The sequence below is a fragment of the Camelus bactrianus genome, chromosome 25 (genome assembly GCF_048773025.1).
Source record: "Camelus bactrianus isolate YW-2024 breed Bactrian camel chromosome 25, ASM4877302v1, whole genome shotgun sequence".
In the NCBI taxonomy this organism is placed as follows: domain Eukaryota; kingdom Metazoa; phylum Chordata; class Mammalia; order Artiodactyla; family Camelidae; genus Camelus; species Camelus bactrianus.
This window is the reverse complement of record NC_133563.1, coordinates 19473470-20050185: the sequence shown is the minus strand read 5'-3', so window position 1 is coordinate 20050185 and position 576716 is coordinate 19473470. Positions and strand designations below refer to the sequence as shown.

The 576716-nt window shown below is 37.6% G+C and overlaps 1 protein-coding gene across 4 annotated transcripts; it reads left to right on the top strand.

The window, feature by feature from the left end:
• The first annotated feature begins 248124 nt into the window (after nucleotides 1–248124).
• Nucleotides 248125–488378, top strand: TRPS1 (transcriptional repressor GATA binding 1). Of its 4 annotated transcripts, XM_074352933.1 has the most exons (7): nucleotides 248125–248679; nucleotides 288376–288534; nucleotides 291710–292638; nucleotides 305533–306647; nucleotides 319912–320515; nucleotides 478417–478539; nucleotides 481569–488378. In XM_074352933.1, exons 2-7 carry the CDS (start codon nucleotides 288498–288500, stop codon nucleotides 482628–482630), a joined length of 3870 nt encoding a protein of 1289 aa, XP_074209034.1. In that variant the 5' UTR covers nucleotides 248125–248679; nucleotides 288376–288497; the 3' UTR covers nucleotides 482631–488378. The 4 variants fall into 4 exon arrangements, with proteins under 4 accessions (XP_074209034.1, XP_074209036.1, XP_010970876.2 ...); XM_074352935.1 differs by lacking the exon at nucleotides 288376–288534 and having other exon boundaries at nucleotides 248126–248679; XM_010972574.3 differs by lacking the exons at nucleotides 248125–248679; nucleotides 288376–288534 and adding an exon at nucleotides 248836–249337.
• Nucleotides 488379–576716: the final 88338 nt, after the last annotated feature.

Below are 576716 nucleotides of genomic sequence, written 5' to 3'. Positions count from 1 at the left end.
TGTGCGTTTGAATACACTTATATACATAATAGCTGAAATGTTGAGAGCTGGGTTCAAGGTCAAGCAGACTTGGCTTTGAATCTTAGGTAGGTCATTCTCTAGCTATGTGGCCTCGGCAAAGATTTAATCTCTTTGGGCCTTAGTTTACTCGTCCCTGATATAGAGATATTAGACATAATAATAGCTTCCCTTTGGGTTATCTGGAAGACTGAATAAAATCTGGAAAGTTACTAGCATGGTGCCCAGCCCATAGTAAGTGCTCAATGATTGTAATCTGCAATTATTGTCATCAACTCTTATTCAAGCAGATTGTTTTTTGATATTAAAAAAACAAGCATGGTCCTAGACATAATCAATGAAGTGAGAGCCTCACAGAAGAGTCAAAAACTGACTTGATTTTCCTCATTACTAGATCTTGTCCTATAAGACGAGAATAACTGTTTAAAAAAGAAATAGCTTCTAGGTAAATGTATTATCTTTCTCTCCTTTCCGTTTTCTTCTCCTTTGACATGAAGGAATCACAAAAGTTATGGTAGGAAAAGACTTTTATCTCTGTTCTGTTCTCAGAATGCATCACACATCTGATAACTTTGCCCACTCCTGTCACAGCCCTCCTCCCCTTTCCCCAGGTCACAGCAATAGTCCCCTGGTGGGCATGCCAGCTCTTGTGCCACTAAAATTTGTTGTCCCCAGAGCAGCCAAAATGATGCTTCTAAAACACTATTTGGATCATGTCACACCCTGGCTCAAAACCCTCCTACAACTAACTACCCATCACGTTTAAAAAATTGAAATACTTTTTTCTTTTTTTTTAAATTGAAGTATAGTCAGTTACAGTGTGTCAATTTCTGGTGTACAGAATAATGTTTCATTCATACATGTACACATACTTGTTTTCATATTCATTTTCATTATAGGTTGCTACAAAATATTGAATATACTTCCCTGTGCTATACAGAACAAATTTGGTTTTTTAAATCTATTTTATATATAGTAGTTAATATTTGCAAATTTCAAACTCCCAGTTTATCCTTTACCACCCACTTTCCCCCAGTAACCGTAAGTTTTCTTACTATGTTTGTGAGTCTGTTTCTGTTTTGTGGATGACTTCACTAGTGTCTTCTCTCTCTCTCTCTCTCTTTTTTTGGACTCTACATATGAGTGATATCATATGGTATTTTTCTTTCTCTTTCTGGCTCACTTCACTTAGAATGATGATCTCTTTATTCTTGAGATATACAGCTCCTGGGCAGCCTCTGCCTTTATTTTCTACCACTTTTCTCCTCTTTCATTTTATTCCCTATGATATTACACCTACCCCAGGATCTGTTGTCTCCTGTCCCAGATGTCTGCAAGGCATCCTTTGCATCCTCTGTCCACTGGGGGCCTTCTCAACCACTTTAACTAAAATAATGATTAGCAACAGGCTCGTTCCTCTAATTCTGGTCTACTTTTGTTTAGAATGTATCACTTGAATTTTTTAAATATCTTTATCGTCTGTCTCTCCCTCTAGTAAGCAGTCTCCATGAGGGCAGGTCTGTCACTGCTGTATTCCCAGTTTCTCATGCAGGGTTTGACATATCACAGGTGATCAATAAATATTTTTGTATAAAAAATGAATGTTCTACTTAGGGAAATAACTATTTGTGTGCTTGTCTGAAGTTTATTCAACTTTTTAGGCTATTACTTCATAATTTGAAATGATTAGTCTGTGTTACGGTGTTAACCAAAATGGTATCTTTCTAAATTAATAAACCCAATGTTAATTATGATAAGTGATGCTAAAGCATTTTCTTATGGAATCTTCACAATATAAAACAACACATCAATGTAGAAAGATCCTCTATGTTGATGGTTAAACATGGTACTTGTAAAATGAGAGAAATAAAGTTTACGAGATGTCTAAAGAATGAGGAATCCTAAACAAAGCCTGGCTTTGTCTGAATGAGAGCTTTGGTTGTCCAGATTGTTCTCCCGTATTTCAAGGTGGAACCATAGGTCAGTCATTCTAAATTAGATAAATACGTTACTCTTGTTGACTGACTGGAGACAGTTAGCTCTTATTCCAAAAACGTTCCCATTAACTAGGAAAGCAACTTGCAGGCCTATGCTACCTGTTGAAGAATAAGATGTTCCCATCCGAAAGATATGAACCAGTGTCCTTGTGGAAATCTCAAACTAAAAGATTTCAGATTTTTTTTTTCTGGTTCTTTTTTTTTTTATGCAAACGTTTGTCCAGGGCATTCGCAGGTTAAGGCTGGGCTCCTAGCTTGGGAGCAGCACTCCCATCCAATTTCACGTCAGACATTTCTCAACTCTGCCCTGCCTGCCACCTCCACCACTGTTTTTTTCATTTTAATTTTTTTTTATTAATTTTAATTTTTTTGGCCGGGAGGTACTTAGCTTTATTTCTTTATTTTTTTTAGTTTTCAATGGAGGTACTGGGGATTGGACCCAGGACCTCATGCATGCTAAGGCATGCACTCCACCGCTGAGTTATACCCTCCCTTCAACCTCTGTGTTTCAATTGAGTCTCTCCTTGTGCTTGACTAACTGGTCACAAAATCCCCAGTGCATTCACGATCAGACCCATTCCTCATTCTGCATCTGACCAGGTCTGCTTAAAACAGGCCAGTGATCCCTTTTCAGCTACCTGAAAACATCCAAGCTGGCTTTTGTGGCACAGGGGCCTTCTGGGACAATGCCAAGTTCAGCCACAATTTCGTTTCAAGAGCTCTTGTCTGTACTAGCTTCACCTTCACCCCCCAACCCCCTTCTAAGGACAGAAGGGTCATAAAAAAGACTCAGTCGGTGGCATCTTAGTATACGCCAAAGGACCTTTGCATTCAGACAAAACCAAATCTGAAACCCTTCTTTAGCTTCCTAGGTTTGTCATGTTGGATAACCTAGCTAACCCTCTCAGACTCCATTCCCTCACTGGAAAGATGGGAATCATTGAACCTCCTTCGGCAGTAGAAGTATGTTAAATGACTGTGAAGCACGTGGTGCATAGCACGTGTAGGGAGGCGGTCGCTGTCTTTAATTACAGCTATGGATGGTGCCTGGTGGAGGGTGTGCCCTCACTGTTACTCTCTTCCCACCTCTTGGTGCAGACAGAGTTTCATCAGAGAGCCTCTTATCCACTGGCCTTATCTGCCAAACTGCCCACCCTCGGGAGTAGTTAAAATACTTTCCAGGAGCTTTCAAGTCCAAGTAACTTTAATGTTTGTTTCCAACCACGTGGGCTCCTGCAGTGGCCAGTTGGTAGCCATGCTCTGGAAATGAGGCAGAGTTCAGATTTCCACTGCATTTTATGGGCACAAACGACTCGAACTCAGTAAACACTTTCATTGCCATGTGGAGCAAAGGCATCAGCGTGAAGCCTTGAGAGGACACGTTCTGAAATCTTAAAAAGCCAAAGGGGAAAAATAATTAAGATTTTAAAAATCTGGGGTAACAGTGACAGGACACGACTGAAACAGTAATCACTTTGCCTAGCCTTCCTAGATAACCTCTCTCCCATGGGCAAGGATAGTGAACCTCCTGGGATTAATTTGAAGCCACCTCTGTAGGACAAAAAAAAAAAAAAAAAAACCCAATCCTGATGCCAACCTATGTTTCTTAAGACTACTGTTCATAATCAGAATGCCAGTTGCAGCAATATGTAATCTAAAAGCATCCATTTGGTATGATGGAGTGTACACAAACTCAGATTAAGCTGCAATTACAAAAGGGTAAGAGTTTCTTAATCGAACCTGTGACACAGCAAGTAGATTTATTCTGACAAGGTAATGAATGATGTGGCTTTGGGGGGAGTGCCAGTTACAACCAATTATCATCAGCTTGACATGACAGGCTGCTAAAATGTCTTCCAGGACTCACCCTCTTTTCTGAGGCGGATATTTTTGTTTCTGGGCATGGTTCTGATTTGGGATGTTCCGAGTTGTTTTTCTTTTTAGAAATGCAGATGTAGCCATTGTTTGAGAAAGCCTCCAAGTGGGTCACCCTGATTTATCCTTTTAGGATGGTTCCATTATGAAACGAGTCAGTTGCTTCCTGGAATGGGACCAATGCAAAGAACAATTCTAAACCTAATTCACTGCAAACATTTCCCTGAATGCATGGCATTCACTGCTATTTGTTTAAATAAGGACACTGAAGTTACAGCCCAGGAAAGGACCTGGTAATCAGAATGCACAATGTCAAAGCATCTTTCAAAAGGGGACCCGATCATACACAGCTCGTATTAATTGCGTTTGAACTGCAGTGCATTGCATCATTTTACCTATGTATAAGGGGGTAATCCAATAGTAATTTTAAAGATTGTGGTTTGGAGCCTCATTTATGGACATAGTAGCCTGATTTCTCTCAGGAAGCCAGCTGAGCACACTGGGAGCCATGCTAATAGGTCCAACTCTCTTGTGCAGATGGCTGTGGATGCTGTAAATCTCCATTCTCGTCCGTAGTCTTATCTCTTGGTTGAACCAATACTATCTACTTGGTTGAAGCAGCTGGACTTGGACAAGGGGAGGTGCTGAAATGCAACCATTCACCAGGGGAATGTTCCTCAGTGAGGGGAGTATTTTCTGTGAGCCCCACCTCTCTCATCTAGAAAATTGGGCCAATAAGGGAATCTCTATGAGCCTCCATTTCCCATTGTGTAAAATAGGAATCATCACACCTATTCTGCAGAACTGTGGCGAGGATTAAATGAGGCAACCATGTGAAGTCTGGGCATATGGCAGGGGTCCAACAAATGACCTCTTTGGTTATGGTTGCCTTGAATTTCTCTTCTTTCCCGTTCTTAGTGACTTGAAACTGCTTTACCTATTTTGCTTTTCGCAATCTCTTATCTCAGCTTGTTCTCCGGACTCTGACCGTCCACCGCGCTAGAGCTCTTCCATCTCTGCCTGCTCTTTGCACCCTTAAGCTTCTCTTACTTGCTTTGCCTCCTTCCCTCTCTGTACCTTTCACCATTTATGCCGTTTCCCCGGTGAGGAAGCAATCACGCACGCCGGGGAGCTCGGTTTCTATCTCTGAAGTACATCTGCACTGTGCTCCACTGCAGTGACTTTCACCCACCCAGTAAGCCATTGAACTTTGTCATTTTAACTTGACTTGTAGGTACCCTGAGACAGAAAGGGTTTTTTTTTTTTTCCCTCTTTTTTTTTCTTTCTTCCATCTTTTTCTTTCCTTTTCGTCCTTCCCTTTTTCTTTCTTTCTTTTCATTAATATTTTTAAAACAAGTCTACACTTCTGGTTCCTATTACTCTTTCACAATGAGAAAAAATGATAAAAACAACTTCTGGTAAATGAAAGTTGAGGCAAAAAAATAATGACTCAGGACAGTACTTTTGAACTTTTGTAATCTTTTTAAGAGAGAAACTTTTTTTTTGGAAAGTGACTTGGACTCTAAAAGTAGATGAACTTCTCTGTGAAAAAATGCCTAAATTCTGTAATTAGGAAAAGCTACCCCTTTTCTGTTTTCCCTTCTTCAAGAGTTACTAGAAAGTGTATAGCGGAAGACTGCCATCTTGGTATAGCAGTTGGGTTCTGAGCGATGCAATTCAGCGAGCCAGGAAAGCAAAGGAGGGCCTGGATTATGAGTATGTCACATCTGGTTTTCTTATTAAAAATGGCCTGCTCACTAGCAGCACTCTTATAAGCCTATACAACTCAAGTTATGTATTTTGACTGCTTCTGGATTTCTTTGATTAGTGTGTTGGCTGGTTCTTTGGATATTTTTCTGTCTTCATTTCAGTTAATCAGTTTCTGATTTTTATCTTCCCAAAGAACTCAGCTTCTCAATATGGAAGACTTTTGTTTTCCTGAAAATGCAGAGAACTGTCATGGTCCAAATTGCCAAATTCTATGCTTAGTTCTGTTTTCTCCATGAGTAAAAATTCCCATAACCAACTGGCCATCTGATTAGTGTATCGAGTTCCAAGAAACAAAGACCTCATTTCTTTTTGTGTCTGTTTCGAAAACCTTGCAACTCTACAAGTAGCAGATAAATATTTCAGAAGTTCTGAGTTGGTTGTGACCACAGATTTTAGAAGAATAAAAAAAGAATCCAGTTATGGGTTTTAGAAGTGATCATTTTAATATATAAAACTCATCTTTTTGTTAGTCATATATATTTTGAATATATTTCATGTTGTAATTATTGAATAAAGAAAGGGTCTGTTACTCAAGAAAAAGGAGAAAAGAGAACAGCATTTTGTTACAGAAGAATGCCAGCCTGTGGATGTGAGAGGAACGTCCAAATTGGAAAGTAGCTATTTTCGTTTAATAATTAACTGAGGCGAAGATCATCAATAGATGTCAAAACACACATCCACGGTAAAAAGTACATTGTAGCTAGGAAACAGTATTCACATGGTCTCATCATATAAGCCCACAGATTACCTAATGATGACAAAGAGAGGGAGAAAGGTTTTTTTTTTTTTTTTAATGGAAAGATCTGGTAGACATGGCCTCAACCAAGTGACCAAAGTGAACATGATCAATAACGGGACAATGGGCAACAAGTGTTTCCTAAAATGGCATAATGGGAAATACGCATCAGCTATGTGGTGTCCATGGAGAAATATTTAATCTAATCACAAGGAAGCCATTGGGAAAAATGTGAGTTGTTTTACCTGCCAACTTGCCAAGAGTCTTGAACATTTTCAGTGTCATAAAAGATAGAAGATGAAGAAGACATGAAAATCAGATGCAATCCAGGATCCTTGAGTACATCCTGAGTCAGAAAAAAATGGGGGCAGCTGGAGACATTTCAGTATGAGATACGTATACTAAATAATATTATTGTGTCTATTTAAAATTTGGGGGGTGCAAGAGTATGTGGTTATACAGAAGAATGTCTCTGTTCTTAGGCCATAAATGCTGAAGTGTTCTTGGATGACATGATATTCATAAACTGTTCAAATGATTACAAAAAAAAGTGTGTGTGTAAATATATACACACACATACATATATATGTATATATACTAGAAAGAGAGAGAGGGAGAAAGAGAGAAGAAATTGGTAAAATGTTAGCTCGTAAATCTAGGGCAAGGATATATAGGTGTTTGTGGGTACTTTTTTTTTTCAACTTTTCTGCAGTTGGAATCAGCTAGAGGTGTCTATTTTTGTCAAGGAGAATGGTGCAAGAACGCTCTCTTCCTGGCAAGAAGAAAGAGCCTTTCTGTCACTCACTGGCCACGTCTCTGGGAATAGAAAGGCAGCAGCTCCTACTCAGAAAATGACCACGGGTCCACACGGAAGTGAGCAGACTTCTAGCGTTTCCGATTCATTTCTCTTCTTCAGAAGCGCTTGGAGAGGTCAGAGGGGAAATCAGGAAAGGAGAAAATGGATCCTGAATCAGAAATCGAATTTTCCTCCCACTAGTTCTGCGAAGGCCAGAAGAGGGAAGGCCTTCACTTACCTTCCTCCAACAGTTTATAACGGATGACATAAAAGTAGACGCACGTGAATTTGCCTCCAACTTTCCATCTCAGAATCTTCAGGTCCTTTCCAGACTGAAGGGCAAATTTAATTTGGTTTCAACTTGTGTACAGTACTTCTACTTTTTTTTTTTTTTTTTTGGTGGGAATTGCACAGTACCAGCAAAGGATTAAATAAGGCCGTTGATAGCATCTGTGCGTGTCCTATTAAGCATGCTGAGAAAACAGAGGCAGAGCAAATAACCTGGAGCAGGGCTTCAAGGGCAAGCAGGAAGCCTGCAGAATTGTTTTGAATCTTATCACGTGAATTAGAGAAATCAGTCAGCAGGTGCTTTGGCCCCAAGTCCGTGTTTAACCAGAGAGCTGAACAGGAAGGATGGTTTTGAAGGCTTCATTAAAACAAGGGAGCACACGGCACAGACAGACTCCTCCAGCACCCCTCAGCTTCCTGGATCAGCTCTAGCCCAAAGGGAAGAGAAAACCAGCTCTAACAGTTGCTCTTAAAGAAGAAAAGAGATTAAGGAGATTATTAGATAAGGTCAAATGTAGGTGGGGGGCACTGGTGCTAAAGCTGTATTTTTCAAAAGGATCTCTTGACTCAGTTTGACATATGCTGATTTTTATTTAATCTATAGCTTTATTTAAAACGTTAGGATGTCTCACCCTGAATTCTTCTAGCTTTGTAACATGTTGACTGTATTTATATTCATGATTATCTCCTTATTTGATAAACCTTCTGTATGGTAGAGATGTGACTTTTAGCTGGGAAATGTTTGTGATTCAGTGATGGAGCGGGGGAAATGTGGGAGAGAATATGTGATGCTTAGCTTAATAAAAGTGCATGCCACTGCTGGTTATTCTTACTTCAGTAGAAGGGGAATGTTTCTTCCAGAAGCTGCATTGTAATTTTCAAGAATATATGTAAAAAAGTTATTTCACTCAGTGGAAAAAAAAAAAACAAAAACAGAAACAAGTCATCCAAACCTCATGTCTTCCCATCACTTATAAAGTAAGTTGCACGTTGTCCTTCCCCAGGGGTGACCACTGTAAGCAGCTCATTTTCACCCTGACTTGAGATTTTGGTGAGATTCATTTTTTTCTGGGTAGTCGATAGTAAATATTAAACACACTGCAGAAGAATTTATTTCCAGCCCAGAAAATAATTCATTTTAAACTTTTTTTATGTCATAAAGAGTAAGTGCAAATGACAAAATATTGGACCTAGTAAAATAATCCTGATTTGGGCTTTTTGCTTTTTTTTTTTTTTTAATACAAAGGCTAATACCTATTTTTATTTTTAAATCTACCTTTGTTTCTTTCAGTATCTGTTTCTGAATTCAAGCAGTTTTTAACCAAAAAGAAAAAAGACATTTAACTCCCACACAATATTTCTTATATTTGAATTGTTCTCTTAGGACTCATATATGGATATTGGAATGCTGTTTTTCCATTTCCTTTCATGGGACTTGTTTCAAAAACCTTAGGTTCAAATATTCTAGAAGAATCTATGAGCAATTTTATTCTTGTTTATAAAAGGCTGTCAGAGGGGGACGTTTACACAAGGCAGCGTAGTAGAGAACGCGTCTCTGTCACTTCACCCCAGGTGTCTGATCCTGTGTTTCTGAACTACTTCCTGTTGGGAGGAGTCAGCTTTCCCTCGCTCAGTTTTTCACTTGGTATTTCAGTAACACCTTCAGCAGGGAGATCGACTTCCTGCGTGAGGCAGAGATGGAGTGTAAAACACTGAAAGATCCTCTGTCAGAAGACTGAGTCACCCAGAGGGTACATTCTAAGTCCCTGTTCCTTTGATTGACTTTCATGATCAGTAGTCATTTCATTGTTAGCCTTTTTTGTTTCAGTATTGATTGCTAGTTTACTTTATTGAAAGTAAACAGAAGTTTTCATTGACACGAACCAATCACATGTCAAATGATGGGATGAAGCAGTCATCAGAGGATTCATGTCATGTGTAATCCACATGAAATATTCCCAGGGATTCTGAGCAACTTTTTCACACGTAGAGAACAGATTTTGCACATCAACAGGTCAGCTGCCAGGCAACATGGCTGAAAGCGTTTGAGAACTCCCAAGAGGCTAATGGCAGCTACTTCTCTAACGCACAAGCCCAGTGCCCAATACATTTAATATAATTAGTGTTATGTCCCTCCCACAGGAGAGCTCTGAGGTTCCATCAGTTTAGCATTTAGATGAAAAAGCTACCATTCAATTTTTCTTTAATGGTCATTCAGGTTCCAGCTTTTATTACAAAAGTAGAACAAATATCTGATAATAATAAAGATCAATGTAATATTATACAATAAATAATCATATTTATATATAATATATTTATTATATTGAGTATTTACTATGTGCTAGGAACTGTAAAATGTTTGCATTTATTTATGAGTGAATAGCTTGAGTAAAACACAACATGTTGGAGGAAAACAGACTTTATTTTGATCCTTAAATATTTTGTCCTGTTTTACTTATGTCTGCATCCTCATAACTCATCAAAATCTTATTGACTAAGAATTGCCGAGTATACACTAGTCTACTTTATTTAATTAGCTCATAGAGTCTGCTTTCTTTTCATTTCATAGACATTTGACAGTATTACAGAATGTCTACTTGTATTACTGTCTTCTTTCACATTCCAACAAACTGGGAAATGCTTTTGGTGCCAAGTGAATTAAAGTAAATCCTGAATTTTTCAATTATTTAAATACATGCATACTGCCAGGAAAAAAAATATAATATAAATCAATAGGAGACAATCATATAGCATCTCTCCTGTTTTTGCTCTTCTTTGGGAGTGTCACATTCTTAAGGGAAGGTAATTAAAAATTTTCAAACTATTGGAGTATCATCAGAATAAGTTTGCATTAAATTTGTTGTACTGTAGGCTATTTCAACATGGCTACACCAACATAGAAAACCAAATGTATTGTGTTTGTGATTATTTAAATGCCAAGGGTGTTCAGTTTGTACCTAAATACATTTTATTTACACTATTTTATTTTTATTTATTTAAAATTTATTACAATTTTATTTACTCCATTATAAATGGATAATTCAACTATCCTCCAGTAGAAAAGCTTTTTTTTTTTTTTTCCTGCCCTCATCTTTGGGCCTTGGACGATGACTCCTTAAATGACCGTTGCCTAGGGCTGCTGTCATGACGCTATACCGATGTTTTCTAAAGTGCATGCGTTCTGTGGAAAGTTAGTTGTTGGAATGTTATTAGGATTCAACAGAAATATACATCCCTCATCAATTAAGTTCAAGAAATAGCACTCAAACATAATTAAATGTTCTTATTTAGGTGTTGTATTTTGCTGGTATCTTGTTTACTGCAGAAAACTCCTCTGGTAGAAATCCAGGTAAATTCCACTAATTTCAGAAGAAAGGGAGTTTGCGCCTTTAATGAATTCCCACTGTGATCAAGTAGAAAAGATCCCTGTCTCAGATGGCTGGAAAAATTTCATAACAGAATAGGAAGTGTTCCTTCAAAGTCTGTGGCGATAGGATCTGGAGCACAGTTAACAATCAGATTGTAGATAGAGGTATCTGCATGTTTATTGCCTACAGCTGAACTGAGTGAAAAATATTTTCTTCTGATAAGACACTATGATAACAAAGAAAAAAAATATCAAGTTCCGTGGTTTATTGAGGGGAAGAATACACTTTATATACCACCAATTCCCAGTCATGCTTAAATAGCAGTTTTAGAAATAACTTCTTAAATTAATTGCATTTAGGGACAGAATGAAAAATGTCTGGATACATAGAATTTAAATATTCTAATAATCAGACAATTCACAAAACATTCCGATGGCAACCTCATGACCGATGAGTGTCAAGAGAATATATTTTGAGATAAAATTTGACCCCTGATTCGTCTGTGATAACAGTTATCTCGGCAATAAATATTGACATTAATCACTACCGAAACTTTATCTCTGCTTATTAGACAAAATTGGAGTGATCCCATTTATTGGTAATGAGATACAGCAGAATTTTTTAGACTTGTACCTATACAGGGATTAAGAAACGAGAAGTATTTAAAAAATATATTGTGAAAAATGGCACTAACTACCCAAAAACTATCCACAGCATCCTTCTCCTGATCAGCTGATGACTTTGACTTTGAAGTCACAGACAATAAAAGTCAAGATTAATATACGAGCTTTAATCAGTGGGTTAAAATGCATTTTTTATGAAAAGGGAAATGAGAGTGGGGAGGGTATAGCTCAGTGGTGGAATGTGTGCTTAGCATGCAGGAGGTCCTGGGTTCATTCCCCGGTATCTCCAGCTTAAAAAAAAAAAAAAAAAAAGGGAAATGATGTGTCTATTATCAAAAAGCAGAATTAATATCATCCCTGATTGGGCACAGAATAGGTTTGGTTTCTATGAGAGGTAGCTGAACTAATGTCTGAAAGGAGTGCATTCAGGTTGTAGCAACAGCCCTGGGTACCATGCAGTACTAAAACATGAAAATAAAAAAGCATGGAGATGACAAGGTACAGAGAAGAAAGGGAAATCCAAACTTTGCAGGTGGAACAACCCACTGCTTCGAGTAATTATGCAGGAAGTCTCTTACTGTGATGTAATCAACTCTTCAGTCTCTCCTGACACCAAATGGGCAAGATCTCCTCCATCTCTTCGCCTTCCATCTCGCTCCATGAAAGCAGAATCTCAAGCTTCTGTAATTTTATATCAAAACATATAACATTTTTGCTTCCCATGTCATCTTTAAACTTCTTTCATTGCCAGGATAATGCTGACCTCCAAAATTGCTCGGTAACGTTATTTTTGTATAAATTGTGAAAACTATGCATCCAGATTGGAACAGATAAGCCTAAAAGTGGAGAGTTTTTCATATTTCTGTTAATAATATACTGTTGTTGCATATTTTTCCAATCACATGGGCCAGCAAGATATATATCACATTATATATATAATATATATTTATATAATACGTTATATGTAAATAATATTTAAATAAAGGCAAAGGACCAACATCAGAGATCAGTGTCCCCCTTAAAAGCAACAATATTGCTACTTCTCTGAGAAGCATGGGGAGGTAAAATCAATCCATGTGCTTCAACGACAACAGCTTATTCTTATTTGAATTGTATTCATAAGCTGAAGCTTCAAACCCTGCTAAGATGTCATTACTATGCATGAGAAATGAAGCAGGACAAGAGTTTTCATCAACAGTTTTCAAACATATTTGGCAAAGGGATCTCTTTCCAAAGCAAAAGTCCATGACAGAACAGCAGTGTATGAAAACTTTTTTTTTATTTGTAGGTTCAAATTGATAGCAATTAGGCGTTACAGTCATTTAAAATAAGGAGGCCATTCTGATGAAATATGCTGGGGTTCTTCTGCCTTTTCCTCCAACACACTTATACTTGCCATACCTACCTCTAGATACAGTACTTGTGAGGACAGAAATCATGTTCCCCATGTGTGCCAAGACAGAACTCAGTCCTTACTACCGAGTTGGTCCCAAACACTGGTGGAATGAATGTACAAATGAGGGAATGATAGTTACTCATCACTACATAGAAGAAAAGAGATTAAATGGGAAAGATCAGGGTTGTAAAATACAGTGAGCAACCTTGCACAGCGAAAGAGTAAAAATAAAGCATCCAAATATGTATTGGCAAAGTGAATTTTTCTGTGGATCTTGATTTTTGTTTTTATCGCATCTCAAGACAAATGCTCTGACCAGCTTAGATTTCCCCAGCCTAGCAAGGGGTGAGGCTCAGATCACTTCTAGAGTAATTCATCATCAGATATCGCTCTCCGTGGAGGAAGTGGTGATGCTGATGATTAAGCAGAAGGCATTTCCACCCACAGGAGAGATGCCAGAAGGAGGGCCTTGCAGTCCTGAAAGTGGTGTTTTTCACTGAGATTCAAAGTTGAGATCTTAATCTCTTGGCGCATTGCTGGTTCCCTAAACTGCTCAGTAAGAGATAGCCAGTAAAAATAACAATGTATAGTATCTTGTATTCGGATAGCTTTTCTCAGCTTTTAAGAGCACCGTCACAGTCATCACCTTATGAGGTCTTCACATGAGAGGGTCTGCAAAGTACATAGGGTGGGGGATCTGACAATGGGAGAACGAAAGCTGAGAGAGACCAACCTAGCAATGGGGCTGAAAAAAGAGGCACATTTGAGATGGGAACCTGATGCTTTCCATCCAGGTTCTGTGTGACTGAAGTTTTATAAATTCGGTGCTGAAATAATTGCCTGTGTGCATTATTTCCCAATATGCTTTCCTGGATTTGGGTAAAAGACAGAGGATAGAAGCTTTTTCTGTCACTTTATTTGAGTAACTATGGAGAGGAAACCCAGCCAAAAAAAACAGAAAAAACAAAACCTTTCAGTTGAACCTACTTATTTATATGCCCCTAAAGATTCATGAGGGGAAAATGCATCACTTATTGTCTTAGTTAAGCTAGTGTGGTCCTGAATGGCAATTGCAGAGTTATATTTTAAAGAAAGTTGCAGTATCACATTAGAATGCCCGATGAAGTGGTGTGTGTGCTGTACGCAGCAACTTTACTCCAAGACACTTAATAAGTGCTTTCCAATTCATCCAGTCACTTGCCCCTGAGAAAAAAGAAAAAAAAAATTCTCCCTCAAATTCATTTGTAAAATGACAGATGTAGATTTCCTAAATTCTCATCAGATGTTTCAAGGCTCTTTTAAAAGCTCGGAACTGTAGAGACACATCTGTCCACCATCAACTCTTACAACCCAAAAATCTTTCTAAATGACCTGAAACAGAAGTTGTGTGTGTTTTCAAATCCCAGGTCCCTTCCCTGTTCTGTCTGAATATATCTCTAGCACTCCATCTTACCTCTCAGGATATGCTGAAAAACTGACCTTTCTTGATTAAGGCACGTAAAGAATCAGAAAATATTTTCTCATTGTCTTCCTGAAAGGAAGACAAAGGCAGGGTTGACCAGGATATAGCCTCTACTCGAGGATGTGGACAGGAATGAGCTGCAGAAAGCTTGGGGTGGTGGCGGCTAATCGTGGCAGGTGGCAACGGAACAGGGATTTGTCAGATGGAGAGATGTAGTCCCCCCAGAAGGGAACGCATTTCCAATTCCTTCTGCAAGTAGAAGGAATAATGAAAATACCTAGTCCGTGGCCCGCTGTGGGTGGGCGCTATCCTTTAAAGAAGAAAGCTTCAAATTCATATTCATATTTATCCTATAGATACAGATTTAAAATTTTGCACATTTTATGTGCTTTTTAAACTCCCAAATGTGGGAGGATACTGTCAGAAGTTTGCCTGTTTTCATGGACTCTTTTTTTTTTTAACCCCCAAATGCACAGAGATACTTTGGAATACTTTATTTGAAAATAAATTTATCTAATAAATCCTGGACCCGTATTAGGTTTTAGTGGTTCTAAAATTTCTCAATCACTAGTTGTGAAGAGTATTATTATCCTCATGTAGAAAACCGATCATTTTTTAATATATTATATCTTCACTCAAAAAGGTGGTGAACTATGGACGGGGAGAAAACCCAGGGTCACCAGCTCGCCTGGCAGGCGTGTGCATCACAAATAGGGCCAGGGCTCCAACCTCCTGGCGCACAGTGGTGGGTTCTCCCAACCCCCGCAGTGGTACCGAGCTGCTCAGATATCAGGGTCGTGTAAAGAAAGGCTAGTTGGCACTTAATCATATTTAAAAATGTATATGTAAACCTAGTTTGTATTTAAATTATTTTTTTTTTAACTGAGGCCAAAATGGGTTACATTCTTAAAAAGTAGACTCCTTCAGCAGTGATCTAGACACTATATTTCAAACTGTGCTGGGGGCAAGAAGAAAAGGTGTAAAATGAGTAAATACAAACAAAAAAAAGTGAAGCGAGGAGAAACTTCTGTCGCATCCCCACTCCTGCGGTTGGAGCTGGTTAGTTGATGTTGAGTTGATACCAGAATCCTCTTCTCTGTATTGTTTTAGGGGAGAGTTGGCTAGAGGGAAGCTGGTGTGAGATTTGGAAGGTGGAAGTAAAGTGAAAGCCATTACTCTCAGAAAGTGATGCCCTGAGACCTGGTGCGGGGCAGATGCGAGCGTGCCTGGCAGGAACCGAGAACCAGCTTGTCCTCCACATCTAAGGCCGTAGTTACCACTACTCCCCACAGGCTGCAGTTTCTGCGGGCACCTCATCTTCCTCTTAGTGCCGGTCACACATCAGTGGCCAGATGTGCTTGGCATCTTGGATTTCCCTGCCAGCAACAAACACGGCTTCAGGTAGGGTGGTTAACGACCATGTCTCTGGTTCTCCAGTGCTCCCTCCCAGGTCTTCATAGGAGCTTTGCCTTCCTGACTGAATTCTGGCTGAGAGAATGCCTAACAGAAGCAGAAAGCTAAACATAATAGGGTTAAGACGAACAACCTGCGTGTCGCCCAGTGGGAACAAATTAGCGTGCCGTCTAGTTTCTCTAACCAACAACTTACTTCTTGAACTAATAACAAAAATAGCACCTACTCCTTTGTGAGTATTTATTATAACTCAGGCATTGTACACTCATTCCTTCTAATTATTCTAACAACCCTTCCGTGAAGGTATCACCAGCCTACAGCTGATAAAAACCGAGGCTACGAGGATTAAGGAACTTACTTAAGGTGGGGACAGCTACAAGGTGCCAGCTTCAGGTCCACCTGGTCCCCTTTGCCTTCAGTTTGTTCTCCAATATGTGCATTGCAGTGATACCTCACAAATTAGCACTCGGAGGGGTCCAGGCTAGAGATGATGTAAACAGCCTGAACTCTTTCTGATTCATAGAAGTGGCTGGTTGTATTTTGCCTTGAGTTTCCTTACTCAAAGCCTCCAGTTATCTGAAATATTAAGTTCTAGTTGTTTAACATTTGGCGTTTTGAGTTAGAATTTCTGATACTTGCAGCCAAAGGCACCTGAATCAATACTTTTTATAAGAGATTCTAAATCTGAAGGATATTGTGATTAATAAAATAAAGATATTGCCTGAGTTACAGATCCCTTGTACCCACCCATTTCCCTTTGAATTTGTGGTCACCAGGCAAATCTCTCTTTGAGAATTTATTTTCTCAGATACTTTGACCCTGGGAGGTAATTGCCATTTATACCCATTTTATACAATCCCTCATTTACAGGAAAAAAAAAATCCAAGATAATAAAATAAATCATCATCCACAAATCCAGTGTCTTGAAATAATTTTTTTTCTTCTTATAAAACATACAGATCTACGTTGTGTATCTATACGGGGGCCGGGGGATAAAAAAGAATTCAGAGAGAATCCTCAGACAAACGAGCATCTGTCAAAGGAAACAGGGAATTACTACACGGTACTTCTAGGCAGTCACTGCATTTTTAAAGTGAAGCTAACTTAGTTGTTTCCTTTTCAATCTCCAAAAATAATGGGGTGGAAGGGAACAAAAGAAATGAGTTAGATTCAAGTCCAAACAGTCGCAAATGAGTAACAGATTAATGGCATGTCCATTGCTGAAGGCAACATGCAGCCCGAGATGATGTGGGGAAGATAGACACATCCTGATTCTTAATCACATTCTAAACTCAGTCTCCAAAGATAAATCTTTAATGACATCCATTCACTCCATCTCTACCTGAGACATGGTAATGTTCCATGCTGAGGGTCTATTTAAAAGATAAAAGAGATTAGAGTGATTTGCTCTTTGTTTTTATTTTATTCATTTTTTTTCCTAAATGCTTTTGGGCCTATTTGACTATACCTATAAATTTATTTATAACATTTAGGCATGTAAAAATACTCCAATTCCAGAAATGAGGGTGGGGGAGGGAGAAAGAAAAAATGCATTTCAGTTGATCATATCAGAATTTTTTTTAAGAAGATTCTTTTACATAAACTTCTCAGCAATGAAATTTTAAATCTGCAAAGCTGCAGGGTTAAGTTTTTCAAGTGAGAAGACTAGTTGCTGGTAGGATGTGTTCAGTGACCGAGACAGGCATGAAGAATTTAGAAGGCTACAGATGTCTGTGTGAGATTTGCACGCGATGTTCACATGCCCCCTTAACTTGTTTGTATATCTTTAACTTCAAAGTATATAAACAGAAACATGGTCACCTGTTCTCGATGGCTCATATACCCTCATGGATCATGACTGACTTTTCCAGGTAAGCACAACATGTATGAAAACTTCTTGCTATAAAGAAATATTGATAAATGCTGGAGAGGCTGTGGAGAAAGGGGAACCCTCCTACACTGCTGGTGGGAATACAGTTTGGTGAAGCCACTGTGGAAAACAGTGTGGAGATTCCTCAAAAGACTAGGAATAGACTTACCATATGACCCAGGAATCCCACTCCTGGGCATATTATCCAGAAGGAACCCTACTTCAAAAAGACACCTGCACCCCAATGTTCATAGCAGCACTATTTACAATAGCCAAGACATGGAAACAGCCTAAATGTCCATCAACAGATGATTGGATAAAGAAGATGTGGTATATTTATACAATGGAATACTATTCAGCCATAAAAATGACAACATAATGCCATTTGCAGCAACATGGATATCCCTGGAGAATGTCATTCTAAGTGAACTTGGGCCAGAAAGAGAAAGAAAACTACCATATGAGATTGCTTATATGTGGAATCTAAAAAATAAAAAAATAATAAAAAATAAATACAAAACAGAAACAGACTCATAGACATAAAATACAAACTTGTGGTTGCCAAGGGGGCGGGGGATGGGAAGGGACAGACTGGGATTTTAAAATGTAGAATAGATAAACAAGATTATACTGTATAGCATAGGGAAATATATACAAGATCTTGTGGTAGCTCACAGCAAAAAAAAAAAATGTGACAATGAATATACATATGTTCATGTATAAATGAAAAATTGTGCTCTACACTGGAATTTGATACAACATTGTAAAATGACTATAACTCAATAAAAAAAAGTAAAAAAAAAAAAAGAAACATTGGCAGGATGAAAAGGGAAGACTTCCTGAAAGTGTCTCCAGGACACACTTTTTAACAGAAATCTTGCATTGTGAATGATATTGAGATACTAATTGGAAATAAATATTATAAATCCAGTCTGGCTCCAGACAAAAGTTAAGTAAAATCCAAGCTGGCATCTGGAGCGCATCCCACTCTCCTCCTAGAGTTATTTACATCATACTCGGGAGCCCTGAAAGATGCAAACAGATCCATAACTCAAAATGGGATTGCCCAATATGAATGTGGTGGTAGACATTATCATGAGTAATTGAAGAGATATATTTAGCAATCATTAGTGAAAAGTTTGTGCTTCCTTAACCATGCATACTGGTCATTGCACAAACCCAGAACCATGAAATAACAGGATTTTATTGAATCAAAAATGCGGCAGCAGTAGCCACACACCATTATTTTTAAATGTTCAAGGCCCATAGGGCAGGTTTTTGGTCTGTTTTGTGTTCTGATGTATCCCAAGTGCCTAGAACAGTTCCTGGAACACAGTAGGTCATTTTATAAGTGTTTGATAATAACTGAATAAATGGAAGAATTTTATTTTTAGTTTTTGTCCATGAAGACTTAAACCAAGGAAAGGAGTCCTTTAAACTTTAAAACATTCTCTTTTTATAGAATTTATGAAGTGATGGGGATTTATGGTGATGTCCCATGGGATAACAATGGGAGACAGGCACTGATGTCAGGACTTCATCCTGGAATAGCTAAACATACCTTATCTCCTGATCCATTTTTGCACTCTACCTTCAGTCCCATACCCAAGGTCCACCCCTCTTCCCACATAACCCTCAATAATGCTAATGGAATCAGGAGGGTTTTAGTAGTGACTGGTTAATATATTCTAGGGAATTTAGATAGATTGTCATATTCTAATGTCATAATCCTTTAATCAATCCAAATGTCTAGGCAAGCTACTGACAAGGTACAAATTTTAGACCTGATACAAATGTCATAAGCAGAGGCTGGACAGTTTTCACATATGATACAGTATGCTGCCTTTAACATCAAACAGTGGACGCGCAATTAAAACAACGAATTCCACAGTACGTTCATCACTGAAGAAACCACAGGCAAGTATACACGGTCATAAGCATTCATGTTTAGGGTACTGAATACAAATAATGATTTATTTTTCAGAAGGAAAGGGAGAAAGGAAAGAGAAAGGAGTAAAAAGATGGGATAAAGATACAGGTATATAATTGTTTTCAAGATCAGTCTTACTCTTCAGAAGAAGTCCATGTATAATGGGAACTTTCTATTTTTCCTGCATTTTATCAGAAGCATTCAGTTACTATTTCAAGGGCAAAGTGTCTTCCTCCCAGCATCTGCATTTCGCTACAACTCTGACCTAGAGTGTAAGTGTAGGTGTCCCCTGGGTATCAGATGAGGTACTCATTTATTTGCTCTTGGGCGTTATCTTAAACCTTAGTCCAATAAACCTGTTAAATATATGGTCAAGAATACTGTGGTTCCCTAACAAATGATAAAATGAATTCAAACATACTGGACTTGGCAGCCAGTCAAAATCAGTGACCCAGAGATACAAATCAGTTGCTGTAAGACAGAGGAAGACAGTTGTGAAGAAGGACGGGAAGACTCTTCAAGGACACCGCTGGGGCCGGGGAGCAATTGGCAGCCAACGGCAAATCACACTCAGTATTTAGAAACGATCATGGCTCCCCGATCGCGCTAGTTTATCACCCTCATGAACTCTCCTCCATACTGTTGGACTAATAAATGTTCAAGAGACAGAGAGCAACTTGAAGGGATTGTTTCCACCCAGAGGATAGATGTGCTTTATAATGGGGCCCCTGCCTCAACTCTAACCCCTTTGTGAGCATTGACCTCTGCCTGGGTGGACAAGTCACTATCTGCATAAAAGGTGTTAGACAACAGGAGGGGAAAATTGAGGAGGAAAAGCAGAAGCTGTTGGCAGAAAGAGCAATAACTATATTATTTGAAAAAATCAATCATGGGAATCCACTTACTCAATCAACAAATATTTACTCATTCAACAAATGTTTGAGCTTGCAGTGTATCCCAGGCACTGAGGCTGCAGCTGCACAAAACGGTGAATGTGAACGTGCTGGTCTTTAGGACCATACAGTCTAGGGCAGAGTCATGGCGAAAAGAAACCTGGAATTTTTGTCGGGATATGAGGGTAGACATACTTACATGTGTATATTTTTTAATATGGACACTCAGGTTGCCTTAAATGAAGGATGTGGGGCTGAATTATAGCCGTGGGGACAGATTGTCACCAGTAACAACTATGCAGCTTGGGCGTACTGTGGGGCAGCTCCTGTGTGAAATCTGATTCTTTTCAAAAGCTGTTATATTTTATAAGATGCGTTTCATAAACTTGAAATTCACCTCTACTTATTTGGGACAGCCTATCACAGACTACTGGGAACATATTATTCTGGCATGTAATTTCATGCAGGTTGCAGATACTTTGTTAATATCTCCTGGGTACATTCATCCGCTGTTACATGTCTCTAAAGAAGCACCCAGCCTCTTGCTTTCAGACTGTAGTCTACATTACTAAACAGGATGCTTCATGACACAGCCTGAAAGGCTTGAATTTGTACCCCTTACACCCCCTGGTGCTATCTACAAGGACCATGAGAAGTTTTTAAAATGTGCAACAACTTGAATGGTCTCAGAAATGATCTCTTCAAAAAACCCTGTGCACCAAAGTTTCTCCTTTTACCTCTAAGAGCCACCATAAACAAATTTATCCCTTTAACTTTATTTTTTTTAATTTATTTACTTATTCAATTAATTGAAGTATAGTCAATTACAACGTGTCAATCTCTGGGGTACAGCACAATGTCCCAGTCATGCATGTATATACACATATTTGTTTTCACTTTTTTTTCAATTAATGGTTATTACAAGATATTGAACATAGTTCCCTGTGCTATACAAAAGAAATGTTTTTAAAATCTATTTTTATATATAGTGGCTAACATTTGTCAATCTCAAACTCCCAAATTTATTCCCTCCCACCCCCTTTCCCCAGTAACCTTAAGATTGTTTACTAAGTCTGCAAGTCTGTTTTGTAGATGAGTTCATAGCGGCTTTTTTTTTTTTTTATGATTCCACATATGAGTGATATCAATCACATGGTATTTTTCTTTGTCTTTCCTGCTTACTTCACTTAGAATGACAATCTCCAGGTCCATCTATGTTGTTGCAAATGGCATTATTTTATTCTTTTTTATGGCAGAGAGGTGTTCTACTGTATAAATATACCACAACTTCTTTATCCAGTCATCTGTTGATGGACATTTAGGTTGGTTCCATGTCTTGGCTATTGCAAATAGTGCTGCCATGAACATTCGGGTGCATGCATCTTTTTGAATTAGAGTTCCCTCCAGATATGTGCTATGAACATTGGGGTTCATGAATAGCCCTCTTTTTCCCTCACTCAGTCATCAGTGGTTCATAAGCATTGAGATCCATTCTCGAAGGGTCATAATTTATGATCAAGACAGTTTAAAAATATCAGAACAAAATTTGCACTTTTTTTTTCTTTTCCCCAATAGAAGTGTAAAATATCAGACCATCTATTTCAAAAATGGGGACCTGGCAACTCTGATATTCCATCTTGGAATAACAAGTTTTGTCTTAACATGGCAACTCACTCCATCAGTACGGACTGCCTGGTATGCTGTGCCCAGAAGGCTGTTAAGTGAAGAGGGCAGACTTCCTGATAAGAGAAGTCTGCCATGGGTCCAGGAGCAAGAAGTACCTGTAGTTCTGCCAATATTTACTGATCCAGAGCCCAGCTCTGCCATTTGCCAGCTGTGTGAACTTTGGTGATTTACTTAACCTCTCAAAATACACGTTCTCATCTCTAAAATGAGGATGCAAACTAAATCAACAATATCCAAATTCTGGCCCGTGGCTAGATGAAGCATCAGATTCACATAGGGATCAGGGTGGAAATAAAGATTCCCTGGACTTTCCCAGGATTTCATCAGAATTTCTTCAGGGTTTGAAAACGTTCATCTTTAACCAAGACATCGAATGGTATTGATCCTCTACCAGGTTGGACAACCACTGGGTCAGAATAGCTATGAAGTTTTTTTCAGCTCTAAAATTATTTTCCAGTTAGCATCTAGAAAGAATAGCAAAAGCATAATTGAGTTTAGTAAATGGTTATATGAAACACCTCTGGTGGAGAAATCCCTGTGGAATTCCAAAGAACACAGCAAGAGTGGCAAATAGAAGCAAAGACTGTGATTGCCTCTGCCTGATCATTTGTCCTGGTGCGAGAGTGGTACCCGGCACAACTTCCCAAGCTTTCCCACCTCTCCGACGTTCCTCTTCTGTGGATCTCTTTTGTGTGCCTGCCTGTCCCAGGCTACCTCTTTTGTGTGCCACACACAGTCTGAATGTGGCTCTGATATGTTGATGCCCATTAAACACATCACATCTTTTATGTCTGAAGCCAAAAGGGAGCAAAGAACTGAAGACTATTATCCTTGGAAGCTCTTTGCCACAGTATGAAATAACACAAGGAGGGAACATCAGGTAAGATGCCATGGTCAAAGATTCACCTTGAAGTGAGGCATTGAACCTCACTCTAACATTTTGCAATGAGACAAAAAATAAATAATTTTTCTTGGTAAGATTTAGTGGATGAGACTAATGAGGGGATGAAAAATGCTGAAGGGAGCAGTTCTATCCCATTTAATAACGGCAGCGGGGATTCTGACAGAATCTCCATTAGCAATTCCTTTTTAAGATAACTTAATTTCCTGATTAAACATGCATTTCTAAATCATATTGACGTCTTAAGAGAGAAACAAATAGTGGTGCCAATTCTCTTGGGTACAGGGAAAAAAATTCCTTTTTCTTCCCCTCCAACACTACATAGCCTATTTCACATCTTCTTATCTTAGTGCACAGAAAGGACCAGATAGTTCCAAAACTGCCTGAATCTAGATGCTGTAGCCTGACCAGCTTGTAAAAGTTGGGTGGAAACTAATTTTAGATAGTGAGAGAATTTCCTCTCTTTTCGTGGGCAGCTCACCACTGGCTGAAGCTGAGTACCCGTGTATATGGGTGTGTTTGAGGGCTGAGGAGGGACAGGGGAGGAACACGTTTTCTTGGACTAAACCAAGGCTTGCTGAATTCTGCCCCCAAATCTGGCCCACTGTCTGTTTTTGTAAATAAAGTTTTATTGGAACACAGTCATGCTCCTTCATTTCCATCGTGTCTGTGGCTGCTTTCATGCTAACAGGGCAACGCTGAGTATAGCTGTGATAGAGATTGAATGGCCCACCAAGCCAAGATATTTACTATCTAGTCCTTTGCAGAAAACATTTGCCCACCACTGGACTACCAACTCCGTAATCTAGTCAGCATCCAATGCAAAAAAGGAGACTGCAGTGAAAGCAGCATCTCGCAAGTGCTTGAAAGCTCTGCCAACGCAGGGGTGAGCAAGACTTCCCCAGAGGGTGTCTGACAGTGTCTTGTGCACAGGTGGCTTCCTCAGAACTCCTGGCTCCATTAAGAGCAATGAAGATTGAAAAAGTCCCTTCTCTGTTCATAAAAGCCGGGAAAAACCAGCTCCTCTACTTTGAACAAAAAGCTTTCATTTATTTACAACTTCAGCAGAAGTTCTTTTCTCTTCCTTCCCACTAAGTTTGCTTCACAGGAAGGGACTGTGTAATAAAATCTTGAGCGATTATAATGCAGCCATCAGCAAGTCAGGAATTGTTTTTCTTATTTCCCAAATCATCTCCTTTCAGACACGATGCCATAAAAAAGCATCTGGGATATCCTTAATGGGAAAATTAAGAAAATTCACTTCTGAAGAGGGTTTGCTATCAAATGCTTATTTATTTTCTTTCAAAAACTGACTTTAGCCCCCAATTTCATCTGTTTACCTCAAATAGTATTACATTTCTTTAAAAAAATATAATTTGAAATCTACTTCTATATATATACTATAAAATCTGCTTATATAGAAAGAAGCTGCTGTTCTAATTCAAAAACAAAACCAACAAAAAATAGAGGCACATACTGCAGTGAAGGGTGGAACTGTGCTTTAAAGTCCAGCCATGTGGCTTCTTATGGAAATATAATGAGTTAAAGATGAAATTCCCTTTCTCGTTTGCATACATCTTGCAAAGATTCTGCCCAGTAAAATGGTAATTGGGGACTTTTTTTTAACAATAAATATTATAATTTTTAATCCTAATATTGTAAGCTATGAAATGTCTTCCATTTCCCTAACATATGTTTTTTGTCCTGTTTCTCAGTCCAAGAGACAGAAAATAAAATAAACACCTTAATGAACACAATACCTGTTCTCCTGAGACTCTGTACCTATCTTATGGACATAACGTGGAGCAGGGATTCTGAAGAGTCTCCCCAGAGAGCGAAAACCTGCCTCACTTCTCAACCCAATGTGGTCTGCAGAAGTATTCAGTCTGGTTTTTTACCGAATTGTTGCAGGCCCCCAGTAAGTTGCAATTTGCAATTATAAGTGTATTTGTGAAGCGTAAGTGGGTTAATTTTCCCCTTTAGAACTGACGGTAAAGCACTCCAAGATGGCAGTGAAATTAGGGTGGGGTTGTTTCAGACTCTGGGAGGCTGATCATGAAAATATGGCTCTCTGTTGGTCTTTATTGTTAATTGCAAAAACTTGAGGCTGAACTCCTGTTAAGGAATCATATTAGAAACAAAATATTTTGAATATTTCTCCCTAGTGATGGCAGACATATCATGAGGAGAAAGGAGACTTGAGGGGCAAAGATTTTCAGACATTGAGTGTTTCAGTGGTTACTTGTCTCCAACTTGCCTGGTCAGTGTGTGGACTTACTCAATGGCTATTTCTTTCTTTTGTCAATGCAAACATCCTGACATTCATACATTCCAGTGAGTGGGAAATTCTACAGAGAGCTGGATAAACTCATCACAGCTGCTCTGCCATCTGACAACCTGATGGTCATGGGGAACCTCAATGCACGTGTTGGCAGGAGTGCCAAAATGTGGAAGAAAATTATTGAACTGCAGAGGATTAGTCTCTTCCTGCATGGTGAGCAGGCCAAGTGAAAACTTGAGTCACAGACAGCAGCTTCAATCAAAAAAGCTAGGAGAAAAATCTCATGGATATAACGGAAGTCAAAAATAATGTCATCTCTCCTATTCGGCCATTGTTTCACAGCAGAACGCCCAGAGTGAACAATCTGAATGAATCAAAGACCATTACTCAATAAACTTCCAATCATAAGTGCATAGGGTGGGTGTTGGGTAGTATCGATGAGAAGGGTATTTGAATAAACTCAACTCATAAAGAACACCTTGATAGAATTTTTTTAAGGATAATAGAGCAGTCATCACAGAATAGAAAATGCACTTTGGCAAACCTTTATAGATCATTTTATTCCATTATTTGTCTATAAATATACCAAGCTTCAAACTACTGTAGTATTTTTTCATTCCACAACATTGCTTTTAAAGTTTTCCCAACTCTGAAATATTGTAATTCTGGTCATTCCATGAAATCCCCACCTTCTTACCCACACTCTATACATCTGCTGAAATCCTGACAACTTTTAAAGCTCAGCTCACCCCTCACTCTTAACAATTTTCTCTTTCCACTCTCACTTGAAATGATCATTTTTTTCTTCAGAAACTGTAGCATATTTTTGGTAAATGCTAGGGATTTTAAAATGCTTACTTTTATTATAAATCATTATGTGTATGTCTTAATTGACCAGCAATATTTTTGCCTTCTTTAGTGCAGAAAACTTAATCTATTCATTTTTGTTTCCAACAGTGAAGATGTTTTACATAGTAAGTTCTCAATTAATATTTATTGAAACAAGTATCTTTTAGCTTGGATTTGAAACTGATTTGGACATCAAATTATGCTTTCCAGATTTTCCAAGAACTATGATTTCTGACTTCAATTTGACTACATATTACGTAGATACTTAGGGGACAGTAGACCATATCTGTATAGCAGAATTCAAGGATCTAAGCTCTGATTTGTCAGGAAAAGTTTGCCTATACAGAATTCCTGTGGTAAAATCTCGTGGTAGCTCTGTTTCATGCCTGTTTGCAAACATCGACTTTCTCAAATAGCATGACAAAATTCTTTACTTGTAATTTCTATAAAGAAACAATTGTTTTGATGATGTTAAATGAATATTTAATGATACCCTTTTCCAGATTTGCTCGTTCTTGTTGTCTGTCCACTTTTCTCAACGATTCTTTTTTTATTTAGAGAAAGTCATGTCAACCAATTAAAATTCAAATGTTCAATACTCTAAAATGGTAACAAAATCAAGTATGGTAGGAAATTGTTTCATAAAAGGGGAAAAAATAAAAGTCTAAAATAAGTCTCTGGGGGAAGATACAGCTCAAGTGGTAGAGTGTATGCTTAGCATACACAGGTCCTGGGTTCAACACCCAGTACTAACTCTAAAATAAATAAGTAAACCTAATTACCCCCCCCCAAAAAAAAACCAAAATAAATTTCTGACAACACAATGGTAGTAAATGTAAGAAAAACGATACTATGTGCAGTGAGTTCTGGGGCATCTGACATGGGTTCTAGCCTGTGCTTAGAATGAGAAAGTTTAATAAAAGCTTCTCCAGCTTTCTCCCTTGCTGACAAGACATTCCTCCCATGGAAGGTTCTGGGTGAGTTCAGTTTATAAAGGCCATATAAAGTGTGTTGATCTAACTAGTGATACATTTTATGTAAAAATAAGGCCAACTCACAAAACTGTGTTTGCATTAAGCTTTCTTGGGGGCAGGTCAAAGCCAGGTACTTAAATAAAAAGGAAACAATGTTCATGTCATTAAAACATGCTCCCTCTGCTTGCTTTTCCTTCTGCCCCTGTCTGGACAATAAGAGACTTATGTGCTTCTTAATGTTTCATAGGAGATTTAAGGGAATACAGCTTCCTCTCCCCCAAAGGTAGACATGGCTTGGACGACTGCTAAAATCAACAGTACACAATACGTGGCAAGGTGGTGGCATGCTCTTTTTTCTAGGTGCCAAGATTTCAAAGGATAACTTTACTTTCACCCCTAAAGACTCTGGGATCTTGATTTTCATGAAGCTCTGAGTATGGTATTTTTCTCTGTGAGGTCAACACAATTAGTGATCAGCCTAGGGGAAAATAACAAGGCACGATCACCTTCGGAAAAATCCAAAGTCACAAAACGAATGTTTCCCTGGGTTATGGAGGTGCTTTTCCTTCTGAAGTGAAAGACGCAAAGAACTGAGGAAGAGGACTTGTTCTCCAGAGGGAAGGGAGCGGGCCCCATCCTCCAAGCAGCATCTCCGCACCACATCTTGCTCCCATTACTGCTCTTTCCAGCTGATGCTGACAGCTAAAGTTCAGAGGTTGCTTTGTTTCCCCTGTAGTTGGTGTTAGTTCAGCATTAGACCCTGAAGGTGGAACAAGCACAGAAGTTAGTGCACAGGGATAGGGGAAGCTTGGCAGCCAGAAGTAACATCTGTGTTACACTTGGGGCGAGTACATAAATTAAAAATGGAAAAAAGTGGGCACAAGTGAGATAATTGGCTAATATAAATACCTGTCAAACCTGACTTTCTCACAGAGATTTGGAGCTGAGAAACAAATAAAAGTGCTCACCACCACCCCACCCCCACCCCCCACCCCAACTCACACGCTGTGTCTTTAAGAAAACCTCCGGGTCCTTTTAGGAGTTTTGGCTGAAGGAATCTGGCCCTAGAAGTGGGAAGGAGTTAAGGATCAAGGTTCCCTGAACTATTTTATGCCCCAAATTTGTGTCTAAGAAGAACAGAGAAAATAGTATCTCCACTTACTTGGAAATAACTGCAGGCCATTGATGAGAACCTGGACATCGGGAGAATGTTGCTTTTCGATATTTTGAGGGTCCACAATTGAATCGGCTCCTTGGATTTAATAGATCATTTTGACTCTATGCCAGTAAATGATGATAAAGTTGTAAGGCGCTGAGGAATTTAAGTTTGCTTTATGATTGATACTTAAGGGTGAAAGGGAAATGATTAGATGTGGCAAGCAGAGGTTTGATAGATCATAGTCTGCCTCTAAACTCGGGTACTAAAAATGGGTCGAGGGCTCCATCAGAGCCCGTTACTTTCTCCATGCTTTGAAAGCTTTTTGGCATAATTCTTAGGTGGTGTTGGAAAGCCTGTTTGAACTGTGCTTCTTTTTTCATTAGTCACAGAACATATGTCTGTTTAGGAAAATCGTTTCCTCCTTAGATAGATAAGGAACTTTTTTTTTTTAAGGAAATTTTCTTTTTAGGTTATGTGAGTGGGGCTTGTGGGATTTCACTGTTACAGACTCCAGAACAGCAAAGAGATAACTAAAGTGCTTGACAATAGAAGGGGGACAGAAAGTTGATGATGAAGGTAAGCACTTTGAGAGGAAAAGACTGTTGGAGAGAGAAGAGGCCAATAATATGGCAGTGATGGGGTCGTATTCAAAAAAAAAATAAAAGCCAGTGAGAAATTCCCAGAAGCATTGACTAAAACCCATTTAACAGGAATGTAGGTTGGAACATTTTAACTTTTTGTAATGACTAGAATATACACACGCCCTTACCATGGATCCCTGGTACCCAATCAGCCTGGCTGATGGAAAGGTTCAGTAGGAACAGTTGAGATGAGGCTGAACTTGAGAGTTTAACATGTAAAGGAAATAGGAGCTCTGGGTCACAGTGTTTTATTTTCCAGTGGTATATGAGATAGAAGTTGTCAGTAAATTTTATGTAAAGCTAAGTTATTGGGAGACCTCAGTTGATACTTGGGTTATTTGAAACAGGACGCTTCTGTTTTTCTCTCTTAAATGTCTAAGGACCATCCAAGAGGCACTGTTATGGACTTCATACTTAAGTAGCTTATGGGCTCATTAAAATAAATGCGGAGGACCCGTCCAAATCATCTTCACAAAATTGGTGATTAACCACAGTTCGGCACTAAGATAATAAACTAAACTTTGGATATCTTTTATATATTCCACCTTATCCCCAAGGTCATGCTTCCCTACATAGTTTAATGTTATTTTAAAATTATTTTAAATGCCCTAAAACCTGGTACTGTCCGAAGTAAACAAATAAAATAAAATTGTAAAGTAAAATATGTGAGCAATTTCAGCAAACCCTCAGGAATGTCTTCCTCTCCCTTGCGGACAAAGATCCTCCAATAAATAAGGCTGTGTATTTACCCCATAACCTCATAAGGATATTTCCGAGATGACAGTACCTAGAACTACTTGGCTTTCTTTGTGTTCTCTGTGTAAGAAGACTTTCAAAGGAGTTCTAAGAAATACCGAATCCTGACAATGCCATATTAGTAACCTCAGTCTGTAAGGACCTTCCCTAATGAGAAACTTGGCAAAATTCAGTCTGATTTAAACCAGTCAAAAAGCAGTATAAAATAGAAAATTAAGACATAGAGAACTTAAAAGCATCAGAGATGTTTCTTGAAATTAATGCCTAATTTATTTTTAATCCACCTTTCCTCAAATTTACTCATGTCCAATAGCCATGAACAAGGCAGAGAATATCTTTAACCCAATACAAATCAACATACTTACATCTTTCAGGATATCACAGTTAAACAGGTAGCATTATTATTTTCTGACAGTGTGCTTGATAATTGAATTTGAGACTGAATAAAAGCACTAGATTGAGTCTTGTATTCTATTCCAGAATAGAATTTGTTGGGTGAGGATATAGGTCAGTGGTAGAGTATGTGGTTAGCATGCACGAAGTCCTAGGTTCAATACCCAGTACATCCATTTAAAAAATAAATGAATAAATAAACATAATTACCCTTCCAAAAAAAATTTTTTTAAAGCAATTTTTAAAAAGTCCACAGAATGTTTAAAAAAATAATAATAAAAAGTCCACAGAATAGAATTTGCTTAAGAAATTATGAATGCTGCAAAGACAGAATTTTTTTTGAGGGTAAAATCTCTGAAACTGATTCCATCTTTCAATTTTAGGATAGATATTCAGCATGTTTCAACATTTGAAATCCTTACAAATAGATGCAGAGCCACTTTTTAGGAAATCTTATTGAGAAATGTGGCTAATCTAAAACATACCCATATCTCTGTTATCTTTAATTTAGACTTAAGCCTTAATTTTCACTTAAGATAAGAGTTTATGTAACAATACTTTTTTCTAATCCCAAAAGTATTTGTTTAACTGATGAAGTCAGAAAATATCTACATGCTAAGTCTCCTTAATATTTTGTCTTAATTAAGACATAATGATGAATTAATCTCAGTCGAGTCACTTAAAATCCTTTCTAAGACAATGTGATCTAGAAAAAATAAACAAACAAATCCCCCGATTGAACAAAAATAATCCTATATTTAGGTTCATTTTTAGCACATTAGTTGCATCACTAAACAGAATGACATCTACTTTAAGGTGTGACATACATAAAATAAAAATGCCTTGGGCATTTAATTTTAACATAATCCTGAATTATTTCCAACCCAAAGCTAAGATGAAGATTTGCTTGGGACTGAGAATGATCTAAGGTTTTACTTGACATAGTTTTCTGTATTTATTAACAATTAAACACACTCTCAAGGCACAATTTTCTAATAATAATGATCATAATTATAATTAAAATTTAATCTAATTAATTAGGAGTTAATTTGTTTAATGACAACCCCCAAGCAGTAAGATCTATGAGAAAAGATCATAAGTACATGTTGAATGAATGAATGAATGTTTGCTTGAATGAATATTTTATTCTTGTATTTTTAAGTTTTTCCAAATGAGAGAGTTCTAATTTTTAGACATTAGATATATTGCCGTTAATTAAATAGGTAGAAAATAAATCATGAACAAAGCAATTCAACTTCTAAATATGAAGTTAAATTCAATTTTTATTTGTAAAATCAAAAGATTTTTGTCTATTTATTTGATAATTTTTTATTGATCAAAACTAAGGCATTTTTTCAGATGATTTGGTTCATTGACTATTTTTGTTTTCTTGAGAATTCCTGACTCCACACTGTTGACTCCACGCTGCTTTAAGCCTTGTTGGTTTCCAGTGAGTATCTAACATTATACATGAACCACTCCTCAGCTGTAACTACCAAATTACTTTAAATTATTCTCCTTGCCAAAAAAAGATATCTAGTGTATACATTATAAAGTACTTTCCTTACTTGTAAGACATATAATTAATATTTAATTCCTAGAAATTATCATCAATTACAAAGCCATTTATTTACACAGTATTTATTTGGCTAAATACAGTAATGACTTCAAATTTAATTACTGTACTGTGCTATCAAATATTAAGTACTTCCACAAATGACTTGTGAAGGTACCACTTTTTTTGCAACTGATAACTATAATTAGTAATGTAAAAAAGAATTTGTTTTTATCTCTTTGAGTTTACATTTCAGATAAAAAGTTTCAAGAGGCATATAATCCATGGAGTTACAAAAACAAAATATTCATAATAATTTTGTGAAAATTACTTTTGATTGTACGTTGTTACTACTTTCTGGAACACATTGGTAAATTCTCTAATATCTTTTCTGTTGTAGAGGAAAAGCAAATTTTTACATTTATATAATCATTACAAATATAGTACATTCTTCACAAACATCTCATTTTCTGGATTTTTTTTCAAGGTCAGTACTACATTTGATATACAAGTTACAGAAATACTAAAATAATTTTTTACCTTACTCTATTGAACATTACACAATGCAAAAAAAAAAAAAAAAAGGTTTTGGATGAAGAAACAGCATGGTTTTGTACCTGAGTAGCAGTAGAAAATTTTATCACTTTGTGTAGTAATTACTTTTAAATGTATAATATGTTTATGTTGTTGTGATCAATTATCTACTAAAAACAGTTGCCATGAAAACTCCATCTATAATAAGATTTTTTTAACAATTAGAACCTTCTAGTCACAGGAAATACTTTTCAAATTAAAAATATATTTAAATTTAAAAGTGCATCAATAAAATACTTCAAATATTAGATTACTTAAAATTTTCTCTAAGGAGATTGGAAGAGGAACATGAGTTCAAAGGGAAAAAAGAACAATGTAAAACTTCTGACTGTTAAAAAAGAACTCTTTCATGTGACATTGAAAAATGCATTACAGTGGACATCAAATGGCCATGGTAATTAGATTCTATTGGATATCTTTTATAGTTTGATGTAGCTGTTTTGCTTAAGGATGTCAATATTATGAAAGAGTGGAAACTGTAACTTTCATAACTATTTAAATCTGAAGATGAATAATTTTAGATGCCAATTTTAAAATGTTTAAGGGGAGTTCAGTTTAATACATGTAAATATTCCTCCATTTAGTTGCTGGAGCTAAACCTCCCTTGGGACGCATTGAGGACACACTAAGACTTAGTACTTGTTTCAAAAGAATAGAGCATAGAAAGGCAAAAATAGTCACTTTACAGTGGAGAAACCTGGCAAACACTATCTTAACCAAGTGATGAAGGCTAACATGACAAGTGACGTCATTTGGGTATCATTTACCACATGATTTGATAGGAGAAGCAAATCTCATGCTTGTGATGGTCTTTCCAAAAACCTATAAAAGCTAGCTAATCATGAGAAAAACATCAGACAAATCTGAGTTTTACAGAATACTTAGCCAACATTCCTCAATACTTTCAAGGTCATGAAAAACAGAAAAGACTGAGAAACGATCACAGACCAGAAGAGACCAGGGAGACAACTAAATGCAATATGGGAGTCTGAAGGGGATCCTGGCACAAAGTAATAAAAAAAATTTTTTTTAAAATACATAACTAACCAAAAAATAGGTGAAATCCACATAAAGTCTGGAGTTTAGTTTTTTTAAATGTGTGAGAGATTAAAAAATATTAGAAATTCTTCTGAGGGGTGGGGCACAGAAGCAAAAAGCTTAAAGACAATTGACCACAACAAACATCTTACACGTATGTAAGTAGGTGTGAGGTTTGTTTTTTTTTCTTTCAATTTGTGGTTTTTAATAGAGACACTTTGGAAATAGCTTAAATACTTACCAAGATTATAATGGATAAATAAATAATAGTAAAATTGGATCACCTGCTCTATACATCAGTTAACAAGAATGAAATATAGAATTGCACCATCAACAGAATTAAATTGGAAAGACAAGTTTCATAAATAAACCAAGTTGTCAAATGATAAGTGCCCTGTGATGTTACTTACTTGAGGCGAAAACATACCTAAAATAATTCTATGAATTTTTTTGTCGATGTACACATTTAAGGGAAAAAATACACACATGGGAATGTTAGCAGTTAATTTTCAATAGGGAGGGAAGAGGATACAATTAGGGAAAAATATGCAGAAGATTCCAATTTTATCTATAAATTTATCTTAAAATAACCTTAAATATGCAAAATGTTGAAAATCTGTTATAATTATATTATAGCTTACATTATTCTGAGTAATTGCAATATTTAATATTTAAATCTAAAGAAAGAAAGTAAATAGATGGGAGTTCAGGTAAGCCATCAAGGTAGAAGTCTAATAGGAAGTTACTGACCAGAAGTTTTCAGGAACAGGTATGTGCTTAGAGTCGAAGTGATGGGCTGGGATGACCAAACCAGTCATCTATCAGCTGAGTCTAGTTCAGAAGTAGAAATCCAGTTTTATAGATGGTGGCATTGGACCTGGTGAGAAAGGACGTCAGCCCAGGAGCAACCAGAGCACTAGCAATTCATACATAAGAACACAAACCGAAACCTAGCTGTCAGAGCTGAAGTTCAGGATGAGGAACAAAAGGTAGGCAGAACGTAGGAATGAACACTGAGTTCCATTAGGTTTGGCCAAGAAAGTGCTTGACAGCATTTTTGAAAGCAGATACCCTTGCTAACAGTGTCACTCAGGACAAGTTACATACCCTTTTAGTGCCGTCGTTCTTTCATCTATGAGATGAGGATAAAAACAATATCTACTATATAGAGTAGTTATGAGAATTGAATGAATTATTGTGTGTAAGGCATTTAGAATCAAGCCCAGGACGGAGTTCAGTGAGATTGTAAGAGCTTATAACATAAAAATAACTATCACTGCCTCTAATAGAAGTACTTTTCTTTAGCAGTGTTGATGTATTCCACTCAAACAAATTAATTGTCTAATTTGGCAGAAAGAACATGATCATATGCCAAAGCTTGAGCTGACCTACATGGCCTTTTCTCTAAAAAATCCAGAATGTATCTCATTTGTGTATGTTGACAAGCACTGAAAAGTGAAAAGCTTTTCTTTTTCTTGTCTTTTATGGCAACATGCATTGACCTACACGTTTTGGGTAAGACCCAGGGTAAATAAAGAACTTCTGCAACAGAGAAGGCTGGGTGTTACAGGAGAGGCAAGTGTGAGTCATTTGCAATCTATCAAGACATAAGCACTTCAGGTTTTACACAAAAATGAAACCACCGATTGACACCTGGTTTTAAAATCTATCTGTTTTCACTGTGGTACAGTTTGAAACAACTTCTATCTGTAAAAATATCGTGAATGCTATATGACACATGATCTGGCCCAAACACAAACGCTATTTCCTTTGGAAATTTAATACAGTTCTTTCACTAGCATTATTGCCTAAAATTTCATGAAAACAATTATTTCTCTTCCATATGTCAAACAGAAGTCTACATCAGTTCAGAAATGTTGTGGCTTATTACAGTATCTGTCATTCCATTGTTGAAGATGTACACATACTTTCATATACTAAAATGCTGCATTTAACGTACACAGCATGTCAAAAATATGTAAAACCTATCTCCTGAGAACATTCGGACAGTTTCAAATACTACTTCATGATAACAGAGAGCTTGAATTTACTAATCTCATTGAAGAAAACTTTAAAAAAAATGCATTATTTGAAACATATTATTGTTTTGTGTCTTCGCTATCACAGTGTCACGCGATGTAGGTGCGTATGCCACTACTTGTCAACTATAACATTCACATCCGGCCCACATCCATAGCTGAAAGCACTGGGGAGTGAGTATGTTTGTTTCTGCCAAGCTGTTCTCAGAAACTTAGGTGTGAATAAAATAGACATGTTACAGGAATTGCAGAAAACACCTGTGTCTAAAATTTCAGGAAACCACTTGCTTTGTTTGATATAGTACACAGAGTTATTTAATTTTTATTATTACAATAAAGTGCTGAGCGGTAGGTTAAATTATTAAATGATTGCTCTCATGTTGCTGTTAGAGGAGAGAGAGAGGGGGAAAAAAGAAGCCCTTGATGCAAAGTTCTTCGTTGATTATTTCCAGTTGATCAAATAGCAATAGTACTTGTTGACACAGTTCTGTTACTCATCACTCAGTCTGCACTGATCAGTGAATTGATTAACAGACAACTCACCATTAAACCGACAATTGCTTCAGTCTGATTAACTTCTTTTTACCAAACACTGTCACATATTTACTGAATGCAACATTACAGTGCATGGAGCATATAGAAAGTAGACCTATATGCCCAGCCAGATGGTAAGTGTCTATCAGGTTGAACCCTATGAAATTGCCCCATACTTAGGTCAGGAATAGTCAAAGACAGGAACTTCGGTTTGGTCAATTTAATCTTTACGGGTTTTAGACAGAAATGATCAGCTTTGCTTTCCAAATGTTCGAAAATACGTGGTTATGTACTTGAAATTACAAATCTGAATTTTCATGAATGAAATAGAATGATTTATCAATAGAATTAAATAAAGACAGAGTCTGACATGATCTTTCTGAAATTAAGCCCCCAAATGAAAGGAAGGTTGTATAATGCATCAACACACTAGATTGATCTCTCATTTTTTTTTATCACCTTTGACCTATCCTCGACCAAAATATCATGTTCAACATATGACTTTACAAAGTTAGAGCAAAATAAGACATGCAGGAGCCCCCCAAATCAAGAAAGATATCCAAGAATATGCAAAATAGAACTGATAAGTGGTTTTTTTTTAAACCTGTGGTAACATTTATCTCTTCAGTGCTGCAAATCTATTTTGATTGTAAAACTTATTCTGCCTACTCTGGGGGAGTCTAACACTGTATTCTACCTGCTCCCCGCAAGGGGAGTGCTGCATGACCTAGGGTCAACCAACCATGATCGTCTGATCCCCTGACCAGAGGAATTGCTTTGGAGATGGGTATGTTGCAGACATTAGGTTAATTTGATACATAGCCTCTTCTAAAAAGAGTGTCACCTTTCTACTGAGATAGCAGGCAGTAGGTACAATGTTAGTCTGAACCTGCTGGTGGTGAAATTTCTTATATGGCAGCCCTTTTTCCTGAGAGTGACGCCAACAAAAATAAGAGAGAACCCAGAAAGGTATTAATGTGGGGAGGAAGGAAACTGAAGGCGAGGTTGTGTCAAGTGTCTGAAGCATGAAGCATTGGCCACTGGGGTGGGAAGACTAGAAATGGAACCTGAAATGGACCGTGGACAGGGATGCTGCGAAAACAACTGGGTGGGGATCAAATTGAAGTTGACCTACTTTATGATTTTTCTCAGGCCAGCCCTGCTTATGCTGCAGACAGGCATTTGCCTGAAAAATATTTACAAGCTGACATGCTGCGGCTCAAGCTTGTTTCACAGGGAAGTAAAAGAAGTAGACAGAAAAGCCTGGTGTGTGGCTATCAGGAACAGCTGATTTTTCTTAACCAAAGGCTTTGAGCTTTATTTCTATAGTTTCTATGTCCTAGTGATTGAACTGGCCATGACACACTTCTCCTTATTATCTAGCTGAGTTGCATCTCAAATACGGAGTGATAGGGCCGAAATGGTTGATTCAATGGCCAGGTTCCGGTCTTGCTATTTGAGATGAGAATGTAGACAATGTATATTAAAAAAGCAACTGGGATTACAAACTAAAGCTGAGCATGGGCACTGGGCAGGAAAAGACTTGATTATGAAACAGTTTATCAAAATTATGTTTCAAAATTAAACTCTTTGACTTTTTCATCATGGAGTTCAATGTTATAGTGACAGAACATATATGCTTAATGGTTAAAAATTTAAGGTTGGGGACAAGTGATCTGTGCTCAAGTTTCCGCTCTGTCCCTGGATATCTTGGGAAACTTATTCAACCTCTCTGAAATGATTTCTTTGTCTGAAAAGTAAGACTAGTGGGATACTAACCTCTTAGGGTTGTGATGAGAATTGAATGAGATAATGAATATAAAGTCCTTGGCACCTGGAAAGGGCGCAATACATGGTAGCTATGACTTTTACTACAGAATTAGAGAAACACCAAGAAAATACCTGATGCGATCTCTTGCCATCTTACGATCTTTATATATACACTATCTGAAGTAGAAAGTTGATCAAACTTTTGGAGATCAAGAGCCCATGACCATGAATTATAATTCAATTTCTCTGAAATGAAGGAATTCTTCCACATGTCAATCACAACATGCTTCCTAAAATCGAAACATTCCTTCGGGTTTTGTCTTTTCTGGGGAAAACAGAAAAAGAAACTGAGGTTCTTCAATCTGATCTATTTAAGCATTGTTAATCATTTTCTCTCTCCAAGTTAAGCAATCTTGATTTTTAAAAATATTCTCATAGCTGCCATTTCTTTCTGTTTTATCATTGTTTTTACAAAGCCTGTGCCCCAGAACCAAATTGTGACAGTGCTCTTTGTCCACCAAATGCCTGGACATTTGGCCCACCACTTCCTGAAGTTGCCTAAGGCTGGGGGAATTTATCTAGTGACATCTATAATGGTTTTGAGATTTCAATACAATAGAAGTAGTGAATATATACATTCACTCCATTTTTTTCTGTTCAGAAGTAGCCTTCACAAAACCATAAACTGATGAATCAAGCTTCCATCAATGATAAAGTTTTGTGTTGGAAGAAAGAATATTTGGGCATTAAAGAAAATAAGCAGAGAGCACAAGACAGGAAAAAAATAGAAACTAAAATTAATACAAAAGGAAATCTCAGTTTTTTCCAAGTGCCCATGATGCCATAATCCTCAATCAGAAATTGAGCTATGTAAACCCTTCAGACTACCAAACCCTGATTCAGCAACGCTGAAAAATTTATTGATGCCTCTTCTTGGCTTTGGTTCTTTCTTTCCTGCCACAGAGATCCTATTAATGGAAATTGCCCATAAGTTTTCTTGACTTTGTTTCTACAGATTTATTCTTATGTCAGCAGGTGCAAACGGCAACTTCTTTCGAATCAAAAAACAGCATAAGAAAATACCATGCTCTGTTCCATAGCATCTAACAGAATGAGTGTATTTCTGCTTTGAAAATGCAATGCCTGAGAAATGAGGCAGTGACTTGTGCCTGGTAGACTGACCGGAATCATGATCTAGGCAGGGTATCTGCTGCTTTTGGGTAAACTTGAGAAAGGCAAGTATGTCTGGAGATAAAATTTTCTTGGAAATATGGAGAAATGGTACATGGCTCGTCTCTCTGCCCTTCTTCTGATAGCACTAGGAAGCACCTAGGGCTGAATGATAGTTAGAAGAGGGTGTTATCTGCAAGCAACTTTGGCAAAGCAACCCTTTAGCTCATCATTACTACAATTTCTCCATTCCAGAACCCTTACAAGTATAGCGTAAGTCATCAGATGTCAACCCCAGGATATCCTCCTTCCTCCATTATAATGCCTAATCTCTTCAATTCTTAAGCTCTTACTGGACCAGACCACATTAATTACAGTAGAACGAGACAGGCGTAGAAGAGGAGAAAACTGGACCTGACCTACATGCAGAAGTGTCAGGTTCTAGCAGGAAGTCCAATTTGGGAGCAAGACCATGGCACATGAAGGAAAATAACAACCTAACGTGGAATATAATCAAATACTTAAATACAAATAAAATTTTAGATCCATTTGTAACATGATTTCTAAAGAGAGATAAACAACTACTATTTATTGAAAATATATTGAACAATGTATATGCTTTGATTATATCAGTCAGTTAATCACAACAGCTTTATGAGACGGACACAATTATTAGTGTCCTCCTTTTCTGCCAAAGATGCTGAGTCAAAGAAAGGAAACTAATTTGCCCAAGTCATCTTCCAGGAAGTGGCAGAGATACAAGCCCAGGACGTCTGAATCCAGAGCTGTGCTGTGACCCACAGACTCCTGTGCAGTGAGGCAAGTGATATTAGGAGGCAAGGAGTGGTACTCAGAACTGAGAGGGTTTCAGCTTTAGTCAGGCAGGTGGCAGGTGCGGATAGATGATTCAACAGAGAACAGGCCCACAGTATCTAATGGCATTTAAGAGTTTAACTCTGGTGTCAGGAAATTTAAGGGAGTTCCTAGTCTTACAGATCTTGGAGGACTGGAGAGGTTATTAAGTGTGAGACTCAGGCACAGAAAATACTCAGATCTAATGTGAATTGTTGACGAGATGCATGGAGACTGAGACTCAGAAACAAAGAAGAAGCCTCTGTCCCAAGGTCAAGGCTGAATTGGCCGCAGGAGTGGCTTGAGGCTCAGTTTGACAGTGTAGAATGATACTTCTTAATTCCAACCAGACCAGGGTTAAAAATCCATCCAGAGATGGGCAGAGTGAGAGAGTCTATTTCTGCCTGCAGATGCTGGTCAAACAGCTCCCCATCCAGGGTGAGCTTGGCAGGGCCTGGCCGTGCTGGCCTCATCATTTCAGGACGGGCAGGTTATCACAGATGAGGCCAGAATCTAAGCCAAGATTAGAGGAAAGCCAAAACTAGGTCTCCGGCTGCTTTGAGGTTCATTATCTCATTTTCCGCATCAAGCAAAGTCTCCCTGGGATGGTCCAGACCTGCCTGTGAATCACTGAGATAAAGTGACTCAGGATACTCTGTTTGACATTGACGGCCAGTTCAAACAACACACCCACGTGTGGGAGCTTGGATTCTCTTCCCTTCATCTGGAGCCACCTGTCATGTTCGGGCTGTGCTTGGTTTCCCAGATTTTACGGGCTTTCCTGTCTGTTACTCTATACCTCCATTTCTACCATTTTATCCTTTGCATTTTTAGAGTTTTGGTTGCCATAGTCTTGGGTGGGTTTTAGCTTTTGGTAAATGACAGACATCTTTGAAACCTTTGCTGTAACTCACGATATAACTTCCATCTTCATCAAGCTACACAGAGTTGGAAAAATACTTCATAACTTCCTGCTTTTCTCCTTGCATTTGTGTTCGGGGGAGAAGAGGCATCAGTAAGAGCATCATCAGCACGAGTGTCTAAAATAAACATTTGATGCCATAAAAAATGGTTCTACTTATCTGGACTTTGCAGATTCAGTGGTGAGGCAAATACAATTTTCTCATCCCTAACCAATGCCGTAGTATAGGATCATAAAAGCAGTTTGTGCTAAGACTAAGTTTAGTATCAAGCACATTCCTGAAGCAGAAGAGATAATGCTGCCTTTCAGCAGTGCTTGAAAATAGTATTTCGAACAGTAAAAGGCTAATAAAAAATCCAATATTACTACAATTACTACTGACTGTTGGGGGAACGTTGCTATGGTTATTAGAGGTCTAAATAGAGAAGTGTGTATTGTTTACATTAAAGTTTTAGTGTGACCTTTCTGATGCTGAAGGTTGGTGTGGTAAAATTGCCGTGAATTATCCAAAGAGGCTGTGAATTTGTTTTGGCATGGGGTCGTCGTTGGATGAGTTGCTTGTGGATGTGGCTTGCAGAGGTCTCTCTTTCCCTACAGTGTTGTGTAACAGATAAAGGAGAGCTGGCATCCGTCAGACCCGCACCAAAGTCTCCTCTCTGGTCTTTGGAACTTACCTTTTATCTTCTCCAAACTTTACGTAGGGGAGAAAAAGCAAGGTAATTGAGAAAGGTCCCTTCATCTGAAAAATGAATACAATACAAACGGATAAAAGGGGGAAGTAAGGTTAAGAAATTACATGTGGAAACTTCCCAGTGGAACTTGTGATTCAGCGTGTATGCTCAGTGCATGGAACTGTTTATGTTTGTGTCCTTTCTTGTGAAGGCACTTTGGTGCTATGCTCAAGAGCATGGAATTTGAAATCTAACCGGCAGGCGTCAATTCTGTTCCTTGCTCCACCCCTTACCTCGTGTCTCTGAGCAAATCACGCAATTTCTTTAAGCCCAAATCACCGTCTACTCAAAATGGAAATAATAACACCTGACTGATAGGGTTGTGAGAGGATTAAAACAAGAACATTTCTGTAAAGCGCTTAGCATACTACCTAAGATACGGTAAACACTCATTAAATGATACCTCCTTTATTATGATCCTCGTTTAAGAAAGATCCTTTCCCTGTAGGATTATGCAGTTGTACCCGTAATCCACAGGGGATACGTTCCAAGACCCCTAGTAGATGCCTGAAACCACAGACAGTACCAAACCCTACATATACTATGTTTTTTCCTATACATACTTCCTGTGATAAAATTTAACTTGTGAATTAGGCACAGTAAGAGATTAACAATAATAACTAATAGTAAAATAGAATATACTGTAATGAAAGCTATGAGAAAGTGGTCTCTCTCTCTAAAAATATCTTATTGTACTGTATTCACCCTTCTTTTTATGATAAAATGGCTACGCAATGAGATGAAGGAAGGTGAGTGCCATAGACATTGGGATATAGTGTTAGGCTACTTTTGACCTTCTCACAACGTAGCCGAAGGAGGGTCACCTGCTGCAGGTGACCCCGGGTCACCCAGCCATGACAGTGTCCACGGTTGGATGTCGGGAGCAGACGGTGTTGATGATTGGGAATCCTCAACTGGATAACGCAGAACATTTCATAGTGCAGTGTGACATTTCATCACGTTATTTAGAACAGCACACAATATAAGACTATGAATTGTTTATTTCTGGAGTTTTCCATGTAATTTTTCCAGACCATGGCTGACCACAGGTAACTGAAACCAAGGAAAACAAAGCTGTGGATAAGGTAGGGGAAATACTGGGAGTCAGTTCTGACATGTCATTGCGAGGGCACACTTAGGGGGTATTTTTTAGGTCGGACATGGCCAAAAATTAGTAGAGGTAGAGTGCAGTTTTGGCATTCTATACTTCTCAAAGCCACTTAAACAATTATCCTCACACAAGAAATATCCATGAGAACATAGCATAAATATTACAGGCACAAATGATGGAATCTCATAATCTGGCTTCCAAACCTAGTTATGCAGCATTCCAGCTGTGTGATTCTGGGCAACTTTCTCAGTCTTTATGTACCTCCGATTCTTCATACATAAACTGAGATAATACTAGGAACTCTATAGGCTAATTGAAAAGATTATGTGAGATTACCTTTAAAAAGAGTTTACCCAAGTGACACCAAGTGTTTGTGAGCCATTATAATTATTGACTGCCATGACTTCATTCTTGGGAGCTGCTATCTTGGAGAAGCTTTCAAAACGTGTAATTGTTAAGAGTTTAAAAAAAAAGATGGTTAAAAATAGAACATATTTTTCTCTCAGACTGCTACTGTCTTTAAGAATGTTACTTTTTTTTTAGATCATCACATTTTAAACTTAAATTTCTAGATTCTTTCTTCTGTTGGATGTCACTCTGCTTTTGACTCTCAGCAACTTAAAACTGAAACTCAGTCTCAACGTGAAGTTTACCCTCTAATCAAAGTGCCAGTTCTCTTTAAAAATCCTTTACGTGTGAAGTTTAGCATCACAAAAGCCTGGAACCCTTTCTGCCTTTAGATAGTAAGGGAGCAGGCTACGTAAGTATTTTTTAAGACAATATTGAGATTTTCATTATCAGAAATTCCAAGATGCTCTTTTCAAAAGCTGAAACCACCAAAGCCTCAGGGCCAATCTCGGCATGGTAAGATGCAGCCAGCCAAGCTGGCCAGTGGTATTGCTGTGGATGAGTTAGAGGAGGAATCAGCCCCGAGCAATGGTAGCTCTCAGGAGGGGGCCTGCCCTTCACAATTTAAACTCTTTGAAGCTGCATTTCCTTCAAGCATTAAGAAGCCTTTGTGGTGATGGGAAACATACATTTATAATTATGGAAGAACATAGTGTACACGAGACATGGTAGGAAAAAATGCAAGGGTTTGAAGGGAAGTCGTGATATACACACAGTGCACTTGCAGAGTCTTTCCCGAAACATTGGGTACTTCGGCTTGTACCTAACTGACATGGCCAGGAGGCAGCATTCCTGTGTGGCTTCTTCTCTTTCCAGCACCCTATTTGGCCTTGACCCAGCCATGCTAGGATGGTGCTATCGTGTGCTCTTTGTAAATCCAACTGCTGAAATAAGATGTATAAAAGTCATGATTATTTCAAAATGATGTAAATATATTTACTAAGACAACATCTGAGAAAGTGAGCAATATGGAATTGAATGGCAACTGTAACAATTTAACTCCTTAAAGCAAACCTTGGGCTGATTAGTCCATTCTGCCTGAATCATTACTCTTTACTACACATAGAAACTAACTCAAATATCCCTAATTCATACATCCAAACATCCTAGGTTACAGAGTAAGAGATAATCGTGTTTGATGGGAGGAAAAAAAGGCAAATGAATAGAGATATCTGAAAAAATAATACCAATAAATTTATTAAAACATCTAATTAGGTCTATATTTCTATATTTGGTTAGTAATTATCATAAATGATTTTATATTTTGACATCTCAGTGGAGACTATACAGAAAGATAAACAATACAAAAATGTAAGCAAAGTATCCACAGTGGACTTTAAACATAAAATAGATGAAAAAAGAAAGCTCACAATTTATTCCACAGTGGGAAAGCCTCGAAAAATTCTCAAAATTTTTTCCTTTGGATCCCATGTTGTAGGTAAACTATGAGAGATCTGTTTCTAAAGCACTCGTTTCTAAGCTGATAGCATCAAATTATTCAACAACAAGTAGGAAAAGCCCTCTCAACAATTTTATCCTAATAGCTGGTCATCATTACACAATATGGTGTAAAAGGGAAAGTATAGATTTTGGAGTCAGACTTGAGGTGAGCATTCTGGACTGTTACTCATTAGCCGCATGACTTTTAGCAACTGTTGATCTCCCTAAGTTTTGTAAACAGGTATGTACATAATGAATATAAGAGCTACCTCAAAGTACTTGAGAGGTTAAAATACAATGATCCGTATAACAAACCTACATCAAGTTCCGGAATAGAGTTCAATGTTAGTCCTATCTTTTTCTGTCTCTCAGGCCATTTTTCTTCCAAAATTTGAATATGCTCTAAAGAGAAAGGACATTCTTTTCACCAGGAGAACCAGTCTGGGTTTTTTGAAAGACTATTTTTTAAAATCATTTGCTTCTTAACTTTTTCTCTTCTTTCATGTGTGCACATGCTTTTGTGCATGTATGTACATGTGTGTATGTGTATGTGCAGGTGTATAGCTGCCTGGCTCTGTATTTCTTCTTGCTGGCTATGGGTAAAGTAAGTTTGGGGCAAAGCAGAGTCTACTTTATGCCTAAATTGATCTAAAGTTCAGTAGGTGACTCATTTAATCCAGGCTTAATAGGTCATGAGAGATAGAACGCAAAGATAATGTAGCAAGTGACTCATTGAATTGACATTTTTGTATTCCTATCTTTCAGTTTCATTATGATAAATTAAATGGCACATTTGACTATGAAGCTTGACTAGATCCTCTCCTTGACAACACTACTGATTTGTCACATGACTATAACTGGGGTGTGTCCACTTCTTATCTTCAAAATAGAAATCAAGATAATTGCTCTCTTTTGCACAGCAATTTTTTAATGTATAAATTCGAATTATTCTGTAAGTAATTTGAAGACCCCTGATAGTAATTCAAAATAATAGTCTGAACATTTCAAATGTACTACAAAACCCACCCATTTCCCTTTCTGTGCACTGCCTCCCTCTACTATGTTATTCTAGAAATATGGCGACCATGTCTTCTTTTGAGAAAAGAAAATTAAGGATAAAAAGACAAAAAATAGTGCTGATATATAGCTAGAAGCATGTGGGGGTGGAGAGTACCAGAACAGTATTTTGGGGGATGATGTACTTTACTTTAATCACTCCTGAGGTTGGTGACAAACCACTGAAAATAAGTGGCAACATCACATGGTGTTTGGAAATGTTGTCAGCAAAAGTCAACATCAAAGTCAACATCAGGCCATTTTCCAGGCTATTATGCAGAAAAACAGAACAGAGGTGGCTCACACTGGAAATGCTGATGTTTCTGTTGTTTTCAACCTGTGACGATACTAATACAGCCACCAGTACCCAATTACCTATATACGCCATACACAGTGTATTCTTTGGGGAAAAGATTAGTCATAAAATAGTTATAGAGATCATGGATGGGAACTGTCTGGAAATGAGTATCTGTCATAACAGAGGACCCAAGAAACAGACTTGATCAGAAGCTCTATGAAGGCAAAGGGTCATAATTCTTCCTTTCATCATGGTGCCCAGAGCAATGCCTGACCCATTATAGGGGATAAATGAATACTTGCTGAAGAAATAAGCAGCATGAAACAGGAGGTAACTTTCAGACTCTTGACATGAAGGAGCTGGTGCTCCTGCATAAAATTACGATACACATCAATTGAAGGACATTGATTTATAAGGCTTCACTCTTATATAGTTATCCTACTCTTATAACCAGAGGAGATGACACATCAAAGTAGGATGAATCCATTCAAACGCCTCCCTTCCTCTCTGGCCCATGATATCCCCAATGCCTCCCCACTGTGGTCTCACCTTAGGTGATTTCAGCTATGGCTCTCTCCCTGAAGGACTTAGTCTAATTGGCACCACTCCACCCTTCAGCCAGAGGGAGACCACAGGATCTTAAACTGCATCTGTTCATTGCATCATTGAAGAGAGTGAAACTGCCTGGAAAATCTTGCCCTGTAGAGCTCTCGCAGAAAGGTTCACCAACAACAAGGACTACAATTGATTTAGCACCTGCGCTGTGCCACATCCCTCCTGAGAGCTGTACATCAGTGGCATTTTTAACCCTAAAAGAACTTTACAATTTGGGTTGTATTTTTGTCTCGTTTTAAGAATTGAAACATAGAAATACAGAGGTCAAGTAACTTGCCCAAAGTCGATCGATTCTTAAAAGACAGAATTGGAATTTGAACCAAAGTCTACCTGACACTAGATCAATTCAGGGTTTAAAAATCACCTGTCTTTTCTTTGAGCATCTCTGACAGGCACGTCTCTCGGGGCAATGAAATTCTCTTCATCTCAACAAATCTCAACTTTTCTCTTACATTTAGCACCCTCTTGAACCATCTGTCCTTCATTTTTATTTTTTTAATTCAGAATGGCTTCATTGTAATGAGAGCAACCCCTCTGAACTAATCAAACTGAAAACCAGAATTGCATTTAAAGTGCTCCAAATTCTGCTTAGTCATGACTTGGATTATTGTTGACTCCTCATTAATGTCCCATAAATCTCCACAGCCAAGTGTGGTGAGTCAGGGCTTCTGCGCTCTGCCTCAGGCACAGTTGGAAGCATGGACACTAATTGCATCAGGACTCTCCTCCCCTTTCATCTCCCCTTTTCTGTGGAGAGTTGACTTGACTCTCAGACCAGCTCCCTCCGTATTGGAAGGAACATGGCCACGGGAAAGGGGCTGCCTCTCTTCGCTTAGTTTCATCTGGAAAACATGGCATAGCCCTAACCACTTTTGCTTGGGTCTACATCTGGGCCTATCGACTGTGTCCTAGGTAGAAAGCTCAACAGAACCACATGGACCGTGGGAGAAAGAAACAGATTCTGAAGGGAAGAAGGGGGCTAGGCAGACAAACGAGACATCTTCAATTATAGTCTCATCAGAAAGGATGCTTAGGTGAAAAATTTTTTTAGATACTCTGACGGAAGGAAAAAGAAAGGAGTACAAAATATTTCACTCAAAAGTCAAATTGGAAAGATGCAGGAGAAGTCTTTGCTGTTGTCTTCTGCAGTCCCTCTGTTCAAGGGAGATAGCCAGTGATGTAGTTCCTGGGCTGAAAGAAGGGGTCTTATCATATTCACCTGACTTTTCTGGCAGAGTACTTACTGTGCATTCAGCTTTTACTTTATACATAAGGAAGGAAAGAAAAAGGTGGAGAGAGAAGGAAAGGAAAAGAACAGAATAGAAAACAAGAAAAGAAGATAGAGAAAAAAGAAAAAAAAAGAGGGTGAAAAAGAAAATCCTATTTTCTTATAAAACACTGAAATTTGGCAAGAAGTAGAATAACAAGAAAGCTATAGATGTATACAGATGGGGAATTTTAATCTACACCTGCCCCTGTTTATTAAATATTATGTAATCATAGGGTTTTTTTTAAGATTAAATTCCTTGTCATTTGATGCTGTTTTGGTCTCTTCCAAGGAGTCAATAATTGGATTACCTACATCCATCATTCGCATCCTCTCTTTGTTCTAGCTCACCAGCTGGCACGCAGCTGCAAAAGCCCAGCCAGGAACCCAAGCCCTGAACAGGAGCTGTCCTGTACTCTGTATTTACCCTGCTTATTCTTGAGGATACAAACGAAGAACTGTCACTTTGAGAAAATGTTTTCCAAAAGTCCAAAGTTATCTGAACCTATAAGAACCTAAAAAAAGTCTTGGGTTGGGCTTATGGTTTGAGGTTTGAATTAAAGCTTAGGTTATTCTTATTTTATCTGCACTACTTTTCCATCAGTAATTATACCGTTTCTCTATCTCTGTCTTTCAAAGGAGGACATTATCATGGGTTTGGATATAGTAAGAATAAACTAACCAAATGTTTTGCCCATATATCAGAATGAACCTGGGCTCAGTGTGTCTACAGGTTCAGAACCCTTTAACTACGTGTATATTTGGTTCACTTTGGTTGGTTTCTATTTCTTAGTTTTAGCAGGACATATTTATATACCAGTAAAATACCAGTAAGATACTAGGATCTTTCAAACCCCAATAGTACATAAATAGCTAATCATAGGATAAGGTGAGCGATGTGTTTACTTCCAAAAAAGGTATCTTCTGGATTCCTTCTTTGTAAATGAGCTCAACACGTCAGTTAAAATCCATTATACTCACAGCTCTTTCTAAGTGAAACAGCCCTGTCTGGGGTTTCTACTAAAATTGTAAACTTAGGAGACTATATTTTGCTTTAGTTATTACATCCTCACCTCTCCTTCGCTTCCATGGCCATTAGGACAAGACTGGATAACTGACTGCTAAAATGGCCAATTTATAGGCTAACTACATACCTAGAAGGTGTCTTGTTATGGAAGATGATAGTGAAGACATTTCTTGGGAACTTAACCTGGGTAATACGGGAATAGTACAAGAATTACCATGGAAGCCAGAGCTTCCAGGTAATGCTCTGACTCAAGTCAGGAACATGACCGTCCTTCAAAATAGTAATAAAATCATGGTCAACAGTGCTGGCCATTTCCCATACAGTAGCCATTTTACTAGCATTATCTCATTTTATTAAATTTAAATTAGTTATTACTTTTATTTATTCTATAGATCATGAAACAGAATTTAACGAGATAGAATTTATTACGTATGTCTGAGCTGTTGACTAAGCTGCATTCAAATCCAGATCTATAGCACTACACCAGCCATGATCCATATGATTATGCTATATTGTGAGCTGGAATTGTAAGAAAGCAGAAATGAGGAAGAAGTGGAAGTTTATAACAACACACAGCAAAGGAAAAAATATGCCAGTGGTATTGAAAGAAAAATGAAGCTACAGATTGAAAAGTTAATTTAATAATGGATTACTATCTTAAAAATCCAGATTTTATTGTTCCTGTGGTTCCTAAAATGAAAATCTACATCCTATCCTTATACTTATGAGAAAGGATCCTTCTATGGCTTTCCCGCAGGGTAATGGTAAGAGTCTATCCCTCAGTTGTCCCTCTGATGTATTTCTAAGAAAGTCCCCCCATCTTGAGTTACCTTGATTAAGAGCATCCAGTGTTTCTAACAGAAGGAAGCTAATTCAAACCGCCGACTGCACTGTGGCAAGTTCTACTTATCCGTGTATAAGTTTGCATATTGATGAACAAATTAATAACTACGTACGGCAATATTTAGTTGTAATAATTTCTCTACTGAATAAGTAGAGGAGACAAATTTTCCTTTTATATAAAGAGGATTGGGAGATACTCCAGTCTGTGCCATTTATTCATTCATTTGAAACTGCTTCTCTACTTAGACATGCATTAGAAGGTAATAAGAGATTGACATCACTGAAAGGAATGTCCTTAAACACACAGAGACATTTCAAATATATTGCAAAGAATGTTAAATAGGACATAGTATAAAATTAATAAAGTAATTAAACTATTTTGTGACCAGATAGCAGAAAAAAGAGGTTCTCATAGATCAATAGATGGGTTTGTACTGATCTTTGAAAAAATGACAGAACGTGAAAAGTGAGGACAAGGTAGCAAGCTTTTTGCGAAGAGAATATTGATTTACTTTTGGTATTAAACTCTTTTGATTCATGACAAAACGCCGACAATACTTATTTTTATCATATATGAATTCGGCAAAATAAGAGATTGCTAATCTCATGTTAGTCTCCAATTTTTATCTATTTATTTATTGAAGAATTTTTCTCTTAGGTAAAATCCCAGAGTTTGAGAATCACTGGTGTAGAAGATGATCGTTATAGCAAAGTTGATGGGAACTTTTGGAGATGTAAGAAGGAGCTATGTAAATGAAGAGGGAATAATGTCTTCCATTGGATTCACTCTCTGGGAATAATCATTTAAAAAAAGAGATAAGGGGAAGATCTTTGAAAAGTGAGAAGATAAGCACTTTTCAATTTAAAAGCTTTTTTTATGCACACCCAAACTTTGGGCTACGTGTCTATGACGAATTGTAAGGTTTTTTTGCGGTCTTCTTGTTGTTTGTATTTATATTGATTTATATTCCATGGAAATGAATAACTGAGTGATCAATAAGGCAGCACCCACAAAATAAACCTCTAGAGTCATTTTCATTAAAGAAGACAGAGCTAATCTTACCACAGAATCTCGTTGGCAGAATAGGAAAATATTACGACTCACCACAAGAAAGTAAATTATTTCAACAAGATTAATATCCATTTAAAAATGAAGACTGCTGAACCATGGCAAGTGGAAGCCACGAAACATTTCGATACATGTTTTGGGCAGGTTCTAGCCAAACCACCGAGTTTTCCCATCAAGTTTGGGCATCATGCTGAAGCTCGGAGAAGAGGAGGGGCTGGTTCTAGAAGGCAGGAGGGAATAGGAACCGGTTTCGATTTCAGACGTACCCAGGAAGCTCTGTGGTTCTTTTCCGATACGAAGGGTAAATTTTCTCAGTGCAAAAGGACGCTTTTCCACCTGTTTAAAGAGCTGTGGGATGTCAGCTCTTTTCAGGTAGCTTCCTTTTGTTTTGCTAATTGTCCATTCTTGTTTTCTTACCAGTTTTGAGTAGCATCCCTTGTCATTCTTTTTTTCCTTTCCCTCAGTCATCTTCTTCTGAAGTTTCAGTTTATACTTATAACAGAATGAATGAAATATCTGATTACCATGATTCTCACATTATCTTTATTGAGAAACAGGGAACCAGACGAAATGCTTAAACATTGCATTGGAAAGGCTAGCACTTAGAGCCTTCGAAATAGACACTTAACAAATAAAACTCAAGTCTGACTTGATTCTCGATACGACTTAATAATTCAGATAGGACTGAATCTGAAATTAAGATAATTCAATCAGAGTAGACCTAAAATTTGTCTTCTACTATCTATTCTTAAAGCAGGAGAATTCTACACAAATGACAGTGAATATGGATAAGAGAAAGGATCATAGAAATAATGTTTAATCTTCAGAGAGAACAAATGTAAAAGACTCAAATTGTTTGTATACAAGTAAATGCCAAAGCTGATTACCTCTTCCTTCAGGCAAATGGGAAAGACATTTTGTTTATTCTTTATGAATGACTTGACCTTAATAAAACTGAATTTTTTAAAAATATTTTCTAATTTGGACATTACTGAATCAGGCTAACATTTATCTTCATGGGTCCAAAATAATGAAGATTTACTACACAAAAGCATTTGATTATCAAACAAAGTAAAGGAATCAGTCCTGTTTTAGCTCACAAAACATACCACACTCACTTAGGGAACTTTGCATATTGGAGGTATATCTGAAAGAAACAAAGTCAGTATCTCAAAGAGATATCTGCATGCCTACTTTCATTGAAGCATTCCAAGGCATGGAAGCAACCTAAGTGTCTGTCAACAGGTGAACAGATAAAGAAAATGTGATGTGATATGTATATACGTGTGTGTATATATATAATATATACATATACATATATATATATATAGAGAGAGAGAATAGAACATTATTCAGCAGTAAAAAGAAGGAAATCTTGCCATTTGTAGCAAAATAAATGAAACTGGAGGGCACTGTGCTAAGCGAAAGAAGCCAGACAGAGAATATAAACAATGTATGGTATCATTATATGTTTAATCTAAATAAAACGGTTGAACTCACAGAAGCAGAGAGTAGAACGGTGGTTGCCAGGGGCTGAGAGGGCAGGAGTAATGGGGAGATGCTGGTCGAAGAGGTCAAAGTTTCAGTTATAAGACGATTAATTTCTGAGGATCTAATAATGTACATACAGCATGGAGACTATAATTAATAACACTGTGTTGTATATTTGAAATTTGCTAAAGGAGTAGATATTGTGTTCCCACTAAAAAAAATAGGTAGCTATGTGCGGTGATGGGTGTGTTAAATTGATTATGATAATTATTTTACAAAGTATGTGTATATCAAACCATCACATTGTACACTTTGAATATACACACTTTTATTTGTTAATTCTACCTCAGTAAAACTGGGAACATACATACATACAGACATACATAAAGCCAAATAGAATAAAAGTTTGAAATAGAATTTTTTGAAGAATCTATATATAAAACATGTCTCAAAAAAAAACCACATTTGAATTAAGTAATTTTCAATATTACTGATTTTAGTGAGTTTGGAGCACTAAATACAGATGAAGTAGTCTTTTCTCCTCCCAAAATTTACATATAAGAACTCCTCCTGTCATCCTCTGTCCTGAACATCATTCCACTACAAAATTTGGGGACCAGGACTATTTGATCAATCTATTAAAAAAAATAAAAACCAGAAGAGGTGACAAATTCAACTTATGTCTCACAGGAAAACTCAGAGAGGAGGTGAGCTTCCACTGTCCTGCTAATTATCCTGATTTTTAAGAATGACAGAACCCCTCTTTAGTGGTCTTCCATAAGAGAAATGCAGAATGTTTATTAAAAATTCTGTAAATGGTTATGTAAAATAAATTCTAGCAGAGATTTGCTAAGCCGAAAATAGCATTTTATAAACCTGGAAACATCCAGCTTTGGGGAAGACACTGAAAATCAGGTCTGGTTCTTCAGGCAAACTGACTTCCTAGGACTTTGGGGAGGTGGGCTGTGTTACTAGGGAGGGCGTGTTATGAAGCTGGACATTGTCTTTTTAGTGGTAGTGTTTGAAAAACTTGTTCATACACCTGGAAATGAGGGTCACAGAAGAAAGGTTTTCATATTGGTCACTGAGGCAACACCTGAGCCTTGTCATTGTCTTGGGTCATGTCTGCAAGGAGAGTGAGGTCTTAGTTCTGGTCTGCCTTCTGATGGGGTATTAACACCATCGGAACGGCAACCAATGGCGACTATAAGTCATGCAAGCATTTGACCCTGCATTTTCGTTTCCCGTACGAAACCATTTCTCTAACATTTAACACTACAGGTGACTGAGTAGCTAAAGGAAGACCTGGTGAAGAGTTAGGGACATGGCCCTGTCCTTCAAAAATGAGAGCTAGAAGGGTGAACACAAGAAAGGAAGTTTGTTTTTCAGATGTCTAGGACAGGTAAAATTGTCCCTAGGGATGTTTGAAAGCAAGTTACCTTACTATCAAATTGGAAAAAGAAAAACTAAGGTAAAACCAAAAAGATAAAAACAAATCTTACATGTCTGAATCATCTTAGATGTCTAAATTATGTATCTGAATTATTATTATTACATGGTTTGTATATAGCAAGCTTTTTGACTCTCTATACATCTATTTATCTATCAATCATCTGTCTACCTATCTCCTAACTCTAATATAAATTTTTGTTTTAAAAACCGATATTAAGCTTGGAGAATTACAGTTGACCCTTGAACAACACAGATTTTAACTGCACTGGTCCATTTATTCATGATTTTTTTTTTTTTTTTTTTTTTTTTGTTAAATGCTACTACAATACTTCACAATTGAGGTTGGTTGAATCTGCCCCCACCAATCCAGAACCATGGATGTAGGCTCTCAGCTCTGCCTCCGACCTTGAGAGAGATCATGACGACCTTGGGAGCCTCCTGTGGAAGGTGGAGGAGCCAAAAAGGGGGAGGGCTTGGAGGAGAGCCACCTGCTGATTAGAAACAGACATTTGGACTTCACATAAGCAATCAATTCACTTCAATAATAAAGGTTTCTTTGGAAGAGTACCTAGCTCTACCTTAATCATTATCTGAGGCATCTTTTACTTGAAATTACAGTTGGCTTGATTCAGGATCGAAAGTGAATATTCAAAATAAATTGCCCCTAAAATCAGAGAACAGTCTGCCACTGGAATCCTTGCAACAGCGACATTTCTTGCCATCTGTGTTCCCCATTCCTATTTCTCTGAAGATAGCACCACCCAATACTATCCTCTGCGTTCCACGCAGCAAAACAGGTAGGAGTTTTGTGCTGTTGAAATGTCAAAAAATTGTTTGCGTTTTGTATTTTTACTAAAAGCAGTGTAATGTGCAGAGAAATCTTGTGTTCATGGGGCCGTATTAACACCTTTTCTTTATCTTTAATTCTTTAACTTTTCGTTTGTTTGTTTTCTATAAGTCTACTATTTCATTTGATTCTTACTCCAGTAAATTTATAATGAAATTGTGAAAATTAAGGAAAAAAACAAGTAAAAGTGAATTTGTTACTCTCTACTAATAACACATGGCATCAGCTGTGTGAAACTATCATACCATTAATGATACAAAATTCTATAGTTAGGAAAAGAGTTATTTACATTGTGTTTTCTATTAACATGCTGTTTTATTTGCACAAAGGCTACAATAAGAATAATGTGATCTTTGACTAGAGGAGCACTACACTTTCATGACATTAGCCTCCTAACTCTAATAGCTTACTACGGGAATAGAAACTTCTGAATTAGATGTTGAATGTTGGACATATTGTGCATTTGTGAGTTAAACTAATAGGTCTCACTCTCGAATGCAGCATCCAAGTAGATGAAATCCGTTTGATCTGACAATAACTCATTCCCTAATCTTTTATTTCTCCTGGCAACATGTCTTCTTTTTCTCAGCACAATCACTTCCCTTACTGCTCACTTTTAATGAACCAAAACCCTGGTGCAGCAATTGCCCAAGGCTACTGTCCCCTGGTTCATGTTTAAAATCACCTCACTTCTCTTCCCACTCCTCCTAAATGGTCCTATGCATAAAAACTTACATCCCCTCAGAGCCAGATGTCAGGAGGAAAACTATTTGATGTGGGAGAGACCTGAAGTAGTCTAGGAGTCTAGAATCTGCGATTAGGCCTAGATTTCCTCTTATTAGCTAGATAATATTTGGGTCAGTCTTGAGGCTCAGGAAGAATCAGGAAGTGTCCCAGGCAGGTTGACCAGTTGACAACTACTCATACCTCAGCATTTGGCATAAATTCCCTTCAGCAGACTTCCAGTGACCTCTTAAACTGGAATTAGGTGCCCTTCCTCTGTCCTGCCATGGCATCCTCTCTTTTTTTTTCAGTTCTAGGACAAACCACACTTTATTGTAATTGTTCTCAGTCTCGGTCCTCGAAAACAAGGGTTTTGTCCAACATTGTATTCTTCATGCTTAGTGCAGTTCTTAGGTCATAGGAGACACTTAAAATATTGTTGAATGGATGAATAAATAAATTAAAATCTCCTAAGTGAGAGATTGAGAAAGATAGGCTTCTGAGGGAGGAATGTATAGAAGAGGTTAAAATAAAAAGTAAAAATATATTTAAAATATATTGGCCCAGAGATGTGAAGACCACAGGGAATATCACCTTGGTCTTTAAAATCTGGAAGGCTGCACATTCATTGCCTTATATTTAGTCAATTATCAAGTGGTAGGCAGCTGCTTCTTATAGGTTCTGAGGGTAGAAAAGAAGAGAAACAAAGTTCCTGATCACACAGAGCTCAAAACAGAGTGGGGAAATACAGATGTTAGCAAATAATAAAAATAGGATGTGGTTAGTGGCACACGGTGCACAGGACGTTCATCTAACTCAAGGTAAACAGATTCTAGAAGTGTTCTCAGGCAGCGTAATGCCTGAGTTAAATCTGGAAGATGCACACAAAGGGAAGTAAAGGAGGAGACAGAGATGACCTCTGATAAACATGCTCCATTTTTATCACGAGTCTCCAAGTCCGATGGAAACTGGCTGCATAAGGAAGAGGAATGTATTGGCTCCCAGACAGAAGAGTTAAAGAGTCTGGTGGGTATTTCAAGAATGGTTAGGTCAGGAAGCTCAAATATTGTATTCGTATCTTTCTCTCACTCTTTCTCCCTCCCTCTCCTGGCTCTGCTTTTCACTTTCTTAACATCCTCTTTCTTGATTTTTACTCATGGAAACAAGACAGCCACTGGTAGGTGCAGGTACCTCCTCCGGACTGTACCATCTCAAGTATCCTGGTAGAATGAGAAAGCACGGCCTTCCTAACAGCACCAGTTAAGCCCTAGAATCCAGTCGCATTGGTCTGGCTCATAATATGCCCATTTCCTAACAAGGCCGTATGACCACGGAGATAAACTGCTCTGCTGGGATGTCTTTGGTCATGTGTCCACCTCTGGAATCCAGGGTGAGGTCAAACCCATTGATTTACATGGCCCAAAAATGAGAGGTTGTATCAGTGATTGGGAAACTGAAGGAGGAGCTGATGCTAGAACAAGGCAGGGATAAACATCAGACAGGCAAACACTATGCATTCATCTCCTCCACCCCCCTCCAGTGGGCCTTAGACAACATCTCTTCCATATACGTCTGTCTCCTAAAACCAATGTTAAATATTTTAGTATTATTTCTGTATACATATCATCGATATTATACCACACATTCATGCACATAAACAAATACACATGGCAAATCAGAAATTTTAAAATATGATAAAATTAACGAATAACAATAAGCAGACACTTGTATAATGCCGTCAATATCACTATACGTTTTGGTCGAGTCTACACTGGCCAACATGCTTTATACTTTGATTGTTCACTAGCTGTGGGCTTGCTGGCTCCCTCACATGGGGCTCACATTCTACATGGCTGTGAGCATCTATTTGTACAGATGGATACTGTTTTTTTAACTGGAAAAGGCCTTAAAGATCATATTGTTTATCCTCCTATTCCATAAATAAGAAATTAAGTCCAGAAAGGTTTAATGCTATGAAAAACTTACAGATCTGATGGTGGGTCAGTTTCCTTAAGTGAAACACCAAATGGCACTCCTCAAATAGAAAAATAAGTCCAAACCAGACCATCTCCCTCACCACTTCCTGCACGTGAAAACCAGAGAAAAGCAAAGAAGAACCAGGTGCCCCCTTTTCTGCCAAAATGAAAATTCTCCATTATGAAACACCTGAAATGCTATAAAACACAAAAAAATTAATTCATTTCATTATTTTAAAGCAAGAGGAGACTTTATTTTCCAGTTTCATTATGAGTTAGAAAAGGCTGTGATTATTTTAGGGGTTCTATTAAATAACAATTTATGAGGAAACTTGACCATTTTGAAAAACAAGGACCAGTACCTGATTTGTCCTTGCAAATTCTTGAAGAAATATGACAAGATTTTTATATGATATATTTCTACTCTGCTTTAAATATCAGATAAAATATTTTTTTCTGATATATAATGGGTGAATAATGAAAATGCAACATTCGGTTTCTGTGTTTCATATCCTAATCAGAGCATTTCATGTGACTAACTCAAGAAAGACTCTGCACTGAACTTTCATTGCCCACGTGTTCTTAGCCACGCGAGAGAAGATGCAGCATGATAATTACGTTAATTCCAACATCGAGCGGGAAAATAAAGGGGAAAAAGTAAAAATAGTCATTGGATTGTGTAAATGGAAACAATAATAGAAGGAATATCAGTAAGAGAAATCAAAACAATAAACCAAATATATATATTTTTTGCATTATCGCTTTACATATATGAAAGTTTTGTTGTTTAACATGGGTATTATACTACCACTAATATTTTACTATTAAAAAATCTAAAATTTATTTTCCTCTTCTCCTGAGCATGTTTTTGTGCTCGAAAAACCATCAGTGAAGCTATCAGATAGACTTACCTTAGGGAAAATAATTCTAAAAATAGAGTGAAACCGTAGACCCATTTTATTTCTTGTGAAAGCCTCTAATTCTTAAACCTCTGGATTATAATCCATCCTACTAACATTTCTCCCTCTTTCTGGAACTTGTTTGAATGTTCGTAATTGACACAGACAAGAGGTGTAACTTGATGTGATAGATAATCTGGTATTTTTACCCGGAGGTTTCTTCACGCTTTTACGAGAATGGTCCACTGTGCTTTGCAATGTGGTTTTAAGAGATTCTTGTTCCTCAGTCATTTATCCTTGACTTTAGTTTACACATGATATCAAAAGAGAAAAAAAAAAATCCCTGTAGGCATCTACAGTTATATTTTACTCTAATTACAGAATTCTTCAGCAGTGTACGCTGAAACTTTAACTTACTGAAATGGATGTTTTTGGGGTAGATTAAGGTGACAGCTATAGCGCTGGGTAGGGCTTTGAAGTGTTTAAAAATTCCTCCCCACGAGATAAGCCTGAAGCTGAATTTCAGCCAAGAGTCTGTAATTGCCTGAGAGTGTGATGTTTTCCATTTGTTTCTTCAAAGTTTCTTCCATTTTACCCACACAGGCAGTGTCTTCCTATTCCAAGCCTCATCTTTTCCATAATGGTTTCCTACAATGCAAAGGTGTTACAGGGTCTATCTCAAAGAAGGCTCATATGTTATGATTGGGAATCAACCAGCAAATTGGTATCTAATTACCTGTTAGATGTATTTATAGTGCTTTTAGAGAAATATGATTGCTACAGGTAAGCCTTCCCTGGACAAGATGAAGCCCATGAAACTGTTAGGAGGCAATACAAACTTAATGTGTTCTTAAAAGCCAAACTGGAAGACGTGAAACAAAATAATTGCAGTTGTGTTGAAAGAGTCAGTGGAAAGTCGGCTATAGTCTATAATAATGATTTTTTAAAACAGCTTTATTGAGGTGTATTTTTCATATCATAAAAACCACCCATGTCAAGTGCATACTCTTTCATAACTTTACTGAGTGGTACAGCCATCACTGTAAATCAGTTTTAGAGCATCATCATCCCCTCATGACCATTCACAGTTAGTCCCCTTTCCCACCCCCAGTCAGCCATGAATCTACTTTATCTATCCAGAAATGTGCTTTTTCTGGACATGTTATATATAAATGGAATTACACGATATGCGGTCTCTTGTGTCTAGCTTCTGTCACTTTGTCATGTTTTTGAAAGCCAACCATGAGGTAGCATCTGCCATTATTTTTATTTTTTTAAATTGATGAATAGTATTCCATTGTATGGAATGGTTTTTAATGGCAATGGTTTCAAAACTATGTTTTTCACACTGTCTTAAAAGCTGTAAATGTTGGTGGATGAATTAACCAGTTTCCCCAACAATCAGTTAACACAAGAAATTCTGTGACTAAAGAGTGCTTGAAAACCATCAGCATGCTGCACATGGCATTCATGTAATAATTCAACAAATGTTTATTGAGGTCCTATTATGTACCAGATCCTGTGCTGCCCATAGTAGTAGGGAATCAGGAACATAGTAGGGAATCAGGAACATAGTAGGGAATCAGGAAGACCTGGTCTCTATGCTTATGGTCCTCCATTATGGTCTTTTAGGGGAGATGGGCTTTAAACAAATATGTTTTGGTTAAAATTGAGATAAATGGTACTATATAAAAATACAGAGCACTGCAAGAATGAGTAATGGAGGCATTCAACCTAATCTGAGGCTCAGGAAAGATTTCCCTACAGAAGTTGTATTTAAGCTGAGATCTGAAGGACAAAATATTTGGACAAGCTTACTAAAAATAAAAAAGAAGGTTTTTTTTTTTTTTTTTCCCCTCCGAGAACAGACTTGGGAAGGATTGATGCATTCAGGGAGCTGAAAGGATGCCAAAGTGACAGAAGTGCAGTGACGGAGGAAGTGGAAGGATGAGCGGGATGCGGGATGGGGCTCGGGAAGTGGCAGAGACCAGGCTGTGAAGGACTTCGTGGCCACTGTAAGGATCTGGGATTTTCTTTTGAGAGCAAAAGGATACCATTGAAATGTCTGAAGCAAGGGCGTGAAATAATTGCACTTGTATTCCACTCCCACCCCAAATTTCTCTGGATGCTATATAGAGAATGGATATTTGAACAGCCACAAATTGGTAGACTGAGCTCATGATGAAGGATTTTGACATGTAATTTGTTGCTTGATAATTAACTTATCCCCTCGAGTTAGAACTGTGCTTGTCACCTAATAGGAGCTCCTCTAGGTATGGAGCCAAAGGACTTGAAATCAGGATCTTGAATTCTAGTATTTATCACAGCACTGTTCACATTAGCCAATATTCACGTTAGCCAATATCTGTGAATGAATGAACGTATAAAGAAAATGTGGCATATACATCAGATGGAGTGTTCTTCAGCCTTAAGACAGAAGAAAATCTTGCCAAATGCAGCAAGGGGTGGAGGACATCATTCTAAATGACGTAAGCCAATCAGAGAAGGGCAGATACCGCATGAGTCTACTGATATGAGATCCTTAAAATCGTCAAGCTCATGGAAGCAGAGAAGTAAAATAGTGGTTGCCAGGAACTGGGGCAGACGGAAATGAGGAGCTGCTATTCACTGGGTATAAAGTTTCAGTTATGCAAGAGAGATTCACCCTGTCTATCTGGTGTACAACATTGTGCCTATAGTTAACAATACCGTATTGCACACTTAAAAATGTGTTAAGAGGGTAGAGCTCATGTTAAGTGTTCTTACAATTAAAAAAATTGTTGAATGAATGAATGAATAATATTGACAACATCTCTGAATTCAGGAACTGTTTACTTTTCTTATAAATTAGAAGGAATCCTTGATTACCTCAATAATGAAATTATTCTCGATCATGTGCTTACTGCCATGCTTCATTGCGTCAGAGAGAAGTGAGAGTTCGCATGCCCAGGGTAATGAATAGCCCTGAGTTTGAGCCGAGAACGCATCCTTCTTCCATTACTTGTCACCGCAAGGAAAATGGTGAGGATTCTCAGGTAACTCACAGTAAATAGACCTCACACAGGATGATGCTAACTTCTGTTCAATTAGAAGTTCAAATCCATTCTGACCACAGAACAAACCAAACCAAACAAACAAACCATCAATTATTTGGGGGAAGAGTGCAGAGAATCAACCAGACTGTTCCTCATGTCAAAATTGTTCTCTTGCTACTGGTAAAACCATCTGGAGGAATGTTATTACATCATGGCTGCTCCACACCTGCTGAGTGATGTCTTCCTTCATCAGCCTTGAAATTGGTTCTTTCATCTCCAAACTCTGCAAAATGTAAAAACATTTCCCTCTGCACTGGACTATCTGGTTGCTAGAAACAGATTCCAAAACCCACTGCTGACATATTTACCAGGAATGCTAGTTATACTGTCTTCTCAAAGCAAAGAACTAACATCTTGGGACAGCATACCTGCAACAACATTTATTATTAGTGCCAGTTTCTTTCCTGCTTTAATTTGGTAGAAGTCTCTGCTTTTGACACCTCCGTGAACTGTTTTAAAATTTATGGTGTGAAAAATCTTGGCTACCAACTTGCCTCCATTTATCATAAACTTGGAATCAGTTTATACCAGGCATGAAATGTCCCTTTGGATTTCTACAAATGGATTAATGATGCCGATAAACATTCGGGAAAAAACAAGGAAGAATGGTGGGATGTTTACTAGACTCGCTTCTAAGAACCTGTTAAAAACAAATGGAATCATTTAGTGATGGAATGTGCTTATTTACATTTCAAAGCTGATTAACTCAAATTTAATCTGGTTTTTCTTTCATTGGATTCGGTGGAAGTTCTGTCATTACTTTAATTAGATGCATTAATAAGGTTTTAAGACACTTCTGCACAGAACTATATGCAAATTTAGGAGGATGAACCCAAATCTGGTGAGTTCTAAGTCCTATTTCTAATGTGTTAACTGAAAGCCAGTTACACTTTTTTAGTCCTTTTTTAATGTATGTAAATGAGTGTTTACTAGAATCAGTAAGAAATCTTAAGGCATTTCAGTTCTCATTTGGATGGCTAGAATGTACCAGAGCTCCCAGGAGAAACTTGAGATTTTTATCTGCACTTCATATAATAAACCTAAATACTATAGTGCTGAACGTAAAGACAAAAAATTAAGCAAGGCATAGATTTGCTCCTGCAGGCGAGAAAGAAGGCTCCACACGTCCCATAAAATTTCTTTTTAAATAGACATTCATTTCTTATTTCTCTCAAAGGAACAAAAGAGAACTTGACATTCATTTTGGAATCAGCTGTCTCTTTAGAACCGGATGAACACTTAGAAGCTCTTGAATTGGAAACCATGATTAGTCCTTCTATGATCTGGAGAGGCGGTGGATTCTTTGGCTTAAAACTTAAGATAGATGTGAAAACTTCGCGCAGCCCCCTTTGCTGTCTGAATTACATTATATTTGACCAATCACTAATACCAGAATTCATGTGTTTACATGTGGAAATGATAGAGATATGTGAAAAGCATTTCGGTATTCAGTGTTTTGAGGTTTGTCTTGAGCCTTAAAGGAACATCTGCCTTTCCTTTTATTAGTGACAATTGTAGATGCTTTCATGAAATTTCCTTCCATCGGGGAATTACCTTTCTCTTACACACTTGCATAACAGAACTCGAACACATAAACTAAGATTTATAAATATGTAATTGGTAGCATACATCAGCATGAACTATAAGGTTCTTTCTTAAGAAGCATTATATAATAAATGACTCCTATTAAAATGGCGTAATTAGTTTTAAGTATTTAACCAGCATTAACAGAGAGATTCAAAACCCAGCCTACCTAGATGCATATTAGCTTATAATGACTCAGGAGTAATCAGCTTTCCCAAATGGCTTCACAAGAAGAGAGGAAATAAAAATAAAAACAGTTTTAGAACCAGGTAACTAATTATACACAAATTATTTGTAAACAGCTTCTCTCCTTTGAACAAAAGACGTAAGCTTAGCTGCACTGAACTGAAGCTCTTATTGCCAAACCCACAACAGCACCATTTTCTTAGAAGAATAGTCCTATATTATGGATGTGGTGATGAGTAAGACACCATGCTGGGCAGTGATCAAAAACAAACTGATACTTGCTCCAGCTAAGGGGCAGCTGGGATGGGGTTTGTGTCTTTTTTTTTTTTTTTTTTTTTTTTTTTTGAAGAACAGAGGTCTTTGTCTGAATTCCGAGTGAGATACTGAACTGCAAACAAGTGTACTCTTCCCCACGTCCTTCCTCATGGCTTCAGCTTTTTCAAGGAGGTTTTCACTTCTATCATTCTTTCCTGATTTGAAGGGTTCTTGGCATAAATGCAATTGGAGGAACTGTCTGAAAATTTTGTGCCACGTTGTATGTCTTCCTTGGCAATGGTCTCCGTTTCAGAGTTGTTATTTCTGGAGTGAAATCAGACTTGTGTTTGCTCTGAAACTAATTGTATGTTCTCTGAGTCAGTTCGGTTTCTCATTATCACTATATTAATTGATGTTTTAGAGGAGTCAGTAGTGGCTGTTGTGTGTCAGGTATGAGTTAGTACTTGACCCTGGCTCTCACCTATTCATCACAAAAACCCTAGAAAGTAGATATTATTATCCACATTTTACAGATAAGAAGACCCAGATTTGTGGAGGTTAAGAATTTATCCAACTTAAATGGCTAAGAAGTGGGAAGGCAGGAATGACTCCCCATCTGCCTGACTCCTGTGTTCCCTTCTCTTAATCATTATTCCACAGAAGAGAAAACATTTTCATGATCCTTACTTCTTATATGAAAAAAAAATATTGGCTGCTCCAGATAACACGGATTCTGAATACGGTGCGGGCTAATTATCTGAAGACCACTATGCAGAAGAACACACCAGGGAGGTAACTCTGGTCTCCCTTCTTTGGGTCCAGAACCTGCCCTGTAATCAGCAGGCACCTTTATCTCCTTCCAGAACTTGGTTCATGGAGTTGCTTTGCAGTGATTATGGGTTTGCTCATCCATATCTTGATTTATAAGTGATATCTCATTTACTCAAAATTCCTTCCATGGGAAAACTTTTGAAATGCAGCCTTGGGAGAGATCATTTTCCACATAAAACTGATTATGCTGAGCTCTGAGAGCAGCAGAAGACATTATGACGGTCTAGAACAATGGCCCTTTAGGCATCCATGCCCGACTTTGAATTCCAGCTCTGCTGTACTGCATGAAGTGCTTAATTTGGACTCAGTTTACTCAGTCTGGAAAATTCTTAGTGGAAATTAAATGAGTGTGCATACATAATTGGGCATGGAATGTTCCTTTTCTTTCACCAACCCCATTCCTCTCCTTTGTTCTTCCCCCATATCATTCTTCCCTTCCTGTTTCCCCCCTCTTCTCTCCTCCATTCTCATTCTCATGTGTTTCCCTTCTATCTTGATTTGTTTTGGGGAGAAGGCAGGGAAAGTGGTTCCTGCGTTCTCTAGAAGTTATTCCATTTTACTACTATCTATTTTACTGCTAGGATGGTCTCATAGCATAACCCACCTTGAAATTTTCATTTCTACAGTTTTTAAAGACAGTAGATACCTGAGAAAAGGGCACTAAATGGCATCTGTTGAAAGCAGATTCCACATCTCAGTTCCACTACTTGATATCACTACTAATGTCAAATACTTTTTAGGATATATGTTAAATTTTGGAAGAACTTCTAGCAAGGTTTTTTTTCATATATAAGCTGTAAGTTTTTAATAATTTTCCATAGACTAGCTTCTGGCTTCAGCCAATTGTTTTCATTTGTGACTGTTTGCCCTGTGTTATCAAATATCTTAAGAAAGCCCTGAAATGCACATTTTACATGAAATTTCCTGACTTTAAAATGTTTACATGGTTAAAACAAAATTTGTCTGTTGGTTTCCAAATAGGAAAATGAAGACATAACATTTTAATTTAATTTTTATTTTATAATATCTTTATTTTTATTTATTTTAATTTTTATTTTTATTCTTGGCATTTAGAGTTCTGTTTTTTTATACGTTGATACTAAAAATTAAAAAAATACAAATTATATTAATTTGTACCAATATATAATTTACAGGGCTCATGTTGTCATTTTATACATTTATAATACTCATATTGTAACAACAAAAAGCAAATGTAGTGGGGACATAGAAAGGTGCAATGTTATTAAGTTGGAATATGACCGATATAACCACCCACAGGAGAGGACACAGCTGGAAAAGACCAAAGTGAAGCCCTATAAAGCATGGAGCAAAAACCAGGCTCCTATTCACCTGTGTCTAAGAACAGTACTAGGATTCCACACCCATTTATGAAAAATAATCTTAGCAAACCAATAGAAATGTCTGTAACATGATAAAGCATATATACAAAAAGATTAATCCCAAACATCATACTGAATGGTAAAATATTGAAAGCTTCTCCCTGTTATTAAAAATCAGACAAGGATATTATCTATCACCTTGTCTAGTCAACATTGTATGATGAATTTTCAAGTGGGAGGCTTATTCAATTTCTCTCTCCCCATTCCTTCCCAGTTTCTTTTGTTTGTTTGTTTGTTCTTTTCTGAAGCTACTAAAGGGATACATCAGCTCTGACACTCTATCTCAGGGCTCCATAAAAGCTTTTATTTGGAAAAAGACTTTCTCAACCCAAAATACAAAATTCTTCAAAACTACTGCTCTGATTGCCATTATTGTAATGCGTGCCTTTTCCATTGGGATGAATTTCTCCAGTTGTTTTTGCTTCCTTAACCTAAATCCTCTCTTCTTTTTCTTTCTTCCTCTTCAGTTTTAATGATCAAATGCTCCATTAATGCCTCAAGTAGTTCTATAAATAAACACAACTCAAAAACTATGTATCTTGAAATTACCTTTAAAACAATATTTTCTTCTTAATATTATATGTAGTCCACCCACTGCAGGTATCATCTCTTTGTTTGTTTTTTTTTTTTTTTCTTTTTTTTGGCTTTAATAAAGGATGAAGAATATATAAATGACAAATAAAATGCTTTCATTCCCTGCAGTCCTATTTATCTGTTGCCACCTAACAAGTTATCCAAAAGCATAGTGGCTAAAAAATACAAACACTTACTAGCTCATGGTTTCTGTGGGGCAAGAATTTGGAAGCAGCCTAGCTGGGTGGTTCTCGTGAGATGGCAGTCAGGGTGTTGGCCTGGACTGCAGTCACCTAAAGACTTGACTAGACCCAAAGGATCATCTTCCAGGATCACTCACGTGGCTGTTGGCTGGAGGCCTCAGTTTCTTGAGGGTCTTTTCCACACATGGCAACTGGTTCCTTCAAAGCCACTGGTACAAGAAAGAGGGCAAAATGGAAAGCTAGCAGAAAGCCTCAGTGCCCTTTATGACTCAGCCTCAGACATGACACGACATCATTGGTGCTGGACCCTTTTGGTCACACAGCCCAATCGTTATACAGTTTATAAGGAAGCTACAGAAAAGACTAAGTGTCAGGCTGCCTACTGCACCTGACAAAGGGAATTCCCTTTATATTTCATCTTAAATGCTCATTTTATCTTGGAAACAGTTGGTCAAAACAAAAATAGATGCACTCCAAAAGTCTGTTACAATTTATATCAGTCAGCCATTTTCGTAAATTTTTAACAGTGATTTTTCTAGTTAGTAAAATGAGATAATACTTACACTTCAATATATGTCTAAGTGTATCTAGCCAATTTAAAAAATTTTTTTTAAACATGGAAGGGTTTGATATCAAATTCCAAGTAATTCATATTTACTTACTTTAATTTACATTAAAAGAGAAATGGAGGAAAATTTTATTTTCTTTCAGAATAAGAAAAATCTGTAGTAGATGGTGTGCAAAATTTTGTCATTTGCAATCCAAATGAAACAAGGGAAATCCAGACTTTGAGTGAATTAACTCAACCTGAGCCTACAGCCCCAGCTACTGAGTCGGGCATAAGTAAGTGCTAATCACATGGGTGTGCTGTTTTGTGAGGCAGTAAACCAGTTTTCTGAGTGGATAAACAAGGAGGTTGAAAGCCAAGGAGCTTAACCTATCAAGGAACTGCAATTTTCTTATAGAAAAAGAAAAGACCTACCTGTTTTTGCTATTAGAATAAGAGTGAGAATTCCTAAAAAGTGAATGAGTCATTTTCAAAATTGGCTAAGAAGAGGGAGCGTTACTGAATGTCGACAAGTGTTTCATATGCCCCTAGTCTCTATGTTGAGTATCTTCTGTAGAATTCAACAGTAAATATATTTGTCTACTTGTCAAATACTTTCTACCTGTAAAATGTCTTTTACACAAGCACTGAAGTTCATAAGTGTTAGATTTGAAATGAGCTGTGGATTTCATCTGGTTTTCCACCAGTTCCCCATCCCACTCACTAAGACTTTTCTAGATGAGCAAAACAATATTCCAAGAGGTTAAGGAACTGGTCCAAAGCCACATATCTAATACAGAAGAGCAAGTAAAATTCATATTCTGTGTTCTGATTGGCTTGAGACTGAATCTTAGTTATGTACACACTATTTGATGCTGGGCGATTTAACCTCTGTGCATTCCAATTTGTTCATCAGTAAACCAAGAGAAGAATCCTACTACATTCATAATTTCTATAAATATGGGGCAGGCAGTGGGGATACACTGCCCCCAAAGTATACTTTTTGTCTCTGAAAAAGATAAAGGCAAGTGATGGGAGAACATAGACCCCGAGTCCAGTTTGTCACAGGTAGTCACACATGAGCTCCACATAGCAATGGGAGATAGGGGTTCAGGTAGAGAGCACAACGTGTATGTGGAAAGGTCTAGAGATTACAGGGAGCATGGCATGGCCAGGAATGGCAACACTGCATGAGGCTGGAATACAGATGGCAAGCTGGGGAGTTGTAAGGACTAACTGAAAAAAATTAACATTAAGCATTTGGCATTGTGTCCAGCCTGTGAGAAACATTTGGTAAATGATAGTTCCTGTCACTAATTTTAATATTGTTATTATTTAACATTAAAGCTACAATTGGAAATCCAACCCCCAGTTGAACATACCTTTGATTTGCGGGGTCTTTTTTTTTTTTTTTTTTTTTTATAATCTATCAGAGTGACTTACCAGAGATGCTTTTTCAGTGACAAATACCTCCCTCTTGCCTGCTCTTTGTCAGGCCCTTTTCAGCTCTGGGCACTGGCAGTCTGGCAAAGAAAAAAGCAGAGCTACATCGTAATGAGAGAAAAAGATTTTTTTTTAAAGAAACAGGGAAATAGATAAATAAATGAAATAATTTTAGTCAGAAAAGTGCCATGAAGAGAATATAAGTAGAGCGATGTTGAGAATGGGGTGTGACAGAGTGAGAGGGAAATGTGGGGAGGCCAGGCCCCCTCAGTTAAAGTGGCAAGGCAGACTGCCTAAGACAGCATAAGGGCTGAGACCTGAAGGGTGAGATGAAGACAGCCAGACAAAAGCCTCAGAGAGCATCTCAGGCAGAGCCCTGGTTGGGATCCAGCCAGACTTAAGAAAGGAAGACCTTGCCTGAAATTGAGGGGGAGACTGAAGGGAATTAGGAGTCAAGGAGGCAGTTTCAAAAGTGAAACATTTAGAAGATAGGAAGGAGTCCTGAGTGGTAAGATGATTGGGTTTTATTTTACATATATTGGAAAGCTTTAACCAGAGGCTTGCTGTGATCTGATTTATACTTTAAAGTAGAGTTTCTCAACCGTGATACTATTTGCATTTGGGGCTAGATAATTCATCGTTTTGTGTGTGTGTATGTCGAGGGAAGACGTTAGCATGTAGAATTATAAGATCTTTACAGCATCCCTGGCCTCTACCTGTTAGATGTCAGTAGAGTAGCAGACCCCAAGTTGTGGAAATCAAAATTGTCTCCAGAGATTGCTGAATGTCCCAAGATTGGCAAAATTTCTCCCAGAACCAGCATCAAATACTGTGTGCATAACTAAGATTCAGTTTCAAGCCAATTGGAACATAGAGTCTGAATTTTAATTTCTTACAAACCACTGTCTTAACATTATGCTTTGTGTTGTGGTCTCTGTGTGGAGAATTGTCTGGAAAGTGGGGTTGGGGTAAGGGCAGGGTGTATGCAGAGACTACCAGGAGGTGACTGCAGCAATCCTGGGAGAAAAGGGGACAAGATGGTGGAGTAGCAGAGACTCTGAGAGGGTTTGGGATGCAGGATATATTTTTGATATATTTTGGTTAGTTAAAAGTGTTTTGGAATTTGAACCAACATAACATGGGTGACAAGTCAACCGACCATACGTCTTGATTTATCCAAGGGAGACCCAGTTTGTCCCTATTTTCCTGGAGTAATTATTAATAGTGCCCTCTTTCAGTTTCAAAATTGTCCTCATTTGGACAATAAATTACAGGCTTACACGAGTAATAGTTGCAGAACAGGCCTGAGATGTCTGCTGTATTTTCCATAATATCTTGTGCATTTAAGGCCCTTTCATTTTCAGCCTTTTCTCACCTGATGAAATTAAGAGAATGTACAAATAAATATTTATATAGAGAAGGGAAAAGAGTAAATCAGAGGAAGATAAAGGGAAATGTTGTACACAGTCATCTAGTCATTTTCAGTGTGTTAAATATAGCTTTATAGTTTAAATTACTATTCATTTCTGGGCTTTTCATAGATAGCATCTGGGTAATAGAGAATGAGGTACATTTAATAGCAATGCATATATTTGTTGATTCCATTTAACATATAAGAGGGTTTTTTTTTTGTTTGTTTCATCAGTTATGTAAGGTACACATATAGTCAGAGATTTTAACAAAATGTGGATTTGTAAGACATTTTTCAAAAAAATTTATCAATTAAGATCATGTGTAGTCTTCTTAATTTTTCCATATGTGACTAGTTAGTTGTGGGGGACCCATGCTACCTTTAATAACGTCAAGGAGTGAGAAAGACACTTTGCCTGTAGTACTTTTAAAATAATACATCTTGGGGGACACAAAAAGAAAAAAAAAGAAGAGGAGGGAAAGTCAAGAGAAAGAAAATGAATGTCTAGGCACAAATACATCTCTATTAGTGGAAAGAAACAAATGAACAAACAAGAAAACACACATGCCCAAGGAACTGTGTGTAGGAAATACGTCATAGCCAGGACAGAATGTTACCACAACATTCAGAAACACTTCTGGGGATATTTTCCCCATTATTGTGTATTAAAGTACTATATGTGAGGAAAGGTCCCTAATTTACTTTACTTTAGCCCTATGAAATCACTACTATTATCCTGCTCATTTTTCAGACAAAGCACCAGAGTTTCAAATTCTTAGGATTTTTTGGAAAATAACATGACTTCTGGCAAAATTCCCATTTAGGCTCCTCTAGCTCCAAAGTGCTTCTTCCTTCCATTTACCTCCTTGCATCATGGTATTAGTGAGAGAAGTTCTGTTTTGTAGTTGAGAAACTGAAATTTAGAGTAAATGAGATGATTTGCTCAAGGTCCCAAAGGCAATTGGTGAAGCAAAGGCTTGATGGAAGTTATCAGATTCTGAGTCCAGTTTATACATAGTACTCAGAGGCTGAGAAAGTTAAAATCCAGTGAGTTACTCTCTAACACTGTCAAGATACCAGTATAATTTATCAACAATTTATTTTTCTCAAATGGTCTCAGTAAATTAAGAAAAAAATTTTCATGCAAATCAAAGTAAGAGGTATATTTTCAATGCAGCAGCAGAAATACTGAAGGAATGTTCATATGCAAATATGGTATGTTCTCTAACCTGAAGCATAAGTTGAAGATTTATAGAAAACTTAGCTAACTGTCTGATGATTAAACATATGAACTTTGGAGTCTGAGCAGCCTGAAGTGAAATCCTGATCTGTCGATTAGAACTAATTCTGTTACTGTATCTCAGTTTGCTTACCTTCCAAGTGATTATAAAATTATATTTATATCAAAGGATTGTATTGAGTACTAAATAAGATTTTGAATAGTAAGTACTCACCAAATATTAGCCAATATTGTTTACTGTTACCAAAAAAAAAAAAAAATCTTTTTGACTGCCTGCTTTTTGTCGGCTTTTGATGATGAAAGTTGTTTTTTGGAGATACCTTGACAATATAGTCCTGGGATTGTTTCTTTTAGGTGTAAATGAAACAATTACTACAGACACTTTTGAAATAATTTATGCACAAATCTTCCTTTCTCCTTTTAGAATCTAGATATTTTGGAACCTCAGGAAAACTTAAAAAATCATCAATTGTTATTCTTTTATTTACAAGTAGCTGCTGAAATTTGGGGTGTAAAGACTTGCCCAGAGTCACATAGAACATGGGATAGCTGAGATAGGAAGCTGTTTCTTGACTCCCTGTTCTACACTGTCTCCCAACAATACCATATTATCTATATATAATGTGTCTAGGTTATTTATTTCTTCAATCTAGTCTTTTGGTTTTAACAAAATGCACTAGAGCAGAAACATCCTTTTTATTGCTATGGTAGATGGATTTAAAAGGTAACTCAAATTTTAGAATTATCACTTTTTTTTTTTTTTTTTTTTTTGGCTAGCCTGGCTTTCCCAGGTTACCTTTAAATATGTCAGGAAGCTAAATATTTACATCAATAGTAGGTTTGCCTAGGGGAGATTTAGTTCATTCTAATTGACCAGACACTTTCAATTTCTTTCTACTAAATGGGCCTTTGATATAGAGAGATTTATTGCTCCTCTCTTTTCCATCTAAAAGATAAATACAGTCTGAGATCAGAAGGGACTTCTTGTGAACCCAAGGTTTCCAGAATGATGGGTTTTAATTTGTCCTAACTTGTTCTGGGCTTTAGCTCTGACCCATTCAGTGTGTTTCAAATGTATTTTTTATTTTATTTTATTTTTACATCTTTCTTTGGGTGACTGACCTGTGTCTCTGTTTGTTTCTTCACTAATGTGTGTTAACTGCATATTTTTCAAACCAAAGGATTAAGTGAGGAGGGTGTATTGCTTAACAAATTTGCAAAAAACTGGATAGGCCATCTTGCCTCAGTTCACGGAAAGCACAAGTATTTTACAATTTATTCTGGGAAAACCTATGAACCCATACAAAAGAACCACTTGCTGCCTTGGACTTCAGATGCCACAAAAACCTATTCAATTACTGCTTCCATTCAGTCATAACTGAAAACAGTGTTGGGTGAGAATATGCTCATTTGCAAAGAAGTAGTTGGTCATATTCTCTTGATAATCCCTCTTGATCAGTTCTGTATGTGCCCCTTTTAAAATTTCTTCCTTTATTATTTTGTCTTATTCATAAAGTCTAATTATAATTCAGTCCCATGCTAACAGAGAGCTTTTGAAGAATCCCTTTTTTTCCCCAAGGGTCTTGACCAACTGGGTTTCCACTGTCTTCTACACCCTTTTCATGTTTAATGTTGCATTTCAGTAGCAGTTTCTTCATGCTACTTCATATCTCCCCATCTTTCCCTGAATGATGTGGCCTAGAAAAGACTCCAGATAATGAATTACCCTCCCAAATACTTCAGTTCCAACAAATGAGAGCTCCTATGAAGACAAGCACAGCCACAAACACCCACCTCTATCTCTGCAATTCCACCTCTATCCAGTATGTTAGCATATGTTCTACTTTGGCCCACGAGTCTCAAGGTGTTAATCATCTGTTCAACAACCAAGCATTTGCTTTGTACACAGCACTGTGAATGCAAAGATGAACAAAACATGGTCCATCTAGTGGAAGAGACACGTAACTTACTAAAGATGGAGATAAAGCTGGGGAATCTGGAAGTCCACAGATGTCTGTGACACACATCATGAATGTAGTTGATTTGCATGTGTCACCTACTTCTTTGCTCAATATCATTCCTTGTCAGTTCTTAGGCCCTGATGGGTGAAACGTGGAGAGTTATTTCTAACGTGATCTCTGACCAAAATGCTAACCCATACCAGATTGCAAAAGATTTGTACATTCATCTGGGGAAACCATGTCGTTAGAAATGTTCATGAATTTGCGAAGCATTTTGCAAACGATACTTGTTATTCTTTGTATGAAGTGAGCTCTGATCAACCTAAAAGAGGAGAAATATTTAAAGAACTATTAAAGCAGCTGTGGGCACTGAGCCTTCCATTTGGTGAGACCTAAAGAGTTATTATGTTCATGAGAAATGTAATGTACTGACTTATTTTTCCTATCTATTTTTTGTTTAGTTTCTTAGCAAATATGAGTTTGTATGTTCCAGGGAAGGTAACCTAAGGGAGGGGTTTTCAAACTGTTTCTGAAGGCTAAGTATGGTTCAAAGGTTGGCTAATAAATGAGGAAAGTTAACTAAGGTTTAGGTGTTTTTTGTGAAACTAATAGTTGCTTTTACACATTAAGTTTTATAAGAAATTAGAATTATTATTTCTAAATCCAATTCCTTATTCTCTTTATTTTAGGTACTATTACTTCAGCCAGTATAAATGTATTTTCCCAAATGCCATCAACCACCATGCCAGGAAATTAAGAGAATCAAGAGCTCAAATGTCAGTCTTTTAGGCATAAGTTGAATTAAATCTATCTTACAATGATCAAGGTCATTTTTAAAGAGAGAACAATGTTGCTACTACCCTTGAAATTTGCACTGGATGCTCTTTTTTGTCCTACTGTATACTTTTTAAAATTACATTTACTGTAATTCTTAGATCCCGAATCCCAATTCCAGGATGTTTTAGCAAGTTTAGACTAATCAAAGACTAAGGTGAGCTGTTGAGGGACATTTTTTTAGACAGGGGTCTTTCTAACAATGTTTTTCTTCTCATTTCATTTCCTCCAATTTAGTTCTTACCCAAAGTAAGACGACCATTTTTTGGAAATACGAAAATTGAGAGATGAGGCAATAGGCTTCCTATAATTTCTTATAGTCCTGCCCCTTCACATGGATGGCTAGGCAAAGACTTCTACTTGTCAGGGGTTCAGTGACCACAAAAAGATTTGCTATTTCACATCTCATAACAGGAATATTTAGACAATTTATATCTTTCAATATCTTTCAGCACAGTAGGTTTTTAAAAGATGGCATAATTCGCTGAAACTGTTGAGGAATAGAAAAATGAAATATGGATTAAATCTTCTTAGTCACTTTCTGAGTCCTTTCCATACTAAAAAAAAAAAAAATAGCAAATGGTTTCTGGATTGCTTCTAATTCATCAAACATTGATGAGCACTTGTAATTAATTTTGTTGTACATTTTGCCTGGCATGAACAGGAATTTGAAAATAAATGTGAGTTTTGCTTATAAAATGACTGCAAAAAGCTTTCTGGATGCTCTAATAGTCAGAACATTTATTGATGACGCTTACTAGCAAATGATGATAACACAACTTGATCTGGCTTAGGTGTAAGGATTTATTGGCTCATCTGATCAAGATGCAGGCAAGGCCTATGTAGGTCTGAGAAACAATTAGGTCCACAGGCAAAATTTCCTCCCAATTTCAAACTTTTTTTTTTTTTGAAAAGTAGTGCAGGAAATAATTGATAGAATGATTGTAATCCTGATTTATGCTAGGCACTGGGCTAGGTCCTTGAATAAAAAGAGGATTAAGACATTGTTTACCTTTCAGGATCTCATTATCTTTTGCAGGGGGCAGACTGAGACTAAGTTGAACATATCAAATGATAACACAGTTTTCATATAAGAGAGGCACAAATGAACACCAAAGTGTCTAATCTTGAGAGACTCTATTTTTACTGTAAAAATACATATGTGTATATCCACTTGCCATTTCTGGTTTGATTTTTAACCTCCTACTATATAAAATGCTTTCTGAATGATAAGGGCCCTGGTTTAGTAAATGTCTTTGTATTCTTCATTTCAAGGGTAAAGAGTTTCCTTATAAAATTCATAGAATAGTTTGAAAATTTTTCTGTGATTCAAATCTTTCTCTCAAATGTTTTGTCACTCCAGAGAAAGCTCTGGTTCTGAAACACTAATATTTCTTCAGTGTTACATTAACTTACTTATTTTTCTATAATTGTAAACAAAAGCTGCCTTAAATGAAAACAAATAAAAAAAATATGGTTTTCAAACAATTTAACCAGAAGTGGCTATTCTATTAGACTTGTGAGAAATCTGGTTGAGGCCTTTTAAGAGTTGTATAATTGATTACAGAATGGAAATAATTCTTCATTAATACAAACTAGCAAAAATATTTTTATGACTGCTCCTTGCCCCAACATGAAAATTAATTAGATGCAAAGCCCAGCTGGCTTTAGATGGTCCCCATGTAGTTTAGGAAGTTTCCTTGACACTCAAAATGCCTCCTTAGCAGTTTAATTCCACAATTAGAGATTTATCTTATGGCTTAAGATTTCTTAACCCTTATTAAAATGTAAATGCAGCAGAGAAAGTAATATCTTAAACTTTGTCAGTCCAATATTTACTTAAGCAAAACATATGCCTATTCTTTGATACTCAATTGCTTTGGTAAATGTACAACCAACAGAAATATTGACATATGCTCACAGAACTAAGATGTTCCAATAGTACTACTTGTAAGAGCATGAGATGAAAACTGTTTAAATAGTTGTCAGTAGGATAGTGGATAGTTAAATTGTGGTTTATTCCATAGTTGAAAATATAGCAATGAGAATGAATGACCTGCAGCTACTACAACAGTATTGGTGAATCTTACAAACATAATGCCAAGTGAAAAAAGCTAGACACAAAAAGAGAATATATACATTCTATGGTTTTATATATATATACACACACATATATATACATATATATATATATATATATAAAGTTTAGAAAAAGGTCAAAGTAATCATGGATGTTAGAAGTCAGAGAAGTACTTACTCTTGGTGGGGATGGATTAATTACTGGAAGTAGATAGGGAGGAGCTTCTAGAGGCTGGTGATGTCCTATTTCATGATCTGAATTCTCATTAAATGTTGTGTTCAATTTGGGAAAAAACATTGAGCTGTTTTGGGGAAAAAAATTACCTTTTTGATGTCTGTACGTGTATATTTCAATGTAAATACAAAAAGAAAAATACAAAGCTTTGCCAGCCATTATAATTTAATACCAATGAGCCAAATGTTAATTTTTGTTTTTATTAAGGTGTGTGCCAGAATCAGAATGCCTGATTACAGGGTCAGAATGCAGTACAGGAGCAAAGTGATCTAGAAAGGGAAGGCTATGGCATGCTGGATCTATACAGGCATTCAGTTGAAGAAAGAAAATGGGGCCAGTGATTCATTAAAAGGACTCATTTCATTGTGACTCCACTTTGAACTCTTAGAGGAAGGAAATTTATTTTAAAAGAAGTATTCTGCTTAACACCCCAACATGCTTTATTTCGTCTCTCTCTCTCTCTTTCTCTGTGTCTCTCCTCTGTCCCTCTCTGTTGTTTGTGGATAATAATCAATAAACCAATCTGTAATAGGAATAGAAAAGAGTTCTATTTGAGCCAAACTGAGAACTATAGCTTGAGAGACACAGATTCGAGAAGTACTTGAATTATGTTCTATCAGGCTACAAAATGGGGGAAGCTTACAAGGGCAAACCCCACAAAATAACATAAATTGTTTGTCACGAATTAGGACTGGAGATGGCAAGAAAAGTGTGTGTGTGGGGGGTTACATAAAGATTGGTTGGAGTCCGAAATGGTTGCATAGCTACAAGAAGAGACCCTGGGGGTTTAACACTGCAGCTGGCAGCTAGCAGATACCGTTTGAGAACAGCTGGTGGTATCCTTGAGTCTGATACAGTTCAGAAGATTCAAGTTCTCAGTAATACGGGAACATTGCCGTAACCATATCCACAATGAACACCCAGCTCCATTTTGAATGCCTGAACCATAGTAACTCCATTTTGACTTTTTAAATGTTTTTTTTTTTAATGGTAAAAGCAGATGTACAATTTATATTTAATAGACCATGAACAGGCTGTTTTGGTTAGCCTAAAGTTCAAGTTAAATCACGTATAAGCCAGAATGACTTTCACATACCCTAGTATGTGAAAATTTCTCCCATCATTCTGTGTGTGTGTGTGTGTGTGTAGGGAGAGAGAGAGAGAGAGAGAAAAGGAGAGAGAAAGAGAGTGAGAACACAGTTATTTGCCTCCAGTTCATTACACGACAATTCTGCATTCTGCAGGCACTGTGTTAAGGTTGCCAATTGGTTGCTTCTTGGTGCAGGTCTGTCTCCCCAAACACAACTCTTTCCAATACTGTAATTAATGTCTTCATTTTGAACAACTTTACACAAACCCCGAAGTATCCTCAAATAATCCTCATGGGACTAACCTCAAAGAAAACTCAGGCTGTTCAATCTTCATGCCTCAGTGCAGGCAGGGCATACCTAGGCCTTAGAAGCAACTGGATCCACAGGCAAGAATGATTCCCCTTTAAACTATATCTTTTGAAAATCAGGGCAGAAAATGTTTAGTGTCACGAGTGTGGTGATGATTTTGGTTCAGTTTTAATTCTTATTTTGTTAGTTGTCGATTTCTCACCACGTACTATGTTTATGTATGCATTACTTGTCCTGCTTGTAACTGAGTCAATGCTTCCATGGGCAGGGGACATTTAGTAGAAGCAAGATGCTATGCTTAGCTCATAGAATGACAAATATGGCTCTTTGATCTCTTTTTATTTTTATTTTTATTGAAGTATAGTTCATTTACAATGTTGTATTAGTTTCAGGTATAGAAAAGTGATTCATATATATGTACATATATACATATATATATTCTTTTTCAGATTCTTTTCCATTATGCTATTACAAAATATTGAATATAGTTTCCTGTGCTTTACAGTAGGTCCTTGTTGGTTATCTATTTTATATCTATCTGTGTATCTGTTAATCCCAAACTTCTAACTTATCCCTCCCTGTCCTCTCCTCTTTGGTAACCATAAGTTTGTTTTCAATGTCTGTGAGTGTGTTTCTATTTTGTAAATAAGTTCATTTGTATCATATTTTAGATTTCACATATAAGTAATATTATATGATATTTGTCTTTGTCTGACTTACTTCATTTAGTATGATAATCTGTAGGTCCATCTGTGTTGCTGCAAATGACATTATTTCATTCTTTTTTATGGCTTAGTAATATTCCATTGTATAAATATATCACTTCTTCTTTACCCAGTCACCTGCCAATGGACATTTAGGTTGCTTCCATGTCTTGGCTGTTGTAAATAGTGCTTCTATGAACATTAGGGTATATGTATTTTTTTAAATTAGAGTTTTTGTGTTTTCTGGAAATATGCCCAGGAGTCAGATTGCTGGATCATATGGTAACTCTATTTTTAGTTTTTTAATGAACCTTCAAACTGTTTTCCATAGTGACTGCACCAATTTACATTCTTACCAACAGTGTAGAAGGGTTGCTTTTTCTCTACACCCTCTCCAGCATTTATTATTTGTAGACTTTTTGATGATGGCCATTCATACCTCACCATAGTTTTGATTTGCATTTCTCTGATAATTAGTGACATTGAGCATTTTCTCATCTTTTTTGTTGGCCATCTGTGTGTCTTCTTTGGAGAAATGTCTAGGTCTCCCGCCCATTTTTCGATTGGGTTGCTTGTTGGTCTCTTAATAATCAAAGGTTTCTGTCTCATCCACCCAACAAATTCTAGCTAAATGGTAGCAAAAAGAGATCTAACTGCTTGTTCACATAAAAATACACATATTCTTCTGTGTCACTAAATAGTCTTAAAACTATTTTTAATGAGTAAATTTTATTCCAACTCCAAGACTTGCTTTACTTCATTTAACTGAACCTCTAGTGTTGAATATTAAAATTATTTTCATTCTTACTTCTATAAAAAGTCTACATGTGTATGTTTCATGCACATTTATAGTTATTTCCTTAGGATACATTTTTAGAAGTCAAATTACTGGACCAAGTGTTATGTGCATCTTAAGGCATTTGATATGTATTATTAAATTGATCAGGGACATTTTTATTGTTCTTCAAGTTTTCCAAAGGGATTCACTTGACTTTGAAGGAACATCATTAGTCATAACTGAATTCTCAAGTGCTTTTCTATATTGAATAAAAAAAGTTAGCAAAAAAGTTTTTTAAAGATATAGACTGTGACATGGAAGCATATTATAAGGTAAGAATCCTCAAAGATAAAATAGATAATAGTTCACCTAGACTCTCCATGGGGCACATGTCCAAGGCCCAGAGAACAGGCTACTCAAAATGAAAGTGTGAAGGCACTGGATCCAATATCATCCATTACTGTATGTACTTTATTAATGGAGCTGCTCACGTGCGTTTTGATCCTTCCTTAACTCTTCATACTCTGTATAAGAATTAGATGTCCTCACGTCTTCCTGAGATGAGAGGCGCAGGGACATGCTAAGAAGACAGTGACTAGTAGCAAACTTTTCAGAAGACTTAAGAAAGCTTCGCCCCACCAAGCCACGGCCCCGCACTGCTGCAGCTGCACCTGGGAGTCTAATATTTATTGTCATCCTCTTTTATTACCCTTTCTGGAATGTCTCACCTTCAGCCAATATTTTGGTTGGTCTTTATTGCTTGCCAGGTGGAGTGGCACAAACCTTCCCTTCTCAGGGGGCTTTAATTACCCATTCACAGTTATCATTGGCCATGGAAACAAGAGTTCCCCTAGGGAATATTCTGGGTTCCAGACACCTTTTTTTTTTTTTTCTGTTCCCGTTGTGTAGTAGCAAATTGTTTCTTCATGTGAATCAGAAGGTATTATCCCAGCCAATACAGAATGTCCTGTCCTGCCTACTGATTCATCAGTTGGATGAGTAAAAATGGGCCAGGTAGTATCTCAGCTTCTCCATCAACAGAGCCACTGCTGTGCTGTGTCCTCTTGTGGATGTATCCTTCCTAGGACCTGGACTCTTAACTACAGGAATGGGATGCACCAATTCTACAAGTGGGTCTCTGAGAGTGATGGTGACTAGCACTAACTATCTCCTAATTTCACCACTTGGATCCTAGTCCCATATACTTTGATTACTGGGGACATAGCACCACAAAACAAACTGAAAAAAATCATGGTCAGTTGCTAATCATACATAACATCTTGAGACCAAGAGAGATAGGGGGCAGTTTTTCCCCCTCCTACCTATTATTGGCCAGACTGCCCCATAGGATATTCATTCCTAGCACTTCCGAGGCTTGCTACTGAGCCCCTCTGGGCATGCCAAGGAGGCCAGAGTCTCTACAGGTCTAACAGAATAGGACCTGGGCTTTGGAACTAATAAAGATAATAAGGCAAACTAGTATATGCATATGAGGAACTTTTGGAAGTATTAAGGTTATCAAATGATGCAATATTTAATTATTTTCACTAGTTTAATACATTCAGTCATAAACTTGACAACTATTGGCTGAAGAATCTTATAGATGAATTTCAATAGTACCTTGAAGCAAGTTGATAAACGTTAGCATTTTGTTCAAACATAGGAGACTGTGATTCTTAAGACAGTAAAATTCTATTTATTAGGTACTTTTTCAACAGTTTCGAACAACCTGGAAAACCTAAACATGCACAGAATATCTTTGGAATATATCCACAACCAGTTAGATCCATTCCTGTTTAATGAGATTGGATATCTTTCCTGGGACATGGAAGAAACCGGATTATGAGTGGAAACCTAATTGGGCCCATGGGCTAAAAAGTGACAAGTGACTCTAGGCAGATTCACCTTTAGCACCAGCAGTCTTGGGTCACTCAGTATGGAAGTAACCAGCTCCTATAACCTTCACAATGGGACCTAAAGGCACCATGACAAAATTAAATTTATATTTGACTGACTGTTTCCATGTGATAATGAATACTGTAATATCTTAAAGAAAAGTATTTTTTTTTACCATATTTAGTTAAAATAAAATTGTTATGTGGAAAATACTAATTCAACTTAATTTTAAAGCAATTATTTATAGAGCACTTAATTTAAATGTGTTCCTATTAGTTGTCAGATGTAGAACAGGAGCTAGAAATTTGCCTCAGCTATGCAATAAGTATTTGTTTGTTGATGATGGATTCACTTATGTCAAGGTCTACCCAATGGTAATATTCTTTTGTTAACAAAGACCAACTTACAAAGCACAAAATACATTTTTCTGCCTGCAAATGACCTCAAAAGTGCTCTAAAACTGTGAGACTTAATTCTTAAAGTCATCTACAGTGGTTCTATTTATCTAATTCTGTGTAACTCATCACACAAGAACTTAGTGGCTTAGGAGAACAATCATTTTATTATCTTGTATGGTTTCTGTGGCTCTGAGATCCTGGCAGGACTCAGCTGGGTAGTTCTTGCTCCAAGTTTCTCATGTGGTTACGGTCAGATGGCGGCTGGCACTGCGACAGCAGAGGTGGAAGGGGCAGAGCATCTGGGGATTGCCTTGGCATCTCTCTCTCTCTTCAGGTAACTTCAGGCCTTTTCATGTGGGCCCTTTGCACATGGTCGTTTGGGCTTCCTTGCAGCATGGACGTCTTCGGATAGTTGGATTGCGTTCACTGGGATAACTTAACCTCAGAAGTCACAAGGAGTGGCTTCTGCCCTAATCTACTGGTCAAAATAGCCACAAAAGCCCACCCAGTTTTAAGAGCAGAGGGTTGAATCTACCTCCTGTTGGGAGGAAGGGGAAAACCACATCATAAGAAGGGATTGTTGATGGAAGATATTGTTGCAGCCATCTTTGAAAATCCAACCTACTGCAACATGTTCAGATTATGAAAACTAAAAATTTATCTGCTGAACCATAGGGATAATAATATATCTACCGGAGCTGGTTTACATTGTTGCATTCTGTAGAAAAACACTTTATACTCCTTTAAAAATTAAAATAGTTCCTTTAAAAATTAAAATAGTGCCTTTAAAAATGTGACAGTATCCAATTTAACCTGCATACCCATTATGCTCATATAATTCTAGATGCTGGGGATTAAAAAAGCAAGGAATAACTAAGATCTAATACTCTTTTACTTCTCCCTTTTTGTTCCCAAGTAGAGAATCAAATCGAGTTCCTTTTAGAGAAAATGGCACTTAATCACATATTTTGTTTATGACAAGTGAATCTGAAAAGCAGCGAAGAACTCTTGGCAACCTTTCATATTATGCAGTCAGAGTGATGACAAGTACCTCCAAAACGGGTGTCCTAGTATGTGATGAAACAAATTGTTCACGGACGAAGAATCCATGCAATGCTGTCTCAGAGGCTCCTTGGGTTCCTCATAGCTGCTAGGTTACACAGATTCCTCTAGGGGTACTTACAGCAAAAGAAAGAAAAAAAAAAAAAGACAACAAAGAAGAATTACTCAAAGTGTAGGTTATTTGGGAATAAAAACATTAGCAAACATCCTTGGGTCTAACTATCTCAATGGAATCTGTTAACAGATCATCAGTATCTTAGTTCTTTTAATGTCTCATCTTGCATTGTAACACGTCAAGCTTTAAGATGTGTTTTCTTACAGTGTCCCAGATTTGACTAGCATTTTGACCTTTTAGTTATTATGGATTCAAAAGTAATAAGAAAAAAGAATTTTCACTTCATTACATTCCATTATTTTTGTGTTCACACAATAATAGGCTTTTAGTAATGGAAAGAGGGTTTTATTTCCTTTTTCATCTATGAATGAAGGCTGTAGTCTCCAGTTTGAGATCTTACCAGTTTTCCCTTCGGATCAAAACATATAAACAAACATATTGCTTCATTTAAGGGGAAAAGATGTAAATAAAGCACACAAAGAATTGGACAACTTAACAAACTCCTTCTAGACTGCTTATTTCTGTGAGGAAGACAATGTTTACTATGTCGCGAATTTTGAAAATTTGATTTTTGTTCCACTCCAGTAAAGGGAATCTCAGCCTTGGTATGATCCAGTACATAAAAAATTAAGTCCTAATGTAGATTCCTAAAATAAGCCACTGGAAATCCCAAGTGTCAAAGAGGGAGAATTATGACTGTGTAATGTAGCCATAGCATTAAGGAATGATTCCTAAGGAATTTTCAATCTGCAACACCTTTTTAAAAAATTAGTAAGAAAAATGACCTCTCTTTTAATTCGTTTTCCCAACACTGATGCATTTGACTTAGCCGTGTCTGGATCTAAATTAAGATTAGTCTCTAAAGTACCTTTTGGCGAAGGAAAACTATAATGATTTTATTACTCTTTGCCATGAACCAAGAAAGAGCATTTTACAAGCATGAAGAGATTCTTAAATGGAGCGGGTAACGGAGGGAAAAGAAAGAATGAGAAGAAAAGGTAAAAAAAGCAAGATCCTTTCCCAACTGCATTGTTCAGCTTCCCACATCAGAAAGAAGGAGGGCGGTTTGCTCACTTGGTTAATCTCATTTTTCCATTATCAATCCACAGGGTGTGTTTTCCACCAGTCTGAAGCTGGAGTTGTAAAATGGACTCGAGAGAAATGGGAGTGAGAACAGACAAAGGGGGCTAATCTCTCCTTCCGCCTGTGTGCCACTCCCGTTAGTGTCAGCAGGGGTTACGTACTCCCATGGAGGAAAACGTCTGTCTACAACCCGAGCAGAGGCATTACTCTCCGTGCTACCACCATTTCAATTCATCGGAAATGGAATGGATTCATACTGGGTGTGTTTGCTTCCAAACAACATATTTTAGAATGGGCCACTAAGGTTATAAACCTAATTCTGCTCTTTTTGATTCCTACATACTGAAGTAATACAGCTGGCTTTCACTATTCATTCTGGCTTTTCTGTGCCCTACTATCTAAACTTAAAAAAAAAAAAAGGAGAAAAAAAAAACAGGCAAAGCAACTGCTCAACTTCTAGCTCATTTACATTATTTTTTTAAGGCAAGCAGTATAGTTGAGTGATGTTAAGCTCAACAGATTGTAAATGGAACCCGAAGTGCCTTGTTAAGACAAGATGTGTTTGCTGTCCACTTAAATGCTTCTTGCTGCTCGTGTTTTCCCAAATGCTCTGGGTGGAAGTGACGTCACCAGTGGTACTTATGCTGTGGAAACGACTCTGACCTATATTTTCATGCCTCAGACCAATCCTATTCTGCTTAGGGTGTTAATATTCTCCACTCACTCTTGCCTCATTCTTTCAAAGTAGGCTTCTTGGCATAAAACAAAGCGAGGTCTCCGCTAACGTAGAAGCTGCAGATTCGTAAGCCTGCTGCAAAGATCTCTTTAACTTACCTTTGAGCCAACAAGGTTGGTGTAATTACAGAATGCTGAATCTGCTGGACCTCTCCTGCGTGCTTCAGTTTCTATCAGTGCACCAGTTAGTAAGGGCTAAAATGATACAGTCGGGCGATGTTTACTTTAAAGCTGCTTGCAAAATATCAGGAGACTTTTCAAGGCATTAGCAACCAATTTAAGACAAAATAAGTGGCTGAGGGGTTAGGGGGAAATATTTACTTTGGAAGGTCAATTGAATATTTGAAGAGAGTAACCGGTCTGGCTGCTAGGGTCATGTTCGTGTATCTAGTTGTCTATCTGAGCCTAAATAATTAAGCTGTAGAAGCAGGAGGTCTCAAAGTTGTTGCAGATTAAGTCCCCAGCAGGGACATGTCTTGACGTGGTTTGAACAAAAGAAGGGCTTTGTCTTGTACGCTGAGCTATGGTTTATTGCTAGGGCAGACCCTGCTGTCCTGGGTCCTTAGTCGGGGCCACTATACAAGAGATCAGCACACGCACATCCTCCTCTATAAAGCCATATGGGCAACATTTGTCCTGTGATCTGTATTTTATCTGTTACTGCCCCAAAATGGTACTGATTCTATAGATGTGGCTGCTTCGGGGAAACGTATAATCCGGTGGCTTTTGAAAGCTGAGTATCACCAATCTTTGAGTCACACACACATTTCAGCACAGTTGGCTTTCTTGAAATTGAAGTTCAACCCTTAATTATGCTAGTTAATTGCAATTACTGCACTTGAATTATATCCATGATAAAGGAGCCCTGGCATCTATTACATTAACTTTTTTGGGGGTAGAAGAATCTGTATTTTTTTAAAGCGATGGTGTTATCTGCAAGAACATTTATGTTATAAAAATAAGGGGGTGGGAAGCGGGGGTTACACTTTGCCAGTGGTAATCTTACTGCGTTTAAGGCAGGCAGAATCCTCACAGATGGACGACTGAGTTTTTCCTTTTACATGTCATACTACATGAATTGAGTGGTCACAAACTTAATGATGATGAAAATAAACAAAATGCTGTACTTTCTATTTTAATATTACTTTAATTATGTTTTAAAATGTACCAGATCCAAAATCTTTTCTTGCATTATCCAATTTAAAAGTCAACTGTTCAATTGGTAGTTAAATAATTTTTTAGTCTCTGCCCTTTGACTAAAGTAAACTGAAACCAAAGGTTTGTTTAGTTCACAGATTTGACTTTTACTATTAAAATCATATTTTCTGTGAGGAATTTTCCTTGCTATTCCCATGCTCTGTACCTTGCTGGTGCTTTGGGGAAAGTGCAGGAAAAAATTTGAGTGTTTTCAAATACAAGTCTTTCATGTACTCACAGTGAATATTGAAGGGAAAAAAATATATTTCTTTGCAAAATGGTATTTTTTGGCTCAAATTTTATATATTATAGCACTTCAAATAAGAACTAGATTAACTCAGCAGATTTTGAATACTTTTTAGTTCGTAAAATCAAACCACGCAGGGTTCAAATTTGCGTGAATGAGTATAATCGTGGTTAGACTGGGTTTTTGGTTTTGTGTAAAATAGAAAACAAAAACTCTGCTGACCTCATTCAAATTCAGGTAAACAAAAGGAATCATATGGGGTTGAATGGCATGGTCTCAAAATGATGTTTCATTTTTTACCTCCTGGAGATTATTCTTGAAGGTGTTTCCGAGACGTTCATATTTTGGGTATCAGCCTCACCAAAAATATGTTGGGTTTTGTAACAGCAGTTATTGTCATCACATAATGCAGAAAAAGAGAATCATCAGCTAGCCTGGCTCTGGTATAATCATAATATAAAATATATTTTACATGTAATAAAGGTAAATTATGTGTGGAAAGGTAAAGCAACCTATAATTAATAGGAACTTGGCTTGCAATAGACAAAACACATCAAAGCACTGGGCTCCGTATTGACTAATGCATGTGCTCTGGGCAATCCCCACCCCCATCAGTTGGGATCTTTTAAGTTTAATAGTATAAGATGTCCACGGAAAGATTTTTTTTTTTTTCAATAAAATGTGTCTGCTTGTGGCTACATTTCGTAGGTGCCGGATGATTATTCTAATGAGATTTGAACATATGAGAGAAGAGAGAGTGTGTGTGTGTGTGTGTGTGTGTGTGTGTGTGTGTGTGTATGTGTTACAATTTCGCTCTCTTCAATCGCAAGACAGGGGCACAGATGCCTTTTATTATCAACGATTAAGAAAATACACACTTCTCGAAGGAAAATTTTGTGTTTGTAAATGAAAATTAGCCCCACGCCCTTTGCATTTGGCTCTCCTTATGCCAAAGGGAGGGGAAAAATAGATATATTTAAGAAATTAAGAAAAATTATGTATTTTTTACTTCTGAACGTTCGCTTCTGTTCAATTATCAGGATGGAGTGTTTCTTTAGCCTGAATTATTCCTGTTTGCTTTTAAAGCACTTTAGAATGGTTTTCATTAAGACAAGGTATTGAAAGCTTCAAAACTGGAAGAAAATTGTATCCCTCTTATAGAAAGCCATAAAAAAAAAAAAATCCTGTGCCTGCTTTGAAATATGTTCTAACGGAGATTGGAGAACCAGACCAGAAGTTATTACAACCATCTTTTTAAAAATGGAAGTCGAGCTGACGCTGCTCATTTTATTGTTACTCTGGTTGTAGTCGCTGCTGTTGTTTTGACAGAGTGGACACTTCCTCGGCACAGTGGGGACCTGTGCTTGCTCAGTGTCCTTGTTACGTTTCAGAGCAATGATTTGATGAGTTATGCTGCAAGGGGGGGCTTTGGAGGACTTCCTCGGCTTGCATAGATTCCCTTTTTTAGAAACTGTGTGACTAAAGGTTTGTGTAATTAAAAGTTGCACTGAAAGTGCCCGCAGACCCCAGTTCCCTCCTTGTTTCCCTTAAAGTCTGTGGCTTCAGTTCTGCCCGAGTAATTCATCTATTGCAATCATTCTTTCTAGAACACAAAACACCTTCCCGTATTTTCTGTCGATCAGTTCTAAGTAGATTTCGTTCCATCTTTGGCTTTTAATTTTTCATTTTGTGTAACATCTTTCTTAAGCTTCGTTTTATTTTTAATATCACTCGAAGCAGACAGAACTCGGGTACTATGTTGTGTATGTGAAATCATATACATAATCTCTAATAGAGTCATCACATTTGCTCACAGACCGATTTGATTTTTTTTCCCCTCCATGCTGTTTTCTTCCAGATGATAATCTCCACACATGTTTGAATAATGCCTTACTGCTTACTGAAGAACTTCAAAAAGCATTGAGAGCAAGGCTTCAATTTCTGCACATCATCACAGGGCAAGGGATTATTGTAATCCCCATTTTATAGACGAACCATTTGAGGTTTAAGTAACTTGGCCAATGCCTGGGAGTAAGTTAGACACGATGCCAGGGTAAAACTCCCAGCTTATGATTTTGATCTCAGATGAACTTCTCTGTCTCTTAACAGGCGAGCTTGTTTTTCAGTTTTCTAACATGAAAGAACTAGGTTATTTGGTGCGACTTCTATCTGTAAAAGGCGGAATTGAACTCATAATGTTAGATCATTTCCTAACCCAGTTTTAATTCTCCTATAGCCACTGATATAATTAAAAGCTTCTCTTCCAGTTTGCACTTTAGTTTTCTTATTAATCAAAAAAACAGCAAGTTAGACTTTTGCAAAGGGCCAATGTATCATTGCCAAAGATTCTATCTGTGGAAGAATTGCAGAGTATCTAACTTTTTCTTCCTTGTTGTTTCATTAAATGTTTGGATAGTAATACCTGCATTACCATCCTCCCTAAAAGGTAATATACATAGTGTAGAATGCACTTAGGGTTTTTCTTAAGTGATGGCTTCAGGATTTCTAAACTTATAAGCACATTGTCAAGACCTCAGAATCAGTATGCTGCAATCTGATTCTACGAGACTAGAAATATTCATTTTAAAAAACTAACTTTATTTGCTATATTGCAATAATAGCAGAATTTATAGGTCTGTGACATAAAAGGTGATTTTCTTTTTCGTAAAGAGGAAGAAAAACCATGTAATTGAAAGGGTTGAAGAGTTAGTTCAAGCTTTTAATTAAAAAAATAATAGTTTTTGAAATTTTATAGGAAAATAGTCTGGATTTCTAATGTCAGTTACAACTGTTTCCAAGTCATAAAATGGTTTTTTAAAACGGAAGAAAAATTAATCAAAACAGTAAAATTAAGCCAGTTCTGGAAAAATAAAACAGCTTCATTTTAATCTCCCTTGAAAATTAAGATTAAGATTAATTAAATAAAAACTTTTTCTTCTGTATGAGACTTGAGTTGTTACATCATTGACCTAAAGATTCTCATTTATAATTTTAACTGCTCTCAACCTTCTGAATAATTTTCCTTTCAGTCTAAAACTTTCCATCATTAATCTCAGGCCAATAGTAAGTTTTTGTGTTTTAAAATATATTTAAGGAAGAAATTAATAACACTGTTTTGGTGATTCTTAAAGGGGAATTGACATATCCTCTCACATTTAAAATACTATCCAAATAATTCAAAAATACACCCTCAAGATGTCAAACTTTCCTAAGGTTTTTAATTCAACACAGAATTATTGCTCTTTGAAACTTTAAACATATAACAAATACATTTAGGTGCTAGAAATGTTTTCAATACACAAAGTATATAGTATTTCTAAGAATCTCTAATCTGTTGACTTTAGAAACATACAGCTAAAACTATACATTCTATAATTCCATAGCAGCATAACAAAAGATGCTACAAATCTGAAAGGCAGCATTGCCTAAAGGTAACGTAACTGGAGAAAATCGTAATTGTATTTCATCCACTTGATTTTCTCTGATTAAAAAGAGAAACTTTAAAGTTGAAACAGTAAACATTAAAGGAAATTTGACATTGCTAGCTTTAAGTGAATAATATGGAAATCAGAGTTGAAAAAATTCTTTAGTAATTCAGGCACATGTAATATTCTTTTAATATTACTGCAAGACAGCTAAATGAAAGACAGAAGGTAATAGTTGCTAATGTATTTGAGATTCAAATAAATAAGGGAGTTGCTATATTCATATTCACATTTTGTGCAAAACTAACTTTGAAACAATGCATATGTCCTATTTAAATAAAGCTCAATCAAGCACCTTGATCACCATGGAGAAATCAAGCAGAAAAAATAATCATTTATTAAAATGCAAGTTCCAAGGGGAAATACCTTTCAGAAGAAAGCCACAGAAGCCTGATGCTAAAAATGCCAGGCAGTTTTCATAACTGCCTCAGCAGGTGGAGGCACAGGTTTTCTCTCAGCACTTGCCTGTCAATCGCTTTATTACAAAGCAGGTAAGGTAATGAAAAAAAATTTTTAAAAAACCTATTAGAATATTCTCTCACTCATTCTGATAGCCACTATTTTAATTATTGCAAATTGTAATCGTCAGTGATGATACGCTCCCAGTTCTTCAGCTTTTTTTCAAACATTAGTGACTTCCATCATGTGTTTCTGTGAAATCCTGCTGCTAACAGTCAGATAGGCATCCTATATACTTCTTCAAATATAAGAAGACACTTTACATGAATGTGTTACAAAGTGATATAACAGGATTCATAACAATAACAATAAAACAAAATAGTTCAGTTTTGGTAAAAGTGGCCCTCTTAGTCTATCTAGTATATATGATAACAATTTAAGATCTGCATTGGAAGGCAGTAAAAAGCAAAAAAAAAAAAAAAAATGACATGCCCTGTGTTACTATCCTAAAGTGACTAAAAAGATGAAGTAAAACATCTACTTCCTGATTTATGGTCATCATTTGATCTCGAAGATTTTCTAAACAGGTGAGTTTCAAATTGACTCTTCGCTACCTCAAATCTCCTTTTATATTTCATCTTGCTTCCCTAGACTAACAACTTTATTAGTAGAAACTTGCAGTTCAACCTGAGTTTATCTGAACCCAAAAAGAAACCCTGAGAGCTCTTCCCACTCGCCTGAACATCCCCCTGGTTTGCTGGAGGGACTTTGCCTTTGACTTATCTTAGTCACTTCCCCAAAGCCCTCACCCTCCTCATGGGTGAACCTGTTTTTATGTCCTTCCCTCCTAATGCTTCTAGTTCTGCTCCCTTGAGCATTTGGGCAATTTCTATAAAGGCTCTGTAAGGACCAAGTACGATTAGTTGCTGTCCATTGTTGATGGGGACCAAGTGTGATCTCCTTGCCCCAAAACCTTATTACACATCCATCGTAAGCACTGAAAGGTATAAACCACTTTACAGTTGACATTCATGCTCCTGACTATAAACCTATCATATAGATAGAACCATGGCCATTTACTGGATGAAGGAATTACAGTGTACATGTTGAAACGGATATAAGAATTATCAGTCCGGTAGCCCTCACTCTGTACTAAGACTGCATTTCATGCTTTATATACAGGATCTCACATATTTCTCACAATAAGCAAAGACTTTGCAATTTTCCTTGTGCCCTCTTTTTCTTTCCCATCTCATAGCTCATCCCTCAGCAAATCCTGTTTTACTTTCAAAATATATCCTGAATATGACTGTCTCTTACCACCTCCACTGCTGCCATCCTGGTTTGAGCCGCCAGAGTCTCGCACCTGGAATATGGCCAGAGCTCTCTAAGGGACCGCCCTGCCTGTATCTTCTCCCCCACAGTCCATTCTAAACACAGCAGCCAGAGTGATCTTGTCAAAACACAGGTCAGCTTATGTCACTCATTTGCTCACTGCCCTCAGTCGGCTGTTCATTTTACTCTGAGGAGAAACCACAATTATTTCCCTGCCTTAGTGGATCCTACACCACCTTCCATTCCCCTGGTCTTCTCCAGGACACCGGGCCACCTGTCAACTCACAGCCTCTGCCTCTGGTCTTCCAGCTTCCTGATAGACCTCTCCCCAGGTGTCACCTTGTCAGTGATTCCTCAGCTGGGCTCGCCTCCTAAACTACAGTCATTTTCCTCACCTTGATTCTTCTTGTCGTTCTTAATGCTTTAGTTTTTTTCTCCATAGCACTTAGCACTGTCTACCATGTACACTGTGCTCTACCTTTAAACATATATTAATTTTGTCTGAGCTCGACCTGTCCTACTAGAATGCAAACTACATAAAGGCAGGGTTTTTTGTTTTTTTTAAATATTCCATTTGATAGACAAGAATGGTGCCTGGCACGTGGAAGACACTCAGTAAATATTTGTTGAACGAATGAATAAACACCTGCAGGAGGTAAGCAATACTCTTAATATCTGTATTTTGGCAATAGGTAAATGGGATGCTTAGAGTGATCAGATAATTCATCTGAGGCCACAAAGTCAGGTTTGTCTGACTCCAGAGACATGCTCTGAATCAGTACGCTATTCCACCTGTCAAACTAGAACGGTCATTCCTGAGTCTGGTGCCTTTCCCACTTTACCGTGAGTCTCCTACCTGGCGGGTCCCTGTAAGACGTGAGTCGAGACAAATATAAAAGTGTGAGACAGCATTCTAGCTGTGCTGAATATAATGGCTTGCAGAGAGTGGTATATAAGGCATATTTTGGGGCCTGAGGTAAACAGAAGGCTTAAGAATTATCCTTTGGGTGATTGCAACTGATATGAAATTTAAGAGGGACAGTGTCTATCAGCAAACGACTCCATTTCTTCCTAGCTGGTGACTTTGGGGGAAGTTCCTTTACTTCCCTGTGCTTCACTTTCCCGTTTGTGAAACAGGGCCAGTGAGAAGGAGTAGGTGAGGTCATGGGTCGTCTTAACACGGTGCCCAGCACACAGTAAACACTCAGCGAGTTACCTTTTGATATTAGCATCGTTATGGTCATTGCTGTTGTTTTAAGTTAAGCGAAACCTAGCCTCCCCAGAATGGGCTAAACAGCTGCATATGGTCTCACTTCTGCCCAACACTCAGCCTCATTTCTTCTCCTTTCCCCCCGCGTGCTCGACTCCAGCCACCAGGCTTTCTCAGTCTCTCTTGAACCGCTCATTTCCAGCTCAAGGCCTGTCAACCAGCTGTTCCTCCAGGATTCAAACAGACCGTTGCTGCCTTTTCACTCTCGAAGTCTCCACAAAATGCCACCTCGCTGCTGAGTGCAGCTGCTTTGAAACACCCAAGCTTAGAAACTCTCATCTCCCACCAATCACACTCTTTTCTGATTTTTCTTTCCATACCTGGAGTTACTTAGTTTTCTTTTCCTTTTTTTTTTCCTTTGGTAGGGTCTGTCTGACCCTGGGAATAGAAAACACAAGAGGACAACGACCTTATTTCTCTTCTTTACCACATTTCCCTAGTTCCTAAAGCAGTGCTTAGAACATATATTGCGGAGGTTCAATAAATATTAGTGGAATAAATAAGCAAATAAATAAATAGGGGGCCTGGTTCAGATTAGGACTCTCAGATGTAGGGGAGCATGGAAACACATCTGACGTGTGAAAGTCTAGGAGGTAGAAATGAGGCCCGGAAGGGCAGGACAACCCTTGAACAAAGACCGGCATTTTGCTTAACCTCAGGTACAAGCATTGCATCCAGCTCTCAGATGCAGCCTTTCTACTTCCTGGCAGCGTTAAAGCATGGTATTCAGAAAGGGTGCAGTTGCAGAACGTTTTGAGGTTAGGCTCCCATCTGTCTTGAAGGGTATTATTTCGGTCTGCGGCCCCCTTTCACAGCGCTCTTCTCCCTCACGCAGCCAGCGTATCATTTGACCCCCTAATTACTGAAGAGAATCTGAACCCCGATGCTTTTGAAGTACCTACAGGTAATGTGGATCATTAGAAGCATATGTCATAAAAACTGAAGGCATTTTTTCAAATCGCTTAAATTATAATAATTAATTTAATACACTTCATATGTTTAAAGTATATTTAGTTTCAAGCCATATGCTCTCTTACACAAAATGGAGTTCCAGACTTTTCTATGGCTTTTAAAGCACAGTATCCAAACTGGAATTTGCCCAGCACAAGAGTTAACCTGACTAAACTGGAGAAACATGTCTGATACCTGTAATAAGTATGAAGACTTAAAAAAAAAGACCCACTTTGAGAAACACCATTTCCCAACTGGTTCCTTCTACACTGGGGAATGTTTGCTGCATTCAGAAGCCTGAGTGTCCTGCTCAAAGGCCTGAGCAGCCAACTCTGCTGAGAATATTGATGTCAAAGCCAGAGATACGCAACTGTCAGGCTCTTAGCACTATTCTGCAGGCATTTTTTTTTTTTTTTCTACCAAAGAATCTGCTTTTCAAAATAGCTTCCAATTTAAGTTTTATTTTCTGTCCTGAAATCTTTCTAGTTTGTCCCCTTTCTTTCAGAGAGGAGTTACTTGTTTTAAACTTTATCATTGCCTTTTTTAAAAATTTTGCTCATTTTGCTTTTTACCTGTTACCATCCCAAGACCAGGTCAGCAGTTAAATTGCGCCATGTGTGGCCTTCATGATGAACCAGATAGAAGGCAAAGATTGCTGACAATTTTCAGTGTGGCAAAGAAAAGATTTTATAACGTAAAGGCAACCTGAAGTGGGAATATTCATCGACCAGCACTGACTTCTCTTAGACTTGAAATGCTTTTATTCTTTTAAGAGAGTATTTAATTTGTGGCTTATCTGGTAAATGCTAAGTAGATTCATTTTAATTTGCTCTCTGTACTGCTTTCAACGATTATTGGGTAACTGGGCTGATGATGGGATGAAATGAAGAAAGACTACGACTGTGTGACATGACAAGTCATGATTACAGGTATTAATTATTTAAGTTCTACTGTGTCAGTTCTCTGACTTTCATAGACTTATATGTAGAGAAACAATGACATCACTTTAGGAAACAGTTTCTGATAGAGATGGAAATTTTTTTCACCCTGATTCAGGACTTATTTAAGAGAAAAAGAGTCTTTGTTTCCATTTGCATACTTTGGGTTACTTCACTGATGTAGTAACCTGTTCCACTGTCTATTGTCAAGCAGTTGTGCATAAAATCACGCTGATACTAATCTAGGGAGACTTGGCATCCAGGACTTACCACCACCTACACGGCTAAATTTTGAAAAGTCCTTATTCCAAATACATGTAAATACTTGTTTTGTTTTTTTAAAAATATACAGACAAGTAGTTTTGCCACATGTGTAAATCCTAGGGAATCTAGCTGACAACATATGATATTCCCTATTCGATGTTTGTAAACCCAAATTAGCTGCAGAAAGAGTGATTTCCATGCCAGTGTGTAATTCTGCTAACCAGCTGCACGGACAGGGCTGGCTATCTGCTTCTGGACTTGCTTTAGCTAATGTCCACTGGAACATGAGAAGAAACATAAATAATTTTTCTTTTTGCAAAGACTACTTCATTACAGGCCAGCTGTAACCTTAATGATCAACAGCTGTAAGTACACAGCAGCCAAAAGCAGAGAATTCAAGCCTAATGGAGATTTAGGAAATAGGTGAATTGACAGGTGTTGGACGGATGAATTATTACTTAAAGCAATAGATGATTTAAAGTAGAATATTCTGGTAAAATGTTTATAGGAAGACTGTTCCTGGTAACAAAAATCTACTAGTCACCAGTACTTCAGCGTTAAGAATTGGTCCTTAGTCCTTAATGCTTTATTCACATTTTTGTTTTGCCTTATGCGCTATTTTTCACAAATGCTATGCCAACTTGGTTGGCGACTGACAATGCATGTGCGTATTTTTTATTTTGGTTTGTGTGAATTTTGGGGTAAAATGTGTACTTCCTATTACCTTTGAATTATTGAGTAGTTTTTGAGAAATTGTTTCTGACCCATTTTATTTTTCAACTTTTATTTACTAATTAATTATACATTTTTCTGCTCGGAAAACTAATGTTCGAGCTATAGCTTCAAAAGTTCTGATTTTTTTGATGTAGAAGCCAAATTCATAATTTTATGATATCCTTTGGGATATTGAAGAGTTCTGCTTCAGCAAATTTCAAATATTACTAAACACTTTTATGACACATTAAAATTTTTGCCCAGCATTTTTCTACTGTACTAATTATTTAATTAAAGGAATTGGATTCCGAATACCAAGTCATAAAATCATTGTTTCCAAGAATTAACTTCAGCTCCACAAATGCTTCTTTCTGGTTTAAAAAATGTGATCTTCTCACAAGTTCTCCAGTTCACTGGATTTTTTAAAAGATAATTGTTTCTATGAACTTTCAATATGCAAATTTGTACACTCTTTAAATTGTTGCTAGTCAATAAACATTATCAGGGAGTGGTTTTATGTATAGTCTAGTCAGGTTCGTGCAGCCCATTCTGTTCTATAATTTCAAATAGTTGTTTGTAAATAATAATGTAGACGATTGCTTTAGGTATAACATATTAACATTTGCCGAGAGTTAAGAAGTAGGGGCAGAGGATGGCAGGGAAGCAGTCCTTGCTAATCAACTCACTGTTCATTTTTATTCTTGGAACTGCCAGGTGATGATTTATATGTATATTTTCTTGTAAAACCACAATTCATTAACTTCCCTGGGACTTGTAGCTCTGAAAATTGAAGTTACATTAAAGCTGCAGCACCTGCTTGAACTTCAAGAGGTTTGTTGCTAGTCTCTCGGTCTTCCACCAGCAGAAATGCCAGCGCTGCCTTCTGGCCCTCTGGTGATGCCCTGCTACCATTTGACAGCATACTGAGAACTTGGTAAACACTCCAACCTGTTCTCTGTGGTGATGGTGCTAACTAAAGCGTTCTACAGAGCCACTGCCTCCAAAAATTATCTTTCTCCTCCTGCTCACTGAAATTGTCTTCTTCTTTTATTGAAAACCTTTTTCTCTTCACTTATTTTTGCTCAGCAAATTTTCCAATAAAATAAATGAGAGGAGGCACACTATACACACATTAACATATATTAAAAGTACATCCTTTTATTTCCCCCAACTCTTGTCTCTGTAACGAGGAGGCTTATAATGTCTTCCTTGCTCCTGTTAAAAAAAGGTTTACAATTCGTACTGCAAAATATTCGGGTAAAGCCTCTGGCAAATACGTACAGTAAATCAGCCCTGCCCTTGCCGAAGTTTTAATTTGCATGCCTGTGTCTCTGGAAACATTCCGGAGTCTTCTAAGAAAGCATTCCAGTGTCTGCCTCTGTAAGAGTCCATATGGCAAATGCCTCTGAGATCACAGAACTTGTCTTCTTTAAGGCCAAACATACCCCCTTTATGTTTGGAGTTCTCAGTAGGAGCCTAACAAAGATTCTGGAAATTATGGGGAGAATAAAGGCAGAGTGGAGTCAAGAGAATGAAGGAAATATATCGAGAGACAAAAACCTCTATGTGCTGATTAAGCGGCACTCATGTAATGCACGTCTTGGAACAAGGCACACTCCTTGCTCTTGGCTTCAGGAAATGAGAATGCAGAGGGCATATATCAGATGATGGAGCTGATTAGGTTAGCAGTTCAATTAAAATGTATGAATGTGCCCTCTGATACATCCTGATTTTACATTTATTTTACTCAGGGGGCGCCTACCAGGAGTGTTTTTTACAGTGAAAGAGCTGGGGACTTTAAGAGCATTTGAGTTTTTGAATGGGGCACTTCTAAATGTTCTGAGCATGCAAACGAAACTTTCAAGTGTATGCTTCCCCAGCTCAGCCCTAAATGTAAAAGGCAGTCACGCTTCTGGAAAAAATAATCATGACATCAGTTTTGTCTCTGACATTCAAAATTACAACTTGGAAATCACATTTAGGACCTTGTACTAGTGACGAAGGCACATAAAGGGAACAATGAAAGAGAAGGTAGTTCTAAGCGTGTCTTTTCCCCTGGGACTTGGGCAGTAGCCGTTCGTCGCAGGAACGTTCTTCCAACGCATGCTCTGTGCTCTGCACGCCACTATATGCTGGAGCGGGAAAGGGAAAAATACACCATAGTTCATCCTTTTAAACAGTCTTGTGGGGGAGACCGGCATGTAATAGATGATTGTGCATCCACAAAGGGAGTGCATGACAGAGCCGGCTACAGAGTTAAATTCCTCTTCCCACCACCGCTAACCTGCTGGGGTCAAGGGTCTTGTGAAAAATAACCATTGAACGGAGTCTTAAGGCCAGGAGTTAGCCAAATAAATTGGTCTGGGATGGGATGGCAACGAAGAGGGAGCATGAGCACGGATTGAAGGGGGCCTGGAATGCTCTCTTAACCACTCAGAGTTCTGCGCCGCTTAGGTGTTAAGGGTCAGGAAAGCAGTGATGCAGGCACGAATCAGGTGACGTAGGCTCTTGGATGCTTATTAAGAGCCGGGGTATTTTTTTCTGTTATGTCTAAGTGTCCCAGCCTTCACTACTTTTGGCAGAACTCTGTATCTCCTGAAATACATTCTTTCAAATGTAGTCTTCTTTTTACATCAATAAATTTATTTTAAAGAGAAACTGTATATATGTCGGTCTCAGAATCATGGGTTTAAAGGGGTGTGACTAGGAGCGTGTTGAATGGCAGCAATGAGGACTGTCGGAGGTGGGATGGAGCTGGGGACCCAGCATGGGATGGAGAGGAACGAGTGCTCTAGTTAGTGACTGGGACCCAGGACAATGCTAACCACACCGCTGGCCCAGGGGTCTGGCAGAAAGGTGAGCCTCCACTTCACAAGCCACAGAGACAATATTTTCAGGGAAAACTAGGTTCTAGCTCAGGGCAAAGGAAAAAGCGTTCTCTGCCAACACTGGGAGTCTCGAGTAGAAACTGTTAAATATAAATTTAAGTGTTCCAGATGCAAAGGAGCAAGGGAGCTTGGTCTACAGTGAGGAGTTCACGGGGAGAACATTTACGACAAGGACAACAGGAGGGGACTAGAGAGGATGGCCGTCTTTGTGGGGAATAGAAGGAGTCAGCGAGAGCCTTGGAGAGTGGCTGAAAGCTAACAGTCAAATGTTTGCCCAGTCATGTCCACTGCAGAACTGACGGAACCCCTGGAGGTACCAGGATGATATCCGAGTAGATCTGTGATGGAAGTTTCTGATTGCCCTTTATCTATCTTCTCCTGGAGTCCAAGCTACAAGGGAACCTGGGTATTCTAGTATTAGGACTGCAGCACTGGCTTGGCTTCTTACTTGCTGTGTGACCTCATAGCTCAGTTTCCTCAGCAGAAAAATGGGTATAATCACACTTCGTAGAGTTGAGGTGCTTGCTTGCTAAATGAGACGATGCATGTGACGTGCTAACAGAGTAAGTGCTCCCCCAACTTTAGCTGGTGTTATATGGAACTTGAATCGCTGGGAATATGATGTTTCGTTCCATTTTCACTACTGCTTAACAAAGTTTTAATGGAATATCTTTATAGAGAAATACTTAGGACATATATTACTCTTGGGTCATATATAGAATGCTTAAAACATTCCAGGAACATTCTGGGTTTTTTTTTTTTTTTTTTATTCCAGGCACTTAAAATTGTCTTTACCTTTGAAAAATCAAAATCAATGGTACAAGCCATCTCCATGACAAATAATTTAGTCTAAGACATAATTTAGGGTATTTTGTAGCCAATCGGTGCACCCCTGCTTGGTGAGAATGCCTGTTTGGTACAACAAATACCCCTTTGCTACACTGCAATAGGACTACTATTTCACCTCTGGGGAAACACTCGTTTTTTCAGTTTGCATGGCTTCCTATACAAAGTCCCTCCCAAGACCTGCTCTCATATTACTTATATATATTAAAGGAATGTTTTCCATCACTCAGAAATATAGTAAAGCCCTCAATATTTTTCCAGGAGCCAACTCGTAAAGACTTCTTAATGGGAATGAACTATTGGAAAGGGAATGGATATTACAGGTAGGCGGGATAAAATTAGTGGTGGCTGACCCAGAGGGTAATATTAGGGGAGTTATGGGACCAAAAAGTAGAAGGATGGATTCTCCAGGTTTCCCTGCCCTCATACCCTCCACTTCCCTGCCTCTCCCAAGATTCTCTGTCATCCTTATTGCCTTTATAAAGTTACCTGGCCAGATGTGGAGGGGTGAAGACGAAAGCATTTTCTCAGAAGCTCAGGAAGCAATGCTATTGGCTCCCTGAGTGATTGCCAGGCTTAGTCACCACCCTATAGATCAAGTCAAAGGAAAGATACAGGAATTGGTGAACAGTGTACTCAATTCCTCTGCATTTCCGAATGCACCACGAAACAACCTGAGTTTCCAGAAATTATTACTTCTATACAGATTCTTACTATTCTCTGAATTGGACCCTAAAAATTAGTGAGATTTATTGTCTTTGTTTCTGTTCCTTGCTTTTCAAATTTCTGACATCAAATACTTAAAGCCTTCCCAGGATTTTCTGCCAGGAAGAAAAGTGATCTGATCAATTAATTCATATTGAAATGAATGTGACTACATGAGTTTATTCTCCCTGGGGTATATTTAAGATCTTGTTTGAAACAAAAGGAAAAAATCATTAGTAATAAACAGGGAAATTTCATTGAAAGGGGAATTTCAGCCATCCTTAATTTTCATCTTTTCTGCCTAGACATAGTATCTATTCACTTTCCAATAGATCGTTCCCACATGGTCCTTCATCTATCTGTAGATAATCCTAAAGGCAATATTACATTTATTTGTTCTTTTCATTTGCTACTTGATTTATGTAAAAATTGAAAGCAATTTTTTTCTCATAGTTACATCGTGAGAGCAGTCATGCCAGACTGTTGGCAAATTGTAACTATTCACTTCAACCTGATTCAACGTCACTCATTCTTTCTCTTAAATGCATTTCCTCCAATTTCCTCCTTGAAGTCTACTGTCATCTCACCTTCCAAGGTAATGAAGAGAAAACAAAAGATAGAAAAAGGGGGCAGAAAATTCTTACCTGAAGTTATTTGTATCTGAAAAATGAAGCTGTGTTTGGTTCGGTTTACGTTTGATTTAATCTGAATATTAAAAAAAGTGAATATTTGTTCAACATTTATACAATGTTATAAGTATTTGTTGATACTGAATATAAAAGTGTCACATCATGGAGTTGTAGGCAGTACTCTTTAAGAAAAAGAAAAAATAGATCATGAGGTGGTTTAATCTTATAAGGAGAAATTAAAAGAACTGTTAGAGGAGAAATGTATGTCCATAATCTGTTTGCCAAAACATAGCTGCCATGTTGGGGAAAAAAAAGTGGAAATGGCATCTCACTTAGTCTTAAACACCAGTTGTGTGTCTTTTATCTAAATTCTGGGGAAATCACACATGAACAGAAAAAAAAAAAAACCAAAAAATCTTGTCAAGTATCTCATCCTTCACAGTGATGCATTTTCAGTTCTGTAAATGCACACATCAGCAGCACCCAGGGTCCATCAGCTGCACTGTTAATGTTAAATGCATCCAAAGTTATTTCAACAGGTTTGCAGGATGCAGGGCAGGTACATGTTGGGAGACAAGAATGGGCACCAGCTCAGAATTTGCATAGGACAAAAAAAAATAGAAACTCTTATGTCCCATCATAGTTCAACCAAATCATGATTTCTCAGAGTGGGGGTCTAGAACCAACATTGTATTAAGTGCTCCCCGGGTGATCGTATGCCTTTATCTTACTCCAATGCATACCTAGAATCTTCCACTTCTCACAAAGCCCCTCTTGTTTCAAACTGTCGTCACCTCTTCCTGGATAATTTCAATGGTCTCCTAGCTTGTGTTCTTGGCCTCTTTTACTTAGTTCTCAAAACAGCAGCCAGAGTGACCTGACATAACACAAATCAGATCATGTCACTCTTTCACTCAACACATTCCCAAGGCTGTCTGTCTTGCTCAGAGCACTACCTTAAAGTCCACCCTGGACCTGCGAGAGGCTCTGTGTGCTCTGGTCCCTCCTTACCTCTCCGACAAGCTCCTATTTCCCTCCCCCACTTTGACTCAGCTAAACCACACTGGCCTCCTTGGTGCTTCTTCCGTTGCTCTCCAATTCAGAGCCTTTGTATTGGCTGTTCCCTCTGCTGGGAGCAGCACTATCCACTAGAACTTTCTGCAGTGATGGAGCTGCCCCACATCTGTGCTGTCCAACAGGGTATCCACATGAGCCTAGCAGCCACCGGATTTGGACAGCATGTGTTTAGTGTCATTTTTCCTCAGCTACATTACTCATCCCTTTCCTTTGGGGTCTTCAGTGTCTCTGTACCTAAAATTTCAGCACCCCCTTCTCAGCATTTTCTATCCCCTTCTCTGATTTATTTTTCCCTTCTTAGCATTTGTCACTGTCTGCTGTACTCCGGGTGTCTTAGTTATCTCGTTAGCGCCTCTTGGCCTCAATACTGTGTGAGCTCCATGAAGGCAGGGAATTCTTTTTCTCATTTTGTATTGGGGTTTTGGTGTTTGTTTTCATTCACTGTTGCATTTCCAAGAACCTAGAACAAGGCTTGACCCAGAGCAGGCGGCCCCCAAATATTTGCTAAATGAATGAATAAATGACTATTAATTAGTACTTTATAAAACAGCCATCATGGCATTTGTGCTGGTAGTGGCACTTGCTGGGAGTATTGGGGGAAATAATACAATAATTCGGTGCCTCTAAAATGTCCCATGCTTCTGCGTTTTGAAATACCCAAGCCCAAGGAGGAACTGCGATAATTCCAGGCACTAGATGTTTCTGACGCTTTTTAAGCTATTGCACAAGACTATGCAATGAGGGTAAATTTTGCTCTAGCTGGGAATATGGGAATAGCCTCTTTCTTTCTTTCTCCAGCTATTTATTTGTCAATAAAAAAATAACTTTCAGACTGGGTCAAAGAAATTTCCATTACTAAAAACAAAGAAACATTTAAACACAAAGAAAATGACCCCATGATCACTTACTATCTTAAAAAATCAAAATTCCTCCCTCAGCTGCAGCCACCTGGAGGTCTGTTATCTAACAGCATTATGTTCTCTTATGCTGGACTACATAAGAAGATAGAAATCCAATTGACAAAAGCATAATCCTTGCACAAAAGTGCACAGAATTTTACTATATCTCATAAAAGCTCTGAATAATTTCCCCAAAGCCTGAAATAATATAGAAATAAAAATTCCAAAATAATTCTTTTGGCACAAAGAGTTTTAGCCCTCAGATGGTACCTTCAAAAGGAACAGAATAAACAACAGGTTTCTACTGTATAGCACAGGGAACTATATTCAATATCTTGGAGTAACTTATAATGAAAAAGAATATGAAAATGAATCTATGTACATACATGATTGAAACTGTATGCTGTACACCAGAGATTGACACAACATTGTAAACTGACTATACTTCAATTAAAAAATAAAAAAATAAAAAATAAAAGGAATGGAAGAATATAAGTAACACATTACAAATTTAATCTGACGCTGGAACTTATCTTGCTCAGGAAGTATTAGGGGACACAGCTTAAATTTAATTTTATGTAACTGAATATTGAACACAGCACCTTTTTTTTTTCTGGTTGGTTTTGGGAGAAGGTGCTTAAAAACTTACTGAATGTGCCCGTGATTCTAACAGGACGGGAGGGCAGCCGTATGTCTGCACTTTTAACCACTCCCATCCCACCCCGCCCCCACCCAGGGAAAAACAAAGTCTGACAGACATCATCAAGCTATTTCCCCATGATTACCTGCAGGTTAAACACCACCCTCTGAAGCAGATGGTCAATTGCCCGTCTAATAGAAGGAATCGTTATCCTCCCTCTCATCCATTGAATATGCTTTTGATACTCCTGGTGCCAGCAAATTGCTACAGGTTCAAATAATGCCCTGTGTATCACTGGGAAACTGAATAATTGAGACTGTCAGGCAGCCTCTATTTCCCCATCCTTTTCCTTTGTGCAGGAAAATTGTTCTACTTTTATATAATTAACGTTCAAGAACACAGTACAAGGGAATACCATGATGGGATCTTACAAGTCCATCAAAATTAAAATCAGAACAATATGTAAGATAAAGAATTAGCAATAAATGTAGAACTCTCAGAGTTTAAAAAATGTGTATTTTCACCCCTGGGCATACTCTAGCATGAACCCAAATCCTTTTTGTTAGCCAGAAAAAAAAAAAAAAAAACCCAAAGACAACAGATTAACTTGGATTTTTAGTTTAAACTGTCACAAATGCCCATCACGGTTCTGTCACAGTGTTACGTTGTGCTGAAACTTGTTTGGGGGAAATTTGTACTTATTAAAAGTGAAGAATGCTTGTAGGTACAAGGTCATTTATTTCTCATATTGAGGCTTAGCTATTCTCAGATTCAACAGGCAGATGTTATGATATGAGAAGAGCATAGAAAAAGAATCTGAGTTCAAGTTCAGCTATGCCACTGACAGGCTATGTCATCTTTGGCAAGTTTGAATTTCGGTCCCTTCCTCCTCCTACTTTAGATGATTTTAGAGATTAAATGTAAAGTACATGATATATGTGGGACATTAGGGCTGCTAATTACTTGTGGATGTTATTATTATTATTATCATTATTAAATTGTGTAAGCAGTATAATTACAACTGAAACATAGCAAAGAGAATGAATTCATAGAGAAATAAAGAAAAGGATTCAGATCAAAATGGCAACAGCCACTGTACTTACACAACAGAGAAGCCTTTTATTTTCTAGTTTCCCATATATTTCTGAATTTTATTTAATAAATGTAATCTCACTATTAATGGAAACAATTATTTCAGTTTCCATACGAAAGATTCCTCCTATGCTTATCAATGTGTTCTACTAGGAAAAGATATTCCAAGTTATACATTGGTTCACATAAAGTACGGTAACGCTTTTTAAGCATTTTATATTAGAGAAGTATCCAACTTAATTTGCCAGTGTAATTGTCCCCTTAACACTTTTTAAATCTCTGTGACTCTGAAGAAAAACTAGTTTCAACTTACCAATTAACATTTTATAAGGATTATTTGATGAAGAAATATTCTGAAATTTTTATAAACTTTTCTTCTTTGAAATGCGAAGTTCCTTTCCACCAAGACTGGACAAACTCCTATCCTGAAAACCACAAGATTTGAATAGAAATTCGGGGCAAACCATTCTTCCTAGTTTCTGTCTCAAATCATAGCAACTTAAACTTTTCACAAAGAGCAACTCTCTTTTCACTGAAACTGTATAGATTCACACACCTGAAAAAACTTCAGCCAGGGTTTAAGATCACTTCATTTTTTCTAAGCTTAGGAATCAAGCATAATCATTTTTTAGTGGAAAACTTTCCATAGTGTATATATGTGTTCTTGAATGCATACTGTCCCATAACATAACGGTTCCGGGAAAACTTCCTGTCTTGATTTCTTTTGGCTTTGTGTGTGTGTGTGTGTGTGTCATTTTTCCTTATTCATTTATCCACCTAAACCTTTCTCTCTTTAATCTGGTTTTATTTATTTATTTTTTCCCTTTGTGTAAAATATTACAGTTTCTTCAACTTTGAAAGGGAAAAAAATAGAAGAAATGATGGAAGGGAAAAGGGCAGGAAAAGGAAAAGGAGAAAAAGAAAAGAAAAAAAGAAGAAAGAAATCTAGGACAAAAAATTTTGCTAGTTCTTTCTGTTCATGATTAGCCCAGCCTTCAATGCAGTCACGTGCATACAAGAAAGCCTCAGCACAAAGATTCAGTGAACATTTGCCAGGAGGCGGGAGAAATGACTGCTCTCTTTTACCCATATGGTAAAAAAGACAAACAGGACTTCTTCAAGTGTAAATCTCTCCCAGTTCCATCATAAATATGAGGTGGCAGTCTTCTTTTAAAAGACGCCTCCCCCTGGAAGCATCATTCCTCTCTCTGTGGCTTTCAGCACACAGTGAGGGCTGGTTTGGCCAATTTTTCAACCTTTACATCTTTTCAAGACACCACGTCAGCATTCTTACCCGTTTCCCCCAGAAGGTGGCAGCTTCCTAGAAGGGGGTGTATTATTTGTCACCATTCGATGTATCGTATCTTTCCTTGAGAAAGAACTCTAAATGTCCCTAGTCGCCTCGAGTTGTCCACGAACTAGGAGCTTTGCAAATATTCCCCCACACAACCCGACCTAAGAGCCCAGGGTAGAGCTTTGTCTGTCACGAATCCCACCGCGACCCGTGGCGGTCACGAAGGCGGGTACTTACCAGCTCTGTCACCGGTGGAAACACAGAGAGGAGCAGGAAGCGGAGCTGGCAGGGTCCCTGACAACCATCACTCCGAGCGGGAGTAGAGAGCCAGCTACGCTGGCTGCTGGGGAGCCCTTTCCCCCGCTGTGTCAACACACAGCCCACGGGGCAGAGGTAATTTTCCCATTTTATGATCTACTGTACTTGGCATCTGTTCTGGCACTGGAGTCTGTGTCTGTTTTGGGGCTCAGTTGTCTATTCCCAGATTGCCATTTTCCTCTGCCTCGCGCTCTGTTAAATATTCTACAGGAGATTGTCACTTCATTTGACTTCAGTTCTTTCCTCTGACAGTGGTGCGGGGCAGTCTGGACTCAGAGTCACTTCCTCTCTCAAACTCAATCTGTCTAAATGTCAAAAAGAAGAGAAAAAAAAAAAAAGAAAGTCGGACTTTTAAAAATCCTAGCAATCTGCCATTTCGGAGGCAATATTTGATAGGTGTTGCGTTTCTGAAGCTTTCTTTGCTGGAGGCAGGGGCAGGGAGGGGGGACACTTGGGGTTGAAATACTGTTCCTCGCATAGTCGGCTTTTTCAGAAAAGGAATATTTTGTTCTTAAAAGCCTCAGTCACAAAAGCAGAGGCTATGTTGATATAAAGATATTTTTTGTTTGTTTGTTTGTTTAGAATAGACAGTACTCCCCACCCTTCCTCACAGATCTGAGCTATCTGGTGACAAACTTGGGCAAATGACTTGGTCTGCAATTTGCGAGCACTCACAAAGCTGAGAAATCTCAGATTTCTTTCCTCTCTTCCTCTCCCCTCCCCTTTTCCCTCTTTGTGTTTCCATGCCGAAACATTGTCAAATCTAGCGACATTAAAGGACAAATCGCCTATAATGAAAAAGAATATGAAAAGAAATATATATGTAAAGGAATATGCTATGCTGTACACCAGAAATTATTAGCACAACATTGTAAATCGACCATACTTCAATTGAAAAAAAAAAGGTTTTGTTTTTTTTTTAAATAATAAACATAAGAAAGGACAAATCTCAGAAAAGGCTTTATGGAAGGTTTTGCGACTTGCCTTTTGGAACAAGTATTGGCCTTGAATATTTTCAGGCTGTTTCAGGTCACCCTGCTTCAAGATTATCAGGAATAAAATTAGAGACGGCTTGGCTGGGGCAGCAGGGTTCAGGGATAGCGTCTTACTCCGGGGTGGAGTGTCTGGGATTCGTGAAGCGTTTTACCTGAAACGGCTTCTATGGAGTCACCTTCAGGAGCACACCTGTGCTTGGGAGCAGCGAGAGCTGCTAGTGGTGCTGAGTAACTCAGGTCACACAGAAACAGGATGTCCGTTGCACCACAGATTTCATAACTTTTAGAGTCGGGTGAGGGGGATGGGGGAGGGTCTAGCTCAGCTTTAGCGCGCATGCTTAGCATGCCCGAGGTCCTGGGTTCAATCCCCAGTACCTCCATTTAAAAAATAAATAAATAAATAAACAAACTGGATTACCTCCCCACCCTCCAAAAAAGTGAAAAAAGACCTCATAAAATATTATTTTTAAAAAAAGTCAAGGTAAACTTTTATTCCTTTAGTTTTTGGTTAAAAAAAAAAAAGAGGAGTCAGTGGTCTGAGAGCAAGAAGGATGTGAAGGAGAGAGGAAGGCAAGAGAAATAATGTTGGCTGAGAGGCCACGACATGTCAGGCACAAGGCTAAGTGTTTAACAGACAATAACCCATTTCACTGTCAGTTCATCTCTGGGAGATGTTTCTCCCTCCTTTTTAAAAATGGAGAAACTGAGGCTCAGCCAAAAATAACCCTTTGCCTAAGATTACAACATTCATAAATAGCAGAGCCAGGATTCTCTTTTTCCCCTATTACTCAAGTCCACGCACTTTCCATAGCTCTAAGCTCAGATCTCCAATCTATGTTAACCAGGCTTTTTTTTTTTTCTTTTTCTTTTCTACTTTTTCTTTCTTTAGAGACTTGCCTGCTTTCTGAGACTTGAAGCAGATTGTCAACCTTCAAAATAATTGCCCACTCATCTGGCTAGAACGCATGCGAGGCAAAAGGAAATGTATTCTGGATTAGGAAAATCATCACCAATTTCATTTTCTGTCTTCCAAGCACAAAGACATGTTGGTTAAAAAAAAAAAAGTCTAATAAATATTTTTGATTCATTTTTAATTTGAAAAAAATATTGTGAAATATTTTTAAGCTCTTTTGCATGGAAGGACATTATCATTACCATAGTTGCTTATTTCTAAGCACTGAAGAGTAACGAGGCTATGCAAAAGTATCAGCCAAAATTATGTATCAGGTTTCAGGAGACTGCAACCCTATCTCTGAAATAGAAAACTATTTTTTTCTGCATTTTTAAAATCAGTTGCCATGAAAATACTCAGAATTACCTGAGTTTAATTTCTGACAAAAATAAACCCAATCTTTAATGTCATCCAGATATGTTTTTAAATCAATAAAATTTCCAAGACAGGATTTCTTATTTTTCAAGCTGGGCAGAATTATGGTAACGAATCCAGGGTCTCTTCCCAATCCTTCCAATGTGGGGTTATTTTCCAGAAGAACTGCCAGTGGTTCAGTTATCTTCTTGGAAGAAGCAGAGTTGTCTGAGACTCTCTGACTCCCCTGCTTCCTTGTGAGTTACTCCTTAACTCGACAGGAATAAGCCTGTTCCCTTAGACTCACATGGCAGAGGCTGGATATTGGAGCCTGCTTTTTGGCTCTTTCGTCCGAACTCTTCCTCTGTTGGCAAGCCGGGACTCCGGGTGGTTCGTCTTTATCAGAGGCACTTTCTGTCTACATGTTCCTGTGTCCATATCTAGGTTAGGAGCAGGGGAGACAGACGGTCATGGGAGAGCTGATTCGCATATTCTACACACTCTGTGACAAATTTTTGTTTTTTTAAAAAGCTCCAATAGCAGAGACATTTCATCCAGTCTGGCTGCAACATGAAGGATGAGACAAGAGCAATTTACCCCATGTTACTCTTTCCTTTCACTTTGATGAAAGGTGGTCTCTTTGAATACTCAAGCAGTAACTTTCCAATACCACACCTAAGCATTTTTCTTATTATTAAAAGAAAAAAAAAATGCATGAAGGAATATAAAGCCCTAGGATTGCTGACAAAATCATTTCAGAAGGCAAATAATAGCTCCAGACCACAGTCACTATCATATAGTTGGACTGTACAAACAGAAAAACTATGACTATAGAATGTTGAATTCTTCCTGACAACATGACTCAATGTGTTCTGGGTGTTCTTGGGAACAGACTTGGGTTATAGTCATGGAAACTCGTTGTAGACACACAGACACACATACAGGTTTAGCCACAACAAACACACATGTATAAATACTATGTGTGTGTGTGTGTATTGATCTATATAATGAGCTACTGTTATGGTGAATCTCTTTAGGAAGAGAATAGTGTTTATTCTAACTAAAAAATAGTTTATTTAGGGAATATATATACTCTGCAGTTAAGTGGGGATTATATTTTTCTGAAGTCACTAATAAGAACAATAAAGTTGCTCTATCAAAGCTGTCTTCTTCATCTATATGTCACTCGGTCAAAACATAGTAGAGACTTGCATTTCTGTTGTCCCTTAGGGACTGGCATACAAACCATAGCGGCAGGACACACCAACATTTCCATTTTAAACCTTTTGCTTTTCCAATTTGCATGTTGAAATGAGAGGGCTCTATGAATAGAAATTTATGTTCCTGGTGTAAGTCTGATTGATATCATTCCAGTGGTATTTTTGTTTTATTTCCACCAATCACTCAGATTTCTCTAGAAAAGCCACACTGCACTCACTAATAGCCTTGAGCACAGAGCACAAGGAAAGGACCATAGTTTTCTATCAGATTCACAGAGGAGGGTTCCTTTCAGGGAAGAAAGAACCTTGAAGTATTTGCCAAGAATGTGAAATTCCTGGTATATCTAGAGTTCAAGTGTCTTGATGACTCTTACATAGGAGAAGAATTTGAAGTAGAGAGAAAGATGTTTTTTGATAGTATGTATTCCTATATACTATAGGGAGCTAGACTGAGAAACTACACAGCTGTAATGATCTACGGGAAATTTAGGTATACCTAGGGATTGTAACTGGCCTCAACTGTTCCTGAAATCTGGATTAAACCATTTGTAGTTGAAATCTAATCGAATTTCACTCACCTCACTTATTTGCCAGTATCCACCAGCTGCCACAAACCATGCTGTCTGCTGGGGATACGGGTGCGGAGTCCCCGCTCTTACAAAGTTCACACACTCATGGAAGAGAAAGCAATTAAACAAAAGATGATTAGAAGAGAAGAGTGATATGAGAGAGATGCTATGAAAGCATTCATTCAGATGGGGTTTAAAGGGGGCGGTCCAAGAACACTTTCTGAATAGTGTGACACTGCCATTGAATGCTCTAGGATGAACGCAGAAGGGCAAGGGGCTTCCAAACATGACCAGGAGGGAAAATCAGAAAACCTCAAGTTATTTATTTGCTACTTGCTGAGGAAAATGTGGGCTCCTAAGCAGTAGACAGGAATCAAGTCTATTCTTGCATACTCCAGTATTTGGAGTTTATCCTCAATGCTCTGGGGTCTATTGAAGGATTTTAAATAAGAGAGTGGCAGGGTCAAATCTCTTTCCTTCCTTTGTGATAGGAACACGTCTTGGGATAAAGTTTGTACGATGGTCCTAATTCCTCATATCCATTGTTCAAAGCAGATTTATCCACGAGGTGAAGACAGACACATGGTTTTTGTGTCGGAAACATTTATTATCAGACAGATAAAGAAAACAATTCTGCTCAGGAAGTACTCACGGATGGCTGTGCAGGAATCACGTGGGCTCCACACTCTTTTGCTTAGATTACTCTTCAGCCTCATTGATCATTTATCTTTGACTTTTTTTTTTTTTTTTTTTTTTTTTGGCAACAAAGACCAGTTCTGTTTCCTTTGAGTCTTGTATGACTCAGGACAAATATCTCATCCCTCATGACCCCTAGGTAAAGCCAAAAGCTAAAATAGTTTTTCAGGAAAAATAAACTTCTAATATGAGCTTCTTGTCTAATGAAATGTATCATTTTGTTAGCAGAATGAACATAATGACTCAACTTTATCTGTTTCTCTTCCTGTTTGGGGAAGTGAAGGTGGGACGTATCTTACTTAAAATGGCTTCAGGCAAAGACGTCTCCACTTTTTTGGCCACCCGCCTGCTATTCCTCTAATGCGACACACACATGTTTCTTTCCTTTATCAGCACCAGTCTAAGCAAGCATTAGTTCCTAAGATAAATTCATATTCAAATTTTTTTTCAAGTATACTTCTTTTTATATATCTGTGTAGTGGGCTGTGTTGGGTCTTACAATGAACTCCTCCATGTAATTATTTGCCAAAATAAACCAATGCTCTTAGAAGAGCATTCAAATTCACTAGAAAACTTGGTATCAGTTTAAATTTATAAATTAACCCGTGAAGTTGGAATAAAGAGCTGACCTTTCAAAGTGTGCTTTTACTAAGAATATCACTTCTTTGCTTATGTTTACTTCTTTACTTATTTTCTGGAACAGAAAATCAACATAAATAAATATATATAGTATATATAATATATATAAACTAATATATAGTATTTATAATATATACAAGATAATGATATATAGTGTATGTGTGTGTATATGTGTGTGTATGTATGTATGTGTATATATATATGTATATATATATACTACACATGGGAAAATATGGTTCCTTCATTTCTAAGAAAACCCCATAAAGATTTTGCTGATCAAGTCAGAGCCCTCTGAATTGATTCTGCAATTGGGAAAGTAGTTGTCGAATGTGATTATGTTTAAAGGTAGAAAGGTATTTTCTAAAAGTCAGATATTCTCAGTAATCCTACTTTTTAATCAGTCTTACAAACCATCCTCATTGTCATCAGAATTCAAAATATTGGTATCTTAGATGCTTTATGCACCAAACGTGATTTTTTTTTTTTTTTCTGAATCCTGTGGTTTTATTTCCTTTGGGTCTCTCTTGTGCAGCTACACCACTGGCATCCTGTTCCAGGCTGCCTTTACTTCCCTATTAATTGTCTCTTCCCCTTTTCAACTAGTGTATAATGCCATTGTCCAGCCAGTAAAAATAGCTAGAACTTAAGACTCCATGGTAGGAACCCGGTACATTATTATTTCATTTAATCCTCACATGAACCCTACAAGATAGGTGCTATGTCTCCATTTTTGAGGAGGGGGGTTGTTTGTTTTTTAACAAATAAAATGAAGTTCAGAAAAGTTTAACAATTTGCCCAGGATCATAAAAACAGACAGGCTCATCTGAATCCAAAGCTGATGTGCCCCTGCCCCATCACGCAGTCTCCCAAAGCACCATCACTTAAACCAGAACATTGTCGTGATCAAGAAAACTTCATTAATTCGTCATATTGTAGCTGAACTCCTCTGCTTGGTTTTTGAAAAACCTTGTCTAAAGTGATTCATTTGAACTCCATAAACCATATCTGAGGGCAGACGGTGTACTAGGCACTACTCAGGGTGCTAAGGATGAAAAGAAGGATAAAGTGTTGAGCTGCCATATGCAAATCCACTCGCGGACACTTCCTGACCTCTCTACCTCTTTAGTCAAATCAGTATCCCTCTTGTCCCACACTCAGGCCAGGTTCTTTCTCGTTCTCACACACTTATCCTGCAGTGAGTCTGCTTTTGTATTTTCAAAGTGCAGTCTTCTTTCGAGCCTAATTAGACCTCACTTCTTCCATGAGGCTTGCCTCGCTAAAACAGCTAGTGCCTCGTGTTTTAACTCTCAGTATCTTCTTGTTTCCTATCTGCTCTTTTGATCTCACCAGCAAGATTTTAAGCTGTGTTGAACATAGGAGCCAGGCACTCCTTTTCCCACTTCTCACACAGCCCCGGCCTTGAGTAATTGCCAAGTTAATCATCCTGTCTACACTTCAGCAGTAGGGAGAGAAAGCCTTAGAGACCTACTGGAATCTGACTCACTGCCTAGAATTACGGGAACTTTCTCTCCACATGGCTACGTAGAGTCTTGTCCAGTATTGTGAATCACAGGCTATCACCAAATTAATTCTTCCCCAGAATGAGAAAATAAAACTTTAAAAATATTAAAAAGTATCATAAATCAGAAGTGTGGGCATCATGAAAGCTGGGCCATGTTCCTAGCTGTAACATTTCCAGACCTTGTATGAACCAATAAACATGGTCTGCACCTATGGAATGAAAATAATGACATGGCTATTGAAGTTGATACATGTAAGGCCAGGAATTAAAGTTCTTAAGATTTAAGTTACTTAAAAAAAGCAACAACACCCATTCTTGGAAATCCTCATTATAATACTGTTATGAATCAAGCAGCTTTCTCTGAGAAATCCACTACAATGATGGCTTCTGAGATCAATAAAGAATACTGCAATAAGGTTCAAGTTCAAGAAGTGATGAATGAGTGCCCACCTTGGCAAAGCCACATGAAAAACTTGAGAAGATCAAGCTTGAACAGGACAATCTCTCTGTCTTCGAAGAGTTACAGCCACAATGCCTCCAAACGATAGTAGATATTTTGCGATGAGTTATGTAGGGGTAGGAATCACGGGGGCGCTTGAACGAGTGCCTGAGGGAGAGAAGCCTTCACATTTATTCCCATAAAACAGATCTCATGTAGAGGATTTGGAAAGGTTTAAGAATATTAAAATGAATAATTGTAAAATTATGAGATGGATAACCTTGAGATAGATGTGATTATTTTCCTTTCCCTTTCTCTCTTTAAACATACTGAAACGCTGGTACTTTTAAAGGAAAGGTTATCCCTTGCTGTACTCCCCTGTTGGCAACAAAAAAAAAAAAAAAAAATCAAGTTTTCAGGTAGGTCAGGAAGCATGGTTTCCAGATTTTCTGACAATATTATCAACTGAAATCTCAGTTCTAAGTACAGAATCAAGCATCATTCCAATGTGCTGCCAGGGTTACCTTTCATAGACTAGGAGAGATAGCAATCACATAACGAAGCCTCAGGTTAGCACCAGGTCATATTCACCACCAGGAATGTCTACGCAGGATCTGAGAAGACTGACAGCACCAGCCCTTCCTCTTTTGGTGATGGGGTTCCTGCTGTGCCCTTGAGGTTTCCTGTGTCAAATGGCCACATTGTCTGTAAAGACACACAAGGTGTCCATTCCTTGCTTCTTTGGACAGTACATTAAACACAGGAGGGTTTCTTCTGGTTCTAGATTGTCAGGGGAGATGAATTTAATTGACTCTAAAAGGGGCCAGAAACAAGGCTTTGTGTGACTGAGTTCTACCATCTTTGCCTGGAAAGAAGGATTATGCCCTTTCATGTGGCTGCAAGCTAGATGTTCTGCTTGAGAAGAAGTTTCAGCCATTTCAAAACATGTCTTTTCTTCCCCAGTGACCCTTCTGCACTCTCCCATTAAGATTCTGAAATAAGGAAGTTAACAGGCTCAGAGATCCCACTGTTTCCTATTTCTATTTCCAGTAATAGCTCTCAGGGCTACTTTGTCACCAAGACCCACAGAATTGAATGTGATTGCAGCAAAAGGTACTATGAGTAGAAAATGAATTCCTTATGTTGAAAAGAGAAAAATGTGTGGGTGCTTTAGGAATGAGACTGCAGACAATGGTAGGCTTTTCAACAACATGTTACAAAGGGATGGCTAAACTGACAGATGATTAGATGATTGACATCATTTTTGAAAGTAATAAAGCTGAATTTTCCAATTTATTATGGCTTTCATGCATTTTCCTTTTAAACTGCTGGTTATAATGCTCACCAAAAATTTGTATGTGCAGTCTATTTTGATGTGTTTTGTCAGCAAAAATTCATAAGGCAATATGAACTCATATAAGTCTACTTTAGCTTGTAACTTTCTCCCAGGAAATCAAAGTCCCTGGCTCAAGCCTTGACCGATGATTTTTGCGAACAAAAGTCACCCAGTTATCCGTGGCTACTCAATCAGAATTGAAATGGAGATGTCATTTGAGATTTGGATGCTTAGTGACCTAATGAATTCAGAGAAAACTTTTGGGGACTTGGATAATTATCTGTCACAGCATGCCCTATATTTTAGTCCATAACATATATCTACACTACCTTGTTTCACCCTTCTGCCATAACCAATTGTTTCAAAATTTGAGATGCATATTCAGTACACTTGCAGCCTATACAGTAGTTAGGTTAGAAATTCAGCTTGTAAAAATCAACAATTACATATAGAAAAATTGCCAGTTAAAACCTTTTGCTACCCATGAAGTATAATAAAATGTGTATCACTTATATAAACAACCTCATAGAATATGTGTACATATGTAATGTACACAGTGAAGCAGTTTTTAATGGTGAATGCATTTTTATAATTGCGGTAAAGTAGATATAACATGAAATTTACCATTTACCATTTTACTCATTTTTAAATGTATAGTTCATTGGCATTAAGTGCATTCACATTTTTGTGCAACCATCACCACCATCCATCTCCAGAATTCTGTTCATCTTCCAAAACTGGAACTATGTACCCTTTAAACAATAACTCCCATCTCCCCAACTCCTGGCAGCCACATTCAACTTTCTGTCTCAGTGTCTTCAATTATCCTCAGTGGCTCTTGTAAGTGGGATCATATAGTATTTGTCTTTTTAATGTCCTTAAGATTCAATGATGTTGTAGCAGATATCAGAATTTCTTTCTTTTACAAGGCTAAATAATATCCTGTCGTATACTCATCCATTTAAACATTTTGTTTATCCATTCATTTGTTGATGGACTCTTGGGTTGCTTCTTTAATTTAGCTGTTATGAATTATGCTGTTATAAATCTGGGTATACAAATACCTGTTTGAGTCCCTGTTTTCAATTTTTTGAGTATATACATGTAATTGCTGGATCATATAGTAATCCCACTTTTAATTTGTTAAAAAAAAATAAAAAATACCATTCTGTTTTCCATAGCTGCAACATTCCTATCAGTATGGAACAAGAGTTCCAATTTCTCCACATCTTCATCAACACTGGTTATTTTCTGGTTTTGTTTTCTTTTGTTTTTATAATAGCCATCCTAATGGCTGTGAAGTGGTATGTTATTGTGGTCAATTTGCATTTCCCTAATGATTAGTGACACTGGGATCTTTTCATGGGCTAAGTGGTCATTTGTATATCTTCTCTGGAGATGTGTCTCTACAAGCCTTTCTCCCATTTTTTAATCAACCTGTTTTTGTTGTTGACTTGTAGGAAAATGGATGCATTTTAAATTGTATTATATACATTGGAATAAGTTGAGTGCATAATATAATTCCATTAGAATAAGTTTCAGGGAAATTCTGATTCAGGGGAATTCTGATTCAAGGGAACTTGGTGTGTAAAGATCTGTTATAAAACAGCCAGTGCTTTGACAACATACTGGATATTGTCAATAGCAGAGAACATGCAATGAGGGAAGAAGATATTTAAATGGAAGAGGAATCAGGCAAAAACCACTGAATTGCTTGTTCTGGCAAACTTTGCTGATCATTGTGTTAGTTTTGATGGGTAAGTTACACATTTAGGAAGTGTGAGTAACTCATTTTTCCCTTCCGGATGATTGTGTTGATTGTGTTACAAAAGGTGTTGCATGCACTCACCCACTGAGCAGCAGTGAGCACCCAAACATATTAGGTTGGCTGGGTGAGGGTTTCAAAGTTGCTGAGCAGGGCTGATGTCTCCGTTCTAGGCTGTGGAGAAACATCTTCAGACTGTCCTCACAAAGCAGGTCACTGTGACCTCCTGTGTTCTGGTTCCACCTCTGAAATCCCTCCTCTGCCTCGGGAAGTTCAGCCAAGCCCTCTTGATAGTAAAACCCAACAAGAGATTACTCTGCTGCCATTGCTGCTACTGGTGGTGCTGTGTTTTCCTAGCTGTGTCCTACTCACCTTTGTCTGGCCCCAACTTGTCGGTTCACATGTTCCTTCTGCCCACCCTGCCCCAGCTGCCCCCACAGCAGTGCTGGCGAACGCTGCCGTCATCCATCCTGAGCACGTGGCGCAAATCAGGGCAACCTGTTGAAGCAAGCACTGTTGGGCGTTGGGCTGGGTTCCAGAAACTGGTTGTCAGGGCTTCTTCCTACTGTTGAAGATTAAATGAGGCGCAGGGACGATGCTGATGAAATTGTTTAGGAAGCTGGATGTGGTGCCTCTGTAGTAGGTCTAGGTCCTATCATCATTAGAAGGATTGGAGGGACTTGCCTTTCAAGTCTGGGCGGATGCACGTTTGCAGAGATGCCCCGAGGACTTTCGACTTGAAACACATGCAGGGCAAATCCCGTTTTGAAAACTCCAAGAGGTTGTTTATTTTGCCAACACTATGAAGGTTCTTCTCTGATGCAGAGACAGATTTTTTTTAACCACATGGAAGTCAAGCAGGTTTTTTCATACTTCTCTCTATCATATACTTGAAACACTCTTCATCGTGCATTCCTTTCTTTAATCAACAGACAGTTCTTGAGCATTGAGCGTGAACTGGGGCACCGAGCTAGAGCAAAGGAAGCAAGGCATCCTGGTGGGTGAGATGATGTGCTTTGGAGTCATTACAAGGCGCTGACATTGCATCCTAGCTCTGCCACTGAGTAAGGGAACTCAGGGCAAGTGTCTCCACCCCATTAGTACTCATTTGCCTCCTTTGTAAAATTGTGAAAGTGACAGTATCCATCATACACAGCAAAACACAGCAACGATGATGGGATATAAATGTGTGTAAACTGCTTAGTGTAATTCCTGGCTTAGAGTAGGCATTCAATAAAATAAATTACAATATCGCTCTCATTCTTGAATTGAGAGGACTATAAGGATTTTGCCCTCAGGTAATGCATCCGTTAGTATAGAGACAAGCATATGATCAATTATAAGAGACTCTAAGTACTGTAAGTGAGATAGGAAGCTCTGAGTTGGGGGCGGGGGCTAATCAATTCTTTCTTGAAGCAGCGAGTATGAAAGTTTTGTGGATGGCATCTCAGAGGAGATTTTGATGAATCTTATAATGTTGTAAGAGATTTTTTGGTATTTAACGTGTTTCTCAAAATGTCCTTTCAGCCTACAACATCCTTTCTCCCATCCATTCCACATTTTATCAGTCCTCTAATCTTCCAAGGCTCTGCTCAAATGTCAAACCTTTCTTGGGCCCTTCCTTGATGAATGAATAAATTAAATATTACTTGAAAGTATACTTGTATGCTGGGGCCTGAAAATAATTTTTCTTACACAGAGATTCATTTTGGCAGGAGAATTGCTGTAATGGAATATAACCTGTATTAACATGAGTGCCATCAATCATCCTCTGAGATGAGGATGATAAACATTTCCATTTTTGATCCAATTAAAGCTAGTGGAGCTAGAAAAAACCATATGGACTCCTTTTCTTTTTTTAAGTGGTATAAATTTTCAAGGCATAACTACCCAACTGATTCAGAGACAATAATATGCCAGTCAAGTTTGGATACAATCTGCTGATATAACATAAAGGCCTCAGAACAATAAACAAAACCCATAATATAGGGAGCTGATGGCATCAGGATAATTGGATCCATCAGGACATTTAGTAACAACGAAATGAAAGAAAACCACAACCCAGCAAGCAAGCTAGAGGCATACTGCTTGTCCCTTTTTGCCAAATCGCTCCGACTAGATAATATTGAGTGATAACGAAAATAATCAGTAGAGTTTACTGTGTAAATAACCAAGGCAAATTATACCTATAATAATTCCAGAGGAATAAAACCCAGGAGGCAGTAAACAGCATATACCCCAATTTTTATCTCCTACAAAGTATTGCCCAAGTCCTAGTACTGAGAATCTGCATGTAAATTATAACAGACACAGGACCATCACCTGGATATGAAATGAGAAACAGGCACCATGAGGGTTCTAGCAAAACGGCACAAGAATCTGCTGTATCTCCCTTCCAGCAGCAAAGAGGAAGAAGTGAAGGGAGGAGGGGGAGTGGGTTGTGGGGGTTAAAGTGGCCACAAAATGCAGAGCTGACATTTTTGCATAGAAAGTGAATAATAGAGGGATGGCAGGTTTCATGTTACAGAAATCACTGATTGGATATCTGACGTATAAACGCGGTCGACGGGCATGTTTGGTTTATTTGGCCCATCTACTATGTAAGTTAATTTTTAGTTAGAAGATTTCACATGAAAATCCAGACTTCTCTTTTCATTTTAAAATTGGAAACGTGGGCCCTCCAGGTGCAGATACTTGTAATGCCCTCGCCCTCACCTCCTTTGAGTCTAACTCACAAGTCTAACTTCACAAACGCCCTTATTTGTAGTCCTCTCTGAACTTCTCCCTCAAAAATTGCACCCCATACACTCCCTATCACCCTTCTCTGTTTTGTTTCTCTCCATAGTGCTCATGACCTTTAGTCTGGTACTTAATTTCCTTATTTATGAAAACTCCAGGTGGGCATAGATTTCATTGGGTTGGTTCATTGTCTACGTTTCTCTCTTTTGTTCAATGTCTAAAATGTAAATATAGTACACACTCAATAAATACTTATTAAATAAGTCTGGCAGCACTAGGCCTATATTTCTGCATGTAATAACTGCCACATACTAAATAGAAGCTGCCTTCACCAGGCAGGTCCCACACTCCCCAACTTACCATCAACCCCTAATCATCCTGCCTTAGCCGTCTCTCAGCACATAATTTTAAAACATCAGCATCATTCTAGTCACACAGAATTCCTACAGGGATAAATAAATATGCAAAATGTTTTTAAATATAATATCCAAGGCCGTGTGTTAAATGCTTTTACATACATCAACATCTATTTTACAAAAGAGAAACCTAAGGTTCTCTTAGGTAAAGTTAATTGCCTAAAAAAGGGAGACTTGAGATTTCAACCATGATTTATCCGACCTCAAGGCTGTGCTCTTAACCCCTGTGAGTCTTAGAATTTGTTAAGACATAACATGAGTATTTTTATCTGTGGCACAAGGTGGATTGAAACCTCTTTGTAAAATCAAGTCTTTATTTATCCTAAATCTAAGAAAAACAAAATAATACCAGCTCTAAGAAGAAGGGAAAAGAAATGTTTCAGATTACTCAAATATCCCTTAGTCAAATCAGAAATAATGTTTGAGGCGAGGGGTGGAACAAAGACACCAGATTTGTTCTCTGGAGGAATGGACAGTCAGTGGAAACCCCTGCAGATTCGTCTAGTAAACAGCAAATCTCCCACCGCAGCGTGATGCAGTGCCGTCTCGGCGGGCCGGGGGAATCGGCAATTCTTCTCTCCACCGTGTAACAAGGCTGCAGCCGGGTGGTTTGACTGCCAGTCGTGGTCTGATTGGTGCCCTCACCTGATAAACGAGAAGATATCCAGCGTTGCATCCCTGTATTCTTCCTGAGTTATGTGACTTTGGACATACCTCCTCATTTTTTATTTTCCTTTGACATAAGCTTGGCTGGGGGAAAATTACAGTTTCCCAATGGGCCACATCAGTTGTGAGAAAAGACAAGGGGGCAATAATACTTCCTGAAGTCTCTGACTACAAATCCACAGAGGACAGCCCCTTCACCCCCCGCAACCCCGTAATAATACTTTCCCCTTCTGTTCACACTTGCTTTCCAAACTCCAACCCCAGATATCATAGCTCTGATCATGCAGAGGGAAGTGTTGAGCCATCACTCCTTTCATTCAAGGATGGCCTTGGAGATTATGGACAAAAAATAAAACAGACTCGAGCCATCCCCAACGTTATTTTGTCGTATGGCCGCCATCATTAAAAACACTTGGCTCAAGTACATGCAAATATAATAGGTTGATGTTCAGAGAAAACAGCTACCCCTTGGAGCTCCCCAGTTTTCTTCCTCTCCATTTCCCTCTTCGACATGGCCCGAGGCCCCTATCATCTTCCTCCTTGACCACTGGACCTCACAATCCCATCTCAGTTGCCTTTTTTGCTCTTATGTGAGGATAATACTCATTTTTCTGCATTCTCCCTTATTTGCATGATGTTTGTGTGAAACAAAATAAAGAATCACCTTGCTGGTAACTCCTCAAGACCTGATGTTGTTTTTTTATTTGGTTGCGTGATTGGTTAGTTGGGAGGGCCTACTTTTGTTTTTGTAATTCTTTTTTTTAATTATACTTTTTCAAATGTTTCTTAGGTACCACTACGGGGGTGTGTGTTTCTTGCTTAAAGAGTTATGCAAGTCTCATGAGATGCAGAAAAATTTGAAGGTTGCCCCTTGTTATTAAACGATTCAGGTCCTGGCATGAAATGCCCCAGGCTTCAGCCAGAGGAGGCTGGCGTGACAGAGCCAGTGGTGGCAGATGCCACGACTAGAAAGGAAATGCACAATGTGGTGTCTGTGCAAGCAAGTGGCACATGTCAGGTGGTCCTAAGATGCTAAGACACTTTAAAATGGAGTTTTACAAAGCTTGTACTTCTGCTTGAGATCATTCAAGTCTATACAGAACCTGTATATTCCCGGGATCCTAATTTTAATGTCAAAAATAAACAGGGAGGGGGGAGGTAATTCACTGACTTCTTAATCAAAATGATTAACTGCTTGTTTGGATGGCACCAAAAACTGTCAAATTTAGGTCAAATGTAAAATGCCCTGGAGGTGGGGAGGGATAAATTGAGAGTCCAGGATTTGTAGATACTAACTACTATGTATAAAACAGATAAACAACAAGGTCCTACTATATAGCACAGGGAACTATATTCAATACCTTGTAATGGCCTATAATGAAAAAGAATATGAAAAAGAATATATATATATATGTATAACAGAATCACTATGATGTACACCAGAAATTAAGACAACATTGTAAATTGACTATACTTCAATTTTAAGAAAAAATTTTAAAAATAATAAAATGCCCTGATCTTCTGAGAACACTAAACTCTGATGCAGACAATTCAGAGGCTAAATGAGAGAGAATCAAGTTAGCATCCACAGCACTAATACAAAATGTAATTTTAAGATGACCCCCACCCCGCCATGATATAGAACGTTCATTGGTTCATTAATTGGTGAAGGAGCAAATTGACTTTTATATGCACCTTTTCCTCCCAATGAATATAAGAAAGATGGCTTTTCCAACAGAAATATTTTTACATGTAGTCTACGTAGCTATCCTCATGCAAATTTTCCTCAATTCTAGAATGTCCAGGCCCTCACTGTGTTTGAAGATGGCCACTGGGTTGGAAATTTGCTTTTTGCCCCTCTCCCACCTGCCATGCACACTGAGATCATGAGGAACCCTGCTCTTCCGAAAGGAAAAGTAAATATGGGGTTGCTGTAACTGAGGTCATAGTTTCTTCATGTCTAGACATCACTAGTAACTGGTGCCTTCTGGACCTGCTGCGCTTTCAATGGATTTATATATGTGTGAATTGCTTTGTATTTGGTTGCACAAAATGTACTGCACTTCCAGACAAGTTTCAAAATTGTATTTGAGATCTTCCCCATGTCTCTGCTTGACCTGCTTTCCCTCCACCTACAGCAATGATTCTACATAATGAATCGGTGGACAATATGATGACCGTTACCTTCGAACTCACCAGACAAATGATTTTTACTTTTTGTAAACTAGCTATATTTGTCTTCCATTCATGCTGTATTATTCCTCAACCACTCTGAGTTTAAATGAAAAAGAGAGAACGGAAAAAGAAACACCTACTAAAAATAGCATGAAAAAACAATTGCTTGTTGTAGAAAAGAATGAACAGAAATTATTTTTTCGTTGTACACTTTTTTCTCCTTGTAGATAGACCATTTTGCTTTGGTTCTTTTATTGCCTTACTGTGTCACAATATATAAGAAAAGTGAAGTATGAGAAAAGACACAGTCATACACATATGTTTTTAAAGATAGTCCAGGGAAATAAGTCTTTATGAATAGGCCTGAACAATTTTACAAATGGTATGACTTTTGAATTCTATATAGTTACTTTCGTAAACTCACCAAATAATCACAAATACAGAGCTATATATGTACTTCTGCAAACAAAAAATAATTTATTACTTGCTATGCCAATGTCCAAATAAAATTTAGGTTGTGTGTGCGCCTGCTAGGGAAAAGAAAAATGTGTTCTAAAAAATACCTTGTGAGCCTCTGTGAATACTTCAGGACACAAAGCATATTTTTCAGCTTCTTTCTATTCTGAGCATAGAATATTCCATAATTTCTATATCTCCAATTGATGAATGTTATGTTATTTAGGGAAACACATCATAATATATTCTTCAATATTTGATTCCCAGTGATGTTTCAGTTATTTACGTTTTTCAATTGAAAATCAGACAGTAGGGACCTACAATCAAACTATTAAAAATCTACTCTTTATCCTTGTTATCAAAGCTTTTGACATTATATTGATTTGTCTAAACCTCATTGTTCTTGGAGAAATCTCTTGCCAATGATTCTGCTTTGTTGGTTTTGCTTTGGGGGAAGAGCGAGACCAACTTCATGCCACCGGCATCACCATGATCATAGTCAGGTCAGATTTTAGTACTATTTTATTAACCAAGCATTACTACAGAAGATCATGACCCCTGCCTACGTTCCAGGAGGGCCAAACCCTAGCTGTGAAGATACTTCAAGTTGGCTGCCTTCTTCTTGATGTGTGCAGAGATTTTTTTGCTTTCTTGAAGGGACAAGTGGGCTCATGGAGAATCCATGTGTTGTTCACTCTCTATTCTCACATGCTTTCCCTCCCGCTTGAAGTCTCTCCTCACTTTCTCTTCTTGCCCCATTTCTACTTGCCTTTCAGTTTGTCACCTTATAAAACCTTCCCATATCTTCCAGTTTCTGCTAAATAACCTCAGTGTTTCCTATAACATTTTGTATTTATGTCTATTAGAGAGTACTGGCCATATTTTCATATACCAAGTTATTTCTATGTCTCTTTCCTTCTCTGAGTTTTCTAAAAGCAGAGACCTCCAGGGCCTTGCCCAGCTAGTCAATAAGTATGAATTAATTAACCAATTAATATGTATTAAATGAATGCTTTTAAACTAGTTAGCATTTTGAAAGACAATTAATTTCGCTCTGTAAATTATACAAAATAAATTACTGTGGGAACAAAGGATTGAATTTTAATAATGATACTATAATGAAAATAACAATGTAAGAGTCAGGGAAAAAACTGTGTTTTTCTTAGCAGTTGAATTTGCTCCTAAGAAATGACCATTTTTTTGTTGATGAACTGCATGGGGTAAGAGGTAAGGCCCTAAGAGCAAGATTGAGCAAGAATAGTTATTTACTGAGTTTTAAGGAATCATGTTCAGTTACATGTAGAGCTTTTGTCGTCCTAAGCCAGAGCAGATACACAAAATTGGAGCAAGCACTGAATTGTTTCCGAAAATAGAAAGGATTTCAGACACTCTGAAAAAGAATAAAAAGGAGAGAAGGAAGAGGTTTTTGACATACACAAAAGGAATTGAGGGAAGAACAGGAATATCTATTAAAAATACTTATTAAGTTTTGCCACATGAAAGCTTACGTGTGCTGTAATATCGTTATTTTTCTCCCCATGAAATCATTAGCAAAACCTATGTCATTCTTGAGCATATCGTGGACTTGAATCTACATTTTGAGGGATGAAGTAGAATCATAGATACACTTTAAGAATGGTATAGGACAAGACCACACCGTATCTATGTTTACACTGGTCAATCTAAGAAGTACGTTCAATGGTTCTGTGGAAGCACAGAAAAGCTTTAGAATCTAATAAAGAATAATATTAGCATATTCAATTGTAAGAAGTTTAAAATTGTATATTATAGAAAAATATGTATAAAATTAAAGTTCATCAAGAAAGTATTTGTAGGACAGGGTTAATTCATCTGTACAAATTCATAAAAATTCATAAGAAAACATCAAGACACTAATACAGTAAAAAAAAATGAAGAGACAGTTGATAATCAGTAAACAAACATATGGGGAAAATGCTCAAACTCACGAGTTATTAAAAGAATGTAAACTGAAAAAATAACAAGCTACCCTTTAATATTATTAAATAAGTAAAATTTTAAAGTAATCACCTTATGTGAATGCAGATGTTTGCAAAGTAGTATGCATTCATTCTTGGCTATTGACAGTTTAAATTGAAAAACTTTTTCAGGGAAAAAATGTTATTTTATGTTTCAAAAGCCATAAATATGTTCATATTCTTTAACCTAGTATTTCTGGAATTTAGTCCCTAGAAAATAATCTAAAAGGCAGAAAATGTCATATGGATAAAGTTGTTCATGACAGAGAAGATTAAAACTGTTGATTTTAAAGAGTGATGATATTTCAAATGCTTTAAATTTTTCTTCTTTACATTATCCTAGTGCTGTATTTGAATTTTAAAAAACCCTTAAGGCTTAAGTTTTGTTTTTTTTTAAATAAGATTCATTTTCCTTTAATGAAAAAATAATCAAGATCATTTTATTGTGTACATTTTGCTCAAAAATAGAGTGAACAAATACTATATCAATTAAAATGTACCTTATAATAGTACTTTGGTTTCAAAATTGTCATGATGTTGGAAAACACATTAATTGCTATTCCTTCCATTTAATTCATAGATAGTATTGTTCTGCTTTTAAATGAAACAAAATTGGTTTTATAGTATAGTGCTGAGACTATTTATTTATAAATTTATAAATAAATCTATTTATAAATTTGTTTATAATAGATTTCCAATAATGTTAAGGATAGACAAGCCTTATTTTTTAATAATCTGTTTTCTATGAGCAAAGAATAACACATATTCACTTCAGTGCATTTAGAAAAATAGAGAAATTCATGAAGAAAAAAAATCTTCAGCCTCTCATCACCCGAAGATAACCATTATTAATATTTGACCTGTATTCATTCTAAATCTATGAATAAAAATGGAATCAGAATGTGCAAAGTGTTTTGCAAATCCTTCTTTGACTATATAGCATGATTATTTGTGCATTTTATTAAATATTCTACAATATCATAATTTTTAATCCCTGTGTTGTATCTAAACCTGCCTTATTTAATTCAATATCGAGTGGTGAATTAGATTTGTTCTTCTAAAAGCAGAACCAAAAAAGGAAATGTCATGCAAATGCCTCATAAAGGAAGATAAAATAATGGTACTGAAAAACATTTTAATAAAGAACACTTTGGTTTGCCCAATTCCGTATAAGTCTGTTTTACAGAGCAGATGTCAAATGTTTTTGTTTTATTGTGACTTTTACCATAGCTCAAAAGTCAATATTCTGCTGTCAGATGTGAGCTAACATGTGAAGAATAGGAAAGGAACTTAACTAGGAAGCATTGAGCTCAGGGAATTGAATTTGCATCTAATTCACTAAGCATACATGTTTACATGACCTTTAGAGAAAGAAATTAAACCAGTTTTTCACTAGCTGTAGGCAATCCATGTTAAAGAGGTGACTGAATCAAGAATCTAAAATACTTCTTTACAAGATAGCCAGGCTAACAGAAAATTACTTGGATTCAAATACATTTTAATATTAAATTCCTAGTGGCATTAACATGGCACGTTGAGCCTGGTAAGAAACTAAGTACGAATTTTAGTTCTGGCGGAGTTGTTCCATGACTATACACTATTTTACTGAGCACCAAAAGAATCCTATTTCTTCCCCAAAGTTCAAAAGCAATATTTTGAAGTCCCATTTCAAAGCATCCTGATTTTCTTTAGGCACTATTTAAAATCAGTTCTAGGACTGTGATTAAAGATAATGTCTAGTATAAAAACTGATATAAAATCAGAGGCATAGGTTAGGGGCCATCTTCATCATTCAATGTCTACATGATATAAGGAAGTAACTTAAGCTTTGTTGGACTTACCTTTATATCACCTGCAAGTAAAAATACTGGGGTATAGAATCTTTGGGATTCCACTGAGCTCTCATATTGTGGTGTTCTAGTCTGCATTCCACATCCTTTCTGAAAAGATATCAAAGTGGTTTGACTATCTTGCAAAGGACCTGCTGTGCTTTGCAGGCTCCGAGGATGGAATAAAATAGCTAAGTCTCACCTTGTTCTCAGATTTCCTTAGTAACCCCGAGGAACATACAACTAAATATTTACTGAGTGAAATGAATATATGCGTAAAGTGCTATAAATACATATGTAAAGAAAAAGAGGCAAAAAGAGGATTGGATTACTATTCCAATACAGTTTTATCTATCACCAGGGTTGTGTAGAACACAGCTACATGGAGCAGGCATACAGTTCTCTCTTCTTTTTATCAGCTCGTGTGTACAAAGGATTCTAGCATTAAAGGAAAGGCAGCAAGAAGAGGAAGGATGAGGACCCAAAAAGAGGAGAAGAGAATAAATACTCCAGTTGTGAAAAGTCATTCTAGTATTTGTCCCTTTTTTAAAAGAATTCTATCTTAAGTTCCTTTTGACATATAGCTGAGATCCATTTCACTCGGGAGAGATGTAGAGATGCAGTCAGTAGAAAGCAAAGGACCACTAGTTTGGAGAGGATTCAGAAAAGCGAAATTAAAAAGACAAGCCCATGAATTTCAGGGAAAAAAAATAATTAAAAGAATTACATGTAGCCTGGCTGAGCAGAGACTGAGAATTTAAAGATTTTTTTGTTACATAGAATTAAGTTCTTGCACTTAGGTAAGAAGGATGGGCAGGGTGAAATTAGCTTGTGAAATTAATGTGAGAGTCCTGATATTTGATTCCATAGAACTGGATGAGGATTGTAGATGCATAGCCATATAGATCCAGATCTGTCATCATCAGTTGTCGCCCCTGGCATGTGTGTGTATCACTTTAAATGCGTATGTTTATGGATTCAAAAGCAAAAAATCATTATTCACCTCCTACAGTTCTTCCACGTCTCCCTCTTCTCATCACATCACCCTGCCAAATTCTTCAGCCTTCTTATTTCATAGGATTTCTGGAAGTTTATCCATTCAGATATATCACTGTCTCCCTGAGTAGCCTTTTTTTGTCACTTAATTAAGAAAGCCTTTCCCACCTCGAGATTATAAAAATATTCCCTAATGTATTTTTCCAAGCTTTCCAAGTTTTGTTTCGTCATTGTTACTGTTATTGTTTTACCATTAGATATGGAAGGTATTTTTGTGTGTGTTATAGGGTATGGGCTTAACTTTTTAATTTTACAAAAACATCCAATTTTGCCAACAAAGTTATTGTCCACCTTTTCACCACTCATTTAAGTACTGTTTTGTCCCTGTGTTGTGGAGCTGCTCTTTTTGTCTGGTTAGCATCACATCCAACCATCTTCTACTAACAATAGTTCTGTCTTCTTTGGGAGGCTCTGTCAATCTTTTCTTCCACACAGATCTCATGGGGCTGTCCATGCTATAATTCAGTCTGCTGAGGCAAGAGGAATGGTCACATCACTCATCGAGGTCAGTCTGAGTGTGTCTATCTGGAATTCGAACCCTAAGATCTGACACAGCATGACAAAGGACAGTGAATAGAAACAATGACCTACATTTTGTCAAAGCCAGTGTCCATCCTCATCCTCATCTCACTTGACCTCTCAGCAGCACATGATGGATTTGACCATGCCTTCCTTAAACCCTTTTCTCTTGTCTTCCACGTCACCACATCCAACTGGATTGCCACCTGTCTTGGTGGCAGCCCTTTCTCAGTCCCCTGTGTTCACTTCACATCCTCTTTCATCCTTCTACCTGGGGCTCTGAATTTGGCCCTCATCCCTGATCTATCTCCTCTTTCAGAAATGACCTTACTTATATAATCATTCAGGAATTTATTGTTTGTTCACTAGAATATAATTTCCTAGAAGGCAACATTTTGTCTGTCTTGTTCACTGCTCCATCCACAGCATCTAATATAGTACCAATACCTGATAAGTGATCAATGCATGTTTGGTGAATACGTGAAAAAGAATACAGCTCATTCAGAAGCTATGTTTTTAAAAGTATACATCCTTCAACATTTCTTATTTGCCTTCTGAGTATCAGGTTCTGTATGAGACACCAGGGCTATAAAAGAGGATAGAATATTAACTCTTACTTGAAGACCTTATGTCTAGTCAGTGGTTACTGTAGACAGACAGATGCCTTGAACACTATGTGAAAACCTCAGAATCAGGTGGGAAATAGAGGTGAGAAACTTTTCAGTAAAATAGAGCCAAGATATCCTCTGAGATTAGTATAGAAAGGAAATCTTCAGCACAAAGATAACAGATAATATCAGAGAGATATCTGGAAACATGGCACTAGACGGAAACTTCTGATGCTATGTTCTGTGACTGTAGTCTCACCATTTTGGCAGCCATTAGCTCGAATACTCCAAATGATCTAACTGGGAGGGAGAAAAACCATTTCTAAAAACACCCAAATCACGTAACACTTCATTACTCAAAGATAACATCTTTAGTCATACTTTGAGTAGTAAATCATCAAAATTATAGCAATAGGCTTGCAATATATTCAAGTTCTATGGTACAATCTGTCTTGACTGAATTTTCATCAAGGACTTCAGCATGTAATACATGACAACATTCACATATAGGCGCTTGAACCATTGCTCCTAAAAAGCAATTTTAGAGGCAATGAGAAGAGAAGACATGCTGTACTAGATCCTTCTGCTGTTCACCATTAGGTGTCTTTTTCAGGTCCAGGCCAGTTTGCCTCTTCATACTTACACTTCTCCTCAATCCAAGAGTCTCCAGAAACTCAGCCAGCTTCTCCCTGCCTTTTGAAACAGCTCCCATTGTATGTCAAGCTGCGGGGAAATATCCCACTCACAACAGCAACAAGGGTTCTGCAGTAACAGGGACTGAACATAGTAAATACGGAAGGAAGCCCAGCCTGAAGGAAAAAAAGCTTTAATAAAGAGTATGAAAAAAATATATGAATCTATGGGAATACAAACAGACCACGTTTACAACTGACAGGGCTTATGGAAATCTGTCAGTTCTTCCAAGATTAATTTATGGATTATTTGAAATTCTTTCAGTTATAATCCCATTGCCCAAGGGATTATTTTTTGGAACTTGAAATTTAAAGTTCATCTGGAAGACTAGGCAAAAAGAATACAGGTAATTCTGGAAGAAAAGTTTTGGAAAGAAGAAACAGAGGAAATTTATTCTCCAGCAAACAAAAATTCATAGTAATAGAAATTGTGTAAAATTGGTTTTGGAGTAGATTAATGGATCTAAGGAATAGACCAGAGAGTGCAAAAAATATGACCCACATATATAGGAATTAGCATATGATTATGTAAGTTAAAGTTCACTGGTTGCAAGCAACAGCCATGAGAGGTAATTAATTCAGAGATTTTCTGAGTAGCCCATGGAATGGAGGCTATTGTTTATCAGTAGTCCCTGAGAAATGCAGGGATAGGGGACACTCTGAAATTTTCGTATTAAAACAAAACAAGCTAAAACAGTAGCAGCAACAACAAAAACCTTGTGGGTTTTCTCTAGGTGGTGCCAGTATAGGTCTTTGGTGACCCAATAAGGCCAGTGAGGTGGTGAGAAAAAAACACCAGGTTGCTGTTGGCTGAAGACAAAATGGAAGGGGAGAAAAGAGAGGTGATAAATACAGACAACTATTTGGAAGGCTCCTGTTGTGAAGAGTTACAGAAAAACTAGGCAGCAGCCAAAGGAGACAGTGAATCAAGGAAAGGTTTTTGTTTTGTTTTGTTTTGTTTTGCTTTGCTTTTTTATTCTTTAAGATGTGTAATCTTGACGTGTTCACGTGCCAAATTGAATGAGCCTGTTCAGAAAAAGATATTGACAATGCTGGAGAGAAAGTGTACCATTACAGGAACAAATTCCTCAGGAAGGCAAGATGGAAGTCAAGACTTTTACCAAAAGAGAGAACATTTAATTTAATAAGACTAGGGGGAGGGTACAGGTCAAGTGGTAGAGCGCATGCTTAGCATGCATGAGGTCCTGGCTTCAATCCCCAGTACCTCCTCTAAAAATAAATAAATAAATAAACCTAATTAACCCTCCAAAAAAAAAATTAAAAATATAAACATAAGAAGAATGTTGAGTATATGGATTCTGATGCAAAATGATGGTAGAATCAATAGTGGGACAATAAGGTAGAACTATTTTCTTCTGTGAAATATGCAGTGAAGTTATCCCCTGAGAGTGAATGAGGAATGGGAAATTGGAGACTTAAATGAGACAGAAGGATGAAATGGTCACCCCAGATTGGAAACAGGAAAGCAAGTGGAGGGAGTTAAATGCAGTAAGATCTCCAGACAGTGCAGGAATGTGCAAAGTGAGCACAATCAGTCCAGATACAGGTTTTGGCTTTTTTTCCACAGTATTTAGCTTCTCTGGTCCAGTTATGAGAACAGGGATTGTTAGATTTAGCACATAAATAGCTAGACTTGGATGTTTTCCAGTCTAGATGAGAGGAGAGTGCTTAAAGTGAATCAAGGTTACTTGCAAAAAACATGTTATATGCTGAACTACAGAATGTAGGCTGGATAAGGTGGGGAATGAGGACGTGAGGAGAATGGTGCAGAGGGAAAAACAGTACAGTCCACAGATTGGAGGAGTCCACGAGGTACCAGACTTGCTGGAGGAGGGAGACTAGAGAACATGAGACAGGAGAGTAGTCATGAAGGCCCAAGGGTAGGATGTTTGACTTGGAGATTTTAGATTTGCCCTGATTTCTGGTGTTACGAAAAGGGAAGGGCAACTTGAGTGGGTGGCTGAGATCATTGGAAGTAAAAGGTCACTAATTAAAGAGGTCAGAGAGACGGGTGGGTCAGAGACTGTGAATGTTCAAATCACCAATTATAGTAATTGTGGCCGTAGTGCTGAGCGAATCAGTGAGCTGGGTCCTAATGAAACTAATCAATGGATGGGGATGACATGGGAGGGAACATGGGACACACTTCAAAAAAGTTTTGAAGGAAGACGAAGGAAGGAGAGTTTGGGAGCAGTAATACGAAGGAAGGAGGACACCTGTACTCAAGAAGCCTTGAGGGATATAAGTATAGGACAATAATCAAACTCTACTTAAGAGAAAAGTAGTAATAGAGCATCTTCAATGCTCAGCCGTTTCAGTTAAGGCAACAGGATGAAGGGAATGTTCATAAAATAAACAGAAGGTTAAAGTATTTTGTTGATGGATCATGAGTTCCAGAAGGCCAAGTGGAAGAGCCTTGGCAGGGGAGAGAGGCGTTCTGATTAATCCCCTACGGAGAGGTGTGAGGAGGAGTGTCCACACCCTGATGAGGCACGGAGATGAGAGGCATGGCACTGGCCTAAAGCATAGGCAATGACTATCTCAGGGCGGTCTGCCACTCAGGAAATGAACAGAAGCAGAATGGAGCACAGAGAGACACTTTCCTTTCATCTTTCACTAGGAATTCAGTTTGGGATTTTTAGATTCATCTTTGAATAAATTCACTGTGAACAGCACTTACTCATCTGCTTAAAATGATCATTTTTAGTATAAAAATATTCATGGTTATGGTTTAACAAATTCAAATAGCATGGAAGATTGTAGATTGGAACATAAATGTCTCCTTTTATCCCAACTCAGGCTCAGATACACATCCTTAAAGTAGTATTAACAATCTCTTATGTGTTATTTCAGAAATAGTAAATCCAGAACCACAAATATAATTTTGCATATTACCCTATAATTTCCTTTTTTTCCCCTTTAATTGAATAAGATGAAATTTCTTTAGTTTCTCTAATAGTATACATACATCTGTATACCTCACCCTTTTAAAGGCCGCAGAGTATTCCATTATGAGATGTACCCTATAAAAGGGTACATTTAATACTTCCATGCTGGCCACCATTACTCCTGAAGACTTTGAAGCATCAGGGCTAATTCTGATTAAGTATCTCAGCAAAGGCCAATAAAGAACTGACTCAGAGCAAGTAAGTGAATGGAAATACTGCCTTTCAGCCACTATCTCACCTGGATCAGTGATTTGCCAAGATTCCCTGCTACTGTCACATGTTAAGCCAGTCAAAGCCATGCTCAGGGGCAGTGGTGCTGCCCCTCGAAGGAAGCACTTGCACTGATATTAATGAAACTACCTTTTTCAGAATTAATTGCGAATGGGAGTTCACTCATCTGTGAACTGGGATCATCTTGTCTCCTAGTTTATCACCTTGTGCACTAGGAAATGTATCGGATTATCCTCTCCCTATGAATAATTTCTATTTGTCTTATTTAGCTAAATTTGTCTACTTTATGTATGTATCCATTGCAGGCAAAAGCAATAACAAAAATAAAAACAGACAACTCACAGTGAAAGTCTCAGGATCTGGCATGTTCTAGAACCAACGTTTCTACACACTGGTTTTTACAGAGATACTCTGCATTTTATGGAATAGACGCATTCCTGAGAAATGGATTGAAAAGGGAAACTTCTTTTCCCACTGAGGTTTATACAAAATTACATGTATGTTGCCTGGTAAAATCCATAAATCCATTGATTTAAAAAAATATTTTATTAGAGCAATTTTTGGTTCAAACCAAATTTAGAGGAAGGGACAGAGATTTCCCCTAAGCCCTGCTCCACACATGCATAGCATCCCCCATTATCAGCATGACCTACCCACATGGTACGTTTGCCGTAACTGATGAACATGCATTGACATAATCACACACATTTAGTCACCTCCCAGAGTCCCCACCTCCTAACTCTCTCACGTTGGGCATTTGGATTTCAACAGCCCAGCTGGAGGTGATGAGGGGGCACAGACATTCAAACATGCAGCGCCCCGCCAGAAGTCTCAATGGGCACTGGCCATGAAATCAGAAAAATAAATTCCTTTTTTTCTTTTAAACTCATCATCAGCATTGTTATTATTTGTTTTCAGCCGCTTGGAGCAGGGCTTTCTGTCACCTGTAACTTAAGTGTTCATCCTGATGAACACATGGGGAAGTGTGATCTTCCTTAGCACAACCCTGTAGTGCCCAGCGGTAAAGAAGCAAGTGGAGAAGCAGATTGGAACCAGCATCCTGGGGCCTCCCAGACCACGCCGAGTGCTTGGGGTTGTAGTGTTAGTACAGTAGACATGTGTCCAAGAGCTGGGAACCGGGAAGTGATGTAACTGGGACAGGGGAGAGTCAGGAGAGACAAATGTGGCTTCAGGGAGACCAGGCTCTAAATAACCCACGTGACAGACGACAAAGGCTGAAGCCCAGTGGTGGCAGTGGAGATGGGGATAAATAGACTAACATGAAATATTTTCTAGGAAGACTTATAGACCATAAATCGTCAGCTTCTCCAGCTCTCACATTTACCATGTACTTGCCTAAAAGGCACCACTGCTAGTCTTCATTCAATTATGTCCTAAAAACTTTTCCCCATTTCCATTTTTATGAGACTCTAGATAGAACACTTGAATATCATGGATCGTTCTGTTTTTCCTTCCTATTATCAACCCCTTCCCTTCTCCCAAGAAGCGAGATACATAAAACAATAATCAATGAAATTGGTACTCATTCTCCTAAGAGTCAGCCAATGTTAATTGCTGTAGTGGGTTTTTTATTCAGCCGGGTGTTGAAAGAGATAAGTTAATCCAGCTGCCAGGGATGACATGGAGGGAGACATAAAAGTTATTGCTCTGGGTGCTGCTCCAGGCAATCTCCTTTCATTTCCTTTACCATCTCCCTCTCTGTTGGAAAGGGGAACATACCTTTGCTGTTCGCTGATCTCTCGTGCTGTCATACACAACAAACCAAGAAATAATATTTTCCTAGGTGATGTACTTTCATGTTTGATTTGATGGGATTTCGGGAAGTCTTGACATGGTTTTGAAGTTCTCTTTAAAGATCCGGTGGCTTTTGCATTTGCTGAACTCCACCTTACAAAAATGCATTCTTTCAAACCTCTGAAAAAAGTCTGCAGGAGCGTTCGCTACTTTATTCCCCCTAAACCCAAATAGACCAATGATGTGAAAGAGTGAGCGGCTTGCGAAATTGTAAAGTATGGGACTGCACAGATTTGCCTCACTTTGCTGAAAGATGGGTTCCTGAAAAGTTAATCGGTTTTAACATAAATCCCATCCTATTTTTAAAACTCTGGGAAGCAGACTTTAAGGGAGCTGGCAGCTCATCTTTTTGTGTGTGAAGCTGTATCCTTTTGTAATGCAAATCTTCGTGACTGAATTTATCTGCTTTATTATCTAAAAGATTTGTATTTGGTTTGGGTTTTTATGAATGGCACATTTATACCATTACTTTTTAATGACCCATAATTATAATGACAAGGATCTCTTTCTCAGTCGGGCCCACAAACTTAGTACCAAGTTATAAATTCCCAAGAAAAGAACATTTTATATACACTTCTGTTCTTTCTGAAAGAACATCTCTACACTAAATTGTCAATGTGTTGAAAATATCAATAATATTAACATTGATAGCACGCATAAACAGCTAATTAGGGTCTTACTTAAATGACCACTTATAACCACTTGTTTTTCATGCTTGTGTTTCCCTTCATTAAGCTATCACTACCCATAAACAAACAAATATTTTTTAAATTTAAGTTTGAATGTTTTTCTTTTTAATTTCAGAAACTGTATATTTGAAAGCAGAAATCCAGACTCTTGACAACACATCCATGTATATACATCCATAATCAAGGTACCATGTCATTATTTAGATAACAAATGTCTGGAGTGGAAAGAAAACAGACATATGGGGAAAAAAAAAGGCCAGTGCAGTTACATGTTACAGGAATCTGTTTGTCATATCAAAGGTTTTGAAGCATCCCATAGTGAGAGGCACCAAGGAAGGGCTGCCTCTGGTTCAGAGGAAGCCAGAGGAGAGCTTCTGCTCTACCAAGCACAAGAAGCCCCTTCCGAGCAAAGGATAGAGTGGTCTTCATAACTCAGGGAAAAGAAAATGTGAGATCAAGGGAACATGATGTGAGCCCATCATTCTGGAATTACTTAGACAAAGAAGAGTATTCTGCATAACATGGGTCTTAAAAGAAAATGAGTGAAGGGCTGGAGAAGCATTTACATGAGCATGCTGCTACCTTTATGAAATACATAAAAATAGATTAAAAAACAAATTTCTTCTGTATAGCACAGGGAACTATGTTCGGTATCTTATACTAACCTTTAATGAAAAAGTATGAAACAGGATATATGTATACATATGTATGACTGGGGCATTCTGCTGTACATCAGAGATTGACACGTAACTGACTATACTTCAACCAAAAAAAAAATTATCAAGGCTTCTTCAATGATTTGGGAGTGGGGGCCCTGAAGGGCTAAAACAAAACCTCAGAATATTTAAGCATTGGTTATTTAAGATAATCCTTCTGAATATTTCCCTTCAAGAGTGAAATTTCAGGATCTTGGACTAAAATCAGTGTAATAAAGAGAAATTCAAGTGACAATAAAATCATTTCCATAGTGCCCATCTAACAGGTCTACCAATAATGAGCCTACCCAGCCCTTCTAAAATCATCACGTTTTCCTAACACAAATAATATGGATTTTCTCTTTAACGAGAAGACACTGAGGAAATTTCGAGCATCCTCATCTGGAAGGCCCTCTATCTTTGGTTACGTAATCAGTTTCCCTGGCTGCGCTGCAGCTGTCCCAGGAACCATTTCTTTTCTTTCCACCGAGTGTTTCCAAACCCTCTGGCTCTTAGTTGGCTTCATCTCACTAAGTCTATGCAAGGCTTATGGAAATTTAACATTTCATAAATTGGAATTTAAAACAAGAATGAATATCTGTTTAAAAAAGTCATTCAAGGCATATTTATAATGTCTTATCCCAGTTAACTTTATGGATGCCCTACACCACCACCAGGTATCTATCTATAAAGTGCTTCTGTTAATTGCCTTGAGCAAATTTTTTACTCTACATGAGTCAGTACTTTAAGTTTTTTCATATTCTTTGATCACAGTCTTTAAGAGCTCTATTAATAGGCACTGTTAATATGGTCAATAGACACTGAAGTGGAAGGATTCATACAACACAAATCTTGCTACCAGGGGCTTTGGTCTAGCAGAAAAAATAGGAAAGCAAAACAAGCAAAGAGCAAGAACAGGGACAGTACAATGGTGTAAATGTCACGATGGCCGTGGGTGCAGGGTGCAGGTGGGCTAGAAAAGGAGCTGCATCCAGCCCTTGTCTGTGGAAATTACTTTAAGACTTGACAAGGCTATAGCGTGTTTCACTGCATGTTGAGCGGCAATGATGTTCAGTCATTAACTAGGCTTTTCATTTCCATTTGAGGCAAAAGAAGGAGTAAAACTGAAAAGAAAGAGAATGGGTAAATTTAACATGTGAACCTATTAGAAAAATGCCCCTTCATTGTTATTACCCCTGCCAGTCCCTTCAATACTCAAGTGGGATGATTCGCAGATATTGTGACGACACTCCATGACTTAAAAGATGTAATAAATAATATTCGGAATTGTTTCTAAAGGATCATATTGAGAGAAGAAAATAATAAAAATGAACATGGGTAGGAATTAAAGTCTTACTTTCAAGTACTTAAGTTGTGATGTGGAGCAAATAGAGACCAGATATTATGTGTAGAACATATATGTTCATACTTTTACATATTTTTACTATGCCTCATTCTACAAATGCTTAAAATGACTTTTGAAATTTCATTAGCAGAGGGAAGGGTATTGCCAACATGATGAAACTCGTGTGTTGTGTAGATTAGATATGCTTAAACAGATTCAGTGTTTGAGCATGGTAGGGAAATTATCAATTATGAGATAAGAGTAGACATGAAGCCAATCATCTTAATTATGCAAATAGATTATTCTGAAAATATTAGTTTAATTGGTTTCTATATACAACAAACAAAGGAAGATGGTTTTCATATTGCTCGTCTCAGTGATCTAAAATTCCGGAAAGTTAAATCCAACTTAAAACAGAATATGTATAAAATATTCATCCTGGCAGCAGGAAAAAAAAAGAAGTCTCTTAATTGCTGACCAGCAACATGAACTTCAGTGAGATTGAGAACGTTCATACTGGGAAAACTCTAGGAATAATTTTTTTAGTCCTCCTAGGAAAATAGAATGCTTGTAAATCACATTTGTGTGCCTCTTCACTCTTTCACTCCCTCACAGGTCTTGATGTGATGTAAAATGTTTTCTTAATTGACTTTTTTCTTCCACCTTCATCTATCCTACTTACATTATCTGGATGTTTATTTTTCACGAGTGTGAACCATCTTTTATAACAAGCTGGCGATACCAGCTTTGTGGATGGTTTGACTTGTTCGAGAATGACCCACTTGATTTGTTGAAGCCATAATACTATGATCCTTCCAGACTCAACTCTCAGATTTACTAGCCATGTAAAAGAGATGCTGTTCCTTCAGTGAGAAAGGCTCCCCATCTCTGCACCCCTCCCCATGGAATGCCATCATGTTAACTCACACTTCCCTCAGAGGGAAAGCAATTCAAAGGTAAACAACCAGGTACCTCTCCCAGACATCTGACACGTTATGTACAAAGTACCCTCAGTCCTGGAGGCTCTTTTGTCAGCCTCAGTCTTTAAAGTATATAGCATAAAGATTTAAAAGAGCCACCCGACAAGGGTATGGCCATGCCTCAACCTTCACTTGGCTACATTTCAAAGAAACTGCACTGGTCATCTGAGCAGCTCTGCTTTATATTGTACAGAAAAGACAAATCCTCTGAACAAGGGGGAAAAAAAAATCTACCCAGACTAGAAAACATCATGGCCAGCCTGGTTGTGTAACACACAGCACACTCGAGCAGTAATGAGCCTCCTGCACAGAATGTGAAAATGAGGTGATGTTTCTGGTTTGTTTTGTTTATTTCTTTGTTTTTTGGTTTTTCTAACCTGGTATTTGCATCTGTAGAAACAGAGTCTGGCTGTGACCTCGTAGGGAGCATATGGTGATGTGGCATCAAGCGATTTATTCTTTGGATAGTTTGATAAAGAGCTATCCTTAATAGGGGATCTCATTTTCTTACATTGAAATACAGTTTTGTATTTTAAAAGTATCCTTACTTGTCACAATTGCACTTCAAATGCTTGTATCAATTTGTGCCAATTTACCCAACTCCCAATAAACTGATTAATTGTCTAGAAGCTGGTTTCTTAAGAATTAAAAAAAAATTCTATTGCTGTGTCAATGGCATTTTCAGTGATCTTTGCTATGTAATCGTGAACAAGTGCTCTATTACCAATGAGAGTATTTTTCCACATAAGCATTAATGATCACTTCTATAGGTTTTCACCCATGAAGAAACATTTTGGAATAAATTGTCTTGAACAAGAAGAAGCACATTGAACTACACAAGGATCTGGCATTACTCTCTAGCTCTTCGACAAAGGAAGCCCTGACAACCTTCAGCAAGTATAGCCAAGCTTGTTTTGGCCCCATTCGGGTCCTCCTGTGTGTGTCTCATGCTATTTGGTCTATGTTAAAATGACCACCTCTTGCTTCAAGGCCTTATGTGTAAGTTTTGGTTTCAGCACATGCACTTGCTGAAGGAAAGTCTTTAAATATGAAATCTTCATCAACTGATGTCAATGGAAAGCTTAGTCCCCTGCAAAGCATTTTGGAAGCAAGCCGTTTGATGAGTGCTTGCTTCCCTTTCCTAGAGATTCCCTTCTTCAGAGCTGTATAGTCATCCTCTGAAGTGTAGGCAATGGAATAGATGCTTTGAATTCCTTTTGCCCAAAGGATTATTTTCTACTTAACAGTTACACTGAAAAGAGCTCCTCCATAGGCCTAATGTCCCACTCCAAGCCCACAAAACTAGCAGAAAGATGGCATTAATGGAAATGATAACACTTTGTTTTCATTGGACACAGAAAAATGCATTGGAAGAGATGTAGGTTTTTTTTGGGGGGGGTAAATGTTCTTTTTTATAATTTTTATTTTTTATCAAAGTATAGTCAATTTACAATGTTAGTTTCAGGTGTACATTAAAGCAATTCAGTTATACATATACTAACATATGTATATTTTCAGTTTCTTTTCCATTACGGAGATGTGGATATTAAAGGCTTGATTCAGATTGGAGCTGCTCACTTACTATCTGTGGTATCTTAAATGATGCATGATTTCTGGGCTTCTATTTGGTAGGGGTTGTCAGACATAATGCAAGCCAAAGTAGTGGGCACATTAAAGAGTGCTGAAATACCCCCTAGGATTTGGGGTAGTGACTTGAGAATTGGAAAACTGGCAATAAGTGAAATATAAACTCTTAACTATTCAAGATTGGAAGAGGAGATGGAAATACCACTTGGGTTTGCCACGTTAGCTAAGCTGCCTGTCATAAAAGCACATATCCCAGACAAGCACTGTCACTCAAGGGTGCTGGTCCTCAAATTCCTAAGTTTGGGTTGGAAGCAGCCATAATTTCTGACATGCATGACTCCCCTCAGTCACTGCAGGTCAGATAGCCCTCATCCTCTGTTCTGCTTCCATCTGTGTTCAGGTGGGGTCTGGCACTATGCGTTTAGGAACAAAATTGGAGGAGTAGTTAAGAGTTTCTCTTTTGTCCACCCCGACACAACCATTTCTCTTCTTTTGTCCCATTAATCCCTTTGTCACACCTCTCTACCCTTTTCTTACCTCCCTAACTTATCCTTTTCAAATACTGTTTGATTTTGTGAGTCTTCCTTTATGGACTTTCAAAAAAGTATTTTAGTTGCAAAAGGAGAATTATCAACTACAGCTCATTAGTTCTTCACCCCATTCTCAACTCCTCTATTTCCTATGTCTGTCCTTTCATCACAACATTTTTTTATCCACTTCCAATCTGCATCCTTAAACTTTTGTTAAACAGGTTTACATGTCAGTTACTAAGGCATACAGCTCAAAATCAAACCAGTGCCCTGCCTTTAAAAAGCTCACGTTGAATGTACAGCAGATGGCTGAAATCTATTCATGGATATTATGATATATTTATTTCTTCAGAAAACATATCTTGAATGACTGCAAGGTGCCAGTCTCTCAGGTAAAATGCTTGCTTTCCATCATGGATTTACAATATAGTGTGTTGGGGGGGGGTGGGAAATATTTTTAAAATTATACAAATAAATATATAATTGCAAATTCTGATTAAGTGATGTGAAGAAGTAAATATACTGGAGAGACGAACAAGGGAACAAGGGAAGAGAAAAGTTAATTTTGCTTATCACGTGGTCCAGTAGGGAATACATACAGACAAGTGGTCGTACACATACACAGGAATACCTACAGTCAAATGAAGTTGCAAACTTTCAGCCTTTCACTTAAAGGAAGCACTTTATAGCTTCTTTGCCTCATTGCCAACAGCACTACTTTTGTGCTGTGGGACCATTATTAAGTAAATTGTGTTCAAGGTTACTTGAACACAAGCAATGCCATTGATAGATGGTTCTGCTTTTTTTTTTTTTTATCCACTCCAATCATCTCTGCCTTAAAAGATACTAATTATACTCTATTAACATTTAATATAATTATTGATATAGTTAGATACTGGTCAGCTATTTTATTAATAGTTTTCTGTTTGTTCCTCTGTTCTTTCTTACCCTACTCCTCTTATTTGAGACGGTTGAAATATAAACATGTATATATATGTATGCATATGCGTCTATGTTGGGATACATGTACGGATGGATTGAAAATAGAAGTTTAAGTACCACTTTGCATCCTTGAAGTGGCTTTAGATTAGATCTGCCCCAAAGTCAGTATCAAATCTAAATATGACTTTTCTTAGCATAAAAAAAGGCATAAGATCACTTTTTGTGTAAACTACAGAAGGTATCTCCAGGTATGATTTTAACCATTAGAAGCACGCAAAAAAAAAAAAAAAAAAAAAAACAACTGAAATATAATACCACCCACACCAAGGGCACTTGAAATGTTCCTCCCAGCAGAAAGGATATTTCAATCATGGTATCCTCAGTATCTATCATGTCTATGGCGCCTGGGGCTCGTGGTAGACACTCAATTGTTTAGCAAATGAATATTTTTCCCCCATGAATGATTCTTCATTTCAATCTCCTACAGGAAAAAAATATATATATATAATATTAGGGAACAAAGGACTTTTAAAAATTCCATCTTTCAACCAAACTCTTTAAAATCTTTACAGAAGTTCAAAACATTTTAAAGCATTTTAATTTGTTTTGTTCTTTCTGTACTTGATGCCAAAGGCATGATGCTGCCTGCCTCTGCATGCATACAGGTAGAGGCAGCTCGAATCTGCCTCATGGAGGATGCCAGGAGAGGTGAGAGGAAGCGAGACGGGGCACGTCATTCCAGCAGCCGGTGGGACTTGGGCTTGTCACAGGTCTCTTCTGGAGGGGCATGGCAACTCTGACTCTCTTCCCCCTATGGGAGCAACCGTACCAGGGGGGAATGTGCTGACAGTTTGTGGGTGCATGGACTCTGCCAGAACTGAAGAACCCACAGTGTTCTCCGCTTGAGCCCAATTCTGACTGAATCACTTTGGTTCCCAGGATCAGAGGTCTTTCTCTTGGTAAAAGGTAGTCACAGAGCAATATGTGTCAAATAATAGAAGCATGACAGTCACTCAAAAATTATTTAAGGACACAATTGAACTTATTTACAAAACAGAGACAGACTCACAGAAATAGAAAACAAACTTATGGTTACCAAAGGGGAAAAAGGGGGTAGGAAGGGATAAATTGGGAGTTTAGGATTCGCAGATACTAACTACTCTATTTAAAATAGATAAACAACAAGGTCTTACTGTAGAGCACAGGGAACTATAGTCAGTACCTTGTAATGGCCTATGATGGAAAAGAATATGAAAAAGAATATATACATATAAATGAATCACTATGCTGTACACCAGAAATTAGCACAACATTTAAATTGACTATATTTCAATTTTTTTAAAAAAGTATTTTGATTCCTATCACTGGCATTAGTTGATGAGTCTTTACCTGTGTGGAATAGTTAGCAGTGAATTCTAAGCTACCTCAGGATCTGCCTGTGTTGAATACCGATGAAAAGAAAATCTGTATTAAAGAGGAAGTGAATATTTGATAGGGTTATGCATGGTTTTACTTCTTCAGAGTTTTTATCTTCTGAAATTTAGGGCAAAAATAAAGGGCACAGAGAAAATGCAGCATGTGGACAAGGCTTAGACACTTTAAAATGTAAATGGAGGCAGGGGGTGGGAATAGCTTGCCGTAGAGCACATGCTTACCATGCAGGAGGTCCTGGGTTCAATCCTCAGTACTTTCATTTAAAAAAAAAAATAGAAAAGAACTATAGAAACTATTTTAAAAAAGTAAACAGGGGCAAATGGAAATACCACATCCATAAAATGGGGTGTGTACACGAAAGTGTTATCTTGTCTCAGGAGAAGTATGTTGAATTACTTTTCTTAATTTGGAAGTATTTACCACAAGAAAATTCATATAACAAATGTATTATTGGATGAATAGTATATATTGAACTTTAGTTTTACTAGAAGATGACAAAAATTTGGATTTTGGGAAAATATCAGCTATCAGCCACAAGCCACCAACCAAACTTTAATTTTGCATATCATGTTATAGTCCATGTCCACATGTAAACAAGTTCTTGTCAGTCACAATTATTAAATGCACATATACTATGTAATTTTTTAATAATTAATTCAATATGAATTTCAGCCTGAACTAAAAAAAATAATATGAGGCACTTTTTAGGGTATTGAGATGTTGGCTATATTTTTCAAAATTTCATTGACAATGAGTACGTTCTACCTTTTGGACTGCCATCAAAATGCCTTTACACAGTCATCATTTATTTTGACTTCTCAAATATCAGAGGGGAAAATAAATGAGTCTGTTTCTCAAGGCCATCACATCGGTAGGTGTGGCTGGTATTCCCTGGCATGGATTTCCTAGTAAATGGCATGCCAAGGTCTTAAGGCTAAAAGTAATTATATCCAATGTAAGTTAGTTATTCTTTGTCAGTTAAAAGTATCTTTTCAAAGAAGGATTTGAATCTACATACATATAAACTATTTCAAGAACAGAAGTACAAGAAGTACAAGTTAAATGATTTATTCAACTTTCCAACACAAATACTGAGGAAATATTGAGCGAGAGTAAGTGAAAAATACGTTGGAGCTATAAAGGCGTTTCTAGGTAAGGAATTTTACCTTGTTTACATTGAAAATAGGTTGGCAGCAGAGTAACTAGTCACTGAGCATTATTACCTTTTTCCTGTGTTGTGTTGCCCTTTTCTCCTATTGTATTCATTATATCCTAAGAGGGGAAAATGCCATTGTATTGCAACTGTGTATTCAACTACACCTTTTATATACTACCACTTAATTTAGCTAAGTGATAAGGTTTCCTATTATTGAATAAAATATTTCTCCCTCTTTGGTTGTCTGATTAGAACATCCTCTGGTAGTAGCGCTATGATAATATGCTTTCAGTTAATTATATAAAGTTGGGCAATACAGACATTTATTACTGTATATAATAAGACATAGAGACATTTATTTGAAATTAGTATTACTTCGCTAGCACTACATTTCTTGCTAAGGACATCACGACCTTCTCAAGGGTTCTGGTTTAGTCCATCTAAGATTTAACGACAACCCTTTGAACTTTCATTTTTACTCATCTCCTTTCCAAGTATTTTGTTTTAAATATACCGGCAATATTGTTTAAATCATAGCTGTAATAGAATTTCGGAAGTGTGCTAAGCCAGGGATGGTTCTTTCTCCGGATCCTCATAATTAGTGTAAGTTACATTTATTATGCCCTTAATATGGCACAGTTATCACTCTAGCTAGATGCAGATGTGACCAACAGTGATGTACACAGTCTCTGTTACTTTCAGATCTAGTTTTATCCTGTCCCCAAATTACATGCGCCTCCTCCAAAAAAAAAAAAAAAAAAAAAAATCTGGAACTTTCTTTGTTAGGAAATTTCTACCTAAATATTGTAATGCTGTAAGATTCTCAATCCCAATAAGGTCAAAAAGAAAGAGATGAACTAGACTCAGGAATTTGAGTCTTCTCTTCACAGCCACCAAACCCTCCCCTTCTTTGTGTTCACACCCTTGGAAGATCTGCAGGCAGTTATCTTGTTCCCACTTCGTCCTGGCTTAGCTGAGCTATGCACGCTCTTTTAATCTCTTTTTCATGCAGTAAGTTAAGCCCTCCTTTCTGATGTTCTCTGAACTCTTTCCAATACTTCTATATATTTTAAAATAACATTCTCTTGTTGACAACATGTTCATTGTTTTCTATTTTAGAAAGCTTTTTGTGGAGCCAGAACTGAGTTCTTTAGAGAGAGCTTATTTCAGAGAGGACACGTAAATAATTGCACAATTATTACAAACCATCATTTGCCAGAGTGACAGTGGAGGGATGTCTTGACTTCACTGACATTTATACCTTTGTGGGTTATAGGGATAGTTGATTTTAAAAATCACACTTCTTTTTTTTTTTTTAAACATTTTTTTAAATTGAGTTAAAATCACACTTTTTTTGTAAATTCTTTATTTTTCCTCCAAATATGTGTGAAGATGGATTCTATAATTCCTTCCAAATGTCCCTTGGGGAACTTTGTTTTTCATCCAATTTTACAGATGAAAGTCTAGTTTATAAATTATACTTTCATGTCCACTTATCTTTACCTCCTCACATTTTATGCAAACTTGACAACATCATGGTTTTACGGTGAAATTGACACACTATACCTTGATCCATCAAGAGAATTTGAAATCCTTTATCTTGCTTTGCGGAGGAAGACGGGGCTTTTATTTTACTGTATTTCACATTTTATGAAATGGACCACACACATTTCTCTACTTTCTGCCTCCGTCCTTCCCCAAAGAGTTCCAAGTTTTCCCAATAGTGCATATGTAACCCACCATCTCTAGTCCAATTTCAAAACATGAACTAAAGAGCTGTTGATCCAGTTTTCATGGCTGTGTTTGTTAATCAATCACCCTCAGTAATTCGGTGCAGAAAGAGATGGAAATGAGCGAGAATAACAAGGAGACAGGAGCGAACTCTCTCACGTGAAGATGATGTTAGTAAGTGGGAGGCTGGGACTTCCCTACTCCTAACAGAACTAATCTCATAGATATAAGTGACGGTGGTTGAGCAAGTGTTGTGTCTGAAGATACAGACTTACTAGCATCACTACGCCTCCATATTTCCCCAGAAAGAAGGCTGAGCCAAAGAGCTTAAATCACTTGACAAAACCTCTGTGGATGAAAACAGCTGCCACAAATCTCTGCGATGGGCACAAACGCTTTGCAGACGCCATCCTACTCACTCACTATTACTCAAGGTCGTTAATCAGAATAGGATGAGGCTGCATTGCTAATCCAAGAAGTTAAAACCTAAGGAAAGAGAAATAGGAAAGTAGGATTGAATAGTAAGAAAAGAACAAACAGTAATAGAAACAATGTAATTGGAACCATGAAGAAGGGCCATGTGGCTGGTGTGTGTTTCCTTAAGTGTGATGGTTTGGCCAGGGAGGCGTTACCTAATGGTAATTTATATCAGACGCCTATATGCAGATTTTTGGTGCAGGAAAATAGGATGTTCAATTTACTCTCTGAAATTTTCAGTCTTTACCAAATGTCTTGATTAAATAGACATAGTCACAATTTTTAAATTTCTCCATAACTAATGTATAAAAAGACTCTAAAAATAGTTTATGAAGTGAAATCCTATTTCTTCAGTGAGCTGAGCCTGTGAACAAAACTTATTTAGAACGTCGCATCAGTTACTCAGAGGTATCCTCTCACTAGCCAATCTAAAGTTTCCATATAAACGCACAGAAAGTTAATTATGAGGCTATGAGCATTTCCTCTGACTTTCAGGTGGAATTTGGTTTTTGATAAGCAGATTATTTGAGAAAAGGTCCCACATATTTTTTAGGGAGGAATATTCTTCATGCAATTCTTTTCTTTCTGTTTTTTTTTTTTCCTTCTTTTCTTTTATCCATCCTTCCTTCCTCCTCCACTCCCTCCCTCCCTCCATTTCTTTCTTCTCTCTGTTTAAGGAAGAAAAGCATTACGTCCTGAACTATTGCCAACTTTTCAAGATCTCTAATGCCTGATGTACCTAAATATGAAACGGATGTACGTTAAATTTCCAAGTGTGGGTCCAAAGCAGAGGAGAGGAGTCCTGTTAAGATTGTCTCTTATCCTGCTATTCATTTGTTGGCTTTTCCTTTAAAAATATCAGAGCACTGTTCTTGGCCAATTATAATCCATTTTGCAAGTGTAACCACACATTAAGAAGTAAATATTGTAAAGCTGTAAAGACGAACAGAGGGGTTAGTGTTCAAACTAAGCAAGTAGATATAAGGAAATATGAAAACTTGAGGAGAAGAGTGAAACTTTTTAAACACGACGTGGACTAAAGTATAATCTAGACTTTAGCAAGAGTTGAAAAAATTAAATTGTTCTCAAAAGTGAACAGGGATTCAATAAGTTTGTCATTTCCTTGTTCATGTTCTTCTCCTTGAAAATAGACATTTTGGTGCCACTTTTCTCTGAAAGCCAAAGCATTGCTATTGAAACAGAAATAAACTCCCATCGTGTGTCTGAAGTTGGGGAAAGATGTGGGTGAGCAAGTCTTCAGGGGCTTTGATCTTCTGCTCCGTCTCCTTCCCAGAGTAAGCATCTCTCCCCAGGTCTTTCCTTCTTCACCGGGAGCCATGGCTGAAGGCCAGTGCGGTCCTTCTGAGCCATGCAACAGAGCAATGCTTCCCTCTGCCTCCTCCCAGGTTCTCTGAAGTCCCCTGGGCGGTGCCCCCAGGACCTCTCATTGCCATTCCCACTCAGCATGAGAGGATGCACTGGAGATGAATCCAACAACATCTCAGGGAAGCTGAGTGGAAGGACTAGCAAAGGAATGGATTTTCCTTTGTTCTTCTCAGCCATTCTTTATAATGGTCACCGGCCATGAGAGAGGCTAACATTCTCTGAAGATGTAGAGTGGCCAGGCACTGGGAGCACAGGGGCTCTCCCTGGTGTATCAGCAGAAGCAGGGAGCTGAGAAAACCCTTATCCTTAAACTTCCTACCAGGGGGATGTGCTGTTTGCTCTTCTGCACTCACAGGGGCAAATTGGAATCAATAATCTTTACTATTTAAAGGTATTAGATAACAGTGTAATAACACCGTCAAAGACAGAAAGCTTCAACTTTATTTTTCGAGGTCATCGCTACTCAGGTTTGCAAGAAACCAGAGAATGTAAATCCATTATAAGAGAACAGTCTCACTGTGGCACAAGGAATCAAGTCATATTAACGTTCACTGTAACTCCGCAGCTACCTGATAATAGATGAAAAATGGTTTTAAAAGAATATTCATTAAAAAAACATTTAAGATTTCTTGCTCAGCTTAATTTGATGTGCAGGACCAACCTGACCGCTAAATCTATAATGGAAATATTCCCTTCATTCTGGTTTCCCTCCTTTACAGAAACATAAGTTTAACACTGTTTTTTTTTTTTTTCAAAGATTCCCAAATGGAAAGCATATTGATAAAATGTGAACCTTTACCCATCGTAAAATAACACATATATAAAAATGGTTTTCTGTTTCTTATGGATACATAAACTCTTAAGTAGTCTTTTCTCTTGTAGATCTCATTTCTTGGTCTTAGGAAAGTCAATTTCATAGACTTATACGCTGGCAAAACATCCTTTAGTTCATCTGCACGTCTTAAAAAAATACCTGTCTAGTAAATCCTTAGTAATTGGCAGAGAATGAGACTCCACACCCTTTCTTAGAAATACAATTCCTAAGTCTCTAAGCGGCAGGTTTTATTAAGAGGCTTACCTAAAGAACACACTTATAAAAAGCTGAGTCTATCCTCATGAGGCTGTTTTGAGGGGAAATAAGACTGTTTAGCTTTGTTCCTTGCAAGTATTTGAATATTATTGAATTACCAGCCTTCTCCAGGTTACACGACCAACATCCTTTTTTGCTCATTTTGCCACTCATCCTTGCTTGGAGAATCCAGAAAAGACTGAAACATCCTTAGAGCATAATATTGAATTTGAAAAGAAAAAACCCATTATGAAATGATTTGTCGGTAGAAATTAAGACTGTTGCTTGTGTTAATGGGATTCACCTATTCAGTAAACCTGTCCAGAATATTTACCATATGCCAGGCATTTCACAAGGCTCTAGGCATAAAAAGTCATAAGACAGTTATATAGTATAAAGTTATATAGAATCTGAAAAATACCGTAATGGGAATTTATATAATGTGCTATGAAAATCTAAGGAGAGACCTCAGTCTAGAAGAGTTGGAAATATTTTGACAGACGAGGTGACATTTGAAATTGAGAGGTAGCTCTCCACAAGAAGTGAGCCTCGTACCCAAAGGCAGAGATTTCTGAAATAGTGTAATTAGTGACAAGTAGTTCTGTAAGGCCAAACATTGGCCATGTGTGTAGAAATGTGGGGAACTTGGGCCAAAAGCTGATAGTGAGGTCTAGAGCTGAGAGTTATATGCCTTCTAAAGCATTTGGGCTTTATCTTATTGGTTCAATAATGTATGTATTCATTCCAAAAAATCTTTTAACAAATATTTATTGAGTACATGCTACATGGTACACTAGAGACGCAGCAGTGAATAAAACAAAAATCCGTGTCATTAAAGTACTTATATTTTATGGGTGAAGACAGTAACACATGAAGTAGGCAATCAATATAATTCTAAAGTAACAATATTCATATGTTTGTAATCCTTAGTGTGATTTCAGGTATTGTAAGTCTTCTAAAAAAATTAAATACTGTAAGGAGAAAGAAAGCAATGTGGAATGGAAAACATGGATGGGGATCTCTCTCTAAGAAAGGTAACATCTCAAAGTTTACCAATTTGCAGGGAAGCAGTGAGCCTTGTAAAGATTCTGAGCAAGCAGTACCCAGGGCATAGGGAAGAACAAGTTCAGAGACTCTGCGGGATAAATTTCTCAGGAGATAAGAGACCATCATTGAAACTCAAATAGGGTGAGCCTTGAAGGCTAATGACACCCATATCTTCAGAAAATCATGTCGTTAACAAGAAGATGCATGAAAATATATTCTTCTCTGTTGGGGGGGGGAAGCTTTCCATAACAAAATTAAAATCCTTTCAAATTGTTAACTCTAAATTCCTTTTTATCCTCATTACCTCTCACCTAGAATGAAGACGTTGGGATATGGATAATTTTAGAAAAGACTGATTTAAATATTGAATTTTGTCTACTTTCAGATCTGAAAGTTTGCACTGGGGTCTCTCCATAAACGTTCATGGCCAGCGATGGTAGAACGGTACCCATTTTGACTTGGGTAAACTAGCTTTCAGTGCAGTTGGCCACGATAACCATTGCAGGAGGAGGTCCATACTGATAACTCAGAGTTCCATCGGTTCTGGCATTTCACATTCTTTTGTTTCTCCTGTGAAAGACTGCTGTTCCGCTTACTATCATTCTAAGCATTTGTTAGGAAATCTCGAGACTAAAATACAGAGTATTATTAGGAGATCTGGGATTTTTAAGGGTTATTTCTGACAGCAGCTTAAGATTTGCCTCTGTGCTCCAAATTGGATTTAGCTTCAATTTATGCCCTTGCTATGTACCTCTGGAAATATGACAAAGACAAATAAATTGACTAAAGGGCAGGGTCAAGATGAGTTACCAAAGGAAGTGTCTTTAGTTTCCCGGGCTCATGGTGGATTTTCAATCCAAAAGATAGTTTCATTCGCTACCCTCTCAGAGTTTTCTTTTATTAACAAAGACACTTCCTTTGTCTGTCCTGAGGGATTCTTTGTTGTTTTGAAATTCATGTGCAGGGGACAATATTTACCATGTCAAACGTCCTCACATTTGCACTGCATTGGATTTTATGACTACCCTTCTCTTCTGTCCCCTGACATTTGCCAATGAATTTCTGTTCATAACTAAAGCCTTAGACAAAGACTTGACAGATCCTCCCCACAGCAGCACCCTATCCGAAATAAAACAAGTGATGGTTTCCCATATGTTTTAGGAAGCAGCGCACAAGCTGTTTAATTACAGGATGCCTTAGGAGAAGAATTTGAAACTTCAGATTCAGAGAAAATGCCTTCCTCTGCTAGTAAAGCAATTCCCCAGAAGTCCCGTCACCGCCTCCTATACTCAAAGCAGGGGAGGATGTGTCTCTGCTTCCTTGTACCATCACAGGTAAATAAAGAAAAGAATGGTACCAGGTGTGTTAGAAACCAATTCAGAAGGAGTAAGCGAGGCACCAGCGGCGGCGGCACCATCAGCTCTCACATGTCAGAGTTTCGTGTAAATTTATTTTGCATTCAGCTGAACTTTTCCTTCCTCTATTCTCACTCAAGGGCAAGCTATAAATCTTGTCTCAGCACCTTAACTCTGGATAATGCTGCAAGCACTTTATCAATAAGATGTAGACAAATCTTTATGTGTGTTTTATGAGTTGGTTTGAGTGTACATTGTCATAAGAGAGTTATAGCCACAGATGGTTTAAAATACTTGTTTTGGAAAGAGCAGAGTTGGAAGAACCCATGTTCTCACTGACCAGGAGCATAAAAGGATAAGGAGTGGATGAGTCTGAGAGACAGTTTGCTCTGCTCCAAACACTGGGCTACTTCCCGTGGTCCTCCAGCCTGGAAATGAGGTAGATGTCTGACTGGCAGGGGGATGGAGTTGGGGTTGAAGATGGGAAGTACCGTGTGAGTTATTTTGCTACTTAAAAACTATTTTGGGTTCGTCTTTAAAGAATTTTAATTAAATAATAAAACTAAGAGTTGGATTTAACCGGTCTGTGGGACAAAGCCTCCCGTGAAGACCGTTAACCTCCTTGGCAACAATCAGGAGGAGAGGAAAACTGTGAAAGTGCACTTTTTTAATAACTTCCGATTAATTGTCCAATGCTGAGTTCATTTAAGGACTTGTGATAACTAATGTGGTTTTCAGCTCCCTCTTTCTTTAAAGTATATGTGTTTATCCACACTATTTATTCATTCGTTCCACCATATGTATTGCATGTATAATGTACCACTTGCCAAGAACAATACGGGACATTGGGAATATAAAGGTAACCCAGATAGACATTGTCCCCATCGTTCCATAGCTTACAAGCAGGTGGTTAATTATTTAAAATGATCAAATACTCTCCTCTCAGGTCTGGAAGGGAGGGAATCCAGAAAAACGAAAGTATGTGTGGGAAAGAGGGAGAAAAAAATGAGAAAAAAATCTTAGTATCATGGTGCATTTGAAAAATGATTAAATATGTAGTCATGACAAATAGACCTAGAAAATAATAAAAGTGATTTAAAACTACTGGCAAAACAAACAGCCATGCAAAAGACATACAAACGTAATGCCCACATGTGCCTCTGAAGCACATGGTACTCAGGTGGTCATGAAAATGTAAATGCCGATTATTAAGTTAATTAAAATATTGCTGTAAATGTAGTAAGAAGAGTGAGAGGAAAGATAAGTGTTGGTCTAAGGGATCTAAATCCCCATTTATCAAAAAGAAGTAAAAATACCAAAATTTATAAATTAAGATAATTTAAAGTATATGACTTAAAAACAGAGAGATAAATTCCCAGAAGGGGCATCTGAAGAGATAAATGCTATATCGTGTCTCTGGAATGGGATTAAATAGAGAGAAAGCAGAGGCTATTACTTCCAATAATAAGTCTGTGGTAACAAAGTGATCCTTTAAACATGCTCATGTATTGCTTTAATTAAAATAAAAATAATATTAGAACTATGCAGTCTTCCTTAGCCCTCTTTCATGTCCTTTGTGAGTCTGTAAGCTTGTTAGTGTTGAGCAGAGATGTAGAATACAATTTATGAGCTCTTCATAGAATATTCCAAGCAGTATTACCCTCTTCTCTATCCGGTGCTACTTACCAATTCAGTCATTTATAATAAAACTAGGAGCAAGGCTATAGGACTACAGTGGCCTTCTTACCTGTCAAGTGCTTGACAATTATAAATTAGCATTTTGGAAGGAGAGGTGACATGCAAAAGGCCATAAATATTAGAGGTGCTCCAACTATGTGTATGTCCTAATACTTGAGAGGAGACTTTGAGAAGGAGAATAGGGTGGTAACTATTTCTCCAACTCTTCCTACATAAATTGCAAATCACTTTGTACCTCCTAGGGAAATTATATTTTTGGAATATAGGCAACAGGTCCATTGCCCCTCACTATAGCTTTGGTGATAACACATAGTAATAAGTGTTCAAAATTATAGAAAAATACATACACACATAAGCAGATTTGAAAGCGATAGCCTACATTTTCTTATTAAACCAAACTCACAAAATTGCTTCCTACTTCAAAGGCTGTTAAAATGATGCAAAAAAAAAAAAAAAAAAAAACCCAAATCTTGGATACAGGGGGAAGAAAAGGATATCCAAGCACACTTAGTCTCCTGTATCATTTATTGGAGAAGAAATTTAAACAGTAAACGAGGCAGTTCAATTTTAGAATTAAGGCTTGTTGCTCAGACTCTGAAATCCAACAGATCTAAATTTAAATCCTAGTTCCACCTGGAGCAAATTACTTTATTTAACCTCAGTTTTCATATCTGTGAAGTGGGAAATAAAATGAAAATATTACAGTTTTGTGGGAATTACGTAAAATGATGCCTGTAAGTCACATGGTGACCAAACACAGCAAACCGTCTCTAAGAACAGGCACACCTCGAGATACTGTGCGTTCAGTTCCAGACCACCGCAATAAAGTGAATATCGCAATAAAGCAAGGTACATGAATTTTTTTGTTTCCCAGTGCATAGAAAAGTTATGTTTACCCTATGCTGGAATTTATTAAGTGTGCAATAGCATGATGTCTAGAAAACAATGTACATGCCTTAATTTTAAAGTACTTCATTGCTAAAAAATGCTAATCGTCATCTGAGACTTCAGTGAGTCGTAATCTTTTTTGCTGGTGGAGGGTTTGAAGTATTGCAGGAATTACCAAAATGTGTCACCGGGACATGGAGAAAGCCAACGCTGTTGGGAAGGTGGTGCTGATAGACTTAACTTGATGCACGGTTGCCACAAACCTTGAATCTGTAAAAAACTCAGTATCTATGAAGCACAATAAAGCTGAGCACAATGAAGTGAGGTGAGCCTGTGTAGGGTTTTTCCTTAAATATTAATGCCAAGTCACAGTACTGCATCCATAGTGCAATTCTGAGTAATAATGATGAGTGCCACTCAATGACCATCCCATTCGTACTCACTGTTTTACATGAAGGTCACTAATCCTCAAGAAACCTTACGGGATTATCACCCATTTGACAGAGAGAGAACACAGCACCACAGAGGAAAAAAAAAAAAGAAAAAGAAAAGAACTTACTCTAGGTCACACAGTTAATGTGTAGCAAAGATGGAATTTGAAACCTGAAATGCATGACTCCAAAACCCAGGCACTTTACATTATCACTGTACATCACCAAGAATGACACATTTCTATCAGGAGATCAGGATTCTTAAATAAAAGTGCTACGTTCAAAATAGGTAGACGTTCCATGGAAATGAGAACAAGCTTTTAACTCTGTTTAATATTAGTTAACATTAAGACAACAATGCTTTCTCGCAGTGGCAATTTAAAATCTGTGTCCGTTCAAATTAATTAAAGCAGCACCTGTCTCCTTAAAAAGAAAAATTAGGGCCAATACATTGAGCTGTATATGGGAATTACTTATTTGATCGTTAAGCTAAAATTTAGAGTCTACTAATATGAGTCTTTAGCCATGTAATATATTTCACAAGTATGCAGGGCTTCTGACAGCAAAGTAATTTACATATATTATTTTAATAATCCTCATAATTTTTCTACTGGGAAGGTAAGTAGCAATTATTTCTCAGATTTTTCAGATAGTGAAACAAAAGCAAAGGGGAGGGAACTCTTTTTTATGTATCTCTCAATAGATCTCAAATTTTATTTTTAACTTTGGGAGCATTTGCTGTATTTGAGGATGATTATAATAAAATAGGTCTCTATCTGAAGTGGAAAAATAGTAATGACTAACATTAGAGGCATACTCTGAGTTACAACAGAAACTGTGAAGAAGTAAATCAATTTGTGTGTTCTTCCTTAGAACAACAGAAAATATCCAGGGATTCTCTGGTAACTATTTCAATCAAAGTAACAGCTACTCTTATCAAATAAGTCATTTTTTGAATCAGCATCCAAATGGACTTGACAATCCAGGTGATAGAACAACCACATGAAAAATAGCCATCAGATTCCACATCTACCTCACAATGTAAGCTGCAATACAGGAATATTTTCATGGGATGTTTGTTTGTGATACCAGGATCACAGCTCTGAAGTCAAAACTCAAACTATGGGTGGGGGGCAGAGCAGCAAAAAATCACCATGGAACTACCACTAGTTTTATTGAAAACTCATCATATGGTTTTTATGAGTTTTCAAACAAACTGCAAGGATGAAAACAAAATGGAAGCAAGGAAATCTGATATCCCTCATGAGTCAGTTTCTGTTTGCCTGATTGTGCCAAGTTGTGCTTTACTGCATCTGTGATGAGTAAATGGCAATTTAAGTGCACTAATTGGTTGCAGAATTCTCCTATCAGCAGTTTATTTAACAATAAGGCTTAAATTCGTTGTCTCCAAATAGTGAATGTTGTTACAATTTGATAGAACCATTGTCTTTTTGTTAATTTTGCTTTGGTGAGATATAGAAAATTTTAATTTTACGAGAAAAAGGCTGTAATTACTTACTGGTGCATTACCTATAAAAGAAAATACAGGAAATAATAAAACTTCCCATGAAAAGCAAATACGGAAGTCATCTCAATTTGTTCACCTACTCTACAAATATTTGATGAGTACCTACTATGTGCCAGGCACCGTATTGGATAAAATGACAGGCAAAGACACACACAGTCCACATAGACCTAATGCTTATTACAGTTTTGAGGGGAAAATAGATATGCATCAAATAGTTACACATGAACATTAGAAATGAGGTAAATGTTATGAAGATGTGTTATGAGAGTCTGTAACAGGGGATTTGACAGTTTAAGGATGTCAGAGAATGCTTCCACTGGAGAAGCAATGCCTGCATTGTGATCTGAAGGATGAGTAGGAATTGAGCAGATAGCAGGAGGAAAAAACATTCTGAGCAAAGGAAAGACTATGTGCAAGGGCTTTTTGGGAGTTACTGCAATATATATGAAAGACTGAATGAAGTTCTATGTGCCTTAAGTAGAGGCAGAAGGGGAAGTTTATATTGTACAATTACATTATGTATAATTCATGTCAAGAGCTGCAGTGGAAAATAACATTGGTAAGGTTCTAGCCAGACTGATCAACAATAAGAAAATATACCAATTACTAATATCAGGAATGAGAGGAGGGGACATGATTCTAAATATAGACATCAAAAGGATAATGAGAGAGTATAATGAATAATTTTATGCCAATAAATTTGACAAGTTAAGCAAAATGAACAAATTGCTCAAAAGACACAATCTGTATACTCTAAATATATTAAGCATATTGTTCAAAACCTTCCCCTCCGCACACACACACACAGCAAAACTCCAGGACTAAATGTCTTCCTGGACAGATCAATCAATTATTTAAGGAATAAATAATGTAAATTCTACATAAACGCTTGCAAACATTGTCGAGTAAGGAATAGGGAAGATGTCCCAATGCATTCTGGGAGGTCAGCATTATGCTGCCAAAACTAATGATATTACAAGAACAGAAACCTACAGATCAATATCCCTCATGAACATAGATGCAAAAATTTCTAACATTTTACTAAATTGATCCTAGTAAGAATAATGCATTAATGGGTTTGTTCCCCAAGAATGCAAGGTTGGCTCAGCATTCAGAAATTTACATCATGCCTTACTAACAGACTATAAAGGAAAAAGAAACATATAATTATTTCAAGAGATGCAGAAAAAACCCACATTTGATTGAATTCAGTATCCGTGACTAATAAACACTAGGAATAAATAAATAAGCAAACCAGGAATGAAAGGGAACTTCCTTGACTTGATTAAGGGTATCACCAAAAATCCTACAGCTAACATCATCCTAAGTGGTGAAAGACTGAATGCTTTCTCCTGAAAATCAGGAAAACCTCTGTTCAACACTGTATCAGAAGTTCTAGCCAGTGATATAAGACAAACAGAAAAGAAGTAAAATTGTCTTTATTCTCAGAAGACATGATTGTCTATGTAGAAAATCTTAAGGAATAGAGCAAAAAAAAAAAAGACTACTAGAACTATTAAAAAAAAGTTTAGCGACTTTGCAGAAGATCAATATCCAAAATCAATTGTATTTCTCTTGTTCTTAAAGTAAAATAATCATTATAATAGCAATTAAATCACAGACTCTAACACTGGAATTCATCCCACTTGAAGCCATGTTTTACATGCACTGTATTTTGTATACCTATTGTATGTCTGAATTAGAGTGGGTGATTTTGTTTTGTTTTTGAGTCTCTGTGCCTTATTTACTTTGTAGATTGTAAAATAGGTGACTTTAGTGCTGCCCTTAGTCCTGGATATGAGAGACTTCAGCCCTGGACCCCGTCTCCAGCTTTCCTTCTTCCCACACAGTGGATCAAAGAGGACATGCCTTCCTGGAGCCCTTGCTCCCACTTCTAGACGACATTCTGGCTGAAACTCCCTGCTTCAAAGAGCCATTGAGTGGGCCTCTTCCCTGGGTCTTTCTAAGGGAGAACTTACTGTAGTATAAATACGTCAAGGCCAATGGGTTGGCCATGGGCCGCTTTTTGCTGTGGGCTTTTCAGGCATTGGACTTAGGGGATGGAGTGTCTATATGCCCAGGCACAAGGCCCTTCCTGGTGTGAGAGGAAGCTAAGAGTGACAGGAGAGTGGGTAGGACAGGAATGGGTGAGCCAGCGCCATAGGCCAGACCAGTTCTTCATGTTGAACCATAAATCTCCAAGGCTTCCAAGAATCCTACATTCAAACCCAGCCTTCTGGATACTGAGAAGTATGTTTGTGGATAGAACATGTTTTATTTTAGCCATTTCTTAACTTGAAACTTTTCAATGTTTAGATCCATGGCAAGTGGGCGGCCATCTGTATTCTTGTTCCAGGCTCTTCAAATGTCAGGAGCAGGCCTGTCTTTAAATCATAAAGCGTTTATTGAGTAACTGCTATGCATCTAACACTCTAGCAGGAGTTCTTGGTGACCTCTATTCCTCTGACATTTCTAGACTAATCGTTCGGATTTCCCGCCTACACCATAAACTCACGTTAAGCAATTCATTGCCTGGTAGTCAAGCAGCTCATTCCTCTTTGTCTCCTTCCAACAACAACTATTGTTTTCTACGTCATCTTCTTTCATTGTGGCTCATGTTACAGTTGTTTCTCTAGTAGACATTTATTTCTTTCTCTGTGTGTAGTTTGCCATTTTGTTTCTCAACAGGTGACATTCTTTGCAGGAGAATCGTGGGGAATTTTTTCTCATTTCAATCCCATCTCTAAACCATCAGGTTCTTTCTGATTGCAAAAAAAAAAAAGGAATATAGATTTTGTTATAAGGAATGAAAAAGAGTTCAGAATTTTAAAATAAGTACAGGCTGGTTGCCTTCTCTAAAATATTTACACCTGTTACACTGATGAATCGCCTGGCTTCTAGCAAATCAATGATAATTTATTTTGTTTATTAAAAATGACTTACCCAGGAATAAAAACATTCAAACACGTTGAATTCAAGATGAACCTGTTCCGTCACATATTGTGGTGGTGACTTCTCAGAAAAGCAATTACTAACAACTCCTCAGGGGTTCATTCAAGGGGTTTATGTCACTTTTTCCTTCACCATTCTCCATCTTCTAAGTGATGCTTTTGCTTTAGTCTCGCTTTCTTTGGCATTGACAGTTGAAGAGAAGCATTCAAAATAAAAAGTCTGGCTTTTGAGGTGAAATATCCTGTCTCTTGCATTTCACTGAGCGTCTTTAATTGAAAAAAATGTAAATATTTTGAGATGATGTGTTTCTTTTCTGTGATTTTGGTATTTGCTTTCATTTGTGTCTGTATATACCACGGTTATGATGGTAAATAATCTGGCTTTATAAGTTTATATTAATGTCTCCATAAAGCTACAAAGAGCAGCTGCTCCCCTCATCTCATTTTATCTTTTTAAAATTCATTTATATAAATCGCTTAGCATTTGTAGAAGTCATTTTAATTTTCCTTCCAAGTCATGCCTTGAATGTGACTCGGGGCTTCTTAGTGATTTAAAATTTGCCATGCAGGATCAATTACTTCTTCATTTATGTTTACTCTGAAGCTAAAGGATATGTGTGGGGAAAAAAAGCCAAAAAAAACACACGTTTCAGAAATGTCCACAATCTTCTACAAATTCTCTCTCACCAAGCTGCATCAAGAACAAGGTAAGCTTTGGTAGTCATTGTCAGCAACAGTATCGCCAGCGTAATGTTTGGTTTATAAATTCTTTGTTAAAGAAAACCATTTCTTAGGACAAGAATCAGATAGGAATCAATCATATGAAGAGGAGTGGGGGGAAAAAAGAACAAATAAATCAGCCTGAGGGCTATAGGATCTACAGGTTTTAAAGTATTCCGCCTCCAGACAGATTTTTTGGAAGTGAGGAGTGGTCCCGTTTTAAGTGTCTGAAAGCCAGAAGATTGTGTTTTTACCCATGAAAATCTGGATTGTTCCACCTGGTTAAGGTCTATTTTTACTTAAACAGGCCAGCATTTCTTTTCAGGAGAGAAAGTGATATATTGTGGCTTTCTGCTTCCATATGCGCTCTTCTGTGCCCGGGCACAATCCAGTTGACTGGAAAAGGAGAATGTGACCAGCCCTCCCATCCCACGATTCACCCGCTGGCAGGGCTCAAGGCCTTTTGCCAAGGCTCTGGCAGGTTTAATACTCTTTCCTGGCAGCCATTGGCTTGGAGAGGCCATATGACTCTGCTTCTGTCCGCCTGGATTTTGTTCTGAATTTCTTAAGGGCTCGCCTCTGAACGGCATCTCAGAGGCAGCAGGAGCCCTGGGATTCAGCGAAGCCATGTTAGCCGGGAACTCTGGATCCCTGAGCTGCCCCAGGCTCCTGCCAGCCGCTGGCTTCAGGGCATCAAAGAAGGGCTTGGCTGGAGGACCCAGGATGCTTTGCAGTGGCTGCCACAGCCCCTCTTTGAAGCACCATGGTAGCCAACAGAGAGGATTCTGTGTTACGTACAGTACGACCCTGGAGGTGCCAGCCAGCTGCTGTGACTCAGCTAAAAACAGGGAACTCGCTGTAAGAGAGAGGGCGTAGAGGGGAGAGATGACTGAGGGGGAGGAAAGGGAGGGAAAGCAGCAGGAGTTTATGATGGCCAGAGTTTGTCAAAGGGCTCAAAACACATTTCTGAAAGAGCCTTCTGGATGGGCCAAAGGAAGCCCATCTCTGCGAGTCTCAGATCTGCTCAGGCTGCGTCGTGTTTAACAGCCTTTGTATCTAATGAACACAGGCGGCAGAAGGATTAGGGAAAACCAAGAAAATAAATTCATTCTCCTCTTACTCTCAGGTGCCCTGAGGAAACGTACACTCGTGGGCCCTTCCAGATTTCATTCGTGATCAAATGCACTGATGTAAAGAAACAGAATCACTCTGTGTATAAACTTTTTCTTTCTTTCATTTTTTTTTCTTCTTTTTTTTTTTTTTTTTTTGCTTTTTGCTTTTTCTTGTGGTATTCTTATAACACGAGGGGTTACTGTCTGAAAATACGTGGAACCGATCATCTCAGAAGCGACTCTGAGTCCAAATTGTCAAGAAAATAACACAATACGGGGGAAATTGATTTATGAAAGAATTCTATTCTGCCACTCTCCTTGGCTCTGGACAGTTGTTTAAAGGAGAAAAATCGATGCTTAGCTAAAAAGATGGTTTAAACAGCAATCTCAGTTTTATTTTGTGAATCATTTGCTAGGGTACATTGCTCAGTTCAAAGGTAGAAATTTATAGACGTGTAGAATATAAGATGCAAAATGCCCCTTGGCTAAAAAACAAAACAGAACAAAACAAAAAAACAGTGGTCTTGGGAATTTGCTAGAGAGGAAACATCACAGAGAGGACAAAGATTTGATTCAATCAGCATTTGAAAGCAAAGACCAAGGAACTCTCTCCTTAACATCCCACAGGAAGATGGTATCTCTGAGATGATGCAATAATCGGTCCGGTTGGATAGAGAAGAAAATCGAGTTTGTGTCTTTTATCCAGCAGACTCAAGGTAGTGAGTGAGGGAGAGAGAAGTTTAGGGTTAAGATACCAGTATGATCAAGTTTGCTCACGACAAGTGGGAAGGCGAGGACAGCCCATCAGCTCAGACCTGGGTGTGTCTGATCCTGGCAGAGTTTCTAAGGTGATAAAACCTTGAGCAAGTGGTGACAGCGATCCTCTGGGAAAAAAAACCTGGTCTCCAGAATTTCCCCAAAGATTTTTTTCTGGTTGGTTCAGCTCTCATGGAACATGTTAAATTTGTAGCAAAGGAAAAGGGGTCCAACCTGGTCTCAGGCTTCGATTTGCAATTTTCTTTGCTTGTTTTGCCCATCCGTGCCCTCTGGATGAATAAGCAGATAGGTTTCATGAAAGAAGAATGATTTTCCTCTCAGATCCAAATCACACAGAAGCTTCCAAAAACTGAATCCTGAAAAGAAACTTAATGGGATTTCTCGGACACATTATTTTTTGTTGCAGAGTATCTATCCTTGATAAGGGGCATGTGCTAACAAAAGGAGAGCAGTGTACGTTTTGTTTCTCACCGGGGCTCTCTTGTGAAATTCTGTTTCCATGTGAGAAGGAACCAGTGTCTCCTTAACAGGCCTTCCAGTGAGCACTTAAAACAGACTGAGATTAAGAGAGGGCAAGTTACAGGTAAGGATGGAGGCCTCATTTCTGCCGAATCCTAAAAGATAATAAGTAGCTTCAACAGGACAAAAAAGATGAAAAGAAAGATGTGCTCAGAATATCAGAGAATGGGGTAGGGGAGGAGCATAAGCCACAGAATTAGGAATTGTTCTAATTCAAAGAGTAAAATAAAGCCTCAGGTGACATCTTCCCAAATGCCCGCCTTCTTGCAATTGAAATAAGTTGGCCATGAGAAGGAACAGAAGTGATGAAAGGCTGGATGATCTGGCTAACAAACTGGATTGGCTGTAGCCCCGGGTGAGAAGGGGAGGATCTACTGGCTGGACTTCAATCCTTTCACATGGCTTAGTGACTCATGTATTCCGAGTCCCATTTGACCCCACAGCCGTGCTTGCCTGATTCTGGATATTTGGTATGTGGTTTATTAAGCAACTGCCACACCTAGTAATTTACTTGGAAATCTTGGGACCCTGTACTGAGTTGAATGGTAGCCCTTCAAGAGCCCCCCACGACCTGTGACTATGACCTCGTAGGGAGAAAGTTCTTTGCAGATGTAGTTGTGAGGGATGTTGAGATGAGACGGTCCTGGTTGGGGTGGGCCCTGAATCCAATACACACGTCCTTCTACAAGAGAAGGAACGGGGCTAAGCTGCACAGAAGGCAGGCCACGTGAAGACTGTGGCAGAGACCAGAGGTCTGCATCTATAGGCCAGGGGGTGTGAGCGCCCAGAGACCAAGGGAACGGCAGGAGCAGGCTCTCCTCAGAGCCTGCGGGAGAAATCAACCCTGCCAACACCTAGCTTTCAGGCCTCCGGCCGCCAGAACTGTGAGGGAACACACCCCTGCTGTTCCCAGCCAGCCAGTCGGTGACGATTTGCTGTGGCCGCCCCGGGAAACGGGGGCAGACTCCCCTCGGGGTCGGGGTGGCCGGCCGGCCGGCCGTGCTGATCGGGGGACGGGGCCGGCAGGCGCGGTGGCCCCCTTGCAGCTGCTGCGGTGCGTGTCCACGCGGGCCCCTCCGGAGGCGGTAGTCGGCTTGGTAAAGCCGCTCAAGCCCGGTGTCCGCTGGGCGCTTCCTCCGCGCTGGGCGCCAGGCCCGGAGGTCGGCTCTCCTGTCCTGAGGAAGCCGAGGGCCTAGCGGGACACAGAACGTTTTAATAGGTCAGCAGAATCCCCCGGGGGTTGGAGACTCATCTCTGGGGAACAGTAGCACGTTGGGAATGACCAGCTCTGACTTTTCAACATTGATGAGCCCAAGGTTGATTGTGTGTGTGTGTGTGTGTGTGTGTGTGTGTGTGTGTGTGTGTGTGTGTGTGTGTAACTGGATAAATCACTCAGTGATGCCATTCCTCCTGCTCAGAAGGCAAGGGCCCCAGGTGAGGCAGCAGCAGCAGCAGCAGTAGCAGACGGGAACGAGTCGGCGGGAGTCACCAACTTGCCATCAGCCCCGGAATCCGTCTTTATGGGTCTCTGGATTGGCATGCTCAGGCCTGTTTTCGAGGCTGTGTTTCCTCAACTGGTCTAGCGACACTTTTAAAGTCCCCTTATTTCTGTGACCCTCACTCAGTTCATTGCGTTCTGGGTGAACATCTGCTCCGAGGTGCCACGCGGTTTGCGATGTTCAGTTTGGAAGGGACCCCCAGGCGCGAGGGGGGAGGCACCGCGAGAGGCCCGGCGTCTGGGACGCCTGCTCTTCTCATCGCCGGCACTGCTGTCGGTTCTGCCTGCTGGCTCACATGAATTGGCTTTTACATTTCTTAATTTAGACCCTAGCAGTATGGAGACATACATATATATATACACATACATTTTTTCCTGTCTGAGGAAAGCAGTGTTTTCCATGGCACAAATGCAGACGACTGCCAGCAGCTAGTAGGCACACAGAGCAACACACAACCCACAGATGCGACACTTCGTGGCGTGAGGCGGGGCCCTGGGAGCTCAAGATCTTCCCTGTGATTGGCTTAGGCTGTTCCTCCGTTTGACTGTTGAATGTTGTTTAGTCTGATTAGACACCAGGATGTTCAAATACCAAATACGCTCATTCCAGGCCGAGGAGGTGGAACTCTTCTCTCTGGTATTTCTGAATGTTTGAGAAAGCATCGCTTCTCAGCATCCCCAATCCATGTAGCAAGTAATTCAGCAAATAGTGCTGGTAAGATAGCTACACTATGTGCCAGATGTGGTGCTCAGCCCTGTGAGAACACTTAATGTCTATAACAGACTTACAAGGTCAGTGAGAGTAGCCATTTCATTTTAGCAGATGAGAGGCAGAAGCAGAGAGGCTCTTCCCAAATTCACCCAATGTCACAGGTCGGTTTCCCTAGAAGCTGAGCCAGAAGCAGTCACTTACTTAGGGGAAGACTGGGGCCTCAGCCAGAGTCTACCTTCACTCTGATCCCCCAGAGAGCTCTGAAGCACAAAGAGCACCATAGATTTGGTCCCACCTTGAGGCAAGAAGAGGTCTTCTGTGCCAGGCTGACAGCCAGCCTTTGGCTCTCAGAAGTCTTTGCATTTTTGCCAAGGGCAGTGGTCTGAAGCACGAGGTGGTTGTGACCACGGTTGGCAGCCCACATTCACAGCAGGTGTGGTGGGCGCCTAGGCTGGGTAGAGGGAATCTCGGGGGGGGGGGGTTGTGATCATGGCAGCCAGGACTAGCTAGCTAACAAGAGGAGGAACTTGGCTTCAAATCCTGTTTGACTCTGAACTCAGGCTTTTAATACTGTGCTATACTGTAAATACAAACTTTCTTCACAGGGTTAAAAAGTGCCCTGCTTTCATCAGTCTCCAGATTCCAAGAGACAGGGATCTCCTGTTGGTACTCTCAGAGAAGATGTCCCCCAGATCTCCTACATTTTCTTTCCCAGTTCAAACTCACTTCCTCTCAGAACTCTGCCAGGTGCTGTGGAGCAGAGTGCCCACTCCTGGCCCCCAAGTGACTTCCCTGCCATCTAGCTGACTCACAGCTTGCACCTCCCACACCCTTTGGCCACCAAGTTCACAATGAAGAACAGAGCCTGGGCAACGACCGCATTTGGCCTTGTGCATCCCTGCTCCTTGCAACCAGCAATAAATAAGAAAGAGTAAGAAGAGAGAAAAGCTTGTTAACACCATGCTGTATCTAAACAAGCAATCCCAGATGGAGTCCTTTATGCCTTCTGCCTCTGATAAGAAAAGATGGAGCAGGGAAAATACGCAGCAGCTGACGAGCCACACGCAGCATCAAGGCCCACAGGGAGAACAGACTCGGCTCTGGGCTCGGTCCTCAGCCGTGGCCCAGCACCCAACCCCGAGGCCTGCCCGCCTTCAGACCCCTTCGGTTGTGCACTCGTTCTTGGAACCAGCAGTCCTGGAAGGTCACAGGCCAAAGGATTTTTCTTTCTAGTTCAACGCTCAGCTTGCTGATGAAGACTGAAGCACGAAGCAGTAAGATGATTAACCGAAGGGTATTTTGTTAAACAGACAGAAAAGAAATGAAATTCACAAGCTCTTGACTCTTGGTCACTATTTTACGCAGAACCCAAGGTTGACTTCTTTCTAAACATCCATCATTCTAAACACATATGTGTGTGTGTGCGTATGTATGTGTATGTGTGTATGTATATATACACACACGCACACATATTTCTTGAGCAATGTTTTCTGCACTTCAGTTTTTCCATTGGCAAACTGAAGATAATAATTATATCATGGAGGATTTGGGAAACATTAAATGAGATAGTCCATCTGCAGAGCTTAGCAGAATACCTAACACACAGTAAACATTCAAGGAAGTTAACACTGGCTAGCATTTGTCTATTGACTCCGGTGGAAAAAAAAAAAAAAGAAAAAAAGATTGAGCACCTTCTTTGTGCCAGGCACTGGGATAACTCAATTCACCATGGTATCCTTCCTCAAAAAGCTCAGTCCAGTTGTTTTAAAATGCCATCTTGGAATTAAATGTAGCTTATGACACTTAACTATTTCAACAGGGACATTGTTTATGCAAAGTGTAATAGGACATGAGTTTTAACAGACTGCTTCTAAAACCCAAGTCAGCAACAATGTTCATTATTAGTAAGAGGATGATGTTGGGATGAATCAATAGACATGTTATAAAATGATGTAGAAGGAGTACCTCAATGTTGCCACTAGACCGTCCATTATAGCCTAACCAACCAAGCTTCTAGGATGGTTTTTATTTTCATAGTTTGATCAGTGTACTCAGAGATGGTACTGAAATGATGCCAGAATTTTAACGAAAATCCTAGAACCAAAGGTCAAAAGCAATAGTGTGGCTTTTCATACAGATGAGAAAACCAACAGGAGTTGACTTTCTCCCCTTCCTTACAAATCCAGAAGATGGCTGAATGTTCCATCTCAGTGAAAGGAAAAATTTTCTGATAGTCAAATTCCAGAAGGCAAAGGTTAGGAAGTCGTAGATGACACAAATGCATCCTTTGAAAATGTAAAAATGTAGCAACTCTTTAAAAAGAGCTTATGATAATGGAATGGAAATGAGCCAGAAATATGCAAATTAAATTCACTTGGAAATATATATGTCTTTAAAAATTAAGTGATAAATTGCTTTGTCAAGTGCTTTTTGTGTGTGATTTACCACCCTTACACCCCCATACTTAAATCTGAGTTTAAGATGCTTTTCTTAACCTTGAATGCATTTTTAGGAGTGACTGGAAAGGTCAGAGGGTAGGCATTCTTCAAAATGTGAGACGTGGCAGAGTCCTCAGTTCCGTATAAAAGGAAAAAGGAAAAATGAGGGTCAAATAACACAAGTGGAGGTAAAGCAATACAATATCACAAGAGTTTTAGTAAATTGGGTGGAGAGAAATGAAGCACTTACGTGCTATAACAAGCCCAGTATAAGGTGTTCCTGAAGAATGGGGAGCTCTCTTTATCCAACGTGCTATTCTTAATAATGAACATAGCACTTAGCACACTGTCCATTCATGAAATACTTGTTGAATAAATCAGCGTGTAGTTTCCTGAAATTCTAATTCACACCTTCACTGTAAGTTGTCATCAGAGAAGAGCCGTAACTATTCCAGGTACTAGGAGATGACAGTGCACTTGGTTGAGATGCTGTTCACTTGAAACCTGCAGCATCTGATCATGTCCAGGAAGAGCTACAATCAGGCTAGAACAGCAGTGGGTTGGGAAGCTAGGGCATAGCCAAAGATGAGTAGAACTCAGTCTAAGACTGAAAATGGGGAGAAAGAAGTTGAGGAAGTCAAAGGTTAAGCTGTCCCAAACCAGGAAAAACACAATGTCTCGAGGCTGACAAAGAGCAGAGAATGAAAAAGTCGGCACCTAGTCAGAGGCAGATACAGCACCAGAATCCCTCCTCAGACTGCATTCATTAAACATATGCTGGGTTTTGTATATCAATTAAACCTCAATAAAGCTATGTTAAAAAGTGAACGGGACCATGCAGTGAATGAAACCAAGGTGCCCAGTCAGGAAAACAGGTGCAGACTCACGGCTCCCGAAATAGAGAACCTTGAATTCAGCGAAGCCCTGACTCAGACAGGAAGCCTTTTATAATGTTCCTGCTGCGGCAGGTATGGATGATGACGGGAGGAGGGAACAGATCAGGACCAGGACCTCGAAGTCAGCTGGAAGACGGCAACTCCCTTTGCTGGCTTCTGACCCAGGGCACCGTGAAAGCTATTGTGGAACCACAGTCAGCAGAGTCTAAATGCTCCTTGCAAATCGGCCCATGTTCCTCAAACTACCTGTGTCAATCCCTAGAACGCTGACAATACCCTGCCACTCATCTGAGATGACGGACGCAGGTCATCCCCGTATCTCTCCTCCTTCCTCCCACTGATTGCTTTCTCTGCACAATGAATTTGGGAATAAATGAAGTGCATTTTCTTCTGCATAATTTCTCTCTGCTGACGCAGTGATCACACATCTTTGATTTTTGTCACTGAACTTTCAGAGGTTTTAGCATACTGTGAGTTCACAATGTCAATCACAAGAGCCATTTACAAACATATTTTCTCACCTTCTAGAACCAATGTGCTAAAGTAATTCCTTAAGAAAAAAAAAAGACAATGTATGAGAGATACTCAGCAGATATTTCAAAGAGTGTAAGATAACAAGGGACTCTCTGGACAGCCAAACCAATTGCTTGTCCCATCTGAGGGCTCACTTCCTTTTGCAAAATGTCGTCATTGCAATTCATAGGGGATTCATGTATAGCTTGCCGTACAATTCCTCAAAGAAAATGGTAATTTATTGTACCCTGTTCCATGTGCTGTTAGAAAGTTCTTATGATCCAAGGAAATTGGACTCTGTGGAGTTTCTCATGTTTGATACTAGTTCTTCCCTCTTAAGAGGAACATTTTTATATATGTACACCTTCAAAATATTTGAAGACACTGACCCAATCAGACAAACACAAATCTCCAACCCTGAAGCATTTCTTCTGCCTGTTACAAAACCCAAGTTTGCATATGTCCTGATTTTCATGAATCTCAATATTCTTTACTCTTTTTGAATATACTGTTTGTCAGCATCCTTCTGAAAAAATGTGTCACCAGAAATAAGCTCCATTTTCCAGGCCTGACCTAATCTGCTCAGAGAACTTTATGTACTGTCCTCAACACCATCACTGATGCAACTTGTGATTGCGTTAATTCTTCTGGCTGTGTGCATTACACACTTGACTCACTGAGTTTCCAATCAATCTAAATCTTGAGGCATTTTTTAAAATACATGTTTCTGGGTAACTGCATTTGCTCTAGTCCCTCTACTTGAACAAATGAGTGAATGAATATAAAGCAAGATGCCAAGATCTTGAAAATGATATATTCCTTTCTTACTGAGAGCAACTTACCTATTAGATGACATTCAAGCAGGAATAAAATAGGGAAAAGATTATTTTTATGGTTAAAGCTGATTTTTTGAAAACATGGTTCCAGGAAAATATTGTTTCAAGTTCATTAAAGAAATTATCTGGTTCACATTTATTTGTTGTATGTATAGTGGCTCTCACTTTTAATTTATACCTGACCTCATTTAGATAATTATTTTAGACAAATCACTAACTTAAACTAGTAATGTATTGTTATCCAGGCTACAGGATGTCTTTACAAGCTAGGTTTCCCACTTGTTGAATGGTTTTAAGGGTTTTTAAGCACCACCAGGAATCTGTACGTCGTTAGAAATTTAGTTCTTAGCCTTGAATACCTTATAAAGCTTGAATCAAATTAGTATAAAGCAAGTAGTTTAAAAGTGATTCAGAATATGCTGATGGAATTTTGCTTAAAAACATATTGGTTGCTTTACTTGCAAAAATCATTTTCTTGAACTTTGAAGCAAATTTCTTGATAAATGATGATCAGGAAATCAGTACCTTATGTTGTTATTTTTATATCATATTACTTTTCCTATTTTTGCTCGAAAGAAGTTTGAGGAGTCAAGATGATGGTCCATTTCACTGGTTTTCAGTTAAATGAAATGTATTCTTAAGTAAAACTTGACTAAAAATATCCAGTCCAAGACATACCTTGTAATTTGTTCACAGAAACCTATAAAGTCCTGAACATGTGGAGGAGGACAGTTACTCCCCTTCCTTACAGGATGCACATTTGGATCTAGAGGAGAAAAGAAAGGAACATACAGAGGAGAGAGCATGGGACAAACTCCTGCAATTGAATATGACAAACCTCTATGTACTTTTATTAAGATCTTCACAATAAAGGTTATATGCAAAACAATTCCTTTGGTTAATTCTGGGATCAGAAATCTGGAAACCTCAGATGTCTCTCTCTCCCCTCACAACAGAGCAATGCAACTCACCTCTGAGCCCTGGAGAGGAACGAGTTAGTACATTTCAGTTTGAAGCCATCACTCCCCTTGAGCTCTGTCTGTCAGTCATGTGTGGATGACCAGGGGGAAGGGTCCCCAGGTGAACCCTCCTACGATGGCCATGAGAAACGTTTTGGAATGATATCAGTGTAGAAGCATGTGCTAATAAATACATGTGCGTCCTTATGTACGTATAAGCCAGTACACTCATATCTACACATGCAGATAATTATACATCTCAAGGTTCAGTTCGACAAAATAGGTCTATTGTGTGAGAACAAGCCGTACGAAGCCTGCCTGACAGTTACAAGTATCAGGGAAGGCCTAGTGCTACATAATGAATCACTGTTGTTGAAAGAAATCGCACAAAACAGCTATTATTTCCTAGACGAAGGTGAGGCTATTCTGGCTCTTTGGGTGATTGTAAATAAATCTTTTGCAATGTCCTGGAACCCGATCAGGTAACAAGAGAAAGAACAGTTGTGAAGCTTCTGAGCTGTTTGACCACAGCCTGAGTCGAGGAGGGAAAATACTCTCCTTGAAGGTCTTCTTCCTCACACCTTCCGCATTTACAGGGCTTGGACCCAAAGTGTCACACCGCCCCTACTCCCGTTTTTCTCCTTATAAATGGAACAGAAGTGTTGTCCTCTTTACTGGGAAAAGTCCTCCCAAGTATTCAAGTTTTCCTTTCATTTGATTGCACGTAGCAGCTTCATCTGGTGCCAACCGGCAGCAGCAGTGTGATCCCAGGCTCCAACAGGAAAAGGTCGTGGGCCAAGTGGTACGAAGCCTCGGGGACAGAAGAGTGCTACAGTGAATGTTGAAACAGCCGCATCTGATGAACGGGCCAGGTATGCGGAGAACGCATGGAGCCCAGCCACAGAAGCACATTTGTCTCGGGTGAAGTTCTTTATAGTAAAAGACAAGGTAGATGCTGGCTGTCCTTGGCTCAGGATTTGAGTGGAAAGGTTTAAATGTCTATGTTATTCCCATAATTTGTGGATCAAAACATCTGGAAAAGAAAAGGAGAAAGGAGACAGGAACAAATGCCCATGTTGGATCTACTATTTTTTTAAAAAAGACAATTTAGAGCAACATTGGATGGGGAAATAACTCTACGGTTGAAGAAGTGAATTTCCATGCCTGTATCAACTCAAAAGTCCATTCTCAAACCAGCAGCTCTCAAATCGTGGAAACACGCATGTGCGGTTATCCCCCTTCTAGTTGATAGGTATTATATTCTCTCCAGTACAGTAGCCACCAGCCACATGGAACTCTTTAAGTTTAAATAAATTAAAAGTAAATAAATTTGGTCCAATATAGATAGACCTAGAGATGATCATACTAAGTGAAGTTAAGTCAGAGAAAGACAAATATCATATGATATCACTTATATGTGGAATCTAAAAAAATGATACATAGGAACTTATTTATATAAGACAGAAACAGACTCACAGACATAGAAAACAAACTTACAGTTACCAAAGGGGAAAGGAGGGGAGGATTAATGAGGAATTTGGGATTAACAGATACACACTACTGTATATAAAATAAATAAACAACAAAGACCTAGTGTATAGCACAGGGAACTATATTCGATATCTTGTAATAACCTATAATGGAAAATAATCTGAAAAAGAATATATATATACATATATAACTCAGTCACTTTGCGATACACCTGAAACATTGTAAATGAGCTATAATTCAATAAAAATTCAGAAAAGAAAAGATAAGGAAAAAAGTAATCTTCAAAAAAAATTAGAGGCCTAGCCATACTTGCATGCAAGTATTGAGTAGCTACGTGTAGCTACTGCTCTCATATTGGACAACCCAGAATATTTTCATCATGGCAAAAAAATTCTATCAGACTGCACTATCTAGAATATTGACAAGATTTGTGAATTTCTCCCAAATTTCCATGGGGAGGTATAAAAGGAGCAACACCAGCGTGGATCCACCTGACATGGTGCTCTACAGTTAATCTTGTGTAGACAACTTGATGCTTCATGGGAAAAATTTTCCTTTAAAACATACTCCGTTCTCTATCCCCAACTGAGAAAACAGTAATTCCCATGAAAGGTTCTGAGAAGTCCCATAGTAAAAACTTGCTTGTCATTGATTAACCAAGTACTTCCATAATAACCTGAACACATGACCTCTATTTGCAAGACACCTATTAACTTTTCACAGAACTTGGGTTCCATGAAGCACATCTTGAAGACTTTTGCCGTGGAGGGAAGTCAAGCCAAGCCTCTAAGTTCTCTTGGTTCCACCTAGGATTGCAGCAGACTCTTAGGACAGTCCCAAACTTAGAGTAAATTGATCAGAGTCTGACTGGTTAGATTTCTGCTTTATGATTTTTAGGGGAATCCAGTTGGCAGGTATAAATTAGAAAGACTCAGCAGTGAACGTGAAAGAAGGTGCTTTAATGTCACCCCTGGAGATACCGACCAGATACACACTGCTCTTTCTGAAACAGGTTGCTGATTCAATACTATCATGTAGTCTGTCCTGGTTTTATCTCCCATAATCCTGTGACATGGAGTTCTCTTATTTCATAAAATTTACTGAGCCAGGCTTGTCAAGTGGAATTCCTCGTTGGATTTCTCTGTATACATGAGCGCCAACATTCTTAATCTACTCAGCTGACAGAGACTTAAAATTTCTTAAGAAAAATAGAAACACAGTTTCTAACAAGCTGTATGTTCTCAGTTCACTGACCCAGCACCGGTGGCAGGGGCTGGGGGTTGGGGGTGGCTAGAAAGGGGACTTGAAGTTCCTGCCACAGAAATAACTTTACTCCATGGAGCAGAACCAGGATCCTTCTTCCTCTCTCAGGTTTCTTTTCTTCTCTCTCCTTCCTTCTCTCCTCTCTTCCCGTCTTGGCTTGGCTTCGCTTTCCTTTCTGTTCCTCTTGCACTGAGTTGGGCTGATGGAGTCATTGCACTCCAAAAGCTTATTTTCCGTGACAGCCTCCTCAAAGGATATGTCAATGAAAATAAACAGCTGCCTAATATCCCTCCTCTGACAAACATCAGCACGCCCCCCACCCCGACCCCTGGAATTTACACCCTGGCATATATGCTGCACCACCTGAACAGAGAATTAGGAAGTGAAAGTCACTCTATATAGATTTCTGGGTTTTTCTCTCTCTGATGTCTTCTCACCTGAGGGATTTGTTTTTGCTCGAGGATCATCAGGTAGAATGAATGTTAGTGCTTAAAAAAAAAAAAAAAAAGAAGAAGAAGAAGAAAAAAGGAAGAAGAAAAAAAGCCTTTGCTGCTCACTCACCCTAATGACACTAACATGAGGATTTCTGCTTAGGATCGTGCTTTTTAAGCTTCAGACTAAAGGCTTAGTCAAAGATGACGGTAGTATTCAGATTAATAATATATTTGAGCACTTTAACTGTAAAATACAACGTGGATTATGTCGTCAAAAGTAAGTGGTGTATAGTCAGAGAAAGCTAAGTTAGGAGGTTTATGCTCATTGGCTAAATTGGTCTAGTGTTTATATTTGCAATACAAGTTGTGAGATTAAAAGGGTAATAATTTAACTTTTTATAAGAAATTTTTATAACAATACAGATTGTTTGTACATTACCTACTGCTATAAATCAGCCACAACCCAAGAGAAGATGTTTGAAAATATCCAATGTCTCTCAGTGGGAAGGAATCAAAGTTGACAAATAAAATCTCAGCCAAAAAAAATACCATTTTGAATAATATTATAATAAGGTCATTTCCCACGTGTTTTAAAAAATATTTAGACACAGCTAAGTACACGCTGACAGGACAGTTCCTGCATCATCACATTAGTGCTTTCCTCTGTGGCACTGATTCAGCAGAACCTCTCTTCCATAACTTGCAGAATTCTGTACTTTGGCAATATGAATAGGGCTCCAGCAAAACCGATCCACAAGTCTTATTCATCTGTTGAAGATGTGACCGGGGTAGCTCTGTAATAAAAGCAAGCATAACAAAACTGTTTTGCCGAGCAAAAGCCCATGAGCCAGCAAATGTAAAAGAAAACCGCAGAAGTAAAGATGATGTTGGTGCTAACCCAAAATTATGTGAGTAAATGTCATCTACATGGATCTACTTCCTACTTTTGAGGATCTCATGCTTGACAGCAAGTCGAAGCGTCTTTTTTTTTTTTTAAATTGAAGTGCAGTTGATTTGCAATGTTAGTTTCAGGTGTACAGCAAAGCGATTCAGTTATACGTATACATACATATATATTATTTTCAGATTCTTTTCCATTATAGCTTATTACAAGACACTGAATGTAGTTCCTTGTGCTATACAGTAGGTCCTTATTGTTTATTTTGTATATAGTAATGTGTATCTATTAATCCTAACCGAAGCGTCTTTTATCCACTTAGTAACTTATAGCGGAATGAGTTTGCTGGATTCCTTAATGAACTAATTTCAACAGAGCCCTGAATGACACCGCGCCCTCTGCTTCTTCAGATGCACTGCCTTTGTTGTTTCGGTGACTCCAGGCAGTTTTTCACTGTACTGGAGGAGCGTCCCCGAGAGAGCAGGTTTTCTGTAATCTCAATGTCCCTGGATCCTAGGAGCTATTCCCCAACTCCTGCCCTTGCTTGTGAATCTTAGCTCCCCTCCACCGACTTCAAACACCTTCATCTGAGCCTTGTGTTCCATGAAAGGCATGAAATTGAATGAAAGCAGGAAATGAGAATTAGATGTTATTTTGTCCTTTCCTTGCCGAAGTCAAAAGTACAATTGTTTGAAAAGAGGTTTTACTATTTCAACTACATACGTCTACTTCTAGCCATGCCTGCAGGATCACACACACTTGTTTCGGTGATCCCGCCTGTAAAAGCTTTGTTTAGATCATAGGACCTTCACTCACTCCTTCACAGCCATTGATCTAGCACTTTTTACGTGCTCCCCATTGTGAACGTTAGGAAAACACCAAAGCATCGACCTGCGGCAAATCATTAGTAGAATGTAAACACATGCACCTGTGATAGTAGCCAAACGGAATAGAAATAAGAGAAAACACGTCTTCCAGGCTTGGCTAGTTTCCCATGTGTGGGGCATTTTCACTGGACTCTTAAGAACAGAAATCTTCTGATGGTCCTAGATTAAGAATTAAGATGTAGGACATCTAATTGCTAAAGGCCCTTGCTTTATTGCCCCCAGAGAAGTATTTATTGTCCACCTTCTGTGTTTTCGCTGTACTGTGTTTACACAACTACAGCGCTTTCTTCACATGCTATTACATTTGTTTGTCTTTCTCCAGATAGACGATAAATTTAAAAGGTAAGGACCTTATTCATCTTTGTCTCCAGCTTCTAGACTAGTACCTGGTACACAGTAGACACTTCTGTTAAATAAATATTTGCATCTGGTTTGCATTTAATTTTTCCCAGTAGAGGTGTGTTTGTACACGCATACATGTACACGTGTGATAGCAACATTCAGACGAGTGATCATTTGTTTTGAGCACATACAAGCACACACATGTATTGATCATTTGTATTTGCTTGGTCAGCACATATGAAAACACAGCGAAGACAATGTGATGTTTCAACACCGTGTGTGTATGAAAATCAAACTTGATATCCAGCTACCAGGAGAGGCTATGATCTGTTTCCTCTAAGACACAGCATAATTTGCTTCCAGATAAATTTTCCTGAGTCGTGACACTGATCTTGTTCCTTATCTGCTTAGAAATCTTCAGTGAGTCCTCCTTGCCTAGACACTTCTGCATTCTTTTAGGCTTATATCTTTTCCACTTCATTCCCCATTATGTCTGTCACTCATGATCAATCCCCTGACCTTGTTCATTCACAACTCCAACTCTGCATCTTTGTTCCTGCAGGACCAACACCCAGAACATTTTTTCTTTCCATCTTTGCATGTTTAAATGTTACCTCTCCTGCATGGCTCAAGTGAAATGCCATTACTACCTTTTGGAAAATTTCTTGGTCAACTAATGACAAATTAATTTCTCACCTCTCAACACCTATAGCCTTTGAATCTCCTCTGAACTCCAATAACATGTGTGTTTCTGGCTTATTGATCTTATTAAATTAGCATTTATTGACTGTCCCCCAAAACCAAGCACAGTTGAAGTGTCAAGGCTGTGCTTACCTCATCTGCTCAATCAGGGTTTGCTTTAGGAGAGAAGCAGCCAATGTTGGATGCATGTACTCTAAAGGATGTTTTTAATTTACAGTGTAATATGACCCACAGAACAATTGAGAAGAAAGTAAACCACATAACAAGGCTCTGTGCAAGGTCGCTATCAACCCAATTCGCATGTAATGTGTGATCTCCATTTACTATCTGTTAATTATCGTATCTATAGACACAAACAAAAGGTGTAGTAAATTATGAATAACATGCAGACTCTGTGCGATTATAATTTAAGCTGGACACTGGTGAAATCTTTAGCCAGAAGTCACTGGGTTAGAATTATGTCTTCACATCATCCCTCACCCTGAGTTTTTTATTGCCAACTTCAGATATCTTCTTGTGCACCTCGCAGGACTCTGCACTCTCCCAAACACTTCTTTGTTTCAGTGGCAATATTAGAATTTCCAAAATGCCCCCTCTAATATCCTCCAGCTCTTTCTCAGTTTTTAAACTTGGAGTGTTTCCATCATGCTAACTGTTCAGTTTCCTCAAGCAGTCGCTGCAGGAGTAAGAGGCGAGGAAAGGGCAGGGGTTGTGCCTGAATCTCTCAGCATTTTGGCCTCTCTGGCACTCTCAGTACTGGTCTTGGTGTCTGTCCCCATCCTAGGTTAATGTGTTGAAATCAGCCAGCTCCTAGGCACACAAGTTTCCAATGTTGGCTTGCGGTGGGGCTGGTATCTCTCTAGGAAAGGGAGCTACTTAGCTCTCCAAAGAGTACACACATCGCAACTCTGATTCAGGATCCACGTTTGCCACCTGGTGCCCTTGGACACTGCACTGTTTCTGAGCCCACGGCAAGGGTTGGCAGGGAAGCGGCAGCGGTTTGAAACGCCTGCAGACAAGCCTCACAAGACAGCCCCACCAAAGGACACGGGTGCGAGGCAGGCGGAGCTGTTCGGTCAGTTCCACACTCTTGATTTCTAGGCCACAGGAGGGTCAAGCTCCCTGCCCAGGACTGACCAGAGAGGGGAAACAATCAACCTTTGGTAGTTTTTTTTTTTTTTTAAATGCCTGAGCTGAGGGAAGGCAGAAAAGAATGAGATGAAAGAATGCACCTACCATCCAAGAATTTATCCCCAAAACTTCAGCGAGCTTTTTTTCACCCCATAAGACTAACGAGGTGCACTTCTGTTGACAGTGTAATTGATCAGGCACCCTAAAGCAAAGCCGGTGATCAGGAAACAGCTGGCCCAAAGTGCTTCTTCGCCCTAACATCTTTATTGTGCCTCCTCAAGGATGACATTTCATGAGTGACCCCTACCTAGTTTTCTCAATTCTGGGAGCACTGCCTTTGACTGACATAACCTGCACCTTTCCATACAACAGGGGCTGGAGTGTAGGTTCTGCAAGATGTGGGATACACGTGCACACACACATACACACAGAGACTCACACGCACACATCGGATTACCCTCTGTGACAGTGGGAAGGAAGCTATCGGTGCCTCCAATGGGATTAGAAGGGCAAAATAATACATTCCTAGCAAAAAGTTACAGAAATCTTTTTCATTTATGGTTGAATTGTGTCTCCCACTACGAGTGTCTCCAAGCATACCCTTGTCCTGTGTTCAGTCTAGTAAGCATTTTAACTGTTGTATATTAACTTGTCTCATGTTAAGGATGACTTCATACACTATTCATCCAGCTGTATGACAAGAAACTTGAAGGACATTTCTGCCGTCTTCGTATCCCCTCATCACTCCCTGTATACAGAGTAAGAACTTAATGAATAGTTTTTTTAGTTACAATTGGAGCTATAGCTTAATTCTTTCCATTTTTTCTGATTCCCGAGTTTTTTTATACCGGATGGTTGTATTTTGAGCTGGTGCATGTGCTCTTGTGTGCCAGCAGTACAAAAGGCGGTGTCCTGACAGACCGCTTCTTTAAACAGTTCTTTCATCCACCCTTTTTGTGGTCACCTCATGGCAACTCATCATATTGAATGGTTATTTACAAATCTTCTGACTGCTTTTAACTCGGTCCAACCAGTAGAACCGTATTAGGATGAGACTTGTTTGCGAGCCAGTGGATTAGCTATGTACCATGGTCTATTAGTGATCTTTCAACATTTATGTCTTGGAGGTGTCCTGATATGAAGGAAGGAAAGAAGGAAGGAAGGAAGGAAGGAAGGCAGGAAGAGAGGAAAAGAAAGGAAGAAAATGAGAAGAAGGAGAGGAAGAGGAGGAAAAAAAACAGGAAGGAAAGAAAGAGTGAGAGGGAAACACTGTCATCTAATAGTCTCATTTTATATTTTTTTTAATAAGAAAAAGCATATAGTTATAGTGGAAACAAAAGATGCATTTTTAGTTCCTCCTTTGAAGAGAGATAATTTGGGGGCTTTCACCCTGGAAAATTATAATGTTATTTGTAATTTATGTGAGATAAAATTTCTAAAAAGTGCTTCACATGTTTTATTGAAGCACAGTCCCATTATATTTTATAACCAAATCTGATTATATACAGAACAGCATACCTGAAGAAATAAAGAGAAACTTAAAGCGCCTCAAACCTTAGTCAATTAATTCTTCAGACTGTTTGACCAGCTTCACCTCAAAGATGTTTACATGTTACAGTGAGCAATGTGGTCATCGGTATTCAATCCACTGGAGCATGACTGGATCATTGCAAAAGATTTCTCTGAATTTTGATGTTGGTGTCAACTTGGAAATTAATAGTTAACAAAATCATGCCACTATTGCTACGAATTAACTTGTATCTTGTAGGACGTGAATAAGGTCCTCGGAAGGAAGCAGTCACTTTTATCCTTGAGTATTTATCACTGTTTTCAGCATTGGGCGTTTAGAAAGTTGTCTTTGGAATCCCCCAGCACCTTTTAGGGTAACACCTCTACCAAATATTTTCAAACACCATACAGATTGTAAAGAACACTTGTAAGTCCTGTCTCTTTTGTACGGCTCACATACTGAATTGCAAGTCCACAAGAGTTTTCCTAATCTCTTTCTAAGACCTTCATTTTCCCTCTCTCTTAAGATTATTTGGGTTTGGATTCTGCTTTTCCTATTTCAGTGAAGAGAAACTTAACACAGTCTTCAGACTGGTTAGGGGTGAAAGTGAAACTTTCCTGTCTCGTAACATTTCAGCAAACATAGGAGGGTCAGGAGTTGAGTTAGTCATCAAATATTTATCAGCCATCTGCCATGTTAATAGTTCTTAGCACAATGATTTGAATGTCCAAATTCTTCTCTTCACTTAAGGCTCAGGTCAAGAGCCACCTCTTCCAGGAAGCCTTCCTGACTTACTGGCTGCTCTCCATATTCTTTTTCACCACCATGGAATCTCATCCCACTTTTTGCTTCTGCCATATTTGTTGGCCCTTGACTTTTATCTGCCATATGTTGTTCTCTGATTATTTTCTCATGTCTAAGATTTCCTCCCCAGTGAGAATATAAAGTCCTTAGGGGATACCTATAGACAATATTTAACTATAAAACTAGAGAAATAATTTGTCTCATAAAGGAACCTGAGCTTAGTGATCCAAGTGAGAGCCCTCACTTTCCAAGCAGCCACTGTTCTATGGGATTCTTTTATTGCAAGGAAGGTGCCATCCCTCAAAAATATCTGGGTGCCTGCCCTAAGAATCTATGGTCAAGCAGATTCTTTGGCATATTTCTTAAGATGACAAATCTTTGACTTTTGAAGGTAGATTTGGGTTTTGGAAATGATCAGGAGACATTTGGAGCCTGGAACTATGAATCGTCCAGTGATTAAGAAGGGCGTTACGGTTTCTAGTGAGGAATAAAGTCAGACATCAGCGCTGATTTTTGTGTGTGTTATTTATAAACCAGCTGTGATGGCAACGGCGGGGTGTAGTGACAACATGTTTTAACTTATTCTAAGTGTATTTCTTCCAAGGGTGACTAATTTGAAAGAGATAAGTCTAACTTTGAACATAATTCCTGTCATTTGGTTAAAAAAAGGAGTTAGTCTTATTGCTTCATATACATACATCCTGGTTCTTCTGTATATGTATCTAGCCGCTTGCTGAACAGTAGGTTTTGAATAAAAAATGCGATACAGTCTGGGGCCAGACTGCCTGGGCTCGAAGTATGCCTTTGCTACTTCCCGAATGATGACCTTGGCCTGATAACCTGACCTCTCTGTGTCTCAATTTCCTCATCTATAGAATGGTATGGGTTTCTGTGAAGACTGAACAATAATGCTCTCTCCATGGGGCCATTACTTAGCACCTGTCCCGTTGGGTCTGCCCTAGCCTTGTAAAGCGTGGGGACCATCCGTGTGAAGATATGATGAGTTGGAACGTCTTCACACCACACACGCTGGGCGATATCTGGTCTCGGCATAAAGCAGCGCGCTATACAAAGTAGTAGCAGGTAGAAAGGAATTTGGAAAGCGGCAAATGAAAACTTCTGGATTCTGGACCAAGGCACCCTGCACGTCAAATAGCTTTGAAATATCTGGCTGCCTCCTTAATATTCCTCCCAACGTTCTGCCTTTTAAGATCGCTATCAGCTACCCTGCCGTGTAGAAGCACAGAACGCTTCTACCACCCATCTGTTCCTTGGCTTCCCCCAAGAATTTCAAAAGAATTAGAGGCCATGAGAGAGAGATCTCAGCTCTCCAGTGCAGGGGTAAATGTTCCTTGCCTCACGGATCACGAAACACCAAGAACGAGCAAGCCCTCGTTCTCTTTTTCATGGCTCAGATATCTGACCATGTGAGCAGGAAGACCTTCCGACTCTCCGGAGATGGAGCAGCTGTCCCCGCTTCCCGCCACCTGGAGGTGGGTGGCCTGAAGCTGACGACCCACAAGTGTTGCAAACATGTATTGTGTTGAGTCCATCATCCTGTTTAACTTGGCATCACCTGCAACCACTCCAACATTTTGTGAATGAGATTACTGCCAAATTGGTATGTTTAGGATTCAGTTACACTTAACCCATTATCTCTAAGTGTTTTCGTGATATTTGTACTGATGGTGAACCCTGTCTTCAAACTTTTTTTTTTAGTAAGACTGTCTAAGTTTTCTCTTTCTGTCGAGGAGATTGAAAGCCACGAGACTCAGTCCAAAAACTTTTCAGGATCTGCAGTGGCATTTTCAGTGGGAAATTGGCAAGGGTTTATGTGTGAAGGAAGACAAAGAAAGCCAGTGAGCAGTCGAAACTCTGCAACTGAGCGTCTGCTTGTCCACATGTCAGAGAAGAAATGTGCAAATCTTCCTTCAACTCCTAACAGAGTATGTCTGCCTGAAACTCACGAGGTCTGATGCATTTTAGGAATTTAAACAGAGGAGGGAGAGAAAAAACAAGAAAAAACAAAAACCTAAAGCATTAATGCAAGCTTGCCTGGAAATATCATCCCTTTAACAACTGTGTGTAGTCACACCCTTCCTCTACTGCCTTCAACAGAAAATGGAAGATATGACATAGGTTATGTCCACACGGTGCCAAGCATCTGGGTTAAATTCAGTCTTGGTGTTTTGATCTCATATGGACATAGGGTTATTTTTTTTAACACCATCTGCAAGGCTGACATAATCTATGTCAGCTAGGGTAGTATGATCACCAGCCTGAGGGGACTTTTACTAGATTATAAAATTTTCACCAGCCTTTCTCTCAGTGACTACTGTTTTATCATCATTTTAAAAAATAAAATTCAATCAATCACTTCCATGTTTATAAAGTTGCTAAGGGTTCTTGGTTGGGAAGGCTATTTTAGATGCAAGATCTCTAATCATCTTGACCAGAAGAATGAGTTTTGGAGAATGTTTGAATGACTGAACAGTAGATTCTGGCATGATTAGCCAAGTTTTCAATTATCGGCTCTGCTTTGGAGTTCTTGACATGTCCCCCCAAATACTAAGAGGTTAAAAGAGGTAATGATGTCAAATAGAAAGAATATGGACTTCAGATTAAGATAAACTGGTATATGAATGCTAGTTCTGCCTCGTGACATCCTGAAAGTTATTTAATCTTCTGAGCCATAGTTTTCCCATCTGCAAACCGGGTTATCATAATATTGCACAAAAAGTTAGAGTTGTTGTGTAACTATCAGATCAAATGGTAGGTGCTCAAAACCTTATAGTCATCATCAGTCTTTTATTCTTAGTCTTATCAAAAATGACAATATTTTAAGCAAAAAGAAAAATGTACATATTCTTAATTTCTAATCTGCTATTAGAGGAGGACTCAAAAAATGGAAATGAGATATGGAAGAAAGAGCACTAGACTAGAGGTGAATTTTCAGTCAATTTTCCAGAAATTGTGGTGACTTGGACAAATCAGTTTCCTTGTTTGGGCTTCATATTATTTATCCTTAACCATGAATGAGATTGGTTGGATCTGCTGTCTAAGACCCTTATAAACTCTTTTCTCAAGGTTTCGAAGGTTTCAGTACAGTTCGAGCTAGAATGAATATATGATTACAATTCTAACTATATCCAATTTTCAGAATTTGTGCTTAGTTGATATGAGTTACCGAAACAGGTTGAAGTGAAGGGCAGTCGTGTTGAGACTCTGCTACTAGTCATCATGACTACTGTATTCAGTAATGTATCATATTGGTATTTTTGTTTAGATGCGTTTGTTTGTGCTGGTGGCAATATTTTAAAATTCTTCACTGTGACTTCCTGTCGTCACATTGCTTTTACGATCTGATTTTTATTCAGCAGCTTCACTGATATCCTGTGTGGAAAAGTCAACACCTCCACTCTTCTCCAGATCTTACTTGGCCCCTTGAAAAGACTGGAGAATGAGGTAGCAACGTTCAAAGTTTATGCAGACATGTGTGTGAGAGTTTTATGGAATTTTGGGTTTTTTCTCCATGTGTGTGTTTTTCTAATGTTTTGTCTTGTCTGTGCTCACAGAGGGCAGAAATGATTAGCTGTCATCATTTTTTTTTAAACAAGGGAGGACACATCCAGTGGGAATCTGTTCTGTTATTAAAGGCGGATGATTTACTATGTGTGAGTGGCAGAATGTAATGTCGATTGTGTATATTTCCTATCAACTGCTTCCATGACTTCAGTCGCCAAGTGCTTGATTCTTATGTTTTGGTACCTGCATCACTATGTTGGGATTTGTCTTCCCTCCAGTGAATTAGGGAGGGGGGAGTTATTCTATGTTTAGAACTGTCCAAACATGTTTTCTCTGACTGATGCTACAAAAATTCCCAGAAGAAGAACAACATTTTTGGCTTTTTATTTTAACACTTTAATTGTTTTGATCCTTCATTGAAGAAGTCATATTTCTTCCTTACCTTCATCAGCTTTTAAACACATGTAAGATACCAGGTTGAGTGAAGTAATGTGAAATACGCCACAGAAATCTGGCTGATAGTAGAGTGACCATTTTCTTAAGAGTGGGTCTTATATTAATAAGCATGACTAGGATTTAATTTTTGGGGTGCCAGTTCAGCATAAGTCATTTGTATAGATTAAGCAGTGAAACCATGTTTGTAAAACCAAAGGATAAAATAACAATAAAATATAAATACATATAAAACTAAATACAAAGATGAAGGGATTATCTCTAAGAGTGTCAAACATTTCTTGATAGTGGCTGCACCCCAATGTTCATAGCAGCACTATTTACAATAGCCAAGACATGGTAACAGCCTAAATGTCCATCCACAGATGAATGGATAAAGAAGATGTATACATATACATACAATGGAATATTGTTCAGCCATAAAAAGAGTGAAATAATACCATTTGCAGCAATATGGATGGACCTAGAGATGATAATTTTAAGTGAAGTAAGTCAGACAGAGAAAGACAAATGTCATATGATATCACTTATATGTGGAATCTAAAAAAAAGATACACATTTTATTTATAAACCAGAAATAGACTCATGCACATAGAAAACAAACAATGGTTATTACCAAAGGCAAAGAAGGGGGGAGGGACAAATTAGGAGTTTGGGATTAACAAACATACATTACTATATATAAAATAGATAAACAACTAGGACCTACTGTATAGCACAGGACAGAGAACTGTATTCAGTTTCTTGTAATAAGCTATAATGAAAAAAATCTGAAAAAATATATGTATGTATATGTATAACTGAATCACTTTGCTGTACAACTGAAATAAACATTGTAAATCAACTACACTTCAACAAAAAATAAAAAATTTTTAAATTATTCTTGAATATCCATATGTAAAGAACGTCAGTCTATAATATCAAGTCCTAAACAAGATATTTTAAACAGTAATTATTGAAAATGTAAAGGAATGTAAAGGCCACAGATAGAATTTAGAAGAATTCCCTACCTTAGAAGAGAAGGCAGTCTATTACCCTAGAGGAAGGAAGTAACACAAAGTAGGGACTAGAATTGGAGATCTTCAGCCAACTGAAGATTTAAAAACTTCTAGAGTTAGCAAGATGTGTTTTTCCTACATTTCCCTTCCAATTGCTACTATCACATTTTTCTTTTTTTTCCTTTTCTTTTCTTTCTTTATTTTTTTTTTTTTGCGCAATCAAGGCTCTCTTATTGGTCACCTTTCAGAAACACTCTCCCAGACTCTGAAGGCATCACCCCAAAATCATCAGTTATTGCCTGCTAATCTTTCCAGGGTAAATTAGAAGCTATGGAGGTACCTATGGATTTAGAGATTTGCGATCCCTCTGAAAAAAACCTTTTGCAAGTGAAAAGGGCTAGAAGGTCACCCTGAAGCTTTAAATGGACCCACTTCCTGTATTTTAGAGCAAACTTTGAAGATAGTACAGAGTAAGAAGCCACATACCTGTTAAAAGACAAATCTTCATGTCACTTGTCACATGTTAATTGGTTTGGGGAAATATTTCCATCCTCCATTCCAGCAGCTGCTTCTCCCTCTTTTAACTGCTCCACCTCCTATCAGAATATTGTCTATCGAGCTATTCCTTTGTTAAGCAGCTGGAAAGAAAGTGGCTTCTTAAGAAGGTGAGATTGGAAATTTGCTGATGACATTTCAAAGACACTGAGGCTTATCTGTCACGGCCCAGTTCACTCTTTATGAGCGGATGTGTTCCAGTCAGAGCTAGTTGCTAGAGAAGGCCTGTGTTACTGCAACGTTGGCCATACACCTGCTGGAGAGAATGCAAGACTTAAAAGAAATACATGATAGGTTAACTAGAATTTTACTAGATAAATGGACAGTCTTACATTTTATAATTCTGGTTCTCAGGCCCCTGTCTGGTTTCTTCCCATTGGCACAGTACTCAGGTTTATGTCACTATCAATTTCTCATGAAAACCTGGATTTCCAATGAATCTATATACATTTATGAAGTAACTGTGGTACTTTTCCTCAGGCATTGATAACTGACTTTATTTTTGTAGACTGGTTTGTTTCAAATTATTCACTTACCTTAGAAAAACATCATTATTACCAGAATTCAGGCCCCTGTATTCTGCTCTTGAAAACTATTTGCTCATAACCAGTGGCCACAACATGGATACTCGTGATTTCTTGCTTATGAGATGGCTACACCTCTCATTAAAGTAGGCATGATGTTAAAACTTTTGCTGACCTACAAAGATGTGGGAGGAGCTGGTAAGAATGGAAATGGCTTGGAAGACTGCAGTGAATTGGTAGTGAAAGGAAGTTTGCAAGGGCTTATGACCGTCATGCTAGAGTTATTTTTTCCTAACCCAGTGAGACCTTTGAAAAAGTCGTGATGCTCTATGACAAAGCCCCAGCTCTTCCAACACTTTGCCTGTCACTCCATGCTCGTCTCCTTGTATTCATCCTGAGCCATCGCTTGCCTGGCGATCTTCTGGTTCCTCCAGCATGCTAGCTAAGCGGGAGTGCCTTTGACCTTGACATTATCTTTCCAGAAAAGCCATGGCTTCGCTCTTCTGGCTTGCTGCTCACTTCATTCAAATCTCTAATCTACTGTCTCACCTGCAAAGGTCCTGCCTCTCCACTCTGTCTGAAGTCGCCCCCTCCCTCCCTACCTCTACCACACTCTTCTTTACTCTTCTTCAAACTATTTATCTTTATCTGATGGACATGAACATCGACTTTTATCCGTTCATTATTTTATGGTTCACCTCCTCCACTAGAATCTGAGCTCCATAGAAGCAGAGCGTTTGTCATCTTCCCTACTCTCCTGTCACTGTTCAGAGAAGTTCCTAGTATGGAAGAGATGCTCAGTAAGTATGTGTTGAATCAATGAATCAATGAATCTATGAACAAATGACATTTTGAAACCATAAAGTTCAAATCTGAAATGGCCTGAGAGCTGAGACTGTTTCCTGCTCCTTACAGTGAGGACAAGACTTTTTCTGCTTCCAAAATACTATGAGAATCAAGTAGGATTATGTAATGTAGAGGGCCCTATAAACTGTAAAGCTCTGCACAAAAGTTAGTGAATATCACTACTCAGGCACTGTGGTATGAGGCAAAATTAGCTGACTCTGGGTTCAAGGTCAGACTTCTAATGGGGGCTTTGCCATTTAGGTGGCATGTGCCTTTGAATAAGTATGTAACCCTGTGCCCCTCATTTTCCTTCTCTGCTGTGTGAGGATAAAGTGAGATAATCTACATGCCCACACTTGATCATCCATAAAACAATACAGAAATATATCACAATACCACTTCTCTATATAAAGCAGAACCCCTCCCATCACTGCCTTTGTTCCTGGTCCCCTGTGTTCATATATATACACGAAAAGGTAAACACATGAGGGGGAAAGGTAAGCAACTCGTTGTGTTGCTAGGCTGTTGCTTTCCCAGAGGTGGAAAAAAGAACTTGTTAGATGGATAAAGGAATAATCCCTAAATAAATACGCTGAATCATCAGATAAGTTTAAATGCTACTGATGTCACTACCATGCCAAAACTGAACCTATTTCTCGATGACACTTTGCCTTTGAATTTGTTTTAGGTTAAATTCTAAGGGTAACTGATTCTTTGGATTTCTTCAGCTGCAGAGAGCCTCTGAAGATCCTTGACCACTTTGGTTCAAGTGAAGCCATGCATGAATTGAACCTTCTCGAGATTATTTGCTCGTGCTCAAAGCACTGCATTAATCAGACAAGGAGGCTTCAATCTTGGGCTTGTTCTCGGAGGCTCTGCTGCATTGTGTTGCCTTTGATGAAAAGCTTAAAAGGCAGAGAACAGGAAATCCACTCTGATTTCATTGTTTGCTTTGAACAGTTCTTTCTTCTTAGGAACAATGCTGGTTTGCCTAAAATGGCTAATAATCACTACTCTTTACTGAACATTAATTCTGTGCCAGGCACCGTGCAATGCAGTTTCTGTACATCCTTAAATTTGATTCTCACACAGCGCTTTGAGGGGGATGTAATTATCCCCATTCTACAGAAGAAGAAACTGAGATTGAGTTTCTACTTAAGAAGAAACCTAAGACCTTTCAAATTGTAGACTAACAACTCTATCCACTGACCTTGAAAAACCGACACTTTCATTTCTCATTTGATGTCTTTGTATATCATTATGTACTGTGTTCTCTGAAATTTGATTACTTGATTTTGCACAGTGAAAATAGGGTACCTTAGAATAAATGATTCAGAGAGATCACTTTGAGGTATGGACATAGTGCCTAGCATTGGCCTGGATTTCAGGCCATGTATGTCATATCTAGTTAAGGGTTTTCTATATTTGAAAACAGCATTGTGGTTCCAATTTTGGCTTTGGAATTGAGCTTGATCAGCCCAAAGCCCTGGATCTCTCATCCTGAGCAGTTGCAGAACCTCTCTGATGCTCAGTTTCTTCATCATTTAAATGAAGGTGATGATAACTCCTACCTCACAGGCTTATTTCGAGAGTAATGTAAGACAGTGTGTCTTAGATGTGAAGATTAATTGAAATTAAGTATGTAAAGCACATAGTACAGAGACCAGGCAATAGCACTCTTTTGATAAATGTCAACAACTTTAATTTTTTATAAAACTGAAACGGTTTTTTTTAAGAATCAGGACTGTCAGATATATTTTCACATAAGTTTAAGTAAGTTGTTTATAACTTAACATATTTCCAAACAGGATTTGAGATTGCTGGGTCAGTAATTTACCCGGTGGCTGGCTTCTAAGTAGATCACTGCCTTTGAATATTTGGGGGAAATAAAAATCTCTGTAGCCTGAAGTCAACCTACAGTTCCTTCTGGTGTCTCTTCATTACTCTCAAAAATAAAAACCAAAATTCCAGATCCAGATTAACTAATTATCCTCAGTCTCTCAAACAAACACATTAGCATTTATCAGCACTGCTTTCCTGCTCAAATGCTCTGCCCTCACCTATTTATTCTCCAAGTTGAGTGGCCATGTCAAAATCTTCTCTCTTTTCCTTCCTCTAAACTTGATTAATACTAAGTGGCTATCTACTCAACGGAAATTTATCATTTTCACTTGATTTTATTAATTGGATTTTCACGTGCTTTTATGTTTCTTCTCTGACCAGCTGGACAGTAAGCAAACTGTCTGATGATTTCTTTGTACCCTTTACATAGTGGAAGTTTTGTCTTGTAAATATCCGTTCATTACTAAATCTTCAGATAAGATAGCTGACAAGCATTAGGTAAGGAATGGATTCTCCTTTTCAGGGTGGCTTTTGTGGAAATCCAGGCACTTGGATTAAATCTATGCTCCAGCATCCTATCTTTTGAAAAGTAAAATTTTAGTCGAACAGCTTGTCAAGCCATGCTATGTAAATAATTTTATCTTCATTTATTTATTTGGTTAGCTATTCATTGTTGTAGATCAGCAATTGAGTTAATTTACCAAATCAGTCAATTCCTTTGGCTATTGATCAAATGCTGTTGATACTGTATTTAATCTCATAGTTTATAGGAAGATATAATAGCTGTCAATAATAATTTGGTAACCAGAGCAAAAAAAATTGCTGCTTGTTCTATTCAACTAACATATCACTTTGTCCCAGACAGTGTTTTCAACAAAGAAAAAAAACAAGTTTTAGAATCCTGATAAACCTGTTTTCACACACCCACAGCTGATTCATCAAAAGCCTCCAACCAATAGCCATTTTATCGAGCTTTGAGTGTCCAAGAATTATGTCCAAGAATTATTTCAATTATGTTGAAATTTTCAAAAGTGACCACTCAGTGTTAATATTCTTGGTTGATATGGTAAATGCTGAGAGCATAATTTACATTTTTTTCATGTGGTTTTCAGGCAACTTAATAGAATAGATCATACAAAAATGAATTCCGTATATGCAAGTAAATTTGCCCTTATTCTCATCTCTAAAAAGAGAAATCTGGTATTTGGGGGATTTCCTGAGGTCAAATATTTTGATATATTCCAGCCAGGCACCTCAGCTACAGGAGACAAACTCTTGGTCCATGAACAATAGTTCAGTCTAGATAAAACTTGAGGAAACTGTAGGGGAGCCAGCAACTTTTGGTCATTACAAGAGCTGTTTACACAGCTCCAGCCTTCTACAAAGACATGAGAACTTCTTCAAGGAACTCCTTATTCCAACCACTACTACCTGGATACAAAGACCTGGAACAACCACCCATGGAACCAAAGAAGTTTCAGAAACTGCGTTCGATACTCCTAATACGTTCCCACACTTCTGCAAAATCCCCCTTTAACAGCATTCCTTGCAACTTGTGATACTACTTATCAGATAATCAGTCTTTTGTGCCAGGCTGCGAGCTCTGTGAAGAAATAGTTGTGTTTATTTTGCTCTCTCTTCTACCTCTTGCATCTCCAAGGTAGTTGGCACATGACAAGTCCTTGGTAAACATTTGTGGAAGAAAAGACGCAGAGAGGGTGAGAAGAAAACAGTGATGTGCTGGGTTAGCAGAGTCTGTTTCAGGCCAAGGTGGTGAAGCTGGGTTCTATGGTCAGCTTCCATTGTCCCTGTGTTTGTCTTATTTCAGACGCTTCACCACTTCTCGACCCTGCCCTCCCATCCCCAGTGGCATTCCAATTAGTGGCTCCTGCTCTGTATTCACAAAATAGGTAATTTTACTCACTAAGGCTACTCAGTATTCTACCATCCCCGCAGTCTTTATTCTTAATCCTTAACCCCAAAGTGTCGATCATTAACAATGGTGTAGAGCAGAGGGGGGAGAGCAGAGGTTTCCCAGCATCAGGGAACAGTCAGCCCTGCTTACTGTAAAACCAGCTAACCCATGTAGGCAAAACATCTACATCCATTCATTTGATCAGTGGGTCATTGGTGTAATCAATATTTATTTAACCGTTATTTATTGAGCATCTGTTGGAGGCTAGGCTTAGCACCGTTTGACGTCATCATAATCTAAGAAGAAAACAGCCAACTTACAAGGAAGTGACCAATTTTTCTTTGGGGTCCTCTTTTGTCTTCCTGAACCAGCTTTCAAGAAGTGAGACTTTAAGAGAGATCACTATTTATCCAGTCATTGATTGAATAAATAGGAGCAAATTATACGGCCATTTTAAATCTTAAAGGAAATCAGTATCCCTCAAGGAAAGGGAGCTGGTTTTCTAGTCAACCTTTGGAAGTCTGTCCCTCCTTCACTGAGTCATCCAACAAACCTGCACTGAGCACTGTCTGTGGGGCCCTCGCTGTACTAGGCCCCCGGGACAGGCGGATGAAAGAGAGTTCCCTCCCTGGAGAAGGTCACAGTCTAGCGACAGACAAGAACAGGCAAATTAACACTTATAATAAATGCAGTGAGATAAGTGAGTTCAGGGCAGACGTCAGCAGAGGGTACCATGGCAACGCCGAGGAGGGGCACACAACTAAGCCTGGGGCGGCAGGGAAGGCTTCCCAGTGAAGATGACACGAGGGGAAAGGGAGGGAGCTAGGTGAGAGGGTGTGGAGGGGATGGGCTTTCTAAACAAAGGAAGCCGCAAAGGCAAAGGTGAGAGGGAGCAAAACACCTGTGGGAATCCCCAGATCATTCCATGAAACAGCAACTTGCTCAGATGAGGAGGAAAACAGCCAAAAGGAGGTGGCCCGGCAGGGATAGATCATGTAGGACCTATTTGGGGAGCCACCAAAGGTATGAGAAAGCTTATGATGGGATGGAAGTAGCTTTTTAGAAAGTTGCTTCTGATAAGGTGGCTTAGAGTGAAATGGGAGAGATGGAAAGAAAGAGGCGAATATTTTTATTTAGTCATATGCCTTTATGTTTTATACTCAACGTTGCTCTTAAATAAGAGTTTAGAATTGTTAAAAGACATACAGCATGGTGACATAAGTTATTAAGTAGCTTTAGAAATCAAGCAAAGGGAACATAAAGGCAGGGGCAAGAAAAGGAACCTGAAACGAGACAGGAGAGAAAAAGGACAACCATGCACTTGTAACCAACACCTAAGGTAGGCAAATTTGGCTCTCGGCTTCCTATGAGCCAATGATTTATTATATTCACAGGATAAACACGTTGATCAAGACTGTCCTGGTACTAAGATTTGAATGAGTATCTATTAAAGAGTCATATACAGGAAGTCAGGAACAATCGTACCTTTTGTTAAAACATAAGATTCATGAGTATAGGGATTTTTTTTTCATTGCTTTATCTTCAATGACTTGAAGAGTGACATGTATCCAGGGAGGGATCCATAAATATTTCCTAAGCACTTGGATGAACGAATGGATGAGAGTGAGTAAGCAACTATCAACTAGAGTATTTTCTCTCCAAAAGTGAGAGAAAAGCTGGGCCAAAGTAGACAGCATAGAACAGATCCATGAGGTCCCTCAACCGTTTAATCTATCAAAGAGATGAACGTTTCAGCCAAAATCATTCCCTGAAAAGAGAATAGTAAAGCCAAATTTTCAAATTCTGAAGCCCATCAAATTTTGCCGCCTTAAGAAGGAAGGGAAAGAATCTAGACAGCTCTCAGTCTATCTTAGTGAAAAACATTTTCATGAGCATCCTTAGAGCGAACTGAGCAGAATTTTTATAGAGGTATTTCAAATAATGCTCTAAATTTAGGATGAAAATATTATACCAAAAAGCAGCTTAAAAAATATGAACTATGGACCATCTACTCAGTTCTCTAATACTCTGACACAATTTAAGAATAGCTTTAAGAAGATCTTCGTGAATTTCTTCTAAGAAACTTTATGGATTCCTCTAGAAATATCACTTCTCCCTGCCAAGCCATGCCAAGTACCAGGCAGAGGTGTGTTTAGAATTGTCCTCTCTTACCAGTATCTACTCGTCAGTCATTTGGTTTGTCCAGTTCAGGTTAAAGCCCTTAGCCAAACTGTAGTTGAGGCTGATAAGCTTTGAGAATGTTGTAAAGCTTAACTAGGATAGTAGCTGGAAACAGGGAAACTCATTTTCCATCCAGAAATAAACCAAAGGAATAACATCAGGTAAAACCAACCCATCCCTGAGAAAACACCCACATAGGAGTCCTAACACAAAATTCTACATCATGTGACATGACCAGAGCTAGAGTCTAAAAAATGTAAAAGGGGCTATGTCCAGTCACTCTCCCAGGTCCTTAAAATATGTTAATAAAACATCCACAGGACACTTTGAATAATGAAACTTCCATGTAAACCCTTGACACTGAGGTGACTGTAGGAGGTGAATTGCTCAATGAATTTATTGGTAACAAAAAAGTTAAAAGTTGTAAAGTATTGATAAAAGTGACGGCTTTTATTTTAAAATAGTGACCCATGGCCTCTCTTTGGGGCCAGTGTTATCCAGCAGTGCCACTTTTCTGTTAAGGCCAACCTAGGTCATAGTAATAAGATTCTATTATATGCTTAAAAGAGGGTGTTCACCTTTTATTGATATAGCAAACGGACATGCGTCCTGATGTTGAAAGTAGTACGAGACTACTATAAGATTAGAACATTAGAAGGAACTTGTGCAAGTATGGGATCTAGAGGTTTGGGTTTCATTAGCTTTGTGGAAAATCTATATCTCCTGGAGGGTCTATTCACCAAGAGAGAGAATACAGAATGAGAAGATTTTCAGGGTCAGGGATAAAATGAATTTTAGCTCTGTCAGGTTCTGGTGAGTCATCAAGTTGAAAATGTCCAGTAACTAATTGGATACATAAATCTTGCCTTTAAAAGGGAAGTCTGAGTTGGAAATAGATAATTTAGGAGGGATAGTTTAGATTTAAATCTATGGCAATGACTTGGAAATCTGAACCTAGCTATTAAATACAGAAGCTGATTTTGCTGTGTGAGAGAGCCACAGGTCTTCTTTTCAACTGCTTCTCTCTAAAGTGATACCACAAACACTAGTAATTTATTAAGAGCAGTTTGAAGATCATTACGTAAGTCATCTCAATTCCTGATACCATGTCAGGCAAAATTGGAGGAGACTCTTAAATTCTGGTTTCATCATCTGCAGTCATGAAGTGGAACAAATCAAGGGAGGAAGAAGCATTTCTGAGAATGAGTAATTGGTGCAATGGAATTTATAAGTTAGAGGAAGGCTCGGTTACATGAGGATTGAGTTAACAACAAGTTTAAACAATGGAATGATGTATCGTGGCATGTTCTTATATTATGCATACATTGGAAAGGTTGATACAAACTCCTCAGAAGACCTTGACTTGGGAATTTCGAGTCACAGTTGAGCAAAGAAAAAACCAGGACGTTAGCAGAGTGTGATTTTTTTGACCCCCTACCATGAGCCCCTGCAACCTTCCCTTTCAGTGCCTCCCTCTCCCAAGTCTCATTGCTGGTCTAGGTGCCTCTAGTTCCCAAACAAAAGGATCTGGTAACTTCCTTCACTTGAGTGGCTTCATTCATGCATTTATTTATTCAACAGATATTTATTGAGTATCTGCTCTCTCTGTATAAGACATGGTCCTGTGTCTCAGAATATGGCGGTCAACAGATAAACAAGTAGTGTAGATAGACTGATTGATGATGAGAGAGGAAAAAAAAAAGAGAGAAAGGAAGAAAAGAGAGAGAGAAGAGGAGGGAGGGGAATGAAGAAAGGAAGGAAGGAAAAGAAATGGAGGGAGGGAGAAATGAAGGAAGGAAGAAAGAGAGGAAGGAGAAAATCAGGCAGGATACATGACATATTAAGCAAGAATAAAAATGCTGAGAGATGAGAAGGACTCTACTTCAGATATAATTTTCATAGGTGGGGATATTTGTACCTATGAAGCGCCTGGAATGATATGGAGGAGCCAGTAAGACAAAGAACAGAAGAGAAAAAAACTCTTTAGACAAAGCAAATAGCAGGTGTGTGGCAGATTGTATTTTCCCAAGATGGTCAAGACCATATGTGCCATCCAGTATGTTCTACTTACAATGTGCCACTGACATTCCTCCCCTGAACCTGAGAAGAACTTAGTGACTGACTTGAGCAATGGGATCTGGTGGAAGTGACACTAAGTACATTGGAGACTAGGTCATAAACTTGCTATGCAATTTTCTCCCGTTCTCTGGGGATGCTTGCTTTTATTACTCAGTTTCCACACTGTGAGGAAGCCCAGGCCACATGGAGGAAAAAAGCAGGAGTTCTAGCCAAGAGCTGCAAATGGGTCCCCAGCCAATAGCCAGCAACAATCACCAGATATGCACATAGAGATGCTTCCATATGATACCAGAGTCACCCCCAGCCTTTGAGTCTTTTCAGCTGAAGACGCAGATGTCATGGAGCATTAACAAAGTCTCCCTGCTGTGTCCTGTACAAATCGGTGTGATCTGTAGAGCCCATGAACATAATAAAATAGTGGTTTTGGTGGGGACCTCCAACTTTGGAGTTGGTTGTAATGCAGCAGTAGGTAACTGGGACTAAGAGTTAAAGCCATTGGTGGGGATGATCACTGGGTATTCAATCAACAAACGACAGCTACTATGACTTAGCAGAGTAGCTTTGGACCAGGTTAAGGGATGAGGATGGAGAGCCTGTTAAGACAGATCACATAGGGTCTTTCAAGCCATAGGATACAGTTTCAATCTTTTTTTTCTAAGTGTGATGGGGGCCCATCACCCTATTCCTATGGGACAAAGACCAAACAGTCTGATGTAGGAAGCACTATGACCCTAAAGCAAGATTGTGTGGGTTTAAGTGACACTTTGATCATTTACTGTATGTGTTTTCTTGGAAAATCTGTTAATCTTTTGAACACTTAGTTTCATCAGCAAATTTTCTTTGCAAAAGACATCTAAGATGTACTTTGTTCCTAAATTCAGGAAGGAAACCACAACTCAGTACACTCCAACTTTAGTTACTTCAAGAGTCTTTCCTCTCTGGCATTGTGGGTCAGCCTGCAGAACCACTTTTCTTCTCTGATCTTGGAGTAAAATGCCAGAAACTTAACCACTCCCTGTTGTGGGTAGGGGCAATAGAGAAGTCGGTCAATGAGAAGGAAACTTCTCCAATGGTGTTCAGAGTGATCATTTAAAGTAATCAAATTTACCTATGTGAAACTATTCAGTTTCATTATCATTGGAATAGTTGATATATTCTTTGAAATTTTAAAAGCATATTCTACTTTTGGTAAAAAAAAATTAGTTATACCAGCACTATTATATATATATATATTATATATATATATTCATTATATATGTATATATATTCAGGCAAGAAACAGTGCAGGCAGCTGTCAGATGATTTTATACCTTACTTTAAATTATCCTCCCCTCCTTGATCCTTAGTGCCTGAAATCCTGTCATTAGCTGCACATTCCTTGGGGAGCATTGTCCACACAATGTTAGGCATTCAGGTGATGGAAATTTTTATTTTTCTTCTGGAAGTCTGACTTTGAAGACACAGGCTTCATGAGTCATCTAATTCATTATTTGTGATAATAATGGACATTCTGACTAGCGCATGTTCCAACAAAGAACTGGGTGCCGAGATCAGATAAAAGGCAGGCAGGCAGACAGACAGTCACAAAAGAGCTTTCAAAACCCATTTAATGATCAGTTTCTAAATATTTTACTGCTTTAGGTACTGCCAAATTGGGCAAAAAAGAAGACAGTCCAAAGACATTGCAGTGGAGATCTGTGTCCTTTTCACTATGCATGTTACCATGAGTGAGCTCTTTTTGGCTTCAAATAGTATCAATGGATTATATTTTAAGTGGGAGTCAATCTTCCTTCCTATCTTCCTTCCTTCCTTCTCTCCCTCCCTCCCTCTCTCTCTCTCTCTCTCTCTCCCTTCCTTCCTCCCTCCCTCCCTTTCTTTCTTTCTTCCTTTCTTTCTTTCTTTTCTTTTCTTTTCTTTTCTTTTCTTTTCTTTTCTTTTCTTTTCTTTCTTTCTTTCTTTCTTTCTTTCTTTCTTTCTTTCTTTCTTTCTTTCTTTCTTTCTTTCTCTCTTTCTTTCTTTCTTTCTCTCTTTCTTTCTTTCTTTCTTTCTTCTTTTCTTTTCTTTTCTTTCTTTCTTTCTTTCTTTCTTTCTTTCTTTCTTTCTTTCTTTCTTTCTTTCTTTCTTTCTTTCTTTCTTTCTTTCTTTCTTTCTTTCTTTCTTTCTTTCTTTCTATTTCTCTTTCTCCCTCTCTCTTTCTCCCTCTCTCTCTCTCTTTTTCTACTGTTGAGCAATTCCTCTGTGAAACACTCTCTTCTCTTGGCATTAGTCACAGGGTACACTGCTGATGTACCCTGACCACTCCTTTCACTTTCCTTTGTCAACTCCTTCTTCTCGGTCTGGTTGGTGTCCATAGACTTCAGCTTTTGTTCCTCCTACCCTCACTCTCCGCGTATGTCCTAGGTTCTTTCACCCACTGCCATGTCTTCAAATACATCCGTCAGAGAGCAGCCCCCACATTAACATTTCCAGCCTGCACTTCTCTTTGGAACTTCAGACGTGTATAAGTGGCAGCCTACTTGAAATATCTACTTGCATATTTCAAATGTAACATGTTTAAAAACCAGCTCTTTGATCTTCAACATTCTTTCCCCCAAAAGGCTCTTCCTCTAGTGGTAAACTTCTCAGGAAATGACACCTCCATTCCTCAAGAAACTCACACCAGAGGCCTGCCCTGAAGCCTCCCTTTCCTATACCCATCAATTCCTTCTGTTTCTACACATGAAGTATATTTATAACTCATCTGATTAAATCTATTTCTACTATCTGTCTCCTAGTCCCATCATCTCTTTCCTGGATTACAGATGCCTATTAGATTTAGGAATGATTCAGTGACTGGCTCCCTATAACCAATTCTCCCTATAACCTCTCCATTGAATTTAGAATGAAATGGAAAGCCTATAGAGGGGGATGAGCAGTCTATGGAACACATGGTCTGCCAGACATCTTCTCAGTGGTGCTTCGTCATTCCTAAGAATGAGACAAAGGGTAGCAATTATATTTTCCTTTTTCTGGGCATTTTTGTGTCCAGATGTGACACACGAACTGGTGGGCAGCCACCTAGCAAATGTGACAGAAACAGGCATCAAAGCAAAATTGAAATGCTGCATCTGGCAGAATCAAGAGACGGAGAGAAACTGGATCCACGACAGTAGCATTGAGCCCTGATGAAGCTCATACCCTACTCTGAGGATGCTCATTTAATCTCTAGAATTCTGTTTATGTAGAATGGTAAATGCATTATTGTTGAAGCCAGTTTGAGTGAGAGGCTTTACTACCATAACTGAGAGCATCCTAACTGATAGACAGACCAAGAAATCATTTTAAACCTATTGTAATCATAATCTAAATGAGAGACCACAGGAGAGAGGAAAGATGGATTTTATGTTTAAGAGATTAAAACAATAGGATTGAGATATACAGGAAGGAACTGGCATGGGGCAAAAACGTGAACAGAAAACAGTGAGAGGGAAAATGTGATCCTCATAACCAAGATGCAAATGAAAGGCCATAGGAACTCAAAGCAGAGAGTTCATTTCTCAGAAATAGATATTAGGAAATGCTTTATGAAGTAAAGGTAGATGAGATAGAACTGAACAGAAAATAGAGTTTTGACAGGCACCAAGGTGAAGAGATTAAAAAAAAATTATAAAGGGAACATTCTAGGTGGGGAGAGTTAAAAAAGAGATGTAATACATTTATAGGGAGAAAAAAAAGATTGAAAAAGTACCCTGAAGTTGGAGTTTAAGAGCCAATGCACTATCCACTGTGTGATAGAACCCCGAACTTTGAGTTTAACATGGGTGGGTGATTATATCTGCTGAGCATGCATTGTATTGTATTTGCTGCTAAAAAATGTTTCCAATACCTTTCCAAGAAGGATTGTCTTATCAAAGTGCTACTTCTGGATTTTATTCTGAATTTGATGGTCTGCTAAAGCAGAATTAATGAAGAATAAACTAATTTATTGTTAGTAATTTTTAGTAGATTCTCGTTATTTCCTTGCTAGATGAGATAAATATTATTTTTAGTGATTTCCAAGTTCAAGATGACAAGAAATGCTATTAATTTTCCCTCATATTGGTGTTAATTTTCTGAAAAATTGTGGTTTAGGAAGTTAAGATCTTACTTTTCAATAGGACTAATAGAGCCAAGATCACAAAGAGACAAATGATGTCTTTCTGAATCTTAAAATTAATTAAAATTAAATAATAAAAGTAGCATATTAAAGAGATCAATGAAAATTTGCACTTACTAGGTTAATAGCAATAGATTTGAAGCACATTGAACTATATGGGCTTATGATTCTTTTATCACTTTGACCTACAAATCAGATATTTCATACAGTTTAACCTGATACCCTATTGATAAGTTCTTATTTATCAACAAGGATATTATAGTTTTAAAATATATTGGTGAATTTATTCTGCTTTGTAGTAAACAATTCTTATTTTAAGAGACTTAAGTGCTAGTGATTAAGAGCATGAACTCTGAAGTTAGAATGCCTGGATCACACCTTGACTTCAACAACTATATGCTAATTTTAAACAAGTTTCTTGACTTTTCTGTGCCTTAGTTGCCTATTCTGTAAAATGGGTATAAAATAGTACCTACTTCATTGGATTATTCATGAGGAATAATAATGACACCTAAAGTATAGAGAGCAATACCTGGCACATGGCAAATCCTCAACAATTATTAAATATAATTAGCAGTAGTGGTAGTATTCTTCATTTAATATTCAAAACTTTAATTAGTTCCTATCAACTGAGTCCTGTTCTTTGATATTTTTCCCAGGATAATAAGATTGAAAAATCAGTTATTTGTATTAACTCTATTAAATATTACTAAATTGGAACCTTCCTATCTCTTTCCTCAAAGGAGAGCTTTAAGTAGCCTCATTCTACCCAGGATGACAGAATGCCAAAGCTCATACAGTCTTTCCTTCTTAAGCAGTCTCAGTTCTCACCCTTTTACTGCACTAGACGATGCCTGTCATAGCGGGTTAACTTCATTTCATCTTCACGTGTTTCTCTCTATGATACAGTGAAAAAAAATTATATTTCCCTTCTGCTTTCCTTTTCAATTCACCTTTTCGAATCTGACTTTTTCTAATGTTCCTGACCAAGGAGTCACTTGCTCACACACATGGAACTGTACATTTCACATTTGCAATAGAATTTTGCAGAAGTAAATTAGCATTTTGCAGAAGTAAATTTATATGAGGAGAGCTAAAGTTTGGATTGAGAAAAGGATTATATATTTTTTGTCAAGTATTTTTTTTAAGGTGTTAATTAATAGAACCCTCAGAAGTTCATAATAGTAATGTAATCTAGTGCAATCAATTAAGGCTTTAAATAGGTGGACTCTGTTCTAATCAAGACTTCAACTGATGAGATAAGACCCACCCACATGATACAGGGCAATCTGCTTTACTCAAATGTCATCTATTTAAATGTAAATCTCATCCAAATCACCCTCACAAAAACATCTAGGATGTTTGACCAAATAGTTGGGCACTGTGCCTAGCCAAGTTAACACATGACATTAACCATCACCTTTACCCAGAAATGTGAATTTATGTATTTAAGGACAACTGACCAGGTGGTCAGTTCCTCTACAAAGTGGCTCTTGCCATGGTTAATTCATTCTTTTCAGGTTTTTTAACCTACCTTGTCTGATGAGAAACTTACGTTTGTGGGTAAAAGTCAATCAACTCTTTGACTCAGGTTCACATTAAACAGATTCACAGATTGTGTAAACATAGTTATGTTTATATACAGAAAATTTCAATGTGTTCCTTGATAATGAAGAAAAAAAGCATGAAGCCAAGACAAATGAGTGAGTTCACAAATATTTGTTGAAGGCTGCCATGTTCCTGACACCATGTGGATACTGAGGAATGTAATAATAAACATCACAAGCTTGAGTCCTGCCCAAAGTCACTCTGTAGTCCAACAGGGTTTATTAGAACCTGCCAGACTCTGGTGTCAGTCCTTTATGTGTTGTTTTATTTTTCTGTTGATGTGTAACAACCTACCACAATCTTAATGACTCAAAACAATGCCCATTTATTAGTTCAGATTTTTGTGGGTCAGAGATATGGCCTGGTGTAGCTGGATTCTCTGCTTAGAGTCCCACAAGGTTGAAATCAGGTATTAGTCAAGCTGAATCCTTTTCTGTAGGCTCTGGGGGAATTCTGCTTCTAAGCTCATTATTGTTGGTGGAATTTAGTTCCTTGTGGTTGCAGGACTGAGGTTCTTGTCTTCTTGCTGCCTGTCAGACAGGGAACACTCTCAGCTCCTAGAGAACTCCAGCCAGTAGAAGTTGTACTTTGAAAATAGGGCATATTTCCTATCTATCTATCTATCTATCTATCTATCTATCTATCTATCTATCTATCTATCTAATCTATTATCTGTCTATCTGTCTATTATCTTTCTATCTATCTAGCTATCTTTCTACCTAGCTCTATCTCTACCTCTAGCTCTATCTTTCTGTTGTTGTTGAGAGTCCTTACAATAAGGTAGAACTTCTCAACCTCTGCACTATTGACATTTTGGGCCAGATAATTCTTAGTGGGGTGGAGGTGGGGTGCCGTGCTGCACCTTGTGGGATTTTCAGCAGCATTTCCAACCTCTTCCAACAAAATACCAGTATTAGCTTCCTTGCCTCAGTTGTGACATCCTAAACTGTCCCCTATCACTGCCACATGCCACCTGGGGGACAAATTGTTCCTACTGAGAACCATGGCCTCAGGGTAGCCAATGATCATGTGGTTGCTGAATAGAGAGAGTTATGTGAACTTAAAAAAATTCTCTCAGCTCTGGCAGCTTTAAGTTTTCTCGCCCTATGCTGGGGTTGGGGGATAGCCTTGACGAGGAAACTGTAATGTAAACTGTAATTAAAGACCTAGTTTTCTTCCCCAGACAGGACTTGGTGATGCCGCTCGCCCTGTCTGATCTCCATGTCTCTCTCTCGATATTCCATTCATGATATTTCTGCTTATTAAATTAAAACTGTGTCCTCCCTCTCTGGGATGACTTCATGATCATCCTGGCTGAAGTTTTAAATATCTCCTACCTCTTTAATTACACGCAGAGTCCTCCACTTGCTTCACCTCGGTTTGCTTCTGCTGAACATGATCACTGTCATCCTGCACAGATTTAGTTTAATTCAAAGGGCAAATATCTTCAACTTCTTACAATATGAGGAAAGGGAAATTTTTTTTCCACATTTCATATTTAACATCTATTTCTTTTTTCTCCCTTTTTTCCTATAGTTTAAATTATGGTTTTAAAATATATTTCTGTTTTTTTCCCACTAGACAAAGGGCTCTCTGGAGGCAAGGACATTGCCTATTTCACTCCATACTGAATGTACATGGACCTACACAGCACCTGCCTTACAGTAGTAGCGATCAATGAATATTTATTCATTGAAAAAAAAAAAAGTGTGTGCATGGAAACACTCACATATACCTAAATATATGCACGTACATAAGGCATTCTGAAGAGACTTTAACATTTCTGTTATCACAGAATATTCTTGCATCACCTTCAAACAACGTAAGACGTCTAAAAATATATGTGATGTATCTTGCTGTTGTTTCTTTTTCTGAGGAAAAAGGACATCTGACGGAGGCTTTTACAGTTGATAGCATGGGTGAGGGATGCTGTACTGACTTTAATGTTTGAATTCATAGCAATGGAGTTATTTTGAAAACTGGGTTAAGTCAGAGAAGCAAGCAATGTCTATCTTAGTATTTCTCCCCAGTACCTAATAGGGGTATGTCTTTTTTTTTTTTTTTTTTACTTTTCCAATAAAAATGAAATAAAATAGAAAGTGTATACTTTAACCAAGTGATGTAAATAGCTTGAATATCTTCCTTGTAGCATTTAATGAAGTATAATTTCTACTATAGCTGAATTATTACAATAAAAATCAGTTATTGTAATTAACAAGTACTATGAGTGATACATTCCAAACCATAGCATAAATCTGTGGATGTGACATGTAACCTCTCCTAATTTCTTCAATCTCCTTTCAAAAGTCAAACCGTTCCCCCCCCCCCGAAAGATGGAACATGTGGAGTCAGCTGTGATCTTACGTCATTACTTCTCCTCTTCTGCCTTGGGGAGCTCATCAATAAAATAGTGATCCAATTAGTATTTACTGAACAAGGTGGTTGTGCCTCACACATTGGAAGCGATCAATAAGACCGAGCTTCTGCTCTCTGTAGGCAGTCACCTTTTTGTAAGAAATATCATTTTTATGTACCATAAAGAAAAAAAAGAAGGGGTTACCAGTTAAATTGTGAAACAAAACTATCTTATTATATATAGTATAGACTATCAGACATACCCTAGTTCCTGAAATGTTAAAACGTGAAAAAAGTGTGTTTTATAATGAAAGATGGATATATATATAAAACACATATATATAACATTAATTTATATATATATATAAATGTTATTTAGAAAGGAATCATTCACTTATTCATTCATTCAGCAGACTTTTCCTGAGCACTTATTACAAATGGTCAAGAAAAAAGTTAGGTTTACTTTTAGATTGCACAATTATTTATAGAATTTTAACAAAATATTGAAATAAAAAGCTAACATTTTAATGTGGTCTTAAGTATTAATTAACCATTTCTTTAAGAATTAACATCTTTCCCCTTCCTGTGAAAAAATATTCTGATCCAAGCTTTGGCTTAGATGTTCAGGACAGAAAAATGATAAGGAATTCACCTTGTGTTGAAGACATTCATAGCCTAGAAGACAGACAAGAAGACAAGTCATTACAATACAATGGAATCAACTCACTGTCAAGAGAACACAAGGAAAGGAGCAAGTACCACACCTGCCCCAATATACGGTGACCAAAATGTAAGGGGATTTTTCCCATTTTCACAATAAGAGGAAAAAAAGGAAAGAAAGAAAATAACTAAAAATGTTTTGTTCCAATCTGAATTAATAACATTTTAGAATGATGATGAACTAGTTAAGAACAATTTCCACTATTTAATTTGTTGACCAGATTATAAAATCTATTTAAAATAGGATATGAATTTAGCAATACTGCTTTTACACCATTCACGTATTCCATGGAGCAGATTTTTCCAACTTTTTTGCTCTTCCTTAGCACTTTGACATCAATGTTCTTATCATCACTAGAGTTGGTCTTTGACTCATCAAGCTGTTTTTTTTTTTTTTTTTTGCTATCCTCATTCTGTCTAAATTGTTACTATTGGAGGCATAGCCCTTGTTTAATCTAGGTATCGTCTTTGAAATTTTTATCCAGCATCTCAAATGCCTATGTAAATAAACACTGGAATCATTTCAATAATGTTTATCCTTTACAAATCTTTTCATGAACTTCACATTATAACCACTTCCAGTATTATATTTTTAAGCAATTGTTAAAAAACTTATTTTCAATAATATAATTTTTCAGGTATGATATCACACTGGAAAAAGTAATTTTTAAATCTATGTAATTGCATTTGCCAGCTTTTATTACCCAGTTTCATCAGGGGCATCTTTAAGAACCAATAGCAGTTATTTCTGCTTAATAGGACTTCCCCCAAAAAATTGTTATTCAGAACAGAAATGCAAAGAATTCCCCACAGTAGAAAATATTTGAAGAATTAAGATGCCCCTCCTCTTTTCTAAATGATGATTTTAAGAAGGAACACTCACTTTACATTCAGACAAACATGATATCCCTGAAGAACATTAGGGGAAAGTTTTATCTTTTGAGGCGATGAGACCAAGCCAGGACCTGAAGGATCAGTTAGATGTTCCTAAGATCAGAATGAAGGAAAGAGAGGAGGAACCAAGTGTATTCCACGCAGAAGGAGAATGCAGACTCAAATATAGTATCTTCAAGAAAAGATAATTGTATTTAGCTCAAGCACAAAGTATAATGCAGGTGAGAAACAGGCATAAAATTAGAGAAGTATGCTGGGGTCAGATCACGTAGAGCTAATGAATTTAGTTTTTATTTTGTTGGCAGGAGGGACTATTACAAGGTTTTGAAACAGACAAATGATAATAATAGATTTATTTTTTTAGGTACATAAAATGGCTAAATGCCAGTGACCTACACTAAAAGAAACATAATAAAATAGGTATAAAGCTAGCTCTAGGCAAAACTAACTTGCTATCCACACCCATCATGTTTGTTTCTGTACCCATTTCCCCCTCTACAGTGTACTCATTTTATTCCACACCGCTTACCCAGTCTCCCCATACGCTCTGTTTCTTCCTTTTTCATCAGAAAATCCTCTTGGAGAAAAATAGGAAACCTGTTGTGGACATCTTATTTAACCCAACAGACATCACAAATAAGCTCTGTTATCACTGTTTTACAGACAACCAAACCGTGCATTATAGAGGGTATGTAAGTTCTAGAGCTAGACGCTCAGAAACAGCTCTATGGGAACACATCCTTGCTGTGAAACATGGCGTAATATACGGGTCTAAAACTGTGCTGAGTTGGATGTACAATATGAGGAATTTACAATCCAACCAAGGAGGGAAAATGAACAGATGGGGGACCGAAGAGGGAAGAAGTCAGGGGATTATATAATTTAGTGGTAAACTCAATTAGAAAATTAAAGAGATCTTTGGGAGACTGAAGAGTCATGAGAGAAGACTTTGAACATAGAACTTAGCCAATAGCAAATCTGGTAGAGGGAAGTGCAGGAACAGACACATGGATCTAGAATGTTTAGGATCATAAAGAGTGACTAAAACAGGGAAAGCTTCCAGTTATAGGAGATAATGTAGGATTTGGGTAAAGGCTTCACATGTGAAAGTCTCTGATGTCAGATAGAACTTACGCCAGATGTGCTAGTCCTTGTACGTTAAGATACGCTGTAGGTTTTGATATGATAAAAAAAGGTAAATGTTAGAAGACTCATCTGGCAACCATATACAGGATGGATTAAGCTTGGGAAGGGACAGAAGAGACGCCAACTAACAGGCTGTTACAGTAATCCAGGTGTGGAATGATGACAGCCTAGATTTTTTTTTTTTCACCCATTATGTAAAATTCATGGCAACCATCATGTCTACAAAGCTTTTCAGAAAATAATACAAAAACATGGCCTCACCAAATTGGAGATTACCAGTTTAACTGGACAGAGGCCACGGACCAATGAGTCACTGGAGACATTTAAACAATGCACTCAGACAGTCTCACTTTGTATTCAGCTCCTGAATACCTGGAAGGTAGGGTAAGGTTATCATCAAAAACTGTGCTGAATAATTCTGTGATGCGTAGACCAGACATTCAACCTGTAAAACTACAGCCTGTAACCCAACCAACAAATGAAATTATATGTTGAGAAAAAAGTCATCTACTGTTGTACATTAACATCAATAGTTTGTACTAATTGAAAAAAGGTTGAGTTTATCAAGATTTAGAGGAAACAACAATTTCTGTGGTCACTCTCAAATCATAGGGAAAATCCCTCAATTTGCTGTCACAGACAATGTCTTTAATTTAGGAATGTGGAAGAAAAAACGTTAATGTTGTTAAGCACTCCAAATGTTTTTTTGCATTCACATTCTTTTTCTATTTGCTTTTGCAGAATGTTTCTGCCTGTGTGCTCCGTTTACTAATGTGGACAGTGTAATAAAGGCTTATAGGAGAGAGGTACTGCTTCCTATTTGTATGCTACAGGGTAGGCGGAATCTACGTTAGGAGCCTATGTGGATAAGCACCTGAATTTATTTAGATGCTCCTGGCGTTTCAGAGGCCTTAGTGCTTCTGTCTGCCTTATCCCTTCAGATCTTCTAAGAGTGGCAGAATCTACACTTGCCTAAAAGAATTCACTGAGGAGCGAGAGTAGTTCTAGGAGTGATGCCCGTGGTCTAGGGAGGGGTGCCTCCTGAGCACCGTCTCACCAGATCGGGAAGGTGCACTCTGCTGTTAGGTTGCAGTCACTCTGGGAGAAAGGAGACTGAGCCGCGTGACTTCAGAGACGAGCAGCAGGGAGAGCTAGGAGAGGAAGTGGGGAACCTGAGCACTTTGGCCACAGTATTTGTTCAGTACAGACCAGCACTGTCCAACAGAAATGTCATGAGAGCCAAGATGTGAGCACCATATGCAATTTTAAATTCTTTCTTGGATCCACGTTAAAAAAGTAAAAATAAACAGGCAAAATTTGTTTTAATAATGTATTTCATCTAATCTAACATATTCAAGTTATCATTTCAACACGTAATCAATATAGGCATTATTTATGAATATTTTGTGTTCTATTTTATGCAAAATCCAGTATCTATTTTACAACCTCAGCCCATCTCAATTTGGACTGGCCACATTTGAATTTCATAGTAACTGCATGCGGCCAGTGGCTACCCTGGTGTATCCTAACCTTTCACAAAACTGCTTAAGCCAGACTAGGTGTTCTCATTCAGAAATAAGATTGCATGGTCACTGAGATAAACTCATCAGAGTTGAAGAGGGGCAAAGAGAAGGAGGTGAAGGAAAGTCCATTTTACAATCATTTTAACCTAGTGTGGAAGTTTATTCTCACAAGGGGATTCTCTCGTAGTGTGAAATGGAGACAGAGAGATTGCAAATGAGGGCTCAGTAGTAAAGGCGAATTCTGATTGATGGTGAAGGGTTTCCTGGCCTCCAACAAAATGAGCAGAACAAAGACAATATAGTGAGAGTTTCATAAAGTCAAATTTATTTAAGTTAGAATGCTCCCTTTGAGAATTTTGACTGTATGTTTTTCCTCTTTTGCGCATCAAAAGGCCATTCCTTCCATTAAATAGCAGTATAGTAACTGGCGTATGGATGTACTTTTACTGTCTCCCCTGGCAAAATCAATTTTGGCAGGAACATATTCATTCTGAACTTAAAAATTTTTTTAAATATGAGACTAATGAAAACAAGTCTAGGGACAGCTGTTAAAGTTGATAGAGACCGACTTTGGGAATCAGAAACCTCGGTGTTCAAGTCCTGTTTCTGCTAACAAACACGTTCAATGAGACTATTCCTATTTTGTTACGATTTTCGTTTGTTTTATATCTTAAATTCCACATTTCAGTGAAAACATACAGTATTTGTCTTTCTCTGTCTGACTTATTTCACTTGACTTAATACCCTCCAGGTCCATCCATGTTGTTGCAAATGGCAGACTCCCAGATACAGAGGACAAGCCAGTGGTTCAGGGCGAGAGGGACTGGGGGAGGGGCGAGATAGGGAAAGGGGATTAAGAGGTCTTAACTACTATGCACAAAATAAACAAGACACAAGGGTGTCATGCAGAGCCCAGGGAATATGGCCAATATTCTGTAATAACTTTGTAGGGAGTATAATCTATATCAACACTGAGACACTGTCATACAAATGAAACCAATATGATACTGTAGGTCAATTATATTCAATAAAATAATTAATTAATATAAAAAACAAACAAACAAAACATATTCAATGACCTGAATCCACTCACTGAGACTTTCTGGTCCTCACATGTTCATCTATAAAATGAGGGATTTAGACCAGGTTACCACTAAGGTCAATGATACCTTTTGTGACTCAGCAAAGATCTTTCAGCGGGGCTGTGGCAAGGCACTGACGGCAGACAGTGACTCCTGACATGGAGCTGGTACAGATTTCCACCAGAGGCAAATTCTGTGATCGCTGTTGCAGAAACTCCTCCTTGAATGCCTATGAAAGAAAATGTGCTGCATAAATAAATGGTCATCAAAGGAAAGATTTGCTTCTAAAATACAACCTGTATGTACATGGTGATGCAGACATGCAGTAGCTCCTGAGTCATGCCCACAGAGCTGCCCCAGCTCCTGACGTGACTAACACACCTTCCTCAATCCCTGTGTGAAGACACATTATGGCGTTGGCAGTTAAACTGATTGATATTTGGCTTTATCATTTTAATACTTCTATAAAATACCTGCTTAACCTGTTCTAATCTGTTGGTGAGTAGGAGTTGAAATCATTTCCAATAAGTAAACTGAAATACTTCCCTTGATTTATTACCTAGAGTTGGAGGGAGGAGGAATTGAGTTCAAGATATAAGAGTATTTGAGTATATTGTACAAAAATAAAGCTGAAAATCCTCCACTATATAATAGTAAGGCTACTTCACTCAAGTTAATGATGTTAAAGATTAAGTCCCTGTAGAAATTTGCAGAGCCTTAAGAGTGAATTCTGCCATCTTCAGCTTACCAGCCTTTGACAGCGCAAGCAACGATCGGTCTTCCATGCCAAAGCTTGCGAACTGATCTCTTGCTTTTTATTGTCTTGAAAATGTGCTGGTGCCCAATTTGCACAAGCAGAATTAGCTTTATAATGCATGTGGGAGGTGGACTTACTTTTTTTTTTTTTTAGCTTAAAGTTTATGTGTGGATAATCTTTATGACTCCAGTTTCTTTCAATGTATATTCTACTCTTCAGGACAGCAAAGAAATAATTGAATAAATACATAAAATCAAAGTACATTGAGAAAAAAGATGGTCCCCAATCACCAGTCTTGCCCCCAAACAAATTCTAAGAGCTTCAAACTTCTGTGAAGAAAACAGAAATGGAAAACATAAAAATTAAATGTGAACTTCTTTTCCAATAAAACTCTCTAAATTTCAACCTTCCTATTCTGATGTTTACTTATTGCAGAGCACACTTCTCAATATAGACCTTTAGCTACCAAAGAGATAAATTTAGCTTGATTTCTGTTTACCTTATATATATTTAGACCTTAAATGAGAAAGATTCAACAATTTTTAAATAAAAAGTTTCCATGATTTGAGAAAGTGCGAAAGTTCTGTGTAATAGTTGGGAAATGCTATTTACTAAAAAGGCTGATCACATTATCTCTTTTCTCTTCTCATTGGAGAAATAAATGAGCTAGTCTGAACTTCCTTCTGGGTAAGAATTCTGTTATTTTGGAGTTAATGCTTTTTATCAGAGAAAAACAGCTAAGTTCTAACCATATCAAACAAAGACGAAAAAAATAAATAGATAAATCAGCTCATATAAGTGTTCTCTGCCAGTCTAATCTTTTGGTTGATAAATGTAGTAGACTCTATTTATGCATACATGGATAAATACTACAGAAAACATATTATTTTCTGAAAACTAGTATTTAATGTTTCAGCAAAAGCAAGGAAGTAAACTGTACTTTCCCTTGAGTTTCTTAAAGCAATTCCTCTTAATATATTTAGAATAGAACTAAATGTCTGTTTCTAATGTGCCTTTTTAAATCTGAACAGATGACTTCTTTCAGCTGAACAGTTGAAGATAATGAAGACTTTTTACAATAATAAATCTCTTCTTTGCAAGTATTTGTCCACCAGTAATGAGCAAGTTAGGCTATCTTAGCATTTGTTGAAAAATTCCACTTTCTCTTAAGCATATGAATTATGTTATTGAATCTGGAATTAATATTACTGAAGTAGTTACATTCAATCCTTTGTAGAAACAAGAATAAGAATAAAATATAGCTGATCATTTCCTTAGTTCTGCACTTAAGACTGAGTTGTCTAATACATAGTAGGACACCCAAGTGTTCATCCAATTAACATTTCTTGAGCAGCTTCTAGTCCTGCATTTGTTCCTTCATTTGCCCTGCAAATATCTTTTCATTACCTACTATGCATCAGTCATTGTGTTGGATGACTCCAAACACATCAGTGAACAAGCTCCGGTCTGCACAGAGCTTACGGTCTAACATGGGGAGAGTCTCATCGAAAGACAAGGGAAAACTGAAATGAGAGTGTGTAACAGGACTTTCTGATCTGAGAGGCAAAGAAAAAAGATTTTCAAGAGGAAGTGACATGTACACTAAGAAGCAGAGAGTGAGTAAGAGTTAATGTGAGGTTGGAAGAAGAAAAGAGGGAAGAGATAGAGCATTTCAGAGAGACCAGTACGGGGTTGAAGGTCCTCAATCCTGAGAGATGTTGGAGCATTGGAGGAGTAGACGGAGGAGCAACATAAGACGAGGTCTCCAAGAGCTAGTCAGGAGGTTGCCAGGACAGCATCTTAGGGGCTGTGATGTGGGCTTTGTGTTTTATCCCAAGTGCAATGGGAAGCCAGAGAATGATGTTAAACAGGAAAAATCCATCTCAGGATGGAGGCTGGAGAACAATTTGAAGGAAGGCCAGAGTAGAAACAGAGAGACTATTATGAGGTTGTTGCAGTAGTCTAAGCTATAACTTGGACTAGGGCATGGCTATGAAAATTGGGAGATGGACATAAATTTTAGATAATTAGAGTATCAGCTCAGAGGGACTTGGCTATTAGCTTAGGTATGTGAAGAGAGATAGATAGACTTGTGGATTTCTGGCTTAAATAACTAGGCAAATGGTGGATTTTTGAGGAAACTGGACCAGGAAGACAAATTCAGAGAAAGTCAGATGAACTCATTGTGAGCATGCTGCTTTGAAGGTGCCTGTGAGACACTCAATTGTTGATGACAAGCAAGCATTTGAAAACATGATCTGGGGCTCAGAAAAGAGGTCTGAGCTGGAGATATAAATTTCAGATTTGCTTTTATGGATGGTAATTGAAAACACGTGAGTATATGAGATTGCCTAAGGAGATTGTGTACAGAATGAGGAAGAAAGAAGTTACAGGACAGAGCTCTGAGAAACCCCACTATATAAGAGTCAGAAGAAAGAGAGACTGAGAAGCAGTCATCTGAGTCATAGAAAGAAAACCAAGAGACGAGCCCACAGAAAAGAGAGTTTGAAGGAGAAATTGATCCAAAGTGTCAAAGTCTGCTGAGAGGTCAGTTCAGGTCTGCGCTGTGTAGAAGAGATTATGCCAAGCAACAGAAAGATGACAAGGTGTGAACCTTAGCCTCAAAGAACCAACTCACCAGTGGGGGAAACGGGGGCATTGGGCACTTCCAACAGAGTAGAATTCAGAAGTACTTGCTAGGGTACACACAGACACTTGGAGAACCAAGAAAAATTAATGCTATTGTCTAAATGATTTTGCAAAATTCGTTTTAAAAATTTTAGACAAGTCATGTTTGAATGCATTTTCAAGACATTCACTTTCACAATGGCAATGAGAAAAATACTCTTCTACCTGATGTGTGTGTTGTTGGGCTCGCTCAGAGCACCCACAGATGGCGAAGGACAAAGAAATACCTTCCTGTTCAGGAATCTGAGAGTTTTTGATGCTGGCTCAATAACTCAGCTCCATATTAGTTTATTCAAGGAAGAGTTTCAGGATCTGTTTCTTCTAGAGTTGGCTTTGCCTCATTCTGGCCACTTCATAGAGATCCAGGAATTTGGCCTTAACAAAGTTTGGACCTTAAGGCAAAGGAAGATATTGTTCTTTCCTCTTTAGGGTGACAAAATAGCCCATCTGTTAAAATGCTCAGCAGTAGCTGGGACAAATGTCATAGGCACTTAGTGATTCAAAATTAGAGACAATTTGGACACACAATAATTCAGTGATTACTTCACTATAATTAATTATTTAAAACTTGTTCCCAAATATTTACACATTTTGTATGTATAACTCTTATTTTAATATAGTCTTACAGTTCAAAATTGAAACTCTTAAAAGAAACGAATTCAAAAGTTCTTTTCAGTAAAGTTTTATATTAGGGATGTCCTTTGAATAATGATCTCTCCCACGAAGTTCACATTCATTTTCATTCATTGTCACCTTTGTTTTACCAAAAATTCTGGTAGTTAAGCATTTTTTTGTGTGTTTATTTGTTTTTGTTGTTTTTTTTTTAAGTTTACTTTGTTTTAGGAATACCTTGTTGTGTGAAGGAGATATTATTGTAAATTCTTATCTATACTTTTAATATCATACTAGAAAATGTCTCATATATCCAGAAGGAACCTTAATTCAAAAAGACACCTGCACCCCAATGTTCATAGCAGCACTATTTACAATAGCCAAGACATAGAAACAACCTAAATGTCCATCAGCAGATGACTGGATAAAGAAGTTGTGTTATATTTATACAATGGAATACTACTCAGTCATAAAAATGAGAACATAATGCCATTTGCAGTAACATGGATGTTCCTGCAGAGTGTCAGTCCAAGTGAAGTAAGCCTGAAAGAGAAAGAAAAATACCATATGATATCACTCATATGTGGAATCTAAAAAAAAAAAAAAAAGACAAATGAACTTATATATAAAGCATAAACAGACTCACAGAAATAGAATATAGACTTGTGGTTGCCAGGGGGGAGTAGGGTGGGAAGGTATAAACTGAAAGTTCAAGATTTGCAGATACTGACTGGTATATATAAAACAGATAAACAAGTTTATACTATATAGTGCAGGGAAGTGTATTCAATATCTTGTAGTAGCTCATGGTGAAAAAGAATAAGAAAATGAATATATGTATATTCATTCATGTATGACTGAAGAATTGTGCTGTACACCAGAAATTGACACAACTTTGTAAGCTGACTGTAACTCAATAAAAAAAAAAAATTAAATTAAAAAAATAAAATGCCTCATGCTTAAAAGCAATGATTATATTTCATTAAAGCAATTTAATTTAGGAAGTTCACTAATTAGCTAGAATTTCTCTTTATTTTTATAAGTTGATAAAGCTTTACAGACCGTAATTAAAATTATCAAATTAATTTAAATACCTTGAGAGACTTTGTCTTGGACATACTTTGATTTCATCTTACTATTGAGGGTAGTAGGCAAAAAAGGCCTTTTGATCACCCTGCTGATATTAAGTTTAGTCCACAGTCTCCTTCTTGGTATTCTTAAGCATGTCACTGAAGAGTTATTATTATTATCTGAAAATATTTAAAATTTTGAAAGAAACATTTAAAAAAATACTGATTGCCTGGGCATGGTGAATTACTTCACATAAACTGCACAAATTTCAAACAAATTGGACAAGCCTTTATATTTATAGATGTATATATTGAATCAGGTCATAGTTCTGTATACGTTGACGAGAGTTCACGTTAGGTGGCATTTAAGCCTCTTTTGACATGAACAAACCAGGTATTAAAATGTATTTTCTTCCTAATATATTCTAAGAGAGTATCCTTCTTGTTTCTCTGGGAAATCTTTTATTGACATTTCAGAGTATCTGTCATGAGAGTTTATATTTATCAGCTTGCTTAGTGCTTTTAAATTTAATCCCCAGCAATTTTGTCATCAGAAAATAGCCATATTCATAACAACCCACTTTGGCTTTAACTCACATGTCAGAGGTTCAACACATGTGGTTTCCTTTGGGCTCTACTGGTTTTGACTCAGTATATAAAGAACTGAAGGAGTGCATGTGCCAGACGTTAAGCTTCGTTCACCAAAGGATGCTGGAGAGAACCAGGGAAGGGGGAAGCAGCATGAAATAGCATGGATGAATGATTCCATTTTTGTTTAAAAAAAAGAAAAGAAAGAAAGGGATGTGTTTAAACATGCATGTGAGTAGGGCAGGGAGATTGGAAGTTTTTTTTTTTTTACCTTCTCTATATTTGCTATCATGCTTAAAATGTTTTTACTAAAATATAATTATACATATATGTATTATTTTCATTTTGGAGGAAAACAATGTAGTTAGTTATTGGGAATGGATTCCATTCTATATTGAACTTGAATATTTAATTATTAAGGACAATTTTGAGTGAGAAGGAGCATGTACTATTCTGTGCTTATGTTTTAACCTTTAAAAATGACCAACATAAATCTGGTTCTATTGCAATTCTGAGTTCTTAAATAAGATACTCAAGACGATCCTACATATCGATTCTACAGATTTCAGTTTTCATATTTGAGGACACATACTTTCCTCCACAAATTTGAATAAAGTTCCTGCAGCATTCACTAGTGTGCATAGAATGTCATTTTCAAAACTGAACTCTCCTTTCCTCACCCAGACTTAGAATATTCTTAAAGTATTCCCAAATTAACCAAATAAATCCCCATTACTCTTGTAATACTCCTTCTGTCTTTTTTCCCTATTCCTTTTTACCTTTCTCTTCTCACTATTGCTCTTTAAAGTTCCTAGGAAAACATCTGGATGATGTGGAAAGAAATTCAAGTTAGACAACTGGGACTTGAGTCATGTCTCAGCCACTTACCAAGTGAATGACTTTGAATATCAATGAACCTTTCATGTAATTGTCTCAGCTTCTTCATCGGCAAAGCAGGGATAATAGCACCTGCCTTAAGAGCCTCATTGCATGGCTGTGAGGATCAAATTATAGGATATATGTACACTATAAAGTAATGTACAAGGAAAAGGTATTACTATGATTATTAATATTATATTTAGTAGGTTCAGAAAGACTAACAAACATGTGTTATCTTTTGGTTGTCCTTTATCTCAGACTACAGAAGATAAAACACTGAGAATTTTGAAAATTAAGCTTTTAGGAACATAGATAGAAGGTCACAATTGTCAGGACAATAGAGCAAAAGGAAGGGTGGAGAGAAATAGGAAATATGTAAATATGAACACATTGTTTGTATGTATGAGAAATTGAGTTGCATGCTAACTAAATCCGTGGATAGTGTATATTCCCCTTTGAGTGTGGAAATTGCAGACAAGCTTTCTTTAATTTAGCTCAAAAGTCCTGTGTTACATAATTTATTTCCTTCTCTATGCTTTCCAATTTGTAAAGTGAAGTTAACAATGAATGACACGATTTTACATAGGCACTGCTTTATGGTATTAAGGACTTAGTCCCATAACAATTTCAATAGACTCAACCCAATAAATATCAATTAATTGGTAACTATGCTCAAGATATTGTACTTGGCAAATAGAGAAGCCATCAAAGCATAAGATGTAATCCTTGGAAAAACATACATTCTGTAAAGTAGGTGATATATGCAAGTAAATATGATGTAAATTAAAAAGGCAAGTGCATAATGGGGGTGAAAACAAATTGCCATGGGATACAGAGGAGAGACGAATCCAATTTGGTTACTTTCAAGTCCAGAGCTTCATAGGAAGGCAGAGAGAGTGTGAGATATTGACGTCAGTAGTTTGGTTTGGCAGCCAGAAAGGGTTAGCGTGGTGGTACCTGACATAGGCCTCAAAGGGCTGTGATAAGGAGGAAGAAAGGTAGAATTTAGTCATTCACTTCTTTGAAATTCATTGTGAGCATATTGTTGGCCACGCATTTTATGAGGAGCTGAGAATATGGTGGCCAAGAAATCACATGGGGGCTGTCTTTAGGGAGAAAGACCAGAGGGAGGCAAGCACGAGGCACCTGGTTCAGTTTGATGGGAGCTATATAGGGGAGAGGGTGTGTTCCTGGGATGTGTCCTAGGGAAAAGGACATGTTGAAGGGACACAGAATGACCAGCTGAAGGTGAAAAGGCATTTCTGAACCTAGAGATGAAATATGCAGGAACAGGTTTTGAAAGATTAATCTGACAGCAAAGTTCAGAATGACTTGAGGTGACTTTCAATGCCCAAGTGCAGACCACAGACCTTCTGTGAATGTAAACCATTTTATGTGTATTCTTCCTTTAATCCTCACAATGGGACTAAGAGGTCGATGTCACAATTCCAATTTTAAAGATGAGAAAACTAAAGTTCAGAAGAGTAAAATGACTTTGTCAAAGCTGTAGGGTTGATAGCTGGAAGTGCCAGGATTTCCAGTGTCGGTTGACTCCAAAGTCCGTGATCTTGAACCCTGCCCTACACTGAACCCCAGGGAGAAAAAAGTAAGCAGATAGAACCAAGCTGCCATCCTTGACCATGTATTCAGTCCATCCTGTTCACTCATTTTCACAATGGCGATTTGGTGAGAAACCAAGTAAGACAGTCATAGTTATTCATTCATTCATCCCTTCAACAAAATTTTTATTATGCCTAGCATGGTGCCAGATGTTTAGATACGGGATGATGAAGAATCTTTATCTTCAAAGGGCTTAAAATCTAGAAGAGGGGAAGTTGGGGTCGACAACTAGTTCAGGGCACTTAGATAAATGTAGTAGGAGTCAAGGCGAGGGTCTATAGGGACAAATCAGAGAAGGTCCTGATTCAGTGTGGGGAAGCTTAGAGAAGGCAGGCTGGAGAAGTGGGAAAGATAATGGGGTGCTGGCCGAGGGGAAAGCCGGGAGGGCCAAGGAGACAGACATGGAAGCCAAGAGAAAGTGTTGGGTACCATCAGACCTGTGAGAAGTGGGGTACCACCACCTAGTCAGGTTATTCTTGTGGTGGGGAGAGAGGCGAGTTCTAGACAGAGAATCTAGATCTCCCTGGGGCTGGATCATGAAGAGCTGCTCAGCCTTTTGGGAAAACAACACCTACTCTTTACTAGTGGGAGTGTACACTTAGTCAGGCCTTTAAACCACATACAACACATGCTTTAAGATTATCATGACTTTGACTTCACCTTATGCCACTTCTGGGAAATTCTGTCAAAGGAAATCATTTGAAATGTAGGCATAGAAGTTGCACAAAGTTGTTCATTGAAGTTTTATTGATCACACCAAATTTCATAAAAACCTAAATGCTGAGGCACAGAGGGAAAGCCAGCCAGTCATCATGGTTCAGCAGGAGTGTGAGCGACATCCCCACTGTGTTATGGAGAGCTGATCCTTGTTACTTGTGGATTCCATGTTTTCAAACTGGCCAACTCACTAAAAACTATCTGTCACCCCCCAGGCCGATACTCATGGCACTTTACAGTCATTGGCAGACATGCAGAGAGCAGCAAAAGATTTGTGTCACCGAGACATACGCTCCTAGCTGAGGCTAACCAGGTAATGTTCTGCCTTCTGGGCTCAGCTCCTATATAGTAAACAGGTGTCCTTCACGCAGTATATTTAATGCCATCTTTTCCTATTTTTGTGCCTTTTTTCTGGGTGATTTTGCTGTTTAAAAGGGCCCTCAAGAGTAGACCTGGGGTGCTGTCCAGTCTTCCTTAGCACAAGAAAAACTGTGATGTGGCTAACAGAGAAAATTCACGCGTTAGACAAGATTTGTTCAGGGTGAGTTACAATGCTGTGGGCTCTGAGTTCAATGTCAGTGACTCAATAATATGTATTAAATAAAGTGTCTTTCAACAGAAACACACATAACACAAGGTTATATACTGATCGGCTAATGAAGGTGCTGTGACTAGAATTTCCTAGGTAACAAACTTTGTATTTCTCCAGGAACAAAGTTTCAGTATTCACTAATTCAGCATTAATGCACTCACTATAGAACATAACTAGCTCAAATAATGACTTTTGTAGCTCAAATAATCACTATATATATATATATATATATATACACACACACACACACACATACCTATTTATAGACACACATATATACACAGACACACATTACCTGAATATTAGCTAATTATATATATATTTTGCGTTATAGGATAGCAATTTTCTAATCATTTTTTATAATATTCTACATATCCTATACCCCCAGTTCTGAACAAAACAAGATTGGAAACACTTAAATATGGCATCTGCTTTGTTTTAATGACATATTAATTTCAGAAGGATAGAATCAGGCAACCGAAGAGCAGCTAATGTAGATATTTAATTCTGCTTGAGCTCCATGGTATGGCTACAACTTGTTTGGTACTGTGTTTGGAGAATTCAAGGGCTGGAGTCAATATTCTCGCAACCTCCCCCTGTGAGGACAGCTGACACACACTTACGTCATAAACCCATTCTCCTTAATCCTCACCCTCTGCTGCAGATGATCTCAGCCTCTGCTGATGTCACGAAGCTGGGCTGATGACTATCTCAACCACAAAGCCGTCTGTATCTGTTGGACAAAGTCCACGTGGGAAGGAGCAATTGGCTGAAGGGATAATTTGAGTTAGTTTAAAGATAACTGAGAGAAAAATCATTTTTGCCTTGTTGCATGCCTAGCAAAGTCCTCGGAGAGATCTGGCTTAAAAATCAAACCATCTGACTGGGGTAAAGCCAGGAAAACACACAAATACACAGGGTTTGATGGCTGTCTGTGAAACCCAAGACATGACCGATGGTAGCAGGATTAATGGAAGAAGGATTCCTTCAAGGTCCCGCCCCAGGGACACAGGCAACAGAGGCGAGTTCAGTGAGTTCTTCCAATCATCTGCTTAGGACTCTTCACTCTTGTTCAAGCAGGAAATGTGATGGCAGTTGTGTGGTTAAGATCAGGATGACAGCATTTGGATTAAAAATGGAGAATTTTGACAGTGAAACCAAGCAGCGTAGACAGAGCCCCCAGTGGGCCTGGGCATGCTGCAACTCAAAGGAGTCAAATAAATTGTCTTCCTTTTCCTTGCCCTCTTTTGTGGGAGTGCACCAGTTTGGAAGCCAAATTTGGGGAAGCCAGTTCCTGGGAGCAGACCTCTAAGGGGGGATTCCCTCTGTCACTTCTGTTCGAAGTATTAACATATTTCCTCAAGCACAGACTCTCTAAGATACCTTGAGTTATTTATTAATATTTAAAGAGGTTATTTGGCATGAAGCATGGAGTATAATTCTTAAAAGGAGCTGACAGCAGAATACATTTGTTAACTAGAAAGACATGTCTAAACTTTGCCAAAAGAAATACTGTGAGCATCAGGCGCTCGTGGTGGGGAGGGGTGTTTTCGTATGGACACACTGTTTGTGTGCATGTGCGTGTGTGATTCGGTGGTCTTTCTCAGTTTCCATTTACACACCCCACCCCTGTGTCTTGGACCCACGTGTGGACAAAATACTAAGGATAAAGGCAAGACAGACGTGCAATGGCCACAAGGACTCACCCTCCGTCTGCTCCTGGGGCAATCTCTTCTCTTTAGGATTTAATAGCAGACCACCCCTACTGTCCTGCCATCTAACTTGTTTATATTTTGTTCATTTTCTTCATTTTAATGAGGTGATGAATAAATGCGCTTTACAAGGAAAAAGGACTGTCAGGGCTGGAGACTGGAGAGCTCTGTTCATTCATACTCGAGGTTCGGTACAAACAGGCAAAATGCAACTCTGTCTGTCAGTAATCACACATTTGGCCTAGGGGGAGAACCCAGTTAAGTGAAGGTAGTTAATTTTTCCTCCCGGCCTGCTTCATTCCTGGGCCTCTTCAGAAGGGGAGTTAGAGTGCTGGTTACTGATCTGTTTCTTTCTCCAGACCACTGACTAACACACTTGAACTCGTTTCTCCTGCCAGCTTCATAATACCACGGTTTTCCACACACAGTGTGAACATTGAAGTGTGCTGATAACAAGTGAAGGCGAATCGGCGTTCTACACAGCTGTTTGAAAATGCTGTGAGACCTATCAGAGCCACCAAAATCAAATGCAGTTTAAAATATAATGTCTAGAGATTCCTGCCTGGGCTCCAAAGCCATAAAAAAAAAGCAAGGAAATGATTGCTATAAAAATCAGGACGGAGGCTACTTGTGAAGGGAAGGACCAGTCCCAGTTAGGATGAGATACATGGAGGGGTTTGGGAGTAGCTGGCTAAAGTTTAGTTTTTTGACCTGGAGGGTGGGTATAAAGAAGGTGTTGGCTATATAATAATTCACTAAGTTCTGTAAAAAGTTAAGTAAAATTCAGGATAATTGTTACCATTGGTAGAGAGAAGAGACTCCCCTGGATGGTCCTTCTCAGATGCTGGCAACACGCTATTTCTTGACCAGAAAACTGGATGTATGAGTTTGAGAGAAGTTTTCAGCTGACTGCACTAGTCTCTATGGAAATGATATTTCAATCAAAGTGTAAAAACTCAAAACCAGACTTCTCAAAAGACTTGAAAGCAGTTAAGATTTCAGCCCAACTCTGTTTCTGCCTTCAATAAATCTCTAAGTGCTTAACAAAAATTCTTTCAATTTTCCGGAACTTTCCAGTGGAAAAGTCTAACCAACTACCAAGAATACAAACTGTGCTCATGTTGCGGGGGACAGGCGTGGAGGGAGGGATGTGTAGAAGGTGGATTTAGAGAAAAACAGTTTATCCAGGAATACCGTAAGACTTCCTGAGGCTACGACATTCTCTAAATACAAAACAACTCAAGGCAGCAGGTCAAAATAAATATATAGTAGCTTCTCAAACTTTGACCTTGTATGTGTTAGGATAACCAAACAGCACTCGGCGAAAAGTGTTTGGATTTGTTTTTCAGTTTGCTGATAGAAATTTTCTTTCTCCTAGGCTGTAAGGTCCCGTTAGGACTGAAGCCAATAGAGATATTTTAGTAGCAGAATTAATTTTTTTCATCTACTGAGAATGCTTCTCACTGAAAGTCAAGTCAGAGTCCATTTGGTATGTAATCTAATCTTTTTAATAGCTGATAAAAGGAAATGAATAGCTTCTTGGATGCCACAGAGGTGGAGCAGGTTTGAACAGCTGGCATTCTCCTTTTTTTACATGTCCATGCAAAGATAAACAGCTCTTCTAAAATATGGCATGGCTAGAAAATCAGGCAAGCAGATTAGGAACCATGTTCTCATTTCTTTTCCCCCCCAGCATTTCACACGATATTTTTTGAAAATAGGTTTGTAAAACATAGGCACAGTTTTGAAAATTCTAGTTTAAAAAAAAAAAAAGACTGCATTAAAAGGCTTTGCTAACAATGAAGTTAGTGGATGCAAAGACTGTTGGAATGATAACAATAAGGGATGTGGAAAGACTTTCCCTGGCGTCATGAAAATTAACGTGGGCAGATTGCCTTTAATCATCACCTAAACTGACAAAAAGAAAGGGCAAGGATTTCTCAGTGACGAGAAGAAGGTGCTCTTTTTCTGAACCAGGATTACCATATAGTTCCCCAAGAAAAGCCCGAGTGAAGGTAAAGGAAATACAGTTTAGTGTAACATCCCTTAATTATTTACAGATGCTTGTGAAACTCCTCCTTGTCTCATCTGTTCAGCAGGGGGAAAAACATAAATGGAAAAACTGGGATCGGATCCCTCTGTCTGCTATCAATTAAATCATCAAAACAAAATTATCATTCAAATTACGATGTATCATTTCACTTTTAGAATGTATGAGGGACAGCCATCTATGCAACAGAAATCTGTAAACCATCAAAGCAACAAAGCGACATTAAAGTTCAATAAGCAGTTTGTTCATGCATGTTTTAATCTAGTTAAAAAATGGAAACCATGTTCACGTGGTCAAAATAACACTTGCGTCAAAGGAGTCTTTGAGGTTCAATCCAGTGAGACAGGCAAACGATTTTTGTGAAACCCCAAAATATTTTCAAGAGGAGAAAGGGTTCTCTAGAGATCTGAATACGGTGGCATTAGTGGAATTTTAATGTGGGAAAGTATCTAGCAATAAGGTAAGCTTGTTAGAGAGAGACAAATATCAAATGTTCAACTTCTAAGTGTGTTCTCTTCAATGATTGTGTAATTGAGAACTGTTTTTTATTTTCTATTAATACTTACATTCTATTGTTTCCTATCATGCATATGCTAAGCTTGCTTTGTATTAAGCACTGTGTTATTGTGTCTTGCCATGTTAAAGTAATTATCTGTCTCTACAAAAGAGATTTATTACCTTCATGAATCTGACCATACACACATCTTAAATAAATTAATGAACTGACAAACAAAGAGTGCCCCATCATTCTGAGTAGCTGACAACATTTAAAAAGCAGTCACGTTGCAGTGGCAAACGTTTTAAAGAGATGGGCACTTTTGGAAGAGTAAAGGAAATGATTTTCTGAATAGTCATTGCTGCAAGTATCCTAATGGGATCAAAAGTTAATCAAAGATCAAGCTACTACTACGTTTTTCTAGAATATGCTTTTGTTAGAGATCTTTGAGTTATTTTCTACCAAAAGACCATGTCACCCTCGTGTTTCTCAGAAGCACTAATCTCTGGATTAGTTTAGTAACTTTATCCAAAACATACTGACCAGTTTGATTTAGTAATTTGAGACCAGGTATGTGGAATTTATTAAAGATGAAAAAAGATTATTTATTTATGGACATGTTTAAAATATTGGCAAAGAAAACAAACACTAAGTATATTTAAGCAAAAATAGTTTTTCGCCAATAAAAACTAAAAAAAAAAAAAGATTGTATTTCTTTAAAAAGACTGCATTGTCATATATTTTAATCTGAAATTTAAATGTTGACTAACACAGGACTGCCAAATTCTCTCTTTTCCCTAAAGAATTAAAAAGGGTCCATTTCTCCTTGTTTATCCATATTGTCTTTTTGAATTTTTAAAAATAATTGTAAGACGACAACAAAACTGAAAATTTTTGACTAAAGGAATTATCTTGACCTAATTTTGCAGTAATTGAAATGTAAGAGGTAGCACAGACTTTCCTGTGAGCCAGGTTACTGCTCACTACTTTTCTTTCGCATGGCTAGCAAAGGGTATTATTTTCTTACTAAATTTTAAGTCAAAAAATTGATACAACAAACATTCGACACATCATAGGATCAGGGATGTTTCATTTCTGCTTTTAAGAATTATCATTGGGTAGTCACCTATAATGAAAAGAATATAAGAAGGAATATATGTAGGTATATGAATGGCAGAAACACTATGTTGTACACCAGAAATTGACACAGCATTGTAAACCGTGTCAATTTTTTTCAAATAAAAAAAAAAAAAGAACAATCATAGAAATCAAAATCAGTGCTTACTTCTGGGCTTTATGAACCACAGGTTTTAAAAAAATTATTGAGACAAGTGTGTTCTGCTAGGTGCGCAAGTGAGAAATTACCAAACATTCACTTTTACAGTTTAACAACTGCTGTTTTCCTCATGAACAAGGCTCTTAGGGAAGATTTGGGAACTTGATTCCAAGAGAACTTCTAAAGCAAATATCACCCAAAACAGTAATTCCTCCAGCACACAAATGTCGTCACTGTTGTGATTTCTTGAGGATGCGAAGAGTGTTTTTAACCTGCCAGATTATGTTTGAGGGTTCTGAACTGTATTTTGTAGAACTAATTAAAATATCAGACCCACATTTCAGAGACTAACTTCTCTAGTAAACAGAACGCTCATGTCCCCTTAGTGAAGTATACGTCATATATGTCCTTAAATCACTTTATGCAATTTAAAAATTTTTGTTCCAATAGGTTATCCAGGCATTTCTGATTTGCTAACAGTGGATTTATGTTGGTTTTCTTTCCCAAAACTAAATGCTTAACTATTAACTTGAAAAAAGAAAACCAAATTTCTATAAATTTAATTTAAAGATATAATTTTTATAAAGATATCAAAAATATTCATTGCTAACATGTTCCTGGTACATCTTTTTTTAAGTCCATGACTCTAGATCTTAAAAAGTAAGTCTGTAATGTCTTCTATGCATTAAAATATAGGTAAATATTGCTCTCACTTAGGATACACTACAGTAGTTACTACTTGCTCCTTGTATGTTTGTATTTTGTCATTATCACTATATCATAACTACAATTTCCCAAGGACTTGTGTGCAATGCCCGGTGCTAAGTGCTTTACGTGCAGCCTTTCATTTCTCTATTTAGCTCTTCTGGGAAAATGTCGTAAAGTTGGCACCTGATCAGTGCTGTCTTAATGTGCAGGTGGCTCTTGGTGGGAAGATTTCACCTACTGATACTGATCAACCTATTTAAGTTGCTGTTTGAATTAACGGGAAAAAAAATCTTAATAATTTTGTTTCCTTGTTCTTTCCAGCGCCCAGTAGAAATAGAAATATTGGTGGAGGAAGAGGTGGGGAAGAGGGAGGGAAAGAGAATCGCATTTGGAGAAGATAGAGTGGTCTCTATTTCAGTTGGAGGGCATGGGATTATTTCCAAATACGATCGCTATTTTCTTTATAACTTTCTCCTCACGGGTAGAAGACCGTTTATTGTGAATGCTATTTTCAATGAATGTTCAATTGTATTACTCCCAATAATTTAAACATACACAAAACTGGATATTCTGAGGCCTGTTTTAGAACTGCCATATATTTCCCTTCCCAACTAAAAGTCATTTCTTTAGAAAGGAAATACTCCAATGTTAGCAATATTTTCTTTAAACCGTGTGCATTTCATTTTTGACTCTTGTATAATGTTAGGAGAGAGACAGCACCTGAAAACCATTCAAACGTCATTTTATCTTTCATGTCATTTGATACTATTCCATACTTCCAGGAATTCATTTTTGTTTTCTATGCTGTTTCACAGATGAAATAATTTTGAGTTGAGTTGGGCTTAATTTTAAGCCCTCTGCAAAAAGAAAAAAAAAGAAAGGAGCTTTTTCATCCCTCCAACTCAACTTTTTAAAAATGCTGAGATAGTATTTTTTAGGTAATTGAAAAGTGGCAATTTATAGATGAAATTTTATTACTGAGGCTAGTTTTTCTATTACTAAAATTTCCTGATATAAATCTCAGTACAAATAGTTTTCTAAGAATTGCTATTTTCCTCCTTCCCTGTTTCATTTTTATCCACTATTTTGTCTCATAATACTTCATAAATATTCTTGGATAAAAGGTGCCAGGGAAATGCAAATATGCTTTAATTAAACTCTCCTCCACCAAAGCGAGGTGGGTGAACATTAATTATTTCACACGTTGGAAGAAGAGCACTTCTAGAGTAAGTTGCCTGTGGTCTGAGTTCCTGCAAACACTCAGGCCTCTCATACATTTGCTGTTTCTGCACTTTGCTAAGAATGTTTTCTAATAAGTCCAGCTTTGCCGGTCCCTTTCAGTATATAACTTGATGTTAACATCTTTTGGATAGAAAGCAGCATTGTTTTCCACTTTCAAAGAGTTCAGAGTAAGTATAAAGTTGTCTGCTCCAAAGACTGTTTAACACTGTCATGTACCAGAATTTAAACTCCACCTGAACAACTCATTTTAAAGAGGCATCATTAAGAAGATGTTTTTCCCTTGTAAAAAGTTTCAAAGGGGCCAATCACACTTACTTAAATCCTACAAGCCAGTAAGAATCTTAAAAAAAAAAAAAGAAAAAAAAAAAAAAAAGCCATCTACAGAAGAAAAGGGGGGGGGGAAGGGAAGCTGTTCCTTTAAGATAGAGAAGATCTTTTGGGTCAGTCCTCACCCATTCAAAAGAATGTAGGTGTGGAGAATTAAAGACTGTTTCACCTGGAAAATTAGAGGAACTAAATCCTTAAATTGTAGGAGCAAATTATATAATGTATTTTTTCTATTGCAAAAAAAAAAAAAGCAAGTCAGAAAGTAATGTCAACTACTATTCAATAGAAACTGGTTTATGTCTGTGACACCTTTATTCATTCTAAGAGTATCACCTATTTGTTAAAACAACTGAAGCAGCCCAGAAATGCATCAGCTTTAAGGGTAAATTGGACATCACGGTAGCTTAATGAGGTTCATTTTCCTGTAAACTAAGTTATTTACGTTTATGGTGTTTTTCCCATAGACAGAAACTTTTAAAATCAGCTTAATGTAACTACATGCAAACAGCTTCGAGAATAATATTATTTAAAAACAAGGGAAATTCGGTCTGCTTGCAGAGGAGCAAGTGTAGCATATTTTTTTCCTTCTTCTAATCTTTCCACAGGTCATCAATCATGAATTTTCCCTGGTATGTTGCAGGGAGTGAAACACACAGCTGTAGATGTACCAATAGGAGGGTTTCCGTACCTGCACATTTTAATAAGTCATCTAAACACAGCCAGAAGGAAACCCAAACTTTGTTTTTTACCTCATCTGTGATTGTAGCTGACATCAGAGCATTTTGGCTGAATATATTATTCACTTCAAATAAGACACCTCTTGTTAAAAATGAGATCACATAGTTTAAAATTAATATCATTAATAAATCTATAAATTAATAAAATTAACTGTATGTTCTGGATATTTCTATCAGCTTTATTTTTCATTCTTTTTTTTTTTTTTTTTTTTTTTTTTTTTTACTATCTCAGCCCCATTGGATTAACTCTGTGCCTTTACCTAGTACTTTCTGTGTGTTCTGATGTCTTCACTCTTCATATTCGGCATTTATAATTATAAATTAGTCCATCAAAGCAGTATGACTGGCACGTAATGTGATACACTTTTCCATATTTTCTGATAGTCAAAAATTAGGATATTTATCTAAGGTTCATGAGCAAAATGTGCTACAAAGAAAGACAAGACTTAAAAGCAACCAGTTTCTAATTAACTTATTGAATCATTCTCTGCCACATTTTCTGAAAGTGGTCCAATGCTTCAAAGCTTATGCTACTGTTTTCCACTAAAATATGATGGCATATTCATATTTTGCCTTCAAGAGGTTGATGCACTTTTAAAAGTAGAAAGTGGAAAATTTAAACGTATTCAGCTTAACTCAGAAAACAGTTACTGAACGTCTGTAATATGCAAGCAGTATCCCCAGCACAGAGGACCACAAAGGTTAACAAGACATGATCCTTCACCTTAAGGAGCTCCTGATACAAAAACAGGAAATAAACACATGGAAAGAAACATCCAGGAACATATGGAAAATATCATAATGAAGAGTAAAGATGCTGCAGATCTGAGAAGACTTCCTGAAGGAAGGGGCACTTGAGATGAGTCTTGTATTATTAGTGTATTAAAATCTGTGAAGTGTTGTGGGATGGATCTGGAGAGTTTGACAGGCTGGCAATAGGTCTTTAGAAGAAGAAGATAGATTTTTCTCCAGTGCCTGAGAAAGACTTTATGTAGCAGACATAGATTGATTATTTTCCATCTCATTCTAGAGTCAGTGTAAAGGGAGGCTGATGTAAGAGGATAAATATGGAGGCAATAGGATGAGTGAGGAGATGATTCCTAAGTGCGGTCTGCAGACAGCAACATGAGCATAACCTGGGATAGAATCTCCTCCATTCCTACCCAAACCCTAATGAATCAGAATCTGTTATCTTGATCAAGATACCCTGGTAATTCATGTGCTCATTAAAGTTTAAGAAGCACTGATCTAGACTGAGTGGGACTAGGCAATGGGTTAGACTTTGAGAGTTATTGAGAAGGAGGGGCCTAAGCCTGAGGAGCTGAGGGGCATTGCTGGGGTCTTGCACACCTTCCACTAGAGGCTAACACACTATTGAACCATAAGCATGAATGTAAATGATCCGACTTGTGTTCAAAGACTGGAGAAAATCAGCTCAAACATATTACAAAGCAAACGCAGAGTAAAGAACATTTGATGAAGAAGATGTGGGAGAGGATGTTTTTAAATTTTAGCAAAGCAAAATGTGAGGTAACTGGAAAATTCCAAGGGAAACGTCCATCAGGTGTTTTGATTTACGTATATGTAGATCTGTGGAAAGGTCAGGGCAGAGCGGAAGGTCTGAGAGACATCAGTCAATTCTGGTTGTTAAAATCATCATAGCAGGATACAATCACAGGGGGAGAATGTGCTGACTTCGAAGAGCAACGGGATGCAGAATTCTTGAGAACAGCACTAGCTGAGAGAAAGAAACCAAGACAGAGAAGTCAAAGATTCCTGAGAACATCCAGGAGCCGAGGGAAAGGAGTGTTTCAGGAGAGTGTGTTCAACACATTCCAACGCAGCAGGGTTCCAGAAAGATTTATGTCTCCTGGATTTGGCAATCGTTTTAGTTCGAAAGCTGGAATATTAATTTCTTAAGGAGACTCAGATTCACAGTCTTCAGCTGGCTAGCTCATATTACTTTTATAAGTGAAACAGAAATCATTACTGAGTTGGAGTCAAAAATACGGTCTAGATTGGTGGTTTTACCCAGTATTTAATTTTCTTTCTGACATCGAAAATTACGTTAAGTTTCAGTGGGATTCCCTAAGATGACACCTGAAGGTCCAGGTGTGATGGAGCACAGTAGCCCCACAGTCCCCTGGGGAGTAAGTCACATTCTAAAGGTTAATTTCCTGGCGGATTAGCTGGCAGTGCAGGATTAGTTGTGGGGAGACATCCCGAATACAGGATTTGAAATCTGGCATCTCTGTGTTCAAAATCCATTTATGTCAATTGCTAGCGATGCTTTTGTTTCCTCAATTTCATTTTGCTCCTCTGGAAAATGGGACGAATAAAGCCTGTGGAATCACTGAATTTTTTAAGAGAGCCAGAGAAGGAAGAAGTCCTGCTATTTGGTGAACTCATTTATACCCTCCTTCCCACCCCTCTAGAATCTCATTTATTTCGTGGCTATTACAGAAAAGTAAGTATAATTTAAAAGTTACTTATCTCACCTTGAAATTATTTAGAAAGTAGTGTTTGGATGATTATCATAGAGGGCAATGTATTACTTCAGAAATATTACAAATATTAAGAATTTAGAGGCCTGGATGGAAATTTCAGGTTCCTGACTAATTAGGTGAGTGATAGTCATTTATCTAACATATGTGTAGCACACTCATTACAGATCAGTTCTTTGCTAGGACAGAATGTAAATTCCATGAGGAAAGGGATTTTTGTTGGTTTGATTCATGGCTGAAACTTAGTATATAGTAAGAACACTCAAATATCAGTCTTTACCTGGGTCTTTAAGAGTTTCAGTTTTAGTTGTAGAGCTGAATTATTGTAAACCTCAAATTTAGCATCTATAAAATGGTATCTAGGGTCTTTTCTGCTCTAAGACTCCATAATTTCACAGTCATGGGCAGAATACAAGAGATAGGAAACTGTATACATAAATCAGAGCAGCAACAATCAAATTGTCCATATAGTTTGAATAGTTTTTTATTAGGTTTGTGGGACAGGGCTGCCATTAATAGTTAAATGCAGTGAACATTCAATGTATATTTTTTTGTGCACCTATTATGTGCTAAGCACTGAGAGTTGGTTAACAAGTTTGATACAGGCTTTGCCCCCACATGATATATAGTTCATCTTGTCTTTCATTTTCTCGTACTCAATGGTGTTAAATGTGAGACAGCTGGGAGAGAGGTAGCCTGCAGTATATAACCATGGTACAGAATGAATTAAACTAATCCACACTAGAGGCAGTCCACTGAATGTTACCAAAAGACAGTGGTTTGCAAAAGATGAATTAATACATGAAGAATTTCTTCCTGACAACTGAGTTGTCCGCGATAAACGAAATAGATCATCGGCTACCATCGTAGCATCAGCAACCTGACCAAGTAGGGAGAAAGTATGCAGGCAAGCCGAGAAGGAAAATGAGAAGTAAATAAACCCACACAGAGGTAGAATCGCACGGGTGGTGAAAAAGCAAGGGAGACATAAGTCACGTTGACAGCCTACTCGGACTGAGCGTGATCCAGAAGAATGTCTTTGCAAGCAACGGGTTTAAAGCCCATGGGCTGCTGGTGAATGTTTAGTTGTATTTCCTGGTGTCTGGTGATAACCCCTTACGTGAGTCCTGGGAAGATATTCATCACGGTGTGTGTATGTCTTTCTGTAATTCATCAGCTCCCCTTTATTTTGTAGACGGTATTTCATTATACGTTTAGAAATACCATCTCATAGCTGTCCCTAATGGTTGTGTTAGTATTTGTTTAATTTTGTTACACAATGATGATTTTTAAAGTACTCTTTAAAGCTTTTAATTTTGACATGTGATTCTATTTTCTTACTTCTGTATGCTTTCCATTTATAGAATAATAATTATTAAGTCATTATCATTAAAATTGTATAGATTTTCCCTGAAAAGATGGTAACAGTAACTCATTAACCTGAGAAATTAATATTAATATTACTCTTGGTTTTGATCTACTAACATGTTGTGTGTATTTTTCATTTATCTTTAATAAGTTGAAGTTTCTCAACTGGTTTGTCTGAAAATGCACTGTTTTGGCAGATGTTTACATACAAAAATAAAGTCACATTTCTCTGAAGCATTAGCACTTTTATGGCAATAATCAAAACGTTTTTATATGTATGGTTAGAAAAGTGATGTAGTGAAAGTGCCTATTTGTATGCATAGCTGCTAATTAATGTTGCCTTAGACTGAGAGTAACACATAAATGTGTACATATTGACACATATTTAGTACAGGCAAACCTGTGTAAACAAATCTATTTAACCATATGTTAAACAATCAATATATATATATCATCTCTTAAATTCTAAAAAAAGGAAACCCAAAATGCCCTGTAATTTGTTTACAAAGTACTTTTAGGTCCTCAGAACACTGGTCCTTCTTTCCTCCAGAATCATTAAACCTGAGAACCAGATAGATTCCCATTTTTACAGGATCATGTAACTGTGTTGTTTTCATAGAACTTCCACTAGCCATTATAAAATCTGAAAAAAAGTTTAGAAATACAATTTTCCTGTCTTGAAGAGTTTTTTGAAAAAGGGACTTTTAAACAAGAAAGTATAAGTCACAAAAATGAGTGTGTTTGCTACTAAAATCCAAGAACTTGACTTGATTTTGAATCGAGTTTTATTATTTGACTTGAGAACAAACTCTTCTGATTTAACAGCAACTTATTGAACTTTAGAAACAAAATAAAAGGAAACTCTCTTTAGTGATCTTCTCATCACTTAGAAAACATAATGTGGAATTTAGATTTCATCTTCAATCTGCCCCAGATGTAACTTTTTCTATGACTTCTACGTTAGGGGGCTCCTGATGGCCGTAGCGTAAGAAAATCTCTACACACTGATCAATATTATAAAAAGATTTTTAATTATTAATCATCAGAATGCTAAAAATAAAAATGGATTTTTGTTGTTCTTGTCCATGTTCCTATTTTATTTCAGAACAGGAACAAGGAAGGGTTATAGTCATTATTTAGGAAAGATGTTGTAATGTTAACAGGCAACACAAAATAAGCAGAAGTAGTCAACTTCTTTTTTTCCAACTTTTCTGTCAAGCAGCATTATCTTCAGACTGAAAAAGTTAGAACAAACATCTTTAGGAATTGAATTCCAGAATAGATGAGGAGAGAGCAGAAAGTTCCCAGCACTTCAAATGTGTCCATGTCTCCTTATGAGTAACATCCCATGGTGCTGAAAGAACCTGCAGATGTGATGATGAAACCAGTGTCAGTGATCTCTAAGAAATCACAGACAACAGGGGAGATGCCAAAAGACTGGAGACGTTAAAATATCCCAATTCTCCAAGAGGGGTAAAAGCAAATTGCATCACCTACATGCTGGCAAACTTGTCAGCCCCTGGTTAAATTCAAGATTGTGTTATCAAATAGATAGATGGCTTAGAAGTAAGTAGGAAGAAATTCAGTAATTACTAGGAATTTTCGTGGGTAACCTAAAAACAAATATCCAACATACCTCATTTCTGAGTTTCATTACAAATCACTATTAACTAAAATGATTGTCAAAAACCGTAACTTAAACCAAAGCAGTAGGGTATTTTAGGTGATACATTTATTCACTAATTCAGGATAGATAAGTATGTATAAATCCTGTATATAAAATAGATAAGCAACAAGTTTATACTGTATAGTGCAGGGAATTATATTTAATATCTTGTAGTAACCTCTAATGAAAAAAATGTGAAAAGGAATATATGTATGTATATGTATGACTGAAATATTATGCTGTACACCAGAAATTGACACAACACTGTAAACTGACTATACTTCAATTTTAAAAGCCTAGAAAAATTAAAATGTATATATCAAGAGCTGTCTGAAAAGGACTTGTGGTTTTTAATTGCTAACCTGCTCAGTGTTAGGCAGCTGTGCGACGGTCAGCTATACTAAAATGGTGACAACATGGTGGCGTCTATTCATTTCGCATGAAGGAAAACATTGCACCTACCGCTAATCAGAGCTCACTGTGACACTTCTTGTTTCCAATTTGGTGGGGCACCAACATTTGGAGGATATTGTCAAACTGAAGCCTATCAAAATAAGAGTGCCGAGGCTGATGAAGCACACTGCAGTCCGAGTGGCAAACCACCGAGGGACTTAGCAAGATGAAGAGTCATTTTCAATGATGTGAGGAGAAGGGCACGATCGTGCAGAGATTGTTTTGAGCAGATCCAGAGTCCAGAGCCAGAAACAATTGGTGGATGTTGCAGGAAACCAGGGAAGAGGTTTCTTTCAATTAGAAATACTAAAAAATGAATCTGCCTATCTTATGAAGCAATCATTTTCCTGTTGCGGGGAGTGTTCAGGGAGAGACTGAATAGAACAAAGAGATTTCTACATAGCTTGGGCAATTGGTTAAGTTTTCAGATTCCTTTCAATTCTATGATTATTTGATTCTAAGTATTTCTAACTACCTCTTTGGATACCAAACAACAACAACAAGAAGCAAGTAAAAGAAAGAAACAGACAAAATATCTTGAAGTCTCTCAATATTTAGAAAGAGTTTATTGAGTATAGTAGCTTTTCACTACCATGAAGAAATGCACTCAGATGTCATTATACAAGATATCCCAGAAAAAGCTTCATTTTAGCTTTCTTCTTCAGCACAGGCAGGTTTCAGTCATCTTAACAATGAATATATATTTTGCCATTTTATGTGATGTGTCATTATAAAAGAAACGTGTCTAAAGAATATAGTTACATAAGCTCAACATCATCTTCTCTTCACTGATTCAGTTCCATACAGTGGCGAGACTCAAAAGTGAGCAGTTGGTTGATGATTCTCAGAGTTTTTTGTGCTAAAAATTTGTGACTGAGAAAGTCAAGACTCCCAAACAAGGAAGACTGACTGTGTCCATAGCTCCTGACAGGATGGAAATAATTTGATAATGGAAAAACACAACCATGTTTACTCCCAGTTTCCATGAGCTACTTAAATTCAGCCTATGTAGTGAGATATGTGTTCACAAGTGTATACCTACAAAGGTTTTGGACGCCCAACTCAGCAAATTTGCATGTTGGTTAAAGATAAAATCTTTGAAATGTATATTCAAAACAATGAACTGTGTGCAAAAAAAGAAACTTTCTAAAATGGAGCACTCCTTTGGAAAATGCTAGTACCTCAGTGACTATTTCATAGGAAGTAGGAAGTTTAAAGATATGAAGAAAAATAAATTTACCCATTAAGAAGATATGAAGATAATTTTCTCCTTCAAAATTAGAGAAAGCAGTTCCGTTTTCTTACAAACCTTGCTCACTACACCATAAATATTTAATATATTTAACCGCGGACTGATAACATCAAGGAATATTTTGAACATATGCAAAACATAAGCTATTTCTCTAACCTGACTTTACATATTCATTATATAAATTTCAATGCTTGCTCAAGTTGTGGAGAAGTAATTCAATCATCATAACAAAGCACTTATAGGAGAATTACACTATTGGCAAAAGTTCCTATATGTGGTTGAACTTTAAAAAATACTGTTTTAATGCACAGCAAACCTCATGTAGAATGAATCGCACGGTAACAAAGATTCTATATGCCAAAGAGCAAACTAAGACCCACCTACCCATTTTAACCCCCAAACCTGTAAGAACTATGTACACACACACACACACACACACACAAAACTTGATGTATCTCTTTAATCCTTGTTTTAAGTATTACTCCTAAATCCTGTAAATCTTACATCTAAACATTGCAAAGGATTTCATGGTATTTCACAAATGAAAAAACTTACTGCATATATAATTTTATAACTAATCAAATAGATATGAACAGAAAAACAAAAAATCTTAAGGTATAAAGTCGTAGGATAATAAAGTAAGAACGAATTTTAGAAAACACAAAGCATTGTTCAAAAGAATGCTAAATCAGATTAAAAAAAGATAAGATAATATAAGATAATTCCTTTATATTTCAGAAAAGCATTATTTTCCTTCCCAAATAACACTTGCTGAATTAGTTAAACATCTAGAAAAAATACATGAATGAAAAAGAGGCCAAAATACAAAAAAAAAAAAAAAAAAAAGAAGTTCAGTGGGAGTATATTTTGTTATATGAAGGTGCTTAACGGGAATTACAAGTATATTCTTCTTTTGCTTCTTAAAGACTGGAGAAGGGCATCTATATTAATGGAGTTTACAAATCGATGCCAACTTTATATTAAATTGTCAACGCTAGGAAATATGTTAAAATATGAGTGCTCCTAAAGAACTGGAAATGGTTACAGAAATAATGATATAAATTAAACAAATATAAAGCAAACGATCTGTAGAAAATAATTGAAAATATACTCTTTGGTGGTGAACCTAAAAGATCCTTAGGACCTATCATAGATCATTGGTTCCCTTCCTTGGGTCATGACCCAGATTAAGGATGCTGAGGGTCTACAGAAGGGTCAGGAAGGATCCCCGGGGGAGTCAGGGGAGAATGTGTTCCCTGACCTCCTGGATAAACACAGAATGGCATAGAGGAGAGAGGTGTATTTTGGTTTTCTCTCTGCCCCTCCCTACTGTTCCCTCCACCCTAGGAAAAAGGGAATGGTAGAGAGGGAAATTAGGGTGCCGAGAAGTCTTTCTCTGGGCCACAGCATCAGGACTGGCAACCAGTATCCACAGATAAATGCTGCACAAATACCTTCCTCTAAAGAACTGGCTGTCATCCACAGTCCTCACTGCCTACCTAGGACTCAGGGGAGCCAATGACCCACAAAGTCTTTTATTGCAATAATCCTTCTAACATATTAATTTCGATAAAGCAAATGGGTGGAACTCTTCACAACTTCTTCAGTCTGGCCAATGAAAGCATAATGATGACCGATTTATAGCTTCCTTAAGAAAATTGAGAAGCAGGGTAGCAGATGATAGAAATTGAAGGTAAGTTGTTGGTTCACAAAGAAATACAGTGAGGTCCAAAAAGGAGGCTGTGGGTTTTTGTTTTTGTTTTTTACTTTCTGGGATCCAAATAAGGACTTTGATTTTTCTGAATGAGAGCCAGAAACAACTAAAATAATGAACAAGCTCTAAGGGTCTGTTGGAGGAGAAAAAAATGTATCAGTTAAACTGCAGAGAGGAGCCTGCAAGCGAATTAGTATGGCAGGCAGTTCAGGTGACTGGTAGGAATAACATTAGAACTAACACTAAAAATTCAGCTTGAATATATGGGGAAGTATTTCCAGAAGACAAGTCTCTAAACATTTAGGCTTGGATATAGGCTTTTAAAATGATGGACAAACAGTCCTTTCTTCATAAAATGTAGCTTAGACAATAACTTAGTACTATACTTTCAGAAATGAACCATATAATCCATTGATATTTCTCTAATAGCTAAGATGTCTGTTCTATTTACTCTAAGAAAGAGATCATTTCAACCTGATACTTTTCAGCTCTGAAGTTTCATTTGAGGTGCACACTCCAACTTGTAGACCATCTTGGGTGTTTGCACATTGTCATCAGTGTTGCACTGTTCAACATTCTTTTCCTAGAACAATAAAGCCGCCCATATCTTTTCAACTTGTCACGTTTTCACTGCATTATTGAATTTAAGCAAGCTTTGAAGATGAAAAAGACTGTACACAATGCTTAAGTGTTACTATTATGATGATGATGATGATATGGTCTACAAGATGTACAAGGGCATTTTGGGATGAACATATTATGAGTCACAAAGTTGCAACTGAAGACAGCTGTTTGATTGCTACTTGAGAGAGTAGAGTTGAACAAGCCTGAATATGGATGATCTCATTTGGCTTTATAAAACTAAACAGAGCACAGGCAGTTAGTTGGATAATATATCTCCAAGGGAAAGAAGAGTTAGTGTAATTCATCTCTCTGCTGTAGTATATATCATGCTCTTGCTTATAAACGCCAGATAGGATTTCTGTTTCCAAAAGGTCAGATTATCTTTAGCATGGTGACCTCACTCTTTGGTCACAACACGTAAGCTTACATTTTGTTATTATTTTTAAACTTCAGTTATATTTTTCACTTTCTTATTTTTCTAATTTCCCTCTGCTATTTTATCATTCTTGTGTTACTGGTATTTTCCCTTACCATTTCCTCCTCCCGTAGGAATGAAGGAAAAATCACTTAGAACATTGGCTAGTATTTACAAGCTTTCATGCTCCTATAAAGTATGGAGGAAAAATATGAACTGGAAAGCTACTACCCACTTATTAATGATTCAAGACACAAAGATATGAAGAGTGAAATAATCATATAAAATTAAATAACAAGAAATATCAAGGGTATCATGTGATTAATTACCAAATGAGTCAAATAGACCAAAAGGACTGCAAATTTAGGCAAGGAATCTATCACGATGTGTTAACATGGACTAGTAAAGGTTGTAACAAAGAAATAGGACTGTCCTAAAGTCATACTGATAGCAGAAAAGTGCAGGAATGACATTTTAGATTGGAGGAATGATATGAGAAAAATCATAGAGGTGAAAAGGCAAGAGATGTTTTACACAGCATGGTATGATTGGAATAAAGAGCCCAGGGAGAGTTTCTAGGTAAAGAGTTGGGAAAGTTGCTGGAGAAAGATTTGGGCAGATGTTGAATCTAGATTAAGAAGATGAAACTTCATTCTGAAAGCCTAGGGCAGTAAATATCATGGTGTCACATCTGATTTATTAATTGATCTATAGATAAGTCGTAGAGGATGATCTAAAATTTGTGTTAACAAAGATTATGAATTGGTTCTAGGATTTTCAAGATTCAGTTGGAAAGAGTGCTATGAATGTGGACTTAAATGCAGTGGTCATATAGATTCAAAACACAGGATGGATATTTACCATCTGTGAGTTAAGCAATATGGAGTCACTGAAGATTGCAATACAGAAGGGTAACTGGACTAAGGGCTTAACATATTTCTTTAATAAATATGTTAATCTGGGTTAGAGAAAGAAGACAATGGAGCAACCACTCAGGCATGTGATAAAGATCTTAATAGGGGAAATGGCTATAAGGAAGGAAAATGATAGAAATAAATGACATGATAAAGGAAAAAAATCAAAGACCTGGTAACTGATTGTTCATATGGGATATGATTGAGAATGAATCAAAGATGAAAACAAGGTTTTGAGCTTGGATGACTGATTTTGTCTCATCATTTAAAAATTTACTTTTTCATTGAATATATCTGTCCACCTTGTGGAATCCAAATCTTTGGAATGTGGGTCACTGATCGACTGGATTGTCTGTCTTGAGTGAGTAATACTCCAACATGGAGTAGAAGGAATCTGAGGAATGTCTGGTTGGTGGACATGAAGGAGGGAAAAACATATCAAAGATAGAGTTAAGTGATTCATTGTAACTCTTGATAATATTTGACTGGTGATTTTTTTTTTTTAAGAAAAGAATACATAACTTTCAGGGGCTCATACGGCATAAGTGAAAGGTGAATGTATTATACTTTTTTGACGAAAATGTATTACAAGGATTGCGTGTGTAAGTTCCTGAAAAGCAAAGACCACATATCCTTTTGATAATAAACAATACAGAGGTAGAAGCTCTTTGGAGATCTCCAGACTAAAGTTTCCACTGAAAAGGAAACCGTTCATTTGTTTTGTTTTGTTTTGTTTTTTTTTTTTATCCAGGAGCGGTCTGATGTGATTTGTGAAAATGAAGTCTTTCATCATCAGATCACACAGCTGTTAAAAATACAGCCTTTTAATTCAGTAAGTTCTCTTACTAGGATGTGACACTTTGGGTAGCACCTGAGCTAAGTTAGGCACCAGAACGTAAGCTGGGGAGACTCTCAATGAGGAATTGGTCAAAAACATTCATCAAGAAGAGCAGTGAAATGAATCCATTCTCCTCAAAATTTATCATCGACTCTATCTTATGTGTAGCACCGTCTCAAGTAAGAACACCCAGGGTACAAAAGCCAAAATTGCTAGTCATATAATATTTTTTTCCTGTAAAAATGCTCATCAGAAACTTGGTCACACATTCCCATAGTTTGTTTAAATGCAATTTATTTGTAAGAATTTATTGTAAATGCAGTTGTGGGGGAAGCTATTTCTGTCCATTCACATTTTGGTTTTAATTTGCTGACTTTTGAAAGATATCTTTCAAATCATGGGGATAGAGCCATGCTACCCGATATATAGCTTATGAAAGAGGTAACCTACTTCTTCAAATGCCTTCCCTATTTAAGAATGGCTTGAACTCATATGACATAATCTAACCTAGAAATGGATGAGTGAAAACATCATAGCTCAGGAACTATATTTGGTTCTCTCTCTCTCTCTTTTCTTCCAACTAAGTAGCAGCGTGACTTTGAGAAAGTTACTAAATTTCTCTGGGTTTTCACGTCCTTAGCTGTGAAAGGAAGAGATTAGACTCAATGCTCTCTCACAGAACTGAATTTTATGAGGTCTTATCATGTGGGATCTGTGTAGATGACCAAGTGGGCAGATAAGAAACCCATGAATTTTGATTTTGAGCCTTGTCAACACAAGAGAGTCTGAAGCTACTGGCTGAGTGCTTTTTATGTGCTACTACATTCCTTCACTGACTAATAGCTGGGGAAAGAGTCTGGGAGAAAGAGTAAATGTCAGCTTGATGATAGAGCCCCAGCAATTCTGGACGCTCAAGGTTAGCTGGCTCAGAAGGTATGAAATTATACAGCCCTGCCCATCTCCTCCAAGTGTCTTCAAAATTGTCTTGGTTCCCATGGGCACTTTCATGCTGTGCTGGTAAAGTTATAATCAGTGCTTTATTTCTGGAGATGATTTGGGCAATACGTGTCAGAATGTAAAAGGCATGTACCCCGTATCCCAGCCATCCCCCTTCTAAGAATTTCACCTAAGGAGATAACCAGACGTGTGAAAAGCTCTCCTCTGAAGACTGTTCATTGGCTGTGTGGTTTGCAGTGTGAAGAATTGGGAACAGTCTAAAATTTAAGAGATGGATGCTTTAAACAGTCATTAAAAATCATGATGTGCATGGAATGGAAGATGTGGATATTTTATCAAGTATAAAAAGGAAATTAAAGACCTGCATTCCAGATATACCACTTACAAAAAGGGGTGTGTGTGTGTGTGTGTGTGTGTATACACATACATACATATATAAATGAGTTGGTAGGATTTCAGAATTTTTAAATTTTTTTTGGAACTTTTCTATAGCATCTCTTAGCTTTTCTTCTTCCTTGAACTACTTCCTGTCTTCTTAGGTTGTTTGTACCCAGCCCTTGTTTCATCTGTCACATGGGTTGTTTCTTTCCCAGTCCCCTTTGCTGGTTGAGAAAAAATCTTTGCCCTTATTGACCTCTCAGTCCTAGGTGCTCCTCTTTTCTATAATTTTTCCAGAAATGATGTGATCTGTTTTAATGGCTTGAAATGTCACTTGTATACTGATGATAATGAGATACAGCTATCTCGAAATGGAGACAGATAAAGATATATACCTACTCTTTCCTTCCCAAATATGTTAACTGTGAGTTCTAGACATCACATCTCCAGCTGAAAGTCACACTTGCCCCTCAAAACCCTATTCCTTCCCTAGCCTTCTCCATAGCAGTAAATGGCACCACCATCACCCTATTTCTTCCTCAAGTAGGTGCACTGGAAGGCATCCTTGCATCCTCCTCTCCTCCTATTTCTCATGTTCAGCCCATCAGAAATGCCTCCCAATTCTGCATGCAGATTAATTCTGAAGTCTGCTCACTTCTCTCCACCTCCTTGGACACTCTTCTCATCTCTTGCTTAAGTACCAAGTATCCTGACAGTCTATACCCACATGCGCTTCAACTCTTGGCTCCAGTGGCTTTTCCTTATGAGGTCATAAACTCTGTGACAGAAGGGTTCTCGGTGGCCTTGAATTTCTTGCTGTTATCCCAGTGCCTATACATAGTAGGTGTTTGGTAAATATTTCTTTAATGAAAAAGAATGTAATCAATCAATCCATCAGTTTATTGACCAGCTGGCAGCCAGTCGGGCATTAACTTGGTCTAGAAAGTGGAGGAAAAATCAACAGAGGGTTATATGAACTGGATTGGGATGCTTTGTAAGTGAAATTAAAATGCCCATCACCACAGCTGCCAAGTAAAGGACTTGAATGATTAAATGGAATATTCAAAGACGGTGGACTAAAAAGTACATTCATGCCAATGACACTGCAGTTTATCTCATTTGCAATGGAAATTGCTCTTACTTAAAATAACTTAATACACCCAACTACTGTTATTAACTGATTCATGTAACAAGTAATTATTGAACACCAACTATATGCCAGTTACTGTTACCAATGCAGGAATCCAGCAGCAAACCAAACAGAAAAAGTCCTACAATTATAAAATTTACAACTTACTTAGAGAGACAGATAAATCAGGTAATTAAGTCAAATTCATAGTAAACCATGTACTGATAAACATGGAGGGTAAGGAATAAAGCAGGAAAGGAGGATATAAAATGTGGAGTGGAACTTAACATGAGAGGCCATGGAAGGCCCTGCTGAGGAGCTTGACCCAGAGAGTTCTAGTCCTGCCTATGTGTGACTTGGTCTAGGTCATTGCACAGGCCTCTGTTTCCTTACCTACGAAGTGGAAAACATGGGAAAGTGCTCTGCCTCACAAAGTGTTTATTCAGATTAAATGAATCAATAGATATGAAATACTTACAGCTTGGCACATGAGAATCCCTGGACAAGTGACAGACATTATTATCACTTAGGGGTGTTCTCGAACATCGCAGTCATTCATGGCCTGGGCTTCTGTTTCCTTATTTGTAAAATTAGAGGCAGGGTCTACATTGCAATGGAAAGTCAATGTTCCATACTCTATGCTTTCATAAGCATATCTTCTAATGTAGTTTTTCTGAAGGAAACTTTGAAGCAGGGGGCCCCAAAGCCCAGCACAAAGAGGCTACATTTCACCATGACCTTAGTAGCAATGACATAACTTTCCTCTAATTATGGTCTCAATGAGAAAAGAAACCCACTGTCAAAAATATGGTAAGGAATACGTATCCGTTAGAATAGCTTGTATGTAGTTGAGTCATAAAAAAAATCTCAATAAAGCAGAATGAGCTTCAGCTCTTAACCTCTGCTCTATCAACAGACTCTCAGACTGGCTATGGGACAAAACATGGAGCAGGACCGTATGGTTTGTTTAATGACATTAAAAACCAGTGTCATATTCTACTGAGCAACGCGCACCGTGTAGTAGGACAGATTGCAGAGCTTACAGCTGTAACCAGCACCCAAACCACCTTTGGGACACGTTCCGCATATTAATCTAGACAAACTGTTCACCCATATCCCACAAAAGGACTTGTTTCTAGATGGTGACTTTATGTTCATTTTCACTTTTGTGGCCTAAGGATAGAATTGCCTTTACTCACCTAGCAGGAGATCAAGATAGGAAACGACACATCTCTTTGAATAAAATATGATTTGGTTTGAAGTACCTTAAATTTGTGCTGGGACCCTTCACTGTTCTACAGCAATTAGAAAGTCAGTGCATATCTGAAGCAGTAGTTGCGTTCTTCATATGTCTTTGTGTCTGAGAGAGATGACAGGAGATATGTTTCGATTATGTTTCCCTGTTTAAAGGGCCTCCATCTCCCTGTGGATATCTGTGGATGAATATATATATATTGTGCTACAATATTCTGCAAATTGGTTAAATAACTGGATATGAATAGTTCAAAGATCTTGTCCAGGACTGCTTTCAAAAAAAAGTTACAGAATATTGAAAATATATTAGGTAGTACTGTCTAAAAGCTTGGTTTAATATTGTGACTAATAGGGAAAAAAAGATAATTAATATTATCATTTAATAAAAAAGTAATCACTAGGATTACGTAGCGGTCACCTGTAGTCACTGGCATGTCCCTTATCTAAGACTTCAGATATTTTTGGGAGGAGTGAATCATACGGTTGGAAGTTTCAAATATTACCAATGTTCTCAGTCTCTAAGATGTGAATTTCTCGGGGCTCAAGAACTTCCCCTTATTCCCCGGAGTCTTACCTTGTTTATCTTACTGACTTAATTAGCTTTGAACTATGAGTGTCCGTGCTTCTCTTTCCAGACAGAGCTATCTCCAGAGTCTAGACTGGTGCAAATTGGAACAATTGCCCAGGGCTCTGCTCTGCTGGGGAAACCCAGCAGCTGGGGCTGCAGCAGCGGATTTGGGGATGGATGCTGGCTAGGGAGGAAGGAGGAGGGGATGGGCGTTCATACAATGGAGCACCACCATCAAAGACAGTTATCACTGTTTGTAGAGCATTGTCTACCCCTAACTTTGGCCCACCCATGAAAAGGCAGTAACCTCAGTGCTTAAGCACTGCAAATCAGTGTGAATGACCTCACCCCGCCCCCCATAGCTGAATTACGTTATTCCCAATGCTAGTTCATGCCTTCATGCATTCACCCAACTAACCTTTATCAAGGTCTGTCTTTGAATCTTCACAGCTGTAATAAATTATTTAATATATGTCAGAGTCAAAGGATCGCTCTCTCATTCTTTAGTGAAGACAAGAATCACGTAATGTCCTTATTTCACTTGTACTCTCAGGCCCCTCCTCCATGTGGTAGGTGAAGCCCATACATTCGTACTTTTAAAGAGCACCCAAGCTAGTTGAAAAGGTACTTAGTCAGACCATAAAATCCATAAGGCGGGGGTGCATTTCAGTTCTCTTACTCCTGGTAAGTCAGGTGTTACACCCAGCTCCTACTGCAGTGTTTGGCACGTGATAGATGATCAACATATATTTGTTTAACTTTATTGGATTATAGTTTATGAAATTAGAAGGACTATGCTAGACCCTAGGGTACAGGATGATTTTATCACAAGGCTCTGTGCATCAATCAGAATCCAGGAAGATAAGATGAGGCACCCTCAAAGGACAATTCGAGGAGTGTTTCACGAAGGATTATTTACAAAGTCAAGGGTGGAGTTTAGGGGGACCCCCCAAAAGAGATTGTGAAATACCTGGGGCCTACCAACCACCAGAAGCAGCTGTCCCTGGGCCTAAAATCACAAGAGGTCAGGACTGGAGGGCTTGTTACTGGAACCCTATGAGGGTGTAGCCATGGCAGAGGGGCTGCCAGAGGAGAGAGTCAAGGGAATAATTCCCCTGACTGTCTCTCCTCCCATTCTTTGAGCTGACGATGTCACTGGCCAAAACTCTTCAGAAACCAGATAGCAAGGGAGCCCACGTGATGAAGTGGTCCTCCTCTCATGGCATGGAGCAAAAATAAATGTGCAGGGTCGCTTCCTTCCGGAAGCTGATAGTCCACCGTCTTCTGAGCAGTGCACAATTACTGATGAACAAAGCTTAGAGTCAAAATAATAATGAATCCTTCTCATGTGATCATTTGGCCACATCTATGGGAATGTCTGTACACCAGGCCATTTAAATTGTCTAGCTGCGTCAAGGACAAATCAATTGTGTGAACACCGAGATGGAATGCTAACTAAACAGAAGTTTTCATTTACCAGATGGTCACACATCCGTAGACATGTGCACATATACACATGCATGCACACATGCTCACACATGCACTTCCACTGGATTCATGTGACCTTGTGAAATGTGATTGCTGTGAGAACCTGGACATTTGGATCTATACCCTCAATTAAGTACTACATCAGTGTTTGATAATAGAATATCTGCAAAAAATAATAGCTTTCAGTAGATTGACGTATGCTAAAATGATTCAATATCTTTATCGTAAACAAAACAGAGGAAAAAAAACACTAAAAATTCTCAGCGTTTAGCCTCATTTTCTATACCCTCACATGTTAATGCCTAGGATTTAGTTAAAGATCGTTTAATTCACTATTTTTAGAGCAACATGGAATTATGAACCCAAACGTAACAATAATGAGGACAATATTTCAGAGGAGGACAAACGTCTTCTCTGATACATTGCCAAAAACATGCTGCTGAGATGAAGACCACCCATAAGCTTCAATCGGCACGTGATGCGCCAGCCCATATGTATTAAAGAAAAAAAGAACAGAAAGAAGGGAAGAAAAGACCAGATGGAGCATTTGAAACTTGCACTCAATAGCGTGTTTCTAAGTTAAATGTATAGAACTCGTTCCAACCTCCAAACTCAATTTAACAGATGTTACTGGGTACCTATGACTTACCTGACGGTCTTCTGCCCTCAAGAATCTTACAGTTGAGCAGAGGAGGTTGACAGGTCAACAAACATACAAGTCACTGTGATAAATCACTACCCTGAGAGAGAAGAAAGTCCCGTAAGAAGCTCACTTCCTGCATTGCCGATTCTGATTTTGAATTCAGGAAGGCTTCATGCAAAAGGCAGAGTCTGAGTTTGATGTTAGAAGACAGGGTGATGGTCAGCATGGAGACCTGGCATGAAAAGCCCCTTCCAGCCTTCCAAGTGGAAGGTGGCAGTGAGTAGAAAACAAGGCATTCTGTAACGTCTGTTGGATCTGGGGACGGGTGACCCGTGGGTCAGGAGGGTGTGGAAGAATGGAGTGAAGAATGAGGCCAGAAAGGTGTTTGGGACCAGCTTATGGGAGGACTTGAATGCTCTCTGCCCTTTGGTGTTTTTCGTTTGGCAGTTGGGAGTCATGGGATTTTTGTCACGAGGAATAGAAAATGCAGAAGGGAGACGGTCTGATCTGGTGGCTCTATATAATCCTGAACGGAGGGAGAGTAAGGAGGAAAAGCACAATGGGATGTCTCGGGGGAGATAATGATTTTCTGATTTGGGAAGAGTCCCTGTGGTTGGAAAGAAAGGTAGTAAGAAGCACAAAAGCCTTCAGAAAGGGAGCGATGGCAGGACTAGGTGACTGATTGGATGTGGGGCCTGTGGGAAGAGTATTGCCAAAGATGTCCAATGTCTGAGGTTTCTGGTCTGGATGACTCATGCCTTGAACAGAGATAGGGTTTGTCTGTTTCCTTCCTCCTTCCATGCTGTCTGTCTTTAGAGCCTCCTCTTCCTAATTATGATATTCAGCATGTATCATATCATTCAGATTCACAAGTCTGAACTTCCAGCAGAAGATTTCAGCCTGAGATTTAGACAAAATTGGATGTTGGGCTTGTTAATACACAACTGAGAGTTAATTGCATCAAACTGGGAGAGTGAATGGGGATGAAAAGGTACAGCAGAGAAGATCATAGAGCAGAAGTTAGAAATATGGAGAAAATTGGAAAATATCTACGTTTCAGGGTCAGAGGGTGAATCTGGGTTAATTCATGATGTAAATATTCTATTTTACGTGCGAGAAAGGAAGTGAGTCCAGCTATTTCCCGTGGTGGGTTGGTTTGGATACACAGCCCTGAGTGATCCTCTATAATTCTACTTTCAATCCAGCAGATGGGAAAAGATTGGACATTCAAACAACCTAATGAAAAACCAAGAGTTGTTATTATTCTTCTCGGACACCCAAGCAGGGATTTTGTGTGTATGGCTGTGTGCATGTGTGCTCTGTGTGTGTGTGTTGTTTGTGTGTGTGGTGTGTGTGTGTGTGTCTACACCTCTGAAATTTGTTTCCTCTTTTAATTAAATAAAGCCCATGTTTGTTGGCTGTTAGGGTGGACTGCAAGGCCCATCTGTTTAACCAGGCAGTTGTCTGATATTGCAGGGGGAGGATTGGCAAGTGTAAGTGTGAATTTGAAAACCAGATACAGGCTATTTAAAGCTGAATTTATCTTTAATAAATTCACCCAGAGGTGTTCAGGAATAGGTAGTTTGGAAAATGATCATAATTTGTGCAGAAGAGTCAGAAGAGTCTTTTTTTTTTTTTTTTAAAGAGATTGAGTGGTGTGTGATTGCACAAGCAAGGGACTCAGGGAGGTTCATCTTTGATCCGTGCTCTGTTGCTTCAGGTCTCACGATGAAGGAGGGCAGCCTACTTCAATAATTGCTTTTGATACGCTGGAAGGCAAAATGGTCTTCATTTCATATGATATAGTACGGACTTGAGAGCAAATAATTCATAAATATTTTCTTGATAGTATGTGTTAAAGAAGTTGGCATTTAGGACTAAGGGTTGTCAATCTTTGAGGTTTCTGAAAGGAATTGCAATTTATGATGTGTTAGAGTAAACAGTCGGATTACATTTCTGAAATACGTGTTCCATCAGGTAAAATCATTGTGATTACAGGCACTGGAACTGTAAGTTATGCGCTAAAAGGTTGAAAATGTAAAACAAGTATGCCTGTGCTTAACTACTAATTCCTCTTTGTATCTCTGCTGAATAAACTACAAGAAAGGAGGTGGGGGGAGAAAGCTTAAAATAATAAAACAGAGAAAGTGCGTTATGTAATTTTGATCAATACTAAACCTTAATACAGCTCAAGGAATTGTTTCATCAGTGGTCCAGCCATGAGAAAAAAATTCCAGAATTCAAAGAATTATGAAAGATTATAAAGACATTGTTTTAGTTGGAAGTTATTTCTTTTGTTTTGCTTTTTACAATTTGTCTTAATTTCTCCTTTTTTTTTTTTGACATATCCTATTAAAAAGGCAGGTTGTCATTTTACCATCCAGGCTCCATTGTTTAGAAATGTACGGCAGAGAAAAGCCAAAGAAGAGAGTGATTTTAAGGGCTTTGCATATGTTTGACAGCAGAAGATAATAAATGTAAATAAATCTTTAATAGTTCTCCTAATTCAGTTTGTACCATGCAAATGTCAGGACTATAAAAACAAATCAACAAACATTTGAAGGAAAACAATATACATAACTTATTTTCTATATTAAAAACAACTGTCAAACAATTATGACCTCATGTATTAGTTGGTTGTTTTGAAATATTCCTACTAGAATTAAAAAATGCTAATGCTACCAGGCCCTTTGAGCTTAAACATATTGTGTCAATCAACAGCATATGTAATACATCTAAAGCATGAGGTAAAAATTTTCTTCATAAATTATTTCATAAATAAATAAGTGATTTGCTGGAAAAAGTTTACAAAAAATATTTGTGCTTTTGTTAAGTTCTCTACAGATCTTCTGCAGTTACTGTAAATGGATTGATACAGACAGCATTTTGATCTGCTGTGCGGTCCAACTTGAAATACTAAAAGGAACTTGAAGAGATTCTTCATTTCTCAGGCAAACTTCAGCAAAACTGAGTCCGTGAAACTTCATTCATTACGTTTTTAGATGACCATGAATTTGCTGGCTTTAGTACCTGAAGTGTAACTTTATCCTTTCAATTAAAGGACATAATTCACCCTCAGACCTTTGGCTTTAACTTTTTATATAACATATAATTTGGGGTACGCTAATGGTGAAATTTTTTATTATTGCAGGTGGAAAAACACCGCCATCTCAAGGGTTTTGTGCTTGCAAAAGCAGGTAATTTCACTTTTTTGAACCAATTTAATCAATGATTGTTTCATGTGAGTAAATACACTCTTGATTGTTGCTTAAGATTTGAGGATGACAGAGAGGAAGATCACTTCCCCTTTTAAAATGGCATTTAAGTCTTGGGGAGCAGAAGATTAGGGGACTAATCCTTGTGACATACTGTACTATTTAACTTTGCTGCTAAGATACTACAGCCTCAGTTTTTATCAGTTACATACCAGCTTTAGTAGTTTTAGGTGGTATTAACCCTTTAAATACAAATGATTTTACTCTTCAGATAAGTATTTCAAAATTTATTTGATCTAATAATTTTAGTTAGTCATGGCTAAAGAATGTTTCACTCAGATCCTTTTTTTAAAAAAAACTGAATGAAAATGCTTCTAACTGTGCTGTGCATATTTCCATAAAAGTTGGTAAGCTAATTTATGGCTTAAAAAAGAAAATAAGGTTCTATATTTAATATATGAATACTTTTTACAGTGGAAATAAGTGGTGGACAGTATTAAATGACTCCAGTGTGGAAATATGCAGGTGGTCATTAGTAGCTGACTATGAGATTTACCGAAGATTTTGATGTTAATTTTCCCTGCAAGCAGGACTGTATATAAATCTAACTCTGTTCCCAAATCCATTTAAATTGATGATAACATGTGAGTAACTCCATGCATATGAGGTTCATTGTCTTCTCACTCCTTTAGGGAATATACTGTTTGCCTCATTGCAAAATTGTATTTTGACCACTCTTTTACCTGACTAGTTTCTCTACTGCAAAAGGATTATTGCTTTTCTACTCATAAAGAGTGTATGGGACACGTTACTAAAATTCTGGAATCAAAGTGGTACAAAAAGGAATCACATATCTGCCTGACTAGGCATATTAAGCAGAAATGAAGACCTTATAGAAAAAGCAGTAAGGTTTTAAAAGCACATACTTTTTCTATGATTGGCTTTTTCACTTGTGATAATAGTATGTTTTGAAAATATACTCATCTTTTCTCTGAAAAGATGCAAGAATCATTTGGGAAACATATTTTGGAGGAAATTACTTCATCTTCAACTCACAGACTCATGATTCGTACCTCTCTAAAATTCTAATTTTAATCATTCTGTAGTTTGGAGAAGGAAGGATGCTTCTCCTTTTAGCACAAAATTAGTTTAAAGTGACTTTCGCTAGAGGAAAAACATGCCACTTAAAGTCACCCAACTCAAGAAAATGAAGTCTAAACGTCCAAAAAAATGTTTAGTTTTTAACACCTACTATAATTCGAATGCTGTCTTGGTCTTCTTTTATTCATTGTTGATCTTTAGAAGTTAAAGAGAAGGAAAAAAAAAAAAAACCTCAATCCAGTAACTTCATGTTGAGGGAATTTCACTTAACAATGAGAGTATCTGAAGATGTGAATTGGTAAAAAGAATGTCATGCTTGATTCAGAATTCCTTATCTGCTACTAAAACACCAAAGAGCAGCAGGTATTAATCTTGCCGCATTTGAATAATGTCCCCATTTTATCTATTTTGTAGAACCCCCTTTAAGCACCCATTGAGCTTGCTAGCTTCTCCCCAGCTCAGAACACCATAGCAACCTCAGTCCGCACTTCTCCAACTCAGGACAGAGTTCAAGTTGTTCGCCTCCAGCCCTCTGGCCGTCGAAGGCAAGGGAAACCCTGACCACGGACTAGGTGTCTTAAGACTCTCCACGTCCTAGAAAATGGGTGGGGGAGGGGCCGCGCCCGCACACACACACACACACACACACACGCGCGCGCGCGCGCGCACACACACACACACACACACACACACACAGAAACACACACACAAATCCTGCGTCGTTTAATTGGGAGCGAGAAGGGAAAGTAACCGAAAAGGTAAAAACACTTTTAGAGTTCTTTTGACTGTGCAGGAGAGCATCTCCGAGTGTTTGGGGACCAGCGGTGGGGCCGCCACGCACTAAACCTCCGCCTCCTTCCCCCCATCCCCCCCGCCACCCCCCAAGGTAGGTCCTTGTCTTTATCACATTATTCCTAAAGCTTGCGGATTTTTCCTCCTTTTCCAGCCCGCACGTTCCCACACGGGGGGTGGGGGAGGAGGAGGGGGGAGAGGCGGGGCGGGAAGGTAGCCGGGTCCCTGCACCGCGCAGCTCTCATTCGCCGCGCTCCGACTCGGGCGAAGTTCTCGCGCAGCCGGCTGGCCGCGGCCGGGGCCGGTCCCGGCGGGCGGCGGCGGCGGGTGCTCGGAGCCGGGCGGGGCGGCGGCGGCGGCGGCGGCAGCGGCGGCGCGGGGACGCGCGCTGTCTCTTTAAGGGAGCTCGGTCTGGGGTGGCGCTTTCCTCCGCGAAGGCTCCTTTGATATTAATAGTGTTGGTGTCTTGAAACTGACGTAATGCGCGGAGACTGAGGTCCTGACAAGCGATAACATTTCTGATAAAGACCCGATCTCACTGCAATCTCAAGCGTCCTCTTTTTTGGTGCTGCTCGTTTCTTCAGATCCCGCGTCCTCTCGACCGCTCTCTCGCCTTCCTATTTTTTTTTTTTTAAACAAAAAACAACACCCCCCCTCCCCTCTCCCACCCGGCACCGGGCACATCCTTGCTCTATTTCCTTTCTCTTTCTCTCTCTCTCTTTTTATATAAAGGGGGGGGGAGGGAAGGGAAAGGGGGGGAGGCAGGAAAGACCTTTTTCTCCCCCCCCCCGCCAATAATCCAAGATCAACTCTGCAAACAACAGAAGACGGTTCATGGCTCTGGCCGCCGCGCCACCATCTTTCGGGCTGCCGAGGGTGTTCTTGACGATTAATCAACAGGTAAGGAGGGGAGGCCCGGGCGGGCCGCGGGGTCGGGGGCCGCGGGGGGCGCGGGGGACGAGGGAGTCCCTCGGCCGGGCCGGGGAGCCGCGACGCGAGTGCTGCGCCCGCGCGTGTGTGCGCAAAATGTGGGCGATCGCGAGCGGGGAGCCCTGGGAATTAAAAGTGACTTTCTTTGAGGGGAAAAAAAAAAAGCAGAGGGAGAGTGTGCAGAAAGCCAAGCGCAGGCTTCTCGGGTTTCACATGCATTTTCTTTCTTCCTTTTTTGCGCGTGTGATTTCTTTCTTTTCTTTCTTCCCTTCTGCTCTCTTCACCCCCCCCCCCCCTTTTGGTGGGTCTAAGGCATCTGAGTCTTAGAAACGAGCGACTTCAAACTGCAGTAGCCCCTGGAGTCAGGAGGGTCAAGTTCAGCCGCCGGGGAGGAGGAAAAACAAATCCCCATTTGCCAAAAAAAGAAGTTTCAGGCCGGTGCCCCCTCCCCCTCGCAGCCCCACTCCCCCTCGCTGTCTCTTTCTGGCTGATTTTAATTCTCTCCTACCGGGCGCAGCGGAGGAGCTGGGGGTGGTTGGACCCGAGGGGCCGCCGCCGCCGCCGCCGCTGCAAGTTTTCTGGGGCTCCTGACAAGAGGGGAGCAGACTAGGCACCAGCATGCAGAGTAGTAAGTCTGGCGAACTCGGGAGGGTCGGGAGGGTCTCAGAGAGGGGCCTTCGTGGGGTCCCCGAAGTGGGAAAACAGTACGGGACTGGCGTTGGCTTTGAAGAGTTTGCGAAGCCAGGCTTCAAACTTTTTTCCCTTAAAGGCCCAGCTGGGCTGGAGATGGAGGGTGTCGCATCCCCCGATGCACCCGCCTCTGCGCGGCTCAGGGCAGCCTGGCCGTGGGGTCTGTGCCCTGGCCGTGCCATGTGGCAGGCCTTGCAGCCAGGGCGCTTCCGCAGGGGCTGAGGAAGGGGCAGACTTCCTCTGCGGTGCGGGTGATGCGCCCTGTGTCGCGGGTCAGCGGACACTGGCCGGTGATTAAATGCCTGAGAGCGGTGGGACGTCCAGGCGGACAGGCGCTTCGCCTTCTGTGTAGTTCCTGTTTGGATTCTAGAGACGCATCTTTGAAAGGCCAAGGCAAACACCACTGTCCCTTCAAATAACTCCAGGATTATAGGACCCCATGAATAATTTGAGGGTGAGGCGGAGGTGGGAGCCCTTTGAAGTGCAAAGCTGTTTTTGTGGCTGGGAAAGCTTTTTTGTTAGTACCTGTGTGAGATGGTGGTGTTTCCCCTTTTCCCCAGGGAAGTCAGTAACTGTTTTATGGCCCTAAGACTCTAAAGCAATTTAAGTTACAGGGCGAGAGGGACTGGTGGGTTCCAGAGGGATCTTGGGCTTCTTAAATTTTAGGTCTTGCTTTACTTCCTCATATCTTTTTAGGCCTCAGAATTGATACTCTGAAAGCTTTTGAGTAAGAGCGATGGATCTTAATGATGAATCAAAATTATGATAGAATTTTCATCCTTATCCTCTTTTGGAAAAATCACGGCTAGAGTTTTAAGTGAGGTAAGTGAAGTGAGAAGTTCAGCGGAGAAGTTAAATCGCAGACAAGTTAGGCCGGTTCATTGCACTTTGTAGATGCATTGAACTTTTGTAAAGGCACCAGGTGAACAGGAAAGGGGCCCAGAGGGACAGTAAGTACAATGGGAAAATAGAGATAGGGCCTGAGACAAAATTACCAAGAAATGATAACTCTAGGCCTGGTGGTTGGCTTAAAATTTGATTGTTCAAGGCAAAAATAAAACAGGAACCTTCCAACCACGTTTTGGAGTCCTCTAGTTCTTAAGTTAAAACCTATGGATCTTGCTGGCATCATGTTACTTCCCTGCTGGTTTTAGGAAAAGTTGATCATTTAGAAAAGTCTGCCAGAGTTAGAAATGCGAGGGGCAGCAAAGGAAAGTTCTGCGGGCGGCCAGTTCTGACGTGGACAAAACGAGAATGAAAGTTTGTGAGCTCACTGCTGTAAAGTCTCTTACATGCTGCTCATTTGCTTAGACCACTTTCTCAGATATTCCATCGGTTAATGTGTAAAAGCAAACTCGCTCTAAAATGGTGTGGGCTTTTTCTCTTTCCCCAAGTATGCCAGGGTTGTGAATAAATACAGGGTTTGTATGGGAAGACGCAGCATTTCCTGTAAGTTGTGATGCTGACAGGACAGTCTGGAAATGATACCAACATTTGGAGGTTTTTTTTCCCCCCACCTTTAAGTGAAAGTTTATTAATGACGTGCTTAATCTTAACAAGTTAAACATATCGTTCTTAGAACTTATCTCTCCTCAGATTTCATAACTTCCTTTTAAAGCTATCCCCTTGGATGAAAACATTCCTAGATTCAGTTAAATATTCAGGGCCACCAACGTGCTAACATTTGACGATTATTTCTGGATATTAGTGATGTGAAAATAAAACTCCTGAAGGGGAAACAGAGTTTAGTGCCAACATTACGACTTGATTTCTCTGAATGTGAGGCATCCCCAAGCTTTATTAATACTCTGTTGGTGAAGTATTATTTACCACCGGCAAGCTGATGTTTATGGCTTTCTGATGTATCTGTTATATGTTAGGGTATGTGTGTCAAGAATACTTTTCCACGCGTAGTAACTGCGTCTTACGCTCTCCAAATAAATGGTGGATCATAGCAAGTTTCTTACAAAAAAGTTAGACACTCCTTTGAATTTTAGGCGCTGTAAGGGTCTTTGCTGCTTTTTCGACATTTGTCCTTTGTCTCTTAAAGGTAACATTAAAAGAAGGAGAAAAAGTATCGTGTAGCTGGGAAGTCTAACTTGATTTTAGAGGCCAGCGTTTTGAAGAGAAATATTTTAAAGGGTTTTGTGAAATCTTATACATACTTGCTTAAAAGTAGGTTAGTATCCGTATTAGTGTGCTAGTCTTCAGTGAAGTACACATTGCCCTACCACATTTTCGGTATTATTTTTGCTTTTCTTTTAAGTCACGTACCACTCCTGAATTTACTCTGATTCCCACAGGGTAGGTCTCACTAACACACACAAGGAAATCTTCATTCATAAGGAAAACCTTCAAAGCGGGGAAACGAATGCATCTGTGGAAAAGCTGCTTTTTACGATTCTAGTATTTCAGTGATATTCCATTATTATTATTGTTCTTATTTTTGATGTGTGTGTGATGTGGACAGAGAGAGAGAGAGAGAGAGAGAGAGAGAGAGAGAGAAATACAGACCACAGTTTGCAATTAATGACCTGCACTTTTGTGTTAAATACCATAGGGTGTTAAGCTTTAATGAACTCTTGTCTTACCTTCTTTGTGGAAGTAAATGAACATTACTGAAAGTTTTCAGAGGGCTTGTAGCAAATTGTTTTTGAGCTGGAACTTGACTTTGAGTTTGCAGTTAGCACAGATATTGATAACCGGCCTCTAAATGTGTTTCATGATACATGTATGTAAGATTATTTTTTTCCTTTAGTATGCCTTTTGACAGCAAACAATAATATGACAACACTATGCTATTGTGTGTAAAACAAAACAGACGTTAAGAAAGTTAAGGACAGGTGTTTATAATTGATTTCAAGGGAAAATTATTATTTTTGTAATAAGTGATGCACTTAAAATAAAATGACTGGCACATTGAAACATATTCTTATTAAGATATTCTCCGGTGTGTAAAATGAAGCCATTCATTCAACAGGCTGACAACTTTCCACTTGGTATTTGCCTTTGCTTAATTTAGTTTCCGCAGGACAGCTAGTGTGGTAGTCTGCATCTGTTTTTGGCAGGCATAGAAAACTATAAACTCGGACAGTTCTGTCCCAAATATTGCAGCTCACCAGTTACAATCAATTTGATAAAACCAGGCAAGTTTTATGGACTTGCTTTCTGTTGTTCATCCTTGGTCAAGCTTTCAGGTAACAGAGCTCTCTTTCTCTTCCCTTTGGCTGGTTATAAGTACTAATACCCTTCAGAACTAATTCTGAGTCTTGTTTGCTCTTTTAGCTTCCTTATTTATTGTTTATTGAAATTTGAGGAAATTGATGATGGCATGTCTAGACTTGGTTTTACTTTGATTGTGTATCTGTGTGATAACTGTAGTCATCTTTTGATACCACCATACAGGAAGAAGCGAATTCTTTGTTACTATACCAGTTATAATTTATGGAATTGTAGGGTCCCCTTTAGGTAAAATGTGAAGAAATTCTTTATAGACTTTGTCAAGTAGAAACTTAGTCTGATTCTCTAACTTGTAATTGTGTATATAGAGAGGACAAACGCACTTTGCAATTTTTTGTGTTGAGAAAAACTGAGCAGACTTTTTTTTTTATTATTATCAAAATTATTTCTCTCCTAAAAGTTTTAACCAGTGGATTCAGATAAATATGCTGACATGCCAAGTAGTGTTTTATACACTGTTCAGGAGCAAACAGTGTTGTAGAGGGAATGACCATTTAAAAAAATTTATCCTCCAGTGTAAGTGGGTCTTGAGCCACTTGTTTATTTGTATAGGATATTCTATTAATTATTTGTGACCTTTATAAATAATGTCTGTCATGTTGCTATTATGGTCACCTTTAGAGTTTCCCTATCACTCAGTGGTTCTCAGATCGTTGGTCTTTTATTTGGTTCTCTGATGGGGATAATAATGTAGAACTTGGTTTAGAAAGAGGGCTTTGGGCTTAAAGGGAACCTCTTTGCTGAATTTGCTGAAGGATCTACGGATGAAAATTGTAAGAATTATTAAGAAGCCTGCCTGGTTACTGCAGCTATAGTAGCTGTTATAGTAGCAATGTCTATTTTTTTGTCATGAAACTTTTTCCTTCCCTAAGAGCACAAATCCAAGTAGCGAAAACGAAGATGAAATTAGCTATATACTTCAAATTTGAAGCATCAGTGGAAATCATTTCTGATCCAAAGCTTTGATTGACATACAAATACCATCAAAACACCCCAAAGAAAGACATGAAGGATATACTTTTCGTTCCTAAGTATGTTTCATTAAAAATAAGAAAGAAAACTTTTAATTTTTAAAATGTTTCTAGCTCTTTAAAAACCTGCAGTAAATACTTTACAAGTGGCTAGACACCTTCCCTGGTGGTTTAGTTTATACAAGCAGGAAACTTTCTCTCCTACTCTTTCTCTCTCTCTTTCTTGTTTTCTTTAAACCAACTGACGTAATGCCAAACTTTGCTTTAAAAGAACAGACAGAAGTAATTGGTAGCTTTTAACTTTTAATAATGTTCTGGATTGGTTTTAGTGGCCAAAATGCCATTTAAAAAAAAAAAAAAGTTCAAGTAAGAACGGGCTTGTGGCCTGAGGAAGAAAGGCTCTGTTGATGCAGTTATTTTTATTCTGTTTTTCAATCTGTTATTAAAAATCTTTCCTGCTGAGCCCTGCTGGATTTCTCCAATTGCTCTCTGTGATGGCTGGTGCATTTCAGGTTACCGTAACTTAAACAGTTTTTGGGTTTTGGGGAGACTGGATATTTGTGTTGCGTTCTTTCTTTCTTATTTGGAAAAAAAATCGTTTTTTGTCTCATTGGAGATGAATTAATTAAGATTATCAATGGCAACAGGTCAGTGAATATGTTTATATAAAGAATGCTACACCTGTTAGCAAGAGTCTGAAATGTGGAAGTATAATTGTGACATTAATCATTTTTACGTGCAGAGGAAGGAAAATAGATGAAACTTTACAAAAATTTATTTTTAGATTGAAAGCGTTAATTTTAAGGGTCAGTTTGTTTCTCCGGGTGGTTCTTTTTCCCTCACGATTTTAGATGATGATTTTTAACCCTATTATCACACAGTGTTTCTAGATTCCTTTCTTTTCTTTTTTTTTAAATAGTCATTTTCTCCCTTCCTGGTCTTGCACAGGGAAACAGAATTTTCTCCAGTGAGGACATATCTTGGTGACGTTGGTTGACATCAGGGCAACTTCAGAAGCTGGCAAGTAGGAGTATCTTTTCAGAGGGGGAAAGATTTGTGCCCGTTTTTCCTCCCTTCGCCCCAGAATGGGGCCCTCACCCCATTTTGGGGGCCAGAACTGACTACCGACGTTTCTGGTAGTAGTTGTCCGTGAGATTTCAATCTTATGGCTACTTGTCTTGGACTTTGCTTTTAACCCCAAATTTGTTCTGAGGGTTTTTTTTTTCCCTTTTACACAGAGTGTATTTTAGAAATAATATATACGGAAAATTGGGTACCATGTAGATATCTTGAAAGTGTCTTTCAAAGCATTTTTACTTATCATAAAAAGCATTCCTCATATTCAGGGAGATGGAAGTGTTTTGTGCATAGAAATCTGACGGTTTGGGTTTACCTTATGTATTTCTCAGTATTTCTTGTGAGAACTGCAGACTTCAGTTCAAATCAGAGGCATTCTGTCTTTACTAATCACTCCTTTACATAAGGATTTGTCAGGAAAAACTTGAGGAACTTAAGCTATAAGTTGTTCGCATCAGCATAGCGAGTGTCTTAGAGTGAGTCTTGATTTATTTTATTTTTCTACAAAGTTTTCAAGCATAAATTTCAAGTGATGGGTCTCTCCGTCATTACGTTTGTATTTAATGTATGTTGATTTATTACTGCAAAACTGAGAGAACAGTAATAAAGTTTGGCAAGAAGAGGAAAAAAAGGCAGAGGGAGGTGTTTAGGACTGCAGTCTTTTCATATCAGCAGTTTGTTTACTGTTCAGTGATGGGGAGGGGTTGGAGAGGCTTTGTGGAAGATGATACAAAAAAAAAAAAATCCATCAGCTGCGCATATGATCCCCTCCCCTAAGGTTTACTTAAACAATATGTTTCGGTTTTGCCTCAAACCATTCCGCACCACTTCTGCTCCAAGAATCCACCACTATCTTAGTTGCTGAGTGATTTAAGGATGACACTTTCTGTTGTACAATGAACTGCAGTATTGTTTGAACAAAGGTAACATATTTTGATTTGTGTGATTTTTTTGGTAATTAGTAGTAAGGTATCTGCAGTATGAAAGGAAATCTAGCAGTGTGAATGCCTGAAAATGCTTGACGTATCCACGGTCTGTTTAAATTTCTGCTGGTAAATGTGCATGCTATTGGAGGTGTGTTTTATGTATGTTGAGTATGTGGGTTGAGAAGACATAGATACACCTTGATGGTGGAATCCACTTTGCTAAACAATTAACTCTATGCTTCAAAACATGGATCTTTTAAGGAGCTACGTGACCTACTTTATAAAGTCTAGAAGTTTGTAAAGAGTATGGAATTTAAACCTCATGAAGCCAGCATTGTCATAATACTTACACCCACAGCATTATCATAATACTTACTAAGAAATTTTGAAAATGGCAAAAAAAACCCCTATAAATCAAATGCCACCTTTCAGTATATTTTAAGAAATGCTTCTGCAGATTATTTTCCTAAAGTCCCAAATTTCTGTAGAGAGGAGCAGTTAAGTGACAGTGCTGTTTCTGAATGTATCTTTTTATGGGGAAGCGCTTTAGAGTTTACAGTTCTATCATCTTAAAACGTTATGTAGAAATAATATGGAACATGTAAAGACTTCGTACTATGATCCAGTGTGTTTTTCCCTAGGGTGATGGATTCTCTGCGTCACCCAAATGTGATGCTGTTTGCCAGGCTTGTAATACTGGTTTTGAGGGTTGCTGTGTGTCCTTCTTCATCGGACAACACAATACAACAACTTTGGTATCTAGGTAATTGACACAGACAAAATTGTTTCTGGAATATGTTCTACTAAATAGTTTAAAGTAAGTCAGAAGTTAACTTATATATTTCATTTATTTAACACTTGAATAAACAAATGAGTCACTGTCAGCTCTTTAAGCCTTCTATAATAGATAGTGTTAGAGGGAAATATGCAAGTGTCTGTAGTTACTTTCTGTCTCTTTTTTTCCTTTATTTGATAGGAGCACGGTTCTCTTATTTGTATGTATAATTGCTTGATGTGTTAATTACTTGTATTCATGATAGTGAGTAGAATAGTATTATAAAGAATAATACATATATTCATAATATCTAATGTATATGTTCCAAGCTTTAAAAAGTATTAATATTATATTATTAAATTGAATATTATAATAACCAAGAATGAACCCAGTATAGGGTGACAGATACACCACAACTGCTATTTAGACAATAAATATATTTTAGCCATAGGGGAAAAAAAAGAGATAAAAATAGATTCTGCTTCAGAGCTTTTTCACTTGTAGAATTTGGAAAGAATTGGTGAAACTTACAAATCAACAAACAGTTTTACTCTAACATGTGTTTCTTGATTAGATTCTACATTATGGCTTTCAGTGAATTCTTGTGAATCACTATTTCAGTTTCTCCTTATAGAAGCATGTATTATATCTGAGACCAGATACATCTATAAATAGTGCACGTATATATGCAGAAGTTAGTTTGTGGAATCTGATTTCTCTATTACATGATACACTTCATGTGCAAAGGGATCAAGCCTTACTAATCTGTTTCAGCTTTATTTTTTCTCTGAGCTATGCACAAGTGCAGCATATGAATTTGTGACTTCATAGTAACTTAGCGCATACATGTACATGCACATATCCCATTCTCACTCATATAGAATGTTTCTGCATTACAGACACCGAATGGAATTTTAACATATTACATATTTTTTTTTGAAATGACTTTAGCCTTTGTAATATCCATTTTAATGACTTAATGCATCCCAACACCTATTTGCGGGTTAATTTAATTACAATTTTGGTTCTGAAATGAAAGCAAGATTTGGCAAAACAAATTAAAACTGACTTCTTCTTGTGACTTCTCTGTGATGTCATTATCCACACATCTTTAGTCCTGAAAGATGTAGAAATACATCAGACTGTTTTTTCTCTCAATACTGTTAAGTAGCTCCGAACATATAAAAGTTTCTAAAAGAGATTTGGCATTTGTTTCTGCTTTACTTTTTGATGCCATTAAAAATTTTTGAGAAGTCTATCTAGCCTGCTTTAATTTTTTAAAATACCATTCAACTGATGGAAGTTAAGACTGGTCATATATATGTATTTTTAATCAAGACCCACGCTATTAAATTTTCTCAATACCTGTTAGTCTGATTGTTGAATGAGTAATCATTCTTTTATCAGTTATTTCTAGATGTACCTTTGAGGTCGTTTAAAATCATGTAATTTTTCTATATTTGGCTGCTGAAATTTTATGTTAATAAATTGATGTAAATTATATATTATAAAACACACGTGATTATGTTTAATACTATCTTTAACTTATTGTTGGAAGTTTTTCTTTTTGAAGATGATTGCACGTGTTGCTCCTCAGTTTTGCAAACTTAGGTACGTTGTAGAAGCTAACTTTGGGTACAAGTGGCCAGTGGAAGTGATTACACATTTAAGTAACGAGGAATATGAAGCCTCATTTTCTGTAATTTATAAGCAGATAGTAAGAGATGTTTCTCTTTTGCGTTTAGAACGAATGTGCATTGCATTCATTGGATGTAAGATGTGGTAAATTACTTTAAGAAACTGGCTGACATCTAAACCTCAATTACAGTAAACTGTTTATTTTACTCCCTGTCCCACCAGTGTTTATTCTACTTTTAAATGTCCCGTTCTTAAGACAATTTATGTTGTTGAAAGAGTGCCCTGATTATTTACATTTTACTTTTTCTTTGTGCTTTGATAAGCTTTAAGTAAGAAAGCTGTCACTCTAGATTTTAGGCCAACAGTAAAAATCATAAAGTACACATTTTACGTGTAAGTGTCTGTGCATGGTCTTGGATGTTCACTTTGTCAAACATTTAACTCTTTAGTGTTCCCTGTGTTCGTGTGCACTGTGTACACACCTGTCTTGAACTTTTTACTCCCAGAATAGTTCAGGATATATCATTGTTAACATTTAATTGTGTGTATACATACTCATCTCACTCATTCCATGTATCACTGGCAATAATAAAAATTAAAAGTGGGACCATGATGATTAGAAATGGAAAGTGGAAAGGGGAGATATTAGTGTAAACAGGTTTTGTTTTCCCCATTTTCGGTTCCTATTTAAAAAGACTTCTGTATATATGTATGTGAACAGAACGGGGGCTTGAATCCTGTACGAGAGCCATTATAACATAAGGAACCATTGCTGTCTGCAGCTTTACTTACTTACGTATTTTTGACATAGAAACCTCTGACCTCTTTGCCTGTGGTACTTGGGAATTCTAGATAAAACACACTGGGGTCACCCTCATCAGTTCCGGCTTTGCGTGACACAAAGCATCCTTGAGCCTCTGCCGCGCTACTGTGCTGTTTCCCTTCAGCAGTGGAAGCCCTCTAAGTTAATTTGGCATTTGAAAGCAGCACTAGAATTTCCCCTTTCTGAAAATCTTCTGGATGGTTTTCAGAGGAGTAAGCAGATCACGGGCAGTGTGATGTTGTTCATCTCAGGATGCTAAAGAAAATTATGCTGAGAGCAAGCATGTTTCCTTTAAATTATTCTGTCATGCTTTATTACCATTTTTTCCTCCTCTTTGGGATCTAGTATTTCAGGTTTTGGAGGAATAAGGAGTTCTCCTTCAGTGGAAAAATGTGGCAACTATAGATTTTACCTCCATTTCTTTATCATATTTATGTTTTTTTAGGTGGGGGAAATGGCGTAAGAGGAGAAGAATTATATACTGTAAAGTAGTAATTTGATTTTATCGTTTGCTCCTGAGCAGGGCTTTGCCATTCCGTTTCTGTGGGGAAACGCGTCCAATGAAATTAAATAAAGTTGTGGTATAATTTTGCAACAATTGTAAGCACCAACTGTGACATATTTCTGGCAAAAAGATTAAGACAATTTTAGTTACTCAGTGCTTCCACCAAACTCTGTATTCCAAGTTTATAAATATGAATTTGATCGTTTGATCATGGATGATGCTTGAAATGAATGTATCTTGATTCAGGGAAGAGAGTCCTTAAATTATTCTCACCATCAGTACACGACAGATTTGCCCGAAATAGAACGCCAGGCATCGTGTTACCAGCCCTTTGAGATCTTTAATAAAGAATTTAATTGTTTATGGTAGCTAATATTCAATAACATCACACACAGACTGCTTCACATATCTGTGCCTTGAGCTGTGGTGCAGTTCAATAAATGAGTGTATTTCCATCAAGACTGGGGGAGTAAGGAACCCTAGAATAGTAGCCATCCACTAAGCATGTTTCTGAGTTTCAGTCTTTGTAACTGATTTTTAGGAGCTACGGCATAAATAAAAAAAATAGGTAGAAATATTCAGAGTGATCACCTTTTATAAAAGTTAGTTCGGTCTTTCATGTCTAGGAAAATATAGCAGTGAATGTTTGCTTTTTGTATGTTTTGTCTCCAAGCAGAGGAAACTGACAGTTTTATGTTTTAAGTGCCGAAAGTTGTTCTTGGCTAAGCAGTCCCTGAGTTAATCACTGAGATGTTAACTTGATTTTTTTTGTCTTTAAAAAGTTTTCAAATTTTAAAATGAAATGTGCTTCCATTATTTCCAAATTGATCCTGTGTTCTGGGTTGGTTTTTAGAGAAATGTTTTCCAAATTCTCTTGGATTGCTTGAAGTCCATTGATTTTGAAATATTTAGTTTAGTTTTGCTTTGTTTTTAAGGTTTTCAGAAAGGAGAGGAAATACTTCATCTTTTTAGGTTTTCTTATTATAGAAGCCTTGTTACTTCCCATAAAATGCAAATTAATTTTGCACTCATTTTGTATTTGTGTGTGCGTATGTGTGTGTGTGAGTTTTTTAGAAACTCATTTTGATGCATCAGAAATTGCGAGATCAGTGATTCAAGCTCTCCTGCCACACCTTTCTGTGACAAGATATTTTGGTCATTTCTAAGGAGTCACTATGGAGAAATTCTTCCTGTGTCATTTGCACACTGATTTCTACTTGAAAAGAGTGGTGTTTGAAAATCACATATTTATTCTTTGAGGTTTATTGCAGAAATTATGAACGGTGTCAAATAACATGACATTTGTTATTTCTCATTTGCGTCGTAGGCAATTTGTATCTAAAAATTTGATTGAAGAAAAAAGATAAAATATTTTAACGAGTTTTGTAATCAGCATCAGATAGTCATATGGAATTTCCCAAAATTAGCAAGAAAATATGAAATATTGTCAGTGCACAGGGTTAAAATTAAACTGCATATATAGTGAAGACTATCCTGATACATTTTGCTGTAAAAAAATGTTTTAGCATAGAGAAAAATTTCTCTGGTTTCGCCTGTATTTTATTTTATTTTTTGCGGTCTTCTTTGCTTAAAATGATTGGCATCCTTAAATTATAGTTTTGTATAAAACAAATAAAGCTGCTACTATAAAGAAGCAACAGTTCTGCACATTTGTCTTAAAAGACTATTTTAAAATATTTTCACTTGGAACAAGTGCATCAGGCCCTGAAGAAATAAAAACTAAATTTCCGACTAATATCCCTAACACATCACCCAGCTATTCACCGAAAGAGGAATTGACTCTGAGAAAGCACCTTATTTCCGTTCCCTGTGCGGTATATTTAACAGTATTTTGGTGTCTCCACTGGTAGAAATGTGGACATTTAAACCAACCACCTTCTTGTTTGGTTCTGATGATGTCAGGCGAACATTTTGCCAAAACTTTTGGTCTGGTATAATCAAACCCTGTTGTGGAAACATGCTAACTTGATGATTTCAAATCATGTTTAATGTGTCATTTCAAATGGATACATTTAAAAAATTTACTTGTTTGGAATATAATGGAAGAGCCTGGACAGTGTTTTTCGATTTAATTCAAAGCTTCTAGCCACAGATCAAGAAGGTAAAAATTCCACAGATATTTCTTCTTTTCCAAATGTAGGAGAAAGTCAGGTTTATTTGTATAAACATCTTTGTAGCAATAGCTGGTCAACTTTATTTCGACAAAGATGATCATATAAAAATAGGAGCAAACTTTCTGAGCCCGACAATAGGTGTGCATTTTAATTCATTAGGTTACATTGATAAAAGCATGGACAAAAGGAAACTAAGAATAAATTTCATCTCCTATGTGAGGTTCATTGTACAGTGAACTGCTTGGTCTCTGAGAGAATTTCCTTAGTTCTGTGCTGGTGCTCTGAAACCTGCCTCCTTTTCCTTTACTGATGGGCACATTTCATCGCATGCACGAGTGTATAACATTCTGCTTCCCACATCCATGTGGACATGTGGCTCTCCATTTTGAGAGTGTCTGAACAGTTTTTTGCTGTGGAAAAGCAGACTCTGGCCAATGAAACACTTCTTTCCTCCTTGGATGAATGTTCCTCAAACGCTCATCTTACATCTACTGCTCAAGGTTAAATTTTGTTTCTTTGTTTTTCTTTAATTCAGGTATTGTTCAGAATGACCAAAAGTCCTCTTTTGTTTTGAGTGACAGAAGGGACATGCTCTTTAGCCATTCTTGCAGAATTATCTTATTTTACAAAGGAGAAAACTGACGATTAAGTGAATTTTCCATGATCACACAGCTAGGGAGACAAAGGATGGAACAAGGCTGTGGTCACCAGCCTTGTTCACACCTAAAATACTAGACAATTTTGATATTTGTTGAGGAAATCTCCCTAATACTTGAAATTCATGAATCTTTATTTATCTTTTTGTAGATGGATAGGAGAATAGAATTAGAATACCACTTATTTAGTATCCATCGGGAAATTGTTGACGACATAATAAATCAGTTGGTATATTCCATGTTATTTCTCTATCAATACCTTATGAAGATATGGGAATCATATATTTAGTCTGGAAATTACTCTGGAAAGTTAAAATGTTACTGCAGAAAATCTAGGCTTCGAACACCTGAGCCGTAGTTGCCTCCTTGGATTCACTTACATAAAATCTAGTTGATATGGAAGAACTGGTTATGAAATGATTGCTAAAGGAACTTAAGTTTGTATTACTATTCTCCTTTTTGCTGAAAATACCTCCAACATTTATCTCTTTTGAGACCAATTTTTTTTTTTTTAAAAAAAGCAGTCCAATTGAATTAAGGATTTTTTTTAATCTTCCAAGAAATTGGACTTTTCTTTACTCATAACACCCGTAAGCCCCTTGGCAGGTTGAAAACTATAAACAGCATCTGTGAGATTAGGCCTGAAATGTGCAATAAGTTATTTAAAAACGTGGTTGAGAAACCGTTCGTGGCATTTTCATAGACTCTTCAGCATTTATAAAAACAAATTAACAAAAGAATAATGAAAGAGCCTCATTTGTTTTAAATGCTTTTCTTATTAATCCTGTCTTTTGAATGACAAATTTCAGCCTATGTGTAGTGAAAATGTAAATTTAATTCATTTTTTTTTAGCATTTCTTTAACATTCCATTTTTATCCATGACCCCGCTGTACAATATGGATGCAATGAACATTTCTTTATTGGTCGTAGTTAAGCTAATTTTCATCCTTTAATTTGTTGCATTGGGAAAACAGGAAAAATAAAATCTGTCTTACACATCTGAGGTATTTTACTTAAATTTCTTGTTTCATTTTATCTTTCAGTCTTAATAGCTATGTTGTATAATCTAAAGTGTTAAGGCAACTCCATCAGAGGAGTTGATGACTTAAAACCCCCAATACCCCAATTCCATTTCTGTTTTAACGAATTGTGGTGAATGCCACGCAGAAAGGTATTGGATCCAAGACGTCTCCCAAACTCTTTGAAAAGACAGCTTCAGAAGTGACTTTGGAAAGCAGGAGGAGTGTGTCGGCCTCTGGAAATGGTCGGGTTTGGTCCAGGGTCTGTATTTGAGCCCACGTGTTGCAAGCTGAAGATACCTGTTGGTCTGGATTCTATTTGTCTGGGTTTTCCTCTGTTTGTTTTCTAGCCAGAGGGCAGACTTGTCTTTTTTTTTCCCCTTTAAATATGATTGTTTTGTGTCTTTAATGTTTCTTTCAGATGAAAACCCTTTTTAAATAGTGTGGATAGTTATTGTCGTACAATAAAATAGTTTGCTTGTTTAAAATTATTACATTCAATCAGTTAGGAATGATCAATTAAATCAGAGAGTAATGGAATGATCTTTAACATTAAAAAACAATTTACTTAAAATGGATTAAGGAACCATTTGAACTATTACGCTGATCATCTCACATAAAGTCTCCTGGTTAGTGAGCATACTATAAGGAGAAAGGCTGAAAATTTCCATTATTATTACGTAAATATCTAGGATTTTTTTCCCTTCCTCTTTCTTTGGCTTATCTCTTTATACAGTTGATTTTTTTAAAATTTTTTTTTTACCCTGACTATAAATTACAGCTTAACATCTAATGTATACGTGATCGAACCATAGAAAACACTGTCAGGGCCTATCTCGTTCAGGTTTCTCTTAACGATTTTCTTAATATTACTTTGGAATCTATTTTTCTACTTGATTCTCTCCCTATATTCCAAGTATCTCTCTTTCTCCTTGGCTGTAGGAGACTGGAACCTTCTCCTACTGTACACTTGGCATTGCAGATCAAAATAAATTTAAAGTGGCTCTTACTCTAGGCTTTGTTTATCAGAAAGTACTTTTTTGTTGGCTTTTAAAACAGATCAAATCCAGATAAGGTTTAAATAGGATGAGTTTTTGTATTTCATTTTTTCTTTCCATTCATTAAAGGATTTGCTTTCCTGATAAATCAGTATACATTTAATTTTATTGTATTCCCCCAAATCAAAACTACCTTCCCTGAATAGATTCACTTACTTTTGGTAAATACATTCTCAGACATTCTTTACATGGTTTTATGCTTGTTCTCATGGCACGTATTTGTGAATAAAGACTCTCCTGGATGTTTTACAGAAGATAGTTAAATGACATTTATCTTCTGCTCATTTGGATTGTAATCCAACTGCAGTTGTTTATGGAGTGTTCTTGGAATCCAGGAGCAGTTCAGTTGCAATTGTGTAGCTAATATATGGTTACTGAAGCCAAGAGATAGGTTATGGTTTAAGCACTGGATTGATTTTAGGTAATAGTCCTCAAATAGTGAGTATAGTTCCCTTGACAGTTTAGAAAATACAAGGTAAAACAAAACAAAAGGCTACTTTTTACTTGTTTCCAGATGGATGTCATCTTGTACTTGGCATGGCACAGAGTCAAAATGTTGTTCTTTGAGATTTATTAATTAGAATGTGTCTAAGCCAGATACAGAATCCGGTCTCCTTTTTCAGATAAAAGGTAAGCCTACTCAGATATAAAAATAACTTTAGAGTGGGGAAAATATGGAAAGCCTGAATCTGGGGTTCTTTTCAGGTACATCTCTATTTCTCACCTAAGTGAACTCTGCCAAGACTCCTGTTTGTCGACACTGCTGTATTGAGGACACCAGTGGCCTCGTGGCCGCCAAGCCCAATGGTCTTTCCATCTGACTGCATCTCTTAAATGAACTGGATGCTGCCAACCATTCTCTTGAGTATCTCTCCTCGCTTGGCTTCTGGGGCACTGCATCCCTGCCACACTTGTTCTTGTCCATCCTTGACTTTTCTCTTAATCTCTGCAGTTTTCCTTGAGGATTATATGCTGTCACCCATGGCTCTGAATGAAATCACTCCATCTCTAGATCTATGCTGGTTTCTGAGTTCTGGTATCAGTGGCCTTCAAATGCATAGGTACTTGTTTATATACCTGTTTATGTTCAGTAGCTTGGCATGTGGGATCCTAGATTCTGTTCCCAGTTTACCAGTCGTATCTGTCCAATACCATGTGTTCTATCCTCCAAGTAGTATTTAGTCCCAGACCTACCTTCCTTCATGTGCTTGCCTCTCTGAAATGCCTTTCATCCAGCCTTCACTATAGGAATTCTACCGATTCCTCAGATGTTGACTTTTGTATTTCTTCTTCCTGAAGCTTTTCTTTTCCCACTCATTTAGATTTAAAACCTCACTGCCCTGTGCTTTCAGTGTAGCTCATACCAGAATCCACTTGGCCTGGCAAGTGTGAGGAGAGTAAAAGCACACCCAACTTATTTCTGTTCCTTTTACAAAGCTTTGGATACACTGGTTTCTGAAAAGCGTTGCATGAAAGTGGCACTTGGGAGAGACCGCTTTGGCCAGAAGAGCGTAAGACTTTCAGGTGCTGAGAAAATTGTGACATTGGGTTGTCAGGTTTCAGAGAGGAAAAGGATTATCTGATGTAGCATAATTAATAAACTTTTTTTTCCAGTCTGCCCTAATGTATTGTTCCTAAAGTGTAATATTGTTGGTTACAACTATTGTATTTTGCAGTGTGCTTTCAAATTCTGTCCTTTACCAATGTCCTCGAACCAAGTGTGACAGGGTCAGTGAAACTGAGGCAAAGGGAGTATATTTGTGAACTATGGAAAAATGAAAACCCAGACCACCTTATTGTGCTTTACAGATATTGCATCTGAGGTACCATGAAGTAATCAAAGATGTGAAATGATACGTCATGTGTCCTTAAAACAGGAGGGATAACAATATTAGGCTCCAAGGTCAGGAATGTGTAGTTTTAACTTCCATGTCTTTAATATTCGTCAGCCCAAATGTCGTGTTCTGATGTTTGTGTTTTTTGTATTGGCTTCATGATGAAAGTTACCTGTACGTGGTCCATGCTTGGATGCTAAGGGAGCGAGGGTGATTTAGACCTTCAGAAGATCCAGTGAGGATGTTGATGAATAGAGTTTGTCAGGAGCTGAGCAGAACCATAAGTAATGCTGCTTTGGGATTCTCAGGTTTACGGCAGTGGAAGGATATTGAACCCCTCTTGGCTCTTTTTAATATCCATGTCTCATTGAGAGATGGCCAATAAAGTGGTAACTGAATAATAGCTGCTAAGACATTTCTCATGTTGAAACAGGAATGCCTGAGACTTCTTTGAATGCTTGATTTTTTACTAATCACTTTAATTTTATCTTAAAAGCCAAGGAACAATTTTTGAAGCTTTTTTTTTTTTAAGACCAAATTCTTGGCCTTCTCTCTGTAGGTTTCTTGTTTTTTAAACTAAAAAAAACTTTCTTTTATCTGAGAATTGGGAAGTCCCTTTGATTTAATATATGAATCTGTTAAGCATTTAAATATTATTTTAAGCAGCTCTGGGAAATTATTAAGGCTTGCTATTACTGTGTGTTCCCAAATGCGCATGGACCTGGAACTATGAAGGAGAAGTCAAGGAGAGGATCTATTTAGTGAATTTCTTTATTTCTAGGACAGTTCATTTCTTGCAGGACTCGTATTTATCTATTTCTTCTTTAATAACCAAACATTCCAAAACTTGCTAGAAACCTTAGCTAGTTGCGTTTTTCAAACATACTTTTCTGATGTCACCTTGCGTCTATCAGCAACTTTAACAATCTTTTGAAGGAGATGGAGCTTTAAAAGTAGTATCTGCCTGAAACATACAAACTCTTTAAGTGCCAGGAGAAAGTGTTCCGTTGAAGAGTACATTCTAGTTAATGACTGGGGCTTTTATATCTTCTGTACTTTTCCGTAACTGAAGGGGTGCATACTTTTGGTTGAAAGCGAGTAGGCGAAATTTAGTCCTGCTGTTCTGATATCTGGGTGGCTTAGAAATCTCTTTATTGCAGTTTCATAATCCCTGACATGACTCTCCAGTTCTCGTGTCTGCTAAATGCAGAAATAGAGGAAGGAAATGTATGTTTTGGCTCCATCAAAATGTTCCTTATCAGACTGTATGTAGGGGGAGTGGACTTTGTGGAAGATGCCTCTGTCTGCCAGCTGGACAGCATGTGCACTGGGCTAGCTCCCTGTCTGCTGAAGCTGTGTGCTGCCCTTTAACGATGGGAAGGAGCACAGTATTAAATGGGTCGGTCATATTGTTTTCACTTGTGAAAATCAGGGAGCAGAGGGCATGCAAACTTTGCCCAGAGGCTGGCCACAGTTTGCATAGAAATGATCGACCTGTAGCAACAAGAGATTTGTGGATGCGTAGTGAGCACTATGTGAGAGCCACCACCGGCCACAGGTGACCTAGCTGTGCAGGGGAAAGGCTACATCCCAAGAGGTTAGTTTTCCATTTGGGGCCACCTGCAAATGATGGTAATGGTTCACAGTTGTTGAGCACTCTGCTTGAGTGGCTTGTCTCCACTTGAGACAGGAACTGCTGTCATCCCCATTTCTCAGGGAGGCTGAATAAATTGCGTAGGCTGCAAGAGGGAGCCGTCACAGCATCTGGATTTGAACCCAGGCGGTCTGGCTGGAGCACTCAGGCTTCGTCCACATTTCTGCTTTATTTCTCATCTCGGGTGAGCAGGGTTTTGAGATGCTGTATGTTCCGGGGGTTCCATACACTAGGTGACTGTCACATGAGCACGGTTCTCCACCTTTGTTCATTGTCAGAGAGATAAAACCATCACCTTTATATAGAAGGCATTTTAAAATCTGGTTTTCATCATCATCTGCATTCGACTTGTGTTCCTTCTATTGAAATAGCTGTAATTTCCTGCTAAAAAGTCTATATTAGTCTAAGTAACTGCCTCTTCTTGGCTCCAGGACAGTGAAAAGGCTGTGATCAGCAAACTCTTGCAAGGGGAAGTTGTTGAATGACGTGGGTCTGGTGCTGTCCTGGTAATCCTCTGGGCTTGGTGTTTCTTAAATTATTTGCACTCCTGAGTAACTGACTGCCCCTTGCTCCAAACCAGGTCCTGACTGCGTGGCTTTCTGACTTGGCGTCTGCTTGTTACAAAAGCAAAAAAAAAAAAAAAAAAAAAAAAGTAAAGGCTGGTCTGGGTGAGACCTAGAAACCGACCAATAAACCTTTTTTTGTCCTCTAAATATCAGTCAGTTTGTCTCTGTTGGATTAATACAAAAGTAATTTTTACTTTCTAAATGAGCCTTAAAGCCCCAGTGTGTTTTGCTGGTTAGTATAATCCCAGAACTAAGAGCCAAGAGTAAAACTGCTTTTTTATTTTTATTTTTATTTTGGAGGAGAACTAAAAAAAAAAATCAGTAAAGAAATGGGATTCCATTTTCTTTGAAGGGCTTCTCAAGAAGCTCGAGTCGGAGTGAGTCGCCGGTGTCTGGGAGGAAGGCTGCTGGCTGGCTGGCTGGGGCCCGGCCTTTGAAGCTGCGGCGGCGGGGCTTTGTGTGTGTGTGTGTCGCCGGCGCTCGCTGTCGCCCGGCCCGGGCCTGCGGCCGCGCCGCGCGTGCTCCCCGCCGGGCTGGGGGCGTGTTGTCGCAGGAAGTCCTGCGGAAGCCGCCGCGCGCTCGCCGCCCCGCCGCCCGGCTTCCTCGCCCGGGCCGCCCTGCCCGGGGCGCGCCCCGCTCCCCGCCGCGCCGCCGCCCCGTCCCCTCCCCGCCCTGCTCGCCGCCGCCGCCGCCGTGTCCACCCGCCCGGCCGCCGGCTGCCTCCGCGCTCCCCGCCGGCATCTGCATCCCCACCTCCCTGCCCTTCTCCGCGCTTCCCAACTTGGCTTCCTCTCCCCGAACTCCCCTGCTCTTGCCGTGGCTTCTCCCCGCCGTCCTCTGTCTCCGCTGCCCCTCTTGGACTTGACGCTCGCGCTTCCTTCTCTCCCGCCTGCCTGCGAGGTGGGTTTTCACCCCCCCACCCCGCCCGTCAACCTTCTGATTCACTTGTGGTCCCTGTGCCTGTGCAATCGACCAGACGTGGAGGGATGACTGAAGTTCTCGTCTTTCATTAATTAAAAAAAAAAAAAAAAACAAACAAAAAAAACAAAACAGTATTAGCTTTGCAGTCGGTTACATCCTCTAAGACAGTCTTCAAGTTGCTGCTTAAAGCAGTGTTTCTGATATTTTGAAGTGTGTGTACTTACACAAACCTTCTCGAGTAGACCGAGGGGTTGGATCTCATGTATTCTCAATCAGGAAGCTATGAAGAAAGTAAACGTAAGAAAGTCCTATGCGCCGGATCACCGTTCAGGTCATAGTTTAGGAGAATTCAGAAGCACATGAAGCCTTTTTGGAGTGGTGGAGGCTTCAGTTTTATTTTTGGTGTTCCGAAAATTGGGGCCTTTATATTTTTCTTAAGTTAGAACTTTGGAGACATTTGCTCTACCTGGATCCTTATCCAGTTGTATCCCTCCACGTTATGAGGCTTATTTTTATTTTTATGTATTTATTTTTAATGGAGGTACTGAGGATTGAACCCAGGACTTTTTGGCATGATAAGCATGTGCTGTACCACTGAGCAATCCTCCCCCCACCCCAGCTTATTTTTAAATTAATTCTTTTTAGGGCCGTGACTTGTATATCCTCTTCATTAATTTTCTTTTCTGGAAGCCCGCATTACTAAGGCCATATCATGAAACATGCATACTTTGAGTGGACCTGCTCTTAAATTCCTTACTACAGGAGATACTTACTAAGGATTGAACATTATTGATTCAATAATTTATATCCGTTTGCTTCATATTTGCCTCGAAGATTCCAGTATGCCCGGCATGAGGAAAATAGTTGATAATGTAGCTGGGTCTGAGGGGCCATTTTAACTTGTAGGTGATACGATTTATATAGCGACGTCTTGCTTGATTTTAAAGTTCAAAAAAAAAAAAAAAGAAAGGAAACTTAGAATCTTCTTTTCAATTTGGAGCAGATTAACTTCTAGTATTGTGGTCCATAGAAAGGGTATTTAAGTTGATATCGTAAGTTGATTTCCTAAGACAGTATGAACTAGAGATGTTTGATTGAAAGAAAAGTTGACCCTTAAATATATGACGTGACTTAATACAGCACATCTTTTAAAAGTAATATGTTGCAAAGAAAATGATAATCTTATGATAAAAACGTCAGGGCACACTAAATCAATTACTAGTAGGTCCTCTTCTGTCCTCAGAATTCTTAACTAAATGATCATCCTATGAAAACAAAGGTACAGAAGTCACAGCACTGGGAACGCTAGTTCTTATATACAAATGATAAAGACTGAGCCCATCAGGTATTTTTCTTGTTGTAACAGCCATTCCTGGAGTCTGACAGGTCCTCATGACTTCAGCGGTCATAAACATGCCTCCAATGGTTTTAACCTTTCTGATTTGCTGTTGTTGTTGTTGCCTTTTTCTGTTATCTGAGCACTTTGGCCTCTCTCCAAGCTTGTGTGTTCACCAGCTGTGTATAACAAATTAAAATAAAGAAGTTTCGACCATCTCGGTGCCTTCAGGGACACAGGGTTGTCTGGGATAGGCTTATGTCCAGCTGTGTTTAGAAGATTCTTAGGTTGTAGCTGTGTTTTCCTATCTGTGGAGTGACTTTGTTGGAATCAAATCAGAATCAGAGTAAGTCTCCAACAGCTCTAGGTAACAGTCTCCCCATCTCTAAAAGCTGTGAGTAATAATATTTGGGCTCAGGTTGTGGCAGGGGGAAGAGTCTATTTAAATAATACATGTAGAACAGTTTAGGTGACTGCCAAAGGGTTATGTGAATATTTCCTGTTATAATAATATTTATAATCATTCTGTTTCTAATCTTTGTAATTTTTGTGTGTCATGGACTATGGGAGTACTTGTAAGACTGTTCAGAAATGGTATTTCTAAGGCCTTATTTTAACTTTGAATTTAATAAGTTCTATGTAGGGTATATATACAGAGTGGAATTCTAGCTGTCGGGTATCATAGCGAAGAGTGACATCAATTTATTCCAAAAGACTAACACGCGTTGTTCCCTTGGGAAAATATATGCTTTCATTCGTCAGTTTTTATGTTTGGATTTCTGTTGTATAAACTTTGATGTCTGAGGCCACTCTGAATTTTGAAAGTTCTTGAAAGAAATATTTTGGGGTTATTTTTTCATGTTGTCCATCTTTGGGCCCTGAATGACCTATGCGATCATTTTTATTTTATATTTGCATTTGTACCACTACTTAACTTTAATACATGACTTTTTGAAAGCCAGAAATTTCCTCTCAGAGCTTACGCTTTATGTGACTTTTATGAAGTTTCTTCCACTTCTCCAAAGTGAGTCTTAACAAAATTCCCCTTCAGAATTAATCACTGACTGGTTTGTCAATAGGTCGTGGTCACTTCGTCAGAATGCATCAGACCCTTTCCTGAGGGATAGTTTCTCACAGATACTGTTTTGTGATTCTCTCTGAACATTTCAGAATTTCTCTCTTTCCTTTTTTTCCCCCATATACGGGATATGTGCTCCATGGTCCTATATATACACTCTGTGAATAAAAATGATTTGTTACTACTGAGGTCACCCAGTTTTTCCGCAGGAGAATAACAAATAGTCACATGATTTCAGAGCCACTGTAGGCTGTGCTCGATGGGACAGTTATTGGCAGGCATCATTTGCAACCACACGTACTAAATTTTCAAGCTAAGTGTGTGTGTGTCTGTATGTGTGCGTGAGTGTGTACGTGTGTCCTCTATTTTTTTTCCCCAAGAGTTAAGCATGCTTTTAACATCAGAGGTAAAAATAATATTTATTTACAAAGTATGTCTCTTAAAAATAACAAAATGATTAAAATTCATAGAGCTGTTTTTAAGGTTAGAAGCTCAAAGCGTTTTCTTAACAAGGACACATGAGATGCCATTCATATTTTCTGGGGGAAATTACAGTGAACCATTGGAATTTTTTTTTTTTTAATAGAAAAGAGGTCCCTACCGAAAGCACTAATCCTAAATTTTTGTTGGCAAGTGCTGCTGTCCAGTTATATATGTGACATAAAAAATTCACAAGTTCTGACTGAGGGTTTGCAGGTTGCATTGATGAGATGACTAGAATTTCTCTTTTTGTCATGCAAGCTTTCAAATAACAGAGGGAGTTCTAGAGATCATTCAGAAATTTCTGAGATGGGACTTTCAGAAGATCTGAATGATACTGATTCTCTGCAAACTCCTGTGTCCTTTTGACACAGTTCCCTGATTATTTTGTGTTCGGCAATAAATGAGTCGGTAGATTCATGTCTTTATTTGTATTCATATTTATATTTATATTGTATTTGCGATCATTACATATGTATATGGTGTTGTTAATAAGTATAGGTCCACTTTAAAAATACTCGTATTCCTTAGGCTTTGGAAGTTAAAAAACCTGAAAATGGGGCTTTTCCTCTCCACATCAGTTGTTTTTCTATACAGATCTTCAGTGACTGGAAGCCATTTCTATATTCCGGTAACTTGATAACCCATTTTGAAATGCGTTAGTTGAGCTCATTGTAATTCCATGTGATTCTAATGAAAGGCATGTGAGTGTATAGATTGAAAGAATGAACTGTAGTTGGTCCCTATAGAGAACCTGCTGCCCCTTTTGGGCAGTCTTTACCCTGGCACCCACTAGTGTTTTTGCTAAAACGGAGTTTTCCAAAATGTAAATGATGTCACATTGGAGAGCGATGCCAAGAAACAATGTGATGGTTTCTAAATTTTGTACAGCTAAAATCCCTGGTTACAAGAAGGAGTACATGTCACAGATGAGTAGTTAGTAATGACTTCAGTTTAACAGGAAAAGAGCAATTCCCATATGCTGATTCTAGTCTCATAACAAAGAATGTTATAAAGAGATTGCACAGTATTTAACAAGCTGTGAGTTAATGGGACAGTGTCAGTGGATCTAGTTCCAGAAGGAGAATCACTTTACCATATTTCTTCAAAAATATTTTTAATTATGCAGAAAATTTGCTACCAACGAATCCAGACTGTTCCCCACTGCACCCTCCACCACCCCTCTCACCCTCCAGTTCAGGCAGTAAAACTGAACTTAGTCAAACACGTTGCTCAAGACTGCCCTGATCTTGAGTACTTGGATAAATAAATAAGTCTCATTATCAGACCCTGAACCTCAGAGGCTTACCTCCTGTGTAAGGGAGACTGGGTGTAAATGAGAGTGTTACGCCTTGAACCTTAAGTCTCCAAGACTGGATTTTCAATACATCAGTTTACCTCCTACCGAGAGCCACTCCCCGTCAGAACAGGGACTGCATCCTTCGACATTTATGGGCACCTGAGAAGTCAGGACAATGCAGTAAAGTTGTATTGCTTTCAACTGTTTGGAAGGTGTACTGTGGACAGTCCTTGATTGATTTGTTATCACCAGTTCATTTCCAAGGCCTTTTCCAGCAACTCTGTCTCCTATGTATTTTCATATGGGCACCACGATTTCTTGCTGCTATGAACTCTAACAAGCAGGTGGGTTTGATTTTGAATTGTAGGCTTGACTGTGGCCCTTCAGAGCTTAGAACTCATTGTTTTGCTGTTGCAAAGATTCTTAAAGGCAGGGATGGAGGGGATGGGGGCGGTGGAGGATAGAGTCTTATTTCCTTCATTTGGGGAAAAAATGCATGTTCCCCATCGTGAAAAAAAGAGTAACCTTTTCAAAATCAGAGAACATTGTTTTATCTTTTCAGTAATGAGCCTGTTTCTCTTTCTAATTAACATATGTAGTTGGATATTAGGAGAGGGAGGTACGTAAATTAACAGCCCATTATGAAGGATTTTTACAAAATGCCTTTTATAAAGGATATTTTTTCTTTGAAAGCAATGATAAAATGGATAATTAAGTGAGATGCAAATATGATTATATTTAAATACTATGTTCCAGTCTTCCTACTGCTTGAGATATTCCCTGGTAACAGACTATAGAATTAGAGTTCTGATGCTGTAAATATCTATCAACCACTGCTGAGCATTAACTGCTTCAAGAAGTCAAGGGCTTCTCATTTGTTAAGAGTCACTGCTTTTGTATCTGGCGATTACCTCATGAGGCAACACAGGCAACAGGCTTTCTGCTCCCGCTGTTTGATTTACACTGTACTTTAGTATCCAAACTGTGGAAGAGAGACAGACTTAAAGCTGAAAGTTTAGTGACTTTTTAAAAAAGTGGAAAGAAGAGCAATATAGTCAAATTCCCTTTTTTCTTTTCCTACCCCCAGATGTATGGCTGCCTCCTCCTCCTTTTTTATTTTAATTGCATAATGACTGTGAATTTACCTGGTCAAAAAGGACATCTTGCCTCCCGGTAGATGCTGGCATCTTGGTGTCAGTTTTTATTCGAAGTCCACAGAGCGCGCCCCGTGCTGTCCTGTCCGCCAGAAGCTTGTGGTCTGGGGGGAAGAAGAGTGGGACGTAGACCAACAGTTGTACCACACGGCCTTTTATAGTCTGTTAATCTTATGCATTTAATTTGTATCTGCTTCTCTTTAAGAAACAGCTTTGTAAACTAGACAAGTTATACGGACTATTATAGGAATAAAGACACTACAGGTAAACTCAAAGAAGAGGATAAAAACCTGGCCAGAACCACGCTTGATTGCGGTTTATATGCTTCCGTCATCCTTCGAGTGTGTGTGTAACTGTGTGTGTTTAAGTGTGTGCATTTCTCTCTTTATTTATCCTATTCAGACTTGAAAAAGAGGCAGTCTTGCCAGGAGTTACTTTTGGAAGTACAGGGAGATCTCTGCCCACAACCTTTTGCGAGGCCTGTTCAATTTGGAGAACAGTGTGAAATCTTCTGGCTACAAATGCAGTTTGGCTTGTGCCTAAAGGTACCTTCCTGGCCTCCACACAGACTCTCGGGTCCCACTGGTTTGCTCCTCGGGCTCACGCTCCAGCTCCAGGTTTCCTGCTGCGGTCTTAGAGGCATCGTTCTGAATGGGCACAGAGAAGGCTGATCTCTGCCTAAAAGGGACCTGATTCCGGAGTGTTCCTACTTTAAAAACAAATTTCACCTGGATGCAGGCCAACTAGGACACTTGAGTAGTTACGAGGAAGTAATGTTGTCAAATGAAATTTTAGATTTTTGGTCCGTAACTCTAAGGTCTGCCAAGACTTCCTCTGTGTAGATGTGGCTGGAAACCTTAATTTAAAGGTGTGTTATGTTGGAGTCTTCCTGGCCATTATCTTAACCACTGATATCTGTGGATCAGAAGGTACTAGTTGGATTGCTACAGAGTTTCTGAGCAAGTTCTGAGTGAGGGTCCCAGTGAGACTCTGAAGATCTGGGCTCATTCTGGAAGGCTTGCTTTTAGGTTACTTTGGAAAATTTCATAAAGGCTGCGCGTCTAAGAACTTAAGAGTTAGAATGGATTCAGGAGAAACAGGGCTAAAGTGAAACACTATGTGTGGGCAGGTCGTTCACAAAGAGATGGGGGTCAGGTAGCTAAGTTAGTGCGCTGAGGAACTGTTTTTGTCTTTTCAGTAAGTTTCAGAAGCTTATTCACTAAATTTCAGGAAGTTCACTCAACAAATGTTAACTGAGCAGCACCTAATCATTTGTGGATATTGTACTTGGTCATGAGGATATCAGTATAAATGAGCACAGGAAAACACTCTCCAGGCAGGAGTTTAAATTTGGAAGCAGATGCATAAAATATGGTTAATCATAACTCCAGTTTGAATATAGAAAGACATAGTGACACTTAAGTGCCTAAATAAGCCAGTGTCCTTAATACTGCCAAAAGTGTGTCAGTAATCCCAGCCTTTTAGCTGAACTGGTAAAAATCTGTCTGATATTTTATTTAAATTCTCCTTTCTTTTATGATCAGAGTTGGACCCTATTGATATTTTGTGCAGGAGAATTCCATTTTTATTTCTGTTAACCAGGGCAGGATATTTTGGGACCTCCAGCCTGTTATTCCCTCCCCAGCGTATGGTAAACACTTAGTAGACTTCAGTTTTCTTAAAGACTCCTGTCATGTCTCGCTTTTAATGTAACTTGTTCTATTCCGGCAGTAAAATAGGGCATTCTTAATGTTTTAACAAGATTAAAAGTACTTTATGTTACCTTTGTGATATAGTAGCTTTTTCATGAAGTCCTTTTGGTAATAGTATTTTATTTTCTGAGTAGCACCCTGATTTGTGGCCTAAGCGACTGAAGCATCATTGGTCAGTATGAAGATTGTAGTACTGTTACCAGACGCCAGTGTTGTTTGCTTAGGTGAACTCCGCAGTTAGCTGATTTTGAAATAACTAGGTAAACCTGTCATTATGAAATATCATGTCACAAAAAGTTCAGAAGAATAGTGGAAGCAGTTAATTTTAAGTAATACCGCATAGTGCCACTGTTTTCCAGGCATTGGGTTGACTCCTTTCACAGACATCTTTTCCCATCCACGCGCAAACCTGTTTCCTGTCGTCAGCTGTTCAATGTATAGAGTATTAGCGCTTTGTCGTTCAGGATGCATAAGGCATTTAATCCAAGCGGGACCAGCCAGCCAGTCCTTATTGTGCTTAAATCAAATCTTCTTAAGCTCCTTTAAGTGGCTATATGCTCGGACTTTATGGTTCTCTTTGAGAAACTCTATGAAATTGTGTTCAGTGATCATATCCCACAGACCTGGAGTGATTTTTGTAGGATAAAATGTGATTGTATTATATGTCTGCTTGTACCTACAAGACAGATACCAAACACCACGTGGAATAGTTTTAAGAAATACTATTTTCAAGTTTCTCTGTTAAACGTTTGTGTGCTGCTTGTTCATTCTTTTTTAGAAGCCACGTGATAATAGAAGCCAAAGTCTTAAGAAAATATTAACCAGGTAGAAAGTTTAAAACTGATAAAATTTTACCTATTAACTTATCTTTTTTTGGTGAGAAACACCTACCGTGATCCGATGTGTGAGACGGAATACCATTACATAGGTTGAGAGCAGCTACCTTAGGGAAAGGTAGAATCTGCTACACTTCATTTAAGTGAAGCATTTATTCAGCCTTCTGATAATCCTCGGGATTCAGATGTGTGGATGCTCTGAAAAAGCCACAGTATTGTTTGATTGGCTGTTTTTCATCTATTCCACTCAGTCTTCTAAGGTAAGGGGGTTACTTTAACCCTTTTTGAATTCCAGTTTTCTCACTTGTTAAAACAGGGCTGATAGAGTCCTTGCAGGCTTTCCGAGAGGACTAAATGAGAAAATTATGTGAGCTGAAAGCAAATGGCTAGTGCGTATAGGTACTCAACAAATAGTAGTTCTCTCCCCCCTTTACTTAGCCTATCTCTGTGGGCGAATTGATGCAGTGTGTCCTCATGACACACCTAATATATACAGATACGTGTCTGCTGGGCCCCTTTCTGACACCACTGTCACCACCAACAGAGTCCAAGACAAAGATCGTCTCTTTCCTGTTTCCTTGTGTGTTTTCTTCTTCCGTCTTAGGGTGTCTGTTGCTTTTTTGCTTCTGTTTTGGCCTCTGACCTCCTTTTAAACCTTTCCTCCTTCAAATCTCTTTTGTCCAGACCTTGTATTTCCATCTCCCTTCATTTTTCTTTTCTTCTTTCTTCTACCACCTTGTTGTGTACTTGGCACCTCCGGGATCTTTTTGTCTGCAACTTGGCCTGAGTGGCCAATGACAATGTTCTACTCCACTGGGTGGCTTGGTTTCCCCATCAAAAAAAGAGCAGCTGAAAGGTTTCCTGCTGTTTCACTGAAAAATCACATGTGCATGTACACACACACACACACACACACACTTTAACTTTTTATCTGAAAAATGCACAGATCGTAAGTCTGTACTTCACTGAGTTATTGCAAAATAAATACACTGTGTAACTATCTCTCATGTCAACAAGGAGACATTGCTAGTGCCCTACAAACCCTGTTGTGTCTCCTCCTGTTCTGTGTTCCTGTCCCTCCCCCCAGAAGTTAGTCACTCTTCTGACTGCTTACACGTTAGATCAGTTTTTTGCTTTTTTGGGGATTGTATATGCATTAAAGTACAGCATTCATATGCATTAAAATATGCATTCTTCTGTCCGAAGTCAACACTCAACATCCCATTTGTGAAATACATCCATGTTGTTGTAAGTAGTTTGTGTATTTTTACTACAGTGTAATATTCTGTTGTAGGAACACATACTCCATTGTATATCGTATGTTGCAACTTTTAAATCTGTTAATGTCCATTTGAGTTGTTTTCAGTTTTGAGAATTCAGATGATGTGAGCATTCTTGTGAATGTGCTTGTGTGTGTGTGTGTGTGTGAGAGCGTGTGTGTGCATACGTGTGTTTTCAAACTGAACTTCTGGGTTTTGTGTCATACCAGTTTCTTTAAGTTGCTAGGAGTCTGATTCAAATGTTTGAGACCTTTCTGTATTCTCTTACGTTCCAGCCTATTCCTTTGGAAGACAGACTTTTATCTATTTTTATATATTATGCTATTAGTACACAATATTTTGAATTTTTGAATGTTAGAGTGATACATGGTAAAAAGATTTGTAAATAAAATTTATATATAAATCCATGCAACTATAGTAAATATAATTATATATTTAATATATAAAATACCATAGCATAGTCACATATTGAATATAATCATGCAGATATATGAACTTACAAAATTCATTTTACTGATTCAGTAACATTATTATAGAATTATTACTATATAGAGTGTGCTTAATTTTTTAATGAATCTTCCTCTGTGTAATTCAGTTCACATATATTTTCAATATGTAAAACTATATAGAAATATTTAGTACCCAAATTAAACCAACGTAGTTGTGACTCACAGTTTCAAAAAATAAATTTAATAATTCTTATTTCTCACTACTTATGCATTTACTGGTCTGTGACCATAGATCCAGAGCTATGATATCTGATTCTTTGTTTGGCTTAAATAAAGTCAAAATTAATGCTTTGAGTCCATGTATGCCTTGATTTGGTTTGTTACTAGTTATATTAATGAGACAACGTTAGCATTATTCTCGCTTTTATTCTTGCAAGACTGTTTAATGTCCAGAGATTCAGGCCTTCCTCAAAGAGGTAAACACTGTGCAGAAATTTCTAAGTGGGCTAACACGCTTCTATCCAATAAGAATTTTTGTGAGCATCTACTCTGGGTGGTAGACTAGTTGCAGTGGGGAGGGCCACGTTAGTAATTACTGAACTTTTAAAAAACTTACGTCCCTTGCCCCAGTATACTATTCTATTTCTGTCTAATAATCATGATCATAGTATGCCATTGTTAGTGGTGGAGGTGTGTTGTAGCCTCCGGTGCGTTACTTGAGAATTGTTGGTAACATGTAGATATTTGAATATGTGACTTAACTTTTATCATTTTTTATCAACGTAGCCACATATAGGAATGGATATATAGTAATACTTTGAATTAACATTGATAATATTAGTAATGATATTTTCTGATCTGGAGGACTTCACCGTCTAGTGAGGTAGCCTACAGCATAAACACATAATTACATTGTGTTGTGGCAAGTACCTTAAAAGGAGACAGGCATAAGTTGGCACAGATGATAGTGGAAAAGACTCACTTGTGTTCAGAGGCTTGAATAGATTGATAGTCTTAGTGATGTGCTAGGTGTTACGAGGAAAGTTCAAAAGTTAGGGTAACCTAGTAGCCCATGAGAATATTGGGAAGACTGTATATTGGTTTGACACAAGTATAGAACCGATCAAGTATATTTGATGGTAATCTTTGTAAAATGGCACCTGATCGATTGCATTCTCTTATAAGTTTCTTAAAGTGATGTTACTTTTACGTCTGTGAATGCACTGCTTAACTGTGGTTCATAAAAACACTAGGGAGTTTGTGAGAAATGCAATGGTAAACCAAATGGTCTAGCTTGACGTTAGACTCTTTCAGACCTGACTCTTCATGTGCTAGGTCTATGACCTAGGCAAGTGATTTAACTTTTCTAAATCTTAGCTGCTTCATCTGTAAAATGTGGCTAATGACAGTTTCTTACTGGAAGACTTGTTATTAAAAATGAAAACAAATGAGATAATGCACTCTTGGCATAGTGTCTGGTGCATGGTAACAATAACATAGTAAATTTTTGCTATTACCTAAAATTTTAAGTTATTGTATACATTAACATTTACGATTATGAACCCAAGAAAGGGTCTCGTTCTGAATTTTGATTTCTTTCAAAATTCAATTAGATTTTGAAGGGATTATTTATAAAACACCTGAATCTGGAATTACATAAATATATTTTTTCCTTTACTCTGTTGTGACAGGTGTCCACAGCAAGATTGATGGAGAAAAGAAATTACTAATTGGGGTGCAGGTGGTGAAAATCTGTTCTAAAGGCGTGTGTGTATCTGTGTGTGTCTGTGTGTGTGTTTAGATAGAGTCTTAAGTTTATATTGAACTTGAATGTGAAAATTGACTTGATTATCTATACAAAATATTTAATGAGTGAGCTAATTTCTACCCTAATTCTACAGCCCCACTCATATGCATCACAACTCTGTTCTTTCTCTCTTGGTGAATGGAAAAGTAGGAGCTTGGGTCCAGGAGTAACCTGACTATGTGGTCATCCTCTCCGACTTGGACCTCACTGTGCCCTCCCTACCATGTCTGGCTTTGCATTTAAAATTAACCTCCCATGAATTCCCTGTTTTGCATTTACTTTGGCATCTACCTAGCCTATTTTTTAAATTTATTTTTAATCTTTTGTTTTAATCTTTGAGGGTAGCAGGAATGCAACAGCAATAAAACAAAATCCGAGAGCCCATAAAGCTAGAGCCTGGGATTTGCAAGGGTGAGGTGAGGAGACCACCCTCTATAATTTCCTCTTCTGCATCACCCAGAAACGTGAGCCAGACTCTAGTCAGCACTACTGGAGAGGATGCAGTCACAGACACAGTCCTAAGACATGTGTTTCCTGACTGTGGGCCAGGCATTGGTTTTCTGTCCTTTGTGATGGGTACAGGTGGATCTGCATGCAGAGAGTGAGTGGAGATGGGGGGAGTGAAATTATTGATAGCCAGAGAGGAGCACGTGGGCTAGATGTATTCTCTCAGGTATCTGTAGGCAGTTGAGAACTACGCTAACTACATGAACTGCAGGGTTCCTCAGTGCAATCCTACGTCATTCTCTAACCTCTTTCCACACACCATAGTTCATGAAGCTCTGCCGTATTTGTCTTCCTAACTTAATTTTACTCAGGTAAATTTTAAGTTGTTATAAAAGAATGAGACAAATTTAGCATACAAGGTGGTAGTGCTTTAAAATGATTAGCTGTAGTGGACAGCATTAAAAAGAATAACTGAAGAAGTGACTTCTTTATGCCATGATATATGTGTAAACCGTTTAGGTCAGAGATAACACTGGGCTGATAGTCCATGTTCTAGCGTGCCCGTGACCCTCTGCCGTTAACACAGTCTTTTAAAGTACTGATTCTAAATCTTTCAGGATAATAGATCCTGATCTTCTTTTAATGTTGATAACCATGCTGGAAAACCAAAACCAAAACAAACCCTTCAGAATTGTCGACCTCATATCAAAGCATCTAAGTTTTCTTGCCGGATTAATGAAGGGCTACTTATTTTGTTGAAAAATATGACATATGTTTTTGTTTAGTATTAATATTTAAAACTATTACATATGCATAGATGGGAAGGAAATGACTGCGGAGAGCAGCAGCTCCCGCCGTGCTCAGCGGAACGTTAGTTTTGTTGGTGAGTGGCGTTATGTGCCATAAAGCCACGTGAAATTGGGAAATTACAATCCACGTTGAACAGACCCCCCCCCCCACCAGATAACTCCCAGGACGCTTCAGAGCTGTAATCACCAGTGTACATTGTGGACCCATGAAGGGGGGTTATAATGCACGGAGTTTCCACTAGACTTATTTTGACCAAGGAACCTTCCTACATTTCCTTTTTTTAGAAGTTAATATCATGGAAAGAACATAGAGAAAATTCTTGAATTTCTTGTCATCTGTGCTTTTAAATAGTTACCACAATAAAATTCCACATAGAGCCTAGCTGAATTTGGGGTGAACATGGGCAGAATGTCCTGAAATAATGGTTTATTTAAAAAAAGTTCTTATAGCTGAAGGTTTCTAAACCTGTTACCTACTCAAATTATGAAGGAATTCTGTGTGCATTTTTTTTTCTTCATACATAAAACTTTTCTCATCCTAGGAGTCAGGAAGAAGTAGTTTAACCTATTCTATAAGAAGTTGCTTTTCAGTTTTAAAATGCTTTCCGTTTAAAACATGATCAGTTTTCTTGGGAAAATGTCAGTGTACTGAACAGAAGAGAAGCATGAGTCTAACCTGTGTGTGTATCATTTGTTTTTTGTTTTTATCAGGAGGGAAGGTGGTGCCAAGTTGCTTACATTAAGCATTTAGCACTAACTGGAGTGATCATCTAAACCAAATTTCATGTCATTGCTGGGTATTCGTTACACTGTGTGAAAGATATCCCTCAGTACTGTTAATTTAAATGGACTTTTAAAAATGCGTACTGAACCAAGATCCCTGGCCTCTCTCTCTCTCTCTCTCTCTATATGTATATAGCGACACTCTGAACTGATTTCTGATACCCTTTCATTGCCTGCGTGCATTGTTGATTCCTGTGATATCTGTGCTTACCTGGTGGCCACTCCTGTGGTTTGCTCACTGTGCTGTTGGTCTTGGTCAGTGAGACCTTTTAAGCTGCTTCCTTTGGTACCTTCGGGATGAACAAGTGGTACCTTAGTGGTTTCCAAGTTGCTTACCAGCGTCGTGAGCAAGAACTGTTGAATGTAATGGCACAAATTTATGTCCCCACCATTTTGATTATTCTATATATATATACACATATATCTATATTTATATGCATATACATTTACATATATACACACATACACATATATATTATATATATACATATATATTTAACACATTATATTATGTATTATATGTAAGACATGTTAAATATTATTATGTTAAATATTATACTTAACACACACATACATGTGTTTAAAAATATATATATAGGAGAATGAGAAGCACACACCTCATTCTCCTAAGATTTCCCTCCTGAAATGAGCTGACATTACTTGGGGGGTCATAAAAATTTTGTAAGTCTATGTATAACCCTATCTCTTTCTAGCCTACCTTTTATAAAGCCCAAGGTGACAGAGTTGTGGAAAATCGAAGAATTTGGAATCAAGGAGACCTGTGTGGGAATCCCCCTGCTGTCACTTGCAACTTTGAGACTCTGAGTTTCAGTTGTTCATCTGTAAAATGGAAATAATAATATAGCCTTAGCAGGGTTGTGAGAATTTGAAAAGAAAATATTTATAAAATGCTCAGTACAGAACTGGGCTAAATAAATCGTTGCCTTTGCAATAAATTAAAAAAAATATGTATATATTTATAACCAGTATAAGCTCTCAGTATCCTTCACAGCAATTGTTTTAATCTTGTATCTAGTTTGGCACTCTTAAAAAAGAAAAAGAACAAAAACTTTGCCTAACACCCTTGGCTTAACAATGCTGAGAAGACAGTGAGCATTCTTATTGAATCTTCCTGGAATGCATCTGTTAGATTCACCATACTGTGTACACGTGTTAATTTACCAAATGGATTTGCAGTGATGGACACATATTTCTTACAGGAGGACTGAGACAGCTGTTAGCCAGTTTTATAGCTGGATTGAGGTAATAATTGAGATCTTTTTCTATTGAATAACAGATTGGAAAACAGGCAAAGCAACATTGATATATTAAAATTAAACTACCTTTAATATACGAAGATTTTTTTTTTTTGACAAATGCTGGGAAGAAAGTCAAAGGCATTCCTGCAGAGCACAGCATTTGTTATTTTTGCTATCAGTAGAACTCTGATTGACATACAAATAAAATGTCAATTCCCAGCACAACCATCAAGATAAAGAGATGCATGTATACTTTTCCATGAGCTATTCTTTTTGAACTTAAGTGCACTATGTTCAACTCTTTGCCCGTGGACCAGTTGAAATGCGGCAAGTCAGATTGACCTGTTTGATTCAACAGTTGTCACTGTAGATTATTTTAATTATTATTATTTTTTTTTGGAGAGGAAAATAAAAGGAAAAATGACAAATATATGGGCAATGAATGGTAACGTTTCTTAATTTGCTTAGTGATATTGTGATCTTATTCAAATCAGAGTTTTTAATACATTTGCCTCTCACCTGTTATGAAAGGAAGAATAATCAATTCCCTTTTCTTTCTGATTATTCAGTGATATATACTTGTTCTGTTTTACTTATCGCATTTAGTGGAGCAGAGCCATGCTTTGTTTTTTCAGATATATCCTACAGTTTCATTTAGACTTCTAGCATAAAGTCTTTAAAGTCAAACAAAAAATTTTTTTTTGGTAAAAGTAAAGTAGTTAATGAAATTCTTTCTCTAAGATGTATATGGATATATGGATACTCATTTTGGCAAATAGACATTATTACTTACCAGACTTTCTCCTTTTACCTAGACTAGTAACATTTGAAATGAGATATTTAAAATACAGAAAGCATAGCATGATGAAATAAAAGCCTAATAAAATGTGTTTGGGCCAGCATCAAAACTCTTTGAAATCGGATATCTAAATAGTGTGCATTTTATCTCAGAAAGGCTCGGGTTCGTTCTAGTGTCCAGATGACTATTAATGGGCTTTGTGCTCTGAAGCATATGTTAATAGAAGCGGTCATTATGGATTAATTTGATGTGAATTAATAAGAGATTTATTTGATGGGAGTTGTTTGAAGGTGATGACATTTAAATCTCAACAGGATTTAAGACGTCCAAAAATACCTTTAAAGACTCAAGAACAATCAATTCAGAGAGAGCAAATTAAATAGACATGGACAGCGAAGAGCAGGATCTGACATTGGGTTTATGAAGTTTGAAGCAGTTTACAAAAAAAGCGATCTACCATTGAAATATTGCCCTGAAATCTGAGGAAACAGAAAACATTTAAACTCCTTCAACAATTCTTGGGTTTGTGAATTGGATAAACAGTGTTCTCTTGCATTTTATAGTTCACTTAAGCAGTCTGATTTTGATCTGTATATATGGAGTAGACAGGATTCAGTTTTTTTTTCCTAAACCAATGAGCAAACACATATGTTCTTGAAAAACTGAACTTTATATGTTGTTCATATGGAAGCTATCTAGTTTGCCATGGGCCCAAGATTCGACCTTCCTTTTATTTTGCTATCACTTGCTTAATTCTTTGAATTCTTTGTGGGGGACTTTTGATCAAAAGAAACATTTGCTTTTTTTCTTTCTTTTTAATTTTTTTTTAATAAAAGCTACATGAAGTGTGTAATTAATAACTCAGTACTCTTGGGCCGTTGATACAAACAAGCCTGAAAGATACATATATTAAGGAGGAGACTATCATGTCTTTCCTTTTTGTGTTAAGCTTTGATTTTAAACCCTTGAAAGTTTTATTATCTGGAAAAACAGTAAGAAAATGTCGTCTGGTATTATATATTATGATGATAAGAGCTGCTGCTTATAATAAAGTCATACTCAGCAGGATTAGAGATTGAGGTCAGATTACACAGGCTTCCCTAACTTTTAGTCTTGTTTAGGTTTTTATATATATATAAAGATGTGTATATATGTATATGCATATATAATATATGTTAAATATAACATTTATATATAGTGAGAAATTATCAATCAAAAGTGCACCTAGTTGAAATTATATTTAGAAAGGTACTGACAAGTTTTAAGTTTTTTTAAGAAAGAGGAGTTTCTTACACTTTTTTCTTTGCTTTTAAAACTTATCCTTCCTCTCTTAAATTGATGACAAATAAAATTGAAGTCATGTTGCTGATGTGGACACACAGCTGGTGCTGGATGTACGTTTGTGGAATGAATGAATGAAAGTTGGGGAAAATGGAAATCTGGGTGAATGGTAGGCATCAGTGGTATTTATGCCACCCTCAGTTGTTGATGGCTTAATATTTTATAGTCTTTCAAGGAAATTGGATAAAGGTTTATTAAAGCAAAACTAACAAGTGCCCAAGCCACTAACCAGAACCATCATAGAGTCTTAGAGGCAGAGTGCAGGTTAGAAATAATTTAGTGTAATTCCTTCATTATACAGATAAGAAAGACCCCCAAGAAGCCAAGGGGCTTGCTCATGATTACATCACCAGGTGATTTGAATCAGGTTCAGAAACTGGACACCTGCTCTCTGTACCCTTCTTCCTCCTTAGGTTTTGGTTCTTCACTATGTTTAGGGTCAAGATGCCATAAAGAACATGGAATTCATATCTCTTACTTTCAAGGAGTTTCTCATCTAATTAATGGAAGTAAATTCTCACCCTCATCTGCATTGAATGGTTGTGTGATCTCAGCATTCTTTTTAAACTACTGTGATAGTTGATTTCTTTGGTGAGATAATTCATTTGATTATCTGTTGCAGGGTTATTCTGAGCAAGTATATTTCATAAATGTATGTATCTATACATACATATTTATACATCTATACAGATCAAATAAAACTTAATCATAGTTCATGATATCTAGGTAATAATAGGAAACTCAGATTCCTTTTGCTGTGAAGGTGCCATTTTGAGAACATGAGTCATAGTCTATAGAAAAAAATTCTTTTCTTAGATGTTTAAGCAGTTTAATCAGTGAGATAAAGTAGTTACCAGAATTGTATTTTAAGCTCTAATGCTGATTATTTCCATTGCATAAACCTGTCGCAGTGCTGCTGTAACAGAGAAACTGTGCAGTACCCTATTGCTTTTTTATAATAAACTTTTACTGAAAATGCAAAAAAAAAGAAAAAACTTTCACATTTGTTTTAATTTAGAAGGAAATAAGAACAGAAATTGAGATTTGTGCAAATGCCGTGTCTCACATCTCAGCAATGAAAATTAACAGAAATAGAGCATTTTAGGAAGCTGAATATATTTGGAACCTGCTTAAATATCTCGGCACATAAATCACAGTCATGTGTTTGTATAGGCGGGAAGTGATGTAAACGTGGGAATGCTCACCCTTACCCCTCCACACCACTCCTCTGGCCCGCTCCCAGGTCAGTTTGCCTCTCATAATTAGAGGACTGAAGATGGGCACTCTTGAGCCTGATAGTGCTCGTTTAGATTCTTCAGCACCTCCTTGTCTGATTCACTTTTTGTCCATTTTTTTGCTCCATTGTCTAAAAGGTTGTCTATAGTAACTGATCTGATGTAACTGACATTTTAAATATTTTCTGGCAGTCAGCGTGAGGGATATTGCCCTATAGTAGAATGAAAAAGTTTAAAATAGAGTTGCCAAAATGATGACTAAGGCTCATTGATGTGATTATATATTTCTATATGTGCATATGTATATACACACACACACACATATATATACACATATGTGTGTATATATGGTGCATCTTTTTAATTATGACTGTTGATGCAATATCTGCCTCCATAATTTCATTCGGATAATAAAAAATATGATATAAGGATGATTTAACACTAGTTCAGTCACAGTTTTGTAATCTTACTTATCAAGGTTGAAAATAGAAAACTTAGTAGCTAAAAAGATAGCATTGCATAATATGTAATGTTTCTGTAACTCTTGGTAAAGTGTACATAGATCTGATGCAAAATTCCTGGTGGCACTGAAACAATCCCTTTCTCAATTCGTGGTGTATGTTCACTGGTACCATGTGTCCATAGGAGACCGGCTGTGGGTACCACTCCATGCCTCTAGCTCTGACTGTGCAGTATCTGCGGGTGCACTTTGTATCCTTTCCAGAAGCAGGTCCCCTCTAGGTTTAATAATTAAGATGTCTTATTCCCACCCCAATACAGGTAAGTATTGTGGTCCTTAAAGTTCAGGGGGATTTCAAGGTTAAATAATTTTGCCAACATGACAGTTTACTGTGAAGATGACTTCTAATCTTTTATATCATGTTCCTCCTTCTCCTGCTTCTTTATTAAAACCCACGGGAGGGAGAAAAGTCTCGCCCAAGGTTCGTGCTTTTATCTGGTGTCTTTCGAACAGCCCGTGGTGCTGGCATAGTAATATATTTTTGGTGTGATCCATTCAAGTATGTTTATATCATTTAGGAAGGAAATTTTTTGTTTTGTTTTGTTTTGCAGATATACAGATCAGCTCTCAAAATGTCTTCTGTGTCTTCTGAGCGTCTTCTAAGACAATTGCATTAGCCCTCCTGCTAGTTGACTAATAGAATTAATAATTGTAAAAAGCACTCTAAAGCCACATGCCTTATGAAGTCAATGCTGGGTATGATTTTACAAGTATGTGATCTATTTTTTCAAGTGGAAATGTTAACTGGAAAAGTTCTTGGCACACAGTGAAACGTCATGCAATCTGTTATTTGTCTTAGAGATAATAGCTTGAGGGTGGGTCTAGTCTTACGGTATCTAACTTATGAGTTGTTAGGGGAGTTCCTTCCACTTAGAAGTACTGCGAATGTGCTTATATTTACATAATATGTCATTCCGAAAAATTATGGCGATATAATTCCAGTAAAAAATTATTTTTTCTCTAACTACTTCAAAGTGTAGTCAACTAAATTAGCCACGTTTTTTTTTAAAGCAACTAAAAAGACCATGCCCCCTTCCCCCCACAACAAAAAATAAAACCCAAATGACCTTTCTGATCTTTCTTTGAAGTTTTAGCAGTTTAACATTCTTTGCGATGTATATTATTAAGGACCCTATTTGGCGTAAGGAGTCAGTAAGTCGTATGGGTTTTAAAGCTCTGTTCTTGGGTGGAAGAAGGAACTGAAATTTGAAAGGATGATAATTTAATTAAACCATATTTTCTCTCAGTCACTATAGATGCTGATTGAGTTGTTTTTAAACTATGAATGACCCGTTACTTTTCTTCATGGTAATGATAAATCAACAAGATCCAATTTTTTTGTTGTTCTGAAAAATACATTATTTTGTTCAGTTATTAACATGTTTATGACTATTCACTTTTAAGTATTTTATCTTAGTTCCCTTGCTATGTAAGATGTTACTGTTTTGCTCAGCACTCTGACCGTAATATATGGGCATAAACAATTTTCTTTTCATTTTAATGGAAGGATGATCTTAATGAATTGGATTATTTTATCCTCTTTTCTTCATGAATCCTGCCTTTCATATAGATTTTTATTCATTTTGGTGCGTCACTGTTAGATTTTATTTCCATGAAGGAGAAGATGGAAGATGTTAAAATGTTAAAATCTAATGGAAAAACAAACAAACAGGAAATTCTGGAGAGAAAAGCAAAAGATATTATACCAAATCAGCACATTTTTATATGCAGGAATGGCTGATACTCTATAAACTAGTATTTCCTTTACTGTAGACCAAGTTGAAAGAGTCTATTTTTTACTCAGCTCTTATATTTTAAACTACAACTTATTTCTTAAGCTTCCCTTTTGTTCTTTTCCTCCTTTCCTTTTTACTTCTCTCTTTGTTGACTACCCTAAGATTGGCCTCCAGGCTTCCATGTGTTGTTCCCAAGTTCTGTCTCTTCCAACAGTGGAATAGAAGTCTCCTAAAACGTCAGGGTCAACAAACAAGACATTCAAATGCAAACATTAAAAGATAAATTAGTTAACCAGTGTTCCATTTTTTTAATGATGGTTACCTGGCTTCGTTAATTTTAGGAGCCGATGGTAATGACACCAAGGTGAAGAGGACATCCCCTCCCCTGTCCCCTCCCTGCTCATGCCAGCCAGGTTTACATGCCTCACAACATCACCTTCACCTGAAACTTCAATCCTTCATCCTATAAATGGTTTTGTTGTTGTTGTTGTTGTTGTTGTTGGTTGTTCCTGTTCCAAGAGGGAGATTCCATGGGTATTGATGACTAACATCACTGGCATATGAGGAGAGCAGTATACTTTCTTAATAAGTACAGTTATAGTATTTTTGACATTATTCAAGAAAGTGATTTTTTTACCTTGTAAACAATTCCTTATACTCTAACTAGTACATTGTCTTGGTTCTGTGATTCATATTATAAAAACTGCTTGGCTAGCTTTTAAGAAGTGGAGATATCCCCATGTATCCCACACCAGTGTGGTTCCTCAGCACTTGTGAGAAGTTATAGATAAGAATGACTAAAACATGCTGTTAATTTGGATTTTTGTACGACACTGGAATAATCATTACTAACTCCGTTCAGTCTGCCCTTGTGGTAGCATCAGCTAGTGAAGAGGGCTTGGTTTATTAGTCAGTCACAGGTGGGTTTTTCCAAGAGACAGTTGGGGTGATGGCGCACAGAGCACTTTACGGTTTTTCAGCTGGATGATTAAGGAGCACAGGCTGTGAACCTCAGTTCTCCACAGTTCTCTTTGTTACTGCATTCTTTTATTGGCAGGACACAATGTGTTTCCTATCTCTTCGTACCCTTAGAGTTCTGATTCATTAGACTCCCTTAGAGGACTTTGTCACAACGTTCTTATTCGGACCCTACTTACGATGCCATTAGCTTGAAAGGCACAGTTGAGCTACCACGTGAAGGTGAACCATAGGAAACTGGTAACAGTTGGCCATGTTGAGCTACAAAATGACAATGTCATACGGTTCAATTGAACATTTCACGTTAGTCAATTTCCGAAGTGCTCCTGATGGTGGAATTGGTACTCTTCCCACCGCACTGTGCACAGAAACCCGGGGCTTAGGTAGGTTCCCATCACGCTGGATGAAGCCCTTGTAAAACCCAGCCTGGCCTCTGTGATGTGTACTCGGCTGCCCTTCTTTCAGAAAGCTCCCCAAAGGGGGCTTAAAGTAATTCAGCAGGAGGGCAGAGATGAAACATTTGTTATCGTCCATTCCTGAAAGTAAACGGGCAGTTTTCTCATTGTTTATAACATGCTGTTTCTGTCTTTTGACTATGAGGATATTTTGGTTGAAACTATATTTATATCTTGATTGCACAAAGTGTAACAATATCGAGTTTCACTTTATGTTGTTTATATACATATATATATCATATAAATAAACACATAATATATATTCTATAAGCATAAACATGTGTATATATATTCTATAAACGTAACACGTGTGCATATTACACATTGTATGTAACACCGATAAATATAGAAGCATACATCTATCAGCTATACCTGAAGGAAGAAATTGAACAAAAAATATAATTGCAGGCTAGAGTAACTAATAGGAAAGATAGAGCTAGTAATAATAATTAATCCCTTGGTATTCATAAAACCATTTTAAAAATAATAAATGAGCCACTCTTTATGGCAAAAATAATTCTAAATGTAAATTGTTGGCTTTAGTCTCAATTTTTCTGCTATTCTTAAAACTGATTTTTTTCCTAGAGGAGTTTTTCTTTATTATTATTATGCACCTTAAAAAGTTTTGCATAGAGTAAGTAAAATGTTCTAGATTAGCTGACATGCCAGTAAGTTGCAAATAACCCTGTATCTTCCTTTTCCTTGTATCTTTACAGATATGGTCCGGAAAAAGAATCCCCCTCTGAGAAACATTGCTAGTGAAGGCGAGGGCCAGACCCTGGAGCCTGTCGGTACAGAAAGCAAGGTATCTGGAAAGAACAAAGAACTTTCTGCAGATCAGATGTCAGAAAATACGGATCAGAGTGATGCTGCAGAACTGAATAATAAGGAGGAACCTAGCTTGCCTGTCCCAGATCCCTCTTCTAGCAGTAAGAAGGACTTAAAAAGCTCAGTCCTGAGTGAGAAGGCTGGCTTCAATTATGAGAGCCCCAGTAAGGGAGGAAACCATCCCTCCTACCCACATGATGAGGTGACAGAGAGAAATATGTTGGCTTTCTCATCTCCAGCTGCTGGGGGAGTCTGTGAGCCCTTGAAGTCTCCTCAAAGAGCAGAGGCAGATGACCCTCAAGATATGGCCTGCACCCCATCAGGGGACTCATTGGAGATGAAGGAAGATCATAAGATGTCACCAAAGGCTACGGAGGAAACAGGGCAAGCGCAGAGTGGTCAAGTCAATTGTCAAGGCTCCAGCCCAGTTTCAGTGGCCTCCAAAAACCCACAAGTGCCTTCAGATGGGGGTGTGAGACTGAATAAATCGAAAACCGACTTACTGGTCAACGACAACCCAGACCCGGCACCTCTGTCTCCAGAGCTTCAGGACTTTAAATGCAATATCTGTGGCTATGGTTACTATGGCAATGACCCCACAGATCTGATTAAGCACTTCCGAAAGTATCACTTAGGACTGCATAACCGCACCAGGCAGGATGCTGAGCTGGACAGCAAAATCTTGGCCCTTCATAACATGGTGCAGTTCAGCCATTCCAAAGACTTCCAGAAAGTCAACCGTTCCATGCTTTCTGGTGTGCTGCAAGACATCAATTCCTCAAGGCCTGTTTTACTAAATGGGACCTATGATGTACAGGTTTGTGCTTTGCATTGTGGTCTCTTTGTACAGAAAGAGTTCTTAGTAGTGAACTGTGAGTTCTTGCATGCATGTTACAGTCAGCCTCCCAAGGCCAAAGGGGTAGCCTGCTAGATGGAGCAGACGAGACAGACGCCTGCCGTAGCTGTTTCATCCAAATGTGTATTCAGAGTTATCTTTAGCCTCTCATCATGGAAAATAATCCCAACATTTCTATTAGGCTGGGAAAAGACTTTTCATGGAATTAGCTAGGCTTCATATTTCTGGACGTATTTCATGGTAATTTGATGTTTTCAGAGTCTTCCAAAAATGGCACTAATCTTTATGGTTCTACATGGTAGTAATTCGTGCTTTGTTCTAGTTTTAGATTGTAAATCTTTTGCTATGGTCTTTCCTTCAGGGAGGGTCTTTCCTGTGTCTTGGATGAGGATTTGATTTTACACTCAGCCAAACTGGACCGGATTTGGGTCACACTGATGGTTGCAGAGATGGGCTACTCAAAAGGCAATGTAATTAATTGCAAATGCAACTTTGAAAATAAAATTTTACATTGATTAAAAAGAACTTAATGGGATTGAAAGTACTAGGGACACCAGGATGATCTTCGTATGGGCCAATAAAGCATTCCTTCCCGCATTTAAAGAAAATCGTGATTTATGAAAGCATTTAATAGTAATTTAGATTTCGACTTTCATTAAAACTGGCCTACCTTTTTCATCTACTTTTCTGTATTTGTTTATAGCATATGTGAAATTAAAAAAAAAAAAACTATTTCAAATAGAATGAAATGCAGGGCAGACTCTTAAGTAATGTACTCATTTTATTTTAACAATTTTAACATAGTTGAAACTCATGATCAGCTTGGGAAAACATAGTAGTTTCTGTTAAGTCTGTAGAATTTTATTGTATTATTAGGCCAGGGATTTCAAAACATATAGGTTTAATATTAACCTTCTTTAGGAACGATTAGAAGAAGAACCAGAGAACGAATGAAAACGCATCACACTTATTTGACCCCCTGCATCATTTAAAATATCAGTCATTTTTATCAACTCAGTAGCTACAGCACATTTGTTCTGGACATCTCTTTTGACCTAGTGCCAATTAAGAAAGGCAGGCAAAGGGGTTATAAATAACAGGTAGTGAACGTATTTTGCCATACTTGTAAGGAGAATCAGAAGAGAAATTTCCAAGTCCTTAGAAAATATCAGAGTGGCAATCTTATCACTTTAAGGGAGGTATAAAGAAGAACCCTCAAAAAGCCAGTTTCATCTTTGTAAAGCTCTCTTAAAAATTCCATCTTACTTTGTGAATTTCCACAAATAGAATGATTTCTGCGGAGCAGCAAATTAAGCCAACATAGTTATTATGCATGAAAGCTACATGCTTTGAACTGCTGTCTTATTAAAGATCATTTCACTGTCTTATGTCAGATACACTCTGCTGTCAAACTATGATTGGAAAGCAAATACGTGTTTCAGATAAAAGGGTTGGAAGTGAGTAATGTCAGCATGTGAAACGGTGTTTTATAATTAGCGAGGAATATGATGTTACTACCTGGATTTCCGGCCGGGGTTTCAGCTTGTTCACTCTGGGGACAACTTCTGAGGGAAGCTGATCTGGGCCGTCAGGAAGGCTCTAAAACGAAGATTACTGAGGCCTATAGTTTGGAAGAATTCAGATTTTTAAACACACTTCCATTTCCCCCAAATAGTTATTTGTTAGGTTCTTAGTTATTTATAGTAAAGTTTATGTTTGGGCAGAATGAGCTGGACACTTTTCCTGGGCAGCGATTTTAGAAATGAAACAGATGTGTGAGTTCTCTGAGTTTGAACTAATAGAACTAGAAATAAAACAGCTGATCCTAGACTCTGCTGTCTCCTAAATCCTTGCAGAAGCCCACGGTGCAGAAGACAGAAAATGCTAGGAAGCTGCATGTGGGATGATAATCTTGTTAAGATCAATTTTTTTTTTTCCAAAGAGAAATAGTATGGCTAAAAATGGAAAATGACTGTCTATAGAAAAAGTGGGTGATTCCTTCAAAGAGACTGTTGGCTATAGAAATAGGTTGAAAGAGTTAACGTTCTTCAGTTTAGGAAGATCCCACCAAATACACTTTTTAGGCCAAATGCTCATCTTGAATACTTTACACACACCAGATGTTGGTGTAGAAATGCGTCTGAAGATCAGTCACTTACTAATACTTTTATGCTGAAATAAATATCGAACAGCACCCCTAGGTGCATAAATTAAATACAAGCATATCTGAAATCCCCCCTTTTTCCCCACCTGTGTTTGGGTTGCTGAAATGTCATTTGAGAGGTTCTTTGCTTGGCACTTGAACTGTGTGGAGACTGAAAGCTCTGGGAAAAGAGACGCTGACTGTAGAATTTCTTTAATGCAGGTTTGTCCGAAATTTATAGCATGTTTGTGGCTTGCCTGGATTCTAATAAAAACATGTTGGTGAATACGAGGATTACAGACAAATAATTATTACAATAATTACTGATACCAATCCGTAATTTAAGCTGGTTGAAGTAATAGATGACCAATTCATTCATCTTTTTCAGTTAATTTTTCTTTTTTTTTTTTAACATTCAGGACAGTTGGTGGTTAATGATAGATTTATGACATTTTAGGCCAAGAAAAAAGGAGCAGAAGCTAGACGTAGAAGACAGAAATTCTGTGGCTTTGATCTGTATTTTGATTTGACATGGATGGTTTTAAATAATCTGAACTGACTTGAGTGCAAACACGATGTGTACGGTTGGGGAAAAAGAAATAATTTAAACCAATGTTAAGATTTCCAGTTCCAAGTTCAGATTATTTGAGGTATATTTGGCATTAATAATTGAAGTTTAGACGTACTTGTACTGACAATATCCACTTCTGTGTAAATTTTATTACACATCATGAAGTCAAAGAATTACAAGTTGGTAAAAATAATGTCAAACAACCATGTTTCTTTGCACGGCATGGTCGATAAAGCCCCAGCCAGATCATGGAGGTCATTTTAAAGGGCCATCATAAAAATCAGGACCGTCGTCTCTGAGTCTGTTGAATTCAAGTCCCCCCCACGCGGTGAGATAGCATACTCATCCCTGAAATCAGCAGAGGTGACAATCTTGACCAAGAAAAAGACAAGGAAAGATACAGTGACTAGTGTAGGACTAACTGACTTGATCGGCATGTTAGTTTCCCAATATTGAAATTTCCCTTGCATGTTTTACCAATTATTCTGCTTAATTAAAAAAAAAATAATGGACGTGGCTTGGTTGGCAAGCCCTTCCTGTAATTTTTACTACCTGTGTTCAGCCTTTGAGGCTCCCATGTAGACCAAATAATAGGACGAGGGATGGAGTTCTTCAGAAAGTAATTACAGCCTCTTTCTTTTTAATCTGCTTTATTATGCTTATATTTAAACCGTCGCTGAATGGAGGCCTGCATTGTTAAATGCGGACTTTGCTGTTTCATTAGGGCTTAATGTGCTGTGCATTAGGGTGTTTGCATCATCTTTATGGGGGAGCTCTTAGCCCTCAGATCAGGTTGTAAAAGTCGGAGTCCCGTCAAGTTGTGCTTCCCACGGGAAAGTGTTTAAGCTAGCCCAAGTTTATAAATGCTCACGACATGTATGCTGCCTTTTCATATTAGGAAACCTTTCCAGTATTTTGCATTATTCAGGACTGCAAGAAGGGAGCGACAGGATGCCAGGCTATTAAGTTCATGTTGGCCTTTAATGAGATTCTAAGGTTAACAGAAGACTCTCACTATTAACTTACCAGTGACTGTCTTGTGTTTGAGCTGGGAGCACTATGTTTCTGTTTTGTAAATATTTTCATCAGAGTTGCACAATATGGCATGTTAGAAGCAGGAAGAACAGATTTTCAAGCTAGGAAGTCACCCTTTGTATTTATATTTTCAACATATTTAACTCCATGAGCTTTACAGATTGTTAATCTCTGCCCGTACATTCATTTGAACAGGGGTTACAGTTTGGCCTGGCAGAAAAAAAGAAAAAAAATCCAGAGAACATTTATCTTATTCTGGTCTATTTTGACTTTTCTTGAATTTTCCTTCCAAATATTTATTTTTTGCTTTGCCGTTTTCTTTGATCTGGAGCAGGAGGGAAGTTGTAGATCTTGGTAGGTTCTGTTGCTTTGTTTTTCTGAGTTGAAGACAATTGCGCTTTAGAAGAACTGGTGAATGAGACTTTAATCACTCCGGATTCTAGAGTACAGAATGTTTGGCATATGAACCCATACTTACTTTCAGGACTGTGTCTCTTTAACAAGTAATAAAGTGTGCAAAATAAAACATATGCTCACCCTAAGGCTATAAAAGCAAAGCAAAGTTCTGGCATTTACCAGGTTATTTCCATCGTGAAGATGGCCGAGCTGGATAACGGAGCCACCCGGGTGGAATGGAGTAGTTTGACCATCTTCACTAATCCTTTTACCTGCATGATGGTTAGATTTCCATTTGGCTTGGTTACAAGAGGGTCAGTATGATAAATGTCAGTCCCGCTTTGATTTTCGGTTTATTTGCTATTGTTTAGAGAACACGTATCACTTTCTTGGATATGCGTATTTCTCTCTAGGCAGAATGTTTAGAAGAAGGAATCATGGTTATCAGTGCATTCAATCAAATTTAGCATTATTCAACTCTTAAAAAAATTTTATCCTTGTCTGGCATGTTCTGCTAACCATATCAAGCCAACAGATTATTCAGTGCTTTTTGTTCCTTGGGTCATTGCAATTACAGCATACGTGCAGCTGTTGGAAACACAGATACATAAGTAGTGTGCTAACCCCAGGGAAGTTTGGAGAAGGAGAGAAGTTCTCTTTCATTTTCTGATTTCCTTTATGGAGTCTGTTTCCGAGAGTCATTAGACCTTGGTCCTCTTGAATTCTTCATCATATGGTTCTAAAATTTGAAATAAATGTTATGCATGTTCAGAGTATCAGAGAAGACCTTGTTTACATTTCAATTGAAAATCAAATGTAAAATCTGTTTTTCTGTATGACTTTTAATTTGGTCTGTCTTCTTTCATTGTTTAGGTTACATAATCAAAATTGTACTTACCTCCTGTTTCTTTCCCCTCAGTTTGGGATTCACTCCTAATAATAGCTAACATTGATGAAGTTTCTTCTGTGTATGTGTAGATCTAAGCTCTTTACATGTATTAATTAACTCATCTTCCTGAAAACCCTTGGAAGTCGATACTACCATTATATCCATTTTAAAAAATGAGGAAACAGGCATAAAAAAATGAAAGTAACCTGCCCAAGGTCACAGAGCTGTGTTAAGTAGGGTAAATGGGGTGGAAACCAGGGTAGATAGGCTACAGAAGCCTTCCTTCACAACCACTATGATTTATGGCCTTCCCGATTAGAAGACTGAGTTTACTGCAACTCGGAAAGCGACAGAAGACAGGCCAACTGCATGTAAGGGAGGAGACAGAAGACTAGTGCACCAGAGTGGTTTGATGCATACCCTGTGAATCACAGTGAGTTTGGAGACATCAGCGATTTCTTTGAGATCACCTCTTACCGAGTTTGCGTAGTGTAACGCTGCCTTATTTGAACGTACTAGCTTATAACTGAAATCATTGAAAAGAAAATTAATTGTGCTGATTTGTCTTTTTTTTTTTTTTTTTTTTTTTTTTACTTTCTATGATCCATTTCCCCTGGTACTTTGGCTACAGAAACTAGTTCTGATAGTAAGGGCCCAATTTTGATTTCATCAATTAAGGATGTGATGTTTTATCCCCACGTTAAAGGACACATCATCATGTATTTGATTTACTTCATATTCCACTCATTTGGAGGACTTTGTTTTAGGAATTTATGATCTGATAGATGGTCTGGGAGTTGTAGCCCCTCCTTCTGGTTACTAGGCACAATCTGGGTTCATTTTTCTGTAAAGATCAAAATGTTAAAGAGATGTACCCAGATTCCGTGTGTGTTCCCCAAGACTGTGTAATTAAGGTTTTATTCTTTGCCTCTGAGTAAGTACAGGGATGGGTGTGGAAGCAGAGAAACTCCGAATGCCTTTAGAGTGTCTAATTTGAGCGTACTCACTCCCCACCTGCGCTCGGAGCTGTGCGAGTTCCCCAGATGCTGAAAGCGAGGAAACCGGGTGCCGTGAGGAGCCTGAGAATTCAGAAAGAGTCTACTTGTCCAGTTGTCCAGCAAATTTCTTTAATATTTAGATGATCTGCTGACGGAAGATTAAAGGCATCTGAATTCTTTCATGAGCCACGTAACATATTGGGATTCTTACCATTAGCAGTGGTTTGTTCTAAGACCTGTTTTTCCAGCTGACGGGGTAGGTAGCTCCACCTTGATGTTCCAACCGGCTCTCAGAGTCAACATGTGTACGCGTCACATTGTTAGCTCCTTCCCTAAAACAACTGTCTTTCTCTCTCCTTTTTTCTAGACTCCCGTTTTTGAGTCAGTCAGGATGGAAATGTCAGTTCCTCGGGATTTCTTTCCGATATGTCTCGCTCTCCAAACAATTGAGTGATTTGTCCCAGTCTTTCTGTATTAATTCTTTCGCGGCACCACCCTTAATGTTTACTTAGTACATTCTTAGTGGTTTCTTATTTTCTTTCTCTTTCTGTCCCGTTCTGTTCTTTTTTTCCCCTCCTTCCTCTTTCTCTATCCTTTCTTTCCTCTCTCCTCTTACCCTCTGTCTTTCCCTCCCTTCCTTCAATTTTTAAAAATTCTCCTTACAGATTAGTCTTCCTATGTTTTGTAGGAAGCATAGGTCTACTTTCTATAAGAAAATAGATCGTTTTCATTATTTGTATATAATTCCATACAGACTCTTAATTAAGATACCACTTTTGTAAATTCTCTCTCACCCCCAAACGTCACCCACATTTCCCAAGAGCAGCTTCCACTGTTTCAACCTTGTTTATGCTTTACTCATTTTGTTTCCTGCACCTGAAAAGCCTTTCCAAGATCATTGCCTTTGAGGCTCATCCCAGGTGCCAACTCATCTGTCCACAGCTCCGTTGTCACCTCGTTCCGGAAGCCTTTGTGGGCCTGTCAGTGTAGGTCAGGTGCTTTTCCTGTGTGTGGTCATGGAACTTGGTGCGTTGCTCAGCAGAAGCACATACTGCATCGTTGTCATCTGTTTACGTGGGAACTTCCTGCAGTAAAACGCAGACATGTGGGAGGTCTGGCACCATGTCATCCCTTGGTGTCTCCCCAGTGCTTGACATGTATAGTAGACATGCCCCAAATCACCTTCCTTGGAGGGAGAATGTTCCACAGTGATTTCACTCTGTTTTCGCACTAAGACACTCTTTAGAACAAACATGCAATTATTATTTATCTCCACATGGGCCGGCGGCGACAGCAGGTCAGATGCAAGAGAGGAGTGCTACACGTAATGTACTCAGCCTTATCATCCACTTGCAACCGCATTTTCCAGAGTCTTTTGCATGTTTCCCCCTCAAAGATTGTCTTCCAAATTATTGAGACTGACGTGAAGGTTAACTGGTTTTAAATCAGTCCAAATGCCAAATGATCATAGAAAATTAGATGGATGTTATGCTGAGTAAAATAAGAAAGCCAGTTTGGAAGAGACTGTTTATTACTATCATCCAAAACACTTACTATAAAAAGGTAGATAATTAAGAATGGGCAGTATTTTACCCTTAGATTTGCCCCATCTACCAATTTGTCTTGGTACCCCCCCAAAAATTAGTTAGCTCTTAAAAATCCATGTGACAAAGATGTTTATGGGATTTATTCCAGTGACACAAGGAATAGGCTATGATAGCATGAGCCTGAGCTGATTCCCATTTAATTAGATTTGTTTTTGAAATTTTGAATATTTAATTTCCATCAAAGACACATGATCGAGCACACTGTATATTCTGCAAGGTTTTTTGGAGCTCTGTACAGAGCCCTATGTAGATTAGCACGTTGATTCTGACTATAGTTATTTTCAGCCAAGATTGGCCCTGGCAGATTTCTTCACGTTATTTGTGACTTCAGTATTTGAACAGATATTTTTAACAACTTAGCCTTTTGTTGTTAAGGTTTTACTTTTTTGACTATCAGCCCATAACCTCAAGTCCTTTTAAATTAGTACCTTCCTAATTGTCTCTGTTGCTATCAATTACAGTACTTGAAAATGAACCACATCTAAGGAAGAGTTTGTATTTAGTTCAAACACCTCTTTTTGTTCCATTGAAAAATACGTACTTGTGTTAAAATGTCATTTTAAGAGTTCTGAGGCTTTAAAAAAATCTTTTCCTTTGACATATTCTTTTAGATACTATTCTTACAAGTTTTTGTTCCATATTTTTAGGAGGAAGGAGCTAAATTGAGGTTAAAGACCTTGAAATAAGCCAACCTTTTATATTTTAAACTTCCATAGTGAAAGATTTTTGTGAAAAGCCATAAGTAGATAAATTTATAAATGAAAGGCATGAAACATACGACATGGAAAAAATAGTTTTTAAAACTGAAGTTAAAATAGAATAAAAAGACACCATAGTCCTCAATCAGTAGAAAACAACTTAAAATCTGTTTTTTTCACGTCTAACAAGTATTGTGGGTGTTTCCATGTAACTGGAATTCACAAGCGAATGACTCCATAGTGATTTGTTTTCGGATGAAAGATGCAATTTTTCCTGGTTTTTTTGAAGGAAACTCTTATTCATCAGGTTGAATCAATGATAATGGGGCCATGAGTTAGTATAACTTGTGTATCCCAAGTAAGTGAGAGATTCACATGTTCAATAACTAGTTCATTCATTCAACCAAAATGTATCAAGCCCCTGCTTACTTCCAAAGATGAATGAAACACCATTTCTCAGTCCGCAAGGGAATGTAAATGGAAGTGTTAGCTTAGTAAAAGCAGAACTGAAGTTTTTCATTTTCAGCTAAGAATACTAGGAGTAACAAGTCCTTGAGTTTGACTTGACCACGTCCCCTTCTATTTCGTCTTTTCCTCTCACTGGCAGGGGAAATTCAATTAGGTAGTTCATTTTATTAGATAATAGTCTCATTCATGTGAATAGTACTGTAGAGGGTTCTGTCTGATGTAGTATTCAGTCGCTACATGTGGCTATTTAAATTTCAGTTAATTAAAACTAAATTGTTGAAAAATTCATAGAAAAATGTACGTTAAATTAAAAAAATCAGTCCGTCGGTTGCACTAGCTCTATTTCAAGTGCTCAGTAGCCACGCTCGTGGGTGCCATGTTGGGCAGGGGAGACTAGGGACCATCTCCTTCATCTGAGAGAGTTCTGCTGGTCGGCACTGATCAACAGTTTGCAAATCATTTTCAGATACGTTCTCTTACTTGATCCTGAGAATAATCCTATACAATGGTGAGGTGTACAGTATTATTTTTATCCATAAAAATGAGGGAACTGAGGTTCTAGGAGGTTAAATGATGCGTCTTTCCACAGGACTGAACCTGGGAACTTCCTTTGGGAGCAAACAAATGCAAATGAACATAAATACAAATGAATAAAAGTTTTTATCTACAAATTTTGATCTTAAAATATAAGTAATTTGAAGGCAGAACTGTGGTCTGGCTTTTTCAGTATTGTATCTTGATATTGATCACAGAAATTGGCACAAGCTATATACTGAGTTGCTACTAACTGGATGAATGAATAGGTGTAATTTTTGGTCCAAATAGAATTTGCAGTTTAATAGGAATTTTAAAATGTGGATATCTGTATCAAAGGCACTGCTGGATTTATGGGTTATTGTTAAAGTTCTGGTTAGCCAAAGAAGAAAGATTGAAGTTTATACTCTTTGTTCTGCTTGTGATCTCTTTTTAGTATAGTCATCTGAAGGGAATAAGTTTTTTCTGTTCCTTGCTGGGCTCAACCATTCGCAGAGTTTGAAATAATTCTCTGAAATAAGATTAAATAAACTGTTGCTGCAAAACACTTATTTTGCATGAACTGTTCTTGCTTTGTATTAGTGTTTGACCTAGAAAAGAATTGCTTTAAATCAATATTTGGGGGGTCATGAAAATAAAATGAATGTGGTCAATAGTCTTAGGTATGGTATCCTAAAATAATAATGCTCTTTATTTTATTTTAGTGGTAGCTAAGTGGTATACGTCAGTCATATTTCACCACGACTTAGGTGTACATCTCTTAACAGAGAAAGTATAAAAATGGTCGCAAATGTAACCTTAAGAGCTTCTTTTGGGAAGAAAAGGAATAGAACACTAAGTAATTATGTTTTCTAAAGTTGGCTTTTATAATATGTAAGATATGTAATTCTAATATTACATTAGCTTTTAATGGTATATAATACTAATATGATTAACTGCTATTTACCAAGAAGACAAGTGGATAATCTGTACAAGTGTCAGTATTGTTGTTCTTGCCATTAAGTGAGATCCTTGTGTTGTTCGGTTGCCTGGGTGGTTTTTCAAAGGGCAGCGGGTAGTATGAAGGCACTTTTCAGCATAAAGTGCATAACCATTAAAAGCATCCTGAATAATGGAGTTGGCTGAAAACACACAGACACTACCAACTTAAAAGATTTAGTGCAGTTTTCGTCATAGCTCAGTTAATCCTAGACCAAAATGCTTTACTGGCAGTTTGTTGTATGAAATGTTCTCTTCTCCTGATAGGAGTCTCTCTTAGCTTGGATGTTCTGACTCTCACAGTTTATGTCAAATACAGGAAGGGAAGCCATGTTGCTTAGTAATAATTTAAATTCACTTCAGAATCGTAAGTTGAGGGATTTGTTGAGACTGTGTGTTCAGCCCTTGCAGTGTGGACATGGAACATGAGGCTCGGAGACTGCAGGCAGAGAAATGGGGATAATGTGTCCTGGTTTCTAAGGAATCCCTGTTCTATAAGTAAAAGTTCAAAACATTCCTGTTGGGGAAACTCGGAAACTCTGAAGCCATGTGGTAGCTAAAGTAAGCGAATTTCCATCTTTAGATTTTGTACACTGGCCTTCTTTACTTACATTAGAGAAGATTTTGATACTTCTGAATTTGCCCCTTTTGGTTCAAAATTGAAGTTCCTGAACAAAGTACCCAAGTATGTGACATCCTATTGAAAGTTGTTGTTGGTTTTTATTTTTGTATTTAAAAAAACAAACAAACAAACAAAAAAAAAAACAGGGTTTCTTCTCTCCTTTAGTGAATTGGGACACAGATGGAGGGATTTTGCAATATTATGCATTACATTTTGCTGCAGATTTTAGTTGCTTTGGTCACTGAAGTGCTAAGTTAGAATGGTGAATAGAATGATCTTGTGTGACCTGGCTTGGGCATCCTGCACACCAGTGATTAACTGTCAGGTTGCTGCCTGGGAGGGTGCCCACATTCTCACCCTTCTGGTTAGATGGTGCTCTGCTCTTGACAGACTGAAATGTGGATGTTTGCCGTGGTGAATATAGATGTTGCCTGCAGTGAAACATTGTCATCCTTAGATTAAGGGCTGTGGGAGACCTTCATCAATTATTATCTTAATGGAACAGTAAATGTTGAACTGTTGGTGTGTTTTTGCACATTTCCTAGATTGTAATTTTGGAAATAAGTTTAAAGGTTGCCTCCATTGAGGAAGCTGTTGGCTAGGGAGGTTAAGCAATTTGATCCAGGTCACACCTCCCTTTAAAGTGGCGGGACAGGCTTCAGTCTTCGCCCCGTGCAGGACAGTACAAGCATGTCTCTCAGCACGCTAAAGGAATATTCTTTGCTTCTTAAGTAGCATCTTGTAAATGACTTTGAGATGCTTGAGACTTTTCTCACGAAGTGATTTGGATATGAGCAGTGATCACACATGTCATTTCTGAGCAGCTGTTGAAGAAGGCAGAGCACGATTATGCCACGTGCTTAATCTGATGCATCTGGTTGCTGGAGAAAGTCAAAAATTCCCTGATTGTTGCAAGAGGAAATCTCTCCCCCGCTTTGGAGCCTTTCTGTCAAAAATTCTGTTTTAAACCAGGAATGTTGGCTGCTGGGCGGTGACACTTAGTTAAGCTGCCTGGTGCAGTGCACCTCGACAAGGGTTTATATGAGATGCTCTTTGAAGGCCTTCATTACGTAGTATTGTAATTTGGGATAGAAAGAGCTGTGGTGATTTTTATGGCGGAATTACTTGATTTTGGATATCCCTTGACTATCGCCATGACCTTCTCACAGGAGGGGCTGAGTCTTTGCTGTGAGACAGAGCCTTCATCACACGAAGCCCTGGAAGGCTTCTTTCTTTTCATTTGCCGTGGATTGGGAAACTTTGTCAATTCCTTATGCTGGTCCTCCTTCACCAAGATTTCAAGGTCACTGCATTCATTTTACTTTCAGACCAATTGTGCGTGCTCAGGATTTACTTATAAGCCATTTTGTGTGGTCATTTCGCACCTTTATTTTACCCCAAAGAGAGACCTCATCTTTGCCTTAAGCCTCATTGCTGTAAACGGTGGACACAGGATTTCCTTGGAGAATGTCCGCATTGAGCAATCTGTGAGCAACTGCCTCTGGTTTTGACAGCAAACTTTAGCTTTGTGAGAAGAAACCCCTGTGTGATTTGGATGCTTCTGCGGGCGTATGATTTGAAGGAAGCAGTAGTAAAACCTCCTTAATTGAAAGCTGTCATCTAAATTTTTTTTAAAGTTTGTATTATTAAATCCTTTGAATTATAGTACTCTTATTACTTACCTTCATCTGATACTTTGGCCAAAAATGTTTAGCATAATGAGCCTCTCATAGAGTAGCTATTGAGTAATGAAGAGTGGATTTCTTTAACTCTGATTATTCAAGTGATTTCACAATAAGCAGAAGTACTGTTGTATTTTTTGATGTGGAACATTTTGGCAGTGTCGCCTCCTCCCTCCTACAAAAAGCACTGAATTAAAGATACTTTTAAGGTAACATCCATTTCTTCTATTCCAGGTCACTTCAGGTGGAACATTCATTGGCATTGGACGGAAAACACCAGATTGCCAAGGAAACACCAAGTACTTCCGCTGTAAATTCTGCAATTTCACGTATATGGGCAACTCATCGACTGAACTAGAACAACATTTCCTTCAGACGCACCCGAACAAAATAAAAGCTTCTCTCCCCTCCTCTGAGGGTGCAAAACCTGCGGAGAAAAACTCTAACAAATCCATCCCTGCCCTCCGGTCCAGTGATTCTGGAGACTTGGGAAAGTGGCAGGACAAGATCACAGTCAAGGCAGGAGATGACACGCCTGTTGGCTACTCAGTGCCCATCAAGCCCCTCGATTCCTCTAGACAGAATGGTACAGAGGCCACCAGTTACTACTGGTGTAAATTTTGTAGTTTTAGCTGTGAGTCAGCTAGCTCGCTTAAGCTTCTCGAACATTATGGCAAGCAGCATGGCGGCCTTAATCCAGAGCTGAATGATAAGCTTTGCAGGGGCTCTGTCATCAATCAGAATGATATGGCCAAAAGTGCAGAAGGCGAGCCAATGACCAAGGCAGACAAGGGCTCCAGTGGGGCGAAGAAGAAGGACTTCTCCAGCAAGGGAGCAGAGGATAACATGGTCACCAGCTACAACTGTCAGTTCTGTGACTTTAGATATTCCAAAAGCCATGGCCCCGATGTCATTGTAGTGGGGCCACTCCTCCGCCATTATCAGCAGCTCCACAACATTCATAAGTGTACCATAAAACACTGTCCATTCTGTCCCCGAGGCCTTTGCAGCCCAGAAAAGCACCTTGGAGAAATTACTTATCCGTTTGCTTGTAGAAAAAGTAATTGTTCCCACTGCGCGCTCTTGCTTTTGCACTTGTCTCCCGGGGCGACCGGAAGCTCGAGGGTCAAACACCAGTGCCACCAGTGCTCGTTCTCCACCCCCGACGTGGACGTGCTCCTCTTTCATTATGAGAGCGTGCATGAGTCCCAAGCATCAGACGTCAAACAAGAAGGCAATCACCCGCCAGGATCGGATGGGCAGCAGGCTGTCAAGGAGAGCAAAGAACACTCATGTACCAAATGTGATTTCATTACCCAGGTGGAGGAGGAGATTTCCCGACACTACAGGTAAGCCCTGTTGGGGCTGGGAGGTAGCGAGGAAACGATAGGAAGTCCTCAGAGGGCTGACCTAAGAATTGTTGGGCATGGTTGTGGTGACCTGGGGGAGTTACAGGACATGATCACGTAGAAGATGATAGTTGTAGATGTGATAATCACAGAGTTTAATTTGATCACTTGTTTCAGACCGTTTACTCTTATGTTTCATACCTGTTTTATACCATCTACTGAGTGTATTTTCAAATTTGTAATGATGCTGATAATGCTGATGGTTTAACCACAGTTTGCTTCCTTGTCCTTGCTAAGTACAACTCTGGGTCTCATGATTTTGGATGGAGCAGCCTCCAAATGAAAGATGCCACTATGATGTGTTCTAGTCTCTCTTCCAACTGGGAAACAAGCAGCTCAAGAACATGTTGCTTGTTTTTCTTTTAAAATGAAATCGGGCATTCCCCTAGCTTTAAAAAATTAAGCAACATACTTATTTTGCATACAGACAGTAGTCTGAGGGCGAGGATTCTGTAATGTGTGTGACTTTGGATTTCTGTACACTGTAAACGGGGAAAGTTGCTTAACGTGTTTGAGATTCATAAATATACATAGGATGTGGTGGTGTTTTCTTACTACTTTCATCCTATTCTCTTTATAGATGCTAATTGTCACAGTTAATCTTTCATACTTTCTAGAGATGAGATTAGAATATGTATCTTTATTTCATGGATGTATTCATTCCTTAACTCATTAACTTCAAAAATACGCGTTGTGCCAGGCATTGACTGTGTAGGAGAAAAGAAAATAAACACAGCCTGTGCCCTCATGGAACTCACTCTTTGGTAGGGAAGGTCTTAGCAGATCATTACAGGAGCGATGAGTGTTATAAAGGATGAAGAAGAGGCCACTGCATTTGAATCTAATGACAACACAACCCAATATGGTAAATGAGGAAAGGTCTCCTTCAGGAAAGAGCACTTAAAGGAGAGTTTAAACTGATTTTTGGTTATAAGTAGGAATTAGTTCTGCAAAATCCTGGTAGTATTGTGCATTCTGATATGCTTAGGGCATATTGGGTACCTTCTTGTTATTGTGCTCCTAAGCACTGAAGTAAAGAGCTTTATTGACTATTTTTAAGTGATTTTTCATATGAAAACTCAGCATCTTCCTTTAAAAATCTAGTGACTTTAATTTTCACATCCCAAGATTTTAAATAGTTCCTCTTGTTCTTTTAAAGAGTTGTGTGTTAGTACAAGTGTGTGTGTGTGTTTTCTCAGTCACCAGTAATGAAGCACTTTATGTCCAACAATAGGCTAATAATGTTAGATGTTAATTTGAAGGGCATCCTAATGTTCACAGTGCATCTAAATGTTCAGAAAACACTTTCCTGAGATTTACACTGTTTAATTTATAAGGTCAGCCCTGGGAAAGACAGTCCTGCAGTCAAATATGTGTTCACACTTGCAGTGAGTGTTTCTGGCTCTCTTGATGCTACCTGCGTGTTAATTTATTTTTGGGACAAGCAGACATTAGCTTTCTTCTAAACCTTGCACTCTCTCTCTCTCTCTCTCTCACACACACACACACACACACACACACACAGATACAATTAGATACCAGATCACTTGGATGAGTGGCTTTTTTGGAAGAGGCTGAGGCCATTGCTTGAAAACCTGGCTGAAAAAAATAGAGATTCCATATGCTTTGGGTAAACTAAAAAATCTCCCAAGAAATAAAACTGAATAAAAATATTAGTGAATAATCTCAGTTTAGTTAATATTCAGTAATGAAAGTAAGCTCCAGAGGAAAGAGACTAGCCTTGTTTTGTTCACTGCTGTATCTGCACAAGTTAACATAATGCCAGGATGGGTGATAGGTGCTCAGTGAGTACATTTAAGTAAGCGAAATCCTTGTGAGATTTTGACTTCACGGTAGTTATGAATAAGTCAAAATCTCCACAGTGAATTTTAGTTTAACTTTTGACTATCGTATGATCTTGGAACCCTTCTGAGGACACACAAAATGTCAGTTGTCTGTGCATTTTGAATTTAAGTCAACCTCTCAGTATTTTATTAGATTTAAAAAGCTGAGCAGCACTCCTCTCTAGGCATTACAATACTCTTGCACTTATTTGTAAACCTAGTGTAGTTTGTGTGATCTCAGATCCTTCAGGGTGCTGAGTAGTTTATCTCTGATCTCTTTGAGTTCTTGTAGAAATAGTCAAAATTTGGAGATTTACAGTTTCAGGAGTCACAGCTCGGTGGGAAGTATAAAGAAACTCTATCAAAAGTTGAACAGTGGAGGATCCAGGGATGGGAAAGGAAATAGTCACCTGGATGTTGATAACTTGATCTGACATCAAAACATTTCCCCACAGTGCCACATTTTGAAGATAGCACAAGAGGACACATTTACCACATCACAATACTATCTTCCTAGTTAAATTTATGTTTATTTATATTATTCATGTTGGGAAACTTTTACCATAATCCTATTATTACTGTGGAATATTCTAACTTTTGAGTGCTTTGTATACAAGACTTACAGTGTAGTAAAAAGATAGCATAAAGGAAGAGCTGTACAATGTGTGAAATCGTGTAGCTATAACATAGCTACAGCTGAGAAGCAGAAGAGTCAATTTAAACCTATCAGAGAGAAACCTCAGTGTGGATTTCATTCCATGCACATTTTTCCAGAGACCCAGATTTAACCTGAGTTAAACTACCAACGTTATCCAGTTAGCAAGTGTAACTTGGCCAGCTCTCCTTTCTTTGTTTCGTATTTACTTATGATGCCCCATAGTTCGCATCATGACAGAGATGTTATATTCCACTCATGAATTTGTTTCTCACACTCCATTTCTTTTATCATACACGATTTAATTGAACACTGTACCCATTCTCTAATTGACTACCATTCTCCTTGTCAACATTTTCAGTCTTACAACTTAATGTTTCTGGAGTATGCAGTAGGACTGTCTCCTTAAAAACAACTATCCTTGATAAAGGATACACACTTCTTAACGCTTTGTTAGACTTCCATGAATTAAGAGAACCTTCTGAAGCTTTCTCGTCACCTCCTTCACCAAAAGTGAGCTAAACCCAGACTGGGAGACATGAAGAGCAAGCATGCAATGTGAGGCTGTGTTGAGGACAAATGCTAACATTGATGCGGCCATTGATCAGGAGACTAAGACTTAAGACTGGCGTCACTGGCAGAGACAGAGTATTGAATCTGTGGGTTTCACTCTCAGCTGACACCTTGAAGGTCGCTAACGTGATTCTCCATCACTGCTTTCCTCTGGCTCCTGTCAAAAGTAAACACACATGAAAACAAATATATGTATGTTCATGTATGACTGAAGCATTGTGCTGTGCACCAGAAATTGACACAACATTGTAAACTGACTATACTTCATTAACACACACACACACACACATACACACACACCACACACAAATTTATCTCTAGGACATTACTCCAGTTTTCACCCACATGTTACTGTATGAGCTCATCTTACAACAAGTCACCATATGGGCAGGGATAGAAATTGCTATAGGTGAAATCTGTAGAAAATGCAAATAATAGCTTTTGAACGTCAGATGCAGTATTTTTCATTTACAAAATAATAATAAATGTTTAAAGAGAAGAAAATTAGACTTACAAATTGATCAAGCTACGTGAGACTGAATGACTAGAAATAATTCAAAAAAGAAACAAATAGCATTTTCTGAATGGACAATATAATTATTGAAATTTAAAACATATGGGTAGGTTAAATAACAGATTAGCAGATGATTGAGAGCAAATGAGCTAGTCAGAAGTTAAATCTGAAGATATTTGCCAGAATACCTAAGATAGGGGAAGGGGATAGAAAATATCAAAAGTGGATATTAAGGAATGGAAATACAGTAAGCTGTTCTGACATGCATCTAATCAGAGTCCCAGAAGAAAATAATGTTGAATGGAAAACAGGCAATCAATATTTGACGAGGTAGTGACAGAAGAGTTTTTAGAGCTGATGAAAGACATAAATGCACAGATACAAAAAGGGACAGCTTATACTAAGTAGGGTATGTAGATCTTCCTCACTTGTGATGGGTTTGTGTCCTGATAAACCCCTTGTAAATTGAAAGCAACCTAAATTTAAAAAATGCTCTTAAAAGATCTAACCTACTGAACAGTATAGCTGCCATAGCCTAACTTAAATGTGCTCAGAACACTTAGCCTACAGTTGGACAAAATCGTCTAACACAAAGTCTATTTTATAATAAAGTATCAAATATAAGATGTAATCTGTTGAATACTGTACTGAAGTGAAAAATAGGATGGTTGCCTGGGTACAGACTGGTTGTAAATGTGTTGGTTATTTCCACTGACCGGGAGCTGGAGCTACGTGCTTCAGCCCAGCATCATGAGAGAGTGTTATACTCTATATCCTGCATATTATTGGCCCAGGCGGAGATCCAAATTCCAAAATCAAAGTACAGTTTCTGCTAAATGCATATGGCTTTTGCATCATCCTGAAGTTGAAAAATTGTAAGTTGAACAATGGTAAGTTGAGGACCATCTTGATACAAATAAATTCAGTCATAGACACCTTGCAGTGAAGATTAAAATGCCAAGGCAGAGAGGTTCCTTAGAGCAGCTGGAGAGAAACAGCACAACTACTCAGAAAAGACAAATTAGGTGAACAACAGACCTTTTTATCAGCAACAATGAATTAATCATATTTTATGATTCCATGATCATGTTCCAGTTTTTATTTTTTGATAAACTTAGACATGAGTGTGTAAAAATGTGTGTAATACATATTTGTGTAATATTTGAATAAATGCTCGATCTTCCTTATAATTAAAGAACTACTTGAAATCAATAATATAATTATCCACTTGTCCAGAAAGTGGAAAAATGTACATATTTTTTGGTGTGTGATGATAAGAATCTGTTCAGAGATTTATGAATGCATTAAATTTTTTTAAACATTGTTTGAATATTTTAGACATAAAATATGTAACTCAGTCTAAAGGAAATAACATCAGGTACAGTAGTTGATCACATTAATGTAGCTGCTGCTCAATTTCTATCTTAAAAGGGCTCAGTAAAGGAGCGTGAACTGTGTGCTCTATAATTCTGAAGAATAGATTTAATAATAAGCACTTAGTTATCAACACATCTGAAAAAGCTAATTACACACTGCGTTAGTACAGAGTTTCTAAAAGGGTGAGTACTGTGATGGTTACATCTAGATTTGTATATTTTATGTGTCAAGTTCTTTTAAACAATACCTAATACATCAGTTCCCTGTGAAACCGTGAAATGGACATCATAGTTCAGGTTGAAAATTCCTATTGTGAGACAGAAAGTTACCCTGGTGTTAATAGTCCACCAAGAAAATAATGCACAATTGTACTACCCTTAGGTAATTTCAGATTTAATAGTCCTAAAGACTTTATACAAGAATGGTTATCAAGTCGTGGAATAAGATAAATCTTAGCCATGATTTCCATTTCATATTTGTTTATATAAGTAGTTTCCCATTTTTTGTATTTCATGGAAAAACGTTTCTTTCTGTTTTGAACATTTGGTAGGGATATCTTTCTTTTGAAAGTGAGTCCGAAGTCAAGATTTTTTCAGACATTAGTTTTGTTTTATCCTGACACTTGAAGGTGAAATCACCCCACACCCTTCTAAAAAATACCCAGTAACGCCAAATGTGTAAATGCTAATCAGATTATTTCAATTTGAAAATACAGGACCAGTGGATTGAATGTAATCTTATTCAGAATTCCAATTTTCCTTAGATTGTATTTTGTAGACTGTTCCTTTGCACTTGACTAAGGCTGAAAATTAAATTTTCAACTTTTAAAAGGTGATTGATCTGGTTATCCATTTATACATCTATAATTCCTTTTTTGTCTTTGTCTCTCAAATATTCTTCTCACCTGCTTTTCATTCCAACACTCGACAGTGTCACCAATCTCAGGTGCTGCACATGTAGACCTTTATGATAACAAAATATACATTACAAAAATGACTGACTTTATTACTTGTCACATCTGCGGACCGAATTTAAATTAAATCATTTCATTTGCTTCTCTTCTGTGACAGTTTATATGTAGGTGTTTGATTTCATAATTACCAAAAAATACCTTTCAGGGTCTTAATTGACTAGGATTTATGATTTATTCATTTACTTTTATTAATATATTTTTTAAATTGAAATATAGTTGGTTACAATGTGTCAATTTCTGGTGCACAGAAGGAGAAAAACAAAGCATTGCTTACAGCTGACTCCACTGAGCTGTTATGAAAATAAAAATATAGAAATATTATCAGAGTAGAACAAAAGAGTAGCATCTTTTAGCTGATTTTTTTCTAGAATTTAGAAAAATTCAGTTCTTTATGAATTAGGAAAATAGTTTTTAATCTCTGCTAATGAATGAAATGCTACTGCTAAAGTAAAAGACCCCTGAGCATTGAAATATGGATGGATTTGAAATAAATGCTTTTTTATAGCACATGAAAATTCTGTTGAGTAAGATAAGATATAAAATGTCTTTTCTCAGAGGAATTTTAAGTCACTTGAATTAAGTATAATTTGGTTTTTTTTTTAGGCAGCTTGATTTAGCTTCCTCTGGAAGCAAAAAATGATTCTCTCTTTTATCAAAATTGATTTTGTTCATTGTCTGAAGTATTGCATGGGACAAACTGAAATTTTATATAAGTATGTCCCAAACATTGCATGGGACATACTTACACTAAAATATTATTTGTTTATTATTTCTGAAATTAAGAATGAACTGGGCATCCTGTATTTTATTTGACAACTATGCTAGGGAGATCTACAAAATGACATCTTTTTTTCCTCAGGTAGCATGAGGAAAATGTTTGCTCGAAGTTGGCAGCAGAGTATAGAATTTAAATTAATGCAAATATATTTGCAGTGTCGTTCAAATTGCTTTGGCTTAATGTAGCTAGAAGTTCTAGGATTTTTTAAATAATGAAGAGTTTATTCAGAGGACCACTCAAAATATACCATCTGCAAAATATCTATGTGTTTCTTAATATTTCTCTGCTGCTTTATGACTCTGCATATTAAGTCTAGCATCCCCAGAGTTGGGGTGGTTCATTCCTTTAGTTATTTAGCAGATATTTACTGTCTGAATGTTCTGGATGGCGGTGGAAGGGATATGGAGATGTGTGAGCTTTGATCTTGATTTTAAGACAATTACAATATAACTGTAAAGTAAGACATGCGTGGTTATTTACCGTGAGAGACTTTTAAGTGATGAAATAAATCTTTTTATGCCATCACTTAAATCAAAGGCCATTTTAATAAAAGGCAATGTGAAACAAATCCTCAGAGGACGCCAGAGTCTCAGAGCAGCTCAGAGGATGTTAGGTTTACTCTTGGGTTGAGTCATTTGGGAAGTCTTTATGGATGAGGTGGTAGTTAAGGTGGGTCTTGAGAAATGGAGGGACAATTCCCTGAACTTCTTTGAGGTTTTCATATTAATGCTGATACAATGAAATGCATTTAGTAGGTTAGAGCGGAGTCCAAACTAATGTGGTTTGTCAATGACTAAACTTTATTCTTCAGTAATGTTTCTTATACCAGGGATTAAAATAATGTTTTAATTTTGGGGGGGAGGACATGGCATTATGCTGGTCTTCTCAGTTATTGTTGAGAGGGTGACACAAGTCAGAGAATATGTCCAAATCATTTGAGAACTGATTCCTGAACCAGCTAGTAACATCACATTAACTACCAAACAGCATACATGCAAGAGGAAGCATGAACAAGAGCTAAAATACTACATCATGCCTCCATACTGTTTTATGGATTGACTTGTCTGTGCTTCACATTTTTATTTTATGAAGTAGGATGGAAATAGGTACCTTGTGTGGTTGTTGTAGGGTAATATATATAAATGGCCTAGCACTAAAGAATCCTGGAAGATGATTCCCAAACAATGAAATAAAAAAAGATGAATTACTGTTTTGGGATTGTGCTTAACAATGTCATGTTTATAGTTTTCGCCATAAAGCCGTTAGAGTTGACTCTCAGAGGTGGGAGTGTGTGCTTTAAGAGGGAAAACAATGTTGCTCATCATGAAGAATTCATTTGGGAATCTTCTATCACATACTGAGCACATACCCTGAGAGTTCATTCCTGTCTAACTAATTAATACTCATCTCGAAGTTATTTCTGACCAGGGCTTCTTGGCTCTTGCTATGTAAGGTGTGGCCTGGGGACCGACACCATCAGCATCGTCTGGGAATTTGTAAAAAACAGAGAATATCAGGTACCACCCCAGACTTCGAGAATCTGAATCCGAATTTTAACAGGGTCCCCAGCTGATGCTTCTGCATGTTAGGGTGTGGGAAGAAGCATGGCTCTGGATGTTAGTAGAGGTGATTGAAAAGTATATTGCTCCCAGCTTTTGAAAGTAGAATCATATTGGCTTTTCAATGTATGTCCTATCATTTATTTGGCTGACATTGTAGGGAGAAAGAAGTCCTTCAGGTCTCCAGAGTATTATGCAGCAAATTGCCTTTTCTGCATCACCTAGTGATTTTCAGTGGCCTGGAAGATGGAGCCATTTAGCAGTTTACTGCTTAATTGTCAAGCTTTACTCTCTTTTCATTAATAGTAGTCACACTTGGAATCTTATGAGTCTGAATAACAAAGATGGTCAGGGCATTACCTGTGTTTGATTAGAGTCACAGGTAGGAGAGGATGTTTGAGTGTGTTCAGTAAGTTGTTCTGAACCATGGTATATCTACTAATGTAGTTTGTAACTGGTCTCTGCATGGGCATCCCCTGAAGGGCTTGCTAAAAAGTCAGATTCTCCAGTTATGCCCAGAAGATTCTGATCTTCAGTAGGGCAGCCCAGAGGCCTTGGAATCTGCATTGCTAAGAAACACCTTCTGTCCTGGGACTGCACGCAGCCAGTTTTGCAAACCACAGCATTAGTCAGTCTCATTTCTGTCAGTTAGAAGACCTTTCCTTTCCCCTCATGTTTTCATTTTTTATTCCCCTTGTTTTCATTTTTGATGTCATCAGTCATTTCACTTATTTTTGCATAAAGCTAAAAATTTAGGTAGTTGAGGATAGAAAAATAGAATATCAGCCTAGAAGGTAGAAGCCCTGTATTCTTGACTTGTTGTAGACTAAAGGGACAAGACATTGTGTTTTCACTTTACTAATCTGTGAAATGGGCGTTCCACCTCCGTGGACTGTGAGATAATAGATGTGTGAGAGCTTTGAAGTCTTCAAAAGAAAAGGTGTGTGAGTTGAGCTGGTTATTGCCGCCTTGTTTCAATATCCTTCCTGTTAAACGTGTTTTTCGTTTCAGCGTAAAACCTGGTTCTCACTGAAAACTTAGCTCTGCAGTTTCTGCTTTTTGCTTTACATCCATCCTCACCGTTCTCTGCATTCGGACAGTCCTCCAGCATCTGTTACCATGGAAGGCTTTGCCTAGGTCAGTCAGAGTAAGAGTTCCTCTGTGGGGCAGGTCAGAACAGCTCTTGCCGAGACCTGTAAGGAATCAGAGTTGCCCAGTGGGACAGGAGCTCAGAACTAGAAGAACTTGGGAGCCCCAGACACCTTGTTTCAGAGTATACACTGTGATGAATTCATTGCCTGGGCAGGACATGCCCAGGACTCCTTGCATCCTTAGGAGGACATGCCAACCAAATAATGGGTAAAGGCTGGGTGTGTTTGTCTTTATTTGGTGAAGGGATAGGCTGGCTCAGGGACATTTCTATATTACAGAGTAAGTAGACACTGAAGGCACATAATCTTAATTGCTGAGATGTATTACTGGATATATTATGATTCTAAACGGCCTGACTGAACACCTCTGAAGGATGAAACACAGAGAATGCCCTTTCTATCTTTGTTATTTAGGATTTTAAGATTCTAGATCTGACTCCTATTAATGAGCAGAGAGGAAGGCTTGACAATAAAGTAAACTGCGAAACTGCTCCATGTTTCAGACAATTGAACGCTACGAGGTGACGCAGAAAAGGCATAGAATATACTGTACTTGGTCCTGTCTTAAAACAAAGGATCTTCTAGGAAATAAACTTTGTTTTAAGAATGATGTCTGTCATGGTTAAGATACGTGGCGGAATGGAAAGGAACGATGCCAAAATGCCAGTTTGTAAGGTTCAGCTCCTTTGAACAAATACAGAACGCAGGTCCATACAGAAGAGGGGGAGATTTATTTAATTTTAGGATTTATATCAGTTAACCCATACTAGAGGCACTATTATTTTCATTCTGCAGGTTAGGAAATCGAAGCAGGTTCAGTAAATTATCCAGAGACACACACACAGTAAAATGCAGAGCCAAGATAAAAATATAGGCATCCTGGTTCTAGAGTCTTAACTCGTAAGTGGACTAAATTGCTCCTCCAATGAGAACTGTGGAGTCTGCAGTTTTAAAATAATTTTGTCATGTGGTACTCAAGAATTTTTTATTTCTTCTCTTGTATATTGACAAGTTTCTACTTGTTGCCCTATATTGTCTTTATTTCTTGAAATGACACTACTATAATTCTTTGGAATTTTGCTGTGTGGCGCTGTATAGATTCTTTTTTTTTTTTTTTTTTTTTTTTTTTTGCGTATTGGTACTTTCTCCTTCTTGTTGCTCTAGAATTAATTCTTTATTTCTCGAAATGACATCACTGTCATTCTTGGGAATGTTTGTAATACTTCGGGATTTTTTTTTTGTGCATGGGTAGAAGTAGCAGTGGCGATTTTATAGTCTTAATTTCCAGGCAGGATCGCATCACAGACTTCAAGCAGAGACACCACCATGTCAGGGAAACCATAAAGTCACTGCCACGGTGGGCAGTGAGCTCATTAGAACTGTCTTGGGGTGAAGATCGACCAGAGCTTCTGAATGTGCTTCCTAAAGGTTGTTTGTTTATGCTTAATTTTCATGACTGAGTAGATTATGTGGTGTATCTTCATTCGGGTATTTCCTGGGTATGTTTTGAGCTTTAACCATTTTGATAAATCCATTTTTATCTGATCGAGCTCCATAAAGCTAACAATTTGGGGGTACAATTTTGAGTTTAAGAGTTTATCTCCCATTGGATTATACTCAAATATAGTTATGGTTGGAAGGTTCTCTGAATGAGGTTTCCAGAGTTTCTAAATCCTAGATTTTGAGTCCTGCCTATCATCCCCTGTGATCTTAATTCTGCTTTGGGTTTTGTGGTCTTGACTTTGGTGGCAGGATTTTAACTCATCATCCTATTTTTATTCTCCTTAAGAATTAGGCTTCTTTCATGTGAGAACAATTCTTTTTAATATTGTGTTCTTATGGTCCATTCATCATCAAATTATTTATAATTTATTGCACTTCCTTTTGTTTTATCTCTACTACTCAAGAAAAAAAGGAGAAAAGATTGAAAACAATCTCCTGTAAAAAGTAAAAGTTAAATATCCTGTTTATTCAACCAAATGTAAGCCCTTAATGATAAGAAGATAATCATCTAGTGAATTAAGTACTCTCAACAAATATTGGCTGAGATTTTGTTACATGTCTTAATACCTTTGAATCTGGCTTCGATGAAATAGGAACAGTCTTTTGGGTTTTCAGCCATCTGACAGGTCTCATAAGGGAATGATGTCATCCAATACAGAAACTGTTACAGCCCCAAAGTGATTAATGCACACATTTAACTATGCTACTGCTTATGACTGTGCAGTTCCTTCCCTTTTCCTTTGAAGATATCTGCCTCCTTACCATGGTCTGCAAAGCTCTAGGTGACCCTCCAGCTTGTTGATTGTTATGCTTCCTCTTGTTTATCCCTCTCAGGCATCAATGGCTTCTTTCAGTATCTCAGAATTACTAGAATGTGTTGCCCTTTCCCCTTCCTCCTCCTCCAACGAGGATGGCTCCTTTTCATCCTTTGCTTTGATCCCTCAGAAAGGTCTTCCTGACGACCTTAAGCAGCCCTTCCTCCCCATTACCAGCCCATCCATTTCATTCTTAGCACATATCACTCTTTGTCCTTGCATATTTATTTATAGTCTAATGTGAAGCTGGTTGTTCCTGACTAGACTGCAAACACCAGGTGGACAAGGACTAGGTGCCTTGTATTCACCAATGTGTACCCAGTGCCTGGCAAAGTAATATTGTGATGATTATCTACAAATTACGTATAGGAGTGCCTATTTTGCAGAAGCTTTAAGCAATAGCTCTCAAAACTTCTTTTGCTAGTTTAAGTTGGTAACTCCTAACACATGATACCAGTGGCGTAGCAAGTGTTTCACATGGTTATTTAATTAGACAGCCATGCAGGGTTTTTTTTACAGTTAAAGAAAGTATGCCTTATTCCAAGTTATCTGTGTATCTTTCCGGTATGCCTTTTAGGATACAGTGCCTCTGTTCTTTGTTAATCAAACATTTGTCTTAACTTAACAGTTAACTGTTCTGTCTTTAACAGCAGGAGATGCTATGAAATCCAACAATAAGGTCTCCTTTTTTTTAATGCCTTATAAAAAGAAGACACACATAAACACACATTCACACACACTCTCTGAATGTATCTATCTGTGCAGCACCTACCATGCTGCTTGGCAGCCAACGTACACTTAATTTGGTGGAAGCGCGTTAAGTCCTTACAGATAGAAAAATTTTGTTTAAAAAAGTCTTAAACTTCTGTTATGTAGTCTTCACTAGATTATGTAGATCAGTCAACCATAGTTTATTGATTAAATGGATTTAAATTTTATGATAGAAAAGAACATTGCAATCAGGTAGAATTTATCTTAATATATGTAAAAGCTGTACAAAGCACTTCAGCATTAGATACATATGTATATTTATAGTGATAAAAATCTCAGTTTAGTTTAAATAAACAGAAAAAGTCCATTGATCAAATCAGGTGTAAAAACATATGAATATCTATTAAGGGATATAGAATTGATGATTATCCAGTCACGGTAAAGTGAACAGAGCAGGTCCTTCAATAATAAAGCAAACCAACCAGTTTTAAATGTGAATTGGCTGGAGTGTGTGCACGTGTAAGTGTGTATGTGTGTGCATACCCTGGTTGTTGCTATTACGGGAATATTGCATTCCTTACAGAGAACTCAAGATGCCAGTTAATTACATGCCAATTTCTGGGTGTTGAGAATATTGTGTTTCGTTCTACCGATTACATTACATGAGATAAAATTCAGGTGCTTAAAGACTATTTTTTTTTTAAGCCCTTTCGAATGCAAGATTTCTAGTGACGGGTTTCTTCTTCTGCAGGAGAGCACACAGCTGCTACAAATGCCGTCAGTGCAGTTTTACATCTGCCGAGACTCAGTCACTACTGGAGCACTTCAACACCGTTCACTGCCAGGAGCAGGACAGCACTACAGCCAACGGCGAGGAGGACGGCCACGCCGTGTCCACCATCAAGGAGGAGCCCAAAATTGACCTCAAGGTCTACAGTCTGCTCAGTCCAGACTCTAAAATGGGAGAGCCAGTGTCTGAGAGCGTGGTGAAGAGGGAGAAGCTGGAAGAGAAGGACGGGCCGAAAGAAAAAGCTTGGGCTGAGAGTTCAAGCGATGACCTTCGCAGCGTGACTTGGAGAGGGGCAGACATCCTCCGGGGCAGTCCGTCCTATACTCAAGCAAGCCTGGGGCTTCTGACCCCCGTGTCCGGCGCCCAAGAGCAGACAAAGACTCTAAGGGATAGCCCCAACGTGGAAGCCGCCCATCTGGCCCGCCCGATTTATGGCTTGGCTGTGGAGACCAAGGGATTCCTGCAGGGGGTGCCAGCGAGCGGAGAGAAGGCCGGCGCCCACGCCCAGCCGTATCCTGCATCCGGAGAAAACAAGTCCAAGGATGAATCCCAGTCTCTGTTACGGGTAGGAAGGTTTAATTTTTAAATGATTCATATATCTTGAAGGGGAAACGGGGGAACACACATTCTCTCGGGTTAGGATCATGTCTTACCAAGTGCAACTCAGTGATCTGTATCGATCCGGGATTTGTAAGTAATAAGGCCGAAATGGTGGAGAGCAGCTTGTGTGCGTTTGTGTGCATACACGCGACATATACGTGATCGAGTGGGTAGAAGTCACTTGTTTGTCACTGCTCTTTGCTCCGACTGAATGTTTGTTAATCATCCCTGGTGGCTATGCAAAACAACGAGGCCGCTTTTGGAGAAGGGCTGTTCAGAATCCCAGAAGGATGCACATCTGTTACATTAAAGTAACTAAGTGACTTAAATTTTAAGGTGGTGTGGCAGAGTCTATGGTTAATAGGGAAATTAGCAGAGATGTAAATCGCTAAGACTGCAAAGCCCTCGGTGAGCTGTTAATAAAGAAAAGTCGTGTTTTTTGCAAACCTACAGCGTAATTATGTACGAATGAATGACAGTGTTTATTGTTTACTTGCCAAGAGGAGGGGAAAAAATGAGATAGACTTAAGTGTGAATGGTGTGAAGAACATCCATAGAGGAGAACCGTGCATTTTATATTATCGGGCTTTTGTAGGGAGAAAGACACAGTCCCGTGTGGGAAAAACAAAGCAAAAGCTCTGTAAGATAAGACCCATGCTGGCTGTCTTCATGCTGTGTAGACTGAACATTGTCAAGAAATATTTTAGATTTTGAAGATTCACGAGCTCCCAGTAAGTGATGTTTGCTTTTTGCCTAAGGCGCCACCGCTTCGACATTTCCCCTTGACTCAGAGAAAGTTTTGAGCTTTCTGGATGATTTCAAGGCTTTGTTCCTGCAAGGAAGGTAGGATCAGAAACCAGCTGACCTTTACAAAAGAGCTGGTTGGGAGATACAGTTCAGGCAGCCCCGTGCTCTGACCTGGAGGTGAGAGATCCCTGAGTTCTCTCTGGATGTATTCTGGGGAGAGAAACTGCTCTTCCCAGTGTCTGCTTGGCTGCTCTGCTCTCATTTCCTGCAGATTCTCTTCAGCCTGTCTGCTCCTCTGGTTTTCTCTAGTGGAGTTTAGAAACACCCCTTAGAGGAGCACAGTTAATTCTAAAAGCTGTTACCTTTCCCGTCTTCAGCCATGCCCTGGAGCGAAGAGAAGGGCTTGAATGCAGAAGAGGAGATGCATCCTCTACACTGAGAAACAGAGAATCCTTCCTGTCCGAAAGGAGCAAGTTTAACTTAAGTAACTTTAGAAAGAAGAAAAATTGTTCCTATGCTTTTTAAGCGGTATTCAATTTAGGAAGAGCTTCTTTGATATATTATGCCTTTTTTAATTGTAAATGCTCATCATTTTCTTCCTGGTCTGAAGTGGCTTTTTTGGTTTCTGGTGATAAGGCAGGGATGACATGTCCTAGGATTTTTAAATTTCACGTTGCATCTGGAGAGCTTGGTGGAGCTGATTGCCTTAGATCTGAATCACTAGAGCTCCACACTCTTTTTTTTTTTTTTTCTCACTTAAAATTGTGTTCAGCCATAGCATCTTTATTTGATACCAAATTGTGTGACTCTTTTAGACTGTTCCTGGAATATTACCTTTTCTGCCACCATTTGTATACACTAAGAATTTGGAATGAGCAATCATTTATTCAGTAGTGCAGTGAAAAACCTGAGAATTATAGTTCTATTCTTTAAGCAGGCTGAGGACGATCATACTTTTCTAAAAAAGTTGTTTTTCTCAATTCCTCCACTTCCTTAATTCCCTGACTTCGACTTTCTGTTGCATCATTTCAACTGTCTTTTCGGTTCCTCCCCATTAGCTGCTGAAATAGGAAATCTTCAGCGAGAGAGGCAATTTAACTATATTCTACAATGAATACCAAATTCCCTACTGTAGGATTTGTGATACTTAAAGGCCATCATTTACTAAGTTTTGAGAGCTGACAAAAATGTATTTTTATATATGATATACTTTAAGTCTTGGATTGTTCTTCTGTGATTTTAGTTAAATTTGCATCTTTAAAATTTGCATTTCATTGTATTTGAATAGTGCTCTTGGAAATCACCAACCATAATAAATCGCCGTTTTATTGGACATTTGGAATAGGAGGTATAGCTAATTTAATTTATTATGAAATATTTAGTATATTACCTGAATTAAAAAGTTTTAATGGGCGCATATCTTGCCGATCAGCTTTTTAAGATACCTGAGAGAATTAAGAAGCTGAGCCTACTTTGATTGTGAATTTGACACGAATACACGTTGGTGGTAGAAATTGGTATTGCTGAGTTATCATAGCAGACATTCTTCTCAGTTCCTTCCTCTGCCATCAGTCAGGGAAAACCTGAAAGAATATCACCATCATGTTTACTAAGGTGAAAGCAAAGAACTTTAATTTTGTAATTTTGGAAGTCTAGTTAGTAGCGAAAGTATCCTGTAAAAATTTAGAAATACACAACTGAGATATGCAAATACAGTATACATGTTTTAAATGAAAGTAGTGGTCTGCGTAAATATATATCTACAGAATGTAATATTCACATTCGCTTTAAATAGTAGAATGGAACTTGAAATCACCTTATTGTTTGGCATGTTTGTTTAGAAGTAGTGAGCAATTTAAGAAATGAAAAATAGATTTTAAAAGTGATTTTTTTCAATTAAATAGTGCATCCAATGTAGCATTCATGGAACAGATATATTTATAAATTCATTTATATGTATAGTTTCTAATACTAAAAGTGAAAACTTGACTGTCCTCTTTAACTACTGTGCAGAGTGATATCGATTAAGTATGGAAAATTTGTCCAACAGGAAAATGTTAATTTCAAGTAGCTGAACTCTATGCTGGTAAATAATGGAAACATTTTTAAAGAGTTTGCTGAATGTAGTTAGGGTCATGTCACAGTGCATATAATTACAATGCTGCTTTCAGAATATTGGTCTTTCTGATACCTATTTTTAACTGGTTTTAGTTTTGAAATTTTGGTTTACTCAAAGTGAGGAAGGAAATATAAGAATCACGGAGAAGAGCTCAAGTTTCAAAATATTCGTTAGTTTTCATCACTTCTTTTTTCTTTTCTTTTTTTTTCTTGTATAGGTCAGTGTTTGGCTCTTTAGTTTTGTGTCAAGTGTCAGAGATCACTTATGTGTATTTTCTTTTAGTGAATGTCTTTAATTTCCCTTGTTACTAGTATGGAAACTGATCTTGTTATAACAAAATCTAAATTGTGTATGTGACCTGTGTTGACCCTTGTGCTTTGAGCATAGCAAGGGGCACATTAACATAAGTTTCATCTTGTAAATTGCTGTATGAATATTAGGGTTTTCATTGTGTATCAGCAGTATTTCTATAAAATCATTGCTTTTCTTTTGTGAGTAGGAAGATACGTTAAACCTTTTAGACTCTTTGCTAGAAACAGTCCAAGTGTGTATGTAAACTTTAATTGTTACTCTTTTAAAACGTCTAGAATAGATCTTCTAGAACTTGAATAAGCTCTGGAAAATGTTTTGAAAATGCAGTGTTTAAATTTGGCTCTGTGAAGAGGTTCATGTATTTAATGTTGCCTTGCTAAAAGCAAAAGCTAATTGGCTTCGTATATTCAAATAGGTACTCCCTTCTCATTTTAAACTAAACAGTGTGGTGTAGTCAGAACTCCATATAGTCAGATGCTCTTTTCTGACCAGCATCTTCAATAATGTCTGTTTACCCCAAGGTATGTACGTATGTATGTGTGTATTTATTTGGTAGATTCTTATGCAGATGTACCTGTATTAGTTTTATTATTTCCTGGATGAGAAATTCTAGATTTCATTCTTGTAATTGCCTTTTTACATTGGATTTTATGACACAGAAAGGTTTGTCTTTTAACTGATAACCATGTTAAAAGGAGCAAAACCCCTGTCATTAAATTTCATAAAGATTTTGCCAATATCAAGTACATATTTCGGTTTTTAATGAAACAGAGAAGTACGATTGTCTTGTTGGCAAATCTGTAGTTCAGGTAGTGTATTGCAGACCAGCACTCATGTAAACTTCTCCATGTCATGTCCGAACAGATGTCACAGGCCCTAATTCTTCCTTAAGTTCCAGCACCCTAGTTATCAGCCCACTCCCTTCATGCACCTAGGGGAAAAATAAATCTCTTTGTGATTGATTTTAGTTTCCAGTTTAAATTTATTTCGGGAAGTTTGTCCGTTTTAACATGCACATTTTGCATGGCTTGGTTTTGGCAGAGATGTTCGGCTGTGGGCTGTAGAGTTGAGTTTCAAGTTCTGGGAGCTGAGATCCAAGCTGATGGGTGGTGATGCCCGCCGTCCTCCCAGGAGTGCTGCACAGCTGAGTTAATTAACGTTCGTCAGGCCATTTGAGATTGTCCGATGCAGGGTTCTAGATAAGTGCAAAGTAGTATGATTATTTGTTCGTTTTGTAAATGTGATACCAAGGCAGCACAAAGCAGATGTTATTTCCCCCTTTCTTTGGCGGCGTTAAATTTATAGTTTAAAGATTGTTGATACCGGACAAGCTATTGAGATGCAAAAATGTTCTTTTGGGGACAGTCCATTGGCAGCCAAACAGACGTTTAAACAAGCGACAGTGTTGAATGCCTTTACAACCACTGACAGAAGATCGCAGGAACTTTTTTGAACTAAAGATGATCTCAAGTGAAAAGTCTGATGTTTATTGTTTTGCTTCATGTCTAATGAAAATAAAAGCAATTATCACATAAGTACTTTTGACTTCACATACATAACCATTTTCCTAACTCCATTTGAATTTTTTACATTTTCATCATCAAATACCAAAGAGAATGGTCTATACCAGGAAAAAATGGCTACGAAAAATCATTGGCTACGAAACAGTAGTTTTTAGGACATGTTGTGAAGTTTCTCTTTAAGTAGCCATTGGTATTTGTTTTGCCTAAGAATAAAATATTAAAAACCATTTAACATATCCAGAGATTAATGGTCTCTGTATATCTCTGTACTTCTGCCCTATATAGATGCATTTCTGTTGTCTATTAGACAAGGGTATGATTTAAATTCAAATACAGATTTATTTTTTAAATACAATCCATTCAACTTAGTTATATGTAATAGTGAACATGACCATTTTAATTGCTTTCACTAAGTGAAATCTAGATGGCTTTATTTTTCTTTATGGGTCATTCATCTTTTACATTAGTATACCGTATTTTACAGTAGACTACAACTAAAACCTGTTTGATACATGTATGTTTGGTTTTATTGGTTTGACCAATGGGATTTTCTATTATTCTAATTTTAAGTCAGCTCCACTGGCTCAAGTATTTTTTAAAACCATATTATTTTTCTTTTCTGTAACCTCGGCTCTTTGTGAAGCCTGGCATCGTTCTGCTGGCCCAGGTTTCTAAGGCCAGAGAGGCAGATGTATCTTTTGGTCGATCGGGCTGGAAGTTTGTCGTCGCTGTGAAATGGTATCCTTCAGCACGGTATCTGTTAATTATTTCCTGTACACCTATCTTTTGCTCTGCTTCCTTTTTTTTCACAGACCGCATGAGTCAGGAGATAACTGGGCCCCAAAAGGACCCCATTGTTGAGTGTTCTTAGATGTTGGAAGTGAGGAGTTTACAGAAGGTGGCCTGAGTTTCAGGAGCACAGGTGCAGAATGGTTCAAAACTGTGTCAGCCGTCAGCTACCGCAGCCTTAAGGTGAAGCTAGTCTTCTGGCCAAGTCCAGTTTGACGGGTGGATTTAACGGAAGTGTTGATTACCTAAAATCCAGGAAGAGTGTTTTATCTTGGATTTTTGCCTGGTTTGTTACTTGCTCCCACCAAAAAGTAAATAGCATTTCCATTGTTGTAGTCTTTGACTCTCCCTTCCCTTTGACTCTGGTAGCGAACGTTTATTAAGTGTTTTTAGGCAAGGACATTGATTTCTAGGATGGGCTACCTATAAACTCAGGGAAACGTGGCGAGCAGGATGCCACTGCATCAGGCTGTGCAGTTAGTTTAAGAAGGTGCAGTTTTTAGTGAGGTCTCAAGAACCTGTTTCTTTCATTTTGGTGAAGCAACATTTTCCTTTGTGGATGTTTATAATTAACTATAATTTACAATTAAAATAGAATCTGGAATATGGCCTTATTTTGGAGAAAATCCATACTACTTTATCTTATGGCATATATTTGTTTTTCTGTTATCAGTGATTAAGAGTGAGGTGAAGGGATCTTCCTTTCGTTTTGTTTTTGTAAGTACAGGACATTTGTGATGTGACAGATTGAGTGGTATCATCTTTCATGCTAGAATGATCAAACAGCTCTCACACATCATTTTACACATTAACTTGCCATTTTGAAAAGAGTTTCTCAATTTAGAACATTTAATTTGGGCATATTAATTATGAAAGAGATGAATCATTTCATACCCTGGAAATTTATCTGTCTGTAAAGTCATGATTAACTGGGGAAAACTAAGACTATATAGATAAATTTTTAAAAGGCAAAATGTACTTTGTAATATTTAAATGAGACAATACATGGCTGATAAAATGGTGTCCCGTGTCCTAGTCATAGTCCTCTAAACGAGTCACTTTTAAGATGTAAAATAAATTCACCCATAAGTAATGCTTGAAGAGTAATATCTTAGAAATATTTAATTAAGGATTAGCCGTTAAAGTATAAATTGACTTATTTAATGATGAATGAAGATAATTAAGGAAAAAGCAAATGATAATTTTTAGGAGCTATTTCTCATGGATATGGAATATAACAAATCTCCAATAGGCAGTTACACCGTATGAATGTTTACCTCCTGTTGCACGTGCAGCACAGTTTACTTTGTACAGAAATTTATTTCCATGTAGGACCCATGTTCTTAAACTGAATTGAGTCATGTGCCTTAAGTGAAAACAGTCCACTCAGATAGTCTTGCCTTTTTTAGTGGGGAAATCTTTCTTTTTTTCTTGTTTGCATTTTGCCTCCATGGATGGTGTTTTGACAACCCTTCACAATTTCTCAGCCCAGTTTTAAAGTTTATACCTTCCTTAGGTGTGTGTTGGATATGTTGGGTAATAGTGTGGGCTTTGAGGGAGTATAAAAGAGAAGAATTTGATTGTTCTCTTTAAAAATATGGAGTTTAATGATCATTATTTGTTGCTGAATATTTATATTGATTCCATTAGAAAGTGTTTTTCTTTCATAGGACTATCAGTGTGTCAGAAAGACTAGTCTTTATTATTTCTCAGTAACATATGAAAATGATGGGGTATATATCACAGGAAGCTATATTCTGTGTGTGTGTGTGTGTGTGTGGATGTGTGTGGGTGTGGGTGTGAGTGTATGTGTATAACTGAATCACTTTGCTGTACAGCTGAAGCTAACATAGCATTGTGGATCAGCATAGTTCAATTAAAAAAAAAACAGGATCAAGAATACCTTCTCCATTAACATTAAGTTTGTGGTTGTGATATGCTAAAAATACACAATTTCAGGCCATTCTTGACCAGTTAGTAACATTTATGAAGACATACATGATGTCATTTATATACACAAGTTAAGTCAGACATACATGGGAATCTAAAAATTGACAAATATGTTTGTGAGACATACTCACTTTACTTAAAAATAATCATTTGCTTTAAAAAAAAAACACCTCAGTCTGAGACTTTAAAAATTTCTTCCCAGGTACCTTGAAAAGTGAAAATGTTTTTATTTACTTATAACATTTTAGAAGCCTCTCGGTTTTACAAAGCATACTGCAGTTGAAGCAGTGGCCATATTTTAGGAGATACCCATGTTTGGTTAATGGAATTCCTCTTGTGTCAGGAATTTACAACCTAAAGTTTTCTTGACAACTGAAGAAAGTAGAAGTAGAATCCGTCTACTTTACCTGAATTCAAAGACAATTGGAGGTTTTTAAAATATGGATTGTCTAGATGGGCCATCTGTGATCTACAAATTAACTATCCAGTTAATATGCCTCTCAAAACTTTATGCTGTAATAATATAAATGATATAGGATTTTTTTTTAAAAAAATATAAATTTAGAGCTTACCTCAAATTCCCATGTGATTTAAATGTTTTTCAAGAGTCCAAAATATATCCAAACTCTTCTTTAGTCCTGAGGTTTTAGTTGGGTTTGGAGGTGGGTGTGTTCCACCTTTGATGGAGTCTCTCTGGTTGTGATTCAGGCTTGACTGGATTTTGTTTTCCAGTAAAACTATATTTTATGTTTTCTTTTTACTCTTCCCTTGTGATGTAGTGGAAAGAGTACCGGATTGTAGGAAAAGAGGCTTTGTGCTCTAGACTCTCTTTGTGACTAACTAGCCGTGTGACCCTGGGTGAGTCACTCAATCCTTATGCCCTGTTTGCTTCTTTGGAAAATTAGAGAGAGAAGCACACGATTGCTCACATCTCTTGAAAATTGCCAACTCTAGGGCCAAGCAAGTTTTCTATGAAATCTTAAATGTTTAGATCTATGAATTGATATGTGGGGCAACTTTTAAGACAAAAAATCTTCTATTTTACACTTAGCCATGCTGGTGTCCAAGGAGATATCACATATTTGATGTAACAGTTCCTAAGTCATATTTCCCTATAATGGCTGAGAACCCATAAATTATAAACAACTGTCACAATACAGTCGAAAATCTTCAACAATTATATTATTTGAGCTAATGCAAGAAAGCTCACTCTTTGAAAATAACTTTGTTTCAAAGAATCGTGCTATTAAGGGGCCACTTATGATGATAAAAGGAAGTCTGTACAATGAGAAATAAAATAATTCTGGTGAGAATATGACATGCTTAAAATCTGTTTCCTCAGTTTCTTGGCATTGAGCGATGATGCCTGTTTTGTTCACAGTCAGATGTTCAATCAGAATTTTGGATGCAGAAACTAATTTTAGTAGGTGGGGTGCAAATTTCTTATGAGTCCATGAATAGACTCTAATCCCAGCTGTTTCATTACAATTATAAAAATAAAATTGGCTGTGAATCATTCAAACTTTATTTAATGGGTGTGAATAATTCTAAACCTATCTTGGATTCTTTATGCTCCTTCAGAGTTAATACCTCATTATCCATATATGAGTTATTTGAAGTATTGGTGATCATGATGAAAATGACCGTATTTCCACTCAGTTCTTGTGGGTTTCAGGAGAGGAGAGGAGGTGGCCTCTAGGTTGAGGCTGGTGATGAAAACGAGAAAGAAATTGGGAAGAGTTTATGACAAGAGAAAAGGATATCAAATTAGTATTTGTTGGCATTTTTTCCCCTATTAAAATATATGTTTATTACAGACATTTTAGAAAATATAAATAAACAAAAAGAAGAAAATGACTACTCACCACTTTAATGTATCCCTTTCTGGACACACACATGCGCGCGCACACACACAGACATACACATATATGCATAGATTTATATATTTATTGTTAAACAGCCTTCAACTTCACTTTTTAAAAAACTGTAAACATTTTCTCCTGTTAGTGTATATTCTGCTGTTATCACATTTATTGACTTCATAGTATTTCATTATGTGTTGTACTGTTTGTACTAGAAAAGATTATTGATTCCTTGTTGTTAGACATTTAAGTTAGTTCCAATTTTTTGCTGTGGTAAATAGTGCTGCATTGAATGTCCTTGTAGTTAAATAATTGTAGCTCGCAATCCTAAATTATTAGAATTGGTTTCCCTATAATCAGGTTTTTTTCTATGGAGTGACATAGTAGTGGGGTTTATTGGCAAATGTAAGTCACTTTACCAGGCTGTGTGTATATACTCTTGGGAAATGAGAAAACAGTATCACTTCTAGACTTTTATTGGTTAGAATTGCCTCACAGTGGTAGCTTAAAAATAGAAACCCCAACATTTTCTTTAAACGTTATTATGGGGTAAAAGTTAATATGAGGGTTCGAATAAGGTACGTTTCTGAAGCACCAAAAAAGATTCAGTGAAGCAGTATTTCCCTTCTACAATTGAAAGATTCCTTAGTCACCTTGACATTCAAAAGGTATTTAAATGGTATAATGTATTGAAATGAGTCTTACAAGGTAAATATATATTATATACATATAGGTAATATTTATAAAAGGATTTCACTGTCTTCAAAAAGATTCTTAATGTTAATATGTTTTGATGATCATATAAAGTTGATGCCAACAGCTACTCAGTGAAGTACTTGACATGCACACAAACTCTATTTTAAAGTATTTGAATTTATTTTAATTTTATCAAAGTCATTTATATAGTTTATCATAAGGTAAGAATGAAAATTAAGTGTTTAAGGGAAATGTAGAAAACCATTCTAAATCCCATTTTCATTTTCTTTTTCAAGCATCTTACCACTATATGCAAAGTCCTTCCATAAGACTAGAAACTGATTGTATTTATCGTTCATGAAATTTCGACGATATACCCTTTTGTTTGGGGGGATTTGAATGCATATTTGCTTGTATCTAAATTTAAATACATTAGTATTTATCTGGATTCAGGATTTATTTTCAAAGAACCAACATGCATTATACCAAAACTAACCTAGACTCAGACTTGAAAGAAATAAAAATCCAAAGTAAGAGATAACTGTAGAGTTGTTCCCTAATATACTGGTCTCTAACTTTTCTTTTTTTTTATTGAAGTACAGTCTCTAACTTTTCTTGTCCTGAAAATAACTTAGCACCTATTTTGTTTCAGGAATCACAAAAGATCCTATAAAGTGTATGAATGTGAGTAAATCAGGGTTCTTGCCCTCAAGTAGTATACAATCATGTATAGGTGATAATCTAAGTAAAATGACAGCTATAATAAAAATAAGGCTTCCATAAAAGGGTCAAGGAGAGGACAGCTGTAGTCTTTGGGATGTAAAGAGAAACAGATCACATTCAATTGAAAGCTTGAAGACAGTTGTCATAAAGGGTTTTCTGAGTTGGTTTTTGAAAGAAGGCTAGGCTACCAGCAAGTGCATATAACTGCACGAGGTAAAGCTCTGTGGCGAGAACAGTGTGAGGTTAGCTTAGGGCATTTTTAGCATAAAGATAATGGAAAAGTTTGACCAAAGGGCATGTGCGGTATAGTTTGGGGAGCTAAAACTTGACATATAGGTGGGGAGAACTTCCTTAAATGCTTATTTGAAATTTTTTATTTCAGAGGGAAATAGGGAACCATAACAGGCTTTGAATTCAAGATATCTTGAGCGAACCATCAGTAAGTTACTATCACGTATCACATAGGATGGCTTGGAAGGGGATAGATAAGTGGACAGAACTGGGATAAGGGAGGTTAATTAATTACTAGGTTAATCCCTTACCCCATGACTAATAACAAAGTCTATACTAGGATCGTGAAAATGAGGAATTATTTTTGTGGATATGCTAGATGTTGAGTCTTCAAGAGTTAGCAAAGTTGACATGTGTGGGTGACCAAGAGGAAGGATGGTGTGATGAATGAGGCTTTGGGTTTGGACCAGTGAAAGAGGAGACTAGTAATAGCTAACATTTGAGAATCACTCACTATGGACCAGGCACTCCTCTTTATGTGTAGTAACTCATCTGTTCTTCACAATCACCCCATGACAAAGAAGCTATCTTTCATTCCATTTTATAGGGGAAGTAGAGCCTCAGTGGTATTATGTCACTTGACCAAAGTCATCCAGCTAGTAAGTGACTGGGTCCTGCTAGATCATGTCCACGTAGACTGGCTTCAGAGTCCACATTGTTTACTATATTGTTTTTTGATGAATGGTAGTCCCCTTAGCAGAACTCTAGTATGAGCTGTTTTGTGAGTATTAAATAATGAAGCTAGTCTTATACCTACAGAGTTTACAGACCACTCAGATGAAAATATCTAATAGATAGCAAGAAATGGCATCTTTCATAGGGAACAGAAGACTTAGAATGACTTCTAAAATAACTGGCATTTATTTAATAATTGAATTTATATTGAAAGCCTGGTTTGTTCAAAATATTCTAGGAGCAGTGTCAACATGGACAAGCTATGGCCACTGATTCTTTAAATCATTTGTAAATCAGTCTGGTAGATAATGTTCAGAAAAATGATTGTGATATAAGAAAAGGAATGTCAGGTGCCATGGAGTGAAACAAACAACATGGAGTATTTTATTTTATTTATTTATTTTTTTTAAGAGGAGGAAATAATGGCTTCTTAATTCAGCCATCAAGGAAGGCTTCCTGGAAGAGGTTGTTTATCAGTTGGTTTAAAAAGGTTGGGGTTTGAATAGATGGTGATAGATGGGGCAGGGGATTACCGGGGGGCAAGAACAAAATACACCAACAAAAAAGAAGTTTGGTATCTGGAGAGCTTGGGGAAGAAAGTACACAAATCTAAAGAGAATCCAAGTCAAAGGTGAGCTTTGTAACGCCAGCTTAGAAGAAAAATAGTATAGTTGGCAAGCCCTACTCTAGAGTGAAATTTACTATTTTGACATTTGTGAGATTAAAATTTAAGATCCTCTGTGTATGACAAAATCTTTTGTTAATTGGTAGGATTCAGAAATTTATGGAAATTTGTGCCTCAAGGATCATATTATTTGCATGATAAACCCAAGAAGTTTTAGAAACGAATTGGATTATTTAAATCGAAATCTAAAATAAGAATTTTATTCTTACTTTAATAACAGAAAGTTATTAATTTAAAATTTTAATAATGAGCTAATCATTTAAATTAATAATAAATAATAATTTAAATTTTATTTAATTTTAATCATTTAAAATTTAATAAGTTATTTTTAACATATATACTTCATAAAAGTATATGTGTGGTATATATATAAATCACTCTTTTATTAACCTATAAATTAAAAATAATTCTAAATAGAGCCATACCATATATACAATCAAAATAAATATAAATGAAAAAAAAATTCTTAAAAACCCATTTAAAATGTATGCTGTACATAGTATACTAATTTGACTGATTCACTATATGTAGGAGCTGTTGTGTTTTAGTTTTATGTATTGGTGTTCTGACTTATTCTCTAATCATTTCTTTTAGCTTTAATCCGTTGGCTCATTTTCATATCCTATTTAATGTCTTATTTTGTCATTGAGAAGAAAGAGAAATCCTGGCCTGTGCTATGTCACCTGTTGTTTAATGGCTAAAACTGTTACATATCTTAAGACTGTACTACATTAAGTCATTTTAAAAGCATTGCTTTCCCCTTTGTTTAAAATTCCTGCAGTCCCTGGGATATTCGTAGGGGGTTAATGGAAGTCTTGATTAAAATCTTCCGAGCTTCAAGGCTTTTAGTTTTTGTAAACAATTTGGATCTGAGAGATAGGCTTATGTCTTTTTACTAGTCGACTTTCTGATTTAATGTTAAGAAAAACCGTAAGTTTTTGAAAATTTTTGTTGTAATAAGTACAAATTAAAATGCATTTTTTAAAAAAATTAACCACAGTCCATTGTGTGATGATCACAGAATTTATGGCAGTTCTTTCAAAACTTCTCTGTAGACACAAAAGCTTCATTTAAAAGTAAAGGAGCTGTCTTCAGTGTACCACTTTTCCACTATTAAAAATAAGCCTTTTAAGTTTTATATCTAGGCTGCTTCTAAGTGGTTCTTTCTACACTTGCAGGACTGTGAGCTCTAATCGTGACTTAATCAATCTCACTTGCTTCCTAACAGCTAACCAAACCATAGGTAGATAAAAGCTCTGAAATAGGTCAAAGTCCTAATACAGTTGAGGTTTACACTTGGCTTCACAAGCTTAGATTTATTAATTACCCATTTTTGTGACCAGCCCAAACTGGTCCTGCCTTTCTATGACTGGACACAGTGACTGAACACAGTACTTGGGTTCAGTCTTAATTCTTCTCTTTTTAATGCACCAGATGAGTTTTAAACATGGCTTTGAGTTGGGATTCACATGGAACTGAGTTGGCACCTCTGTAGTTTCCAGTCCTTATAGTTTTCATGTGTGAATTCATTGCAGTGTTGGGATTTTTGTGATATTCTCTGGATCTGACATGGAGAGCCACTGAAGCACATCTGTGTGTGTGTGTGTGTGTGTGTGTGTGTGTGTGTGTGTGTGTGTGTGTGTGTGTGGTTTTTCCTCCAAAAGCAAGGGGTATTTGGACAAGTTTTCAACACAGCAGAGCAAAGCTTCAAGAGAAACAGCAGATACCAGATCTTAATAATTCATCCCTTTATGCATTTTTCTCCCTAATAAATGGTGAGCTCATGAGAGGGAAGAGGTGTGCCGTTTCTATATTTCTCTTTCTCGTTGGCCCTGCCGTACTGCTCATGTCTTAGGAGGTCTACAATTGATACATATTTAATTGAATAGAATTCTATGAGGATATGTGCACTTTTTAAAATTTGGAAAACCACATTTTAATTTCTGTCTGAGATTACAATAATATAGTATAATTTTTTTTTACCATTAATTAAGTTTATAATTACAGACTGATTAATATTTGAATATATTTTGGGGACTAAAGGAACGATTAGATAAGTTATTACTTACATGCATTTTTTTTTCAATACTGATTGGTGAGTTATTTATTCTGGATAAACAATCAATTATACTCATTTTGGGTTCCCATAAATACATCGAGCTTTACTGGACCATTTTTAAACTTGAAAAATTTTCTGAGTTATCTGGTGAAGTAGAGATTTCTCAGGGTTAATAGAGTTTTTTGATTTAGGAATCTAAAGAAGCAATCTGCCAATGGGTTTTCAGGCTTCAAAGAGTTCCAGTTAAACCTATTTATCTTTATTTTTAATCACTTATCCAAAATTTATTTTCTTTATGTAAATTCCTTTTGAAGAATAGTAACTCTGAATTCCGTTTTGGTTAAAATAATCAATCTTCTACACAGCTAAGTTAATAGTTTTTAGAGAATGATGCTAAACACTGCTGAATCTAAAATGTGGGAAGAAAGTTTCACCATTCTTCTGTACTGCCCCCCCTCTAAAGAAGGGAAACATTTTAGAACATTGGTACTGGGCTCAGAATAAGAGGAAATGTGCAGTGGGATCATTTATTTCAATAACTGTATGACTGAGTCAGGAAATCGAAAGCTTACAGGACTAGAAAGTGAGATAAAGAAGAGAGAGAGATTCATAGATATTATTCCTTGAGCCTGTAGCATCCCATTTGCTAGAGACAAACCTTGAAAGGGGAGTTGGAAAGCTTTTGTGAACTCAGGAATGCATGTGTTGTTTGTACTACAAACCCAACCTCATCATCTTAATCTCCTTGCCTGGAAAAGATGAGTAAAAGTATGGGCTGTATCTGTGGAATTAAAATCTATAAAGGCAGCGAGCTTTGTTTTTCAAATGGAGTTCTTGTTTGTTTTCTTGACCCTTTCGGAAAATAGCAGAGGGAGAGGAGAGAGAAAGGGGATAGCTGTATGCAGAAGAAAGCTGGTGAACTATCCTGTTCTCCCGAGCCCTGATGTTGAACTGTGCCTACACTATGAGATCCCTCTGGTACCAGATGCAGTGCCTTTCAGGTTTGGAATCCACGCAGAGAGGAAGGATTCATGAAGAAATAATTAGCATCAGGAAAGCCTTTGCTCTCTGCTCTTGCTCTATGCCGTCAGTTATTTTTGTCTGGGGGCTTTACAGAGATGTAACTCCTTCAGTCATCTAAGTGTGATGTAGTAAAAGTCATTTGCAGGAAGTGAAACTCCACTTTGGTACTTTCTTTTCACTCAAAGGCTAATGTGATTAGCTCTGAAACATTTGTTCATCTTTTTACTCAGTATTTGAACTATGCCTATGGAACACATATGGATTTAAATAGTACTTGGCTTACCATCTGCTGATAAGAGAAAGTGAGATGCTAAATCAGAGTGGCAGGAAAGTCTATTTCAGTAGAAGCTATTTCGATCTGAAATACTGTAGGCAATCTTACAGAGTATTTTAATTGGGATTATATTGATGTGAGTTAGTAAAAGGGAGTATATTTGCTGGGATGGTTCAACTTATATAATCATTGAATGTATATATCAGTTTAGAGATGTGGGGCAATGCAAAATTTTAATCCCATTAATTTTAGCCTTTTTTTTTTGCCTAAAATAATCATTTGTGGGAAAAGCTTTTTGATTCATTCATTTTAGAGCAGTGGAATATTTTATATCTCATGCCAGAAATTAGAACATAAAAAACATCAATTTTTCAGATAAATTCATTCAAAATTTAAAAATAAACAATTTATTCTTTTAATATAGTGGTCATTTGTTGAGTATTTTTATTGTAAACTACATCTTGAAAATCCAAGTTAACTTGGGGAGATTAGAAGAAGAAAAAGAGAATATCTATTTTCATGATGATATAGTGCTGGTGCGTAATGCCAAAATGTCTGTAATCATGGCATATTTGTTTTTAAGGTTAAAACTTGGACAGTTTAAAATTATAGAGGCATTAAGGATGCTATGAACTGTAAAAGAATCTGAATCATATATAAGTATGTGTGTCTATATGCATGTGTATAATTTTGATTAACCCTTACACCAAGTTTATTTTTGTTTTTCAAGTTAATCTGTCATTCTTTCATACAACATGTGTACGGCATACCACTTTTGCTTGAAGTGTTACACCTCCACACATGGTCTCTGCCTTCTGGGAGGAATGTACAGTAACTCCTCTGTGTCCAGAATTATGTCAGGCATCATCTCATTTAGTTCTCTGAACAACCCTGTGGTGCTGAACATTTGCAACTCCACTGTAAAGAAGGCACAAAGGTCTAGAGAAGTTGAGTAAGTTGCCCCCAAATAACACAGCTAGTTTAATTACGTTTAAATAAAGGTTACGTAGCAAGTGCCCATTTTGGCTTGGGCACTGTGCTGAGTGGTAAGTAGAAGACGAAAAAGACAAAGTCTATGAGATGACAGAAATGTTAACGGATGATTTTTAATGCAAAGTAGAAAGTGCAGTAGCAGAGAAGGCGACCCTGAGTGTAGGCGGCTATCTTGGCCTGGGAGGCCCTCAAAGACATACTGGAGAGCGTGGTGCCCGAGCTGAATTCTGGTTTGTCGAATGAAGATGGAGCAGGAGGCCGAAGAACCACTGCGTGGGCCCAGTGCCAGAGTCATGAACTGCCGCCGTTTACCCAGCGTGGCACCAGGCACGCGGTCCAGTAAGGACCTGCCACATGTGGCTGTGGGCCTGTGGGCCCCGTGGGCCCCATGGAATGCTGCTAGTCTGAACTGACGTGTGCACCAGATTCCTAAGCGTAGGTGTGAAAAAAAATCAATGTTAAAACTATTGCATTATGCAATTTTCTATTAATTACATTTTGAAATGACAATATTTTAAATATATTTTCTCCAGCAGATATACTTAACAATTATTGCTTTGATTTGGTAAATTTGACTCACTGATTTAACAATTCAGAGATGGTTTGGTGTTTTGGAAACTTTAGAATTTCTTCATACTGCTGCTTCTGTTTATATTGTTTTGTTGGTGCCTTTGAGTTATTGAATTGACAGATTTGGGGTGCATTGGTCTTATTAAATAAGTGATTGGCGCCACATTAGTTTATTTCCACAGGAAAATATGAAAGAAGTCCTGAAATCATACACATAGTGGATCATTTCTTAGAAGTTTTTTTTTTTTTTTTTTTTTTTTGTAATTTGGAAATTTTGCATTCAATTTCTTGCAGGTAGGTTTACAATTTGTAAAATATTTAGGACTATTCTTTTTCTAGCCTGAGAACATTACTCTTTTGAACTTAGATATTTTGTAAACTTTTTTTGCACAAGTATATGTTTTTCAGGACATGCAGCTTCTGAAATTTCTGTTATATTTCGCTTGGTACCAGCTTTTTTCTTCTTTATCAAGGAAATGACTCTGTTAGTTTTCTTTACTAAGGAGCTTATGGGGGTCTAACTGAGAAATCTAGAACAGTCTGTAACCCCAGGATCTTACAGTGTGATTGGCAAAACACAAGTCAGCACTGCAGATTCTACGGAGAAGCTCATCCTCCTTAGATTAGGTGATGCCACTTGCCACTGAACGAACCCTATTCAGTTGACTTTGCCAGGTTCCACAACCAGGTCTGTGCCTCAGACACAGAAAGTTTTTCTCAAAAGCAGGTATTATTTTTATGTTTTGTAACGTTCACTCTTAGAAAGACCACAGTTAGGTTTAGCAGCACAATATTATCATTGATTTATTATAAACCACCCCAGAATTACTGATGAGTTAGTCATGCCCTTTTTATGTGTCAGAGAAGAGCATTCTCCTGTCTCCTTCAGTGAGAAGGAAGCAGGTTGCCATGTCAATATTTTACTGTTGCTGATGGCAGATGGCCCAATCTCAGTGAACGCCTTTCTCATTCTCCCCGCTTTCTTTCCCATCCCCAGTCTTCTTTTCCCTCCCTTCCCTTTAGCTATTACATTGAGTCATTCTGTAACTACTCAAAAGCTCCCTTTGCAAAGGGGTGCTTTAAAACTCAGTATGTGAGCAGAATTAGAGCACAGCCTCTTAGAACTAGAAGGTCATTATATCCAACCTTCTAATCTCTGCTCCATCACGAACACTGAAAGCGGAGTCCTTTAACTCTACTCCACCGCCGTCCGGAAAGAGCAGCAGGAAGTACAGGAGTCATATCCACCCACACTGTGGATGGTACAGTGAGGACAGAGTGGGACCAATGATCCCATGAGAAATCCGCCTTGGAAGCAAGAGGTTTCTGGTCTGCACTCTCCTCTTCTGCCCCTATGATATAGGTATCTTTCTTAGCAAGGCTACTTGCCTCAGGGATTTAGAAGATTGTAAGTTATCAAACCAGTTAGAACTTTTATGTCACTGTACCAATGTACCAAATTCTTTTTCTTGCATTTACCTTGAATATATTTCTGAACATATAGGAAGACTTCATCTTGGATGAAAAGTTATAATTAAAAAAAAAAAAACACTCTTAACTAAGCAAATTGTTTCTGTTTTATCACTGTTACAGAGAGCGTGGTCGAAGAAGTCTTGTTCACAGATTCTTCCAGGCTAGGTTCCTAGGAATAGAATTTCTTTGTCAAAGGACATACACCTGAGAGTGTGGGCAGGTAATGCTGGATTACTCTTCTGTTTCTAATATCAGCAAACAATTTGGAAAATAATTGTGTCTCTTCAGAATTTTGCTAGATGAGAATAGCAGTGGAGGTAGAAATGGAGAATCACCGTGTGGGAAAAAACACCTAAACTAGGAATTCTTGTGGTGACTTTTCCTGTTAGTGTGCATATGTCAGTCCCTGGATGGCATTTCTTGGAGCCATTTATTTGCATCACGTGGGAAATCTTTTCCCCCCTCACTCTCTCTTCTCTGTCTTTGGAACAATTGTATTGTGGATTTGACGGATACTTAGTGTCAGCCAGCTTTTCCTTTCAGTGGTGTAAATTGCTCCAGTTGTTAAATATTCAGGAACAAAATGTAATTTTTTTTCAGCTGAGTAAGAGGTGCTGGCTGATTTAAGATAAAAAGTGGACACATCCATGCAGCTAACATACGTATGGTGTTGAAGTGATTATTACCTTCACCTCCTCAGATGTCAAAGCCATGGCATTATCGTTTTTCTCAATTTTCCCCTCTATTTTCCTTCTTATTTAATTCCTTTTTTAGAACAACTTGATGAATTTATGGGTACAATTTTTAACCACTATCTGTCAAACACAGTTTGATGTCTCACTAAATCTGAGCAAACCCAAAGGATCTGAATAGCCCAGATTTTACCATAAGTTCTGTAGCTGTCTTACATTTTTACAGATAGTCAGAGGGTCACATTGCCTTTACTTCTTGAAGAGTCATCATCCCTGTTTTGAAGAATGAGTCGCAAAAGTGATGACATTCTGTTTCTTCTCACTGTTTTCTGATTTCTGGAGCACTGCCATTCTGCACATTTCCTCTGGCCTTAAGAATGCCAGCTGGCTATTTGGAAAAAAAAAAAAAAAGAAGAAGAAGAAGAAGAAGAAAGAAAGAAATGCAAAAACAACAACAAAAAACCCAGGAATCACAGCTTCGGAAACCTGGGCGCAGCCCCTCCCTTGGTGCTGGGAAACCCGGAGCTCATTGGCCAGGCTCTTTCTGCTGTTTTGCTCCTCTGAACACCTGGATCGGCACCATTTTCTATTCTGCGAACTGGCCTTGAGCAATAAATCAACTCTTCTCTTTGCTCTAGACTTGCAGGAGCAGGAGTGCAGCTTCTTTCCACAATTCTGACCTCCCTGCTTTTGGGAACTCTTGTTGAAGACTTTATTTAACAAAGCCAGCCTGTCTGTAGGTTGGTTACATGCAGCTTCTCTGGTCCTTCTCTGAGACCTTAAACAAAGGGGTGATACGACATGTAGACAGACAGACACACCTACCTGTGCACAAATTTGTGCCAGTGATCGTATGGCTAGATACACATGCCCACAATTCAGTATGTCCAGTTGGCTTTAGGAGAGCATTGGGCCTTGAACTTGCCAACACTTGTGCCATGGTGGAGGTGTCCCTTCCAGGAAAATGACATGAGATTAGGTAGACAGTGCTGTTCATGTGTAAACTTAGAAATTCCTTCCCCTTGAAGTTTATGATAAATGATTTTGTTTCTTTTAATTTGGTGTGATAAAAAATCATGTTGCCCTTTGGTGAAATCAGAATTGTGAAGCTTGATGCTTTTCATTTCTGGGCGCTGTTATTTTTACTGCACCAAATACGCATTTCAGGTGGCTTTGTGAATTACCTCAATTGCCAGTGCAGTCAGGAAACCTATGGTTCAATTATATTGCCTTGCTCATAGGATCATTTTCTCAGCTACTGCACCTTGGAAAGATGACTTCTGCAGTTTCCACCAAATTGCAGAAGCTGAGACAATCAGATGGATTTTTTTTTCTTTTCATTTTGATTTATTTTGTGGTACTTTGCAGTACTTTGGCGAGCTCGCTAGTACATGTATGAAAGCACAGGCCCATCACACGGAAAATAAAATCAAAACAGGAAACTCCAGCATGCTTTGTAATAAAGAAAACAAACAAACAAAAAGCATTGTCATTTTTTCCAGTGCAAATAAATAGAGACCAGTAGTGTGACATTTATCTAATGAGTGTCTCTGTGGTGTCACCATCCTGCGTTTTCGTCCACTTCTTTTGACAGGTGTGTATGCTGTCAGACTGTCCCAGCAGAGTACATGGTTGGGATTTTGAAAATAGCCTTTGAATCTTGTCGTAGGCCAGCCTGCTCAAAGATGGTGTCGGAGGTACCACTTGTGAGAGCCTCCTGAGCTTAAAAAGAAAAACACCTGCGCTGTCAGCAAGGCTTCTAGTAACCAGTTCACATTGTTATGCGTCATTTAACTACTTTCTCTCTGTCAGCAGGAGTCTTTGTTTCACGCCTGAGGGTTGTCATGTCAGAAGTCAAAATAAAAGCCCAAAGTCTCTAACTTGAATTTCAACAGTGAAGATGAGGATTTTTTTTTTTAACACCAAGCCAACTTAGCATTTCACTGTGTACCTGGTGGCATCCTGTACCCAGGTGGCAATAACATATTAAACATTATTTTTCCCTAAGTATCCTCCTTTCACTCAGCTGTCTTCCAGACACCTGGCTGTTTACTAGAAACCTCTATTAAGATATTACAGGGTTAGACTATGAAGACATGTTTGATTGCCTTTGGTATGACCCTCTTCTCCACTTTCAAGGGTATGTGACATTATTTAGAACCCTGTGAAAGTTACATCTAGTGCGGCTCATGTTCACAGGTACACCATGGGTGTGGACAGTGGTCAGATGAGCGTCCTTCCTCCGAAGAACAGGCTCACCTCATCAGTTCATGTATCGTGGCCCCTTGCCGTCATTCAGCGTATTCCCCTCATCCAAGCCTGCTGTAGGAATGGACAGAAATCTTGGGGTACCAGCATTGTGAGGGGGTTGGTTGAATTCAGCATGTTGGCACCAGAACCTGGAAAGAGAGAATTGATGGCCCATACGGTGTGTGTAATGGGAACCATCAGCTGTTTAAACATACACCAGTTATTTTCAAGCTTTCCAAACCCATCTGTCACCATATTGTCCAGTCACATGAAATAAATTGTCATTTCTCTCTGTATAAACTGATACAGTCCTAATTGATTTTTGCTGCAAACTTTTGTGTAAATAGACGTGTGTCATCAGGCTCTATTGTTTACTTGTTTTTGCTGTTCTGTCCCATACCAGTCATTTCTTGCAGTTTTTGCATACTTGAAAAAGGAAAAAAAAAGCAGGTATAGCCAGATGGCCACATCATTAAAAATAAAGTGTTAAAGACCCCTGATGTGGGATGAAAAAACTCCTTGTAGAAAGGACAGCACATCTTCTTTTCCAATGTGTATATAGTTGAGTCAAGAAAAACATAGTACATCTTTATTGTAAATCCAAGTAATGTGTCTCATAGTATCTTATTTAGTCACTGATTTTTTTTTTTTCCTTTTCTCCTTCACAACAGGAAGGGTGATTTGACATAAACTCCCGGGCCTTTTGGCAATGTTGGCAGGCTCCGCTTATAACTGGGGGTGAGGGGAGAGGGGTTTGAGCCCTTCTCTCTGCAGAAACTCAGCCATCTGTAGGATGCTTGCAGTTCTCTAGAGAATTCTGTGGAGGCACTAGGAGGTGTGTCACTAAAGAGGGAAAGTGCACATGTACTTTTCTTTTCCCCAGTGGTAGTAAAAGCAGGAGGTACCTTGGTATCCGATGCACTGGTTCCTGAAGGCGTTTTACCTCTGACAATGTTAAATAGACCCCAGATCTCATTGGTTCCCCTAGGAGGTAGGCACTCCAGAAGTACCCATTATCATTGCATGAGTTATCATGACACCTAATACCTCAGCTGGAGTTTAAGCGTTATGACAGTCAGGGGACTGAACGTGAGCACAGTAAAGACCTGAGAGGGCCCGTGAATATAAGGTAAAAATCACGTGGTTGGCTCCCATAGAAGATTTAAATTGTTAAAGTAAACGCGTATGATCACTTGAAAGTCTTGGATTTTCCAAGGAAATTAATGAACAAAGGGTATATCATTCTCTTTAAATTTCTATGAGTTTTTTTTTTCTTTCTGTTTCCATTTGCATAAGAGGAAATGAAACAGCACAGAGTGTTAATTCCGCGCCCACCCCCCCCCCCCGATTCCAAGCTAAACCACTGGTTTAGTGATTATCAGAGGAGACTTTTATAATTCTGTTTTGAGCTCAGTTCCCTGGCTGCAATTCACTCAACCTTGACATAAATCTGCAATAAGTACTTTGTGAGGGGTTAGCCTTTTGTGCTGGGTGTGTGAGAAATCCTGCCGGACCAGGTTGGTTACAGAAACCAGTGTCAAGTTGCCTGTCCTGAGAAATGAGTAAGGAAAAGTGCAGACAACAGAAAAGTACAGGGGGGAAAAAAGTCTTCCAAAGCACACCCTTACCCTCTGCTTCCGAAAGGCTTCTTGTCTACCTTTGAAGGACTCCCAGCCCGGTTTCATGATAAGTATTTGTTGGGTGGGTTATTTTTGCTTTTTTTTTTTTTTCCTTTTTTTTTCAGAAATTACCCAGTCATTGCTAGTGGGTGCAGTGTATCAGGACAGTAGACAAGCGTTCCATTCACAGAACCCACATTTTGTGTGGTACTTGTTGAGGCTGGTTTCCTTTCATTTAATCCATTTGATCATGCTGTTTGCCTTAGGTGATCAGCAACCTTTAAGGTAAATCCCCGCCAATCTAATAAAAGAAATGGAAAGAGAGAAAATGCAGGCACGCACTCAGGAACTGTAGTCATGCCTTCGCTGTTTCTGTCTGTGTTGTCCCACAGCATAGATCAGTTACGTATCTCCTCCCCACCTTTGAAACATCTACTCTTTTTCTCTTTTAATTTTTTTTTTAAAGCAAGTGCTTTCTGTTGTTTAGAAACAGAAGTATACTGTCTTATCTGTGCACTGCCCTGTACTTGGGAACTTAAAAAAAAAAAAAAAAGTCAAAATTTTGTTTAGTCCTGAATATAGTCTATTTCCAGTTAGCCTGAAAGTTGTTTTAAATAAATCATGTTCCTAAAATCCAACCAAAAAAACTTCCCCCCCTTATATAAACTGCAGCTCAGCATCGCTGGAGCATTTTTTTGGCAGTCAGACTAACCAGCTGATTTGAGTTTCATTTCTTTTTGAAGAAGGAGAAGAGGGAATAATTCTTGATAAGTCCAATTACAGATTTGTATTAAGTACCAACACTAAAAAGTGTTTTTTTTTAAATAAGAAATTTTTAAAAAATAGTGATCCAAAAATATCCCCTAAAAATGACAAAAGTAAATAGCCATTTTCTTTATCCATCAGAACAATCAGAATAAAGGGGGTACTGAGAGCTTGAAAATACAGGGAGTGGTCTCTCTGTTTCACATTCATACCTTTAAAAGGCTCTGCTGAATTAAGATTTTTATTTTTAATATTACTGAATTACTTTAAAAATCATTCGTTAAGAATATGAATTTTACCTGCCTGCAAAAGAAATAATCTTCTCATACTTTCTTGAAGCCCTTTATTCAACTTTTATGTCAACTGTTTTTTTTTTTGTTTTTTTTTTTTCAGTCTACACTGTTAATCTTGTTATATTGTCATAGCCTTGTTACTCAGGGAACACTTACACAAGCACCAGGAAAGTTTAAATCCTTTTTTGTAATTACGTTTTGAGAAATATTTTTGGATTTGTTGATAAAGATCAGGTGTTTGGTTTTAACAGCAGTAGAAAACTTTCTTTTTAGAGGGTGTGTGTCTTTATCAGTACTTCAGGACATGCTTGGTAGTATGGTGACTGGTGATCAGAAAAGGTTAGGCACTTTTCCTTGCTTTTTCTTGCTTTCTTCCTTTAGCAGCTGTGCACGATTTGAGCCAGTAACTTAGAGATGTATGTTACGTATGGTTGGATCTTAAGACGTGATTCATATTTCCCTTCTCCCCTGGAGCAAGCTTCATCTAATCCATTCTATTCGAAAGGTCACCAGGGATAAAATTCTATTTTCATTACTTAGTTTGTGTTTGTGTTTGCTTTCTTATATGCCCTCAACATCGCACCCCGTTTTGCTACTGGAGTTCCACAACAGTTGAGGGGGTAAAAAATGAAAAAGACAAAGGGAGTTGAGAGTAAAAATGTCACCTTTCCTCTGAGACAGCTGATCTAGAAGAATGTGGCTTGTCCTGTATTCGGATAGGCTTTCTAATATTGAACTACTTGACCTTGTATAAGTAGCTAGTGCCTGGTGTGTGTGTGTGTGTGTGTGTGTGCGCGCGCGCGCGCACATGCCAGGTGCCACAGACTCCACATACAAAGGACCAAGGTGAGCCCTGGCCTTCATGGTGTTTTTAGTCTATTAGAGAAGATAGGCCATCCCACAAATGACCAGAATATAATTTTATATTTGGTAAGTGTCAAAAGCAAGGAATTAGCATTTCAAAAATACATCTAATTCGCCCTTATCTCACTTTGCACCACGGAGGTTTGGTTTATAAAATGTTTTGAAACATTCAGATAAGGTTGTGTTAGTACAAAGTAATCGTGACACTAATCCATGATTAGTGTTAATGTTACTTTAGTCTTTCTGAAAACAAAGCTGTGACTTTTGCACCTTGAGTTTTAGTAAATGTGTTAGAGGTAATAAGGGGCGAGAGTGTTAATGTCGAAATGGTAAGTAGGGTTCGATTCCTTCTTCTTCACCTTCTAAAGCAAGCTTTCTGGATTTAAGCTGAGGTTTTTTTGGTATTACCAACTCAGCAGGGACTTTTTTTTTTTCCTGCTAAACTGATGGTTCTTAATACTTCTGCAGTCAAAAGGGGAGTGAAAATAGTTATTTATTTCCTCACCATGCTGCCTGCCAGGGAGCATTGTGAAAAATAAATACGTGTATCACTTCGGGCTGATTGTCCAGTCTGGTTTCTGAAAGGCCCTTAAGTTTTGCCTAGAGTTGATAAAAGTAAACTTTATAACCTAACAGGCAGTTTACACCAGTGTACAAATTATTTTACCCACTCATGGTTGTCAACATTTCTTTGAACTTTTCTCACAGTGCATGTAATTTTGCATTTGGGACTTCCCTCAAATGGATTCAGCAGCAATTCCCTGGAATGTTCAAAATAGTTCAAGGCGCAGAGCAACCTAGATATTTAAAGGGCTCCTTTACACCTTAGCAACGTGGTTGTTATGATTTTATGAAAACACTCTTTGTTTCTTTTCTCTGCCTGCTCCTGGCTTTAGTCAGCAAAGATTCCTCTGCCTCATTAATGCTGTAAGGACTCTAAATAAAATTCTTCTTCGTGGATGGCTTTTGGGACGGGCCAGATATTGATCACTGATTTGAGTGCGTGTCTTTTCCTGACCCATTGGCTAATTTGGAGAAGGAGCCTTGTTAGATTTTGAATGCCCACAGTAATCCTTCTTCTGTCTTTGGGAAATGATTTGTATAAATATAAAATGTTCCTCAAGAAATTATAGAAAAAGACTTCAAAGGCCAGCTTATCCGTGACTGGCTGTTACGAAAAGCAACAATTTGATGATTCAGTTTCATATTCAGGATATCGCACATGGAAAAAAAAGTGCTTTAAAATGCAACTGTAAGATTTTTATGGCAGCTTGGATTTTTTTTTAAGTTTGGAAATTTGATGTCAAATTTTGTTTTGTTTGTAAACATGGCGTTGCCCTAAAATTAATGTCCTCATATGGCCTCAGAGGGTTTGCTGCTGTATTTATTCACACATTCAATAAATACGTATCAGTGTTACTAAGACCAGGCCTTTAGGCTGGATACTGGCTACTTGGAGGTAAACCAGATGGAAATATCCCTGGTCTTTTGGTAGTTACAGTGTTTTTGAATTTCTGAACATTCAAGGCTAATAAACATACAATATTTGTGGCGTGTGAGGCTTAAGAATAAATCAGAATGAGCTCACACCTACTTAATTTTTATTATAGCCCTAAAATTGACACTTTATGAATTTAGTGTTATCCAAATAATAATTCAATATGAAGATGAATATCTGGATTTAAAATGGTGAAACCTGATTTTGGAAGGCCAGTGAATAACATACTCTCACTTTTGTATCAGTATTTTGAGTGCTGCAGGGTAAATGGATGGGCAGACACCAACCATGGGTGATAATAAATATGGTATTTTATTCGTATTAATAAACTGGATACAATAAATGGCTCAAACATCTTCATAAAATTTCAAAATGGTTTCTGTCATTCATAAATATTAACATATTTTGCAGTGCTGAAGCAGTAACACGAAGGAGTAAAAAGCAGGCTTTATCTTGAGATTTTACAGTATTTAGTAGATTTTAAAATATGGGTATATTTTAAATTAAGCTCAAGCTCCTTTAAGGGCAGCTTAAGCCACAGGTATTCTGGCAGGAATGTTATCCTTACAAATTAAATCTTTAGATAGAGTGTCTTTGTAAGAACAGTTGGTTTTAAATCTCACCTCCCTGTCCTTTTTTCTGGAAAAAAAAAATACCATATTAGCATTCCAAAGATTCTTTATCATTTCTAATGCCAGCAGTTGTTTTTACATTAGCATGGTGCTTTCATATGTGTCTAGCAGGTTTGATTTGAGATAATTTGATAACCCTAAAAGCACATGCAATCCCTCATAAAAATATATTACCGAAATATATTGTAATTACGGATTGGAAAAATCTTAATTGTACAGAACCCCACTGAGCAGACAGTGAGGAAAAAAAAGCAGTGATTAAGGACAGGCCAATAATGGAAGAACATAAATCCATAAAGTGATATTGCTTCCATGAGCATTTTCTCATGCTTAATTGTTGAAATGCTTTGCAGCAGTGAGAAACATTGAGGAACAAGACTCCTTATCCAGACTTGAACTTTGGGTTCCATGTATGTCTGGTGCCAGCATGCCTGAGTGGCACGGCCTCCGGTCTCAGGTCTGGTTTTCTGTCTGGGAGAGCTTCGATAGCTGGGTTTAAACACTGAGCTGCCAATGTTTCCCCTCCTTGTTTTCTGACTTCCGTTTATAATGGCCTTAAAAATTCAAGAGCTTTTATTGGAAGGCAGTGGGACGTTTTATTTTATCAGCCATTTCCAATGTTAACAATAAATGACAGTATCTTTACCCATACTATGGTAAATTACTCAAATATTGTTTGCCATCATGTGCTCATTCATTCCTGGTCAGAGGCTACAGTTTACAGATAATCCCAGAAATTTTAAACATAAAACATTTAGCCTTTCATTTGTGTCAGTAAGAAGGGCAGAACCATTCCTTTCTATCTGTTGTGTGAATGGCGTTTAAGATTGCCCTCATAGTTAGGGATCTGGTTACTGGAGTCCCGATGTTAGATTTTTCTTGGTCTTAAGAAAACGTCACCACTTAATTATACCATAATTACTAACATTACAATTGGGATTTAGAAGAAGTACTTTTGTGTGTCTTGGTGTCGCTGATAAACAAAACATTCTTAGACATATTTTCTTCTTCCCAACTCTGAGGTGAAAGGCAGACAAAAACTATGATGCTTGAAATGTGCTGGGATATTGGAATGGGGAACAGTAATAGCATTTTCTGTTTAAGGGCCATGTTTGCTCATCCTCTTGGTTCTAGTGCAGACTTTTATATTTGGGGTGGGGAAAGGAGAAAGTCCAAGTGTGGTTATCATTCATCGTCTGTGAATTTGGAACACATGAGAATGAGAAACAGGGTCTTAAGTAACCAATAAACTTCAATGCTGAACCTGTCCTTTGCAAGGGTTGACATATTAACTGCTGGGGTCAGAGGTGCCATGGCTATGGTTATAAGCAGCTTGGAAATATGGCATGGAGGTGTACTTAACATCATAAAGATTTAAAAATGCCACTAGACATGACTGAATCACTGGTTAATCTAGACGGAAAAATCTCCCAAATTAATTATGTTACCAGATTTGCTGAATGGTTGTTTGTGTGTCAAAGAGCAAAAACTATGAGGGAAATTTAACAATAGGATGTGCTTCTTGGCTTAGGAAGCATGCAGTCTGGTTTGAGAAGAAGAACACAGGCCCATGGATTGGCACAGAGATGACAGTTGTCATCTCTTTTGACAGAGAGGGTGGCAGTGTACCCACCATGTGAATATCAAAAGGACACAGAATAAAGGACATTGCTTTTCAGCAGAAGGACACTGATTTTCAAGAGCTGTATAATTGACTCTGGGATTTGGAGTGAAGATCAGTTCTGCTAACTACATACAGAGGTCCTGGAGGAGAAGGAGTAGCCAACATAAGAAGGCTGACTTATGTATCAGTAAAAAATGTTGGGGACTTAGGAGATTATGGTTTTTCAAAGTGACCATTCAGCCAAGGTATATACCTGGCAATCATTTCTCCATTATGAAAATATATTGTCAATCTGTAGTTTTTTAAAAGGCCTCATTATTCAAAAGGCAAATTCAAAACTTTTGGGAGACGGTGATAGTGGCCAACAGGAACCTTGATACCTTTAGGTTGCCAGTAGACTGGCTATTCTGTCTTTGATAGTTAGTCTTTTACTATCTCTATCTGAGATCTGCACACAGAACAGTTGGAATATGTTGAGTTCACAGTCTTTAAAGTTCAGTGAGAGGTTGAAGCATCCTCTTAGCAGAGGGTGTGGTGTGCTGGCTGCTGGTTTGCATATGTGGAAATAGACTTGTCTAAGCTCCGCCCACCTGACCATATGCTAATATTGTGTGTCATCACCCTGCCCCCATCAGCCTTCTGCTTCACACGGTCTTGTCTGAAGAGGATGTATCAGCTGGAGGGGGAAAAAAATAATTACTTGCCAAACAAATCTGATTTTTGAAATCCTTGGAAAAGGTCACTAGTGCTTGATAACATATTGGAGATGTTATGCATAACTGTTAGTTTCCTTTCTCGTTTTTAATAGTTACAAAAGAACTCTTGATGTTGAAGTGAGAAACACAAATGTCGAAATAGTCTGTTGCATTCACCCTGTATGCTCTTCCATTTGGAACATGTAACCTGGTAGCGAAGGTTCTAAATGCAATTCTACTTGGTGTTTTTCTGAACGTTGTAACAGCCGAGTTAGCAGAGTGGGGGTGGAGGAGACAAAAACTAAGCATCATTTTAATTAAATTTAATTTGGAATCATCCATTTGGAAGAGCCTTACCTGTGAAGACTCGGTGATTGTTATGTGCCTGTTATACTGTGTTTGGCTTTGACGGGTGATGGTGTCTAGAGTTTGGGTGTTTAGGGAATGAGACTCCCGGAGATACTTTGGGAAGAGATAGGAGGGTATCTGTAACCACGAAGTGGAAGAATAGCTCATTGTTTGAGGTGGACCCGTTTATTTTCACCTCTTTGCTGTTTCATTCAGGCTCATTATCCAGCTGGTCTCCGTCGTCCTGATCCTTCCTTTGTCCCTCTCCTCACCTGCCCTGGGCCCCTGTCTCCCTGGTCACACTGTCACACCTCGCAGAGGGCGTCTCTGAATCCATGCCATCTGGAGCGGCTGCCCCTTATCTCTGACCTGCATTGACTTACCTCTTTCTCTAATCGCTTTGGAAGACTTATCTCTTCTGTTGGCCTCCACTCTGTTCATTTATTTCTGCTTCTATTATTACATTGATAAACCTCGCCTTTAACCAGACGTGGAGAGGTGCACTGTTGAACTGATGTGAATCTTTAATTTAAGATGGCGTTGCCATCCGCCTTTGCCATGCGGGGCAGCTGCTTTTGCACCGAGTAATTGTAGAAGTATCTCAGTTTAACATTTAAAAATGAAGTACCGTTCAGGTTTGTCAGCTTAAATCAGTCATCTTATCTGGCATGTTGTTTTTCATGGTTTTGGAGTATGATTGGTTCCATGAAAGGAGTGGTTATTGAATTCAGGGCCGTGGAAACACCCGCCTGCAGGTGCCTTGGGTTTGGAGTGGGGCTCTGGGTGGGGCTGGGAGATCTGTCTGTCCTGTCATTTTAAAAAACTCCCTTTTAAGACAGGCGGGGCTTCGCCCATAAGCCTACTCTGAAGGCTTGAGAGGAAGAAAAAATCCTCTCCTATTATTCATTAATGCCTAGGAATGCTGAGCCAGTTTTACAGTTTCCTTCGCTTGTTTGCTTTGTATTAACTTTAAGAATGCTTTTGAGGAACTAGTTTAGTGAATGAGAAATAACATATAAACACTGTCATGGAAATCTTTTTTTAATACTCCATGCTGTTAAACATTCCACAATATTAGCATTATTTCTTTAAAGTTAAAAGTGTTTTCCTAAAAGTACTATACAAAGAAATTTTCAGGATTTTAGGGGAAACAAATAAGTGCTTAAGGAAGTCTGTAAATTTAGAAATCAAGTTTAGCCAATACTTAGATCGGAGTCTGGTAATAAGTTTATTAAAGGAGCAATCGTGTGGGGAAGATCACGAACCACAAATAATCCCCATTTACAATCAGACCAGAAATTCAGATACTGTCTTCCAAATGCCAGCTCTTATTTGTTAAAGGAGTCAACAATTCTCATATGAATTTTCTTACTCCTATGTTGCTGAGAAAATGAGGAAAAGCAATGTTTTTGAATATCAGCAATACCTACCGTTATAGTTTTTTAACCTAGAAAAGTAGATGGAAATTATGCCACTTAATATATGTAGTGATAATTACACTCTGCTAAATCGTTTGTCTATTTACTTATTTTTATTGACATTTACTTATATAAGTTACCTTAGAATATTACAGAATAACATATATTATCATCAACTGTAAGCAGTAACAATGGTTCCCTGTTCTAGAAAGGTTTTTAATAGCATGTTAGCCTAAACTTCATTTTGGTGTATTAATATGTTAAGAAAGGAAGAAACGTGAACTGCTTTTTGAAGAATGGGCCTATACCTGTATTTAGAGTGAGTTAAACATTAGGACTGTGGACAAGTCTTTCTTCATTCATTCCTTATTTATTTTAACAAATAGTTTTTAGAGCCTCGGCTCTAAATGAGCAATACACTATTTAGGCATTCCAATAACAAGTTAAATTATAAAAAGTCTCTGACCCTTATAAATGTTACATCACAATAATCTTTGTAAAAGACGAATATTTTTTGAAAGATGATTTACTCAACAATAATGATGCAATAGAAAATATATAATTTTGTTATTATTTAAAAATAATTTTTTAATGTAAAGTTACTGTCCCACTACCATGAGGACATGTGCTTTGAGTTCCTTTGGCAGTAGGTGCAATACCTTTGTAAAATCCTTCTTTTTCTCTAAGACGCCTCATTTCCCTGTTAGGTAGTGATGCATTTTTACACTTCAGCATTCTGGAACAAGGGTGCAGGGGTGTGGTCTGTGACCATTTACTAGGTCATATTTAATTAGTCATTTCTTGGATGGACCTTCCCCTCTGGATAGGGCCAGGATTAAAATTTGAAGGTAAGAGTGCTTTGAAGAAAAAAAAAAAAGTGCTGACAAATAGTGTGTCTTCAATAGGTGGTATAAAAAAGAAAATTTAAGCTTTATAAGAATGAATGGGAACACATTATAACAGCCAGATTATTACGGGAATTAAAAGAAGTGCCTTGATGGTATAAGTCAATTACAGTGCAATTTGTTGATTATTTTTAGTTAACTTACTGAGAAAGAGTTAACTTACTGAGAAAGTTACTGTGCTGCAGTTTTGAATTAAAAAAATATTAATTTATTTCTATATTCTAAGAAAGAGATATATCACTGTAAACTGCCGTCATCTACTGTGTAATAGACCTAGACATTTATGTTGAAAAATTATCCTTAAAATTCTTAACTTAATATGCATTTTATTCTACACTCATGATAACTAATCTTTGCATGAAAGGTAGCAGAATTATTATTTTCTTCTGATATGAACAAATAAAGTTGATAGCAGCAGCCAGCAGATCAGACAGAGTGGAATCTTTTTTTTTTTTTCCCTTAAAGAGAGATGAAGTAACTCCCCCAAGAAAGCCCAGCATTTTCAGATGCTAAAGCACGTTATGTAACTTCATACACTAGCGTGGATCTCAGACAGATTCTGTAATTTTTTTGGAAAGGCCTTGTAGCACACTTAATCTGCAGATCCTTTCCGGGGAGGGTTGGGGAGAGGCATATCCTGTTAGATTTGGTGACATAAAGGTCAAAAGATAAACTGTAAGTGATACCTGTGTTTATTTTTTTGACAGTGTTAAATTAGCAACCCCTCAGACCTCTCCCGAAGAAGTACAGCCTGAGTAATTGAACATGTCACTAGGGAGTATGCTTGGTTAAGCTGATTCCTATTATGTTGACTTGTCAGGGGCCAATAATTAAAGCTGAAGAGCGATGCTCATTAGTGTCTGCAAGATGATTCAAAGAGTAAGAAGGAGAAGTCCTTGAGGCACACCTGCAAAAGGCAGGCCTTGCATGGAGGTGAGAGCAGACGGACTGGCTTGCTTTTCTGCTGTGTTAGCAGTCCAGCTCTAAAAGGGTTGCACTAAATTAAGTGTTGCAAATGTATTCTCCTCGACTTAGATTTTAGAATGCATTTTACTCCTGCCTTTGAACATCATTTTGTTCCATGTAATCATATTCTGCTCAATTATGTTTTTAATGCTATAGAAGATGTTTTAGAAAATAGATATGTCTATTCAAAAGCACTTGGAAAAAAATTTTTACGAGTAATCATTTCATTCATTTTACTGGAAGCGTCATAATAATCAAAATCGGCTTTGCTGCTTTGAACTCTCAATCCCCTGTGCGTAAAACATGGGAGTTATCCAGCTTGGACGATATAAAGGCCTTAGCAGCATACATTTGTCACATTTATTTTGCAAAAATAGACATTTCTAATGTATGTTTAACGTGAACCATAGCACGTGTACGTGAGCTTTGCCTGTAGAGAAGCTTAGAAGAAAAGACTACATAGTAAGTGTAGAATATAATTTTATCACAACTTGAGCAAAGCTCTGGGCTTTTTTGGAACAACCTATACTTTTTAGCACTGGAACGGAATGGGGACTTGAATCATAAGGCTGTGAAAAGCTTTTGTTCTTCTTCTTTGGAAATTGGCCTTAGATAGGCTCAGATTTTGCAAACCCGTCGTGGAATCCTGGAATATCTAAATGTCCTAATAATTTTGGAAAATTAGGACAAATAATTTGTTGAACATATTTTTTTTTCTGTAATCTGGTTTTGGGGAAAAAAAAGTATTTTGCAGTGGTGACCTACCCTTTTTGCTCTCAGTGTTGTGTCTATAAAAATCCATCCTTCAGGCTTCAGCTGGAAAGATGTATGCATCTTTTACAGGATTTGAGAATTAAGGCTGGATCTTTAGCTTGGCACCGGGGTCCCTCATGTTCTGTGTCCATAAGGAGGTTCTTTGTGAACCCAAAATTTGTAGGGCTTGTATCACATAAAAACCACATTAGATTGAAATTGTTTGCTTCTCTCTCCCCCGACTGAAGGCAGGGACTGATTCTTGTTAATGTTTTTATGCATTAACAGTGGTTGAAGCTCAGTACAAGTTGGTTAAACTTAACTTTATCAAGGTGCAGAAGATACCTTCAGAGATAGTTATAGATTTCCAAGAATGCCAAGGACTTTAGAAGTCAAATAAAACAACCTCCCACCCAATGCCAAGAATTCCTTACATGATGTTCTTGAGCAGATCCTTGCCAGGCTTGGTAGATTTCTTGCATTAGAGACATTACTACTTTGCAAAGCAGCTGTTTCTAGATTGATTGATTCAATTGATAACAATAACAAATAGCAGTTAAAAGGGCTGTGCTTTACTTGAGTTTCCATTTAAGTGACCAAGGCACCAATTATTATCTCCTCCATTTTAGAGATAGAGATGCCAAGCTTCAGAGAGGTTGAGTGACTTACTCAAAGTCCCACAGCTAATTAGCACTTGAGCTGGCATGGGAGTCCCCATGTGTCCGACTTGAGAGCTGGAACACATGGCTGCTAAGCCCACACCACAGCTGCCCTCCCCTTTGTTCTTGTTACAAAGCTCTTGTTGGTTACTTTCCTTTCCAAAAGTTCACTCTTAAGGGATTTTTTAAAATAGACTTTATTCTTTTAGATCAGTTTCAGGTTCACAATAAAATTGAGCAGAAAATAGAGTCACATGTAGCCGTCCCCACCCACACATACATACTCCCCTACCCTCAACATCCCTCATCAGTGTGACACATTTGGTATAATCAATGAACCAACATGGGCACATTATTATCAACCAAAGTCATAGTTTACATTAGGGTTCACTCTTGATGTACATTCTATGGGTTTTGACAAATGCGTGATGACATGTAGCCACCACTATAGTGTCATACAGAATAATTTCATTGCCCTAAAAATCCCTTGTGCTCCATCTATTCATTCCTCCCTCCCTCCCTCTCCCCAAACCCCTGGAAACCACGATCTTTTTATTGTTTCTGTAGATGTGCCTTTTCCAAAATGTCATTTGGTTGGAATCATACAGTTTGTAGGCTTCTTTCATTTGGTAATATGTCTTTTAAGTTTCTTCCATGTCTTTCATGGCTTGATAGATTTTTTTTTAACTGCACATATATTTTTAATTTATATATATATATGTACGTGTGTGTATATACATATATATATATATATATATATATGCTGTTCATTGTTTCTAAGAACATTTAGAGCTTTAGCTTTTTGAACTTACATAGTTATCAAAGGAATAAAGCCAAGCACAAAATAGGGATTAACTCAAAAAGATACATACACCCTGCTATTAACAGCAACATTACTTATAATTGCCAAGATACGGAAGCATCCTAAGTGCACTCTTAAGAGATTTTTGAAACTCTTCACAAATCATTTGTTACCACTAGAAATTGTTCTTGGTGTATATACATATATACTTTAGAGCAAGGAGAGACCTCGGCAACATTCGCTATCCCTCCAGGCTTCCAAGGTCCACATTGCCCATCAGATTGTTTCTGCGTAGTTGTGACACGGCAAGCCTTGTCCAGAACAAGTGGCTTCTTTGAGTTGCTCCAGTAAAGCTCTCCTTTACATTTAATACTGCATGTATCTTAGGCCTTACTCTGCAGGGCTGCCTTGGACAAAGTATTATAGTGGAAAGTATTAGACCGAGATTCCTAAATCTGTCTTAACTAGCTGGAAAAACTTGGATGAGCTGCATGATGGTAGTCTCTTAGCTGCTAAAAGGAGGGAGGGGAATCCCTCTTCTACAAACCTTCTAGAGTTGATATTAGAATAAAATGGCCTATATATGAAAACACATTTGTCGATTGATGTACTGAAACTTTTTGCTCTTCCTTTTAAGTGTTTGTGGTATTGGTGCTCTCACTTTATATAGTATATTTCCCTAAGACCTGTCATATGAGAAACAGAATCAATCGATATTGACTCTTGTGGCAATGGTATAATGCTGAACTCACAGTCATTTTCATCAAGAAGACTGACAGTGCTTCAATTTAAAAGGCTCTGTCCTAAGCCTTGAGCATTTTTCTTGAAGCTTCCTCATTGTGGCGGGGGCAGGGTGGAGAGATGTTTAATTAGACATTTTCATTTTTTAACGAGTATATTGATTAAAACTAGAAACAGCTCAGCTTCCACCTTCACTCATAAATTTCAAAGATTTCTATTTGCGATAGAATGAGAGAGACCAATTATGTATTCTGCCCGGTATGTCTCTCATCTGTTCCTTTAAAAAATGTTAAAGCGCCATTGAACCAATTTTTACGGCACTATTAATCAGTGTAATCAGTATTAATACACTACTTTACCAGCTCAGTGCCACTTGTCAGTAATATGACAGGGCAGATTTTACATCTTCTTCACAAAGGCTTTTCATCTGTTAGGGGAAAAAAAAGGAGATCGGGATTTTAATTGTTAGCAATCAGAAGCCAATGTGATTAAGACTGGCATCCTGAACGAGGCACATCAGAGATTTTGCTGGAAATATTTTTCATCCCTTACTGATTCTTTCATGAATTTGAATATAGTCTTATTTACTAATACCTTGAAACTTTAATTATAGATCCACTGGAAAGTCATATGCCTGTTGGAAAGATAAAAAGAGTTTGATGGTAGAGTTCAGGGTTTTCAAATGTGGTTTCAACTGGCTTCCTTCCCCCTAGGTCTTGGTTTGTAGGTTTCTGAAATATGCTCCACTTCCTCAATCTTCCCAATGAATCTTGCTGATTTGGTTCATAATAGTCCTACTTTAAGACTTGATTCCTTTAGGTTTCGGCTTGTTACGAGGAAGTGTGTTCTGTTAAAATAGAAGTGGTCCTTTGAGGAGCCACATGTTAATTTATTTCTGGCCTTTATACCCCAAAACAGTTTAGTTTTTAGGTAGTTAATTAGTTGTTCGAAGCAGAGAACAGGATCCAAAAGAAAAACCCAGATAAGGGCAGTATGCAGAGTGATGGAGAGATGGCTAACACAAAGGCTACTACTTTTCAAGGGTGAAACGTTTGCTGGGATGAGAGTGGATCCAAGAAGGAGAGAATCTCTTTACAGGGAACAGGATGGGAGAAAGCAAGAGAGAACAGGGGCCTGAGAAAGTTCTGATTTTCCGGAAGCCGATTACGGTGATTGCTTTCTACCTGAACCGCTTAACAACGTGTGATGGTTTTAATGACCAGAAGACCAAGTCACTCGTTTAAGATCCCAGAGCTAGTGACAAGAATTCACACTCACGTCACCCTACAGCACAACTCAAGAGCTTTCACCCCATGCTTCACTGGTCCAGCGAAAGCTAGAGAGACTCATTAGGTGATTTCAGTTTCTCACAGAGAATAAAAAGAGAGGGAGAAGCAGAGAATGATTGGAATCATCTTTGTACAATTCCTTCCCTGATTAAAAAAAAAAAATTGATGCTTAGGAAGTAATTTTAACAAAGTATGGGTAATAAAAACATCTTTTAAGTGTTTGCTGTTTGATATGGCATTTTAATGATTTTATCAGATATGAATTATCCTATTTGATATATTTCTTAATATAATTAAAAAGTAAAATTAAGTAAACTTCCTGTAATTTGGATGCTAGATTAAAACCCTAATTTCTAGGAAATTACAAGGTCAGTGATAAACTTCAAATGTAGTTGACAACTGTACTGACAGTTTTATTATTTAAACATTTGAACTGGGCCTTTGTGTGGAGAGCTAACATGGGATTTGGGTTTTTTTTTTTTTTTCTCAGAATTATTTAATAACTTTCTTTTGTCTGTGCTTGTGGACATCTGCCCTTCTTTTTCTTTTTACCAGCCTGGATCTAGGATGAACCTCTGCTCCATGTTTAAAAGTTAGCCAGTTGCAATCAAAGTGGAAGTTGTCAATGCAGCTCCCAGTCATGGATAGGGATGCAGAAAACTGCTTTGCCCAAGTTTATGTTGTCTGTTTGTATTAAATATTTATGATTATAGATAATTTGAAAAAAATTTAAAGTAATTTATGGAAATAGTAACTTAGCTAAACATTAAAAATGTTGTGTGCGTGAGTTATACTTTTACATGCCAAGATCATTACGTTTATATTTCTTTCCTACTTTATCCAATGGGCATGTAGCATTTTCTTTTCTTAAAGCGCTAAGGATAAAACATGTCAAATTCAGAGTGACTTATAAATACTATTATGTAAGAGCTTTTATATTTCTGAAATTAAAGCAAAGAGTATCCCAAGTGTCATATACATTGGAATACTGATTTAATTGTTAGAGAAAGTCACTGATTGGTCTAAGGTTTTTATGTTTTTTTGTGTTGCATTTTTTGTAGCTAGTAGTAATTCTTGTTAAAAACATACTGTAAATGACTTTTAAATATACATGTATATATACATATGTTTATACATAGGTATGTGTGTATTCAATTACATGAAAGGATTTAATTATATGCAATATATATTTATTTCAATTTGCGGCATTTTATTTCTTTTGAAAGTTGCTTTCTGCCTACTCTTGGCATTTTCTAAATAAGTTCTGGTATATAAGTAATGCCAGATCAAGTTTATAGTTTGGACAACTTGAAAAGACTTTTTTGCTTTTCCTTAAGGGAGGGATGATAATGAATTAAAAGCATTATCATGCCATTGCTGTATATATATATATTTTTGGATTAAAAACTGCCTTATGCTGTCTTTAGGTTTTGTTGTATTCTGTGATATCTGGAGATAAAAGAATCAAAATCAGTGAAGTGAGTTGTAATATGTACATTTCACTCATACAACTCTTTAAATTCATTTTCACTTCTTTGAATCTGTTCTTGAAATGAAACAGTGAAACCATTTGTCCTGAGACTTTGAATAATGAATTCATAATGTATGATTAAAATATACTTCGAGGTTGACTGTTGAGAGATCATTGGCTTTTTTGGGTTATTTTCATAAATCTTAACTGAGTCATCTCGAATATGCGTAATGAAATGACTACCTATTTTTTAATATAATCATTTTAATAAGTATCGAATATTGTATAGGTCTTTTTAGTTGTTTTGGTTTTGGGTTTAGTTTCGAATAGTTTCAAGAGTAAAATATTTAGTATCACTGAATGTTTCATAGTCCTTTAATGACTATCTGTTCTTTAAGATTATTCAGTTGTGGCTCCCAGTAATGTCCAAAGCCCTTAGGTGTAATGAAGAAGGGCTATGAATTATCTCGATGGGAATTAGAGGCACATTTGCAAAAACAAAGAAAACCCAATGTTAACTGTCGAATGAATTTGAATTCTTTGACCAGCCAGTCAAAGTACCACTGAATAGAGGATAGAAAAATGTAATTCATGCGGTTTAATCACACAGGTTACCACACTGACATCAGTAGAAGGGACTCTGATGGGGATCCACAGAGAACAGCATCTTATGTTTCTTTATTTCAGTGTCTTTGCTCATCAGGATTTTATTTCTTGCTTTTGACTGCATATGATAGAAGTAGTTTCTGACAGAGTGAAAAACAAAGTAAAAGCACTGTGAGGAAATCATACCTAAGTATCTACTTCAGAAATTACATGTAAGAACTGCAGTGATAATAAAATTGATCAAGAGGATTTGGAGAATTCTCAAAAAATAATTGTTGAAATAAAATTTTCTCACTTACCTCAAAGGAAAGTACCTAAGCCATTTAACTATCATGTGTTGTTTATCTTTATTTTAAAATGGCTGTATTTAATATTGGAACTTTAAATAATATGTGAAGACAGAAACAAAAAAGTTATTTAGTCTTTTCCTCCTCCTTCCTCTCCATCCCCTTCGCTTTCTCCTGCTTCTCCAATTAGGTTCACTTATGCGTAAATTCTGAAGATCATCTACTGCTGTGGGTAGTAAAAAGCAAAAAGCAAAAAGCAAAAACCAAGAGTGCCACAGAAGTTACATTTTCCCGGAGAGTGAAGTAATTAAATGTGTAAAGTGAGACATTGGAACTAATACAGATGTTAAGCATTAGTGGACATCATTGCCCCTCTGTCAGGCACAAATGGTTGTGCTTAAGTTCCTGTTGGTGTAAGTAACTGTGTGTTAGTATAAATATTGTCCATGTAGTGGATTTTCTGAGATTGCTGGAATCCTGTTAATTTCATTGAGTGAATCAATACAGTACAAATTGGAGTTACTATTTTCGGGTATGATTTGAAGAAACTCTTCCTGCACTGGGATGTGAGCTATAGCACCTGCTAGCATCTCAACTGATGCGGGGGAGACATAGGAGCTAGAATCCAGTGCCTCCCTGATGCTCCCACACGCCTGCAGTTCATCATCATATAGGTCATGATTACAGAGCTCCCGAGGACCAGGCAGGAAAACATTTTATATATTAATTCATTAAATCTTGACAGCAATCCCATGAGTTAGGTACTAGTACCTCCATTTTACTGATGAAGAAAATGCACTCTGAAGAAGGCAAGGGGCTACTTGGTGACGGGCTGGAATTTGAATTGAAGATTTGGTGCCAGATCTTTTCTCTTAAGCACCAGTCTCTCCTGCTTTTTCTCCATTTTTATAGCCATCGAAATGATACTTCTGGGATTTAGAATTATTTCTCTTTTGGCCCGAAATTTCCTTTAAATCCCCTGATATCTCATGAGGATTTTATTTCATGTTTAAGGTACATTTTTATTCATTTTGCCTTGATGAATTGTAAGTAACGATTTGAAAAAAAAAATTCATGTCTTACCGTTGAGAATATTTGCATTTTTGTGTTTTATATTGAGGGTGCTGTCAGTACTATGTCGAACAGACATGAGCATCTAGAATGTGCTGTTAGTGCAGTTTCTGGGAAATCATTCCTCAAATTATTTTTGTCAGAGAAAAACCTGAGGGTTTTATAAGATGAGTAAATGATTTCCACACTGATGAGAGGGCTATTCTAAAATCTAAAATGAATTAAATTAGACTCTTTGTTGTCTTCAAGTATCATTTCATCTTTGCTTCATTTTAATTTGACCTTTGCATGGTGCATAGAAAGAAAAAAGACTTTTGGCTTTAAACAAGTTACTAGAGTGAGTCTTGGATGAAGGAAAAAAATAGGGACTCCATTTTTCAATTTGATAAAGAGTTTCAATTTTTAAAAAATCTTGATTTTGATAAAATCTTTTTTCTTTTTCTTTTTTGCTACTCACTTATATAAACTAAAATCGAAGACCTAGTATTTTACATGAAATAAACACGAGGTTCTTTCAGAAGAAAAATCATAGATGGTTATAAAATCAAAAAGGAATTTTGAGGGGGTCTTTGGAAAGCTAATGACTTGCCAGTTTTTAAGTTATTCCTAATCTGGAAAGAAACAAAATTGACAAAAACTTGATGTTAGATGTGATATATATGACCCAACAACAAAGGCAACCAAACTTACATAAACCCAGCCTGAATTTCATCCTTGTCATGGAGTGTGGCACCCTAAGATCTTTGAAGCTGTCTCTCTTCTATCAAACCGATGCCTGCTTTCATACGCGAGTGATGACGGATATAATAACAGCAATACAACGTGCTCATTTTCCCCGAGCGCTTCAGGTGCTGTTGAAAATATCCCAAGTCCTTTATTCCCCCACCCCTGCTCCTTTGGGCCTCCACATCCCTTAGGACACCAACCTGCTTCAAAAACTGCTCTCACGACTTCATGAGATTGTTTGTGTCAGGCTTTCAGAGAATATGGATTCTCCGCTTCTCGCAAGTAATACATAAAGGGCATGGGTTTTGTTTCTGGTTGTTGCTCAGTGAATTGAAAAGAGAAAGCTAGAGCTGGTGCTTGTCCTCCTGGAACTGTGAGCATTTTGGAGTAGGTCATACCGTGAGACGGAAAATTGTTTAATTATAGCATCAGACAGTTCTCTCATAATAATAATAGTTGGTATTTATATAGCCTGTTTCATCTTCAAAGCATCTCAGAAGCACTAATTAATTCTCACAACATGCCGGAAGGTGGGTGGGTCTCATCACCCCCATTTTACAGATGTGAAAATGGACGCAGGCAAGTTAAGAGTCTTGCCATAAGCTGCAGTGGGAAGTCAGAATCTAAAACCAGGGTGCAAACACAGGATTGGCTGGTGCCTAAGTCCCCTTCCTTGGCCCTAAATTAGGCCTCCTCCCTCTTCCTCTCCATCTTTTCATCTTTTTTTTTTTTTCTTTTTTTTTAAAGTCCTGGAAGGGATTCTGTGTGGCGTTTTCCTTTTCAGTCTTCCTCTTAGAGAGGAGTTTTTTTAACACTGCCCCAGAAATAAATAAATCATCTTAGTATAACAGCTTTAAAGACCTAATATGTCTAATCAGGATATAAATATTTCGGAAAGTCAGGAAATGAATTAGGTTTGGGTGCAAGAAAGGATTCCAAATTACATTTTGTCTAATAAATATTGCATCCGTAAACAGTAAAAGTAATGATAGTGATTAGTTAACAGTATCAAATAAAACGTGCATTTAAAATGAACCTGACCAGGCATTTTTGTGTCATACTGACTGATGTGTACACAGTCCATTCTTTGAAAAATCAAGGCACTCATTTGAATTGTAAATTGCCAACATTGTAAGTTGTAAATTGCAGCAGTCTTATTGTGCTGAGATGTGACAAATTACAAATGGAATATTGGCTGGGCTTCCATATCGCGCATTTCTCCTCCACTGGCTGCTACTATCACCATTAATCTCTTCTGCAGAAGCTGCATGGAGAATTGTTCTGGACATGGAAAGGACATTAAGTTGCATTGTTGGCTTTCACGGGGCTCTGTGTGGCTTCTCTGACCTCTAACTTTTCACATTGGTGTAATTCAGTACAGTGCTACTCATGGTGAGTCCCGCTGTGTGTGGATGTAAGAGGTTCTGGCACAGTTTATGCCTGACAGCTCACTTAATAAATATTGTGTTACAGTCCAGAATTTGGGCTATGATGTGTCAAATATATCTTAAAATGGAATATAGTCCTTAAGAAAAATCTGTATCAGAATCATAAAATATATCAAGGATGAGTGGATCCTTAGTCCAATCTCCTTTGACAAATGAGGAATCTGAAATTGATTGCTGTTTCATAAAGATTGGTTTTTTGGTTGTGTGGCAGCCCATGGAACTGTCAGAGCTAAACAGCGTAGTGTTTTCAAGTGGAAAGCTTGACCTCTATGCCTATTAAATTTTTCTAATTATTGAGCTTTCATCTTAAAACACAGATAAATTGTGCATTTGATTTTGGGTGTATGTCTACATAGAGGTTGCTTTTTAGCTGGGCAATGTAAAATTGTTCTACTGCCTTGGCATAACCAATGGAAATTGGTTACACTGGAATAAAGATGATTATAGCTTTTGGTTTTAATAGGTCTCAGTGAAAGCATTAATGTGTACCGAAGGGAAGGTGGAGTTGAAAATTTTGCATGCTGATGATTATAAAGAAAGATGGATGTTAAGAAAGTACAGTAGAAACCCTCTTAACCCATCTCCATTTAACCAGTGCTCCCTGGACCCGTTGTAAGATGCATTACCTGATGGCCACAGCATGCTGCCTGCCTTCAGATAATAGACTGTCTCCTCTAATGTAATATGTATACACTTCTGCTACACTAGTTGACTTGTGTGTTTACCCAGAGCCTGTGGGGATTGTTCCAAATCTGCTATGGCATTTGAACTCATTACTGTACTTATGTAAATAAATTACATGTATAAAGCTATGGCATCTAAGAATGAAAAGAAAATTCTTCCATGATAACCAAAGTGAATGCTTTAGCAAGACTTAATAAAATGAATCACTTGAAGCATCAAACTAACTGTGAGTAAGACAGTTGTAAAAGATTGGGGGAAGTATCCTAAGTGTTCGGAAATTTTCGAGGCTCCATTACGTGTGTGGGTTTATGTAAGAAAGACAACTTGGTATCTAATTCAAAGATTGGCAAAAAATATATATATTTTATGTGTTTTAACAGATGAGAAATGGTTAAATTGCATAACATAATAACCGATTAAAGTAAAAAATAATACTATATATGGCACTTTTTAATGATTTCCCCACTGCAACTGACTTCTCTACTATACTGTTTGATCAACTGGCAAGGTGACTTCTACAGTGATGAGTGGCGAAAAATGCTACTCACTAGTCTTTTTTAGTCCATGCACATAAAACTACCAGTCATTAATTGGTTATTTTGAATCTACTTAGCTTTATAATATTGCAGATTTTTAAATATCCCTTAATATTTACTACACTTTCTTACAAATTATATACTTCCCCACTAGCATCGTACTTTGATTATAACACTTGTGTATTTTAGAATATTGATACTGATTAGAGTGTCCATTATGCTGTTTGGCTATTTTGTACAAAAAAAACTTAAAGATGTTAGTATTTCTTCCTTGATGGAGTTCATAATCCAAGAGAAATACAACCATATGATAAATTCTAAATTCTGAGAAACAAGGGGAGATTGGCGGGCTGAGGAACAGAAGAAACATACCGCAGTCAAGAGGTGGTGTGTGGAGTTTGAAGGTTTCCTTGCCAAACCTTACTCAACTCTCATTCAACAGAAAAATAATCTGCATAGACGGTGAAGAATGAGAGAACTTTCTTCTTCTGAGATGATTCCTAGGAGCAGGTTTTCAGATGGTAGATGATGGGTCATTGAGATGGGGTGAATTATCCAGGAAAATGAAAAACTGGGAGAGGTTGGGATTAGACTTAAGAATTTGGAAGTGCTGGCAAAAATTGGATAATTGAAACTAAAAAGACTGCCTTAGATTCCAGAGATTTTTTTTTTTTTTTTTTTTTTTTTTTTGGAGCCTTAGGTTGGAAATTAGAGTGAGGTCAATCCTGATCGCCGTACCTTTCCTTGGAACCCTTGTTGATATTTTGCCCATGAACCTGTTGTGCTGTGTCATCTGTACCTGATGGGTCAAATGATGGATGCACTGGAGTGAGGAAGGATATTTTTGATTCATTTTCCTTATATTTCTCGTATCGGAGACCCTCAGTAAATTTCCACTGAATGTGGCAACAAATCAGGAACTAGAGGATTGTTTTTTCATACTTAACTTTTCAGTTGACTCAGTTTTAACATGATGTGATATTTATAGGCATCTAGAATTTAGCGCACGTGCATTTGTTTTTTCTTTTTCTTGTGGTTTCCTTTGATGCAAATCTTCATGGTAAACGAATACTTTTTTTGATGTTGTGTTGGCAAGGTTGGTTGCAAAAGCAAAAGCTTAAATTTAGAAGAACAGAGTCCATACCATGGGTCTAGTGGCTCCTAACTCACTCAGTGGCCATGAACAGGTGACTCTGGATTGATCATCTGTGAAATAGGAGTTGCTATTTGTGCCTTTTGATACTTTTTAATACTTAACAAATAGAAATAATTAAATTAGAATATGACAAGTCAGATGGTATCTGACACATAGTATGGTCTCTAAATGTTTTCTGATTCTAAACATTGTTAACAGAAAAATGAATGCATCTCAGAAGAAATATTTGGAAGCTCACTTTTTTATTTCCTGAAATTGTGGAGAATTTGACACTTGCTCTCCACTCTCAGACATTACCTCCTCATGGTCATTTAGATAATTGCATTGTCTTCCTTATGATTTCATCTATCTAGCTATCTGTCTGTCTGTCTGTCTATCTATCTATCTACCCATTCACACACATTATGCATATATATACATGGCAAAGAAAGGCCTGAAATACTGAGAAATACAAAACAGCAACACTAATGCAGCTTTTGAACATTTCCCAAACTTGCTGGCAAGACAATCTATAAAATGTGTTATATGCACATCTTGTTCATAGAACGAACAAAATAATACTTAACTGTGTAATAATATACAGTATTAAATCCCCCTGGGAAAAGAGTTGGTTTTAAATACTTTGAAAAGAAATTTTCAAGTTAGTGATTTACACAGTTAATTATAAACAACAAGGCTTGTAATTAAGTGTTGCCATTTTGGGTGGAATTGGTTTCACCCATCACTAATCCGTCTATCCTTGTCTTTGGCCTTTGAGAGATTACAGGAAAATGCACACGATGAAAAGTTTAACTTGTCAAGTATAAATTTAGATGCAGAGTCCGGAATATCAGACACCGCAAGTGATAATTATCACCACCTGGAAATAATTTGTACCACTGAGTTAGTAAAGAATTCTCCCTTTCTGCTGATGGGGAGTTTTTAACCTCCTGATCACGGAAGCACTCCCTGCAGTTTACAGTGATGTATCTTGTGGTTCATTCCCAGTAGTCAACATAGCACCAAGCAATTAGTGGAACACTGGAGGATAAGTGTTAGCTTTGTGAAATATGACTAAGATTAAACCAGGAGCAAATTAGAAGCAAGGATGATTGTCCAGTTTTTAAGTTACCTGAAGTCCATCCAGCTCAGTTACCCGTTACTTCAGTTTACAACAATGCCTAGACCATTTGTTTAAACACACAATAAATAAATAAAAATTGTAAATGGTCGTATTTTCTGGATTATATCTTAACTATATCTTACAGACATATTTTCATCTATGTTAAAAACATCTTTTTGAAGTCCTAAGATGTGTCTAATTCATAGAGACTTAATTTGGAGTCCCAAAATATGATCAGAGGATAGTTTTTTATAAATAAATAAACCTGAATTTTAAAGACATTTTGCATAGCTGACCTAGTTAGATTTAGTTTGGGGGCAGAAGTTGTTTTTATTCCCTGATGGCTTTTTATATATGATTGAGCTTCTTAGCTTTATTGAGTTTCTGTGATTGTTAATGGGATTTCTGTGTAACTCTCTCTGTAGGCAAGAGTTGATTTTGAAATTTTGACTGCTTGTGTTTAACAAGATTTGATTTCCATTCTCAAACATTTACATGTATAATTAGAGAACACATTTTATTTAACACAATGTAGTAAACAAAATGAATCATAACTCTGAACATTTCCAAAGGCATTTCTTGGATAAGTTTTTATAAAAAGAAAAACTAAGCTACATGTAAAAGACTCACTAGTGGAAGAAGTTAGGTCTTTGAAGCTGGTTTCTGAGTTGATCTAAAATTATATCTGGCTTTTTCTCTTTAAGATATGATTTTTTGAAGGAGTCATCCAATAGAAAATTTAAAACAATCTTCATTTATCTAATGAGAGGGAGGAGACAAGGGGAAATCAAATATGTGTGACTTCCCTCTGTTGCTCTGTAATATCATTTTATTCATGATATATGATGTGATGCGGAAACTTTCACTAAGGTGTTAAAACAAATTAACTTTTTTTCCAAAGGCAATTTATAACTCTATTTTAACAGATTGCAAAGGAAAGGTCTTCACAGTGTAAATTCAGACCTTTGAATTTGTGTTAATATTTTAAAGATGATGAAGACATTAAAAATACATCTATTTCTCACCAATGAGAGGGAAAGAAACTTCAGCTATACTTAGGAAGCACTCACTTAACTTCTAAACATTATAATAAAATGTAGGGTTTAATCATGGTAAGTATCAATGTAGATTATGTTGATGACCAGATTGGCAGACTAGCCAACTGAATTCATGCTGACTTTTATATTAATTAAAATAAGTTGGTGAGGGAGCATATCGGTCTGTGGAAGAGTGTGTGCTTAGCATGCAGGAGGTTCTGGGTTCAATCTCCAGTACCTCCATTTAAATAAATAAATAAATAAATAAATAAATAAATAAATAAATAAATAAATAAATAAATAAATAAATAAATAAATAAATAAAATAAAAATAAATAAATAATTAATTAAATAAATAAATAAATAAATAAATAAATAAATAAATGTAATTACTTCTCTCCTCAAAAAAAAAAAAAAAAAAAAAATTAAACCCCCCACCAAAACTAAGGAAATAAAATATGAACACACAGAAGTGTATTGGTGGATTTTTAAAAGACCAAAAAAATGTATTGGTGAAAAGAGGAGCAGTTTTAAATTATATAAAAGATATTTTACAATACTGTGAAATGCTATTTTATGGTAACCTGGGTTAATTTTTTTGAACATGTTAAACGTTTAGGATTCAGTGAACTGCATTATATAAATATTTGTCTCTTCCTGTATCATGTCTCTGTATGCATTTGAGTGATTTCAGTAGCAGATGCGTTAGGACTTTACCTTAGTTGGCTCAGTAATTTCATATTTTGAGTAAGAATCATCTCATTTTGTTCTTTTAAAATTTAATTTTAGGAAGTTCTGTTACTGAGAGATGGTAGAATTCTTGACTCTATATATCTGTTTGCATAATAGTGGGCAGTGTAGTCATCAGGCAAAATAAAATGTGAGACTTCGGGGTTTGACATATTACTCAGCTTGTAAAAGTCAGCAATTTTTGAATAACAGTTAAGATTTAAGGTGAGCTGAAGCACTGACTTTATCTGATATCCAAAGCAGGTGAATCTGAAGTCTTGACTCTGATGTGTGAATAACTTTTTACTCTAGATATTTTTTGAACTTTTTTTTCACCTTCTAAAACTGAAAGCATTCATTTTTGGTGGAGTATAACTTTATAAAATTTTTATAAATTTTTTAACTTTATAGAGTGTATCTATTTTAACTAGATAATTGTTAGAACTGGTAACGGAGAGAGAAAGGACTGTGTAATGCAGTTTACTTCTCTATGTTTCTCTCCGTCAGTTTCAATCCAAGTCTGTTAGCATCATGTGTCTTTAACACTTTCTGAAATCATTGTTGATTTACTTGACATACCTTGATCTTTAGAGAGGAAAAAAGGCAAGAAAGGGATTGAGTTTCTGAGCATTGTCTTTTTTTCCCTTTACATGATATAAAGCATGGAAAATGTGTTCTTCTCCAGAAGTTGTTTGCCATATGTTGTGGACTGAATGTATCCTGCCTAAATTCATAGTTGAAGCTCTAATACTGTCCCCACCTCCCATGTGATGGCATTTGGAGACCGAGCTTTTGGGAAGTAATTAGGATTAGATGTGGTCATGAGGGTGGGGCACTGGTCTAAAGGGATTAGTGCTCTTATAGGAAGGGACATCAGAGAGCTTGCTGTCACACAAAGCAAGAGGGCAGCAGTCTACAAGCCAGACAGAGAGTCGTCACCAGTAACTGAACTCTGCCAAGACTTTGATTTTGGACTTTCTGGCCTCTAGAACAGTAAGAAAATAAATTTCTGTTGTTTAAGCCCCCCAGTCTATGGTAGTTTTTGTGGCAGCCCGAACTGACTAAGAGACCATATTCAGAGGGAATTTAAAAGGAAAATTACTTAAAACTGACAAAAGATTGTAACTACTTCGGATATTTCAGAAAAAAAAAAAAAAAAGCATAGTTTGTAGGGCACCCTTAAGTTTTTTATTCTCATTATGTAAGCATTATATCCTCTTGACAATTTGAACAGTTAAAATATTTAGTTTTAACTTATTCACTGTCCTTTGGAGATATGTTTTCAAGAAAAAAAAAAGACAAGTTAGATACAAGAAGCAGGGCCCTTCAAATTTGGTCCTCTTCAGTGTCAGAGCTTTCCTACAGGCACTCCATGTGTGACATTATAGATGAGTTTTAATCACTGGCAACATTTCAAATATGGGGACTCATTTTCCACTGACTTGTGTTCATAAGGGGGTGGGAAGGTACATGGGAGTATAGTGGAACACCTCACAGCTCAAGGCTATGAATCTTCCATCTCTGAGCCATTAACAAGCTGTAAGAGTTTTATCAAGCTAGAAAGTGCTCTTACATCCCAGCATGCACCACCATTGCTGCGATATACAATTTGGGATCCTCCAGAAATTTAGAGTGCAGAAAACTTAGAACTCCTCACCTTTGTTCCTTTATCCTGACTCCCATCTCATGTCTAATCAATCAGTAACTTGTCTTCTCTTCCACGCCTCTGGTTTAGACCTTGTTCTCTTTTCTAAACTTTGACAGCTGGTGAACTTCTCTTCTTGCCTTTGGCTTCGGCCTCTGTAATCCATCCTCTGCTCTGCCCACAGAGTCATCTTTATGAAATCTGATCATGAGCCTGTTTGGCTCTTGCTTAAAACCCTTTGCTGACTTCTTATCAGCATGGCATGCAAATCTCTTCATGGTCAACTATACTTCAATTAAAAAAAAAATGTAAAAATAATTCTAAAAAATTCCTTCATGGGCTAGCCACTCTCTTCTCATACAACTCACTTCCCTCCTTTCATGTTTTGCAGCTTAGTGAGATGAATTCATTTACTAATCAAAAAATGTAAGCCCTTTTGGTGTGGCCAGGAATACTAAGATGATTAACACACTGTGCCTGTGTTCCGAATGGTCTCAGTATGAGTCGTGTTCACGCTTCAGAAATCAGCCCAACGATTTACGTCCAAGGGGAAGCTTTCCCTGACTGGTCCTACTGTTAGGTAATAGCTCTGTCTATGGACCTTACAGATCGTTGTAAAATTGCACCATATTGCAATTAATTGTTTACAGCTCTATCACCCTTTTAAGCCCTAAGCTTTTAAGAAGGGCTGTGCCCTATTCACCTATTCATGTGTTCCTGAGGCCAGGCTTAGTGCTTGATTGAAGTAATCTCTGAATTAATATTTGTAGAATTTCTTGCACTGAAAAATGCTTGAAAATCCTGTCTTTGGATTGCAGATTCTTCGTCTATTCTCTAATTTCTTTTAATCAGAAAAAATGTTTGACGCATTGCTACCATAAATTATAAAAATTACGCTCCAACTTCAACTGCATCTCCTTCCCTAGACCATATATACTCATTTTAGAAGTAGTGGGCCAGTCCAGCGGTAGCTAATTTCAAAGTCATGATTCAAATGTGTACTGTTCAGGGTCTGATCATCTAATCTGTGTTTTATTTTGTATATTTAGTGACTCTTCCAATACCTTTTTCTCAGAATTTCTCAAGCTCTTCAGTGTCAATAACCTTTATACTCCTTTTTCTGCAGCATTTCCCAGGCATACATTACTTCAGATTTCATCATTTATTACAGTGACATCCCCTGAAGACCAAGAACGCAGACACTCCAGTCTTTCACCACATCTTCCCATTTTTTCTTCGACCTTATCAGTTTCCTCCATCTTTCTGAAACAATCCTCAGTCTCTGCAGCATCTGATGTCTTCATGCTCTTTATCCCCTGCTGGGCCTCCTTGTGTGTTTACAATCCTTATACTGGTCTTTATTTGATTACTTGTGATCTTCCTCACAAATGAGGGTCTTCTCTTAATTCTGCCCACTTCAGTTACCCAGTCTGAACTCTCTCGCTCTCATAATCCCTTCTGTTTTACTACAAGATCTTCTTCAGTTCATCTCATCCTGAGAGGGAAAGGCACTCCCCTGCTTCTTCCCAGCCTACCTCTTTAATCCCTTGAATCTGTCCTCTCCTGACTTTTTCATCCATCCTTCCTTTTCAGTCTTCCTTTCTACCAATCCATTTACATCTGCATAAAAATATATTGAATTATCTCCTATCTTATTAACATTTTGCTCAGAAAATTTCTGGGGTGTTTTTGTTTTTCCCCTTTAGTTCTCAGCCTCTTACATTTTGAGAGGCGTCTGGAGCTGAAAGTTTCCTGATATTTTAGTATCATAGCTAATGGGCTCAGCAAGACCTATGTAATCAACAAATTATTTAAACTGGCTACTCTGTCAGGTGGCCCTACTTACCAACACCTTTGGTTATAAGAATATGTTGATATTTGTTTAATATTGGTAGTAAGTTAGGAACTAGGCAGTCTGATGTCTTCCAAAAAAAACTCATCTAACTATTTTAGTCTACCTGAATTTTTCCTTCTCTGAATTTCTTTTAGTGCCTATCTTTGGCTGATTCATAAAATCACTAAACCAGAAGTTCTTAAAACACCTGTATGTTTTGATATGAAAATTAAATATATATTCTTTAGGGCAATTGGCATGCTTAATAAATGAATTATGTTACTAATGTAGCTACTACTTTTATCTTGATGGTACGTCATGTTTTCCCATTGATGTACACGTGTACCTGAGTTTGATAAGCCTGGATCACTCCAGTTCTCTTCCTTACTTTCCGAGGACCACACAACTTGCCTGTTTCCTCATATGGGTTAAATGCTCTTTCTATACCAACTCCCTGGGTTATTCAAATGTCTCATTTTTCTCAAGTGGACTGCGTGTTCTACCATGGCTGGATTTTGTCTTTAAACCTGCTTATCTCCTCTGAAACATCCAGCAAAGTGCTAAACGTGGAGTTGACATTTGGTGATATAGGTCATGATTTTTAGATGATACTAAAAACAAAGTCAGGTAAAATAAATGTTGATACATTTCTTTATGATGGAATATTTTGATGGTATTAAAAGTCAGGTTTTCAGAGAATAATTAATGCCGGGAAAGGAAATGGTCCGATTATGAAATTTATTTAAAAGAGAAGTCCTCAAGAACTAATAGCATGAGGAATTTCTTTTCATCATTAATTTCCTCAGATTAGGAGGCAAATACAGGGACCAGATAAGCAGTCTTAGCTTTTCCATATTCTTTCTTTACCCCGGCCCTCAGATTTGAAAACTCACTTAAGTATCTATAATTTTTCAAAGATCTTCTATACAAAAAAAAAAACTCTCTATTTTCCTGCCTGTTGCTGTTAGATGTCTACTTTTGTGTACTTTGTATCCTGTGTATGAGGAGACTCTGGCTGTCTACATGCTGGTTTACCAGATGCTAAAAACTACTGTTATCAAGTAACTACCTGACATTGACCTCTGCTTTTCTCTTGTCTTTGTCAGAATCATGGGTATAGTTTGCACAAAAATAAATACACCAAAGCCTTTCTGTAATGTAATACAGATTTTATGCTGTGGGAACACCTTGTGGATGTTTCCACTGTCACAGGAATGGGGTGCAAAATTTTTGTGAAATCTTTCTGCAGGGTAAGCTTTCTATTCTTATTCAAGGGAGTCAGTTGTAGGTGTTTACCCCAGAAGGTGTTTAAATCACCTGTCCAATAAAGGTACATACTTTCTTCCATATAAGTTCAATGCTTAAGACATCTCTTCATCACTAATTTCCAGATTATGCCTTTTAATAACTATAAAAATTTGGGGACAGTTTTAATAATGAGAATATACATGTGTGTATCCATATATACGTAATTTTTAATCTACATGTTGTATATGCAATTGTTACTTTAAATTTTTACTCGGATCGAGTTATTTAAAACCACAGTATAACTCTGCGTAGGTGTCGAAAAGTGTCCTTTATGTTTCACGTATTTGCTCACCAGACCCCTCTGTGTACACCATTCCCTACTAGAAACCAGTTGTCTTTCATTTCATGGTCACTCTTGCCTTAGAGTTAGTCAGCCAACATATCTTCCTTTCACCAGTTTTCATATCCGTTTCCTTTGATTCCCTGTGTCACTGCCCCAACTTGGTTCTTAATTATCTCTTTCCCAGTCTAGCATAGCTTCTTCAGTGTTGTAACTCAATGTCTCCAGTGATCTCATTCTTAATGCCACTTCTTTGCATATAATTTTTAACCATCACCATTCTGTATGTTGATTTGTACTCACTGTATTTAACTGCTCTACGGTATGTGATTCTAATCTAATTTCATTCGCATCCTATTTTGACATAGCTCCTACAAGAATTATAAATAAATAGCTTATTAAGTCACCTTTATACACTGCATGTTGTACCATCTCTACATTTGAATAGTAGTTAAAGACATTAGTGGTTGAAGAACTACCTATTAGCTAGACCACTGTTTATCTACTGGGTCAGTGTTTATTTTTGTTCTGTTTATTATTTATCCCCCTAGTATATTTGCACCATTCTGAGGATAGTAGCTGGGTTAGTAATGGTCAGTGAGGCTGAAAGTATCATGGGACTGTATCATACAAATATTAAAGTGAGGTCAATAGAATCTTTAGTATTATTTAAAAATGAAAGTCAGTTTGCTTGGCTATGGGATTGCTTTACCCTCTGAGTGTTGTCAGGCTTGAGAGAGTGTGTATAAAACTCACTTCAAAGCCGTGTCTGTTGAGGCTAAGTGCTCAATACATGTCAGTTGCTGTTGTAATCAATTCCCTATTATAAAGAGATACGCATTAGGTTTATAGTTACTTAACAAAAGGTAACAACTTCTGTCACATGGATGTCCCAACTTACAAGTTATAAAGTTTAACAAAGAGTTAGTATTGAGTTTTACTTTCCCATAAAATGACGTCTCTGTCTTCTATGTTGTCTATTTGGGTTATGTATTTACTTTTTTTTTCCGTAATGATTGCTTCTTAATGCTAAAAGCAGAGAGAAGATGAGTAAGAAGTAGAGAAGGCAAATTTAAAACTATCCTTTTGTGGGTGTCTACTAACAAGTAATTGATTATGCTTTGCTATTTTCCAGATTTACCTATCCATTGAAATCTAAGATGGCTGGAAACAAAATTGTCCTTATTTCCTGGTAAAGGAATAGAAAGACTCTAATTTTAGGTGCCTCGTCAGTTTGTGACTCTTTGAGAATGGCTAACAGTGACCACTTGAATTTTACACAGAGGGAACAGTTTATGTCAACTCTTTTAGCTCAGAGGAGGTACTGTCAGCTGAAATGGAATACCAGAATGGCCTCTTTTTATTAATGCTCAATTATCTTGAACATTTGCAGAGGTAAATATCTCCTCATCTATTAACTGCACTTTTTTTTAAATTGACTTTTCTCCTCAGGACCATTTTCATGTGAAGCTATAATTGGCTCGTGAAAGGGACCTTTACCTCGTATAGTTTCAGTTTTATTATAAGTTGGCCATTACATTAGAAACAAAGTAAAGGAGTGAATAGAATTACAGCTGTTCTTTTATTCACTTTGTTCCAAACCTGCCACTGAATTTTTCTTTCCTTGTTTCTTTCTTTGTTTTTTTAATATAGGAACTCATCATGAAAGATGTGGGGAGGTTGAATGCATTATTGGTTAGATTGTCAGAAAAGTATGATCCTTAAACATTCATGTTTCTAATTTCAACAGAGAACAAAGCCTCACACACATTTAGGGTTAAATTATTTCACTTTCTACTTGCAATATAATTTTACGTATCTTAAAAATAGAGGGTGATATACTTACCTCAACGATGTCATTCTTACTCTGAGCACACATTTCCTTAGGAGATTAGAGATTAGACAATAAAGATTTAAGTGACTGCCAAAAATTAAAAAGAAGGCTGACGTCAGAATGAAAAAAAAATGACTGAGGGTTGAAATCTCTGTTTGCGTCACTTACGTAATCAACACCTCATCAAACTCTTGAACCCACAAGTGATGAAAATTCAAATTTATTATGAAACCTGATATCCCCTGGAATGCTTGGGTACAAAATGCACAGTGTTCTTATGTTCCCAAGGGGTGCTGGACCCTTGGGAGAGACACCTAATGTACACACTTTGGAGCATAGGTAGGTAGCTGGAAAAATTTGTCAAAGGAAGCCTCCTGTCACTATCACTTTCCTATGAGTTAAAACCATTCAGATTCTCTTTTTACAAAGATTCCTTGGTAGAAGCCCAAATTTGAATTATTGTTCAAAATTGGGCTACTGGGCAGTGTTTCAAAGGTCAGTTTTGCAATTAATCCTTATGTGACTAGCTAATTTATTGCTAGTAGAAACAAATAGTCTGGTTCTTTGCCACATAATTTAAGGCAGGGCGAACTGGGGATTCCTTTTCTAATGTACTAGAACTAATGTTTTGTCTTTAGCACATAGTTTATTGCCTTCTCTTAAGTGAGGCATGAATTTGTGATTTGTAATTGTGATTTCATTATTTTTTAAATTCTAATACTTAGCCAATTCTCTCTCCTCTCTCTTTACTCTCTCAAAATTAATTCTATTAAACTCCCCTTTTTAAGCTTTTTTGCCTTTGTCCAAATCATAGAAGTAGAGTTTTTTTGGAAAACAGAACTAAGAGATGAGATTTAAGCTGTTGAAAGATAGTAACACTGGTGCTTTCCTTCTGTTTTACCTTCTAGTTCAAACATCTTCAGGTTATACAAAAATAAATCCAAATAGAGTCCATCATGGCGTTAGCAGTATAAACTAAATGACCCAGAATGTCTTGAGTATTCTACCAGTTTCCATTTTATCCTGATTGAACCTGATACTGTTTTGTGTTGTGAGGGCACAATGTAAAGTCTTTGTGACTAGCTTCCTGCCCTGCATTCTTTCTCATTGTTTACTCTGCAAGTCACACTGTAACTATTTTAAGCAAAAGATTTGCTTAATAGACAATTGTCATTGTTGTTGTTTTTTTAAGTTTTGTCTGTTAGTCATACCAAAAATGAAACACTATTTTGATTTCTATTCTCAGAAACACCTCTGAATTTCAGTGCATTTAAGCTCTTCCTATCTGTACTTTCCAATAGAATTTTCTGCAGTGTTGGAAATTTTCTGTAATCTGTGCTGTCCTGATATGATAACCACTAGTCACATGTCTCTGTCGCACCCATGAAATACAACTAGTGCTATTGAAGAACAGAATTTTAAATTATATTTAGTTTTAATTACTTTAAACAGCCACATATGGGTGGTGGCCAGCTTTGTGGAGATCACAGCTCTAGAAAATTAATCTTTATTACCACTGTTTCTAGAATGTGTCCATGCCATTGAATTCATCAGGTACTTTGATCTCAAGTTAAAACAATATGGTAGTTTTATAATATCTGGTCTCAGTTAGTCTTGGACTAATACACATTTCACAATCTTTCAATCATCTTTGAAAAACAAAACACTTACGATCTGTGTGACGCCTGTGCTATTTGTATCATGTAGTTAAATGTAGTTTAAAAATCAAAAGTTCTTCCTTCCCATTATATCTCTTGCCTTTTCTTTTTCTGCATCCTCTGAGATTTGCTTCATCAATTATCTCCCTTTATCGTATCTCCATTTTCTCCTTTCTCACTCACCTAAGCATAAAACCTCTTCTCTTCTAATCATACCTGAATAAGACCCTACTATTCAGAGGAGAGTATAAGCTCCATAAGGGCAGGGCCTGTATTAGGTGTATTATGGTCCCAGGGCTCAGCATGATGCCTGGGGTGCTGCAGGGGTTCCATTCATTTTGTGAATGGACTAACAAATGTTATCCCCTCCCAGTGCTCTCCAACCTAGTGTGGTATAAAGACTTGGCTTTGAAGTCAACTTCAAAGACAGCTTAACTTTTCTGAATTTCATTCATGAAAGAAAATAATTTCTGTTCATAAATTTGAACTGTAAATAACAAAGTAAAGAACAAATGGGCTAATATAATAAACTGAAGTGGGCTAAAGAACAAATTGTAAAATGTGGCAAATAGTAGTTGTCTCATATTTGTTGAATAAATGAGTGACTTTCACCGATGGTACTGTTGGTACTAATTTATGAAACTCAAATGAAGTAAATTACAATTTATGATGGTCACCTCACAATTTCTCTTATAGATTTATGGAGCTAATAAATTGTTACTGGATTTTTAAAATTATTGCTGTATTTACTTAATTGAACCATTTAAATCTTGAGCAATGTAAGATTGATATATGACATAATAGGTCAAAATCCATAGCACACACGTTTTACATCAGAGTTTTGAAAATAACTGTGAAGACAATGTGATTGGAATAATTGTTGCTGTTGCATCATTTTTCTGTCTTCCAGAAGCTTTGATTCTGCCCACTCTCCCACATCACTAAGGTTGTTAACAAAATTGAAAGCTCTAGTTCTCAGAAATCCATCACATAATCAGAATGAATGGTTATTAGTGTTATACCCACAAAGCCGTAGACTGTGTTTGTTGCCTTTTTTCCATCCCGCCACCACCATTTTTTATGAGGGAATATCTCCTAGGCAGACTTAAATGGGCTGTGCTTCTGAGCATATCTTCACAACAGTGTTGGGGACACTGTGTGAGCCTTCTGGAATACAGATTCCACCTTCCTGGTTTCTTAATAATGCAGGCAAATCTTGACTGTAGCTGAGTTTAGAAGTCAATTAAAATTGCACTTGAATTCAATTTGTAGGGCGCTGAGTTAATAGTGTTTTCTCTCACAGGCTTTCTATGCTTTATGGAAAAGTTTTGAACTATATACAGCCCCACATGTACGTAGGGAGAAGAACTGATCTGCTCTCATTGAATTCAGAGTACACCAAAATAACTACCCAGGAGATTGTCCTCAAAACTCAAGTTCTGGTAAAAATGGAAATAGTTAATGCTCAGGTAAAATGCATTAGATACTTTCAAAAAAGTTTGAATACATTTTTATCTTTAACAGATGAGCTTCTATATGTTGGCAACAAACAACTTTTTAAAGAGTTGTTTTTACCTTATGACTCCTTCACTAGAAGTCATACTAACATCTATACAAATGTTAGAGAAATTCTAAATTTAAGAATGGGATTATAGTCACTATTGTAAGATGACTTGAAGCTATAATCAACTTTGATCACTGGTCTGAGCCAGTAAAATTTCATTGATGATATTCAAATAGTTATTGGGTGCTAGTTAATTTAATTGCATTTGTACATCATTTTTAAAAAATATAACCAACATTTTAATGCCATCTTTATATTATTTTAGAACTTTCTGTTCATTGTTTACTTACCACAGATCTGTATTGGAGAGAAAGAGTTGATACTAATACGAATGGCATGTGCCTCTTCTAATTTCATTCGTAGAAATATGAAGAAAATGCAACCAAAACAAATGTTAGGATTATGTGAACTTTGTGGTATGAAACAATTCAGTAGTCTGTCAGCACGTGCCAGTTTTTGCTAAAGAATCGACAGTGAAATGGGCTGCTTAAAGCCAAGTTCTCTCTTTGTGTACATACTTAGTATCTATATGGGCAGGTAAAATAAATTTTACACACTTATGTGATTATTTTAATAATGCAATCATGATAATGATTCAATAAATCCAATTTTGAATAGATTTTTATGAAGCTTGAATAAAAGGAATTTTTGGACTTAGAGTTTTTGGTTATGAAAATATTGTTATGTAAAGAGTCCTGATAAATGCATTCCTTTTTTTAAAAAAATGGAGGACAGACCATTCTTTAAATAATTTTAGAAAGAAGATGGATGATTATTTTATGTATCTAGAGTCTGGCAGTAACCTTTTTAATCATCCAGGGCCCCAGTTCATTACAACTCACAGCTGATTTGAGCAATATTCCTGATAGTTCCTTGGTGAGCTGGAAATGAAGCTTCCTTATTTATCAGCTGAACCTTAACTGGAGAATTACCGATACCCCAGCAGATCACATTCTCGTGATGCTCTTTTAGGTAGTGTGCTTTTTGTTGTTGTTGGTGGTGGTGGCGGTGGTGGCAGTGGTAGTTTTTTTTTAAGTTGCCTTTGCCATGTATTAAAGCCCTAGTCCCTAGAGAAACACTCTAATATTCAGAATGGAATTTTAGGGCTAGATCAGTGGTCTTTCAAACTAGTTTTCATAGAGTTTGGGACAACTTTCCAAGTGATTTGCATAGACAGTTTTAAGGGAACTGGTTTCTAGATAGTATGTATGCTTTTATGATCACTTTAGAAAAGTAAAGCAAAGCCATCACATGGCCAAAATCTTAGCATGACCCATCTCTCTAGGCTGTGACAACCTCTTGCACACCAAACAATGGGGTACATCAAACATTGGTTTTCTTGGATGCTCCTTTTAACTAATCAAGATACCTTAAATTTTTAAGCTTTCCTGCCTTTCCCTGTCTTTTATATTTTTTATTTTTTTCTGCCATGTAAAGCCTACATATTTGGGGCTATGTTGGAATGTTCTGAGTACATCTCTTTTCTGATCTCTTTCCTGATCGATACGATCGGTGAAAAGTAAAATCAAAAGAGTATTAGAGAAGACTTGGGTGAATAAGATAGGATTAAAGTGCCTGAGAAATGATAGCTTGACTACCCATTGATCAAAATGACAGTAAAATTTTCTGAATAAACATAGAAGTAACATAATGGTAGGGAATCATAGAGCCTTTAGAATCAAGGGCACGCCAAAGGAAACCCAAAGCACAGAAACTTATTCTGGTGAGCAGAATCCATGACATCTGGATTTACTACATAGAAGGTAAAAAATAACCTTTATTAACCTTTGCTCAGAACAGACTAAATGCTCTAAGACCAGTTTTATCATTTCAGCAGAGATTAAAAATATATCCAATTTTTCATTAATATAATATGTAATGGCAAGGATCCACAGGCTCCCTTTTGTTTTATACTGTTTTATGAGTAAGTCTATCAACTTGCCAAAACTTAACACATTTTATTACTTTTTCAGGCTCATTATTTGCTAGTATTATTAAGCCAACTCAAATAACATTTACTTCCCTCAACTCTTATACAACTTACTGCACACATTCAAGTTTTATCTTTTATTATATTCTGTTGAATTATGGAACATTCAGGTACTTCACCTTGGAAACTACTTTTTTAAAAAAAATCCCCTTAGTAGACAAAGAACATATTTCATAACTTGCTTACACTGTTAGACTTTTCTGCCACTATTGCTTATATGAAGTTGTAATCACCCATATTAACCATAACGTTTAACCAAATTAGGTAATTTCTGTTTCACAGAGAGTGCTAAGAGGTAGTTATGTGAGATACGTCAATTATTCACCATCATTTTAGCAGATTTGCAAAGCCCACAGTGCCATCATTTAGCCTCCTACATTCACATTCATTGATATTACACTTTTTTTTAAAACTGGAAAAAAATGAATACTCACATTAAAACGACCCAAAGATATGGTGACGCTAAAATTTTTGACAGGTTGGTGATCAATTTATTAATATCCTATCTTACTTAGATATTCAACAGTTATCTAAAGGTTACTCATTAATTCAATTATGTTTAGCCTGACAAACTACAGAATGTAATTATTATTGATATAAAAACATTTTGGTTGAACATAACTTAACATTTTTCACAATCCTAGACCTAATGTTGGAGAAATGTTAGCAATAAATATAAGAAATTTAGGAAGTTCAGATTAACTAGTGTCTTCATGAGGACACAAAACTAAACTTTATGAACAAATAAAGTATAAGCTTAGATTATGCTTGGTATCAATTCAATTAGGGAAAGATATGTAATGTTTTCAAGTAAATGATCGCAGCAGTCACAATAATTAAAAATGTACCTCAATTAAATAAACCTGGATTTATATTCTTTTATAAAAATGCTCTGAACTAGCAGATTCTATAAGGATTACAATTTTTTTAATAGTAGTTTATTTGAATTATAAAAGTTCAATTTATTTTCTTAGAATCTGAGAACAGAATGAATGTCATTATAAATCTCTCAAAAGCAATCAGAACACAACTCGTTTAATTTAGACATTATCTTATAATTTATTTAATATACTCTGGATATACAAAACATTTTAAACTTATAAAAATTGATGAAGTCTTTTCTCAGTTAGAGAAATACAGAAACACAGAGAGCTTTTAGCTTCAATTCTTTAACCTCAGCCAGGAGTCAAGAGTAAATTAACACAAAATTCACTGGTAGAGATCTGAAAATTGTGTTCTGTTTTCTGTGGGTATGAAATGGGTTCTTGCATAAACAAATCAACATAAGAGACTGACAAAACGGCATTTCTGTTGTCTCTCACCCAACAGAGAAGAGAATCCCAGTACTCCGGGATCACCAAATGGTCAGTGATAGGTTCCCTGTTATCGGTAGCTCTCAAGGGGAATAACATATTTGCTACGTGCACATGAGGACCAGAACCAAATAACTTGGCCAAGAACCAGAAGCAAAAACAAAAACACAAAGTTAGTATAAGAAAGAGAAACAGAGAACCATTGAAGGTTAAGGTTTATATTTGTTTGGGATTCATTCATGGGCCCCCAAAAAAGAGTGCCTTTGCTTAAATATTTCTGGAAAGTGAGTCCACTTGGGTATCTCAGTGGACCCTCCAGAACTATTGAAGAATAAGTTTAGAAGAGTTTAAAACATCATAATTGTACAAATACAGGATAAACACATGTTAAAGTATTTTAACTCATTAATAAGAGAGTCAGTAAGACGGCAAAGCTGCTTTAAAGAAAAATTAGAGGAACGTGAGTTGTATATATAGTCTCTCAAGAATGACAGATCAATTAATAGTGTCCAGATAGGACAGTATTAGCCTTTGGGGTTATTATTTCTTTTGGACAGAAAATTAACATGTCACTTCACAGAATCTGAGCCTTGAATTAATAGTAAATAACAAAGTCAAACACAGGTACATGCCCCTGGATAATTAAATAATCCTTGTGTGAGCCTTTAAATAATCCCCCAGTATGCGATCGAAAGAGCATGCTGCCTACTCTTTATTTTGCCTTGTTCCCAAGTTTGGGATAATTTTTCACAACAGAGACAGTTTTTTAGATGTCAGCTTAAAAATGTGCATGTTAAAATTAGGTTTTCAGGTTTCTTTTAAGGCCATCATAAACAATAAGTTTGACAACTGAATAGACTCTCCTTACCATCTATTCACCTGGACAACGTGTTATGTGGCTGAGAATGAAGAATCTGTAGCTAGTTATGGGAAGAAGAGTTGGAAGAGTCATGATCTGAGATGAGCCATATTAACACCCAGTCCTGTGTTCTTCCTTCCTGACTTTCCCTCTCCTCAGTCGACTTCCTCCGGTCGCCTAGTTTACAAAGTGTATGTGTGTGCATAGGTACAGAGCATTCCTGGAATTTAAACTTAAAGATAATCATCTCGAAACCACTGACAGGATAAAAACCCCATATAATTAACACTGCCAATCACAATCAGGACATATATTAATGCTGCTTTTTTTTTTTTAAGTGTTTCTATCTTTTCTGTTGATGAATTAGCAAAACAATCATGATTACATTGACAGTGAAGAGGTATGTATATGAATCGGTGTCTAGAATCTACATGTGTTTTTCCTTCTTTGCTGAGTTGAATATTTTAGGTGGAATCAAGTGAAATTAGAAATGCCATGAACTACTGCCACAATATATTTAGGACTTTTACCAGAGATATTTCTTGAAGAGCACATTCTAGAATTTTATGTTTAATAATTAATATTTTTGAGCTTTGAAAAAAACCCTTATATCCATTATAATTGACCCTTCTTTTCTTTTGAACTGTCATAGACCCTTACTCCTTAATCTGTTTTTAATAAATATGGAGTTCAAGTAACATTCTTTATTTATTTGTTTTGTCTTCTTTTTAATTGTTTTTTTATCATCATACCTTTTGTCTGCACAATGTGGGGCAAAGCTTTTTCAATTTTAAAGTTATAATATACAAAACATTTAGACATGTATTGGATTTCATCGCCAAATAATTTAGTATTTTTTGTTGGCTTCACATCTATTGTGTATTTTAATATATATTTCTTGGAAAGAGCAAAATATACATACTTTTAAATTGCAGCTCTTAAGGGTTTTTTTTGTTAAACTAATGATCACCTATTGTAATGAACTTAGAGTCACTAAATAAATTATCTTGAAAGAGAATCTTTTTATTAGATTTTAGTTTATTCCAAGCTCTTAATGGGAACATGATTTCCAAAGGCACAATATTTCGAATTTGCATTGTGGATTTCAAAGTTAATTAAAAATTTAAGTTTGAAGGATTACTCTAATGAGCATTTATGAGAGTAAATCCTCGCTGGGAATATTGTTAAGAAGTTATACTCGTGTGAAGGATGTGTTTCTACATAGTTTGCACAATGTGTGCCTTTATGACTTAAATTTGGCTTATTTTTTGTGACGTGTTTGGTGTTTTTGGTTTTTCTCCTGTCAAGGTCACTGCCCATGAAAATACTACTTCTGAGTTAACAATAACAACAATAAAAAATAGCAAGCAGAGAAAGTTGAATATATTACTGTAAAGATAATACATCAAAGAAATGTTAATAGTGGATTTTTCATCATACAGCTTTGGTGGACATGAATAAATATGTACATTGAAGTGATTCCTGCCTTCTAGTAAAATGCTTCATAATGTCAGGTAACATACATGACCCTGACAATTTTAAAAGGCCAGTAGTAGTATGAATGACATCTTTAGACATTATATCTGTATGTGAACAGCTATTTAATTTTTGTCTGTTGATGTTATGTGAAAATAAGTTTACGTTTCTATATAATTATTTACTTTGAAGTTAGCTGAAAGTACTACAGGGAAAATACCACCATCAGTCTTCTAATCTATTAATTTTTATTTTTTTCTAGATGGCCATACTGAGTTTCTGTTAACTTAATGACAAGTATGTTCCCTGTCCCTAATAATTTTCTCCACTTAGATTAGCATCTACAAGGGTAGATCTAGGTTTTGTGGGGCCTTAATTAAAACTTATAAAATTTGGAGGGCCTCCTTTAAGAAAAATAATTCATAGTAATGGATACACAATTAGGCTACAAATGAATATTTGTTTAGAATGAGAAAAGAAATCACAACACATTACAGAATTTTAAAAGCTGGCAAGTACTGTAACTATCATGAAAATCTGGGAAAATAACATAATATTTGTGTTAATTATCTTCCTGACCATCTCTGATCCCTTTCTCTCAAATTTTTGTCTATAGGACCTTTGAACACCTCATCACACAACAAGAATTTTGTAATGTTTTGGAAAGAGAGAACCATTATTGCTTTTGCCTGGATAACCAACATTTGTTTTGCATGAATGGTATTATAGGATATCTCCTGTAGCTTTACAGCTCACTCATGTGTAATTTTTAGGATTTCATTCAGTTTGGTTAACACCTTCATCAAGTTTCCTTCATGTATGAACTGGACGATTTGGATGTGTTTTCCACAGTCTAGCTTCTGGTTCTGGGAATTTCAAATTTTGTTTCTCCACTTCTGCCAAAAATCTTGCAGTTCTGGACACTACAGGAATGTTTCATACTGGGCTACGCACTCTGGCCCTGCACTTTCCTGCCCTCATACCTGATATGAGCACTGTCTGTAGTAGAACATCCTGGAAGCCTTTCCTAGACCAGAGTGATGAGCTAAACATTCTACTGGATTCAGTCTTATTATGCTCTCTTGATTTCATACTGAACAGTCCAGTAATAAACATAATTAACACACAGGGGGGTCTGAAACCAACCCAGAAGTGAGTGCTAAGTAGTTAACAACCAAGGAGGTCAAGGAGGTAGTGGTCAGGAGCACAGAGTCTGGAGTCAACTGCCCCAAGTTTGAAACTGGTGAAAGACTGTCAGGTCTTTGAGTTTTCGTTCTCTCCAAAGTGGTCTGCAAATCAGAATTTGGAGCTTAAAACTTTAATATAGCTAGGATATCAGACATGTTTAAAGTTGTTGTCTCTCATGCAGAAAGGTATAATATTTAATACATCATCTCATTGGTTCAAACCATTTACCTGACTTTTTTTTTTTCTCCATATATTCAGTCATGGAAGCTTCTTCTCACACCTTGCTTTAATGTTCTCCTTGCTAGTTAGGTCTTCAGCACCCCTGTGACATCCTTCGGCATCCTTACTCTGTCTCATTTTAACAGCAATTTTTGTATCAAAATTATGGGAGAAAAAGGTCCCCAAGTTGAGAGCCTTGGTCTACTTTCCTCAAATGGGCATAAGCAGCAGGTATCTCCCAAGGAAGGTGTGTGTTTATGCAGACTTTCAGGGCCTTTTTAAAAGTGAAGCTTTTTTATTTTTTAAGTCAGCCTTTTCCTTAATTTATTTTTTTTTTATTGAAGTATAGTCAGTTACAATGTGTCAATTTCTGGTGTACAGCAAAAGTGAAGCTGTTGCATGATTTGAATAAGAAAGTGATTAGAATATCTATCTAAATGATAATAAGAACTCAGTGAGTACAGACTTGGAAGCTTATAGATATAGATTTCATGTTTTAAAATAATTTGTTAGAAATATCAAATAAAACTTTCCTGTTTTTGACAAACAAGGTGATTGTGCTAAATTTGGGTGAACAATCATATATTTTGATTGAATAACACGAGTCTCAGATTATCCTCTTGTGCTAGGAATGTACATATCAAAGACTATGGAAGATGATTTTTTTACCACTTCCTTTTTCCTGCAAAGATAAGAATGAGATAGAATGTTCTGCCCCACTCTTTGCTTTTTTAGATGTAGGACTCCTTTAATTTTTCAGATATTCTATAAAATATTTATGAAGTTATTTCAGTAAGTAATGGAGTGTTAAATAGTAAAAAGAACACTGTACTTGGATTAAGAATATCTGTTTGAGTCTGAGCTTCAAATGACCTTGTTCATACCGAGCCTCAGTACCCTGCACTCTAAAATGGGACAAGTTATGTATAGCTTGCCTACTTCTAAGTCTGTTGTGAGGATCAAATGATAAAACGTGATTTCAAATGACAAGCAAATGTGTCATCCCTGCCAGTACTATTGTTACTTAAAGAGATTAGCAAAACGTTAAGCAATGATTTAACTTTTAAGTCCGATTTTACATGATTTATTATTGATGATGTTTTTTGTTGTTAAAGTTAAGTTGTCAACAGCTGCATTACCGACTTTTTTGGCCAGATAGTTCTTTTCTGTGGGTTGATACCCTATGCGTTGTAGTACATTCAGCAGCACCCCTGGCCTCTACCCACTAGAGGCCAGTAGCGGCCTCCCTCCCCAGTTGTGACACTCAAAAATGGCTCCAGACACTGCCAGATGTCCGTCTGGGGCAAAACTGTACCAGATTGAGAGCCACTGGATTACTGTAAAGTGGAGGGTCTTAGACCAGTTGGTTATTGAACAGACAATCCAAAAAATGGGTTAAAACAGTCAACTATTTAAAAAGTGAATACCTTAAGCATGATATTGCAACTAAAACATAGAACATTTGTTGAAGTAGAGCCTTTTCTCTGAATCCAGTCTTCTGATTGTAGTGTTACCTCCTCTTTTTTCCTAAATCAGTCCTTTAGTGTGTCTTTTCCAGTTTTTGATATTCAATTTTTAATAGTTGGATAAAAACAGAAAGGCATTTATGAAATAATTTCAGGGTAGAAGCTGTAGAAGAGAAATAATTTTTCCTCTGCCCTTCTTGGTTCTTGACTGAGACTGCCACCCCACCCCTATATTAAAAGACAGTCTAAGTAATAGGAAAGAAATGAACAGAAATTTAGTAACATGTAGACCTCTTGTATACATGGGAGATACCCAGGAAAACTGAACAACTCCCTAAATTGGCCCAAGCCATTACTTTAAATACTGTTTCAGCTAAAGACAAAAGGAGATGTTTAGGGAGGGGAAGTGGCAGGGACCCCCTTTCTGGGAGAAACCAGGAAAAGCACAGTAAACAAGAATTAGGTTATTATGCGGATTCAAGTGCTTGCCTTCTCACTGATAAGAGTTTCCAGAGATTTAGAGTCATCCTTCTCTTCCTCCAGGGAGACAGCCCTATAAATGGAGATTTCTCTTATAAACATTAGTGTCTCTGACAAAAGGGTAACTTATACTCAGTTTTTGGAGCTTCTCCTGTGTTTGCTGTTTCTTAAAAATAACCAGTGCAAAGTAATCAGTATGAAGAGGAATGTTTTGGAATGGTACTTTTTGCTCTCTTTTATCCTCTAGATTTTATAGTGTTTCTCTGTTTCTTATACATATTATCTGTATCCAAACCAATGCTAATTTTGTGGCAAGTTGTATTTTTTTAAGTCTTTTCAGAAATTTCAACTGACTCTTCAAAAAAATATCAAATATCAATTTCCTGAAAGTATTGACTAGAGGCCTACATGAAATGTAAAATTTAGAGACACAAATAAAATATATATTTAAGATCTAATGCTAAATATTTTGGATCCATTTGTTCATTTGAACAAAAGAAGCTCCAACAATTTTAAGACCTATAGCAAAATTCATTCATTGTGTAATCTGATATTTAAAAAATGCCTACTGCCATAATTTTCTTCAAAATTTGTCTTAACATTGTTAACACATTTATATAAATGGTAGTGTGTGTGTGTGTGTGTGTGTGTGTGTGCGCACACACACTTATACATACCATTTGGTAACGTCTTGGTGGATATCAGCATAGATGCAGAGACCAGTGGTTTACGTGGTAAGTTTTAATGATGTGCTCTGGTATGCTCGTACTTGGGTTAATGATTTTTTATTTTTTTCATGGATGTTTGCCAAGTTTATTTGTCCTGCACAAAATCACTGGAAAGACTTTGGAAAGTTTTAAGGGAATTGGACAAAACTGAGTTGAAGATGATAGTGGTCTCAGAACCCAAACTGAGTTTTACTGTCATGGATTTTATTAACAAGTGATGAGCAGTAACTGACAGGCAAGCTTAAATATCTGTCAGCTAAAGTTGGCATTCTCTTTACATACCTGGAGACAACATGGGCAGAGGTGTATTCTTTTTATTACCTGATAAAGATATTTAAGTCATAATCAAAGGTGAAACAGCTGCTTTGTTTTTTACCTTCTTGTGTCCACAATTATTACAGAACAGATATTTCCTCATAATAATGTTCATGTGGAAGAAATATCCTCTCCTGGTATATATGACCTTTGACATTTATCTATCTATCTATCTATCTATCTATCTATCTATTTATTTATTTATTTATTTATTTATTTATTTATTTATTTATCAAAACTAGTTCTTCATTTCAAGGAAGACTGTATAAAAACATTTAGAATACCTTACAATTACAAAACACATCATTCTATACACTATGAATATGAAACAGTTAAAACTTATTAAAAGACTCATATATTGATTTAGGTCAGCTGTGTGGAAAAAAAAATGAGGTTGATCTGTCTGTTTTTGCTGATGCTATGTGCCAAACTAGTTACATTTAAAGTCATAGGTAAAAGGTACTTGGCATTTAATTCAATTTATACTTCATGGCAAAAGGCATAGATGTGAGTAATCTGCAGAGTATTAAGTTCTTTCCATGTAAAATGGTGAGCTAATTCTGACTTTTAAATTAAACTTGTTAATGTCACTGCATTAAATTTCTGGATCTCCTTGGCTAATGACTCTCAGAGAGGAGTTTAGTCTTAAAACTATCAAATTTCCTTGGCTTCTACAAGATGTCTGTCACAGGTGTGACAACAATAAGATCTTAGTGACATTTAGGCAACATTACAGTAAAAAGAGTTTGGACAGTGAAGGTATGTCTTTGTATTCTAGCTATGCCTCTCTCTAAATTACTCTATGGCCCTGGAAAAGTTATTTCATTTCTCTCAAGTTCCCAACAAATTTCCCTTGTTTACCAGCTTAATTATTTCAAGTACGTACTTGTATGTCATCCCTGGAGATGCCTTCTGGCCTTTGGGTCTCCCAGTCTTTGTCATACAAAACTCACTTTAAAAAAAAACAACAGAATATACCCTGTTTTGCTTATATTAGAATTGACACATTACACTGTAAAGGTCTTGTGATGGTAGAAGTCATGCATTTGAACATGAGAATATTAATGGAACCACAGCCATTTCCTATCCTAGCCTGAGAAGTAATTTTTCCTATTCAGCGGTTTTTTGTATGCCTTCTGTTTATTTGAAAGGCTCAAGTGGAATGTATTTAGAATTGTCGTATGTAATAATTCACTGCAAAATTAAACTATAATGTGCCCAAATAAGAAATAGCATCAGGATGGTGAACTCAAATCATTGTATAAAATAATGATAATCATAATAGTTTAAGCACATTTTTAAAACAGTGAATTATTATAGATGAAATTATTAAAACTTGTAATAGCTTGGGAATAGACAATGGGATAAGAAAGAAAGGAAGGGAAGGTTCATTTTAAAGATATCCTTTCATCTAATAAGAACAAATTTTAAACACTCATTACTGCTCCTGTTGTATTTTTCCATGAAGATCCTTGAAGCAGCCATGATATTTTCATTCTGGTTTTGTGTTCAATGTCCACATCAAAATAATATTTTTGCTTTTGATTTATGTTTAACCTGGTCACCTCCTTTTCTTGTTTTGAAGTTCTTCAGACATTGATCTGTGCATTCAGTTTAATTCTTTTTTTTTAATTTTTAAGTTTTTTTGAGGGGGGAGAGGTAACTAGATTTGTGTGTATGTGTGGATGGAGGTACTGGGGATTGAACCCAGGACCTTGTGTATGCTAGGCATGCAGTCTACCACTGGGCTATACCCTCCCCACCTCAGTCTAATTCTTTATGGCATTTATTTTCAACAAGTTTCTAGTATAAGGCGATAAGTGGCAGTTGGGAACTAATTGAGCTCGCCATTCTACAGAAAAAGTATTAAGGCTCGAGCCTGGCATTTTTGCAGACACTCTGGGCCTTGGATAACTGGAGGAAGACCCAGCCAGCTCGCCGGGCTAGCCAGCAGGAGCTGAAGGCAGGTCCTCTCTGGTTCCGACTATGGAGGGTGGTATCAGACTGTGGAGTGGTGTGTGACAGCCATTGAAAGAGATGAAACTATAGACATCACATGGAAAAATGGACTTGAGGTGTTAGAGTTCCAAACTCTGGTAATCAAGTCCCAAAGGCAAAAATGCCACCTCTGAAAGGGCAGAAGAGAGCCCTCCCTCCAGGAAGAGCAGGGGAGGGCATGAACAGGATGGACTTGTGCCAGAAAGTGGATCACTGTGGGCATGAGGGAGAACTTGGGGGTGATACAAGTGTTCTGCCACCAGATTGTGCTGTTAAGGTTGCATAACCTTGTAAGTGTTCTAAAACTCAAGTATGGAAGAAAGACAATAGGCCTAGTGAGGCCATCTTTTTGGGAAAAAAAAATTCATAAGGAATTTGTATACAACAGTGTGGGTACAAGTGTTTTCATTTTCTGTGTCCAGATCCACAATTAGATTATGGGCATCTTAGAAACAAGAACCAGGCCTTATTCATTTTGTGTGTGTGTGTGTGGCATTCCCATTCCTCATAATAGCATTTGGGACAGAGTAGTTATTTTCTGAGATTAAGTAATAACTAAAATTCTCATATATATTGGGATGTGTTTGATGCAAGAGTAGACCAGTGTTATATCTTTGTAGGCATGTATATAATAACCTTGCTTTTCAATGCACATATTTATAGTATTTAACATATGCACACAAAATTCAGGAGCTAAATTTTGATCAAAATCTAAGGCTATGGTGCATAATGGCAAATAATATATATAGAAATTATATATAGAGAGAAATTATATATAGAAATTATATACATATAATACATGTATGTGTGTATATATATAAGTTTTTGGCGGAGGCAGAGGTAGAAAATATAGTATTCTTTGACCAAAAATATAATGGTGATTCATTGAACTTTTTCACTCACGAAAATAGCTTCTTTAGCTCAGAAAAAAAATGAAGTGATGCATTTATCTTTCATATCCATATTGGAGGGAAGGATGGTATGGTTATTTCTGGAAACAGTCTTCTGAGAACAATGAGTTTCTTCCCTTCATAATAGGCTCCATTTTAAAATATTTTAATTTATATCAAATTCATGAAGAAGCACGGCCAACATTTGAATTTATAGCCTGCAGATTTCCATTTTTAAAAACAAAGTAGTTCCTGAGGAATGCAGATTTTTTTTTAAAAAAGGCAACTAAAACCTCAAAAATTCTCTCCTTTTTGTCTTCTGACGCTTAAAAAAGTACATGAACATACTGTTTTTAAATTTAGGCTTAAAAAAAAGTGTCCTCATGCTGAGTTCTTGTTTGCCAAGTTTCAGCTTGGAGAGAATTTTTATAGCTTTTATAAACCCCTGAAAATAGAAAATTTTAAGTGGAAATCCTTACACACCCTTAGTAAGGGCCACAAGTCTTGCCATATTTTGAGAATGAAGGTACTTTTTCATTGTTTAAAGATGGCAACAATGACTTGTCATCATAGTTTTCCTAAGGACAAAACATTTATTCAGCTGTATGTTTGCTATGTTAAATTTTGCATACGATATAATATGTTTAAATTTTAAAATGCATTTGTCTTCAACCAAGTGTAGTTTATGTGTAGAAGCCTTTGTTTTATCCATCTTTTAGATGGCACATATAATGTAACTTGTTAATTAAATATATCGTGATTAAACTGCTAAATGTGGTTTAGATTCATTGTGGAAGCTGGATTTGTTGTGGTCGAATTGATCATGGCTGAAGATCTCTGGAAGTATGAAAGATCCCCTATAAAAATCTTTGTTCTCTCACTTTTATCATGTAAACCAAAGGGTCCCTTGTCCTTTGGGGAAACCCAGAATATGTCAGGTCTTTGTTGGGTCTCAAATCTGTTGTGGGGATTTTAGGCCATTGGAACCCAAAGTCTCCCTTCCAAAGTGGTAACATGTGGTACTTTACTTCAAATAAGGGTCAATTTTAGATTGGTGAACAGAAAGGGAAAGAGTGAATGGTTGAAATTTTGGGCACAGAGGAAGTACAGTGCTGAAAAGTAGATACCCAGCAGGGAGAGTTGGTTATTTTTGCATGGACCTAAACAAAATTAAAGATATACTGCCAAACAAAGACCAATCAAATGTATGAATACTCTTTTGGTTATTTCTCCCCTACCCCCTCAAAAAATTTTCCAAGCAGCAGTATGTATTTATTGGGAACAAAATCTGATAGAGCAGAATGTTAGTAGTGTAGAAAATTTATAGACATCTGATAAATTTTGTTGTAGCAGTTAATTCAGATCTAAAGAGAAAGAAGTCCTTGTTTTTCCTGGTACCTGTCTGTGGCATTTTTCCTCCCCCAGAAAGACAATAATTTCACATTTGGCAGGAGGTATGCTTTTTAAACTCTTGACATGCATAGCTTCTGGCACAAGTGCTCCTAAAGGAAGACCAGTTTGATAAAAGGACATCTTTAAAGGAAAGAAAAAGTAAAACAAACTAACATTTAGTCCTTGAAATAGGTGCATGAATTAGTGATGCAATATTGCTTGACTACATCCTTAAAATCCTTTACATTTATTTCTTCAGTTGAATGAGGCTTTCTGACATCTGTATCTGGAACTAATTCTGATAACCCTGACATTCAAAATGGAGATAAAGGATAGATAGCTTTCCTCAAAATGCTTCAATATGGCAGGAGGAATTATCTAATATTGATAAATAAAGCAATGTGACGTCTGTGTTGAATTCCAAATCGACTTGTTGAGCTGTGTAAGAGGTAAAAGAAGGACTTATTTTCAGATGTGAAATGCATTGGGAAAAGCCAAGGTCAAAGCCAAAACACAACTCAACGCAAAAGATTTTCAATCTTAATGAAAATCTCTTTCAATAAGAAATTGACAGTTGAGGAACAGTGTCATTGTCAGAAATTTAACATTCTTTTTAGAGTCTAAGAGATAAAGTCTCAGAGAACTGAGTTGTATTAATGGCTACTTTAAAATTTATGGCTTGGGAAGAACAGATTAATAGTTTTTGGAGTAAAGCCTAAATTAGAGAGGGATGGCCTGAGCTCTGGCATGAGTGATCAATGAGTTCAGTGTCTGCAACTGCAGAGTTTTAAGAACTCTTAAAAGTTCCTCATTGGCCAGTGAAAAGCGTGCCATAGAGGATAAATCTATTGCAAGCCAAGTTTTATATATGTATTTATATAGCTCTGTAGGTCCAATGTTTCTTTAAGGAGGGGTAAAGCTAGGGATCATGGCATAAGGATTCTTGTTTCCAGCTATGTATGTATGAGGGGATGTGGTTGAACTGGGCTTTGAAGGATAGACAGGACTAAGATGAGTGGGGTGGATTGGGAATAGTGTGGACACTGAAGGAAGATGCACGGTCTAATTTGGGTCTGGAGGAGCTTTACCATAAGGAAATCGAGTGGAAGACAGAAGCAGAAACTTTTCATGTTGCGCTAAATGAACTGAACTTTACTTGTGAGTAAGGCCATTGATGTGTGCAAACGAGAGTAATGTTTCATGCAGGTTAACCCTGCCACAGTATCAGAGGAAAGGAGCAAGACCCTGGAAACCTGCTTGAGTAGCAGGTATTACTGTACAGAGCACAAGCAGGGCAGAAGAATGGGGGCTGTGGCGTTGGAGAGGAAGACCAGGATGCTTCATGGAGGAAAGGAGAACTCCCCGGACTCCAGGAGGCACTGCAGACTGAGTGAGAGAATGCAAGGAACAAAACATCCCTCAGAGTGAGTTTCACTCACTGGGACCTAAACAGGCTCCTTCTCTGTTTTCTGTAGCTCAATGCAAGGAACAAAACATCCCTCAGAGTGAGTTTCACTCACTGGGACCTAAACAGGCTCCTTCTCTGTTTTCTGTAGCTCAACTTCTTTTGGAAATGGAGCCACTTCTTTTAAACATCCCCAGTGAAAATTCTATTTTGGTTATTTTTTTCCTCTCCATAAAATGACAGGAAGTTTAGCCTTGAAGGAACACCAGGCTGCATTGCAGATGATAGAAAATGGACAATACTAACAAAAATGAAATTGGGTTATTAGGCTGAATATTTGGCCTCAGCGAATATGTCTCACCTGCTCTGTGTCACCAGCATGCCAGGTCCTGTGGTGTTTATCAAACCTTTCCCCATACGAGACAGCCAGGTCCTTGATGACAGAGATCTCTGTCTCACCTGTTTCTGAATTCTGTTTTAATCCCATACCTGGCACCTAAGAGGTGCTCCACAACTGATAATTAAAAGTTAATGGAAGCCTATCATGGTTTCCAGCATTGATTGATTTGCCATAAGCCTTCTCGTTGGAACGGGCCTTGTTCAGTTAGGAACTCTTCTCCCTCTTTAAAGAGATGATGAGAGTTTGGCTTTGGGGAAAACATCATGTAGACGCATCCGCATTACTTTTCTTGGATGTTGTCATACCCCGAAACGTTCATTGCTAGTCCTTCACACACTAGGATTTTAACTCAGCATAAGGAATCCCTTAGAGAAGTTTTAAAACATAAAGAAGAGTATTTGATAGGAATATATATATATTTAGTTCAAGAGAAAGAAAGGCAGGCTCCCAAATGCTGCACAATTTAAAACCTGTTTTAGAAATGGCCAGTGACCAGTCTTTCCAGGGTAAGCTGAGCAATGCATCAGACATGAATGCTCCCAGAGAAATCGATCAAGATTGGAGAGCATTTGGACTCACTTCCAAATGGCTCTGGCCTCAGAGTTCTGCAGTAGTGAGCAAAAATTCTAGAAAGGTCTAGGTTCAGAAATCATAGCAGAGTTACAAGAGAAGATTTTCTAGCTTCTGTTTCTTACGCCATTCAACAAGATTTCGAAGAAAATGCAGCCAGATTTAATGGTCGTTACCTGATGAAAAACAGACATCCTTTGGGTTATTCTCAGACAGCACTGAGCGGGACTAAAGGCAATTAGAAGACTCCATGGAGGCCAAGATGGATGAGGAATCACAGAAAAACTATCGCATACAAAATACGGCCCCACTGTGTTAGGTAACCTACGTATTTTCCAAATAGGATTATAGGAGAAGTGTGGGAGCAATTGACTATGTCGTGAAGACCACATTAGATTCGTCAGCTGGGGATAGCATTAAGTCAGTATTTTTCAGGAGGTAAGGAGAACTTTGCTTTCAGTCAGCTCTTCGAAGAATGGAGGAATTCACGCAAAAGAAATGCTTGATCATACTCTCTTAATATTCTACCTCCTTCAGTCTTTTATGTGACACTGTTTTTCTCAAAAGTAAGTTCCAGCCATCTACATTGAGTCCCTTACATCTTACATTTCGGTTTTGTCTTTAAAATGACAAATTCTTTGTATACCTTTATAGTGAACTTGGATTCAGTTCTCAGGTTGAACCATGCAGGAGTATTTGCCTGAACGGAAATCTGGGACCTCTCCACCTAATTGAAATAAATATGGTAGGGTGATCGTTCCTATTCAAGAAGAACTAATGTTTTGCTTTCATATTTCAAAAAGGCAAGTCATTAGCAATTTTTTTCAAGGAACAGGGTAGAAAACTTAGGGTGATCAGAACTTGCTTCTGGAAAGCTAGACCACCTCTTCCCTGTCCTCCAACAGTGGGATGGCAGGACAGCTGAGTCACTTAAGCAGTCGTTAGGATTCACAGTCTATGCCGGGGCTTCACCTTCGGGCCAGACCTATTAGAGTTGTAAGAAAATGATTTATGTATTGTAATAAATGTTCCTTCTCAATCTGTTTGTTTGTTCGGTGGTTGAGGTCCCCAAAGAAAAGGTCTATCTCAAATTAGGACTGGCATGTATTATCTGTCAACTTTATATAGTACTGTAAAAGTCACTCAGCTGACAGTAATATTAGCAGAATGTTTTATAGGTTTTGTGCCGTGTGAAGCTCTGTATGGGTGACGAGAGGCGATGGGTCTGCGGTCCGGGATAAAGTTGCGTGTAGATGAGTCGTTTCAATGCTTCTCTGCAAATGAACATCTGGCTCCCATATTGATTCCATGTGTGAAAATGAGATCAGCCCGTATAATGACCAGAATCAATCAGACTTCAGCTGAGAAGTCACATACACTGGCCTGGACTTGTTAGACAACCAGAATTGGCAGCACCTTGCATAATTTGGCACCAATTGACAAAGATTAGGTTGTTGGGGGGCTCGGGTGCTTATTAATTTGAACCCCCCCGAAATAGTTTGCAGAGTAAAATCAGCTGTAACTTGTTTGTCCCAACCCCCTCCTTTTCCTACTAGCTCTAATTGTTTTAGACAAACAAGTGAGCTTGTGGCCTGTTCACTTTACACAGGAAGACATGGATTCTTTGATCCATACAATATTCTTTAGCTCAACCTTGGAGCTATTTACTGAGGAGATTTATTTGCAGACAGACAGTAGAGCAGTTCTTTGTGAGCAGAAACGAGTCCGGCTTCCATGGGTTTTCAGCTCATGTTTCTGCTACTTACTGTAAGAGAGAGAAGCTAAGCCATCGTTATTTTTAACCTGAACCATGCTTTTTTTCCCCCCTTTTGTTCATATTTTTGAAAACCAAATTAGACGATCGACCTTTCCGTTTTCTCTTCACACTTTACAGTGTTTAGTGCAGAGACAGAACCCAGAGAATGACCAGATACTCTTTCGTTTTGGCACTTTGCACAGTCATGAGGGGGAAAAAAATGTGTAAGATTTAAAACAGGTCAGATGTTGATTGTAAACATTTTTACAATGAGGTCTCACATTTTAATTTCTCGGTACAAAGGAAACTATCTGTGCTGTATTAATAGTAGATATTTGAAGGAAAGAGACGGCAAATAATTGTCAAAATGTAATTCTAAAAATTGATTCTTGCTGCCAAGCAGTTTTAAAGATACAAACTCATTTACTTTGAATTTAGGTCATCTTAATTAGGTAGGTATTTAAGCCAGTATTTAATTTTTACTCCAATGAAATGAGAGTTATCTGAACAAATCCTCTCTAAATGCTTTATATATGGTGGGCTAGACAGTGTCATAGTAACAGTAACAAGACAGTTCCATAAATATGTCTTTTTACAAAACTGTAAAATATGAGCTCCATTAAGACTATTTGATTTCTACTTAGAGAAATTTGATTCATGAAATCAATTCTGGGGATAATGCTCAATTCTTAATTTTATCTGACAATTTATTACTAAGCTGTATTCTCTTTTGTTACCTCAGAACTTCATTTGCTGGGGCTCTTGATAACCAGTATGTGAAAAAGTCATCTCCCTCCTTTAATTTTTTTTTCCATACAAATTTGTAACATAATTTAAAATGTGCTTCTTTAGAGAAAGGTCAGACTCTTCTGATTTTATCTCCCCATCACTTAGGTTATTAACATCACATATGGCGTTCTTTCCTTTACATTTCCTTGTGAATAATTTACCAGCAACACTTTAGAAAGACTTGAGTGGCCTCATAGAAATCTTTGTAGCTGATTAACAAGACAAGTGGCTCTCACTGAAGAACCAAAACTATTTTGACTCCTAAAAAATAATCAAATGTTTTATTTTCTAAAATACATTTTTAAGTTGTAGATGAATATTGACAGATGTTTTCAGATTTTCATTTTAGTTTTGAAATGTACTCCCCTGCACTTATATACAAGTTTCCAAATAAATATAACTTTGGGAGGAAAGCATCTTCAAACACTTAAATATGCTTTTTTTTTTTTTAAATCAGGAAGCTTTTAAGTCTAAACAAGCATTCAGTCTGTAAGTCTTAGTTTTTAAAATCTTTCAAATTGCCTCCGTAAGGCTTAAGACCTAACTTTGGTAAACAAAAGTGCCAAAGGTTTTGCCAGATGCTTTACTTTGGAAGAAAAATGTCTAAAGATGTTGGAACCAAATACCTACTTCTGGTAAGTAGTTAGATTATTTGTTATTTGTTTTAAAAAACAAAAAGGATTAGGAGAAAGTTCTAAGAAAGAATGCTTGTATGTATAGGTAGAAATGCGCAGGCCAAAAGGCTTTGTAATTTCAGACCATTAAATAACACAATCACACATAACACTTATGATAGAAGATACACTATCAAGATGTCATATGCAATTGACATTTTAGAAAAAGATGAAATGTGTGGTTGTCTCACACGTTAAAACAATTTCAGCACACATGCATTTTCCTGTCTCTTATGACTAGCCTCAGGTAAGAATTCTTGCATATTCAGAATATTACCACCATGATTTCAAAGAGGGGCCAAGGCCTGTTACAGGAATGTGTGATAATTTACCGTCCTGTCTACACTATAAGTGAAACCATGTTAACGGCAGCCATGCTTAAGCATGGTTTTCGTTATATTTCAGACATGGTGTGGACAGCTTTATATTTCATAAGACACTTCTTTTCTTGTCTTTTTGGTACATTGGTTAATTTGGTATAATTCTTTCACTGAAATCATCCATAAATATTAATTGATAATGACAGTAACCTTTGGAGCATTCCATCAGATACCCTGAGGAGGACTGTCTTTTATTTCACTTTGATTTGCAGAGGCTTGTTGAACATGGTAAGACCTATATATGTTTTTTTGCCAGAAAAACAGATGATATGGCTCTCAACTTGGATCTGATGGCATGGCTCTTGTGCCTTAGAAAAATGTCAACCCAAATCCCCCACCTGATTGCCGTTATCTTTGAAGGAAACACTATCCTATGGTGATTTTACAGTGAAAAATTTTCTTCCACCTGCATAAGTTCTCGCTTTTACTTTATTTCAATTTTATTTCATTTAAGGTGTAACTTGAATATATATGAACTAGCTGTGAATGGATTCTTGAGGTAGACATTCATGCATTTCAAAAGCAACCATCTATGGGGGATTTCAGAAATAAATATGCCTTAACAGATAAAAATTTCATGGAAAATGACTCAGCGGTATCAGTATCACTCATAACCACATGGCCTGACCCTATGCTAAGAAAATTATTTCTCTTAACAAGATTATTGAAGCCACCTAGTCTACCACTTTAAAAAAAAAAAAAAGTGTTTACAGGTGGGAAAAGAGCCATCTCTACAGTTGAGTGGGTCGGGTCTGGTACAGGAGAGCGGTGAATGACACTAATAAAAAGTTAAGTTCTAACGCAAAGGGAGTCTTGAATACTTGGAAATCATCTGAACTTACTTTTTTAGGCAGTAAGAGTCATAGCTCCTGGCCTTGTTCCACGCATGTATCTTTCAGTAACTTGAAAAAAAAAAAAACAAAACTGTGGACAATGGTTGCTTTTATAGTAGTCCCCAAACACTCCAGAGTTTCTCAACCCATTGTGCCTGGTTCTCATTTGTTTTGTCCTGGGATACCCTGGGCCTTGCAACTCTTCTTCCCACAGGACAGGCTAAAAACAAGCTAAATAAGTACTTATATATATACATATATAATTTTTTTTCAATAATCTAGGTGAGACCTAATAACTTTCTGAAGTAGGAGCATTGTACTGGAGTTGACCCACAGGATTTGGTGACCAACTGGCAGTGAGAAGGGTTCGAGGAATGATAAAAAGGATGCAAGGAAATTATCCTGCCTGAGATAGGAACCATGAGACTGTAAGCAAATCGGATCATTTCACCCAGGCCCTTGGAAAAATATGTCAGTTGTTGTCTCTAACAATAAGGGTGCGTAATTTTCATCCACCGTCATGATAATACCAAAGAAGGGAAAACATGGTTTTCATTGTGGTAATAAGCTGGTGGTACAAATTACATTACCATGTTAAGAAAGGAATGTTTGTTCTTTTCTATCAACTCAGAAATAACTCCAAAATCAATCAAGATGATGACAAAATGCATATTGTTTGTAGGTTTGCATTTGCGAATAAATGAATGTGTTTTACTGCTTTCTAAGTTATTTTTAACCTCTTCATTTTGTCAACATGGACTAGAATTTTTCTAGAGCTGAGGCAGCTTCGAGAAGCCTAACCCAGCCTTCTAATTTTTAAATAAAACCAAATTTTGTTATATATTTTAGCTTGGAGTCTTATGCTCTAAGATACCCTATATTTTGTTCAACTTCAGAGTATTTAAATTTATTCCATTGTGGTTTATCATTTATTCCTAGTAATTCTGAAAGGAACTTTTTCTTAAAATGTAGAAAATAGGAGAGCCTTATCCAAATTCATGATTAGATTTGAACTATTTCTTTTGACTATTGTGTCTTTTTTATTTTTGATGATAGTTTTTTTTTTTTTTAACAGCTAGCACTGAACTGTGGTTGAATTGTCTAATAATTCACCTACTTTTCTATGGTATCTTAAGTATCATTCTTAGAATATTTTATACCCAAAGAGATACACCATCAGGTAGGGCTTTATTTAGCATTACATTATGAATCAAAGAACCCAGACTATTTCTGGATATTTATTTACATGGAAGACTTACTATGAACATAAATTATATTAAAAAACTTCATTATGAATGATGGTGAATATGCATCTTACTAATAAAACGTTAAATACATGAGATGCCATTTTAAAAATGTGTGTGCATGTCCATATATGTGTGTGTTTATAAATATTCTAAGCATGATTAATTGACCTGCTGTTTTTAACAGTTTTACTACTGCTTCTTAGTTGGCTGTTTAGCACTCAGACAATCCATACGCCGCGTTTTGTTAAGCAACTACTGTGGGCCAAACACAGTGTGTTGCTTCCAGATACTTGATTTCAGCTCTGGCTTTTGGTGTGCACCTGGATACCATAGAAACTGGGGGATCAGACAGCCTTCAGGTACTCTGACACCTTAAGCCTTGTACATGTCCACGCTTCTGTACTGTGGCTTCTCTCTTCATATCCCTTGTGTTTTGTCTGGATCCTGCATCAAAGAGATAAGGGAGAGGGCGTTGATGGTTGGAGGTATTAAGTCTTTCATTATTCTAGTTTTTGAAGTGAAGGCTTATTAGTGCTCAGGCCTCCAGGGTGTTCTCATCTGCTTGAAGCTGCTGGATTCTCTCCTCTGTGGACTTTCTCCAGTTGAGATCACCGTGCTTTAGAAAACTAAAAACCATAACTCAGAGGAGAGCGTCGTGACTTAACCCAATCTTACGCTGATCTTGTGATCTTGTGACTGTATTTTGTTCTATCAAGAAAAAATGGGCTCAGATCTGCAGCGCATCCAGAGGGGGTGTATTCATTCTCCTAGGTGCTTCCATCCTTAGCTCACTTGCAATCCACATAGGACAATTTGTTTCCTGTATAGTTGAGTCTACGTTGGTTCTGTACAGTCAGGAAGGTACAGTTGAAAACCTTTGCTTGACGGTAAATCACTGAAAATGTTAACTGGGGGAAAGACAAGATCAGAGCTGCATTTTAGGATTCTGTTGGCAGTGAGGAAGGCATCCAGATATGAGGAGACCAGTTAGATGTCAATTAACGCTCTGAACTAAGGCGATGGAGTAAATTTAGAGAAGGGTGGTGTTTGAGAGACATGTAAGATGTTAAGTTACTTAGCTTTGGTAAAGTTTAGGTGTGTCCCATGAGAAAAAGGGAAAATGACTTTCTGTTTTGTCCCCGGTTGACAGTGTGAAAAGTTGCTCCATTTACAAAGACAGAGAACTAAGATGTACTTGGTGTTTCTTTATGTGTGGATGGGTGGGACTCATACTGGTGATAATGATATTATTTGTTTGTCTTTGAACTTCACGTTTGGGTCCACTCTTTCAAACTGCAAGCAGGTGAGACTGTGGCTCCAGGAGATATTTTTGTTTTGACTACACAGATTTGGATATTAGGGGGTTTTAAGTATTAGTTGAAATATTAATGGACATAAATGAGATTTCTCAAGGTTCCAAGCTCCCACTGTAGTTCACAGATACCTCAGTTATAGCATTTACACCATGTCATCTCTTTACTGGCATATTTACCTCCCCACGAGCTGGTGTACACGTTGAAGCCAGAATCATCTCTATTCCTTTTAATACCTCTAACTGCCTAATACAGTACCTGGAACATGAGCCGGCATTCAGTTAATGTCTTTTGTGAACGAATAAGTAAATATATGCATAAACCCAGGAAACACAAAGTGAGAAGATAGGGACTTGAAGGAAAATATGGTTTGGAATTGCAGTTCTAATTCTGAAGAGTGGTCCCACAACGTTGATGCCAATAGAAAGAGACTGGTGGGTACGGCCCCAGCCACAGGAGAAGGTAAGAATTAGGAGTTCCTGCTCCTTTAACTCCTGCATCCCCGATTCCATGAGAAAGACCAGTGGAATAAATTACCCTATAACTAGATCTGTACACACGTTGGGGGAGGATATTTGGTTCATATGCTTGAAATTTGAGATTCTCTGTCATTGTCAAGAACACATATGCAGACTGGACTACACTGGCATTAAAACCAAGTTCATCATGTGTTTAAATTCAGTTTAGCTGAATGGCGACGACCTCTTCTGTGTTTTTCCACGTATCAAATGATCAACTGGCAGGAATGTTTTTAAAAAATACTGTCTCTGTATCTGCAGAAGTGATTTGAAGGTACAAACGTTCAGCCTGAAGATTCTTGCAGGATTCAGTGAGGATGTATTCATAATAGCACACTGAGCATTTAGTTAGTTGCTTTTGCAATAGTGGAGATGGACAGCTGAGGCAAATCTGATTAGACGCCATCCTACCCTGACTGTTTTGTAATGACAAAAGGATAGCATTGAACTTGTTTAGGTAGCTTAGGAAAGAAACCCAGCATTTTCCCAAAGCCCTTCATGTCATAACCCAGTGTCACAAGTAACTTTACACGCTATCCCAGCTTCCTATATTCCATCCAACTGTATGAAAATACCTTTATCCTGTCTAATCAGTTATGTTGCTCAGACACAGGAAACAAATTCAATGATTTCTCTTAATCTGTGTTCATTAAAGTTTTTTTAAACCTACAAGGACACGAAAGCAGGCAGCATTTCTTCTGCCCCAAGGAGATGGTATGGAAACACTTGAGACAGACTGACTCCATTAGTAAAGAAAACTGTGCGTTTCAGGAGACACCACTAACTTATGGTTTTGATTAAGGATTCTTTTTACATTCACGTTGCTTTTAACATTTTTTTGATGTTGTTTAGAAATAAAGCCTGATCTATAAAAGATCTCAATTAGAAAATCTTCGATTTTTTAAAAACTAGAAAATGTTGCTTTCAGCCGCTAAAGTGAGTGTCCTCTTGAGGGTAGAATGCACACAAGGAAGAAAAAGGAAGGAAAAAGAAGTCTGATACTAACACACAAGAAAGCTGTTGGCTCTGGTCAGTCTTACTTTTGCGTATCATTATGAAAACAGCTCAAAATTGTGTTGTTTTCCAAAGAAGCAGGGCATATTGATTCATCAATAGTACATACATATCTCAAACATAACACCTTAACACTTTCTGAGAATTTTTGCTCAATAATCTTCAAACACTTTATAAAGGAGGAAGAATTTTATTGGTAGATAAATTGTAATAAGTTTGAGTCAATTGCCCTTTGTTATTTATCAACGTAATTTCAGAGTTTAGGAAATAACCAAAGAAGTCTGTCATCTCTGAACCTACATAATCCTTGTGTCAAAGTAGCTCTTCAAGAATTCCCTAATTTATTCTTCCATTAAATAAAAATGGAAATGATAATCATTATGTCACAAGTTCTGCTTGAGGCATAAGAATATTATTAAATGCCAAAAATATTGTGATTCCTGAGAACTTTTATCCTTTTTTTTGGATATAAAGTTACTTCATTTTTCACAAGACTTAATTTAATACCATAGTGAGTAGGCTAAAAGGATAAATATTTCTAATTTATGGAATTTATTCTGACGTCTACCACATTTGCCAAGTGATAACTACTTGTGATAGAAACAAGTTGCTTTTTTACAGCTTCAGTAAACAACCAGGACTAGCTCATTTCTGTCCGGGGTCATATGTATTTTCTTTTAGTGACAAGCAGTGCATTGCGATGAAACGTAGTTCCATCAACCCTGGCATTTCCTCAAAGAAATGCATGGCATGGAGTTCCTTTTGTGGTTTCAGGCAAAGTTTGATTTTCTTTACTTTGTGTAACATGAACCTTTTTTTTCCCAAATATATTACACTCCACACTCCAGGATTCAAATATATATTCATGGCTTCCACCACAGTCTCTCATGTTTTTCTGGCTTATCAAGTCCTCTGTAAGTGACTTCTCCAAATTCTGAAATTATTCTCCAAGCTGAAAACTGGAAAGGAAGGAAAACTTTTGGAGGGAAGTATTCCCAAAGTATTCGTTAGTCAAGTACCTAATTGAATTCAGTGAGTCAACTGTGATTCTCTTTGTGACCTTATTGATTTGGGGTATCATAAAGTAGCAAGCAGTACCCAAAGTTCTTCTTAAGCTGCACCTGTCTTACAGGTTTTTTGAGTTCTTTTGTTTGTCTTTACAGTTCTTTTCACCTCCTTTTTCAACAGATGACTAATATTTCTGCCTCGCTAGCGATGTCAAACAGCCATCCCTACTCCTCACCTGTGCTCTTCTCTTGCGAGGCTTCCAATCTGCTGAGGGCTTCAGGCTGTGAAGAGAAGAGAATCCGGCCAAGAGCGCCGTCAGCTTTATCATTAATAAAGGCATGACCTTCATGTTTCTTTCCTTCCATCTATTTTGACTGGGAAACTTGCATTAGCTTTTGAGAATTTATCTTAATTTTGGAGAGAGGAATTTCTTCTCCTCCTTGATTTTGAACTTCAAGATTATTCCTACAGAAAATAGGGCAAGGGAGCCAATATAATTTTCAATCTTGAGATCTATTGTCCTCTCAAATAGTAAGACTTAGCTTTCAAAAGAGCAAAGAAATGTCAGGTAAAGCACATTTCCTAACTAGTTTTCCTAATAATCTACCAACTATTGTCTGTAGTTCTTAAAACACTGGTTCAGATATCTTAGTATTAGACATAGACTCAGGGTGGAAGCATGCCTAGGGTCATGAATTCTTAACTCCACTGTTAGATACTTAACAGATCTGTTTGTTACTTTTCTGACATGGTTCTAGAAAGACATTGGGGATACAGTGAACTTAAAAATCCTCAGTTTTATGGAGCTCTTTTATATGCTGAGACATCATGAACATAAGGTCTTTTCTTTGAATGCTCTTGTTCTCGCTCAGATTAAGATCATAAAATTAACTAAAAGGAACAGTAGTAAATGCTGTTCTTCATGAAGTCATTTCTCCTCTCTTACTAGTATGCTGGGAACACTAGTATCCCTCTCAATACACTTGGCAAACTCTTACATTTGTTGTAAATAAAATTTTATAAATCTTCCACTTCCTAGATTCTAAACTCCTTGTAGGCAGTGTCCAGCTCTTAAACATTCCCGTATTTCCTGTAGGGCTCTGGCTGTGGAAGAAGCCCAGATAGCGATTAACCGCGTCCAGGCTCGTAGTTCCTTGACAGCTTTGAGAATATGTTTTTTTTTTTTTGATGCATATGACATCTATGAACACTCAGTAAATATCGGTTTAATTTGTATTCGAGTCATATTTTCATATCACAAGGATGCACCTTGTTGGCCTGTGCTCATCATGAAAACCTAAGCTTACAGTAGATGCCTTATACAAAGGCTTATTCACATAAAATAATTTCAATCTCTGACATTTTTGTGGTCATATATACTGTCAAAAATTGAGCAAGCGGATGAATTGTTCTTCTTTTGAAACTGAGCAACATGACATGGGAGAATTACTGCTCAGGCCACGTGGTTATTCCCAAACCAGAACTGTTGGAATTATCCTTTCCTCTTTAATCACTTTCTCTATCTCGCTTCTGTGTAATTTCCTCTGTTTTTCAGAAGAATTAGAACTTGAGGACACTGGAGCTCACCATGTCTAGACTTGATATAAGCTGCAAGTATGATGAGGGAGGAGGGAAGGAAGGGGTGTTTTCTGCAGCACAGCAAGAACTAAATTAGATTAGTACTGTGTTTCCTTAGAGAAATATTACATGAGTAAGATGAAGGGAATATTTGATGCCTATATTTTTTTACCATCATTTTATAATGTTATATTATTATTTTTCCCCTTTCTTTGGACACATGAAAACACTACTTGAGATAAAAGGTATTTTTGAGACTGAAATTTGGTGATTTAGCATCAGAACTTAAAGCTGCAAAATTTGGGGTGGGAGGTGTGAAATAGTGTAAAGATGCATTTTTGTACACACATAAAATATATGTTAAAAAACCTTGATCTAAAATTGAGATAGATGTAGGAAACTGCTATTATAACAAGTATTTATTGAGACATCACTGTATGTCCTACTAGTCACTTTGAAAATTCATAATTCAGTGGGTTTGTTGTTGGTATTGCTTTTTTTTGGTTGTGAAGTTGGCATTATCCTGTCTTCACAATATTGAGAAATTCACCCTACCTCGTGTTTTTTCATGAGACTTGAAATGACTAACAAAATTGCTGACAGCAAAGCTTAATTTAGATTTTAATTCTAGATTTTGTTCTCCCCTGGTTATTCAGTGGAAAATGATAACCATTATATTTCAGAATAAAAAAAAAACAAGTACTTGCATAATTTTTAAGCAGACAAACTTGTAAGATATTAATCACATTTAAAATCTTTATTTTCTTTCTGCCTAGAATGATTTAGTTTTCTGTTGTTTAATTTAATGTTGATATCAATGTAGCAAGATACTGCAAATCCATTCGCAAAGGAAAGAAATCTTATCCAGATGTAGGCTGTGTGTTTTTATTTAACAACTGCTTGTTATGTTTTAATGTTTTATTACTTACCGTCATAATGTAAGAACTGGAAAATGCTCTTTATTCCCAAAGGTGATCCATTGGTTGGAAAGAGCTTGGGCTTTGGAGGTTAAAGAGTGAGGTTCAAATCGTGTTCTTCTAATTAGTACCTGAGTCTTGTTGAGAGTTCCTTTGACTTTCTAAATCGCAGTTTTATTTTCCACCTCGTAGAAATAGCAACTATTTTTGCATAATTCTTAAGGATTTTCAGACACAGGATTTGACATGTTGCAGTTGCTCAACAGATATGGCTATTAATTTATTACATGAGCCATGAGAACCAGTGGGAGGAGGTGATGAGGTGACGGTGGTGGTGGGAAGAAGACTCCAAGATGTCAGAGTGTTGAAAGTTTACTATAAAGTGACAATTGGAAATAATTATCCAGGAAAGGAGCTAAGAGACTCCAAATACTCCTCTTTTGAAGCTATCCAAAAATTCAAGAAACACCACGCTCAACTCCAACTTAACGTTTGGATCCTCTATAGCGTTTGATTTGAACAATATGATTAGCTCAGTACAATCCATCCATTCCTTGGGTTTAACCTGGTCCTCTGGTTTTCCTGTATCCCTTTCATCTTTTTATGTCATGTTGCACAGGCGATGGCGAAACATGTTTAGTAGCTAGGAAGGTAAGCCAGTGCTGCTTTGCATAAGCAGTCACCCTCTTGTATAAGAAAGTTGTTTCTATTCTTCAAGTGAAAAATTCATTCCAATTTCAAATCCTTTAGGAATGGGAAACAATTCAATAAAACCCCCACTCAGTAAATGATTGTTTTAGACCTATATTCTTTATTCTCCAGTTTCCGCCATAATTTAGCTTCTATTTTTTTGACCTAAGATCTATTAGACTATATAGCACAGGTTTCGCCACAGAAGTAAATAACCGTATGTTTCCTTGGGAGCAATTGAACAACAGAATAAAACAGTACCTACTGTTTTTTGAAAGTTGTGTCGGATTGTCATGGTAATACAGAGTTGCACTGTGTTGTCATGGCAACCAGAATTATAAAACGTATCTGAAGAGGATGAAGAGATACCCTTTGGTGTTGTGATTCCATTAACTTTAAAGATTTCATTCCTCCTCTACTTCTGTGTATTTCATTTCGCTTCCTTTTTGTGAAATGTGGAAGGGGGAGTACGGCTAGTAGGAATAATGGAAACCCACCCATACTTCTTCCCAAATGAAGAGTTGCAGCATAAGGGCTTAAGTCGTCACGTTCTCTGAGCCAGGTAGAATTCAGGGTCTGGATCACGGAATCAGATACACTGCTGTGTCAAGCCATCCCAACCCCTAGCAGGAGGAAGTTTCACTCCGAGTAGGTTGAAAAGGTATTTCATCTTTCTTTATGATTATTCATGGCTTTTCTTTCAAGCAAAAACGTCCCAGTCTTCCTCTGAACAAAAAGCAACATTGAGCTTTGGGAACTGATTCATCAACTTTATCAGGCTTTGGGGAGGACTGTTTCTTCTCTGTAATTGGAATGATTTCGGTCATTAGACTTGTTCAAGATGTTCAACTTTGACCCTTGAGGTGAAAAACTAATTTCAGTGCTAAACCATTTCCATTATTCCGCAGTGGGGACAAAAAAAAAAAAAAAACTTTACCAGGCAGTTGAGATATTTGTTGCTGGAATAGTAGCGACTGAAAAAAATAAATTTGTTACGCGTAAAACTTTGCTAAAAAGCAGTTGTTTTAAATATCGCTTCTCTTAACTCAGCCCTTCCCCTCTTGGCATAAGCAGTTCGCTCTCATGCTCTTTGTTGCTGCCTTGCCGCCTCTCGACTTGCTATTTAACAAACTCTTGCGATGCAAGTTGCTGCAAGTTTGAGGCTTTCAGAGTGGCCAGGTAGTGTAAGCCTATTTTTAATGAATGTCTGTTTTCTATTCTTTACCGTGCTTTCTTTGGAAGGAGGCCCACGAAACAAAGTATTAAGAAAACACACTGCTGCCCTGGAATGTGTGTATTAGCTGCAGATTATTTCCTATTAGCAGATTAGCTGCAAGGCTATTGGCTCAGAAAGGTCTTTGAGAGTATTTTGTTTTGTAACTGATTCAAGCCATGGGAGAGAATTGCCACCATGATTGGAAAGAAGAATTAGCTACTGTTGCCATGGACACTGGAGTTCACAGTCCCATTGTTAAGTCTAGTGCCTGAGAATGAGATGCCCCAGCATGAGTTCAAGCTTTGTTAATAAAATGATGGAATATATTTTTTCCGAGCTGTGACAGAATCTTGTAAAAGATAGGTGAAATACATTTTGGCTACAGAAATATTTCAAGTTTCCTTTATAAGTCAGTGTTTTCCACTAAAATAAAATAATTCTATGCTGTAGCACTCTGTGGCAACAGATACATTCATCTTTTTAAGTCTTTAATTACCTTTGTAATACATAACCGTTTATAGCATCTTGGAAAATTGTATTTTGTTTAAAAATAGAAAAGTGAAATAAAATTTCAAATGTAGAAATAATTAGATCTGTACCAGTATGCTTTCTAACAGTATACATTGATGATAGTATTATATGTGAAGTGTATCTTTTAAAAATATCTTACTAGAATCATGAAGATCAAAGCTGCCTGTACATTTTAAAGGTGGGCTGTGGGCCATGATGTGACTGACATACAGTAGATTTTAATTTTTGAAACTGGAAAAAACTTGTGAAAGTTAAAGACTGGTGGCTTATTAGGGTGATGTGGGGGAGAACTAGTGGAGCTCAAAGAGAAAATGACAGAATGTTATCAGGCCCAGACTTCTGCTGATAGTCCAGGCAACAGATATTTAAGTGCAGGTGAGAAGCCAAGCATAGTGTTCTGTACTTCAAAGAGAGCTTCTGGTCCTATCCAGGCTTTCTTTTTTTATATGGTACCCTCTTATCTATCAAAAACACTTTGGTTCCATTTTTTTTTTCCCTTTTACAACACTGTTGTTTACTTTTCAGAGAGATGTAGGTTCAAATCATGTTTCTGCCACTTATTCTTCATGCGACTTTGGGCCAGTTAATTATCTTGTCTAAGTCTCAGTTTCCTCATCTATAAAATAGAATGACAAGAACACCCACCCCATAGAGTTTTGTGGATTGACTTAAATAAAAATGATAAATTTAGGGACATGTGATGCTTATTAGCATTCAGTAAATACAATTGCTACAGTGGCTCCTATTTCTCACAAAATGTTTAGTTATTCTAGCAATGAAATTTGGGCTATTAACTGCGACCTTATCTGCCTCTCCAACTAACTCCTGAAAAATGTATCTAGTTATTGCCCGGGTTACCCAGCAAACATATTTCATGAACATTCTCACCTCTAAGTCTTTCTTTGGTTTGCAAAGTCCCTTACCAAGGGCTCCCTTGCCCCTTCTTTTCTACCTAAGGTCAACATTTTCTTTAAGATCCATAGTCTCTGAAGAATTTTCTGACAAATCCATCCTCCTTCCTACCCGCCACCCCCCAATTTTTTGTTTCTCAGTAGTTACTTTTTCAAAGTTGTAAATACATGTATTAGAAGCTGAGTGAGAACTGGTTTGAAATTAAAAGACCCTTAACCTGTCCTTCATAGTCATCAGCACCTCCTGTTTCAATGTATTTAAGAAACATCACAAAAAAATAAGTGTACCCCAGGGATATTAGCTTTCTACAGAGTTTATTTACTCTAAAAATTTAAATTAACTGCTTTGTGTTTGGCTTTATTCTTAGTTGCTAAACCTGTAATAGGTTTGGTTAACTTGTCATCTGGATACTTACCACTGCACAGTGATGCTAAGGGTCTGACTGCTGCCGAGTTCTCATCAGCTGGGAAGGCAGCATCACCGAGCTGCCCACGGCTCCTTTCTCTTGGCGTTGTTTCGGGGGAGACTGTCAGAGCCAAGCCAGCACTGAGGGACAGAGCCATCCAACAGTGCTCCAAAATGAGCTGAGTAACAATATAATGTGGTACTGGACTGTGGGCTGTCTTAGAATCTAAATTTCAGGCAAGTTAACTCCTTTGTTTGGAGATAAAATCTGGCAAATTCAGCTACCTGTGACATTATGAAAAAGAAAGGCACAAAGGCCTCATCTAACAGGATACTGAGAAACAAAGCTGCACACAAGGGAATTGGAACCGACTTTGGCAAAGTCTGACTATTAAACAGGAGATGTTCAGATGTCTACTTCATCTTCCAGATAGCACTGCAGAAGAGAGTTGTTAACCACACATTGAGATCCTGAATAAAATATGGAAGATTTTTTCTGAAAAATTAAAATTGAGAATATATGTCCCAGTATTTTGTTGTTGTTATTTTGTTATGCTGTGTTTAGATAATGATGGCATTAGAGTATTGGATACAAAGAATCCCACCAGGGTTGTATTCAGAGCTGTAGTCTATCCTTGATTTAATCTAGGCAGAGGAACGATTGCTTTCACAGTTTACAAAATAAGAAACCAACCCCCAGAATTCTGGGAAAAAAATACTTTTTCTAGTCCTTGACATTAACTTAAAAGAAAGATTCAATATATGATCATCACAGTTTCAAATTCCAGGAGATTAATTCTGTGGTCTGGGACAATGGAATCGTGGGCAGATCAGCTGGCGACCGGTGGCAACAGCAGTAACTGCCAGACACAAGGGCTAACAGCAGAAAGGTAGTCCTTTGACTAGGGAAAGATACAAAATCAAAGAGTGAAATATATGGATTGTTGTACTAAATGTGTAGCCACTTCTAGTGAAAATATGAATTTATACTCTGGAATTCCACATTATTAGACTGTTACTCATTAGCTCCATGAGGAAAACAGTTATTTATGCATGCATAAGCACACATTACATGCACATGCATGTATACAGTGGGTTTTGTATGGATTTTACAGTGCAGATTATAATTGAAAGATTTTGAGTAAGTGTAATGGCATAATTAACTCTATCTCTTTGTCCTTTTATAATAAAGATATTTTAAGTTATCCTTATCTTAAGGAAAAATTGTGATGCAAAGAGTTATTCTAGAGACTTCCTACTTGCTGGTTATAATTTCTGCATTTTATGAGGATTGATACATTTAAGAATTCCCTATAAAACTTGGTGTTGCCCCAATAAAATGCCCTTGTCTTAGTAAGATAAAAAGTTTGTTTGACAGAACCTCCGTATGTGCCTTGCACTGATAGCTATATAAAAATACAAGTGTAAAACAAAAGAGTCGAGTACAGAGATAACCATCAGCCAAATTCCACAGACGTTATTTCATTCTTTTTTCTTCTACATGTACATTTAGGTAAAAAAGGGAAAATATTTCAGTAACTCTTCCCTAGCATAAGACGGAGAGTCACAGAACAACACAGTCCATCTTCATTTAAAGCATAGGAGATGGCTTATTTAAAAAAAAATATGATTAAGGGGGATCAGGAAACATTAATTTCTTATAAGAAATAATACAAAAAATAAACTGGTAGTGTTAGAGATATAAAAGAATGGTAAAATAGTATACATTTGCTCTTTGAATATTTAAAAAAAAACAATTTGAATCTGTTTCAGAAAGTTATAACTTTAAAGAAGCTTTTTTAAAAAGCCAAATTCATACTAATAGGGATTCTAACAAAGTATATTTCTGATAACATTTACTGTCCCCTTCAAAATGTCACAGACATATTTTTTTTCTTCCTGCTTAAAGCCACGCTTTGCTTTATGGGAGCATAATGTGTCCTCAGAGCATCATAATTCATGATCTTTTGATGGAAGTAAATGAAAACAGAAAGTACGCTCTTTAATTAATGTTTAAAAATCTAACTCTTTATTAGTAAACCAGGAAATAAGTGATTGTTGAACCGAATTCTGTCAGACAATGGCATATTATAAACTTTTTAATTAGAAAAGATTGAATGCTGGAGGCAGAATTCTGCATCTTTTCTGAAAAGCAGAGTAGGGAAAGGCTTTAATTTGTTTTTCCTTAAAAGCTTATTGCTTTTTAAGATGAGGATTCGACCAGCGTTTTCATTTTGGTTTTGTATAATGGGAGTAACTGGGCAATGTGGCCACAGAAAAATGAAATAAGAAAATACGTCCCCACATGCTGAGATGAAAAATGCTAACATTTTACTAGCACCCCATATGTAAGTGCCATGTAATTCACATGAAACTCGGTATGTGTCCAAATTGAGACAAGAATGGGAGCAAAATGTGGAGGCTACGAAGGCCAGACTAGTCACATAGGTTGGTTTTCAGTAGAGGAAGGGTGGCATTATGATGAGGCAGGAGTGTAAAAATCATCAGAGTTGTACTACTAGAGGCCAGGATGTTGTCACTACTTAAAAAAAATAGTAGCAGTAGCTGTAACCTACCAGAAAGAGTATGTAGTTATTTTTATGAGAACATTTTTTAAAGTATTGAAATACACATACCCTCACCTCAATTGTAGTAAGCCTCAATGACTTATGAGCTGATTATTTTAATTCTGAATTGCCCAGTCTCTACCGTTAAATATCTTGTTTTCTACCTTTGGGTATGAATTCTCCAAAGCCATCTTGAATGAGGAGGAAAATTTCAGTCTCTGGTACAAGAAGGGCTCTTTCTCTTTTAAAATAAATCTAATTATTTATTTATTTTCCCTTACTGAAGGCATTGGGGATTGAACCCAGGACCTCATGCACTCCAAGCATGTGCCCTACCACAGAGCTGTAACCCCCCACCCCAAGAGGGGCTCTTAAAAAATGGTCAGTTACTGATGGGTTGTCTTACTTATATGAAAGCTAAACATAATTGATTGATCACTGTGACCCTCACCCAACACATGCACAACGGCAATAAAAAAAGAAAAATAACAATTTTTTATGGTGAGAAAAGTGTGCTTTGTAATCCTCTGTATGAATGGCCCGGAGTGAGTTACTTTAGCTCTGTGCCTTGTTCCTGGCACTGGAAGTAGGAAAGAGACTAACTAGTGCCTGGCTACATTTTGACTTTTAGATGCAGCTTTGGATTCTCTGCTCACATTTCTGTTCTAGATTACTATTCATATAAATATATATATATATATGTTTCTTTCATTTGTCTCAGTTTTACTTCTTCATTTAAATATTGAACCATGGCAACTGTTACAACTCTTATTATTTTTTATGAGGAAGAAAATGACATTAATTGATAATCACTGGGCCAGTCACAGTTAAGTGCAGGGCATCATGTCATAGACTAGGAGGTTTGTGTGGGGTTGTTGCTGGGAATGCCGTAAGCCATACCTAGTGTGTCCTGAAACAGCTAAAGTGTGTCCTTTGTTACTATCACCAGGGACTGAAATGAGGCATTAGAAACAGTCTCCTTTATGTGTGTCATTTTTACCACTTCGTGTTTTTTGAGCAAGTTTACAATGCTGAGCCAAGTTTTCTCAATGTATGAGTAATTAAAAAACTGTGGAAACTGAGAATAGTAGCACACGTTTTCATTAATCCTGAAACTGAGACACACATTTGCAGATTTCACTTTACGCAAACGGGTTTATTCTTTATTGGATTTATCCTACAGAATTAATTTTCAGATTCATTTTTTAACAGCAGTTATTCATGTCAAAGCCATGGCTGTACTCAGGTTATAGAGATTTCTCAGCATTTGGTAGGGCACCGTTCCTCAATCATTTTAGTCTGTGCCCTGTTTCTGAGAAATAAGAAAACTCTTGCTCCAGAAGTTGACTCCATCCATGTTCCAGTCGAGAACCACTATTTCTGATGTTCAATAAAGATCAGAAAGCACAAACAATTCAGTATGAATTTTGAAAAATAATTTATCTTCCTCAACTTCAGATTTAATAATAACATCTTCTAGTCTTCTACCTTTGCTTTATGAATGAGATAAGTAACGTTGTTTCATTTATAGTGTACCCTTACCAATGATTGACAGAGTAGGGTGGATAACAGTCATTAGTAAATTCTGAAAAAAAAAAAAAAAAAAAAAAAAAAAAAAAAACCAAAAAGAGCAGCTTATGCTTACAGTGTGATTACCATCTGCTGTGCCCATCCTAAGCACTGTGCACAGATTAGCTTATTTATAAAAACCCCTGTGAGGCAGGTACTACAATTATGCCCATTTTTGTCAGTGAGAAAACAGGCTCAGAGAGGCTTGTTTCTGATTTATTTCAGGCTATTTTTTTCATTGGTGTTACCTTTCCTTTAGTCTTTCTTGCACAGAAGTCCAGATTGTGCTTGACTCTTCACTCTCTTTTTTCTTCTCCCACATTGCTCATCAGTCCTCTTTCTTGCTTAGTCCGCAACACTGGGCTTTGGGACAAGTAATCCAAATGTAGTACATTCTGGAATTACATTATTTGTCTGCTTTTTTAACTTTCTGCCTTCCCCCCTGAAAGGGAAGCTCTTTAAAGACACGATGCTTGGTTTCTAGCACCTGCAATGTGCCTAGCATGTAGGGGGTGCCCCGTGAACACCTGTTTTGCATGAATGGATTGCAAGGATTCCCCTACCCTCTAAGGTAGATATAAACATATAAGAGTGCGATGGAGAGGACAGTTTTGTCTAGTCTTCCTTCAGATATGTCACAGTGAATTCCTTCTCTTTCATTCCCACTGCTCTTCATCTCCTTTGATGTATTGCCTGTGGTCTGTCACCTCATCTTCCTTTTCTCTTGCTTAACCCCTGTCCACCCCACAGTTTCCACCAGGATAATCTTCCCAAGTCATGTTATGTCCTAGCTCAGGCCCTTCTGTTGGCTCATGCTGCTACTTGGGTTGTCACTGAGCTATTTCCTACGTCTGTGCCTCGCTGCCTCCGCTCCACGCTCAGCTACGGCAGGGCTGTGGCAGAGGTCTTTACCGTGCCCCTCCCGGGTGGCTGTTACAGTACGATTATACAGCAGCTGACAGTATACAGCAAATACATGTCTGTAAATAGTGTGATTCAGGAAGCATGGGGCACATGAAAAAACTAAAGGAGCATATTACTTTCCTATTGCTGTGAAACTGATTCCAAATTTAGCAGCTCAGGATATCACAGACTCATTCCTTCTCCGTTTCTGAGGGTCAGGAGCCTGGATGCTCCGCTTAGGGTCTCACTGGGCTGAAACCGATGTGTTGGCCTGGGCTGTGGTTTTCACCTGGGCTCAGAGAACTCGTCTGAGCTCACGGGCTGTTGGCAGAATTCATTTCCTTGCAGCTGTAGGACTGAGGTTCCCTCTTCCTTCCAGTGGGTGGCCAGGGACGACCCTCGGCTCCTATTGGCAGCTTCTTGCCCTCTGGCCCCCACAGATGTTTGCTTTTTCTCCAGGCAGGGTGGGCTACATATCTCTGACCCCTTCTGAGACTGGTCAGGGAATCTGTTTTTATAGGACTCCTGTGACTAAGCCAGGCCCACCCAGTTAATTTCTCTGTCATGAGGTCCACTGATTTGAGACTTGACTTACATCTACAAGATCCCTTCACAGCAATGTGTCAATCAGTGTTACAGAATGATGCAAGGAGATGTATGTAAACCAGGACCAGGAGTCTTGGAGGCCTGTTTTAGGATTCTACTTATTCCAAGGGGTTGTAGAGTCCATAGTCTCAAAGGAAGTGTAATTCTAGAGGTGACACCTCAGGACAGCTGGTTCTTCAAGATTGGTGGTACTTGCTTTACTCAGCCAGCATTTCTGGAAGTTTTCTTAGGCTCCATCAAGCACTGCTCTAGGAATTCTTACAGGCTCGATCAGCGAGATAAAATTAGAAAACCAATATAGCATCTTCCCTCAAATACCAAATTTTGAAGAAGGCATTGTAGAAAGTGTTATTTCCAGGGGAAGTAATGCATTTGTGATGTTATTTTAGTTGAAGCTGAATAGCTGAAGCTATTCTCAAAAAGAATACTTTTATGATGTTAAAAAGCAAATAACAAACTCCAAACATGGAAGTGACACTCCATGAGAAAGCCGAAAGGAAACAGGACAAGGATTTAGGAAAATTGGCTTCTAGTCTCTGTTTGCTTCTGGTGGGCAATGTTTGAGATGTCCTTAATGTCTTTTTTTTTTTTTTTTTTTTGAATAAAGATAGATTTATTTAGAGAGATAGCATACCCCATAGAGTGCAGGCTGTTTCAGAAGGCAAGAGAAGGGCCACAAGGTGTGGGGGTTGGGTGCCCAGTGTAAAGGAGATACACACTCCACAGGCAGAGTGAGGGCTGTCTCGCTCAGAAGGGCGGGTGGCCTTTAACGTCTTGATACTATAGATATTTCTTCTGTTGTGAGACATTGTATGTACTTGCTTCTCCCAGGTTAGCATTACAAGACTAAACTCTGCAAATCTATGTGAAATATTGACTATTCTCACTTTTATTGAGTCTTTAAATATAGAATATTAGATACTTAAAGTGCACATAGAATGAATATAGGCATTCACTGTGTTTACCTGTGTCTTCTCTGCCAGAACCATATTTTAGGCTTATGCTAAAAAAGATACACACACACATACACGCGCATATATGGCATTATAAATCATGTTAAAGATGCAAGAAATGCTTAGATTTTCTAGATGGGAAGTAGTCTGCCTTGTTTTGAGATACACTGATGTTGGTTAATTTTAATGAAATAGATGCCTTCACTATATACAGTATTTGGTTTATGATGACCTCATTCCATTCTGTAACAAGAATAAAGTTGTTATATTTTTCTCCAGAATTAATAGTATTAACAGTAATTAAAAGGGGGAAAACATTTTTGTTCACAAAGCAACGATGAATCAAACACACCATTTTCCATGAGAGAATATTTGAAACCGAAAAATAGGCTCCCTTGTTCTCAGCTGTTTCTTGTCTGGAGGAAATACAGTTCTTGTCACTTACATGCCTTTCAAACTATCACTCATTATAGAGGCTACTGGGAGCCAATTATAGTGTTATTTCTTTGCTATGTTAAGCTGTATGTATGAAATTTGCAACCTGGTGTGTATTTGTACCTATAGCTGGTTTACAGTTTTAGAAAAGAGGTAGGTAGTGCCTTTTTGCATGTACCTACAATGTATTTGGGAACCAGACAGACCAGAATTTGAATATTGACTCTGCTGCCCACTAGCTGTGTGAATTTAGGCAAGTTTCTTAACCTCTCTGAGCTTCAATCTCATCTGTAAAATGGAGATCATTATTTCTTTAGCATAGGACACTTAGAATTTAATAAAAAGGCTTAAGTACCTAACATGATGGCTAGGACATTCCGATCACCAATACTTATCATTTCCCACCTACTTTCTCTCTTTTATAAGTCATGATCACATCTCTTTTGATGGTCAGCTCTTTATTCATTAGCAAACAGTTACTGTTTATTCTGTGTCAGGATCTGTGTTGAGTTGCATGAGACATGGCGTCTATCCACGAAGAGGGCAGAACCAGCTTCTATGCAAAACAATGTATGTGCATTTAATTCAGGACAGTTCCATAACAGTCATGTGAAAGTTACCAATGGCAACTGTCCATTGCAGAAGGTAGTAAGTTATCCAACAAGTTAGATCGATCACATGAAAATAATTATATTAATCTTCTCTCTGAGTTTTGCCCTGGCTTTCCACACATTTTGGTTATAGTTAGGTGGGGTTCTTTTATCTGAAATGCCCACAGGATATAGATCCTGGCTGTTGAAGTTATATTCTAAATTTCCTTTGCTGCTGGAATCATGCTGACGGTCAGCTGAAGCTGTTTCCATACTCTCCCTAGATTTGATCTTCGATGAAAGGAGCCAAAAAGAATTCAAAGGAGTTGCCTTGCCTTAGGGACTTCCTTCTCCTATTAAATTGATGTATCTCAACTTTGCTGGGATTTAAGAAATACTGAAAGGCCTATGTTTATTCAGTTTTGACTTGAAAGTTGGGAGGGGGCTGCGCTGTCCTGGTTTTGCGATGTTTGCAAGAGAAGATGTAGCCATTACTTGTGATTTAGCGCATACTTTCTGGCATTACAAGTATTTTAGATATCCTTAGTAATTGAAGCAAGGAAAACGGCTTTGTAAAGTGCAAAATTCATTCCTTATTTATTACCATAAGATTTTGCAAAGCAAGAAGAGACCTGCACGTGCTAGTTCAGTTATGATTCAGTGGACTCAGTTTTCATACGTCGGCTAAGGTTCCTCTTACGCATAACCAACATGTGGCAGCGAGGACTATAAATGTCCAAACATATATATGTTTATCCTCATTTGAAATTATGTGTTTTTTAAATCCCCGTTGAATGGTTAGTTTTCCTTTAAAACTGCTATTCAAACAGCAAAGCTAAAGACCTGATTTGGGGAATGGCCCAGTGAAATACATCAGTTTGGGGTCCTAAGCCCCTTATTTATTCTCAGTCTTTACTCCGAGGACTCTTGACCTCCTCTGTTCTTAGCATTTTATAAGACCTATGAAAAGCACTATTCCATCCTGCCTTATGGTCTGTTTATTTGCATCACTATACTTTCTTCCTAATCATACTGACATTTCCCAAGTCCGTCTTTCATCTCCGTATTTGTCACAGCACCTTTTGTAGCATCCTTATCTGCAGTGGTATTCAGTAGAATTTTTCTTACTCAGTGCCTTCAGGGAAAAGTTAGATATTTGAGCTGTACCGAAATATTTTAGAAAAACTCAGAGGGAGGGAAAACAAATCACTTTCTCAGCAGATATACCATTTTCAGGTTTCCACTGCGTTCCTGAAAGCAATTCTAAACGTAGTCTATTTTTGTTCCGCAAATAGTGATCTTCTTTATTTGTAATGAGCTGACAGGAGCTTCTTTAAACAGTGAAAGCAGTTGCTCAGATTTTGGAATGAATCGACTTCATAGTTTTTATGCCCTAGTTTTTTTGATGATCCAGTACAGTTAGATGAGGCACTCTAGTGTTTAAGTTATGAAACAGTATCACTTCACTTCCAGCGTATTCTTCCACCCTTGTGATTATTAAGGACGTATAAGGAATATAAAATTACTCAGTATTGGAATTTTTGTGGGAGAATGGTGAGGTTCGTTAAGATCAAAGGACTGTTTGGAGAAAAATGAGGGATTGGTAATCAGCATTATGAGCCCCATTTGCTAGCACCATGGAAGTTTTCAGACAAATTGAAGTTTAAACTCCGTATGTTGGATGAATAGTACTTGGCTCCGGCCGCCCTTTGCTTCTTAATTTGTTTCATTAATTCTTAGCAACAACCAGCCTTTTGAAGAGCTATTTATAAACCTGAACTTTCTGATCTAAAAATGGACCAACAAGTCAAATCTCTATATATCTTATTTACTAAACAGTTGCCTTTTTTTCTGAATCTGTTCTATCCCTTGGTATTTGGGGAAAAAAGGAATAGTACTTGGAAAAAGACCAACAGCATATTTACAGGAAAGAAAAAGCAAGTATCAACACACTGCAAATGACAAGTCTAACCTAATACTTCTCCTTGTGATGGTATAAAGGAGAATAGCATTTAATACTTTATTTAATCTAAAATATTTTCAAATATTTTGTAGTAAACCTTTTTTCTAACCGATGTTAATAATTCTGCTGACTTATTTTAATGGCTGAAATGCACATAAATATAGTGCGTGTTGAATCAAATCATTAGCATGAAAAAATTTCACAACGGCGTCCTGTTAACTAATTATGCTAGATTGGCACTTCAAAAGAGGTTCATCACGTAAGAGTATTATCATTTATAAAAAGGAATCTTTTCAAAGAAGTCTTCTATTTTAAAACTTGTTAATGAAAGGATTTTTTTAAAAAAATAGATATGTGTGTATGTAAAAAGTGTTTCTGAGGAAAATATATTCATCCTTTACATGCTTTCATCTAGCAATGAGAGGTTATACATTAATATAGATGGTTTCCCAGTTTGAGGTAGTGTTGCAGACAGATGTCTGATCTTTGAAAGCATTAAGTAGAATAAAGGGAAAAAATGAAACAAAAGGAAGAAAATAAAATCACTCTCTCCCCAGATAAAAAACTCGACACATCTAGAAGGTATCAGGTTTCCCATGCCTTATAAGCATTGATCCTTCGTATTGAAAGCAGCCAGTCTCAGAGGATCATCTATAAACTGACATTTTACCCTAGAAGCTCTATACAAGAGATGCTCAGATAGCCATTTTAGTGTTAAACTTCTTATAATAATAGCCACCACTTATTGGGTGCTTCCTGTATGCGAGGCACTCTGCTAAGTGTTTTGCAGAGTATTTCATTTAATCTTTTCTCTTAAAAGCTGTAGACCAGGCAGAGCAGCTCAGAGAAAACTAGTGAATTTCCCAAGATCACATGCTGCTAAATGGAATCGGGATTTGTGTTCATGATAGTCTGACTTCCATATTCAACTTCATTCTGAGCAAAAGAAAATCCCTGAACACGTTTAAACTGCTATCATCCATATAAAGCAAATGGAACCACTGCTCTGAAATGTGGGTATATGAGTAGGAATAAAACCACATCCCTATGGCCTTGCTGTCTTCCACCTCTCTCAAAGGTTTCTAGCCTCTGCTCCTTTGGGGAGTGAAAGCCATCACTGGCTCTGAGCGCGGTAATCCAGTCCTTTCTGCACACAACACCGCTCTAAGGACTGTCTGAGGCTGTGATCAAATGCTTTGGGGAGAGTCTTCTAAGAAATATGTTTGGAGTTTATGTCATGTTTTCATTGCTCATTTTTCTGGCTTCAATTATTTATTAAATGCAAAATCTGTGACAAGTTTACTGCTTGTTAATATAAAAGCCTCTCTCTGCTACCCATTTACTCCTTTAATTATATATATATTGATATCCTAGGTGTCAGTGATTTGTGATGCCATTAAATACAGAGGAAGGCATATAAAAGGGGGTATATTAGGTACAGGATTTTAGAAAAGATCAGATTCTTCCAGAAATTCACAGCAGTCTTAGGTTTTGTGGGGTTTTTTTTAATACTGATCATCTGCATTCTTAGCATTAGATCATAAATAATCATTTCACAGGGAAAGGAGACTATTTTCCTTAATTTTGTTTTTCTCGCCCTGTAGACCACTGTGTATTTCTTGTGTCTAACAGCTCCAGGCCAGATGCGCGCTCCTCTACAGAGCTTTTCCAGCTCAAAGGAATCTTTAACTCACTTAACATTTTCTCGTCTGAATTAGTGATATCTGTCCCGTCGTGCTTCCTTACACTAGACTGCAAGTTACGTAAGATCCACATTTAATTTACCCATAATCTTGGGTGAGTGCTCGATTAGTGTTTGTTGAATTGATGAATATTTATGACTTTAAATAATGTCTATTAATTGTGTCGAGTATACTTAATTTTTTAAGCTGTCTTCTCAGGTAACTTGAAAAGATAAACTCAAGTCAGGAAGCTGTGCCTGGTTTATCATTTTACCCCCCACCCCAAACAATAGGGCCTTGCCCATAGTGTATGCCCCAAAACAGTTTGTTGAAAATTAGCTGAATTACATTTTTAAAGTAGAATTTCCTAGCACATCTTTTGTGTTCATGTAAAAAAACAAAAAATCTAACTGCTCCACCTACAAACACATGGAATGCAAACGATGTGAACGGGCTTGTAGTATTTCTGGTCTTCAAGATTTCAATTTATAATGTGTTTAAAACATTTTTTCTGGGAAATGGATAGATGGCCCTAAAACTGAGTCAGTAAAATTCAAAAAAAGAAGAAATACAGATGACCAATAAGCATAGTAAGCAAAATGTATTCTTGTTATTGATAAAAGGAATAGCCATTTGAATAAAGATGAAATTCTATGTTTCTACCATGTTGCATAGATGCGGGCTAGTGAGTACTTTGATGATGTAAATGGGTAGATCTCTTTGGAGGTCTCTTTGACAATATATTATAGGATTTTAAATCAGCACGCCTTGCTAGAAAGCCAGCAAGTCCACTTCTAGTTATTTAATCAAAAGATATATGAAACATGTGGATGCTTATCACATATTGTGTGTATTAAAGAAAGAAAAGGAAGAAGGGAGGGGGAGGAGGACAATTGGAAGCAACTGAAACGTGATAGCATGGACTTTGATAAATACATCATTTATATCAGCATGGATAACTATACACACATGAAAAAGGACAGTGTAGATTGCTCTGTATTTATTGACATGAAATGATGCCAAGAGATAAAAAAAGAAAGTAGGTTGAAGAAACATTCTTTATCTTAAAATCTTATTGCCTTTTGAATATTTGCTATATGACAGACTAAGGATACAGAGATGGAAACTAGAGACCTCATTCTAGTGGAACTAACTGCTATGTAACTCAGAGCCTAAGGAGCTGACAGTGGATACTTTATGCTCAAAAGGTATGACTTGGTTTCAAAACTGTGGATCTAAGCTGGAGAAACATCAGTGTATCTATGACACTGAAACATACTGGAGTTCAGTGGTTAGAAATTCATCTCTTTGGTAGAGCTTCCAAATCAGTCTTTCCTTAGAACTTCTGATCAGCTGGGAAGAAGTCATGGGATGGTAGTTGAGAGGCACTTCTAAAACCTTCCCCTAGAAGCCGTTGATACAGGACCAATTCTAGACACTGGAGGGCTTCTGCAAGATGTAAAGCAGCCAACAAGTCCAGAGCTCATGATGTATAAGCCATTGGAACATCGCAGTAGGATACAGGTACCCTCTGGCACATCTCTGTTTTATGCTCAGAAAATACATCCCTAATTGCTCTTGTCACTATTACTGTAACAAATTTGCTTTTTATAAGTGTATGAATCTTCTAAGTTTTATGCTTTCTTTCACGTAAGTTTTTCCTAATTCCATATCTGGAAATGATAAATAACATGCTGATAATTCTGTGACACATTTCTCTCAATCTATCCAAGTGTTATTTTACTCTTTTAACCTATGATCGTGTATAGAGACTGAGGATACCATATAGTTCTGTGTTTCTGTAACAGAGTGTCTAAAATTTTAGGTTACTTTATAATGTAATTTTTTATAATAGCTATAATTATTGTTGAGTTTTTGAAAAATGCAGGCATGTCAAGGAATTATTTTAATTACAATATATTTATTAGTTAGAGAAAAAGCGAGGATGAAAGTGTGGTAAGTGGTCTTTCAATCTTATTTCGAGGGTATTTTCAGAAATAGAGGGTAATATTCTTTATTCCTTGTTAAGACTTTAGATGGAAATCAGAGGCATCGTATCAGCTGCAGCTCCCAATATTTTATGGTTCTCTGTTTTGCTTGATCGTGTTGGTCCTTTTGAAACTCAAACATTTATGAAAATTTATAATTTTGTGCAAATATTGAAGACCTAGATTTGCAACGTCTATATAAACCAAGAACTGCTGCCTGCTGGTTAGGCAAAAACTAAATTTCTGCCCAGCTCTTCCTCTCATTTTTAATTAGAATTACTTGTTTGTTACAATATGACTTTCTTCAAAAATAGATGCTCTGTAGCAAAAGAGGAACCACGGGCTATGTGTTCAATAGAAGGTTGATTAGTTGGCCAAACTTCAGTAGTGGGAGCCTGCCATGCTTCCAAGGGAAATAATTTCTTCTCTGAAATTTTATTGTGCTAATTACTAGTTCCAACTTGAGTTCAGTATTGCCAACAATTGTTTTAGAGTTGCTTTTGAATCCTCTTCAGCCGTTTATACGTATTTCCTTGTGCCTAAACAAAAAATATATTTTCCGAACATCCCTTTAAAATCTACAACCTTGTGTTATTTTTTTTTCTTTTTCTTTTTTTAAACGCTTCATGCTTCATGCTTTTGAACTATAAGCCAGATCATGCCATAGACAGTAAGGGTAGAAAAGGTGATGTATGTAACTCTCTCCACACAGGACTGAAACAGGTGACTACTTCTGAATAGTAATTGTCAGTGTGAAGCTTTCTGTGGAATATCTTCAATGCACTTACTTACAAGGTATAGTTCTGCTACTAAATGATAACTATTTTTTTAACCTTATTTTCACTTGAAGTGTAGTTGATTTACAGTGTTATTTTCAGGTGTACAGCAAAGCGAATCAGTTATCCATGTGCATACACATACATTTCTTTTTCAGATTCTTTCCCATTATAGGTTATTACAAGAAATTGAATATAGGTCCCTGTGCTATACAGTAGGTCCTAGTGGTTTATCTATTTTACATAAATGATAACTATTAAGATAGTACTGTTAAAATGTATGACTGGGGCTAAAACAACCTGGGAATTACAGAATCTTGGAATAATATTTGCTTTTTACGAAAAAAAAAAACAACTTACTCACTCTATCACCATGTCGTTTATTGAGACTGAACTGCTTTCTTTCCAGATTTCCTGGATCTTGTCAGGCTTTTGTTTTGTGTGCAGCACCTTGGTGCTTATGCAGTTATGGGAGTTTCCAAGGAGAATTTCAAATTGGTACCAACTAATTTGCAGAAGTAAAGTGATCCAGGTTTCATAAGGAAAGAAAAAGTGAAGGAAATAGGTAGTGTGTATGTTTTCTTTACAAAGAACAGAAACCCAAAAAAAAAAAAAAAAAAAACCAAACTTGTAAAATTACTTGCCATCACCCCTAGAAGTTATTCAAATTCATGCTAACTTTATAAATAGTGCATGACTAAATTTGTGTTTTATGACAAGAAAAGTTCATAAAATAGTGCTTTTGTTATGGCACTCTTTTAAATACCATTTATGCATTTTTTATGAACCTGATTTTTCACTTAATCCCCTGTTTTATGCACTTAAGGTTTAAGAAGTTCTGCAGTAAAAAGTTATCGTTTTTAGCTTTCCGTATTTTAGTTCAGGAAGAAAGCAAGTTCATTCTACACTTAATTTTAATTTCCTTTTGAATCTGGGAAGCCATTACTTTGGTTCTTTTTTCTTAGTGACCAGAGAAGCCTGCACCATTATAGTCTGCTATTTTTATAACCTACGGGCAAAGAGAATTTTTATCTCTAGTCTTTTACTTGTAAGTAGAGTACTGAATTCACACGTGGGGCTTTTAAAATGCACCCCTCCCATATAGATCTCTCTATATATAGATATATATTGATATATAGATATATTTTTAACTTCTTTAAACTTGAAATTTTCTTTGCTTAAAATTGAAATTTTGCCTTGACTTAAACGACAGAAATACTTTATACCTCTTAATATTGTAAGTGAAATTTAGATGCTGCTTAGTTGGCAGTACCATTGTGCATTGTTACTCACTTCTGCTCACTGATGAACCACTTTTAAATAAAGATACTTTCCACTGTTCTAAGAGGACAGGAAAAGGACAGGAAAGAGCTGTTTTCTCTTCTCACTGATAATGGAGTAAGAGGAAAATGTAAAGTGCAGCGCAAGAGAGAGAAACGCACGAGTCAGTTCGAGAATAGGGTGAGTTGCTAGGAGGGGCTTTCACAGAGGGCTGTGAATTCTCCCCCACTAAGAATTCCTCCCTTCACCCTCTCTTTCCATCCATCCATCCCAGAGCATGTTGTCCTACCTCAGCAGATTTATTTATGATCCGAAACAAAGTCAAGAAACAGATCTTCTGAGGTCCTTTCTATCATTATGATCATTCAGCGATGGACATAAGCTGTACATTTTATGAAATACTTTTGAGAATTTTTTTTCTGATTTTTTTCTTTTTTCTTTTTTTTTTTTTGGCGGGGGTGGGTGCGTTATATTTATTTCCCCGAGGCTACCAGAATTTTATATTATTTTAGTAAGATTTTGTAATATTAAACTCTTGGTAATCCATAATAAGCCATTATCGGTAAGTATCACAGAAAATTCTGTTACTTGCAGGACACCACATGGCCAAATCATGAGAATAATTCAAAACCATTTATTTAGAACCTAACATTGTAATGAATCTCAATTCTCCGCTTTTATGTACAATTATCACAAAAGGGAATTTCCCCTGCACATTGTTGTTTCACCATTTATGGAACAGGATATTTCATCTAAGCCTGGCGTCTACCTTTGCTGTTGGATTTGCCACTCAGAACTTGAATGATAGTGAAATTCCCATAGCAGAAAGTTTTGCTTCCTTGTCTCTCTCTCAGAAAGACTTACTTCTGGTGCTGAAAATTGAAACAACTCCTTAGAGCAGGAAGTCAGAACACATAGCTTATTCCAGGCCACTCCTCTAAATAGTAGTGTAACTTACATGAATCACACGTAACGTATACTGCCCCTTTGTGCTGGGAAATGCCACGCTTTTTATAGTCGTCGTTGTACAGCCAGGATAATAGGGACCAAAGTCGTAAAACAGTAATTAATATACTTCAGAAGTGAGCTGTTTTATTGGGCAGATGCTAATTAAGGATGATAGATGGCAGTGATTGAAATAGGCATAAACCATTTGGTCAACACAAGTGAAAGGTCAGGTATCATCTTGAAAGCTTTAACTAAGGATACTCTGTTTTTCACCGTCTCTTTTAAATATCTGAAGAAACATGGGAGGAAAGAGCCACAGTAACTAAAAGTGAAACGATGTGTCCTGCACATCCTAGGGGTCTGAGGATGGGATAGATACGTGTTAAAACTTTTGACTGACTTAATTCCCGGTGAAGTTGCATCAGTCTCTGCAAACAGATAGACGAGTGCTTTCTGACCCTGGCACAAGTCAGGCATGTCTTTATGGGATCTTTGCGTTTATCTCCCGAGCACAGCATTATGTTCTGGAGACAACAGTTACCCACACTTAAAGCAAAGATTCTATGTCCAGAAGTAAACTCTGAATAGTTAGAAACTGGCTGAAGATCAGCTTCACCTAATGGAATGCTTACTATCTATGAAATCGTCTATAATGTGAAATGAAAGGAACTTCGCCAGAATGCAGACTAATAAAACCTAATGCATTTTCAACGTATTTGGCATAAAGCATATGAGCGGTAGATATGTTAAGTTATTAACTTTAATTTGGCAGTTGCATATTACCCATTTGGTTACATTGGTTTACCTTTTGTCTTTTTTAAGTGATATTCACTGTTGTCATTATGTTTAATAGGAAGATTCTTCCATTTCAATGGCTAATGTTAAAATACCTTAAATGATTATCCTTTGGTAAAATTACATTTACCAGACAAAACAAAGGCACTGTTTTTTAACCAAACTAATGTCTGATTATCATAACACACAAGTACTTGTTATTTAGTCCATATCATGCACATAACACGCATAGATAAGCCTAGAGTTAGACAGTAATCTTTTATGGACTTATATGCCAACACATACAATTATATTCTTGATATGTAAAAGCATACATTAAAATGTTTAAATAAATGCAACACAAAAACAGGTAAACAGAATTCTGTATTTTCCAATTTGGGTAGGGATCAGATCTTGCATAGAATTATTTTAATTGTTGTGTAGCATTATTTCTCATTTCAGTGTCTTAATCAGATGCTGGAAAGGACATTGAGTTTAAAGCAAGTGGGATTTAAGATTGCTTATCCATAGAACATTCCACTCTCTGAGTAGAAAGCCTAATAATACTGCTAAATAAAGAATAAGGGGAAAAGTTCTTGAAGTTACTATTCCTTGTCACTAGGGAAGCAAAGAGCAAAAGAGAAATCATCCTGAAAAATCCTGTCCTTGTCACCCAATCGTAGAGAGTCAAGCTGTCAATGACCAAAGCACATGCAAGGCTGGACATGGAACTATTAAGTCTGGTTTCAGTAATAACCTTTTACGAAATGAATGGAGAGGTTTATATTTCAAACAGTTTTCAAAGGAACTGGACGAGGGCTGTAGCCAGTGGGTAGCATTGATGTGGTGTAGTGGTTGATTAAAACAAAACAAAAAAAAATCCTGAGTCTATGTAACCCAGTGATAGTCTTTGGAAGAGAAGTGATAATATAATTGTGGCTATATTCATTTGGGCGTTATGGGCAAAGGCATAGCTAGAAAAAATTTTCCCCAAATAGCCAATTTACAGAAGACAACACCAGGCACTGTCTTCTTAGCATCAGCTAATGACGTTCTAGTTAATTTGTAACTTGCACAATATCTGTTCCTGCTGTTGCTGCCAAGCATATTGCAGATCAAGGAGCCTGTTATGCAACTCTGAATAAGAATCTTGGGCCACTTCACACTGTTTCGTCTTGTCAATTGGGAGTTTTGTCTGGTTCTGTGTGTGTGTGTGTGTGTGTGTGTGTGTGAACTAAAGTCTGATGACTTTTAAGGAAACGAGTAATCGACTATGCATATCCCTTGTTCAAAACACATCATGAATACTTTAATTTCTAATCCCTCCCTGTGTGCTTGTAGGCCTTTGGGGGTTAGCATCATGATACATACACTTTACTTCTACTTTTCAAAATGATGGGCTAACCAGGTAGCCACTCTGTTTTCCTCTTGAGGTTTTTTTGTGTGTGTGTGGCTGAGAAGTCTGAAGCTCTTTTCAAAATCATTTCCATTTAGCTTTGGCAAGGTTTTTTTTTTTTTTTTTTTTTTTATTGTTCAGTGGAGAGTATCACTAATCTGAAAATTCTCCATAACTCAGACACAGTAACCACACAGTTAATACATGGCTCATGTAAGGCTGGAAACTCTGCCTACTTTTTCCACCCTGTCCTTCTAAATCCATTTTCTCGCTCCTGCCACATTATTCTGGGAGTCAGCATTCATTCAGATGTACTATGTGCTGGTTCCTCTGTGCAGGGGAAATTATTTTTATTCCTAGAACATTTCTCCCTCCTAAAATCCTGGATTAGATTAAGCAAATATCCCGTTTATGTAAACAAACGTTTAATTAAGCAGAGTCGGTAACAATGTCAGAAACAATAAAACGGATGATTTGTCAGAAATAAACTGCAGGGCATCTGATCCTTTGAAGAGAATGGAAAGTTCACTGTTTAAAAACATGAGTTGAAGAAAACATATAGATGGACCTTGATGAGTTCCAGTTACCTAAGTGACTGTGACATTAGTATTTTGGAAAGTAAAACTCAAAAACAAAAACAGAGGTCTGGATTGTCACTTCTCATCAGTGGAGCACTCCACAGCAGATCGTAGTGGAATCTTCATGGGCGATTTCTACCGGCAGGGAAACTCTAGAAGGTGTCAGCCTCGGAGGAGGATGGCTCCGTCATTCCAATCTATGTTAGACAGCTGGACCACGCTTGGATACTGTTATGTTGCACCCAAGGTCACAGTCATTTTCCTTCAGGCAGAGGAAGAAGTTCAGTTATAATCAGCCGGGGGGAAAACGATTACACTCCTTGCTTAGGCAGCAGAGAAGGTTTCCGTGCTCCAAGCGTGGAATTATTTTGCACAGGGAGGTAAGTGTTGTGATAAGGAGTTTTACGTGTAAGGCTGGTTTCTGAGCCTGGCGAACGTCGGTCTCATTTCCCTGCGTGACTTTACAGCGTGCCAGCTCTCAGTTCCATTCCATCCCCTTTCATATCTGCTAACATCATTTCCAAGACTACTTCTTGCATAACTCTCCCCATTTTTTTAATAACTCTTACTCTCTATCTTGCCTCTCAGATACACATATAGCAATTCAGATCATTTAAGAATTTTAGAATCAATGGGTTTTATTTGTGTAGAAAGAGCAAAGTAGAAATACTATTGTATTTTTTTTAAAAAACAACAGGCCAAATTCCTTTTTTTCAAGAAGTTCTTCCATTCACACCTCTGTACTACTGACTTTCTAGCAAGGCAGCATTTCTGGGCCAGTTTTCGTCACAGAGGAGGTTTTACCATCACTGTTGGGTTTGTCTCTTTGCCTTCCATGTGCCAGAGCTGCTTTTTTTTAAAAGATGGGCTGATGCGGGGCGGGGAGGACACTACCATCCTACAGGAGGGAATCAAGTAACGTTGAATGTGAATGTTTTTGTTTTTATAACTTCCGCAAATTTTCAGTAAGTCTGTTCTAGTCATTTCCTTTATGTAAATGATTTTGGGGGAGAAATAAGAACCTATTATGGGAATACGATTCAGAATTTCTCTAAGAAAATTCAAACCTGTCTTCAAATACAGGTCTATGGTGAGATCTTACTCACCGTTACAGTATACGATTACAATGAGAAAATTATTTTGATTCAGTTCTGAGGGGAGGTCTATTAAAGTGGTGCATAATTTCAGAGCAGTTCTCTAGAGATGAACTTTTTTACGGTAAAATGAAGCAGTGTAACGTAATGCAAATCATACTACCATTACAGAAAGGAAATTAAAGTTGGAAGAATCTGTCAAAATATTGTGAAAGATGAGGAATCAAACTTTATTGCTTTATTTTTAGAATTTGCAAAGATGTTCCAAGGCAGAAATGCCTCCGGGCACTTGCAAAATGGGAGGGAAATGAAAAAAGCAGTCTTCCCCGACTGTCTGTGACTTCAGCCCTCTGCCCCGCCTCCTCGCAGGCACCCTGCTCCCTCCTTCCAGACTGGTCCATCTGCGGCGAGGCTGGGTCCACAGCCAGTGTCTGTCCTTCAGGCTTTGTGATTTCAGATGTTTCCTAGGACGTAAGCCCTTCGGCATACTAATTGTTTCTCGTGGTGTTGAAACTAGATTGTGTCTCATTAGAAACTCTTCATCACCTTGTTGAAGAGTTTGCATTAAGGTTTAAGAAAAATTCTAAAAACCTCAAACATTCAGGGAAAGGAAAGAAAGCCCTCGCCTGTATCATGTTTGTCGACAGTTTCCTTTTTCTGAATGTATTATGACAGAGTTTATGGTATTACAGAGTTATGTTTACCCTTTAACCTTTCAATCAAGCCACTGACACCATTTTCTTAAAAAAAGTAAAATAAAATCCGCACTATCTAGTGTTTATGTTTGCTTTTTGTCTGTGGAGTCACAGAGGGGCTGGTAAATTCGTTTTTTTTAAGTTTAAAAAAGCAGAGGAGCCCTTAGCTACCACTTTCTCTTTGTCCTCTCTTAATGACTGAAGCCAGATGATAGTTTATATAAAATACTGAGGCTATAATGTATAGAGAGCATCTGGGTTTAGCAGTCTGTGCATTCTGGATTGAATATGAGTGCACAAGCAGAGCTTGTGCTGTGTGATTGTGACTCCGTGCTTCTGGAGAGGGAGCCTTAATGATCTGAAGTCACCAGCTACGCATCTCCGCCCTTGACTGCAGTGAACTCAATTATTTTTTCAGTTTTAAAATATGCATTTAATTTTTAAACTCCACTGTAATGGGTATCAGAGACTCCATTAACTTTGTAAATTACAGTTTTTTATAACAAGACTGTGATACATGTGAACCTTTATAATTTAAGGTAAAATGATATCACCTTTAAGTAGATATCGTGAGAGCCCAAAGCTTCTGTGTCATCCTCAGTTCTTATTTGCACAATAACAGATCGTACCTTTCTTTGCACAGAAATTAGATCTGCTCTAGAATAAAGTTGCAACAACTCAATTCATTCTCACAAGTTCAGGCTTGATAATATTACTGAGGATAGTTAACGTATCTCTTCTATTTTATATATACATATGTATAATATATAAAATGTAGATATTTATATGTAATATATAAATTATCTATTTTTATATGGAGAATAGATGTATATAAGAGAATACAAAAAAAATTTTTTGGTGTAAATTTAGGATTTGAGAACTTGAGAGACAGAACTTGAAGCTCTGCCCTAGCTCCCTCGGGCTTCAGAATTCTAACTAGCTGAACTGCTGCTTTTGATGGTTTCTGTTGGCCAAGACTGAGAGAGCCAAATGTATTATAAAACTTTATATTAAAAATCTTAATAATGTGTTTAAGCACGCACTTTTGATGCCTGGGACTATGTTGAATTGGTTTCCAAAAGCATTTAGAATTTTTCTTAAACCCAGAAGAAATGCCTTTTTGAAATATTACCCCTATTTACCAACAAAACATAGCAGTTATAATAGGACACATTGTAAAGATTTTTAATTTTCCATTTGTGATCTTATTTTCTTTGGTGGTGAAGTCTTTAAAACCCCAACTCTAAAGTGAAATTGGAAAGTTCTCAAGAAAAGAAGTCTGTTGTTACAGAGACTAGAGTGGGAGAGAATAATTACACACAGCTTTTTGATAAACAGTCTAAATTGTGCTTCAAAGGACAGATGTGGGTTTAATAATCTGAAACATTTGCATTTTCAGATTAAACTTTGCTTGATTGCATTGTACTTGATATGTATACTTAAATCTATATGTTAAACGTTATACTTTGATATAGCACATCTTGTTTGACTTTGTTCCTATGATCTGACAAGCTTCATTATATAATAAACTAGTTTAAATAAATCTTAAAGACATAAAAGTGTTTCTGACAGTACGAAAAAATTTAAAGCACACAAATGATATATCAGTTAGATGTTCCAGAGAGAGTCAAAGTTTTTTCATTCAAATCTTTGAACATGTGTTTTGAATAAAGCTGTAAGGCATTTTCCAGTAACCAGTGTTGTATTACAAAAATGAGTAAAGTAAAACAAAAGGAAAACATGTTTCAACATTTTATTCAGTATTGTCACATATTGTTGCACATTTCCTGCTGGAAGTAAGTGTGACATTTGTAATGCTAATTTTCAAACCTAACCTTTTTAGATCATATAAAATATTACTGGGCTATTGTGCTCTTGTCAGACAAGCACAAATAATGAACTGCTCTCTCAGAGTTCAAACGGGTTCCTAATCGTTTATGTGCTCTTCCGTTGCAGCTCTGATGTAAATCCATCATTATAATTTTTGAATTTTCCTGCTAAATTCTATGCAGGAATAACCAATAATAAGCAGGTTACGGAACACTTGACCCAATATTTGTAGCCTTTCATACAGAGTTGATTCCAGGCAAGAATATCACGATAGTTAAATCAATTGCCAGAGTGGACAAAGATTTTGATAATATAATCTGGTGATATAATGAAAAAAAAAGCAAAAAGTTTGCTTAAAAGTAGGAAATTCCGTGCTCTATTTCTAGACCTTTTTTTTTTAAATTGAAAATTAATGACTTAGCTGATTCTGAAGTACGAAAATATATCAGGACATGTATTTGGTTATTTTGCTTTTCATAATAAACGACTTGTCAGGCGCTAACTACATAGCAGTGGGGAGCAAAGTATTGAGCATGTGCAAGTAATTTCGATATTTAAAATGCCAAATCGGGGAGGGGGTACTTAAAAATCGAGCTATGAACTAATTTATAGAAAAATGGATGTAATTTATTTGAATGTTATATTTCTTATATTATAGTATGTATTTTAGTAAAATATTAGCTTTGGAACCAAATCTGAAACATGTTCTTTGTAAGCTATCAGTAACAGTATATTTCTAATAAGGGAAGTTACTTCTTCTGAAATAAAGAAAGCTGAAATTTAATATTCAAGCCGAGGAGTGTTCCCTTTTTACAATGTTAATGTGTTGAATTGTTTTACAATTTAAAGTTGTTTTAAAGTTAAATTGTTTCGAATAATTGAGAGCCTGAATCAATGAAACACTTCAGCCTGTTCCTTTAGCAAAGCTGGGAGTTCCTATAATGAGGGTTTCCCAGTTGGCCAGCCCCGGGATGGGTGTTTGGTTTCATACACAGAGTGTGGTCAGCAGCTGGCCAGACTCCCTTGCACCACTCCGTGGGGTCCCCAAATCTGACCTCCGAGGTTAGGAGTATTTATGTGAATTCTGTCATTGTTGTGTCTAGGAATTTAGGCAGACAGAATTTATGAGGAGGTGGCAAAACACGTTACTTTTCCTTTCACTCTTCCTCCGACGATAAAATAGTTAAGTTTTTCAGAAAAGAATGTGCATCTCTTTTCCTCGGTTTTTGAGTTGGTTATACTAAATTTCATTTTTATATCCAGCCGTTGTTTTTAGGAGCTTGCGTTCAGTCCACGTGAGGGAAATTGTGGTTGTCGGGTAGGTTTCTACCTAAGCTTTGTGGCACGTGGCTTCCCTGATTCATACCCTGTCCGGATCGGCTTGTGAGTACTTCTAAGTGAACGTATCTCAGCAGCCAAGCCAAAGTCAATATCGTGAGCACTTGGGCTCAGATGCTGTTTCAGCTTGCACAGAGTTTGGTTATAGAAGTGATTTTATTTCAGCTCACAGCCATGTGAAGAAGAGAGAGCAGGTGTTACTGCCCTTATTTTATGGATGAGAAAGTTGGGGCTCACAAGGGGTCAGCATTTTGGGGTAGCCAGTGAAGGAGCAAATTTGGGTACAGTCATGTGTTTAATATATGACTTGGGGGCAGTGTCCTGTCTGGCTTCATCACACTGCATCCCCGTGCCTGCTGCGTGGAATGATGTCTAGTAAGTGCTCGAGAAGGGCATCGAATGAACAAAGACTTAGAAGCAAGAGGGCCTGACCCGGTCATGCTGCACTGGGGGTGGGTATAGGGCTCGAATGATGAGCAGGCTCCGAAAGTGTGCTTTCTTTTTCGAGGAGATACATGCCTTTAAGAGATTTCTGGAGACGATGAAAAGGAAATAGCTCTTCCCTTTGTAGAATTTTGTAGATGAGACGACTGGTGTACAGCGGAGGTTAAGTAACTTGCCTAAGGTCACAAGACAACAGCAGTGGCTCCAAGTCCCAGCTTGTGACCACTGCATAATACTGCCACTTGCTACCCTGTGAATTCTCAGTCTATTGGTTTAAGTCCTCATACGAAGGGGAAATGACTGGTCACAATGATTTTTTTTTTTTTTTTTTTTTTTTTGCTCCAATAGCTGCTGGATTATCTGTAGAGATCTTTTGGCCTCTGTGAGTCCTAGAGTTGCTTGAAAACTGTCTTGTTCTTTGGGGGCCAGTTGTGATGACCCAGGGCATTGTTGAAACTCTGAGAGTGAGATATTTCTTCAAGAGCCCCTCATTATGGATTTCATTTACATCCAGCCATAAGCTTTGTTCTTTGGGGACAAGAAAGATACACATTAAATTTAGGATCGTCATCCCTTAGAAAGGAGGAAGAAGGAAGGTGTTGGAAACAGGCAAAGAGGAGGCTCCTGCTCCGTTGAAAGTGGGTTTGGTTTTTCTTTAACCTGTTAGATTCTGCTTTCTTTAAGTTATTTTTTTAGATTTGTTCAAAATCATTCCTAAGTTTAAAAAAAAAGTTAAGGAGCATAAAATAAATCTGAACCTATAGACGATCAATAAACATTTCGTGACCCCGGCATTGATGGGTTCAAGAGTCAAGTTTGTGCGGGCGGCTTTTAATCACGGCCTGGAACAATCACACTCTCTTTTTCACCCCATGACTGAGGCTGATAGAAATCAGTTGCTCAACATGGAACTTCAGAGGGAAAACTTCATAATATTTTTTTAACTTCAAAGGCCCTTAGAGACCAACTAGATTGAAAAAATCTAAGGCATAGAAATACTAATTGACTTGAGAGATGCCACAGAGATAGTTGGTTCAGGTGTTCATTAGTTCAAGAAACCTGCATGGAATGCCTGCCATGGGGAAGGAGCCGTAGGTGTTGCTGGGGACACACTGATGAAGAGGAGAGTGTCCACGAGGGACTTGTGGTCTTCAGAGGGAAGGCATCTGGATAAACAAATAATTATAATACAAACTACTAATTGCTTTAACAAAAGACGGAATTGATGGTCTATCTGCCTCTACTGATCACCTATGCATCTACCCAGGTATGTGTGTGTGTGTGTGTGTGTGTGTGTGTGTGTGTGTGTGTATTTATCGCTCTCTGTCATCTGTCTATCCTTAATACATATAAAACATGTAGCCCAGTACCTAGAACAGAGAGAGTTCTTAATAAACAGTATTTGTGTGATCGGTTACTACCTATAACCCCCAGATTTCTCATTGCATTTTATAGCATTTAGAGAGAATTCTACTCAGACTGCTTGTTCAGCTCTGTTACCCTTATGTTTGGGAGGCTATGAAACCTTACTTAAAGCTCTCAGGCAAAACTGTTAATCACCATGCAGGGCCTTGTAATACTCTGTAGCTACTTATTTAGCCATAATTTAATCATTTGTTACATAATTTGGCTTCAACTTACAAGATAAACTCATTCATGTCAGGCACTGTCTCTTACTCATCTGTGTAGGCTCGGGCTTGGAACCTAATAGGTGATCAGTAAATGTTGTTGCTTGAATGAACGCAGCTTACAAAGGGTTCAGCCAGGTGGATGCGGAGGCGGGAGAGGTGGGAGAGAGGTTAATTATCCAGACTGCTTCTTAGACTTTTCTTTGAATAAAAGCAATTTTGAGGCTTGCAAAACAGGAATATCATGGTGTTGGTTGTAAGGCTTGACTTGGTTACAAAGGTTTAACTCTTAAAAAAAAAAAACAAAAAAAACTAGGGGTTGGGGTAGAGCTCAGTGGTAGAGTGTGTATTTAGCATGCATGAAGTCCTTGGGTTCAATCCCCAGTACCTCCATTAACAGCAGCTCAAAAAAGATGTAATTTTTTTTAAATTTAAACATAAATAAAAACTGAAAAAGACTCATTTCTAGATCACATGAGTATCTTCTTTTATGATTCCTCCACCATTCAATGTCCTTGCAATCTTAGCAGCAAATTCTACTCTAAAATAATGTTCTTGCTCTAGTAGGTGTAATTTCTAGTGCAAAACAAGTAAAATAAAGAGAAATATATGTATCTATTACATAGACGTTTTATTAACCCTAGGGTTGTACAGAAAAAGAAATAACCTGATTTTTGGTCTTAACTCCAGAGAAGTTAAGTTGCAAATAGCAACTTTAATTAGATACATAGAGCTTCTCACTGAACTTTCAATGAGATAATTATGTTTTGAATCTGCTGTGGGGTGTATGTGTATGTGATTTTTACGTAGTGCATAAACTAAGATAATAATATGCAGAAAAGGAAAATTATTTTTTAATCTGCAGTCTAATCATAAAGCTGACTGAGCAGATGATTATATTTAAGGATTGGCTGTTCATTTACTTATCAATTATTGGAGGTACATATTAGGCACTCATGTAAACAAAAGAGACAAAGGTCCCTCCCTGCTCAATATCATTCTGATAATTTTAAAAATCCTATTATCAATGAGTAGCTAATGCCCTTAACAGGAACTCACTAGTGTGTTACTGAAATACATAATACATATGTACTATATATAAATAATTCCATCTTACATATGTATCAATTTTAAGAAATGTCTGTAGCTGGCCACATTTTTGCACAATTTTCCCTTACTCAACTGGTCTACAGAGAAGGCATGGATATCCATTTGTATAGCTCAATATGCTGACAGAATCCTAGCTTCAGAGACTTGTGGATAAGTTCAGCAGTCTGAATTTGATTATCCTCAAAATAAGGGAAACAATCAAAGCAGTGTATGTGGATTTCATAGTGTAACTCCATTAAAATCAGTGAGAACGCTGCACACCTAAAACACCTGTTCACAATTCAAAAATTCAAGCCAGCAGTTCCACTTAAAAGATCACTAAATCAGCAGTCTCATAGTCTTTGGGGATCCTAGTTTGATCATCTCACTTGCTTTCTCATTTAACTTTGTCATTCTACAAACCCTTTATTACTGGCAGGAAAATTTACACAAGTCTTTCAGCCTCGTGTAATTCTGGGGGTGTCGATCCTGTTTGAAGTGAGGCTCAAAAACTAGATAAATGGGGAGCTATCTTACAAACATCACCAGTTGGAACTTTGGGAAAGAAAATGAACTGCCAGCTGTCCTCAAATATGAATCGGTTAAAAAAGAAAAGGTAAATTTTAAAACATTCAAGGCATGTGAACAAAATTCATTTTTAAGCTATGAATCATAACCTGTAATGAGTAAGCACTTACTCTGGCCAATAGCATTACAGTGAATTGAAATCCATTTGGAAGACTGATAGCAATAAATTAATTACCTTCATTCACAGTGACTTTCAAGGCTCTTACATTGTAAGTATTTGTGGACTGTTACATAACTCTTCTTAGAGTATTTTAAGTTCTTTTCCCTTTTCAGAAATCAGATATGCCGGGTATTTTACCTTACATTCCTCCAAAGTTTTGTGTTTTATCATGAAGAAAAAATTTAAACAAGGTAAAATATAAACAAGGCAATAAATGGATATTTAAGATTTTTCTAGGATCTTAGGCTGTTCACCATTTGTCCATTTACTGTAAATTACAAGTTAATTTTATCTACTTGTTGGTTAACACCAATACTTGGCTTTCTTTCTGAACAGTTAACTTAGGTTAATAACATACTTTGGAAGAGTACAAACCTGCATTAACAATTCTGTATTTTTTTTTTAAACTGGCCTTAGCAACTAATGCAATGGTTTTATCTTTTATTATATTTTAAAACTGGAATTTAAACATAGTTTTGAAAGGATTTTTCTTTTTAATGGTGATGAGTTTTCAATTCTCCATACATGATTTTAATTTAAAATAGAATTATAGATGTCTACCATCATCAGTCGATACTCTGCTCTTTCAAAACAGCTTCTCTAAGTGCTAAGGTCTGTGTTCTTGTATATATAGCCCTGATGCTAGGTACCATGCCAGGTCTGCCTCGGTCAGTGCTCAGGAAACACTCACTCATATTCTGAGCCTCAGCTGATTGATTTTCTACAAGTGTATTGTTAAAATTTGAATTGAAGTGCGGCAACATTATTTACTGGAATCCTAGTCTATTGGGCATGAAGGGACCCATCAGAAGGATGAATCCAGCCCCAGCTGTTTAAAGATGAGACCCGCAGAAGCGCAGTGAATGACCAGCAGCAATGGGGCGCTGGGCTTCGATTTTGCCCACGTGGTTCAGCTGGTCACTTCAAATTGTTCTTAGTCATATGATTAGGTATATGTATGTCTATTAAGAAGACGACACTGTGGTAGCTCTAGTAAATTAGGCTAAGTAGGCATTTAAAAGGGATCTGGATTTAAATACGCCATACACCATTTACAAAGCAAAGTTTTCTGAGCAACTCAATGGTATTTCTATTTTTGGAACCCTGCAAACAATCCAGGGGCACAGCCTCCTGTGAGCTTGCTCTGTGAGCTACCAGATCGCATCCCCTCGGGAACCCCCTCTGTGGCCTGCCCCCTTCCATTTCCTCACATCCAGTCATTGAACATCAGGGTTGAAAAGGAACTTAAAAGCCATGTGACCTCACGCGGTGCCAAAATTTCTCTTGAATTTAACCCCTCCTCCCGGTTGTCTCATTGTCGCCGCTTAGTCATCAGAACCTCATGGACTTCCTAAAGGGGCTGCAATTTTTACTTCTCAAATTCAGAGTCCAGACTTCCCACAAATGTGTATGCCTAACGCACAAACAGGACTGCATTATACCCAGTGCAGTACCCCTTAACTGCTCTCCTCGCTTTAAGTAATTAGCACCCCCTCTTTTACTGAGCCATTCTGGACTCTGCTGCTCCTGGGTTCCAGCCCACTGCCCTTCCAGCTTTGTCCATCACTGAACTCCTCTTCTGTCGGGCTGTCCACAACACAGCTCACTGTGCCCATCTTTATAAATGTTGGATCTGAGCCAGCCTCAGTAATATTTCAGTTTTTGTTTTTGCTCTTCTTTTAACCTTTAAAGTAAAGCCACCTCCATTTTAGTCAACCTAAAGTAACCTAAACTGTTTACTTTTTAAGGTACAGCTACTATACTTTATCTCATCGGTCTGAATGAACCACTTCCTCTTCTTTGCATCAGTGCTGTAGAGTGCACACTGTACTTTCTCTCTTCGTGGCTTTGTTAAGACAACAGTGTTTTAGCATTTCTGTTCTCTTCATGACATTTGAATGGTGCGTTTTCTCCCCCACTAGAAGGAAAGCAGGAATTTTTATCTGATTTTGTTTCGTGCTCTGTCCCCAGATCATAGGATAGCTTGTAGATCCTCAGTAAACATTTGTTAAATGAGCAGATAAGGTTGCTCATTACCAGGTGCTGGATTGCACTGATTTGAATAGAACACTTCTTGAAAATATATTTTTCCATGTACTTTACTAAGATTGTCCTTGGTTATTCTCTTAGCAAAGTTCTTAATAAATTTAGGCCCAAATGATCAAAGATGGTGAGAATTTTACTGAATCAAAGAAAGAGGAAATGTGTCCATGCTTGTTCCTTTGAATATTCTTGGGGAATAAAGTAGAGGAGCCATATATTTTCTTATTTCTTTACGATTTGCTTAAAGATATTCTAAGAAACAGTTTAAACAATCTTCCTAAATATACTGAGAAATATTCTAGACAGTCCTCTAATGTTTAAATCAAAGTAAGTAGTTTGGACAAGATGTTAAATTCACTTCCTTTCTAAAATATTTTGTGTTTGTTTCTTAATCCCAAACTATTATTGATTTGAATACTGTAAAGTACAAGGTAGAAAACACATCTTGAAAGTTAACAGTATCTTATAGGCTATTAAATATTCTGAATACAATTCAAGTTCCACATCAGAGTAAGAATTTAGGAATAAAAAGCAATGGCAAATCTGAATCATCAAGAAAGAAAGGGGCTGAGAGTTCCCAAGTACTGGAGGGACACCGTGAGAAGTTAAAGCGTATCGTTCAGGGTCAGCTAGAATCAAGTAAGACGTGTGAAGAGGTTTATCATAGCTTGCCTAATTTTTAATCTAGAAAAATTTCAGTGACTTATAAAAATACATTTTCCATGTATTATAAACTGTGGAATAAAGTATTTTTATAAAAATCATTTTCCATGTATTATAAACTGTGGAATAAAGTATTTTCCTCTTTCAAAAAGAAGCCATATTGCATAGGAAAAAAAAAAAAGGAAATTCCAGCTTTGGAAGAAAGAGAAGAGGCCCAGATTTGAAACTTATTAGATGTGTTATGTAGTCTTTCAGCTCTGTTTCAAAATCTGGAAAATGAGTTTAGTTTTACCTGGTTAAGTTTGTTAATAACGTGTTGGTGTTCAGGCAGGATTTCCCACTATCTTACTTATAGGAGCCCAGTGGAGCCCTAAAAATTCCATCTCTCCTTCTCCCTTAACAGTTTCACTTCTACTTAATTACAGAATTTAAGCATCCATGCAAGGTTTGAAAAACTGGCTTCAGTGATAGAAAAAAGCTTGAAAACCGCAGAAATAATGTATGTAAGCCAGAAATTATCATGCCCTTTTAAATTATAGCTTCCATTATGGGATAATACATGCTAAATCTATTAAACTATATAAACATGAGCCTCCTGGTACTAAATCATAACCTCTCAGGTCACCTGGACAAAATGTCTTACAGAGGAGCACCTCTCATGTGGAACTAAGCCCTGGTGCAGGCATTGCTACAACCTGAGGTTTTACAATCACTTAAGTTTCTTTTGCTTTGGTTGTCGTTTCTGCCACTAAATTAGGTTATTGTAGAACTGGGCGGTGAGAACAACTAGAAAGACTATTATGTGCAAAAGTACAAGAGAGGTAATGTGAAAATACCAAAAAAAGAAAAAAAAATCTTTGGCATCATTCAAGCTGGGAATGAATTATCAAGACCTTCAAAAAGACAAAAGAACTTGGAGCAAATGATGGTGTTTAATTTGATCAAGACCAGTATAAGCATTCTTAAAAAGAAAATTTGCACACTATCTGGAAGCCATAAGTTTACAGAGACCTCATTTACGCCTCTACTGACAGGCTAGTAATGGATTATTATGAAAAGTTTGGGAGTTGGGAATACATTTTTAAAGTATACAGACTCTAAGGTGAAATTTGCACATTAAAGATTTACATTTCATGCATATAACAACTTGCAGAAAGAAGGACCTTCTAATGTTCTTATATTCCGCTATATAGAATTCTCCTTTGAAAATATCCTGTATTTCAACATAATTCTGTGAATTTCATGAAAATGACACAACAAAGTTGAACTCAGCAAGCTTGCAGCTTATAGAGTTAATTAATGAGGAGTGTCACAGGATTTACAAATAATCCAATCCATCAAAGTACGGTGATAATAATATCACTGTTGACTACATCAGATTGAGATTAATCAAGCATTGGCGTCTTGGGCTCTGGGAAAAATATTAAGTACTAGAGCGTTCTATCATTACAGTAGTGTGAATGCTGATGAAAGAACTGGTGGTTAGAATCCTCTTGTGGAATTAAATATGTCAAAACAACTTATACACAGTGGAGCTTACTTTGCATAAAAGCCAAAAAACTTGAAAAACTTAAAAGACAAACAATCATAGCATGAAACTACAGTAGTACAAGTGGAATAATTTAAAACATGACTAGAAAACTATTTGAATGTTTTTAGGCCAGCCAGTTTGAATGGTTGTATCCAGGGTGATATTCAAAATATTGAACAGACAGCTTGGCAGGCACTGATCAGCCCAACAGACACACTGTGTGGTACATCTCAGTCCAGCGTAAGCACGCACGCAGTGCCAAATTGTGGGGGGTGGGGAGGCTCAGGAGCAAGTAAGTAGACCCCAGTATGCAAAGGTCCCAGGGTGCCATTCATAATACTCCTGACCTGGGGGCATTTATTTACCTTTGTAAAAGTAACCAAGGTGATACTGAGAAACAGGAGTTTGGGAACCACTGGATTAGATGCCCTGTATCAACTCAACCCAGAATGAATGGCCAAGTGAATAAATTCTCCTGCAAGTAAAGATTTCTCTCATCAATCAGCTTCAAGTGAGCTGAGTTGCATAAGGCCAAATGTATGCCCCACAATAAGAATTATCCCAGCGCAAACAGCAATTCATAGGTATGATGTAGTCAAATTCATTCAAATCAATTGCTTGTTTATAGTTCAAGTACTTTAGAAATTGGCATGAAGTAGGGACATGGCTCCTCGCAGGTGCTCTGAAAACCAGCTTCATTTTAATGTGTCTCTAGTAGTTATTGTTGTTAGAGTTGATGTGGCTTTGCCAGGATGCCAAGCCCGCAATAGGTTTCACATTTTAAACTAGCTTTCAACTTTATCTAAGACATGTGATGAGTTGTCTGAAGGCAGGTGTAGGACAGGCTCACTGAGATATCTACACATGCACACAATGACATTCCTATTAGCAAAATTCAGAAACAGATCCGAAATCATGGAGGAAATTTTTCTTTGGTTGATTTTGTTTTTGTGTGTTGCCAGTTAACACTGAACTGACGGGACCACATCCAACTTTAGCTTTAGGAATCAGGGCTGAAGGACGTGTAAAGATCTGTGATGGTTAAGCTTCTTTTCCAAATAGCTTTTCTTGGTCTTGTTTGTTTTGTTTTCCATCAGCCTAGGTTTGTGAAAAATCGATTTCCTTACTGATATATGTAGAGCATTATTAATGGTGATGCGACGTTTTATATGTCAGGCTCTTGAAATGATTTACGTAAAAGAGACATTAGTTTCCTCAGTTTCAACTAAAATGATAAATTCTTCTGCTACATCTGTGCTCAAGGAAACGCCACTAATATCATCTCATTTATATAAATACTTGCCAGGTGACTGCCTAATTTTATAGGCATCTGAGCCTGCTCTGAGCATGCCAAGGCCACGGTCCTTGGAAGTTCCTTTGTGTTTCAGCCTATGGTATCAAACACGGCTGGCTTCCCACCCCACCCCCGAAAAAGCAGTTTGAATGTTATCACATCAAAGGGAAAGACGCCATTGTCTGTAAACTGTCTTAGATCTGTCAGAATAAATCAATTATGGGACAGAATTCATTGGAGGTACCCTTTCTTCCAAACAAGAAGACCCCCCCCATTTCCTTCTCAGAAATGTAAATATGTAATATATAATATATATATTTTTTGTTTGGTGAAAAGATACCAGTAAAGTGATAACATCTGGCTGGAGCAGAACGCTGCCAGCTAAGGAATGGTTTCCTCTCTGCGGGTCTGACCAGAGTCTGATGTTGTACAGATGTGCACCCAGGCCTGACTGTAAAAGTTATAAACATTGTCATAACATTGTTCGACTTCTCTAGTATTTCCTGTCTTCTGCTTAGCACTTTATTACTAAGTCTGGCCCGCCGCCAAGTGAAATGCAGGGAGTTAGGGCCTCTGGCTTGAAATTTAAAACAAGTCCAGAATTCATTGGGTTTAATTTGATATGCGAACTCTGATAACTCACACTTGTTAAAATAAAGCCGCTTACCATTCAAGTTAGATTTACACAGCTTTGAGAGAACACGGGCGAAGGGGAGTGGGGGGAAACACATTTTTCAAAACTTTAATATTGGCTTTTAGCTCTGGTTTTAGAGGTGGGGGCGGGGGAGGGGGGAGGATGCTGAGCGGGGAACAGCTGATTCAGAAGCTGGACGGCTTACAGCAAACTTGTGTTCATTTCCTGTATTAGAGGCAGTTCCCTGGGCACAGAATGGGCCTTTCTTTCAACACTTCTGAGCACGTTCTTTCTCTTGGCTCATTTTCAGATTAGGAAGGCCACATGAGGCTCGTTGCCTATACATCATAACAAAATGGTGAGGTGAAAACAAACGAACGCTACGCCACCCGGCTGATTTTCTGCAAAGGGTATCTCATGCCAGGGTTGAACAGAGCACCATTGAAGCACCAGCATGAAGACATGTTAACCCAATTTCTCCTGTAATGTATACATGATTGATTGGCAATTTTTGGACCACAGGCTGTGGTTAGGATTACATCAATCAGGAAGCAGTAACTCTGGAGGGACTTCCCTTAAATGATCTAGTGTTTATTGGCGAAAGTGGTTGCATTTTTTGCTGTCTGTTTCTTTCATGTGTTCATCAGCTCCAGTCTTGTTTGACATGCAGTATCCGTGCATGAGATAGGTCATTTTTTCTTCTTTTATCCCTGTTACTCACTTAAAATGCAAGATGACACACTTAGCACGATGTCGGGTAAGTTGAATGCACAAATTGAAAAGAAAAAAAAAGAGAATTTTGAATGACTGAGAAATGATTAGGGAAGCAAGAATACATTTAAGTGTGCGGGTGAGCAGATGTGGATTGTACGTTCTTCAGAAGTGGTTCGGATCATTTTGTGGATTAACCACATGCCCACGGTTTACCTGGAGAGCGTCACTGATCTACGTAGATCACTGCATGTATAAATATATCGCTTAAACTCAATATGCAGTTTTTAACTTCCTTCCATAATTACATTACCTCATATAGTCCTAGTAAATACAATTAAATGTAACTATGTGAGAAAGACTAGGCTGGAGGAGGAATTTGCTGGATGCTGGTAGTCCTCGATGATCAGACACTTTGGTGGGGGAGCAGAATAGGAAAAAAAACTCACCTGGAAAGTGCCGTCTTCCAAGTTCTTCTTGCTAGCTTTGTTGTCTTACGAGTTTCTGTCATGGTCCTGCACGTATATAACTTGCTGTGTTCCCAAAAGCTTGCGTTATGGATCTATGAAATTTTTGTAAGGTGTGAATACGAAAAAACTGTCCCACGGCTCTGCTATTAATTTGTTTTTATTGAAGGAGAGGCAAGAAGGAGGCACATGTGAATGCAACCACTTTTCACTGCTCGGTGTTTTCACGTGTAATGGGTGTTCAGGGAGGTGCAGTGACACTTGAGTTACAGTTCATAACTCTGGAGGAGAAAAAAAAGTTCCAGACACAGATCTTCCAGGCCACCAGAGTCTAAACTTATAAAACGGAAAGGTGGGAAAGAGAAACATGTGTACTGTTACTTCAAGTTCAAGGTTAAGAGTGCTTTCTAAAAGAGTCAGAGCCCTAGCTAGGGGTTTTCTTGAACCGGTCCTCACAAAGTCATTGGCCCTTCGTCGTATTGTCTAATTTTTGCAAATGGAATGTAAGGCATTGGAAAGTTAAATAGCATGAAGAATGAAAAGTATGCTCAAAGCGTTTAAGATGGTCGGCCAGGCTTGTGTCATTCAGAGCAGCTCCTGTGGACTGAGAAGGGCTCCTCTGAATGCCCCGCTCATCTAATCACATGGGGTTTGGAATTAAGTTTCTGGCTCCACATCACGATCAGAACAGATGTTTCCCAGGCTGCCTAGGTGGGTGCAAGAAATGGATTTCAGGAAAAACTCGCTAAATGTATAATCCGATTTGGGGTAAGAAAACCTTGGTATCGTCTGTCTCAAGATTCTCCATTACAGGCAGACTAGTGGCCCCGAACAAGATATGCTGTGTGTATAGTTCACCACATTCCTGTAGGCTCTTTCTTTTTCACACCAGAAATGTCTTCACTTTTTTCCTCTTCCAAGTATTTGTGTATGTGCATGTCTGTGTCTGTGTGTGGGTATTTTTTTTTTTAAATCACATACCACTTTGGCATCTCCAAGCGAAGACAGCATGCATTTTAAAGTGTTATGTGTGAAGTTCAAAGTATTTCCTGCTATTTGGGACGGCTGCTTTGGCCATTATTTTTCTTCCAACCGTCTGATGGGAACCCCGCATTAATTATGTATGCCTTTATTGGAATGATCGAGTTAAACGGCTAGTTGGTGTTTACCAATCTCCTTTGAATATTAAGTAGGCAGACGAGAACACCTCACCTCAGTATTATGCTTTCCATCTCTGGTAGCTTGTTACAAAAGGAATATGTAGCAAAGAATACAGACAAGAAATCATGAAATCTTGGTGTGGGGCCAACAGACCTCTAGCTGGCTGCGGGATCGGTGAGAAAGCAGCTTTCTGCTGTCAGAATCAACATTACTCAGCCAGTTGCAGAAGCTCTGAAGCCTTGGATTTGTTTGCAGTGAGAGATTTGTTGTGGATTTTTAACAAGGCTCCTGTGTGTGTGCCATGCTTAGTAAATATTGGCCTTCAGGGTATTTTGCAGTCACGCTGAATGGACTGTTAGTTTCCCCAAACTGCAAAGTGCAGAAAATCCGTTTTCCTGATTTTGTTGCCACTGAGATTGCATCATAAGGTTTGCGGTCTACAAAAGCAGAATTAAACCTAGCAAAAAATCTTTAGAGAGCTGGAAAAGTGATCAGGAAGAAGAAGGATGCCTGAGATGGTATAAACAAATGGACCTAGAATGGATCTATAGAAGTACTTCATGGTTAAATTGTTCAAACCCAAGCCACTGAAACATTTTGATTTCTTTAGAATCGGGGAGATGAATAAGGTCATAAGTATTATGACTAATATAATCAAATAATGACCTGTTCCAATATTATAATATGTTGGATATACCTTTCAAAGCTTATCAAAATTTATTTTATAAAAAGTAAGTTAATCGGAAAGAACCATGGTAGAATGTATGTGGTGAGGCTTCCAGAAAACCAGCCAACCAACCAGCACAACTCAGTCTGTCCCCAAATGTTTTCTTCTTTGATATAAAATTCCAGAGTGGTTTTTTCCTCTCGCAAATGAATCAATATTGGCAATTATGTTGTACTCAAGGAGTACTTGACTTTTTTTAAACTGTTATTTAAGACACACTTTCAAAGGGTGATCAGTGAAGTTCTTTTATTTGGTCTTTAAGAAGGAATTTCAGGAGACATTCAGTGGTCTCAAGGGCAAGTTAACATCAGGGATCCAAGCGTTAGAGGTTCATTAGAATCGCCTAATGGTGAAGAGATTCAAAGCGTGAAGTTATCTAGCAGAATTAGTGTGTTTATATACTGTATGTTCTTTTAGAAGACGATCAACTTTCCTATAGAAAACGCTTACAAGGTAGGACCTAAACTCACAAAACAGTGTTAAGCTGGGGGTGAAGAGAGGTAGTCAGCGACAGCCATTTGAGCATGGATTTCAGGAAACTCTCTTTGGCCTAAGTTTTCTACCAAAGGCCTTGTGCGTGGAAGAGTAACCGGAAAGAGGGTACTTTTCCATCTGTTGTCCATTTAGCTGTCAGCGCTTGTTCTGACGGAAAAGGAGCAGGGTCTTGAGTGACTGCTAGTCTGTCTGAAAGTATGGTAATGAGGCTAATTAGGAGAGATGAGAGCTGAACTAGATTTGTGAAGGCAATTACCCATCCAGCTTTTGTGCCACGCTTTATCTTTATCAGATCCCTCTTCTCTGATTTTGTCATTTCTCAAACATCACAAGAATAATGAAAATGTCCAAAGCAGTCTGAGCAATGTGGTTGGTAGAAAAGAATAAAATAGACTAATGAAATCCTGGGAGCCTGCTTTCTGTTTGGACTCATACGAAATTATAGATTTGGAGCATGGCTATGACGGTCCTGACTAGTATTGCTGTTCAGTTTATATAAATGAAAATTAATTGCAGTTTATTATAATAAGTCTATAAATCTTCTTCGGCAAGCCAACAGTGTCTTGCTTGGTCCTTTTATGATAGTCATCGTGGCAAGTTAGTAATTTAGTGTACTTGAAAGGAAAAGACATCAGAGACTTGCAAAGCAAGCATAAAATGTATTCTCTTTTATGTGATTTGGAAAGTTGAAACATTTTAGTTTCTGTTTTCAAAGGTTTAATACATTTTAACTTTGACAACAATTATGAAAGTAAACTAACGGACTCAGATCTCTCCACAGTGATTTCATAGTAGATGATGTTGAACATCAGTTTCATTTGTTCTAAGTATTTAATCACAAAAGTTAGGAGCTAAAATACTTGAAAATACTTGTATTTAAAAAAAAAACTGCTGAATAGGGCTATTGACATTTCTTCTGAGATATATAAAATATAGTATTCTGAGAACATCACATTATTTCTAAAGTGTGATTGTAATTTTCATCTCCCCCCACCCCCCCAAAAAAAGAAACCTGGAATTATTTAAGATTACAAGGAAAGTTTAAAAGTTTAGAAAGTCACAGAAAAAGAGATCAAACTTGTGTTTACCGGGGGCGGATGGCGGAGAGAAGGAGAATTGGAGGAAGGTGGTCAAGACACAAACATCCATTTAGAAGACGAGAAGTCCTAGGGGTGTAATGTACATGATGACTGCAGTTACCACTGCTGTACGGTGTAGAGGAAAGTCGTTTAGAGGGTTAATTAGAGTTTGCATCACAAGAAGAAAGTATTTCTCCTTTTCTTTTTACTAAATCTATATGAGATGATAGATGTTCGCTGAACCTTTCACAGTAATCATTTAACAATATATGTAAACAAACCATTGTGCTGTATGCCTTAAACTTACACCGTGATGCATGTCAGTTATTTCTCAATAAAACTGGGTGCGGGCGGCTTGAGAAAAAAAGGACTGGCTTAATTCAATCAGTCCCCAAACTGGGTTTGATTGGTGATGATTTGTGCTCACATTATATCTAGGCATATTTTAAAATGACTTTTAGCGTATTTTATGATAATTTTCATTATTTCTGTCTCTCATGCAAAAGTTCATTAGCCTATGAGCTTCTTATAGCCATCAGGGAGGAATTCAGGTTTATTTTAATTTTTGTTTTGTAGAATGAGTGGGGAAAAGAATCTGATAAACCAGGAACAACACAGAGGTGGATAATCTGAGTTGCTCAAGAATTCTCCTATGTATGAAATTCCATTATCTCCAAGTAATTCAAGGGAAAATCAGGGAACCTGCATTTTGTCTTCCTTGTGATGATCACAAAGCTAAGATACCAGGGAGCAGCTTTGGGGCAAAGGTATAGTGAGTAGGTTTGGTCAAGAACGTGTAACAGAACCCAAAAGGTCATGGTCCAACTGAAGTTAAAGAACTTAGAAGTGACTCAAACTTGAACATGACTGAGAATCACTGGGGGAACCTTGTTAAAAACACGGATTTGTGGACCATATAATTAGTGATTCTGATTCAGTGGGTCTTAAGTGGGGCAAAGACACCACATTTTTAACAAGTCGTCCTGGGTGATTTTAATGCAGGTGCTAGGGTGGAACACACTTTGAGAAACCCTATTCTAGATCAAGAGATTTGCCGTTCCAAGTATCAGAGTATCAGAGCAAGGCTAAGCCTGAAAGCAGTGGCAGAAACTGAAGTTGAAGCACAAGGAGACCTCAGAGGAAAGCAGAAAGGAGGCCTGAGTTGGCAGCCTCAGAAATTACGTCGTATTAGGTAGGACGATATAAAAAGGCAATTGCATTAAGTCCGATCTGTATAATTCTGCTTGGTCTGAATGAGATTTCGTAATCCCCATAACCTTCCTGGGCTCATGGTTGTCAACGATAAACTAGTTCTAGCATTTGGGGATTCCAGAATAGCCGTGGATAGAAAGAGAATGCCAAGTAGCACTGAAATTGGGAGGATGCACACAGCAGGAACTGCAAAATACAGGGGATCAGAAACCACACCAGGAGCGGAGAACCAAGAATTTGAGGGGAGGAAAAACGAGCAGGAAACTAAATTGATGCAAGATTCTTCCTCCTAGCTGAAACAGCCTTCTGCCTCGGGCCCAGGTCACTTTCCTGGTTGTTTTTGAAACAGGAACCAAACTCAGTACAACTAGATGGGGTCCTGCAGGTGGAAGCAAGTAATTGGAAGCAGCTGCTGCAGGTGAAAAGTGTGAGACGGGGGAAGCAGTCGTTTTCTCTCCCTTTCTTTCTTCCTTTCTTCCCTTCTCTCTTTCATTCCTTCTCTCTTTCTTTCTCTTCTTTCTTTCCTTCTCTCTTTCCTTATTTCTTTCTGTCTCTGTCTCTTTCTCTCTCTTTCTTTCTTTCTTTGTCTGCTGGGAAACAAAGTCTTTTTCTTGTAGGGGAATCAATGAGTAATAAACACATACTAGTAATTTATACATGGTGCATTGCTTTGTATGTAAATGATGTTTCTAAAATAGCTTGCAAACACTTACCTGGGTGTTTTCAACATTCCCGCGATACACATCTGTCCATTTTTTATGAACTCTATAAAGAAATCCTTGCCAAAGTTGAAGCAAACTGCAACTCGTGTACCCACACACATCACAAAATCCACATGTGTGCACGCCCCATGGCCATTTTACAGTACTTTCATCCAAATTCAGAATTATGAAGTAGTCAGAGTGTGAAAGGAAACAAGTTCTTCAACAAAGAATAGTATCTACTTAATGGGAAAACCATCCTGATAAACACATGCATCCTGTATTTATCTGTCCTTTTGTAAATGTATCCATGAGTGAAACTGGTTAGTGACTTGCTGCATTTGCATGAAAAGCCATATGCATTGATATTTATAGGTGATTGTAGCATGTAGGTAAATTTGTAGATGAACTATTGTATTATTTTAGTGATTTTCCTCTGGTAACTTCATCTCTCCTTACACAGTTTTAGCCTTTTGTTATAGCAATGTTTTGAAAGAAAATTGTCTTTAAGTTAAATCAGTGGCCTCCTTTTCTTAAGCCTAGAAATGGAGCCATTTCATTCTTCTCAGTTCTTTCTTGAACCAAGTTTTACTGAGCAATTAAAAGTCCCAGTGCCCTGCTTCCTAGAATTCACAGTCAAATACAGTAACAGACTCTTGATTTCTTCATTGGCTCTTTTTGTTTCCTTTAGGGAAGAAGGGGTTTTGGTGCCATTTTAGTTCCAACATCTCTGGACCACCTTCAAGAGGAATATGATTTCAGGTGCAGGATTAGAGTGGGAAAGGAGTTCAACAGGACTGACTGAAGGGAAGTTTTGGGGATGCTGGAGAAGAGGAGAAGTGGAAAGAGAAAATTTCATGTTGATTTAGCTGATAAGGTAGGCTTTGACAGCATAGGAACAATAAAGCAGTTACCTGGAGCTCCCTTAGAAGAAGAACTAGAAACTCAGTCTTAGCATTGAAAGCTTCTTGAAGTCTGGACTCTTGGGCTGGGCTTTGAAGGTTATGGCAGGTTTCAGAAGGTTGAGACGAAGGGAGAAACCAGTATATGAACATGCACTGAACTGGGGATGTACAGGATCAGTGTGAGGGAATGTGGAGTAAGGTCGTTTGACGGGAGGATTCAGGGAAGGGTAAGGGGAGCTGATGGAGGGATCTAGGTCGTGAAGAGCCTCAAGAACACGGAACTAAGGGCTTTGGAGTTTGTGAGAAGATGAAAGTTATGAACAAGAAGTGATAGAATTAAGATTGTCTTCAGATACTTAATCTAGAAATGGTATTTTTGGTGGATTGGGAAGCAATGGAGACACACGAGTAAAGGGAAAGAGACTGCACCAGTTGTGGATAAACAAGGAGTTTCTTTAAACAGTTAATCCAGTTTTGAGATGATGAAAAGTGTCATTTAATTGAATAATTGAGCACGGATGCTTTCTTTGCAAGGCATTTCTTAAAATCATCCCCCCAAAGTGTGTCCTCTGTCCCTTAAGCTCATGGTTTAGTGGAAGAAGTGGCCATGTTCACAAACACTATAGAAAAATGTATACTTTGAGAATGGTAGAACTACCAACACAGTGAAATGAGAGACTGTGGGAGAGACAGAGCAGTCTTCTGGGAAGACAAGGTAGAAGAAGTGTTTTGAACTGGACTTAAAAAAAGATGGATAGGAAGAACTTAATTAAGTTGGATTCCTTCTTCGTTGGGTCGTGTGTTCAGCAGAACCTTATTGAGCACCTGCTCTATTGCAGGTGCTGTGTTGGGCACTGGATGTGGCGGTCAGAAAGCCCAGTCTCAGTCTGAGAAAATAAGGACTGGCAAGTACAGAATCTGAGTGGATGGCATGTAATCCCACGTGGATAGAGCCAAGGGGTGAGGATGGAGGGAGTTTGTAGACTAGGAGATGGTAAAGAACTGCTGGACCAAATGAGGAAGGAAGGAGCGGACTGGTCATGTTGTTGACTGAATGACGGGGAACTTTAAAGTTTTGAGGAGAGGGGAGATCTGTATTTTCGATCTCTATTGAAGATGTTGTAGACACATATTTTAGAAAGGTAACAAAATGTCCAAGCTAAAATATTTACCTACATATACATTGGACGTGGGGATACGTTTTAGATAATCATTCACGTGGTGGTGTCTGCCAGTCACAGGAGGTATGAGCTTGCTGAGTTTGAGCATGAGGAGAAGGACTGAGGTCTGAAACTGGAGTTACAGTAACCATCATTTATTGAGTATTTACCATTATCCAAGCACTGAATTAACTCCTTTACTCCTTGAAACAACCATTAGACACCAGTATTATACCCTTTTTACAGATGAAGCAATGTATCATAGTGAGTTTTAGCAATTTGCCCAAGGTCACACAGCTACCTAGGGTTAGAGATAGGATGTGAATCTAGGCTGGTGGTCTCTGGTACCTCCAGGCAGAAGGCAGCTCAGACAGAAAAGGCTTAGGATAATTAGTATCAGAGGACTTGAAAGTTGTCCTGGGAAAAGTGCGTGCTTATGGGAGCTAAGGCAGGTTGTGTAAGTGCCAAGGCTCAGAGGTCCTCTGGGGAGGCGTCGAGGACAGTCTTTAAAAGAGTCTCCCTCCGCTGTGTCTTGCCATGAGAGAAAATGAACTTAGCAATACTGGATTTTACAAGTGCCAGTAAAACCTCGAAAAAAAAGCCCATGGATTTATGTGAGATCACTCAATTTTTAAATGTTGACAGCTACTTTCGGTTTTCCTGTTTTATACTACCTTGTAAGATCTACCTGCCTTCCAAACGAATGAATGCACAGCTTCTGCCCAGACTGAGCCCTCTGTTCACTAGAAAGATAATTCTGATTTACAACAGAACCTCTTGAAATCCTTACAGACATTACATACATATTAGAGAAGCCCCCTATTTCTTGTCATGGACAAAATTGGAGAGTCTTTAAATATAGAACTCACTCTACGGTTTCAAATTTTAGGTGAAAATTCATACTAACTTTTCTCCCACATTTTGGCAAGCAAAAATAGAAAATCAGATGTATTTTTTTCCTTCAGCAAATCAATGGGTGAAATGTTTGTTGCTGCCCACACTGTGTCATCTACTCGGAGAATTTGACTGTTTATATAATACCAGTGAATCTAAATATGACATTTGAAGTCAGTCCTCTAAGTGTTTCCAAATATCCACCATGCATTGCATCATGTAGACTAAATAATAAACTTCACTGTGGTGGTTTTTACTCAGTTTTACCCAGGAAAGTTAAAATATTAGGGATCCTACTACATTCCGAGGTTTTGTGAACCATGGTAAGAAACGTGTGCATTTATGAAGAAGTTTAATAATAAGAAGAAGCTATAAAGTTGTGCTGGTGCTTCAAAGGGAATAACATCAAAAACTTGTGGAGAGAAGCCACAGGCTACCATCAGCCTCAACACACACACACACACACACACACCCTTGGTTGGGAGACCTATTTTGGTAGAATGAAGCCTGGTTCACCAAAGAAGAGGGATAATGAGGCCATTTTTCATTATTTTCCCAGTGGATTTTAAAATAGTTACCTCATAAAATAAATAGTTTAAGTTTCCACATTACTTTTGCCTTTAATCTGTGCCTATGATGCAAATAAATGAGTGGAGATTTTTATACTCCCGAAGGTTTATACAGAGGCAGATACATTAAAAAACAAGCATCCAAGGTAAAGTGTAATTTCTGACCTAAAACATCAGCTGACAGGATGCTGCGGGTGAAAGAGGGAAGACGCTTTATTAGAACGAATCTCTAAGTAGATTTATTTTTAGATGTGTCGTTCAAGATGACGCTAGTCTACCCGATGTCGTCCTCACGGTGCTGTGTTTCCCTAACTTGGACTTGATCTGTGTGGAAGACTTTGCAGCTGAACTGGGCTACCCACACATAGAAATATGCATTTAGGATGTGGGTTCCTCTGGAAAGGCTGGACCCGAACGGCTTTTGATAGGAGCACCAGCACGACGTGCAAGGTGTTAAACAGCAACGATGAGCTTTTATAAAATTAAAAACCCATGTGCTAAAATTAGAAATAGTTTACTATCCTTGTTAAGAGGCAGCTGAATTAACCCAGCGATCTAATAAACAGAAATAGTCCACCTTGGTGAAGCTCTAATTACAGCCTCTGAACCTTTCAGTAAGTTTATGGCTTAAAACATCTGAGTGATTCTGCCGTTTGAAAGCCATGTGAAGTTAGAAAGGCGGCCTAATTAAAACAAATCTTGGATAAACCACTTCACGGAGATAGAAGTTTGATGGTTGGCTATATCAAAAATTGTTACCAGATGTTGTGCAGAGGCCTTAACAGTTTAAAGATCATGAGGGTTTTTTTTTTTTCCTTAACAAAGCAAAAATATTCTAATTGAAGTTGTCAGCAGGAGTGAGACTAATATGCCTGTATTTGATTAAATAATAGTTTATTTAACATTCAGTGTGGCCCAAAATTGGCCAAGACGAAAGTCAGAAAACATTTTAGCCAGAAGACTTAAAAAGAAAAACACAACAAACTGACAGCACTACGTAGGTAAGTCTCAGGCGCTGTGGTTAGATAATGTCAATTTTTCTCCTATTACTGCCCATTTATCCTCTTATGTCATACCAAATATATTCTGCAGGAATGCCTCAGGATCTATTTTTTAATGTTTTTTTTCTGTATTTTCTCCAAAAGAAAAAAAAAAGCTAAGAAGAGCAATACAAACTTATAAGACTTAACGGCTGAACCCTGGAAAGCAAACATCATGTCTTTTTCCATTATAAAAATGTAAACATCTGTATTTTTAGGAGTTATGTGTGTTGTGTAGACTGCTGCTCTGACCCTCACTGGGATGTGGGGATTTTCTCTGTATAAAATAGAAACGTGTAGGAGTCACGTGGTCCAGTAACAACTTGCAGGCACCTTTTCCTGATTACATGATAGGAGCACGTAACTACTTCCTTCCTGCTCGGTGGACAGCTGTGTGGCGCTCGCTGATGAAATGCAAGCATGTTCTGCTTTTGAAGACCAAGGAGTCTGGCCTCATCACACACAGCCCTCCCTATTGACTCCAGCCTCTGTCTCTATTTATCTTTTCCTCTCAGGTACACATCTAGCCGTGCACCCGCAAACAGTGTGGTAGTGCCTAGATTTTTCCAGAATGAAAGGTTTTAGACTTGACATAAAAATTTAAGAACCTGTCCGCATACAATACTGGGGAATGTATGCATGAAAAAAAATGGATTTTCCACATAGCAGTCAGTGCCTGAGCTATCATTTGCTCTCCATAATACGCAGGGGTCTGGATTTTCAAAGTAAATTGCAGCTTACTCTGTGGCAATTATGAGAAGACAGCTACACTAGAGGGTCATTAATCATTTAAACATTCAAATAAAACTAAATGTTTCTTTTTAGATCTAAAGTGCAGCCCATAACACAATCGAAATAACATTAATGGGAGAAGGGAATGAAAAGACAGAAAACAGCTGTTGCTCCCTCGGCCAGTGTGCCCTGGGCTCTGATCAGAGGGTGAGACACTGTGTACAGGGAGGGAGAGGACTCTGCTGGGTTCCCTCCGTTTTCTACCGTCTTGAGCTCTCTCAGTTTAAAGGAAGTCAGGGTGGATGTTCCTACATGTCATAACACTACATTTCTGGACATTCAGCAGAAGGGACCAACGGCTGGAAGGTTTAGTCTCACAGCTGTTGCAGAGTAGTGTTTAAAAGTTGCTTGTTAGCTGCAAAGTGCTAATAGTAACATAAACAGGGTACAAAATGTCCCCCATGGCTAATGAGGAAAAGCTATGCTCTTCAAATACAACATTTTCCTTATTAAAATAAATTTCAGTTGTACCGGCAGTTTACTTTAAAAACAAACTTTGTGAAGACCTGAAGGACATGACAGAGTTAATCAGATTTGTCCTAGATGATAGCATGGAAAAAAACTTACAGGCCAATTGAGAAATTAATGTCTCCATCGTGTCTTTTCTCTATTTGCCTTTTTAACAAGTTCAGTTTCTGTCCCTTTGATGCTCTTGAAAATGCCTTGGCTTTGTGGCATGATTTTTACTTTCACGTCCGTTTCCCGTGTTCTCATTTTTCTTATCTCGTGAGTGTCACTGAAAATGGCAGAGCAGAGACCGTAGCTTATCAAAAAAAAAAAAAAAAAAAAGGGTGAAAATTGTGAAAGAGAATAATACAGTCATTTGTTCCAGTCAAAGAATAGTCCCAGGTGGGACCAGGCGAAGAGGTGTGTCTCCGGACTCCCAGGATCCTGGGCTTGCCAGTATGCTATGCCAGGAAATGGAAATCACAGCACTGCCATCCTGAAAGGCTCCCTGGCTGCTCCCCATGCGCCATGGGTGAGGAGTTCCCGTCCTCATGGGCAGCAGTGCGTGACTGAAGCCAGTAAGGAGCTAGTCCCCTACACCCCAGCCCAAGCGCTTTGTTGACTGTGCTCAGCAAAGGAAACACACCTAATGCTATCTCCATATGCAGTTAAGACCACTTGACTCCCTCCCCTCAAACAACAAAAGACAAACCTGGAAAGGGCGACGTTCATCTTACTAAGGACTCAACAAATAATCTGTTTAAAGAGTGAAATCAACATTAGTTCACTCTGTGAGCACCACATACTATGAGTATGTCTCGTGTTAAGTCACATCAGTCACCGATCATTGTATATCTGGATCACGTTTTAAGGACTGACATAAAATGACCTTGGAGTGATTGTTTTATTGTGAAATGAAGTTTTTCTCAAAATCACCAATGTATAATGCCTAGAACTGGAGAAATCTGAAAATGACAAACGAACAAAAAAAGAAATGGAGGAAAGTTGGGTGCGAGAAGGGAGAGAGGAAGGAAGGGAAAGAGAAAATGTGAGGAAAGCAAATGAGGTTACTTCAGATCATCGAGGCAAAGAATGAACCATTCCTGGATTATTAGTGCTAGAAGAGACCTTGGGAATCATTTGTTATTTACACTCTCTACCCTCCCTTTTATATAAATATATAAAGAGGGAATGAAGAAACTGATTCATTGAACATCTTTTATGCAACTGACACAGTGCAAGATATTCTACATGCGTTTTATTCATGACCCTTCAGAGCCGTTGGCCACTTGCTTTTTTTTTTTTTTTTTTCCTGAGTCAGAACCTAGTAAATAGCTTCATTAGGTTGAGAACTTAGCGCATCTTTGCTTATATGGCTTCCCTAATAGCTCATGAGCAACTTGAGTCCATGCATCATGTCTTTGACAGCTCTGTGTCCAGCATGGCTCTGGGCAAAAGGCAGATCCTCAATCAATGGTATTAAATATTAATGAATGAGTAAATGAATTATAGGTAACTATCACCTGATTATTGCATTGAGTGTGCCATGGCCTTGGTGCTTATGCCATCCTGTGCGTGTAAGACTTCCTCGTGATAGATTTCAATGCTTTTAGCTGTAGATGAGCTTTGCACTGTTTCCTATCTCCTAAACTCTTGAGTATCTTTTGGATGGTATTGGTTTGCTTCCATTTAGATATAGAAAAAAATGTGCCATGTTTTGGTATTTTAGCCTTAATACCCTCATGAAACACTTATGAAATTCACTTGCTAGATTTTAAGATGCTTTCAGTTCAGAGGGGAAAACAGAACTCACAGCTCTTCTTTACCTTAGAAAGAATATAGAAAGTAGCCCCATGCTCTCCTTAGCTCTGAATTATAGCCCAGACAAACCAGAGACTTGCCCAGTGATGGAGAATTCAAACCAAAGAGTATGCCAACACCTTTCGGATGTGAAGAGACCAAAAGTTGACACTGATAGTAGCGAATCTAATATTTACAGTTAGTATGAGCTGGTACCAGAAGAGGTATGTATTTTTCCCAGCGCATTTAGATACTTCATATGAAAGAGGGTGAGCCTTTCTTCTTGTTCATGGAGTTATCAGTTTTTCTGAAAGATACGGTTGACACTTTCATCAGTTATTTATTTTGTTGACATATGTGCCAATGGGAAAAGTTATCAATCCATTAAATACTTTTTGATATTTGACACAGGATAGTAAATACATGCATTCTGAAAAAAATCTGATGCCACCTTTGTCATCATTGTGACACTTGAAAAGATCTTTTGGTCTTTCAAGTGCAGATAAACCTTCAGGAGAGTTCTCAGGTGAGCTGTCCACAAGGGCTTTTATTGTGAACCTTCCACACGTATCCTGTGTATTCCTTGTGAACTAAGGAAATGGTGTTGATTGAATCTCAAACAGTTGATCACGGCACCTGTCATGAAGGTACCTTTGCTTTTTGTGCCGACGGCGTTTTGCCAAGTTCTTCTAAAATTAGATTCTTCGGTGTTATAGAGCTGTTTCCTCATAGTGTGGCTTTTGTAGAAAAAGAAACAAATGGCATGGATCTATCTTGTCAAAACAGTTACATGAGAAGTGTGGATAATGACGAACTCTTTCAAGGATTATTCATACCAAAGGAAATACTAGCTGACATGGATAGACTACTCAGATGTGATCAGTGCTGTCTCTACTTAAGCACAGATGCTCTGCTTACTAAAAGTCTTCTCGTCTGGGTGAATAACATGCAGAAGATTGTGTGTTCATATTTGTGTGTGTGTGTGTGTGTGTATTTACAGAAGAAATGTGTTGTTTTATCTTTTTTTAATTTTCTAACCCATGTTTAATTCCGTATTTCTGGTAACAGGCCTTAATTCTCTTTCCAGAACCCACACTGCCCTCACTTTTATTTCATGTAGTTCAGATGGAACTGGCTTTGCCCCAGATGCAGGGCTCAGGTGTGTGCTTAGATCCACGTTACTCAGACAGGAAGCTTATTAGAGTCTCAGGTCCCATCTCAGACCTACTCAACAAAAAAATCTGCGTTTTGATAAGATCACCAGGTGCTCTGTAACTCACATTAGAGAAACGGCTCCAGACCTAATAAACCAGCCCAGGCATTCCACCCTGTGTCCCACCCGGCTGTAGTGGGACAGGGACATGACCCGAGTTTGGCCATCGTAGCCCTCCTTGAGGACACCGGTTGAGCTGTCAGGAAAGCAGACTCTGTGTTTCCCCCTTACTTGTTCAGCTGAGATGTGCAACAGCCACGTTACCATCCAGCGACAAGGTTTATGTGAGTAAGACTGTAGTCAACACAGAGGAAGTATATCCCAAAGAAGGACAGAAATTGTGCTCTCATGGTATCATTTAAATCCTGGTTAAACCATGCCTAAAGTCAGGATTTTTCCCGGTTTTTCGGCTGCATGAGTTAGAAGACTTATCTTCGTATTGATCTGGTTTGGGTTGTGTTTTCTGCCACAAACAACTGAAAGAAACGAAAAGGTACAGTGAGGTGTAACGATTAAGAGCTTATTCAAGTCCACCACCTACTTGCATGGGCGTCTTAGCTGAGCGTGTGTGCGTTTCCCATTTCTCATTGGTTGTAGCATTTAGAAGCATAGGAATCCTAAAAGCCTTAGGGTTGAGACATGTCTCCTTTCTTTCACCGTTCTCTTAATTGCTTTGTGTCTATTTTCCTTCCCTCCCCTCAAAATTATAAACACTTCAAAGGCACTGAACTTTTCTTACACGAGGTGATAATTTAAAGTAAGAAGACGTTTATAAATAAACATACCAGAACTTACACCAAGTGAGTGGAGACGTTCAAAACCACCACCTGAGGAAGCTGCCAATTTATTCAGGCTTTGCTGACTTTGGAGAAAACATTGTTGTAAGTCTTTAGAATAATGACCAGCACCAGTTTTTTGAGCCGTAGGATCGCACCAGTGACTTACTAGTTACATCTGATTTCTACTGAAGTGTCACCCACTGGGACTAATAGTCAACGTTGTCAGAACACTTCAGTCCTGAATGACGAGCCTCAGCCTGTGTCCCCTGAGCTGAGGGGCCCTGATAGGCCGGGTATCCCAGCTCCTCCCAGAGCACTCTCTGGGCACTGCCTCCATCCAGTAATGAAGGCGGAGCACCTGGCCTCGTGCTGGGTCCCCCGAATTCCGCTCCTGCACGACAACCAGGGCTGGGTCTGATTCTTGATTGGTTAGTGCCTAGGCCATACGGGTTGGTCTTAGCTTTCCTATCGCCCTTGGCTGCTACCAAGGTGCTTCCGCCATCTTACTCATCAGCTTTTCCTCTGAACAAATTCTGCCTTCTTCCAGAAATGAAATTGACTCTCCAGAAAAGTTGACTTTTCTATTGCTGAGAGAACCAACATAATGCATCTTATGGCTACATACCTCTGAGAAACTTAGGAAGTAGAATTTTGAGTTTATATTCAGAGGCCTTGTCATCTTTGTATAGCTGAGTGACTAGCAGTTGTGTGCGAAATTAAGAGACAGATAATCTATAATGAACTAGTAAATAACAACACGTTCCTCAGGCTCATCAATCTGTCACAGTGACCTGAGGTTTTTGATTTTGCGGGAAGCTGAGTTTCCCTTTCTGTTCCTAAAAGAGGAGAGGAGGCAGGGTTTGACAGAGAAGCGAATTCCTAAAGGAGAAAGATCCTCCCTTTGTTGATTAAATATCAGGCGTTTAGGTTGTGAGTTTTTTTCCTTTCCTGTCTGTGACTTCTGCAAGCCAGGAAGATTTCAACAGGTGATAAATATCCAAAGAAATAAAGGGGTGGAGAAGGCTATGCATTGGTTGTTAAGGAAAATCTAAATCGACTTTAGAAGGAAGGTGAAGGAAATCAATGTTTATGGCTTGGACCAAAATGAATTTTATTTGGAGTTCTAATGGAAAATTACACCAATATTGCCAAGTTAAAAATTACATATGTAGCTAATAATAGAAGCATATCCAATCATTTAAACTACAAGCTGAAAAATATATTTTCAAAATAATGATTTTTGTGGTAAAGTGATAAAGATTTTTTTTAACAAAATGTCTACGTTACAGTAATCTGGTGTAAATTATTTTGTTAGACTATTAAAGCAAAACCTCTCTGCTAATATTCAGGAATTGTATTATAATAGCGTATTATATATAGTAAAATAAAGTAAAAGAATGGATCAGCTTCCAGAAACCCTTCTACTGTAAGTGAATATTCTTTCCAGAATTTGTTTTGAAATATGAATTTCAGAACTATAGGTAAAAGACCAAAACTTTTAGTGATTTATATATAGAATATCTTATATGTAATAATTTATATGTGATAATATCTTAGACTATCAATATTGCATTCCTATCACAGATTTGTCTAAATTTTTTTTCCTTAACTCAGAATAAACTATTCAGAATCACCCACGGAGAATATGTGTAGGTATATACATACAGCAGTGAGTGAGAACACATATATCATGACTTAATACCATGCTATGTATGTATATTTTTATGCATGCTTCCTTCTATGCATTAACAGCAATGGAAGGCTTAGAGTGATATAATAGTCATTTTAAAATAATCCTAAATCTACTCAAGTTGAAAAGATTCTGACAGCATGAGCCTTAAACAGCTGCCCTGAGCAAAACTGCTTTCTTTTAAAGTTGAAAAGAAGAAAGGTAACAATTATCCCTGAGACACTGGAAACAGAGTTGTCTGATTTTTTTTTCCCCCTCTCTCAAATGCCTCCACCTTTTGTAAAAAGAACAGTGCGCTTTGGGTTGTACCAGGCAATGGCGGGCATATCGGAAGCAGTAATCAGATAAACAGATAATTAACCTATTCAAAATGTACTTGAAATTAAAAATAGCTTTCATAGATGCTTTTAGGACTGTGCAACAATTTATTATTTATCTGAGGTACTTTCTAGAATTTAAGTTAAGATGCCATGTGGAGTCCAAGGTAGAAAATTACACTTAAACGTAACTGCAAGATTAAACTTGACACAGAATCAAGTAAGGATAGAAGCATGATTATTAAACATCTGTTTTGCCCCTTCATATTTCTTCCATAAATCTGGTGTTGCTTTTTTATCATTAAGAGAATTCTAAGCTAGTATTCCAGTTAAATCAAACGATTTAGTCGTTACGTTAAATATATCTGTCTAGAGGTATTTTTAGCCTAGATTAAAGTTCCCAATGTGCTTGCAAATTATTTGCCCTGTAAGGAATTTAGGAAAAGAATTTCCCTGAAATTGTCTAACTTAATCCTGATTTATATTTACTTTTAAAAAGTAAAAACCTGCAGAGAGCCTTCCTAACAACTTTAAGCATATTACAATTTGCAAGGAGCATACAGCAGCGTACATTCAGTGGTGGGGGTTTTGAAGATCAGAACATTCAAAGGAATTGCTTCTCCATTTTAATAATCACACCTCCTTCTATTAATGAACTCAATTCATTGTGATATTTTCAAATTCTTTCTACATCATGTCTTTAACTGGCCACAGGTGCTTGTAATACTGTAGTGTTCTTTAAGTTTCAAAATGACTTGCTCGGATAGGAGCTCACGTTATTTTTCCATTTCTCATCCTTCCCTTCCCCCACTGTTACCAAAGAATACTCATGCCTTAGTAAATCAGTCTATTTTCATGCTTTAAAAAAAAAAAGTCAAGTTCAAGGAAGAATAGCACAGCTGTTCAAGATGTCATGTCTTATAAAATAAATCTATTAGGAAGGTCAAATCCTAGAAGGGGTCAAGTTAATGATATAAGTGGAATAATTTGGTCATTTTCTGAAATTTGTAAACCTACAAACGTAAAAGCCTTGTATTAGATTGACTAATTAGCTAAACCTCTGCTAATGGTGATTTTCTTCTTTAAAAGTTAGGACTTTTATGTTTAAGGCACACTTTTCTTTACCTCTTTCTTTTTGTAACTATGAGTTGCTTTGAATTTTAGTCTGGTACCAGTCAGTCCATTTTGTTAATCTTTGAATTATTGCTTTCATTTGGGATGAATTTAAAGGAAGGTGGTTATTTCCATTTTTATTTTCCAAAAAAATAGACACATGGGCAACTAAGTATATATATATAATACTAAGTATATACATAAATATGTGTGTATGTACATATATGTAAAATAATAAATAACAATTAATAAAATAATAAAACCTTGGAAAATAGATAGAAAAAGAGAGATGACATTAGTCAGATCTATCCACTTTTCCTTCAGAGAGTACATAACCTTTTGGAGCATGTAATATCTACAGGTTTTTTAAAATCATACAGAAATTATTAATTCCTCATAAAATTCTACATGCTGGCTTCTTAAGTTTTATTGATTTATTAATTCTTCCATTATACATTTTCATCAATGAGATATTTTCTCTTCTACCCAGTTATAATAACCCTTTAACTTAGGAAAGAAGGATAACTTTCTAATTTTTTGTTGTTGTTGTTATTGTTTGTTTTTTTAATTTTATTTTTAACATTTTTATTGATTTATAGTCATTTTATAATGCTGTGTCAAATTCCAGTGTAGAGCACAATTTTTCAGTTATACATGGACATATACATATTCATTGTCACATATTTTTCTCTGTGAGCTACCATAAGATCTTGTGTATATTTCCCTGTGCTATACAGTATAATCTTGTTTATCTATTCTACAATTTTGAAATCCCAAATTTTTAAAAACACACACTTTAAAATACAAAATCATCAGTCCCTGAATTTTTTAAATTATTAAACTAAAGGACGTTGAAGCCACGTTTTCTTAAAAGAAATGTGTGTGTGTTTTCTAAAATGTACATATTTTAAATGTATGTTTGTATACGTGTGAATATATTCCATATACACAATGTATTATATATATTTTATATGTATACATAAAATAGAAGATCAAAATTCCAAATGGTTCTGTATGGATATAAATCTATCCTAAATTAGTTCTTGCACAAAGATTTCTAAGTCTTGATCTATATAAATCTAAGTGAATCAACTTTTTGTAATCTATGAATTAAATATCTATTGTCATAATTTCTGATAATGGATACAATCCATGAGATCACACCGTATGAAATGAAAAAAACCTCCTGCGGCTAGAATGAGTAGTATGCATAAAGGAACTTGACCTACGGTGCCTATGTTCTGGGAAATTCCAAAAGCCAGTGAGCTCTCCACCTAGCTCTTAGGATGAGAAGTATGTATCTTTGATAGATTCATGAAACTGGTGTAAGTGAATAAGTCACCACCAAACTGGATTATTTAATGAAATCCTTAAAGATCAAAAAAGAAAGAATAAGAGAGAGAAGAGAGGAAAGATATTTATATTTTTAATGCATGATTAATGTGATAAAGTTTCTTTAAGACAGTCACCTATATGTGAGAGTTCTAGGATCACTATTCATACTTATTTTCATGTGGTAAAAATAAACATGATATCCTTTGTATACATTTTGCACATATGTACATAAATTATGTAGCTATAGATGGTGAGCTACATATGGGTAGATATACATGTCCCAAGCTGATTAAGTTATTCAGTATTTTCCAAAATCTAGTATTTGTTGTTACTCAGTATCTTCTAAAATTAAGAGAAAAAGGAGTATTAATGCTCACTGAGTGTCTGTTGCATGTTAAGCACAGCATTCAGTGTTCTCTCACACATAGTCACATTTATGTTCATTGAATGTGTCCGTGAGTTAAGAGAACTCTAACATAGCAATAAAAATAAATCACAAAATATTGAAGTCTTGTTTTCCACCTATTAAAATCAGTAATTGTTAAGCTGACATGTAAGACACTCTTCTAGGTACTCTTATTGCTTCATTTTTTTCATAGTCTTTTGTACAAGCAGTTAATTATATGTATTTTCAACTCTCCAGGAAACTCATGGAATTTTTTCTCTTTAATCTAACATCATTGGTATTTTAGTTTCACTTGTAAAATACTATATTGCTTTAATGAAAATAAAAGCAACTAGTGACATTTCACCATGTGTTCGTGCTGAAAATGTTTTAGTGGATTCATTTGTGTATGTATATGCACACATATCTGTGTATGTGTGTATACGTGTATACATATACATATACACGTATACACAAATACACCAAGATATGCCACTTCCTCTAGTTCTGAAAATTGCTCAGAAGCTCAAGCAGGCAAAGCTCATTCCTAATATATCATCTAAATATGATGTAGAATTTATTAGTTTTCCTTTTTGTTTCACAAAAGTGAAACGGTTTTCAGTCTGAGTCCTATTTTCCGTCATAATGACTACCATTTATATTTCATGGATACAGCTGCATTTAAAGTGATAACACTTTGATCACAGCATGTGTGTATATGTACACATGTGCACACACATTTTTAACAGATTGTTTATTAAAGTTAGGAATATATTCTCTTCCAATAGAGGTCAAGTCAATTAAGCTATCATTAGTTAAATGCCTACTATGTGCAATGCACTGATAATTAAAAAAAATAAAAAGATTAAAAGAAAAATAGGGGCTTCCTTCAAAAGCCCCCAGCCCACTGGGAGTGACTTGAATATGTAAATAATTAGAATCCGGTACTAGCTCCCAGATACCTAAAAGCTAAGAAAGCAGAGCTATTTGATGGTTTAAGACAATTTAATACATGAAAATCAAAGGCAGAATTGGCATTCAAATGTTTCAAAAGCTAAGCTTATACACTGAAACAACAAAGTACCCCTTATGAAGAAGAGTAGCTTTGATATACTTGGGGTAAATTTATAAATGTGGACTAGCACTTGAAAACAACCGTTTTGAGGATCTCTTTTTTTCTTTTGTGTGGTTTAAATTTCAGCTTCTCTATGAATCTTTTTTTTCAACTATTTTAAGAGCTTGGTAATTGATGGTCTTTTCCTTTTTTTTTTTAATTCCTATTACTCCACAATAGGGGGAAATGTTCTATCTTGTAGGCAAATCACTTTAAAAATTTGGAATTTCTTGCATCTCCCACAGAGATTGTGGACCATTTAACAATGTTCATCCAGGAAAAAAAAATAATGCCAACAGAAAAAGAATATAAACATGAGGGAGGAGAAATAAAGTTTCAGGAACGTTCATTGCTTTGTTATATTTTCAGAGCCCTTCTCATGAAATAAAATCTCACTCACCAGGAGGTTTATGTCTCAGGACGTACAGCCAGGCCTCAGTACTGGGTTTCTGATATTCTGCTCGGTGTACAAAATGTCAAAGAATGAAGTGATTTTAGCTGTTCCTTTTGGTAGGAATGACTGAGGGGTCGTCTCTAGAGAGAGTGTTTGATGCCATGAGTCCTTGCTTTGGTACGGGATACGGTGTGATTAACAAACTCCAGATCGCACAGAGGACCGGGTCCGAGTCCGGTTATTAAGTGCAGCTCCCTCCCCAAGACGATGTATTGCCTCGTGCTGATATGGGAGTACTGGAGGGGGAACAGTACATCTGTATAAAAGCAAAGACAATCATTGCTTTCTTCTTGAGCAGCTGCAGCCAGTCCCACTAATGGACGTGCAAAAGCAGAAACGAGCAGCGCAAGGTATGTGTTCGTTTTTACAGATGGTACTGCAGACAAGTTGGTAATGGAAAAGGAAGTCGTGGACGTGAGCTGTTGGACGGTGGGGCTGGAGGCCAGGGGGGCGACAGAAGGACAGCCCGATTACAGGGCTTTCCTGGGTAATTGACTCTGTGAGTTATTGAAGAAGCAGTTTTCCCATGAAAGATTTCAGTTGCTACAAAATGACATCATTGTTGTTAAGGAAATGCATAATTTCAAGTTGTCTTTTTAAAATAATGTCATTCAAACTTTAAAAATCAGCTTAGATTTCCCTGTCTGCCCGGAACCTCTATAATGAAATTATCTATCTACTCAGTGTTGGGTTTTTTTACCTAGAGTGATCACAGAAGTCTTATTTAAAGACACATCTTCCATTTGAACAATGACATATAATAAATACTAGGTACTCATTTTAACTCTTCGAAAGGTGTATTTGAATACTGGATTTTATGGGTCCTGAGGAAATACAAAATTGAATACAAATGAGATAACATTTTTAAAAGGATTATTTATGGAATCAAAAATTAAATGAAGTTTAGGTTTATTTCCCTTAGGGATTTTTTTCTTCCCCTCCTTGTGTATTTAAAAGTCATAGAGGATGAAACGATAACAAGAAGTATTACCAGTGTAGTCTTGTCAAGTTTTAGTTATTTAGTTCAAATTGCTTATTTGATATCAGGATATCTCAATACATTTGCAGATTTTTAATATAATTCTTAACTGTTTCTAACTTCAGTATATTTAACTACATTTCCATAAGTTTTTTTTTTATTGTTGTTGAAGTGGAAATAAGCAGCAATTACCATCTTTCAACTGAGCAATCTACATGCTATGTTTTAACATCTGATTTCAACTCAATAGCCTGTAAAACACTTTTATAGAGTTAAGAATATTCTGGTTTTTGCTGTTATGTAACAAAATGGAAACTATATCACATATGAAAAGTATCAGAGTCAACTCCTTAGGTCGATGAAAAACATATTACTTTTATATCTAATAATGGGGGAAATGTTTAAGGGAAAATAATTATAAATATTTTCATATTATTCAGATCTGAGGATTTTGGTAAAATGACCTCATTTTTCAGAATTGGCAATATTTTACCTTGAATAACGAGGATTCCACACATTGCAAAGGTCTCTGCCAAGGAACGTATAAATATATAAAGTAAATCTAGTAAACTGTTACCTGACCATGTGTGTTTACAGAACTTGTCAAAAACCTCAGCTCTATTTTTCCTGCCCCATCTCTAGCTACGGCGAATGCAAAAGAGATCCTAGTTCATAGCCGCCTTTCCATGCTGGCATTTTACGGGCTAAGTCAATGCACTAGTTTCTGCATTTAAGCAGAGACTTTTTTCACACACATTTTTTATTTTTATTTTTTGAGACAGTAGGATCAAAACCCGTGCCCTGCACCAGCCCCCTTCCCTACCCTTGCCTCTCCATCCGCTGAATGCTGCGTTCCTCTGGCTATGCCTGTCTCTCTCAACCTCAAAGCAGATCGTTGCCATATCTGATCAAGGATGATTCATTTCTTTCGGGTACCTCAGACCTTGCATAATTTTGATCAGCTGTTTTAGGGTGGTTTGAAGAGATAAGGCTTCTTCAAAGCCAAGCTGTGGTGAAGTGTTTTTGGTAAAAATTCACCAATCACTCACTTTTTAAGTAAGAGGGACTGATACATGGTTAAAAATGGTGGCCTAAAGTGAGGGAGCCCTGGGTTTGTCTCTTAGCCCTACTATTTAGCAGTTGACAAATGTTTCTAAGCCTGTTGTCTCGTCTGTAAAGAGGATAGAATAATAATAACTGTAGTAATAATAATAATACCTCTTAAGATTGTTTTGAAGATGTCAGATCATAAAACTAAGCCTATCGTATATTACCCTACAGATAATAAGTACTTGATAAATATTGGGTACATAATGGGGACTATCAAAGAAGGGACAAAAGGTAGTCAAACACAAGAATTCTACCAGATAATTGATTCAAAAATGGTCTTTAGAAAAAGTCATGTGTTTTTGCCTAGATTTAGAGCCTCGGATGTATTTTTGACACCAGATAAGTCAAAGGCCCTTTCTCAGTGTTTTACCTCATCAATAAAGTGAGAAAATATTAATCCCTAGTAATTCATTTTGAATCTAAACTGAGGTAATAAATGTCAGGAGCTCTTAACCTTGGCATCCATGGACACGCAGATCCACGTGAAATTTTTGGATACATTTTGTGAAGGACATTCTTTTGAACAGCCTGAAGTTATTTGTAGAATGTCTTACATTTTTTTCTTTATTTTCTGGGGAGAGTGTCATAAATTTTATCAAAAGAGTTTATGACTCCTCTAAGAATTTAGGAACCATTGATATATATGTAAATGCTTTGAGGATAGTAACACTTCATAGAACAGTTATTATCTGTTAGCTAATACAAAAAGAATGACTGATTATTATCTGTTATTTTCTGTTTCTTTCAAAATGACCATCATCTTCATCATTATCTGTCATAAAGCCAATCCTATATAGATAATGCAAAAAATAGCTTAGAACTTAAGGTATTTTCTAGAACTGTCCCCATCACCAAGATTTTTATTTTCTATCATGTGAATAATTCCCATAATAAATGTGTTTGCTAAAGATACTATTTAAATAAAATTTGCAGTATATTTATTAAAGCAGAATCAGTTCTTGAATTCTCCTGCTGAAGTTTCCTTAAGAGGCGCTGAAGTTTTTTAATTGTGCCTCCAAAAGGCACCCCCCTTTTTTTGTTCCCTTTTCAGTGTCAGATTTTGGCACTAGCTTAGAAGAAGCCCCTGTAGAACAGCGTTCCGACCACTGTTGTAACTGAAGGAAAGGTGAAAATGGATCTGTGGCGGCAGAAATAGAAGCAGTGAGAGACTTGAGTAGTTCTCTTGACAGTAATGACTTTCACTTTGAATGAAAAAAGACAGTGTAGACATAAATTTTCAACCAGATTTTCAGCTGTCCAAATCTATATTGCTCTCAAGGCAGAACATTATTACAGAAACAGCGTGGATGAGAACTCCAAAGATCTGGGTTTTTCTTCTCCTAGTCCGTTAGGTAATTTGTGTATGACATTAGGTGTTTGGTTTGCTAATTTACCAAATGTGGGGTAAGTCAAAGGACGGAGGTGGGGGTCCTTCAGAACTACGTAATGGGTTATATATCTGTGTGATAAGTTCCCAAAATCTGAAGATTTGAAGGATCTACCAGAATAAATTTACAGTGTGGGGTTTATTTGGGGACCTTTAATTTTTCTGCTCTTCCACTCCACGAGTCACCAACTGCACCTCAGAAGAAACAGAGCTAATGTGCTTTTAGCACACTAGCGTGTCCTGATGTATTGAGCAGCTCCCGCGTGGTGACATGTCCCTGGAAAAGTCTTAGGCACATTTGTACCTGGGCACAACGTCTGATTACTGGAGTGTGTACTGCCTCATGTTCTGGAACAGAAGTTGTTCCATTGCTCCTAGCCAAGGATGTCAGTTTACACTGGTCTCCATTATCATTGCTGATGTGGTGAGGAAGTGAATTTAATAAGCAGGGTAAACAGGTTTTGTTTCCAAACTCTGAGATAGGTGATTATAAGATGGGTGCTTGGCTGAACCTTGTAGAATCTCTTCAGTTTTTTGGCAAGAAATCTGAGGGCATAGAGGGTTGTTTTAAAGCAGGCATTGACGTGCTGTACAGCCCATTTCAACTGATTCTTTACAATTTTACTTGGAACAAAAGTCAGCCAGGGTATTGGTACCTATTGCTTTTTGTTGGCAGAGCTCTTTCCCGGCTCTTGCTAAAATATTGACCAGCCCGTGCTTCTGATAAAATTCTGATGATTAATTTAAAGGTGTTCATTGCAAGCCACCATCTATTTTAACTGGTTTTGGGTGCTGTATTCTTCATATTCTTCTGGTGTGTCAGTTAATTCTTTAACAGGGGAAGTGGGAGAGAGTGGCCTTCTATGTCTCTTAGTGGTGAATAATAGAGATAAAGACTAAAATAATATTTATAATGTATTCAACAGTTATTGAATGTCTATTGTATATGACAGTCTTGAACACATTATTTAGTTTATAGCAACTCTTTTGGAAGTTAATAGGGCAGTGTTACTGATAGGACAATAAACAAGTGTCTTGTTTCTAAAATGACCAGACTATTACACATTTTTATAGAGGAGCACAGAGATTAAGCCCTCTAATTGTTAGATAACTTTCAGCCTTTAAATGAGATTCATTCATGGGAAATACTTTGATTTCTTCAGAAATGTTTCCATACAATTTACCTGAATTAAACTGTCAGTATTCATGAACAATCTCAGTTTGTATCAAGTTAACTCCACACTTAGTATATGTTTTTAGAAGATTCTCCTGGAAATTGAGAGATTACAGACCATGTCTGTCGTATAGATCACTGTAACTCCAGCTTCTAGCACAGTGCCAGGCACATGGTGGACATTTAATAACTATTCCCAGAACTGAACTGAATTGAATTTACCACTGAGATGTTATTACTGCAAAGTTGTACCAGAAGATTCTATCACAGCCATCTGTACATTTCCCTAGAATGAAGTTCTCAAAGGATTCTTGATATAATCGAGTAAACATGGAAACTGAAGGAGTTAAAAATATTTGAGGTACATCCAGACTCACAGCACGTATATCAAATTTCAGATTGAATTGATTTAAAATGGCTAAGATATAAAACCATAAAAAATGTGAGTAAGTACTCAGTCTATCAAGGCTTGTTATGTAATTACATGGTTTCAGTATGGTTCTTATTCATAGAAAACTATTAGAAAGGATCATTTCTGCACAAATAACTTCACCAATGGGGACTTTTACTGTCTTGAAGATGAATATCCCATGTCCCCAAATGTTAAGCCACTTGAATGAATAATTCAGTCATATTTACGTTTTATTAATCAAATGAACTCTATGTACATTTTGTGTTAATAACGATATTTGAAAACCTTACAATGTTTGTTTTTGGCAGATCTTCAAATAATAAAATAAAATAAGCAATACAAACAGCCAAACCAATTTAAAACTTGTTTTTTATCCTTGTTCTTTTCTAAAGTAACATCTGGGTTTACCAGCACACGTGTCAGGGCTCAACGCAAAGGGATCTATAACCAACGGAGGATTTAAGCCCCCTAAAACCAAACTTGAATCAGAAGCTTTGGGGAAAATGTAATGATAGTGATACCCTACAGTGGTTAGCTGTGAACCTAACGGCTAAAGTTTTGTTTTTTGTTGTTTTTTTCAGTTGGTTATTTAGTGGTTATACTTCTTGGTGCACTGTACAGGAGGAAAAGGAAAAATTATATTGGATTGAAAGAGTACTTCTATTAAAAGATGGGTGTGTCGCTGTCTGTTTCAAATCTTGGTGTGGATGATTGTCTCAATTCATCGCCTAAATTGTTGTTGTGAAAATCAATATGGCAGTCATAGTACATTTGAAATGTGGAAAGGAGACAAGTGGTCCAGACAATACTCAGTTATTGAAAAGCTTTTGCTGGGCCCATCATTGGGCTGGCCTCAGAATTCCTTGCAGTTAACTGTTCCTACCACCCTCCTTCCTTTTTCATACAGGAAATTACCAGCCAACAGAAGTAACATGGCGGCCACACAAATGTGACCTAAAAGTTAGAGGGCAAACTGTTAAAACTTGAAGTTAAAAGCAGTCAGTTCCTTGAATTGTTGATTCCAGGATTTCCTCTGTAGAAATTTGCACTGGATGTGACTCTCATGTAGATCTGGGATTTGGGGCGGACCTTCCTTCACTCTTGCCCTCCATGGAAAACCACATAGAAGTAGAGAGTGCACTTAGAGAAGGCCAGGGGTGGAGGGTGCTATGACTGTGTATGGCTTTGGCTCTATAAGAGTGCAGCTTTCCTTCAGCCTGAAAGGAGAGTAAGAACCATGCCCAGTATGCCTCTCAGGTGTGTCATCAGTGTTATTATCCACTAGCTGTTTATTCCTGTCGTGTCTTCTCCTAGAAGTGTCCTTATCCTTATCACTCAGTTCTCCTCTATCCTGCACAAAGTCATGGAGATACAAATTATTATTAACTCTTAAACACAGCTTGTAGGGAAAGGAGAGACAATCTTATTATTTAAACATGCACACACACGTGTAGAACCGTCCACAATGCGTGACTCTAATGATGTCTCTGCAGGAGAGCTGGAGCTTTGTTCTACCTGACCTTGAACCTTCAGGACCTAGCAAGTGCATGGCTTCAGCTGCTTCTCAAAAATCAGTGTGGAATGTAGGACTGGAAAATTCATTCTCTTGATTTTATCTTCTACATCACCATTAGCCATCTCTGTCCAACTGAAGATAAATTTGTCAATCCAAATGGGAGACATTTCAAAGGAATCCTTTTTAAAAACTTTCTTTTCAAAAACAGAAGTGACTGCTAATGACAGAAATAATAGCAGGGGAGATCATTTTCAATTTCATTAATGCTCAGCTGCTCAAGACAGAAAGCACTGTCCTAGGTGCTTATTAGAATATTTGATGACTATATTTCCTGTCTTTAACAAACATCGTATAAAAGAGAATGACAAAATATTTTAAAACTTGATCATGCCTGATGGTCTGCAAATGAAATCAGATCTTTAGTGCCTTTCTTTCTGTTTAACTAGCCTTTTTTTGAAAAATGGGGTAGGAGAGATTTTTACTATGCCTTCTTTGACAACAGACCACTTCTCTGCACTTGATTGAGCTAAGGATGTTGGTGACTTGAAAAGAAATGCCTTACTCTGTCCAACCAGGCTACGTTATACACAAGGTGTGACTCCCCCTGAGGTCAGGCTGTCATCCGTGTCGTGGTTTAGAAAGATGTGGTACAGTCCACAATTCTGCAGTCACACAGCTAAGGACATTCTCCCACCTTCTCTGCTGCTTCCAGAAATCCCTAGTGCCCCCAACATAAAGTTCTACAGGGCTTACCAAGTGATAAATTTGTTCAGATGGGAAGGAACACAATGTGTGAAATATTTCTCACCTTCCTCCCCCTCTCCACCCCCACACAAGCACGCTTCTATTGAATTCTAGGTGTGAACACCTAGATATTTCACTCTGACTCAACTTTCCATTCTCATATTTGATAAGATTGACACAAATGAAATGCATTTGATAATATCCAACTATATGCTTTGAGAATATCTGAAATGTACAATAAGTAGATTAAGGAGATAAAAATGAAACTGACAAAATATTTTTCTCTTACAAAAGACATACAGTTGAATCCCCTTGATAGGTAGCTATTTTGACTGTTTACTCCATCCCTGGCATTGTTCTAAATCGCATCCATTTGCCGCATTAATACTCACAGCAGCTTACACTTTAAAGATGAGGAAATTTAAGCTTTGCCAGGTTAAGTAACTTGCCCAAAGTCATACCAAGCAAAAGGCAGAGACATGTTTTGAATACAAGTTGTCTGACTCCTAAGTCTGATTATTAACCCCCATGCCATACTGACTCTGGATAAGTGAATCCAAAGTGCTCCTGGTATTTTTAAAATAAGGTATGATTTACCTAAAAGATACCAGCCTTTGTGGGAGCCTAAATGCTGCTTAAAGCAAGATATGCCTGTGGAAACCAGTGCTGTAATTTCAGGATTTTCCCTCTAACTAATGAAGGGCATTTTCTTTGCAAGAGAATTAAGCACAAAATTGTGCAAGGATTGAAGCATTCTCTGAAACCAGGATTACACCCACTTTGGCATGCTGTGTCAAGCACCCAGGGCGTAAGGAAAGAAAAGCAGGCTGGAGTGAATGGTTACACATCCAGATTTGAGCCTCAGCCATATATGCGGGTTAGTTTCCAAATGGACATTTCCATTGCCTTTATGTGGATCAAATTGGTGTTTATTTGCCAAACGTGTTATTTAGATGGAGGAAAAAGACAGCATGGCCCCAGGGAAGTTTCACAATTATACCCAAACTAGGCTCCCCGGCTCACCTCGGATAAAGGGGGCCCCAAAGTGTTTGATAAACACACCCTCTAATAGTTCCTTGATTTGAGGGAAACAGCTGTCTGGACTTTTGCAGTGGGTCCCGATTGGGACTTTGAGGACCGACACCCAGCATTTGGTGTCGCTCTTACGGAGACTGAGAAATGTATGACACGTTCCTGGTCCTGCTTTGAGGGGAGGGGGACCCAAAGATTATCTTTGTGAAAAATCTAGCTTTTATTACATCACCTCAAAGTAGCCCAACCTGCTACACTAATGAAATTGTGTTCTTGGTTGAAAAGGGCAATTGTTAGCCTGACTTTGTGCTCACTAAAAACATTCCCCCGATCTTGTTAAATTATTGCTCTCATTTCAGATTTTTATGGCTGTGCAGCTTACCAGCCCTCATTTCTTTACGTTTCATTCATTTTCCTTGTATTGATGATTAATGGAGGATGTCGAATGTTAGAGCGCGCAGGCATCAGCAATTGCAAGATCATAATTAGTTTAGCTGACGAGGGCCTCTGATAGCAGTTGCGTCTGGATGGAAAAATTACCCTATAGGGAACTGGCTGCTCACCAGGTCTTTTTAGTGATACATTGTGAAACACCCGATGAATCAAATGCCCTTTCAATGCCAAGAAAGTGTTCCAGTCTTGAAGCCAAAATTATGTCTGCAGAAAGCTTTCCATTTGAAATGTATCAGAGTACAATTATAACCATTGTATTTTCTTGGCAGAGATACCACTCGTCTACAGTATGGACTCAAGTTAAATAAATTGCCTAAATTTTATGAATCCCTGAAATTTTGACTTATAGTGTTTGTAATTTTAAATTTATAACAAAATTGGGTTCCAGCAAGACTTTTTCCACTCCTTATCTCACATGCATATTTTGTCATGAAAGGCTCTGCTTCCTAGGAAGCGAAAGGAGAGCAGAGTTGCAGCTCGGGCTGGCCTTTTTTTTTTTTTTTTTTTTTTTTTTTTGCAACAAGAGACTTCCATTTCCTGCCTGTTAGTCTTTGCGCCTACAGACACAGCCGGACTTCTGTTTCAATGAGAAGTTTAATGGAATCATTACTTGATAGCAGAAGTGGAACAAGCAGTGCTAATGATCGACTTCTAAATATTCTTGAGTTATTTTTGAATCTGGTGATTACAGAATTCAGCCCACTAAAATCAATTTGTGTTCAGAAACACTTGCGATCTTCAAGTCTGAGTCAAATAAAATAAATAAATAGCCATCGATGGGGCTGTGTTGTCTGGCTGACACGGACCCCTCGTATGCAGTCTCGTTCGTAACACTGTACTTCTGGTTGGCAGAAGTTCCCACTGTGCCTCTCAGCTTTGGGAGACGGAGGGTGTGTTCTTTCAGACTTCACAACGGCAAACCAAAAATTAGAACTGAGTGTCTTCTGGTCTCTTACGTTACATGACTGACATCCAAAAAGACACACAGCAGGTTTAACTCTAAATGGTTTACATGCTGCATTTATTCCAAGCTGGACTGTATTTTAAAACACAGGTACCCTCCTCTTCCAAAGTATATTAAACATATTGCCTGGCTCTGTCTTTTGACTTTTGTTTTGACACTTTTAAAAGGTATGTTTTAGGGTTCGGCATTTAGGAGCCATCATTAAAGGCACAAAACCCAAGGTTCAAAAAGTTAAAGCTGTTTCTGTGAAAAGCCTTTGGTGCTGAACACACCTCATCCATCACTGTAGGGTTAATTATAATGAAAATCAGTGGTGCCTATTAAACACAATTGAACCTGACCTCATTATGGGCAGTGTGGTTTTATACTGTCATTGTTGCTAGTCTAAAGACAAAACTCCTGGGTTGATTTGGTCTAACTCCACCGATCATGTGACTCACCTCTGACCTTATGTTTTTTTTTCCCATTTCAGAGGCGCAGAGGCTCGGGTGTTTTTTGTGCCAATTGCTTGACCACAAAGACCTCTCTCTGGCGAAAGAATGCAAATGGCGGATATGTATGCAACGCGTGTGGCCTCTACCAGAAGCTTCACTCGGTAAGACCTTGTTAGACTGTTTCAGGAAAAGCTTTATAAAGCAGCCTGGTCTGTGGCGTGATAAGTACCATTCCCTGGCTTGCAGTGCCTGCCCCTGCAGAGTTTAATCCAGGCGCTTTGAGTGCACATGTGATTTATGGTGGACAAGCCTTAGATGTTATGGGGGGAAACATTTGAGATCATTAGTAATGCATTATGCTCCTTTTGATATAGAAGAGGAAAATGATTGATTTCTGGGAACTTCCCATAACAGAGAGTTGAACTAGTGGTTATCAGAATTCAGTGAAATTAACTTAGGTAGAAAGGAGAAACCTTAAAAGTTCAAAAGTATATTAAAAAGTTGTGTGTGTGTGTGTTTAAAGTGTACTCTCCCATGTTCGGTGTAAAACATAGGACAGGGAAAAATTGCTTATTTTCCAGTTTATCTTTGGAATTTGCAAGGGTCATCTTGGCTGCTTTGGGGACTGGAAGTTGGGCACATTCAGGAGAGTGGTTCTAAGCTAGGACCCAGGATGCCAGGTGACTCTCTCCAGTGCTTTCAGTCAGAGGTATCCGAGTGCTTGAAAGCACCCAGCAGAGTGGAGTAAGGTGCATACGTGTTTGGGTTTTAAGATCTCTAACTGGCTTCTTTCTGTGGCTCTCCAGTTATTTCTAACCAAATTTTAGTTAGAATCCTATCATAAAATGTAAACTTGCACATCACCCATCTTCAAATGCGTTTGAGTTCCTGAAGAATATTTTTTAGTTGAGAAAGTTTATCTGTTGACAAGAGCTGCCTTTAAAAATCGGAATCCCCCATTGAGTAAGCAGAACTCTATTTCCCTCCACCTTTTTTCATTTTGCTTGGCATTTTACCGCCGCTCTAAGCACAAGCCAATGAATAGATTATGGCTACAGGGAATACAATTTTAGACAAAATGTCCTCATAAACGGACCATTGGAAGCACTCTTTTTAAAAATACAGGCTGCTAACAATACTAATTGGTGGTAAAATGTAAAAACCTTAGTTATTAGCATGTAGCTGACAGGATTCCCACCCACCCACCACCACCATCAACATCACCTTACTTTTTTACCTTCACCATTTAAGCACAGCAGTAAGCTTCCATTTAATAAGTACTGACAATGATTTTAATTGAACTCTGGCCAATCAAAGGCCAAGAAATAACTAAACTACTGCTCTTCCAGGTTACGATAATTTAACAACTGTGATACAAACTAAACTCTTTTTTTACAGTTATTTTAATATTCATCTCTCCAGAGAGGAGATGTTTTCAATTTTGAGGGTTTTTTTAAGTCATAAATTTAAATACATAAAGGTTATGCTCACGTTTCACATCAAAGGCTGCCACAAAAGTTATGAAAGTTTAAAAAAGGTATGAATGCAAATTTCAGATTTCTTTAGAAGGTAGAGATTAAATACTGCCTATTTTTATAATCTGAATATGAGCTTTTTATATACCTGAAATTCTGAACAAAATAAATGAACATACCCAAGGGAAAATAGCATTTTTTTTCTGAAACCAGTAATTTGATTGTCAATAAAAAGCGTGTTATCTTTTCTCCTTCAAAATATCTTTGTGAAAACAGAAACATTCCAAAAGGATTTATATTATGTCTAACAGATAAAAAGTACACTCTTGCATTCAGGTTCATCCTTTCTAGGTACAATTCACAAATGATGTATTGTTTATATTCACATTTTGTGTAGAAATTATTTCCTGGTTTCAGTAATCTTTTAGCATCAGATTTTAGCTCATTTAATGATTCTCCTGCATTTTTAATCTATAAATATGCATTCATTTATTAAGCTTATTCTTTCAATTCTATAAATCAAAGTTAGAGCTCTTACTGCAAGTAAAGTTTTTTTTTTTTTTTTTACAGTCTTATCTACGGATTTTAGTCATGGAATATAAACACCTGTTGAACATGTACATAAATACCAATCATATAATGTCGAAGTTGAATAGCATACTTAAGCTGAGTGAAAGTTAGCATTCGATTTAAGTACAGAGTAGAGTAACAAATTGGATATTTGAACCGAGGCCACAGATAAATTAGATTTTCAACAGAAAACAAATGTTTCACCTGTTAACAACTAAAGCCTTCCATAGTGAATACTCACATAATTAAAGAAAGAGAAATAAAAGTGAGAGATTAAAAAACAAAAACAAAACAAAAAACCTCTCTCTGATACAGCTTTGATTACCTGATATCTTTCCTTGAAATTCTGTCAATTTGTCTTGGATTATTTTTGCTCTGATCTTTAATATTATATATTCACACTTGCAATTATTTAGAAGAATGTATTACTTAGCTAGGGTTGGCATAACAAAATACCATAAATTAAGTGGCTGAAACAACAAAAATATATTAGCACACAGTTCTAGAGGCCGGGAGTCTGAGATTAGGGCACCAGCATGGTTGGGTTCTGGTGAGAGTGCTCTTCCTGGCTTGTGGAAGGCTGCCTTCATGCTGTGTCCTCATTTAACCTTATTTACCTCCTAAAGACCTCCTCTTCAGCCACACTCACACTGAGGAGTTAGCACTTCAACCTATGAACGGGGGAGTGGGGAACACAGCTCAGTCAACAGCAATGTATAATTTTTCCACAGTCATCACTAAAACCCATCTCCCAAGTTACTATGTTGACATCCCAGTGCATGACTCAGAAGTTGAGAAATATTTCAGAAAAGTCACATTTCTTCAAGTAACTTGCTACACAGTTTTATCACTAAATGATGCAATTCCAGAATCTATTGAGTTTGGAAAAGCTGTTTTCAAGTAGATTAAAGTTTTTCAGTCCTCCCTGTAAAGATGGGCCTGATTTCATTAGAGTGAAATGGTGTGCTGTGGTTACTTCCTCTGATCCTGCTTAGGGCAAAAGGAGGAGATTTAGTAAATCTCTAACGTAAAGCCTATCTTTGCTTTGAACTTCAGCATGGTTTATATTTGCGCGGAATTGGTAATGCGTTTTAATGTATTTTTGAATGTTTTCCTTTTATGTATTGTGTGTGTGTTCTCTGCAGACTCCCAGGCCTTTAAACATCATTAAACAAAACAACGGTGAGCAGATTATTAGGAGAAGAACAAGAAAGCGCCTTAACCCAGAGGCACTTCAGGCTGAGCAGCTCAACAAACAGCAGAGGGGTGGCAGCGAGGAGCAAGTCAATGGGAGCCCCTTAGAGAGGAGGTCAGAAGACCATTTAACTGAAGGTCACCAGAGGGAAATTCCGCTCCCCAGCCTGAGTAAATACGAAGCCCAGGGTTCATTGACTAAAAGCCATTCTGCTCAGCAGCCAGTCCTGGTCAGCCAAACTCTGGATATTCACAAAAGGATGCAACCTTTGCACATTCAGATAAAAAGTCCTCAGGAAAGTACTGGAGACCCGGGAAACAGTTCCTCCGTGTCTGAAGGGAAAGGGAGTTCTGAGAGGGGCAGTCCCATAGAAAAGTACATGAGACCCGCGAAGCACCCAAACTACTCGCCACCAGGCAGCCCTATTGAAAAGTACCAGTACCCGCTGTTTGGACTTCCCTTTGTACATAATGACTTCCAGAGTGAAGCTGATTGGCTGCGGTTCTGGAGTAAATATAAGCTCTCCGTTCCTGGCAATCCGCACTACTTGAGTCACGTGCCTGGCCTACCAAATCCTTGCCAAAACTATGTGCCTTATCCCACCTTCAACCTGCCTCCTCATTTTTCAGCTGTCGGATCAGACAATGACATTCCTCTAGATTTGGCGATCAAGCATTCCAGACCTGGGCCAACTGCAAACGGTGCCTCCAAGGAGAAAACGAAGGCACCATCCAGTGTAAAAAATGAAGGTCCCTTGAATGTAGTAAAAACAGAGAAAGTGGATAGAAGTACTCAAGATGAACTTTCCACAAAATGTGTGCACTGTGGCATTGTCTTTCTGGATGAAGTGATGTATGCTTTGCATATGAGTTGCCATGGTGACAGTGGACCTTTCCAGTGCAGCATATGCCAGCATCTTTGCACGGACAAATATGACTTCACAACTCATATCCAGAGGGGCCTGCATAGGAACAATGCACAAGCGGAAAAAAATGGAAAATCTAAAGAGTAAAACCTTAGCACTTAGCACAATTAAATAGAAATAGGTTTTCTTGATGGGAATTCAATAGCTTGTAATGTCTTATGAAGACCTATTAAAAAAAAAATACTTCATAGAGCCTGCCTTATCCAACATGAAATCCCCATCTTTTATTATTCTTTCTTTTGATGAGTAGGTTACCAAGATTAAAAAATGAGACAAATGGTCAGTGAGAAAAATAAATGGAAGATGGTAAATAGTCATGTTTTAGAACCTAGTAAGTCAAAACCATCTTGGCAAATGTGTACTGTGGAAACCATCTGTAAGAAGTATCACCAGACTATAATTATTATGCTTGTAAAGAGAGAGATCAAAGCTGTCTAGAATTTGGAAGGGTTTACATCTTATGATATTAAAGCAGTATTGGGCTGGCCGTTGGCCCATCTGCTCAAAAACCAATGAATTGTTGCCTCAGTTTAGAAGTATCATGAAATCCAAGGCAGACGAGGAGAAATCTCATCTCCAGGGCAGTGAAAGGAAAATGGCGCCCTCTTCGATGAGTCTCCTCTCATTGACCGTGTTTCAGATTTAGACCTAGAAACGTGAGCTGTGGTTAGGCTTGGTGAGAGAGCAACAGGGAAAAATGACAGATGGTGACACAAGGATTTTGGCCAGCCCTGCCTGTACATACACATGCACACCCTCTCTGATATTTTTGCCCTTTAGATGTTCAAGTACTCCTTTCCAACATAGTCCTTTTGTTTGCCATTTAGGCTCATTTTGTCCAAATATATATGCATTTTTAAAAACAACCTCCTCAGTGCTTATGTAGTGATTGTATGTTAGCCAGGTATTTCTTTCTTGTATGTGATGAACCAGTTTGGGTTTGTTTTTTTAAACTTCCTCTCGGTCACTAATCTCACTGGGCACGTCATAACTAAAGGAACCCCCTCAGTTGAAAAGACTAGATGGATACAAAAATTCAGACCATGGGCTTCATTGGCTTAGAACGCATGATATTTCTCCACAAGGTAACCTGCTGTATTTATTTATTTTCCTTTGGTTTATATATAATTTCCAAACTTTGTGGTCAGGCAACGTCTAAGGTTACGTTACCACAGACTGGCAGTTGGTATATGTACCAGTCAACCCCTTCATTAGATTTATACAGGTTTAGTTAAGTAGCATTAAATAGGATTCTTAGAAGTATGTTCTTCATAGTACTTTTAATACTCAAGGCTTTGTAAAACTATCCATGAAGGGAAAGCCTCAGCATAACTGCTCAGGGAAATAGGGCTAAATAACTGAACATTAAATAATTGGTTAAAGGTGCTGTTAGTCGAGCCTCAATGCTTGCTACAAGGATGTATGTACAAGGACTGACTTTAATAATTTGCATTATATCGTCCCAACCAGTAGTTTATTTTTTGCCACGGAGATGTAGAAGATATTACAAGCTACTGGATGCACTGTCAGATTAACTTATTTCATTAAAGAAGTTGGGAGAACAAATAGGAAAAAAAAAAAAAAACCTTATTTTTCTAGTAAATATTAATGTATTACATTTCAAATAATGGTGCCTGACATATTGAATAATTATTTTCTACAGTGTACGTATGCAACAAAGATATTCCATCATGCATTAGAGTCAGTTCTGGCTCTGCCTAGCTGTTTACATTTGCAAATGTAGCAAACAAGGTAATGAAGCAACTATTTCTATTGCGGTAGATATCTCTTTGTGTGTGTGTGTGTGCATTAAAGTTGTAAACGGTAACATGAAACAAATGAAAGTTCTTGATATAATGGTATGGAAAACAAGAAGGAAATGAAAATATTTTTATGCCTACTTAGGAAAAAAAGGGTAGCACTATTCATTCCAAGTACTTTTTTTTTTTAATTTTTAAGCTCTTAATTCACATTGTTATGCTTAAGATGATAAACATATATCCTCTTTTTATTGCTTTGTCTATGTTTCAGATGAAACATTTCAGAAATGATTTTGATAAGTGCTGCTGGAATCCGCAGCACTCATGTTTTTATTGCATTCAGTAGTCGCATTTGCACTTCATTTTTACATGAATTCGCAGTTGCTTTGTATTGTTTTGTTTTGTTTGGGTTTCGTTTCTTTTTCACAGTGCCAGGTCTTCGTTTCTTAAAGTTGGATGGCAGGTAGAGTTCAACCAGTTTGTGACTGTTGTAGTGAATGAAGTTAAACATGTCTTTCTGATATTGTGTTGTCATTTCCATTCTTGCATTTTCGTTTTCATGTGGGAAAAAAAAAAAAAAAAGGAGAGAGAGAGAGAGAAAGAAGTCAGGACTAAGCCTTCTGCTTCAGTTTCATTTTTAAAGGGTCCTATTCTGATCTCACCTGTCAAGTCGCTCTAATGTTCACAGGAACTGAGAGACAGAGGTGGAATGAGGGGCTTCGACATTCGCATGATGTGATGCACCTGATATTTCTTAGGAATTTTGATGAACGTATCTCAAAGTGTACAGGCAGATTGGAGAGGTGGCAATTAAAGATCTAAACAAGAGGAGATTTCCCAAACAACAAAACAATAATTTTCTTAGTAAAAGGACTAGAAACAAAGTGCACCTTGGCAATCCTCAAGCAACATTCAATGTGGACTGCTCCAATCAGAAAATACGCGGAGTTTGGTTAACTAGGGCAATGTTAGGTATGACTTTTTTGGGCAGAAATACCCCATAAGAAGTTTCTCCACTGTGTTAGAAACAAGTAGGTTATTCATTTTGGGCATGTATGTCTTTTTTTTTTTCATCTGATTTTTTTATTTTTTCTCAGACAGACAAGTAGTAATGGTTAGCGTTGGAAAATACATATCACTATTCTTGGAATATTTATGGTCAGTCTACTTTCAGTAGAATATTCTTAGATAGCATTGACACGATCTTATTCTGTATTCCTTTGTTATTGATGATTTTATTTTCATTTATTTTACTTTCATATTTTGATGGAGAAAAAGTTGGACTATTAAAAAAGATGAAAATTTAACACAACACTAAAATACCCCTGAATTTTTGACTTACGAGAGCCTTTGTTCCAGCTCTCAACATATATCACAAAAATGATTGGTGGTTATCTTTATTTTTAATTGGGTTTTAGAGTTCTGGATCATGTTGTCTTAAACTGTCATTTTAAATGAGCTATTTAGGGACTTAACCTTTTTTGGGGGGCGGGGAGGGGGTTCAAAACTACTTAGGAATTTCCGCTCTTGGAAAAGGCTTTCCCAATGATAAAAACTATATGCCAACTAAAATTGTATGCCATTTAAAAACTGTAAGTCCTTTTTGGTTTTGGGGGGAGGGAAGGTAATTAGTTTTGTTTGTTTATTTTTTTTTTTTTAATGAAGGTACTGGGGGTTAAACCCAGGACCTCATGCATGCTAAGCATGTGCTCTACCACTGAGCTATACCCTCCCCCCAAAAAACTCTTTAAGTCTTTTTAAAGTACGCATCTGTATTCTGAATCAGGCTTTGGATCAAACTTTAGGCCAGGACCAGCTCACGCATTCTCATTCTGCTCCTTCTCACTCTTTCTCTCTCCATCTCTCACCCATATGTTCATATCGTTGTTTGGGACAGAAAAATCATAAAGAGCCAGCCCACCTCGGAGGACTGTGGACTGAGAGGCACTGCACGACTCTAAGTAGATGAGAAAAGGATGGAGCTCTGTCGGCAAACACCTAAACTCCATAGTTCAAAACAAAAAGACTGTACCCATTCTTTCTACATGACATATTGAGATGTTCTTTTTTTTAAAAAAAAAAAATCAGCTTTTAAGAGTGTGATGTTTTCTTCTAAGCTGTTCTCTTTTAGTGAGGGTAGATTTTAGAAAACAAGCATGGGGATTCTTTCCTAAGGTAATATTAATGGGAAGGAGACAAAAGGGATGACCTTGAACAGCTCTTTGTTGAAGCCTGTGGTAGCACATTGTTGATGATTGCACATGTGCACATAATCTATGATGATCCAATGCAAATACAGCTCCAAAAATACTAAATGTGTATATTTTTGAAAATGCCTGAGGATATACATTTTTCTTAATGAATTGAAGAATATCAATCCTGCTACTAAAATAAGGACTAGCCTCCCGCTGCATGGCTGCAGAACATCCCAAGGTGACCTGTCTTGAGACCTCTGGACTGCCTGCCTGTTGAGTTGGTGAACTTTAACAGAGTTCTGGAGGGGAAGAGCTGACATCCCGTGGCAGAAGCATGAAGTCAAGAAGCTGGCTGTCAGCTTCTGTGCCGTTTGCCAGCCTTTCGCCTATAGTTTACTTGCGCTCACAGCTCCTTGTCTTTGGGTTGAGGGCCGTGGCAAAAATACCCAAGGCACCTTTGGTGAGCAAGTGGGCGAAGGCTTTGCTGACTGTCTTAGATCACAGGAGAAAATGGGGGAACTGCAGTCCAACCTGAATATGAGACTAAACATGCTAACCAAAGGTAGGTACTTCTAGGTGGCACTCTCTCAGCAGGCAGCTGTAAAGGAGAAGAGGATGGAAAGACATGCGTCGGGACTTTGAAGGGCTGTGTTATTTTCCCAAAGAAAGACTTGGCCAAGGGCAGAAGGCATGACTTCTTTGCAGAGCACTTCCTTTTGGTTTTCCATGACTGTGTCACAGACAGTGGACTCCCGTATTGCTGATAGTGGTCAGTTGTTTAGAAAACATCCACAGTTGTCTGCAAGAATTAGGACCTCTGGAAGGTGCTAGGGCTGACGTGTGTCAAGTCAGGGATGAAGAAAATGTGAACTTCAGCATTGGTCCACGTGTGGAAACTGGATAATGTAGGCTTGTGTGTTGTTCTCTTGAGAGGAAACGTAAAATATAAGCTTCACTCCGTCCTACGCCAGAGAAAAAGCAAGAGTAACTTTACATGGAAATAACACTTAGCCTTCATCAGAGAAAATGGTCCTTCAAGACCCATGAGTCCCAAAACTGGATCCTGATTTTTACCCCCCTCCCCCGGTTCTCTTTTCATTATATGACGTGCAGCAAATCACTTTTTTTTTTTCTCTTTTTGTGCCTCAGGTTCCTCACCTGTAAAATGGAAAAAATATATTAATAATAATATTATTATTAATAATAATAATAATGGTAATGTAGTACTTGTTTGTAAAGCACTTTGAGATCCTTGGTGAAAAGGCGCCATGGGAGTGCCAAGTATTATTATAGGGCCAAGGGACTTATTTAAACTCTCAGTTCCCAAGGGCCAGGAAAGGTTGGGGTCATTTTTATTAAAGACGAGCTGTAAATATCATAACTAGACAGCCTGTAGCGTTGGCTATGAAGAGGCAAAACTATTACAATAAATAAAACCATAGTTTCTTAATGGCTACCAACAAGGCAAATATCCCAATAAGAAATGCCAAATTCCTTAGGGTGGGCTATTTGACAACATGGATAATTTGTGGGTGGGGGGAGGGACAGGGGCGGGAAACATCTCAAAATGCCAATGTAAAATTCACTTACAGCAATATTCACCAGCAGAAAATGTCTTTCATACGGAATGATTTCATGTTGCTAAGAAAAAATTCAATTTGTAGTCCTGATTTGAATATTAGAATGTTGGCTATAATAGTTCTGTTCTTACAACACATGGAATTTTTTTTTGTTTGTTTTATTTAATTTTGTTTTCATAGTGCATGTTCATTTCTACTCACAAACATGTTCTTGGTGTATTTCTTATGCAAACAATCTTCAGGCAGCAAAGATGTCTGTTACATCTAAACTTGAATAATAAAGTTTTACCACCAGTTATACATGATGGTGTTGGTATGGTTTATATGGATTCACTTTCATCCATGTAACAGTAGGAAAGACAGATTTTTGTAACTTAAAGGCAGGCTCTGATGAATTGAGACAGTGAAATCAAATCACCGTTTTCAAAAAATATGACGAAGATTGAAAAAGCCTGGATTCTCTCAACTTGTTTTGCTTTGCTTTATTTTTTTCTTTAAACAATCAATCTCTTCTTGATAGATTTTGTGTAAAAAAAAAAATAAGATTATACTAGTTTATTTAGGAAGATTAACAATAAAAATTGTGTTTATTTCAAAACATTTATTGAGTATCAAGTATTGAGTATTGGGTAATGATTATGTTAATGATATGTTAAAAAGTCCTGCTTTTGAAGTTTGATTTTGAATTCAATTCAGTATGCACACATGAATATGATGTGAAGATCCTGATAAATCATCTCAAGAAGTTTATATTAATGTATCACATGCCTTGTTTGTTGGTGTAAAATGCAATTAATCAGAGAGGGTTCCTGAAGGTTGATTCGGAAAGAGGGAAGAGGCAGAAGAAAACCAGTAGGCAAAGAAGACTCATCCAAAATGTTTTTAACCAGAAGGAAAAACACAAAAAGGACAGGACATAAAGCATGTAAATAACCCATGGCTTTGGAAGATTTGTTCTGAAAATTTCAAATTAATTAGTATCTACCTTCCTTGCACAATCTTTACTTCTCATTTTGTGAACACAAGTTAACAAACCCTTTACTTATTTTTTCAAGTGTTTTCTTTTCTCCCATGTTTTGAAAACAGGAGACGAAAGACTTTGAGGGGCTGATCCTAGGGTAATGAGCTTGTTTCACAGCTGGAGTCAACACTGTCCAGATAAGAGCTTAGTAATAGCACTTCATATGATTTCCTTCCCTTATGCAGAATTTGATTCTTCTCTTGGGGAGAACTTTGCAGATAAATTTGAGTACTCTTTGTTCTCACCCCGGACTGTCAGAATCCCATTCAAGGAGAACTGTGTGCTCATGAGATCTTTACCATAGTTCGAAGGAAGGGACGAATGAGTAACTCTGACTTCCCTCCCACACCTTTTCCTCTCCCATCTCTGGGAGGGTAGAACCAGGGTCAGAAACTCAGTGCACAAAGGGAGCAGGCAAGTGGTCCATATGAGTGCATGAAGCCAGCTGGGGGAGAGTCTGGGAGCTGCAGGGCTGTATAAATGTAGACTTTCCTCAACTTGAAGAATATTGCCAGGCTGCCTCATGTTCCCAGATTTGCAGTTTTCAAGAAAAACTGGCCAAAGGGAATTTTAGATGAAATCTAATTTTCAATGTCAGTGACTGCCTTTTTTATTTGTATTTTTTAAATACTGCAAGCCAAACAAAACACTTATTCAGAATAAATTCCACCCCTCAACAGGCTGAGTGTGACCCCTGGAGCTTGAACAATGGTGAACTCTGGTAACTGGTAGGGAGGAAATTGGGCAAAGGGCTGAGGTTAGCAGTGATTCCTCTGGGTTTTGTCTTGGGTCCCAGTGCATCACCCGCTCTGCCAGGAAACCCAAAAGCACTGTGGCGGCAGCACCTGCCTGATTATTTCGCAGCCAAATTTGCTTAAGATGAAAAACATTTGCCCAGAAGAGAAAAAAAAAGCCTTATTTCTTGAGCACACTGCTAGTTACTTTGTACTTTTGTTCTCCATCCTTGTAACCCAAGTATAATTTTTTTCTTTTTTTTAAACACACTAGTATGAGCAAAGAAACCTCAAAAAATATTCAAAGTTGCTCAAGTTACTGTCCAGTAATGTCCTAGATGTCCTTACTTCCCTCTGCATGTCATCCTGTAGAGTGAAAATAAAAAGATGAGAAAAGTGAAGGATAACAGTAGATGGGGTGGGGCAGGCTTTTTCACGTTTTGTGTAGTTGCTCATTTGAGTAATTTAAAAAATTTCTTCAAATAAAAATAAGTAATCTTAATAATGAAATCTTGTTAGTTTTATAGTACCATTCTCCAGTATCTTCAGGATGTAAGTTCTGAATGCCACCTTGCATAAATGTTGCAGCCCAGGTGACCCTTGAACAACACGGATTTCAACTGCGTGGGTCCACGTATATGCCAACATCTTTTAATAGTAACACTACGGCCCTACATGATCCACAGTTGGTTGAATCTACAGATAAAGAACATTAAATATGGAGGAATCATGGATATGTTGGGCCCACTATAAATTATGCATGGATTTTCAACTACACAGAGGGTCAGCACCCCTAACCCAGTTGCTCAAGGATGAATTGTTTTTATATAAAACATTTTACACGAAGTAACAAACCATTCACCCAACTTCCTGCTAGTAACAACAATTAACAAATACCAACTTTCCTTCTTCAAGTAAGCAATAGAGACTGGGAGAGGAAGGGTTATTGGAAGATAGAATAGAAATTGTTTAAATTATTTCCCTAAATAGAAGGTATATTTCCAAGTTAAAACTGTATAAGCACTAAACTGTAAGCAAATTCCCAGGAATATTTACGAACTCAGAATCCACCCATATGTCTTCTCGTAGGTGAAACGGACATCTGCCCTCAGCGCGTTCATGCATGAGTCAGTGTTCAAAGTTGATGTAATGTGCAAGCAAAGGTATTTTCTTCAGAGCTTCAGTTTCATGAGATACTTTCTTTCTACATAGCATGTATTACCCAAGGAATCAATGTATCCTGGAAAGCATACATACACCAATGAGTTTACAAAGCTCAATAGGATATCATGATGGTTGGTTTTCTGTCATTTTATTTTTTATAATTGCTTTGATTTTTTTCCTCTAGTGAAATCATCCTTGTTGTTATTTTGTTGTTTGTTGGTGGTGACATGCAGTACCAACCCAGGCTACGTGCGTTCATTCAACAGATACTAATTGAGCCTTTACTATGTACCAGGGACTATTTCAGGCATTTGGACCATATCAGTGAAAGAAAACAGACCAGGACTCCTGTTTCTATGAGAGAGAGAGACACACAAAACAATATGTTTATTGTGTATGTACGTTTCATTAAAATGTAAACAAATATTAAAATATTTTAAATATTAAAATTGAAATACATATTTCATTAAAATATAAATAACATTTCATATTAGAAGGTGACAAATGCTCTGGAGAAAAAAAATAAAGCAGAATTAAAGGGAGGTGAGTGGATGGACACCATATTTAATTGGCTAAACAACGTTAAAACCCTCATTTGAGCCAAGACTTAAAGGAGGGACTGGCGGAGTGGTGAAGAGCTGGTGCAAAGGCCCTGAGGAGAGAGCGTACACCCGGTAAGTTGAGAAAGAGCCAGAAGGCCATCGTGGCTGGGGCACAGTAAGCTGAGGGGAGTATTTAGAAATTCAGTCAGAGACAAAAGCACTGAGCTGGGAGGAAATCAGATCATACAGGACATTATGAGCCACCTAGAGGATTGTGGCTTTTATTCTGTGTGAAGTGGGGACAACTTTTAGTATTCTAAGCAGAGGAGCATTACTCAATTTGTGTTGTAATGGGACTATTCTCTTCTCTGCCTGGAGTAAATCATGGGAGGTATTTATGGAATAAGTCATGCAAGGAGAGAAGCCAGGAGACCAGGTTGGAAGCTAACTGAGTAACCTCTGCAAGAGTTGTAAGGAGTGAAACAGGAGTTAAAATTCCAGAGACTATTTTGGAAGGAGAATTAACTGGATTGCCTGGCAAGAGAGTGTGAGCAGAAGAGGAGAGTCAAGAATTCTAAGATTTTTGGTCTGAGTTGCTGGAAGAACAGAGTTGATGGAGCAGGTCTGGAGGGTGGAAGAAAGGAAATTAAGTTTAGGACAAGCTACGTTTAAGATCCAAATAGAAAGGTCAAGCGGACTGTTAGGTCCTTGAGTCGGAAGTTGGGAGTTGGATAAGCATTCACATAAAGAACATGTGGTAATCATGACACTGGCTGAGATAACATAGGGGGTAAATAATTAGAGGAGAGAAGATGCCCAATGATTGTAATCAGGGCCAGGAGACGTCAGCAACAGAAACAGAGGGAGGAGCCTGTGAGGCTAAAGGAAAACCAAGGTTATCTTGGAAGTCAAAGAAAACAAAAATGCATCATGAAAGAGGGAGTGATTGACCTTGGAAGAGAGGTTAAGTACAACAAACACAGAGGACTGGCTACCAGCTTTAGCGTCACGAAGGGCATCAGCAGACAGGGCTGGGTCATGTGTGGGGCCCAGGGCAAACTGGACATTCTGGGGCCCCCTTGTTCAAGAAGTAAGAATTTCAGGATGGGGACATCAGAGCGTTAAACGAAGCTCCAGGCCCTGGGCAGCTGCTCCGGTTACCTGCCCATGAAGCTGGCCCAGAGCAAAGGTGACATTGACTAGAGCAGCTTCATTTGGAGAGATGAGTGTGAAAGCCTGATGGAGTGAACTTCAGGGAGAACAGGAAGGGAGGTTTGCAGAACTGAGTATAGAAACAATTTGGGAAGCTTTGCTATAAAGGGGATCAGACAAAAGAAGGTGATGATTGAACAAAGATGTTGGAATCAGTAGAAAGTTTTTTGTTGTTGTTGTTCTGTTTTGTTGCACTTTAGGATACGAGAAAGAAAAACATGTTCCTTTGCTAAGTAGGGAGGGCCTTATTCTCCTTCAGGAGGGAGGAGAAGATAGCCTCAGTGATGTTCTTTAATAGGTGAGTGGGTGAAAGGAGATAGGATCTTGTGCCCAGTGGAGAGGATGCTTTAGAAAAGAAACGAATGTTTGAATTCATAGTCCACAGCTGGCCAGGCAGACTATGTAGACACAGATGCTGGTACATGTGTGGATGTGATGGTGACGTCCCCGAACGCTCTATTTTCTTGAGGAAATGTTTTTCTCGTGGCACTGCTGTTCTACTTATTACTCTAGTAAGAACTCCAAAGCACTCTATTCAGAAACAAGACAATTTCTACATTAAATGCACCAATATAGTTTCCTTACATCCCGATGGCATTTGGCTATATGGATAAAGTCCGAAACCTATCACTTGACTGAAGACGGTATTTAAAATCTCACTTTAAAAATTGTTTCTGTAAAAAATCTTCCCCAACGTGTTGATTTTGTTTAGATAGTTCAAAATATTATTTCTTATTTTCTTAAGTCTGTTTTTAAAAAGGCAGTGTTCCCTTGGTTATGCGAATATGGAGCAACACAGGAAGTGTAACATTCTTAGTTTCCCTTAATATCATCTTCTAAACTCCTAAAGATATATCCCCCCATTAAATACAGGCTTTTACTAAGTTTTCCTTGTGACTGTGATTGCTTTTTCTGAGTGAATTAATGCATGTTTGCTGAGTACTGATTCTAAGCTCAGAACTGTGCAAAACCAGTAAAAGACACAAAAGAGGGTTGAAATCGGTGCATACTTTTCGGATTTTTCCACAAATGTGCAGGCATACCTCAGAGAGAGGGCAGGTTTGGCTTCAGACCACCATGATAAAGCACTGCAATAAATTGTCACATACTTTTTTTTGTTTCTCAATGCATATAAAAGTTATGTTTACACTATCCTGTAGTCTAAGTATATAATAACAATGCCTTAAAAAAAAAAAGGTACATACCTTAATTTAAAAAATACTTTGTTACTAAAAAAAAACCGCTAAGCATCATCTGAATCTTTAGCAGGTCATGATCTTTTTGCAATATAACATCAAAGATCACTGATCACAGATCACCAGAAGAAATATAAGCGTAATGAAAAAGTTTGAAATACCGCGAGAATTACCAATATGTGACACAGAGACACAAAGTGAGAGAATGTTGTCGGAAAAATTGTGCCAATAGACTTGCTCAAGGCAGGGTTGCCACAAACCTTCAATTTATAGAAAAAAACATGATATCTGCCGAGCACAATGAAGCAAAGTGCAGTAAAAGGAGGTCTGCCTGTGTAACAATCAAGTTTTAACGTTGCTTATTTATAAATCTTCTCATTTGGGAGTATTTTCTGAACTTTTAGTTGTTGCATTTCATTTCATTGTTTATTTTAATGTCCTTACAAAAAAGTCTTCCCATCATCTTAATAAAACTTTATTGAAATTTTAGGAGAAACTCATCTACGATCCCCCTATGACTATTAAAAATGAAATAATATATTCAGTGGAAAGGCTTTGGTATTTGCTAACAGTGTCACTTCTAAGAAAGCACTTCAGGAATGGTATCTCACTTTAGGCATCTCATAGAGTGAAAATCAGAACTTGAAAACTGAAATCAAGTGAATGTAGATGACCCAGAGATGTTTTAGAGGGTGAAATCGGTTTAGTGTGACCTGCGATGAATTGCTCTTTAACTTGTAGTCCAGCAATCAGCCCATGCTATTTTATCAACAGGTTTCCCTTGGCAGCAGCTGCTGTCCTTGCTCTGTAATCCAGCGATCATGCTTCCTGCGTGCAGGCATCAGGCGGAGGCTTGTCACTCCACAGGCAATGGCAAATCCTCACCATCGTCAGAAAGCAGTCAGGGTAGGTTGCCTGATACCCTCACATGGCTGACGGAGGATGGCGAGGGAGAGTTCAGTATTCTCAAATGCAGTGGAAAATCTTTTTTTTTTTTTCTGACTCGGTGCCAGCTGGCCCTGGTTTCCCAGACAGCCTCACATTTGAAGACCACCATTAAGCTGGCCTTGATATTTTTGGTTGAAGCTGCTCACGGCCAAAGCACAGGAAACCCTTTCTCCCTTGATACCTTTGTGTCCTTGGCCATCTATTCTCCTCTCACACACTGTCACCTTCCTAGCATCTGAACATCCAGAAGGAAATGGATGGCCATTTGTTTTTGAAGACATTGGGTTTTTCGATGATGCGGAGCTTTCTTTGCCATTTTAATCCTTATGTCACGAAACTACACTTTGGTGTGAACACAACTTCCAGGAGCATTTTCTTTGATTCAAGTCAACGGCCTTAACAACTTAACAGACTCTGAGTAGGCATATTTTCACTTCAACTAATTAAATTTAAAAATAAACATATCATTTTAACAAGGCCCACTCCCGAACGTCTCTTTCCCAGACTGTGCTCACATGCACTCCAGTACTGAAACCACTAAAACTTCCTCTTTTTAACCTTCCTGCCCCCAACCACTTTAACCTCAAAAACAAACTCTAAAATGTTTTAAAATTAACAAGAATTGTTCTTTTCAAGACAAACACCAATAAGCATCTCTGTTGATAGTTAAATTCAGATATAGAATGTTCTTTACATAGATATAGATTTTAAATATTTCTGAAAGGTATAAACACCAGAGAAAAGAGTACTGCTTATTGGCACACACCATTGTCATCTTAAGATGGACCAAGGAAATAAAAATCAATATTTTTATAAGGATTGATATGTTGAGTTATGTTTTAAATTTCTTTGGTCTGGGAGGAAGACATGAAAGATAACCACCACAACAAAAAAAGCTACAACCTTTAGCTACAAACTTAAAAGTTGTTTTAACGTGCTAGCTTCTATTTTCGGCCCAATTTTCATGGAATTCTTGGAAATGTTTCATAAACAGTTCCCATGATATCCCAAATTTGAGGTACTAATAATGAATGTTTAGTATCCAATCAGCCATCAAAGAGATTCTTTATTTTTCTTCTTTCAACTGTGTTTTTTCTCTAATGGCATGTTTGTTTATTGACTATGTTTTTTAAATAAAAATAAATACACAGTGATACTTTGCATTTTGGCAGGTCGGTTTACATATAATCAGCCATCTAAAACTTACCAATATGCAAAGTTCACAAAGCAGGTAACCCGGCAAGGTCGTCAGGGCTCCTGCGTAGATCCTTTCATACAAAGAACTGAGCTCGGCTGTTTCTTGGCTCCTGTTAACTTTCATTTTCCACGATGACTAAATCAACTTGGCCTTATCCACAAACATTTTTAGAAATTCTCTTGGTTATGGGCAACATCTTTACAGACGGGATCCTCATGGACAGTGTTCTATCCTAATGGGTTTGGTGACAAATAAAATAACCAGATCATTATTTAACTTTAAGATTGTCAAAACGTAACTTTAAAATGTAACAAAGGACAAAAACAGAATCCTCACAGGGAGAGTGAGCACAGGCAAAAGTTTCAACTAATACATTAAAGAGGGAATCTGCAATTTGATAAAGCTGGTTTGAAAAAGAACATGAAAGACTGGGAAAGAAAGAATGCTGAAATAAGATTGCCAAATTGGGTGCATGCGGTTCATGTTCTATTTGGCAATAATCATCATAAACTTTTTAGGTTATCTTCATTACTGGGTAAAAATCATTGGCATCTCTTCTGGACAAAAATACAATTATGACTGATCAATTTTCTAGAAGGTAACCTTACAGAGATGTAAAATAGTAGTGATATTTAGTTATACTTTCCTGGAGAGTAAGTAGAATGATGATAAATCTTAAGGTAATAAACTTTTACTTCGATCATGCTTCGTATGACCTTGAAAAGGCAAAGCAGTTATTTTTACCCCACTTCCAAATTTGGTTATTTTTTTCTTAATAAAATACAGAAAAATTGGAAAAAATTATAACATTTATATCTTTTGACAGTACATACTTTCTGAAAATAAGTTTTCTCCCTGTGAATTGTTATGAATTACTGTTATATAAAACGACATGAATGTAGGTTTTTCCAGAGTTATAATTGAAATTAAATTCGCCATAATTTAAGTCTGAGATTACTCAAGATTCCTATGATATGTGATAAAACCTACCATTAAGGAAAAATATTATAAAGTTAAAAAATAGAGTATTCAAAATATATTTATAGGAAAACACAAATAGGTGTTTTTTGTGTTTTGAGGTGAGTGATGACTCGAGGAAATGTCACAGAAGAATAAAATTCAGGAGAACTTATCTCCTCTCACTGTTTATTTTATGAGTCACTATAGCTTTCTTCTTTTCCAAAGCGTCAAAAGTGTGCTGAAAATTCCCCTTTGGACAGAGGATATTTTCAGTATTTCTCTTAGGAAATCACAACAAAGTAATTTTCATACCCACTATTGTTTATAACTATCTGTTATTTCAGCCATTATTTTTAAATAAGGGACTTAGGCTACAGATGCTAATTACAGTCAATTTATTCTCCAACTACTTGCCTTGGGTCTATTTCAGAAAACATTTTTATATCTACCAGAAGAGGGCAGGGAAGGGAAGAGGAGGTAAAAATATATTAGAATGACTTTGCTGCTTAATCAGAACAGACAGAGCTCATTTCTCCTTGTTGTTAGCTTTTAGCATCCTATCTAGTAATAGTGAGCATTCAATAAACATTTTGTAGATTAAGTGGAATCATTTGGTTAATGGCTCTGAACATCCCTACTAGGGAAAGAGGTTTTAACAAAAAAGAAAGTAACATTTGTGGAGTATTTGGGGATTAAAAGTCTTTGGAATCACTTTCGTCTTTTCAGTGTAATGCCTAGTGAAACTGTGTCATACATAATAGTCACTGAATAAATACTTGTTGATTAAATCATGGCGGGTCAGAGATCGGTTGTATGTAAGCAAGAACTTAGAACGCAGGGGGACAATCTACGTTTAAAATGTGCACATGGAAACTGCCAAACCCGAGTTTGTTCTCAACTTATTTTTTTTTTTCTTTTCTCTTTTTGTTTCTTTTTTAAAAAATTGAAGTATAGTTGATTACAATATTACATATGTCACAGGTATAAAATACAGTGATTCACAATTTTAAAGGCTCTGCTCCATAGATAGTTATAAAATTCACATATATTCCCTGTGATGTACAATATATCATTGTAGCTTATTTTATACATAATAGTTCGCATCTATCGACTTTTACATTTGTAGACCTTACAGGTGAGCTACATCAGAATAACAACAGTGCTCTAGTGGGCTCTGTGAATATACTTTTTTTCTTTTGAGGCAATAGGGGATGCTCTTTTTAACAAAATGTCCCCCAGAAGCTCCTCGGCAGCCTGGAGATAGGTAGAAACTGAGGGCAAAAGTATGCATTCTAGACAGCATTTCACCTTTATTCACTGGGGGATTTTTGCTATTTGCCATATTTTAACACAATAATTTCCTTGTTCTGGGGGGAGGGTATAGTTACTTAGTTACCTTCCCCCCCAGGAAAAATTTTTCCTAGTTTTTTTCAATCCAAAATACATTCAGATTTGTTGAAAAACATGTATTTGTGTCTGTACGATGGGAGCTGTATATTCTATAAATGGGATGTCAGTGGATAACACCAACATAATGAAGACCTGGGAGTCAACCTAGCTCCCCTTTCTTCCCCTCCGTGTCCAATCTTTGACCGAGCCCTGCTCATTTTACCTACTAAGCACTTTTCTTGTCTGTCACCTACTCTCCGCATCTCTCCCCCTGCCCCTACCTCCCCACCAAGGATGGCATTGTTCTTCTGGGTGGTGGCCATGGCCATAGTCTCCTAGCTGAATATGGCTTCCACACAGCTGCCAAGTGAACTCCATAAAATGCAAAACTCACCTTGTTATCCACCTATGTAAAATCTTCGTGCTTCCTGCTTTGTTTACAGAAGAAAACGCCAAGAGTATTTGCATTGTCAAGCCTTTGATGCCTGGCCCCCAGCGATCTGGACAGCTCATCGCGTGTTACTCTCTGGTGAAACTACACAGGTTCTCATTTCACAAACACATCGAGGACTTCTCGGGTCTATGTCCTTACTCGCCATGTTGCCTCTGCTAGGAGGGCCCGTCCCACATTTATTTGCCTATCTTTCTCATCACTCAGATCAGGAATGATCTCTAGCACGACTTCTCCGAACAGAAGGCAGAAAATTCCCCTCCGCTGGACTTCCTGGTACACGCCTCGCTTTTCCCTCACATCATACTGATAGTCATTCCTACCTGGAAGGTGGCTAGGATGACTGAGCAACTGATTATTTTATTTTATTAAAACTGAACAACCACCTATGGCTGGTGCTACCGTACATAGCAGTACGGCCCTCGACCCTCCCTGAAAGGGATTTGATGCCATGCTGCTCCGCTGTAGGGAGGATAACTTCAGGGGCTTCATATCCTTTCTTGCTCTTTGTTTCGCTGTAAAAAGCTCAGTAATTAATTACAAGCGCTTTGTATTTATGTGTATTAATGCTATAAGAATCAAAAAGGTCCTTTTTTTTTTTTAAAGATATCATTTTTACTAATTCTTTGAATAATTTACTTTGGCAAAGCTGTTGAAGTCATTTTATATTATCTTAATAAGCCCCTGCCTCTGGAGTCAGCTGAAATATGCCTCATTCCATGGGTCTTTTTAACAACTCTGAAAAATTGATTACACTTCATTTGATCCCAGGTTTACAGTATCAGAGTGTTCGTGTATTTCTGGACATTATTGGTGGTTTTATAAAACAAGGAGAAAGCAAAAGCTGTGAATAATTTTCAAACTTCAACCTTAATTTCAATATTTTTAAATTTAACTGACAAGGTAATTATCCCAGAAATCGTCCTAACTAAATGATTTGTGAAACTATGATTGTCCCATTAAAATGACAGAGTACTCAATCAGGAGAGAAAAATGGTTCTCTGAGGTTTGGCCCTATTAAGCAGGTTCTTTATATTATTATCCACGTCTCCTTTTGAATATACACAGCTGTGTGTTTCCGTGCGTGTAAGGAAAAGTGTCACAACTGGAAGATGGCTAATGATAACACAGAGCAGTGGAGCAGGGGTAAAGAGTACAGATTCTGTGGGGAGGTGGCCTTATGGGAATCCCAAGGGGCGATGTCACAGGTGTGTGACGTTGCCCACACTTGACCTGAATTTCTTCATCTGTAAATGGGGGATGATCATTTGACCTGCCATGCTGATCCGGCTGGCGCTAGAGTAAAAACCCTCGCAGCTGAATTTTATAAAGCAAGAGCTGCTACTTCTTGTGAACACCACCAGCACATCTCAGATCAGCCGGGGCTCTGTTCTGCATCACGCTTTACTCCAGCACCCAGCGAGAGCCAGCAGTCACTATCTGGACTATTGCCAGTCACTTTCCAGCAGGGAAAGAGCTCAGGAAGGTTGTCTGCGGCAAGTGCGCTCACCTAGAAGTGACCCGCATCACTTCCCCTCGTAAATTACTGGCCAGATGCAGCTCCAAGGCCGAGAGGGCAGTCCTACCAAGTGCACAACAGGGAGGCTGAAATATTCAGTGGCAAGGCTCTAATGATGACCACAATAATTACACCTATCTCATGTACCAAAAAGTTATTTTACACAAATTATTTAGAACAGGACCTGAAGTAAGTTATTTTTATAAACTAAGGGAAGAGTAAATGGATGAAGTGTGAGCTTAGATGATTTCAATTTCCTGTCAAACTTGATTTTAGGACTTCAAGTTTGCTAAAACCAACTAATCTGAGGGGGAAGAGTTGATAGTGAAGTTATCCAGAGGGTTAATACATCACTTCCGTCAAGTATGATCTATTTTGAAAGGATACTGTAATTATGACTTCATCATGCCAAAAATGGTCATTTATCCATTCCTTTGTACATTCAACAAATATATACAGGCACTGTGTTAAGTGCCAGGGATGCAAGGGTGAACCAAACAGAAATGGTGTCTGCCTTCAAGGGAGATTTGACGTTAAGTACATCACACATAAGTAGTCACTGAGGATTGAGATAAACGCTACAGAGAATTTCCAGATAGGTGATAGAATTAGTGATAAGTATTTGGGAATTTTACAGTCCTTTAAAGTATACTACATAATAATTCTTCCATCATACATACGCTTAGATATTGATCATCAACAAATCCGATGGACTGGACCTGTACGAGTCACCAGAAATAAAGACATTATTAAGGCACGATGTCTTCCTCCCTCAGGGAGTTCCTAGTCTCCCTCAGAAATTCCCACATAAAAAAAATCATCTTGATGTTCCTCGATAAATGCCATGATTGAACTAATCTGAGTAAGTACCTAGGACAGGGAACTACGCTCTACTGGGAGGGTGAACATGAGAAATAGCTTCTCGGAGGAGCGTATACCTCAGATCAGGTTTGATTTATCATCAGGATATTAGACTAAGATGATGAAAACCATTCCGGGTGAAACTTGTGCAGAGGCATGAACTTGGAGGTGGATGTTGTGTATATGAGGAATCACAGGTAGCTTACGGTGCCTGGAAAGAGGAAGTGGCATGTGGTCAGCCTGGAGGTCCTGCTAGGCCAGCTCAAAGAGCATCTAATGCCAGGCTAAGCTTGGGTTTTACACCAAAGGCAGTGAAGAGAAATGAAAGGAGTTTAATGCAAGAATATGATTAAGTCAGATTTGTAATTTTTAAAGATACCTCTAATAGTAGGATGATTTGATGGGGGCTGAAGTAGAGGGAAGACAGACCAGTTAAGAGTCTTTTGCAGCCATGACTCAGTGGGGTTTCTTTCAAGAATGCAATTCAAAGGTGATTCAACATACAAAAATAAATTAATGTGACTTGTTACATCAGTAGAATCAAGGGCAGAAGTTATATAATTATCTCAATCGTTATAGAAAAATCATTTGACAATACTTAACACCTCTTCATGATAAAAAACACTCAACACACTATGAAGGAAAGGGAACTTCATCAATCTAATAAAAGGTATCTAAAAACCCACAGCTATCATTGTACTTAATGATGAAAGAAGATTGAATGCTTTCTTCTAAACAACAGAAACAAGACAAGGATGTCCACTCCTGCTACCTCTATTTAACATAACACTGGAGGTTTAAGCCAGGTCAAAATCAGGCAAGAAAATAAAATAAGAAACATCCAGATTGGAGATAAAAGGAGCAAAACTATCTCTATTATAAGATGACATGATCTTCTATATAGAAAATTCTAATGAATCCACTAAAAAAAGAGATTAGAACTAATAAAAAAAACTCAGCAAAATTATGACACAAGATACACAAAATCAACTATATTTCTATATATTAACAATAAGCTACCCCCAAAAATTAAGAGGAAAATTTATTTACAACAGCATGAAGAAGAATAAAACATTTAGGAATAAATTAAACAAAAAATGAACAAAAACTTATGTTCAGAAAACTACAAACCAAATTTCTGAAAGAAACTAAAGATCTAAAGAAATTGAAAGATAGCCCATATTCTTGGATTGAAAGATGTACTCCCCAATTTGTTCTACAGATTCAATGCAATTCCTATCAAAATCCAAGTTGACTTCTGTGCAGAAGTTGACAAGGTGATCCTAAAATTCACATGGAAATTCAGAGGACCCAGACTAGCTAAAACAATGATGAAAAAGAACAAAGAATTTAAACTTTCCAGTTGCAAAACTCACTACAAAACTACAGAAATCAAGACAGTGAGGTAGTGCTCTAAGTATAGATATGGGTCAATGCGATAGAATTGAAATTCAGGAAATACACCCTCATATTTATGATTAATTGATTTTCAACAAAGGTGCCAATACAGGTAAATGGGGGAGATAACAGTTTTTTTCAGTAAAAGGTTTTGGGATCATTGAATATCTCCATGCAAAATAATGAAGTAGAACTGCTATCTCATACCATATGCAAACATTAACTCAAAATTTATCAAAGACCTAAATGTAAAAGCAAAAACTATACATTCTCAGGAGGAAACGGTGGCGTAAATCTTTGTGAACTTACGTAAAGCAATGGTTCTTGGATAGGCTACCAGAAGCACAACCAACCAAAGGAAAAAAAATAGATAAAATAAACTGAGTTATCAGTGAGTTGTAAGACAATTTCAAGAAGGCTAATACATGTAAAATTGGGGAAGAAAATGAGAAATGAAGATATATTAAGGAAATAACATGTGAAATATTTTCAGATTTCATAAAAACTATGAACCTACATATTCAAGAGGCTCAATCAATTCTAAACACAAACAAAAAAAAAATGAAGAAAACTACACAAAGACACATCATAATAAAATTACTTAAAAACACTAGTAAAAGAAGAATGTTAAAATAGCCATAGATAAAAGGCAAATTACATGTAATTGCAAAGATAAGAATGACAACAGGTTTCTTGGAGACAATATAAGCAGAAGACAGTGGAGCAACATGTTTAAAATAATGAAAGAAAAGATTGTCACCTTGAATTTTACCCTCTGCGAAAAAACACCTTTCAAAAACAAAAGTGAAACAAAGGCCTTCCAAACACAAAATAGATAAAAGAATTCATCACTAGTGGACTTCGCTACAAGAAATGTTAAAAGAAATCCACCAGATGGAAGGAGATGATAACAGATGGAGATCTGGATCACCATAAAACCATAAGCCAGGAAGGAAGCTGAAAACGTTAAACATACAAGAAAAATCAGATCTGTGGTTGCTGTGGTTGGGATGGGTCTCAGGGAAGAGCTGGAACGAGATATTACAATGGAATTTGAGGACTTGGAGGGTGATGGACATGTTCATTATCTTTATTGTGGGGGATGGTTTCATGAGAGCATAACTTGCCAACACTTAACAAATAATGTCCTTTTACTATGTGCAGTTTATCGTATGTCAATTACAGCTCAGCCAGTCAGTTAACAGAAAACATTCTAAGTTGCCAACGAGATCTTCAAGTAGCTGAGATTTAGATCAGAACAGAACAACAGTTAGCTTGTTAGACACAAGGATCTGTAACTCAAGGGAAAGGACTAGATTTCACGGTTATTATTGTTCTGATGACCTTTGAATGGAATGAGAACGCCATGTTTAGAAGCCTGGGTTCTGGATTTGGTCAGCCGGACTTTGAACACAGGCTTGGCTACTTACCATGCCTGTGACTTAAAATTCTTCAAAAAATTCTCCATGCCTCATCTCCAAGTAGGCAGGATAATAATACCAATATCAGAGATTCATTACATGAAGTCCTCAATTAATGCTATAGAAAAACAGCCAAATTAAAGTCTTGGGAGTGGATTAGAGTTTACAAAGGAAGCAACATATTAGAGCAGCATTTCATAGCCTTTTTCCTTCATTATTGATATCCTAAGGAGACATTTTGAAGACTTTTTCCTAATCTCAGCCACCTCATAAAATTTTAATACCACAGTTATACTATATATCTGTTTTTCTACTGCGGCCTTAGGAGGGCCACAAAACATTGTAATAGTTACAATTATTTTCCTCCACCAGGAATGAATTTTCACTCCCTTGGGGGACATCTGTTCTCTCCCCACTCCAAGTTGAGAATGAATGAATTCCTGGAAATGAAGATGGGACTTTTAAAATAAAGAGAAGAGGATAAATGGCTTAGGGGTATGACTGAATTCACCAGATTTTTTCTAAATAGGTCCACCACAGCAGAATAATTAAAATGAGTCAGAACTTTGGAATAAATGGCACCATTACTGGCCTAAACATACATACATACAAAGCTAGAGATTCTATTGATGATCTTTAAGTGTCTTTTCAGAGGTCACATGTGAAACAATCAAGACAGTGCCTGAAGACAGCCTGAATGGTGATCTTTTGGTTGACAAAACCATGTAGACACAAGAAACCCTTCTCCCAGCACAGCTTTGCTTTATCTCACTGCAGCCCCCTCCCAGTACAACACTAGACCATAATTCGTTTTATCAACAAAGAGTTATGGGTGTTTATTAAGTGTGAAAATTAAGACATTTCAGTTTTTCACTTATATAAATAATAATGCAGTGAACATCTGTATATATAAATTTTCACTGCATCCATTTCAGTGTTAGCAAAGCCTTCAACAAAATCCCAGGTTAAAATTACCACATGAAAATGGTAACTATCCTATTTAACAGAATGGAGTGATACATGGGCAGTCTTTGTGATATCTCACATTTTTCAGCAGATATAATAGGCTTATACGATGGATGAAGGTGATCAAATGTACAAACTCCTAGTTATAAGACAAATAAGTGTGGGGGATGTAATGTACAGTATGGCAACTATAGTTAACAGTACTGGATTGTGTATTTGATAGTTGCTAAGAGAGGAGGTCTTGGAAGTCTCCATTACAAGAAAAAAAAAAATGTAACTAGCTGTGGTGAATAAGTCACTAAACTTATTCTGGAAAAGATTTTGTAATATATGCATTTATTGAACCCTTTTATTGTATACCCAAAACTAATACAATGTTATATGTCAATTATATCTCAATTTAAAAAAAAAAGAAAAACTGAAATTTGACACAACATTGTAAAATGACTATAACTAAATAAAAAATGTTAAAAAAATACAGGCTTTGCCTTTTCCTTTTTTATTTTTTAAATTACCATTTCTACTGTTTAACACAGTGGAAAAAATGATTTTTATGCAGGAACATCTGGAAACTGATCAAAAACTTCTTGTATTAAATTCTGTGATAAGTGTGTATTCTATGTCATGGTTGGGCGGCAGTGAACTGTAAGTGATAGAAGGATAAGAGAACACTTCCTTAGGTGCAAAAATCCTTAGTAAAGCTCCTTCTACAGGAAGACAGATGTTGAGATACCTTACATTGTACAAGGAACTTCTATTAGAAAAAGCTTGAATTCTTAGCAAATTACAGATGCAGGTACCCACCTCTGAGTAGCTGGGCAGGAGAGCATCTCTGCTGCCGAAGGACAGAAGGGGAAGATGTGAGACCAAGAGAAGATCTAGAGGACAACTGAATCACTTGCTCCGCCTCCCCTTTGAGTTTTAACCAAAACAACAACAACAACAACAACAAAAACCAAAAAAAAAACCCCACAATGAGCCAAATGTTGGTTAAGCATCAGTTTTACCACCAAAGTACAAAGTTCACTGTTCATCCTGTGTGGGAGGATAATGGCTTAAGTCTAAAGAGAAATGAGCCTATTAGCTTTCATTAGAATGAAAAATCATCTGCATGAGTAAGACACTTGCCTGAATTATGTGCCCAGCCAGAGATGCTAGAACAGAGCTGGTGGAGATCTGGATAACTGGTGGGAAAAAAAGGCCATTCCTCTTTTGTCCAGCACAGTGGTTCACAAACCGTGGTCCGAGAATCCCAGCATCAACATCACACGTGAACTGTTAGGAATGCAAATCCTTTGACCCTAACCCCAAACTACTGAATTAGACATCCTAGGAATGGGGCCCACAATGTTCTTTATCAAATTGATGATTCTGGTGCCCATCAAAGTTTGAGAGACACTAGTCTGCATCTGGAGAATGGAACTACAAGACTCACGTGATCCCTTGGGCAGAAAGCCAGTTCTGCTTCCTGCAACTGAGAAAAGTTACCCACACCTGGGACTTGACCAGTGGAGAGCAGGCTCTCACCAATCAGGTGAATTCTCTTGGCTTGATGGAGGAGAAGTGGAGAGGAGCCCACTTCTCCAGAGGCCAAAGTGGGAAGCTGAGAAGAAAAAAGTTATTCTAACTGGGAAGAAGTTGACGATTTATCTGAACCTAAGGTAAACTCAAGCACCTGCCCATCTACAAAAATGTGAATGACTTAAAAGGCTCCACCGTTGTGTGAATTTGCCTTTCTTTTCTGGCCACTTTGGCCAGGATTCTGAAAGATGCATGATCTTTTTTTGGTTGATAACACAATACTACTTTTAAAACAAAACAAAGCAGAGCTAGTTCTTGTAATCTCTACTGAAGCTCGCTCAAATATCTAAAAAAAAATTTTTTGAATATCGCAAATTCTTCAAAGCTTAATGTAAAGGTATTTCCTTTGCCAGTGAGTGTCAATTTAAAAAAAAGAAGCAAAAAAGAAAGCAAAGTGTATTCATGCTAAGGACATAGAGAGAAACCAGGAGACAGGGAAAGACAATAGCCTGGATAAACAAACATATACATAAATTTTTAATGACAAGCATTTTAAGATAATATTTGCACATCACTTTGCCACCACATGGTCAACTACCTGTTTCATAATAGAATGAATGAATGTTCGTTCTGTAGTAAAAGAGAAGTTACTAAAGAACAGTTAAGAAAAGAAGTGGAAGACAAGTAAAAAACTATGAACTTACAATTGAATAAACACAAAGGTTGTTTTTGTTTTTATTTTTTTAATGGAATGTTTTTGTTTCATTAAATGATAATAGGAATTCTAGTGTGTGTGTGTGTGTGTGTATAGGTGTATGCTCAAATAAGCTTGAAAAATACTAATTAAAGCAAAGTCAAACAGCTTCGTCTTTTGCACAGCTCCTCAGAGGCTTTGGATGTGATAATGTGCATAAGGCTTCCCAGGTGTGATACATAGCGATTCTCAGACTTGTTTCACTATGGAATCCTCATTTCTCTATGTTATACATCTACCACCTCTGATCAGAATCAATTTAAGAAAAGGTGACCCATCTTTGCCAAGTCTTAGTAAATGTTTCTGTCTATTCAGATTAGTATATATCAACATGGAGATTTTACCATTTCCCTGATCATTTGAATTCCCAACTGAATAATATAGTTACTCACTAAATAATTGAGAAGTATAAATTTTACACAGCTTATCCATCTGTTATCACATCTGGATTTTTCAGCCTTACTTACATCCTCTTTTTTGCCTTTTGGGTTTAGAGTATATGAAATTGATTTTACATTCCAGTTTGACAAATATTTATTAAATATTTACCACAGGTTCAAATGGAGGTAAATACAGGTAGATTAAATACAATAACAAAACACGTTTCCTAGGAGTTACAACATGTGTGCATATCTGGAAGCAGAACCAGTGCTGCAGGGCACTTCACAATCAAAATCATGTAGAAAATATTTTATTTGAAATGTCACCACCTACTCTTAAAGAAGGATACTTTTTTTTTTTTATATGAAGGTTTTTTTTCCTCCTATGCTTCTCCTCACTTCCTCCTTTCTAGCAGATCATGGCCTCATTACCTTAGGGAAAGAAAGCAGCAAATCAGGAAGGAGAAAGAAGTGGTGTCTTCAGGGCTTTTGGTTTCCAAGCGTGTCAATCCATTAAGGAGATTTTGCTTGTTGCCTTTGAAGCAAGCAAAAGACTGAATTTTCCTGCCCTGGATGGAAGAGAGATGGAGCAGGGATACTAAGAGGCAAAACATCAGAAGACCCTGGATGGAGGAATCCTGTCCTGGGAAGCCCCGTGGAGTCCAGGGCAGTGCTAAGACCTCAGAAGGGGGTGTATGTCTGGGTAAAGAGCTGTCTTGACAGCTTCTCAGGTATTTTCATGCACTAGCAGGACTGGGAAGCAGCAGGATTATTTCATGGCCATCAAGGCATGTCTCCGAGGACTGGTGATCTGCGGACACTGAGCCTTGAGACTTCTCCCGATCAAATGTGTTGACACCATGTAAAAGCCTTTAACTTAGAAGCCTAAGAAAGAAGAAATCCCCAAATAACTACGTTTACAATGCCACAAGATGAGAGTTTATGTTAATTTTCACTGGCTTAATTATCCAAGGGAATGGAGATTCAATACCAGTGTCACTATGTGGAGGCCATTCTTGAAGTCAAGGTGATCCATGGAGGCCCATTAGTTGCAACTTAATACTGGAGAAAGTGGAAGAGATCAGAGCCCCTGACAAAGGGTCTGGGATCTGATCAGGACTTTATGATGTCAGCTACCTTTGATCCTGTCCAAGAATCCACTTCCCTATCACGGGTAAGCACCTGGATTTAAAAGGCAAGCCAAGCAGGGGCCGCACAGAACACCCTTCCCTCCTCAGCTGTACTGAAGACATTTGTTTAATTCACATTTCTTAAATCTTATAGGTCCCAGTACTGAGATAAGTACAAGAATACAATGCAAGGATGATTCAAGGAGCACATGCTTTGTGGGAAAGGCAGACAAATAAATCAGCAATTATAAACTTTTGTAATGAAGGCAAGGGCAGTAAAAAGCCCTAGGGTGTAAGGATACATCTGTAACAGCATGAGAATATCAGCGATTGAAATGGTGAGAAGCTTGAGCCGATCCTTACAGGACAAGTAGGAGTTCCTGAGGAGGGCACCAGAGCTTCAAGCTGAGGATGAAATATTTGCGGAACAGAGAGAGCTCAGGACACTGGAGAATGCTAAGGAGTTTGGTCTTCCTGCAATGTGAAGCCTTTATTCAAGAACCACCAGAGAGAAGGGAATCAGGCGGAGAGAGTTAAATCATAAACGGCTGTAGCACCTTCATGAGTTAAGGATTTCTCCTCAGGTCAAAGTCTGACTTCAAGGAATTTTGAGGAAAAAACTGATGATTGGATTAATGTGCTAGAAAGATAACTCCAGAGGCAAAGCAGAACATTTAGCAGGTAGAGAGCGAGGTGTGGGGACAGTAGATGGGAGACACTTGCACGGTCCAGGTATGTGCTGATGCTTTCCTGAGTGAGGGGAGTGCACTAAGCATAGAGTGAAGGTGGGAAAGCAGGGATTTTTGAGACTGAATTGTCCCAGCTCAGGTGAGCAAGGGATTTATGTGGAGAATGGTTAAATTGTCTTCTAAGTTTCTGGCACTAACTGGAAGAACACAGGGTGAGGAAGAAAAGGAAGAGGAGGAGAGAATGTGGGCTGGCCATGTGACTTGCCTTGATCAGTCAGTCTGGATCCCAGGTGAAGTAGAGCCCCCTCTGGACTGTGAAAGACGGTGTATCCCAGTGGGATCTTGGGCGTTGAATAATACCACTGTCTATTCTCAGTAGATCCTGTTGAATTTTTCAATAGTACAGAATTTTTTAAAAAATTTCCCTTTTTAATCTTTATATACTTGTTTTTAAATATTTAAATAATAGAGGCATTTATGAAATAAAAAGATAAATAAAAACTTTTCTTTATCTCTCCCTTAGAAACCCATGTTCCTCTCCAGAGGTGACCACTGATAACACTCTTTCACACACATTTGTTGATATGTTTTACACATATGTAATATACATGTAAATGCAAACACATAGATTTTCATTGCACTGGGATATATATCTGTCATCTATCTCTGCCTTTTCCTTTTCCATCCCTGTTCTAGTTAATTATATGCCTCCGAGATAGTCACATATTAAAACAGATAATTTTTCCCTATTTACTTAAATCTTTGCACAGTATTTTATTGTGAGAATTTGTCATAATTTAACTGCTAATCTATCAATAGTCATTTAGATTGATTCTAGTTTTTCTGCTGAGTAAACAATATATAATGAACATTGTCCATGCTTTTATGCACACCTATGAATGTATTTCTCTAGATTAGAATCCTAGAAGTAGAATTATTGGGTCAAAGAGTAAGCACATTTTAAATTTTCATAAACACTGCAAAATTGCCCTCCAGAAAGTCTATTCCAATTTATATTCTCATCAATAGTATATAAGAGTCAGATCTTTTTCTTACTTGACCATTTTCCTCTTTATTTCCTTTGCCCAAAGGCTCAGATTTTTGCTTTCCAGTTATCTTGCATCATGGGTTTGAGTGGTGTGTGTGTGTGTATGTGTGTGTGTGTGTGGTGGTTGAATGGGGCAAGGTGGGTAGATTTTAAACAGTCCTCATTTTCTTGTCTTCCATTTTTTGTAAGGAAATGTTTCTCATCATCTTTGTTAAAAATTACTGTATCATTCACAGTGCCTCATTACAAAATTCTTCGTTAAAGTGATCCCCAAATAATGACCCCCCAGATCTTTATGTCCTTAATTTCATACATACTCATATTTTATATCTCTTCAAGAGCATTATGGAGATTTTCATATGGAGTGTGTGGCTGACCTACTGTTGAAAAAAATATACTCCTCTTTCACATGAGAAGGTCAAATCTTTGAGGCATACATTCATGGAGGTCCAGTCAAGCTGAACCTGGTTTCATGTATAATAAATAGGGGACAGATTAAACTCAGTCATTGAGAATCTTTACTGATAGGCAGGTAGCTTGTAGTAAAGATTCTCTCTGGTTCCAAACACGACGGTTGAATTGGAATTTTACCTAAGTGACATTTAATTGCCAAATGCTCATTGTCCAAGCTTACTAGCCATGGGCTTCCAGGCTTCTAAACTGGGTTGTCTCCTTCCTCAAAAGTTCCCTCACGACCAAGGCTTCCCCAACCATCTTACTTCTCCTGGCTGTGTGGCTTAAGGACAGTGTGTCAAGACTGGGTCTAATGGAGAGCCCCAGTAGGTTAACCTGAGTTCAAGTTCTGCTTCCTTTATCACGTGGAATGGAGATTTAACTTGGGCTAAAAAACAGATATCTTGATCTTTGAATTATATTTATTGAGTCCAGTAGTTTAAGCTGGAATGAAAAACCAAGAGAAATCACACCATCCCAATGTACAAAACCGAGCCTGGTAACGGCTAAGAGCATCTCTGCTGAGCCACGCACGTCCTGTCTTACCTTTTGCTTTTGCCGTGCCTCATGGATTTTTCAGAGCCTGACACTACAGATGGTTTGGAGATTATGTCTAACCACCAACTGATCTATCCAGGCTGTTCCTACTTTTTAAATGGTTAACTGAGACCGTTGTAAGCGTCTCATTTATCAGTCTTTTCTTGGTGAAGGGTAATTTTTCCTCTGTTTTCAAAATAGTCTCTATTCATTTGGTTGTCAAGTAGTCCTCCCTGACTGTGGGCAAATAGGTTATTTATTGCCCAGCTAACTTTCTCTTTGCACAGGAAATCATGGGAAGGTGGGTTGGAAGCTGAGTCCCTCATCTTCAGGATCATTAGCAGCAACGTAATATTTTGTGGCTGTCAGCCTTCAGGCTCCTCGCATGGTAGAGGGGTCATCCTTCGGGGAGAACATAATGATCCCAGAATGCTGGCTGACAGGGTCTTGATCTGCACTTTTATTATGTTCAATTTATCAGTCTCTTTGGAAAGAATGGACCATGGGACTCTTTTAAAACATTTGGAATCTTTGGATAAAAGCTCAGAGACAGGCTATTCCTACTTCCATTAATTTCATAATCAATGATGTCAATTTGTCACTATTAATAATGTTTCCACAACCACTTTCCCCAGGCTTTCCTGAACTTAAAAGCTTCTAGATCAACTCCCTCCCACCCCTTTTTTCCCCTGATCTTAGTTGTCCTCATTCTGCTGACTATACTCAAATTTACTTCCCTTTTTCCTGGTCATCAAAACTTTTTTTTATGTTCTTGCAAGACATCATAGTATAGTTTACAATACCTAGTCTAAGATGAAATTTTTGAAAGCTGACAACCTGAATTATGACTGTCTGTTTTTAACTATTTTACATTTTACCCATGTGGTTAAGTTTAGCTTTTTGGATTTTCTCACAAAAGCTATATGTAAGCTTATTTTTCAGTTTATAGAGAAATTCTTTTTACGATCTCCCAAGACTCTCCAATCCTGTTTGTATGATCTCTCTTGTATGTTATTAAAGCAGAACAAAATATAAGCACTTTTTTGTATTTTTATATCTGAATTAAAATATATTTATTAAAACTTTAGAATCTTAAAGACGGCTAAATGTGGACTAGTAGGTGATACTGGTTAACTGTGGTCTGGTGTCAACATGCCTGGGCTGGAATACTGCACCTGTTTTGTAACTTTGGGCAAACTATGTTGCCACTCTGAGCTTTGGTCTCCCTATACACAAATAGTACTATTAATCCTAATCTCCTAGAGTTATTTTAAGAATTATATGACAGAATGCTTGCAGATTAATTAGCACAATGCCTGACAGAATAAGAGTCTGACACGTGTTATCTGTAATAATGGTAGATAATAATATCATAATAGTGATATAAAAATATAATGGTACTGCTGTAAAATATTCTCTCTGGTAGTACAGTTCTACGTTCCTTTGGCTAGATCTTCCTCTCAGATAGAAACAGGAGTAGGCTTGCAGATCACAGAAAGCCAGGAAGCCCTACTGCACCTGTAAGCAGGCTCAGAAGGACAGGTACAGATGAGAGCTAAGTAGTATCACAGGAGGAAGTAGGAAAATTACTGAGTTAGACAAGGAAAAGAGGGGAGCCTGGCTATCTGAGAATCCGAGAAGGACAAGGGAGAAACTGAGGCAGATGTGTACCTGGAGTCCAGAATTCAGGAGAAGAAATAAGGTAAAAAGGAATTCAGTTTCTCAGCAGAGAAGCTGGGGAACAGGAGAAGATTTTCTGTATCCAATAAAGAGATGAACTCAGATGTGGGCTGGAGCCAGAGAAGGCTCTGCACTGTTCTTGCCCACGTAAGACTTGCCTGGAGCAGGAATCCACACTTTGCTCCCTCTGAAAAATTTTTTGATTCTAAAAAGCTGTTAGAGTTAAATATTTTATGAAAGAATTTGTGGAAAAGAGCAATGGCTTTATATCACCTAGCATACAACATTTCATTCCAAAATTCTCTTTCTCACTCTGTTTTTCTCCCAAAGCCGCTCTTCAGCTCTGGCTTCTCCTGACACTCCTCTTCTTCATTCCCATAGCCTCTAAGAGTTTCCTACCTCCAGTGTCATTTCTTTCCTCCCTCCCCTTTCCTCATGTGGAATAATTTAATTTCATTGGTTCTACTAATCTCCCGGCTCCAAGCCCATCACTTAATACTGGAAGCAACCAGCAAATCAAAGATTCCCCAGGATCTAAGAACTCCATTTCTTGTCGGGTAGAAGGAAACATAGCAAAAAGTCTCTTGTGAAGACAAATATTATTTTCCTGCCAAAATTACATTACTCTGTGCTAGCTTTTTGCTTTTACTAAGTGGCTTTCACATACCACCCCTGTTAGAAAAGGTGACAATTGCCAAACGTCATCCTTGGGCTCCAGACCTACAGAGCAGTAGCAGCAAGTGACAGAAGATGAGTAGGTCAAAATTGTTTGTTTAACACCCAGGTCAGCTAATTATATTATGACTATGGCTGCATATTTTATCCAGACTATCAACAGCTACCTGTCCCAACATGCCCATTAGTGACCAAGGGAAAGTGTAGGAAAATGAATATAAATTTTTTATTAGTACTGGATATACAAGAAGCATGTGCTTTATTGAAAGTAGATCAGTAGCATCGGGTTTATATGTGGACAAGACAGATAGCATGCAATACAGCCTTAAAGCACAGGTCAATTTGCCTTTTATTTTTTTTTTTTTTCCAATGGGAATAGAATTATATTTGTCAGAACCTGCGAGAGAGCACCCAGCTGACTGACTCCTGGATTTCTGACGCAAAGAATCTTTGCGAGATAATACATATTTACTGTGTTAAGATTTTAAGTTTTAGGATGATTTGTTATGCAGCAATAGCCAACTAATACATTTACTATCATCAAGAGGATATCCTTGATATGACCTTCCATTACTACACTAGCTTCATATCTTGGTACTCTCCCCTTTCCTTAACCCAACCTAGCTTTTCTTGAAACAGGTGTGCTTCTGTCTCAGGGTCACTACCCTTCAAGCTCCCTGCTCATTTCAGGTCCTTGTTTAAATACTATCCTTCTAGTAGTCTCCTTGACCATACTTTGCCTCCTTTTCTGTTTTGTTTTCCTCCCTAGCATTTATCAACATTTGACACGCAGCATATTTTACTTTCTGGTTGCTGTTACTCTTTCTCTCTCTGAATGATAATGTGAGCTCTGTGAGAGCAGAGACTTTGTTGTTGATGTTCACGGCTATCTTTTTAGCACTTAAAACAGAGTCTGGCAAATATTGTGGTCAATAAATGGTCAATATTTACTTATTGAGTGGTCAATAAATACTTATGAAGTGAATTAATGTTGTAGTGTTCTGGGTTTTTGTTGTCTGTTTGTTTGCATATTTTCCCTACTTGATTATAAACTCCATAAAGTCAGTCACTAGATCTTATTCATCTTTATATTTCCACCACCTATGTGGTGACATATGGAATAACAGATCCATTTCCTAAAAATAGAAAAAAGAGTTTGAGTTATTTTTAATGTTTATACCACAGAGACTATTTTAAGAAGTTAAATGTAAGTTTAACAATGTATGTATTTAAAGAATACTTTGAATGAGTCAGTGATCTTGTGAAATTAGCAAAGATTGCACAAAAATTTGAATTTAAAAACAGCAAGACCCAGGAAGACTACTATTATGTAGTTTTAAAATCAATTGCATTTGAACTCAATAATACACTAGACATAAGAACTCTATTGTTTCTAAGAGAAGCTATATCAGGGTTAAACAAGTTCTGATAGTAAATTAGAGAGTTCAGTTGACTTATGCAAAGTCAACTATTTAGCTAGAGGCAGAAACACAGCCACAACTGTGGCCGTCTAACCTTGTTATTAATTGTTTTGTCCACTATCCTATTCTGTTTCCTAAGTGTTAGGGGATGTTGTATGACAAGGGCATCTCTCCTCTGGGATTTCAGCCTGCCTTCATGTGAAACAAACTCATTACTAAGAAAGTCATAGGAAGAGGGAGAGAGGGAAATGGGAGGAGGAACATTATGCATATACATAATTGAGCTAAATTCTGTAACATTATAATGCAAAACTCAGAAGTTGCTGTCAGTAATATTCAAAGACCCTTTAGGGGTAGAAGCAGGAGACAGAAGTGGTTAAGTAGGGGAGCTTATCCCATCTGGCTCAAACGATGTGACGTGCCATGTTCTATGCCCAGATTTGGGGGATGATGGGGGAAATGTACAGCACTGTTTAAAATTTTGTATTATTATATTAGACAAAAACAGATACATTCCTTATAAGAATTCACAGGGACATAGAGGAGGTAGTGGAAATCAATATGTCATTGTTAATGAAGCATACTAGTCTGGTATTTACTAAGTTACTCACCTGGCTTTTGGAGTCAGACAGTTCCAATACCCTCACCCTTAAGTATGATGTTAGCTGTGGGTTTGTCGTATATAGTCTTTATTTTGTTGAGATCTCTTCCTTTCATACCCAATTTTGTTGAGAGTTTTATTGTAAAAGATGCTGAATTTGGTCAAAAGCTTTTTCTGCGTCTGTTAGAATAATCATGTGATATTTGTCTTTCATTTTATTAATGTGGTGTATCACCTTTATTGATTTGCATATGTTGAACTATCCTTGCATTTCAGAGATAAATCCCACTTGATCCTGGGCCAGAGCCAGTGGTGCGCACATACTTGGCTGGGGGGCCACCTGGAGGTGCCTGGGTAGTGGCAGGGACCAGTTTACAGCCACACACGTGGTGAAGATCAGGGCCAACTGTGGGTTCACTAGCAGCTGTGGAAGCCCTAGCTGTTAGGGTGCATTCCTGTGGTCAGAGGGATCCATGTTTTTAAACATCTCAACATGAGATAGGTCTTTTTAAAAAATAATTGATATTCCAATTGCTATTATCTGGGAGGAAATTTGATGCTTGTATGTGTAAATAGGTATTATGTGGTAAAATCTTTTAAGTAGATAAATAAATGCAACTAAACTTGTTTTCAATAATCTGCCCCTCAGAGCCAGCATAAACGTTTGCATTTTATTTGATCAGTATCACCATATTATAAAGATTTTTTCTGCCCTCTTTTCCTTCAAAAATTTTAATAGTTTTTTTGCCTTTCAGAAGATGAATAGATTTCATTAACACTATTCTCTTTGTAAAATAATAGTCTTAAATTTAGACTTAAAGCCGTATTTTCAAAGGCTTAACTATTTAGAAGAAATATAGTTTCATCTTTGATTTTAAAATTGAATTTTAAAAAGGTATTCACTGTACTTGTTCAGAAGTTCATTCACCTAATCATCCTACGCCCCCTCATTGATCACAAATCTAAACGTGACAAAGAACTGAGTTGAATTTTGATCAATTTAAGAAAGTACAAGTCTAGGATTAATAGTTTCAGCCCAATATCTCACATTCTCTATAGCCGTAAGAAATATTAGTTATTATGATGCCTTTGAGCAGAGTTGTAAGATAAAATATAGTACACATACTTAAATTTGAATTTCTGCAAAACAATAAATAATACTTTTGGTATAAATATGTCCCAGTATTACATGGGATATTCAAACGTGACTAGGCACCATAAACTTTTATTTGTTAGATCTTGCAATCCTAACTTTGTATGATCAAAAATGATTATTTTTACTGTGTAAAATAAATTGTTGTTTAAGATGGAAGCATAGACTTAACAAGTCATGAGATGGGAAGTCTTCCATCCTAAACAGGTAAAATAAAAGCTTGATAGTCATATCATTTATAGTAAATAAATATTGTGACTTCAACTATATTTCACTTCAGTAGTGTAGTTCTAAGCCAACTAATTAATGCCCAAAATAAACTTTCTTTTTGAAATTTACAAATAAGACTTTTTTCCTCAGATTTGAGGGGTGGGCATCCATTTAGCACTTCCCTATTGACCACAGTAAAGGGCTAGGGTGAAAAGTGTTGGATTCTTTAAGGTAATTATTTATGTCAGAACTCAGATATGAATTTACCTTGTAACCAGTTTCTCCAAAATAGTATTTTCAACATCATTATGAAGTTTGCACATGAAGGAATAAATGGGCCCCTATTGCAATGTCACGCACCTTGTGGGTTCTCCTTCCTATTCATTTCATTTAATTGGGTGATGAATTTCAACATGTGACTAGATCTGTTACTGACTTTCAGTGCAGTAAAGAAGTCTTCTGGGAAGTCTCTGTTCTAGTCATTTTATTTATTTATTTTTATAGAAAATCATTCTCCCTCCAAACAGTAGGATTTAGGACTGTTTTCTGAACTGAAACTAAGCAAGTCTCCACTTCTCCACTTGTTAATTCAGATCTCTGGGAGTTAGGAAAAGTATTTGCAAATATTTAGCACCTGCATCTCAATCTTTCATCTTCAAAAATCCTATTTTTATTTAAGAGTAGAGTGTATGACCAAGAACAACAGTTTACAGTGTTCACTTGATTAAACAAAAACATTCATGGAATTCGAGTGGTTCCATCTGAAACAGACAGTTTAGACTGATGCAGTATGGAAAGGATGTGGAATCACAGAAGAATTAATGTGAAGTATATGACTTGGCACTAGGAAGGCCTTATGAATACCATCAATTTGAGATTTTTTTTTTAAGTATCTAAATGTGTTTACACAGCTGGATATTCAGTTCCAGCTTGATCTCTTTTCTTCATGTTTCCAGGTTATTTACAAATGTGTTTCCCTCTGCTTTTTTCCTTTATGCATTTTATTTTCCAAGTTTTAAAACTCAGATAGCAGCACAATATTGTGAAATACTTGCTGGGAGTTTTGTTTGTTGCTGTATTATCAGTGTTAGGAGAAAAAAAGGCATTTGGAACATAAACATTTTTAATATAATCTTACAGCTTTATCTAATTAAGGAAAATAAAAATTCGTTTAAAAAACACATTTCCATGTGGATGATTAATTTTTTGTATCTTGGATTGGAGTCGACAGGATCCAAATTTTAGCAATATTCTGAAATAGCAACTCTCTTTAAATTTATATTTTCCTCTTTTATATCCTTGATCATTGCCAGAATTCTTTAAACTTCATCTGAAGTCAGTGCGATGTAAGGGATGGAAAATGTGACGTGAATTTTAAAGATCTCCGTCCTTGTCCCAGGCCCAATTGCTGGCTGTTTGATTTAGAGAAGTTATTTAACCTCTCCATGCCCCAGATTTCTCTCTTGTGAAATGGAGTGTTATTTTTCAACTGCCTTCTTCATTTAGTATCAGGAGGCCTAATGAGATAATGTGCCAGAATCGTTATCCTGAATCATCTTTTTTGGGAGAACGTAAACTCACAGGCACAAAGGCCAATCCCTGCGAGCTGGATAGAGTCCTTCCTTCTCCATTACTTACACATAGATTGAGAACCTGCTGAAACTATTCTTGGCCACAAAATCCACAAGGGCATGAACACATACAGAACAGAGAAGGGCAAAGCGCTGGGAAAGCCAAGAAGGGAAGATGCATAGTCTAGGGGCAGAAAAATGATTAGAAATCCACCAAGACCTGCATTAAAATATATTACCAGCTCTAGTAGTTTGTGTTGTGTTCACTGATGAATTTGTTGGAACATTGCCTGCTACATCCAAGAGCTCAATAAATATTTGAGGGGGGAATGAATAAATTACTATGAGTTTATCTTTCCTGATGCTCTAGAATTCTTCCTATAGACCTTTAAAGGCCTTTTTTTCTCCTTTGTCCTTGAGAGGAATCTTAGCTTGCAATAGTATTCAAAGGCAGTATTTATTTTACACTAGATTTTAAAAATGTAATTGTCTTCCTATTAATAAGTGGTGTTTGTCTTTTCTGATATATTTCATACATGCCTATGAATTGAGATGGTTTTTCTATACGATTGCTATACCCTATTCCTTAGGAGATTTTCCCATTCATACAGAGCAAAAAATTCTGCTTTAATAAACAAATCTGTTAGCAGGCAGGCAAACAGAATGAATACCTTGCAGCTGGATCTGGATCTGTCCCTTTGGCTGAGAATAAATCTGCCGGAAAAGGTGACTGTGGACAGAGCTGGAGGGAACATCCCTCTTTCGGCCTCCGAGGGAACATGTATTCCCTGGCACAAAGCGGGAAATCAAACTTTCTCATTCTTCCAAATGGAGATGAGTGTACTTTTCTCCTATACAAGTGGTTCCCAATCTGTCCTGGCGACGGGCCCACCACAGTCCCCGCTTCCTGTAATGGACTTTTACTACAATTCCCATGGCAGCTGCTGCTCTAACTTAAAAAAAAAAAAAAAATCCTTTCTCTTCCTAAAGAAAACCTTAGTTAGTAAATGTGTAAACCTCCTTCACTTAAACCCATGTATCTGGCGGATGATGACATCAGCTTTGCCAGATGATAGCAATCTCAGTGACTTCACGCCTCCTGTGCACCCCTGCACCCCCCAGGGTCTCTTTCCCCTGCACTGTCATGAAGTGAAACTCCACTTTTCTATGCCAATTTTGCATGTTCATTTTTCCTTGAGGTTTGTATATGGCATGTCTGGCAGCCAATAAAGGACAAAATAACAAATTATGGGTCGAAGACTTCTGTTTCTGGCATTCGGGAGGATCAGCTAGTCAGAAAATGCCTTCTCAGTATCGAAAGCCTGAAAAAAAAATGCAGGATTAAATATTAAATCTTATTAAAAGCATGGCTGAACTAGCAGTAAAACGAAGGAAACAACCAGTGCCCAAAAATGCTTAAGTCCAGATGTGTGAGCAAATGCTAGATTTGGCATTTGCCTGCCAGCGGCTCTGATCACCGGTCTAGAGCGAGGGGGAACAGAGACACTCAGGAGAGCACAGGAGGCTAAGCCGAGGGCCCGGGTGAGCCTGCGAGAGAGCAAGGTGAGCCTTGAATCAAACTGAGACACCAAAGGGTGACATGTTTTTAAGGAGCGAAAAAACTCTTATGCAGAAAGCCCAGGCAAGCCTGTCTAGACCAACCTCGACTCCTGGGGGGAGCAGAGAAAAAGAGATCTTTGAAGATGCCTAAACCGCAATGTTGTGTTCCCACAGATTTGCAGCTGGAATTTACACTGCTTATGTGACCACTCCCCGCCCCAAGCCCTCCCCCCTCAAAAAAAAAAAAAGAAAAAGAAAAAGCTGAAAATTTAGCTTAACTTGGTTCTAGGCTGATACTGGACGTTTAATAGCAGGGACGTACTGGGTGCTGACAATCAGAATTAACTTTATTCATGACACAGGGTGCCCACTCCATACTGCCAGGCATCATGGAAGGAGTGGACGGTCCCAGGGAGGGGCTGGGACGGTAGTCTCCAGGCGGAAGCTGTTCACCAGTTGGCATTGCCATACTTGGTTGATAAATAATTGTTGTAGGGGTATCAGCCTTAGCCTTGCTAAGTTACTCAACTGTTCTGCATCTTAGCTTCCTTCTCTTTTCTGGCCTGCCTACCTCACAGGGTTATAAAATAATGTCTGTGAAAACACTTTGTGCAAAAAAACAAGTAGCAGTCTACGGAGGTCCGGTTTTTACACGGTTTCGCTTCAGTGTAGCAGGGAATGCTTTATGATCTGAAATAATTTAGTTAGTTCCTCAAAGCGCCTCAAACGTAGAGGTTTCAGATGATTTTCTCATCTGAATTTCTATTGGATGAACAGTGCTCGCTGTTAACGGAAATGTGGTGAAAGATGGTCAGTAAAGTATGCTTTGGGGAGAAATTTCACAAAAGCATAACTCTCTTCTTGGAACAAAGCTGTCACAAGTACTTCAAAATGGGGCTGAATGGTGGAGGTGTTAATCAGGAAGGTGACAAGGATGATGGTGATGGTCCGGTGGGAGGGCGGGGCTGACGAAGCGCCGGGGCCTTAGGAGCTGCTGTGAAGGCCAAAGGGAAAGCCGCTCGAAAGGCTGGTGAGGGTTGTGGGTGGGCGGAAGTCAGCTCCCCTTCTTTACAAGGGGAAAAAAAACAGACCAAAGGGATGGGTTACAGCCCATTAAAGGGAGAGATATTAAGGAAAGGCCAAACGTTAAACCAAGGAACAAAAGACCCCAAACTTCTGCACTGCACGTGGACTGAACACCCCCTCTAGTTTTAAGCAGGTCAAAGCAAACCTCTTCTTTAAACTAGTCACCACTTGTTGACTTTTGTTGCCGGGAAGTAGAGTCTGGGTCATAAATGGGGGTCATCCAGGGTGAAGAAATAAGTGGCCAGTGACTGTGTGGGTCAGTCAAAGGAAGGCTTTACTGGTGCAAAATGCGAAGTCAGTGATGACATAATCATCCAGTGAGCCAACTCTCACCACTGGTTCAGGCTTGAGAGGTCCAGAATTTCCAAATGCAGTGTCCTGAAAAAGCAATGGAGTTGAATGTGTGCTGTGCAGGAGGGGAACCAGGCCCGAGAATTTGTCTTGAAAGATGCTAATTACTATAAAATAGATAAACAACAAATTTTTTCTGTATAGCACAGGGAACTATATTCAATATCTTATAATAATCTATAATGAAAAAGAATATGAAAAAATATATATGTATACGTATGACTGAGACATTATGCTGTACACCAGAAATTAACACAACATTGTAAACTGACTATACTTCAATTTAAAAAAATCAAAAGAAAAAAATGCTTTTGAGTAACAAAAAGACTAGGTTTCTATTTAGATTTTCTGTTATGGCTTTAAAAAAAGCTAAATCATTCTAAATATATTTTTACTCACACTTGACGTAAGACTGAGAAACTCAGCTGTCCCTAGTAAAGGATACTGCAGAGTAGCTTTCTCTCCACCAGTCTATTTTTATACATTGAGCTTCTTTCCTTTTTTCTTTTCAATGTGCCTTTTCTTGGAACTTCTATATCATCACCTCCATTCCCCAAATTCCAAAAACCTATGACCATGACAGCTTTCTTACCAAAATCAATAAAAAAATTATTATGGTGAGTGATAAACCAAGGTAGTGTTAGGGGATTAATCTGCCTTCCTCTCAGTTATGTAATAACATACAGGGAGCACTCTTTCAGAGGCCTTAACACTTGGATTTGAGTTTTAGGTCTGCTGTTTATGAGCTGTGTAAACCTGGGGCCCATCATATGACCACATAGGGTCTTCATTCTTTCCAGCTATTAAATAAGGGGTTTGGGGCTTTAATAGTTGACTCAGTTGCCCCCTTTCTCCTGAACATCCTAAGACTAAATTATCCATATGGGGATGAGAAGTTTATTTTGTTTTGTTTCTATCGTTTAAGCTCTAAGACAGCAAAATTACATATACTTAGCATAACTTCTTCTAAACTTATCTTGGGTGGGCCAACTGAGTTTCCCAATGGTAGTCCAGCCCATCCTATTCCTCAAAAATTGTAAAAATGTTAGGTTGGATCACACGACCTAAATTCCCCAGGCCATCTGTACCACTTCAGGATGACTGATCACATTTTCCATCACTTGTTCTGTGTCTGAGTTCCTGCTAGATTATAAGCTTGGTAAGGGTAGAAACCAAGTACGTGTTTGTCATTTACCATTATATTCCCAGCACTTAGTGTGCATAATGGTTACTCAGTACACCTTGGATAAATAAGAGGCTGAATGAATAATTTTATAAATGAAGGGAGAAACATCTACAGTCCTGTAAGAGTTAACAGACTTAATCTAAAATGCAAAAAGATTGAATACTTCTGTTATTTACAGACCATTAAAAATACTTGTCACATTCACCTAGAAGGACTGGGACTTCCTGTCTGTTTTGATGAAAATCTTAAAGAGATAAGGGAATATTTATCTCAATATTTTTGACTTCCTGCCTATCACTAATCTCGGTGGATCGCTAGTGTCACTTAAAGTTCAGAACGCAGTCTTTATCTGATTATTCCTCTGCTACCTAACTGCCAACTGAGTGGCACATTTAGCATCTTATTACCCCAGGTACAATTTTATAGACAGTCCCAGTCCAATCACTAAGAACTACAGTGATTTAGAGTTAATTTGCCCTCATGACCTATTTATGTCAACTGAGGTCATTAACTCCCCTTTGTGACATGGCTTGGGTTGGTAATGACATATGAACTGTCTGAAGAAGTCTGCTAGTGAATTTTTCCAAGCTCTATTAATATTTTCAAGTTACTATATTGTCATCAAGGAATGATTGATCCTTCACTCTTCAAGAACTTAACGTTGTGAAACTGTTACCTGTCCTGGTGGGGTTCTTTTGTTCATTCATTCACAGAGCAGCTTTCAAGCACCAGCTATGTGCCAGGCACTATAGGAACAGTGGTAATGATTGTATAGTTTCTGCCCTCAAAGAGTCCCTGTTCAAATGTCTAGTGGGAAGGATGGTTGCACAGTCAACTGGCCATGACAACACATGGTGACTGTCATGCTAAAGGTTGATCTGGAGTCCCCTGGAGCACATGGGAGGAGTACATGACAAGGTTGGGGGAGGGGACACTAAAGGCATCTCAAAGGGAAGTAGAATTTGAGCAGCAAGGAGGATTTTGTCTCTTGCTATCTCAATCCATGCTCTAAGAGCTTAATCTTCCATTGCTAAGCAGCTCACTGAGGTATTTTCTTTACGTAAATAATTTCTTTCCTGCAAGAAGTTCTGGTATTAGTTATCAAAGCCATGTTTTAAGGAGCCACTCATAACTGAGTAATAGAGAAGGGAGGATTTAAATTGAGTTTTAATTAATTTATTTTTTTTTTATTGAGGTATAGTCAGTTTACAATGTTGTGTCAATTTCTGGTGTACAGCACAATGCTTCAGTCTGGCTTGAGTTTTAATGGGAACTCTGTGTGTGTGTGTGTGTGTGTGTGTGTGTGTATGTGTGTGTGTTTACGTGTGTGTGTTTTAAGTATATCAAAAAGTGACAGCCAAAAGCAAAGAGGAAGAAATACACATGGCATATTTTGTGAACGAATGACTAGACTAACACATTTGGGATGAACATTTGTCGGAGTGCTTGAAGACAAAGTTTTAAAGGCCAGTATGAGCCAGTTTCTTCAGAGGTTTGATTAACCAGACTTAGGAGTCTGGACTTCATGTGGAGGCATTTGGACTTAGTCTTGAATGAGGTGTTACACGCCCCCTTCCATCCATGCTGCAGGTTTGGGCCCTTTAGATGCATCAGGTCCTTCATCACGTCTCCAGCTTCATCTTACTGAACTACCTGTCATGTCCCCAACACATCACTTGGTTTCACAGTTACAACCTCTGCACACGCACATGCCCTTACCACCGTGTAAATTAATGGGTTCTTATTCAAAGTCTTGTTTTGTGATACCGTGTGAATAGTTCACCGCTCCTGCTCTTCCTCTTCATCTCCCGTAAAACTAACCATGTTATCTTCTCTATTATCTTTACACACTATATGATTATTTATTTGCGAATATAGTGTCCCTCATAGACTATAAGCTCTAGGAAGCCACGGGTCCTCTCTTTCATCCTCTTCCCTCTCCTCTTGTCCTTCCCTTCCCTTCCTCCTTTTTCTTTTTTTCTCCTCCTTTTCCTTCTTCTGTTTGGACACCTCTGATCTGGCTCAGTGCTGGAATTAGAGTAAACTCATCTTGACACGATATTTCACCTGCATTCATCTGAAATGCTGTGCAATTATGGAAAATTTATGAAACTTCTCTGAATGTCATTTTCCTCATTTTAAAAATGGGGATAGAAATGACTTCATCCAACTCTCTTGGATATTAAATGAGATTGAACATGTAGCCTGCTTAGGACTGTACCTTGTGCATAAGATACGTCTGTCTGTTTATGTGTTATATGTGTTTATATGTTAGTTACTATCAGGGTGTTAAGTGAATGTAATCTAATAGAACGGGACGCCCTCCCGTTGGTACAATCTTGGAGTAGTGCTGCAATAAAAATACCTTAATTCTGTAGCCAAAAATAACGGAAATTTTTTATGCGTATTTCTGAGAGACCCTGAAAGGAGACCCAGACATGACCCACCACCTGTTGTAGCATCCCTCTTCCTTCCTCCCTGATGTTTTCAGAGCTCACGGATACTTCATAGATGCTCTCCCTGCAAACCACCTTTAGTGTTAATTCGTGTGTGCATGTTTATGCATCCATAGATATTTATACCTTGATCTTTATCTGAGTATATGAGAAGGTGCTAGAAGAACTCAGAATAGGTGAAATCACTGTTAACAGAAGTGACTGAAGAAAGCCTTTTAGGGTAGAGTTTGTCTAGGCATATGGGCAAGTGGAAGATAGGACAAGAGCCCAGAAACAGCACGGGCAATGCTAAGGTAGAGAACAAAGAGGGATCAGATGTGTGAGGGCCAACGTGAGGGCTGGGAGCTTTGGGAAATTAGATAAATTAATCCAACACTGCTCTTCAAACAGAATTGTCTCCAATAGCATTCAGAGGGGATGGGGTAATGAATAATCATAACAGAGACTGAAGGCTATGAGATTAGATCTACCAGATTTTCCTAGTTAGTCAATGTTATGAGTTTATTACAGAGACGGAAGCCTATAGTATCCTGGTTGCTCAAATTCTGTGAACCTTGACAACAGTTGGATCTCTAGGTCCAAACTTTAAAAATTAATCACAAACACCTTATGCCAGGATGTTAGCTGGATGGGCCCTCAATTTGTAAGTGACTCAGCAAACATCAAAGAAACATAAGGTTTGCATCTTGTCCAGTTATTTTTCTTTAAAGACGTAATGCTTTATTCACGTACTTAGAGTTACCAGAAAGAATAGAGGCTGCAGCAAATATTGTTTAAATAAATGTGTCCCAAATGTTTCATGGTGTATACTTGCAATAAAGTTTGTCTGTTGCTTATCTGAAATTAAAATTTAACTGGAAATCCTGTGTTTTTATTTGCTAAATCAGGCAAGCTTATATATACTATGTGCATATTTCAAAAGATAAGCATTTATAGTACTTAATAAAGCAAGTCACATGCCCAGTCAGTCAGTTTTTTTTAATTCAATATGAATTTTACATAACTTCTTTTAACCCCTTCACTCCATACATGCACCTGCTGTTTGAAGGGGAAAGAGTCCACAATGAATTTTAAGGTGTTTTGGGGAAAATGTGCAGCTTCTCTTTGCTAATGCCTTTCTTTGCTTGACAGATGTGACTCTTCTTTAAAATAACTTTATTTACTTCATTTATGTAATATTTTAACAAAATGACAGCAAAAAAAACCTGACACAAGAATCTAGTTTTAAATAATCTATTTTCCTGAAAGCTATTGCCTTTTAATCAAAGTTGCTTTCTTCAAACAGAATAGATCACACACACACACACAAAATTGACTAGTGTTCTCTGTCTGAAGGGAGTTTTTGAAAAGTATGCTTCATCTTAAGGATAGTTTTGATGTATTATTCAAATATTTGACTTCGATAAATAAAAGATAGGAACATGGAATTCTTCAGATTAATACATTTCTTAGGAAAACATTCCCAACTGGAACTTTAGATTTGAGTAGGGAGTAATTCAATGTCCTCTTGTAATTTCTTATTGTTGGAGGGCTAAACAATTTCGCCAGGAAATGGTTCAGAGTGAATGCAATTTCTCTCTCTGTCCGACATGGAGGCTCATGAAATTAGTTTTAAAAGTGGCAGGGCAACATTTTGAAAATAGGGCATGGGAAGAATTTCAACCATCTATCCTTGGCTGAGAAGACAATCTTTACAACTGGGTGGATTGCTTTTCTGTGCTATGTAATTTTTCATATTTTAGGAATGTGAAATAATTATAAGAATTATAAAACTAGAACTTGCTGACTTTTTTGGATTCATTCCCTATATGTAGAAAAGAATTACATTATAATTTTTTAATCGATGGCATACTTGTATGTCATTAATGAGGTAACCTGTTGTTTGTATGATAAAAGGTCAGGACGTATACCCACTTCACTTATTTATCTCTAGTGGAAGTCTCAATATTTTCATTAAAAATATATATATATATACAAGGAACAAGACTATTCCTTGAAAAAGCTTTTTCAGAAGCTCACAACAGTGCTTCTGTAATTGGAAAAAAAGGTTAATGCATAAAGAAGTACTTTTTATGATTGTCTTTTCTCTGTGATAAGAACGTTCTTATGACTTGGGGAGAGAGTGATGGGTATATGTACAACTAGATAGTAGCTATGATTTCTGAGAGGCTGGCATTTGATTGGCACTCAAGAAATATTGAAAAATGAATGAATGAATGATTATGCCGATGTTATAGAACTTTCCATAATTTAGAAAGTCTCCTTTGAAAAAGAATTGAATAAATAATAAACTCCTTGGAAGAGAGGGATGAGACTAACAAGGGAAGTGTTTGGGAAAAAAAAATTAGATAATGGCTGCAGGGGTTTTGTTTTCCTGAATGGCATACACAAGTTGAGGGTAAAACTAAATTGTCCAAGATGATGGGGATTTTTTTTAGAAAATAGGCAAAAGGAAAGAGGAAGAATGAGAAAATGGCAGTAGAGGGGAACAGAAATACTTTCCTGTGAAATTCTTATTACTGTTATTGTGTGGAACAGATTATTGTCTGCACTCCCCTATGATATTCTCTGCCAAATATTCGCATTTCTGTTTAATGCGTTGTGGAGGTGGCTCTATTCTGGGAATTGGTGGAAGTGTTAAATATTGTTTAAGGTGGGAATTGGGTAAGAAGTGATACCCCGTGTCCATGGAGGACTTACCTAGCTGGATATGAGGCAAATCTCTTTATTTGTTTCTTTGCTCAGAATTCATCACTGGCCGTCCATAATCCACAGCAGTGATTTTTCAAATTAGGTGGAAAGGAGGAGATGCTGTATCTATCATCTGAGTCATTTTTCAAAACACATATGGTCACCATGTGTATTTGGAAAAGGGTTCTCATGTGATTCTCCCATTTTCTCCCCAGAACCTTTGTCCATTTGTGAATGATTGACCTACAGGATGAATTTAAACTAGCATAGTGTAGAAGGCTGTCAAGATGTGGGCCAGTGTTTTGCTCAACATAACCTGGCCACTCCTGCTTCAAACTTTATAGTCCAGAAATGGAAAACAACTTATATATTTTATGTCCAGCCTTACCCTTTCCTTTGCATTTGCAAATCCCGTTCTCTCCTCTTGGAATATCCCTTTCTCTGCTACCTCTCCTGGGCAATGTCTATTCATCTTGCAAATATCAGCTCCCTGCTCTTGTAATACTTTGTACCTTCCAAGTTATACAAGGTATTCACATATTTATTTTTGTCTAATCTTTGAGAATTTTCAGGGCTGAGACTATGTCTTTCTATTGCTGTACTCTCAAGGGACAATGTAAGGTCAAACACATAATAGGTTCTTAATAAATGTTCGTCAATATTGAATGAAGAAAGCAAAGACTAGAGCTTGGGGTTGATAGGATGTTGGCAAAGGTAGATATACTATATCTCTGCTGCCCATTTCATTTCCAAAAAAGCATCAAAAATAAGCCCCACAAGCATATTTGCCAACTCCAGCCACTTGTTTTTAAACATTCCATAGATCCATCTGAGATAAATTATCTGATACAATATTTTTGTTGGTTTTCATAGTTCAGGATCTACTAAATTGGCTCATACTTTTTTTTCTCTTTTTAAAAGGAGAGCAAAACTGCGATTAGAAATGCCAAACATTTTAAATCTAGACTGATACAGGCAGTAAGCCACCTTAGAGAAGACTGTTCTCGGAGACATTGAGAATCTGCAATTCTTTTTTGCCATAAGGGAGACCCAACAAATAGACATGTAAATGGAGACGGAAGTGGGGTTAAGAGAAGCAAACAAAATTAATTGGCATATTTTCTTTGCATACTGTTGGGAATGATTTAGTAGGAAAGAAAAGAAAAGCAAATGACATGGGAGGGAGAAGGGAGAAGGGAGAATCCAGGGAATGAAACAGTAAAGGGTCCGTATAGGGGCTGGCCTTCAGCGAGGACAGGAGAGAGCCACGTGCATTGATGGTCCATGTCCACCCTCAAAGCCTAACCTCCGGTAAGGAAATGCCGCTTCAGGCTTGTCCCGAACTTAAAATCAAGACCCTCCTGTTGCAGCCGCACAGACCTTGTGGACAGGTGCTGGGTAGGCTGCCCTCCTTAGCAGCAGGGCAGGTCTATAAGTTGGTGGAAGAGCCCAAGTTATACTCAGCCCCGGGGCAAGAGGCTCTGCTGCTTACATCCTGAAAACTATGCCTGGAGAAATTGTTGCAGAGAGTCATGGCACATTCCTCAGTCACCAGTCATTTTTTGAGAAGAAAGAAATTTGACCGGACTTTGATTTTCGTTATGAGTAATGCTCAGCTGACATGAAATTTTTCAGTAGAGGACGGAGAAGGTACTAAATTGCTTCAGTGATGTATTTCAGTGTGCCTGGACGTTGCTGGCAGTGGGCAAAGAAAATCAGGGCAACAGCAGCTCCTATTTTCAACAGCGATGCTGTGTGATAGTCTCATTAACAACCATAGCAACACATGGGACCCTCCAGTAGGTGGATTACCTTTTTTTTGGTTTTCTCTTCACATGCCAACAGTGACCAGGACTTAGTAAGCACTTCCAGGGGATGGCTGAATGCATCACAGGGATGATAACAATAGGAAGAACCAAAATGTATCTAGGATGGTATCTTAGCTCTTTTATATACACTATTTTGTAAAACAAGACCTCATTTTATACCCAAAGTTGATAAAAACAGTACATATAGGTTACAGTCATAAATATACCATACTATTCCTTGTGAAATTCGCCATCTACACACATATAACAACAGATTGTAAAGTTAAAATCTTGCATATTTACTCTACTAACAGAATATATAGCACATTCATTTCATCTGAATGCCTTATGAATCTAGTGGAATTGGTGAAATATACATAATATTCTCTACTGTTCAAGCCAAAACAGTGAAAATTTATCATAAGCTTACAAAGAAAGAATAGTTGAAAGCCATTAAACAATTACACTTTTGCTTCCTACTGTGTTGCTTTATAATCTCAGTAGACATGGTGCCTTGAATATTCTGGGGACTAATTGATGGTTACATACACATTTGAATTATAAGTTTATAAACTTATATTTATTTATAATATCTATGACATCTTCAGAATGGGAAAATCACAAGTCTTCTTGTACTTCTAATTCTCATGACCAAGTTTAGTTCTGCAATATGTTGAAGAGGCTATGAAACCATCTATGAGGTTATTATGCTGCAAAAGTGATCTTCTTCTTCCTGTTGTGCTCATCAACTGGAGGAAAGATTATTAGAGGTGGAGTCTGAGACTTGAGCTCTGGTCCCGGTCCAGTTTGTAATACTTGTGCAAACTCTGGCAGCCCACTTCTTTCAATTTCCTCTATGTAAAATGAACATGTTGAACCCAAGAATCTCTAGGGTTCTTTCCAACTCTAATGGTCTGAGGATGTGATGTATCCATTTTCTCCTGTTGCATGCATTGCTGCTCACTGGCTAATGTCCAGTGGGGGTCAGCGCTTTGCTAGACTCAACAAATATTATTTTGATACGTTACATTTCTTAGGAAGAACAATAGGCTTCCATTAAATAAACAAATCATTATTGGACTTGCGTTCACTGAACAGAGGCATAATCTATTTGCTGAACACTGTCAAAACATTAACAGGTTATAGAAAAACTAACTGGCTTAGCAAATATTTTTAAGGATAGCCAAGATTTCATTCATTTGCTTTATGTATTGCTACCTTGGCAAACTCCAGGGTTACAGAAATCAATTCAGAAACTAATGGACAAAGACATTCTATTGATAAAAGACAAACGCTTTATGGTTGAATTCCCTAGGCTGCCTTCCAGAATTTACTTGAGTACGGAGAATCTGATAGGCAAGAATAAGAAGTAAATTTGTCCCATGATACACCCACGAATGCCTTTTTTCTTACCATCACATTCTAGCTTTTCCTCTCAACCAAGATAATTTTTAAAAATTTAGAATGGATCTTAGATATTTTAAAATAGTAAGTTTATTTTAAAATAGTAAGTTTGAGGTATTTTCATTATCTGTGCATAAAAAGAATAGTACAACCTCTATTTAATATTCTTTGCATTGCATATTACCTTTGAAGGAACATAGTCACTTTTTCAAAAACCATTATTAACTTTATTCAAGAAGCTCATGGGCACTTAGGAACAAAATAGAATTAATCTTGGACCGTAGTCAAACTATACAAGGAAGTTAAACTTGGAGATAAATGTCTTTATTGTGTTTGTTTATTTTTGTTCTTTTTTAAAACAGTGAATTGTGCCTTTCATTATAAAGGAATGCACACTATTGTGGTTTCATATATAATGTTAATTAGTTATCCATATATGTGTGTATATACCCACACTGAATGTTATTTGATGTACAGAATCAGAGCTGGTTGGAACTTTTAGATGAAAAGCTTAAGGCCACCCAACTTGAACTAGTAATTACTTCAGCAAATAGCTATCTGCTTTCATTTAGGAAATGTACATTGGAGAACAAGCATTTCAGTAAATTTTTAAAACCAATTTTTAATGCCTACTCCTTACAAAAACAAACACAAACTTTAGCGTGAAATTGTAAATTTGACTCTCACACAAACATTTCATGTAGTAAAAGGGATGACCTGTACCTTGGAAAGATAGTTCAAGTTATATTTTAGCCTCGATCTCATTCTTTATTGAAAATCTAGCCTTCTGCTTAATTAAGGAAGATGGAGATGAATTAGTCTACAACTTCAGCCACATCCACCTCTTGAAAAATGTTAGTGTGTTAATCTCTACATTTTAAAATCATCTCTTCATTTTTTCTATCATTCAGCTCAGATTCTATTTGTTGTTTCTTCAATAACCCTTTGCCACTATAAAACACAGTTGTTTTTTTCTCACACTTACTAGCAAAACCTATTCTTCATAGCATCCGATTGTCAGTGCAGGTACCACTGAGAACATCTGAGAATTACTGAAGATGGTCACACCAGAGAGCACTGTTTCCATGACGAATCTGGAATCATTGTGTTCAAATGGGTTTTAATACTGCTTGACCATCCCCTACATTTTTCTGGTGACATATCTCATATGCTTCCTTTATGGCCACCCCTTTCTTTACTCATCCTCCTGAAACATCCTACACCCTGCCTCCTCCTTGTTGCTCTCAGCCGATAACACAACCTTCTCTCGAAAATCCTTCCTTTCACCACTGCCAAACTTGCCCACGTTTGCTTTGATCATTTCCTCCTCCTCGCCAGGAAAACTAAGGGCTTTCACTTCTTTTCAATGATAATTCCTTCTCCTGGGTTGGAGCTTTGGATCCAATTCCTTCCTGCCTTGTCAGGAACCACACATTTTACTCTTACGTGCTTTTTTGTACGTGTTCACCCACTCTTTCTCAGCGGAATTCTTCTCACTTTTAAACATGCTCAAGGATCTTCAGTTCTAACAAATCAACCACAAAGGACCACATACCTACTTTCCCATTATACCTCTCCTCCCCTAGTCAGCCAGTCTTCTCAAAATATTTCTTTTTTTACTTGTGTTCAGGTTTTTCTCCATTTTGACTCTCACTCCCACCCACTATGATTTGAGTTCTATCCCCAATCACTTCACCTGAACAACTTTTGTTAAACTCGTCAGTGAATTCTATAACCCTGGTAATCGTAGTTGGATAGAAAGAGGAGAAATGATAGCTGTAGTAACAGGATGAGTTACAAAGTAGTGACAAGGAAACCTTGGGCAGTGAGGAGATGAACATTTGAAGGGTTGTTTCACTGATGTTGTCCCAGTAATGGGTGTTAGGGCAGTGGCTGGGGCTAATTTTAGCTGAGAATAAAAAAATAACAGTGTGTGGCAGTGATGGTGGGAGTTAATTATTTAATTACTTTGGTGTAAAATATTAAAGTATAAAATGAGCTAATGGTGTATCCAAAGCAAATTTCCCTGAGTAATATATTCATATTTCTTGTTATGCATCATTTAATGAGGTTTCCATCTTGCTTTCATTATTTTTACCTATCTACACAAAGACTGATAAAATTTATAGGAACACAGAACAATAAAAATGTACTTACTTAATATCAATATAACAATAACAGTGTACCATTAAAATATGGCTTTATATCATAGGATTAAACATAATATGATTAAAATATGGCTTTATGGCATAACATGATTAAAAATGATTGTATTACTTTATCTGTTGGAGAATTGTTCCAACAACTATTGCCTGTTTACAGTGGTTATTTGATAAAAAATTGCCCATAGAAACCTGGTACCATTTCTTTTCTCTCTGCCTGTTGTATGAAAAACTACCACAATGAGTGTTCATATAAGAAAGGAACTGGAAGCTGGAAATGGAGAGAAGGAGTTCTAGACTCTGAGCAGTGAGCATATGTTTATTAGAAGAGTTTATGAACATAACATTTGTGAAATACTCTTTTAAGATTGAAAGGGAAATTTAAAATATCAAAAATATATTTTACTCAGTATTTCTAGTTTATTCATTTGTTCAAATAATGGTTCCAATCCTTCTCTTATGCATAATTTCATCATCATTTTGGGGTGACTATTACTTTAAATTTTTATATAGTCTATTTTAGGTGCGAGGTTTATGTTGAGGATGGTGGAAGGGGAAAGGGCAAGGAATATGTGTGTGAACCAACATGGTCCACTACACATCATATTACATGGAAAATTTCAGTACAGAATTGCAGGAAAGAGTGATAAATGATGGAGAAAAAAATGATCTTTTACACTCACTAAAGATCTTTTACACTCACTAAAAATCTTTTAAAAAACAAACAGACCAAAAAAGAAGGATCAAAATGGAGAAATTTATATCTTCAGTCATACGGGGAGGTAACTCTAAATCTGAAACAAAAAGTGAAGTATGTAATTGCCTAATATTATATATTAAATTTGAGTGTTAATGAAGGAAGATACAGAGAGTTGACACATTATTCCTGGAAACTAGAGCAGAAAAATATTTTCCTAAAATTGTCTGGAAAAAACCTCTACATAAGGACCTATTCATTAGAATGATGAAGTCTAGGAATGTGGGTGACCCATGAGATAAGTGAAAACTATTCCTGTAAAACCTAGTTGGAACTCATAGACTGGAAAGAGTGATGGACCTGGAAGAGCAAATAGGTGATGTAGACCCATGATGCTATTTCTGCTGTCTCTGACTAGTAAAGGCAATTAACATTGGAAAACCTGGACTATCAGTGACTTAAATTTTTTGCTGTGTAAAGTTTGATACAGAACAGACAACTCTTTTTCAGTTTTATCTTTGCCATCTGGAATGGGTCCTTTGAGGAAGTGACACATATTACTTCTGCTCACAATACATTCATTGTAAAGCCACAGGTCTTCCAACCTGTCTGCAAGGAGGCTGGAGAGAAGGGGGTATGTGGATACTTGAAGAGCACTAATTTTCTCTGCCACAGTGACAGTCTTTAAGCAGAAGGAAAGCAGAGCAGGAGGAGAGGAGCAACTATTACCATATTTCAGTGAAAATTGCTTGTAGCTTAAATGGCTCTAATTGAGATGCACTAACCTCTTCAGAAGGAAAAAAAAAATCAGAAAGGAGATATTAGAGAAAAAGGAAGAGTAGTTTTGGTGAGAAAATGTTCAAAAGGAAAGATTCTGAAATCCTGGATCAGAGCTATAATATACACCTGTTTGTACTTTTCTACTCATTCAAACGTATGCAGCCATCCAAAGAGAACAAGCACCAGAATGAGGTGTGGAGACTGCTGATGCTAGTGTTTGTCTTTTGGACCTTGGCCACACTTTGTCATTCTGCAGTTTTTTTCCTGTATTTCTGAGGGCTAGAAACCCTTGTCAGTAAATTCTAGTGAGGCTCTTCCAATAAGAGGTATTGACAGGAGATGAAAAGGCAAGAGGAAAGGAGACATCACTTTTATTTCATTATTTTTGTTCTGGCAATGGGTATTTTGCGGGTGACTGGGAATTCCTGTGGTAAAGGTGTTTGCAAGAATACTATATTGGGCACATATAGTGACTGCATTGGACCCAGAGTGGGACTGCCAATCACAGCAGTGACAAAAGTGTCACTCCAGCAGCCTCTGTGGCAGTGCACTTATGGGCTCTGGGTAGCACTATTTTCTCCCATTTGCTTCTCCAGCCCTGGAGATGGGAGTGGTTTCTTTTGGTTAGTGAACTCTGTGTGGCATTGCCATCACCCATTTGCTTTTCCTGTCTTTTAAATACATTTGTGTTGGAATCTACTTTGTATGATTTGTATGTACAGTAGCCCTCACTGGATTCTACCCAAGGTGCTGCAAAGCAACATGAATTTAAAGGGAAAAAAGGACATAAGGAAAAATCAGAAAATCACATAAAGAATAAACATACATTATAAAAGGATTTACTCAAGGAAACAGAAGAAACTTTCTGACAAACTTATTCCAAGTTCTTAATTAAATTGTAGGTGATGTAATTGACCTCAAATTAACAGCTCAAGAAAGAGATACAAGGGTTCAATGATGAAGGCAACACAATGAAAGAATACAAAAAAGGAAAATGGCAAATTTATGAAAGAAATGAAAGAGAAACAAAATGATGCAGGAAGAAAATCATATTTGATGCAGTAAAATAAGTTAAACACCACTAAAGCCCAGTGAGAGAAATCACATAAAACAAAATAAAAAAGAGAAAAGTACAGAAATAATAGTAGAAAAGATTTAGATGTGGAAGATAACTTGGAAACTATAATTGGCAAAGAAGACTGCAGAACAAATAGTCCAAATAACAATAAAAAAAATTCCTTAAGGAAGTATTCCTGCAATGAAGGAATACTTGAATCTTCAGATCAAAAGGAAGTCAGTAAATATTGTAGTAAAGTTATTCAATGTCAATTAATGTAGAAATCATTGCATTGAATTCAAGCAGGGAAAAACAAAGCAAAACAGATCAATAGGAAAAACCTAGGCTTATCAGAAGTGCACAGACAGACTCAACACCAGCAGAGCAATATATTCAAATGTTTCAGGGGAGAAAAGAAATTTTACTCACATTTTTTGTTACTGTTGTTGTTTTTTCTATTGTTACACTTTAGGCATAAAGGGTTAGAAGCAAATTGTGCCAAGTGTGGAAGGTTTAGGAAGCACCCATGCACTTTTCTTGAAAAGAACAACTTGACAACAGAATCCTTCAACCAAGAGATGAAGCAAACAAAGAATCTAGCAATAGCAATTGAGCTAGTGGAGATTATTGAATCTATTTAAATATTAACTAAAACCAAGAAATATGGAAATTGTAGTTACTAAAGTGAAGTGTAGTGACTAAAGTTATAAGCCTTTACTTGTGTAATACACTAACATGCACACTCTTAATATCATTATAATATAACTAATAAAACCACGAGCTTTTAGGAGCAAAAATAAGAGGATGTATAGAGAGATAAATTTACTTATTTTTACAATAGGTAGTCATTAGATACTGTATGGATTTGAACAGTAGGGGAAGAAAAATAACTTTCCTTTTACCCTTCTAAGTTCTTGGCTGAAATCTCTCTTGTAATAAAAGATAGATAAATAGGAGAAAAATAAACAGATGTTTAATAACATGTATATTTCATGTATACACAGGAGATACCCAGGAAAACTGAGTAACTCCCTGAAATGGCCCAATTCACGACTTTAAATACCATCTCCAGCCAGTGACAAAAGAAAGATAATGTGGGGATGGGTGGAGGAAGCTAGTTATGGGAGGTTACCAGGAAAAACACAGTAAACAGGGGTATGGTTGTTATGCAGATCTAAGTCATTGCCTTCTCCAGTAATAAGGGTTTCTAGAGATTTAGTCATTTTTCTCTTCCTAGTACAGAATGGGAGGCACCCTTACAAATGGAGATTTCCCTTAGAAATGTAAATATCTCTTATAAAACGGTACTTGGTTTTCAGATTTTTCTCCTGTGTCTACTATTTTTTTTTAATATGAAATAATAAGCTCAAAATAATCCTTATGCCAGAAAGACATAGTTTGGGTGGCAAATTCTACTCCCCCTTCAGAACATGTAGTTTAAAATTAATACCATATCTCACAGTTCTTTATAACATTATCTTTTCCATTGAGAAGACTATATTTTAAATAAATTAATAGCTCTTATAAAGAAGACATATTCATTAAACCCAGTTAATAAAGACATTCCAACCTTTCAGAAGCAAAGAGATGTTTTTAAAAGTATAAAAGAGAATGGGGGAAATTATAAGACCTCCATGTACATAACTCTATTTTAATTACAAATCAAGCCCATAGGGGGAAGGATCAAAAGAAAACAAAACAATGGTCATCTACACACATTATTTATTTGTGAAGTCTTTTTGCCCTGTTATGGAGACAAATTCGTAAGATTAAGAACTGGGCACATAAAAGTAACTAGTACAGCATATTGAGAGTAACAGAGGAGCTCTAACAAAAATTCCACTGATAGAAATCCATCTCATATTCCAGGGTTCCTGCTGGGATGACATTCTTTGCATTTTGTTAATTTGGGCTATGTTATACGATGTTCTGCTAATGAGTGGAATAAAAGTATCTACATGGTTAAAACCGAAGCAGGGATTTCCAAATATTTAATTATTTAGAGTAGTACATGAAAGGCTGGGCAACATTTCTATTAAAACCCACAATGTTGCCTGGTTTAATACCAGACTTTAAATATTTCTTTTAGGATAAATCTAGAAAATCAGAGCAGATGCATATTTTACATGCTTAGATGGTTTATATTTACACACACAGAGAAGAACATTCAATGCTTTAGTTGCTTTTGTTAACCTCCGCTCACAACTACCAGAATGAAAATTAAGGACTTTGGGAAGCGTTCAGTCTATAATTTGACCTAATTTTTTTTTTATCATTTATGAATAGAAAAAAATTTTAATTAAGTGAGTATTCTTGTAGGCCAGCCAATTCATCAACACTTTTAGAAGCATAAAAGTCTACTATACCAATAATCCCAAGGCTGAAAGGCTTTTACATGGGAAAAAAAAGTAATAGATCCAAAGGAATTATTACAATTTGCCTTGTCAAAAATCCATTCATTGAATTGTGTGTAGTGAAACATAATAACTCCTTTACAGGTCTAATAGCCCAAAAGTAGCATGTTCATTGAAATATGTGGTTACTTATTACACTAATGTTAATATACTTCACATATCTTTTAACATTTTCACTTCATTTATTTTAAATGTTGATGAAGAAGTTACTCAGAGAAAAAAAGAATGAGGAATATGAATACATTTTATTAAAATAAAAATCAATGCAAGTCACAAGGAATAAGAGAGATCTAGATTTTATTTATTAATTCAACTCAGGGTATATAGATCTCTTGAAGAAAAATGATGTTTTCTCAAATATTTTCCTTTCTAACCATTTTCATTATAGATATCTGTGTTTGTGTGTGAATAACGTGTGTATGTGTGACTAAGTATTCTTTAATACATACCTTGGCATTTCTAGCCTTAGTTCCACCAATATAATATTACTAAGTTTTAGGGAAAAGACTCTTGGTTGGATTGATAAACTTTTGTTTTGCTAATTCCATTCAGGGAAATTCGTATTTGTTTCTCTATCCAAGTATAAAGGCTGAAATGTTGCAGTGATTTACTTTCCTATAATTGAATAATTGAAACATAAAACAATGTTTTCCTAACCTTGCTAAGATATTAACGTGTAGCCCAAGAAAAAGGGAAAATATTTGAATATTTCAATTCAAAAGTGTGGAAACATTTATTTTTTATTCAACCTTGAATGCAGTCCTAATACTATTTAGAAACTACTTGGAGTATGAAAACCACAAAAAATATGAAAATTTCTTTGGAAGTATTAGTTTATATTTCAGGATATATTAAAAAGAAACAGGATAATCAATCAAAATACATGATTTTAAGTTTACCTCCATGTATTTTTTATTACTCTATTATGAGACTATAGTCATCCCTTGGTGTCTGCAGGGGATTGGTTACAGGACCTCTGAGGATACCAAAATTTGTAGATGCTCATGTCCTTTATAATAAAATGGTGTGGTTATCTGCATATAATCTAGCACATTCTCCTATATACTTTAAATCACCTCTAGATTACTTATAATATCTAATGCAAAGTAAATGCTATGTACATAGTTGCAGGTGCATGGCAAATTCAGGCTTTGCTTATTGGAACTTTCTGGATTTAAAAAAAAAATATTTTTGATCCATGGTTGGTTGAATTCATGGATGCAGAACCCACAGATACAGAGGACCAACTGTCTACCAGTCAGGGTAAGCTAGACCAGGATTGGCAAATTAGGGCCCCACAAGCCAAACTCGACTAACGAACGCCAAAGATTTTTGTAAATAAAGTTTTATTGGAATGTAGTCACAACCATTCCTTTCTCCCCACCCCCTACCATGGTTTCTTTTTCATTACAAAGCTGAATAGTTGCAACAGAGACCTTATGGCCTGCAAAGACTAGAATCCTTATTATCTGGTCCTTTATAGAAAAATTTTGCCACTTCCTGGTCTAGGCTGTGCTGTAGGAATAAACGATTCCCAAAATGCTGTGTCTGAGCATCAGAACATTTATTTCTCACTCATGTCACATGGTTAACATGGTTGGGCATGGGTGCTAAGGCAGGGTCCCAGACTGACAAAAGTTGCATCCTGATACATGTTTCCAAGATCAGGAGAATTGCACTGGGGCTCTTAAAATTTCCACCTGGAAGTGACATGTTAATTCCACTTCTACTTCTTTAGCCAAAGCAAGTCAGGACCATGCTTATCCTCAAAGGGGATGGGAAAATACAATCTTGCCACATATCCAAAAGGAAAACTTGAATATTTATGAATAGTCCTAATAAATACCACAGAAGAATTATCTGTATAATCTAAAAGATAGCTTTCACAGTAGTCATTGAGAAGTGATAATCTGACCTGAAAAACTAATTTAAAATAACATTATAATGTGTGTAGCAGTCCTAAAAGAAATTCTATTATTCACCTTGCAAGCAAAGGATTTAAATGCATCCATGACATGTATTTATAAGAAGATAATATTGCATATTAATTATTAATGCACATCTGTAACGATTTTACAATCTATACTGTAAATTATAAAGAGGTGATTAAAGATGCTGCATAAAATATTTAAACTATGTGGTGAGTATTGCTATCTCATAACTTTTTAAAACTTTAATGAAGGCTAGAATAGTTTTCTAGATCTATGTAGTACACCATGGATAATAAACTAGGAAAAAGTTAGATAGTCAAGTTATTAATTCTGCTTGCAGGCATACATTTTAATGCCTTGCAAATTTCCAGTGTCATTAATGTAGTAAATATAGCAGTCTATTACATTTTATAGTACAAGAAAAATAATCAATTTAGTTAATTTTTGTACAGAATTTTAAAGTATAAGGAAAAGCTGATTGCCACTTAAAATCCAATGTCATATTTCTACTCATCAATAAATTGTTAAAATGAACATTGATAATAGGACTATTTATGTTCATTTTTTTCCTTCATTCAAAAGTAACCATTATGTTGAAAGAATACTCCTCTATAGAGTGAAACTTCTTAGAAATTCCATAGAAAATAACCTTCTTCCTCTGCCCCCATTAAAACTGTCTGATCGAACACACTCTGTTGGGCTTACTCTTTCTCACATCTTGAGTGAAATTTTGAGGTCGATCTCTACTTTTCTTGTCATTTCCTAGTCCTTGCCCCATAATAAAAATCCTCCTGGCATTTGGGTCACAAAAAAGTCTCACTTTGTAACTATTTTCACTCCAGTGTAAAATTAGAATTCTGAACTTGATAGGAAATTATTTGTTTCCTCAGCTAGGAAACTGCAGAGAGGAAGGAAAGCTTCCTACTTTAACTTTTCCTCTTTCCTCTTTCCCCCTCTCACTGCTAGGCCATCTCTGTCTCTCCCAGGGTTAGAGATCAGGCAAGTGTAGGAAGGTGATGTGAAAGAAAGCAAAATTCCGCTGGAATTATTCTCTGATGAAACACTTTCATTGCTTCTGCAGACTCACTGGGGATGTTCTTTCACCCAAATTTCTTGCAATGGAAATGATTCCTCTCTTCTGGTGGGGCATCTTACCCTGTGCGTGCAGGGTCTACCTCTTTTGTTAAGTTCACGTAATCATTTCAGGAAGTCCCCTTGCAAAGAATGTAAAATGATTCCAGCCTGGCAAGAAATAGCCATTCATCCTCACTGTCAACACAGCCCAGGCTGATAGCTGCAGCCTCTTACAATTCAATTTCTCTGCTGTGTTTTCAACAACAGCCTTGTGTGCCGCAAACTCCAAGGAGCACACATTAATCTTTCCAGTGGTGTTCCCAACTCTCTTCTCATAGGTTAAAGGTGAGAGAGAAGAACCCTTCCCTGTATCTGATTCTCTTCCAATATCCCTTTTGGGCTTTTCATACGGCTGTTGGGCAAGGGTCTCAAATTACCTTTGCAAGTCCTGCTCTGGGGGTCTAGTAAGTCACTTTGAAAGGCGGGCTCACTAGCAACCTGTTCTTTTGTTCTAGGCATTACACAGCCTCAACTAAAATGGAGACAGAAAGGCTGTGTCTACACAGTGTGTATGTGTGTGTACCTATTACATGTCAGATATTATATTGGGCACAGGGATGCACTGAACAAGGTCTCTCCCACCCTATAAATGGTGGAGAACAGGGTGACAAGCAGAAAAAAATAATAAAATAGTTTTAAAGCTTGTAGTTGCAGTAAGTGTTATAGAAAAAAAGAACATGCAAGAATGAGGGTCTGTATGGTGGTTCTGGGTTAAGGTGCCAGAAATGCTTCCTTGAGGAAGTCACGAATATGCTTATTTAAAGATGAACGTGAGTTAACCCAGAACTAATGAGGAGGTGGGTTGTTAGAAGGTACAGAATATTCCAGACAGGAGGACCAGGAAAGAATTTGGTGGACTGAGGGACAGACAGGGAGAAAGTCCTTTTGGCTCGAGTGTAATGGGCGAAAAGGAAAGTAATGAGAAATAAAATAATAATTCTTTAATAATCTCTAATTTGTGCTGGGCAATTTCCCAAATGCTTTACCTGGATTCTATTTTATTCCTAGTAAATATAGTCTAAGATCAAACTCACTTTTCTAGATGAGGAAACTCAGGCATAGAGAGGTTTAATAACTTGTTTAAGCTTATGACAGAATCCATAGATTTTAACAAGATTTTTTTTAAGATCTTTTGTATTCCTGCAGTAAACATATCTAATCAGAATTTTACTTACACATAAAAATAATAAGATTTAACAAGAAAAAATAATAACTTCTTTCCCCATTTCTCAAGAGATTTTCAGAATATCCAGAAGGATTTATAATTTATTTCTTTCATTTTAAGAGTGACAGATGTGGTGAGGACCCTGTTCCCTATTCCCTTGGGGATGGTTTAGATGTAGTTTTTGCCCCTTCTTCTATACAAATGCACAATCTGTATTTCACAACTTTCCTCTGTGTTAGTCTCCTCAACCCAGGACTGTAGGAATTCTAATGTCTTAGTTTAGGTCCCAGGAACCAGAGCCTGAGACCAGGAATTTATTTGTGCAGGACATTTATTTGGGGTGAAGGTGGGGGCAACACAGGAAGCGGGAATGAGAGAGTGGGGAGACTGAGGCAGGGAAGGAATAAAGTCAACATAAGTGTGGATCATTAAGGACACTGCTGTGGGAAACAGGGTTTGAACCGGCCAGCATCTCCCGAAGAGCATACAGACTGGCTCCCCGAATCACTGTCCTGAAGGACTAAGGCAAAAGCAGGGCTTTTCAAAGTTCTGCCTGAAGACTGGTGTCTGTCCCAAGAATGTTGGTTACCAGTCCACGACAAGTTCAGATAGTTTGAGTAGACTTTTTGAATCTTTTATAGCCATTTGACATTGTTGCAACACTTAAGCGGGTGACTTTCCAAAAGTGAAAGCATTGGTTTCCTGTGGATGAACACTTACAGAAAATTAGGGAGGAAACAGTTTCTCCATGTCAACTTAAAGAAAAACACACAATATAAGAGTTGTGAGTTCAAGTTTTATTCCAGATCTTACTGAGGACTATAGCACAGAGACAGCCTTTCAGATAGCTCTGAGGAACTGCTCTGAAGAGGCAGAGGAGGAGCCAGTATATATATGATTTTTTTTTTAGGCTACGAAATAATGTAGTCAAGTATACATTTTGGTAAAAGATTACTGCTGATCACAAAGAATAGACATCTCAAGTTAATTATGTCAGTGCTTTTCTATGGATTGGGAAGATGCAAGAATCTGGGGTCATTGAAATTCTTCCTGAGATATGCATCTAATGAATTTGGGACCATTTATCTTAAGCACGGAGTACCTCATCCTGAATTCCTTTCAGGGTGCATTGTTGGTGGGTGACCACAGTGGGTTACAACTTAAACCTTGAGAGATGCTCTTTGTTCTTTTTTGGTTCACATCCATCACAGATAAGTTGGGAAGCCTTGGGCTGGAACATTTATCCACTGGCCCCTTCTCCTCATTGGTAGAGGATTGTCTCTGGGTGAGGAAGTCCCTGCAATAAGACTGCACTCGTTAGTTCCTGTGGCTACTAAGAAGACCTTGGGACAAGAAGTAAGGCAGCACATCCTTGAGGTGGGATGCTTTCAGCTGCAGGTGAGCCTGCAACTACATGGAATTATCCATCACCGTCGCCCCTGAAATCACCGTTAGGCTGAAATGCTGAGAGGCAGGTCAACAGTAGTTTTTGCTACATGCAACCAGAGTTGCTTCCATAATGTTGGTTAAAGTGGCCAGAACTTTCCCCTTCCAAACACATTGAACAGTCACATCAATTACTGAACACTTAGAAGAGTGTCTCCCCTCCAGCCGCCTGCCCCCACCACCTTCCCATACAATATTTGCACTGCTTTTGTTATTTTTAATATTACTTTCTAGTTCTGTTATTTGTCTCTCTTCTAAATCTGGTCCCTCTCTATTAATGTGGTGGATGTCAGGGCTGGGAACTAGGTTGAAGCAAGTAATGTACCCAGGATACAAAATGTAAGGAAGTGCTCATTCAGGCAAAGCAGCATAGCTGTGAGAGTGAGAGCCTCCTTAAATTTTGACCTCTACGAGCCTCGTTCATCTAGCCCAATGGCCATGATGGATTGGCGCTCAATTCCAGATTCAGCTTCTTTTTCTACCTGTGCCTTCCTCTACGGACATGGTAAGGGTCAAGCATCTTGCTAGTGATTATATTATGGGTGGTGGCTTGGTGCTGGGTTTGGGCAGCTTTCTGACAGAGAAAGCCCACTGTTGATGGCAGTGCAGTGAGTTTCTGAGTCTGTGGGCTTTCTGATCATGGAAAAAACAGCGTCTCAAACTTGTGAGGCCATTCAGAAGTCGTTTCTGAGAGTTCAAATTAAATTTTGTTTTTTTCAGCTTTCCCCAAATTCTATAAGCCAGTTAACAGGCTATCATAAAGCTCTTTCCACTCAAATAAGCAAGACTAAATCATGTTTCCTGCAACCAAACCATGACCTATATAAGTATGTTACTCAAATTTCAGAGAAAACAAGTCATTGCTGGGTAGTTGTTATTGGCTCCTAAAATCTCAGATCCTATTGTATTTTGTGTAGCCTTGTGAAAGCTAGAAATATGTTTGTTCTTAGTTTCTCACTCACAGAAGTTTCTCTATCTTTCTTTGGGTGGGGGAGGGGAACATATAGCCCAGAAGCAACCCCCTTGATACATGCCCCACCCCTGTTCTCTTCAAAAGAGACTTTTACCAAAAAGAAGTTTGATTTTTTTCATAGACATTATCTAACCTTGTCTTGTGGCTTTCATCTTAATGCTCACCACTTTGTGGTGACAAAGAGGCCATTGTGTCTCCAAGATGATACCCTCCAGCATCATTCTAGGCAGGAAAAATGATTTATGGTCAAAGGGCAAAAGGGACATATCAACTGAGTCTCTTCCTTTGCCGTGTCTCCTTCCTAGAAGTTCCTCCCTGCTTCAGCCGTCCCCCCCACCCCAACATCTCATTGATCAGGACCTGGCTTTTCCTTGCTAAAAGAAAGACTGTGAGATTTGGTTGTTTTTGGGGAGGGAGGCAAGGAATATTATTGACATACACAGAATCAGGTGAGGTAAAGTATGATACCTATTAGAATGACAATAAATAATGTTTACCACTGTATCCAATCATCCATTCTAGCCTGTCAAAGCAGGTTCCATTTCTTCTCACACTTGTCTTTGAGATTTCTCTGTCAATTTCCTTTCTACTCTTTGCCCTTTACTTAGAAAAAAAAAATCTAACTTCGTTTTCCTGGGGCTATTTTCTCCATCATAAAATTATCATAATAAAAGTCTATATTTGCATACCTGATTATTTATTGTTTTGCAGTGTATTTAGAAAGATAAAAAAAATTAAGGTACATGGAGTGAAGAGAGGAGATGAGAAAGTAGATTATTACAAATAAAAATTACATTAATGATTGAAGTCTGTCTCTGTGCCTCTTGATCTATTAACTGTCCTGTTTATCTATCTATCATCTATCTAATATCTATACCATCTATTCAATTTACATGATTTTACAGGGTTATATTGCTTGGTGCAATTGAATACTCCAAGAGATTTTGATAGAGAGTTCACATGGATTTAACTACACTAGTTATATGGAGTCAGTCCAAAAACAAAAGAAAATAAAAACCAAAACTATACACCATGGTTTTATGTAAGCTTTAAGATGAGATATATTATTTTATATTGTCCCATTTTGTTAAAAGTAGAGACTTACCTAACTTTAATTGTATTGAGTAGAAATAAAAAGTGAAAAAAAATTAGACAAACATCTATTGATTGCTTCACCTGTGTTTTTTCACAGAAAATCCTATCAGTTGAAAATTTGTGTGTTAAAACTGGTATTTGCAGGGACCTCAGAATTCAAATTTATTTTTAACTGAAATGTTTTGTTCCATTTTACTCTGAAAAATGTTGAACACATTACCACAACTAATGACATGTTTAGTTGGCTAATGCTATACCTGTGAATGTCCCTGGGGGCAAAATACTGTTTCTTTAGATTTATGACATAAACAAAGCTCAGTATAAATGAAAGCATCAAAAAAAACCCATTTTTCTAAGCTGAATTTTTGACTCCAAAATTCGTAATTAGGCAAGTCCACGCCTCTGATCTTCTTTAACCAAATAATATTCTTCAATTTGGACATATTTTCCTGGCATGTGGACCAATGTAGATAAATTAGGCAGTTGGTTGTATTAAAATCTAGATTATAGCCTGCCAAAACCCAAACCGTGCCGTATCATTGCTAATTAGTCATTTGTAACATAGACTTGAGTAAACGAAGATATCAAATGTGAAGTGGGACTATTTTGAGTTGAGTTGAAATGCAAATGAATTTGTATTCATCCCATCAAGAAATATTTACTAAATGCCTACCACAAGTCCAGAACTGTGCTAGGAATTATGGCTGATTTTTAAAAAGAGATAAATGGATCCTATTATGAAGGAAATTGTAATGTAGCTGGGGAACCAGTAGTAAAATACCCGAAATGTTTGAATGGAAATACCTGCATGTCATACTAATACTAGTGGAACAGAGAAGAACAAACCTAACTCCATTTTGGACCTACTCCTTTAGCTCTGGCCCGTGCTTCGCCATGTTAGCTTCGCCATGTTAGCTCTGCTCCGTTGTGAAAGAATGTTGCCTATAGCCTGAAATACACAGAACAGCCCATTCTCAAGGCTCTGACCTTTAAAGGTATAACACTTTGCATTCACACAGAGCTAAAAAGTTGCAGAAGAGAGAATAACATTTGTCTTGTTGGAGGTTTACAGGAACACTGTGACCAGACCTAGGTGGACAGCTGCAAAAATAAAGGATCCCTGGAACAAGAAGTTTGCAACAACCAATTACACCCCTTCCCCTTTTAATATAAAAGAAGCCTGAATTCTAACTCGAGTAAGATGGTTCTTTGGGACACTGGTCCACTATCTTTTCTGTCTGCTGGTTTTCTGAATTAAGTCACTGTTCCTTGCCCCAACCCCTCATCTCTCAATGTATTGGCTTGTCCTCGGGTGAGCAGTATGAGCTTAGACTCGCTAACACTCGCAGCACCAGTGATACTAGGGCAGGCGCTAGTCCCATTTCTGCCACTGTCACTGCACTGCAGGAGCAGTAGCAGTGGCAGTAACACCAAGATCCTGTACTTGCTGAGTCTTACTGTATTCCAGGAACTGTACTAAACATTTCACCTGGATAATCTCCTTCATTTCTTGCAACAAGCCTGCTGACTATTTATCATTATCAATCCCATTGTGCAGATTGGTAAAATGAGCCTTAGCAGGGTTAAACCTAATTTACCCAAAGCTACATACTTAAGGATGAATGTAGGCAGGATTCGAACTCGGCTACTCCGACTGCATGTGAAATCAGGCAGTATGCCCACAGGTCACCAGCTTTCCCGTGCTGTGCTACACTGCTTCCTATCACTTTTGAGAAAAAGGGAAAGAGCCCATAAATGGATTTTCTGGAGGAGAGAAGCCAAAAAATTTAAGTGCCAATGCTTTTAAAAAATGAAATATATAATTTTGATTGTGGTGTTTCTAAGGTGATTTACTTTATGTCTCAAATACAAAATGTAGAAGATAGTTTAATCATTTTTTGGTAATTTGAAATATGATGATGACCTTCTGCTATATATTTTATTTATGTATAGTTTTTATTTTCTTCCCTGGCAGAATACACTTGTGCTGCAGTGTGACTCCCCTCATCCATCGTCCCGTTTATCTCGAGCTTTGGTCTCACTGGGCTCTGAGATATCAGACTCAATGTTAGAAGTGAATAAAAATGATTCAACACTCCTCTCTCTCTCCCTCTGTCTCTGCACCTAAGTCTTCTGTCCTAAGATCACCTTCTCTACCTGAATATTAAAAAATCCGAAATTGCATGTTTTTTTCCCTCCCTCTGTTCCCAAGATAAGGGCAGTCAAACAAGCTTTTAGAAGTTTGGTGTGTTTGATGAGGAGGGGAGACATCAAAGAGCTATGCAGCAGGGAACCTTGTCAAGTATAACTTAATTAAAAACCCACGTGTTTTATTAAATCCCATAGATTTATCTATCATTTGCTGAGCCTCTTCTACGTATTAGGTACATTCTGTGTATCAGGTTCTTTGCACGTATCATCGCTAATTTTTCTAACAATCTTGTAAACCAGGTGATCATAGATGGTCTGACTGAAGTGCAGATAGGTTCAATAACTTGCTACATGTATTTACGATTCCAAGTTATTGATATAACTTGTAAGTACCTGAGCTAGGACTCAAACTCAAGCTGCCTGACTCCCTAACTCTTTCAGTGCTGAATCAGTTACTTCAGACAATGTTGTTGGGTTTTGTTTTTTGTTTTTGTTTTTTACTTTTTGGGGATTCTCAGCTTTACTAGATGTTGACTTTGCTGCAAGTTTGATCTCAAAGTCCATAAAGAGATCAGCATAGCCCAGTGTTTTACAAATGTGTCTGATAAAACCTAAAATCTCTATGAAGGAAGCTCGTGGGAGGATCTGAGGGGCAGAGGAAGCCTGATGGGTGAGGATCTGGACTCTCAACTCAGGCTTCAACCAAAACATCTTTCTTTTTATAAGGGTGTGTATGTATTTGAGTGTCATATTTCCTTAGGGAAGTAAAAAAGCTCTCTTATGAAATAGAGTTGAAACCCTTTCTCTCCCTGCCCCTCAGTATTGTAAACTGTAATAGAGTAGCATTTGGGATCCCCGTCTCCTAGGACTAATTGATTTGAAAAAAACTTCATCTCCAAATCCATTTCTGATCCATATTGTGATGAGGATCCTTTTACTCCCAATGGCTGGAATATGCAGAAATAAACCTTGACTCGACTTGCTCACGTACCCACCATCCATTTCTACAGCAGTCAAAAAAGCACAACTTTAATCTTAGCCACTTTGAGGAACACTGTGTCATCCATTTTAGAATTTGGTCTCTCCCCAAATGACTTAGTTAATTTTGAGTAAATTAACAGTTTTTCACTTTGTTCGTCTCTCTTTTCTTCTTCTTTTCTCCCCAAGATAAAGGGAAGCTTACATCCTATCATGATCTCGTGTAGAGTTCTCTGGTGTCTTGCTGTTGTCTGGTGCAGTGAGCTGCAAACTGGTCATAGGTCTCCAGACGTGTACCATTCAGGGCATGTGAAGACTCTCCAAGAGACAGGCATGAAATGAAAAGTTTTTAAGGGAACCAATTTCTAGTGTCTCATCTTTCACATGTATTCTTTGCTAAAACTTATCAGAGGACTCTCCTGCGGTTGATATGTCCTGTCTTTTCTGCCTTTTCTTTCCCAATTGCCCTTTCCTTTACAAAGATAAAGCATCCTGAATCTTACTTTGGTGCTTTGCTCCTGTATGTAAAAAACTCTAGGGACCTCCAAACAAATGGACAGCTTGTATGATATCAATGAAACCTCCTTTATACAAAGCAACAAAACCCGTGGCAGGGTGCCCTAGATTTCTCTCTCTTATATGTGTGTATTTCAAGGATGAAGAGCGATATGAGAAACAATGAACTTTGGTCTATATCAGGATGTTCTGAATTAAGAAAGAACAGTGTGAGACAATAGGAGTGATTTTATATGAATATATATATAAATATATTCAAAACTTTTGCCTGTTCCCATTCCTTGACAACTATCAGAGTAAAAGCAACACAAGGAACACTTTGGTAAGAAATGCTCAATGCTACGTGACCTGTTTAATCCAGAAGACAATTCTCTGCCTTATCTAATTTAGAATTAGGTAATCTGCAATGGAGCATTCTCATGAGAATGCATATGCTTATCTGAATAGAAATAGCGAGTTAGCCATTTTCCAGCAGAAAGTAAATCATATTGGGCTAATGAATGTGACAATAAAGATTAGTCTTTCCAGTTAGACTAGATGGCAGATGTTTAAGTCAATTAAATAAACTAAATCTACAGCTGCAAGATTTTAAAGAATATTTATTGAAAACATGTGAAAAGATAAAACTGTTTCATTAAAAATGTTGCAGAGACAGTTATTGACATTATAATGATTTTATTTCCTCAACTCTTTCTTAATGAAAAAAAGGGTCTCTAAGTAAAAGATTAACAGATATCAGTAATATTCTTGGTGGCTTTTTGTAGCATTTTTATAGGCTTCTACCGAGTTGAAACTGTTACTTTATTATTAGAGCCCAGATAACGAATCATTTTGCAAATTAAATGTTGTCAATTTACTTGCTTTAAACAAAGTAAAAGGAGGAGTAAATTCAGTGGTTCAAAACCATTGAATTGCATTTAGAGTTCATTGAATACATTTAAAAGACTCATGTAATGGATTTATTTTAAAATTCAATCAATATAATACTAGAAATGACATATTTCACAAGTATTTAAATGTAGGATGGACAATTATAGATGACAATTTAAACAATGACCAAGAGTATAAGTAGCTTTTAAAAATTATCTTAGACTATGACATAAATTATTTGGAAGACCAGAGCTCAGGTTCTTTTTTTTTTAAATCAACAACCTTTGTTTGAGGTGTTTGCAGTGTTTGAGGTGAGCTTATCTGGCTTGGTCTTTGAGGGTCAGCCTCCGTTTCAGTTGTTTCTGCTGCTGAAATATATCTGGCTGGTGTTCCTATTCTATTCTCTTGTCATGGTCAAGGCTTAGCGGTTGCCACATCATGGTCCTTCCTCCTCCTTGGCCTTTGCTGATGCTGTGCAAACTGCAGTTCTTCTGTGGACCTCAGATTTTGATTGTCCACCCATGCATCCTCTCTCCAGCTTCCTGCTCTTCAAAGTCAGCTCTCTGCTACTAGTCTCTACTTCCTCCTAAAGTTCTGTTGGAGATTAGAACCAAATTCCCTTCTATCCTTGTGTCCTCAAAATACTTAGATGACTTCTATGTGCATTTTCTTATATAACTTCCCAGCCTACTACAGAGCTTTTCCTTTACAGAAGCTCTGTATCAGGGATACACCCTTAGGGCTACCTTTTCCCACTTCCTGTCTCTCAAGATTTCTTAAAAATAAAAAATTATAGGAAAACATCTCATTTTCCTATATGGCAAAAAAAAAAAAAAAAAAAAAAAAAAAAAAAAAAAAAAGCCCTAGGTTTTATTCTTATTGACTTTCTACTGTAGCTTACATTAAAACTATGATTGCTTTCTGAACCAAACTTTCCTAGAATTCAAAATCCAGCTCTCTCCAAGATGTCTGTTTCTTGTAAATCAAAGTGCTTTATATCACATTGTTCTAATAGTAATTATTTGCTAGAGCCTATATAGATGTCTCATGCATAAACATTGGCTTTTTATTTGTTATGTCTTTATTTATTTAAAAAATTGTGTTGGCTTCTACCATTAATCTAAAGAAATGGACACACTCCAATCTTATTGGAAAGGCCATGGGTCAGCAAACAGTACTAGGAATCAAAATCACTGCAGATAATACTTGGAAAGTTTTATTGGCATGTGGAAAATAGTCTTCCTTACTTGATTTTTAGCTTTTACTAGGAGTTAAATAGATAACTGAATCGAGTGACCAAAACAAAAAGGGTGCCCTGTATTGCTAGAGAACTGGGGGGACCTCCTAGGACTGAGTCTTACTGGAGATACCTCTGTGGTATTATAATGAAAAGGGGAGAAGGAAACGGAGTTAGAAGACATATTTAAATGGTTAAATGCTTTTGGTGCTGTAACTCTTTCCATCATCCCCCCTTCCCCCCAAAAACCCCTCTTGGCACTACTAGGAAATCATATATGGAATTAATACCCATTGATTCCTTGGCATTATGTGACCATGGGCATCATACATCCACACCCCCTTCCCAAATTAAAACTTTCTGTTCCTAGTCTATAGCTTTTCACAATGGCTAAGAACAAAATGACAGACATACAGTTCTGTATTTTCTCTGCCTTCTGCACTTTCAGGAATCTTTTGAAGATTCAGCTTTGTGTTTATAGGTTAAATAGAGGAAGTAGTTTGTTTAATTGTCACCTTTTGAAGGAGGACTTGGTTGAGAGCTAGACTCTTCTGCCAAGCACCTCTGGTTTGTTAATCAGAAAGGTGACTTAGAGTCAAATTTTGAATGCTTGTTTTTGGCAGAGTTTGACTAATGCAAGTTTGTGGGCAACTTAGATGGACCAGTGATCTGAACGAAACCAAGAAAATTTATAAAGGGAATTCAGTGAAGATAATACGACAGAGAGGATGAGAGCGGTTGGGCATTAAGGCAAGAGATGTAAAGTAAAAAGGGGCAAATTTGTGGCAAGTCTGGAAAGCACTGAAACCACTGTAGAGCCCCAGGGTTTGTAGAACACAATGGCTCAAGTAGGAACAGGTTTTGTGGCTTAGGCTCCTGCTTGGGATGAGATTATATTTTCCCATATAATTAGGCACCTAATTGTGGTCCTACACTTAGTGGCTCCACTTACAACAACATATAATTGTGATTTACTTCAGATCTCTTCATGTGGACCGTATTTAATTGTTGAAATTATTTGTGATCTTTCCTGACTTGCTCTGACTAGATTTTGAGTAATTTAAGAGGCAACTTGATATCGTTTATTCTGAACAGAACCTAAACATAAATTTTTTTTTGTCTCACCAATTAGCTCACAAAGGTGTTGAAAAAGTCACCAGTATTTTCTCCCAACTCTGAAAATGAGTGCATTGGTCAAAGGATGTGGTAATCTTAATGATCAAGGTATTTATTAGGAAAAAAATTTTAAAAATCCCTGCCCATTGTGGGCAATAATTTCATTCTAAGGAAACAAGAACATGTATACAAGGAGTTAACAGCTAGTATATACAAAACTACATTATTCAGAAGAGTAAAAACAGACCAAAAAACCAATGTTCAACATACTATAGAATACTATATAGCCATTAAAATGCTACTACAAAAAGTGTTAATTGACATGGGAAGAAGTATTATTAAATATTGCTGATAGGAAAATCAGGTTCACGATCCTAACTTTGCAAAAACTAACTAACTAAATAAACATACCAATATCTATCTCATTCTATGACAGGAAAATATGGAGGAAAATGTATAAAAATATTAACAGTGATTTTTCTTTTCTTCCCAAAGTGGAACACTTTTGCTTTTTTCCCTACAATGAATATGTATTTTGTTATAAAATTCATTACAAAAAGAGATTTATTTGAGTGACACAAAAATATCAACATCAGCTAATCTATGTGATAATAGGAAGACATAAAAATATAGGTTTTTCATGAATAACACAAGGGTCAGAATTTGGATATATAAAAAATACTTATTTGTTAAGTGATACAGCAAAATTTTTAAAAAGTGAAAGAAAGCCCTAAGAATGCACTGGCTCACCTGCTGGAGAAGTAAAGAAAGCATATGATCAAGAGACAGAGGCTTTGAGGGGAGGGTATAGTTCAGTGGTAGAGTGTGTGATTAGCATGCAGGAGGTCCTGAGTTCAATCCCCAGTACCTCCATTAATAAAAAGACAGAGAGAAATAGAGATTTGCTTATGTAATGGAGTCCTGCACAGGATAGTGAGGACCCACAAAATTAAGGGAAAACGCCTCTCCTCGACAAGCTAACAATCTACAGGGCTAGACTAACAAGCCCGCAGTTGTGGTTGAACTATCTAGAGGTGTGCTATGGATTGGAGAAAATAAGACTTTCCATCAGACTGTGATCAGATAGGCATTGCTTGTGGAGGGGATATTCAACTGAGTTATTTTTGACAATTAATATTTATATTTCCCTGATTATAAAGGTTATATGCTAATTGAAGAATAATTTTTAAAAAAGTAAACACAACAGAAATAATAATTACATGCCACCATATTGGTTTCTTCCTTCATTTCTCTCAACTATTTAAATAAATATATAAACATATATATTTGTGACATTATAAAGTTAAACTATATAAAATACCAGTTTCCTTGACTGTCATTGATAATGCCAATATATGGCTTTAATGTATTTTTTACTGACTTTTCCTATGATATTGCACAATGTTCACTTACTCTTGCAACCACTCAAAAACATCTACTGCTCTCCTTTCTTACAGACCGATAAGAAAATATTTTCAACTCATAGTCTATGAAGTGCTATGATAGGGTAGGTTAGAGTGTGCTATAAGAAAGACATCTAACCCAGACTTAGAAGGTAAAGGATGAATTCCCAAAGGCAGTAAAGTGTAAACTAGGATTTAAAGAATGATTAAGGATTCTGTATCCTCATGTTTTACATCCATCTTTTTCATAATTCAGTTTGGCAACCTGCGACTATTAACTAGAATATGTAGTACACTGATAATTAATTATATATTGGAATTTGAATCTACCACTTAATTTACTTAATCTGCTTGGGATGTCTTGGAGCTTTTTGAACATTTACACATGTCTTTAGTTTTTTAAAAAAGTCAGCTATTCTTTCTTTAAAGAATGCTTTTATTTGATCCTCCTTCTCTCCTTCTGGATTTTGATGAAACTTAGGTTTGACTGTCTCCCAGTAGTTTCTTTTACCCTCCTTCTGTATTTTCTATATTTTTGTCTTAGAATATTTTCTTTTAACTTAATTTTCCAATCAGTAATTCTCTACTTAACTGTATCTAGTTTCCCTTTACAACTTATCTAATGAGTTATTTATTCCAATATTTTTTTATTCTAGAAAATGTATTTTGCTTTCAAATCTTCTACGTCATACCTTATAGCTTATAGTTTATAGTCAGTGTCTTAGTTCTTCAAAGGTAGATATGTAATCATTGTATAATCTGAGCAGAATATTCCCCAAATCTGATTTCTACGCAGATTTGTTGCTCTTATTTGTCACTTTTGCTGGTTCTTGCTCACACAGTTTGCTTTCCTTGTGTGGAACGTCATCACTGGCTGTGTGCTGCACAATGCTTTTGATAAAAATCTTTTCAGAAATAAAATAAAGTCTATGATGGAAATACTTTTCTCCAGAGAAGACTGGCATTTGTTTCTGCTAGGAGACCATGTTTACAGCCACCAGTACAACTTTAATAGATTTTCAAGGTTTAAAATATCCCTGAACAGCATGGGAGATTAAAATCTGAGTGTAAATCCATGTGGAATACGTTCTTTCTGATTCATACTCACCTTAAGAGTATGGTCCACAGCTGGGTTTCCCGTTCAGCTTCCCCCCTTATACATGTCAGGGTTGGATTTCTGTCCCCTCTCCTTGTGAAGCTGACAAAACAAATATTGTAACTTTCCTGATCAACAAATCCTCTTGGGACAAAAGCAGATTTCAAACCAGCTTTCTTCCCTTTGTCCTCAATTTCCCTCCTATTTGGGCATAGTAATTCTTTACTGACATGCTGCTTTTTTAACATTGTTAAGATTAGGCATGTGTGTTTGCATGTAAATACATATTTATCTAGCTATTTAAACACCAGAGATCAGGAAGACACTTATAGAAAATGACAAGCAATAGAGAATGGGACATTTTTGTGTTTCTCGAAATTTCCTTGAACTATGGACCTGTGTCAAGTCTGATATTCAGCTGATTTGCATGAGTTATTTACAGACAGGATCCATTCTCATTGGTTGCTACCATAGTTTGGCATCATTCTGATTAAGCATTATCCATATTGAACAGGTTGTTAGATATGCCTACTATTACCCATTTGCTCTGCTGTTAAAAAAAAAAAAACTCAAAAAACTATAGCTCCATACTATCTAAAGTTATCAGTGCAAAGATATTAGATAAGGAAGGAAGAAAAACATTAAAATCTTGGTTATATCAATTTTCTTTCTGTGCTTAAAGACACATCAAAGAGAGGTTAACTGTACTGTAACCACAAACAATGCAATAATTGCTATGCTTAAATCTCTTTCTCAGAAAGCTCTGTGGGGATTTTCACATAGCCTCTGGGATTTTACAGATTTCTGTACAAATTAGAAGTTAGCCTTTTACAAAGGAAGATTTGGGCTTTTTAAACGGCAACTTATTTCAAGATACAAATTTTAAGTTTTTCATGATTTTGTTGTACGACTTACTCATTAACAGCGAATAATAGATCAAATCCTGCCAGGAAACTCCTCCACCAGTCCTTGGAAAATAATTTCCGACCTTATGTGTTCACATAAATGTCTGAAGTTTACTCACTGTTTGACATTGTGACTAGTTCCTTGAAACACACAAAATTAAAAATGGAAGACATGAAAAAAATGTAAGTGTATGATTAAGTATATTAAAAATTCCCACTTAAAGAGAGATATGGAATGAGAATAATAGTAAAACTATTGACCTGAAAGAAAGATAACATTTTACTTTAATTTTGACTTTGCACTTGTGGGAATTTTCTTGCCATGGAGATTTGTGAAATGTTGTACATCAGAAAAGCCATTTTAATTCAATAAATGATGGTTGTCATATTATCTGCACATGTTTAGAATTAAATTTCAGAATAACTCCAACAGTACTTGCAACTGCATACAAATGTGATTCTTTCATGGGGAAAAAATAACAGTAGAAAAAAATGCAACAAGTGTAGCAGTGGGAATATACATAATTTAATTGAAAATGAAATGTCATGGGTAGGTATGGCATTTTTTTTTTGATAGTTATATTTGTCATGTTGCATAATGAACATACATGCTCTCCATAATATACTCTTAACAATAATAATTTATCTACTTGATGATTGGTTTAATGCTTTCAGTTACATAAGCTACATAAATTATGGGAATGAATCATTTTTAATTCTTCTATCAGTTGCCTAAATCAAGACTTAGTTACTCTGGGGAGTTATATGATCTGAACATCTTAGAAAAACTCTGAAAGGACACTAATTTAATTTGCTTTTTTCAAATTACTGGAAAATAATTTCCTTGATAATTTCTCTAAGATTGTTATTTGTGTCAATATTATTTTTCTCTTTTCTAAATAAATTAACTAAAATGTAAGTACATTAAGTTAATTGTTTAAAGTTTTATAGAAAACTGCTGAAGAAGCTTGCCTCAGAACATCCAAAGTTAAAGAATTCCTAGAGGGGAAAAAAGCAAATGAGCCTTACTTACCACGCACATTACCTAACAGATGGTTATGCGTGCGCACGCATGCGCGCGCACACACACACACGCATCCATCTCCCCAACAAAGGTCTATTCTGGGCACTTGATGGACAATTTGGAAACTATAGTGGTTTACTAGGTAGAAAAAAAACTTGTTCAAAACAGAAAACAGAGGTGCAAGTATTGTGAGTCTATCTTAGAATGTCAGGGAGGAAGAAATTTTCCTTTACCTTCTAGGTTTTTTCGTCTTATCGAAGAATTAAACTGACGTAAGTCAGATTAACAGGAGAAAATCAAACAAAAGTTTAACAAAATGTATACATGGGAGAGAGCTAGGAAAACTGAGGACTCACCCAAATGGCTGAAGCCCTCAATTTAAACACCATCTTCAGCTAAAGACAGAAAGGAAGTTGGGGATGGGTGTTTGGGGCTTCAAAGGAGAGAAAGGCAATTCACATGGAGGTGGACAAGCAAATGACTGGTAAACAAATGTTTGCTGAGCCATGCAGAGACAATGAGACACGGAATGTACTCTGATCTCTAGGCCCTGCCAAGTTGCCCCCTACCACGCCGGCCCCATATGCTCTGTACATATCACTAGTGGTACCTCTATTCTGGGAACAGGCCCTTTAAATTCTTTAAGGCAGTTAAAGAGAGATAAAAAGAGAAACTTTTTGAGTCTGCTTATTCTTAAAAATAATCAGCTTAAATGAATCCTGAAGTCAAAGAGATGTATTTTGGGGTGCAAATTTTGCTCCCTTATAAGAATATCTAAAGTTTTCAGTCCTCTTCCAAACCTTAGTCTCAGCTGACTGACTTTTAAGACTTTAAAGCAAATGTTAGCATTTTCATATCTTTTGGTTATTTTAAACTACTAGATGCACAAATTTGCCATCTACCATATATTATCTACCTCCAGCTCCTATGTTTCCAGAAGGTTCTTTTTGCTTAATTTTCCCGTATCTATTACAGAGTTGTGAGTATTGCATTGTTAGTCATTCATAGGACATTTAGATCCCATTGCAATACACTTCCATTGAACTGGTACTTCAGAAGAATCTTTGTATTTATCTGTTTTTTTTTCTTTTACAACTGAGATTTCTCTGAGATAGAACTATTAATAAATATTTATTGAAAGTAGTATGCCTATGATAATATAAAAAAAAGAACTCATTGTTTTAATAGTGAGCATTTTAGAATAGCATAAAAGTAAGCCCCCAGATAGCTCTAAGACAAAAAAACAGCTGAATTGAACTGCACACGCTAATGTAAATGGAAAGCCTCAACTCCTTTGAATCTTTTCCCAGGGGAAGTTTGGGGAAAATGATGGCTATTAAAAATAAAATCAATGGTAGTACTTGTTTTCAGATCCCAGCTGCTTGAAGATAAACCTTTCTCCAAACTAAATCCATTGCTACTTTAATTTCAGACAGAATTTCTTTGTTTTTTAGAATAAGTGAATGAAGAGAAGGAATGATCTCATGGACACATATTTTGAGACTTCTTGGGAGGTTAAACATAACATGACATAGACTATTGAAAATCTAAAGAAAAATCCAGAAGGAATTTTTGGTATAAGCATAAATTGCAATCAAAGACAAGCTTTTACATTAAAAAAAAAAAAACCCAAAAAATGGAAGTAAGCTGAATCATGTCTCAACTTATTCAATGTAAAGTTTTTGTCAGGCCGTGATAGTCACAGAATGGTTTTATACCCTTATTGCTTTTGGTGGAAAGAATAACTTGAGATTGAGTTAAATTTGAAAAGCCTTTGCTATGGTGCGTAAATCACGGGCACCCTGACAGTCCATATGTACTACCATTAAGCAGCCTCTGTAGCTATAAAATCTAAGTGTTTTTCTTAGTGCATAAAAGTGGAATTCCACTTTAGCAGTTACAGTGGTCAGAAAAAAGAAATCACTCTTCTTACATTCCCTGAACCCTGGTGAATCCTTATTAATATAATTCTAGCCCAAAGCTTTCTCCTTAAGTTTATTTTTATCTGTGTATTTTCAATGGATTCAGTAGCCAGAAAACACAGGAGTACTTTTGTGTTGAGCAGAAAGGTGAATAATTCCAGAGGCAACAGTCACAAGGAACAAAGTGTGAACAGCACTCCTTAGAGCGCAATGTGGTAATCTCTACGAATGCCGGGTCCGGGTACCGTGATTAGTTCATACATTTCTTGGGCTGCTTCTTCCTCTGGCTTCGGGGCAGGAAGCTCTGGTCCAAGGGCAGGAAGAAGCACCAGCCGTGTGCTGAAGCCGGCTCATGCTGACTGCAAGTACAGATTGTGAAATCCTCATTAATTTTTCAAGTGGTGTGTTAATTCTCGGTACTTTAAAATCAGTGACATGGAAGTATTTACACCATGGAAACTGGCAAACACTACAAATTGGGGATTTCATTTTCCTTTGCAGAGGGAGAAGCTGACTTTCAGCACACCACTGAACCAGAGGCTTTCTCCCCTTCTCTTTCTCTCTGTGCTTCAGGTTTTGCATCTATCAGGGATGCTTCTCTGTGGCTCCAGCTCTGGCTGGACGACTTTCCACTGAGGTCCTGTTTCCTACCAGGTATGCTGAATCCTTTCCACCTTTCAGCAGGAGGTGCCATCTCCCTTGTACCTTCCATTCTTAAAAGTGGTAGGGTCTTTCTGCTGTTGTTAACATCTGGGTGTTCTCACAATCTGCTGCTTAGCTTTTCAGTTCTTCAATTACTGATATATCCGATCCCATTTTAATATCTCCTTTAACTACATAGAATGGCTTCGTTTTCTGGCTGAGCTACGATTAGCATTGCAAGTATCTTCTTTTCAATCCCCACATGCACTCAGAGGGGCAGTCTATTTTACTGAGGGTTTTGTTTTTGTGCTATTTTATGAATGCTTAAGCTTGAGAGGAAATTGTCCTAGCAGTTGTATTGTTTTCAGATTAATATGAGAGAGGCATTTTCAAAGCTGATCATAGCTTATCCAGATCAGTGAATCTTGGACCTCGTAATATAGGTTTTATGACCTCCACTTATTCATTTAATAAGATTTTGTTGTTTGAACCATGTTCTAGGAACTCTATCAGTTCTATGGCAGACAAGACCCCTTCCATCTTCTCCATTTTTTCTTTTATTAGGTTTGATGATTTCCTAATATTGTTGTATTTGATAAAACATTTTGTAATTGCAGCTTTTGTCCATTACTCCATCATTAGATAATAAGACACATGAGGGAAGCAACCTTATCTTTCTTATTCACTGCAGTATTCACATGTTCCAACATATGGTAAGTACCCAGAATGGAAATTAAATTAACTAACTCCTTTCCATTAAGTTTCAGCAGAAATGTCACCTCCACTACAAGGAATTCCTGACAATTCCAACTGAAGAGAAATTAGAGAATAGTACATTTTTTTCCCCACCATCACTTGGTAGTCCATTTACTATTTTGTTTTCAAATGATTTGTTTAAAGATCTTATACTCTAGTTGACTGAACATTCTTGGAGAACATGTGGAGCATATAGCTGGGGTTCAATATATGAATAGATGAATGGATGGATGAAAGAATGAATAAGGAACTCACAGATTGTTCTGGTTATACAGGCAGGAACAATTATGATTCCTGATGAGATGGACTTATGGTAAAAAAAAAAAAAAATAACCAAGAGAGGTCCACACAGTGTGGTGCGCTCAACTGCCTAAATGTAGATTGAGAAGGCAAGTTGCGACAGTACTGATTCTTGTTGAAATTTGAGTGCCTGGAGCAAATTACATTGGCAAGATGCCTAATCTTTATAGATAAGCTAGTTCCAATTCAATTTGCTCTTTTTAATTTTACCTTTTCCATGATAGTCAACCAGGCTATTTCAGGAGTGCCTTCAGAGATGAATGTGTATTTAATCATTTGCCATTCACTTGGCAAATATTAAGTAGCTTCTACCAAGTACCTTATCAATACTTGGGATAAGCAGACAAATAAAACCCAACTTACACCTTCAAGGAGCTCAGCCTGTTATAATCATTAGCACTGAGCCAAAGACATTTCTGCACTATTTGGTGACATGCTGAAGGGTCTTTGCTTGGCTTAGGAAAAGAAAATCCTATAGAAGTTTATGATCAGTACAACTCCTAAACAAAATTGTGATGCCCTACTCTTGTGGTACCACTAAGGCTGCTTTGTCAGCTTATGCATAATTTAACTCTGAACATGAGTAGATATTTTGAGGTTAAAAAAAGGCATTGGCATTGAATACTCAAGGTGGAAAAGTAGATTATAATGCATATTATGGAAAACTTTACCAAAATGATGTAAGCTAGGAATGACTTAAGTGGAGTAGATGCCAAACTTCCTATTTTTCCTATTTTTGAGCAAAAATTTCAATGCTACTTTCCAGATGACTTAGCACACAAACCAAATATAGAAGGACTAAACCAGCATCCAGAATCAGTTAGCTAATGCTGCGTAACAAACACTCACAACTCTTCAGTGGCATACAATAAAATAAAAATTTATTTAGCTAAAGCATGTCACATAATCAAACCCTCCATCAGAGCTGGGGAGATGATCAGCTTATATGACAAAAGATTGAGACACAGATAGGGGTGTTTTGGGGGGGGCATTGGTGCAATTGGTCTACCACACTCGTCCTTGTAACTTGCCATTTGAGTCATCTGTTGATAATGTCCTGTAGAAAAATTGTTTTGATGAAAATGAAGCCAGTGGAAAGAACCACTATAGATGATATGGCCTTTTTACCATTGAATAGACGTTTATTATACTTTTGGTTTAATATGTAATTAAGAGCCTATTATGGCTCAACTCCAGTACTGAGGATACAGTGATGACTAAGACATAGTCTTATGTCTAATGTCAACTTATTGGGGAAATTTCAACATTAGTACATTGACACATAACACGTATCACACATCACACATGTGCGCACAATGTAGTCTTGAAGAGTGGACGAAGAGCTCTGAAACCTTGTGAAAGAAGCATCTAAGAAAAAAATTTTTTAATATCCTCAATGATTTTTGATAAGCCACGGTTGGAATCAAAACCTATCTTGGGCTTGGCATTTACGAGCACTGTGGTAAATATAGCAGGGTCCTCAGGCTTTATGGGATGATTCTGGTGGCTTCATTCTCTGGTGAATAATCAATAGCTTCTGACTCTCAGTGATGTAAATTATTATGATAATGTCTGGACTTCATTTTAATACATTTTGAAAGGATGGCTGACATAAAATTCTTCAATATTCCCCAAAGGAGTCATTTCAAGCACAGCATGTACCCCTGGTCCAGGTAGAGGCTGTGTTTAATAGTTTACCAGTCCTGCTGGAGAGTGGATTTATACTGCTGACTCTCACTGAGCTCTTTGACAGAACCCCATCTTTATCACCAGAAGATATGTTGGGCAGCAGTAAACAATAAAGGATAAACAGGCCCTCAACTAAACCTTTCAGTGATGCATAGATGACTTTGGGCTAATCCTACCTTAAATCAATGTTGTATGGTTCTGTAAGAACTCAAAAGAACCAAGAAGAAATCTAAATATCATACTGATTTACATTGCCTTCCCTTTCCCAGACTCATGGCATTCACAACGGTGGCAATGTTCCAGCACATCCCTTGCTGCTTTGATAACTCCTAAGTTAAGGAGGACAGAGTATTATGGGGCTGCTCTGGAGAACCATATTTTATATTCCTTTGGAGGAAAATGCACAGACTCTTTAAAAAGCCAGTTTTAGCATGTGTTAATGGCTGCACATCTGGGAATGTCAGTACCAGCTTTAGTAGGATTTCTTTCTATTCCTGTTCTGCCACATGGAAATGTGAGATCTGAAATATTATTTCATTAGCCTGCATGCTTTTTTAGATCCGTGTTCTGAATAAGCATTTGCTTAGTCTGTAAGAATAAGCATGTCTTTTCCATGGGGGGAAAAGTCATTAGGAACTTAGTATGCTGGAAACAAGCAGTATTCTTTCATAGGACGATTTCATAATCCTAGAAATGGGAACTTCCTCAAGGTGTACGTGGACTTTGCACTTTTACTAATGAGAATTTACATAGTAGAGACAGAATGACTTTCACACTATGTAGAGGTAACAATTTTATCTTCTCCCCACCAAAGCGCAATTGCATTTCATATTCCAAACCAAGTTTCAATTATGAGAGTTAATGAAAGAGAAAGATAATGAATATAGGAAGAACTTGTAGAAGATTTAAAATTTCTCCTCTGTCGAAAACCTCACAATAGACATTGGTTTAAATATCTTTACCTATACAGTGCTTGCAGTTTATTAATTAATTTGATAAATATTTTTCCCTCCACACTGATTCCATGGCTATTCAAACAGAAGTGAATGCTTACTAACTTTTCTTGATTTATTTTTTACTGTGAGTCAGACACAGGAAGAAATGGTTTATAGATATTCACTCATTTCATTCTCATAATCACCATATGAAATAGGTACTATATTCATCCCATTTGACAGTGAGGAAATTGGGTGTGATAAGTAATTTGTGTTGAGTTCCATGGCTAGCATGATAGAGGAAGTACTCAAAGCTGGATATTTAGGATTAGAGTGCATTTCACCACATGTATCCATGCATTTAACCACCACATAATACTTCTTTATTTTAATTCTTCTAGTGTTTTCCAATGGGCCATGCTAGCCAGAATCACCAGAGATTTGGAGTAGAAAAATCCAGTTCTTTGAGGCACCACAGACCTATCAAATTTGAGTCTTGGGATGTATAGTCTGAACATTAGGCTCACATCTTTGAGAGGACCCTTGGGGCCTCCTTTATTCCTATTCCTCTCTGTAGGGTGAGGATTCCTTACAGTCAAGACCAGAGCTGGTGCGCCCACCCTTTCAGACCACATTCTGGGTACTCACAATTTCTAAATTGCCTGGACAAATAGTTCTGAATGGGCTTCCAGGGCCTGTGTGGGCCTCTGCCCAGGGTTCCCCTCTTGATGGTGTCCCATATCATTACTGTGCACATCTCTAGGTACAAGGGGTGATCAAAGAGTTGCTGTTGGCAGGGAGTGTGGACAGAGCTTGGATGTGAAGTGCAGGCTGTTCATACATGTCTTAGCTTGAGCTGCCATAACCAAATGCCATCGATTGGGTGGCTTAACCCACAGGGATTTATTTTTGCACAGTTCTGGAGGCTAGGAGTCTAAGATCAAGGTTCTGACCAATTTAATTTCTGATTAGAACTCTCTTCCTAGCTTATAGATGCTCGTAGATGGCTACTTTCTCCCTTTGTCCTCACATAGCCTCTCCTCAGTGTGTGTGTGTGTGTGTGTGTGTGTGTGTGTGTGTGTGTATGAATGTGGGAAAGGCAGAGAGAGAGAAGAGAGGGGGATGAGAGAGAGAGAGAGAGAGAAGCTCTCTGATAGCTCTTCTTATAAAGACACTAACCTGATAGGATCAGGGCCCCACCCTATAACCTCATTCAACTTATTTAACTTTGATTACTCCTTTATTTCAAATATCACCACACTGGGGGGTTCAGACTTTAAAATATGAATTGAAAGGGGTGCAAATATTTATTCCTTGAGAACACATGTGTACATGAGGCATTTCACAGTTAGGGAATGGAGTCAGGGTAGTAAGAAAAAGGGGAAAGCTTGGGGGAAAGTGTAGGAGTTGAATCTATGAGTACCTCTATGTTCTGGTGTGGAACTTCACAGAATCCAGTAACTCTAAATTTGAGTCAATGCTGTGAGTTCGTAAGAAGTTAGCAAAATTAAGCATTTTTTTTAAACATTTTTTATTGATTTATAATCATTTTACAATGTTGTGTCAAATTCCAGTGTAGAGCACAATTTTTCAGTTACACCTGAACATATATATATATTCATTGTCACATCAGGCATTTTTAATTTATCAGCTTGTTAGCTTAATTTATAACTTCAAAAGATTTAGGCCCAAGATGTGTGGGCCTTCTCACAGGCCCTAGAGATAAACCGACTCTTTCCTCTGTTGCTGTCATTGGGAACACACAGGGTGTCTTGCTCACTGACCCCACTCCAGGTCATCTGAGGGGTTATGAGAAGTGGCCCTTCCTGACCAACAGAGTTTATTTAGGATAGTCATGGGAATTTGAATCGAACATCTTTTTTTAAAAAATCATATAAAAATTGTCAATAGTGAAACTTCACATTGGACATCTTATCAATGTAAAATTCCCTCGTTAATGAACTTGGCCATGTTTAAAAAAATAAAACAACCAACAAGCAAAATAATTAAGCCCAGAACAAAAATCTTCATAGATCATCTGAGACAACCCATCTGAATAAGGAAAGAGCTAACTTTAGTCCATTGAAATTTGCCGCCAAAGAGACTGGTGTTAGCGAGATGTTTAAAAGGCAGACGTTTCAGCGTCTACTGGTACTTACCCCTTGAGTCAATTAGGAACAAGAACTGAAAAAGAAGTAACCCCCTCAGCAAGAGAGTCAATGATGTTTCATGCCATGTTGAGTGACTTTCTGCCATCACTTTGGTGTCATGACATCCTAACCAGCTTTTCCCTGCTTTGGCACTATTCCTGCTTTCATGGCACTGAATCCTGTAGTCACGTAAGCCTTAATGCTGTCGACACTGCTTGCTCTCATTGAACCATTTTCCTTTAGAGCATTCGTTAGTTTTCGTTTCTGTTTTAATTATATGTCCTCCCCTTAGAACTCGGGCGAAGTTCCTTGTATGGAAGGTCTTGGGGCAAAGTGAGTTAAGATCCTGGTGACTGGGATGGTCACACTGACAGTGACTGACTCCAGTGGCTGAGCATTTACTGTCTACCAAGGAAGTGCTCAAGTATTTATAAATACTCTTGTTTAGCCATCACAATGACCTCACGAGATTAGTATCATTCCCACATTACGGTGAGAGCGGAACAGTCTCGGAGCCTGGAGAGTGACCTGTTTAAGCTTACACCCTTCCTTCTGGTCCATACTCTGTTTTTAAACCACACGTGAATTCTAGAGTGAACGCAGGCTATTTATATCCCACGTAAAAGGCTTAGAATGATTTTCACAGATGAAAATTCTTTCACAGATATTTTAAGAGGCTCACAGTTCCTAAGTACGGATTGAGGTTTCTTTAAAAGTTTTATTTTATTTTTTCTCTCAAACTTCCTGTTGGTAAATGATTTAGCTATTTTTTTTACCTCGGTTCTTTACACCTTTTTTCTTTTTGTATCAATCTTGTTTCATAAATGTATTCAGATCGAGAGGTTCATCATCTTTATGACCCAAGATTACAGCCCCTGATTTCAGAAAATGGTCCCATTTCCCGTGGAACTGATTCCCTGTGCATGATGAGCCCCTCCACCTCCCAGAGGCAGAGTTGGTCTCTTTGCGGTTTGCCACACACAAAAGACTCATTATTGTTTATTTTTACTTCTCAGCATTTCCTCCAACGTCTTGTTCCTGTGATTGTTAGAGCGTTGGATTCAACGCTCGATTAGCCCTGCTGTTCGAGAGTTGCCAGGTCCGAGGCAACTTTATTAAACTTCCAGCAGAGTCGCGCTGAAGTGCATCTGCCTCTTCCCACTGTCAGACTCGAGCCTTCTCTGCTTTGCTCTCCTTCCTTATCATGTTTTCCCCGCCCCTGCGTGGCGTTTCCCTGGCAACGCAGGATCCCGCTCCCCACGGTGTGGAAACAGCGTCTGCCATTCACCTTTCCTCTCCGGTGCCATAAACCACTTTTATTTTTTAGTAATCAATTCCACTGCTGAAAATTAGCATCTATTTTTCTCCCTTTCCTTTGAAGACTTCAGAATTCCTGGCCCTTGCCACCCCCCTCAATTTTTACAAGAAGCCTTTGATCTTAAGGAGTTCTAAATGTATCTCTGGAATTTCCTGGAGATTTCTGGGAACACCATCAATAGAAAGCTCTTGTATATAGAGCATCAGTCAGGCACACGGCTCTGAAATACACCTTCTCAACCGAAAGAGAGGAAAGGGAACTGCCTTCGTCCCAGTCGAGTAAATGGCTCATTATACACCAAGTAATGATAAAGGCAAAACAACAAGTCACAGTGCTCTTGATATACGAGCCTATCTGGGACAGCCTGGCAGGGACTTTGTACACTTTCAATGGCATTTCAACACTTGTCTGTTCTTAAAACAACGTCATCTTTCTATCCGGAATACAAATGCGTGCTGAAAATTTCCCCGTATTTTACGCAGTCGGCCCCTCGGTATAGTATTTCCTGATAACAGAATGTTGCTTGGCAAATAAGAAGTTATCTGAATTGTTCAAGCAGCTCTCCTGGTTGCGATAAACCCTTGTTCAGCAACTTGTTTTCGATTTGTAAAAACAAGCCAGATAAGCCTGTCTTGCCAGGGTTATCTCGGCTCTTTCAGAGGCTTCCAGACTAATCGTGCACCCAGGCTCAGTCTGCTGCCAAGTCTTATTTAACAACAATTTTCTGCCTTGCAAATGAGGCATGGAAATTCAGGCAAATACGCCTAGAAACCTCCAGATTAAACCAGGAAAAGATAACTCAACTAGTTTGCTGAACTAGATAAGATACGAGAATGAAGCCCCAAGGGATCCTGTTTCAGAAGATTGATGAAGAAGACGCTCAAAGGTAGCGAGCCAAAAATTCAACAGCTTCTTTAAGAGACAAAGGAAGAGTCTTACTTTGTTTCTTCCTTAAACAAGCGATTTTGCCTAGACTTGAGAAGCAGTGCACACAGCTTTGGAATAATCCTACGAGAACAAAATGGTGGCACATCTTACCTTCTTATGCACTTCACCCTCATGCTTCCTGGAACGCTTATCTGTGCCATGCACTTTGGCGTTTGATTACCCATTCTGGCGGTTTATTCTCACATTTCCTATTATTCTCGTCTTTCCAAAGACAATGAACATTTCTTGAGCAAGTCTTTTATGGTTTATGGTAGATATTGTCATTTTCGCATACTTCATCTCATTCAGTACTTATGACAAACTTGGGAAAAATGTCTTATTATCTCCATTGTCTTAGTCTTGGAAAGAAAACAAGAGATTTGAAAAACTTAGGTGGAGCAGCCTGGACAGAGAAGTCCCATTTATCTGACTCCAGAGTCTCTCTCCCACACTCCACTTCCCTAATGATACTGTAAATTCTTTGGAAGCACAGATGGATCCCAACTGGATTGAATTTATTGTTCTTGGAAGGTTATTTCACTAAATCAACTCTCTCAGGCCTGAGAGAGGTAATGCAAATGACTAGATCACCAATATTTATAATAAATTCTTTATATAGGTTATCTCATTTGATCTTCAAAACAATCCCCTGAGTAGGAACTATTATTACCAACATTTACAGATGAAAGGATGGAGGTTTAGTGAAGTTAGGATTGACCACGTCCACACAGCTGATTCGTGACCAAATAGAAATTCAAACAAATGACCATCTGATGCTAGTTTCCAAAGTTTTATCTACTCAACTTATATGTCTGTCAATGAATCACTGGGCTTTTAACCACCCAATCAAATGGCCCCCTTGACACTATAGACTTTCTGCTGCAGACTGAATGTTTACGTCTACTCCCTTCGATTCTGCCCCCTTGCAAATTCATATGTTGAAATCCTAACCCCCAAGGTGATAGTATAAGGAGGTGGGGACTTTGGGAGGTGATTAGGTCATGAAGGTGGAGCCCTCATAAATGGGATTAACACCCTTATAAAAGAGGCCTTAGGGATCCCTGGCCCCTCCCACTATGTGAAGTTGACTAAATGGCCCTTACCACACAGCAAATATTCCAGTGCCTTGACCTGAGATCCCCCTGCCTCCAGAGCTGTGAGAAATAAATTTCTTTTGTGTACAAGCCAATGATATCTTCCTATCGCAGCCTGAAAGGATAAGATACGTTCTTGCTAAAAACACCTCCTTCCTTCCTGTGATTCCCTGTGGCCACAGTTATACTCATACTTAACACTGTTTTAAAAATGATGTTTGTTGTAACATGTCTCACGCATATCAAAAAGCACAGGAAATATCACAAATATTCATGGTAAAGGCAACATTTTGTTTTGGATTTTTTTAAGTAATAAAATATTACAAACACTAGTTAAAACTCCCTTGTTTACATCTCTCTGATTTCATTCCCCTCTCTTACCTGAGGCAATAGTTATCCTGAAGTTACTGTTTCAATTCAATGGAGTTCTCATTCACCTGTACATATTTTAATTACATGGGTATTAATAATTACATATATACCATTAATTTATTTGCTTATAAACATTAATAATGGGATCATTTGGAATGCTTTATTGTGAAACTTTCCAAAATTATATTTTTTGTGATTTATCTATATGACAAACATAGCAATGATTAATTGTTTATTATGCTGAACTATATTCCATTTTATAGTATTGCAATTTGTTCATGTTTTTATTAATGGAAATTTTTTCAAATTTTTGCAATTACTGTTACTGTTGTTGAATAAGAATGTTACTGATTTTTTTTAAGAAAATGTCCGTATGTCCAGAAATCCTTCTGAAGTCTCTTATTAGATCTAAAATTTTCCCTCTAAATTCTCCATGAGGATGATTATATTGTCTAGACATAATAATATTTTTTTTGTATTTTTTTCTAATTATTATAACTCATTTCTTTTTCCTGCTTTTCTCTTTATCTAGACCCTTCAGCAGAATGTTAAATAATATAGGCAACAGAGCCATCCTTAAATTATATTTTATTTTGAAGGGTCTACTTCTAAAGTTTCATCATGTGATGTAAGTTTTTGGTAAAATACTTAATCAGGTTAGAGAATGTTCCTTTTCATTTTTTTCCTATTTTAAAAAAAATTATGACTGATTGTTGAGTTTTATCAAATGCAGCTCCATAATCTTTTGAGCTCTGTTTACTCTTCAATTTCCATTAGCCATTGCTTTGGGGGGCCTCAAAATGTAGTGGGCTCAAGAGTTCATGGCATGTCCTTCCTCTCCATCTGTATCAGTGATGTGTGACCCTCTCTGTGTGCTTGAGTGGGGAACTGAAAAAAATCACAGGTGCTCAGACTCCATCTAAAGAGGCTGAATCAATTGTTCTAGGTAGGGTCTTGGCTGTGCCACTTTTAAAAGCTCCTTAGGTGTCTTACCCAGAGTTGAGAAGTACTATCAAAAAGGTACTTCAAAATGATCGTGGTAGGAGAGAGATGGAGCGATCAAGGGAGAAGGATGTTTTACCAGAAGAGGGTATATTTTTCTTTAAAAAATACATTATTCACTATTATAAGCTCACCTTCTCTCTCTTCAGCAGCAAATTCTTTCCATGACTGTATCTTATAGGATGGAGGATGGGACTTGCCAATGAACAAACTGTGACTGTCTAGGGCATTTTTTAACTGCTGTAACCTGGAAACTTCAGTCTTTTGATTTTATTCTGTACATTTGCTACAGATAAAATATTTCCTCTCATCTTCTGGGAGGCTTTGAACATGATTCCTTTCCTTCCCCCAGACAAGTGAGAAGTATTTTTCCAAGAGCCAGGCCCCAAGACTGAAGGATCATCAGGGTTTACTGAGACAAAACAAGCAAATAGGGCTTGGGAGGAGCATAAGAGTTAAAAAAAAAAAAAAAAAAAAAGGAAAAGATTGCTAAACTGATCACTTACCTCTGTGACCCACAATAGGGAGGAGGGGAAAAAGGATTTTCTCTCCTTTGAGAAGAAGTTTAATGGACACTGCCACTCCAAGCATGGTCTACACCAGCAGCATCAGCATCACCCTGGAGCGTGGTTGAAATGCAGAATCTCAGACTCCTAACTCGGAAAGACTGGGTCAGCATTTGCAGTTTAACAAGACTCCTGGTGATTCATATGCACAATAAAGTTTAAAAACACTAGTTAAATGAAGCAGTGGTTCTCAACCTTGGATGCACAATGTAATCGCTGGGAGGAATTTTGAAAATGAAATTCTGGTTCTTCTTCAGAGATTCTGATTCAGTTGGACTGGGGTGGAGTGTACTAGAATCACCAGGGGAAGAATTAGCTCTGACTGATGGACAAGACAGTGGGAGTTGGTGCATTCCTAGCGACCCTAAGCAGAGCGGTAATATACAAGAAGTTAGCAGAGAAATTGAAGGGAACTCCAGGGATTTTTAAAGAATGAGGGAAACTGATAATAATTGCTGATAAACCTTCCTGCTGTCACACTCCTGAGATTCCATCCTGACTCAACCTTGTTTGAATCCTAGTATCAAGGAGATATAACGAATTGAGGATGTAATTTTGCTTCTATTTTTTACTCTCTCAATAGATGAATTACATTTTCCTCTTTCATGAAGTTTTGAGCTTTGGGCTAGGCACTGCGACTTATATAGTTTTCTTATGCTCCTATTCTGAATGGATGGCTCCATGCAAGGGCACATTGACTGCTTGAATACTTTTACTGGAAGAAATAAAATTAAAATAAATATATATGCTTCTATTATACTTAAAAGACATTGAATAAGCCTTCTTCTTTTTTTTTTTAAGTATAAAGTGATTTTGGAGAGCTAATGTAGATATTTTGACACTTTCCCAAGTAGTCCTAGGGTTGTGTATAAATCTGTAACTAGCATCTGATTACCCTGAAAGAGGTATTGAAAATTCCTAATGTTCCTGTTATGAGTATCTTTTCTAGCTAGGCAGCACATATGACCTCACTGATATATCTTCCACGTGGTTTTCCTTCTGTTAACAAGGGAAGGCTAATATTCTGTGACAAATATATTTCTATATAATCTACAAACTTAAGGCCCAGGTATTTAGATGGGGTGTTCTGAAAACCCGCTCCTACCCTCAATTTACAAGGTCCTTAAATTAGAAGCTATTTTCAGAGTTCTTACAAAGCAGGGTAAACTCGTATTTCTGAGGATATGCATGTCTTCTGGGTGAAGAGAAAGGACAGAGAGGTTATTTTGGAAAGTGAAGGGGTGGGAAGGATAGTATCACATAAAGTTACCAATTATATTTCTTTTGTTCTTTCTCTACCTGCTCTCCCTGCTTTAATTCTACATTTCCCTGAAATAGTTCTAAGGACCCGAATGGGGAATCTTGGGTGCTTGACAGCTGGCCATTTTGGATGCCTTCTAGCTTCTGCAATTTCCTCCTTCCCAGTTCCAGATGGTTGTGATGATAAGGCTTCTAGTATTGACAATGTCCAGATCTAACTCCTATAACACTGAGCGTACCACCCTTGCTTCTGGGGCTCCACAAACACAGGACCTGCACCTTTCGCATCGGCCAGATGCTACTGCTGAAATCGGTTCTCGCTGAATCTGTGCTGAGAATCTCAGTGATCTAAGTCATCTCCTGAGAGAGGCGTTCCTGACCACCTTCTGTAGGAAAGGCTGTTCTTTTGTTTCCTACATTGCAATTATTAAGTATTTTTCTTGGTCATTGCACAATGCCAGACATGGCGCAATATTTGAATGAATAAAGATCACCTAGGCATTTTATTAAATATATCTATTACTAGGCTTCTTCCCCAGAGATTATGAATCATTGTCTGCAGTTGAATCTAGAAGGCTGATTTTTACAAAGCGCTCTCATGTGATTCTGCAGGTGATCTGTCTAGGGACCATGGGTTAAGAAAGACTGCTGTAGGAGCAATAAATATGGGACTTGGCAAAATTCTACACATGAATTGGGTTTTTCCTTTGGAAAGAAAAAACATTAACTTAAAGGAACTCCAGAAGGTAAATGGTACATGGGCTTACTTAGCAGTTTATTTGCATGTATCTCTAACTAATTATGTCATGTATTACACAGATGCCAGTTTTGAATCAAGAGCTATTTTCCTTAGGAATGAATAACCCAATGATGACTGATCAGATGCAAAGTCCTAGCCCTGGTTCTTTTTTTTCTAATTCAATTATCATTATTGAGTTTTTATTTCTTGGTATTAATATTGTCCTGTGCAGTTTTGTGGTTACAGAGGCTGCTGATGATTCCTTAAAATTATTTTGCCCAAGTTAATGCTACCCTTGCTAATATACTTCTTCTTTTATCTCATTGCATATCATTGCTCACATTTTGCATTTCAACTTTTGTTAAATTGTATTTTAGTGTTGAATGCGATGGAAATCCATCTAGTTAGGAAGATGTTTTGTGCCACATTTAGCACGTGTGATTGCTTTACTGAGCTGGGTTTCCCTGTGTGTTACACGAACCTGAGTTTTGTCTTTGTAATATTTGGTGTATGTTTCTGTCGGGGCCACTTGTGTTTTAAAGTAATCCTGCCTTCCTAGTCCTCTATGGTGAAGTTTCTCAAACTATAATGTGCAAACGAATTACCCCATTCAAAGGGGTGGGGTGGGGTTCAGGATTCAGCATTTTATAACAAGTTCCTAAATGCTGCTAGTCTACAGACCAAACTTTGAGTAAGCCAGGCTCCAAGGAACCCAAGAGTTGGTTTTATAACCACACAATCATGGATTTCACGGATCATAATCCTATTCTAGAAAGGGGCTTGGCTTTTTTATTATCTTAGCTACATATAGTAACACATATAATCACACTAACAAGTTTTAACTTAAGAACTGTCCTCTTCTCACTTCAACTTCATTGTCTCTCAAAATTTTACTCAAATCTTAGCCTCTTCCCAATACCTTCTACCACAAAGTTTAGGGTTCATTGTTTCTCTTTCTAATTACTATAAAATACCCTAAATGGTTTTCTTTCCTCAGTCTTTCCTTCCTTGTAATTCATATTCCATTTATGTACTTTTGCCTCCTCTTTCTTCTCCATCCTTGCACGCGAAACAGCCTCTGATGTGCTTAACACACGTGCAGATGGAGCCTAAGCCAGGAAGGAGGTAGAGGGTGAGTTTCTATCTCACCTAGCAGCAACTGAGCCCTGGCTGGGCCGGGTTGACCCGCCGCACCTCACACTCTAAGTGCAAAACAAAAGCTGGACACAATTCCCCTTTTATGCCCTGGACCCATCATGCCTGTGTAATTAGACAGTGTTGCACAAGACCAACGAGAGAAGGCAAATCCCTATGGACTACAGAGAATTAAGCCCACAGATGCTCAGTATGCTTTGGTGATTTCAGCAATGAAAGGTTTTTCCCTCCCTCAACAGCATTACAGGCTGAGCTTGAGTTAAACAAAGCAAATGGGGGAGGGGTAAGTTAATGAAACATTTTCAGAGAATTATTGAGGTTGCTATTTTTTAAAGTATTTTATTTATTTACTTATTTTTGTATTATTTAATTATTTTATTTTGGCAAAGAGGGGAAGTAATTAGGTTTATTTATTTTTAAAGGAGGTACTGGGGATTGGACCCAAGACCTCATGCATGCCAAGCATGCACTCTGCCACTTGAGCTATACCCTCCCTGAGGTTACTATGTTTTATAACTTAGAGCCTTAAGCAGTATATGTGAGTTCCCACTCCACCAGCAGGAAGAGATGACCAGATATGCACTGTAGACACATGAAAGCATCCCAAGGAATTTCCAGAAATATTTGGGAGGAGTTCCCCCAAAGAAGAAAGGACTCCTGCCAACCAAATCCCAAAATATTGACATTTATAAAGTGGTATTAAATCAATGTGACCCAATTTTATACACGAAAGCGTTTGAACTTTTGACCTTACAAGCTGTCTATATATCCCCAGGACCTGTCTATGCCTAGTAGATCAGAGATGTTATTAAATATTTCTTGAATAAATTTTAATTAAATATTTCTTGAATAAATTTAAATCGCTAAATCAAGTTTTCTATATATTGTATTCCACAGTGTCCCTGGAACATCTACTTAACAAATTGATTGACAACTAGGAATAATGCCTTTGCTTAAAAAAATTTGGGGGGAATATTATCTAGCTTTATTTCATTTATGTGAAAATATTTAGTAATCTTTATTCTAAGTTAAAAAAGAAGAAAATTGGTGAGGGGAGTGTATAGTTCAGCGGTAGCGCGTGCTTAGCATGCATGAGGTCCTGGGTCTGATCCCCAGTATCTCTGTTAAAAAATAAAAATAAACAAATAAATAATACAATAAATTAATAAATCTAATTAACCTCCCCAAAAAGGTGTAAGTATTAAAAAAAAAATCGAAATCTTCATAGAAACAGCTTATATCTTTTTCAAACTATGTTCTGCAAAGTCCTGGATTTCCCCCCAAATGTGGGAGACACTCTGGGGACAGGGAAACCAAGAAGGGTGAGCAGACCCCCATATTCCCTGTCCCATTTCAAACCAATTAGATCTACTTTATCCTGTTTTATATTTCAGATTTCCAAGTAGAACTTCATTTGGAAAGGGGGATCTTCTGGAAATAAGTAAATAAATAAATATATACATAACTAAAATAAAAACTGAAATGCAATGATTGACAGGGCTCTGGAGTGTGTCGATCGTATTTGCTTTCCTGGGGCTGTTCTACCAAGCGCGCTTCCCACTTTTGCTTGCTGCCTGCACATCATGACCGGTCCTGCCACTGGGCGACTCCCTCGTGTTGACGGAGCTCCGGCAGCTCTGGCGGGAAGTGGGGCCCCTGTCGTGTGTGTGAGGAAGCTGTGTGCCCTCAGATCTCAGTGTAGCCATTGAATTAATGTGGCTACTTCTGAGGAGAGGTGACTCCATGAAATATTAACCAGACCTAGCTTCAGGGATAAAGGCTTCATTCCTGCTGTGTCATCAGCTCTTCTGAGCATCACATTTTCAAGCGCTGGAAAGTTCGCTTCCTTACTTCATCAGTTAGTGTCGGTATTATTCTGCCTGACTTTTTCTTCAGCTTGGCTAAGTGACCTTGTGATAAAAATTATTGAACTACACGGAGGTCAAGTCCATCAGGGGGGTTTTTAAATTTTATTTTTAGGTCACATCACCCTCTGTGATCTCAACTTCAAATGGCTAGGGAAATTTTTCTAATTTCAACTAGCTCCATCTGAGGTTATTTTCTGTTAATGTTTTGAAAAAATTCTTGAACTACTTTATATTTTTCCCCTGAACAACATTTTCAGATAACCACTTCTTGAGCATATTTCAATAGTTTATACAGTTTTCTATTTGTCTTCATTTTATCTTTTCAAAATTTTAGGAGAGGCTTTTCTTTTTAGAATTCCAAATGGTGGTAGTGAATTTATATTCATCTTCTGATGAATTCATATTCATATTACTTCCTGCTATGATTTTTCAATCTTTTTTATTGTGG

What these genes read in the sequence shown, in the direction of transcription:
- TRPS1 (XM_074352933.1), top strand. Translation starts at nt 288,498, where the DNA reads ATGCCTTATGAAGTCAATGCTGGGTATGATTTTACAA. An exon ending in TGCTGGGTATGATTTTACAA is followed by an intron (nt 288,535 to 291,709) that starts GTATGTGATCTA and finishes GTATCTTTACAG; the next exon opens with ATATGGTCCGGAAAAAGAAT. An exon ending in AATCCCAGTCTCTGTTACGG is followed by an intron (nt 320,516 to 478,416) that starts GTAGGAAGGTTT and finishes TTCCCATTTCAG; the next exon opens with AGGCGCAGAGGCTCGGGTGT.